This window comes from Homo sapiens, chromosome 4, assembly GCF_000001405.40.
Source record: "Homo sapiens chromosome 4, GRCh38.p14 Primary Assembly".
NCBI lineage: Eukaryota > Metazoa > Chordata > Mammalia > Primates > Hominidae > Homo > Homo sapiens.
Window position 1 is genome coordinate 74,020,872 of NC_000004.12, and position 576,716 is coordinate 74,597,587.

Below are 576,716 nucleotides of genomic sequence, written 5' to 3' on the forward strand. Positions count from 1 at the left end.
TATATTGGGTGATACTTTTAACTGTGATGAGACCTTGATTTCTTCAGTGTTAAAGTAGGATCTCCCGTTCAGTCCCTAACTTATACCTGTTTTCTTGGGAATTGTATACTATTTTAGATTTTATTATAAATAAAATGTAGTTGCCTTGAACATGGAATCAAATGATATTTCTGGGAACAGGGATGGAATTTAGCCTCAGAGAGTAGAGAGAAAGTCCTAAAGAATAGTAAGAGTAGAGAGATGTTAAATCCTCAGAAAGGATAAGTAACTCAAGTTATAGATTCTTGTTATTATCAAATATGCTGTTTTTTTACAAAAAAAGTTAAAATCATGATTCTGATATGTAGTGAGAAAGTGTCAAAGATTTAATCAACCCACTAATGAGGAGACTAGAGGGATGATGAAAGCTAGTTCAAAGGAAGAGAGGAGATGTGTCTGTGTGTACGTGTGAGCATGTAGATATAAGATATATAGAGATAATAATCAGTGGATAAAAGAATACTGGAACAAAATTGCAAAGCTAGATAAAAACTGATTCACATCCTACAGGATAATAAAATTGTAACATTTGAAGTTATCTTTTCTATGGCACAGAAGTAATTTGAATCACTAGTGGATGAAAACAATTTATAATGATCAGTCCTCTGTAACTTAACATCTAACTTTACAGAGGCTGAACATGATCAGTAATAAATAGAAAATCAAACAGAGTTATACCCCCTAGAGAGAGATTTAATTTATGTGGGCCTGTTAGATAATACTTTAATATGGCTCTATAAAGTTATGCAGTACCTTATTTCCAAATTTAAGAATTTTTTTCTTAACACTATAAATTAAATAACATCTAAACGCCTTGTTGAAATGAGGAAGATAATGAAGGACTATTTCAGCACAGCAGAAATATTCCAGGAATGAAGACACTTGTGTGTCACAGGGCAGGGTAAGTTGAGGAGGAAGTAATCAGTTCTCCATGACCATGTATTTGGCCTAACCAAATTGAAAATACAACTTAGCAATGGGCCAGCTGCTGGAAGACTGGGAGCAGAGTCCTCTTAGGAAATTGACTCTAAACGTGTTTGCCTAGCCAATTGAGATGGCCCATTACTGGGGGCCAGGGTGGGGGGTGGGGGGGCTTGCAAAGGCTTTAAGCTTACATTCATGACATATACCCCTTAATTTGTCATCTTTGTCATCTATTTCCCAGGGGCTTCCAAAATAAAAGTGTGATTAACTAATAATAGGTGAATGGAAGAAAATATTCAAGGCCAGGGAGAGAGATGAAGTCCCAGTAATTTTTAAGTTCCATGACCAGGACACCTATTATTGCATCCACAGATAACATCAATCTATTCTTTGTATGTCATAATTTAATAGCTTAGAAACTGGCACCTGTTTCTTTCTAGTTGAAAAAGGAGTTATGTTCTCACTCTATGCGTGGCGGTATCCATATCCTGTCTTGGTACTTTCTACGCTTTCCATTCCTGTTGAAGCTTTCGCTAACTTCCTTGTGAGGCTGGGAATTTTCCCCAGGACTTCTATGGATTCAACAGCAGATACATAACTCTTTGTTGTTGTGGTGGCAGTTATGATAACCATCACCACACTTCCGTTGCAAAATTTACTTTCATACCTCCATCCTTACAATACATTTTTTTTTTTTTTTTTGAGACGGAGTCTCGCTCTGTCACCAGGCTGGAGTGCAGTGGCATGATCTCAGCTCACTGCAACCTCCGACTCCCTGGTTCAAGCGATTTTCCTGCCTCAGCCTCCCAAGTAGCTGGGATTACAGGCATGCGCCACCATGCTCAGCTAATTTTGGTTTTTTTTTTTTTCGTATTTTTTTAATAGAGGCGGGGCTTCACCACGTTGACCAGGATAGTCTCGATCTCTTGACTTCGTGGTCCACCCATCTCGGCCTCCCAAAGTGCTGTAATTACAGGTGTGAGCCACCGTGCCCGGCCACAATACATTCTTAAAGGCTTAAAAGATCTATGAGGGCCACAGCCATATTTGATGTTAGATTAAATGGACTTTGGGTAGGGAAATTCTAAGAAAGATATTTACTGCCTCTTTGAAAATATGGTAAATGCAAAGCTGGCTCTTCTGTTTATCATATTGATAGTCCTCACAGAAATAAATTTGGCTCTCAAATTGTGGAAACGTGATTTTTGTTAATTTTGTTTAAAACTTCTGTGTTTTGGGAGGGGAACAACACACAGTGGGGCCTGTCGGGGGGTGGGAGGCAAGGGGAGGAAGAGCATTAGGACAAATACCTAATGCATGAGGGCTTAAAACCTAGATGACGAGTTGATAGGTGCAGCAAACCACCATGGCACACGTATACCTATGTAACAAGCCTGCACATTCTGCATATCTATCCTGGAACTTAAAATTAAAAAAAATTAAATCCTGTGTTTTTAAGCAATAGAATATTGTAAAGTGAAAAATAAGTAAGGGAACACACAAAAACGGGAATTTCTATAGCAAGTCTGACATCCTGGAACATGAAGATCTTTTCCTATTATCTGTCTCACGCCTTATTTACCTTGGTTTCTCATGGTCATTTTGCCATCTTAATCATGTAACAAGACAGTATTAACTTGAAAGAAAATATACTGTTTGGTGTTCCCTTTAAAAGCACAGATTAATAAACAGTACCTAAAATTTTCTAGGGATTACCCCAGATCTCTTCTTCTTTTGATGTTCCTATAAAAACAAAATTATCTGTTTTAATGGCAGTTGAATGTGTGGAAGAGGTGAAATAGGCAAAAGCACCAGAGATGAACTCTTAGAAATACTAATTGTATGCTCCTTTTGAGCTCATAAAGAGAAAATGAAATAACTTCTCCAAGAGTAATATTTTCCAGAACGCTATTCTGGGAATTACTATAAAGAAAGGCATTATTCCTTAAGGAACTTATTTCCTGTAGGTTCAGTTAATATAAAACACAATGCAAAGCCACACCTGTTTATTCTATCTCCCTAATTTCTTGCTCCACCCAGGCCAAGAAATGTGTGAAGTCTGTTTGCCTTTGAAATGCTTATCATTTTTATTCCAATACTAGATAGGTCATAGCTAACTGGCCATGTGCTTTTAGGGGTGAAACCCTGGGTATTATAGTGAAACCAAGAGCAGTGGCCACAGAAGTCAATAGGCAGGGCTGGTCCATGATTAATCTGTGAGCGAGGGGAATTTTCCTCTTCACCTACCTACCTTTTCCAAATGTCTCCATTTTCCTTCTAGCATTTCCTCATACCAAATTTTATTTTTTCTCAGAAAAAGACCCAACCTCAGTCATGAATACCTTACTGCAAAATTTTATGTCTGTCTGGGTGATACAGCCACTCTATTTGGCGTTTTAATGAAAGTGTGTAATAGAGAATCAAGGACAGTTATTGCCACAGAAGAATTTTAGGCACAATGTGATTCCTCATTCCTTAAATTAGGAAGCTGAGGGGGAAAAGAGCTGAATTTGCAACAATCTGCTAACAGAAAATTCACATTGCCTATGCCATGAGGGTCCCTAGGCTGCTTGTGTAGAGTGTTTTGAAACTTCAATTGCACTGCCTTGTGTCTTAACCATTTTTCAGCCTTATTCTCAGATATATCAGTATCATTGTTATTAATAAAATTATATTGCATCACTTTTGTGACCATTTTTTGTTTATTTAAACCACTTTATTGAGATATTATTGACATGTGAACAGCTATACATATTTAAGTATACAACTCAGTGAGTTTGGGGATAAGTATAGACATGTAAAACCAACATACCACCAGGGCCAAAAACATCACTATCATCTCCCAAAGTTTCCTCCAGCCCCCTTTTTATTGTTATCATTTTGAGGGAGTTGGGGGTGGGAGTAACAACACTTAACATAGATCTATGCTCTTAGGAAACTTTAAGTATACAATACAGTATTATTAGCAACAGGCACTAGGTTATATAGTAGATCTCGAGAACTTAAAACTTTGTATGCTTTTATTGTTTCCTCCTTTACCTCTCCTCCAAGGACCTGGCAACCAAAATTCTACTCTCTGCTTCTACGATTTTGACTATTTTAGGTTCCACATGTTAAGTGTGACCATACAATATTTGTCTTTCTGTGTCTGACTTACTTCATTTCCTATAATATCCTGTATGTCTATCTGCATTGTTACAAATAGCAGGATTTCCTCTCTTTAAAGGCTGAATAATATTTCACTTTATATATATATATCTGTGTGTGTGTGTGTGTGTGTGTGTGGAGGGTGTGGGGTGTGGGTGTGTGTATACATATTACATGTTTTCTTTCTCTATTGATCTGTTGATGAACATTTAGGTTGTTTCAATATCTTAGCTATTGTGAATAATGCTGCAGTGAACATAAGAGTGCAAATATTTCTTCAAGATGCAATTTTAAATTTCTTAGAATAAGTCCCAGAGTGCAACTATTGGGTCATATGGTAGTTCAATTTTTAGCATTTTGAGGAAATTCCATACTGTTTTCCATAATGGTTGTACCAATTTTCATTCATTTCAAAAATTTGCCAGGGTTCCCTTTCCTCCAAATCCTCACCAACACTTACTTTCTTTCATATTTTAAATTATAGCCATCCTAACAGGCGTGAGGTGATATCTCATTGTGGTTTTGATTTTCATTTCCCTGATGATTTGTGATGTTGAACAACTTTCCATATACCTTTTGGTCATTTGTATGTCTTTTGATATATCCAAAAATTTGTTGCCAAGGCCAATGAAAATAGCTTTGTCCCTGGTTTCTTTTAGGGGTTTTGTGGTTTTATGGCCTTACATTTAAGCATTTAATCTATTTTGATGGATTTTCGTATATCGTGTAAGATAAGTGTCTTATTTCCTTCTTTTGCATGTGGATATCCAGTTTTTCCAACACAATCTATTGAAGAGGTTATTCATTCCCTATTTTGTGTTCATGGCACCCTTGTCAAAAATTAGTTAACTTTATATGTTTAAGTTTATTTCTGGGTTCTTTATTCTGTTTCATTAATCTCTGTGTCTATTTTAATGTCAGTACCATATTGCTTTAGTTACTATAACTTTGTAGTATAATTTCAAATCAGGAAGTGTGGTGCCTCCAGTGTTGTTCCTGTTCAAGACTGTTTGGGGTCTTTTGTGGTTTCATATTGCTATATGTTGAATATTTGTATCTCCCTAAATATTGGACCCTAATTACCAGTGCCATAGTTTTGGGAAATAGGGCCTTCATAATGTGATTAGGTTGTGAGTGTTGGAGCCCCCATGAGCTGGATTAATGTCCTCATGAAAGAGGCCCTAGAAAGCTGCCTTGCCCCATCCACCATGTGAGAACTCAGTGAAAAGACACCATCTAAGCCAGAGAGCAGGCCCTTAGAAAGACATTGAATCTATCAGTGCATTGATCGTGGACTTCCCAGTCTCCAGAACTGTGAGAAATACACTTCTATTGTTTATGAGCCATCCATCTTACAGTTTGTTAAAACAGCTCAAATCGAGTAAGATACACAAATTTTAGGATTGTTTTTCCCACTTCTTTGACAAATGCCATTGGAATTTTGGTAGAGATTTTATTGAGTCTGTAGATCATTTTAAGTGGTACAGATATTTTAACGTTAATTCTTCTAATCTATGGGGATAGATTTTCATTTATTAATGTCTTCTTCAATTTATTTTATCACTGTTTTATAATATTTATGGCACAGATCTTTCACCTCCCTGGTTTTATTCCTAAGTATATTATTATTTTTGACACTATTCTTTCCATATTTTGTTGTTAGTGTATTAAAATGCAACTGCTTTTGTATGTTGATTTTGTAACTTGCAACTACATTAAATTCATTTATTAGTTCTAACAGTTTTTTGGTGGAGTATTTAGGGGTGTCTTTATATAAGATCACAGCATCTCCAAACAGAGATAAATAACATCTTTTCCGCTTTAGATGCATTTTATTTCCTTTTCTTGCCTACTTGCTCTGATCAGGGTTTTAAGTAACTATGTTGAACAGTAGTTGCAAGAGTGGGCATTCTTGTTTTCATCCTCATCTTGGAGCAAAAGCTTTCAGCTTTTTACTACTGGGAATATGTTGCCTGTGGGCTTGTCATACCTGGCTTTTATGTTGTGGAACATTTCTTCTATACCTAATTTGAGAGTGTTTGTTTGTTTTTTAGACAGAGTCTCACTCTGTCACCCAGGATGGAGTGCAATGGTGTGATCTCGGCTCACTGCAATCTCCACCTCCCGGGTTCAAGTGATTCTCCTGCCTCAGCCTCCTGAGTAGCTGGGATTACAGGTGTGTGCCACCTTGCCAAGCTAATTTTTGTTTAGTAGAGACAGGGTTTCACCATGTTGGTCAGGCTGGTCTCGAACTCCTGACCTTGTGATCAGCCCGCCTTGGCCTCCCAAAGTGCTGGGATTATAGGTGTGAGCCATCGTGCCTGGCCAATTTGAGAGTTTTTGTAATGAAAGAATATTGAATTTTCTGAAATTCTTTTTCTGCATCCATTAAGATGATCATACAATTTTTATCTTTCATTCTATTAATTTGGAGAATCACGCTTATTGATTTTCATGTGTAGAACTATCCTTGCATTTTAGGGAAAAATCCAGTTTGATCATAATGTAGGATTATTTTACTGTGTTGATGAGTTCAGTTTGCTAATATTTTATTGAGATTTTTTGCATTTATGTTTATTAGAAATATTGGCCTGAATTTTTTTTCTTATAGTGTTCTTTTTTGCTTTGGTATCCAAGTAATGCTGGCCTCATAAAACAATTTGAGAATTATTTTATCCTCTTCAATTTTTTGTAGAGTTTTGAGAAGGATTAGGATTACTCTTTTTTAAAGGTTGGTAGAATTTACCAGTGAAGGCATCTGGTTCTGTGCTTCTCTTTGTTGAGAGATTTATGATTAGTGATTCAAACTTTTTAGTTGTTATTGGCCTATTCAGATGATCTATTTCTTTATAATTTAGTCTTTGTATGTTTCTTGGAATTCATCCATTTTTTTTCTAGGTTATTCAATTTTTGGTGTATAATTGTTCATAGCAGTCCATTATGATTCTGTATATTTTTGTGATATCAGTTGCAATGTCTCTATTTATAATTTTATTTATTTGAGTACTCTCTCATTTTTCTTAGCTAGCTAAAAATTTGTCAATTTAATTTACCTTCTCAAAACACCAACTCTTAGTTTTATTGGCCTTGTCTATTAATAAAACTACAAGACTATTTTCTAGTCTTCGTTTCATTTATTTCTGCTCTAATCTTTGCTACTTCATTTGTCTAATTTTAGCTTTGTTTTCTTTTACTAATTTCTAGAAGTGTAACTTTAGATTGTTTTTTGAGATCTTTGTTTTTTCTTAATGCAGGTGTTTGCATTAAGAATTTTCATCTTCGATTTGCTTTTGCTGCATATTATAAGTTTTGGCATGTTCTGTTTCCATTTTTATTTACTTCAAGATATTTTTATTTTCCTTCTTTTCATTCTTTTACCCATTTATTATTCAAGGCTTTGTTGCTTAATTTTTACATACTTGTGAATTTTTAAAATCTTCTTCACGTTACTGATTTCTAGTTTCATTCCACTATGGTCAGAAAATAGACTTAATAGTATTTCAATATTTTTAAACTTGTTAAAACTTTGTGTGTGTGTGTGTTTTATAATGCTCTGGTCTGCTGGATAGTGCCCATAAGTCCCATAGTCTTTCTTATTATTTATTTATTTGTTTGTTTGTTTGTTTATTGTTCTTTTGGCTGGGTAATTTCAAATGATCTGTTTTTGAGTTAACCGATTCTTTCTTCTGCTTTATACAGTCTGCTATTGAAACTCTCTATGATACTTTTCACTTTAGTCATACTTCAGCTCCAGAGTTTCTGTTTGGCTCTTTGTGGGGGGTTCTTTCTCCTTGTTGAGCTTCTAATTTTGTTCAAATATTGCTTTCCTGATTATTTTTAGTTGTCTGTCTGTGTTTTATTGGAACTCATTGAGCTAGTATAAGATGGTTATTTTGAATTCTTTGTTAGACAATTTATAGATCTCCATATTTTAGAACCAGTTACTTGTTTTTCTATTTTGTTCCTTTGATGCTGTTGTGTTTCCCTGATTCTAGCACAAGGGGCCTAGCTTTTGGCCTATCCTGGTTTTTGATATGCCTTCATCGTTAAGTTTAAACATTTCTAGCTTTTGGTTTAAGGTGAGAGATATGCAACACTGTCTTTTCCTTGAACAATTTGGAAGCCTTTATAGGGTTATTAATTGGCCCAATTTTAATATTGCTGTGTCTCAGGGAATAGAGAGGCCAAAGGAGATGTAGAGATGGTGAAGGGCCAGTCATTGCAGCAGTTTGAATAGCCATGACATTTATCAATTAACTGTCTTATTTGGGTGCAGTTAGTGAAGCCCAAAAGTAATTACAATAGTAACATCAAGGATTACCAATCACAGATTATCATAACAGATATAATAATAATGACAAAGTTTTAAATGTTGCAAGTTACCAAAATGTGACACAGAGACACAAAATGAACACACGTTGTGGTAAAAATGGTGCCCATGGACTTGTTCAATACTGGGTTGCCACAAATCCTCAATTTGTAAACAATACTATATCTACAAACCAATTAAGTAAAGTGCAACAAAAAAAAGCCTGCCTGTATTCTGCTCCAGGGTGGGAATTTCCATCTCACTAGTTACTGGTAGATGACATATAATCTGTTATTGCCTTTAATTTTTATCTGTACCAAAGAGGTAAAACACCAATACATATTAAATACTACACACAATTTTTATAAATATGATAGAATTTACTTTTCCATATTACCTCAGCTGACTGATCTGGGGAAAAAATTATTGTACATGGAAATGAACTTTGGCTAACCAAACCCTGTAATACAAAATTTTTGTTTTAGCTTTTTTTTTCTTAAAAGGAAACAATTAATTTTTTCATGTCTAGTATAATTACTGGATTATTTTCTGATTCCAGTTTTAGCAATTTTAACTGCAAAATGTGAATAAAAGTAAAGATGCCTCATCTTGGTTATGATAAAAGATTTATAAATGACCAAATTTCTGAATTTACTTTTTGTTTTTCACCTATTGATCATCAGTAAAAAAAAAAACCACAGAAATTTGTGGCAAAAAAAAAACACAGAAATTTGAAGGAAAATTAATTTGTTTTAAAAAGGAAGTAAGAAATGAAAGATAATCTCAAGTTTATAAAATATATTACTAACTCATTGGTAATTGAGAACTTGTTATTTGTTTTTTCTGAGATTCTCAGTTGGAAATACTTTGTTTTCTTGAAATAATCAGTGGCTCAGAAATACAACAGCAATTCCTTTAACATAAAAAATATGGCTTCAATTTTCTAATTATGGATGTACACCTGCATACCTACTTAATGGAGAAAAATTACTAAGTGCAGAAAAGATTAAGAGATTATTTAAGTTCTTTTAAGGTGAGTCCAAGAAAAAAACTTTAGCAGATATTTTCTTCTTTCTTCAACATTCTGTTCAATGTATAACTGACACATTTTATGTATTTACAAGATGATGAGTGAACATAGTTATGATAAATAACTCTGATGTAACAGGCAATGTTCAAAGTCCTTTATGTATATATAAAATGCACTTAATCCTTTCAAACACCCAAGGAAGTGGTTACCAGGTTTTCCCCCATAATACAGTTACAAGGAAATGAATGGGCAGGGAATTTATGCAATTTGTCTGTTTCACAGCTAATATTTCAGAATTTGAGCTCCAAGCAGTATGGCTTTAACCACTACACAATTAAAAAATTTTTCTGAGATAGGTGATTGAGAGCTTTAGGAGAGCATTTTTTTAAGGTTTGTTATTCTTATGGTTAAATAGCTCAACTTTATCTTTCCTAAAAAATAGGAAATTGCTCAAGTTTCCAGTGTTTTATTTCACTAATGGCAAGAATTGTTGTGCCACTAACATGATATACTTAAAGTTAATGAAATCTACATCTATTTATCTATCTGTTCACTATTCCAAGTCAATGTATTTCACCTCCAAAATCATGTCAGTGGAAATTAATACTGTACCTTAGGAGCTTGCAAGAAGTGGAAATAGGCATCTTAGTTGGCTCTTAGTTGCTGAGATAAGGATTATAGTTTTCTGCTGACCCAGTTTGGACACTTTATCATGTTTTAATAAATAAAATACTTTTCCTTCAGCATTAATAGGAAGCTGTCCAGGCTTTTACTCTCCTTATAACTTAAGAAAAAATAAGATATTTGCTATAATGACTTCCAGATCAAACCAAAATAACGGCTTATGCAAATACTTAGGATAAATAGACCTTCCAAAAATTTACAGTAGTAGCCAAAGGGATAAAATATTTCAAGAATCCGCTTTGTAGAATGACCTATAGCTATGCCCAAGACTTTCATAATAAACATTAGTTGCTTATGTAATGAAGTGTAAAAACAGATTTTTCCCACCTTTAATATATCTGTTCTTATAATTCAATTTATAATAGCCCTATATTTATTTTTCAGAACATTAAGAAAGCAATGATGTTCTACCAACATAATCCAGTCCTTTCTTGTTTTAATGAGTGCCTCCCCCAGCCAAATACTCATCTTATGAGCTGAATGGCAGCTCTATATGCCCAAACATTAAACTTATGGAAACTCCAGTTTTAAATGAATAGAGTCATTGCTAAAATAAAAGTATTGGTTTCTAAATTCCATTTTGAACTAACATATTTACTGTATCCTGCAGCTTTGATTGGCAGTATCTAATATGCCTTTAAAATCCAGAGTTGCTTCTGTATCCTAAGTACAAATGAAACAGCAGGAATGGGCAGGCAGTGTAGTGTTGCTCTAACCATGCTTGCCTTGGGGAACTGTGCCTTACAACTGTGCCTTGGGGAATTGTGCCTTGGGGAACTTGCTTTGGGGAACTGTGCCTTGAGGAGCTGGGCTCAACTCTATTTTGTTGCCATTACTACTACTATAATGCAGATGTCTGAAGGTGGCATTAAATCTCTGGATGCATCCACTTAGTCATTTCAGAACATTTCATCAAGTGAAAATGTCATCCACTTGGCCCAGTCTTTAGTACATTTGTCCTCTCTGCCTGGTTTGAGTCCCTTCTACCTTCTGATAACAGAATCCTGGCTTTCCTTCGGAAACCATCTCCCCATCCTTCCAGTCTGGGTGGTTCAGATAGGTTGACTCTACCCTAAAGCTCCAGAAGTGAGCTGACATCCCAAAGTAGTATTGGCCATTCCTTTCAACCCTGAGCCACCCTGATAACTCAGAGGTGGACAAGTGATCTAATAAGCCTGGCCAAGTCAGAAAAATCCCCTGAGACCACTTTGGCAGGAAATGGCTGGAAAAATCATCCCTTGCTTCCTGCTGGATTATAGCTTGGAGCTTTGCCAGTGCTTTGCATAAAGTAAAGCCAGCACAGAGAAAGGCAGTTAGACCTGCAGTGAGACTGGTTATTAAAGAGAATTTTTGGACTCTAGGATCCAGGTTTATCTCATCTACACAGCAGTCAAATAAAGTAATGCTACTCTCTATTTCAAAGGGTTGTTATGATGAATGTGTCAATATTTATAAAACACCAATATATTTCATAAGGAAATGAAATAATTCCCATTTTCAGTAAGCCAATTTGAGTTGGTTTTTTTAACTGTCTGTACTGACTGCTTGAGTTATCTTTCTAACCAGAAGGGCATTTCAACTTGAATTTAATTCCTCTCTTCATTTGATTCAGCATTTGTATTGATCATTTTCCCAGCATTGTAACATAGGAATGAAATTAGGTGCCATAGATACAAAGACAATTAATATAGAATCTGCTACCTTCTAACTCTCAACACAATACAGGAGATGAATGTACAAATAGAAGATTTTAGAAGGGCCTGGTAAATACCATGACAAACTATGCACAAAGTATTAGGAGTAAGGATGAATATCTCATACAACTCTTATGGGTTAATGAGTGGGTTTCTGAGAGGTGTTACAGAGGTTTTCCTACAAGAAATCGTTACTTATGTGAGTTTTAAAGGATGGAGAGTTTTCCAAGTAGATGGGACAACACTGAGGAATGGAAAACGCTCCAGTAGGAGACAACCAAGTAATCAAAGGCATGAAGATTGGAAAGTCCATGGAAGTCCTAGAAGCAGCAAGTGACTCAGGTAGATGGAGTTCATCCTGTGGGCAGGGAGAGGAGAGCAAGTGAGGCAGGAGGGGCGATCAGGATTCCACATGGGAGGCCATGTGCCTGTAGGATCCTGCTTCTCTGTCAGTTTGGATGTTACCATAGCTGTGCAGCTTTTACGTGTGTCTCATGGTGCTTCCATGTCCCTTGTGGACAGATTCCTTTATTGACTATCTACCACAGGGAGAGTGGGAAGGCAAGAGTAACCTATAGGTTCAATGTATGTGTAGAAAATGAGGAATGGTGGATATTAAATTCAAAAGACATTTACTAGATGCATACAACACAAAAGGGATTGTGGTGAGTTTTGTAAAAGATAGTGGATAAAGCCAAAACTTAAACATGAAATTCTTCTTTGATTCTTAACTTGCACACTTCCTTCTGCAACATTGCTAGTCTTCTAATTCTGCAGTAAAGACATACTGATGATTTCAACAAACTATAATTATTTAACTTTATTGGAAATAACACCAAACACCATCTAATATATAGATGTGAACATCATTCCAAAACTTTTAAAAATTAGCTTTTAGTATAAGCTTTATATTTGCCTTTTCTTGAGATTGTTGTTTAAACTTTTGTGGAAGGTATTGAGTAATTAAATTACATTATGCTCATATCATGTAATCCAAGAAATATAGGAATGCCAAAATTACAAAAGAATATGTCAGAAAAAATACAGGAAATAAGCAAACATCTCTATGGAAACATTTTTATCATACTAGATGATTATATTGGTCATCATGATGACTCTGGTATTATGGAAGCACAATGTAGGAAGTTGAGATGAGTTATAAACCACAGCAAACATATCACACACAGTGTATGAATACATAGTTCAACTAAGACAGTTACAAATCATCCTAAAAAACTTTGATGATCAGAAAAGGTCTTCTGTAATGTTTTAACATTTTGAAATGTATTGATACATTTTTTATGACTCATCTATGTTCTCTTTGGAAAGACAAATGTGATTTATGCAATTGCTGGGTAAATTGCCAATATATGTCAGTCAAACCAAGTTGGTTGCTTATGTTGCTTAACACTTCTATACTGCTACTAAATTTGTGCTGCTTTACATATTAAGTGTTGAAAGAGTTTGTTAGAATCTGTAACTATGATTATATATCTGTCTATTGCTCTTTTTTGATCTCTTCATTTTGCTTTATGTGTGTGTGTGAATTTTTTTTTTCTTTAGAGACAAGGCCTTGCTCTGTCACCCAGGCTGCAGTGCGGTGGCATGATCATAGCTCACTGCAGCTTCAGACTCATGGGCTCAGTTGATTCTCCCACCTCAGCCTCACAAATAGTTTATATAATTTGATAATGTGTTTCTAAGTTCATAAAAGCTTAGGAATGTTTTGTCTCTTGTTTAGTTAACCCCTTTTTATTTTTAACAGTCTTTTTTATCTCCAAGACTATTTCTTTCCTTAAGGCATAATATATTAATTAGGCCTTCATTAGTATATCAATTTTTAATAAATATAATTTATATGAATAGCATATTAATAGTTAAGTAATAAATATATTAATATATCCAGGTCAGGTTTCAATATAGTAATATATCCATGTCAGCCCATTTGTATGTGATATAACACTATTAATTCTTTTAATTTCAAGCAACCTGGTGCCCAATTTGTTTTTACTTTTATTGTATTTTTATAATTGACACATAATTACTGTGCATATTGATGGGGTACATAGTAATGTTTCTATATATAATGTATAGTGAAGAGATCAGGGTAATTAGCATATCCGTCATTTCAAATATTTATCATTTATTTGTGTGGGAACATTTGATATCCTTCTAGCTGTTTGAAACTATTACTTTTAACTATAGGCATCCTACAGTGGTATAAAACACTAGAATTTGTTCCTCCTATCTAGATATAATTTAAAGTGTGTCTCTTTTAAGAAGCATAAACATGTCATATTTATGTAGTCTGATAATCTTTGACTTTTAATTGGAGTGTTTATTCTGCTTAAATTTACTATAATTCTTAATATAGTTGTATCTAAGTCTACTATCTGCTATTATATTTGTCCTATCTTTTGAAAAATAAACTTTTAAATTTGGAATAATTTTAGACTCACAAAAAATTTGTGTGGGCACAGAGAGTTTCTATATCTGACCTTTAGCTCAGTGTCCCGTAATGTTGACATCTTACATACTTGTAGTATATTTGACAAAACTAAGAAATTAACATTGGTACATTGCTGTTAACTAAACTCTTGTCTTTATTCAGATTTCATCAATTTTCCAATAATGTCCTTTTTTCTATTCCAGGATCCAATTCAACATACCACATTGTATTTAGTCCCCATATCACTTTTGTCTCCTTTAATCTGTGACAATTTATTGATTTTGTCTTGTTTTTCATGACCTTGACAGGTTGAAGAGTACTTATGAGGAGTTTTGTAAAACGTCCATCAGTTTTACCACCATAAAAATCAGTTCAGATTTTTATGATGTCCTTGTTGTGATTATACAAAGGTTATGCATTTTCTGGAAGAATATAAATGGAGTGGAAGTGTCCTTCCATCACATTATATGAGGGGGTGCGTAATATTCACATGCCATAATTGGTGACAGTAACCTTGATCACTTGGTTAAGATTGTCTGCCAAATTTCTCCACTGTAATTTTTTTTTCCTTTTTCTTAGTCTTTTCTTTGGAAGCCAGTCACTAAGTCTAGCTACACGCACCTGGAGAGGGGAATTAAGCTTCACCTTCGGGAAGGAGGAGACTATACTCATATTATCAGCAATTCTTCTGTAAAGATGTGTCTCTTCTGCCTTTGATCCATGTGTTGGTTTATTCCTCCATTTCTGTCTTCTTTTGTATTAGTCGGGTATTTTCTATTACACTATTTTATGTCCTTTTTAGATTAAGTCCAAAATTTTGCATTTTCCTTTTAGTTGTTGCCCTACAAATTACAACATTTGTTCTTGCTACAATTTTTTTCTTAATACTTTCTCTAACAATTGAAGAGATATGTTATAGTCTAAACCCACTTATCTCCCAACCTGTCTTTTGTGCTATTTTTGTCATATATTTTACATTACAGTATCTCAATAGGTCATTTTTTTTAATATCACAATTCTTTTTAGTTCTAAGGCAGAATCAACTTTTCTACCTTTTGCTCCCAACCTTGTTAAACGGGAAAGAATTGCATAAGTATTTGAGAAACCGTTTACCAAAAGCATCTAGCAGATCTAGCAGACGCCCATGTTAAAATATCAATAACATTCAAAAATTTGTAAAGAACTAGTTTTGAATAACAAATTGGTCAATGTGAAAAACAGCTAAATGTTATACAAAATTAGAATTATCAAAGTGGTTGGGGGGTAGTATGTACTTTCTAAAAGCATCGGATAGTCCGTTTTGAATAAGAGAAATATAAGGGAAGTGACAGCTAGAAGCAGGCACAGATTTAGATAGAACCTGCAGCCTAACTGTATAACACCTTGGGTGCCTGGGAAGAACTAAAAGTCAAGAAGAATTTTTTGAAAAACCACATAAGCCTTTTTTTTCATAAAACTTTTATTATCATGTCATTTGTACAAATGTAACAGTAATGATAAATTCTCTTTTCCAAGGGAAAGAGAAACGCTGCAGAATGGACATTAAACAAGGCATTATGCCCTACAAGCAAGACATAAAATGTCTAAGGGAAACTTCAGCATAAAAATGTTGAACACATAATGTGAGATAATTTGAATAAATAACAACTGACATTCTTTTTTTAAAAAAAAAGTATAAAAAATAGATGTGTACATACATTCCCTTACCCTAACAGTGATCCACTAATTGCTTGCATTTCAATCCCCCCACCCTCCAGTTCCCCACCCTGTCATTTATCAAGGTGGCTGACACATTATGGTCTCCCACTAAATATTAGTTTAATGACACATTTAAAACCCATCATATTCCAATTAAATAATCAGGACTGAGCTATGTTTGATGAAACACACTCACATCTTTAAATAACAGCATGTAAAATATTAAAATACAAGCTTTCAAAAATAAATACATAAATAAGTAGAACCCTCGTAAGAAATAGTCAAACACATTAAGTCCTTTCCAGCTGTCCCTAGAAAGCTGCTGTTCTCTTTTTCATTTTCAGCTCTGGTAAGGGCAGGGACCACCCTGCAGGAAGTGTCAATGATACGCTGATAAGCTTCTTACTTCTCTCCTGTCAGTTGGTGCTCCCCCTGTGATGAGAAAAGGGTTACTGTTGCAGGTGCTAAGGAAGGCTGCTCTTCTGTCACTCTGAAGTTGCTTGGAGGGATGTCCCCATGCAGACTCTCTCCCAGCCCTCCACTCAGGGAAGGTCTGTCTGTACCCACTGCCTTCTATAGCAGAAAACTTGCACTCCTGAATGCTTTTTTTTTTTTTTTCAAGAAAGAAGTGGCTGTGGACTCAACTAGATTCTTGGTTTGAAAAAGCCAAAACATATTGGTCACTGATTGTCACATTGGGTTAGAAATGTCCATTCATGATCTCCCTTAAGCTGCACACAACCCTATGAAATAACTACCATTATCTACCCTATTTTGCTAAAGCTCAAAGAGATTAAATAACGTTGACAGGGATCCTAGCCTTGAACTCACTGAAGGTGTTACTGCAAAGTTTCTGCTCTTCACCAAGAAGGCTTACAGGCCCAAAGTGCCCAAACCAGACATTGCATTTTTCAGGTCTGAAGCCCATTAGGGACTGAGGTAAACGTCCCAAAACAGGCAGGGGGCATTTTGGCATTGTTAGTCAAATTTACTTAGTATTCTAGAAACCCACATTTACCCTCCCAGGGGTTAGGCCTGGAAATGGAAGACACTGAAATACTGAAATATCCTCTGGCACCAGAGCAGATTAATAACCTTAATGGCAACTTTAATTGTGAAAATAATAATCACAATTTCTAGTCCTTCAGCTAACTCTTGGGGTTCCCTGATTTTATTTTTAGGGGGCAGATGCCAGTATTTCTGACCAACGGCTCCAGTCGCCTGTGTATATGGAAATTACAACTCACTTGTTCAGTATCTTTTCGATGATTTTCTGAACCATGGGGGATGCGGGGTTGAGACAAGCTTTCTTCCCATTCTTGAGTGTGGCTCTGCAGAGAGAAGGGAATTCCGTGAGACAGGAGGTCGGGCTGGGGACAGGGTTGGGGCAGCGGGAGAGTCGGGGACCCCAGCGGTGGCAGCGGAAGCGCGGGGCGGGACTTACATGACTTCGGTTTGGGCGCAGTGGGGTCCGGGGGACCTTACATTCACACTTTGGATGTTCTTGAGGTGAATTCCCTGCAGTGTCTGCAAGCACTGGCAGCGCAGTTCAGTGACCACGGACGCTCCTAGGGAAGAATAGACTCGCTGATTGAGCGGGGCTGTCGGCGCGGGGCGCCCACCCCAGCCGCGTCCGGCCCGGGGACCCCAGGGCGCCGGGACCCACCTGCTGCGCGCCGGCTGGCGGCCACCAGGAGCAGGAGCAGCAGCGCCACCCGCAGGAGCCGGGGATTGCTGGGGGCGGCGGAGAGCGTGGCGTGGGCCATGGGGCTCAGCAGACGCGTCGGGAAGCTGTGCGAGAAGCGGGAGAGCTGGCGGGGAGGTGCCTGCGACCCGGGCTGTGTGGCTCCCCAAGATCGGCGAACCCTTTTTATGCATGGTTGAGACTGGAAAGCCCGGAGCGGCCGGGCCAGGGAAATTCCCGGAGCTCCAGATCGATCCGGAGTCCCGAAGGAAGGCGACGGCCCCGCCCCCGGGGTGGAGTCGGATACGGGTAGGGGGAGCCCACTGGTGACGCCTACGCCTCGCCCTCCAGAGTAACCCCCGTGCACTCTGGGACTTTGGGATATTCATTTTCTGCCCCAAATTCCTGGAGAGGCAGTGAGTCCACCTCGCTGAAGATACAGCCTGTGAGGGGGGACCTTAGGTCCCCGATGACCCCCCGCGTACGGGGTAGGGTTGGAGGAAAGAGCTGGGGGGACCCGTGAGAACCAGGACAGGAAAGGCACGACTTCTTTAGAGGAAGAGAGCTTTGTCTCCTTAGTTATCAGATTTGCTGGGGACCCGGAGACAGGCGAGTTTTCCCTCAGCTATCCTCTCTCTATATAGTCTATCCTCTATGTTAACCTCCCGGTCTCTGCCTCTCTCATTTTCGGTTTAGCGTTATTTCATGTACATCTAACATCATGCTCTCTGTGAAAGTACAGCCATCGTCTCGGATTCCAGAGAAGAATGTTCTACTTGTTCCTTGTTTTGCATATTCTCTAATCACACTTAGAATACCTTGTTTACGTTTTCCATTTGGTGGCAACAGATTATCAGTGTCAAAATTTGAATTCAGTGTTAGTGTCCGTGGAAGCCAGGGCTGTATAACATGACCTCTTCTTTTGTATCCTGCATAACGTCCTTCCTCCCTCTGAAATGTTGGAACTTCCTAAATCCCCTGGAGACCTTCTCCCAGTGGGAGGGATTCAGATTTGATCTAGAAATATGACACTGGCTGTCACTCTGAAGCTGTGGAGGGGCTGGGTCCAGCAGGATCATGGGCTCAATGTTTCTGGTTCTGTCTTTGCGAATGACACTAGAGAGTAGGTACCTGGTGTGCAAACACCATTCCCACTGAAGGAGCAAACAGCTGCCTGCTGATGACATTTAAACACCAGATCACACATAAAATCACATTTCATTTACTATAGAATTTTCTGGTATTCAGCACTGGGGGATCTTTCTCTGGAAACATTAACAGGGCACTTTTTTTTCTCGTCTGGATTTTCAGTCTTTTAACCTGACACCTTTGTCCCTTTTTCTAGTTTTAGATAATGTATTTTGATTTGTCATTAGGTTTTAGAGGGTTTAAGTGTGATTCTACAAGTTGGTCTCAGACCTCTTTGAGACGTGGAGTAGGATGGAGGAGAGGAGAAAGGAATGGCATCTGCCTGAAGCACAGGGCTCTACACAACCCAGCTCAAGGGATAAGAGTCCTTGCCCCTAACCAAACACAGAGCGTGCAACTGTGCTGCCTGTATTTAGTTGCAGAGTATCACTTGCAAGTTGTTAAGCCTCTCTGTGCCTAGCCCAAGGTGGTTATGAGAAATGAGTTAACATTTGTAAGAGACAACATGGATTAAGTGCCTTATTAATGGTTGTTAAATAAATAAAATGGACTATTTCCATTTTTAAAAGGCTATTTCTTTCCCGACATTGCCTGAACAAAAACTCAGCCTGCTATGAATTCTGTAAAGGAAAAAAGAAGAATCTAATGGAAAGTTTTACTCCCCAGTGTTTTTCACATTTAAAATTTTCTGTATCCCTTACTGCCACCCAACTCTCCCTGTCTCTAACTGATATAAAGCAGTGTGAGTCCTTAAGAAATCAAAGCACATCCTAGAAAGAAGAATGTTCATATAAACACCACAATCCCAGTTTCCAAAATGGTCTTGTAGTTACTGGTGCTCACGGGTATCTGTGATGTCATTACAATAATCTTGGACAAGGGATAGAAAGGTGTGCTAGAATGTCCTGTTACTTTAAAATAGACACTATAGGTAATATATATGCTCCATTCTTTTTCAATAATTTCCTCTCTCACATCTCCCTGACTACTTAAATTCCTTGAAAGAAAGGATAGATACAGAAAAAACATTGACCCAATGGAGGCCAAAATAGTGTCCCAAATGTCTTCTGCAGTTTCAAGCTGTAATAAATGCTGCAAACTTATAAATGAAAAATAAAGTTCAATTGGGAATTTATAAAAAACAAAAAAGTTAAATGTTTTTAATTTAGGAAGGCTTTCAGAAAGGAAGACACATCTGTACTTTACCAGGAGATGCACATAGATGGGAGGTCATTAAAAATTTGCTTGTTTTTCTTCAGCAAACATAAGGTAAATGATAAGAGCTTACAAGATTCTGGGTAAATGTGGAACATGCTGCTTTTTTATTTAATAACTTCATGCTATGGGCAAGTTAAACCTCTGCACCAGAGACAAGGGGCAGAGAATTTATTTAATGCTCTTCTAAGCATTTTACAAATATTGACTCATTCAATCTTCCAAACAATACTGTGAAGTAGATATTAATTGTTATCTTTATGGGACTTAATGGTTACAAACAAAGGAACTGAGGTACAGAGAGATTAAGTCACTTGCTTAACTTCATACATCCTTGAGGCTGGAAATCAAACCCAGAGAAAATGGCTCTTAACCATTAAACTATGGTAAAAATGCACTGTGATATATAATTAGTACTTTAAGGGGAGGAAGGATTTTTAAAAATGTATTTGTTCTTGACCTAGTTGAATAGCTTAAATTTACATATTTTAAAATGAAAATACATCAAAACGATAATATATCTTTGTAGTTTTGTTTCACTAACAGCATAACTCTCTCCTGTGGCATTGATGTAGCTCATTATCTTTCCTTAAGGTGCCCAATTCTGAAGAATAAAATAGGCACTTTTCCATGGAGAAAGCTGACAAACTACTTCTTTAAAAAAATGGTGAAGATAAACGTCTTCAGTGTGATGTCATATGGATATCATGTACCCACTTGATATGATGTCATAAGAATGGCATAAGCAGGATGCCTCTTTGGTACCACTTCCAAAAATTCATCACCCAAATCTAGTTATGATAAAAAACATTCTTCAAACTCATACTGAAGACTCCTAAAGCTAATCAGTACTCTTCAAAACTGTCAAGGTCATGAAAACAATAAAAGACTGAAAAACCATCACAGTCCAGAGGAAACTGGAGAAGTGACAACTCATTGCAGTGTGGTAGTTTGGATAGGATCCTGGGACAGAAAGATGATATTAATGGAAAAGCTGGTGAAACACAACTTAGTCTGGAGTTTAGTTAAAAGTAACGTGTCATTGGTGGTTTATTAGCTTTAACAGACGTTCCGTGCTGTTGTAAAATGTTCACTGTCAGGGAAAAAGGATGAAGGGCACACAGACACTGTATTATCTTTGCAATGTTTGTAAATTGAAAATTGTCCCAATTAAGTTCATTTTTTTCTAAGTTTATTTTTCTAAATCCATTTAGAATACCACCAAAATGAAATCAGGGCATGTGCATGTTTTACCTGCTAGCTTTCTAGACAGGAAATTGAATTTTGATTTAGTACATATTTGCTCAAATATGAAAATTCAAAATATCTGTTGCCGCAGTTTGGGCAGTTCATCATGCTTCATAGTGTTAAATACTTTGCCTTCAGCATTATGTTTTCCAGATCTCTCATTTAGTTCTTATAACTGAAGAAAATCAGAAAGTGTTTGCTATCATGCTCTCCAGACCCAACACAAGGAGAGTGCCAAGAGAATAATGCAAATGAAACATGTCAAGAGGCCGTGGACATTTGCAGGTTATGCAGAACTTGACTCCTGAGGAAAATGTCATCAGAATCACTTGTTTTTGTAAATGAAGTATAAAGGAGAGGATTCGTTGTTGTTGGTGGTGGTGGTGTTTTTCCCTAACATGCCGCTTGTATCAATGAGATCTTCATAAGCCAAAGCTTATAATGCTGTTGACTACAAAAATAAATTGTCTTGTTAGAGCAAGTGTTTCTCCAAGCCTATTTTCTTTTCAACAGTTGAATGCCAGAATTTTATGCAGTCTTTAAACTTATTCAAGCAAAAATTCTTAAAGAAATGGAAGAATCTTTAAAAATGGAAGCTTTGGTGGCCAAATTCCATTTGCCCTGTAATCATTATGGAACCTTACAAAACTGGCAGACGGTCAAATCTCGGTGCTCACATCTCCTAGGCCACCTGTTCTCCAGTCACTGCTACAACACTAGCTGCCTGCAGATGTCACCTGGAAACTCCTGGCCTCAGCTGAATCAGGTATCTTTCACTTTGTGGCCCAGTGTTTCTCTGTTGCTGCCAGGAAACATCCCTTTCACAAGAGGAACTGGGGTCAATGGATAAATGTTTCCCTCTTTTGCATGTTTTGGGCAGAAATTCTACACCATTTCTCAGAGGGTCCCCAGTAGAATTGAACTCCAGTTGCCCATGTCCTCTTTTCCTAGTTTGTTCTTCCCAGCTTTCAAGTCCTCTGCATTGGTAATATGTCCCCAAATAAATTACCTGCATGGCAGGCTCATGACTCAAATTCTGCATTTTGGAGGAGCCTAAACTTAGGCACTGCTCCATCCTGAGAAATAACCATGCTCAAATAAGGAGGGCAACCCTGCTCTGCCCCAGACTGATTTAGGAACTTCTTCCTCACAATTGCTATCCCTATTTCCCTATACTCATCTCTTCCAATGTAATGACTCTGGCTCAGAGCAGAGAAGAATGAAGATGTGTGAACATGACATTAGATTCCTGAATCAGTCCACCTCCACAGTCCAAGGCCATGGTGCGTGCTGAATTCATGGTCCTCTCTATTTAGCCTCCTGGAGACTGCTTGTCTGGCAGCTTCTCTTTCTTCCGGTACACTTAAAATTAATCTATGCATATAAGGCACAGTGATAGGTTTAGTAGAAGAGACAAAGTTGGATCAAATCCGACTTCTAACACAAAATTCTTCATTTAATCTGTCTACTTTCTTTTGTAATGCCAGATCATTTATTTTTCTGTTCCTGGTATAATAATCTCGTGATATGATCAATATGCAAGTACTTAAAATCATTCATGTAACACTGAGAATCATTCAATATTTTAGCTTTGGTCGGTTTTCTTGGGTGGGGGGTGGAAGAATGGGCAATTATTTGTATTTAAAAGTGTTTTTATAAATTGTTTTGCCTCTTCATTTTGTTAAGATTGTTTCCTAAACTTTCTGGAAGTGGGATTCATTAAATAAATAACATCATGATCATATATTATGAAAACAACAAAACATAGGATTGCCAAAATTGCAAAAGAATAAGGAAATGAGAAAATGTCCCTTGGAAATAATTACATAAGAAGTTTGTTTTGAAGATTAAAACATCCTTATGACTTTAGTATTCTGGAAACAAAATTTAGGAAGTTAGAAGATGAATGTATAAACCACAAATGAAAATAGCATGCATAGCATAAAAACACAGATTTCATCTAAGAAAAGTTTGAGTCATCATAAAAACTTGATCTTAAGTGTCCTAACCATAACTTTTTTTTTTTTTTTTTATGCAGAGTCTTGCTCTTGCTCTGTTGCCCAGGCTGGAGTGCAGTGGTGCAATCTTGGCTCACTGTAAACTCCGCCTCCCAGATTCAAGGGATTCTCCTGCCTCAGCCTCCTGAGTAGCTGGGATTAGAGGTGCACGCCACCACGCCCAGCTAATTTTTGTATTTTTAGTAGAGACAGGGTTTCACCATGCTGGTCAGGCTGGTCTCGAACTCCTGACCTCGTGATCCACCCACCCCAGCCTCTCAAAGTGCTGGGATTACAGGCATGAGCCATTGCGCTTGGCCAATCCATAGTATTTGTCAAGGTTATTTATTGTCCAATTTTTTGGTCAGAAATATTTTTGTTTTGATTTTTTCCTTCTGGGTTCTGTCCTTATATTCAGTAAAGACTTCTATACAATGCTGGTTTCAGAGTTGCTCTACTGGTGTGTTACTGAGCTAGTTCATTGATTGACATTTTTGAAGTAGTTAAAGACAAAAAATACGGGATCCAATTAGACATGGTGGAAATTATAGTGAAAATGGGGAAACAAGAGCTTGGTTGTGTGTCATTACTACTGTATGTTATACATAGAAGTAAATGTCTTCAATCAAATAATGTTTAATGTGCTCATATTAGTATCTGTGTATGACTGGAGCATGTGGGTGGACAGGTTCTTAACAGAATCCCTAATAGTTTCAAATGTGAGTCTAATTAAAATATCAAACAAGTCACTGACAGGAAAAATAGCATAAGGCCGTTGGAATGTCTATGACTAACTTGGTGAGACCTGTGAGCCTAACAAGATCAGGAGTTGGGAAAATGGTGTCTTTAATGTTCAATCAACTTTCTGTTAGCTGGGTGCCTTATCCTCAGTACCCACCTGCGCTGTTACATTACAGCACTAACTGCGGTATTATTCCTCTTCATGTAATAAATATTTGACAAACATTTATTTAGCACCTACTCTACCTGGCATTTTTCTGAGATCCGGAATGAAGAGATGAAAAAAGCTTGACACTTACTCCCTGTTTTAAAGTAGAAAAACAGTCAGATAAATGAATAATCACAGTGCAACTTAATAGGTATTCTGATGGACATAAGTACAAATTTCTTTATGCCTTGTTTCCTAGTAGTTTCTATAGTCATCCTTAGATTGAAAAAAAGACTGATTTTCCAACACAGCTGATAGGTAAAACGGATTTTTTCCAACTCTGCTTGTTGTCCGCTCTACTTTCAGTTTTTATTGCCTCTAATTACGGCCTCTGGATAATGATATAATCCCCATGTTGTGTCTGACTCAGTGAAGAAATAAATATTTGGAACATTTACATCCAAGATGTATTTACTTTTCTTCTTTCCTTTACTAGGAAGACAATTAAAACAGGCTGTCCATCACCACATGTCCTGTATGTTTTATAATCTTATAGACACACTGGTTGACAAACTGTGGGATTTTTAATTTCTGTAAACTTATGGGGTGCATGAGAAATTTTGTTACATGTATGTAATGCATAGTGATCACATCAGGATATTCAGAATGTCCATCACCAGAGTACAATACATTTTTATTAAGTACAGTCATCCTATGCTGCTATCAAACATTAAATTTATTCCATTTATCCTACTGTACATTTATACCCTTTAACTCACTTTTCTTCATCCTTTCCCTTCCCTCCCTTTTACCCTTCTCAGTCTCTTATCTATTTTTCCTCTCTCTGCCTCCATGTGTTCAAATTGTTAGCTTCCACATATAAGTTAGAACATGTGATGTTTGTTTTTTAGTGTCTAGCTCATTTCACTTAAGACAATGACCTCACATTCCACCCATGTTGTTGTAAATGACATAATTTCATTCTTTTTACGGCTGAATAGTATTCCAGTTGTATATATACATACTTGCTTTATCCATTCTTCCATTGATGGACAATTAGGTTGATTCCACATCTTTGCTATTGTGAATAGTCCTGTAATAAATACGTAAGTGCTGGTATTCATTTGATATATTATTTTCCTTTTGGTAGATACACAGAAGTGGGGTTGCTGGATCAAATGGTAATCCTATTTTTAGTGTTGTGAGACATTTCCATAGTGGCTGTACTAGTTTACATTCCCAAGAACAGTGTATAAAAGTTCTCGGCCAGGTATGGTGGCTGACGCCTGTAGTCCCAGCACTTTGGGAGGCTGAGGCAGGCGGATCATGAGGTCAGGAGATGGAGACCATCCCGGCTAACATGGTGAAACCCCGTCTCTACTAAAAATACAAAAAATCAGCCGGGCGTGGTGGCAGGCGCCTGCAGTCCCAGCTACTTGGGAGGCTGAGGCAGGAGAACGGCGGAAACCTGAGAGGCGGAGCTTGCAGTAAGCCGAGATCGCGCCAGTGCACTCCAGCCTGGGTGACAGAGCAAGGCTCCATCTCAAAAAAAAAAAAAGTTCTCTTTTCTCTGCATCCTCACCAACATTGTCATTTTTTTGTCTTTTTTAATAATAGCCATTCTGACTGGGGTAAGATTATACCTCATCGTGAGCTTTATTTGCATTTCTCTGATGATTAGTGATGTTGAACATATTCTCACATACCTGTTGGCCATTTATGTCTTCTTTTGAGAAATTTCTGTCATCTCTTTTGCCCACTTTTTAATGGGATTATTTGTGGAGTTTTTTTCATTTTTGTCCTGTTGAGTTGTTTTAGTTGCTTGAATATTCTGGTTATTGGTACCTTTTGGAAGAATAATTCACAAATATTTTCTTCCATTTGGCAGGTTGCTTCTTCTCTCTGTTGAGTATTTCTTTTGCTGTGCAGAAGCATTTATTTCAAGTAAGTGCAGTGTGTTTATTTTATTTTTGTTGCCTGTGCTTTTGAATCTTAGTCATAAATTATTTGCCTAAACCAATGTACAGGAGAGTTTTGCCTAGATTTTCTTCTAGTATTTTTATAGTTTCAGCTCTTATATTTAAGTCTTTAATTAATTTTGTGTAGTTTTTTTGTATATGGTGAGAGATAGGGGTCCAGTTTCATTTTTCTGCATGTGGCCATCCAGTTTTCCTAACACTATTTATTGAACAGTGTATCCTCCCCTAAATGTATATTTTTGTCAGCTTTGTCAATGATCAATAGGCTGTAAATATGTGGCTTCATTTCTGGCTTCTCTATTCTATTCCATTGCTCAATGTGTCTATTTTTATGCCAATGCCATGCTGTTTTGGTTATTATAACCTGGTAATATATTTTGAAGTCAGATAATGTGATGCCTCCTACTTTGTTCTTTTTGTTCAGGATTTCTTAGGGTATTGAGGGTCTTTTTTCATTCCATATACGTTTTAGTAATTTTTTAAGTTCTGTGAAGAATGGCATCAGTATTGCTTTGAATCTGTAGATTTTTTGGGGCAACATGGTCATTTAAATAATATTAATACTTCTGATCCATAAGCATATAAAGTGTCTTTCCATTTGTTTCTGTCATCTTCAATTTATTTCATCAGTGTTCTATAGATTTCCTTGTCAAGAACTTTCACCTCCTTGGTTAAATTTATTCCTAGGTACTTTAATTTTGTTGCTGTTGTTGATAACTATCGTAAATGGGATTGCCATCTTTATTTCATTCTTAGCTAGATCAGTATTTGTGTATAGAAGGCTACTAATTTTTGTACATTGATTTTGAATCCTATAATTTTACTGAGTTCATTTATCACATCTAAGGCTTTTTTTGTTGTAGTCATTAGGTTTTTCTACATATAAGACCATATCATCTGTAAAGAGGGACAATTTGACTTCCTCTTTTCCAATCTGGATGGCTTTTATTTATTTCTCTTGCCTGATTCCCCTGGGTGGGGCTTACATTACTATGTTGAAGAGGAGTAACGAAAATGGTCATCTTTGTCTTGTTTTAGATCTTAGAGAAAAGGCATTCTCTTTTTCTCCATTCAGCATTATGTTGGCTCTGAGTTTGTCATATATGGCTTTTGTTATTTTAAGGTATGTTTCTTCTATGCATATTTGTAAACAGTATTTATCATGATAGGACACTTCATTTTATCAAATGATTTTTCTGCACTCATTGAGATTATCATATCGTTTTTATACTTCATTCTGTTGAAGTAATATATCACATTTATTGATTTGTGTATATCAAACCATTTTGGCATCCCTGGTATGAATCTCACCTGATTATAGTGTATTATCTTTTTGATGTACTGTTTTATTCAGTTTGCTAGTGTTTTGTTGAGGATTTGACATCTCTGTTCATCGGGTATATTGGCTTGTAGTTTTCTTTTTATGTTGTATCCTTGTCTGGTTTTATTGTCAGAGTAATGCCGGCTTCATAGAATATGGGTAATTTCCTCCTCTTTAAGTATTTGGAATAGTTTCAAGTGGATTGGTATTAGTTCTCCTTTGTACATTTGGTAGAATTTGGCTGTTTATCCATCTGGTTCTGGGTTTTCCTTTTTGGGGATACTTTTTATTACTGATTCAATCTAGCTACTCATTTTTGGTCTGTTTGTATTTTCTATTCCTTCCCGATTCAGTCTTGGTAGGTTGTGTGTTTCCAAGAATTTATTCATTTCCTATAGGTTTCCCTGATGGTCGGTCTATAGTTATTCATAATACTCTGTGATTATCTTTTGTATTTCTATGGTATCAGTTGCAATATCTCCTTTTTCATTTCTAATTTTGTTTATTCAGATTTTCTCTTCTCTCTTCTTGGTTAATCAGTTAGGGATTTTCAATTTTGTTTATCTTTTTTAATAACCAACTCTTTTGTTGATCCTTTGTATTTTTTTGTCCCTATTACCTTTAGTTCTGCTCTGATCTTTATTTGTTTTCTTCTATTATATTTGGCTTTGGTTTGTTCTTGATTTTCTGGTTCCTACAGGTGCATTGCTAGATTGTTAGTTTGTGATTATTCTCCTATTAATGTAGGCTTTTATTCCTGTAATCTTCCCTCTTAGCACTGTGTATCCCACAGGTTTTAGTATGTTGTATTTCCATTTTCTTCTTTTTAAGGAATTTTTAAATTTCCATTTTAATTCCTTTCTTCTCCCAATCATCATTCAAGAGCATGTTCTTTAATTTCCATGATTTTCTATTATTTCCAGTGTTCCTGTTGGTATTGATTTTTCATTTTATTTCATTTTGATTTGAGAACATTCTTAATATAATTTTGATTTTTAAAAATTTGTTGAGACTTGTTTTGTGGCCTTACATATGTTCTATTCTGGATAATAGTCCATGATTTTATAGAAAGAAGATATATTCTGCTGTTACTGGATAAAATGTTCCATTAATGTCTCTTAGGTCTATTTGGTCTAAAGTCCAGTTTAAACCCAATGTTTCCTTGTTTATTTTCATCAAGATGATCTGTTTAATGCTGGGAAAGGGTGTTGACGTCCCCTACTTTATTGTATTGCAGTCTTTCTTTGTTTTGATCTAGTAATATTTGCTTTGTGTAGCTGAGTGCTCCAGTACCGGATGCATATATAGTAAGAATTGTTACATTCTCTTGCTGGATTGATCCCTTTGTCATTGTATAGTAATCTTCTTTGTTGAAACTGCCATCAGAGTGAATAGGAAACCTACAGAATCGGAGAAAATTTTTGCAATCTACCCATCTGACAAAGGGCTAATATCCAGAATCCACAGTGAACTTAAACAAATTTACAAGAAAAAAATCAAACAACCCCATCAAAAAGTGGACAAAGCATATGAACAGACACTTCTCAAAAGAAGACATTTATGCAGCCAACAGACACATGAAAAAATGCTCATCATCACTGGCCATCAGAGAAATGCAAATCAAAACCACAATGAGATACCATCTCACACCAGTTAGAACGGCGATCATTAAAAAGTCAGGAAACAACAGGTGCTGGAGAGGATGTGGAGAAATAGGAATGCTTTTACACTGTTGGTGGGAGTGTAAACTAGTTCAACCATTGTGGAAGACAGTGTGGCAATTCCTCAAGAATCTAGAACTAGAAATACCATTTGACCCAGCCATCCCATTACTAGGTATATACCCAAAAGATTATAAATCATGCTACTATACAGACACATGCACACGTATGTTTATTGCAGGACTATTCACACAATAGCAAAGACTTGGAACCAACCTAAATGTCCATCAATGATAGACTGGATTAAGAAAATGTGGCACATATAAACCATGGAGTACTACTATGCAGTCATAAAAAAGGATGAGTTCATGTCCTTTGCAGCGACATGGATGAAGCTGGAAACCATCATTCTCAGCAAACTATTGCAAGGACAGAAAACCAAACACTGCATGTTCTCACTCATAGGTGGGAATTGAACAATGAGAACACTTGGACACAGGGAGCGGAACATCACACACCAGGGCCTGTCGTGGGGTAGGGGGAGGGGGGAGGGATAGCATTAGGAGAAATACCTAATGTAAATGATGAGTTAATGAGTGCAGCAAACCAACACGGCACATGTATACCTATGCAACAAACCTGCACGTTGTGCACATGTACCCTAGAACTTAAAGTATAATAATAATAAAAAAAAAACCACAGACCAATGAAAGTTCAGAATTGCCAGTGGATACACAATTAACTAAGTATTGAGTTATTCATTACCAATCAAAATTAAGTGCTATTTAAGCACCCAAACAAATGGCAATTATTTACATTTGAGTTGAGTGACTATAGATAACAAACTGTCCAAACATTTTTTAAGTGTTTGTTCTTTAGGACCCTCAGAGACTATAATAAAATGGAACACGTTTATATAGATAAATACTACATTATGTTTGTACAAATAAACAGAATTCAAAAATAATAATAATAATCTTCTCTGTCTTTTTTACTGTTCTTCACTTAAAGTCTCTGTTATATAAGTATAGCTACTTCTGCTTGATTTTGGTTTTCACTTGCGTGTAATATGCTTTTCTATCTCTTTACTTTCAGTCTGTATGTGGCTTTACTGGCAAGGTGAGTTTCACGTAAGCAGTATATAGCTGAATCATGTTTTTTAAATTTATTCTGCCATTCTATATATTTTAAGAGCAGAATTTAATCCATTTATGTTCAAGGTTGTTATTGATATATGAGGCTATGTTCCTGTCATATTGTTAACTATTTTTTGCTTGTTTTATATATTCTTTGTTCCTTTCTTTTTGTCTTATAGTTTTCTCTTGTGGATTGGTGGATTTCTGTAGTGTTATCATTTGCATCCTTTCCCTTCCTCTTGTGTATGATTGCTTCACCAGTGAGTTTTATAGTTTAGTGTGTTTTCATGATGGTAAATGTCACCCTTTCACTTCTAGCTTTAGAATTCCTTTGAGTATTTCTTTCAGAGCTAGTCTAGTGGTAATGAAATCCTTCAGCATTTGTTTCTCTGTGAATGACTTTATCTCACCTTCATTTATAAAGGAAAATTTTGCTAGATGTAGTATTCTTGGGTGGAAGATTTTTTCCTCCAACATTTTGAGTATATCTTCCCATTCTCTTCTGATGTGGAAGTATTATGTTGAGAAATCCACTGTTAGTCTGATGGGGTTTTCTTTATAGGTAGCTGAACACTTTTCTCTTGCTGTTTCTAGAATTTGTTTTTAACTTTGACTTTAGACACCCATAGGGAAAACCTGTTTGCATTTTATCTGTCTGGGCACATTGAACCACCTGAATCTGAATGTCTAAATCTCTTGCTAGATTTGGAAATTTTCATCTATTTTTGCATTGAATAGATTTTCTAATCTTTTCTTTGTTTCTTCACCCTCAGGTATACTGATAATTTGTTTATTTTTTCATTTTATATTGTCTCAAATATCACAAAGCCTTTGCTCTTTCTTTATTATGTTTTCTTTATTTTTATCTAACTGAATTATTTCAAAAGGCCTGTCTTCAAATTTTAACATTTTTTCTTCTGCTTGAGCTAGCCTATTATTGACACTTTTAAACGTATTTTATATTTCCTTTAATGAATTCTTAAGTTCTAAGCTTTTTATTTGGTTTGTATTAAAAATATCTACCTTTTCAGTAAATTTATCATTTGCATTCTGATTTTTAAAAATTTATTTCTATTGTCTTTCAGAATTCTCGAAAATATCACTGAGTATCCTTAAAAAATCAATATTTTGAATTCCTTATTTGGAACTTTGAAAATTTCTTTTTGATCAAGATATATGCTAGAGAATTAATGTTTTCCTTTTGAGGTGTTATATTTTCTTGCTTTTTTATGTTTCCTGTATCCTTATATTGATTTCTGGGTATGTGGTATAAAAGGAAATTTTCCTATTTTGGAATTTTCTTTAGTAGGGGATAACTTTTTTCTGAAGATGTATTTATGGTGTTTGGTGGGTCAAGTACTTTGGCTTTGATTCTGGGTGCATGGAGTACCATAGTCTGTGTGATTACTTTGGCTGTAAACATCATTAGTTGTATCTGTAATGTCCCCTATACTACACTAGGTGTACAATAGGTTATACCATCTAGATTTATGTAAGTGCATACTACGGTGTTCGAACAATGACAAAATCACCTAATGAGGCATTTCTCAGAATGTAGTCCTATTATTAAGTACTGCATTTTTGAGCATCTGCATCCAACCCAATAGCTGTTGCGGAACTTGCAAGTGGTGGAGCCAGGTTAGCCCATTATTCTGACTGGAGAGGATGTGCTTTTAGCTGGGTCATAACTATCTCATAAAATTGTTTATTCCTGCATGCAAAACACTTTATATGCTTGGCATATTAAAAGTGATTAATAAATTTGAACTATTATCATGCTATATAAAGAATGATACAGATCATAACTTGTGAATTTTGTTGGCCATATTGTGAAATACCAAAGTGTGAAACAAAACGAGAAGGGAAGAAGTAAAGCTTTTATCCACAGCAATTATGTTCAAATTAATAATATATAACAACAAATAAATAGAAATTGTTATTCTTATGTTAATACTTTTGTAGTAACAAAATTAATTTTGTTAATGAAAATTTTGTAGGTATAAATTTTAGGGGTTAAGAAATGAATGGAAATTTTGTTGATTAAAAAAAGAATTAGTAGTCTAGTAAAGGTTAAGTTCTACATTGTACTTACTTACAAGGTCAATACTAATGCTAGAATTGTAACCATGTAGATGTTAACTAAATGCTAATATATACAAACATGTCAGGGTAAAACATTTAACCTCAAGAATTTTTTTTCCTTTCTTTCTTTCTTGTTTCAAAAAATATCACAGGTTTTTTAATGGGATACATTAATTCATTTCCATCATCTATTTTTTATTCTACCAGGGGTAAATATATACACTTTAAAGTAAAAAAGCAGAGTTCACAAGACTTACATTCTACAACTTTATTATTTTTAGGGTTTGAAGGCTAAAACAAACATCAGAAGAAACTTTCAGAAGATGTTTTAAGCAAGACATAATAGCACTAAGACACTAAAAGACCCTATTAAGTTCCTGAACATACTAACAAAAATTTATTGAGCAAGTATTTTGCGCTGGGCTCTGTGTGATTCCTAATATCATTAACCATTATTAAATCTGTTTATTATCATCAGCATGTCTAGTCTTACAGTAGAGTGGGGTTGGAAAAATCAACAAAGATGTGTTTCAATAGAAATTTTCAAATAAATAAAGGGAAAGTGCACTACAATGTTTAGCCAAGGATTGGGGGTAAAACATATATTATATATTGAAGCATGGCTTGCTTATTTTCACCTTCTTTCTGTTATCTTTTATCCAGCATTCTCAGAATAAAATGAGATTTTTGAAACAGAATAGAACTTAGATCAAAATTTTAATACAGTAAGAATAAGTATCCTGGATAAATAAGAATCTGAGAAAGTCAAGACTTCAAAATCCTCCCCTTCCAGTGAAAAGCGTTAGCAGAAAGTTAACAAATTAACCAGATGAATTCATCAACTTTCAACATTTTCTGTACAATTTTATTGATTCTGGGAGCATCTGGGTCCAGGCAGATTTTTTCTCCCATCTTACAGAGTGGCTCTGCAAGAGAGAATAGAATTATCTGTGGGTGTCCTGGCCTGAATATCAGAAAGGATCTGTGAGACTGGAGGAAATGAATGCAGATGGGGATGGAGGTAGAGGGCTTCCCTGATGAGGCGATAGCACAGAAGCAGTGGCTTACATTACTTCGTCTTTGCTGCAATGGGGTCCTGCTGAGACCAACTCCAAATTGTGGATGTTTCTGGGATGAAGTACAAAGGTTGACTTCACATACACGCAGCGCAGTTCAGTGTACAAGTCACTGTCTACACTTACAGCTGGGGTAAAAAGTGATCTATTAGTGGTCGTGAATATTTTTCTCAGTTCTCTCAATTGTAAATTGAAGGTAATTGTACCTCTCTCATAAAGCCATTGTGAATATGATCTGTAAAGCTTTAGTAAAGTGCCCAGCAGAATGCCCAGCAAATGTGAAGTGCCCCCTCTCTGTGACCCCTCCACTTGGATTTGTTGTTATAATGGCACTCTCCAGCCCCAGGAGCACCAAGCCAGTCTTTCTCCCAGATACAGGTATAGCAGAAGCAGCAACAGGTGCAAGGAACAGATCTCTACATTTCCTTTTCCCTATGTTTCTCTTAGTTTGTCCATTGGTGGAGGAACCCAGAACAGTCAACAGCAGCACCTGCAGGGCACAAAGTGATCTGGCACAGCTGCAGGGTGGCATTGAGTCTGAGGCTTATGGTGCAGAAGCCGAAGTTAAAGATGTTTCTAGAGCCTGAAGACTTCCTCTTGAGGGTGAGTTGCTGCCTACAAGTCTGCAGTTAAGTGGCTTTTCATACCCCTTGATGTCATTTATATGCTCTCCCTTGAAGTCAGTAAGGAGAAAGAGGTAGGGAAGGGGGAAGTGAGGGTATGTGGTGATACACACACACAAGCTTGTCAAGCTGTGCCCAACACAGGTCAAAATTCCTACTAAGTTGCATGTTATGCATCACTTCACATTCCCACTCTCCCTTTCTCAATACCTATCTCCCTTACACATGTGTAAGGACTCTACTTAGGAAGGTAAGAACTAGACTGAAACACTACATATATTTTCTTTGTATGAGCCTGTAACAATATGTGCTGTCTTTCCTACAACACAGTTTATAGGCTTTGTTTATAGGCTCCTATAGACACTTTAGGGGCACCTGAAACCACAAATATATGGCCCTGCGCCAAAGACAGCAGATGTTCTTTGGGACCGTATGGATAAAATAAGAGCCAATTATCATCAGAGGCTTACTTTGGATTTTAGCTTACTGAATTCTTTCTGCCTTAGAAATAAATTTTATAATTTTATCAAGAAACTACAAACAAAACTCATTCTCTCTTTTGTTTTTTTTTTTTTTTTTAGTTTTCAAGCCAATTTTTCTTATTGTTGAACAATTATTCACTATGCCTACTGAAGTTATTTGGAACTGTTTTTAAGTGTGATAACCTACAGGTCACATTTTACAGTTTACATTATAAGTAAGCAGACTTCCAAATTAACCCACCTTGGAAAGGTTTGGTGACTTGATGTTGACATTCTATCTCTGAGTAAAGCATTTTATTATGAGTTCCTCAGATTGTTGACGTACTGATTAATGTAGAACCTGATGACACTGAATAGGACCATGATTTATTTCTAAGTTACACTGAAACAAGAAGTTTTCTGATTGTTTTGCACGTAGACATTTAGCCTGTATGTAGTAATCTAATGATTGTAACTCCTTTATTTTATCCTCCGATGAAAAAGAGGACAACTCTGGTATGAGGAGCCTTCCTCTCTTCTTCTAAACTTTCCCATAAAGCCCTTTTAGCTTATGAAAGACTCTAGAACACCCCCAACTTTGTTGATGTGTCTTTCCAGGTCTGTCTTCCCATTTGGCTTTCAATAAACTTTTCTAAAATTATTTATGCCTCCACAGAAATAATTTCAGTAGATAAATGTATTTCTTATTTTTTCCACCCTACTTAATTTTTTCTTATAAATTAGAGTTTAGCAGTAGAAAATATTGAACTAAAATAATTTTTCTTCCCATCTCAACACAGAACTGTCTAGTCTTAAGCAAGCTTAAAAGAAGGGCACAAGCTGAGAGTTTGGCTTCTTCTGAGAGCTGAGATATGGAGTCAATAGCAAAGAGAAGCTCAGCAGGACACAGAATGAGGAGAACAGGCTTCTTTCTAGCTCCTCCTGCAGGATGACTTTACAACCTTTTCTTGTTATTGAGATTGAGATATTGTGAATTCTCAAGTCAGATACATTTTCATTCAATCATAAAATCAAAGCTATCTCCAGAGCAAGATATAAAGGTCTTTAGCACTATTCATAGTATCTTTCATTTTCTGTTCAACCCCTTAAACACATTGTTGAGAATATTTATTAGCTTCACTGGACACTTTTTTTCTTTCCATACTAACCCTATGCAGATTTCTTTCCTCGTTCATTAGTAAGATTTCCAAAAAGTTCCTAATCCTTTTGAGGAAACTACAGGAAAAGTCTCCTGAAGTAATGATGTTTTTGAGTGAGTTGACAGTAGGAAAGAGGTAGGCATGGATCACAGTATCTTTGAGTAATTGCCTTAATCAGCAAATGTGGCTTGTCACAAAAGACACATCATCAGCAAGGGTCATGAGGAAGTAGTAACAAATTTCATGAGTCATCAAAATTGTATAAGCCTATTAGTCAGCTTTTAATATAAAACAACTTTTTGCTAATTTTCATTAACTCAAAAAATATTGATTAAGCATCAATTATGTGCCAGGCTTTATGAAGTTCGCTTCTTTGCATGACTTAGTCATTTTAACTATTTCTTTTTTAAAAGCGAGGCCTAAAAACTTTGTGCAAAGTAATGGGCTATGAGTCATACTCTACTATTACGACAATGATGACAACTGCTACTGTTAACTGCTATTACTATCATTTGCATCATTCCCTTCAATTTCCAAGATCAGAAACACTATACACACAGTGATAAACTGTACAAAAATGGTTAAAAGATATTTTTTAAATGAGTAATTCAGTTGAAAGCAATTAGCTTATACAAAATTATGATTTAAATAAATGCTAGAAGTAGAAAAAAAGTCAGGTTTTTTGGTTTTAAAATAACTTCACAGCCTTTTTATAAATCTTGCATTGTCACTGTGGCTTTGTGTATGTGTGTATATTGCAGGAGGTAAGTTATTTTATCTCTTTTCGCTTTAAGTCATATAAATGCAGAGTCATTCAGGAAACAAGCAAGTTATCTAAGACCTAAAGCACATCTTATGTTAGCTATTTTAAAACAAAATTATCTAGAGACACTGCAGGACCACTATTCATAAAATTCAGACATAGACTAGCTCTTTTCTGCCTCACACAGCACATTCTTAACACACTTTTCCCAAATCCTTTCAAGTATGAAGGAAATAGACTGCCACCTGCAAATGCAAATTAATCACAAAAACAATTGCTTCAGAAAATGCTTAGGGATAGTACAATTTTCTATAAGTTTGTTAAAGTATCTTAATCAATAAATTAAAATATTAACCAGCAAAAGATTTTCTATAAGTGCTGAAACCAAACGTGCTTTCTGTGTAACTGTTAGTTGATAAGAATTGTTCAGATGTCAATTACTCTGGCACTCAAGTTAATTGAGGTTTTACTGTCTACTGCCCACAGGTGAAGCATGGGCTGAAAGTGGGAGGAGAGTGGGGAGGGTGAAGGAGTTGAGGGGGAAGTATCTTTCTGGGTACTATTACATACAAGTACTTCAAAGTTTTGCAGGCTTCAGAATTTATACTTTAAATTATGTTGATAAATGCCATTTATTGAATCTCAAATGTATGAAAGGTACACAGTTTCTCTACATACTCATTCATTTGAGGAAATTCTAGCATAATGTTGTTCTAGAGCCTGCAAACACATTCAATTGTTACCAAGTACCATTAATCCTCTTTTATTTGTAATAAGTCAACCTTACTTTCTGTGGCTTAAAATAAATATATTATTTCTGATATATCTGCATGTTAATGTGAGGTTCTTCGGTTAAGCTCACTTCAGTGAGCGCAGTCGGAAGCAACTGAAATGGTTAAAAATAAAAAATGGCCTCATTCACATGGGAGGTGGTTGGTGTTGGCTGTTGGCTGAGATTTCCCCTGGGGTACTTGGGTCCTTCTCCGCCTCTTTTTTAAGTACAATTATTTTACTTCCATGAATAAACAGAAATAAGGCATGGTGGGAAGGAAGGAGAAAAGATAAGAGAAGGAGAGAGAAAAGAAGGAAAAGGAAAGCAGTAACAAATTAGAAAGAAAAAAAAGACAACATAAGCCCCTCCAACTCCCTCCTCCTCTCTTCCTTCTCTCCTCTCTTCTGTCTTCTAGCCCTTCTCACTTCTCCTCCCCTTTTTTGATCCCTTTCCCTTACTGAAAAATCTTTAGTTTCTGTGTGAAAATGGAGTATATTTTCTGCAAAAAGATCTTAACTTAGACCTAAAGCTCTTATCTTTGTAATTTCTAGATGATAAGGATTCTGCACAGGGTCAGATATATAACAAGATTATTAATTAATATCAATAAATATTTGATTGATGAATGTTTATATGAAGGAAAATACATCATACATTTTGGTAGTACCTATGTAACTGACAGAAAACATATACAAAGTATACATTTAACAGTGCTTTGTTGTAAAGACTCATAGCTTATACTAACTTTTGCAAATCCATACTAATATAAATATATATAACATTAATCCAACTGCAGTTTGAGTGTATGTATATACATACTAATAGGGTTAGTCTTTCTTTCCTTTTCTTACTTTTCCTAAGATGAGATATTTTATATGAAACTTATTTTTAGTAATGTTCTTTCTATCATCTCTAATAAGAAAAGTATAGACTCTTAGAGCCAGATATTTCTAGGAAGTTAAACAGATATTTTCATTTGATTCAACAAAAAGTTATTTGACACTCCACAATCTAAATACTATATAGGTCTACTTACATTTTAATTTCACAGTTTATACACTTTGATTAATTCTAAATACAATCTCTTTACATCTGGAAACTTTTCTGAGTTTTTCCAGTGCCTAGAAGGAAAAGATAAGAGCCATAGCTGGCTTACCAAATGTGCCAAACACAATGACAGCCATCAGGAGGAGTGCTGGTGAGTTCTGAATACCCATGTCTGTACTTGATCTTGATCCTGGTCTAAATGGTGGAATCAATACTGCAGCCCACCTGCATGTGCTCTCTACAACCCTGAGAATGGTTTATTGCTCTCCTCCTACTCTCTCCCCACTAAAGAACAAAAGTTACAGTTTATCAAGTAGCTTGCTTGTCACTTATAAGCCAATAAAGACACTGAGTTTGTTTTTCAATCATTGTTTTAATTGGGGTTTTAGGGACATGATGAGATGAGTTTGTTGAATAGAGAAACGAGTCTATTACGTCCTGGGGGTGAAACTGCATAATTGAGAAGGAGTCAATGCCAGTTGTGGTTAATGGTGACTTACAAAATGGAGTCTTGAGAATATCTATGCAACTTTACCAATGACATGTTTGTACAAAGCAGGGAATTAAGACACACTTCCTCAGAGAGTACTTGCTTTTGTATTTTGTACCTATTTGCATAATCCCATTTAAACTATTAATAGAATTTGTCAAACTAAAAGTATATGTACAGCTTAGATATGCTGCAGAGAATTCAAGTTCAGACTATGACTTTTTTCCTGTCAAAAACTGCAAACTACCATTTACTTGTTGTTTCAAGACAGCTGTTTCCATGGGCTTGAAGTTTAATTAATTAAGAGTGACCTATGAGCTGTGATTTTGTTTCTTAAGCAGTTTCATAAGTGACCTTACTTATCCCATAGTGACCACATTTTAATTTTTGCATTAAAAAAATCAAACAACAAAACATTTTAATTGGTTTTCTAGGGCTACCATAACAAAGTATCATAGACTAGATGGTTTAAACAACAGAATTTTTTTTTATCTTAAGGTTCTGGAGCTTGGAAGTCCAAAATCAAGGTTTGACAGGTTGTTTCTTTCTGAGGACTATGAGAGAAGAAGTTGTTCCAGGTATGTCTACCTGCTTAGTAGATGGTCATCTTTATGTTTACATGGTGTTTTCCTTGTATGCATATCTGTCTCCAAATTTTCTCTTTTGATAAAGTTACAGGCCATATTGAATTAGGGGCTCACCATAATAACCTCATTTAACTGGATTACCTCTTTAAGGATCCTGTGTCCAAACAAGATCACATTCTGGAGTATTGGGAGTTAGGATTTCAATGTATAAATTTGAGGTATAATTCAACTCAAAACAGCATTTAACTGAAGAACTGGTGATTACTGGAGAGTTGATACACTCTGAAAGCAAAACTTGCCCAAATAATAACATCTTTCTTTTGCTAATTCTCATTGAGCATCTATTACCTGCCAGGGCCCTTGCTTGACACTAAGTATTTGAAGATAATAACAATTGAGTTTCTGCTTTTGAGATGTTCACAGTCTATTTTAAGAGACAGACATGTAAACACGTTAAACTAGAAGGTGATCTGTGTTATAATAGTTGTATACCAGAGACATTATGGAGGCTATGAGGAAGGAAGACTTTCCCCATGGCAGTCAGGGGAGACCTTATAGGGCACATAACATTGAACTGGTGAAAAGGTAAAAGAAAACTCATCACTTTAAAAAAAAAAAAGGCTGATATGCATTTGAGACAGAGAAATGCATAAAGTGGCACAAAGAAGATCTAAGTATGTTAAGGAAGGGGAGAAAAGCTATTTCAATTTTAAAATGAGATGTATTAATAACCTGAAAACATTTAATTGACTGATCACAACTTCGCCTTTGTGCAAATCAAAAAGCTGCAAATAAGCTATAAGTATTATTCAGAGACAACCTTGATTTCCTTGAATCTCATTTTCCCTCCGTACCAAATAAAGGTAATAAAATGTTGTGCTATCAATGCATACGGCATTATGATGATAAAAAGAAAGTACATAAATATGTTTTATTATATAAAATATTTACTTACACTGAGATCCAATGTGCTATAATCATAACAATTGTTTATTGTACTGTGCTTTGTGTCAACATTGCTCTATGAATTTTTGTTTGTTATCCAGAAACTTTACAAAGGGTATTTCTAACTTATAAACAAGATATAGAACTATCAGAATATCAGAATGGTGAATAATTTAAAATAGTCAAACATTCCTAGCAGCTCCTCATTTTAAAAGGTAGAATCTATTTTCCAGGCCCCTTGATTCTATGTTGACCGTATGACTTGCTTTGGCCAATAGGATGTGATAAAAGTGATGTTGTAGATGTTCCAGGTCAAAAAGGCAAGGAGCCTAGGAGCTTCTACTCCTGCCCTCTTGGAATGCTTCTGCCACCATATGAAGACAGCCAAGCTCACCTGCTAAAGGCACTAGGCCCAGCCACCAACCAGACACATGAATGAGAAAGGCCCACTCAGTCACCAGGAGACTAACTATACCCCATGAGTGACCCAAAGAGACACCATCAGAAGAACCAACCAACTGAGCCCAGCCCAAGTTGTAGTACCACATAGCCCAAATTAATGACCCTTAGAGACATGAACCAGAATAAAATGGTGGTTTATTTTAACTCACTGCATTTTGGGGAGACAACAGGTAACTGACAGAGTAACTCAGCAGGCTACATAAAGTGGCTGAACACATTTTATACTTTAGTTATTTGGCTAAATATGCACAATATTATCTTTAAAGTTATCTAAATAATTTTAGTTAGTTGGCTAAATATGCACAATATTATCTAAAAATGCACAATATTATCTTTAGACTATCATAAAGTGGCTCATAACATGAATGGTTGCTAGTTATTAATTAGTACCCTGAGATTGGTTATACAAATTTTACAAAGCTAATCTTATGACCAAGATACAAGCCAACACTCCTCAGCAGTCTGAAAATAATCTACTTTAATGAAAATCACCCTATATTAAATATCAGAAAACTGAATTCTAACCCATTTTCATAATAAAATAGTTTTGTGATATTTGACAACTCTGCGATGGTCTCTGAGCCTTCACAGTCCCATCTATAAAATGAGAAGACTGTTTTTTTTGTGTGTGAGCTCTCAAGTTTTGAACCAAATTCCTGTCTGGCTGCCAAGGGGTTAGTCCCCAGTCTCAACATTTGATTTGTTATTTCCTCTCCATGTGATCTGGCTTCATTTTTTAGGGAATTTTTTAAAGCAACAGCAACAATTCCAACTAACTTACACTAAAAAAGGAAAGATTTATCACTTTTAATGTGAAGGACAAAAATGTCAGTAGTAGTACTAACCTCTTCACAGGTGAACATGAGGTCCTGGATGTGGTATAGTAGACTCTTCAGCTTTAGAGCCGATGGATCCAGATTCCAGGTTTTAATTTTAAGCATAGCAGAGGAAGAGAAGTCAGAGGCTGATGCCCTGCTGTTGGGGTGATTTATTTCTCTACTTTAAACACAACAACTCCAATTTCTTGGTTTGAGTTGGTTTCACAATTTCTGCAGAAGAAGAAAGCAAACACTCAAAACAGCCCCTTTGTGAGGTCAAGAACTGATTTGTGCACAGCAATTGGCCAGTGTGGTTAGGCATTCTCCTATTATGAGCTTTCATTTATTTCTGCCTCCTTTCCCATTTTTCTTCCTCTGGTATTATAGTCCTTAATACTTTCTTTGATGTGACAATTTTGTTTCTGTCCTAAGAACCTGGGGTGCTACTGTCTTCCTGGGACAGCATTGAATACAGAGTTCCCCAGAGGGCTTTCTCAAGATAAACACTCTTATCAGGTCCCATGAAAATTCCAATAGGAAGAATGCTAACTAATGCAGCCAAATTTTAAAACCATTATATTTTGTATATTGGTAAAAAGGATTGAAACAACATGAAACTTAGTAGTAGTTATCTAGCCACTCACTTTTTCTGCCTCTATTGATATGAGTTTTGAAAAAGAAAACATTTTACTCACCATTTCACTGCCAACTTTTTGATGTTAGGGCCCCTGAAGTCCAAAGTCCAAAGGAGATATATTTAGCTTATTTGGTGTAATAAAATCATGCAGGGAGCATTGTCACATATAAAATGGTGCTTAACATCCTCTGATTTCTATTTCTATAAATGTGTTATTGTATGTTTTTCAAAATTGAGATTCCTGTGATTCTCATATGTCTTTAGTATATGTTATAAGTAGTAATTACAATTATTATGCAAATTTGTTTTATGTCACAGAAATAATCAAATTTTCTTGTAAATTGTGTCTTCAGTCATGATTGTTCTAAGACTTTGGTCATCCACTATTGTTGTTTCACTTTGATACTTTTATGTGGCAGTTTATAATCAGCTATAGAGCTCTGAGAAGTACCTTAAATATAGGTTTCTAATGAATTTAGAGATTGTGCCGTTGGAATAGAGAAAAAAAACACTTTCAGGACTTCATAGAAAGCTAATACATTCATAAGGACTGGTGGTCAAATATCAGGCCAAACAAAAGTTAGTAACATGGACTAAAGTGATTAAAACAACCTAAATAATCATTTTGTGATTTTTTTTGTTTTTGCCTAAAATGTTGCTGATCCTTTATGCTTTCTTTTTCAGAGTCAGTAAAACTTTTTTTCTTTTGAGGTATACATAGATTTCAGCAATTGAGTAAGATATATTCCTATGAGCAAAATTTGGAGCACGTTTCTTTCTCTCTACATGATTGCTCCAGAATTTGGAAACTATTAGAGTATTCTTAAGGCAATATAGCTATCAGCATAAATACAACAAGAATCTGTTTTAGGACAAAATTGGAGACACTAGTAATTTTTACAAATGCATTGACTGGAATGAGAGGCTTTCAACTATGAATACACTCCTTTAAGGAATCAAAGTTTATTTACAGAACCAGTAATAGCCCCTTGGCAAACTGGCCTCATACATTGTCTGTGCAATCCCTGTACAGGATTCCTGACCTGTAGTAAGTAAACAACGTCACTTTATGAAAGGTCCTGGAGCCCCAAATTATCTTGGGTCCTTGAAAGAAGAGGAATTTCATCCAATTCATACAGATGTTTGCAGGGACAGATAAATCCATAGCTGGACTCCAGGCTTAAAAAATCTAGTCTAAGATTCCTTATGGAACGAAGATTCATAAAAGCCTATCTTAAAAGAGCCTATGTGGCAAATAATTATTCTTCCTGCATTTTATGCAAATAATCAGGCCAAGTATAATAAGACTAAACCTTATTTTGCAATACATTGTTCCTACTATGATTTTATCTTTAGTAAAATTGGGGAATTAGAGTAAAACCATGTTTCAGAGTAATATACAGTGCACCTGTTATTTGGACATAATTCTAAAATATTTCCTGTCTGTGAATCTCCAAAATAATGTTTTCAATTTTTTCCTTCTTTTCCTTTTTTTCTGATTTTTCCTGATTTGAAATCACTGTGCTTCTCTTAAAGCCCTGTGAACTGAAACTAGACAACTTAAACCTCAGAAGAAAATATCAACAACCTATTTGTATACATAAATTGCTTTCATACCTGTCTACTGATGTATGGGTTTCAAAGTAGTATGGCCTATATCAGTTTTCCAAGATTGTTTTCTTTTTTATGTTTGTTTGTTGTTTCTTTTTTCCTCCCTCCTCCTATTTTTTATTTGTAGGACGTGAGACTTCAAAAACTGCTGAAAATGAGCTTTTCTAACAATGTTGGGCCTATTTGTCTAGGAATAAATCATCCTAGCAACGAGAGATCAGACAAAACCCAAGATTAGATACTAATTTTCTTCCAAAATGCTTTCTCAGAAAAATTGTAAAAAGAGGGGAAAATGTGAATGGAAAATGAAATCTTGGGACCCCAATTTACTCTGCCAAAAGAAAAGAAAATTAAGCTGAAAGGTGAGTCATGCAAGAAGCTGCCTTTCCTTTTGTTCCTAAGCAGAAAGGTACAAATAAAAAGTTAAATACCACCATGGGTAGCTACTCTATGTTTACTTTATCTTATAAAGAGCATCAGACCAATACAAAGTTGACTATTTCCGTAACTGCTACTTTTCTCTTGCAATATGTGGGGTCAGTAATGTGACCGTGCCTTCTCTCTGACCCCTCCAGGCTCTCTCGCCTTTAAACATTAAAGCCCTCAAAATCATCTTTGGAAAAATGCACGGACCTGTCCCACAGATGAGTGACATTAACCTTGGCAAAATAAACTTCTAAATTGATGAAGACCTGTCTCAGATACTTTCATGTTTACATCTTCAGTGGGGATATTTTAAACACAGTTCAACCTGGATATCATGTTAAGTGGAAGGTGTGGACTGATAATGGTTTTAAACTTGAGAGTGCACTAGAGTCATCTTGAGGGCTTCTTAGAACACTGACTTTTTGGCTCAACCCCACGATCTATGATTGAATAGCTCTGAGGTGAGACCTGAGAATTTGCATTTCTATGAAGTTCCCAGTTGACGCTGTTCTTGGGACTACTCTTTGGATTCTCTGGAAGGGACTTATTCTAATCTTATTTTAATTTTATTCTAACCTAAAACAGAGTCTGTATATATTATAAATATATCCTTAATTAAAAGAAAAGAAAGAGAAAAAGAAAGTGAATATGATAATTTTTGGCATTAATTATACCTGTCCATAATCTCTTTGATAATAGTTAGTCATCACCCATGTAGCCTCAGGATCCAAACAAATTAATTTCCCATCTTTCAGTCTGACTCTGAAAAGAAGAAAGTATCCTGGCTAAATAACAACTATACTTAATTTAACAATGCTTTACATTTATTCATTCAAATTTTTGAAACATGAAATGCATATGCTGAAAATGAATACTTCGATTTCTCAAACTGTGTTTATAATATGTTTAGAGTATGACTTTTAGGCACATGAGTGTGCACAGCTATATTTTTAATCAATTAAATAATAATGTCTTTTTTAGAATCTTTTCAGATATCAACCAGTCAGCACACGTTATTGGACTTATGTACAAGAGATAGTGCTAAGACTTTAGAAAATCTGGGTCACAGGGAGAACCCCAAAATTGGGGTTCAGCCTGGGAGACCTCATGAGTTCTTGGCTTCATGCAGGAAGGAATTTGAGAGCAACCTGACAGAGTAAAATGGACGCAAGTTTATTAAGAAAAGGAAGGAATAAAAGGGTGACTACCTACAGGCAGAGCAGCCCCGAGTGCTCCTAGTTGCCTACTTTTATGGTTATTTATTGATCATATGCTAAACAAGGGATGGATTATTCATGAGTTTTCCAGGACAGGGCCCAGGAATTTAGAACTCAGGGTTCCACCCCTATTCAGACTATACAGGGTAACTTCCAGGCATTTCCATGGCAGTTGTAAACTGTCATGGTGCTGGTGGTAGTGTATAATGAGCAGTGAGGACAACCAAAGGTTGCTTTCTTTGCCTTCTTGGTTTTGGGGAATTTTGACCAGCTTCTTTACCACAACCTCTTTTACCAGTAGGATCTTTGTGACCTGTACCTTGTGAAAGCAGTCCTGCCAAACTCTTATCTCATCCCCACCTCAGAGATTAAATACACCCCCTTAATCTTAAGGGATTGGAAAAGGACAGAGGTTTCACCATCTATAACGATTTCATTCTGAACAGGGACTGTCACGCCTATCTGCTCTGGAGATACAGAAATCTCTCACTACCTGATGTAATAATTTATAGAGACTTGGTCTTTCCCACAGTGGCACAGGCTAGAACCCTTGGGAAAATACCCTTGGGCATATTTTTCTGGAAGAGTTTTAGTCAGGAAAACATAAACTTTAACTATTTGAACCCCCTTGAACATAACAAATAATTATTTAACAGGAAAATCCAATAACACCTAGTGATAATTAAATGTTTAAGTCCAGTTGAACAATGCTTATAAGAAGTGTAGATGCCATTTGGAATCTAGTAAATAGACTGGAAAACCAGTCTTCTGATATATGAAATACAAAGCAAAACAGATTTTCAATAAAAGACATTTTTATGAGAACAGAAGAAAAACAAAGATTCATGGTGACACAATCTATCCATATGTTAGTCTCAAAACATCTTTAGTTATAGAGGCGGAAGGTGGTGGCAGTCTGACACATTTTTCTCACCTGTCTCACAAGGAATAAGCTTTAGCTTACAGAGCCTCAAGAAAAGATAGTAATAATTTTATTTAGTTTAGTTGGAAAAAGAGAAGATAAATTTGAAGACATTAGTTTGGGGACTTGTCAGTTTAAATTGCATAAAAAATGATAAAATCTCACAAACAACAAACAAGACTAGAATCTAACAACAGGTGTATTCTAGTTTTTTGGAAATATAATTGTTCTCTCTTTAGACTCCCATTTTTACCAAACACAAATCATGGCAGGACTGATTTGTTTGCAAAATAAGTTTTAGTTTTATTGTTATACTTGGCCTGATTATTTGTATAAAGTGCAAGAAGAATAATTATTTGCCATGTAGGCTTTGTTTGATTTGGCTTTGATGAAACTTTGTTCTATAAGGAATCCCATATTAGACATTTTAAAGCCCTGAGTCCAGCCACAGATTTACCTGTGCCTTCAAATAATTGTATTTGTAAGAGTTGGGTGAATTCCTCTCTTCTTGAGGTCACAGAATGACTTGAGGTTTCTGGGCCTGTCAGAATGAGATATTTTTTATTTACCACAAATCAGGAACCCATACAGTAACTGCATAGACAAGGTATGAGGCCAGCTTCCCAAGGGGCTTTTATAGTTTATGTAAGTCAACTTTGATTCCTTAAAGCAGTGTATTCATATTTGAAAGCATGCCATTCCAGTCAACACCTTAAGTAAAATAACCAGTGTCTCCAACTGTGTCCTGCTACAAAAGAAACAGATTCTTATTGCACTTATACAGATAAATATATTGCCGTAAGTTAAGAATACTCACAAATCGTTTCCAAATTCTGGAGAAATCAGGTAGGGAAAAAGAAATGTGCTCCAAAGTTTGCTCAGAGGAGTATACACCTTACTTAATTGCTAAAAGCTATGAATAGGTCAAAAGAAAAATGTTCTTGACTCTGAAAAATAAAGCAGAAAGGCTCATCAATGTTTAAAGCAATAAAATTATTAAAAGATTATTTTGGTCTTTTATCAGTTTTGTCCATGCTATTAACTCTTGTTTTGCCTGATATTGGACCAACAGTCCTTATGGATATATTAGCTTTCTGTGAGAGTCCTGGAAGGTTTTATTCCTCTCTACTTTAATGGAACACTGTCCAAAGTTATCACTGACCTTCACTTAAGAGTACTCATCAGAATCCTATAGCTGATTACCAACCACCTTTTGAAGAGGATCAAAACAAGACAAAAATTGTCTGTGGATGAAAAAAGTCTTAGGACATCCACAGTTAAAGACACAATTGACAAGGAAATATGATTTACTCTGTGGCACACAATAATTGTATATAGTATTTATAATTATTACTGATAATGTACACTAAGTTATATCGGAATTATTGGAGTTTTGCATAATTTTAGAACACATACCAGTAACACATTTAGACAAATACAGCCTAAAGGAAGCCAAATATCATTCTATATCTGGCAATGCTTCCTGTATGATGTTAATATACCAAATAAGCCAAATATGCCATTTTTGGACTTTAGGGGACCTGATATCTAAAATGATTAATCAGGTCAGAAAAAGATTTAATGTAGTATTTGATTTTGCAAAGCTTGTCAAACATCAATGGCTTAAGATACTTGATATTATAAAATAGGACTCCAGGACATCGTAAGTCATTTATTTAGCCATAATGATAACTCAGATATTTGAAAAAGGCAAAAAGCTTTACTCCTTGATAAAGAGGATACTTACTTTCCAAAGTCTGTGTCTCTTTTCTCTCCCTTATTTTTTATATAATTATTCAAAAGGCAAACAAAAATATTTCATTGTCTCTCATTATTCAAAAATCTTGTTCAAAAAGGAAAATTGAATTTCACTTTTGCATTAGTTCATCATTAATGCTAAAGCTAAGTTTTAATAAAACCCTTATCAACTTATCTATTACCCAATTTTCATTTGTTTGACCATAAGGTAAGATTTCCATAAACCTTTTGTAATCTTTTATAATTTTGTATGAAACAGCAGATCAACGTTTCAAAAAACCCTGTTATTCTGACACAGGGGCCAATATTCTTATCCTGCATCAGGGTGCTTTTATTTTAATATTCAGTTTATGGAAAAAATAAATAATACTCATAATTTTGGTCAACTTACTTACACACAGAATTCTTTACAAGGTTAATGTTTCACAAACCTTCTACAACTTGCTTAAACCTTCAGTTTTATCCTATTTCTTAAATCCTCTAAATTAGACTAAATGACTTTCTTTTTTAAAAAAACACATTCTCATGCCTTTCTACCAAGAACATATAATTTTTATTTTTTAATGTTGCCGAGACCAGCTCACCTGGAGAGACCCTAACCCAGTGGTGCTAGAGGAATGAAAGACACATATACAGAAATATAGAGGTATGGAGTGGGAAATCAGGGATCTCACAGCCTTCAGAGCTGAGAGCCTCAAACAGAGATTAACCCACGTATTTATTGACAGCAAGCCAGTGATAAACATTGTTTCTATAGATTATAGATTAACTAAAAGTATTCCTTATGGGAAACAAAGGGATGGGCTGAAATAAAGGGATGGTTTTGGCTAGTTATCTGCAGCAGGAGCATGTCCTTAAGGCACAGATCGCTCATGCTATTGTTTGTGGTTTAAGAATGACTTTAAGTGGTTGTCTGCCCTGGGTGGGCCAGGTGTTCCTTGCCCTCATTCCAGTAAACCCACAACCTTCCAGCATGGGCGTCATGGCCATCACGGACATGTCACAGTGCTGCAGAGATTTTGTTTATGGCCAGTTTTGGGGCCAGTTTATGGCCAGATTTTGAGGGCCTATTCCCAACATAATGTAATCAATTTTAATTGTGGACCAGGTGCAGAGCCTAGGATACAGGACAGAGCTGCAAAGTCATGCTCTTTCCAGCATAGCTAGGTGTCATGGGAAATTCTGTATGTCCCCAGGCCTTATCTACAATCTAATGGCTCCAAAGCAGGTAAGTTGAACAATTATCAAAAGTCATCAAAGAAAATTTATGACTTTAAAGCATTTAGCAAGCCTAGTGTCTGACCCATATAATTTAGATCAAATGTCCAAATCTTGAAGACATTTTTATTTTATTTTACTGGTAATCTTTAAATTGTCTTTATTTTAAAAAGATTATTTGAGGCATGTGAACTAAAAGGCATGAAAGGTTTTTTCTTACAAACTATTTAAGTGCTTATTTTCTTTAAGCCAAGGATTAAAGCTCTTTTACATAAACATCACACACAAAACATATATAAATACACAGACTGAAGAAGAACCAGTAGTTACAAGATTCTTCGTTTGCCAGTATTTAAGTTTCTCTTTAAAGCATGCAGTTTCTAGGGCCAAAGAAGCAAGCACAGCTGGAAGGCAAAATAGACTCCCAAAAATTAAGATCCCATTTTTGTACTCAATCCTGGATTCCCAAAAAGAGGGGAACACTGTGCGACCAGACAGTGCAATGCTTTTACCATGGATTTCACTGCAGTGGCATTCCTCCAAGGCTGGTGGTCAGCCCAAAGCCAATTAGCCCATTCTGCAATCAGCCCATCCCCCATTCCATACCTTTTAGATGTCCAATAGCGTGCTTTTTTATTTCAATGTGAGAAGAAAGAAGTATTGGCCTGTAGTATTAACCACTCACTGTAAGCAACTGCCATTAGCCATCCCTAAAAGCACATCCTAGCTGTTACACACCAAGGCTAAAAGTTTTCCAAAAATGCAAAGTAATCTCTGACACCCCTAAAAGTCAAAAGGTCGGGTAACAATGTAAAATAGAGCAAAGCTTTAGATTTTTGAGAGAAACCTATCTGCTTACAATTCCTAGAGTTCCATGAGGATAAAACAGAGGGTTTTCCCAAAACTGGGTCTGTGGCTCCTCCTCGGTTTTTCCCAAGAAGTCCCAGGCTGTCGGAAATTACCTTAGATCCTCTCTTGTGGGCATCAGCAGTGGAAAGAAGAAAGACTGGAGAAACGATTCTGATGATTGAGAGGAAACAAAAATGATTGTTCTCAAAAGAACAAGATGTAAGAAAAGAATAAGCATAAAGGCTGTTAAAACATACGTATAGCTTGGATATAGATTTTTAATGAAGCTGACTTTGAACCATAGGAACCTTTGTTTTTTTCCAAATCTTTAAAAAAAAAAATTTCACCAGCATCTCCAGGATTGTATCATCTTAGCACACTCTGAGCCAGGGGTGAACATTCCAGGGTTTAAGAAAACAACAAGATTCAATTATAAAAATTAATAATAATACAATGATAAATCCTTAGCAAATAACCAATACAAGGATAGCCACAAAATATCATACATGATGAAATCTTGAAAGTAATCCCTTTAAAGGCCAAAACAAGAAAAGAGTGTATATTATTATTGCAGACATCTCAGCAAAGCTAAAGAGATAAATAAAAGGCATAAGTTTTCCAAAAAAGGAAACTAAACTGTCATTATCCTCAGGTGATATGACTACTCTAGTTAAATGTTGGTTACAAAACTACTACAAAATTTTATGTTTAAACACTAATAGATGGAAAGTTATATTTTATAAAGATACCCTTTACAATAACATCAAACAATATAGAGTGGCAAGAAATCTTTTTTTATAATAAAAAATATGGAATGACTTTATGGAGAAAATCATGAAACTTTAAAGACATTAAATAAGGCCTCAACAAATTGGCAGTTAGTTTGTATTCTTAAAATGGAAAACTCAGCAGGATAAAGATGTCAATAATTTAAAAATTAATTTATAACTTCAAAGAAATTCCATTCAAAATTATAATTTAATTCAGTGCAAATTTGCAAGCTATTTCTTAGATTTATATGAAAGAGCAGAAGTCTAAGAAAAGACAGGCTACTCTTGAACAACATGAAAGAATTTTCCATCCCAGATATTAAAAATTATTATAAAATATTAATAATGAAGACTGTGTATATGTATAGACAAATTGATCAATGGGACAGAAAAGAGACATTAGAAACATTCCTTCACTTGCAGGACTTCAGTTGCAAAACTCAATTTATGGCAGAAATAGCATTGTCGATCAGTAGGGAAATGATGTTTTATTAAATAGGGCTGTAACAATTAATGAGTCATGTGGAAAAATAAAATAAAATTGGATAATTCCATCACATAATACAAAAATAGATTCCATAAACAGTCATGTCTTAAACACAAAGAAAAAATTATGAAAACTTTAGAAGATAATATAGAAGAATATTTTTATGAACTGTAAAGGGAAGTTTTTTTTTCTTTTTGAAAGAAGACACCAAAGTTGCTAATCAGAAAAGAGCATATTGCTAAATTCAAGTAGAATAATAATACAAACTTACGTTCACTGGAGACACTATAAAAAGAAAGACTATATGAGTTGTAAATTGGAAAACTAGTTTTTTACTTATAAAATTGACAAGGTTCTAACATCCAGAATATATAAAGAACACCTGTGTGCCAATGGGAACAAGATAATATACAAATAAGAAAAGTAAAAAAAAGAATACAAATTTTACAAAATAGAGAACACAAATGCTCCTAAGCATATAAAAATATTCAATCTAATTAATAATAAAGAGATGAAAATTAAAAGAATAGCATGGTACCATTACATACTCATCAGATTGACAATACTAGGTAGTGACCAGTATGTGCAACAACAGATAATTTTATGCAGGAAGTAGTGTCAATTGGTACAGCTTCTTTGTGATACCACATGGCATTAACTGGTAAGATTTATGACATGCAAAGCCTAAACACAGCAAGTAATTCCTAGAGAAACTCTTACATAACATGAACCAGGAAACACATAAAGAATGTCAGCAATAGTCAAAATCTGAAAAGAACTCAAGTGCGCTCCAACAAAGGATTGGATAAATGAATTTTGCATTTACTTACTTCATATTCCTACAGTGGAATTACTAAAATTAAATGAACAGCTAAACATATCGAAATCATGGGTTGCAAAACATAATGTTAAATAATAGAATCAAGTCACAGAACAATACATTCAGCATTATTCCATTGATCTGAAGTTTAAGAGCAGGCAAAATACATAATTGTTTAAGGATTCATACCTAGATGGTAAAACTACAAAGAAAAGCAAGAAACAACACAATTCAAAATAGTGATTAATTCTTGGAAAGGGATGGGTCTATGATTTGAGAGATGTATTTGTTTGTTATGTCTGCCATAATAGTATACCACATACTGGGTGGCTTAAACAACAGAAGTATATTTTCTCACAGTTCTGAAGGCTGAACATCCAAGGTTAAGGTCCTGGAAGGTTTGGTTTCTCCTAAGACCTCCCTTCCTGGCTTGCAGATGGCTATCTTCTCACTGTCTTCACATGGTTACCCCACAGTCTGTGTGTTGTCTGTGCTCTAATTTCTTTTTAGGAAGACACCAGTCAAATTGAATTCAGGACCATGCTAATGAACTCCACTTAACCTGGTTACCTCTGTAAAGACTTCATTTCCACATACAGTCTTATTCTGAGGTACTAGGGATTAGGGATTCAACATATGAATTTAGGAAATGCACAGTTCAGCCTATAACAAGAGGTTCATACACAGAGGCTTCTGGTGTATTAGTTAGTTCTAAAATTTAGCCTGCATAACAAGAGAGTGGGTGTTTACTATATTACTGCTCTCCAAACTATATATATGTAATCGTCTTCTCTTTTGTATTTGTGGCAGGCAGAATCCTAAAACAAGCCCATCAAGCTTCCCACCCACTTCCCTAGGAGTGTGAATATGATGAGATATTACAAACATCATTACGTTATCTTACACAGCAAAAAGATTTTGCAGATGTAATTAAGGTTATTAATGAGTAGACTAAATAAATCAAGAGTGATTATTCAAGTGAGCCTAATGTAATAACTTGAACCCTAAAAGCAGAGAGTTTTCTCTGGCAGGTAGCAGAAGAGGAAGTAAGAGAGATTTGAAGGGTGAGCTCAGCTCAATGCAAGGCAGGTTGTTCATTGCTTATATGGAAGGAGCCACATGGAAGGAAGTGAGAGCAGCCTCTGGGAGTGCTGAGTGACCCCAAGCCAACAGCCAGGAAGAATATCAGGACCCCAGTCCTATGCTGTAAAGAACTGAATTCTACCAACAATCTGAATTGGGAGTGGATTCATCCCTAGAGCCTTCAAATGAGAGCTTGGCCCTACTGACACCTCGATTTTAGCTTTATGAAATGCCAAGCAGAGAACCTGGTCAAGTCACCTAGACAGCTAATCTACAAAACTGTGAAATATTACATGGGTTAATTTTAAACCACTACGTTGTGGTAATTTGTTACCTAGCAATGAACAATTGAAACAGTCTGTATTACATAGTTTACAGTAAAAATAGTTTAATGAAATGCAGAATTGTTTCCTGTAGTCTCTAAGCTCTATACTTGTAGGCTTATGCCTCAGTAAATTTGTCTCCAGGGCCATCAGGCCATATTGAATTTATTGAATTATCCATGTATTCTTACTGATGAATGTGTATCTTTTCTTATTGTACATGTTCACTTACTACAAGGTTAACTCCATTCAGAAGAATTCACCCCCTATGTTTCCATTTGAAAGCCCCCCTCCACCTTTTTTTTTTTTTTTTTTTTTTTTTTTTTTTTTTTTTGGAGAGAGTGCAGGATGTTTTCAGGAATGGAAGCAAAAATACTGGGCAATTATTTTCCCACATTGTGCAGGAATCATATCTAGAGGCTAGGTTTCCTACACTCTCAGCTTGGCATTCTTTGTAAAGAAATGCCAGCTTTGAAAATCACAGTCCTAGAGGCTTCCACACTCCCCGACATCTTCGCTACTTACAGGATTTATTTTCTGCTGTACAAAGCACCTTCAGGTATCAACTGAACATTTTTAATAAATTGGGAAGAAATAAAGTCAGAATATATCTGAATACACTCACATCACAATTCTTGACTCTCAGAGGAATCAGTTGTGTGAGAAAGGAATAGAAAAGCCCTGAGTGAGAACAAAGGTAGCCATAACACTTACTTGAAATTTGAAATCAATGTAGCAGGACACTCAACTGGATTTACAAATTCAGAAATATTGAGGGAGAAGGTTACACAAACCTAATTATATGCTATTATCCTGATCAACAAATACTTACTGAGCATCTGTTATATTTGAAAAACTGGTAGATATACTAAACCAATAATTAATTGCTTAAAAGTATTAATATGCACGGTCAATAACTTTCTTAATGGCAAAAATTAACTTGATCCTTTCTATGAAAAGTTGTAAAAATAAAGATTATATGTAAATTTTATCAATTGAATGTAGCAATTTCTATCTGCCTACCATCATTAAAGCAAACACCCTAAACCTACTTTCAGTAATCTTCCTACTATCGCCTATAACAAGAAAAGCACAACTCTTGCAGCCAGATATTTATTTTCTTTTTCTTTTATTTATTTATTTATTTTTTTTGAGACAGAGTTTCCCTCTTGTTGCCCAGTCTGGAGTGCAATGACGAGATGTAGGCTCACTGCATCCTCCGCCTCCTAGGTTCAAGCGATTCTCCTGCCTCAGCCTCCGGAGTAGCTGGGATTACAGGCATGCGCAACCATGCCTGACTAATTTTTGTATTTTTAGTAGAGATGGGGTTTCACCATGTTGGTCAGGCTGCTCTCAAACTCCTAACCTCAGGTGATCCACCCGCCTCGGCCTCCCAAATTGCTGGGATTACAAGCGTGAGCCACCGCGCCCGGCCGCGCAGCCAGATATTTCTAGGAAGGTAAACATCTTTTTTTTTTTTTTTTTAGACGGAGTTTTTCTCTTGTTGCCCAAGCTGGAGTGCAATGGCACGATCTCAGCTCACCGTAACTTGCGCCTCCCGCGTTCAAGCGATTCTCCTGCCTCAGCCACCCCAGTAGCTGGGATTACAGGCGTGCGCCACAACGCCCAACTAATTTTGTGTATTTTTAGTAGAAACGGGGTTTCACCATGTTAGCCAGGTTGGTCTCGAAATCCTGACCTCAGGTGATCCACCCACCTCGGCTTCCCAAAGTGCTGGGATTGCAGGCGTGAGCCACCGCGCCTGGCCGTAAACATGTTTTTATTTGACTCAACAATAAATTTTTGACACTCCACAATCTAAATACCATACAGATCTGCTTACCTTTTAATTTCACAGTTTCTATATTTTGCTTAATGTTAAATATAATCTCATTACATCTGGAACCCTTTCTGAGTTTTTCCAGTCCCTAGAAGGAAAAGATAAAAGCCATAGTTGGCTTACCAAACATGCAGAGGACAAGGACAGTCAGAAGGAGGAGTGCTGGTGAGTTCTGAGTACCCATGTCTGTCCTTAATCTTGATCCTGTTCTGGATGGTGGAATCAATACTGCAGCCCACTTGCATGTGCTCTCTGTAACCCAGAGAATGTTTTATTGCTCTCCTTGTATTCTCTGTCCCCTCTAAAGAATAAAAGGTGAAGTTTATCAAGTGGTATACTTTTTGCTCACAAGCCAATAAAGAAGCTGAGTTTGTTTTTCAAACTTTGTTTTAATTGGGGCTTTTGGGGCACAATGAGATGAACTTGTTAAATAGAGAAATGAATCTATTATTTCCTGCCATGAAACTGCGAAACTGTGAAAGAGTCAATCTTAGTTGCAGTTAATGGTGACTTACAGAATGGAGTCTTGAGAATGTCTATGCATCTTTACCAAGGACATGTTCATACAAAATAGGGAATTAAGATGCTTTTCCTCAGCAATTATTTGCTTTTGAATTTTGTACCTATTTGCGTAATTCCATTTAAAGTCTTAATAGAATTTTTCAAACTAAGTCTACATGCACAGCCTAGATATACTGCAGAAAAAATTGAGTTCAGAGTATAACTTTTTTCCTGTCAAGACTTGCAAACTACAATTTACTTATTGTTTGAAGATAGCAGTTTCCATGGGCTTCAAGCTTAATTAACTAACAGTGAACTATGAGCTTTGATTTTATTTTTTAAACAGTTTCATAAATGAACTTAATTATTCCATAGTGAGTACAATTTTTTTGGCATTAACAAATCAAACAGTCAAATATTTGAACTAGTTTTCTAGTGCTACCATAACAAAGTACCACAGAGTGAGTGGCTTAAATAACAGAACTTTTTTATCTTACAGGTCTGGAAGCTGGAATTTCAAAATCAAGGTTTGACAGTTGTTTCTTTCTTAGGACTGTGAGAGAAGGAGTTGATCCAGGCATCTCTACTTGCTTAGTAGGTGGTCATCTTTATGTTTACATAATGTTCTTCTTGTATGCGTGTCTGTCTCCAAATTTCCTCTTTTAATAGGAGCACCCATCATATTGAATTAGCAGTTTACCCTAATAACCTCAATTTAACTGGATTCCCTCTTTAAGGACCTCCTTCCATATAAGGTCACATTCTGATGTACTGGGGGTTAGGATCTCAGCGTATAAATTTGAGTGGGACATAATTCAGCCCATAACAGCATTTAACTGAAGAATTGGTGATAACTAGAGGGTTGATACAGTCTAAAGGTAAAACTAGCCTAAATGGTAACTTTTTTTTTTTTTTGGCTAATTCTCATTGTGCATTTATTTCTTGCCAGAGCTTTTGCTTGATGCTAGGTATTTGAAGATAAAAAAAAGTTGAATTTCTGCTGTTGACTGTATTGAGAGACCGACAGGTCAACAGATTAATCTAGAGGTAATCTGTATTATAATAGGTGTATATCTGAGACACTGTGGAGGGAAGGAGGAGGAAGAACTTCCCCAGGGGAGTCAGGGAAGACTTTACTGGAGAGGTAACACTGAACTTGTGAAAAGACAACAAGAAACTCATTATTATTTTTATTAAAAAGGTTGATATGAATTTGAGATAAAGAAATGCACAAAGTGGCACAAAGAAGATCCAGACATGTTAAGAAGGGAAAACAATCTATTTCAGTCTGAAAAGGAGATGTTGTAATAACCTGACAACATTCAATTGACTGATCAGATCTTGGCCTTTGTACAAATCGAGAAGTAGAAAATAAGCTAGAAATATTACTCAGAGACAGCCCTGATTCCATTGAATCTCATTTTCCTTCTGTACAAAGTAAAGGTAATAGAATTTTGTGCTAACACTGTGTACATGTACTACCATGATAATAAAAAGTAAATAAAGATGTTTTATTCTTTAAAATATTTATCTATACTGAGACCCAATCATAATAACAATTTTTTTATTGTACTTTCCTTTGTGCTAACATTGCTCTATGACTTTTTGTAAGTTATCTGGAAATTTTGCAAGGGGTGTTTCTAACTTACAAACAAGACAATAAAATATGAGAAAGATGAAAGATTAAAAATAGCTATGCATTCTTAGCAGCTCCTCACTTTAAGAGGGAGAATCTATTTTCCAACCCCCTTGATTCTGTGCTGACTTTATGACTTGCTTTGGCACTAGGATACTTTAAAAGTGATGTTGTAGATGTTCCAGGTGAACAAGGCAAGAAGCCTAGGAGCTTCTCTCCTACCCTGTTAGAATGCTGCTGCCAAGCTGATCCGCTAGAGACACTAGGACCAGGAAATGGGTAATACCAACAACCAGACATGTGAGTGAGGCAGCTCCAAGCAAGTCACCAAGAAACTGACTACAGCCCCATGAGTGACCCCAGGAGACACCATCAGAAGAACCACTCAGGTGATCCCAAGGTTGTTTCGTCACCTAGCCCAAACTGATGACCTTCAGAGTCATGAGTCAGAATAAAATGGTGGTTGTTTTAACAGACTGCATTTTGGAGAGACAATAGATAACTAATAAAGTAGCAAGTCAAATAAAGTGGTGTATTAGTCTGTTCTCACACTGCTGTAAAGAACTACCTGAGACTAGATAATTTATGAAGAAAAGAGGTTTAATTGACTCACAGTTCCACAGGCTGTACAGGAGGCATGGTGGGGGAGGCCTCAGGAAAGCTACAATCATGGCAAAAGGCAAAGGGGAAGCAAGCATGTCTTACGTGGTAAGAGCAGGAGGAAGTGGGAGAGTGAAGGGAGAAGGGACACACCCTTTTAAACCACCAGATCTCATGAGAACTCACTCACTATCATGAGGACAGCAAGGGGGAACTCTGCCTCCATGATCCAAACACCTCCCATTAGGAGCCTCTTCCAACACTGAGGATCACAACTCGACATGAGATTTAGGAGAGAAAACAGAGCCAAACCATATCAAGTGGCCTAACGCATTTTATCCTTGAGTTGTTTGACTACAATGTGCATTATTTTCTTTAGACCGTCCTAAAGGAGCTCATGGTATGAATGGCTGTTAGCTATTAATTAGTACCCTGACACTGGTTCTACAAATTTTAGAAAGCCAATCCTACAACCAAAATTCAAGCTAACAATCTTTAGCAGTCACGAAAATAATCTACTTTTAATGAAAATCTCCCTGTATTAAACATCAGAAAACTGAGTTCTAGCCCAATTTTGTAATAAAATAGTTCTGTGACATTTGGTAACTCCTTAATGGTCTCTGAGCCTTCACAGTTCCATTTATAAAAGGAGAAGGCTGTTTTTTCATGTGTGATCTCAAGTTTTGGACCAAATTCCTGTCTGGCTATCAAGGGATCAGTGTCTGGCCTTAACCTTTGATTGGTTTGTTCCTCTCCATACAATCTGGCTTCCTTTTTAGGGGCTTGTTGAAAGCAGCAGTAACAATTATAACTAACTTACACCTATAAAAGAAAAAAATTGCCACTTCTAATGTGGAGGACAAAAATGATGGTAGGAGTACTAACCTCTTCACAGGTCAACATGAGGTCCAGCATGTAGTTTGGTAGACTTTCTTCCCCTCACTTGAGGGCCTTATGAATTTAGATTCCAGGTTTTAATATTAAGTATAGCCAAGGAATACAAATCAGAGGCTGATGCCCTGCTATTTGGGTGATTTATGGCTCTCCTGTAAACACAGCAACTATAATTCCTTGGTTTGAGTTGGTTATACAGTTTCTGCAGAAGAATTCACACTCACAACAGCCCCTTTGTGAGGTCAAGAACTCAGTTGTGTGCAGCAATGGCCAGTGTGGTTATGCTCTCTCCTATTATGGGCTTTCACTTTTTTCTGCCTCATTTCCCATTTTCTTTCCTCCTGGTTCTCCTTAGTAAAATAGTAGTCGCATTTGGCCCAGCAACCCCATTACTGGGTATATACCCAAAGGATTATAAATCATTCTACTATAAAGACACATGCATAAGTATGTTTATTGCTGTTCACAATAGCAAAGACTTGGAACCAACCCAAATGCCCATCAATGATAGACTGGATAAAGAAAATGTGGCACATATACAGCATAGAATACTATGCAGCCATAAAAAAGGATGAGTTCATGTCCTTTGCAGGGACATGGATGAAGCTGGAGACCATCATTCTCAGCAAACTGACACAAGAACAGAAAACCAAACACCGCATGTTCTCACTCATAAGTGGTAGTTGAAAAATGAGAACACATGGACATGGGGGAGGGGGGACATCACACACTGGGGCCTGTTGGGGGTTGGGGCTGGGGGAGGGATAGCATTAGGAGAAATACCTAATGTAGATGATGGGTTGATGGGTGCAGCAAACCACCATGGCACACGTATACCTATGTAACAAACCTGCACGTTCTGCACATGTACTGCAGAACTTAAAGTGTAATAAAAATATAAATAAATAAATAATAAAATAGTAGTCATAAGCCTTTGCTGTGAGGTATAATTTCTGGGGGGCCCAATTGTCTATTTCAGGCTCCCCTAAAAGTGAGTCTGACACAAAGACTTAAGTGCAGTTTGTCTTGGAGATGATTATAGAAAGGAGTGAGGAAGTGGGGGAATGTGGAATAGGAAAGAGAAAAAAATCTAATAAAGGGTATGTAATGAATGAGATATCACTGTGGGCAATCAGAGCTCAACCTTGCCTGGAGTCTTACACAAACCTTGTAAAATGTTCCTCAGAATTGTCCCTAAGACTTCAATTTCGAGTCATATTGAAGTAAAACAGAAGTTTTAACTTCCTGTCTTAAAGAACTAGAAAACCCAAAGAATATATGAAGCAACTCCTTTTACACATTAGACAACAAACAGGGAAAGATTACAATCCCTGAGTAAAGGAAATAAACGAGATGAGATCGATGAACACCCTGGATTTTTTGCTGGTGCAATTCTGGACCACTGTGCAGGAGGAGAGATCCAAAGTAGACCATGGTAGTCTTGCTGAGTTGAGGGAGCTCAGATTTGAGTAGAGGATAACTAGGGTGTCTAGAAGTTTAGGAAAAGAGTTTGAGGAAGGAGAGATCTGTGAAGGAAACCTGAGCTCCAGAAATCTGCACTGAGGTCCCATTGGATCTGTTTGATCAATATTAAGTCACTCATGCATAGGATGAAACTCCGTAAGTTAAGCAAAGAGTAACCAGAAAATTGTCAGCTGAGCAAATCTCAGACCTAACATGGAGTGGGGAAATATTTGAGGTCTGGCCTATCAGAAAGAAGAGAACTCATGAGCACTCAGGGCATCACTAAAGGCACGGGAAGGACATGACTTAGTAGTACAGCTAAACAAACCCTAGAGTGAAGAACGTTTCCAGACCACCCTAACAAAGCTCAACAAGCCTCAAATAGATAAAGCTGATGCCCTAGTTACTTAACCACTTGACAGAACAAAACCCGAGACTCCAAAGAAGGAAAACAAATATTGACACTCAGCAACTTAAGATTCAAAATTTCCTGCAGAAATCAGCATAAGCCATAATAAGTAAAACAAAATCAAGTCAATATAGAACAATATAGAACAACAATAAAATAGTTATTACAAATATGCTCAGGGGATTAAAAGAAGGTATAATCATAATGAAGAGAGAAGTGGAATATTTTATATATTTATATATTTATTTTATTCTATTTTTATTCTATTTTATTCTAATATAAAATATTTAAAATTTATGTAGAAATGTATGAAGAGAGAAAAAGAGAAAGAAACTTCTAGAATTATCTAACCGAGAGACTGGGAAAATTGAATATTCATCCATTAACTTCTGTCCATCCTCTAAGGGTATGAAATCACAGGCCATCCTGCCTGTGAGCTGTCTGCCAAGCCTGCTTTCCCAACACCAGTTGGAGAAAGCCCTCAGGTAGAGAGGCATTATAACAGGCAGCTAAAATTGCAAAGCCGTTGTCCATTGCAACTATTGAACTCATTGGTGAGTGGAGGAGATATGCAGTGGAGCATCACTGGCGAAGACAGGATAGGCCTTTTTCTTTATTATTTATATAGGTAGCCAGGAAAGACAAACAATGTGATGTTTTTCTGGATTGCCCCCACTGTGCTATTGTGGGTCTGACATCTCAACCATCCCTCAACGTCTCTCCAGTTACTTCTGGAACACCTGACATGGTGACTCAGGAGGACTCACAAAGAAGGACTCACGATGACAGAATTAGTGTTAGACATGTCTCCTCCTCTCCTTCTCTAGCTCCCACAGTAACATTGTCAGAGGCGTTGGAACGAAGTGACTCTGTCTTAACTGAGGGCTAGGAAAAATAAGGCTGGACTGCATTTCCAGAAAGTTAGGGATTCCTAGCCTCTAGATGTTCACAGTTAAGAGAACAGATTGATAATATTTACTAAACAGATTAGAGTTAGGAGTTTCCTGATATCCCATTATCTTGAGAACAGAAGCATTCCTAATTTTGCTTTAAAGATGCCAATATCAATTCTTGCAAAATATAGTAATTAAGAATATTAATTCTTTATCACAAACTCTTGTAGCAGAGCACATTTACCCATGATCTCTTTTTCTCCTATACATAAACAAGCATTGTACCTAGGGTGAACACGTTCCTCCTCTTTCTTTTGGGAACACCCTACTCTGCCTGTGGAGTAGCTGTTCTTATACCACTTTCTTACAAAACTTGCTTTCACTTTGCTCTGTGGACTCACCCTGAATTCTCTCTGCCCAAGATCCAGGAACCCTCTCTTGGGGTCTGGGTTGAGACCCCTTTCTGGTAACATCTTTCTGGTGACCATGAAGGGACAATACTGAGGAGAACCTTGACCCAAAGGAAATAGACTGCAGTACCAATTAGCTGACTTTGGGTAAGCAGTGGAGTGCCCAGCTAAAGGATGGGATTAGATTAGAGGCCCAATTTAGGGGAGTTAGAGTCTCTCTTGACAGAGAGGATTAAAGTTTCCTCTTAATAAAAGGCAAGGACACTTGACTGAACCTGGGTTTCAGGCCCAACTTTGGAGGCTAGAGTCCTTCCTAAGATTTATGGGGTTAGAGGGCCCTCAGTAAAGTTCCTCTTGGCTAAGAATAGGTTTGGCATCAGGGGATGTTAACTGCTATGCTGTTTGTATTTATCTGCCTTGTCCTCTTTGCTGCATGAATCCATTTTTTGGGCACTGTCTCTGTTTCACTGTCATTTTCAGGAGACTTCATTTAACTGATCTTAGAGATTTTAACTTTCTCTAAAATTGCTGATGAAGATTTGGTATTTAAGCAATAAGATTACATAAATGTGGTTATGTTTTGTTGCAATCACTAGGCGTGATCGAGAAGCACTAGGATGGAAATCAGGGGACCTTTCTCCTTGCTGTTTTGTTTCATTTGCACACTAAAAACACTTCTTATCTTTTCAAAATTTGGACAAATCAGTTTTGCTTGTCCAATCCACACTACAACTATTGCCCAGAGCCTACTTGCTCTGGTCATTTCCATCTAAATCCCCTTCATTTCCTTTGCCTTATTTGACATTTCTTTCATTGGGTACTATGTGGTGGTTTATCTAAGATTCATGGCTCAGCTCATTTACATTATTTGGCTAGTGTGGATAAGATAATTCAATTTTCAGCAGCGATCTCATTAATGCAGCTGGCCTCAAAAACCTCTCCTATCCTTTTTAGTGGAACTTGGCCAGTGGCAATACAATCTCACTGGTTTGGAACTTTTCTTTCAACATCACCTGCCTCCTTCATGGGAACCATGACATTGATCCCAAAGGACTTATCACTAGGATGTATCCTTGAACACTGAGATCTGTTTAAAATAAATGGGATTAAGGAGAAAATTGGTGAATTACTGTTTCTATGTAATACTGTTTGGCCTCAGTATTATTTGGAAAAACAAAAGAAATGGTCTCCTATTGGAAGTACAGCCTTTAATAATATAGTATATAATTAAATATGTAATATTTAATATTATAGTATATAATATACTATAATAATATAAGTATAATATTATAGTATAATTCAACCTGATTTGCTTTGTAAGTGGGATGAAACATGGGATGAAATACCATGCGTTCAAGCATTTTTGCTGCTCAGTCAGGATAAAACCCTGCAACAGGCATGTGCATGTTTGATGAAAGGAAAGGAAGAAAAAGAACTAGACATACTAGACAATCTCTTGATGCAAGCCCCCACAGGCCAGCAGACACTTTTTGGTGGAGCAGAACCTCCTTCTCTCAGCTATGAAGGTTCAGGTGTGTCAGCCCATTCTCCCCTCTGTCCACCTGAAAGTTCTGCTGAGACCCCTTAGTCCCTTCCTCCTTACCTGTCTAGTCCCACTCTATACCCACCAATCCCTGAGTAACCTAGCCCTGTGGGTACTACTTGTAGTGGAGCCTCTTATCAACCTCCAAAGGGAAATGTTTGTCCACTTAGAGAGGTGACAAATGGGGAAGAAGGCATTGTAAGAGTACATGTCCCCTTTTCTATGTCTGATTTGACTCTGTGTAAAAAAAAGTTTGGTCATTTCTCTGAAGATCCAGGAAAATTCATAAATGAGTTTGAGAAATTAACTCTGACCTATAGTTTGACTTGGCAGAATCTGCATGTTGGTTGTCTCTGTGTTGTACAGTGGGAGAGAAACATTGCATTTTGGGGACAGCTAGGACCCACACAGATGAGATATTGACTCATAGCCCTAACCATAATATATATCAGGCGGGAGATGCAGCAGTTCCGGATCAAGATCTGGAATGGAACTATCATCAAAGGGGCAGTGAGGACTTGGGGAGGAGCACTCATATGGTTCCTTGTTTGTTGGAAGGGATGAAGAAGTGTATGAAAAAGCGTATTAACTATGAAAAGATTGAGGAAGTTTCTCAGGGAAAAGATAAGTATCCAGCTTTGCTTCACGGGTGTTTAGTTGAGGCAATTCGGAAGTGTACTAACACTAATTCTGACTCAAAAAAAAAGGACAAACCCTTTTGGGAGTACATTTTATAACCCAGTCTGACACTGATATCTGTATGAAACTACAAAAAGCAGCTATGGGTCCCTAGACCCCTATGGATCAGCTATTGTTGTTGTTTTGTAATAATTTTTTATTTTATAGAAAAATGTAATTATGCAATGGTTATCAGGGAAGTTAATTCAGTAATAAGTATGTAGGCTAGAGAATAGTTTTCAAATATTCAGTCAATACCAACAAAATCCTGTATGATTTACAGAACTGATCAAGCAAACACAAGAAAACTCTGGTTTAATTTCTATGAACTATCAAACGAAGAAAATGCTCTTCTATCTCAAATAAACCAGGTTTGAATGATAGCTTTTCAATATAAAAAAGACACGCACACACACTCACACACACACAATAAAGACAAAATATCTCTTCTCATTCTAAAACACTTCCTCTTTTAGTCCATATATACTTTGAATAATCTCGTGTAGTAAATCTTTGCTACAACAATGTTCAAAGTCAATCTCTCCTGGTTTGGTGTTCTAAGAAGCCAATAGACATAACAGTAAGAGCATTAATACTACTTCCAGAATCTATAAAATCCCAATGCTATTGCCAGGCAAATAAACACCAAGGCTGCAAGATAACGAATTGTCTCAAGTTTGTTAGACTCCATCAGTGTTTTTAAGGAAGCAATTTCTGCGTCAATTTTATTACTGGTCTCTGAAGTAATACTTTTGGTTTGGGTATCCTTTTTTGTAAATTCTGTAGTTGCTTCCATAAGTTGCTTTTCTTGATCTGTAAACATATCTGTTACTCTGCTCCTTTCTAGGTTGATATCCAGTTTATTATTTGCTCTGATTCAACTGGTTTCATGTATTAGTTGTTGCTTAACTTGGTCTAATTCAATTTTCATTTTCTCATTCTCTGCTCTGAGATTTGCGAATTCACTTTTCTCTAGGCTGACCATGTTTTTCCTGATAGAGTCCAAATGAGCCATTAGCTGTTGTACTGTTATTTTCTGTTGAGCTTGAGTGACCGTCTCTTTATAGGTAGTATCCGGGCTGACATTTGATAAAGTAGTTAATGCTGATACTGTTGTTTCTGCTTGTGTTTTGTCAAATCCAAGAGTTTCCAAGTCCTGAACCAACGCATGGGTATCAAAAGTTAATTTCCTTTCTTCTAAAGGAGTTATATCCACTGGCAGCCTATCATATCCCTCCTTGGTTGTGGTGCTGAAGAAGTCTCTCTGCAGGCTTTTGAATATGGCATTTTTAGTTTTTAATAACAGGGGCAGAACAAAGGAAGCAGAAAGAGCAAAAAGGACCTCCCAAAAGGTGCAGCTATTAGCTGCAGCCTTAAGCTCACCTCCCACGTGGGATTGCCCTCCTGGTTCTTAGCCTGAACAAGGGAAGCGAAAAGGTGGAAAACATAAAACTGGGCATCCACGTCACGATGGCTTTGGCATAAATCAGTGTGTGCATTGTAAAAAAAAACTGGACATTGGAAGAGGAAATGCCCAGTACTCGAAAGGGAGCCATTGGCACCTGAATCAATGGTGGCTGAAATAGCCAAGCAAGCCCAAGAGGCATTCTGCCACATCTCCTATTGGACAATGGAATATATCTCCAGAAGAGCCACAGGTAACCCTTGAAGTGGCAGGTAAGAATATTAACTTTTGGGTTGGGTGCAGTGGCTCATGCCTGTAATTCCAGCACATTGGGAGGCCAAGGTGGGTGAATCACCTGAGGTCAGGAGTTCAAGACCAGCCTGGCCAACATGGTGAAACTCTCTCTACTAAAAATACAAAAACTAGCTGGGTATGGTGGCAGGTGCCTGTAATTCCAGCTATTCAGGAGGCTGAGGCAGGAGAATCACTTGAACCTGGGAGTCGGAGGTTGCAGTGAGCCAAGATTGCATCACTGCACTCCAGCCTGGGGGACAGAGTGAGACTCAGTCTCAAAAAAAAAAAAAAAAAAAGAAAGAAAGAAAGAAAGAAAAAGAATATTAACTTCCTTTTGGACATGGAATTGCTTACTCTGTTTTGACCCATTATAGTGGGCTTCCATCACCCCAAAACTGTATGGTCACAGGGATAGATGAACAAGCCCATACATGCCATTTTACCTATCCTTTAAGCTGCTCTTCAGAGACTTTAGTTTCCTCACATGCCTTTCTTTTCATGCCTGAATGCTCCTTGTTGGAAATGCCCCTTGTTGGGAATGCCCCTTGTTGGGAATGCCCCTTGTTGGGAAGGGATTTGATGGCTCAGCTGCAAACAGTGGTATCTCTTGGAAATCACAAGGCAGATGAGGGTTTGTTCCTTCTGCTTTCCTGTGATAAGGGAGGAAAGACAATGGGAGACATCTACTTCCCAAGTAAATCCTATAGTATGGGACACTGAGGTTTCAGGCAAAGTGTTAAATGTTCTCCTGATTTGTATCCAACTTAAACCTGATGTCCTGTACCCCTGGAAGAGACAATACCCCTTAAAGCTAGAGGCACAAAGAGGGATCCAACCATTAATAGCTAAGTTTTTGCAATTCGGGTTGTTAAACCTCTGTGAGTCTCGTTGTAATACACCAATCGTACCAGTTAAAAAACCAAATGGACACCATAGATTTGGTCAAGAACTTCAAGCTTTCAATGAGGCTGTCATTCCCATACATCCTATAGTGCCCAATCCCTACGTGCTGTTAGCCTGGGTCCCATCCCTGGGGATGCCAATTTGTTTACAGAGTTAGATCTTAAAGATGTCTTTTTGTTTTTTTTTTTTTTGTTTTTTGTTTTTTTTGGCATTGCAGTACTCCCTGATTCACAATTCATCTTGGCTTTTGAATGGATTGATCCTGACAGTCATTTGGTTTATCAATGAACTTGGACAGTTCTTCCCCAGGTATTTAGGGGCAGCCCTTATCTGTTTGGAAATGCATTGGCTAGAGAATTAAGGATGTTACACTTAAATAGGGGCATTATTATCCAATATGTGGATGATGTGTTGGTTGCTAGCCCAACCAAAAGAAACTTGGACGAAAATACCTTTAAGTTGCTAAATTTTCTGGGAGCTAATGTGTATAGGGTCTCACAGCAGAGGGCCCAGATTTCAACTCAAGAGGCTAAATACTTAGGATATGTCCTAACCCCTGGCACCCAGGCAATAGTACCAGAACAAAAGGAAGCTATCTTGGGCATTCCAAAACCCCAAACTAGAAAGCAGCTGCGAGCTTTTCTAGCAGTGTCAGGATTGGGGCATATGGTCAAGCCTTTATATGATGCCCTGAAAGGAGCGAATGTAGATTCTTTAGAATGGAATAGCAATTGTAAACAAGCTTTTAATGCTTTCAAGGAAAAATTGGGATCAGCTCCAGTCCTACGGATCCCTAATTTTGATAAGCCATTTTTCTCTTATGTGGCTAAGAAACAAGGAACCACGCTGGGTGTCCTTATCCAGAAACTAGGAGATATCCCCGAACCAGTGATATATTTTTTTTAAACAATTAGACCATGTCACTTCAGGATGACCTGAATGCCTCAGGGCAGTTGCAGCAACTGCTCTTTTAGGAGATGAAGTCAATAAAATGGCTTTAGGACAACATCTGGAAGTTTTAACCCCACATCAAGTACAAGGAGTCCTAGAAGCTAAAGGACACCAGTAGATGACAGGAGGTACTTATTGAAATATCAGGCTTTGTTGCTAAACATTCCTCATGCAACCCTTAAGATACGCCAGACTTTAAATCCAGCTACCTATCTGCCTGAACCCACTGGCACCCTGTATCATTCTCGTATACAAGTAATGCACCAAGTTTATTCCAGCTGGCTGGATTTAAATGATGAGCCTCTAGATAATCCTGAAGTAGAATGTTTTATAGATAGAAGTAGCTTTGTGCGCCAGGGACACAGAAAAGCTGGGTATGCTGTTGTCAGTCAACACAAGGTAATTAAGTCTCAGGCCTCACCAACTTCTACCTCAGCTCAAAAGGCAGAATGAATAGCTCTTGCTAATAGCCCTGCAATTATTAATAGCTCATATTAATAGCCCTGCAATTGGGAAATGACTTAGTAATTAACATTTGTACTGATTCTATGTATGCCATTCTGGTGCTTCATGCTCATGGAAGGAATGGGGAGAATGAGGACTCCTAATTGCTGAGGGTTCCCCTGTGAAACATCACTTAAACATTTTAAATCTATTAGATGCTGTTTTGCTGACCAAGGAAGTAGCTATAATCCATTGCAGAGGGCATCCAAAAGGAGACTCTAGTGTGGCTAAGGGAAACTCCTTTGCAGATGCAGGAGCTAAGGCAGCTGCATTAAAGCAGCCAGTTGGACTTGTAGGCATGTTAGTGCCCTCTGCCCTGGTAATGACAGAACCAAGATATACTAAAGAGGAATAAGAATGGGCTAAAGGTCAGGGTTTAATTCAAGATCCTTCTGGCTGACTTATCAATGACAACAAATTATTGATACCAGGTGCTAATCAGTGGAAAATAGTTAAGCATTTGCATGACTCTACTCATTTGGGAAGAGATTCCTTCTTTCAATTAATGTCTCTCTCTCTCTTTTTTTTTATTTTTGAGACAGAGTTTCACTCTTGTTGCCCAGGCTGTAGTGCAATGGCACAATCTCAGCTCACCACAACCTCCACCTCCTGTGTTCAAGTGATTCTCCTGCCTCAGCCTCCTGAGTAGCTGGGATTACAGGCATGCGCCACCACGTCTGGCTAATTTTGTATTTTTAGTAGAGACAGGGTTTCTCTGTGTTGGTCAGGCTGGTCTCAAACTCCTCACCTCAGGTGATCCATGCGCCTCAGCCTCCCAAAGTGCTAGGATTACAGGCATGAACCACCGCTCCCAGCCAATGTCTCGTCTTTTTATAGGAAAAGGCTTACTTACTTAGAACAGTAAAGCAGGTAACTCAGTCCTGTGAACTCTGTGCCCAGAATAACCCAAATAACCAACCTTTTCCTTCTCCTTTAGTAAGGTCTGTTCAGCATAGTGGAATGTATGCCAGTGAAGATTGACTAGTAGATTATGCTCAGATGTCCCCATGTAAAGGATTTAAATATTTATTAGTATTCATCAATCCTTTACTGGTTGGACTGAGGCTTTTCCTACCTGGTCTGAAAAGACAAGGTTTCTAACCTCCTATGAAAGGCAATAATTCCTAGATTTAGGCTGTCTAATAGCTTGCAAAACAATAATGGCCCATCTTTCACAGTGACAATTAGCCAAAACATAACTTCGGCCCTAGGAATTAAGTACCTCCTTCATTTAGTATGGATGCCACCATCTTCAGAAAAAGTGGAAAGAGCTAATCAAACTAAAAAGTACTATGCCAGGAAACACCAGAAACCGGACTATCTATATTGCCTGTAGCCTTGTTATGGGTTTAAGCTGTTCCCAAGAGAAATCTATAGTGCAACACTTTAGAAATGATGTATGGAAGGCCTTTCTTAACTACAGACTTCCTGATTGACATAGATACTTTCAAGTACAAAATTATGTAATCAACTTAGGACAAATGCAAAAGGTGCTCCTTGAATATGGAAATCAAAGACTCCCTTCCCCTACTAAGGAAGAGAATATTGTTACAACCCAGCCAGGAGACCGGGTCCTATTAAAAATTGGAAGGAAGGATCCCCAGCAGATCAACTTTCACCCAAAATGAAAGGGATCCTATCAAGTTCTCCTTAGTACCCCAACTGCAGTTAAATTTCTAGGAATAAACAGCTGGGTTCACTTATCTCGAATGAAACCTGTCTCTTATAAAGTCCCACAGGCCAACAAAACACAAAAGACTGATCCCACTTATTCCTGTGGGCCAACCCATGACCTCCAGCTCCTGTTCAAAAGAAACAAAAGGAATGGGTAACATAAAGATATGGATTGGCATTCTATTTTTGGGTATAAGCTGGAATCACACAAAGAGTAACTTATTTGCTAAGTGGGCAGACTGTAGCCTCTCTACATAATCCAACAGTTTGTTGGACTATGTAGAGAATTGCCATTTTCCTTCACTTCCAGGTTGCCCTGGCATATTCAACCAGCAAACCTAAGTTTATGGGGATTTTATTATGATTGGGAAACTGAGCATTATAAATATAGTCCCTCTTTTCTCATGTACCATAGCCACACAGGCCTTAGGCCCTTCCTCACTTATGGAGAGACAAGAAGGCACCTTTTTCATCTAATTAGGAAACAGCTAAATGGCACCTCGACTTTAGGTTACACTGTACACAATAGACTTGGGTGGATGACAGTTGTTCAAGCACAGGTATCAGGCAAAACACCTCTATGTTTTGAAAGATGCATTAATAGTCACCACCAGACTGAAACCCGCAATATGGGATGGTTGCCACCTCAACAATGTAATCAGACCCTTCTTTTAACAGACCAAATGTGGGTAGGATGGCAACACAATTTGCAAAAAATAGATGCCCACCCTTCCCCTTGGGGATGGTTATGGGCTTGTGGAACTCATGGCTGGTTGTATTTACTTTATAGTTGGACTTGAAAGTTGTCCTTATCTCCTGGGACTTACCCTCAACAAATTGGACTCTCTCCTGTCTAACTGGGATACTGTAAAGGCTCGCCATAGGGCAACAAAAACAGGCTTCTTGGTGGTTCTATCTGATGCTGTATTTTCCCCACAGGCAGCCATAATCAATATCAAGTTACAAGTTAAAGCCTTAGCCAAGCACATGGCTGCAGCTTTCAATAATACACGCCATGCCCTTACCCTCCTAACTGAGGAAACTTCTCAGATTAGGCAGGTGGCCTTACAAAACCATGTGACTTTGAACATTTTAATAGCAGTCCAAGGGGGAACCTGTGCTTTGATCAAAACTGAATGTTGGGCTAGGCGCAGTGGCTCAGGCCTGTAATCCCAGCACTTTGGGAGGCCATGGTAGGCGGATCACCTGAGGTTGGACTTTGAGGCCAGCCTGACCAACATAGAGAAACCCCATCTCTACTAAAAACACAAAATTAGCCAGGCGTGATGGTGCATGCTTGTAATCCCAGCTACTCGGGAGGCTGAGGCAGGAGAATCGCTTGAACCCAGGAGGCGGAGTTTGTGGTGAGCCGAGATCACACCATTGCATTACAGCCTGGGCAATAAGAGTGAAACTCCGTCTCAAACAAACAAATGAACAAACAAAACACAAGTGTTGTGTGTATGCTCCAGACTATTCCCATAATATTACCCGGGCTATGAAAGCTCTAGATACTCATATCTTTGCCACTGATGCACTGCCAGTTGACCCTATATCAACTTGGTTCCAACCACTACCCAGTTCTTGGAAAGCCTTCCTTTTTAGTTTACTTAGGATGATTTTACTTATTTTGCTTTGCTGTTGTGGAATATATACAATTGTACTCTTTATGTGGGAACGCAAGACAAGCTTACTCAATACTTTCTTAAGTTGGATACATTAATTTTCCAGATTTCGCCTTTTGCTGGGACTAATTTATGAACAACCCTCACCATACCGAGGCTTTCTGACTGAGTTCCTCTCTACCTTGAATAAAAGAGACTCTAATAATTAGGCAGGAATATCATCGCCCCTGTTCAGCCTAAGGAAGTTACAAAAGACTGATCTTTGTCTATCTGCCACCCTTAGGATTAAGGGTCCTCTTATAAAGGAAGTGGGGAAATATGTCAGAGGTATTCAAACTAGAGTAACTCCACCTTAAGTGAAGGGTTAAGAAAACATAAGGCTGGGACTTGCTGGGCTGCATTCCCAGAAAGTTAGGTATTCCTAGCCTCTAGAAGTTTACAGTTAAGGGAACAGATTGATAACATGTACTAAACAGACCCAGACTTAGGAGTTTCCTGGTATCCCAATATCTAGAGAACAGAAGCATTCCTAATTTTGCTTTAAAGATACTAATATCAATTCTTGCAAAATATAGTAATTAAGAAAATTAAACCTTCCTCGCAAACTCTTGTAGCAGAGCATATCTCCCCTTGATCTATTTTTGTCTTATACATAAACAAGCATTGTACCTAGGGTGAACACGTTCCTCCTCTTACTTTCAGGAACGTCCTACTCTGTCTATGGAGTAGCTGTTCTTTCACCACTTTACTCTCTTAACAAACTTACTTTCGCTTTGCATTGTTGACCCACCCTGAATTCTTTCTGTTGAGATCCAAGAACCCTCATTTAGGGTCTAAATTGGGGCACCCTTCTGGTAACATTTTTCTGGTGACCATGAAGGGAAAATACTGAGGAGACCCCCAACCCAAAGGAAATAGACTGCAGTACCAACTAGCTGATTGGGTAAGTGGTTGGGTACCTGGGTAAAGGATGGGATTGGGTTAGAGGCCCAACTTAGGGGAGTTAGAGTCCCCCCAACAGAGAGAGTTAAAGACCCCTCTTGTAAAAGGCAAGGACACTTGACTGAACCTGGGTTCCAGGCCCAACTTTGGAAGGTTAGAGTCCTTCCTAAGATTTATGGGATTAGAGGACCCTTTCAGTAAAGTTCCTCTTGGCTAAGAATAGGTTTGGCACCAGGGGATGTTAACTGCTATGCTGTTTGCATTTATCTGCCTTGTCCTCTTTGCTGCATGCATCAATTTTTTGGTCGCTATCTCTGCTTCACTGTCATTTTCAGGAGATTTCATTTAATTGGTCTTAGAGATTTTAACTTTCTGTTCCCCTGTGTGTCTCCTGATTTACATCCATTTGCTTGTGAAACATCGGGAAGAAAAACATTGAAGGTTCCATCTCTAAAATTGCTGATGGAGATTTAGCATTTAAGCAATAAGATTACGTGGATGTGACTATGTTTTGTTTCTTAATAAACTTGCTTTTGCTTTGCATTGTGGACGTGCTCTGAACTCTTTCTTGTGTGAGATCCAAAAACCCTCTCTTGGGTCTGGATCCAGACTTTTTTCCGGTAACATTGGTCAGGAAACTGCAGTCACTGTGGTCATTGCTGTTTCCTGCTGATGGCCTCTCAAAACTGTGATGTATCATGTAGCATTCTTCCCCTACTTCCTTCACCCTGTGACCACCACCTCAAATAGGCTTGTGTCCCACTTCCTGCCATAACACGTTCTATAGGAGACTGCGTGGTACTTGCAACTTCTTGGCAATTTGGTGTGAAAAGCACAATTTTCACATCTACTTGATCTAAGATGGAGACCCAGACAATGTCCATGGAGTTGGCCTGAGGACCAATGACAAGGACCATGTTTCCAAAGCCTCCATAACATTTAATCCCTGCAACACTTCAGAAGGCTCCTTCTGTTATTATCTTCATCTATAGAAGGGGAAATGAGGTTGAGTGAAGTAAAGAAACTTGCCCAAGATCACAGTGACAGAGCTGGAATTTACTCCAATGTCAGTGTGATCCTTTGAAACCTGTCTTTAACCACCATGTGAATAAAATCATCTCTTTTATTCTTTTTACATTCCCTGTTCCATATTAGCAAGAGTTAAGTAGCCAGTACAGCAAGCTCCAATGTTATAGGATGAGGACTTTGTCTTAGGTTTATGGCTTGGTTTTATTGAACCCTTGGGTGCCACTTGTAAACATTTTCCAGTGTCCTCTAACTTGGGGTTAGGGAGTGAAGACTACCATTTATGGAGCTTCTCGAATAGGTTGCATTTTTTTTTTCTTTTTTTGAGACGGAGTCTCACTCTGTCACCCAGGCTGGAGTGCAGTGGCACGATCTCGGCTCACTGCAAGCTCTGTCTCCCAGGTTCACACCATTCTCCTGCCTCAGCCTCGCTAGTAGCTGGGACTACAGGGGCCCACCACCACGCCAGCTAATTTTTTTTGTATTTTTAGTAGAGACGGGGTTTCACCATGTTAGCCAGGATGGTCTTGATCTCCTGACCTCGTGATCCACCCACCTCGGCCTCCCAAAGTGCTGAGATTACAGGTGTGAGCCACCACACCCGGCTGCATTTATTTACTTATGTATAGTTTACAAATATTCTTCTTTCTCATCTCATTTATAATTAACTAATAACCTTGGAATTATTAAGAGATTGTTGTTTTTAACCTATTTAGCTGTGAGAAAGGCTCACAGAGGTTGTTTCTTGCTACTTAAAGGTTGTTCCCTTATTTACCCAGCTACTTGGGACAATCCAGAACTTGATCTCAAGTACTGGGGCTGCCAGCCTCACCTTCTTGCCTGTGCTAGAGGCAGTTACCCAAGGTTCAGAATTCCTGAATGAGTCCTGAATCAGAGACAAGTAGATACCTCATGCATGCACCATTGTCCTTCCTTTTCAGGTTTGGAGTGTGGTTTCTTTTAGATTATTGAGGTCTTTCTTCCTTTGACATGACAATTGTGTTTCTGTCCTGAAAACCTGGTGTGCTGCTGTCATCCTGGGGCAGCACTGAATACAAAGTTCCCCAGAGGGCAAACGCTATATGAGGTCCCATCAAAATTCCACTAGGAAGGATGCAAACTAATGCAGTCAAATCTTAGAAGCATTGTGTTTGGTATATTGCTATAAAGGATTGAAACAACATTAAACTTAGTGCTAGTTACTTATATTTGAAGGTTAGAACATTGGGTCCAAATTTCAATCAGAAGTTTCCACAAGTGAAGTATTCAGCCACTCACTTTTTATGGTTCTGTTATGACACAAACTACTTGAGTTTTGAAAAACAAAATATTTTAGCCACCATTTTATTGACAGCTTCATTAAATTGTCAACAATTATATGAAAAATTATTTAGCAAAAGCAAACAAATGCGATCCCTTGTTAAGATAACTACAAGAATTTAATTTTTTTTAAATGAAAACAAGTTTATTAAGAAAGTAAAGCAATAAAGAGTGGCTATTCCATAGGCAAAGCAGCAGCCTGAGCTGCTGGTTGGCCATTTTTATGGTTATTTCTTGATTATATGCTAAACAAGGGGTGGACTATTCATGAGTTTTCTAGGAAAGGGGTGGGCAATTTCCTAGAACTGAGGGTTCCTCTCTTTTTTAGACCATACAGGGTAACTTCCTGATGTTGCCATGACACTTGTAAACTGTCATGGGGCTGGTAAGAGTGTCTTTTAGCATGCTAATATATTATAATTAGTGTATAATGACGAGTGAGAACGACAGAGGTCACTCTCGTCTCCATCTTGGCTTTGGTGGGTTTTAGCTGGCTTCTTTACTGTAACCTGTTTTATCAGCAAGGTCTTTATGACCTGTATCTTGTGCCAATCTCCTATCTCATCCTGTGACTTCGAATGCCTAACCTACTGGGAATGCAGCCCAGCCCAGTAAACCTCAGCCCCATTTTGCCTAGCCCCTATTCAAGATGGAGTTGCTCTGGTTAAAACGTCTCTGCCATATTTCCCCCCTCCATATTTTTAAGGAGGTAAATTTGAGTAGCAAGGTAGTAAGGAACTTCTTGTAAAAATGGCAATATGTATCAGTGATTCTCCCATCAGGGGCAAGACCATAGTTTGGTAAGGCACATTCTTTACTAGGTGAGAGCCAAGGGGAGTGACAGCAATCACCACATGAAATTAGGCATAATTCATAGTTTATCTGTATAGCAGATTGAAAACCCAGAAAAAAATTGAGAAATAAATATTGATGTAAATCATCAGATTTTTCAGCAAATATAGTCCTTGTTTCCCCCAAAATAAAACAAACATTTTATATTTTTAAATATTTTATTTTCCTGTTCTTTGTGAAAACATCAATAAATATCGAAACCTCTCTGCTCTAACACAGAGGGAAACACTGCATAATTAACATTAAACAAGGCAGTATGCCTTACAAGAAAGACATAAAATGTCCAAGGGATATTTAGAACATTTTAGTTCTTAAAGCTTCAACATGAGAAATGTTGACCACACACTGTGAAATCATTTCAATAAATAACAACTGACATTCATCTTTACAGTTACAAAATAGACACACATACATTTCCCTGCCGTCACATTGATCTCACTGGCCATTTTCTTGGATTCCTCAGCCTCTATCACAGTGGCTGACATGTGATATGTCATCACGAAGAAATATTAACAAATGACTAGAGAATATCTGCAAACCTTCTATCTTCAAATTAAATATGAATCAGGATTGAACTAACTTGGGTTTGACCTAAAATAAACAATAAATATAATGGGAGAGTGTGCAAGTAGATTCAATCATAACCTTATTTTACACATAAAATATTAACATAGAATCTTCTAAAACAAACAAATAAATAAATAAATAAATAAATAGAAGACTTCTCCTAAGTGATGCTCAAACACATTAGGCGCAATCCAGGTGGCCTCTGCAGCTGTGTCTCTCTTTCCTCTTCTGTTCCTGTAAGGGCAGGGCCTCCTTCAGGAACAGCCACCAATAAGCTTCCTCCTTCCTTCTGGTCAGTTGGATTTGCCACTGTAATGAGAAAATGGGTGCCCTGAGTAGGTGCTCAGGAAAGCTGACTGCACAACAGTCTTCTCCTGTCCTGTTTCCCCAGGCTCTAGAGTTTTCTGAATGCAGTTTCCCCAGCCTGGCACCCAAGTGGGTACTGCCTGTGACAGCTGTGCTGTGTGGCAAGGACCTCTAGGCTTGGGATGCTCTTTTAGGAATGGGGGTGACGTGGGGTGGAGGAGTGGCAGTCTACACTGTTTTACTGGCTAAAACAGCCAGAGCCTATTGCTCTTTGTCATACTGGGCCTCACTTGAGCCTCAAAGCAACCTCATGATGTAGCTACCATTATTTTCCCTGTTTTGCTGAGTCTCAGATAAACTAAATAATATTGTCTCTGAGTGACATGGCTAATAGGTGGTGGCAACCAGTTATATACCCAGTGCAATATTATTGTGAAATCTCTGCACTTCAACCCTAAACTTTTACAAAAAACCAGGGGGTCTGCTTTTCAGGTCTGAAAGTCAGTAGGAACTAGGGGAAATGAAGCTTGTGTTTTTTAACAGGTGGAAAACACTTCAGCACAACTGGCAAACTCCAATGAGACCTTACATGAAAGCAGTTTTACCTACATTCACTGGCAGGAGGGAAGAACCTGGGTGGTGACCCTGGGCACTGGGAATATCCTCTGGCACCAGAACAGATTAATAACCTTAATGGCAACTTTGTGAAAATAATAATTTTTTCAGTCCTGCAGCTAACCCTGGGTTTTCCTGATTTACTTTTTAGGGGGCAGACGCCAGTATTTCTGACCAACAGCTCCAGTCGCCTGTGTACATGGAAATTATAACTTACTTTTTCAGCATCTTTTCGATGATTTTCTTAACCATGGGCGATGCGGGGTTGAGACAAGCTTTCTGCCCATTCTTGAGTGTGGCTCTGCAGAGAGAAGGGAATCTCGTGAGACAGGAGGTCGGGCTGAGGACAGGGTTTGGGGCAGCGGGAGAGTCGGGGACCCCAGCAGTGGCAGCGGCAGCGATGGGCGAGACTTACATGACTTCGGTTTGGGCGCAGTGGGGTCCGGGGGACTTCACCTTCACACTTTGGATGTTCTTGAGGTGAATTCCCTGCAGGGTCTGCAAGCACTGGCAGCGCAGTTCAGTGGCCAGGGGCGCTCCTAGGGAAGAAGAGACTCGCTGATTGAGCGGGGCTGTCGGCGCGGGGCGCCCACCCCAGCCGCGTCCGGCCCGGGGACCCCAGGGCGCCGGGACCCACCTGCTGCGCGCCGGCTGGCGGCCACCAGGAGCAGGAGCAGCAGCGCCACCCGCAGGAGCCGGGGATTGCTGGGGGCGGCGGAGAGCGTGGCGCGGGCCATGGGGCTCAGCAGGCGGTTCGAGCGGCTGTGCGAGGAGGAGAGCTGGCAAGGAGCTGCCTGTGGCCCGGGCTCTGTGGCTCTCCGAGAACGGCGAACCCCTTTTATGCATGGTTGGGGCTGGAAAGCCCGGAGTCCCGGGCCAGGGAAATTCCCGGAGCTCCAGATCGATCCCGAGTTCGGAAGGAAGGCGATGGCCCCGCCTCTGGGGTGGAGGGGGGTCGGGGCACTCACGAGTGACGTCCGGGTCTGACTGTCTTGCGTAACTCCCGCCAACTGTGGGATGTTCTCTTTCTGCCCCGAATCCCTGGAGCGGGAGCGAGAGCCCGCCGCTCTCAGAGATACCGAGATAACCGCCTGCGAGGAGGCGCTTCGTGAACCCAGTGCAGTGCGTCGTGGGTCAGATCCCTTAGACCCACGTAGGGACCGCGCTACATCCTTACCGGGGGGAGTTACTTCTCTGGAAGACATTTCAGTTGTTGGGATTGAAAGTTAGGGCAAGAACTGCAGCATGTCTTATCTATCCTCTCTCTTTAGTTTGGGTTCTGCAAATTTCATTAATGTTTGAAATAAACGCACGCTTTAACAGTACATGTGTCATCTCAGATGACGCATAAGAGCTTTTGTCTCCTTCCTGGTGTTTTATGATCTTAAAAGCAAATATCACGTGTGTGTGTGTGTGTGTGTGTGTGTGTGTGTGTGTGTGTGTGTGTTTCAACGTAGTGGAGCCAGGTGTTGGGTGCGGGAACAGACCATTGCCAAGGGTCAATTCAGTGTTTATTTTAGTTAACAGTGTTGCAATCCCCCATCCTTTCTCTCTTTGAAATCTTGGAACATCTCGAACTCTAGTAATTCCAGTAGCATCAATTTTTTGTTGTATGGAAGTCTGTGTTTTGATCCATGGAAGTCACTGGGAGCTGCGAGGGGCCTGTTGGGCTCAGGAGGTCTGCCTTTTCTAGTGCTGTCCCTGGGCAGAAAAGGCCATAGACACCACCAGAAAAGGAGCAGGGAATGAGACTCCGCTTGTTTACTACTCTAAGCACAAGCAGACATGTCTGATATATACATACTAGATTGCTAACATAATTGCATTTCCATGCCATATGTATTTACCAGCATCCTGGGATTGGTTCCCTCTAGAGAAACAGCTATCGAGGAAATTTTAGTTCTAGAGGAATGTCAATAAAGCATTTCCAAGCCTGTTTAGCTGATGCCTTCTCACTGGATTACTGACTTTTCATCATCAATTTCAATGACCCCCTCTCTTTAAAAATTAAGCTGTAGGCCTACAATACTCTGTCTTAATTCTTCCTGGTGGATGCAGACTTCAGGGATATGGAGATATTCTGCCACTGCTATGAGAAGGGCTGGGAGTGGCACGAGGATGAAGAAGTGGGACTACCTTAGGAATAGAGTGTTCCCTGGATGCTGCAGCTGTAGAGATCACTTGATAAGGATGTCAGGGCTGAAGTTTCAGCCATACCACTAACTTGCTTCATGACCCTTGGTAATTTATGCTTTATTTGCTCATGTTTCTCCCCTGTAGAAGAGCTTATAATAGTGCCTGCCTCACGGGGTTGTTAGAAGTATTGATTGTTAATATGTGTAAACCATCAGTGCATGTAAAGTGTTATGTAAATATTTGTTAAATAACAAAATAGAAGTGGTGTTTCACAACCTTACTGATATAGGCTGGATGTTTGTGTCTCTTTCAAATTCAGATGATGAAGCCCTGACTCCCTTATGTGCTAATATTAGAAGACAGGACCATGGGAAGTAATTAGGTTTAGGTGAGGTTATGAAGGTATGGCCCCCATGATGGGATAAGTGCCATTACAGCAAGAGATCAGTGAGCTTTCGATCTCTGGCTCTCTCTCCCTTTCTGCATTGTGAGGACACAGCAAGAAGGCCACCATCTGCAAACTGAGAAGAGGGCCCTCACCAAGCATGAAATCTGCCAGGATCTTAATCTTGGACTCCCCAGCCTCCAGAACTGTGAAATAATTGTTGTTTAAGCCCCCTAGCCTATGGCATTCTGTTATAGCAGCTCAAACTGACTAAGACACTTAACTAAACAGAAGCACTCTGATAAAGCCTTATGAACACACACACGCACAAAGAAAGAAATATTTTCAAAGAAACATCTTCTAATTTACCTTTAAAATTTTTCAGCATCAGAAATTTTAAAGGAGGGTGCATTTCTATCCTTATGGGATCTTACAATAATTTTTTGATCCATTGTTTGTTTGAAATTTTAGTTTCAATCACTTTCCACATAAAATGAGAATAAGAGTAAAATTCTACCCTATCCATTTATTAGAAAAGATTTATGAAATGACTCTGCCTTGGGCATTAACAGCTAGCTGCCCAAACTTCTTTATTTTGTGCTAAAGAACTAAAGAACAATAGAAAACATCAGCTTATAATGATTGCCAGACTCATCCCAAAGTATTGATGTGAGTAAATAGAAAGAGTAAAATTTCTATTATCTACAGTAACAGTCCCTCAAAAAGATGAGAAATTTCAAGAATCAGCCCATCATTTGTAAAATTATGTACGTTATTCCTAGAATTTGTTTACTAAAAATTATTTGCTTTAGGAAGGGAAGTAGAATTCCTTTTTCTTTTCTTAATATACCACTTTCCATGATTTAACTTATGACAGCCCCAGACCAAGCTTCTGAAGTTTTTAAGGGTACCAGTGTTATGAAACTTACCATAATAAATTCCTTCTTGTCTTAATATGAGTTGAGTGCCACTGTTACAGGCACAAGTTGTAAACCCATGCAATTACTAACTCAAAGATGCTATCTCTAAAATGGAAGTACAGTTTCCTAAATTCCATTCTCCCCTTTAATTTTTATTGTATTTTTCAGATTTGACTAGTACAATCTAATATACCTGCAAAATGTAGGCTTGCTGCTCCATGCCGACCACTGACATTCTTGTTACTTGGGCAGCAAAATGAGTGGTGTGGCTCTGCTTTACCGTGAATTGCCTTGAAGACTTTGCTGATATAACCTCCAACATATAGCTTGCTCCTCTAGAGGAACAGACTAGAAAATAAATAAAGAAGTACAACTGATTTTAGAGATAGATCTGATGGAGGTTGAGATATGGGGCTCTGGAATTACAGAATAGAAGACAGATAACATGGTTCATGATAAGACTTGTTAGTCCTCACACTGTTTATGCTTAGTGACTCCTTTGCTTTCAGGTTTTGCTGCCACGCATACAAAGTGGACAGTGGTACAACCCCTTTGTTGTGTCTGACTGCATGAAGAAATACATAATTGACTTAGTTACATACTATGTGTATTTCTTGTTATTTTTTTCACTAAAGAATTAAGGCAGTCTCTCAATGACCAGAGCCTAGGAATACTTCCTAGTATTATAAACATTGCAATTGACATGTTCTGTGGGGCTTTTGTGATTTTTTGAAAACTGTGGTTTATATTCATTGTGCTAAAGTTTTCCTTACTGGCTCTGGCACCCCGGCTTTGGGTTGTGGTCCTGCGGAAGAAACATTCTTCCTTGTCTGTGGTTCTTTAGTGGATTGCTTGTTAGCTCAGGGATTGTGGCCACCACTCATCGAAACATGTGCTCTGGAGATAAAGCGCCAAAGGAAAAGAAGGGAAGTAATATTTATTTATTAGATTCCAATTCTTGATTAGATGCAGTGCCTGAGTTTTTCAGTGTACTGTCATTTTAATAATTTCAAGAATGCTGGGAGGCTGGTATCATGAGTCTTATTTTATAGGTAAGGAAACTGGAGTACAAGGTCTTAGAAGTGGAATTAAATTCAAACCCAAGACTGTCTGACTCAGAAGCTCATAGCCAGTCTTTCTCTAGACAAGAAAGGAAGTGACAGGAGAAGAAGAGGACATGTAAAAGAATCTTAATTAAGTCTATGGAGGATATTTTATTATTTTTCAACCCTACCAGAAAACAATGCATTTATTAAAATATTTAATACAGTTTTGATTAGGAACCAAACAGACATGTAGAAGTGATGACAACTAGTAGCCTCCAGAGTCCCAGCAGCCCAGAGAATCTCCTGCTTATTGTGCCGTCAGCCCCCAAATTCATTCCATGAAGTTCCCAGCAACTCCCAACACCATATCAGAATCTGATATTATGATTGAAGGCAGGCTGGGAGTGGTGTCTCACACCTGTAATTCCAGCACTCTGGGAAGCCAAGACAGTAGGATCACTTGAGGCCAGGAGTTCAAAACCAGCCTGAGCAAGATAGTGAGACCCTGTCTTTATGGAAAAAAAAAAATTGAAGGCAGATGGTAGCGTAGGTAAAGGATCTAGCTAAGCATCTTACCTCTAGCAGCTCTTAAAGTATCTTAGAAGGCACTAATAAGAAGGTAGATACCACTATAAACTGTTAAAGGTTGGTCTGTCATCAAGAGACTAGAGCAATATTTCAATATGTATAAACTACAAGTCATGATCCACTGGAGGGTCATAAAGTCAGTTTTGTGGGTTGTAACCAGTATTTAAAAATATAAAGGGGCAGTGGCTCATGCCTGTAATCCCAGAACTTTGGGAGGCCAAGGCGGGCAGATCAGGAGGCCAAGAGATTGAGACCATCCTGGCCAACATGGTAAAACCCTGTCTCTACTAAAAATACAAAAAAAAAAATTAGCCGGGCATAGTGGCAGGTGCCTGTAGTCCCAGCTACTTGGGAGGCTGAGGCAGGAGAATAGCTTGAACCTGGGAGGAAGAGGTTGCAGTGAGCTGAGATTGCACCTCTGCACTCCAGCCTGGCAACAGAGCGAGACTCCACCTAAAAAAAATATAATTGTATATATACATACACATATATATATGAATAAAATAGGATAGAATTTTAAAATGCATGTGCCATAATGCATCACATATTGTTAGTTTAACTGTTATTTTATGACACTTTTGTGTCTTATATAGATAGGTAACTGTGTAAAACTAAACATTTGATGCACAAGATGCAAAAACAGAACTCCCAGGAGTGAAAATATCCCTTCAGAGACGTTATTATATTGATCAAGGCTGTGACTATATAATAAGTTCCCAGTTTGTAGACATTATCTCCTGAGAATTTCCAATCAGGAAAAAAAAGTTGAAGCATATTCCATTTTAATGTCATCACTCCCTAAAAGTTTGCACAACAGGGAGTTCCAGTAAATTGCTGAGCTTTTCCCAGCAGGAATGCCAGGTTCGGATGTTCCTGCTGATAAGGGTGGCCACTTGGCAGTGTTCTCAGCAGAGTTGAAAGATTAACATAGTACCAGTATTGGTTCGCTTAGCAGAATTTGTTTCAGTCCCTTGGTCATTTGGGCCACACCGACGAATTATTATATCCAGCTATGAATGTTGCTTGTGGCAGGTACAAAAGGGAAATAAAGAAAATATTAAACCTTAATACTTTACCATTGTCACCCTACTTCCTGGTGTGTTAATTTTTCAAAAAAAATCAGTGGAAGTACCTGTTCAATTTTAACATTCTTTGTTTATTTTTGCCAAAATCTTTGTCTTTTCTAAGTGTCTAACTCAACCTACCAAATTATCTATGACAGTACACAAATAACAATATACTAATATGAAAATTATAATTATGAATAATAACTAATAATAACAAAAATGCTCTTTTGTACTTTTTATATCTGGAAGAGGGCTGAGATTTTGCATGCATGTGCATATGTGTGTGCATGTGTGTGTGTGTGTATGTGTATAATATCTCCTTACATGTAGACACAAACTCAAGAGATAGATACTCAAAATATGCCCATTTTTCACATTATGAAACCAAGGTATCTGCCATACTAACAAAATTGGAACTCAAAATATGGGTGAAAGAGAAACTTTGAATGTTTATACGTATGTGAGTGACATGGTTGTATTTGTATTTTAGCAAAATAACTTTTGTGGCATTGAAGGTAAAATGCAGGGGAAATATTTAGGTTACCTGGGATCATTTTGATATTTTCCAAAATTGTTTCTAAGATTTATTATTGTGGGTCCACAATACCCCTTAGTTTTGGATTAATTTGACCCACAGAAGGTATTGAGGCAATACCTTTCTGAAAACTCCATATTTGAGCCTGAAGCATGCTTTGACTTTTTCAAGACCAATATGAATTTTATATGCTAACAATGTAACCACATTCTTTGTTTCTATTATAGAATTTTATTGAATTTAATACATATATTATTAATTTATAATACATAAATTATTTGTTGGATACAAATTGAAAGTCTTTGGACTACAGAGGAGTTTCTGTAATAATATATTTATCTGGGATGTAATCCTTTTCTGTTACATCTTTACTGTCATTTTTTTCTCTACTTTGCGTGCATATCCATGATAAAAATAGGTAGAAAATACAGTTTTGTGAGATAAAACATTGTTAGCTCTCTTGTATACCTGCAACAATTACACTTGGAACAAAACAATAACGGTGGCTATATTTTAAATTTTAAGGTCCCAACAGTCCCGTATAAAAGTCTAATCTCTACGGTCCTTAAACTCATTTCCTTTAAATCAGATTAAATTTGACTATATGCCTTCATTCCACCAAGGAGAAAACTATTCAATCTCAGTCATTATTGTAGCTCCCAGACCACACTGAAAGTACAAAAGGTCCCAAGGGATTTATCCAAGCAAAATATTCAGGGCTGTCCATCTGTACTTTGACTTATACTTGTTTTCCATAAAAGGACAAACATTGATATGGTCATTTTAAGTGCAGCACTGTCCAGCTCTTATCCATTCTGTAGCACAGAAATCTTTGCTAAGGTTGGTAATAACAGTGCTTGGTAATCTCTTAAGTACAAAGTACAGTCTTTCTTCCAGAGTCCTGCCACCTCCCTGGAAGGAGAGAGCAGCAAGGAGAAACAAAACCGTTAATTTTGGCAGTGTGTGAAACACTGTGATGGCCCCTTTTCCCTTCCCACTCCTCCCTCCCTGTGGCACACAGCCAGGAAGCAGATGAAGGATAGTTCGTGAGTTCAAAAAGAAGGGGAGATTTGAGAGTGGTAAGAAAAATAAAATAATGAATGATTCTCAAGAGAGGGAAAAGAGAGGCACATCCAAGGGATTTGAGGTTACTTAGCTAACTTTGAAAGTTTTGCCAACTGGTAGTCCAAGATTCAGGAATGAGGATTTTGAAATGAGAAATAAAGTTAAAGTAGCTGAAAAGGTGGAATGGAGACTAGGAGCTACTTCTGTGCTCCAGTGCCCTTCTGGTTCTATATTTTCTTCTTGCCTTATTCAGATGTTTGCCAAACTAACATTCAGGCCATGTAGGACATTGACTACACTGTCTCTCCTCTTCCTCAGTGCAGTTCTAAGGCTACACATATACTCAACCACTGGACTTATTTATTAAACAGCAACCATATTTCCAGGATTGAGGGAGCCACTGAGATCCAGAAATCAAAGTGTCTATTCCTTCCCTCACAAGAGCCACACTCTGGTTGAGCAGACAGGGATGTCAACAGGTGGTAATAACCCAGTGTTTATGCTAGGCATTGTGTATGATTACATATGTAAGGAACTGGGGATAAAAAGAAGGGCAAAATACTGAATTTGTCCTTAAAGTGCTTAAATTCTAAAATGTAGAATAAACAATTTTTTTAAAAAAATGTATTATGTTATGGTCAGTTCCATATGGGGTCCATTACTGCTCTTAGACTCAGGAAAGAAGGTCCCCCTGTCCTGAGCCTAAGCTTCAGAAGATCTCACTAGCACAACCTTGCAAAAAAACCACAAATGTATTAGAGAACCCCGGGGGGCACTTCTGCCACCTGAGGAACCAGAGCCTAGAGTGGGCGCCAAATGACCCTTAACCTCCTAAACTTCCTTAACACTAGATACTTACTTTCTTGATTAACGAAGTTCAAGCCCAAGGCTGAGATCCCAGAGGGACACAGTGGGGAGCCTAAAGAATAATGATCATGGTGGTTGAGCTCCCTTCTGTTCTCTTTGGCTCTGGAATGACTATGAGGAGCTCAAAGCATATTTACAAACCAAAATTTTCACAGGGAACTTGGCCGAAGAAGCTTGGAAAAAGTCAAGAGGACCATGTATCCTTACTGCCGACTATTTCCACATTTTCCACATCTTTTTCTGAGATCAGTTAATAAGCATAACCCTAAGGAATCAGTCCACCAGATGCTTTTTAATTTATTCTGAAAGCTCAGTGTCTAGGTAACTTACCACAGCTGACATATTACAATGTGTGAATATAGCATCAAATGTATGCTTTGTTTCTGCATCCAAGTAGTGCTTTAGGAATCTTATTGTCACTGCATTAGAAGAGTAAAATGTCTCCAAATTTAAATTAATTATAAATAAATGTAAGAAATGATTGAAGCATCATCTAAAATGGCACTATTGTCTATAGAACAAAAATTATGTGACCATTTCAATTATAAAAATGTAATTACTAATTTTGCTGAAGTGAAGAAAAATAAATTTTATATAATAAATATAGAATAATAGAATAAATCTTAAATTATGCATGATTTTATTTTGTATGCATCCAGACATTGCCTACACAATAACAGAATACCCAGATATGGAATTACAAATTCACTTTTCTCTGATATTTTGCTGATTCTCATCATACAAATTCCATAACTTTATATATTTTTAAAATGTTATTAATATATGGTCATGTGTCACATGAAGATCAGAACGCATTCTGCAAAATCTGGCATTAGGCTGTTTCCTCCTTGTGTGAACATCTTAGAGTCCACTTATGCAAACCCAGATGGTGTAGCCTACTCCACACCTATGCTATATGCTCTATTCTATTCTCCCAGGCTACAAGGCTGTACATCATGTTGCTGTACTGAATACTTAGGCAATTGTAACACAACAGTATTTGTGTATCTAAACACACAAAGGATACAGTAAATATATATATTAATAGTACTGTAATCCTATGTCCTCACCATTGTGTATTCCAACTGTAGTTGTCCAAAATGTCATTATGTAGTGCATGACTGTATATCTGTGAAGACAGGAAGATCCTCAGACTCATTTTATTTAACATTTTGTTAGCTAGTTAAGAAAACCGTAAATATTTAGACAGAGAATCATGGGCTTCTCTGAACTCTCTCTCAAGACCCCACAATTGTTAGATATGGCCTCATGAAGCATTGAAGAGTGCATATGGAGGAAAATTATGAAAAATTATCCTAGAACAGATGACTGAAAAGATGAATTTTGGAAAAAATCTAGGTTATTATAACATATTTTAATTTGTACTAATTTTGACACCCCCTCAGAGGAATTTTTATGTTTTTGAAACAAGAATTATTTCTGTTTTTATCTACACACAGAGTTCATTTTATAAGTGCTTGGAACCCAACAGAGCTTAATGAATTGAATAGGATGTTCTTGGGAAAGAGAGTATAGATAATACGCTTCAATAGTTAAGACATCAGGTGAGAAAGCCATTAATTTTAGTTAAAATTACCATTTTAATTAGTCATTTTATGATAACATAGACAATGGAAGATGATTAAGAAAAATGAAGAATCAGCATTTCTTGATTCTTCAATAGACACTTGAAAAACTACAACACAAGGAAAACCCACTGTTTGATGGTCTAAGATCCTATCCCACTATGCTGACATTTGTCAAAACACTTAAATTGTTTGGTTTAAAGAAACTCCTTTTTATCCCTGCTACTAATACAAAGAATATACTTGTGTTTGTTCATTGAAGAGTTTCTAAGTATTAGAATTTCAGCAACAGGAAATTCATTTCTCAACTTGTATTCTTCACACAAAAGGCATCAAATTGCTCATGAGTTAATAGGTTGACAGCTATTGTCATTTCCTGGTGGGAAACTTTCATAGTTAGAGGAAAAGAAGGCTGAACACCAGATGCTGTTCATCATGTATTTTGGGATATGTTCTTGAAGGTCTGAGATTTACACTGAATTTATAAAGCAATGCCATTGAGTCAAGTAGAGAAGAATCTAGATTATAGAACAAGGCTGTGAAGTCAGATGGTTGTGCCAACAGTGTCTGCTGTGCAGAACCTTTAGCTCCCACTTCTCTCTCACATGCACTGAGTCAGAAAATGCTATTTTGTAGGCTGTAGCTACTTGTCAGGTTTATGACTCAACAAACTGAAATATTAGCCAAATGAAATATTGTTGTGCAATTCAGGGTGCTCACTCATAGCACATACAGTGTTGAATATAATCATCTATAGCTTCAAATGTGCTGGTCATGAGTCCACTAAGAAATGCAGAAAAGAAGCAAGAGGAGAAACAGTCTGACCTTAGCTGCAAAGGGCACCAGGATGCCAGCATGCTAGAGTCATGCTGGTTTCCCCCTTCATGGAAGTGACAGGCCCATGACAAATTTACGCAAATATGACATGGAAAATAATTTCTTGAAGAAAACTTCTTTTGCCATATGTTTCCTGGTTTTCTTCTGGTTTGGCCTGTGAATGGTATCAGTTTATTTTCGAGTCTAGTATCCAATATTCCTGGAAGCTAGGGCTGAGGAATGTTCATTTCACAGGATGGCCAAGGTCTGATATGCAAGGCTGGGATTGAGTGAGGCCCCAGGGCAGGCTGAGAACAGGAAGCGGTTTCACTGACATTCCATTCCTTTCTCTCCCTGACCACTCCCATCTCAGAGTGGCCAAGGATCACTGAAGAAATAGTAATTGTCATCTAAACCTCATAACAGGGGTGTCTGGCACTTGAGAGTTGACCCACTTCAATTTATTCAAGCTCCCACTCAAAAAAACTCTCCTTGACTTACAGGATATGAATACCAATTCCCTAAAGCAAAGCATAGTGAGAATTTCAGTAAAAGAAAAGAAACGAAAACCCCAGAAAAAGTATTCAGTAATTGAAGAGTCACCATCCCGAGGGTCCTATAGGAGCTCACCCTTGGTCGGTGAGAACTACTCAGTCAGCCTCACTTACCTCATTGCTCTGGCCAGCTCATACAGGCTTACAAGAGCAGGTTATTAAATGGTCAGGAATTTTGATAGCCAGTTATTCATTGTTGGAAGCATAAATTTGACCACAGTGGGAGTGTTTATGGAAATCAGCAAATGCTACAAATCTGATTTTTTTTTAAATTTGAAAGCTGTTTTACCAACACACCGCGGCTTATAGCTCTGCATAAACATAATCTGTATCAACTTTATCCTCTTTTTCCTCCCCTTACTATAGCCTCTGTCCTCTGCCCTCATTATCCTCTGCTGGGATCTCTTGAATATTTTTTCCCCTTTAGCTGGTTTTCTCTTTCACTCATTGATTTGTCCTGGGTTTCATCATCTAGGCAACTCTCACGCACAGAAAATTCTTGGGAGTTGTTCTCACTAGACTGATAGCAATACCACTTTTATTTATTATTATTATTATTATTATTATTTTGAAACAAGCAAAGGCTCTAGGAATGAAATACTAGAAGATGAAGGATTTTTTTCTTCTGGATCATAAATCTGGGCATCCCATGCCTACATGTTCTGGGACTCATGAGGCATTCTATTGATCCCCAAATTGCTATTAATAGATACCAAGTGAAAATTTGGTATCTCTTCCCATCAGCCCTAATCTCAGAATGCATTATCTTTTCTAAGCAACAACTGAAGCCTGTGTGCACTAGCAGTTAAATGTGTATCTGCAGGAGGTTTAAATATTCCTAAGTGAATGTGGGAAGTGGTAGTGTATTTTGGAATTCAAGGGATCTTAGAAATAATGTAGTCTAATTTGCTCATTAGTCTGGTGAGTAAACAGAGTTTCAGACAGATTAGCAGTTAGTGGTAGAATCAGTACTAGAATTCAGATCCCTGGCTTCCTCTTCTGGGCATTTTCAAATCTGCAACAATGTCTATCTTAATTAACATTATAATTAGGACCAAGATAATCTTCATTCAACTCAACAAATATTTTTTGACTACCAGATATATTTCTATGTGCACTTATTTTATACTAGGTACTGTTCCAGGAGTTGAGACTACCAAGAAGTTCTCTACTTTTTAGAGCATTCTTTTGAGAACTAACATTATTTGTATTAGTATGACTTAACTCTTTGTTCCAGGAAATTCTTACATAGAAAATAAAACTAAGCTCATGGAGAACTTTGCCATTTGCTTGAGGAAATTCTTCTAAGTCAGTTTATTCAGGACATCAGTTTGCACATCTGAGCCAGCAGATCACTCCTCAGACAAGTTCGCTTTTTCTAGCAAGACCCTCACCTGTTTTGTCCACTAACTCTATTATGTCAACAACTGTGCCCAATTCCAGTCCATTCCCTACCTTGTCAGATCAGTTTTAAACATTTTGAGTCCAATTCTCTGAACATCCTCCTTCTGAGACACTAAAATGCTGTCAGAGCATTGTTCCTCCTGTTGAGTAATTCTAATAAATTTAACGTTTCCTGATTGAAGGGGTTTTTTGTTGTTGTTGTTGGTAGTATTTCTGATGAATTGGCAGTTGATATGTTCTATTGGAGACTAGAACATAAGAATGGGGAAGGTGATACTTATAATAATCTATCTGGGTATAGTTAGGATCTTCACATGCCACACTATGTAGTGACATAATTTGACCTGGAAATAGCTGGTCACATTGGCTATATTGATAGCAACAGGAGATAGACAAATTCTTAGGCAGACAGGGATGCGTCCCTGGTAAAACCTGATCTCCAAGCCAAAGACAGCCTGAAGACTGAAAACTGAGCTGCCAGTTCGGGGTAGAGCCCATGACCAGAGTGAGAATTTCCTCGATGCCTTTTAGCCAATATAATGATGCTTTTTCCAGGCCCACCCATGGACCAATCAGCATACACTCCCCCATTCTGAACCCATAAAAACCCCAAACTCAGCCTTACAGACAGCCACCTGCTTTTGGGCCTCCTCTCACACAGAGGACCATCCACTTCAAGTCCCCTCTTGTGTTGAGAGCTTTTCTGCCACTCAGGAAAATTCTTCTCTGCTTTGCTCACTCTCCGGTGTCTGTGTACGTCATTCTTCTTGGTCACAGGACAAGAACCCGGAACATGCCAAAAGGGTGTAACACATACTCCTGCTCACTGAGTTACAGGAGTGAAAAAAACCACTGGGTGCCGCATGCCCCTATTTAGCAGGTACAAATGAGCTGTAACACAACACACCCCCATCCTCCAAGCTGCAGGCAGCAGGGAGAGCTGTAACATGCCTCCATCCTCCGAGCTGCAGGCTCAAAGAAGTGAAGCAGTTAGGCACTATTCCCTCCTGGCCAGCTTGCTGAACTACAAAAGCTGCAACATTTCTTGGGAGCTTAGACCTCAGGATTCCCCAGGCGAGAGCTGTAACATCACCTGGGGCTCCACAGTTGCTGGCATCTCTGAGTTTTCAGGTGCCACTGCATTCCCCTCATCTAGACTCCGGCTCCCAATGCAAAAGCTGCCTGTGGCATGCCAAGTTTAGCCACAGGCAAAACACAGAGTCCCTGTTCAGATGTGGGATCCAAGCAGGTAGCACAAGCTGAGTACAGCCCATCAGGCTGAGTGGGAAGAGTGAGCCCAGCAGGCCTTGGCAAGACTACAGGCAGAGGTCACAGCAGCCACAGAGATTTCCAGCTGGTGAAGCAGCACTGAAGGAGTCCTGTAACAGTATGTTAGTCTACAAACTTGGTAAATTCTCATTCTCTGTTTTCTGTGACATTTTGATTTTAAAAATTTTATTCTCCAATACATCGCAAGGACTGGATATCTTGCCCTCTATTTTGAAAGTATGGTGTCCAAATTCATAGGAGAAGGCAAGGGTAGGTGACTCAGAAGGCACACACACCAAAAAGAGTCATTGGAGGAACAACCCAGGAAGCCATAGAAGAATGTTATCCCAAACTAGATGGAAAAGTTTTGTTTTTATGTAATTTAGAAAAACATTCTTATTATTTATTTGCTTAAAGTTTGTCACCATTTTTTCAAATTTTTTTTATAGAATGCCATCCTATTTAAACTACTATCCACAACATGAAATATAGTTACCACAAACATAAAAATAGCCAAGTGGTGGAATGGGGAGGAGGGACCCTGAACTGTTGACCAGGAGGTGGCCTCTGGTAAGCCTCACCATACCTTGATGAAAGAGCCCTCAAAACTCTCCATCTCCTTTGACTTTAATTCTGTACAATCTTCTAATTTAGATACTGATATAGTTTGGATGTTTGTCCACTCCAAATCTCATGTGGAAATGTGATTCCCAATGTTGGAGGTGGGGTCTGGTGGGAGGGGAATGGATCTTGGGGACAGATTCCTTATGAATCGCTTAGCACCATTCCCCTTGGTGATAAGTGAGTTCTTGCTCAGTTAGCTCATGTGAGATCTGGTTGTAGAGTCTGGGACCTTCCCTCTTCTCTCTTTTGATCTCTCTCTCACCATGTGACAATCACTGCTCTCCCTTTTTCTTTTGCCGTGATTGTAAGTTTCCTGAGGCCCTCACCAGAAGCAGTTGCTGAAGTCATGCTTGCATAGCCTGCAGAACCATGAGCCAATTAAACCTCTTTCCTTTATAAGTTACCCAGTCATGGTTATTCCTTTATAGTGCTTTATAGTCCTTTATAGTGACTCATAAATGGCCCAATACAGGTACTTAGCCTTTTGGTTAAAAGATACCAACACATAGGTGACTAGATTGCAGATCATTGGCATTTTGAATTGTTTTTTAAGTACCCATATTACTGTGGTTTACGCCAAATTGAATCTATTATGTAGAAATATGCCTATAAAACTACTTTCAAATTTGTACAAATATCAGTTTCTCAAAGCGTATATATATATATATATGCATGCATGTGTATGTGTCTGTTTAAAATACACCTGCTGGGGATTAGCATTGAGCTGAAAGACAAGGTCCTGCCCTTGCCCTAGAAGAGTTTGCAGTGTAGATGGAGACCACCTGACACCTCACCTGATCCCTGATAGCAATTCCAGGCCAACTTTCCTAAGCACTATGGGAATTCAGACTAAGGGCCAGATCACCGTTGCCTGAGATTCCATTGTGATGTTAGAATTCACATTCTCATTCTTATTCAATAGAACTGACTCGTTCACCAGAGCACCTACTATGTTCCAGGTGGTATCATAAGAACTTGGGAGACATCACTAAACAAAATAGAAAAATCCCTGCCCTTATGGAGCTGACATTCTAGTGGGGGCTTGGTTTTTTTCCTTGGGTACTGGGTTTGTTTTTCCATGATGAGCATATCCTATGATGCACTATAGCACTCAAGCAAGATGCCTGAAGCAAAGGAGGTGAGTCACCATCACTGGGATAAAAAAACAGGTCAGAGAAGTAGAAGTTATTTTCTCTTATAATTTTAAATTTTGCCTTAAGCTCTTCTTTTGAAATGTTCTAGGCCAAAGTAATGATTCATGGATTCAGCACACTTTCCTTTGTTGAAAAGCACTGCTTGTTCCCCCTCAAAGCTATGTGAGAGGCTGTGTAGGAGAGAGTGGAGAGCAGGTAGCCTACCGGACCTACAGTTCACCATTTCAGCCCTGTAATTGACCAGCTGTGGGACCTCAGGTAAGCTGGCTAACCTCTCTCTTACCAATGGTAGATGACTATGAAAGCTCCAAACTCTCTCACAAACATAGGAGATTATTAGCATACAAATTAATGTCTAGGTTTGTGGGTCTTGAGGCTTCAGTGGAGGTCATGGGCAAAGCTGCAAAGAGCATGGGAATTAAAATACATGCTCCAGGATAGGCAGTGTGCTGGCTTTTTCTATGGATTAATTCATTTGATTCTCACACCAACCTCAAAAAGAAGGATTATTAGCCCTTGATAGATGAGGTAACTGGGACTCAGAGAAGTTGTGGAGCCAGGATTCTAGATCAAAGCATTAAGTCTTTGCTTCTGTGCTCTTTCACCTTGGCCAGGCAGCTGCCCTTGCCCAGTAAATGGTACATCACAGTAAGTGTTTTATTAAAATGCCATTTCCCTGAAACAAAGAAATGATGGTATTAGGGGGAGGGCAAGGGAGACATTTTGAGAATATTTAAGTATATATGATGACTATTTCTTCTTCAAATATCTATCTGGTATAAAACTACTATTCTGTTACTCTAATTATTTTTTGACCATAGGAGAGACTGCGACAGAAATTCCATTAGTGGATTTGAGATTGAGTTTAGAATATTTATTTAAGTAGAGCTAAGTGTGGCAATATCTGTCATATCTATTAGTTTGGAGAAATGAAGAAGCTTTTTTAGTTATAGATCCAGACACCAATGCTAATACCAAATACTACAGCCAGTGTTCTTCTGTCGCCATAGTTGTTACAAGTATGACAGCCTCCCAAGTCATTTATTGATTCAACTCCCTTTTTGTTTTAATGTTGACACACTAGTTTGTATGAACAATGAGCACACTAGCTCAGAAGAGGACAACAAGAATTAGCGCGGATGGTTCTTCCCCTTGAGGGGGTGCTCTGTCAGTATGAACATGCCTTCATGGGCAGAAATTAGGAGCCCACTAGCTGTTAATGAAGAGTGCTTTGCTTTCCTTTCAGACAGCAGTTTCCAAAGTTCCTCTTCTCCTTTAATGGCATTGCCCTTTAGTGTGTGTTAACCTGTGGTTTGAAAGAAATACTCGTGTATATTAGCAATGTAAATATAAGTGATTAAATTAAATTACATTTATCAATAAAAATAGCTATTATCGATAGCTGAATGCATAAAGTATGCAGCATCACATACGGATGAACTCACCGTTTGTCGTGCTACTACAGGTACATGCTCTACAAACACAGAAATTCTGATATTCTATGAAACATTATTAAATTCCAATTGAACATGATCATTCCAATCAAATAAGGGGAAAAAATATAAAGTATTTGTAATCAAAGACCCTGTATTGTTGAGTATATTCCTGAAGGGGAGGGGTTTGTTTTGTCTAGGATTGATATAAAGTGAATTATCTGCTTATGATTTTTCACTCTGATTATTGGAATAATATTCTCCACACTAGCTCCTGGATCTGTGCATTTCAACCTTGTCTCTTCCATACCTGCATCATTTTGGTATTGTGTATATTAGGACACATTCTGATTTCTGCATCAGAACGCTGAGTGAGTGTGCACAGTAAGCAAAGGAGTATACCTGGGAGCCAGTCTCACACCAGGATGGCTAGTAAAAACAGAACCATTCATAACATAACTGTCAACCAATAAAATACATATCACTAAAGCTAAACTAAATTCGAGTACCCTCAACTCAACTTCCCCCAGCCACATCTCAAAAACATGACTAGCTACTCCAACATCACCCAATATAAGGAGAACTGTAAAGAAATAAAGTCAGAGTGAGAGAAAAAAAAGCAGTCCTAATCAACTTGATTAAATATATGACTTCACAGCAAATTGCATAAAACTATATGACCACATGAGCACATTCCTAGGCCCTCCCAAGGCCCTGAAAAAAGCCTGAACTAGGGAGGGGCTCTAATTAGCTTAATGATACACTTACCTATGATTGTGGTTATGTCTTGATTTATCTGATTGGCATTGTTTTTTAAATTATCTAAAAGTGTTCATCCTTATTTTTAGGTTAGCAACTGTGACCCTAGTGACTAGTAACAGTAACAAATGAAAGAAGATGCTCTTGTATGGCCAAAACGATGAAACAGACCTACATGATTTTATGAAAAGTTTTCCTTGGCTTTGGTTCAAAGAGATTTTTCTTTCCTTGACACTAAAGTGGTAGTTTGCACTAGGCATATAGATACCGTTCTATCTTTCTGGTTCTCCACTTAAATGACACTCATGTCTGCTACATTAAAATTAGCTTGTTAGGTTTTATTTCACCAAGTTTATAAAGTAAACCACATATCGTTTTCTCTTTTGTAGATGCTGAAAGCAAAGTTCATGTGGGAAATGTTTGGCAATAGCTGATTTATCCTCAGGGTAACAATATTCTATAACTCCTTTGATCTTGAGGCCTCTGTGATGGAAATGCTTGGAGAAAGGGATTTTAAAGGGAGATTCTGAAGTCCTTGGGAAAGTCCACAAGTGGACGGGGCTTCATAGCCATGACAACAAATGACATTGTCTAGGAAACAGTGAGTCATGGCATGCTGAGCTTAGAATGGAGCCAACAGAAGGAACCTGGCCTCGGACACAGAATCTTTTGGCTGCTGACCCAGAATGACTGTGAAAGACTAACACTGTTTAGCAGATTTTTCTTGAGTGTTTACTATGTGTGAGGTTCCTGGGATTCAGATTCAGCTACTATTGTTAAGAGGAAATCAACCAGGAAGTCAGTTAAGAAAAGGTACAGTGGGTTTTCAGGCTGCAGGGTACAGAAATGTTCCCAGGCCTGGAGAACAAACCTTCAGATCTTAATCTGTACAGGGAGGTGGAGGGTGAAAGAATGATCTTTCAGGAAGCGTTCAAGTAGGGCTGCTGCTTGGATTGAATTTTAAAGAATGCATAGGTTATATGCAGGATCTATATATAGATCAATAGCTTCCCTGAGCACATGTTCAAAGGTTCAAACATTTGGGGTCATTTCTTTGCAAGAAGAGTCACTCAGTGGCCTGAAAGTCCATGCAGCAACTTCCCTCATGAGAGCTGCTTCCGCAGCAGGCCCAGGGTTTCTAAAGGAGAGAGCACACAGATGTAAACACTCTGTGGTTCTGAGGACTGTCACCTCTTCTTTTCACCCATCACTTTTGTCTTAAGAACTCTATGCTCAACCCTAATTCTCAGTCTCTATATCAATTCCCACCAAACAGATGCAAAGTCCTGTCCATTTGCTTCCATGAACTCTGTACTTATCGATGATATAATACTCTGCTGACTACATTTTACTTGCCACTTCATATCCTCACTAGACTGAAAGACCTATAAGGGAAGAGATATCTTATTTATATATCTTTCTTATATATCTTTCCCATATATCCTATTTACTGTTGTACTTACAACTCCTACAACCGTGCTTGGTACATAGGGTGTTGAAAAAGTATTTATGAAATTATGAATAACACTGATTCTATTAAATAACATTATTAAGTTAATGAACAAATAATTAAGCTTAGTAAAATATCAAAAGTTAAAGATATCAAAAACTAAACACTTATAGAATAAAAGTTTGCTTTTCTTGTCTAGTGAGCACATTAATACAGATTTTAACCCTCTTTTGTCCTCTCCTGATTCACACGAAAAAATACATAGGCCTCAGCTGTTCATTGGTGCCAGATAAAAATAAAGTACTTTTTAATTGTAATTACTGCAAAGGCTCTTCAACAGTGCACAGTATACCAGGAACTGAAACTTTTCTTATAAAACAAAATAAATATCAGTAGAAACAGAGCAAAGGCATTTCATTAAGTATTATGGACTGAATTGCATTCCCTGTAAATGTGTTAAAGTCTGAACTCTCAGTACACCTCAGAATATAACTGTATTTAGAAATAGGGCCTTTAAAGAGGTAGTTAAGATTAAATGAGATCATGTGGATTGGTCTTAATCTAAGATGACTGGTGTCATTATAAGAAGAGGAGAAGACACCAGAGATGCAACCACACAGAGAAAAGGTCATGTGAGCAGGGATCCCCAAACCCTGAGCCAAGAACTGACAGTGGTCCATGGCTTGTTAGGAACCATGCCACACAGCAGGAGGTGAGCCAAAGGCAAGGGAGCAAAGCTTCATCTGTATTTATAGCCGCTCCCCATTGCTCACATTACCTCCTGAGCTCTGCCTCCTGTCGGATCAGTGGTGGCATTAGATTCTCATAGGAGTGCACACCCTATTGTGAACTGCGCATGAGAGGGATCTAGATTGCATGCTCCTTATAAAGTCTAATGCCTGATGATCTGAGGTGGAGCTGAGGTGGTGATGCTAGCTCTGAGGAGTGGTTGCAAACACAGATTAACATTAGCAGAGAGGTTTGACTGCCCAGAGACCATAATAAATCAGTTGCCTGCAGACGCATATCAAAACCCTGTCAGTGAGTGGCAGGTGATAATTCAGCTGCATCTGGTGGCTGGCTTTATAGTGGCAAGTGCGTTGATGTACTTCAACTGTACAGCTGCATCTGGTTGCTGGCTTTATAGTGGCAAGTGAGTTGATGTACTTCAACTGTACAGCTGCATCTGGTGGCAGGCTTTAAGTCAGAATCTGACACTTATTTTAGTCCATGTGTGTCCTGCCCATTATTTTATTTGTCACTTCCATCCGCACCTCTTTCCTGCACTGCACACTTGTCTCAATCAGTTTTGGTAAGCCCACAAGCTAACCCTAGCCAAAATGAATAAAAACAATCATCACTGGAGAGTTTCTTTGAAAAGTGGGAAAGAACCAATGATGAGACAGCAGAAGACTCTAAGACTGCCAACAAAAAGAAAGCTGCATTTAAAAGAAAATACTGGCCGGGCGCGGTGGCTCATGCCTGTAATCCCAGGACTTTGGGAGGCCGAGGCGGGCGGATCACGAGGTCAGGAGATTGAGACCATCCTGGCTAACAAGGTGAAACCCCGTCTCTACTAAAAATACAAAAAATTAGCCGGGCATGGTGGCGGGTGTCTGTAGTCCCAGCTACTCAGGAGGCTGAAGCAGGAGAATGGCGTGAACCTGAGAGGCAGAGCTTCCAGTGAGCCGAGATCGTGCCACTGCACTCCAGCCTGGGTGACAGAGCGAGACTCCATCTCAAAAAAAAACAAAAAAAACAAAATACCATGAGTCCTACTTAAATTACAGGGTCATTGCACCAGATAATTCACATTCTCCAAGCCCTCTTTTTATAATATGTGGTGGTTGGCTATGCAATGAAGCCATGAAACCTTCAGAACTGCTTCACTGCATGGAAACCAAGCACCCTGTGTTAAACAAGACTTTGGAGTTTTTCAAAAGAAAAAAAAAAGATGAACAAGAAGAACAGAAGCAATTATTGAAGGCCACCATTTTATCAAATGTGTCTGTACTGACAGCATCATATCATTCGTAGTGGCTAACCACATTGCTAAAGTTAAGAAGCCCTTTGCTATTGGTGAAGAGTTGATTTTGCCTGCTGCTAAGGGTATATGTCATGAACTTTCAGGAGAGGCTGCAGTTCAAAAGGTGGCATGTGTTTCTCATTTGGCTAGCACATAACTAAATGATTAGATGAAATAGCAGAGAATGTTGAGGTACAATTGTTACAGAGAGTTAATGAGCCACCGCAGTACATGATTCAGGTTGATGAGTCTACCAATGTTGGTAAGGCAACAATGCTTACTTTTGTGCAATATATTTTTCAGAAGATGTGCATGAGGATATGTTATGTGCACTTTTGTTGCCAACTAATACCATAGCTGCAGAACTATTCAAGTCTTTGAATGATTGCATATCAGGAAAACTCAATTGGTCATTTTGTGTCAGTATATGCATGGACGGACCGACTGCCATGACTGGACAGCTTTCTGGTTTCACTACTTGGGTCAATGAGGTCACTTCTGAATGTAACTCTTCACACTGTGTCATCCGTAGAGAAATGTCGGCTAGCCAAAAAATGTCACCTAAATTTAACAATGTTTTGCAAGGTGTGATTAAAATTATTAACCACATTAAAGTGCATGCCCTTAACTCATATCTGTTCACACAGCTCTGCAAGGAGATGGACACAGAGCACACAGTCTTCTCTTATATACATAAGTGAGATGGCTTTCTAAAGGTAGATCACTGGCCAGAGTGTTTGAGTTATGAGAGCCACTCCAGAGACTTCTTTTAGAAAAACAGACACCACTGGCAGCACATTTCAGTGACACAGAATGGGTTAAAAAACTTGCTTACTTGTGTGACATATTCAACCTGTTCAGGGAATTCAATCTTTCACTTCAGAGGAAAATGACAGCTGTGTTCAAGTTGGCAGATAGAGGGGCTGCATTCAAAGCCAAAGTGGAATTATGGGGGCAACAAGTGAACAGTGAGATTTTTGACATGTTCCAAAATTAGCAAAGATTTTGAAAAAGACTGAGCCATGGCCTTCTTTCTCCCAGCTAGTGCATGATCACCTGTCTCAGCTTTCAAAAGAGTTTAAGCATTATTTTCTAACTACAAAAGACCCTAGAACTGGGAAGGAATGAATCTGTGACCCATTTGTGAATAAGCCAAGTGAACTGACTTTGTCCATCCTAGAAGAGGATCAACTGCTTGAGATGGCAAATGACAATGCCCTTAAAAGTATGTTTGAGACAACTTCAAATCTCCATACATTCTGGATTAAAGTCAAGGTGGAATATCCTGAGATTGCCACAAAAGTACTGAAAATCCTGCTTCCATTTCCAATATCCTATCTTTGTGAAGTAGGGTTTTCTGCAGCGACAGCAACCACAATGAGATTATGGAGTAGACTGGACATAAGCAATATACTGCAGGTGTCACTGCCTCCCATCACCTGCACATGGGACTATCTAGTTGCAGGAAAACAAGCTTAGGGCTCTCACTGATTCTACATTATGGTGAGTTGTATAATTATTTAATTATATATAATTAATTATTTAATTATATATAATTAATTATTTAATTATACATATATAATTATATATAATTAAATATATATTTAATTATATAATATATAAAAATATATAATTATTTAATTATATATATGGCGAGTTGTATAATTATATATTATAAATGTAATAATAATAGAAATAAAGTATACAATAAATGTAAATGCACTTGAATTATCCCTAAAGCATCCCCTTATCCCAATCCACAGAAAAATAGTCTTCTATGAAATTGGTCCCTGGTGCCAAAAAGGTTGGGGGCCATTGCATGTGAGGACACAATGAGAAGGCAACTATCTTCAAGCCAAGGAGAGAGTCCTCAGAAAAATATCAAACCTGTTGAAACCTTGATCTTGGACTTCCAGCCTCTAGAACTGTGAGAAAATAAATTCCTGTTGTGTAAGCCACCCAGTCTGTGGCATTTTGTTACAGCAGCCCTAGCAAACTAATATATTCAGCAATTCTTTTTTTTTTCTAGGACATAAACATATTTTAATGTCCTACTTCCTGGGGAGAAATCCTTTTAATTATTTTTGTGTATTTGGAAATAGGGGTTGTATTCCAAATTGTAGTCTACCATAAAGAACTACCTGAGGCTGGGTAATTTATAAGGAAAAGAGGTTTAATTGACTCACAATTCTGCAGGCTGTACAGGAAGCATGGCTGGAAAGCCACAGGAAACTTATAATCATGGTAGAAGGTGAAGGGGAAACAAGCACATCTTCACATGGTGACAGGAGAGAGAGAGAGTGAATGGGGAAGTGCCACACACTTTTACACCACCAGATCTCATGATAATTCACTGTCATGAGAAGAGCAAGGGGGAAATCCATCCCCATGACTTAATCACCTCACACCAGGTACCTCCCCCAACACTGGGAATTACAATTCAACTTGGGATTTGGGTGGGGACACAGAGCCAACCATAACAGGGATATATTATAATAAAACGTACTGAGAGGTACACAACAGCACCCTGGAATATTGCTGCCAAAAATGGACCTAATCATAAGGAAACATCAGATAAATTCAAATTGAGGAATTGTTCCAGAATAAACAAGACTAAAGCAACATGACAACTAAATGCAATACTTGAATCTGCATTGGATCCTGAAACAGTTTTATCTATCTATCCATCCATTTATCCACCCATAACGGTAAAGGATATTATTGGGATAATTGTCATAATTTGAATAAAATCTATAGATTAGGTATTAGCATTACATCACCATTAATTTCCTAGTTTTGATAGTTGTATTCTGCTTTTATAAGAGAATTTTCTTGTTCTTAGGAAATACTGGATAATCTGGGCAAAAAAATTCTGGAATTCTTTAGACTCTTCTTTCAACTTTTCCATATAAGTTTTAAGTTTATTTCAAAGTATGAATGCTATAAAATTAGGAATTCAAACAAAAATAATCAAATTGAGAGGTGTGTACATTTAACAAAACAGTTATATTAAATCAGGTTAAATTTTAAGCATGCTGAAAATTTGCTGAGACCTGGGAGTGTTTGTTTCTGCCAGTGTTAGTTTCAAAGTGCATAGTGGCATATTGAATTTTGTGTAATTTCCAGTAACATAGTGCAAGGATGAGTAGCCACACACATTTAGTGTTGCAATAATATAAAAAGCCTCAGGAGCACTCCAGCCAGCACAACAAGTCCCCAGGGACAGCTAAGCACTCCAGTGTCTAGGGACTGTGGGAAACTGGAAAGAAACAATCCAGTGTAAATATGACTTCTAAGCTGGCTGTTGCTCTACTGCTTTCTTGGCAGTTGCATGCTTTCTGTAGCACTGTGTGAAGGTAGGCTCATCTTTCTAATCAATAGAGTTTTCTTTTGTCTAAATATGATTCTCCGAAAGCAAGGCTATCCAAAATGCTTTGAGATTTGCTTATTAAAACAAAAAAAAATCCCCATTTGCATTCATTTGATGTTGTCATGAGTACAAAATAACTTTTGTGGGCCTTAGACATTTTTACCTTTGTGGGACTCTTCAGCCATCATAATATCAATACTTAAAATTTTTTTATGTAACTTAGAATGCTTCAACATTTTTTCTGTTTTAGGTAAAATTTAGGGGATTTTTATGGGCCCTAAAAATTTCTTTATTTCTGTTGTGAGAAAAAAATAACACTTTCTTAGATTCTAAAACTTCATGTTTTTCTTCCGACTTTAAAGGCAATTAAAACAATTTCATGGGCTTCTAAAATTATTGTGGGCCCTAGGCACTATGCCTACTGGCCCTAATGCATAAGTTACCCCTAATTTGCATTAAATTTGGAATTATTTAGGTTCTATCTCTATACCTCTCAGAAAAGTGTAATATTTGCATTGATGTAGACATTTAGTTGCTAAAATTCACAACTTGTCCTATAACACATATATCACTATATATACTTATATTCATTTATAATTTATATTATATTCCATTGGGGGGCACAGTTGGTTAATATTGCCTGTTAAAATTGAACTAGGTAACCACGTATTTTTACTCAGTGTTCTGCTGACAAAGGCTTAGACAGTAATCATTTTCTGCCTGCTTTGAAGAGTTTTGATGGGCCCTAGACCATCTTAAGATCCTGCTATATAACAAATAGTGTGTTTTTAGCATGCGTTTTCTGTATTTGCTTTTTCGTTTTATCAGCATTAAAAGTTTTTTTTTAAAAAAAATACAAGTCATCTCTGTAAAATAGTCATGTTTCTGTTTATTCTTTCTGAAGGTGATATATCTGTTGATAAGATCATTGTTTATCTCCTATAAATAACATTATAGCATCATGAAGAATACTGCAAAATCAAATAGAAGAATGGCCATATGGATATAAAATATTAATTTTAATAAATTTATAGTTTTATGTATTTATATATTTATATATTAGTTTTTATATTGACATTCAAAATAGTCAGTGAGAATCATTTTGAAAGAAAGGAAATTAATTTCAAGGGTTGGTCTAAAACTAGTCTTTCTATTTGTAGCAACCTGTTTCGTTAAGACATTTCTCATGGTCCTAAAAATCATCATATTCAAATTTAAAGGGTATCTAGCAGAGTTGTGCCCTTTGATGAAAGCAGTCCTTACTTCCTTGCTATGTTCACTGCTTCCATTGTGCCAAGTATTAGTACAGTACCACAATGCCAGTGCATGAGGACACATTTTATACCTTTGCATCCCAAATTTATTAAAGAACTCAGAATTATTCAGAGTGGATTATATTATAAAAATTAAGAAATCATGTAAGTACTTTCAAAAGTTCTTAGTTATTTTGCTTCTGTACATGTAGACTGTTTAGGTGCTGAGAGTACAATGGTAAACAGAACAGCAAAAAAAAAAAATTCTGTCTTTACAAATAACATGGTACTGACATCTGGTTAGTTTTAGCTATTGTGTCTCCCTTGCTTCTGAATTCCAGAGCAATACTTTCATTTTTTGATATAAGCAAATTCTAAAACACATTGTGGGGAGGTAGATAATCTGACATTTTGCAGAGTTAAAGTAATTAGAGAAGCACAAGAAAGTTTCGAAAATGATAATTAAATTTGAAATAGGAATTAGCATGAGTGAAGCAACTCCAGGTACATGTTGATTAACCCAAGTAATATGACTCCAGGTATCCTGGGAATTCCTTTCACTGTGAAAGCTGCAATCAGTGGCCTTTGGAAAAGTAAGTGGGGTTCCTGCAGCTCCCAGAAAATTGTGAAAAAATCCTGTTGGGATCATTTCCATTTACCACTGAGCCAAATGACCATGATTTCCAACTGCAAAGGGATATCTAAAACCAGATAAGTAATTTACCTAAGTAGTCTTTTTCACTCTTTAGTGTGAAGCTTATTCATGAAGAGACCTCTGCCTGAACATACAGCAAATTTAAGAAGGTTGTGCAGATAGTCTGAAGGAGGTGAGTTAGTTTTTCCCACTTTCTCAAATTTCTCAAATTTCATTTGTCATGAAACTAATAGGAAAGATTCACAAATGTCAGTTTAAGAGTTTTACCTAATGGAATCTCACTTTTATTTATTTTTTTGCTTCTATTTAAAAGCTTTTTTTTCAATGATAGAAAAAATGCTAGCGATAGTAATTTGCTTTTTTAATAATGGAAAATGTAGAGCAATATAGCAAACCTCAAAGAGTATTGATTTCTCAAAACAAAAGCATAACAAAATTTGTTTATTCTCTTTTAATTTATGGTTTTAAAAATTTTACTTGTATTTAGAAATAAGGAAAAATGAATAAGAAAAAATTAAAGAGCATTCTTCCATGGTTTCCAAGAATTTCTTATTAAATATGTTAACAAAACTCGAAGTGAATAAAAGTTAGAGCTATAGCCTATGCTATTGGATACCCACCCATATCATCTGATCTGCACCACTTCAATGCTCACTGTTTTGTCTTCCAAGGGCTTTCTCTGGTTACCAGCGTCCACTATACTAGCAAGGCCCAGGTTGGAAATATTGGAAAATTAATGGCCTTGGGCGCAGTCTTTAACTAATGACCCACTAAAGCAGTGTACTGTAAGTCCTCACTTAACCTCATCAATAAATTCTTGGAAACTGTGACTTTAAATGAAATGAATAGCAAAACAGATTTTATTATAACTTATTTGATAGAAATAATAGTTAAGTTTCTAAGGCATATTTCTAGTCACAAAACATCATCAAACTGCCAAATAAAGATCAAAATAATTCTAATATTAAACACTGAAATATATGTGAACTATATATACATTTCGGAAAGATTAATAAAAAGAAGATAATTACTCAATTTTTGGTGAATCTGTGAGTGACAAAGGTCATAGTAGTGGTGGGTGATGTGGGGAGGGATGTTTACTCCTTATCCTAGTGAGGAGTAAACATGAGTCTTCCAATATCCACACCTTGCTGTCCATCATCAAATCTCTTAAAATATCTAGTTTTGTTTCTAATGTCACACTTTTTCTCTGGTGTGTGTGTGTGTGGCCATAGACGTAAGAAGAGGTGGATAGTGCAACTTTAAAGTTTATTACAACAAAGTTAAGTCAGGGAATGAATATGTAAGAAGCACCCCCTACCAGTATATAATTCAAAAACAAACATAAAAAATATGGTGCCCTCCCTGAGCTCATACGATATCTTTTATTGTCATGTACTTGTATGATTATTGTATACTTTATATTTTTTTATTTTTTCATTAATACATAATAGATGTACATATTTTGGGGATACTTGTGATAATCTGATACATTCATGATATGGTTTGGCTGTTTCCCCATCCAAATCTCATCTTGAATTTCAGTTCCCATAATCCCCATGTGTCGAGGAAGGGACCCGGTGGGAGGTAATTGAATCATGGGGGCGATTTCCCCCATGTCGTTCTCCTGATAGTGAATGAGTTATCATGAGGTCTGATGGTTTTACAAGAGGCTTCCCCTTTGACTTGGCACTCATTCTCTGTCCTGCCGCTCCGTGAAGAGGTGCATTCTGCCATGATTGTAAGTTTCCTGAGGCCTCCCCGGCCCTGCCGAACTGTGAGTCAATTATGCCTCTTTTCTTTATAAATTGCCCAGTTTGGGGGCAGTTTTTTATAGCAGTGTGAGACTGAATTAATACAATCAAATCAGGGTAATTGGGATGTACATCACCTTAAATACTTTTCTTTGTGCCAGGAACATTTGAATTATTCTCTTCTAGCTATTTTGAAATGTACAATAGATTGACTTACCCTACTGAACTATGGAACACAATGTCTTATTTCTTTCAATTAACTGTATAGTTGTCCTCACTATTCAATCTCTGTTCTTCCTCCTCACTTCCAACAATTCTTGGCCTTGGTAACCATCAATCTACTCTCTATCTTCATGATATCTACTTTTGTGTCTCCCACATATGAGTGAGAATAGGCCATATTTGTCTCTCTGTGCTTGGCTTATTTCACTTAACATAATGACCTCCAGTTCCATCTATGTTGCTGCAAATGACAGGATTGCATTAGTTGTTGTGGCTGAAAAATATTCAATTATGTATATATACCACAGTTTCTTTATACACTCATCCATTGATGGACACTTAGGTTGATTACATATTTTGTCTATTGTGAATAGTGCTGCAATAAATATGGGATTGCAGATACCTCTTTGATATACCGATTTTCTTTCTTTTGGATATATACCCAGTAGTTAATTGCTGGGTCATGTGTAGTTCTATTTTCAGTTTTTGGAGGAACCTCCATACCGTTTTTCATAGTGGTCATTTTAATTTACTTTCCCACCAACATGTATGAGGGTTTCCCTTTCTCTCCATCCTCGCCAGCATCTGTTATTACCTGTCATTTTGATAAAGGCCATTGTAAGTGGGGTTAGATGATATCTCATTGTGGTTTGGATTTGCATTTTTCTGGTGACTAGTGATGTTGAGTATTTTTTTCATATAACTGTTGGCCATTTGTATGCCTTCATTTGAGAAATGTCTGTTCAGATCTGTTGTCCGTTTTAAAATCAGATTATTTTGTTTTGCGCTATTGAATTGTTGGAGCTCCTTATATATTCTTGTTACTAATACTTGTGAAATGGATAGTTTATAAAAATTTTCTCCCATTCTGTCTCTTTACTTTGGTGATTGTTTTTCTTGCTGTGCAGAAGCTTTTTAGCTTTATGTAATCTCAATTGTCAATTTTTGTTCTTATTGCCTGTGCTTTGCCCAGCCCAATGTCCTAGAATGTTTCCCCAATGTTTTCTTCTAGTAGCTTCATAGTTTCAGGTCTTAGATTTAAGTCTTTAATTCATTTTGATTACATTTTTGTATAGCCTGAGACATAGGGGTCTAATTTCACTCTATGCATATGGTTATCCAGTTTTCCCAGCACCATTTATGAAAGAGACTGCCCTTCCCCCATTGTCTATTCTTGGTGTCTTTGTAAAAAATGACTTGGCTATAAATGTGTTTATTGATATCTGGGTTCTCTATTCTATTCCATTAGTGTACATGTCTGTTTTTCTACCAACCATGCTAATTTGGTTACCATACCTTTGTAGTATGTTTTAAAGTTGGATAGTGTGATGCTTCCAGCTTTGTGTTTTTTACTCAGGATTGCTTTGGCTATTCAGGGAATTTTTTAGTGTGTGGTTCTATGTAAATTTGAGAATTTTTTTCTATTTATGGGAAGAAAGTCAGAATTTTGACAGGGATTGCATTGAATCTCTAAATTGCTTGTCATTCTTGAAGGCAGCATGTACTTGGGTCTTGTTTCTTTATCCATTCAGCACCTCTATAACTTTCAATTGGAGAATTGAGACCATTTGTATTCAGTGCTATCATTGACAAGTAAGGACTTACTACTGACAATTTGTTTCTTGTTTTCTGGTTGTTCTGAGACTCTTCTCTTCCTTTATTACCATCTTCCTTAGTGGTTAAGTGATTTTCTCTGACAGTAAGCTTTTAATTCATTGTTTTTTTATTTTTACTGTAATATTATAGGTTTTTGCATTGTGGTTACCTTGAGGCTTACAATAAACATCTTTTAAATATAACAAGTTATTTTAAGGAGATGACAACTTAGATCACAAATGAAATAGAAATAAAAGAGAAAACTAAAAAACAAAACTGTTCACAAGAATATTCAGGACTTGAACTCAGCTCTGGCTCAAGCAGACCTAATAGACATCCACAGAACTCTCCACCCAAAATCAACAGAATACACATTCTTCTCAGCCCCACATCATCCTTATTCTAAAATTGACCACATAATTGGAATAAAACACTCTTCAGCAAATGCAAAAGAACAGTAATCATAATAAACAGACTCTTGGACCACAGTGCAATCAAATTAGAACTCAGGATTAAGAAACTCACTCAAAACCACACAACTACATGGAAACTGAACAATCTGCTCCCGGATAACTAAATGAAACAAAGGCATAAATAAATAAGTTATTTAAAACCAATTAGAAGAAAGACACAACATACCAGAATCTCTGGGACACAGCTAAAGAAGTGTTTAGAGGAAAATTTATAGCACTAAATGCCCACAGGAGAAAGTGGGAAAGATCTAAAATCGACATCCTAACATTACAATTAAGAGAACTGGAGAAGCAACAGTAAACAAATTCAAAAGCTAGCAGAAGACAAGAAATAACTAAGATCAGAATAGAACTGAAGGAGACAGAGACACGAAAAACCCTTCAAAAAAATGAATGAATCCTGGAGCTGTTTTTTTTGAAAAGATTAACAAAATAGATAGACCACTAGCCTGACTAATAAAGAAGAAAAGAAAGAAGAATCAAATAGACACAATAAAAAATGACCAAGGGGATATCACCACTGATCCCACAGAAATACAAACTACCATCAGAGAATACTATAAACACCTCTACACAAATAAAATAGAAAATCTAGAAGAAATGGACAAATTCCTGGACACATACACCCTCCCAAGACTAAACCAGGAAGAAGTCGAATCCCTGAATAGACCAATAACAAGTTCTGAAATTGAGGCAGTAATTAATAGCCTACCAACCAAGAAAAGCCCAGGACCAGACAAATTCACAGCCGAATTCTACCAGAGGTACAAAGAGGAGATGGTACCATTCCTTCTGAAACTATTCCAAACAATAGAAAAAGAGAGACTCCTCCCTAACTCATTTTATGAGGTCATCATCACCCTGATACCAAAACCTGGCAGAGACACAACAAAAAAAAGAAAACTTCAGGCCAATATCCCTGATGAACATTGATGCGAAAATCCTCCATAAAATACTGGCAAACCTAATCCAGCAGCACATGAAAAAGCTTATCCACCATGATCATGTCCGCTTCATTCCTGAGATGCAAGGCTGGTTCAAGATATGCAAAAAAATAAATGTAATTCATCACATAAACAGAACCAATGACAAAAACCACACGATTATCTCAATAGATGCAGAAAAGGCCTTCAATAAAATTCTGCACCCTTCCTGCTAAAAACTCTCAATACACTAGGTCTTGATGGAACAAATTTAAAAACAATAAGAGCTATTTATGACAAACCCACAGCCAATATCATACTGATTGGGCAAAAGCTGGAAGCATTCCCTTTGAAAACCGGCACAAGACAAGGATGCCCTCTCTCACCACTCCTATTCAACATAGTATTGGAAGTTCTGGCCAGGGCAATCAGGCAAGAGAAAGAAATAAAGGGTATTCAAATAGGAATAGAGGGAGTCAAATTGTCTCTATTTGCAAATGACATGATTATATATTCAGAAAACCCCATCATATCAGCCCAAAATCTCCTTAAGCTTTATCAGCAACTTCAGCAAAGTCTCAGGATACAAAATCAATGTGCGAAAATCACAAGCATTCCTATACACCAATAATAGACAAACAGAGAACTAAATCCTGAGTGAACTCCCATTCACAATTGCTACAAAAAGAATAAAATACCTAGGAATACAACTTACAAGGGATGTGAAGGACCCTTCAAGAAGAACTACAAACCGCTGCTCAAGGAAATGAGAGGACACAAACAAATGGAAAAACATTCTATGCTCATTGATAGGAAGAATCAATATTGTGAAAAAGGCCATACTGCCCAAAGTAATTTATAGATTCAATGCTATCCCATCAAGCTACCATTGACTTTCTTCACAGAATTAGAAAAAGCTACTTTAAATTTCATGTGGAAACAAAAAAGAGCCCATATAGCCCAGACAATCCTAAACAAACAGAAAAATGCTGCAAGCATCATGCTACCTGACTTCAAACTATATTACAAGTCCACAGTAATCAAAACAGCATGGTACTGGTAACAAAATAGATATACAGACCAATGGAACAGAACATAGGCCTCAGAAATAACACCACTCATCTACAACCATCTGATCTTTGACAAACGATAAAAATAAGCAATAGGGAAAGGATTCCTTATTTAATAAGTGGTGTTAGGAAAACTGGCTAGCCATATGCAGAAAACTGAAACTGGACCCCTTCCTCACACCTTAAACAAAAATTAACTCAAGATGGATTAAATACTTAAACATAAGGCCTAAAGCTATAAATGCCCAAGAAGAAAACCTAGGCAGTACCATTCAGGACACAGGCATGGGCAAAGTCTTCATGACTAAAACACCAAAAGCAATGGCAGCAAAAGCCAAAATTGACAAATGGGATCTAATTAACCTAAGGAGCTTCTGCACAGCAAAAGAAACTATCATCAGAGTGAACAGGCAACCTATAGAATGAGAGAAAAATTTTGCAATCTATCCATCTGACAAAGGGCTAATATCCAGGATCTACAAAGAACTTAAACAAATTTACAAGAAAAACAAACAAACATGCCCATCAAAAAGTGGGTGAAGGATGTGAACAGACACTTCTTAAAAGAAGACATTTATGCGGCCAAAAAAACATATATAAAAAGAAAGCTCATTATCACTGGTCATTAGAGAAATGCAAATCAAAACCACAATGAGATACCATCTCACACTAGTTAGAATGGCAATCATTAAAAAGTCAGGAAACAACAGATACTGAAGAGGAAGTGGAGAAATAGGGATGCTTTTATATTGTTGGTGGGAGAATAAATTAGTTCAGCCATTATGGAAGACAATGTAGCGATTCCTCAAGGATCTAGAACCAGAAATACCATTTGACCAGCAATCTCATTACTGGATATATACCCAAAGGATTATAAATCATTCTACTATAATCACACATGCACAGGTATGTTTCTTGCAGCACTATAGCAATAGCAAAGATGTCAAACCAACCCAAATACCCATCAATGATAGATTGGATAAAGAAAATGTGGCACATATACACCATGGAATACTATGCAGCCATAAAAAAGGATGAGTTCACATCCTTTGCAGAGACATGGGTGAAGCTAGAAACCATCATTCTCAGCAAACTAACACAAGAACAGAAAACCAAACACCACATGTTCTCACTCATAAGTGGGAGTTGAACAATGAGAACACATGGACACAGGGAGGGGAACATCACACACCAGGGCCTGTCAGAGGGTGGGGCGCTAAGGGAGGGACACCATTAGGAGAAGTACCTAATGTAGATGACGGGTTGATGGGTGCAGCAAACCACCATAGCACATGTATACCTATGTAACAAACCTGCACATTCTGCACATGTATCTCAGAACTTAAAGTATAATAATAATGAAAAAAATGCTCTACACTTTAACTCCACACCTCCCACAAACACTTTGAATTTTTATTATATCAGTTCGCATATTTTAAAAATATCTATTTTGAACAGGTTGTTGTCGCTATTATTGTTTTTGATAGATTTGTCTTTATAAGCTTCTTACTAGAGTTATGATTGGATTGCACACCACAATTAAATTATTAGCATATTCTGGGGTTGTGTTCATACTTAATTTTACCAGTGGGTTTTATACCTTGAAATATTTTCTTTTAGTTAGTACACTAATATGTTAGCATTTTTTAATTTCAGGTTGAAGAATTCCCTTTAGCATTTCTTGCAAGACGGGTCTAGTAGTGGTGAATTCTCTTAGCTTTTGTCTGTGAAAGACAATTTCTCTTTGTTAATGCTGCCCTATTTCCTTCTGGCCTACATGGTTTCCATTGTGAAGTCTGTTGCCAGATGAACTGGAGTTGCTTTGTTATTTTACTCTTTTGCTGCTTTCTGGATCTTCTCTTTGTCTTTGATATTTGAAAGTTCAATTATTATATGCCTTGGTTAGTGTTACTTGGGTTGAATCTGTTTGGTGTTCCCTGACCTTTCTATATCTAGATATTTCTGTCTTTCATGAGTTTTGGAAAGTGCTCTGTTATTATTTCTTAGGATAAGCTTTTCTCCCCTTGCTCTTGCTCAGCTCCCCCTTAAACACCAATAATTTTTAGATTTGGTCTTTTGAGGTAATTTTCTATATTTTAAAGGTGGCCTTCATTTCTTTTTATTGTTTTTTTCTTTTCTTTCTTTGGACTGTATTTTCTTAATAGCCAGTCTTTGAGCTCACTGATTCTTTTCTCTAACCCATTCTGTTATTGAGATCCTCTAAAGAGTGTTTCAATTCAGCAAATGTGGTTCTCCGTTCCAAGATTTCTGTTTCATTTTTAAATTATTATTTCAATTTTCTTGTTAAATTTCTCTGATAAGTATCTGAATTGTTTTTCTATGTTATCTTGTAGGTCACTGAGTTTCCTTAAAATTGCTATTTTGAATTCTTAGTTATAAAGTTCACATATCGGTTTTCTAATCCCAAAATGGCAGCATAGAAGCAAGCTTGCTTCTCTCCCCTCCACCAGAAACCAAAAAGAAATACACAGCAGCAAGATCTTCACCAGCAGCAACCCAGAGATCCTGTATGAGGATGAGACAGTTCCTGTAGGTACAGAGAAGTGGAAACATTCTGAGCAGATGGTAGGAGAACCAGATTCTACATCCATGAGGCCTCTTCCCTGCATTACACCAGGCATCAGCAGTATGAAAAATCTGCCCTCAACTCATGGTTTCTGCACTGAAAAACGTGAAATTGAGATTGTCAACCAGCTTTCCCATCTTCTTCGGTTTCCTGCCAGGAGACCTGCCTTTGCCTTAAACCACAGGTAGCACTGTGACTGCCTGGAGGGAGAAATGTCTGTGAAGGCTGGCAAAGACAAATAGGGAAGCCAGGACTACCATCCTCAGCCGTAAAAACTCCTTGTAACTTGACCAAAGGAGATGCCAAATCAGTAGAAATCATGTAGCAAGTATGTTCCACAAGTCCCCTGGGAACACACCCGTGGCCGGCCTTCCCACAGTGCTAGGGTAATCCCTTTGGTCCTCCTCCTTATGGGACAGGCAGTGCCATGGCCATTTGCAAAAGTCAAGGTAAACATAGGCTTATGGCGCCATCTAGAGCCGAAAACAAGGCAGCAAGCTGGCAGTTAAGATTCATAAGCAACTGTATTCAATAAAAACCAAACCAAACTAGACAGATAAAGCTGGACTAAATAATTATTAATACAAATACATAGATGTATACCCACAAGAAACAACAGCAAACATGGAACCATAACCTTCTAGACAAAGCAAAGTTCCAGCGACTGACCCTCCTGAGATGGCGATTTGTGAACTCTCTGACCAAGAATTCAAAACAGCTGTTTTAAGGAAACTTTGTTATCTCTAAGATAACACAGAAAAGCAACTCAGATATTTATCAGAGAAATTTAACAAGGAAATTGAAATAATGATAAGCAGAAATCTTGTAACTAAGAACTACATTTGCTGAACTAAGAAACTCTTCAGGGGATCTCAACCACAGAATAGGTCAAGCAGAGAAGAGAATCAATGAGCTCAAAGACTGGCTGTTAAAAAATAAACAGAGGAGAGAAAAGAAAAAAAGAATGAAAATGAGAGAAGGCCACTTACAAGATATAGAAAATTACCTCAAAGACAAAATCTAAAAATTATTGATGTTCAAGAGAGAGCAGAGCAGGAGCAAGGGTAGAAAGCTTATTCAAAGAAATAATAAGAGAATACTTTCCAAAACATGAGAAAGATATAAATATTCAGGTACAGGAAGGCCTTAGAGCATCACATTAGTCAAATAAGACTAATGAAGGTATTTACTAATCAAACTGTCAAAGATCAAGCATAAAGATAAAACTGTAATGGCAGCAAGAGAAAAGAAGCAAGCAGCATATAAAGGAGCTCCAAATCATCTTTAGCCAGAATAAGAAAAAAAGAGAGAAGACCCAAATAAATAAAAGTAGGAACAAAAATGGACACATGACAACTGAGACCTCAGAAATACTAAGAATCATTAGAAACAATTAGGAACCATTACATGCCAACAAATTGGAAAATATAGAAGAAATGGATAAATTCCTGGACACATGCAACCTACCAATATTGAACCATCAACAAATAGAAAACCTCAATAAGCCAATAATGAGTTATGAAATCAAAGCCATAATAAAAAGTCTCCCATCAAAGAAAAGCTCACGGCCTGATAACTTCACTGCTAAGTTCTACCAAACATTTAAAGAACTAATACCAATTCTATTCAAATACTTCAAAACGATTAAAGAGGAGAGAGGGAATACTTTCAAACTCATTCTACAAGGCCAGTGTTACTGTGATACCAAAACCAGACAAGGACACATTTTTTTTTTAAAGAAGCTAGAGGCCAATATCACCAGTGAACACAGATGTAAAAATCTTCAGCAAAATACTCATTTACCATTGTCAAGTAGAATTCATTCCAGAGATACAGGATGGTTCAACATATGCAAATCAATACATGTTATACACGACATTAACAGAATCGAGAATGAGAATCATATAATTATTTCAATAGATGCCATAAAGGTAAAGGCATTTGATAAAATTCAACATTCCTTTATGATAAAAATCCTCAACAAACTGGGCATAGAAGAAACATACCTGAAAATAATAAAAGCCATCTATGACAAACCCATAGCTAACAACACACTTAACAAGGAAAAATTGAAGGCCTTTCCTCTAAAGGCTAGACCAAGATAAGAATGCCCACTTTCACTATTATTTTGCTGTTATTCAATATAATACTGGAAGTCCTGGCCAGAGCAATTAGGTAAGAAAAAGAAATGAAGGAAAACCAAATTGGAAAGGTAGAAGTCAAATTAGCTTTGTTCATCTTATATGCAGAAAAACCTAAAGACTCTACCAAAAAAAACTGTTATAACTCATACAGGAATTTAGTAAAGTTGTAGGATACAAAATCAATGTACAAAAATTAGTAGTGTTTCTACACACCAAGACTGATCTAGCCAAAAATGAAGTCAAGAAGGCAATCTCATTTAAAACTACAAAGAATATGCAATACCTGGGAATCAATTGAAACCAAAGATGTGAAAGACCTACACAAGAAAAACTATAAAACTCTGGTGAAAGAAATAGAAGAAAGCACCAAAAAATTGGAAAAATATTCTCCGCTCATGGATTGGAAGACTTAATATTGTTAATATGACAATACTACCCCAAACAATTTCCAGACTCACTGCAATCCCCATCAAAATTCCAATGACATTCTTCACAGAAATGTTTTAAAAATCTGAAATTCATATGGAACTGCAAAAGATCCTAAATAGCCAAAGCAATCCTGAACAAAAAGAACAAAGCTGTATACATCACACTACCTGACTTCAAATCTATTACAAAGCTATAGTAACCAAAACAGTATGGTACTGGCATAAAAACAGACAGATAAATAAAACAGAATAATAATCTGGAAATAAATCCATGCATTTGCAGCCAATTCATCTTCAGCAAAGGCATTAAGAGCCTAAAATGGGGAAAGGTCAGCCTTTTCAATAGGTGGTGCTGAGAAAATTGGATAACTATATGCAGAAGAAAGAAACTAGACCCCTATCTCTCACCATACACAAAAATTAAATCAAAATGAATTAAAGACTTGAATCTAAGACCTAAAACCATGAACTACTAGAATAAAACTCTGAGGAAATACTTCAGGACAATGATCTGGACAAAGATTTCTTGTGTAACCTCTAAAGCACAGGCAACCAAAGCAAAAATAGACAATTGGGATTACATCAAACTATAAAACTTTTGAATAGCAAAGGAAACAATCAACAGAGTGAAGAAACAACCCAGAATGGGAAAAAACAATTGCAAGCTATTTATCTGACAAGGGATTAATAACTAGAGTATATAGAAATCTCAAACAATTCAATAGGAAAAAAATGTAAACCTTAATTTAAAAATGGACAACATGTCTGAATAGACACCTCTCAAAAGGAAATATACAAATGACTAACAGCTATATTAAAGTAATGCTCAACAGTACTATATATCAGAGAAATGCAAATTAAAACCACAATGAGATATCATCCCATCCCAGTTAAAATGGCTTGTATCAAAAAGATAGATAATAACAGATGCCGGCAAGGATGTGGAGAAAGGGGAATTCTCATACACAGTTGGTGGGAATTAGTACAGCCAGTACAGAAGATTGTACAGAGGTTCTTCAAAAAACTGAAAATAGAACTACCATATGATCTAGCTATTTCACTACTGGGTATATACATTTAAAAAATCAATATATCAAGAAGATATCTGCATTCCCATGTTTACTGCTGCATTATTCACAATAGGCAAAATATAGAATCAATTTAAGTGCCCATAAATGGAGGAATGGATAAAGAAAACGTGGTACATATACACAATGGAATATTATTCAATCATAAGACGTATGAAAGCCTGTCATGTTCAGCAACATGGATGGAACTTGAGATCACTATGTTAAGAGAAATAAGCCAAGCACAGACAAACAAATATGGCATGTTCTTGCTCTTGTGTGGGAGCTAAAAAAAGTGGATATCATGAAGATACAGATTGATGGTTACCAGAGACCAAGAATGGCAGTGGGAATGAGGGAAATAAGAGAGGGGGGAAAAATAATATAAATATATTTATTACCAATGAGCTTTACACTTAACAATGGTAAATTTTATACATAAATTTTATATATATATATATACACATACACTTTTTTATTTTAAGAAAAATAAATAAATAAGTAAATTCGGCCTTACCTTTCAAAAAAAAGTTGACATATCTCTGTCTTGTTAGGGTTAGACAATGGTTCCTTGCTTTGTCTGTTTGGGTTGGTCATGGCTCCTCCTTTGCTATTATTTCTTTTCGATGTACATCTATGTCTTTGCATTGAAGTATCAAATATTCCAGTCTTCTCTGTCTGGCTTTGTTACAGGCGGGTCTTTGTTGTTAGAGCTCCCAAGATGTGGCAGGCAGCTCCCAAGATGGGGGCGGGCTGCTCCCAATACGGCAGCAAACCTTTTGTCCTCTGACCTGGGGTTCTTGGCCTCACGGATTCCAAGGAATGGAACCTTGGGCCATGCGGTGAGTGTTACAACTCTATTAGAAGTCATGGGTCATGGTAGAGAACTGTGGAACCCAGCGACTAGTGTTAAGCTCAATTAGGACAAACCTGGGCACTTAACCATGCAGGAACAATGGCGAGCCTTTAGCCCGATCCAGAGCGGCAATGGGAACCTCGCTGGATCAGGAGCGCAGCAGACACCCTGCTGGATCCGGAGGAGTGGAAGTCAATGGAGGGTCTGGGAGGGCAGCAAACAGCAGTGGTGGATGGTGAGCAAAAGCTCAGCTCGAGTGTAAGAAACATGGACCAGAAGAGTGTTCAGTAGCAAGATTTAATGGAGTGAAAACAGAGCTCCCATACAATGGGAGGGGACCCAAAGCGGGTTGCCGCTCCCTGCTCAAATGCCTGGGTTTATATCCCAATCATTGTCCCTCCCTCTGTGCTCTCAGGCGATATAGATTTGACTATTTCTTTACCTCCTACTTTAGCCTAATTTGTATTTTAGTGAGCCGTCTTTACTACCTGATTGGTTGAGTGTGAGCTGAGTTATAAGCCCAGTGTTTAAAGGTAGGTGCAGTCACCTTCCCCAGCCAGGATTAGGAATTCTTAGTTGGCCTAGGAAATCCAGCTAGTCCTGTCTCTCAGCTTGTTTTGGTGTTTATTGGGTATGTTTGCATAGACAGTCTTTGTAATTTACCTGTAGAATTTCTTATTTGTTTTTCCACTAGGTCACTGTCTCTTATTTGGCAGTAGAATGTGTCTGAAGCCCAGGTTTGCCCTAGCTCTAGAAAAAGATTAGGAGGACCTGGGAAGGTCCCAAAGGTGATACCCTAGGGGATGGCTAGTGGGGATTCATAAGGAGGGAACCTATGGATGGTACTTCTTACAGCATGGTGCTGATGAATAGCTACTCTGATTTGGCATCTCCTTTGGCCAAGTTGCACAGCAGAGTATCCAGGGCTAGGGATGGTAGTGCTGCCTTCTCCGTTTGTGTCTGGCTGTCCTCAGGGGTATTTCTCCCTTCAGACACTTGTGATGCTTCCTGTAGGTTGAAGCAGTAACTGATCTCCTGCCAGAGAGCCCAAGATGGTGGAAAAGCTGGTAGTCCACCTCCATCTCACTCTTCCCATGAGTTGGGGGAAATGTTCCACAAACTTGGTTCCAGGCAGACTGGGAGGAAAGCAGTCTTGGAAATGGAAACTTGAGTCTCTTACTGTCTGCTCAAAGTTTTTTTCACTTCTTTGTGGACCTGGGAACTAACTCATTCTCATATTTGAATTCTGGGATATTGTTGGTGATAAAGCACTGCTTCTGCTGCACTCCCCCAATTTTGACATGTTCTCTTTTAATTTTCCTTTGGGTCAAAAATAGTTTCTAATTTCTCTTTTCATGTCTTTTTCATTTCCTAGATTAGTAAATGTTTGTTGTCATTTTTAGGTACAAAATTAAACTGCCTTTCTCAGAATTTTGGCTATACCACTTACTAGATTTGTAACTTGGGTCAAGCTCCTTAATGTCTTTGAAGTTCAGTTTTATCACAGGTAAAATAGTAATAAGGGACTCTATCTTCCAGGGCAATTAAGGAGATTAAATGAAGTAATCAGCCAGATGTGGTGGCTCATGCCCATAATTCTAACACTTTAGGAGGCCCAGGTGGGTGGATGGATTGAGCTCAGGAGTTTGAGACCAGCCTGGGCAACATCTACAAAAAATTAAAAAAAAAAATAGCTGACATGGTGGCACATGCCTGTAGTCCTAGCTACTCAGGAGGCAGAGGTGGGAAAGTCACCTGAGCTCAGGCAAGTCAAGACTGTAGTGAGTCATGATTACGCCACTACACTCCAGCCTGGGCAACAGAGTGAGATCCTGTCTCAAAAGAGAAAAATATAAAAGATAAAAAAATGAAGTAATCTATGTAAAGCACATAGAAGAGTGTCTGGCATAAAGCAAACCTACAGAAACTGCTATTATTATTGGTAATTTTATTAGTTTTAATTTTATGTAATTAATTAACTTAATCCACACAAATACTCCTGTTTTTTTAGTATTTAAATTATTTTAATTTTCTCAATTATATATTTTTCACTTTGTGCACACCTTTTTCATGTTGTGCATTATTCATTTAGGCTATACTACAAAAAAGGCAATATAATTCAAGGACATTTTATTAGTCCATTCTCACACTGCTATAAGGACATACCAGAGACTGGGTAATTTATAAAGGAAAGAGGTTTAATTGACCCACAGTTCCACAGGGCCGGGAGGCCTCAGGAAACTTACAATCATGGCAGAAGGGGAAGCAAAAGTGTCCTTCTTCACATGGCAGCAGGAAGAAGAATGAGTGCCCAGTGAAGGGGGAAGCCCCTTATAAAACCATTAGCTCTCATGAAGCTAACTCACTATCATGAGAACAGGATGGGGTAAACTGCCCCCACGATTCAATTTTCTTTTCCTGGTTCCTCCCACAAAACATGGGGATTATGGGAATTACAAAATGAGATTTGAGTGGGAACGCAGCCAAACCACATCAGGCATGAAGATATTTGTGGGTTTTTAAATTTATATTGTTAGATTACCTTACCAAATATGACAGTACTCATATTCTCAAATTTTTATGCTAGTTTTTATAATATTTTATGAATGTACTTAGTGTAGCTTGTTTTTGCCCTAACTTCAAAGATGAAAACCAAACTTCATTATGTGACAAATTTTCTCATCTTATTAGGGTAGTTTACTGGTGCTCTAAGTAATAACTGAAATATGGCATTTTCAAGAAGGCCAAAGTTGCTCAGCAAGAATCGAGATAATTGGCTTAAGCAGGGTTGATTACTACTGTAGAAAGGATTAGAGCTAAATAATTATCCATAGGATAACATGAGATAACAGATGAAGTAGTAGTCCAAGCAAAATTCACTTTCAAAGGCTGAGGTACGAATGCTAGAGAAAGTCAGGCCTGCTGCCAAATGTGAGTTCTCACATTCAGTGTGTCACTAGATTCTATTGCTCTTACCTCCTTAATGAGTTTAATCTGTCTCCTCCTTGCCATTCACAGTGACATAGCCTTAGTTCTGATGCTTCTTGTTTCTCGCTTTGATTACTAAAACAGTCTTCTAACCCTCCAAGGTCTTCCTTCCTTTAGTCCATTTACTCATTCATTCATTGAGAAACACTGACTTGACACAAAATTTCTGGCTCTACTCTCTTGTCACTCACTTGATCTCAAGTAAATTACCTAACCTTTTAGTGTTTTAGTTTCCTCATCCATAAAATAGGATAATTTTTGAAATAATATTATTCTTGTAACTAAAGGGGACCAAGAAGTTTTAGGACAAGTTCAAGATTTCATGGAGCAGAAGGAAATAAGGCTGCCCCTAAAAAGAACTTGGAGGACAGTGGAAAAAAAGAACAAAGTTGTTTTATGGGATTATCCCATCCATTATAGCTTAATTAGGAAAGCAGTTACACAGTTAAATAAATATGTAATGAAATGATGTGTGTTGGCTTTCATTATGAAAAAAAATCAACTTAGATGTGAAATGAAATATGTAAATGGGAGAGTCTCAGCTTGAGCCTAAGCTGGGCTCACATTAGAATTCAGGTATGTCTAAAATTCATGGAGTCTCTGCATAAAGAACCAACGATTCTCCTATGAAAAACTCACCGTAATATCCCAAAAGGCTGAACTGGGTGAGGAAGTGAGGTCATTGGCTAAGAATGTTTGATTGGAGAGCATAGCTGCACTACAAAATTTCCTTGAAGTCTTATGTTTTACCTTTTAAAATATCCCAAATTTTACACATTTTAAAAAATGCTAGTTAATGTTATGAGCTGAATATTTGTGTTCCCCCAAAATTCATACATTGAAATCTAATCCTTATTGTAACAGTATTTTGAAGTGGGGCCTTTGGGAGGTAATTAGGCTATGAGAGTGGAGCTCTCATAAATGCGATTAGTTTTCCTCTAAGAACAGACCAGTGGGCTAGCTTGCCCTCTTTCCACTATGTGAGAATACAACAAGAAGTCAGAAGTCTGTAACCTAGAAGAGGACTCTCACCAAAGCCTAACTACGCTGGCAACCTGACTTCAGATTTTCAGCCTTTATAACTGTGAGAAATAAATGCTTGTTATTTAAGCCACCCAGTCTGTCATAATTTGTTTTAGCAGCACAAACTAAGACATTTAATATGTTAAAATATTTACTATGAAATAATTGACATGTATTATGGGAAACTGATGTATCAAGATAACAACATACTTATTCCATGGCTCCAAGTACCTCCTTTCACATTTCTGCAACCCCTACGTGCACTCCAGTTTTAGAAGCAATGACATGGTCCTGCAGAATGGGAGAGCCAAGAGGCTTCTTCAAGGTATTATTCAAGGATAATGGGTCAGTCTTGGACAAAAAAATCCCCTGAATCTTAGTAAAGATTCTTAGTAGATTCTTGGTACACTCTGCCACTCGAGTAATCTTTCTGTTCCAACCAATGACATAGGTCTTGAAAATTTAAAAAGTATCAATACCTGAAAAAGGTGTTGTCTGAAATCACCAATGATCATGGAGGATGGATGCATGTGTTACTGATTCTAACAGCTTTTGTATGGTTTCAGGGGTTAAGGTGGTGATAGGAGATGATGTCTTTGGTGTAGATGTCCACACTGTCTATATATTACCAGCATTAAGGACCTCTTCAAATACAAAACAAAAACAAACAAACAAAAAAAACAAGCATCAACAGGGGGTATCACAGTAAGTTGGGAAAGAATGTAGGAAAAATTATAGGAGCTTAATGGTGACCAAGAGGAGCTGGAAAGCATACGTGCACTGATTCCTCACAGCCTTCAGAACGATCTGGCTAGAATTTGAGTGTAGAATGGAGTTTTCATATGGCTGGTGACAGTGAAGGCAAAGAAATATACTCTTTGAGAAAAATATTTGTGACCTTATTCTTTTTGTCTAGGCTGGTGCAGCATGGAAACACGGATTTGAGCTCATTACTCCAATTTTCACGCTGAGTTTGGAAGGGTCCTAGAGGGTATGTGGAACTGTCTCAGGGGCCATGGATGGAAGGGGCAGAAGACTAAACAAGCACGGTTCCCTGGAACCCATGTCAGCCAAAGCAGCTCCATTTTCTATTTTCCTACTTTCCTTTTATACATTTGAAGTAAGATTTTTCATGTCAAATTTGGTTTGAAAAATGAATTTTGCTGCTTAGAAAAGAAAATCATTTAAAAGTTATCATACTAGAACATTGGTAAGAAAATGGATAGAGAAGAAATTTTTTGGGTTGTGGAAAATAAGATAAGCAAGAGGAGAGTCAAAAATTTTGAGCCCTAGAAGAATATCTTAATATTGTTTTGTGCTCAATAATATATAACTTATGAGAAGAAAGAGAAAAGCATTATGTTCAGATAGGATAAGGAGAAACATTTATATGAATATATTTTTAAACTTCTAGTATGTAATTTCAGCACCAAGTTAGAAGCTGTGCCTAGAATTTTGTTTTTGAGTATGAAATGAAATGAGAAGGTAGCAATTGGAAAAGACTAAATCTAAGAATCATTCCTGGAGAGGTATGGCAGAATAAGCTGGCCATATGCCATGAGTACATGGATTTGTGTATACTGCTCTGTATCCTGCCATTATGCTAAACTATCAATAAATCTGCTGTCCTTATCTGTATTCCTCAGTACATAAGATTTTTTATTCTCTCTGGTTGCTTTTAAGAATTGTTAGATGGCTGGGTGCAGTGGCTCACACCTGTAATCCCAGCATTTTGGGAGGCTGAGGCAGGTGGATAACCTGAGGTCAGGAGTTCGAGACCAGCCTGACCAATATGGTGAAACCCTGTCTCTACTAAAAATGCAAAAATTAGCTGGGCATGGTGGCAGGCGCCTGTAGTCCCAGCTGCTCGGGAGGCTGAGACAGGAGAATTGCTTGAACCCAGGAGGCAGAGGTTGCAATGAGCTGAGATTGTGCCACTGCGCTCCAGCCTGAATGACAAGGTGAGACTGTCTCAAAAAACAAAAAAACAAAAAAACAAGCTAACAAACAAAAATAATTGTTCACTCTATTAGTGGTGCTGGGTAATTTGATTATGATATGCTTTGGTATAGTTCTCTTTATGTTTCTTGTGCTTGGCATTCATTGAGATTCTTAGATCTGTAGGTTTGTACTTTTCATCAAATCTGGAAAATACTTTACTATTTTTTCTTCCAAAAATTTTTTGGTTTCCACCTCCCCACTTTTAATAACTTTAGTTACATGATATTTGGTGTCTTGGAGATGTCCCATGGCTCACTGTTGGCTTTGTTTTTTCTCTGTACATTTCATTTTTTATAATTTCTATGTCTACAAGTTCATTAATCTTTATTTCTGTCATGTGAATCTGCAAGCACAGTAGCAGATCAATACCTATATAGAGACTTCCTATAAGAAAGAAGTAGAATTGTAGATAAGAAGAAATGAATGAATTAATAGTAAGTGCTGTAAGTGGTATAATTTTGATTATCCATAGCTAACAGCAAAGATATCTGATCCTCACCTCACACTGTGCATTGGAATCATTAATTAGAGATTTAAATAAGAAAGTCAAAACTTTAAAAGCTCTAGACTAAATTAATAAGAATATATCGATATAATCTTGAAATAGAGAAAGATTGCTTCAACATTGCAGTAGGTTCCAACCATAAAAGACTGATAAACTAGACTACAGTCAACATTCCATATTTGAAAAAAAAAAAACCCAAATCATTCTGTATTTGCAGGTTTGCATCCTCGAATTCAACCAACTAGGGGTTGAAAATATTTTAAAAAGGCAATCAAAATAATACAAATAAAAAATACTGTACAACTATTTACATAGCATATACATTGTATTGATATTATAAGTAATCTAGAGATGATTTAAAATATACAGGAGGATGTGCATAAGTTCTATGCAAATACTTCACCATTTTATATAAAAAGACTTTAGTATCCTTGAGATTTGGTATCTGTCGGGGAGGCAGGGAGGTGATGTCCTGGAGCCAGTCTCCCAGAATACCAAGGGATGGCTACACTTTCCAATTAGGAAACTCTATTTATTAGAGACCTGAAAGGTAAATAAAAATAAACTAAGAAAAAAATACTTGTTACACATGCACCTAACAATATATTGACATTTGGACATAAATAATTCCTATAGCAATAACAAAGTTACAAACTGATATGGTTTGGGTTTCTGTCCCCACCCAAATCTCATGTCAAATTGTTACTCCCAATGTTGAAGATCAGGCCTGGTGGGAGGTAACTGGATCATGGGGGCAGAGTTCTCATGAATGGATTAGCACCATCCCCCACTTAGTACAGTATAGTGAGTTCTCACAAGATCTGGTTGTTTGAAAGTTTGCAGCACCTTTTCCCCTGCTCTCTTGGTCCTGCTTCTCCTCCTGCTTTGCCTTCCACCATAAGTAAATGCTCTCTGAGGCCTCCCGAGAAGTCGAAGCTGCTATGCTCCCTATACAGCCTGCAGAACCTTGAGCCAAGTAAACCTCTTTTCTTCATAAATTACCCAGTCTCAGGTATCGCTTTATAAGAGTGGGAGAATGTACTAATACACAAACCCATTGAAAAAGACACATATTTCATAGAACAAAAAACTAAAATGGTTAATAAACAGAGAGAAAGATGCTTCACACATTAGTAGTCAGGAAAATTTAAATTACGATTTCTGCAAATACTATTTGTTCTTCATTAAATTGGCTAAAATTTAAAAAGATTGACAAATCAAAATATTGCTAAAGATGTGACTCAATAATTTATTTCTTGCCACTAGGAGTAAACATTTCTAAGATATTATCAGACAAGATCTGGTGTGTTCAGGGTGGTCTATGACTCCTAAGTTATTAAAAAATTATTACTAATTTTTAAATTTTTTAAATTGTGATAAGTTGTACATAAAATAAAATTCACCATCATATCCCTTTTAAGAATTTAGTTTAATACTGTTATGCACATTCAAATTAATTTGTAATCAATCTCCAGAACTCTTTTCATCTTGCAAAACTGAAACACTATATACACATTAACAATAAATCCCCATGCCCCTCTTCCCAAGAACCTGGGAGCCACCATTCTACTTTCTTTATGAATTTAACTACCTTGTAAAATTAAATCATACCATATTTGTCTTTTTATACACCTTGGGGTAGTCTTATTTTGGTCAAATTCGTTTGGTGTTCTCTGATATTCCTATATCTGGATATTTAATCTTTCTCATATTTGAAAAGTTTCTGTTATTTCTTTTGATAAGCTTTCTACCCCTTTCTCTTGCGCAACTTTTGCTTGAACAGCTGTAATTCCAGATTCGGTCTTTTGAGGTAATTTTTTATATCTTATAGGCAATCTTCATTGCTTTTCATTCTATTTTCTTTTTCCTCCTCTGACTGTGTTTTTTCCAATAGTCTGTCTTTGAGCTCATTTATTATTTCTTCTGCTTGACCTATTCTGCTGTTGAGAACTTCTAATGAATTCTTCAGTTCAGCAAGTGGATCTCTCAGTTTTAGGATTTTTAAATTTCAATCTCTTTGTTAATTTTCTTTAATACATTTCTGAATTGCTTTTCTGTGCTATCTTGGAGAATACTGAGTTTCCTTAAAAACGGTTCCCTGTTTGCTGTTGTTTCTTGTGGATGTACATCTATGTATTTGCATTGAAGGATTAGTTATTTATTCCAGTCTTCTCTGTCTGATTTCTTTGGGTTTGTGTTGGATATATTTGCTTGGAAGTTCTTTTCTTTTTTTTCTCCCATGCTCACCTGGGTAGAGGTTCTTTACCAGTAAGTCATTGTCTCCTTTTTGGTTCTAGGTCGGCTCTTTAAGCCCAGGTTCCCCTTGGCTCTAACAAACTCAGAGCCCTGCTCCTGTCTAATAGAAGGATTCCAGAAGGTTATATCCTGGCAGTGTGGGAAGGCTGGCTAGGGGTTCTTGTCTAGGGGATGTGTGTGAAGAATCTTCTACAGCTTGGTGGTGCTGAACAGCCACTCTAATTTGGCATCTCCTTTGGGCGAGTTACAGAGCAGAGTTTCTACTTCTCCCCTTTTGTCTTTGGCTGTCCTCAGGGATATTTCTCCATTCAGGCATTCATAATGCTTCCTGCAGGTTAAGTCAGGGACATGTGTCCTGCCAGGGAATCCAAGATGGAGAAAAATCTGGTTGTCTACCTCAATCTCATCTTTCCAATTTCTCCACATCCTCCCAACACTTGTTATTTTGTTTGTTTGTTTGTTTGTTTTTGTAGTAGCCATCCTAACGGACATGAGGTGGTATAACATTGCGCTTTGGATTTGCATTTCCTTAATAATTAGCGATGTTGAGCATCTTTTTTTTATTGGCCATTTGGAAAAATGTCGATGTAAGTCCTTTGCCCAATTTTAATTGAGTTGTTTGGTTTTTGTTGAGCTATAGGAGTTTTCTTTTTAATATATTCTGAATATTAACCTTTTATCAAATATATAATTTGCAAATATTTTTTCCTGTTCTCTTGATTGCTTTTTCACTCTGTTGATTATGTCCTCTGCTGCACAGAAGTTTCTTATAATCCATTTCTTTGATCCATTTTAAGTTGATTTTGGTATGGCATAAGGGTCCAACTTCGTTCTTTTGGTTATGGATATCCAGTTTTCCTAACACCATTTATTGAAAAGACTACCTTTTCCACATCGAATGATATTGGCACCATGTCAAAAATCAATTAATCATATATGCAAAGCTTTATTTTTAAGCTCTTTGGTCTGTAAGTCAGCTTCTACTTTTGTATAGGGTAGCTTTCTGATAAGTTTGAAATCATAAAGTGTGAGACCTCCAACATTGTTCTTTTCATGATGGTTTTGGCTATTTGTGGTCCCCCCCTTTTTTATTGCCTTTTCCCACACATTTTATTTATTTATTTATTTATTTATTTATTTATTTATTTATTTATCTATCTATCTATTTAGACAGAGTTTTGCTCTGTTGCCCAGGCTGGAGTGCAGTGGCGTGGTTTCTGCTTACTGCAACCTCTACCTCCCAGGTTCAAGTGATTCTCCTGTCTCAGTCTCCCCAGTAGCTGAGACTACAGGAACATGCCACCATACCCAGCCAATTTTTGTATTTTTTGTAGAGATAGGGTTTGAAATTCTTGGGCTCAAGCGATTCATCCACCTCAGCCTCCCAAAGTGCTAGCATTATAGTCCCTTAATATTCCATATGAATTTTAGGAGAGTGCTACTAACTTTTAAAATTGAATATGCACGTATCTTATGACCCTACAAATCTACTTACAGAGAAACTCTTGAATAAGTGCATCGAGAGTCATAAACATGAATGCTCACAGCCACATTTTTATTTTTACTATCATAAATAAACGGAGAAATCACTGGGTCTGGCTTGTTTACATTTAGATTTATCCCATTGCCTTTCCCTTACTTAGTCTTTTCTGTATCCCAAAAGGCTATATTTCTTAGGCCCCTTTGCTTTTTGGTTTCCAGGTAGGTTTGACCAATGGGAAACAATAGCCAAATTTTGGAGTGTGAGAGAAGGGGAAACCCAGTGTATTTTTCTTCTTATCTTTCTGCTGTCTCCCTTGTGGACATAGCTTCCTCTGATCAATCATTGCTTAGATAGTTCCAGGTCCTGCAAGGAAGACTTTGCCATGATTCCAGCTCTCATTAGATAGTTTTATCTTCTCAATTCTGATAGTGCCACTTGCTCCATCCAGTTGTCTCTCCAGATTTAGCAGTTTCAGTGGTTTCCTGCTGTTGGGTTATTTTGTATCCTTTTTGGCTTCTAAGTTCTTCCATTATCTACTTAATTAAATCCCTATATTAAATTTCCTTTATTTGAAATACCTACAGTGTTTTCTGTTTCCTCCTAGATTCTGCCTAATACAAACTCAGACATCTGTTAATAGGCTGCTGAAAAACTAAATGCCCCTATTTAATAATATTTAGCAGAAAAAAATGAATGAATTATAGCTACATGCAACAAAATAAATATGTTTTGGAAACACGGAGTAAAAGGGAAAAAGCAAGTGCTTGAAGACTGCATCCAGCTCAATATCATATGTTAAACTCAAATAACAAAACAAAAACCAAGGAAGACTGAGCATTATGTTGTTAAAAGATGTATTTGTGATTAAATTATTTTTAAATCAAAACGATTAAACTACAAAATTCAAGACAATGATTACCTCTGATAAAAAATTTGGGATATGAAAGAAGCACCTAGATTTATTCATTGATATCAGAAAGGTTCTAATTCCCACGTTGTGTGGTAGGTTCAGGAATATTCTTCTTGTTGTTATGCTTCATAATTTGCAAGGGTGTTATGTGTTGTGGTAGGTAGAAGAGTGCTCCCCCCAAAAAATGTTTATATCCTAGGTTTCAAAACTTGTGAATATATCACCTTACATGGCAAATGGTACTATTACAGATGTGATTATGGTTTGTAACTTTGAGATATGGATATTATCTTGAATTAACCTAGTGGGCTCAATCAAATCATGAGGCCTTTAGAATAGAGACCCTCCCCTGGCTGTAGTAAGTAAAAGAGAGAGACAGAGAAAGAGAGAGAAATAATGGAAGAAGAGTAAGAGAGGGATTTCGACATTCTTGGCTTTGAAGATGGGGGAAGGGTGCCAACAAGCCAAAGAAAGTGGGTAGGTTGTCTACAGAACACGCAAAAAGGAAGGAGATGGATTCTCCTTAGAGCCTCCAGAAGGAATACAACCCTAATTGACTATAGCCCTGTGAGACTCACACCAGACTTCTATCTTAAAGAAATGTAACACCATAAGTTTTTGTTGTTGTTGTTTGTTTTTGAGACAGAGTTTTGCTCTTTTTGCCCAGGCTGGAGTGCAATGGTGCGATCTCAGCTCACTGCAACTTCCACTTCCCAGGTTCAAGCGATTCTCCTGCCTTAGCCTCCTGAGTAGCTGGGATTACAGGCATGCGCCACCATGCCCAGCTAATTTTGTATTTTTTAGTAGAGACGGTGTTTCTCTATGTTGGTCAGGCTGGTCTCAAACTGCCGACCTCGGGTGATCCGCCCGCCTAGGCTTCCCAAAGTCCTGGGATTACAGGCGTAAGCCACCGTGCCTGGCCAAGTTTGTATTATTTAAACCACTAAATTTGTGATAATTTATTATAGCAGCAATCAAAAGCCAATGCATATATATTATTTGCATATTATTTTCTGCTCCAAACATTATCCCATAACTTAAAAAAATTAACATATGTTGTTTTAAATGACACACATCAAAACAAAGTGAAACAAAATTTAAATGTAAAAAGATACAGGTATACATGTGTATATGTATACGTGTGTGTGTGTATATATATATAAATATATACATGTGACACTTTTCATATTAAAACTAAACAAGGATAGGAGTAGCAATGTCTAACAATTACCATGGAAAACAAGAAGGCTTAACAAAATAAAGAAGGCCATTATATAATGATAATAGATAAACTATATGGAATCTGTAATAATCATTATCCCATATTCACTGATGAAATAATGCTATAATATGTAGTAAAAAATAAAGAAAAATTGGGTTCTTTACATCATTCTTAGTCTTTAAAAAGTTGAACAGAGGAATTAGAAAAAAGACAATCATTGTAACATTGGTTATATATTGACATGTATATAGATATATACAGTATATATAGTTAACATTATATTCTAAACCAGGTGCACTTTTTATACAGTTAATGGTATTATAAGACCACAAATAAACTATCAATAAGTTATTAAAATATGAAACTGGTAGTCACATTAATTATCATGAAATAAAACTTGGTAATCAATTTTTCAATAGAATCCACCATTCATTGGAAAATTAAAAATTATTTTCTCCTTATTACACAGATTCAAATCAAAAATCAATTTTATAGTTACAGAAGATTGTATAAATGACTAAAATGCAGACATTGGGATGAGTTCTCTGTACCTTAGCGATGTAGCATGCAAACTTTTCCAGGAGAACCTTAGATTTAGAAAAGCACTGCAGTTAGAAGTGTGGGCACTGGTTTCACACTACCTGAGACTTGAACTCCACTTTCATCACTTGATAGCTGTAGGTCTTGGCAAGTTATCTAGCCTATTTTACCTGTTTCCTCATAGCTTCATTGTGGTAAGGGTTAAAAGAATAACTTCTGAAAAGTGTTCAGCACAGCCTTGGCACATAGCAAATTCAGGGAAACATATGCTGTTATTATTATATTAAATCTTCCCCCATTTGACTAAAAAACTGAGATATTTTATTGGGTATTGGATTAATAGATTATTTTAGTGAAAGTCGACATATTTACAATATTAAGCATCTTGGTCTTTCTATTAATTCAAGTCTTTGCATACATTACTCATCACAGTCTTAATGTTTCCTTCATAGGTTTTCCAAATTTTTATTGGAATGTCCCTACAGGTTCATTGTTAGGAATGCTATTAGCTGTTGATCTGAAATATTTTTATATCTAGTTTATTAAATGTTATTAGGAAAGGTTATTGAATTTTATCAAATACTCTTTCTCTTATTTTCCATATTTATGTGATATATGAACTGACACACTTCCAATATTATCCTAATTAACCCATCTTTGTATTATCGTTTAGTTGTGGTAAAGTTTTTCCTTTTATAATACCATCAAATTATATCAACAATGTTTTCTTTCATATCCTAATAATTACATTTATCAGTTATATTGTTCAATAGTTTTCTTTTTTTGTATTCTTTTAAATTGGGTTTGAATATAATAAAAATACCTGGGAAATTCCTTCTCTATGATTTGGAAAGATTTTTAGTATGACTTATCATATTTTGAGGGCATAAAAAAACTCTGCTTTAGGAAGCTTTATAGTTGTATTTGATTAGTAGCTTCTTTTCCATTTCTGTCTGTTTTGGTTTTCTACTTCATGAATCAATTTTAATAATTTATATAAATATCAGGTTTTTAAAACACATATGCTGTAAAGTTGTTTATATTTTTATTGAGAATTCCCTTACAGAAAATATGATTTGGAAGAGCTCATGGAAAATTTTCTTTGACAGACAAGCACAATACTTTTTTTTTTACTTTAAGTTCTGGGATACATGTGCAGAACATGCAGGTTTGTTATATAGGTATACATACACCATGGTAGTTTGCTGCACCTATCAACCCATCATCTAGATTTTAAGTCCTGCATGCATTAGGTATTTATCCTAATGCTCTCCCTTCCCTTGTCTCCACCCCCTGACAGGCCCCAGTGTGTGATGTTCCCCTCCCTGTATCCATGTGTTCTGATCGTTCAACTCGCGCTTATGCATGAGAACATGCAGTGTTTGGTTTTCTGTTCCTGAAGTACAAACTTCTTTAAGAGCAGCTAGTGACAAGCAGGATACATCAATCTCTTAGTTTAATTTAAAACAAAAACAAAAAGAAAACACTCTGGGACAGAAAATATAATGATCTTAAAATATCCTAGGGAACTTGCCTCTTCTAGCTGATGCTGCCAAGCTAAGCTTCTTCAGCTCATTAGCTTCTGCTTCATCTCAGGCAGTAGCTACCCATGTTGTTTATTGCTTTGGCTCCACTCCTGGTTTTCTGGATCCTTGTTTATTCCTTGGCTGTGATTTTCCCTTGACATCTCAGTTTCTTAGTAAGCTTATCTTATGAATGGGCTTCTTTGCTATTCTCTGGAGTAAGCTATGCATCTGTCTGTCATTATGCAGTACCAACTCTGGTTGCCTCACAGCAACCTACTCCAACTTTGGTGGCTTTTGATGCCAGTGCTAACTGTTCACATTCTGATAATCATTTTGAAACATTTTGTTACAACAATGAATGCTATATAGTGAAAAGATAACTGACGATATAAATGGAGCCTATTAAATAAGATGCCCCAAGCAATGTCATGGACACTACAAATAATTACATGGACGCATATATCTCTGTGGCATAAAAATGTATTGTACTCTTTAAAGCAACTTCCAAAATTTTCATTGGAACACTTAAAATAATCATGGGAGAAAGTTTTTATTCCACATTAGCAACTAGCTTTCTTTCTCTGTAATTTTTAATCATCCCTGATTTAACTCAAAGGAATTCAATATTTGTTGAGTAGGTATTAGAAGCACATTGAGGATTAAAACAGGGAAAATATATCAGCTTTACCTTTTTCAGTTCAGGAGGAAATATTAATAAATAAATTAATAACTACAAATAGAGCAATAAATAAAACTTGGATAAAGTCCACCTTTAAAGATTCTCTTCTGGTATTGATTCTAATATATACCTACCCTGGCTAGATAGACATTTTAAAAAATAGACTTTATTTTATAGAACAGTTTTAAATTTACGGAAAAATTCAGAAAATAGTACTGAGTTTCCCATATGTCACACATCTAGTTTTTCCGATTATTAACATCTTACATTATATGATAAAATGAATCTATATTGATACATTACTATTAACAAAAGTTTATACTTTATTTAGATCTTCTTCGTTTTTCTGTAATGCTGTTTCTCTGTTCCAGGATCCAATCCAAGATATCACATTATATTTAGTTGTCATGTTTTTCTAGGTTCTTCTTACTTGTGACAGTTTCTTAGACTTTCCTTGTTTTTGATTGTCTTTACAGTTTTGAGACATACTCTTCGGGTATATTGTAGGATGTCCCTCTGTTGGGATTTAATTGTTTTTCTCACGATCAGACTGGGGTTACAGGTTTTGCAGGAAGATTGCAGAGGTAAAGTACAATTCTCGCCACATTATATCAAGTATCCATCCTATCAGTATGATATATTGGTGTTGATGTTAATCCTGATCACTGTCTGAGGTAGTGTTTGTCAGGTTTCTCCATAGGTAAGTTACTCTCTTTTCCCATTTTCTAAACTGAACTCTGAAAGGAAGTCACTATCATCAGTTCCCATTTAAGAAGTGAAGAATTCTACTCCTCCTTCAGAGTGGAGTATCTACATAAATTTTAGGAATTCTGCATCATGTTTCTTCTCTCCCATATTTATTTATTTATTCAATCACATATTTATTTATATGATTATGGGCTCATGGATATTAATTTTATACTTCGGGTTATAATCCAACACTACTTTATTTTACTACTCAAATTGTTCCATCTTTGGGCATGAGGAACCCTTTCAGTTGGCTCCTGTCCCTGACATATCCCCATCAATGTGGGATTTATTTGAGTTCCTTACTTTCCAGAATTACACGATGCTCTAGGATCATCTAATATATTTCCTGAGCCTAGAATCAGCAATTTTTCCAAGGAGTCCTGGTTCCTGTTATTGTAGAATGACATTAGAAACCAATATCTGGGCTGAAGGTGTGCTTATTGCTTTCGGGTGTTGTTTTAGGCATTCTCAGCTGGCAAAGCAAATAAATATATGTATGTAAACTAACTCCTGAATATTCATACATCTATAAATATTTGTATATGTAACCATCTGTATTTGTATTAAGCTAAAACTGATGTTCCCAACTCTAATCCATTATCATATGGATTATTCTAGCCTCCTCCCATTGCTTATCTGTAAATTGCCACTCCAAAAATGAGGAACCTGGCTCCTATCATCCACTTCCATTTAAATAACTGTTTAATTCTGGTATACATGTATAGTCATATCAGAATTGGTAATGTAAATCAACAACTTTATTAACTAGAGCACAGTGCCTATGTGCAGTTTCTTCTATTGTTAGATTTTTAACCTTGCAATTCCAGTTATTTAGGTCAGCACCTTTTCCGCAGTCTTTCCCGTGAGATTGTTTCATATAAGTGTAATACAGTTAGATTATCTTGTCACAACCTTCATTCCTTCCTGGAAACCACCAACCTGCTAAATAATGTATTTTTTCCATTCCTCACAGCACATTTATTTCAGTAATTTTGTTATGTCGGTTCTTAGCATGAGTACAGTGTTACATGATTTTCATGCATATAATCACATCCAAAACAAGTTCTAAACTTTACACTGTAAACATTCTCATCATATGTAGAAATATTTTAATTGGTGTATTAAGTTTTGCTAACTGATCAAATTTGGAAGATATAAAATAATGTCTATTCTAAATTGTGTAGTGAGAATTGTTTGTTAATTACATTTCTACAATGTTAAATAAAGTAATAGGCAAATCTGTCCTGAAAGCATGTCAAACTTTAGGTAAAACATTAAAAAAGAAACAAATCTGTTAACAAATGAATGTCTGCAATAAAGAACATTAGATTTTTAAAATCTATTATCATACAAAAATATAAAGGGTAAATAGAATCTTTGTTGATAAAATATGAGGTAGCATGGATTCACCCCTTTATTGTCTGAGAAATGCAACAGGAGTAAAGAATATTTCCTTACCACAAATAATTTTCAGGATGATGTACATATTTCTTTTTGAAATACTTGTTTAAACAAATGTCCCTCCACTTTTTAGTACTGAAAAAGCCATTCCATGTGATTTAAAAAAAAAAAAAAACACTTTTACACATCTAGATAAAATGTGTAAAATGTTTGTATGTATTTAGAACATACAAACAAAATTTAATATCTTATTTTTCTATGCAAGTCTTGTGGAGAATAAACAGAGTCTTGATTCTGATAACACTGCAGAAAACATAATTTTCCAATGTGAATAATATTTTTTAATATGGTATACTTTGTTTCCCTCTTCCTGTTGTAAAGTTCTGTAGGTTTTGACAAATGCATAGTGTCACGTGTCTAACATTACAGTATCATACAAAATAGTTTCACTGTCCTAAAAACCCTCTGTGCTACACACTATTCAAACCTCCACCCTATCTTCTTAACCTTTGGCAACCACTGATCTTTTAACTGACTCTATAATTTTGCCTTTTATAGAATGCCATATAATAAAAATCATGCAGTATGTAGCCTTTTCAGACTACCTTCCTTCACTTATCAGTATGTATTTAAGATTCATCTACGTCTTTTTATGGCTTGGTAGCTTGCTCCTTTTCACTGATGAATAATATCCCATTGTATGAATATTTCACCGCTTATTTAAGAACATCTTGGTTTCTGGAGAATATGAATAAAGATGCTATAAACATTCATATGGTGGTTTATTGCAGACATATTTTAAAATCAGTTGGGTAAATACATAGGAACATGGTTGCTGGATTGCATGGTTAAATGATATTTAGCTTTGTAAGAATCTGCCAAACTGTCTTCCAAAGTGACTGAATCATTTTTTTATTCACCAACAATGAATGAGAGTTCCTGTTGCCACACATCCTTGCCAGCATTTCGTATTATCAATTTTTTGGACTTCAGCGGTTCTAATGGGAGTGTAGTGGTATCTCACTGTTGTTTTAATTTGTATTTCCTTAATGATAAATGATATTGAATATTTTTCCATTTTTTTTGACCTCTGTATGCCTTTTTTGGTGGGTGTTTTCAGATCTTTTGCTCACTTTTAACTGAGTTGCTTTTCTTTTTTCTTTAATTGTTGAGTTTCAAGAGTTCTTCGTATATTTTGGGTGTAAGTCTTGTAAAAATGTTTTGCGAATATTTTCTCCCAGTATGTGATTTGTTTCTTTATTAACAGTGTCTTTTGCATGGCAGAAGTTTAAATTGTTTTTTTCTTTTATGAATTGTGATTTAAGTGTTTTATCTAAAGTCTCATTGCCAAACCCAAGGTCACCTAGATTTTTTCCTGTATTTTCTTCTAGGCTGCTTATTTGTGTCAAATGGATTTAGATCAGCCAGGAAAGAGTAGGGTATCCCATTCTTATTGATATGATTTTAAAGAGCATATTTTCTGACAGTCTATGATTTTAAAAAACAAGTTTTCTCAGTAAAAGTGCAGCTATGAAAGACGTTGTTCTGACTCAACAGCAGCAGCCTGACCTTGGGAGAAAAGTTGTTTCCTGTTAACTTCCCAGCTGGTTTTATCTGTGACTGTTTTTTGTGTGTCTGTCTTAATTTGCAAAATGAATGGACAGTCTAATGTTTTACTTTTTCAGAGGGAGCAGATATTTTGCTTCCTCACCACACAAGCTCACCACACAATGCAGGGTTCTTAGCCTGCATCGACTTGATCATAACTCAGGAAAAGACAGATATTGGTCAATATTTCCTTCCAAAAGTGGAGATGATAAAGTAGAAGTATAGAAATCCTAAAGTCCAGACCTTCCTTGTTCAGCCAGGTTTTGCTCCTTCTCCACACACCTTTGTTCTTTTCTCCAACTTCCAAGGAATCTCACAAAGGAAGTGGGAAACAATGAACCTATTACTTCTTTCCTGCTTTAAATCCAATTCCACGTAGTCACGGAGACTGTTGGGCAGGATCTCTGGCTTGGTGGAAAGTGGGGCGTGCTGCCTAAAGTGATAGTTTGGAGGCCTTCTCTGTGCCGTCGCTATGGGAATGCCAGCTATATGTTGGCTGGGTGCGGGGCCCAGTCGCCAGGCCACACTGCACGCTTCCACATCCTCAGAGGGCCCGGGACTTGGGTCCTGGCCCCGCCCCCTGCGGACCCGGCACTCTGTCAGTTCCGTCCCCGGTCCTGGGAACCGCTCTTTACCCCACTCTGCGTGTCTGCCGGAACCTGGCTGGGAAGCGCTACTTGCTGCCCTGCCAGCCCGGGTGAGGGCGGAGCCAGGCCTCCAGCCGCGAGGACTGGAGTCGCGGGAGGTGGAGCCCCAGTCCGGAAGCCGGGGATCCGCGGCCATGACGGTGCCGGTCCGCGGCTTCTCGCTGCTCCGCGGCCGCCTTGGCCGAGCGCCGGCGTTGGGCAGAAGCACAGCACCCTCCGTAAGGGCACCGGGAGAGCCCGGGAGTGCGTTCCGGGGCTTTCGGAGCAGCGGTGTGAGGTACGAGGGCTGCGGGCGCCGGGTGCGGAGCCGCTGGCGGTGGGAGGTCGGCGGGGGCGCGGGCGGCGCTCGCGCGCGTGGGGCCCAAGGCTCGTGGGCGGCCGCGCGGCGGCGGGCTGGGTCGAGGACAGCCTTGTCTGTGAGGTGGCCTTGCCGGTCGCGCGGGCGAGTCGCAGTTGCCTCAGCTTGGGGAACGAAAACGTGCTCTGCTCTGGGCTCTCGCACCAGAATGTTCCATCTTTGCAGCAGGTGCACTTGATTTAGGAAGACATTTGAGGCACTAAGAAAAGGTAGTATAAAAACACGTGGTCGGCTTGGTCAAACATTTGTTTTTACTTTGGTTATTTTAGTGTTTCGTAAATAAAGGAGTAGGCGTTGTGCAGATGACTTACTAATGTTTGCGTTTCTGAATTCCTTTGTTAATAGTGTTGTCTAAGTCTTTTCCAACTCTAAAATTATTTATGGTTTCACAAAACCAAATATCAATCCAGATTTCTCAGTCTTTTCATGTATGGCTCTCCCTCCCTAAACCTCTGTCAGGTGATGAGACTTAGATTCATTACATGTCTTGGTTGCTGGCAAGAACCATGCAAATACAACAGGGTACGCACTCTTCTATCTTATGCTTTACCAGTCTTAGTTGCAAAATCCGTCTTAACAAGATGAAAATATATCTTCTTGACCCAGAGCTTGTGAGTCCAGAAGAGCCTCTGTTTTCAGACTTTCAGGGCTTCCAGAAATGCGCTTTCATTGCCATTTTACGTCCAAAATTGTGTCTCACTCGAGTTTTTGTATCCGCCAGTGCCCAGCACAATCCCTAGAAAAGCAATGACTGGTAACGTGGAAACTTAGATACTGTTTATTTAATTTAAATCAGTTAACTCCCTATTGTGTACATTTAGATCTTAGTCTCGAGTGTCTGAATTTAAAAATTACTTCCTATAGGATTTGCTTTGGACATAATTTCTTGTGACTAGGTCTTCCACAAGGATATGTGAGAAAATAACAGTGAATCAGAGTTGTGTAAGCTGTAGTAGGTTGGGTAAGAATGTTCCACTTAGTTTGGAACTACCAGCTAGATCTACTACCTAGGAAAAGCAGATTCTGTAGAATTCTATTTGTTTTAAAGAATTGAGGAAATTATTTGCCGTCACTCTAAATTACTTGTTTGTATCATTATTTTTTGAATTTCAGTTGTTTTAGGGGTGCTTTTCAGGGTGAGGATAACTTGTTTCAAATAGTACAACTTGATTAATTTCCCTGTCAGCTTGCTGTAAACAACTCCATCTCCCCATCTTCTCCATGACCTGCATACATTGAATGGAAGTCATTACAAACAACAGTTACAACCCCAAAATTTGGTTGTAGCCCCTTGCTTTGTACACACACACCAACTCATGTAGAATTCAAAACTTTTAAGTTACACATAATGACCTCTTTATAATTTAAAATAGTTGAGTGCAAAGGTTTTGGAAAGCTATTATCCCTATGCACTGTAAGAGTTACTAATTTCAGCCCGGCTGCTTTCAGTTCCACTTGATGCAGATTATAGTTATAAAAAAAGTAATATATTTTGATAGTTTTTATTTTTTAAAGAGGGCACTAGGCAAGTTAAGATAAGGCGGGGGTTTTGACGCCCTCTTTGTACTGAATACCATCTCTGAAGGTGAGGTTGGCCCCAAGGTTGAGAAACACCTGTGGACTGGTGGGTCTCGGGTGGGGAGGAATTCGGACAGTGTGTTGATGCTTATTGGTGTCTCTTTTCTCTTCTAGGACCAGCAGAGAGAAGAGATTCCATCTTCCAGAGGTTGCCACTGTCTGCCTCCCCACTTGTCCCCATCCACAGTCATCTTTTTTATATATATAATGACACATTAGTTGTCTAGTTCTTCATAGTTAATGTGGTTTAAGTCTGACATCTTTTCTTTTGCCATGAAATTTACACCTTAGTGTTATTCTCACTGAAAATTGCCTTTGAGTTTGATAAACTCTTATCCCAGTGATATTGACTGTTTTAAATTAACAGATTTATCACCATTTCTGAGCTGTGTAGGGCCTTAATTGAAAAAGTATCTTTGATTATTTTTTCACATTTTGGCCACATGCCTATAATAATGGAATATTTACAGTACTTTTTAGTGGAGAACTTTTTTAAGTAGAATTTCAATAATTAATGTTTGATGGAGTTTGGAAGTTACCGTATTTTGAAGTATCGTTTAACATTCTTCTCTCAATGAGTTTTCCTTTAAAATTTGCAGTGAATTTGTTTTCCTGTTTATGCATGAGAATTTAGGTCTTATTAATTGGGGGAAATTAATGTTAAAGTAATAAATAAGCCCTTGTTGCAGCTTATTGTTTCTTGAAATGAATTAACTATCCAGGCAAAAGGTTAAAAATGAAAAAAAAAGTCTTTGTAACTAAATTTTTCCCATTTTGTTGTGGTATTTGAGGAGTTTACAAATCAAAATGTCCTGGGTTAAAAGGCATCACATGAGTTTGTGCCCATTGCTTTTCAGTGTGAGGAGTCTGATAGCAGCCCATCCCATTTGGGTGGGAAGGTTATAGACCTTGCACATTAATGCCATGCTCAAAGCAGATTTGCAGGTATCCTGCAACACAGGGACTTTCACAAAACCCGCTTTGGCTTATTCTACCTGAACTACTTATTTTAATTAACTAAATGGATATCCCAAGCATTCCATGTTTATCCTGTTGCTCAGTGAATCCTCAAATCGTTAATTTGGTAGATTCTCTTTTTTGTCTTCATACTATTATTTCTTTTAGCTTTTAAAAAAATTGTGTACTGCCTACAGGTCTTTATGGAAGTTTCACCTTTCTTTGTGTCGCACTGGCATCGGCTGTATAATTTTTGCAGCTAGACCACATTTTAAAAAAATCTACATTTTTGGAACTAGTAAAAGATACTTATTTGTGTTATTTAAGTATTCACGTCTTTTACCGTGGGTAGTTAAGTTTAATAATTTAAAAAGACACATTTTATCAGTAACAATGTTCATTTTATTTTTCAGACTCTTCCCTCTACTACTTACTCTGTATTTCTGTCTCTTCTAATGACTAGGAAAGGCAGTTTCTCAAAATCATCTTCTATTTAGTTGGCAAATGTGATAATGTGGGTAGTGTTCCTACCTTCCTGCTGTATGTGTTCTACTGAAATGAGATATAATAGCCATCTGGCTACAATTTTGATTTCTAAGAAGTTCTTATGTCATTTTAAATTCAAAAACTAAGTGTTTCAACATTTGGTCTCTCATATCTTAAGTTTTATTTTCTTTGTTCCAGCTGTTCAGAGATAGTGTGTTCTAATATCTCCACAATCAAGATTTTTGACTAAAATGGATCAGTACATGAAAAAGAGGGACTAGTATTAATTTTAGATCTTGTTAGTTAATCATGGTCTTACTAATAATTTGGCAAGTTCTTTAATGAGCCAAATCTTTGTATTTCAAATGCCTTGAAGTTGTTATTCTTTCCTATTAGTACCCTGATGGGAGGATGAAAACAGCAGAAAGGAGCAGCACCAGATGATCTTTTCATGGGCACGTACTCTTTCAAGGAATCCCATGGAGCTCAGTGAAATTACACTTTGGCTTAGAGATAATTAAGTTGTGGAAGGAGGTTTAAGAGAGGAGCTTAGGTGAAATTTGAGCTGTAAATGAGTATGCTAAATTAAAGAAATGATTAGTAATAAATGAGATTTGCTATTAAGAAATTCACTTTGGATCTGAGACAACATTTTACATACAATGTAGAAAACTTTATGGTCAGAACAGAACACAGTCTGAACCTAAATTAACAGTAGTGTTAAAGAATTCAGGGCGGGATATTATCCAAGAAGGCCTAGCCAGCTGCTCCACTTAATGTTACATCACAAGTGGTTTCTGTGTTGCTATTGTTTTTATTAGCATTTCAATGACTGTGTCATATTACATTAAATCAATTGGCTCTAACTTACCTAACCATCTTGCTGCTTTTTATTGTCTAGTTCTTGGAAAATATGTAATAATTTACTCTCAGATTGAGGTCATGTCCTTGTCAATGTCATACCAACCAGGTTTGTTCACTGCATCATCTGAACGCTATGTAGGTTTCTATAATTAGGCTCATTAGAGTGTTCCTAGATCCAAAGACTATCTAAAGATCTAAAGATTCATAATTCTAAAGTGAGGGTGTGTGTATAGTTTACAACAGATGTTCTCTCCCCACTTTTTTTTTTTTTTTTTTTTGCTGTTTGTGATTAACTGGAACTGCAATGAATGCCATCATGCTTTTAAGGAATTCAGTTGTATTGTTGAAAAATACAATTTTCTTAATATCTAAGGAGCTCTTAGTCAGTGGTAAGCACTTTGCTGAGATTTTGCATATACAGTATGTCCTTCGATCCTCACAACAACTAAAGGAAGTAGATAGACACTATTACTATTCCCAGTTAACAGATTGAGAAATTGAGGCTTAAAGAAATTAAACTTGTCAAGTTGACACAGTAAATACATGGTGAAGACAAGGCTTGAACCCACATCATCTTTCCGGTGTTCTTCTCTACAAGCAGTTTATAATTATTGACTTATCTTACTTTTTCTTCTTTTTGAAACATTTATTAATATTAAATCTCATACAACTTTTGTGAATCTAGAAAGCTAATTTTGCATGTAAATTTTAAAATTATTTTGTTAGATTCCCTCAGTTTGAGATGTTCTTAACCTGGGACCTTATGGATAGAATTCAGAGGATCCATAAACTTGGATTGGAGGTTACTAACTTCTGATAAATTGAGCATTTTTTTTTTTCCATTGTTAGTGTTGGCAACAAATACATAATATCATCAGTACATGTGACTTGCTAATATAATTTACAGATATTTCAGTATCACAAAGTTGAGGCAGATACCACAAAACATCATCTGCACATCACTATTTTGTTATGGTAGTTAGACCTACCACTAGATCCTGTTATTTAATACTTTTAAAAAAAAGCATTTGATAATATTTCAGTAAAACTGGTTTTCCTTGTAATCTGTATTTTATATTGAATGTTTAAAAGGATTGTTCTGAGAAAGAGTCCACAGGTTTCAGCAGATAGGCCAAGAGCTTTTGTGGCACAAAGCTTAGCATCTAAGGTTCTTTCTGACAAAGTTAGTTTGAAAACAATGGATATTGTTTAGTACAGAGTCAGAAAGTTAACTAGTTAAAAAACTGGATACGAAGAAGAGTCATATATAATGAAAAGGTATTTTACTTTTTATTGATTTGCAGATGTAATTTCTAGTAAAATTACTTCAAGATGTGAATAGGGTACTTGGGGTATGAAACAAATTTTTTTAAAGAGGTCATAAACTTAACACTTGCAGGTATTCATTTATTTTAATAACACACTTCAAAAGACTCCCTATACTGGTGATTGGTTTTATTCCCTATGGAATTTTGCCCTGTTTTTGGGGGGTTTCATTTCTATTGTACAAACTCAAGACATCGAAGATATGCCCTAAGATATAAAGCAATTAAACTGTATGTTAGGGCCTGGGTAGAGCTTGGAATTGTTAATCATTCTATTAGGATTTTTCGTCTTTTTTTGTTTGTTTGTTTTGTTTTTTGTTTGAGGCAGAGTCTTGCTCTGTCACCCAGGCTGGAGTGCAATAGCACGATCTTGGCTCACTGCAAACTCTGCCTCCCGGGTTCATGCCATTCTCCTGCCTCAGTCTCCCAAGTAGCTGGGACTACAGGCGCCCGCCACCACGCCCGGCTAATTTTTTGTATTTTTAGTAGGGACGGGGTTTCACCGTGTTAGCCAGGATGCGTCTTGATCTCCTGACTTCGTGATCCGCCCGCCTCAGCCTCCCAAAGTGCTGGGATTACAGGCGTGAGCCACCATGCCTGGCCAGGTTTTTTCAACATTATAGAGATAAAATGGTTCATTGCAGCTCTAGTTGAAGTCGTGAATAAAGATGAGATTGAAACTAAGATATGGATTTGCCAAGTATACGAATTAAATAAACTCTTGATCTTGACTAGGTTTTATTTGTTGGTAAGCTACTTTTTTGTGGAAGAGTATTTTGATACATAGAAATAATCCTCCCCCTTTGTTATTTTGCTCTAGTTTATTAAATAAATCATTTGATTCTAATAAGCGTAGATAAGGTGGTTAGTTTATTTTCTGGAAGTACAAGTAAACAAGCCCATGGAAACAGCACTAAGTGCTGAAGACTTTCTGCTCTCATAATGTTTCTGGTTATCGAAATATGTCTCCATCTGTAATTTAGCAGAAACTAAGAGAAAGAGCCACTTTTGCAAACCAGCCCATGAACTTTTAGCCAAATCCTCTTATGTAATGTAAGGTCAACAAGAGAGTATTCCCATTATATAGATGAAGAAATTGCATGCCGTTGAGAGAAGCTAAGTGACTTGCCTAACTTTATTATTGCTACTAATGGTAACCCAGAGCTCTGATGCTCAGGACTTCTAATTTCAGGTGAGTAGTTTGTACTACATAGTGCTGCCCTGCTACTCACTAGCCACCACCTCCCTTCTTTAATTTTTGCCTCCTGATGAAGCCACATTTCGTGGCTAGCCCAGCAGTAGGCTGGGCTTTTGGAAGGGAGGGCACCTTTTCTTGCCTTTAGGGGAAGGTCATTTCTGCCTTTGTGGGAAACCACCTGAGCAAGTAATGACAGGGCACATCATGTAAACAATATCTAAGGGGTCAAATGGATTTTATTTTTGATATGCATTAATGGCAAGGTCACTATGTAATTTTTTTGGCCAAACTAGCACATTTTTTAGAGTAAAAAGGGGCACGAATGTAATGAAAATTATATATTTGGAATATCTATTGGCTTACAAATATATTAGTGAACTTATAGAATAGTTTCAGACCATTTTCAAAATTAACATTTTAAAAGATAATTTATATCCTTATGTGTTAAAATAAAAATTTATATTACATGAACATTCAGCATGAACAATTATTCCTGGTGCATATTCACATGCTTGAATCAGTTTCTTAGCTGTATCTTTTAACACCTTGATCCTGATAATTTTCTGAAAAAAGTTAATAAGATCTTATGCTTTGTTTATTTTTTTTGAGACAGAGTCTTTCTCTGTCACCCAGGCTGAGTGCAATGGTGTGATCTTGGCTCACTGCAACCTCCGCCTCCTGGGTTCAAGTGATTCTCCTGCCTCAACCTCCCGAGTAGCTGGGACTACAGGTGCATGCCACCACGCCCAGCTAATTTTTCTATTTTTAGTAGAGACGGGGTTTCACCATATTGGTCAGGCTGGTCTTGAACTCCTGACCTCGTGATCCACCCGCCTCGGCCCCTCAAAGTGCTGGAATTACAGGCGTGAGCCACTAGGCCCGGCCCTTGTGCTTAATTTTAAAATTAAATTTTCTGCAATTTTCTTAACAGTTGCAAATAGAATCTTTGCTTTAGACAATGGTTATTTTAGTTTTAAAGGTACTGTCTCTATAGATGCTGAAACACCACATAAACTGCTAAATGGAACAGTCTTAATTCTACATTTTGCACATTGAAATGGGAAGATATTTTAGCCTAAATATTTTCACAGGTGCTATGTTGGTGTATCTTTTCAAAGTACTTTTCTTTGACAAATATTTAGATAAAAGAAATAAGTTGTTTTTGTGTATGATTTTAAAAATAGTTTACCATATTTAGATAGGGGAAAATTAAAGTTTTTCTCAATTGTATTCCAATGTTTTACAAAATGGTAATTTATTCCAGGAAATTTTATTCAACAAAAAATATGAGTTCCATCAGAAGATTATTCTCAGACATTGAACTATTTAAAATTGCTATTATAGATGTATTTATTTACTAATTCTGCTGTATACAAAGTTCCACAAACTAGCTAGCTTGAAACAGCAGAAATCTGTTTTCACACTGGAAACAGTGGAAGGAGGCTGGAAGTCTGAAATCAAAGTATCTGTAGGCCCACACTCTGTCGACTAGCTTCTGGTTATTGCCAGCAGTCCTTGGTGTTCCTAAGGAGTTTGCAGCTGCATAACTCCAGTCTTTGCCTCTGTTGTTAAATGGTTGTCTTCCCTCTCTGTCTTCACTTCCCTTTTTATGTGTCTCTGTGTCTTCTCTTGTAAGGACAGAAATTAAAATTACTTGTGCATTGTTTGAGCTATGATTTTTTAAATTAGTTTACTTCTTCCCTTCCTTTTGAAGAGATAAGGTTTCTGTTTGTAAGCTTTGGTTTCACTGATTACAATTCACTAAAAACTTTAAATCTGAAGGTGTCCCTACTCCCATTTGGTCTGTTTGTTGAATATGTTGATTAATAATGACCAACAACTTTTGAAAAAAATGCAACAAGTGTTGCCCATCCCAGTGCCAGGCCAGCCCCCACAGACACAGCTTGTAGGCCAGTCCTTGCAGACCCAGGCTCTAGGCCTGCACTAATGCCAGGGCAGCATCCAAAGATTCCAGCTGAGCCTCTGCAGACTTAGGCATCAGGTAGAAACTCATGGACCCACACTGTAAGCCTGCCCCAGTACCAGGTCAGCTTCCATTAATTCAGGTCCAAGCCTATCCCCAGGGACCCAAACTCTGCACCCAACCCCATGGTTCTAGGTACCAGGTCTTCCCCTGCAGATCTAGGTACCAGGGCCATTCCAGAGGACCCTGGGCAAGCCTAGTCCCCACAGACTTGGGACCAGACCCATTCCAATGCCAGGCTGGTCCCCATGGACTCAGGCTCAAGACCTACCCCAGTGCCAGGATGGCCCCTATGAACCTAGGCTTCAGGTCTGTATTTGCAGACCAAGGCTCCAGGACTACTCCTATATACCCAGTTGACAGCCCACCCCAGTGGACCCATGCACCGGATTAGCCCCCTGTGAGTTGAAGCATTAGGCCCACCACCTGCTGACCTAGGCATCACCTGCCAACTAATCCAAGGGCTTTAGCAGCAAGCCCACCCATGGGCCATGCCGGATGGCCCATCAAGAATCTCTAGATCCACTGACTGGTGAAGGGCTTTCCCTGCTGAAGCCAGTTTAGAAAGACTGGAATAGGCGCCTACTTCTTCAAGCGATAGACAGCAATGAAAGGCCACAGGCTTGTGAACCATTAGGGAAACCTGGCACCACAAAAAGAACAAAATTAACAATAATTGACATAAAGAAATGGAGAGCTACAGGCTGCCTATCCAGAGAACACAGGTAGACAACTAGACAATATCAGTGATTTAAAATACTACAAAAGGGTAAAAACCAGGTACTGTGGGAGCTCACAGCAGATTCCCAGGGTACAGGGTTGGGAAAACATCACAAGAGTGTTTTATAAGCTGAGACTTGAGCAATGTGTGGGACAGACTTGGCAAAGTGGTTGGAGAGGTGAGAAAGGGAAGGAAGAGTGTTTCAGGCAGAGGGAATATTATATCTGAAGATCTGGAGAGAACATGGTGCAGTTCATGAATTAAAATATGACTGGTGTGTAGTGCGCGACTCACTAAGCACAGTGTTCTTTAACAGTGAGGCTAAAGTAGCTCATGCAGAAGTGTGTAACCCATAGGGGATTGGGATTTTAGTTAACTTTTTCCCCCAATTTCTCAGGTCAGAAATGTTAGAGTCATGTTTGCCTTCTGTTTTTCTTTTTTTCATATCCTACACCCAATCTCAGTAACTCCCAAGGGTTCCACTCTCAAAATAGATTCAGAATCAGACTACTTAGCACCTCCATGGCTACCCCTTTGCCTAACTCCCCATGATCCCTTGTTTGTTATACTACACTAGCTTCTTAGCTGGAGTCTCCACTTCTCCCCTTGATCTCATAGAGTCTATCCTTCATATTTTCACCAGTTATTTTAAAAGTGAAAGTCACGTCAAAATCTCTAAATGGCTTCGTGTCTCACAGTAAAAGCCAACATCCTTTCAAAGGCCTGCAGGGCCTTATATAATCTGATGTCCCATTCCTTCTCTGACTTCATGTCTTACCCTAGTTCACTTGTTCTTTCCACTGCAACCATTGGCCTCTTGCTATTCCTCAAAGATTTCAGGTATGCTCCTTGCTAAAGGCCTCCATACTTGTTCTTCCCTTCCCTTGGCCTAGAATGCTTTTCTTCCAGAAATCTACATGACTCATTTCATTCATTTCTGCCCACGTGTCACCTGATTTATCAGAGAAGTGATATCTTAACCCACCTATGTAAAATAACTCTGGCCCTCAGATAAGTCCTTTCTCTGCCTCATGTTACACATATTAAATACTTGTTGTTTTTCAATTTGCTTATATCTTCTTCAACTAGAATATAGTTTCCATAAAAGTAGGTAATTGTTTTGTGCCCTATTATTTATATTCCCAGTGCCCAAAATAGTTTTCAGCACATAGGAGACTTTCAATATATATTTGTTAAGTGAATAAACAATGAGCATGTGGTGGGGAGTTTTAACCAGGGAGGTGCTGTAATTAAATTAGAAAACAATCACTCTGGCTGCAGTATGGAAAATGGATTAGAGGAGATCAAGACAAGCCGGAGAGAAATTTTAGGAGATGTATTATTCAGGGGCTGAACATTTGAATTGTTGCTGATGTTTAACCTTTTTAGCTTTTCAAGAATTTTCATGTTGAAAAATCTAATTTGTTTATGCACTAAAGTAATGAGAATGTGTGAGTTGACTAGTTCTTCCAGCACATGGACCAATACAGGCACTCTCTCATTGGACCTGCATTAATTTGAGGTTGCTTCATTTTGCCTCTTACAGTGACTCCTACAGAGCTAGGCTTGCTGAGTCTCTACGGTGACTGATGGAGTCAGTTGGAGGGGCCAGTTGCTACTGAAAATGCTCAGAGACCTAACTCCTAATTTACCCATAAACACCAGCTAGCCAGGCTGTATCATGTCTGCTGTAATTAGTTAGCGAGCTGACTTAGCACCTCAGTGCTATAATTTAAAGTAAACCCTGAACAGTCTTAGACTTGAGTATGCACGGTACAGTTAAGTTTAATCTGTATACAGGTTGTCTCTTTGGAGTCTGGGAATCAGTTTATGCTATTGGTCTTCTCTGACAATCTCCAGGTCACGCAGATTTGTACTGTCTAGGACATAATTAGCCTAGATTATACTCAGTGATTGCCAGCTTCACAGTGGCCTGTGAACAAATTATTTTGTTTAATGTGAGTGAATCAATAATGTGTCAGCAGTAGCATCACTACTCACATGCTATAAAATGCAAGACAGAGTTCAGATGTTTTTATATTTTAAAATAGAATGTATATTCCTTACTGTGTTAGGTGATTACTAGTTTTTTTAACAGATGAATCTGCTTCTATAATAGTGTTCTACCCCAAGAAAATATTGCTGACACAAATTGATTTATGGAAAGTTTTATTTGCTACTACCTATAAATGAGTTGTGCTGGAATTTGTTGCTGTATCTGCAGTTCTTAGTATTTGCTAATATAAAAGATCCTTGTTATCTTAGTGCCAAAAGGCTACTTAAATGAATTCATAAAATATCCTTACCAGAAATTCATAGGAAACAGTGAAAAAAGTTTGTTACTTTACTTTGAAAAATAAAAACCTCAAAAGTTTTATTTTATTTTAACTTGATTTGCTTATAATTACATACAAAGTATTGGAAGGTACAAAGCACAAGCTACAAAAATCACTCAAGAAATATTAGATAACCTGAATTGCCCTCTATATTAAGGAATTTAAGTTTGTAGGTTTAAACCTTCCCAGAAAGAAAACCCCAGAATCAGATAGCTTCATGGGTGAATCCTACCAAACATTTAAGCGAGAAAAAAATGCCAATTCTTTACACACTCTTCCGGAAATTTGAAGAGGATAGAATTCTTCCTAACTCATTCTATGAAGCTAGCATCATCCTGGTATCAAAGCTACATGATAACATTATAAGAAAAGAAAACTACAAACACCTCTTATGCATGTAGATGCAACAATTTTAACAAAATTTCAGATGAAATCCATGATAGTCTGGAAAGGATAGATACATAATAACCAACTGGGATGTATCCCAGGAATGCAAGTTTGATTTAACATTTGAAAATTGATCAGTTACCATATTAACAGACTAACACTCGAGAAAAACATATGATCATCTCAATAGACATAAAAAACACTTGGCAGTAGCCTCATACAAATTCTCACCAAACTAAAAATAGACATAAATCATAAACTGAATGTATAACTTAGGCCCATAAAACATCTAGAAGAAAACGCTGGAGAAAACCTTTGTGACCTTGAATTAGGCAAAGATTTCTTTTATACAACACTAAAAGCATGGTCCATAAAAGGAAAAAATAATAAATTGGAGTACATTAAAATTAAGAACTGTTCTAAAAACATGAGAATAAAAAGGCAAAGCACAGACTGGGAGACAATATTTCAAACCCCATATCTGATAAAGGACATGAATCTAGGATACACAAAGAACTTTAAAAAAACCCAAATGTCCAACAACGAAAGACTGGATTAAGAAAATGTAGCACATATACACCATGGGCTACTATGCAGCCATAAAAAATGATGAGTTCATGTCCTTTGTAGGGACATGGATGAAACTGGAAACCATCATTCTCAGCAAACTATCGCAAGGACAAAAAACCAAACACTGCATGTTCTCACTCATAGGTGGGAATTGAACAATAAGAACACATGCACACAGGAAGGGGAACATCACACTTCGGGGACTGTTGTGGGGTGGGGGGAGGGGGGAGGGATAGCATTAGGAGATATACCTAATGCTAAATGACAAGTTAATGGGTGGAGCACACCAACATGGCACATGTATACATATGTAATAAACCTGCACATTGTGCACATGTACCCTAAAACTTAAAGTATAATAATAATAAAATTAAAAAAATTCAAAATAGGAAACAACCTACTAAACAATGGGCAAAAGACTTAATTATTTAATTCACTAAAGAAGATCACAGATGGCAAATAAGCATATGAAAAGATGTTCAACATCAGTATTCGTTAAGGGAATGCAAATTTAAAGCACAGTGACATACCACCATATGTCCACTAAAATGTCAACAGTTTTAAAACCTGACCATCTGAAGTGATGACAAGTATATGGAGCAACCAGAACTCATATAGTGTTTGAAGGAATGCAAAGTTGCAAAGTGGTACAGTGTTTTTGTAACGTAACAGTTTTTAACGTATTTAAACATACACTTACGATGTGACCTAGCCATTCCCCTTTGAGATATTTGCTCAAAAGAAATTAAAGCGGCCAGGAGTGGTGGCTCACACCTGTAGTCCCAGCATTTTGGGAGGCCAAGAGGGGCAGATCACTTGCAGCCAGGAGTTCGAGACCAGCCTGGCCAACATAGCGAAACCCCGTCTCTACTAAATATACAAAAATTAGTCAGGCATGGTGGCATATGTCTGTAATTCCAGCTACTCTGGAGGCTGAGGCATCAGAATCATTTGAACCCAGGAGGCGGAGGTTGTAGTGAGCCGAGATCTTGCCACTGAACTGCAGCCTGGGTGATGGAGACCCTGTCCCCCACAAAAAAAATATTTTAAAGCATATGTGTACAAAATATATTAAAGCATATGTGTTATAAAATGTTTGTAACAGCTGTATTTGTCATGATCAAAAACTGGAAAGAACCCGAATATCCATTAATTACAATCGAATGGATAAACAAATATTGGTATATCCATACAATGTAATACTACTCAGCAATAAAAAAGAAATGAACCATTCAAACATGCAACTATGTGAATCAATTAAAAAATAATTATGCTGAGTGGAAATAGCTGGCCAAAAAAGAGTATGTAGTATTTGATTCAATTTTTATAAAATTATTCATAATACAAACCAATATATACTGAACAAAAGAGGTCAATGGTTGCCTGGAATGGTGAATTGAGGAGTGGAATCTGGCAGAGACAGGTGGAATGGCAAAATTTTAAAGGTGCACCTGGAAAGTTTTGGGAATGATAGACATGTTCATTTTCTTGACTATAGTGATGGTTTCTCAGGTATATACATATATTAAAACTTAAACTTGTACATGTTAAATATGTCCAGTTTATTATATGACAATTATACTGAATAAATCTTTTACAGAAATAAGACAGCAGAACAAGATTATTATATTGAATTCATCATGACATTTCATGTCTTGAAAGCTATTAAAATTTTAATGAAGAGTAGACAAAATTAGAATCAAAAGTAGAGTTTACTTAGAATGTCTAGTTGTGATTGTATTGTCTAACCAATTTGCTCAGTTATTTACTCATAAATTATGATTGTTATTAAAATACACTTTTATGGTAAACTAAAGTGGTTTTCAAACATGGTCATACACAAGAATCACATGTAGGAAATTATTAGACATGCAGATTTCCAGGTTTTTCCCCTGCCCCCAGGAATTCTGAATTGTAGATGTGGATTGTGGGGTCTGGGAATCTGCAATTTCAGGCAGTTTTTGATGTGTGTATCCATAGACCACGCTTGGAATTGCTTCTTAGCAGAACATTGTTTACATCAAAATTGCATGAACTGAGATGAATGCAGTGGAAGACTGGTGCCATGCTATAATGGTGTATTTTCGATCAAGTTCTACCTATACGTCCACAAACCTGCTAGAGAGAGCAGTTGACTTATTTGGAAGGAGCACAAAGTTTGCATTTTGTGTGTTGTCGGATATTTATAGCACCCGCCCTCATTAGAAAATTAAAAGTGTACAGATACCACAAAGAATTAAGGTTTATAAGGGCTTCCTTTCCTCCTCCTCTTTCTCTTCTGCTTCTTACTCTTTCCCTTTTCCTCCTTTTCATAATATTTATTTACCTACATTTGATGTTTTTTGTAGTAATCATGTTTTTACCGGGCCATTCAATAATGAAAGGACAGGGGCAGAAGGAAGAAGGGACCACCTTCTACTTTATCAGATACCTTTAAAAAAATAAACACACAGTAAGAGCAATGTAATTCACCACTTTCAAGTTTGAGGTCATGGAGAGCAGAAAAGCCTTTCTAGAAAGTATTTCTTTGTGCCTTTCCAGAGATAGTTTATATCATCTATCAAATTATGGCACTTCTTACCTTCTGAAATACTTATAAACTGCCAGGAAGTAATCTTCTGTGGAAACTTACTCCATTAGAAATGATGCCATTGCATTGGGAAGGAACTAAACTATCGGTTTACTGACCTGATCCCCACCATAATCAGTGACAAGCATGGCAAGACTCACAGCTGTTGTCCGGGGCCATGCCTGGGGCCATGGAATAACATTTTTCTTTGAGTAAGTTAAAAGAGTTGTGTAGTATGAAGCTCATGACTTCAGAGTCTTGTGCTGGATATGCTAACCAAAAACGAACTGATTTCGCCTTAGGGTCACAAGATTGTGGGGCTACGTGTATACATAGTGGAGTCCAGTCTTCAAGATGGTTGCCAGTTTTAACTAGGCTGTGCTGATTGATCTGCCTCTTTAGAAAAAATAGCAGAACTTTAAATTTAGGCAATATTATAGTCCAGATCTTGAGTATGTGGTTTGATAATTTATATGAATACATAAATGTGTGTATATGTATATACATATGTATGCATATGTGTATATAATATATATGTTTTATATATGTATGTGAAAGTTGTGAAGAAATGTACACTGTCGTTAGCATCTTAGTCTATTTGAGCTGCTATAACAGAATACTGTACACTGGTTGGCTTATACAAAAACAAATGAATTTCTTATAGTTTTGTAGACTGGGAAGTCCAAGGTCAGTACACCAGAAGGTTCAGTGTCTGGTGTGGGCCTGCTTTTTGGTTAATAGATAGCTGTCTTCGTGCTATGTCCTCACATGGCAGAAGGCACAAGGGAGATCTCTGGAATTTCTTAAAAGGACACTAATACCACTTATGAGGGCTCTATCCTCATGGTGTAATCACCACCCAAAGGACCTACCTCCTAATACCATAACATTTGGGGTTAGGATTTCAACATAGGAATTTTGAAGAGACATACACATTCATTTTATAGCAGATAGATTATACTGTAGAACTAAATAACAGAGTTGGAATCCTTCACAAAATTATAAAATATTTATGAACCTGAAGAGTAGGTGTCACTATAATTGAAAAAAAAATCAAATTTTGGGTGCTTGGAGAATCATGGTGGTTTTATTGAGTTTTGTACCTTAAATTTGTGCAGTTGAGTGTTTCTTATTTTCTTTTTAGTATTTATTGTTTTGCTTTCCACAGACATGAAGCCATTATTATATCAGGAACCGAAATGGCCAAGCATATCCAGAAAGAAATACAGCGAGGTGTGGAATCATGGGTTTCCCTTGGAAACAGAAGACCTCACCTCAGTATAATTTTAGTGGGAGATAACCCAGCAAGCCATACATATGTCAGGAATAAGATAAGAGCTGCCTCTGCTGTAGGTGGGTGTGTGTTTTAGTTGTAATTACTACTAAATATGTTTTCTGTTTTTACTTCAAATTGTGATAATTATGAATGATAATTATCAAATAAGTGCCATTTGAATTGCATGTATTATTATTAAAGATTATTCAGTTACCAAAGCTTATGTTAATTTCATATGATTTTTCTTCAAATTTCTTATAGGGTTAATTCAGTGTGTTTTATATTCTATGGCAAGATATGCAAAGGATAGTTTGCATCTAAAAGGCCTGCTTTCATTATATTTGCTTTAATCAAATAATAAACCTGGCTTGTTCACTCTGTTAAACTTGGCCTAATAGTTGCATGGTAGTGATATTTTTATTCTCTTCAAATCTACTAACAGTAGCTTATCTCAAACAAGTACAAATTGTCACCTGGCATTCCAGGCCAAAGAATACATGTGGATCAAGAGGAAACACCTGTACTATTGGAGAAATCCTTCCTGATGATGCATGGAACATCAGAACCTTTCACGGCAGTAGGAACAGTCCCACACTGTGTCAGACACTATTGATGAAAAACCATATTCAGTTAGTCAAGTGACCTTCTCTACCTGTTTTTCTTCTAGGTATTTGTAGTGAGCTCATTCTAAAACCTAAGGATGTTTCTCAGGAAGAACTTTTGGACGTAACTGATCAATTGAATATGGACCCAAGAGTCAGCGGTATATTAGTTCAGTTACCACTACCAGGTACATAATGCTCCTCTTATTTATCTGATTTTGTTAAAAGTGAAACAAAGGGCATCTTTCAACATCATATTATGATACTGCAAGTAATTTATAAAATACATTCAGAAGGAGACTAGCTATTTTACTAGTAATAGGTGTAATAGTGATTTCTGAATGATTTGTGCTTACATGGACAAAATCCTTGAAAGTGAAATATAAGCATTGGCAATACATACACTCCTTGCTTTGCACAGTAGTATGGGTCTCTAAAAATGACGATGTAAGATGAAACCAGGTAATGTGATCTTAATAATCAAAGGTAAAAATAACAATTTTTCTGTGGCCTTTAAAACTTCTTATCCAAGCATTGAAAACTCTCCTACTGTGGTTCATAAATGTATAGGGAAATGAATAATTAGTAAAACTAAGCTAATGTTTTTTAGTACACTCTAATTTAAAACATTAGAAACATTGAGAAAGTGTATGATATCTTTGCAAAAGCTCGTCAAAAGTAGTTGGAGCAGTGTTTGTCTTCTGTCTAATTCTATAACTTATCATATGGAATGGGCATCTTTTCTATGTCTTGGTGAATTGAACTGTTATATTCCTTTCAAAGTTTAGATTAGCTCCCAGTATTTTGTCTATTCTACTTTCAATGTTGTGAAATTTCTCTGAGAGTTCCTTAACATTTAAAGGAATTTCAGTATGAAGTTTCACATTGGCGTCACTTCATCTGAGATGTTGTTGTCTTTTTTATTACGATCACTTTCCTCGTTTGTGTGATGGATTCACCCTCATTAAGTTCCTCTGGCTGCGTAACTACGTCTCTCCAAAGGATTCAGTGTCAGCATTCTATGGTCAGCTATTTCTCCTACAACTCCATTTACATTAAATTAGATTCCTATTGAAATGACTTTGTTTTTTATGTTTATCAGGCTTTTTCAACATAAGACTTACCTTCGCTTCATGCGGGCCTAGGTTTCTCTTGTCTTTGTTTGCTGTTGTTCAGATCTTCTACTTACATCCAGTTTCCATCCCAGCATTATCACATTTTGTTTCTTTGCTATACTTTCACTTTTATAGGCTAATCCCCTCTGTCTGTTATCCACTTTTGTAAAATATCATGTGGGTTTATCTCTGGGAAACATGGAGAAAACAACACTTTGCCATCGATGTTTGATGATTGTAAATGTGCAGTGACCAATCATTTGAAAGAAGTGCTATGACTGGTCACTGATCATCATCTCATCTGTTATTTCTGTAGTGATCTGTGGACTAAAGAGCTAGCAGCTCTTGTATAATTACTATGAAATTTGAAATGTGTTATTGGAGGACTAGTATTATTTAACTGAATTGTTGTTCTGAAATTTGTGCATATTTAAACTGCGCAAAATGAGGACTGCAGGTATAGTATAGGTTACAGTAGCTTTGTAGTTTTGAGTTCTGTAAGCTTTGATTAACAATCGTGATGTGCAAAAAGTAAAGCTATATAATGCTATTATATGGGATCTTTATGTGGTATTAATATTTTTCTTTATCCAGCAATATAATGTAATATCTTACTTAGCATATGTTATAGCTTTTGTGCTGTTTACATTATATCAAAAATTCATACTTCTAATTCTTTTCCTCCAATATAGCTGCACTGACAAAAATCATCAAGTTAATAAGAATCTCAGAAGCTATCAGTTTTCCCCCTGAGAAAAATGCTCTGGCAGATAATGCTTACATTAATGATGTTAAAGTTAGTATAGTGATAGTATCACTTACCTTTAAAACTAGAAAAAAAATTCAACACGTGCAGCACTCTTATATCATAGGAAAATGAGATCTAGAGAAGATCAGGAGTTTATTAACATCACAAATCTGTCCAAAAAATTTTAACAGTGTTTCTCAATTGTTTGACTCACTCACAATGAATCTCCTGTTGGTACTGTATTTATCAAGCAATCTTCTTATAGTTTGCAGTTTTTGAAATTTTCTCTACTTGGCATTTCTACGACATTTCAATAACTGTATAAACATGTCACAACATTAATTCTTAAAATGTCCATTCTACACAAAATGACCTGAAAAGACATTTCTTAAGAGAAGACATACAAATGGCCAACAGGTATATGAAAATGATAAACTTCACTAATTATCAGGGAAAGGCAAATTAAAACCACAATGAGATATCACCTCACACCTGTTAGGATGGCTGTTATCAAGAAAATGAGGTAAGTGTCAAGGATGTAGAGAAAAGGAACCCTTGCTCACTGCTGTTTAGAATGTAAATTGGTACAGTCATTTTAGAAAACAGCATGACAGTTCCTCAAAAAATTAAAAATAGAATACCGTATGATCAAAAAATTCCATTTCTGTATATATATCCAAATGTCATGATATCAGTATGTCAAAGAGATATCTGCACTCCTAAAGTAATGCTGCACATTGCAGCATTACTTTAAGATACATAATCAACTTTAGTGTCTATCAGTGGCTGAATGGATAAAGTAAATGTTGTTGTATATATACACTATGAAATAAGAATCAACTTTTTAAAAGAATGAAATCCTGTCATTTGCTATAACATGGAACCTGAAGTGTATTATACTAAGTAGAATGAGCTAGGCACAAAAAGAAAAACCTGCATGATCTTACCTGTAGAATTTTTAAAAGTAAACTCATGGAAACATAGAGTTAATGGTGGTTACCAGGGACTGAGGACTGGAGAGGGGATTGTGGAGATGTTGGTTAAAGGATACAAAATTTTAGTTAGACAGGAATAAGTTGTGGAGGTCTATTGTACAACATGGTGACTTAGCTAATAACAACATACTATATACTTGCAAATTGCTGAGAAAGTAGATTTTAAATGTTCTCACCACAAAAATACATATCTTGACTTAGCTGTTTCATAATGTATACATATGTCAAAACATTGTACACCACACATATCTACAAATTTTTCTTTGTTAATTTAAAAGTATTAAAATAGTCATAGTTTTCAAAGTACATTACATTTAGTTTGTCACAGATTTCTAACTACGTTGGATTTTATATCTGTAGAAATTTTACCCCTTTTGAGCAACATTCCTTATTTGGTGAATTTATTAGCAGCTCGCTGCTAGATGGCACTGGTGATTTGTCTGTATTAAATACTAAATTGCCTGAGTCCTGTGCTAGAGACTAAATTGTTTGAGTGTCTCAAACAGAGAGTGTGAGAAGCATAGAGCTAAAGTGACCACAGTGATTAAAAAAAAAAATCTGGATGTTCTGAGAAAGGGCAGTTTTCTATGTAGCCAAAAAGCCAATAATGCCAAAATTGTGGCTAACATTTATTACATTATGACACTTTTGTATGCCATTTATATTACAAATGGCACTTTGTATTTATTAACCCATTGGATCCTCACAATAATCCTGTGAAGCTGGAGCTATTATATATTTTTTACTGATGAGAAATTTGAGGCGTGAAGAGGGTAAGTAACTTCTTCCAAGTTCATAGAGTTGCTAAGTAACTGAGTTGGGATTTGAATCCGGGCAGACTGGCCCCCATGCCAAGAATACTCTTACCGATTATGTTAGCACCCTCACTGGCACATCAGTGTTATCTAGTGAGTCATGTGTGCTTACTATGTGGCAGGCACTCCCTTACCTGGATTATTTTATTGAATCCTACAAACACCCTTATATGATAAGAATTAACTTCTTCATTTTATAGTTAAAGAGACTGAGACACAGGGAGGTTAAGTGAATTGACCAGTATTACCTGTTAGTAAATGGTAGAGCCAAGACCCAAACCCAGATCAACTGATTTCAGAGCCTGCCTTTTAAACTTCTTGTTACGTTTTACTGTCTCTCAGAACATAGTAAGGCATAACGTAAGCACATATATTTCAAACATTCACATACAAGTTCCTAGCACATGTAACCACCAAGTTGCTGATCGTTTGGTTTCCCTGTTTCCATACTTATAACCTATATTTTTTACGATTTTTACCTTGCTCAATAATGGTATTCCTATTTTTATTCATAATTTCTTTTTGGTAAGGTTTAAAAATGATAGCAATGGGATTAAAGACATATTAAATATACTATTCCTTTCAAAGTAGCCTCCATTTTAGTAATTGCACTTTGGTACATTTTTGCTAGCAGAAGATATTATTCAAATATGGGTATATACAGTCTGAATTTATAATGTGGCTTTGTGATTTACTGACCGTTACTTAACTTTGATGAGTCTTACTTTCCTCATAAAAAGAGAATTGAAAATCGATCTTTTATACTACATATTGGGAACATATAGTTTGTTAGTTAATAGAAAAAGTTGGTTAAAGTAGAAAATTGTAAAACAATGCATATGTACCTTAAACATTGTGTTATGTAATAAATAATTTAAATATTCATTCATCAATCTTTAACATAGATTAAAAGCTTTCTGGAGCCCACTGATTGGACTTCTGCATCATCTTCTGGCATTAATAATACTTATAATTCATTGCCTGTAATTTTCAGGTTGCGGTGTAACAGTGAAAATTCATCTAGATTTTCAAAATGTCTCCCAGTCTTCAAAGTCGCCTTGCTGTTACCTAAGTCATACTAATGCTTTTTAGTTCTTGAGAGTCTTTCCAGATCATTCAGCTTAGTTTTCTTACAAATAAGAACTGTTCCCTTTTGCACTCCATTGTCATTTATTTATATCATTTTTACCTATGTTATAGAATTTACTATGAAAAAACTGGCAAAGACAGGCTGGGAAATACAAAAATTGTCTCTTGGTTATGAAACTCAACTGATAGGGTTAGGAATAGTTTATTAACTATTCTCTGATATGTCCAGCAAGGGCTGGACATCAGCCTTCATGTTTTACAGAATAAATGGAGCTCATTAGTTATTTTGATAGATTGGCTGTATAGAAGTAGATGAATACAGCCTCTCCTATGTATATCTCATAAGACTGTTATAATGAACAAATTAAACAATAAGCAAATGAAAAAATGAATGAGTCTAGTTGATTACACCTTCAAGCTTAATAATATAAAATTATTTTCTATAATTTGGTTAGTAAATGTGTATTTCAAATTATTTTATCATTAGAAATCTGAGATTTCTCACAATTATGGCAATGTCTTGAGTAAAATAAATTCCAAGTTAGAATTATAATTCTAATGTTTGAAGACAGGTTTGCATAAGAATTAAACAGAATGTGCAGGGAGTTTCCATGCATCTCATTTGAGCAACAAGCAAAGAAATGAGATAGAATTCTGTCCTGTTTAATGGTACTGGGACTGTCACAAGCTAAGCCTTGTTTATGTTCAGAAGCTGTGCAACTTTGTTCAGGATTTGAAATGCTCGGGATATAAGAGTACACAGGCTTGCTCTTTGTCCAGTAGCTGACCCTAAAGCTAAGGAGAAATAAAAATGACCGAATGCAGATGCTTTCCTACTCCTGTCCTGACCGTGCAGAGATTCTTATCAATAAGTGGTCACTTTGTCGAGGTAAGAAAGGGGTCTGTTATTTATGTTATATTCTTTTTTTCTTCTAAGTAGGCATTTTATTTTATTTTTTTTTAGCTTTTATTGAGTTATCTGTATTAAACTGATATCATATTAAAAGTTAAATTTTTGGAGTATGTATCTTTGTATAGAGTAAAGTAATTAGAAAAATAGTCTTTTAAAACTGGGAACCAGTGGCATCCTTTTCAAACTAGAATAATAAAAGGGAAATTATAATATTCACAAACTTGAAGCACACTGGAATTCTGCTATAAATGTTTGTTATAGAATAGAATTTGGTGCAGGGTGAATTTGATTTAAGAGGGTTTAAATTATATGAACTGTGTGAAAACATTTAGATCTAAGGCTGAAAACAATTATCAACTCAATGAAATTTTAATATGGTATTTCACAACTGTGACTTCATGACAGCTGTTACAAGTGTCAGGAATGGTAAATATGTACTATTTACTAATGCCAACACTGTACAGAAGTGCTTTATATACAATAAATCATTTATTACTCACAGCAATCCTTACCAGTAGATGCTATTTCTATCTGAGGTTTGTGGTTAAGGAAAAAGAGTGAACTGAGTAACTGGTGTGAGTTCACTCAGTGAGTAAGTACCAGAGCGTTGTCAAGAGAACCAAGTGTAGCATCCTTCGTACCATAGTCACAGTCCTACAGCAGAAATTTAAGAGAGCATCAAGAGAGATGCTTGCTTACCCGCTTTGTATTTACTTGCTCTCTGAGAAGTCTACTTCTCATTTATTTCTGGAACACAATTAGGTAAACTCTATCTATTTCAAATGTTCTCTTCAGTTGTCTAGTTTGAAGCCTTTGAGGATTAGCACCTTCCAGTTTATTCAAGGGAATTGGACAAAGAAATGAGAATGAACTATAGGATTAAAGGATAAAACTAAAGAAGGTGAGTTAGAAGAGTTTGAGTTCATGGCGCAGATTTAACATAAAATAATCGAATAATTAGTAGGCATAAAAAGGTGGATATCGACCTAACTAGTAAGCATGGAGATATGTGTATTTGTCTAAAACTCATTTCTTCATTTGGGGAAAAAAAGTATTGCTATAATTACTTTTCATGAGAAATTATCAAATTTATGTATCCAGAACACTGATTATTATTAAAATGTTTGACCAGAGTGGGAATTTTTTTTTATCATTCTGAACTCTTTCCTATTTTATTCTGTTTAATTCAAGATGGTTTCTAAATTTTAATTTTACTTTGTTTTAGAATTTATATTTCCTTTCTCTATGGGAGAAACCCCAGTTCTGTGTTTGAGTGTATAGAATAATTCCACATAGGGAGAATTGCAGTAAACATTATAACCCTGTAATCTGCCTTGTATCTGTTAGACAATTAGTGAATGCTGTTGAAGAAATGAGTGAATCCTGTAGTTTTTCAGCACCACTTTTTTGTGTGTTAAGTCTCATCCTTCTGCATATGTTTCTACATGTAAGAGATTAGTGCATAAACAATTTAACTGATCAAGATTGGTGAAGATCTTGTGCCCGCACCCATGAAAGTTTTCTATAGCTATATAGTATCTATTGTATACAGGCCACGTTAGGAATGCATATTTTATAACTTGAATAATGTGTTAGCCTCTTACCTCTTCACTATATTGGTTACCTTTCAAACATACAAGGGCTGAGTTCTTTCTCCCTTTAGATCTTAGCGTAAATGTCACTGCTTTGGGGAAGCTTTTCCAGCCCATGCCCCTAAGTTGTTTTCATTCTGTTGTTCTCTATTTGGAACCTCCTTTTTTTCTGTGACAGAGACAATTTAAGTTCTCCAAATATCCACATGTCCTCTTATATTTTGGGGCTTCTCTTTGCAATTAGATTGAGCCCATGTGACTACTGGACAATAGATTGTAAAAGGAAGAGACATTTTTGGAACCACTTCCAGACTGAGATGGTTAAAAGCTGTTGTGCCCTCCTCCTTCACTTCTGTTTCTGTTGCATTGTTCTTGGAAACTAGGTATTACAGATGGTTGTAAATTACAAAAAGTAGGGCAGTAGAATTCTTATTGGACTTGACATGAATAAGAAATAAATACCCTTTTATAAATGACTGGGATTTCAGATTTTTTTAAACCTATAAACTCACAGATCAAAGAAGCTCACCAAACTCTCAAGCTCATGAAACATGAAGAAAACTATGCCAAAGAACACCATAATCAAATTATTCAAAACCACTGATAGAAAAAAATCTTAAAAGCAATAAGGGGGTTGGGGGAGGGCATTACATACAAAGGAACAAAGAGGACAGTGACAGAATATTTATTGATAGAAACAATGCAAGCAAGAAGACAATAGAACAATATCTTTAAGTATTAAGAGGAAAAAAAACACCTGTAAACCCAAATTTCTATACCTAGTGAAAATACCTTCAAAAACAAAGGCAAAAAGTCTTTTATGAGACATGTGAGGAAGAGAGCTCAAAACTAAAAACAATTATTTACTAGCAGACCTATGATCTAAGAAATACTAAAAGGCCCGGGTGTGGTGGCTCATGCCTGTAATCCCTGCCCTTGTGGGTGGATCACTTGAGGTCAGGAGTTCAAGACCAGCCTGGCCAACATCGGGAAACCCCATCTCTACTGAAAATACAAAAATCAGCTGGGCATTGTGGTGCACACCTGTAATCACAGCTACTCAGGAGGTTGAGACAGGAGGATTGCTTGGACCTGGGAAGTGGAGGTTGGAGTGAGCCAAGATCATGCCACTGGACTCCAGCCTGGGCAACAGAGCAAGACTCCATCTCAACAACCACAACAAAAAAGAGATATTAAAGGAAGTCCTTCACCTAGATGGAAATGATACTAGATGGAAATATGGATCTGTCCAAGGAATTAAGAGCTCTGGAAGTGGTAACTACCTGAATAAATATATATTATTCATGTATATATATGTTATAATATATTGTTCTTATTCTTATTATTCAGATTATTTTAGAAGATAATTAATGTTTAACCAAAGCCAAAAACAATGTAGTTTGTGGTTTGTAACATACAATTAAAATGTATGGCAACAATAGCACAAAAGTTTGTATGGAAGAAATGGTGGAATATTATCGTTTGATTCCTGTAATATATGTGAAATGACATAATATTACTTAAAGTTAGCCTGTGATAAGTTAAACATGTATAATATGAAACCGAAAGCAACCATGAAAATAACACAACAAAGAGTTATAGCTAATAAGCCAACAGATAAGAAAAAGTAGAATGATCACAGATATTCAGTTAATCTAAAGGAATATAGAACAATGGAGAAAAGACGACAAAGATGTTAAATTTATTCCTAGAAAATGTAATGTAAATAATCCAATTAAACATCAGAGGTTGTCAAATTGGTTAAAAATCAAGTCCCAACTGTATGTTGCTTACATGAAACTACACCTTAACTATAAGGACACAGGGAGGTTAAAGCAAAAGATTGGGAAATATATGCCATTCTAACATGAATCAAATGAAAGCTGGAAGAGCTATTTAATATGAAAGTATATTTCAGAGCAGAAAATATTACTTGGGATAAAGAGGTCATTTCATAATAATTAAAGAGTTGGTTTATCAAAAGTAAATAACAACCTTAATATCTTATATACCTAATAAGAAAACTTCAAATTACATGAACCAAAAGCTAATATAATTGCAAGGAAAAATAATCAAATAAAAAATTATAGCCATGTTTCAAAACTTCTTAATAATGGAGAAAACAAGTAGACAGAAAATCAGTAAAGAATATAGAATACTTGTAGTATGATATCAACCAATTTGACATAATTAAAATTTATAGAATACTCTCCCCCAAATGGCAGATAATACCCTTTCTTCAAGTTAATGTAGAATATTTACCAGTATATACCACATGCTAGGCCATAAAACTAATCTCAATTTTAAGAGAATTCATGTCACACAAAACATGTTCTCTGACCACAATGGAATTAAATTAAAAATGAGTAACAAAACCTTCTGGAAGGCTGTGCACAGTGGCTCATGCCTATAATCCCAGAACTTTAGGAGGCCAAGATGGGCAGATCAGGAGATTAGTAGATCGAGACCGTCCTGGCTAACACGGTGAAACCCCGTCTCTACTAAAAATACAAAAAAAAATTAGCTGGGCGTGGTAGCAGATGCCTGTAGGCCCAGCTACTCGGGAGGCTGAGGCAGGAGAATGTCCTGAACCTGGGAGGCGGAGCTTGCAGTGAGCCGAGATTAAGCCACTGCACTCTAGCCTGGGCGACAGAGCGAGACTCCATCTCAAAAAAAAAAAAAAAAAAAAAAAAAAAATCTGGAAAATCCCTAAATATTTGAAAAGTAAATAGCATACCTCTAAATAACCCCTGTGTCAAATAAGAAAATGAAAGAGAAATTTGAAATTGTTTTGAACTTTTTGTGAAAATGTAACACATCAAAGTTTGTGGGATTCTATTAAAGCAGTACTTAAGGGAAATACACAGCACTAAACACATATCTTAGAAAAGAAAAAAAGGTCAGAAATCAGTAATCTCATCTTATACTTTAAGATGGTAGGAACATCAGAGCAAATTAAACACAACATAAAAACAAAAAAAGAAATAATAAAGAACAGAGTAGAAATTAATGAAATGTAAAATAGAAAATTCATAAAAATCAGTAAAACCAAAGCTAGACATATCAAGGAAAAGAATAGATACAACTGACCAATACCAGGACTTAGGGTGGTAATATCACTACAGATTCTACAGATATTAAAAGGGCAGTAAGGGAATATTCTCAGTAACATTATCCCAATTTGACAAGTTAAATGAAATGGACAACTTCCTTGAAAGATATACATTACCAAAGCTCACTCAAAAAGAAATGTCTTAATAGCTCTGTTAAGCAATTGACTTTGTAGTTCAAATCCATTCCACAATGAAAGCTCTATGTCCAGATGGCATCCCTGGTGAATTTTACCAAATATTTAAGGAAGAATAGTGATAAAGAAGAGGGAATGCTTTCTAACACATTTGAAGCCAGCATTACTCTGTTACTAAAAACCTTGCAAAGACATTACAAGAAAGGAGAATTATGAGTCGGTATCCTTCATGAAGATAGATTCAAAAGGTATTAACAAAACATTAACAAATCAAATCCAACAATTTAGAAAACAATTCATCATGACCAAATGTGTTTTCTTTCAGGAATCCAATACAATTTAACATTAGAACAGTAAACAATGTATTTTACCATATTAACAAGCTAAAAATGAAAATCATATAATCATTTCCATAGATACAGATAAAGTATTGGATAAATTTCATCATTAATTCCTGATGAGAAACTTTCAAGTAACTAATAATAGAAGAGAACTCTTTCAAGCTGATAAAGGGAATGTATGAAAAATCTATAGGCAACATCATAATTGATTATGAAACACTGAGTGTTTTCCTCTTACAATCAAGAAAGTCAAGGATGTCCACTATTACCATGTCTATTTAACATTTCACTGGAAATTCTAACTAGCACAATAAGACAAGAAAAGCAGATGACATGATTGTCCCATGGAAAATTCAAGGGAATCCATGAAAAAAAAAAAAAAAAAAAAACAGCTACTAGTACTAATAAGTGAGTTTAGCAAGATTGAAGGATACAAGCTTAATATAGAGGAATCGATTTTTATTCTGTATACTTTCAACCAGATATTGAAATTTTAAATATACATTTATAATAGCATCAAAAATATGAAATCCTTAGGCATAAATTTGACAAAAGATGGGGAAAACCTATATATATTAAAAACTACAGAACATTTCTGAGACAAACTAAAGGAGGCCTAAATAAATGGATTAATAAACCATGTTTATGGATCAGAAGACTAAATACTGTTAAAATACCAATTTTCCTCCAACTGATTTGTAGGTTCAAGGTGACCTTTGGTAAAAACTTGGGAGAAACTGAATAAAATTCATATGGAACTGCAAATGACCTAAAATGGTCCAAACAATTTTGAAAATGAGTAACATGGAGGATTAACATTGCCTGATGTCAAAATGAGTTATAAAGCTACAGTAAGCAAAGCAATGTAGTATTGGAATCAAGATAGAAAATCAGATCAATGAAACAAAATAGAAAGTCCAGAAAGAGATTCACACTTATATTGATAACTGATTTCTGACAAAAGTGGAAAGGCAAATAAGTACAGAAAAGAATGCGATTTTCAACACATAGTACTGGCTGGAACAATCAGATATTCAAATGCAAAAGAATATCTAGAAAAGAAATGCTAGAAATTAAAAACACTCTAACAGAAATGAAGAATGCTTTGATGGGCTCAACTGTAGACTGGAAATGGCCAGGAAAAGAATCAGTAAGCTTGAAGTTATGCCAGTAGAAATTTCTCAAAATAAAACACAAAGAGGAAAAAAACCCAAACCGCTCCAGAATAGAATGTCAAAGAACTGTGGGATATTTTCAAAAGGTACATGCATTTGGAATAGCAGGAGAAGAGAAAACAGGACAGAAAAAACTTTTGAAATAATCATTGCTGAAACTTTCTAAAAATAATGACAGAGAGAATAGCAAGAGCAAAAATGGTAAAAGTATTTGAACAGACACTTCAAAGAAGAAATACAAATGGTAAATAAGCATATGAATAGATGTTCAACATCATTAGTCATTAGGGAAATTCAAATGAAAAGTATTAACAAGATACTACTGCAAACCCATTAGAATGGCTGAAATTAAAATATCAACTGACTATACTATGTGTTGGTGATGATGTGGAGGGATAGTAACCATCATGTTCTCCTGTAGTGGAGATGCAAAATGGTACATTTTGGAAAACTGGAAAATAGTTTGGCAGTATCTTAAAACGTTAAATACACACACACACACACACACACACACACACACACACACTGGTCCAGCCATTCTGTGCCTGTGTATTTACACACACACACACACACACACACACACACACACATTGGTCCAGCCATTCCGTGCCTGTGTATTTCCCCAAAAGAAAATGAAACATATGTCCATACAAGTATTTGTATATGAATGTTCATAGAACCTTTATTTGTGATAACTAAAAACTAGAAACAACCCAAATGTTCATTAGCAGGTCAATGGATAAATAAACTGTGATATTCCATACAATAGAATACTACTCAGCAATATTAAGGAACAAAATATTGATGCATATTACAATATAGATTAATCTCAAAGTAATTATGCTGAGTGAAAGTATCTAGACAAGAGTATATACTCTGTGATTTCATTTAAATAAAATTATATGAAATGAAAACTAATGAATTGACAGCATATCCGTGGTGTATTAGTCTGCTTCATCTATCATAAGAAAATACCATGGAATGAGAGGCTTAAACAGCAGAAATGTATTTTCTCACAGTCTGGAGGCTGAAAGTGTGCAATCACGGTGCCAGCATGGTTGGGTTCTAGTGAGAAGTTTCTTCCTAGCTTGCAGACAGAGCCTTCTCATTGTGTCCTCACATGATGAAGAAAGCAAGTTTTCTGGTTTCTCTTCTTATAAGGACACTAAATCATATCACAAGGGCCCTACCCTCATGAACTCATCTAAATCTAATTGGCCTCAGAAGTCCTATCTCTAAATACAATCACATTAAGTGTTACAGCTTTAATATATGAATTTCGGGGGGACATAATTCAGTCCATAACAAATGTTTATAGATAGTTGGAGCTGAGGGGATAGGAAAGAGAGGAAAGGATTATGAAGAGAGTAGGAGGAAAGTTTTCAGAATGGTAAATATGTTCATTATCTTGACTAGGATTCTGGTTTTATAGGTATATATATATATGTGTATGCATATGTATATATATGGGTATATATATATGTGTATACATATGTATATATATATGGGTATATATATATGTGTATACATATGTATATATATATGGGTATATATATATGTGTATACATATGTATATATATGGGTATATATATATCAAAACCTATCAAATTGTACTCTCTAAATGTATGCCGTCTATTATATTCAAATATTCTTCAATAAAGCTGTTTATCAAAAATGCAAATCTACTAGAAATAGAAAAAATACAATAAAACTATATAGTAAAGGACTCAAAAGAATGACAGGCACAGGACTCAGGATGAAATTTACATCTGTTTGGAGCAGGACGGAGAATGGACTAATTGGGTAGACTATAAGGTTAAATATAGATTAAGGTTAAATATAGATCAAGGCGATAACTTTTGTTTGGGGTAGTAGATTTGCATATGCCTAATTTATTATGAAAAACTAATTTAAATTGCATTGTGTTTGGACCAATATTGAGGTTGTGTCACAAGCCCATGAATTATGATTAATCCAATTTCTGCACTTGAAGTTCATTCAAAGAAAAAATACCCAATATTTTGTTTCAAATTCTTTTTGACATTATTTGTTTAGTCACATAGAAGCAAAGCCATCCTCACACAATATTATTTATCCAACTTAAAAAGAAAAACTTTCTCAGAGGGAGGTTTATATCAAAGAGCTTATGAGCAAGGGGAAGAAAAGTGAAGACCACTCTCTTGCATGTAAAGTATGTTAACCACATGATGGCAGCATTGAGCAAGCAGTGTTTTTCTTCCTTTTTTTTTTTTTTTTTTTTTTTTTAAAGATTAATGGTTTACACTGGAAGGTGAGTAAATCACTGAGATATAATTTACATAGCAGTGGGATTGGTTGGTGTCTATAGCCACTTATGTCTCTCTCTCTCATTCATATTCATGTGGAAACCATGCCCAGAGATTTTTAGTGGCTCAAATCTATAGAATTACATCTTTTTGAACAGTTATTATCAAAAATTTGTTATATCATCTAACTTGAGATGATTTGCTTTTCACAATATCTTCAAAATCATGAATTTTTTGAACAAGTTACTTTTTTATTTTTTTCTTTACCATTATATCCTCATCTGTTTTTGAGTGTATTCAGCTTGAAATGATGACAAAGCATTTACCAAAATCAAAAGGCCCTATGGAAGATGGATATTTCTCTGTGGAAAGTATTTTAAAATATCTAGTTATATGATAGTTTTCTGACCCTCATCATTCATTTACCAGGTCAACGAATATTTACCTAGAATTTATGTAACTCTGTACTAGGTACCCGGGGAAAAGGTACCTTTTAGTCAGGGTACTGACCAAATAGTCAGAAAGCAATTTGAGAATAAATCATTGTCCTTGAAAAGTTTGCAAGCAAGATTCCCAAAAAAACATCTTTTCTTTCTCCTTGTGTGTTTAAAAGAAGCTTATTAGAATTGGCCTGTTCACTAATCTAAGTGTTTTCTTCTATAGAATACACTATTTCAAGGACAGTACTGTATATTTGACAGAAGTTACCAAGGGCTCAATAAACCAAGGTGTCCTTAACATTGCTTACAAGAACAAGGTAATTTTAGGATCTCCATATACTCTTCAGGTCACTTAAGATAATTATATAGGGTAAAGGTTAGCAACCTTTGCGTGATGTGTAGGTTCCAACTTCATTAATTTTTATTTTTTATTTTTTTACATCCTATGAAGTAAGCCTGCCTGAGGACATCCTGGGGCAGTTTTCGTGGCTGTAGGAGAGGCTCAGAAGGGTGGAGAACCAGACCCACCTTTTTCCGGCCTAGAGAACTCCTTCCAGTCTACCTCCAAGCTCCACTGTGTTCTCAGAATTTGGGGTGGAGTAGCTCAGCGAGGTTAGAGTGTGTTCCCATTCCTTTTCTGTCCCCTTGTCCCTTGATGTTGAAACAACTCTTAAATAATATTGGGAAAGTGGTAGGCATCTGATAAGTATTTGCTGTCTTGAAATCTTGATGTAGATCCCAGAGGGTGTAACTTAAATATTTATTGGCTTGAGAACAGTGAACACAGTTTCCAAAAGTATCTCTTATTTACTCTTAGAAAATAAATCATTGAGAGACTATAGGTAGTTTGAGTAGGCAGACATTTATTCCATTAAAATATAAATTCCAGAGGCAAGAATTTTGTCTGTTTGCCTCACTTATATATTCATTTTTGTTTTTTGTTTTTTTGAGACAGAGTCTCGCTGTATTGCCCAGGCTGGAGTGCAGTGGTGTGATCTTGGCTCACTGTAACCTCTGCCTCCTGGGTTCAAGTGATTCTCCTGACTCAGCTTCCTGAGTAGCTGGGAGTACAGGTGCCGGCCACCATGCCCATCTAATTTTAGTATTTTTACTAGAGATGGGGTTTCACCATGTTGGCCAGACTGGTCTCAAACTTCTAACCCCAGGTGATCCTTCAACCTCAGCCTCCTGAAGTGTTGGGATTACAGCTTCCTGAAGTGTTGACGTGAGCCACTGTGCCTGGTCCTCACTTATATATTCTAAACCCCTACTGGTAATATGGTAGACATTCAGTAAATATTTGTTGAGTAAATAAATGATTGAATTTTCAAGGGCATTGTATACACACTCAGGATGTGGACTTTGATCTATTAGCATAAAACTTTACCTGGTCGTTTTTTTTTTTCATGTCCAGAAAGGAAGAAGTAAATGAAAAACAAGAAACATGAATCTTTCACCTTAAATTTATGTTGGAGGATGTAATAGTACCAGATAGTCAATAAGGTAGATGCAACAATATGAAAAATTATGATTTTTAACATAAGCCACCTTTGGTTTTTCTTTATATTTTTATTTTTATTTATTTATTAATTTATTTTGAGATGGAGTCTTGCACTGTTGCCTGGGCTGGAGTGCATTGGCTTGATCTCAGCTCACTGCAACCTTCGCTTCCCGGGTTCAAGCAGTTCTCCTGCCTCAGCCTCCCGAGTAGCTGGGATTACAGGCACCTGCCACCACGCCCAGGTAATTTTTTGTATTTTTAGGGTTTTGTATTTTTAGGGTTTCACCATGTTGGCCAGGCTGGTCTCAAACTCCTGACCTCATGATTCACCTGCCTCAGCCTCCCAAAGTGCTAGGATTACAGGCATGAGCCACCGTGCCTGACCTCTTTGTATTTTTAAAAGGAGGATGTTAGAGGATATGGAAGGATCAGACATATTTTCCTTATGGCAGCCTGTTCTTCTTACTGTGTCCAGCTGCCCACTAATTTTGTCTCAGTTTCTTCATCTATAAATTAGGGTTAATAGTAGCCATTTATTCAATAAATATTTATTGAGTGCCTCTATGGTCCAGGCACTATTATTTGTACTGTGGATCAGTGAAAAAGAAAAAGACAGAAATTTCTGTCCTTTTGAGTAGCAGAGGAGGCGGTTAAAAAATATATATAATAAATAAACAAATATATTTACTAGATGTTGATATGCTATCGGAAAAAGGAAGAAGTAGATCATGGTAGGAGGGATAGGATGTTGGAGGACAGGTTGTATTTTTATCTGACCGCCTCCCAACATATTGTTATAAAAAATTCAAACATACAGGAAAACTAAAAGACTGGTACAATGAACACTCATATGCCTTCAAACTAGATTCTGTAGTTGTTAACATTATGCTATATTTGTTTTGTCACATACCTATCCATTTGTTCCTTCACCCGTCCATTTTATTTTTGAAGCATTTAAAGGTAAGAACACTTAATATACCCCTAAAACTTTAGTGTATACATCATTAAGGTTCATTATTTATGTTATGTGAAATTTACATGCATTGAAATGTACACATCTTATATGTATTATTCCATAAGTTTTGAAAAATGCAAACTCTCATGTAATCTAAACCCCTATCATATTATGGAACATTTTTGTCAACTGAGTTTCTTCATGCCCCTTCCCAGACAGTCGCTATCTCTTTCATCCTCACACTCAGGTAACCACTGTTCTGATTTTTTTCGTATACATATTCCATTTCAATATCTTACTTTGTAAAGTGGCTGTTTAAAATGTTTAAAATGTTATTTTAAAATGTTATTTATTAAAAATATTATTTATCTTTTAATGATTTAACTTTGAGTGCTTTTTTTTATATATCTGGTTACAAGTTCTTTAACTGATAGGTGTTTTGCAAATATTTTCTCCCAGTCTTTGGCTTACCTGTACATTTTCTTAATGGTGCCTTTTGATGAGCATAAGATTTTAATTTTTCTTAAGTTTAATTGGTGGTATTTTTATTTTATGCTTTATGTGTTTTGTGTTATTTTTAAGAAACCTTTTCTTACACCCAGCATACAATGATATTCTTCTAAATTTTCACCTAGAAACTATATAATTTTAACTTTTATGTTTAGATTTCTAATTGATTTCTAGTTAATTTTTCTGTGTAGTATGAAATAGTCATCATAGTAAGTTTTGCCACCCCACCCCCTACAATATAGCTGCCTAGCTGTTCAAGTACTATTTGTTGAAAACACTTTGCTTTCGCATTGAATTACTATGGCATTTTTGTGGCATTCACATTCTATAAGTGTGACTCTAAAGCTGGGCTCTCTTTTCTTGTTCCATTGATCTATTTGTCTGTTCTTATGCCTGTATCACACTGTCTAGATTACTGTAGCTTTGTAGCAAGTCTTGAAGTCAGGTATTATAAATCTTCTAACTCTGTTTTCAAGATTGCTTTGGATATTCTAAGTCCTTTAAATCTTCATATACATTTAAGAATCTAACAAAAAACGACATAGGATTATGATTGAGATGATTGCAATGACTCTATAAATCAGTTTGGGAATTGACATCTTACCATCATTGAGTCTTCCAATCTATGAACATGGTATGCCTTTTATTTATTTACGTCATTTGTCAGCAGTCTTTTGTAGTTCTTATTATAGATGTTATTCTCAAATTTTAAACAATTTACTCCTAAGCATTTTATGATTTGTCAGCTATTGTAAAGAGTATTTGTAAAATTTCATTTTTCTGATAGTTACTACTTGTATCAGGAATTCAATTGTTTTCTTATATTGACTTTGTAATCTTGCTTAATTCACTTTATTAGTTCTATTAATTGTTTTATAAATTTTTAAGCATGCTCTGCATAAACAACTATGCCATCTGTGATCAGAGAATTTTACTTATTCTATTCTGATCTCTATGCCTCTTTATTTTTTTGTTATCTTATTACACCCACTAGGCCTGCCAACAAAGCATTAACTAGAAATTGTGGGAGTGGACCTTATTCAGATCTTGAGGGAAAAGGTTCAGTATTTCACTATTAAGTAGGATGTTAATTGTAAAGTTTTTTATAAATGCCTGTATCAGATTGGGGACTTAAAGATTTGCTTCTCCTCTGGTGAACCACAGGTACAATCTCTGGTAAGTTATCTTATCCTTAGATGAGCTTCTTGGGGTTTGTTTCCTGTGTGTTTGTTCAGGGGTCATTCAGAGATACAGAATTTGTATACAATGTATGGGACTCCTTTCTGTGGCTTTCTCCTTTCCTGGATATATCGCTTCAATTTTCAACTACGGTGTTAGCCCCAAACTTCATCTTTTGATCTCTTAAGCAAGTAGGACTGAATATTTCTATCCAAATTCTAGCTGTCCTGTGGCTAGAAAAGCTTTTAAAGTGGAGAACTCTTTCAGTGATTTTTTTTTCTTTAAGCTATCTACTTTCCTCTACATCTGTTTGTTTTTAGTGACTTTCCATTTTTTTCAGATAGTTGTTTTTGTATTTTTTCAAATGATTTTACTGAAGTTTGCAGTTGTTTTCTGTAAGAAGTTTAGTCCAATATAAGCTACTTCACAATCACTAGAAACTGAACCTACATTTTTAAATAGTGTGGTCAGAATTGTCCTCACTGATGTTAATCAAGTTTAGCCTAAAGCTGCCTCCTTACATATTTAAGATTAGCCTAAAGGTTTTTCTGTATATTGTGAACTATAACAAGTAGAGGTGTAAACCAATCGTGGCCCACACCTGTGCCAATCACTGAGTTTTGGCCAATCAAGTGTAGCCAGCTGCTCGAACCATGTTCAAATAAGGCAAACACTGAGCTGTAACCAATCCAGTTGTTTCTGTACCTCACTTCTGATTTCTGTGTGTTGTGTCCCTTTTTTTGTCTACAAATCTTCTTCTACCACGTGGCTGTTCTGGAGTCTCTCTGAATCTGCTGTGATTCTGGGGGGCTGCCCAATTCGTTAATTGTTCATTGCTCAATTAAACATCTTTAAATTTAATTTGGCTGAAGTTTTTCTTTTAACAGTGAGAATGTGGTATTTAAGAAAACATTTGAAAGAAGGTAGGGATTTAGCCTAGGTGACAGTTCTTTTTTAGGAAAGCCTTCCAGGCAGATAGAAAGCTATAGCTAAGGTGGCAAAATGCCTCATGTTTTCAAGGAACATCAAGGGGACCAGCTTGATGCTCACAGATTGAGAGAAGACGAGAGTAACCAGTGATGGGATTAGACACATAGCTATGGTTTTGGTGCAGTAAAAATCATGTAGAGCCTTGTTTGCAATTTTTAAGGTAATAACATTGCAGGGTTTTGAGAAAAGCAATGTGATCAAATATGTACTTCAAAGGTATAACTCTATTGCTGTTTTGTGAATAAATTGTATGGTTGCACATATAGAAGAAGGAAACTAATTAGGAGGCTGTTTCAAGAATTGACAGGAAGAATAATGTTCACTCAAAGTAGAGTAGTATCATGAACATGGTGAGACTGATAAAGTGCTAGATATATTATTATGAAGAAAGTCAACAGATTTTCCAATGGTTTGGATGTTAGGTGTGAGAGAAAGAGGGATATTTAAGATGACTCCAGGTTTTCTTGGCAAGTAGCACAGAAGGATGGGTTTCCCATTATGAACCCTGAAAATCTGAGACAAATGTCAGTTTATTTTGCCAAGGTTGAAGACATGCACCCATTAGACAGCCTCAGAGTCCTGAAAACATGTGCCCAAGGTAGTTGGGCCACAGCTTGGTTTTATACATTTTAGGGAGTCGTGAGACATCAATCAACATATGTAAGAAGTACACTGGTTCCATCCAGAAAGGCGGGGACAACTTGAAGCAGGGGAGGAGTCTTCCAGGTCACAGGTAGGTGAGAGACAAATGGTTGTATTCTTTTGAGTTTCTGATAAGCCTTTCCAAAAGAGGCAATCAGAACATTCCTCTATCTCAGTGAGCAGAAGGATGACTTTGAATAGAATGGGAGGCAGATTTGCTCTGAGCAGTTCCCAGCTTGAATTTTCCCTTTAGCTTAGTGATTTTGGGGGCCCAAGATTTTTTTTTTCACACCATCAACTGAGATGGAGTAGTTATAAGTGAATCAGTTTAAGACAGACTGTGTCCTAAAAGGCTCACATTCATAAATGATAGAGATAATTAAACAACTAATATCATTAACTGAACTAGTGTGCTAAGTATTTTTTATAGCAGTTCCATGGGAAAGCAGAGGAAAAAAATATTGTTTCAATTTGTGATCATTTCAACAGGGGGCAATTGATCAATGCATTGAAGAATGAATAGGATGTGAAAAAAACTGAGAAGAAAGGATTAGTAGTGAAAAAAATCATCATGAGCAATAGCAATGCAGAAGTTAATGCTAAGGGCTTGGGGAAAGGACATGGTTTGGTGTGACTAGAGTGGAGGGCATGTGATGATGATGGTTGGTAAAGGTATGGAACACACAGAGAAGAGACTATAGGAAAAATAAGCTAAAGGACACAATGTTTACTATACGGATGAGCTTGCACTTATCCAACAGATGTGGGGGAAGTGGAAGGTGGCATTTTTAAACAGTAATGTTGTAAAAATCTATAGGTGGAAAATAAGCCAGTAATTTGTTTGTTCCTTTTTTTTTCTGTTCATTGTCCAAAGACAATTAAGCATATTATAAATACATCGCAAAAATATGTATTCAGTGGCCAGGCTCAGTGGCTCATGCCTGTAATCCCAGCACTTTGGGAGGCCGAGGTGGTGGATCACGAGGTCAGGAGTTTGAGACCAGCCTGGCCAATATGGTGAAACCCCATCTGTACTAAAAATACAAAAATTAACCAGGCATGGTGGCACATGCCTATAGTCCCAGCTACTGGGGAGGCTGAGGCAGAAGAATCTACTGAACCCAGGAGGCGGAGGTTGCAGTGACCTGAGATCATACCACTGCACTCCAGCCTGGGGAACAGAATGAGACTCTGTCTCAAAAAAAAAAAAAAAAAACCCATACAAAACATATATTCATTCAATATAGTAAATCTACAGTGTCCTAAAGGCATTATCTGAGCTGTTTTATTACAGTGGTTCAGATTTTGATTTGATGACTTCTGTTTTTCCTAGCATGATTTAATGACTTCTCATAACTTTAAATAGAAGGGGGGAAAACACAAAGTGAATAAAACCAGTTTTATCATTCATTTGGGTAAGATATTAAATGGTTGGTTGTTTACCAATGTATCCTGTGAATCAAACATGTTGTATAACTGCTGTGAGAAAATTGATGCTATTAAGTCTCACGATTGTTTTTTCTGTTCAAGTTATGTGCCCCAAGGGTGAGATTTTGGGAGACTTTTAGTAGCAGTCAGTCACAAACAGGAAATGTATTTATTTCTCTTACTCATATAACAAAAGGAAGTAGGATTACCTGTAATCCTAAATGTAAAATGTTTGATGCTTTTTTGCATGTGCTTAGACAAGTATTACTTAATCTAGGAATAGTGTTATATTTGGAGCCCTAGGAGAAACAATACATTTCTTGGGATATTTTAGAGTTATCAAATGTCTTATTAGGAGTTGGGAGGGAGGCCTCTGTGATTTTAATTTTTAATGGTATTTAAAATGATTAATATTTATTATGACTTCTGTATGATACAAAAGGAAAAACTGATCTTAGAACAAAAAGATATGGATTTAAATTCTGGATTCTTAGTAGTGATTTGAGATTGACTCTAACTCCTTGAACTTGTCTTTAAAATGGGCATGATCATACCTTTCCTACTTTTATCCCCAGTAACTATGAAGATTAAAAGGAAATTGATGTAAAGGTAATATAATCATTGTAAAGCACTTTTTAAATGTAGATAGAGTAGTTCACATTATTGCTATATACTGTATACTACATAGTAATAGGTAGATCTCTCCTGGAAAAAGATATATGTTAGATTTAATACACTGCTGAGATAGCAGAGTTACATAAAAATGATAAATGAATTGGTTTTCTGGATTTTTATGATCTTCACTTTTTTCATCTACTCATATGGAGCTCTTTTCCTTTTAGATTCAGGTTTTATGAATCTGCTATACATTTTGTATGTCCATTCATCTGTCTTTTAAACTAGTAATACTTAAATATTTAAGACAAACCAAAATGGTGATCTGAATTATGATCTGAGTTGAAGTTGGCATATGCAAGAGGACAGATCTGTAACCACCAGTCTCTAGTTCTGGCTTCCAGATTTTCAGATGCTTACATTTCTTCTCAAGTATTTCAGCTGGTGTGTGAACTGAAATATTTGTTACAGCTTTAATGTTATTTTCAGTGAATGGGAGCGCAAAAAATGGTAGATGGCAACATACAGTGTAATTGAGGCTTATTGTTTGGAGAATGGTTCTTAAAATCTACAAAGAGTCCTTGTTGAGTTCTTTTTAATCAGTAGCCCAGCCCATGCATATATTAGCCAGTTTTGAACTTAGAAATAAACTAATTTGAGTCCTAGCTAAAAATAGATACTCCAAATATAGTTGTTTTTCTTTTCATCTATAAAGCTTTTCATTTCATTGTAAAAAATATCCATGTCATGAAGCTTCCGCGTGAGTGGTAGGTGATTTAAAAATGACTTATCATCATCATCACCTAGATTTTTTTTAAAAAAGAACCAGTATTTTTACCCTCATGTAATAAGTTAAATATGTATTCTTTTAAAAGTTTGACTAGAATCTATATGATGATCTCCAAGCTATAGAGAAAATAGATGGAGGCCCTGCTAAAACATTCTAGACTGAATGCAGTTATTAAAAGTGAAAAACTATTGAATGGAGAGACTTTCCAAAGACTCAGTTTCTATTTGAATATGATTCAGATGAATACTTTTATATATTTCAAGGACTTTTGTAATCTAATTATGGTTAATTAGCTTGACTTAAGGTAGCAGTAGCACACTTTTAGAATACAAAAGATATAAAACCCAAGGCATAGCTTTCTGAAAAGTTTGAACTTGGACTTTTATAATGTTTTAAAGAATTATGTCTAAATCGCATTATATAATGGCCGAATAAACTTTTACATAGAAAATATACTTTTAGTATATTAGGCATATGGGTTAATTGTTAGGTTAGTGATAATTTAAACTACTCTGCATAGAGTAATAGGAGCCTATTTTATATTTCTATACTTACTTTTAAAAAATGAGATGATTGGCATCCCATATTTCATTTGATTACTTTATTACTCAGGTTGTGTTCTTTTTCTTCCATATAGCAAATCATAGTAATATTTTTTATTTCACTGTGACAATGCTTTAGAGAAAAGATGTGTGTGTGTGCGTGTGTGTTTTATATTAGATTTTTTGTTATGTCATTTAAGAGGAAGCTAAGAACTCATGATGTTATGACTATTCTTAACACTAACAAACCCCTTTTAATCTCCAATATTCGAAGTATTTAATAGAAGCCTATTAGGAGAACTGTCTTGTGTCATAGAAATGTGGATTCAAACCCTGTAAATATACAAACTTACTGAAACAAAGACATGACACCTGGCTATTACCAGATCTCATTGGTATTGTTTAATTCACAATTTTTTTTCTTTCACCGGTCCAGCCACTTTTGGCTCTGGAATAGCATATACTCCAACTGCAGTTCATTACAGCCATCAGTCAAGAGCACTTTGGCTTACTATTTTGGTGGCAAATAATAATAATAATAATAATAATGACTTTACACCTTTTTTAGAGCCGAATTATAAGTGATGTGGCTTTAGATTCTCAGATTTCATTTTTCAGGCTACCAAATAAATAACAATTTTAAAATTAGACAAATTTTATTTATTTTTCAGACCACGTTGATGAGCGAACAATATGCAATGGAATTGCCCCAGAAAAAGATGTAGATGGATTTCATATTATCAATATTGGAAGATTGTGCCTTGATCAGCATTCTCTCATACCTGCCACTGCCAGTGCTGTTTGGGAAATAATAAAAAGAACAGGTTGGTAATTTGTGGTCTGCAGGACATGGATGCTAGGTGCTGAGCTGAGCCTTTGTGCACTGAGACTTGATGGGACTACCTCAGTCCTATAGAGTGACAGAAAATCATAATCCATAAAACGTCAGTGTACAGAGAGATATAAAATTGTAGAAGTCAAAACATAATACAATCCTGGCTAACACAGTAAAACCCTGTCTCTACTAAAAATACAAAAAATTAGCCAGGTGTGGTGGCGGGCACCTGTAGTCCCAGCTACCTCGGAGGCTGAGGAAGGAGAATGGCATGAACCTGGGAGGCGGAGCTTGCAGTGAGCCGAGATCATGCCACTGCACTTCAGCCTGGGCGACAGAGCAAGACTCTGTCTCAAAAACAAAACAAAACAAACAAAACAAACAGAAAAAAAAATCCAAAATAAAATGAAACGAAGAGCATTAGCCAGATTATAGATAACTGCAGTTGCAACTTATAGGAAGTGAATTTTCCACATAGTAGTGGTATATGTCGGCCTTTAAAATGTAAACTTCATGCATTTTGATGAAAACTTTTCTAAAATATATTTTTCTGTACCTTTAAAAATATGTTCTGATCACATAGTTATCATTTCTATTGGCTTGGGTTTTAATTTTAAACATTTACCCTTGTACTGTACTGGATACGGTAATGCTCTCACAGACTCTTACAAAAGAAGTTTTCTTTCTGAGAAAGAAAAACTTCCAAGGGAAAACAGATCCTAGAATCATACTCCTACACTGTTAGTATTGGAAAATCCTTAGTTCTAACTTCTTTGCTTTACTTATGAAGAAACTGAGTCCAAAAGAAGTAGAAGGTTCTACAGGCTTTATTTTTTTACATCTTTCTAAGTCTGTAAGTTTAGTGCTTCTTTCCTATGGAGTAAAATGCATGAGCTTTGTGAAAAATGCCTCTTTTCTTACTTGTTTTGTTCCAGCGTTGCTCAAAATTTGATTGCCAATTAAGTTCGACATTGTTGTACTTTGCTTTTTTTATAAGCAGTTAATATATGTTAAAACTCTACTCTTCTAACTCTTAATGTGACTCTCAATGTTTAAAAGCAACTTAATGTCAACTTAAGAATGTCTGTGGTTTTTAATGAGTACATAATCAGAGAAGAAGTGACAAATCAAAGAAGCATAAAATGAATTATTTATAAATAATGAATGTGCTCATATTATAGATAAGCCACATAATAATTCAGATTTAATTAGAAATTTTTAAAAGAATGTTTCAGTTGGCTGTACAAATGTTTAATTTACTTCTTGTTGTCAATTCTGCATTTAAACCGAACTCTGTATTTTAAGGAATTCAAACATTTGGAAAAAATGTGGTTGTGGCTGGAAGATCCAAGAACGTAGGGATGCCTATTGCCATGCTTTTACACACTGATGGAGAGCATGAACGGCCAGGAGGTAGGTAGAACCTTGCAGATTCTACACTCTCTCGCAGTATTCTTACTTCTTACATCATCAAGTAAACACTTTTGATAATGCAGCTTATTATATTTGTGGGTTTATGCAGTTCAAAGTCTCCTTTATTCCTCATTTAGTGATGTGAGAGTCTTGAAAGTGACTGTAGGAATTACTGAAAATATGTGGCCATTTTCTCTATTTTTTTTTTTTTTGGCTATATGCACTTTGTTTAAATAATTAACAATTAGACATTAAGAAAGGTGCAAAGCTACTAGATACAAAAGATTCACATGCCCTCAGGAAATACAAAACAAGACATCTCTTGGATGTAGAATTCCTGTAGTGGCAAGGTCTTAGCACTTTAGAAATCAGCTAGTTAGTTTATTTTACAGACAAGAAAGCTGAGGCTTAGAGTTGTTATCTGATTATATAGGTTAAACAAATAGTCATTGTCCTATGAGTAGTAGTGACACTCCAAGTCACTGACAAAGCCCAGGAAGATGTGTTAGCCTTAGAGAACATGCAGCCATTCCAGGTGTTGGTCATCTGAACATCATCCCAAGACCTTGGTTTCTTCAGCAGTCTAATAGCTAGATACAGAATAGCTCCCCAGAAATTTGCAGGGGTCTGTCCCACAGACCCTGACCCAACGATGGATGAATAAAGTACACTGACACACAGATATTCTGCTTTACCAGTCCAGCTGAGCATCTGGGCCGCTTACAGACTCCACGCACAGTGCTGTAAACAGTTGCGACTATGGTCTCAATCAGTCAGCAAGACTTATGTTTATTCAGTAAAGATTAATTGACAAAGGCTTGGGTCAACACCACTAGAGTGTAATTGACATTGTGGACTTCCCAAGTAGAAAGCAATTAAGCACCCATGGTAGATCAAAGGTTAGTCTTAGGACCACACGAGTAAACAAGCTAGTTAGGTAAACTCTCCACATTCCTTTATTTCTACTCTAGTTTATTTAACTAAAGATAAGGGGACTAGGCTGCCTTCAGACTGATTTATTACTGAAGTTATGCAAACCCTCAGACCTTCCAACAAGGTTTGTGGCTATTAAAACTAAAATTTTTCCCACCAGCCTGACTGAACCACCACAGAAATGGAAATGGAGATGGAATGAAAAGGAAATACAGCAAAGGGGTGATGGGGCATTGTTCGTGGTTGTCTGAGCCAGTGCTGTGGGAGGAGGGCACAAGGGTTATTCAGCGTATCACTGTCTGCTAAATTCTGCATCTTGTTCTAATCTAGGTAAAACACCAAGTTTTCATGTTCTTAATAGAAGTAGTTATTGGTTTATCTATGTGTTAGAGACGTGTTGTACTTTGTTTACCATTTATTACTTCTAATCTTTCTCCCCCTAATTTTTGATACAGTACTTCATTGGTTTCTCTAATTCCAAAGAAGAGGATGGGCTACTTTGCTGCTTGCTTTCTAATATTTAACCAGAATGATAGACACCTATGTGCTCATCATGTACAGCACACGCACACATGCACACATGCATGCACACACACAGCATATATATATAGATTTCTTATTATTAACCTTGTTGAATTCGAGTTTCCTGATCTCAAACTTTCAATAATACTTGTTTTAGGATCTTGATTGACATGATACTTATGACATAATTTTTAAAACACAAAGCTCTATGGAAAAATAATCCCAGTATTAACTTATCTAAAATGATGAATGATGACACTTTTGAATAATATTTTCCCTTTCTATGCCTAAAGAATTAAATATTGCCAGAAATCAATACATATATATATGTGAATCACAGTAAATTAAGACTTGATAATGACTCCAGATAACTTTAAAAAGCCTTAGTTTTGAAGAGCTCTTAGCCCAAATCCAGTGGTATGACAGTTTTCATGGTACCCATCTCCAAAGTTGCATTCCTAGTTTCACTGTTCACTTCTAGCTTAGTCTATTGCTGCTTATCTCTTTCTCTCTCTCTCTGTAAATAAAGATAGTGATTCTTATTTGCCTTTATGTAATAATTTCTGTGTCTTACCTAAGCAAGGTGTATTAGTCTGTTCTTGCATTGCTGTAAAGAAATACCTAAGACTGGGTAATTTCTAAAGAAAAGAGGCTTAATTTGCTCACGGTTCTGCGGGCTGTACTAGAAGCATGGAGGCATCTCCTAGGCCTTTACGAAGGCCTCAGGAAATGTATAATTGTGGCAGAAGGCAAAGGTGGAGCCAGCATTTCTCATGGCTGGAGCAGGAAGAAGAGATGGGGGAGGTGCCATACACTTTTAAACAACCAGATATCATGAGAACTCACTGTTGCAACAATAGCACCAAGGGAGATGGTGTTAAATCATGAGAAAGTGCTCCCATGATCCAGTTACCTCCCACCAGGCCCCACCTCCAACACTGGGGATTACAATTGAAAGTGAGATTTAGGTGAGATTCCTGTTCCAGCCATATCACAAGATAAAACAATCAGTAATGTTTACCTAAGTATACTATTTCTTCTTGGAAAATTTTGACCAAGAGCCAATTTGCAGTTTTTTTTTTTTTCATTTGCAATGTTGTTTTTATCTGTAACATAACAAGCAACAGTGTATTGCTCCGTGATTTGCTCAGTACTTTCTCTTAAACCATCCTCATTAATTCTCAGTAATCCTAGCATATATTAATGTTATTCCCATTTTACAGCTAAAGGAAATGAGCTTTAGAGACTTCAGAGGACTCATCTAAGGCCATGCAAGGAAACAGGCATTCTGGGGAGCTGGGTTCTGACTTTGTGGTTAAGAGGATAGACATGGAGTCAGGCCCCCTCCATTACCAAGCCCTGTGATCTCGGGCAAGTCATTTAATCTGTGTAGGCCTCCGCTTTCCTCATCTCTAAAATGACAATAATATTAATATCTCCTCAACTTGGTTATTGTGAAAAGTAAATGAAATATTAATGTAAATCACTAATTACTGTGCCTAACATATAGTAAGTTAAGTAAGCTATTGGTGCATGTAGCTGTGGCATTATTACACTTAAGTCAATAATAATCTGTAGCCATTCTAACTATCATGTGTGAAGTAACATGATCTGAGATTAATGATGTGATTTTTACCTTTATTTGGATTTTATTTTCTTCTGGTGGATTTTGTTTTTGCATTTTTTGGATCATATCTGATCTTTTCTGTAAAAATTTGAATAAACTCAGAATTTATAAAAGTTTATAAAGTATTTGATTAGAAATAGGACATCATAATTCTCCAAATAGTACTTTACAATATATTTTTAATAGGTATCAATATATTGCATGCTAATTTCTTGATAAATTTCAATCTTGAATTATATATTTGTCTATAAAATACCTATCAAAATTTATTTACCTCTTTTATATGCAATTTTAAACTAGGTTATCCTGTGAATTAAACATTTTAATTTATTTTTTATCATGTATGATTTATTTATAGATGCATACATATGCAGTAAAAGCAGTAAAGGAAGCATGAGAAAGATAAACACAAATTGATGGTGGCAGTGACCTCTGGGGAAAGAATTATAGGATAAAAACAAAAACATATATACTTTAAAAAGTATACTTCGTGTTATGAAATATTCTCATTTGAATGCATGTTAAAATGGAATAAAAGTAGAATAAGTTATAATACTGGTTACTTAGAAACCAGATAATTAAACTTACCTTTATTATAGTGGTACCTGGGTGCCGTTAGAATTACAGTAACTAAAAGGTAACAAATTATACTAAAAATGATATTGGAAGATTTGCAACATGGGTGGTTTTTAGTCTCATGCATATTTAAGAGGAGTATGATGACATGTATTATTAATATAATGAATCATTGAGAGCTGCTTACTGAAGGTTTGGAGTCTGTGGGAAAGTTAATATTTCAAACATGCGTGTCTGTTAGGGCAATAATTATGGGCAGTGACTCCATGTGCATTGTTAGCTAATGAAGATAATGAAGGAGGACTAACTCGGCAAATGCATATCTATAGAACTTGTTCTAATGACACTCAATGTTGAGCATTCAGCTCATGCCGTGTATTTATTTCTTTTCCAGAAGACATGCAGAACCCTAGTGATTCGTTTTTGTCTTAAAGCCAAAGATAATTGTACTAGAAGAAAAATGACCATACTGTAATTTAGCTTGATTAATATGTGTCTACCTATGGCTAGCTTTTAGTTTTGTTATTAAGGACATGGATCCTAGCTGTTTCTTGAGTATTTTTTTTAATTCCCCAAGGGCTTGAAATATTTAGAGGAATGAGAATGTGCTAAAATCTTAAAGTAAAGGGATAGTGCTGACACTCAATACAACAAGGAAGCAAGGAAGGAGTTACCTTCTGGTGAGAACAGACCATCACAGAAGGCTTTGCAGAGGATATAGCACTTTAGCTGCTATGTAGTTTATAAAGAGTAGGTGAGAGATGGTTCCTGTCCTCCCAGAGCTATAGTCTTGGTGGTGGTGATGGGGGAACAAGGGGATATGATATACAAGTATGGGTAATTTAAATTTTAAATAGTCAGTGGCACAAAATAAAATTTGGTATCCCTAAATAAACATTCTATATGCTTCTCAAAACTCATGGCTAATTGAGGTGACATGAAGAGAATGAGCTCCACTAATTATTAGAATGTTTGAGTACCATTGTGACCACCTGTAGATCATTGTATATTTGTAACCAAACACGAGTCCAGATGCTCTCTGCTTGTGTAGTTCAACAAGAGCAAGGCCTGGTAGAAAGACAGTAACTTTATTAACCAAAACTAGTAAAAAAAAAAAAAAGGGAAGCAGCCAGATTTCTATCCAAAGTAACTCCTTTGATTTGGGGCAGGGTGGTGGTGGAAGGCAGAGGTTTAAAAAGGGAAAACTTGATAAAGAAGGCATGTAAGAATTGGGTGGAGTAAATGTCTGTGTGTCTTGTTCTGGTGGCTAACTTGGGTCGCAGTCCAGCTGGAGTGTGGGCTGATGTCATCTCAACAACGGCTGGGTTGTTAACCAGGGGCCTTGAAGTAATCTCTGGAATTTTGTGGCTGGGTCTCCAGACTTAGTCTGTCTGTCTCAAGATTAGCTCCTGGAACTTCTAAGAAGGCACATAATTAGATACTAGCATACGGTTAGATAGATATGAGGGGAGTATATACTGTGAGAAAGGGAGAGATGTGGAGTCTTTTTTAAGGCTAAGGAAAGTCTTCTGTAATTTGCCTCAAGGTTGTATCTTGAAACCCAAGAGAAAGAAAAAAAAAGTTGAAAATGCATTTTGAAGTTAAGCTGCCCAGTTACATTTTTTTTTTTACTTATTTGTATGTAGTCATCTACCAGTTTCACTTTCTTTCAGAATGAAAACTGAATACCATTGGTTTTAGCATAGTGTCTTTATTTTTAGATTTACAATGAGGAAGTAAAGTTTCCAATTTCTCTAAAACATTTATTTTTCCTTCAAGATTACAAATTGTCATAATGACTAAGGCATTATGGTTACTAACTGTCATAAGAGGATATAGAATCAGATTTTATTTCATATTCTTTTATTTTAATTTTGAATTTTTACTTTTGAGACAGGGCCTCACGCTGTCACCCAGACTAGAGTTCAGTGGCATGATCACGGCTCACTGCAGCCTCAACTTCCTGGACACAGGTGATCCTCCTGTTGGGAGCACGGTTGTTGGGACCACAGGCACACACCACCACACCCAGATAATTTTTTGTATTTTTCGTAGAGATGGGGGTCTCCTTATGTTGCCCAGGCTGGTCTCGAACTCCTGAGCTCAAGCAATCTGCCTGCCTCCACCTCTCAAAATGTTGAGATTACAGACGTGAGCCACTGCACCCAGCCTCATATTCTTAGAGTAAGTTTCTCTTGGCATACTTTTATTTCTAAGTAGGACATATCTTCTAATTAGGTGAGATTTCCCTAATCAGCCACAACATGGAGTTGTATGCCGCTCCTTTGACTAAAAGGTTCTGGCATCATTGGAGTAATATTGATGCTGGCTGATTTTTAAAGAGTATTTTGACAGGGCCAGCAACCAGCTGGTTTTGCTTAGAGTCCAGTGGGTCTGGTGTTTTTCTTGATTTCATTCAGCCAATACTCATCTAGTACTTATTATCTGGGAAACACTGTGGGATACTACTGCATCCCACAGAAAAAGACTTAGTCCTGTCTCTCCAAAAGTTGACAGTCTGAATCATCAGGATTCATCTTTGCAGTGGGTGTTTTCCGAAGGCACTGCCTCTGCATTGGCATTCAGTTTTCACACTCAAGCTGTGCTGCTGCAGCAACTTACTGTATCTCAGGTAGTTTTTCTTCAAGAGGCACCCTATCTAAATGGAAAATGACAATGATTTTTGCCAGTTGAATGCCTTCCCTTTGTGAGAATTAACCCCAGTTGTGAAAAAGAACTTTTTTTTTTTTTTTTGCCAGCCTGGAAGTTTTATCTCCCACCTACAGGACATAATAACACAGTAGTGGATGCTTGAGGCAGTGCAACGTGATGTGAGTGGTATGTGTGATTAAGCTCAGCCTGGTGGCAGGTTGAGCCAAGCTCTTTTAGGTTTCAAAGAGAGGAGCCAAATAGGAACGCCTAGGAATGCAGGAGTCATGCAAAGTGATCACACCACTGAGACTGACACTCTTAGTCTTATTGGCAGTGGAGTGGCTTGGGATGTTTGCTGCCTCTGGGGAAGGAACCATTGTCTAACTGGGACAGGGGATGGCAGGTATTTAGTCTCTGCCACTCTCATCCCACTACCCCCAGCTTAGAAGGAAAAGATGTTGGGGATATTATGTTTTGTGATGTCTCTACATTGATTAGACTTTACTGAATTACATATTTGAATTTGGGTAGTGGAAGACTGTAGAAAAGAGCAAATGATAGTTCTATTCTCATTTTCTAAATTGAATAATAGGAGCACTGTTTCATTTTCAGTGTCTTCTAAATTCAGTGTCTTCTAAATTCTAAATTTCATTTTCAGTGTCTTCTAAATTCAGCCATTTAGTATCTGCACAGCACTGCACTTGGAAATTATACATTATTATCAGACAACTGGCACTATCACACTGTTGAAAAGAACAGTAAAGCTTATTTTAAATGGAGAGTGAAGTCCGAATCTTTTTCTTTCAATTCCTCTCTTTCTCCATGACCTCATAGTGTTGTAGGACATTTTTCTAAGTTCAGCTAAAAGCCGAGTTCTTGTCATACAACCAGGAAAAATTAGGTTTGTGGACACATAAAAGGGTGAGAAAAATGGAATTTATTGGGTGAAAAGGAAAAACTCAGTAAAGTGAGAAGGATTCCGGTTAACAGGCCCAAATCTCACCAACTGAATCCCAGATTACCACCCAGGAACAGGAAAGGCCAGGCTCCTACCATGGCAAATGGCATGAATTTCCATGGCTCCAACCCATTCTCTCAGAGCGCCACCCAGTCAGAAGTTCTCTGAGGAGCCCTTTTTGCTTGGCTGTCTCATTTCGCCCTCTAAAGAAGTACATCTAACTGCCATTAGAATAAGGATTGTGATAAGGACAAAGACCAATCTTAACTGCTTGCTGCTGACAGAGGGTGCTGTTTTGGGGAAATGTCAGTCCAGTCTCCCTCAGAAGCCTATCTAAGGGTCCCCGGCAGAAGGGGTCATTGTCTGAGGCTCCAGTTGCTTGACCATTTGGAGTATGATGGCCTGCAGGTGAGAAGAGACAAACTGGATTATTAGAAAACATGTATCAAAACAAAACAAGTTGGGGCAAGGACAGCTCAAAAATCCTAGACCTTTTACCAGTTTGCACAGGGAGAGTGAGGCCAAAAGCCTGACTGGTTAAAAAACAAAAAAACAAAACAAAACAAGAAAAACGTTTAAGTTCTGGGATACATGTGCAGAACGTGCAGGTTTGTTACATAGGTATACATGGGCCATGGTGGTTTGCTGCACCCATCAACCTGTCATCTACCGTAGGTATTTCTCCTAATGTTATCCCTCCCCTTGCTCCCCACCACCCAACAGGCCCAGGTGTGTGTGATGTTCCCCTCCCTGTGTCCATGTGTTCTCGTTGTTCAACTCCCACTTATGAATGGGAACATGTGGTGTTTGGTTTTCCGTTCCTGTGTTAGTTTGCTGACAATGATGGTTTCTAGCTTCATCCATGTCCCTGCAAAGAGCATGAACTCATTCTTTTTTATGGGGGCATAGTATTCCATGGTGTATATGTGCTACATTTTCTTAATCCAGTATATTATTGATGGGCATTTGGGTTGGTTCCAAGTCTTTGCTGTTGTGAATAGTGCTGCAATAAACATATGTGTGCATGTGTCTTTATAATAGAATGATTTATAATTCTTTGGGTATATACCCAGTAATGGGATTGCTGGGTCAAATGATATTTCTGGTCCTAGATCCTTGAGGAATTGCCATGCTGTCTTCCACAATGGTTGAACTAATTTACACTCCCACCAACAGTGTAAAAGCATTCCTATTTCTCCACATCTTCTCCAGCATCTGTTGTTTCCTGACTTTTTAATGATCTCCATTCTAACTGGCATGAGATTGGTATCTCATTGTGGTTTTGATTTGCATTTCTCTAATGACCAGTGATGATGAGCTTTTTTAAATATGTTTGTTGGCTGCATAAATGTCTTCTTTTAAAAAGTGTCTGTTCATATCCTTCACCCACTTTTTGATGGGCTTGTTTTTTCTTTCTTTTAAATTTAAGTTTCTTGTAGATTCCAGATATTAGCCCTTTGCCAGATGGATAGATTGCAAATTTTTTCTCCCATTCTGTAGGTTGCTGTTCATTCTGATGATATTTTCTTTTGCTGTGCGAAGCTCTTTAGTTTAATTACATCCCATTTATCAATTTTGGCTTTTGTTGCCATTGCTTTTGATGTTTCAGTCACGAAGATATTGCCCATGCCTATGTCCCAAATGGTATTGCCTAGGTTTTCTTCTATGGCTTTTATGGTTTTAGGCCTTTTGTTTAAGGCTTTAATCCATCTTGAGTTAATTTTTGTATGAGATGTAAGGAAAGGTTCCAGTTTCAGTTTTCTGCATATGGCTAGCCAGTTTTCCCAACACCATTGATTAAATAGGGAATCCTTTCCCCATTACTTTTTTTTGTGTCAGGTTTGTCATAGATCAGATGGTTGTAGATGTGTGGTGGTATTTCTGAGGCCTCTGTTCTATTCCATTGGTCTATATATCTGTTTCGGTACCAGTACCATGCTGTTTTTATTACTGTGGCCTTGTAGTATAGTTTGAAGACAGGTAGCATGATGCCTCTAGCTTTGTTCTTTTTGTTTAGGATTGTCTTGGCTATACGGGCTTTTTGTTGGTTCCATATGAAATATATTTTTTTCTAATTTTGTGAAAAAAGTCAGTGGTAGCTTGATGGGGATAGCATTGACTCTTTAAATTACTTTGGGCAGTATGGCCATTTTCATGATATTGATTCTTCCTGTCCATGAGCATGGAATATTTTTCCATTTGTTTGTGTCCTCTCTTATTTCCTTGAGCAGTGGTTTGTAGTTCTCCTTGAAGAGGTCCTTCATATCCCTTTAAGTTGTATTCCTAGGTATTTTATTCTCTTTGAAGCAATTGTCAATGGGAGTTCACTCATGATTTGGCTGTTTTTCTGTTATTGGTGTATAGGAATGCTTGTTATTTTTACACATTGATTTTGTGTCCTGAGACTTTGCTGAAGTTGCTCATCAGCTTAAGGAGATTTTGGGCTGTGGTGACAGGGTTTTCTAAATATACAATCATGTCATCTGCAAACAGAGACAATATGACTTCCTCTCTCCCTATTTGAATACCCTTTATTTTTTTCTCTTGCCTGATTGCCCTGGCCAGAACTTGCAATATTATATTGAATAGGAATGGTGAGAGGAGGGGATCCTTGTCTTGTGCTGGTTTTCAAAGGGAAGGTTTCCAGCTTTTGCCCAATCACTATGATATTGGCTATGGGTTTGTCATAAATAGCTCTTATTATTTTGAGATACGTTCCATCAATATCTAGTTTATTGAGAGTGTTTAGTATGAAGGGGTGTTGAATTTTATTGAAGGCCTTTTCCGCATCTATTGAGATAATCATGTGGTTTTTGTCTTTGGTTCTGTTTATGTGATGGATTCCGTTTGTTGATTTGCATGTATTGAACCAGCCTTGCATCCCAGGGAGGAAGCCAACTTGATTGTGCCAGTTAAGCTTTTTCATGTGCTGCTGGATTTTGTTTGCCAGTATTTTACTGAGGACTTTCACATTGATGTTAATCAGGGATGTTGGCCTGAAATTTTCTTTTTTTGTTGTGTCTCTGCCAGGTTTTGGTATCAGGATGATGCTGGCCTCATAAAATGAGTTAAGGGGGAGTCCCTCTTTTTCTATTGTGTGGAATAGTTTCAGAAGGAATGATACCAGCTGCTCTTTGTACTTATGGTAGAATTGGGCTGTGAATCCATCTGGTCCTGTTTTTTTTTTGGGTTGGTAGGCTATTAATCACTGCCTTAATTTCAGAACTTGTTATTGGTCTATTGAGGGATTTGGCTTCTTCCTGGTTTAGTGTTGGGAGGGTGTATGTGTCCAGGAATGTATCCATTTCTTCTAGATTTTCTAGTTTATTTGTGTAGAGGTGTTTATAGTATATTCTTCTGGTAGTTTGTATTTCTGTGGGATCAGTGGCAATATCCCCTTTATCATTTTTTGTTGTATCTATTTGATTCTTCTCTCTTTGCTTCTTTATTAGTCTGGCTAGTGGTCAATTTATTTTGTTAATCTTAAAAAAAATAGCATTTTTTAATACTCCTGCATTCCTTGATTTTTTGAAGGGTTTTTTGTCTCTATCTCCTTCAGTTCTGCCCTGATCTTAGTTATTTCTTGTCTTCTGCTAGCTTTTGAATTTGTTTATTGTTGCTTCTCTAGTTATTTTAATTGTGATGTTAGGGTGTCGATTTTAGATCTGTCCCACTTTCTCCTGTGGGTATTTAGTGCTATAAATTTTCCTCTAAAGACCACATTAGCTGTGTCCCAGAGATTCTGTTACATTGTGTCTTTGTTCTCATTGGTTTCAAATAACTTATTTATTTCTGCCTTTATTTCGTTATTTACCCAGTAGTCATTCAGGAGCAGATTGTTCAGTTTTCATGTAGTTGTGTGTTTTTGAGTGAGTTTCTTAATCCTGAGCTCCAATTTGATTGCACTGGGGTCTGAGATACAGTTTTTTATGATTTCCATTCTTTTATATTTGCTGAGGAGTGTTTTACTTCCAATTATGTGCTCAATTTTAGAATAAGTGTGATGTGGTGTCGAGAAGAATGTATATTCTGTTGATCTGGGGTGGAAAGTTTTGTAGATGTCTATTAGGTCCGCTTGCTCCAGAGCTGAGTTCAAGTCCTGAACATCCTTGTTAATTTTTTGTCTCATTGATCTGTCTAATATTGACAGTGTGGTGTTAAATTCTCCCACTATTATTGTGTGGGAGTCTAACTCTCTCTGTAGGTCTCTAAAAACTTGCTTATGAATCTGGGTGCTCCTGTATTGGGTGCATATATATTTAGGATAGTTAGCTCTTCCTATTTCATTGATCCCTTTGCTATTATGTAATGCCCTTCTTTGTCTTTTGTGATCTTTGTTGGTTTAAAGTCTGTTTTATCAGAGACTAGGATTGCAACCCCTGCTTTTTTTTTTTGCTTTCCATTTGCTTGGTAAATATTCCTCCATCCTTTTATTTTGAGTCTATGTGTGTCTTTGCACGTGAGATGGGTCTCCTGAATACAGCACACTGATGGGTCTTGACTCTTTATCCAATTTGCCAGTCTGTGCCTTTTAATTGGGGCATTTAGCCTGTTTACATTTAAGTTTAATATTGTTATGTGTGAATTTGATCCTGTCATTATGATGCTAGCTGGTTATTTTGCCCCATTAGTTGATGCAGTTTCTTCATAGTTTCCATGGTCTTTACAATTTGGTATGTTTTTGCAGTGGGTGATATCAGTTTTTACTTTCCATATTTAGTGCTTTCTTCAGGAGCTCTTGTAAGGCGGGCCTGGTGGTGACAAAATCTCTCAGCATTTGCTTATCTGTAAAGGATTTTATTTTTCCTTCTCTTATGAAGCTTAGTTTGGCTGGATATGAAATTCTGGATTGAAAATTTTTTTCTCTAAGAATGTTGAATATTTGCCCCTACTCTCTTCTGGCCTGTAGTGTTTCTGCAGAGAGATCTGTTGTTAGTCTGATGGGCTTCCCTTTGTGCCTTTGTGGGTAACCTGACCTTTCTCTCTGGCTGCCCTTAACATTTTTTCCTTCATTTTAACCTTGGTGAATGTGACGGTTATGTGTCTTGTTGTTGCTCTTCTCATGGAGTATCTTTGTGGTGTTCTCTGTGTTTCCTGAATTTGAATGTTGGCCTGTCTTGCTAGGTTGGGGAAGTTCTCCTGGATAATATCCTGAAGAGTGTTTTCCAACTTGGTTCCATTCTCCCTGTCACTTTTAGGTACACCAGTCAAACATAGGTTTTGGTCTTTTCACATAGTCCCATATTTCTTGGAGGCTTTGTTCCTTCCTTTTCATTCTTTTTTCTCTAATCTTGTCTTCTTTCTTTATTTAATTAAGTTGATCTTCAATGTCTGATATCCTTTCTTCCACTTGATCAATTCTGCTATTGATTCTTGTGTATGGTTCACAAAGTTCTCGTGCTGTGTTTTTCAGCTCCATCAGGTCATTTATGTTTGTCTCTAAACTGGTTATTCTAGTTAGCAATTCCTGTAACCTCTTTTCAAGGTTCTTATCTTCCTTGCATTGGGTCAGAACATGCTCCTTTATCTCAGAAGAGTTTGTTATTACCCACCTTCTGAAGCCTACTTCTGTCAATTCATCAAACTCATCCTTCATCTAGTTTTGTTCCCTTGGTGGTGAGGAATTGTGATCCTTTGGAGTAGAAGAGGCGTTCTGGTTTTTGGAATTTTCAGCCTTTTTGTGCTGGTTTTTCCTCATCTTCGTGGATTTATTTACCTTTGGTCTTTGATGTTGGTGTCCTTCGGATGGGGTTTTTGTGTGGACGTCCTGTTTGTTGGTGTTGATGCTACTCCTTTCTGTTTGGTAGTTTTCCTTCTAACAGGCCCCTCTGCTGCAGGTCTGCTGGAGTTTGCTGGAGGTCCACTCCAATCCTTCTTTGCCTAGGTATCACCAGTGGAGGCTGCAGAACAGCAAAGATTTCTGCCTGTTCTTTCCTCTGGAAGCTTCATCCCAGAGGGGCCCCCGCCAGATGCCAGCCACAGCTCTCCTGTATGAGGTGTCTATTGACCCCTGCTGCAAGGTGTCTCCCAGTCAGGAGGCACAGGGGTCAGGGATCCACTTGAGGAGGCAGTCTGTCCCTTAGCAGAGCTCGAATGCTGTGCTGGGAGATCCACTGCTCTCTTAAGAGCTGGCAAGCAGGAATGTTTGTCTGCTGAAGCTGCGCCCACAGCCGCCCCTTCCCCCAGGTGCTCTGTCCTAGGGAATGAGAGTTTTATCTATAAGCCCCTGACAGGGGCTGCTGCCTTTCTTTCAGAGGTGCCCTGCCCAGTGAGGAGGAATCTAGTGAGACAGTCTGGCTACAGCAGCTTTGTTGGCTCCGCCTCCTTCAAACTTCCTGGTGGCTTTGTTTACACTGTGAGGGGAAAACTGCCTACTCAAGCCTCAGTAAATGGTGGACTGCCCCCCTGCCACCCTGAACAAGCTCAAGCATCCCAGGCCGACTTCAGACTGCTATGCTGGCAGTGAGAATTTCAAGCTAGTGGGTCTTAGCTTGCTGGGCTCTGTAGGGTGGGATCCGCTGAACTAGACCACTTGGCTCCCTGGCTTCAGCCCCCCAGAGTGAACGGTTCTGTCTCACTGATGTTCCAAGCGACACTGGGATATGAGAAAAAAACTCCTGCAGCTAGCTTGGTGTCTGTCCAAACAGCCACCCAATTTTGTGCTTGAAACCCAGGGCCCTAGTGGCGTAGGCACCCGAGGGAATCTCCTGGTCTGCAGGTTGCGAAGACTGTGGGAAAAGCGTAGTATCTGGGCTGGAATGCATCGTCCCTCACATCACAGTTTCTCACAGCTTTCCTTGGCTAGGGGAGGGAATTCCTCTACCCCTTGTTCTTCCTGGGTGAGGTGATGCCCCACCCTGCTTCAGTTCGCCCTCTGTAGGCTGTACCCACTGTCTAACCAGTCCCAATGAGATGAGCCAAGTACCTTAGTTGGAAATGCAGAAATCACCCACCTTCTGCATTGATCTCGCTGGGAGCTGCAGACTGGAGCTGCTCCTATTTGGCCATCTTGCCAGTCACCTTCTTGTTACTATTCTTAACTTAAAACTAAAAATTCCACCCTCACGAGCAGATAGCAATGTATAAAACACAATGCAAATGAGAATAGTGAAGAAAAAGGGGAGGAGAGGGCTGGAACTAAAAATAGAGCCAAAGACTTTTACTAAATATAGGCATATTATTAGGTCTGCATAGATACATTCCTACTGTCAAGCATACTGCATTTTATATAATGGTGCTGAATGTACGTTTGGTGAATTTATTTAATTGAGTTTGAACTAGATGTGCTATGATTGGGTCACTAATTTTATCCTGAGAGCTTGTTAGCAGGAAAAAAAAAAATGACAGTTATCCAATGAATTGTCTTTAAGATTAAAAAGAAACATGTGCTCAATAAAAATAAAACATTTTTCTAATATTAAAACTAAAGTATTTCTCCTAAGGGATTTTATAAACAGAAAACTATAAAATAAATTGAATAATATTCATAAAATGCTTGTTAACAAAAGGGCCACATTTTATAGGGCAATTTCCTTTATCATTTAAGCACAGATTAAAGCTACCATTGGCAACATTACTCTTCCTTCCCTAAACATTTCTTCTCATTCTCTGTTTCTGGGACATTCTTTTCCTCCCAACTTTTAAACCAGCAGTTCTCAACTTTAGCTGCCCACTAGAATCATCAGGAGGCTTTAAAAATAGAGCTACCTATGCCCAACACAGATAAAAATTAAATCAGAATCATTAGAAGTAGAACTTGAGTGTCAGCAAGTATATTTTAGAAGGCTCCATGGAAAAATCCCAGTGTGGTCAGTGTTGAGAATGATTTCTCAAGGAAACATTGGAATGACACCAGGACTTTTTTATTCATAGCCAGTCCCTCAGTGGGCCTTTGCAGCCCTATAGCTTTAAATATCATTTCTATCTCCTGTATACTTTAGACCATATAACCACTATGCACTTGAGAACTCCAGTTGCATGTCTAATACCCATCTCAATCTTATATGCAAACCTTCACTCCTAATTTTACTCCCCTTAGTTTTCCCCATCTTAGTTGAGTGGTACCATCAGTTTTTCTGATTGATCAGTCAATCCTTGACTTCTCTCTTTCTCTTACATCCTTTGTCTAATATTAGCAATCTGTGTAAAATATGCCTATGATATCACCACCTGGACTAATAAGATCCTAGTTAAGACAACTTCTATTTCTCACTTGGAACACTGAAATATTTATGAACTAGTTTCCCTGCATCCACCCTTGTCCCATCTTTCATTCACAGTCTGTTTTCCACATCATAGGTCTTGATCACCCATGTCTTCCTGTAACACCCATGACAACATGACACCAGAATAACATCCAGGTTCCTTACCACGATATGCAAGACCTTATATGATCTGTCCCTGGGCTGTATCTCCTAACTCACTTCCTACCATTCTCATGCCCCATCACTGACCCCTGCCCTAGCCATATCTGCTTTCCTGGAATATGTCTTATGTGCTTATTTCTCAGTGTCTTTTCACCTGGTTTCCTTTCTTCCTGAAATGCTTTTTTTCCTCAAGTTACTTACATAATGTATTTCCTCACTTCCTTCAGGTTTTTGTCCAAATGTTACCTAGGGTTGCCCCTGACCACCTTACCAAAATTGCATTTAGTGTCTATAGAGTTTCTCTGTAGAAAGGTTATTTTTAGTTTGTTTTTATAATTTATGTATTCATTGCTTAAAGATGCAATAGTAGCTTGCAGAGATAAAGAAATATTCAAATCTAGAATCTTTTGGCTTCATTTGTCTAAAAGAGATCTCAGGCTTCTTTTTTTCCATTGCTGTTCTGTGCATGATTACTGAGTTTTCCTTCCTGTGATTTTCTCTCAGTGATTTCTCCTTTAAACCACACCGTGACATGAACTAATATATTGGGAATGACTCAGATTTTCCGTATCCCGAGAAAGTGACAAAGCAAAACTCTATATGTGAGGTTCTAGCTCAGATTGGTTTGCCATTTTGCTTTACCTGCTGATTCAGGATCAGGCAGATGTTTGAAGATTTGCCTCATGGGAAAGGAAGTTGAGACTTATTTTGTGTTTCTGTTGAAGACAGATCTAGAATCATGGTAGAAGCAGCAAAAAGGTAGACTTTAGCTCTTATCATGAAATTTCTTACAGTCAAGACTAAGTAATATGCTCTCCTCATATTTTTTTGGAAAGTGGTTTATCAGTGGGAAAGGATACAAAAAGCATATTTAAAGGGGAATTGAAGCAGAAGTGAAAGAAATTTGTACTCACATTAACAATCTGTCTTCCCTGACACCTTCACCTGCCCCATGCCCTTCTCAGATGGAGTAAATAATGATGCTCTTGACAACACTGTAACTTCTACCTCCTTCTAACATGGAACCTAGCACACTGTATTGTGATTCTTATTTGTGTACCTGCTTTCCATATGAGAATAGAGAATTGTGTATTCTCATTGCCTAGCATGATTCTGGTATGTTTTCTATACATTTTTTTTTTAGTCATGATTTTTAGTTCTTTATTCTTCAATAAAATGAATTATTTTCCAGAGACAATAGTTAGAATGCTTGTGAAATCTTTCTATAAGTAAAACAGAAGAATCATGTTTTCAGTGATGGCTGTAGAGTTGCATAGGAAAACATCTTACTATAGGAGTAAAAGACACAGAATCCAGAGTTGAAAGCTGGCACATGGACAGTGCTACTCATTGCCAGTCTTACCGGGAACATTCCATAGGGTCTGGTTTTTTAGCTTACTCAGCAAATAACTATTTCATTCTGCTCAGAGTGAGGCTAGAGAGCCACTGAAAAAGTATATGCAAGTTTTGCAAGGGCGCGGCCAAGACACAACCAGAGAATCCTGTTTAAGGGATTTATAGGATCATTTATTGATTATTGAATAAATGAAGGTAGGGAATGGCCCGGAAATGTCCAAGAACAGTGAATTCCTCATTAAGGTAATTTCAAGCCCCCCCCCCACCACCAAAAAAATGATACTAACAAATGAAGCACATTGTGCTGTTTGTTCTAGCTTTGTTTTTTTATAAATAGCAAATATTATTTGCTTCAAATTGGCATTCTGTGCTAATGACTAACAACTGTTTGCTAGTTAGAAAACTGCTCAGGTGGGTCCTAGTTGATAATTCTTGGTTGAATCTAGATTTTTACACAATAAAAAACATATCTTGTCTACCTATTAATTACTGATTTCTAAGAAAACTCTAAGATTCTAGAAGATAGAGTCTAAGTACAGAAGCCCTCTGTATCTGTGGGTTCCACATCTGTGGATTCAACTATCTATGATTAAAAATATTAGAAAAAATATAAATAACAACAAAAATAATATAAAAATAGTATAAAACTATTTACATAGCATTTACATTGTATTAGGTATTACTTATAATACCTAAGTAATAAGTAATCTAAAGATGATTTAAAGTGTGTAGGAGTATATGCATAGGTTATATGCAAATACTATATTATTTTATATCAGAAACTCGAGCATTTGTGGATTTTAGTATCTGCCAGTGCGGCAGGTGCCCTGGAACCAGTCCCTCCCAGATACTGACAGATACTGAGGGACAACTGTATTTTATTCTTCCTATGTCTTAGAAACATATTATAAAACACTAGGCACAAAATAGTTACTTATAGACTCTGCTTATCTAGTTCTGTGTGATAGAAAATGAGGCCCTAGCCCACAGTGTTCTCATATGCACTCTAGAAGGATACAACTGTGAGTGTGGGAAAAAGTCATCTGAAGGTCAGAGATATGCATCACTCTTGAGTACCTGCTGCGACTTGCTAGTACTAGCTGCCCTTTGGAAAAAGCTGAGAAGACAGAAAAAAATTAGGTGCAGCAAGCCAGAGGATTAGTTGAAGACAATTAATGGACGATAAGAATTGAATATAGGAATGACAAGAATTTTCACATGCCAAGGAAGATGAGTTAAATAAGAATAGGTTTAAGAGGAAAGCTAGGTGTCAGGACCAGGAACAGGCATCCAGGTGCTCACCAGCAAAGGTCAGAAGAGTCTGAGGCATTATTTGAACACATTTGCTTTTAGCTGTTTGGTTCACCTCTCTTCAACATCAGGTCTTCCGAATAACAGGCTGAATGCCTTTCCATGGTTAATATTGGTATAGTCATAAACTCTGATCAATCAAGTTCAAATATGACTTGGATAGTTTCTACGGACATCAACAACCAAACTGACTGAGGAATATCAAGTTAACCTGATAGTATTGAAAAAGGAGTGAAATTACCTACAAGGGTTTTCCACGCAGATTGAAATTTATCCTGATATACTTTTCTTTTGCCTGCAACTTTACAGATTGTTACTTATATGTGTGTACAAATCACTGGATTTCATGTCTCTGTCAAATTCTTGATGAAATAATCAGTACTGATGGAAATGGGAAGTTTCAGTTTCATTTTGGTTTTGATTTTTTTTTTTGGTAGGGATTTGGGAGGCTCTCATTTGGAATCAGAGAACACTTGAGTGGGTTGTTAAGGTATTAAGGAACATTTTCAAATGTAGGAGGCCAGGACTAAAACAGAGATGGGTGGGTGCTTTATAATTTTGATAACCTTGGGATGGTTATAAATATATACTCAACATTCTTGAGGGTTTATAGTGAGTGAAAGAAAGAGAATAACCAAGGGAGACTTTTAGACTTTTACTGTAAATAACTGGGCAGAAGGTGGTACCAACTAAAATAAAAAAGGCTGCTAGTTGCCTCTCATTGTTCTTCCTTTTCAAAGTTTTCCTAATTATCTTTGATTTTTCTATATTAACCTTAGTATCAAATTACATACTTCCAAAAAGTTCATTTTTATTGGACTTTGATTATATTTTTAATGAATATAGGTGGAATTCTAATCTTTATGATATTAAACATTCCTATCCAAGGGCATAGTTTATCTTTCTAGTTTCTTGGTCTTATTTATATCTTTTGGTGTTATTCTGGAGATTTTCTTTTACTACATAGATTTTGCACATTTTTTGTTATGCTTATTTTAAGTATTTTATCTTTTGTACTGCTATTATAATGGGGCCTCTTCTTACAATGTATTTTCTAAGATGTTATATATGAAAGCTATTTACATCTGTATATTTTATTTTTACTTGATTAATTTATTGAATTATCTCAATGTTTCTTATTGTAGTCTGGTTTTTCAGATTTATCAAGTACATTTTAACTTTTATGGTTTTTTTTCTAGTTTCATTTGTTTATTGTTCAATTTCTACAGTTAAATGATTCATTTTCTTATTTCTGTTTTATTGATATAATAATTTGTCCACAATTTTTTTAACATTGCTTTATATTTATTTTATAGGATCTAATATGAAGTGTTTTCATTATAAATCTTTCTAAAAATTTTGCAATGTTGTTTTGTTTTATTTTGACCCAAGAATTATTTAAAAGAATTTTTAAAAACTTCCAATAGAAGGGTCTCCTTATGAAGGATCTTTTTTTTTCCGATTTTGTCAATAATTATAATTTTACTGAGTTGTAATCAAATAAAATTATAGTCTATCTAATTATTTACTTTTTGGTATTAATTAAAATTTTCTTTGTAACCAAGTTTATACCATTTGCACATGAGAAGAAAATGTATTATTTATTTTCTGAGTTTGATATAGTCATATATATAACATTAGTTAAGTTATTGACATTTTCTGTATCCTTGATCTGTCATGAACTGAGAAAGTTATTCAAAAATAAATTAAACAAATACAATATATTTTGTTTCTATATATATCTCCTGTAATTTCAGCTTAAAGGAATTCTATTTCTTTTTCTTATGTATATATTATTTTTCTATCTTTATTTGAATCACTCTTTTACTTTATAATGTGTGCCTCTTTGTTTTATTTAGTGCTGAATTTTTGTTTGACAGAAAGCATTATTTTCTGGCATTTTCCTGCTACATGTTTGCTTTCAACATTTCTAAATTCTGAATAACTTTGTTTTATGTGTATAATGTATGCTGTATAGAATTAGCAAAACATATAATTAGATTTTGCTTTGTAAGTCAATTTGAAAATATTGTTCATTTAAATAAATGACAAGGAAATTTATATTTGTTTTTATGATAAATATATATGGTAAAACTATCATATTATTTTCTGTTCTGTTTATTGTTTTTATTTTTTACAGTTTTTTCTTTGTGCATTAAAAAAATATTTAAGAAGGTTTTTATTACCTTAATAATTACAACATTATATAGTACTCTTAATTCTCTATTTATTTATAGGGTGGCTACTGATACTCTAGTACAATAAATAAATGATAAAATGTTTTTATTTTCTCCCCTCATTCCTTTTGTCTCCGACCTGCTATTTGCCAGTAAAAATTATTTGAAAAATATATATTTTTTTATTTTTTACTTTATACTTTTAAATGTTCTTATACTTTGATTATCTGGTTGGTCAGCTTTTAAACATTTGTTGATTCCTGTTATTACATATTAGGCAGTCAACAAACTTTCTCATCTTTGCCCTTTCTCATTCTAATTTTGGTAGTTGCGTTATTTCTGCATAGTAAAAGCAAAGACCATTTACATTTGTCTGCGTTTTAGTCTGTTTTGTTCTGCTATAGCAGAATATCACAGACTGGGTAATTTATAAAGAATAGAAATTTATTTCTGAACAGTTACAGAGGTTGAAAGTCCAAGATCAAGGTGCCAGCATCTGGTGAGGGCCTTCTTACTGCATCATCTCATGATGGAAGGCAGAATGGAAAGAGAGGGCAAGAGCAAGACAGAAGTGGGCTGAACTTGTTCATTTAGAAGGAACCCACTCCTGCAATAACAGCATGAATCCATTCATGAGGGCAGAGGACTGGTGTCCTAATCACCTGTTAAAGGTTCCACCTCTTAATATTGTTACAATTGCAATTCCATTTCAACATAAGTTTGGGAGAGGACAAACATTCAAACCATAGCTGTTTGTTACCCCAATCCTCACACTTTTTTAAAGTCTTGATCCTATAATCATAATCAAAACTTTTAGCAGTCCTTTTGCTAGTTTCCTCAGACATACTTTGATTAAGTAAACTGTGTCTTTTAGCATGTTCCTTAGGAAAGACTTATGGGAACAATATTTCCTGAATTCTTGCATTTTCAAAATTGTTTGCAACTTTTAATCTTGGAGGCAGATTTGACTGGCTATAAAATCCTTTACTCTCATTTTTTTACATGAATCATTTGTAGATACACAATGAGATACCATCATCTCACACCACAGTCAGAATGACTATTATTAAAAAGTCAAAAAATAACAGATTCTGGCGAGGTTGCAGAGGAAAAAGAATGTTTATACATCATTGGTGGGAGTGTAAATTAGTTCAACCATTGTGGAAAACAGCAGGGTAATTCCTCAGAGACCTAAAAACAGAGCTGCCATTCGACCCAGCAATCCCATTACTGGGTATACACCCAAAGGAATATAAATTGTTCTATCATAGACACATGCAAACGTTCATTGCAGCACTATTCACAGTCACAAAGATATGAAATCAACCTAAATGCCCATTAATGGTAGACTAGATAAAGAAAATGTGGTGTGTGTGTGTATATATACACACACACTACATACACACACACACATACACACACCATGGAATACTATGCAGCTATAAAAAAGAATGAGATCACATCCTTTACAGGAACATGGAGCTGGAGGCCATTATCTTTAGCAAATTAATACAGGAACAGAAATCCAAATACTGCATGCTCTCACTTATAAGTAGGAGCTAAATGATGAGGGCAAATGGACACAGAGAGGGGAACAACAGACACTGAAGCTTACCGGTGGGTGGAGGTTGGGAGGAGGGAGGGAATTAGGAAAACTAATTAATGGGTACTAGGCTTCATACTTAAGTGATGAAATAATCTGTACAATAAACCCTCGTGACATGAGCTTACCTATATAGCAAACCTGCACATGTACCCTTGAACTTAAAATAAAACTTAAAAACAAATAAAAATAAATAAATATTTTTGTATAATATTTGGTCATAATGTTCAACTTTTCCATGACATTTTTTGTTGAGTTTATTGGTACATTGCTAAGTTCTTAAATTTTTTTTGCCTTTGTTTTGCCTTTTGTTTTGGTTCTGACACTTTTTAAATGTATCTTTCTATTGAATTTTTAAAAATTTGCATATGGTAAAATTTACTCTTTTTGGTGTGCAGTTTCATTAATTTAGACAAATGCATGTAGTCATCTATTAAGTTAATTAGTCTAACACCACTAGAATCAGAACAGCTTCATCACTCCCCAAATTCCCCTGGGTTTGCTCTTGCATAATATCCTTTTATTGATGCTGTGTCACATCCATTTTTATTACTCATCATTGAATGAGTTGGATTTTTTAGATCTACTGTTTACAGGACACTTCTGCTGGGGGTTAGAGGAGGTCCTGTGCAGCCTTCTGACTCCTTTATTACTTTCACAGAGTCAGATTGCTTTCTTCTAAAATAGCCCCTCTATGTAAGTGTGTTCCCACCCACTCTAAACTATACTGGGTCCCGGAAGGCTCTTCTGCCTTTATTTCTATTCTCACTGCCCCAATTAGGAAAGCTATATTTTTTTGCACTTTGGGATAAACTTTTCACAGAAGTGTATTTTTGCAGTCAATTTCAGAGATCTGCCGCTGCCGGCCATGTTGTCATTCTCCGCATTTCTTTGCTGCCTTTCTCCCTGTATGGTATCTACTAATTGCTGCTTTTGGTAACTCTTAACATGTTTTTGGAGTCTGTAGAAATTAGGTCTTCCAGTTTTTCTAAAAATGGTGATCATGTAACTTTTGTTGTTTTGGTTAACTGTGTAACATTTGCACATCTTCCAGGAGAAGACAAGATGCAGTCTTAGCCGTATTCTTACCAGAAATCCTCTTGACTGCACTTTATCACCAACTTTCCCTCACTCTCCTTTCATGGCTCACACTTTAAATATTGGAATCTCTTGCCTCTCTTGTTCTTTCAACCCTCCCTTAAGGCTTTCATATAAAATCTTCCTGTGATGTACCATAACCTGTGACAAAAAAATTTTGCTATTTTCCAAATACCCACTTTCAAAGTTGGTTAGTTTTTTCCTGCTATTCTTTTAGCTTGGAATGCCTTTTTCTTCCTTACCTGATTAGAACACTTCTGCTCATGCATTAAGACCTAAAAAAATGTATTTCCTCCTTTAGGAATCCCTCCTAGACACCTTCTCAAGACAGAATTAATCTCTCAGTTATGCTCCCACAATATATTGTCCCATTTTTTGTTCACTTACCTTATTGCTTTTATTATTTGTTTGCTTGTCATTATGAAGACAATGAGTATCCTGTATACTAATGTATTAAGCAGTCAACACAGAATTTTCAAATTCTGTATTTCAGGGACTCTACTTATAGCTCTCCTGTGATGATCGGCACTTACCCTAATTTGGTCTCATTGATTTTCCTTTCATTTAATTGAAGGGTACAATATTTTGGTTCCTCTTGGTTTTCTTGTATAGCTTTTGTGCTCAAAGTGATTTAGTCATGTCAAAGTAGCCTTTCTATTCTTAGGAAATAAGTGAAACTCTTCTGGATTTAGAGCATTTATAAAATTTTTAAAAGTTCAGTAATCACTGATAGAAATTCTTCTGTATTCCAGGTGATGCAACTGTGACAATAGCTCACAGATACACCCCCAAAGAGCAACTGAAGATTCATACGCAGCTGGCAGATATTATCATAGTTGCTGCAGGTAAGTCCTTAGTGACTGTTATTTTTTGGAATGTCATCAGCAGAATAATTCCTGCCCTAAATGCTGACATGTTTGAAAGCTTTTTGAGAGAGTTAGCTTTATGTATGACTAACTTCTGTTGATTGGATTCTGTCTCTTGGCAATCATTATATCAGTCCATTGTGCCTATGTTAGCATTTGTTACTTCATTATGGAAAACCCAAACAGCTTTTGGGATGACAGATTAAGCACAAGAACAATGTGCACTTTGCTAATTGCTTTGACGAACATGGTTTAACAGCATTTACGGAAAAAGGTTGGTGCAGGTAAATAATACATTGTAGCTATGGAGAACAATAAAACTTGTATTTTCAAGTTGTATCAAGGAACATAGAATGTTCAGGTGAGGGGAAAAGATAGTCACTATGCTGCCCTAAACACAGCCAGGCTGAAGAATTATGTTCTGAAGTCTAGACTTTAGGGGAAAAGTTGATGGATGAGACCATGTCCAAAGGAGAGTATCTAGGATAAGAATCTTTCCAAAAAAGATGACATATGAAATTTGGTCTGATGAACTGAGGATGTTTGGTCTGGAAGAAAGTATGACCTAAAGAGATACAACAACTTTTTTTTTAACATAAAGAAAAAACCCAAGCCCAAACTTTTATAATAATAAAAGCTGCCTCAAAGTCACCAGTTCTTGAGATAGTAAGTTCCTTATCACTACAGTGATTAGCAAAATAGATAAAAACATAAGTGGCATTTCATAGAGCATTATTTGTCAACGTTTATTGGATTTTGCCCCATTTTGGTTGACAAAAAAAAAATCCCCTTTCAACATTATCAAAATATTTCAATAAATTAAACAACATAGCTAAAAATGCATGTAAACAGTTGTAATTATTTTGAGCATATGTTCTTTGGGGAAGGAATCACATTCTTTCTTTACTCCCTACCATTTAAAGGACCATTGCAGAGAATGTCTGTCTACTGAGTACTAGGTTGGGTTCATTGTGTTTTAATACTTCCTTCAATGATGAGACTCTTTAATTCTCTATTTTAATATACAAAAGAAAGCTTTATGGAATATATGTATATGTATACTTATTATATTTCATAAGATTAAATTTCTTTAAATTTGTTTGTGTTTTCCTACAGGGTAAGTTAACAAGAAAGATATTTTAGAACATAGAAAAGGCTGGAATATGGGGCTTGTGTATGGATAATTCACTTACAGATATTTGAGAGTTTATCATTTACTCTGATTTTAATTAAACGTGTACTTTTGAATAGCAAAGATAGTACTAAATTCATTCAATTGAATACTAAATTCATTCAATTGAATATTATTTATTCAATAAATATTGGACCCTTCCTATGCAGCAGTATCTGTTTTAAATTTTAGGAATACAGCAATGGATACAAATGATGAAATGCCAGCCCTCGTAGAACTTACATCTTAGTGGGAGAGAGAGCAAATAAACAGTAAAATATAATGCCAGATAATGATAAGTGCTATAATGAAACTGGATGAAGGAATAGTGTTTTGGGGATACTGTTTTAGATTGATTGATTGGTGAAGATCTTTCTTGGGAGGTGACCTTTTGAGTAGAGTTCTTGTCCTGGCCATTCTCCATTTGTCCACCAGCCCCAGTGTCTGCCCTTCCCTGCCCTGGTCTGGCCCTGAGAGGCTGACTAATGAAGATGGCCTCACCTGTGTTCCTCTGACACTGGCTCCCAGCAAGGTTTGGCACTAGTAGGATATCTGAAGGAGAAGAAGAGAAATGTCAAGTCATGGTGTTTCTTCTCTACTCTTTTCCACTTCTACTGTCTTTCTCTTCCTCCTGCATCGATAGCTTTTGCTCAGCATCCTTTCCCCGACAGCTAAGGCTCTCACTGGGCTGCAGTAACACCATTTCCTCACCCCTACAGACCTAGGAATGGTACAAGCTTCCTCCAGTTTCTAATCTCTAAGAGCTGCAACAGCTTTTGTTTTTATCTTAGCCTGAATATATCGCTGTAAAAATTATTTCATTACTATATGGGGTGGATTCTGTTTCCCATGGAGATACCGACAGAAGCAGATCTGTATGAAGTAAAGGCACAAATCAAGAACCATTCCTGGGGGAAGAGCATCCCGAGCAGAGGAAACAGCAGATACCAAAGTCCTTAGGCAGGAGCATGCTTGATGTATTCCAGAACACAGGTCTTTGACGGCTTATTATATTACTCTGATTTTAATAAAATATTAATAAATTATGAGGATACTAGTAAGAAATGTTGTTGGGAAGGTAGCCAGGGTTAACTCATGAAGGACGTTGTCGGCCATGGTTAGGATTTTGATATAAGCCAAGAATGGCTGACAGCAGATCAACATGGTCTGACTTAGGTTTTAAAGGACTGATCACACCTTTAAAAACATATCAGACCTCATGTCTGCAGTTGTGTCAAAAACTGACTTTAGAGGTGTAAAAGTAGAAACAGAGAGGAGAGGTATTGCAATTTCATTTAATGGGTCTAGATTTTGCTCTAATTTGTTTTGTATTTGAACACATAGTTTCAATCAAATTTAATAAAATATCTGATTCTTCTATAGGCCCTTTTCTGGAACCTAGAACATATACATGACTGCAGGAACAGTAGTTGGCTCCTCATAGAGTAAAAATAGAAATGTTCTTTTTCCCAGAAAAAAAATCAGTAAGCTGGTACAGATAACCATACCACATTGCCTGTTTTTCCAAAAAATTACATTTGGGTGATATCAAATGCAAATTTTTGAACTGCATTGACAGAAGTCAGGCATGTTTAGAGAGTTAGTAAACTTTTTCAGACCACAGATCAGCATTAAGTGAAATACTGCTTCAGCCACTGATACCTTCATGGCAGATAAGTATTATACTGACTTCTTTTTAGAGACACTTCTGTTCACACACAAGACACAGAATTTGTTGAATAAAGAGGAATTTGAATGCTCATCTTTGTCCGTTTCTAACCTTAGGAAGAATGAAGTTTACATTATCCTTAAAAGGTATTATTTGACTAATGTTAACAGCTTGTACAGAATATTTGACTATTGTCCTTAGATAACATTTATCAAATATTATATTGAATGAGTATTTTATTCTAGTGGAGGAAAATCTCTCATCATGCCTTCCTACTCGTGGTTTGTTTTATTATTATGACAAATGGCACATGGGTGATCACAATCCACTTGCAAGAAACACTGATATTCTCTTGTAACTAAGTCAAAGCTTATGCCATAATGCCAACACTGTTGTCCTCCTTGAGTTTATCCTCTCTAGCTTTCTTTGTAAAGGCCTAAATCAGCCTTGAGTACAGATATTTAAAAAGAAGACAGGAAAAGAAAAAGAAAAGGAAAATAAAGGAACAGAAGGACAAGGAAGACTCAAGCCTATATAAAATAAACAAGACAGGAGCCAGGAGGTACTCAAGCTTTAGGTGTGGTGGGTGTTGAGGCTGTCCCACAAGCATCCCGCTGAGGGTATTTTCTTACCACCAGAGGGCGCCAGTCAGGTGAGCAGCTACTTCAGATGTAGCCAAGTTGGCCATACACCATGCTAATACTAGTTAGAAGACATTTTAAACAAAGACAGTGGGAAGAAGTCCTGTTCCTTGCTTTTTTATTTCACCTTTAATGCCTCTTACTAAATACAAAAGTATGTTGAATGTAGAAGACAGATTTGTATGTAGTTCTGCAGTCTTCTTGAAGAAATAAATATTTAGCCAATGGGAAATTTAGGGGAAGAAAATTGAGAATTTATAAGAAACAACTAAAGATTGCTACATTTCCAGTTAATTAATAATCACCTGGAGAAGTTAGGGATAAAACATGTAGGCATTTATAAATTATAGAAAGAATGTGAGTGAATATAAAAAATAAATCCCATATAACCAGACAATAGGAATAAAGTATTGCCAGAATGACCATATCATGCATTGTGTGTGGGAACTAAACAAATACAAATAGCAGTGGGTATTTAAAGGAAATAGTGATCTAATGGCAGAGGTAGCCAGAACGGGGAGGGCTAGATCACTGTCATAATGAGAATGTCAGCATATATGGAAACAACCTCATCTAGGAGAACTCAGGGTAGAAGGAGGAGGATTGCGTGATATATATCAGAAAGAATGATAATGTCTGAGAGATGAGAGTGAAGAATGTGGTAATGAAATCTTGACACAAGCTTGAAGAAAGTAAAAGAGGAAATCCTGTGTGAAGATCCTGAGACATGAATATTAGCTTATTTAATATTAATGTCATCCCTCCAGTTTCTCATAGTACTACTCCTACTGGCTTATATATCACTCACCTTTTTAAAATTGCCCCCAAAATTGAGATTTAGACTCAGTTAGAAGCTTAGATCTGCAGAATCAGACCCTGTCACACTATGCAATTAGAAGTAAGTAGCTTCAAGTCCCTACTCAAAGCCAAATCTCTGAGTTCACAGAGAGAGTTAACAAGTTTCTAGAGTACTTTAATGTACCATGGTTATAGCACATAGTACCTGTTTATAGTTGTTATCTTCATTAGACTACAGCAGGTAAAGGCGTGGTATTTTTTTTTAAGCTTGCTAGGTAAGTGCTTAGAACAATATCTAACACATAGTGGTTGCCCAGTAAATGTGAGCTGTGTTGATTTTGAGATTATAACTACAATAAGAACTTTTTCAAATTGATACATATTTAGCCGATATAATCTAATTTTTTAAGATGGAATTATTCTAGTTGTTGGATTTACACACTGTAGCATTATTTTTGGGAACTACCAAATTATTCCAGTTTGTCATCATAAAGTAGTTGCTAAAGCAATAAAAAGTGAAATATTTATTCATGAAAGAGTAGTTCATGTCATTAAGTGTATGAATGGAGTGATTTAGGTGTAAATGTTAAGATTAAGAAATGATGGGAAAGGTGGCCGGGTGCAGTGGCTTACATCTGTAATCCTAGCACTTTGGGAGGCTCAGGTGGGTGGATCACCTGTGGTCAGGAGTTTGAGACCAGCCTGTCCAACATGGTGAAACCCTGTCTCTACTAAAAATACAAAAATTAGCCAGGTGTGGTGGTGGGTGCCTGTAATCCCAGCTACTCAAGAGGCTGAGGCAGGAGAATCACTTGAACCCGGGAGGCGGAGGTTGCAGTGAGCCGAGATCACACCACTGCACTCCAGCCTGGGCAACAGAGCAAGACTCTGTCTCAGAAAAAAAAAAAAAAGAAAAAAGAAAAAAAGAAATTATGGGAAAGGTGAAGAAAGAGTAAGGAGACTATTACATCTAAAGAACAGTAAGAGTACTGGATGGTTGAAAGGGGAGGAGCAGTTTAGGGAAAGGCTAAATCAGCTTTGCACAAGCTACTGATAAAGAAGGGAAAGCTAGCCAGTATCAATTCTAAGATCATGTTGGAGATCATTGGGCTTTCTCGTATCTGCTTTAAGGAAACTGTAGGCTATCCTAAGTCTGTAAAATTCTAGGAATCTTCATTATTCAGCAGGATAGGCAAGTTTTTTTAGACATTGTCCACATTACCCTCCACCCATCTGAGTAAACTCTGAAACTATATTCAGGAAATGAGCTGCTGAGTCAATGCCACTTGCATGTCAAGCTCTGGATGCAGTGTCACGGTGGTGAAAGCTGGCATTTTTGGCCACTAAGCCATCCCTTCCAGCATGACGAATGAACCTTCACAGTTGTAACTTTAGAGTGTCTATTGCAACACTTTTAATGACAGATACCATGATATAAAACAGGATAAATGGGCAATTTAGTAACTCAGAATATTCATACTTACTTGTCATAAAGTACAAAGTGACCAACGAATTTCCTTTCACCACTTCTCCAATCATATTATCAAGTCTTAGAAACACTCCCATCAAACATTATCCTAGGGCTCAATAGGGTTTTCCCCCGGGTGTATTTCCTCCTCCTTGAAACAGGGTTCGTAATTTTCAGGAAACCAGGACATGGAGAAGTTCCAAGGGGTGGGGCAAGGAAATAGCTCCACCATCCCCACAGCTCATGCAACCCGGGAGTACAACTTGCTCACTTACGGCCCTGAGTGCTTCCTGAGTGATGCCAGCACATTTCATGGCTTCACTCATACTATAGTCCTTTCCATATCTCATTTCTTATTTGTTATTGTCCAGCTTGTCCTCTTTTGCTAGCCTCTGCTACTCCACTTAAGGGTTCCTTCCCTCCTTCCTAAAAGTTGTCATTATTTTCATGGTACAGAGTAGTGAAAATGCACAGGCCTTTCTAAAGTAAGAATTCCAGGATTTAAATTCCAGCTCTGAGACTTGCTGATTGTGAGCTTGGTCTCATTTCTGAATCTCAATCTGTTCATTGATGTGATTTAAATGATAATAATAAAAGTAACCTTTCATAGCGATGTCTACTTTATATTTTTGATCTTAACTATGCTGATCTAAGTAGAATTTCCCATATCTAAAATGATGCCTTTTACTTATTGAAAGGCATTTTAGTGTGGTTTATGTGTAATACCAAATAAAGAATATTTAACACTTCTCAAAAAAAAACCTTTTGCATAGTGTAATCAAGCTAGCCAATCCATGTAAAGAGCATAGCACAGTGCCCAGTATATTGCAAATATTCAATAAGTGTTATGTGTTAATGTATTCTATGTTAGGCATTGCATGTGAATATTTAAACAATTTAGAAATGATAAATCAGTTGATTATTAAGCTACAACTTAGCATAACTAAAAGAATATACTTCTTGGTTGCTTTTGATACTAATACAGTATCAGAGTAGAGTAGTTCTTATAAGCATAAATAAATTAAGAAGTGACTTACACATGAGGGACCAACTTTATGGAAACTTTATTTTTATACTTAAGATGTATGCCTTCTCAGGATGACATCAGCACTTGTTCATAGATGTGTATTATGTTGTTCCCTGGATGAATTCCTTATTGCCTCTCCCTCCTTTGGAACAACCTGACTTTGAGAGGGGAGATAGGGAAGGCCGAGGCACTTAGATGAAAGGGATTTTTTTCTCTCAGGCCTTTATCCACCGTCCCAGTCTCCCTCTCTCTCTGTTTCTACCTCATCTTCCCACCTCAGGCTATTCTGGCCCTCACAACCCATGCCCAAAGCCTAAGTTACTAAGTAAGCAAAGCTTCCCTGGCCTGCAGTGAGCTTTGTCAATACCTGAGAGGGCAGCCTGACTACTGATATTTTTCTTGGTGTCAGTAATACATCCTTACTGCAAAAACTTAGAAAACTTGGACAATAGAGAGGGAGGGAAAGAACCTTAATCCCAACCAAAGTGAAATAAGGTAAACAATTTGATGTTTGACCTTGTACTGTTTTATATTTATACATAGATCTAAATATTTAAACAATTCTTTTGCCTTGTATATACTATTTGTATTTAGCAGCTCTACACCATGTACGTGCTTCTTCATAAAATGCTTTCTTCCAAAACAGACTTCTAATGACTCTATAGTATTGAGTGCTATGGATATACTAAATTTTATTTATTCAGTTCTTGACTATTGGACATTTAGATAGTTCCCTGAGTTTTACTGTTATGAATAATGCAGCAAACAGCTGTAAACATCTTAGATTATTTGCATCGTAACCCATAATATTTATCGTATTGGTCTTAAGTTTATTTTCTTAGTAATTATTACTTATATTCTAAAAACAAATGAACATTTAAGCTTGGTGTATAATAAAGGCTTACACGTGTGTTTAATATTAAAGCATATTTCATACCTTACCTGTGCATTTATGTAAAGTTTTAACAGAGAGAGGAGATAGCTGTGTCTCGTTTGTAACCCATTCTCCAGGCCTGTTACCATTACCAATCAGTATACTATGAAGCTTTAGATCCTTATCTTTCCACAAGAGAAGATAGAAGCCTAGTGTGTGGGGAAGGGGACTCAAATATGAAGTGGGGTGTAGTATCAAAAGAAACGTGGTCTTTAAAGTAAAGAGGGTTTGGTTTTAAATTCAATTTTAACTTTAAAAATCACATCTAACTCTCTGGGCTTTATTTTCAGCTATCGCAAAATGGAGGTAGTAATACTAGTGTTTATAAACTGTCATGAGAATTACATCCTTAGCACATAATGGCTACTAAGTGAAGGTAGTTTCCCTTCCCTTCATTCTCCTATTGTGTGGTGAGCTCCTATTGTGTGGTGAGCCAATCACTAAAATTACAACATGTTTTAAATGAAAATATATGAAAATTTATTATCTATTATGAAAAGACTTTAACTTTCTAATACTTTGGTAATATAGACTGTACAAAAACATGTACAAACTTTTATATGTTTCCTTGCTCGTTAGCCTCAAATAAGCAAAAACATTTTTCCAAGATCGATCACCTCAGAACCATCACAAAGTTTTATTTTTTTTTCTTCATTTGACTGAGACCCTTGTGTTTTTCTCCTCAACTTGTTCTAATTACAGGGACTTTTGAAAAGGGGGAATCTTTTCATCTCTAGGTTTTTTCAATCTATGGTATTAGTACATGGTTAGCTGAGGTTGATTTTTTTTCTTTTGAGGCTCTTCTCTCAACACATATATATGTACTATTTCTGATTTTTCATGAGTAAAACAAGCATTGATAGCAATATCCAAAAAAGCTTCAGTAAAGAACAATTTATATCAAAGATCTTTCTTCACTGTGGAGAATCACAGACTTCCTTGGAAATATACTTTAGATGGTCAAATGATACATCATTTAAACTTAATTCTATTTGGGTCCATGCATGTATATCATGGGCTTGGGAAGAAGTGAGGTTCTTCCTTTCAAGTTATGTCTGTAGCCTTTGATATTATCACTTTGTTATATTTTTATGTCCAGGTCTTTAAAAGGTTTATGTTAGGAAATACTTAAATATACCCAAAAGTGTATAAGAATAATGTTAATTAAAACGTTAACACTTATGTTATCAATACCTAAATTTGACAGATGTGAATATTATGTATATTTTCAATCTACCTGTTTTATATTTCTATAACTTGCTTTGTTTTGACTAATGCTATGACTTTCAAGTTTGCCCATGCTAATAGATGTAGCACTATTTCTATAATACTCAATTGCTGAGTATCCATTTTCTGTTGATGAATATGTATGCTATTTCCAATATATTGCTATTATGAACAGTTCTGTAATGTTTAAGTTTATACATATTTTCTTGGAGACTCATTCATTCATCCATCCAGCAAACACTAATTTTGCCACTGGTACATATTAAGCCATATAGCAGGCATTAGAAAAATATATATATATAAACTTGGTTCAGCTCTTGAGAAGTCCAGACACTAGTGGAGGAGAAAGATGTGCAAACAAATTAGTGTAATACAGCTTGCTAGTGCAATATTAGATACATGTATGTATGTATATGTACATGTCTATCTGTTTAGAAAAGGAGACAGTGTGTGTGTGTGTGTGTGTGTGTTTACGTGTGTAAGAGACACAGATAGATTGAAAAATAAAAACAGAGAGAGAGAGCATCATTGGAGAGGAAGTAATAGCTCTTTTCCTCTGACTCTGAAAAGTACATGAATGAGTCGGGTTTCATCCCACAGAATGAACAGAAATTCACTAGGCAGAATAAAAGGCAATGAGACTTCTGGCAGCTTAGAGCTATAAAATGCTATGCATATAGCAAAGAAAATATTTACTCTTTCAAAATGACAGGTGCCTGTCTGTGAGTTGTGAAAGATGAAGCATAACATTTAGGAAAAACCAGATATCATAATAAATTAAGAAATTTTAATTTTATCCTGTAGGTCATAGGCAACCTTTAAATAATTAGAAGCACTGAAATAACATCATATTTGAATTTTAGAAAGATCACTTGGATAGCCCCTGTGCAGGGATAAAACTGGAAGTAGCATTGATGTAGTTCTACACTAATACAGGAGTAGATGAAAGTGAGAAGGAAAAACAGGAAGTAGACTAGAAAGGCTTACTGGCTTTAGAGACTAAGTATATGGTGTTGCCATTAACAAGGAAGGTATATAGAAAGGAAGCAAAGTTTGAGAGAAGTAAAGATGAGTGAGTGGGAGGAGATAATTAATTCAATGTGAATGTGTTGAGTTGATGACACTAGGTGTTATATTCAGGTGGAAAAGTCCAGGAGAGGGTTGAGATATGTGGGTGTGGGGTTTGGGAGAGAGCTCTGTTCTGGAGTGATAATTTTGGAAGTCATTAATATCAGGGATATTGGACACGAATTCATGGATAAAACCATCTAGAATAAGTCTGTTTATAGTGCATGGACTGAATTTCTATTTCAGACATCTTTGAAGTGTGTTGGTTGATATGGTTACTTCTATAACATTGCCTTCTTGCTTCTGTATACCTAGTGCCAATGAAAGATAGCCTATTCTTATTCCAGCATCTACTTCAATTGATCGTATAAGAAAAAAACTGGTATTTTTATGAAGCTTTGTTGTTTCATACCTGTTGTTCTTTTGTTACCCCGACCTTTATCGGCTTGAAAGCATTGTTTGAGTAACATGAGAGAATGTATTTGATAAACCAAAATGTGCCATATAGTGGAGACAAAATTGTGTCCTAAAAATAAAATGATGGACTTTACTTCATAAATGTTTAATTTTTTACATGTAAAAGATTAAATTTAAACTTCTTTAATGTAATGTAAACTTCTTTAATAAATGTTCCCAGCAGGCAGAATTTTTTGTTTTTGCTTGCATTTGTAGTCTTTGCATACTGGATTTATTGTGACCATCTAATGCTCAGTTAATTTCTATTATCTGACTTGTCCAGGTTACCAGCTTGATCTGATTTTTACAGTTTTATTGCTCACAGCCTATTATATCTTCACAGCACTTTTTTCTGTGACCAACAGCCTGGTTTTAGTAACTCTGGATTTCCCATGTCCATTATTTGATTATGTTAATGCTTTCTAAAACACAAATAAATTGTTTTCTCAATTCCTTATGGCTTGATTTTTTGATTTCTAAACTAGATTGCCTAAATTTTGCTTGAAACATCTATTGACTTATTCACTGTTATTCTTTAAAAACTAGGACCTGAAAACGAAAGTTCTACATGCAATGGATGTGCTCGCTAGTTTTTTCTAGCCATCCAGTGTATTCTCTATGGTCTCACCTTGTCCTTTATTCCTTCACACTTGTGGTATCCATTCAACTTCCCTGGGGCTCAGGTCAAGGCAACTTATGACACGCCAGGGTCTACATTGCTAGTATGGATTGAAAGCTTTCTGTCTCTAGCTCAGTCATGCCAGTAAATGATTATCTCTGCATGAAAAACAGGATAGGCTTCACATATCTAATAGAGAGTGGTGCGTAACGCACATATATTTTTCCTAGTGTGTCAGTAGATGATTAAAAATCATATTTTAACTTTTATGTGCCTTTTTGGATATGTCCCATGAATATTATCACTCACTTCATCAAGAGACTCCAATAAATGCTATCTGAAGTTACACTGAGGAGGAGGTATAAGGCATTTTTCCCCACTATACTTTCAGTGGATTTATCTCTTTTTAGGTTTTTTTTTAAATAAACCTTACTTTTATGGGATTATATGAAGTTGTACTTTATAGTTGTAAAAAAGTGGTTTAATAACACCCATATCAGGCATAAAATATGCCTTTACATTTTGTAAAATTTAAATATGTTGTGGTAACATGGGATGACAAGGGTGCTTTCGTATAAAGGATAAAAGTCCTCTCTCAATCATATTGTGAAGTATAACAAAATAATAAAGAGGAGAAGGAGAAAGGAAATACAAAGAAAGGATCTACATGACATATGTGATGAGTAGGGAATAGTAAGAATTATAGTGGGACAGCACTGGAGTGAAATCCACTGTTCTGTGACCTCCAGCAGCCAGGACCATGTCTTATTTATATTTGTGTTTCTTGTACCTGGTGAAGAACCTTGCTTTTAGGACTAGAAAACTCCCTGTTCAATGAATGAATTCCTTTCTTTAGAAGTCAAGTGCTTAACCGGTTAGGCACGGTGGCTCAAGCCTATAATCCCAACACTTTGGGAGGCCAAGGTGGGCAGATCATTTGAGGTCAGGAGTTCAACACCAGCCTGACCAACATGGTAAAACCCAGTCTTCACTAAAAATACAAAAATTAGCTGGGCGTGGTGGTGCACACCTGTAATCTCAGCTACTTTAGAGGCTGTGGCAGTGAGCTGAGATCGCATCACTGCACTCCTGCCTGGGTGACAGAGACAGACTCTGTCTGAAAAAAAAGAAGAAGTCAAGTGCTTATCTTGATCTTGGTTTAAGCTTTTTTCCTAGAAGGTAAGGAAGCTCTTCATAGGGGAAGATGATCCTTTCAGGACTCATTCAGCCTTAGATTCTCTTTCATACCTTGTTTGGGACTGTTCCACTTCATGAAAGCTTAATATGGCATTGCATCAGCACCACTGACTCAGAGCTTGCACCTGCAGAGTTCAAAAAAAGGTAGGGGAGAGGCAAAGAATTAACTGAGAAATTACTGTCTTCAATGAAAAAACTAGAAAATACCATTGCTTTACTTTCTACTGTGGGTAGGAATATAAGCCTTTCTGTAGGTGAAGTCGTCATTCCAATGGTGTATTCAGAGCATGGTGTTACTGAATGTCTGTTGCAGACAATGTGTTGACTATCAGAAAGTGAAACAATTTTATTAGATCTATAGTCATTATTAATTGTGTCATTTTAATAGCATCAGCATATCTAATTAATACCTAGGAAAATTGATATTTAAAAAATGTAGTGATCAAAATGTTACATGTCAGTGCTTATGTAATAATCCATACAGAGGTGGTGTTTGAAATGTACTATGGAGACTCTGACGGAGCACCTGGTTACCTGCTTTAGGTGTGGCTTTGGTTCTGAAATAGAGCAGTTCTGAGAAGGAAGGAATGTGTATTGGTATATATCTGTGGTGCGTTCTAAGGCAACTTTCTATGAAAGTCCTTTCTTTTTACTCATTTATGTAGTTAAAGACATAAATGTTAGACTGAAACCATAAAAACCCTAGAAGAAAACCTAGGCAATACCATTCAGGACATAGGCATGGGCAAGGACTTCATGACTAAAACATCAAAAGCAATGGCAACAAAAGCCAAAAGAGACAAATGGGATCTAATTAAAGAGCTTCTGCACAGCGAAAGACACTGTCATCAGAATGAACAGGCAACCTACAGAATGGGAGAAAATTTTTGCAATCTACCCATCTGACAAAGGGCTAATATCCAGAATCTACAAGAAACTTAAACAAAGTTACAAGAAAAAAACAACCCCATCAAAAAGTGGGCAAAGGATATGAACAGACAGTTCTCAAAAGAAGACATTTATGCAGCCAACAAACACAAGAAAAAATGCTCATCGTTATTGGTCATCAGAGAAGTGCAAATCAAAACCACAATGAGATACCATCTCACGCCAGTTAGAATGGCGATCGTTAAAAAGTCAGGAAACAACAGATGCTGGAGAGGATGTGGAGAAATAGGAACACGTTTACATTGTTGGGAGTGTAAACTAGTTCAACCATTGTGGAAGACAGTATGGTGGTTCCTCAAGGATCTAGAACTAGAAATACCATTTGACCCAGCGATCCCATTACTGGGTATACACCCAAAGGCTTATAAATCATGCTACTATAAAGACACATGCACATGTATGTTCATTGTGGCACTATTCACAATAGCAAAAACTTGGAACCAACCCCAATGTCCATCAGTGATAGACTGGATTAAGAAAATGTGGCACATATACACCATGGAATACTATGCAGCCACAGAAAAGGATGAGTTCATGTCCTTTGCAAGGACATGGATGCAGCTGGAAACCGTCATTCTGAGCAAACTGTCACAAGGACAGAAAACCAAACACTGCATGTTCTCACTCATAGGTGGGAACTGAACAATGAGAACACTTGGACACAGGGTGGGGAACATCACACCCCCAGGCCTGTCGTAGTTTGGGGGGGCAGAGGGAGAGATAGCATTAGGAGATATATACCTAATATAAATGACAAGTTAATGGGTGCAGCAAACCAAAATGGCCCATGTATACCTATGTAACAAACCTGCATATTGTGCACATGTACCCTAGAAGTTAAAGTATAATTTTAAAAAAAAAAAAGGCTTCTGGATCTGTCTTTTACTGAAGCACATTTCCCCCACATTTATTTTTGTTTAATTCATAATTGCTCATTTTAAAAATGACTTACCTTTGTTACAAAATGTGAGAATTAACGAGTACTGTGCAGAAGTGTGGGCTTTATGATTGTGGTTGGAACAAATTCAAATAACTCATAGTTTTTCTCTGAGTGTGCAGATTGCAGGCAATTCACTTAGAATTTTATTAATATGTGCCTTTCAGATGAAGATAATAATCAATATAAGAATCAGATATTACATTGTAAAAAGGGGCAAGTGCATTGCAGTAATGTTTTTGTTGAGTTTCTATTATGTGTTTCATAATTCCTGCTTAATATTTATTTTAACAAAAGTCAGAAAGATTCCTTGTCTCTGTAAAATACACAGACACATACACTCCCAAATCCACATTACCATATACATCCTTCCCAGGGTAGTTGGTCAGGATATACTTAAAAATAATGTGGTGCACCATATCAAAAGGAGTGAGAATCCCTCCATGTGTACTAAGAGTAACATACATTCTTGTAGGTCACTAAGATACCACCCCCAAATTTACTTCTCTTGAATAAAAAAACATTTGAAGGGGTTCCCCCTCCTCTACTTAATGATAAATTTTATGACGTTATAGTGGAAGCTCTGCAAAGGGTTTTGAGCAGTTTGGAAAGAACTCGGGAAATGGCGTTAGTTTTACTGCAGCCTAGCTACAGAATTAGATAGTAAACATAAGTAAATTTCTACAAATACAAATAAATATTTTTTAAAACTTTTTTGGGAGACAAGCTTGTTAACTAACATTATCTCGGTTCCCAAAATACTACCTTTAGAAATTTATCCTAAAGAATCATATTGAGGCTTACAGAGATAACATACAAAGGTATCTGTTATAAATTTATTTATGATCGCAAAAAGTGGAAACACTCTAAACATTCAACAGTGTTGGAACATTTAATGGGTGATGGATGATGGTGTATATCTATAGGAATTCTATAGATGCAATGAAATTATATTTTAAAAAACATTTGTATTCGATTATATTCATTACAGAAAGAGATATGACCACACACAGTCATGCATACACACTCACAAACAGAAAACAAAGATAGAATTAAAAAATACAACTTGAGACGTTATCTCTGGTAGATAAATATATATTCCTTTTTATCATTTTCTGAATTCTCTAAATGAATTTTCTAAAATGTATTGATTTCATATTATAAAGCAAAATAAAGAATATTTAGATGACCCATTTCCAATCACTGGCAAGATTCTGCCTGCTGTCATGTTGTTTTCTGCAGCTGTTACTTTTTAATATAGAGGAGCATGGAAACAATGTATTAAACTGAAATTGCTTGTCTCCTACAAACTACCAAACACCTTTAATTATTTGGCTTTTCCTGGGACAAAGTAATGTGAATTAAATGGATAAATCATGTAGTATGTGAATTATTCCTCAATAAAGCTTTTTTAAAAAGACAGGGGAGACTGGAAGCCCTAGGGATACTAAAATAGAGGATAATTTCGGCTTTCAAATTCATTTCCATATATGTAGTATAAAGAAGTCATCTAGTTCTTAATTAGCGCCAAGAGGAAGGAGTGGGGCAAGAATATGAGGGAAAGAGATAGAAAAGAAACCCCTCTACCTGCTCTCAATTGAGTTCCTTACTTTTACCATTATCAAATGATTTCTTCTATTCTGTCTTGAACATTCCTTATTGCTGAGCTCTTTCCTCAAGCCCGTCGAATTATCCAGATGACATTAATAACTTGTTCTATAATATTATGGTCTGCCAAAGATAAATCCATATTTTAACTGAAGCATGTTTTGTAATAAATAGGTGCAGATCCATTTTTCCCCAATATCATTATTTAATTTTTAATTTTTTGTTTTATTTATAGGGTCTCTCTCTATTTCCCATGCTGGAGTGCAGTGGCGCAATCATGGCTCACTGTAGCCTTGACCTCCTGGGCCCAAGTGATCCTCCCACCTCAGCCTCCTAAGTAGGTGCACACCACCATGCGTAGCTAATTTTTGTATTTTTTGTAGAGAGATTTCACCATTTTGCCCAGGACCTCTCCAACTCCTGAACTCAAGCGATCCACCTGCCTCAGCTTCCCAAAGTGCTGAGATTACAGGCATGAGCCACCACACCCGGCACTATATAAGTATTTTAGACCTTAGAAAAACCTATCTAGTTTTAAATTTGTCTTATTAATTTTCTTGACATTGCTAAAAAAAGAAGCATGTATATCCATTCATGCAATATTCCTCAGCAGTGAAAAGGAATGAACTATTGATACAGCAACCTGAATGAATTTCCAGCAAATTATGAAGTAAAAAAGGCAATCTCACATGTTCTTTGTTCAATCATAGAATATATGATTCCATTTATATAGCATTCTTGAAAGTGACAAAATTAGCGGTTTCCGGGAGTCAAGGACAGGTTGATGTGGGAGGGAACTGGGTGTGGCTGTAATAAGGCAACATGAGGGACCCTTTTGATGATGGAAATGTTCTATATCTTAACTGTATCAATGTCAATATCCTGGGTATAATATTGTCCTGTAGTTTGGCAAGATATTATCATTGTATAGTATCTTGTATTATTTCTTACAATGGATGTGAATCTATAATTATCAAAAAATGACAATTTAATTAAAGCATATAGTAAATAAGTAAAAAAATAAAAACAGACTACAAAAATGGTCAAAAAAGCATGTATGTGGACATTTAATCTTTTCTGTATGATTAAATAATTAAAATATTCTCATATTTCTGAGTATCATGGTACATTATTTTTAAAAACTTAGTGGTTGGTAGCAAACAGATTTTAATGTAATCTTTCAGTATAGAGTTTTAGTATAGGCTTATCATTTCTTTATTTAAATATCAGTGTTTACAATGTTTATTATAATAACTAATATTTTTTGAGCATTTCTGAAACATCTTATTTAAATCTTCCAACATTCTTATGAGGTCAGTAAGGTTATTATTTCTATATTATAGATGCAAAAAGTTGAGGCTTAAAGTGAATTGATTTGCTTATGATCGTACAATAAACTAGCTGAATTAGGATTGGAAACCAAGTCTGTCTTACTCTAAAGCTCCTGATATTGATTCTTTATTCTGTTTTTGGCTATGGCTGCCACGATTTTGGACAGTGGGATGTGCTTTTAATTTTCCTTGTTTATTTGCTTTATATCAAGTGTAAGTGTTAACATATTTGAAAGAGTGGGCATCAGCCTTAGATAGCTGTTGCTCAGGAATTTATAGTTATGTTGGTCACATGTCTCTTTTCCTTGGCAGTACTTTTTGATAGAACTGAAAGGGCATATTTAAAGAAAACAAAAAACCAACATGTGTTTAAATTTACAAAAAGTTTGCCAAGTTCTAACTACAATTCTATAACTCTCTCCTAATGTATAACATTTCACATTCATATTTTTAAATGGAGCTTATAGTCTACTCTAATAGACACTAATCAAATGACAACATACAAATGTAACAGCAAAATTTGAAAATTGATGAGAGAGAGAGGTGCAGGATGCTATAGGTACCTATAGAAGGGGACTTGGTCAAGTGTTAGGATTGCTGTGGCACAGAAGGCCTCCCAAAGGATGTGGCCTCTCAGCTGCCATATGCTTTTTAAGGGTTTATGATTAGTAGCCAAGAAAGACTTTTGTAGTTTTCTTTTACCTGTTTTAACTATGCATAAATCGGATATATTTTTATCACAGCGCATTTCAGTTATGCCAGTCATCTTCCAAATACTATGTTTCAAGCTCCCTGAGTACAGGAACTCTGCAGGTTATCTTTGTACTCCCAAATGTGAGGATACTGTCTCATCACATTCCTATTTGGCTAAATGGGGTGGGATTGTTATGGTAGCATAAAAACTCTGCCGTGAAGACCTTTGACCTATTTGAGGCAAAGTCTTGAAGCTTTCTTAAATCCACATTTCTGGACTTTGCTGATTTTTAAAAACAAATATTTGGTTTATTTTGATATTTTGTTGTTTTATTTGTTTGATTTTAATAAACTTTTTTTTTTTACTTTAAAAAATTATTCCTTTGATTTACAAGATTCCATCTCAGGCCTGTTCAGAGTTTCTTTCTCTGCATGTTTTTCATGTTGCTAAATGAATATGAATATGTTGTTTTATTTTTTGTTTGGTCCTTACATCACAAGTATATCATAAGCACCTATAAATTCTCCCAAAACAAAGCTTGCAGGCAAGGTAACAGAGCCACGCATTAAATCCCTAGGAGTAAAGAGAGCATTTTTATTCTCTCAAAGCACCGGTTCTTTCTTGACTTTGGCTTGTACACAGACCTCACCTATAATAGTGGGCTCTGTGAAATTTGGCCCAAAACACTGTTGTTTTTATGCTTTGTGGAGGATCAAAATTATAAATAACACTGCTCAATCTGTTGGTAGGTGTGACGGAACAATCTCTTGTTACTATTTGTTCCTACTGTTGTTATGTGATTATTACATGTTTAAGGTTGGGCCTGTGGGAGAAAATGCCACTCCCTGTTTGTTGGGGGTGGGTTCTCAAATGAAGAGTGAAGTCATTTGTTACATTCATGACCACAATCTTTCCAGTCTTCTGATCAGAAAGATAGATGAGTGGGTAGTCTTTGCTTGGTGGTAGAGATAGAACCATCTATTTATTTGTTACATTCATCACCACAATCTTTCCAGTCTTCTGGGAAGTGGTATAATCCTCAGATCAGAAAGATAGATGAGTGGGTAGTCTTCACTTGGGGGTAGAGATAGAACCATCTATTGGCTTTGCAGGAAATGGGTCAGAGTGCTGAATCATCTGCTTTTGTCAATGGGAAGGAAGATATAAAAGCAAAGTCTAGTAATAGGTTCCAAAGTCACCCAGGTGAGTTTTAGTGAATTTATACTAGCCCTCTGTACTAAGCCATAGTTTGATTTCAAGCAAAAGCAGTATCCCCACTGTGAGCTTGACAGCTTTGTAATACTTATATGTTTTTTTCTCATGAGATCAATAGTGCTACTAATGAATGTAATTTTTATATTGTATAATGATATGTGGCAATGTGGAATATCCACAAAACTCAATGAAATGCTATTTTCCAAATAAGCAATACATAATGTCATGGAATCCACTCAAAATGCAAGACAGACCAGTGGATTTTAGCATTACAGATTATGGAGTATGAATATTACAGAGTTCATTGAAGTGGCTTCAAATTCTACATTGCAATTAACGTTTAAGAAACTATCACTTGTCAAGTTTTGGTATAGAATCAAAGAAAGATATCCACAATTATCATAAAAGGCTAGTAAAACACTCCTGCCTTTTCCAACTACATATGCATATGAAGCTGAATACAGAAGAAGATTTAAGAATCTAGTTGTTGGCCGGGTGCAGTGGCTCGCGGCTATAATCCCAGCACTTTGGGAGGCCGAGGCGGGCGGATCACAAGGTCAAGAGCTCGAGACCATCCTGCCTAACACAGTGAAACCCCGTCTCTACTAAAAATACAAAAAAATTAGCGAGGCGTCGTGGCAGGCGCCTGTAGTCCCAGCTACTCTGGAGGCTGAGGCAGGAGAATGGCATGAACCCGGGAGGCAGAGCTTGCAGTGAGCTGAGATCGCGCCACTGCACTTTAGCCCGGGCAACAGAGTGAGACTCAGTCTCAAAAAAAAAAAAAAAAAAAAAAAAAGAATCCAGCTGTCTTTCTGTTAGGTTGGACCTTAAAGATTTTCAAAATTGTAAGATAGTGCCTTTTATTCTTATTTTTTAAAAATTTTGGAATATATAGTTAGTTGAAATATGTTATTTATTTTAACATGTAATAGACATATTGTTTTTCAAAATAAACATTTAATTCATCAATTTTAATTGCTTATATAATATCATTAAATATAAGTCATTAAGTAATTATATGTTAATATCATTAGATATAATTATTGGATTTTCAATAATTTTTTTTATTATACTTTAAGTTTTAGGGTACATATTCACAATGTGCAGGTTAGTTACATATGTATACATGTGCCATGCTGGTGTGCTGCACCCATTAACTCGTCATTTAGCATTAGGTATATCTCCTAATGCTATCCCTCCCTCCTCCCCCTACCCCACAACAGTCCCCAGAGTGTGATGTTCCCCTTCCTGTGTCCATGTGTTCTCATTGTTCAGTTCCCATCTATGAGTGAGAACACGTGGTGTTTGGTTTTTTGTCCTTGTGATAGTTTACTGAGAATGATGATTTCCAGTTTCATCCATGTCCCTACAAAGGACATGAACTCATCCTTTTTTATGGCTGCATAGTATTCCATGGTGTATATGTGCCACATTTTCTTAATCCAGTCTATCATTGTTGGACATTTGGGTTGGTTCCAAGTCTTTGCTATTGTGAATAGTGCCGCAATAAACATACGTGTGCATGTACCTTTATAGCAGCATGATTTATAGTCCTTTGGGTATATACCCAGTAATGGGATGGCTGGGTCAAATGGTATTTCTAGTTCTAGATCCCTGAGGAATCACCACAGTGACTTCCACAATGGTTGAACTAGTTTACAGTCCCACCAACAGTGTAAAAGTGTTCCTATTTCTCCACATCCTCTCCAGCACCTGTTGTTTCCTGACTTTTTAATGATTGCCATTCTAACTGGTGTGAGATGGTATCTCATTGTGGTTTTGATTTGCATTTCTCTGATGGCCAGTGATGATGAGCATTTTTTCGTGTGTCTTTTGGCTGCATAAATGTCTTCTTTTGAGAAGTGTCTGTTCATGTCCTTTGCCCACTTTTTGATGGGGTTGTTTGTTTTTTTCTTGTAAATTTGTTTGAGTTCATTGTAGATTCTGGATATTGGCCCTTTGTCAGATGAGTAGGTTGCGAAAATTTTCTCCCATTTTGTAGGTTGCCTGTTCACTCTGATGGTAGTTTCTTTTGCTGTGCAGAAGCTCTTTAGTTTAATTAGATCCCATTTGTCAATTTTAGCTTTTTTTGCCAATGCTTTTGGTGTTATAGACATGAAGTCCTTGCCCATGCCTATGTCCTGAATGGTAATGCCTAGGTTTTCTTCTAGGGTTTTTACAGTTTTAGGTCTAACATTTAAGTCTTTAATCCATCTCGAATTAATATTTGTATAAGGTGTAAGGAAGGGATCCAGTTTCAGCTTTCTACATATGGCCAGCCAGTTTTCCCAGCACCATTTATTAAATAGGGAATCCTTTCCCCATTGCTTGTTTTTCTCAGGTTTGTCAAAGATCAGATAGGAGTAGATATGCGGCATTATTTCTGAGGGCTCTGCTCTGTTCCATTGATCTGTATCTCTGTTTTGGTACCAGTAACATGCTGTTTTGGTTACTGTAGCCTTGTAGTATAGTTTGAAGTCAGGTAGCATGATGTCTCCAGCTTTGTTCCTTTGGCTTAGGATTGACTTGGCGATGCGGCCTCTTTTTTGGTTCCATATGAACTTTCAAGTAGTTTTTTCCAATTCTGTGAAGAAAGTCATTGGTAGCTTGATGGGGATGGCATTGAATCTATAAATTACCTTGGGCAGTATGGCCATTTTCACAATATTGATTCTTCCTACCCATGAGCATGGAATGTTCTTCCATTTGTTTGTATCCTCTTTTATTTCATTGAGCAGTGGTTTGTAGTTCTCCTTGAAGGGGTCCTTCATGTCCCTTGTAAGTTGGATTCCTAGGTATTTTATTCTCTTTGAAGCAATTGTGAATGGGAGTTCACTCATGATTTGGCTCTCTGTTTGTCTGTTATTGGTTTATAAGAATGCTTGTGATTTTTATACATTGATTTTGTATCCTGAGACTTTGCTGAATTTGCTTATCAGCTGAAGGAGATTTTGGGCTGAGACAATGGGGTTTTCTAGATATACAATCATGTCATCTGCAAACAGGGACAATTTGACTTCCTCTTTTCCTAATTGAATGCCCTTTATTTCCTTCTCCTGCCTAATTGCCCTGGCCAGAACTTCCAACACTATGTTGTATAGGAGTGGTGAGAGAGGGCATCCCTGTCTTGTGCCAGTTTTCAAAGGGAATGCTTCCAGGTTTTGCCCATTCAGTATGATATTGGCTGTGGGTTTGTCATAGATAGCGCTTATTATTTTGAGATACGTCCCATCAATACCTAATTTATTGAGAGTTTTTAGCATGAAGGGATGTTGAATTTTGTCAAAGGTCTTTTCTTCATCTATTGAGATAATCATGTGGTTTTTGTCTTTGGTTCTCTTGATATGCTGGATTACATTTAATGATTTGCATATATTGAACCAGCCTTGCATCCCAGGGATGAAGCCCACTTGATCATGGTGGATAAGCTTTTTGATGTGCTGCTGGATTCGGTTTGCCAGTATTTTATTGAGAATTTTTGCATCAATGTTCATCAAGGATATTGGTCTAAAATTCTCTTTTTTGGTTGTGTCTCTGCCCGGCTTTGGTGTCAGGATGATGCTGGCCTCATAAAATGAGTTAGGGAGGATTCCCTCTTTTTCTATTGAATGGAATAGTTTCAGAAGGAATGGTACCAGTTCCTCCTTGTACCTCTGGTAGAATTCGGCTGTGAATCCATCTGGTCCTGGACTCTTTTTGGTTGGTAAGCTATTGATTATTGCCACAATTTCAGAGCCTGTTACTGGTCTATTCAGAGATTCAACTTCTTCCTGGTTTAGTCTTGGGAGAGTGTATGTGTCAAGGAATTTATGCATTTCTTCTAGATTTTCTAGTTTATTTGCATAGAGGTGTTTGTAGTATTCTCTGATGGTAGTTTGTATTTCTGTGGGATCAGTGGTGATATCCCCTGTATCATTTTTTATTGCGTCTATTTGATTCTTCTCTCTTTTATTCTTTATTAGTCTTGCTAGCAGTCTATCAATTTTGTTGATCCTTTCAAAAAACCAGCTCCCGGATTCATTAATTTTTTGAAGGGTTTTTTGTGTCTCTATTTCCTTCAGTTCTGCTCTGATTTTAGTTATTTCTTGCCTTCTGCTAGCTTTTGAATGTGTTTGCTCTTGCTTTTCTAGTTCTTTTAATTGTGATGTTAGGGTGTCAATTTTGGATCTTTCCTGCTTTCTCTTGTGGGCATTTAGTGCTATAAATTTCCCTCTACACACTGCTTTGAATGTGTCCCAGAGATTCTGGTATGTTGTGTCTTTGTTCTCATTGGTTTCAAAGAACATCTTTATTTCTGCCTTCATTTCGTTATGTACCCAGTAGTCATTCAGGAGCAGGTTGTTCAGTTTCCATGTAGTTGAGCGGTTTTGAGTGAGTTTCTTAATCCTGAGTTCTAATTTGATTGCACTGTGGTCTGAGAGACAGTTTGTTATAATTTCTGTTCTTTTACATTTGCTGAGGAGAGCTTTACTTCCAAGTATGTGGTCAATTTTGGAATAGGTGTGGTGTGGTGCTGAAAAAAATGTATATTCTGTTGATTTGGGGTGGAGAGTTCTGTAGATGTGTATTAGGTCTGCTTGGTGCAGAGCTGAGTTCAATTCCTGGGTATCCTTGTTAACTTTCTGTCTTGTTGATCTGTCTAATGTTAACAGTGGGGTGTTAAAGTCTCCCATTATTAATGTGTGGGAGTCTAAGTCTCTTTGTAAGTCACTCAGGACTTGCTTTATGAATCTGGGTGCTCCTGTATTGGGTGCATATATATTTAGGATAGTTAGCTCTTCTTGTTGAATTGATCCCTTTACCATTATGTAATGGCCTTCTTTGTCTCTTTTGATCTTTGTTGGTTTAAAGTCTGTTTTATCAGAGACTAGGATTGCAACCCCTGCCTTTTTTTGTTTTCCATTTGCTTGGAAGATCTTCCTCCATCCTTTTATTTTGAGCCTATGTGTGTCTCTGCACATGAAATGGGTTTCCTGAATACAGCACACTGATGGGTCTTGACTCTTTATCCAATTTGCCAGTCTGTGTCTTTTAGTTGGAGCATTTAGTCCATTTACATTTAAAGTTAATATTGTTATGTGTGATTTGATCCTGTCATTATGATGTTAGCTGGTTATTTTGCTCGTTAGTTGATGCAGTTTCTTCCTAATCTTGATGGTCTTTACATTTTGGCATGATTTTGCAGCAGTTGGTACCTGTTGTGCCTTTCCATGTTTAGTGCTTCCTTCAGGAGCTCTTTTAGGGCAGGCCTGGTGGTGACAAAATCTCTCAGCACTTGCTTGTCTGTAAAGTATTTTATTTCTCCTTCACTTATGAAGCTTAGTTTGACTGGATATGAAATTCTGGGTTGAAAATTCTTTTCTTTAAGAATGTTGAATATTGGCCCCCACTCTCTTCTGGCTCGTAGAGTTTCTGCTGAGAGATCCACTGTTAGTCTGATGGGCTTCCCTTTGTAGGTAACCCGACCTTTCTTTCTGGCTGCCCTTAACATTTTTCCTTCATTTCAACTTTGGTGAATATGACAATTATGTGTCTTGGAGTTGCTCTTCTCGAGGAGTATCTTTGTGGCGTTCTGTGTATTTCCTGAATCTGAATGTTGCCTGCCTTGCTAGATTGGGAAAGTTCTCCTGGATAATATCCTGCAGAGTGTTTTCCAACTTGGTTCCATTCTCCCCGTCACTTTCAGGTACACCAATCAGACGCAGATTTGGTCTTTTCACGTAGTCCCATATTTCTTGGAGGCTTTGTTCATTTCTTTTTATTCTTTTTTCTCTAAACTTCCCTTCTTGCTTCGGATTTTCAATAATTTTTAAGAACATAAAGGAGTTCTGAAACAAAAAAGTTTGAAAATCACTAACTTGCATAATCACACTCTCTAATTTAATTCATGTCTCTGTTTAAATGGTAGATGTGTAGAGAGGCCTATTTAAAAATAGCAGTCTTTTTTTTTCTAACACTTATCATTACCCAACATTTTATTATGTATCTATTTATTTGTATGGTTACTGGCCATCTTCCCTGTGAAAATGTAGACTCCATTAGGGAAGGAATTTTTGGCTGCCTTGTTCATGGTTTTATCCCTCACACCTACTATACCACCTAGCACATAGTAGCTATTCAGCAAATTTCTATTGAAATATTGGAAATATTTTTCTATCTGGATATTGTTCTACTATTTCCTGGATAGTGCTAAAACTTTAAAGGTTCTGCGTGCAGTTCCTCTTAATTATGCCTTGCACCTTTGCTAATGATATTTTTGAGAGCTTCTAATAGGTTGTTATACTCCCTAGCAAATCCAGTCAGTTATTATATGGTGTTCTCTTCTCTTGCTTCAACCCCTTCATAACTGTTTGCCTACAACACACATCTGTATGTGTGTGTTAAGATGAGGTTCTATTATTCTTGCCAAGAACAGCTGCCACAGCAGACACAGTCTCCCAACTGCGCACTCCATTTTAGATATGCTGAAGCCCTTTAAGTGGAGCTGCCTGGAGTTCTGTGGCAAAATGGGAAAAATGCCTCTCCCTTATGTTATTCCCTCTCAGAGTTGCACCAGCATATTACAGAATTTTAGGGAAATATCCCTTGTATTTTTTATTTATGGCTTCTCCTTCTCCACGACTTCAGATTGACTCCCTAGGAGCCCAGAATAGAGTCCAATCTGAGTGATGAACTCTAAGATCTAAGATGAACTCAGACTCATCTCTCCTCTAACAATAAATAGTATGCTGGGTTAAGCCTATCATGTAGATTTCTGTCATGTTCATTTCTCCAAAATCATTAGATACATTCAGTCATGGTTTTTTACAAGAATTCAGTGTAATGCAAAACTTGCGGTTCTTGACATTTTCAATGGATAAACCAAGTCTCTTGTAAATAGTGGATGTACCTGAACTGTAATGTGGTCATTTGCACATGAATCAGCCTTTCTCTTCTCCTAAGTACATGATGAGAATGAAATGTTTTCTATCATTTGGTGGTTGTGATTGTACTCCAGCTTCATCACCAACCGTTGTCTTCAACATACATCCTATACTCTAATTATCCCAAACTCTTTTTAGCTTCCTAAATCTTTCCAAGTTTATTGGAAATCCCTGCTTTGTTGTGTAGTCAGATTCTTCTGTTCAGAGTAGTTTTTTCACTCATTCACCTGATGTACTTATAGCTCTCAAGAATCAGCTCATGCCCTCACTTCCACAAATATGCCTGAAAAACATGCCCTCACTGCCACAAGCCAGGCTAAGTATCCCCCTCCCTAAACCCCATTGTGCTTGATTTCCTCCATACCCTGGACATTCCTATATCATAGTGCCATATTCTATTATAGCTATCTGACTCTCTTTTGTGACAATGAGCTCCTAAACAGACCATGTAATTTTCTCAATTTCTGAATTTCCAGTAGCAAACAAAACTATTTTTAAAATTAATCAGCATAGTTGTTCTAGAAAACAAGAAAGAGAGGTCTCTGTAGACTAGAATAAGGATGTCACCTTAATAAAAAGCAGTGGGGAACAAATGAGTTCGGAACACCCTGAAGCTGTGAAGCTAGTCCACAGGCAAGGTGGGTGATGGGACCCAGGTGAATGCTTGGAAAAAGCATTCTTTATGCCCACACAAGTTGGGCATATAGCTGAGAGCCATGTCTGCACAACTTGTATGGTGCTGGGTGCTGGGAAAGATGCCACCTCTTTCTCTACTCTTGGCTACTTGGAATAGCAGCACCTTCTGCCATATAGCTTGCGGCTCCTGCAGCAAATTTTATACAGTTATGGGAGTCTAAAGCTAAGCAAGAACAAGTCTAGAAATGAATCTTTGAAGACTGGCAGCCGTGACTGCAAGGCCTGTTCTGTACCAGACTATTATTGGAGCCTTGGCTAAGGCCACTGCAAACTTACGGCAAGAGACCAGGATCCTGTAGGATGAGATATCTCGGGGGTCATAACAACATAGGCACTTAACAAAGACAAGGACAAACAACAGACTTGACAAACAGAAAACCTGAGGGTGAGGAAAATAGGCATACAAGTGCAAACAAAATGGATTTTAAGTATTTTTATGGCATTATGAAGATAAAAAAGGGATTATAGTAATGAGAGAATAACAGTTTATAAAACAAGAATATGGGGTTATATAAAATTGATAATTATGAAAATGAATTAATTAGAAATATTTAAAATGAAAAATATTTTGAAGTTAAAAAATAAAACTTTAACACTAAATAGCAATATGAACACAACAGAAAATAAATCTTCTGGAGTAATAAACTGAACTCATCCCAGAATTCAGCACAGAGAAATAAGTATCTAGAAAACATGGCTTGTGATATGGAACATAAGAAATTCTGCTTAAGAGTTTCAGAAGGTGATACTAGAGATTATTAAGATGAATATAGACATAACATTTTAAGGGAAATCACTGATCACAAAGCTAAAAGATGTGAGTCCTGAGTTTAAAAAATTTATTTCTGAGAAATATTAAAATAATTATTTTTAGATACATATATTAAAATTTCAGAACATTAACAATCCTAGAATTTATAAGGGGTAAGGAGAATACCTACAAATAAACTAAGATCTAAGTGAAACCTAATTACTTACTGATTGGTGGTTTTAGATGTTAGAAGATGATAGAGTAATAGTTTCAAAATTTTGAGGAAAAAAATTAATTTAGAATTTTACACCCAGCTAAACTGTCACTCAGTAGAATGGTGCAATGAAGAAATTTCCAGCTATATAAGGAACCAGAAATCTGATTTCCTTTACAATGATTCTAGTAAGCAGTAGTAGAAGAGAAGATGCAAAAGTGAGCCACTCCCCCACCAAAATATATATGTTCATCTGAGTGCTGACTTGTAAAATAACATTAATAATTATATTTGGGGTGACATCTGCAAGATTGCAAGATAGGAGTTTCTAGCACTTGCTTCCTCACAGAAACATGAATTTGAACAAACATCCATTGCAAGAAAATATCTTTATAAGAGCTAAGGAATGTGGGTAAGATGTTATAGCACATCAGTGGAACATACAAATAAGAAAAGGCAAATTAGAGAGTATAGGAAGGACATTTTTACATTTCCCACTTCACACCTTCCTCAAGCCTCCTGCTCTATGGAAGAGGGAGAGTGAAGTGAGCCCTCAACTTCACTGCAAATCGCAGCACCAACCTCACCCCAGTGAATCCCAAAGCTAGGCCACCTCCCACAAGCATCAGGCTTCAGGCCACCACCATGGCCCCAGGCTCCAGGCAAGCACCAGAGGACCATAACCCAGGCTTGCTCATGCTGACACAGGTTTCATGCCCACCGCAGAACCAGGCTAGCTCCTGTCGACCTAGGCTTCAAACTACCCCATGGCTCTAGGCTGGAGGCCAGCACCAGAACACCAGGACCCAGGCCTGCCCATGCAGACTCAGGCCCCAGGTCTACCTCACCACCAGCCTGGCTCCATGGACCCAAGCCCCTTGCTTACCTCTATATATCCAGACTCTAGGCCTGTCCCCATAGTGACAGGCACCAGATCTGCCTTGTGAACCCAAATGCCAAGACTTCCTCAGTGGACCCCAGTAGCAGGACAGGGTCCATGGACTCAGGATGAGGTCCATGCCTTCAGATCCAGGCACCAGGACTGCCTTACAGAAAACCAATAAATGCATTTGGGGACGTCTAGAAGAAACAGAGAACAAAATGTGGGCAGAAAGCTTAATTAAAGAAATATTAACAGACAACTTCTAAAATCTGCAGAGGGAAATGAATATCAAGATCCATGAATCCCAAAGAACCCCAAATAAATTAAACATAAATATTGGCTGAAAAATTTTCAAATCTGCAGAGGGAAATGGGCATTCAGCTTCATGAAGCCCTAAAAAACTCCAAATAGATTGAACCAAAAGAGGTATATACCAAAACGCATTAAAATAAAAATTTCAAATGTCAAATGCAAAAAAGAAAATCTTGAAAGCCACAAAAGTGAATCATCTTAAACAAGAGAACCCGCATAAGATTTCTCAGCAGTGGATTTCTCAGCAAACCTTGAAGGCCAAGAGAGTGTCATGGTATATTCAAAGTGCTAAATAAAAACAAACAAATAGAACTATCAACTAAGTATAATATATCAGCAAAACTGTCCTTAAACAATAAAAGAAAGAAAAAACTCCCCCACCTCCAAAAAAAAAAAAATGCTGAGGGAGTTTATCACCACTGGACATGCCTTAAAAGAAATGCTAAATTGAGTTCTTCAAGTTGAAATGAAAGTATACTAAGAACATAAAAACAGGTATAAAACTCATTGTGAAGGTAAGAATATAGTCAAGTTCAACATACTCTAATACTCTAACAGTGGTGTGTAAATCACTTTTAACTTTAGTATGAAGATTAAAAGAGAACGGTATTAAAAAAGTAAAAGTAATTAGCTGCAAGAATTAGTTAATTGGCTGGGCGCAGTGGCTCCTGCCTGTAATCCTAGCACTTTGGGAGGCCGAGGTGGGCGGATCACCTGAGGGCAGGAGTTCGAGACCAGCCTGGCCAATGTGGTAAAACCCCATCTCTACTAAGAATACAAAAATTAGCCAAGCATGGTGGCAGGTGCCTGTAATCCCAGCTACTCGGGAGGCTGAGGCAGGAGAATCGCTTGAACCAGGGAGGCGGAGGTTACAGTGAGCTGAGATCATGTCATTGCACTCTACCCTAGGCAAAAAGAGCGAGACTCCATCTCCAAAAAAAAAAAAAAAAAAAAAAAAAGAATTAGTTAATGGGTATACAGTATAAAAAAATGTAAATTGTGACATCAGTAACATAATTTGTGGGGGAAGGAGAAGTTAAAGTGTAGAGGTTTTGTATATAGCTAAAGTTAAGCTGTTATCAGCTTGAATACAGTTGTAACTGTAAGATATTTTATGTGAGCTTCATGGTAACCACAAAGAAAAAAACATGTAGTAAGTAGATATATAAAAGTTAAAGGAATCAAAGCATAATACTACAAATATCATTAGTCACAGAGGAAAATGGAGAAAGAAGAAAGGAACTAGAAAACAGTAAGAAAATATTTTTTTAAATAGTAAGTTCTTTTTTAAATAATTTTAACTTTTAGATTCAGGGGATACATGTCCAGGTTTTTTACAAGGGTATATTGTATGCTGCTGAGGTTTGGGGTATGAAATGATTCCATTGGTCAGCTAGTGAGCATAGTACCAATAGTTATTTTTTCAGGCCTTGTTTCCCCCCTCTCTTCCACTTCTAGTAGTCTCCAGTGTCTACTGTTGCCATCTTTATGTTCATGATTACCTAATGTTTAGCTCCCCCTTTTATTAATAAATAAGAACATGTGGTATTTGCTTTCCTGTTCTTGAGTTAATTCACTTAAGATAATGGCCTAAAGCTCTATCCATATTGCTGCAAAGGACACTGTTTCATCCTTTTTTTGTGGCTGTGTACCATTCCATGGTGTATATGTAGTATGTTTTCTTTATCCAGTCCATTCTTTATGGACATCTAGGTTGATGCTATGTCTGCTACTATAAAGAGTGCTGCAGTGGACATATGAGTATATGTCTTTTTACTAGAATGATTTGTTTCCTTTTGGATAATACCCAGTAATGGGACTGCTGGGTCAAATGGTAGTTCTGTTTCTGTTTTAAGTTATTTGAGAAATCTCCAAGCTGCTTTCCACAGTGGCTAAACTAATTTACATTCCCACCAACAGTATATAAGTATTCTTTTTTCCCCCAGCCTCACCAGCATCTGTTGTCTTGATTTTTTCATAATAGCCATTCTGTCTGGTATAAGATGGTATCTCTTTCCTCTCTTAGCCTCCTGAGTAGCTGGGACTACAGGCGCATGCCACCACACCCAGCTATTTTTATATATTTTTAATAGAGATGGGGTTTCATCATGTTGGCCAGGCTGGTCTTGAACTCCTGACCTCAAGTGATCTGCCTGTCTCGGTACCTCCCAAAGGGCTGGGATTACAGGTGTGAGCCACCATGCCCAGCCTCAATGTTTATTTTTGTTGCGATTGCTTTTGAGGACTTAGTCATAAATTCCTTCCCAAGGCTGATGTTCAGAATGGTGTTTCCTAGATTTTCTTCTACGATTCTTATAGTTTGAGGCCTTATATTTAAATCTTCAATCCATCTTGAGTTAATTTTGAATATGGCAAAAGGTAGCCAATTTCATCCTTCTGCATATGGCTAGCCAGCTATCTCAGCACCATTTATGGAATAGAAAGTCCTTTCCCCATTGCTATTTTTGTCAATGGGGACACCTATAACCATTTGTCATAATCAAATGATTGTCAGTGGGGAAACGTATAACTATTTGCTATAATCAAATAGTTATATATGTGCAGTTTTATTTCTGGGTTCTCTATTCTGTTCCATTGGTCTCTGTTTTTGTACCAGCATCATGCTGTTTGGGTTACTATGGCTGTATAGGTTGAAGTTGGGTAATGTAGAGTTTGAAATCAGATAATGTGATGCTTCCAGCTTTGTTCTTTTTGCTTAGGATTTATTTGGCTATTTGGGCTCTTTATTGGTTCCACATGGATTTTAGAATTTTTTTTTCTAATTATGTGAAAAGATGACATTGGTAGTTTCATAGGAATAGCAATGAATCTGTAGATTGTTTTAGGCAGTATGGCCCTTTTAATGATAATGATATTTCCAATCCATGAGCACAGAACTTTTTCCCATTTGTTTGTGTCACCTCTGATTTCTTTCAGCAGTATTTTGTAATTCTCTTTGTAGAGCTCTTTCACCTCTTGTTTATATGTATTTCTAGGTATTTTGTATGTGCTTGGCTATTGTAAATGGGATTGCATTCCTGACTTGGTTCTCAGCTTGAATGTAATAGTAAGTTTTTACCTATAAAAATTACTTTAAATATAAATGACTTAATCCAATCAAAAGACATAAGGCGGATGAAAAAATAAAAAAGTAAGTTCAACTATATTCTGTCTACAGGTGACTCGCTTTATCTTTAAGGACACACAGAGGCTGAAAATGAAGTGATGAAGAAAGATATTTCATGAAAATTGTACCCAAAAGGGAACAGAAGGGACTATCTTAATAACAGACAAAATAGACTTTAAGTCAAAAACTTCAGTTAATTATATCAAGAATTAGGATTCCATTAATTAGAGGATATAACAGTTATAACTATGTGTGTATCAAACTTTAGCAAACCTAAATATGTAATATAAAGCAAATATTAACAGAACTGAATGGAGAAATATACTTTGGGAAAAAGCTTCTGGACTTTGGTTTGGGCATTAGTTTTTGGGATATGACCGCCAAAGCACAGGCAACAAAAGTAAAAATAGACAAATGGGATTTTATCAACTTGAAAAGCTTCTTCACAGCAAAGAAGACACTCAGAATGAGAGATTTTCAAATCACATATCTGATAAGAGGTTAATACCCAAAATATATAAGTAAGTCATACAACTCATTAGCAAAAAGTCCACATACACACACACATACATGATGTGATTTTCTTAGTGAGCAAAAGACTTGACTAGACATTTCTCTAAAAAAGGCATACAAATGGCCATTGGGTATATGAAAAAGCTCGACATCAGTAATCAAGGAAATGCAGATCAAAACTGTAATGAGATATTACCTCACAACTGTTAGGTTGGCTATGCTGGAAAAAAAAAAGGTTACAAATGTTAGCAAGGATGTGGAGAAAAGAAATCCTTGTTCTGTTAGTTTAAATGTAAATTGGTTAAGCCATCATGGAAAACAGTATGGAGGTTCCTAAAAAAATTAAAAATAGAACTACCATATTAACTAGTAATCACCCTTCTAAGTACGTAGCCTATGGAATTGAAATCAGTATCTTGAAGAGATAACTGCAGTCCTGATAACTTGCAGCATGATTCACAATAGCCAAGATATGGAATCAACTTAGGCATTCATTGATGGATGAATGTATAAAGAAAATATGAGATAGCTAGAAGATAGGCACATAACACACACACACACACACACAAACACACAGTTGATCCTTAAACAACATGGTTTTGAACTGCACAGGTCCATTTATACACAGATTTTTTTTAACCAAATGAAGATTGAAAATACGGTATTCTTGGATGTGAAACCAACAAGGGCTGACTTTATATGAGTTTTTCAGGACTAACTGCAGGACTTGAGTATATGAGGATTTTGGTATATGTAGGGAGTTCTAGAACAAATATCAGATGTATTTCAAGGGATGACTGTATATACACACACATAAAATTTATGGAATCGATACAAAGTTTTTAGAATTTTATTTATAAAATATGAAACATCTAACATCATATAGATTATAGCAAATTTGATTTAAACATTCATCATTAAAAATGAAATAATTAGTTCTATGGCGACAATATGAACATAAGTATCAGTGCAGAACAATATTTTTTATTAAGTCAGGAAAACTATGGACAGGGAGATACTTCCAGAATGGTGGTGTAACCAGTCTGTGAACCCAGTCCCCAGTAAAAAAAATAAATAAATAACTTGTGAAAAATATTTTAAAATCATTTTAAGACTTTAGAAATTCATCATGGTCATATAGCAAATGCATAAACATTTACTCAAGAAATTCTACTAAATCTCTGTAAGAGAAATGCAAGTCTGTGGCATTTGAGCCATGACCCACTACTTTTTTCCACCTATCCTCTACCAGCACAGTATGACAAAAACTTTATTCCAGGAAGTTGCAGCTAAGAACACAAGGCTCTCTCTCAGATCCCAGTCTGGCATCTCTCCAGAAGGAGCAGGCTGCCAGAACTTTTTATCTCCCCAAGCCTATATTACAGAAGTTCCTATTTAAACAAAGCAGCTAAATGTAGCACTCCATTTTCCCACCCAGCACCCACTCATAGGGTAGAAGTTATACGTTACATGTTGCAAGTCAATCATGTTGGGTCTAATTCATCCTCATCTCAGCACAGGGTAAAGGTTTTGTTCCAGAAGACAGAAGCTGGGAAGACCAGGGGATACCACCATTCATCCTCACTCCACTCCTCCCCACCACCAGCATGAACTAGTAACAGGATTATCATTCTAGCAGCACTGGGCCACTGCACCTGCCCCTGAGGCACAGATCTGGAGAAATGTCTAAGAGTTTTGCTTTGAAAAACAGGTAGTCTGCAAAAACAGAGAGCCCCATAGTTCTTCCTAAGAGAAGTTTATTTGAAACAGACCATAGGTACATTCAAACCTGAGGACCCTGTCAAAAACAATGACAATTTTGATATAAGATAATTTGGAGGAGACTGGTAGTCCATGAACGCAACAAGCTAAACCATAGATCAGCTATATGTTTAACAGAGAGAAGTAGGGAATGAAAAAGCCAAGAAAAACTCTCTTTGGGTTAGAACAAAATACTGGCCTCAAAGATTGCCCTACAAGGAGGCTTGAATATAATTGATTAGACATTGGAGCCATTAATCCCCTAAGGTATTGTTGAAACAGTAGAGCAATCAATTGACAATGGAGCCTAAAATTAGGTGTGATACCAATAGAGGTAGAGTAGCATCTTACAGAGAGACAGGGAAAGATAAAGCCACCTAGAGGAGTATGATGAGCCTTGGGGAATGGGCACTTATGATCATGCTCCACTACAGCCATTGCCATGCCAAACCCTCTGGGCTCTAGGCAGACTGTAGTTCTGGCTCTGCCAACTCTCCTGGAAGTTCTCTGTGTCAACTCAATTGCCTGTGGAGATTGTGGGGCCTCCTATAGCTAGCATCCCACAGGTCTGTGGCAAGAGTGGGCCACTCTATGTCTGTTTTACTCACCACTTCTCTTGGAGCCAGTTGGGGCCAGGAATGAGTCTTGGTGTTAGGCAACTTGATTGGGAGTTCCCAGTTTTCTACACTGTCAGCCCCCGGCTGTGAATCCTCCCTGTATCCACTCTCAATGCCTTCTTTCTGAAGATCTGTTTGGAGTATGCTGACCTACTTGATGGTCTTGTCTCTCTTGGTGCAAGAAGCTCTTCCTGTCTGTCTAGTCAGCCACCTTGGCTCTCTGATCTCTAGGTTAAATATTAAAGCCTAGAAAATGTTACCAAATTTGGCCCAAACAGTACAAAAGCTATTAAGGCACTCACTATAGAATGAATTAAAATAGTAAGCAGAATACTTTATGTTAATGACATAAATACTAGATAGTTTCAAGATCATTTCTATTGAGTCTTCAAACAATAAATCATTTGTGTCTTGTGAAGTGTGATTCATGAGAAGTGAAGAAGGAGGAGGAGGAACAGAAACATTATTTCATTCAATTTATAAAACTACGATAGTCATATCAAAACAAGACAAGGACATCAGGAGAATTTAAAAACCTTTGTTCTAGTCTTATTACAAATATTAGCAAATTTAAACCATAGTGTATGAAAAGAATACAAGACAAGAATTCAAAATTTTAAAAATATTACTCATAACCTTCTATAAATGCAGAAAAAAGCAGTTATTAAAAGTGTATACCCATTTGTGTTTTTTTAAAAAAAACAAAGAAACAATTAAAAATCTCATTTTAAGCTATCAATATTTGGTGCTTTAAAAAAATCTAATAAAGGGTATCAACTGAAAATAAATAGAAAAAAATATATATATATATACTCTGTTGTAAAACACTAGAATTATTCCCATTTATATAAAGGTGGGACAAAGATAACAACTATTACTTATATTTTCCAGCATTGTATTGTTGGTGTTCCTGGCTAATGCAACAAGTTGACAGACATGAGTTAGGAGACAAAGACTTCTAAGAGGAGACGAGGTGGTGTTCTTTGAAGGTATGATAGTTTATCCATAAAGCTCAAGATAATCAACTGATAAAATATTAGAACTAATGAGAAAGTTCAGCAAGGTTGCTGAATACAATAACAACGTAAATGTAGGTAGTATCTACAGATATCAATAATATATAATTAGAAAATGTAATAGAAAATATATTCCACTCACAGTAGTAATAAAACTATAAAATTCATTGGAATAAAACTAAACAGAAACAAGAATATAGAAAGAACTTTTCAAATATATAATCAAAGGGAAAAGTCTGAGCAAGTAGAGCTCTAACCCATGTTTTTGCGTGGGAGAATTTATTCACGTAAGAATGCTATTATTGCCAAATAAAGCAATAAATTCCATACCATCCAAAGGCTCATGATTTTGCACAGGAGTGGAAAGATTTATTCCACAAAAGCATTATCTTATAAATAATGTGACCATATGTCATGATTTATTTGAAATAGTTCAAAATTATGCCTAGCAACTTGTAATTATTATTAGCATCCACATATTTATAAGAATAAAGATTAATTGGAAGAAAAAGCGTAAGAAGACTTTTTCCTTCTGCTTCTTAGCTTTCCCACTTGCAAGTTGTGTGAGCTTGCTACCTAAGTTATAAGTTACTCAAGCTCTCTGTTCCTCAGTTTCCTTACCTCCGAAGTAGGGATAATAACATCTACATCATATATTGTTCTAAGGTCAAATAGAGATAATACGTGTAAAGCACTTAGAACGCTGACTGACTCAACAAATGTTAATTATTATGAACAGAGTAGTATTTTATTCTGTCTCAAATCATATTATAAAGAACTGGTAATTAAAATTAAAGCATAGGCATAAGAAAAGACAAATAATGGGGAAGGATGAAAAAACAAACACACATTCGTATGTGTGAATCTATGTAAATAGGGTAGTGTCATTAAACACTGGGGAAAAACTAAATACTTCAATCAATAGTATTAAAACATTTGACTTCCCATTTAGGAAAAAAATCTAGTTAAACTCCTACTCACCCCATACATACAAATATATTTCAGATGAGATAAAGAACATAAATTAAAAACAACAAAAATAAAAATTATTGGAGAACTTAATAGAACTTGGTCATAAATTTAGAGCAGGTAGGATTTTCTTAGAAAAGATACACACAAATATACAGACAAATATGTGAGTAAAAATAAACAGAAAAGCTGGAGGTATATATATATAATTCCTAAAATCTATGGAACAAGTGCCTCTTAGAGTTAAAATTTTAGCATTTTATTGGGAGAAAATATTTGCATTATACATAACAAAGAATTAGTATGCAGCATATATAAATATGTTTTTAAAAATATGGTTGAAAATACAAAAACCTAACTTTTAAAAGAACAATTTATAGGAAAGGATATTTAAATGGCTAATACACATGTAAAAATTGCTCAATGTCACTGATAATCAGACAATTGCAAATTAAAGCAAAACAAGACACTGTTTGCACACATCAGATTGGCAAAAAATGAAAAGCTTGATGATATCAAATGTTGGCAAGGATCCAGGGAAGCACATACTTGCATATGCTGCTGATGAAGTTATGCTTTATTATAGTCCCTCTAGAAGGTAATTTGACAATGTTATGAAATCTGAAAATGTGCACTTCATATGACCTAGAGATTCCATTATTTTTCCACATATCTAAAAATACCTGACCTGTATATTCAGAAATCTGTATTACAGCTCGTTGGTGATAGTAAATAATTGAAAGCAGCTAAAACATTCACCAATAGAGGAATAGAGTGTGTACTTATCTCTCAACTCACCAAGTTGTTTACATTAAATATGGACAGCTTTCTGTATGTCAGTTACACCTTAGTAGTTTCAAAATTTTAATCCAAATGTAATCCTATATATATATGTGTATATATGTATACATATGTATGTATATTTATGTGTGTGTGTGTGCTGTCTTATTTCTACGTTCTCTATTCTGTTCCATTGGTCTGTGTGTCTGTTTTTGTACCAGTACCACGTTGTTTTGGTTAATGTAACCCTGTAAATATAATTTGAAGTCGGGTAGCATGATGCCTCCAGTTTTGTTCTTTTTGCTTAAGATTGCCTTGGCTATTTGAGCTCTTTTTTGGTTCCATATGAATTTTACAATTGTTCTCTCTAGTTCTGTGAAGAATGTCAACATTCTAAAATCTATAAATTGAATCTATAAATTGCTTTGGGCAGTATGGCCATTTTAATGATATTGATTCTTTCTATCCATGAACATGGAATGTTTTTCCATTTTTTTTGTGTCATCTCTGATTTCTTTGAGCAATGGTTAGTAGTTCTCCTTGTAGAGATCTTTCACCTCCCTAATTAGCTGTATTCTGAGGTATTATATTTTACTCTTTTTGTGGTAATTGTGAATGGGAGTTCATTCCTGATTTGGCTCTTGACTGGTGTTGTTATATAGGAATGCTAGTGATTTTTGCATATTAATTTTGTATTTTGAGACTTTGAGGAAGTTGTTTTTCAGCTTAATAAGCTTTCTGGCTGAGACTGTGGGGTTTTCTAAATATAGGATCATGTCATCTGCAAACAGGGATAGTTTGACTTCCTATTTAGATGCCTTTATTTCTTTCTCTTGCCTGCATAATTCAGTATATTAAAAGGGCAATGCATCATGACCAAATAAGGTTTATCCCAGAAATCTAAGATTAGTCTAACCTTTGAAAATCTGTCCATGTAATTTACCATATTAGCAAACTAAAACAAACAAAAATAAAAATACCTTAATAATCTCAGAAATCACATTTGACAAGATCTATCATCCATTCCTGATAAAAAAAAATTATCAGCAAACTGGGAATAGAAGGGGACTTCCCAACCTGATGAAGGGCATCTGTGAAAACCTTACAGTTTTCATACTTAATGGTGAAAGAATGAATGCTTCCCCCTAAGATCAGGAATAAAACAAAGATTTTCCTTCCCACCACATCTATCAGCATTGTATTGGCAGTCCTATTCTATACCATCAGGTAAAGAAAAGTAATATAATGTATACAGACTAGGAAGGAGGAAGTAAAACTGTCTTTGTTTTCATATATGATTATCTATTTAGAAAATCTAATGTAATCTATGAAAAACCTACTAAAATTATAAATTAGCAAGCTTACAGAATATATGGTCAACATAATGACATAATTATGAATACCTATGTACTCAACCCCTCCAACCCAAGAACTAGACTATTCCAAGTAACTTACATCTAGTGTGTGCTTCTCCCTTATTCGATTACCATGCTTTAAAAACATTTCAATATTTCATATATATATTATATTTCATGGATGCATAATATAGATAAAGGAATGAGAAAAAATTAGAGTGTTAGAATATATATCCACTTAGTAAGAGATAAGAATGAGGATTAAGTTTGAGAGATGCTTTATCTATATCTGTTATTCTAATATTTTTAAGGGCAGTGAATTTATAGTTCAATTGTTTTAATATTTTTAAGTACAAACTTAAAAAAAAAGACTTGAGGTAAATATTCCAAAGTGCTTATTATTGGTTGAGTTTCAGCAGCGTTAATATTAATGGATTTCTTTTCTTTTTTTACTACTTTCTGTTATTTGTTTCTATACCTTAATATGTTATTTAATTTTCTAGAAACAAAAAGTAAATTGATTTATTTGGGATTATGAATGAGAAGTTCTTGTGTACAGTGATTTGAAGGAGTAATAAGAAACCTTCCATATTATCACATGTGGAGATATTAAGATCTATTGGAAAACAAATTCACTGTACATGTGTAACACATTTCAATTGATGAGTATATATCAATTTATAACCCGTATTTCAAGTATTTTAGTTATAACTGAGAGTAAGAACTTTTTTTTTTACTTCATGCTATTGCTGTGGAAGAAATCATGTCAAAACTCAGTGGCTTAAAACAATAGTCATCATTATTCTAACCCACACATCTATGGTTTGGTGGGGGATTGACACACTAGGCTGAGCTCAGCTAATCTCAGATTGATTCATTCATTTGTTTGTAATTCAACTGGCTTATTTATGTGTCTGCAAGTCTGCCAGGGCTCTGCTCTAATGTGGGTTTGTGTGATGCACTGTAGCTGCTCCACACGTGTCTCATCCTTATCCAGAGACCAGCATACAGGCCCAGATATGACCTTCTCATGGCCATGGCAGAAATGGCAGAGGGTAAGTGGAAACGTGCAAGACCTCTTAATAATGTGTGAATAACTGTGGCATACTCTCAGTGTGGATTGGCTATGATATTTTTGATGTGCCAGGCAATGTGCTACACACTTTATATACATTATTCATTTACTTCTCTATCCAGTCTTATGAAGGACTACTATTATCGCAATTATACAGGGAAGGAAACAGGATTACATGGACACTTGTCCAAGGTTATTGAGTTATTAAGCTGGAAAACCTGAAATCTGAACTTGAGCCTTAGATTTTAGCCAAGGAACAAAGGTACCTAGACAAGCACTTAAAATTGCCATGGCTAGTATTTTTGTCATGCATACTATTTTTGTCATGAATAATATTAAAATACATTGTAAAATAGTACTTTGGTATATCATATGATTTGCTAAGCTTAATATTCTCTATATCAACATTTGTCCAGCAAGATTTCGAGAGCAATACTTTGTATGATGGGTGAAGAAGAAATGCAGTTTGCCTAATTTGCAGATGTGGAGACGTCATTACTTTTTTTCTTTTAACAAACAAAGCACCATTTAATTTTTCTTTCAAAGTGCTTTAAATATGTTGAAGTCAATTATTTATGTGTTAGATTCTGATATTTGTATATCTGATTTAATTTTTAGAACAGTTCAGTAATTTGATAACCAATGATTCAGACCATTGTATCTGTACACATCCATTAAGCACTCCTTTCTCAAACTTTATTGACTTTTTCATTACAACCTTTGAAAGTTACTGGAACATAGCAGAAACTCAAGCTTCATCTATGTGGACTCTTATGTTGTTCCAGAGGTTTCATATAAGTATCAAGACATGGTAGGGGCATTTAGTTTTCACTATTATGTTTCTAAACTCTCATCAAATGAGCTAGTCATCATCTGATTTGGTCCTTGTCCAACTGCCTACACATGCACTTGCAGAAGTGCTCCTTTTTGCCCAATTGCTTTAATCTCTCTATTACCCTGTCATCCTTAGGTACACAGGAAATGCTAAGACAGTGTCTAAGGCATCTGCTTTAGCCATCCTTCCATCTATTTAATTATTTGGGACCATACCACCTTTCCAACCACTACACAGGCTATAGGAAAAATATATTTTTGTTTTTGGATTTCCAAAACCAAAACTAGGGATTTTGCCAGTTCTCCAAGACACAGCCCAGGGAGCATTGACTAGCAACATCTCCCTGGGAACCTCTGAAGTCTAAGCTCTCACCACTTCTCCAACTCTCCTGACTTTTCGAACTCAACCCTTCCATTTTCTTGTTTGAGTCTCTCTGTTCTTCTAAAGTGCTAGGCTTTTGAAATCTTGAAGCTAAGAAGTAAGGTCTCCACTTCTCTCCTGTCTATCACTTTTCTGAGTCAATCAGCACTGAATGCCTTAGCTGCTGCTAGAATGCTTAAAGGTTGTAGGAGAAGGGAAAATCTAAGACTGCATAAGAGGGGAATACTAGGGATTGTAAAAAAGTAATTTGTTTTCTAAATATCAGGCCTCATTTCTTTGTATTATCTAGACTATCTGGCTTTCAGGAGGTACATCTTTAAAAGAAAGAAATTGGACTAATTGGTTTTTCAAGTTGAGCTCTGGGGAACCTAAAGGGATTTGGCTGGTAGCAGAGCTCCCCTCTACCTCTTTTCAACTAATATACCTCTCCTTGCTTTGATCCTTTTACACACTGAGCTTGGTAAACAATTTTCCTTTAAATAAATGTTTCTAAAATGTTTGAAACCCATTCCATTCGACTTTAATACTCTGTGAATAACATGACAGTTGGTAATATAGACCCTTGCCTATTGTCCCTACTGGCCTGCAGTCTCTCCTCATTCCCCAAGTGCATTGGTGTCTGTTTGCAGGAAATACATTTCTTTTTTCTATTCTATTCTTTTCTTTTCTTTTCTTTTCTTTCTTTCTCTTTCTCTCTTTCTTTCTTCCTTTCTTTCTCCTTTCTTTCTTCCTTTCTCTTTTTTCTTTCTTTCTTTCTTTCTTTTCTTTCTTTCTTTTCTTTCTTTCTTCTTTCTTTGACAGCATATCACTTTGTTGCCTAGGCTGGTGGCGCCATCGTGGCTCACTGTAGCCTCAATCCACCGCCCACCCCTGCCCACCCGGGCTTAAGCAATCTTCCCACCTCACCCTCCCAAGTAGCTGGGACCACAGCCATGCACCACCATGTCCAGCTTTGTTTGTTTGCTTGTTTGTTTGTTGCTGTTTGTAGTGACAAGGTTTCCCTATGTTGCCCAGGCTGGTTTTGAACTCCTGGGCTCTGGCGATCCTCCCACCTTGGCCTCTTAAAGTTCTGGGATTACAGGTGCCCTCAGAGAATAAGGTTTGATTGATGGGAGGAAGAAAAGAGAAGCACACATTTGGACCCCACAGGTCCATTGACTTTGCAGAAATATGGTCCAAGGCAGAAGGTGATGGAACTACTTGAATGATCCTATGAATTTCTGAATATAAGAGGATTCCAAAGCCCTAGACGATCCAATATGGCACAGAGCAGAGCCCTACTGGCCCTGAGCTCTGTAAGGAACCTAGCACCATCCTGGTACCACAAGGAATAGAAGCTTTGGGGGCATTCAGATATTGTCCTTGGCATGAATATTATTCTCATGACAGGCATGATAGGCATATCTGTTCAGATAGGAACCAAAGAAGCCAGAGAAAAGAAAAAGAACAGGAAATGTTCTGTGGTCACTGCCACTGACTCACTGGGTTGTAAACACTTTTTGAGGATTTCTAGAAATAACAGGAGGATACCTGGGAGAAGACACTGAGGTTTTTGTATTACTAATGTAGGCTCTATTTATCTAGGATGCATTTAGCCATTATATTACTGTCTGCAAAGCAAATAATGCTGAAGAAAGTTTTTCTAATCTAGAAAGAAGCATACATTCACACAAATTCCACTCTAATTATTATCTTTATTTATGTAGTAGGACAATTTCCAGCTGAAGAAGTGATCCACCTGAGTAAGCATTTCCATGGTGTTCCTTTTATATCTGAGTTAGAGTTCTGGTTTTGTTCCCAGCCTTACCTCTGACTCATCATTGTGAAACCAAGAAATCATTTAGCCTCTCAGCACCTCAAAATCTTTCTTCTGTGAATGAGGATAATGGGTAAACCTTTTCTTGCTTCACTGAATTGTTGTGAAGTTTAATTAGATAATGTTTACACAGTCCTTTGAACTCTACTAATTAAAGTGATGTGTAAATATGGCGCTTCCTTTTATCAGGATGGCTTGACTGAGCCATTTCATGAAGAGTTACAGATGACTATGATAGGAGTATCCATAGGGAAGTGATTAATTTTTTTTAATTCATGTAAACTCAATTCTGAGATTATCAAATACACATATGAAAATATCCAGTTGCGGCTGTAATTAGGGAGAATAAGGATATAGCCTCCCACTAGCTGAAGAGCTAATGGTCACACCTTCACATTAGGGAAAGCTTAGCTCCTAGGGTGTAGACTAGTGCTCTGTTTGCTTTAGGTATTGCTATCATTTTTTTCTATGTTACCTTTATTCGGTATTTTTTTGCCTAGGCAACATTGGTGATTTATTTTATATTTGTCATATAATGAATCACAAAATAGCATATTTACAATCCCTTGATGAGAAAGACATAAGCTTTAAAGTAGTGTGAATCTATATAGATGATCCATTGGTTCATTTACTTATCAAAGAGATTTTCACCTGAAACAGAAAAATCTTAGATAAATCAGAAATCTTCTTACTAAGTTTCCCAAGGAGACTGTTTTACTCTAATATTATCATCTCAATTACTTTTGAAATTCTGCATTAGTAAGAAACCCTTTCTTTTGCCAGAAATAAGTTGATAAAAGGATTAATTAGCTTGGGGGGAAAAAACACAAGTTTTTCTCCATAAGCCTTCTTTGTGCGTTAGTGTATAATTATCTTTGTTAGACAGAATTTTCTAAATGATAATATTATAGGTATGTAACAATTCAATTTCATATGCTACTGAATGACTCAGAATTTGGAGTTAATATAGTTTATTGAAAACTCAGATAACTAATATGGGAGTTTTGAAAACTGCTAAATATCATAATGGGAGTTTACAGCAGGAAATGTTTCTATAAAATCTAGTAGCTTGTTTTTTATACTTGTAATGCATAACAAATACATTATATATAATAATAAATAATGTATAAATAATGTATGAATAAATTATGTCTACTTTCATTACCTATGTACTTCAGGGATATGTCTGCTGATGGACCAGCATAACATAAAAGCACTTTGAACTGTTTGAAACTTCAAATTCAGAGTCTGATTTTCTATCTTCTGAAATATATTTTCTGCCTCAAATCCTCACCAGTATGATATGAGTAGAATTACACAGAAATTTGAAATTATTTAGGTCCAGGCGGAAGACTTGTCAAAAGTGTGATAGTGCCTTAGTAAACTCTAAGGCATAATAGCAGAGGTGTATTATTTGATATTTCCAGAAGAAGGCAGATAAGTATAGATTATTTTGATCCAAGGAGACACTAAAGAAAACAAAATACAGATCTAAAACTGTAAAACATGTAGCCTTAGGATGCACAAAGATAAAATAGAATTCAAATTTGCTACCATGGAGAATAAATATTCTATTTACGGACCTAAGGTCCTGAATGAATCTGTATCCCTACACAATGGGGTTTTTAGGTATTCTTTTTTTAAATAGAAAGATAAAGGTTAGTTTTAGTCATTAGCTAGTGGTTTTCTTTTTGTCCAAAATTCATTTTATTTTTTTCTTTTTATTATTATTATTATTATACTTTAACTTCTAGAGTACATGTGCACAACATGCAGGTTTGTTACGTATGTATACATGTGCCATGTGGGTGTGCTGCACCCATTAACTCGTCATTTAACATTAGGTATATCTCATAATGTTTTCCCTCCCCCCTTCCCTCACCCCACAACAGGCCCCGGTGTGCGATGTTCCCCTTCCTGTGTCCAAGTGTTCTCATTGTTCAATTCCCACCTATGAGTGAGAACATGCAGTGTTTGGTTTTTTGTTCTTGCAACAGTTTGCTGAGAATGATGGTTTCCAGCTTCATCCATGTCCCTACAAAGGACATGAACTCATCATTTTTTATGGCTACATAGTATTCCATGGTGTATATGTGCCACATTTTCTTAATCCAGTCTATCATTAATGGACATTTGGGTTGGTTCCAAGTCTTTGCTATTGTGAGTAGTGCCGCAATAAACATACATCTGCATGTGTCTTTATAGCAGCATGATTTATAATCCTTTGGGTATATACCCAGTAATGGGACGGCTGAGTCAAATGGTATTTCTAGTTCTAGATACCTGAGGAATAGCCACACTGTCTTCCACAGTGGTTGAACTAGTTTACAGTCCCACCAACAGTGTCAAAGTGTTCCTATTTCTCCACATCCTCTCCAGCACCTGTTGTTTCCTGACTTTTTAATGATTGCCATTCTAACTGGTGTGAGATGGTATCTCATTGTGGTTTTGATTTGCATTTCTCTGATGGCCAGTGAGGATGAGCATTTTTTCATGTGTCTGTTGGCTGCATAAATGTCTTCTTTTGAGAAGTGTCTGTTCATATCCTTCGCCCACTTGTTGATGGGGTTGTTTGTTTTTTTCTTGTAAATTTGTCTGAGTTATTTGTAGATTCTGAATATTAGCCCTTTGTCAGATGAGTAGACTGCAAAAATATTCTCCCATTCTGTAGGTTGCCTGTTCACTCTAATTGTAGTTTCTTTTGCTGTGCAGAAGCTCTTTAGTTTAATTAGATTCCATTTGTCAATTTGGCTTTTATTGCCATTGCTTTTGGTGTTTTAGACATGAAGTCCTTGCCCATGCCTATGCCTTGAATGGTATTACCTAGGTTTTCTTCTAGAGTTTTTATGGTTTTAGGTCTAATATTTAAGTCTTTAATCCATCTTGAATTAATTTTTGTATAAGGTGTAAGGAAGGGATCCAGTTTCAGCTTTCTACATATGGCTAGCCAGTTTTCCCAGCACCATTTATTAAATAGGGAATCCTTTCCCCATTTCTTGTTTTTGTCACGTTTGTCAAAGATCTGATGGTTGTAGATGTGTGGTATTATTTCTGAGGGCTCTGTTCTGTTCCATTGGTCTATATCTCTATTTTGGTACCAGTACCATGCTGTTTTGGTTACTGTAGCCTTGTAGTATAGTTTGAAGTCAGGTAGCATGATGCCTCCAGCTTGTTCTTTTGGCTTAGGATTGTCTTGGCAGTGCGGGCTCTTTTTTGGTTCCATATGAACTTTAAAGTAGTTTTTTCCAATTCTGTGAAGAAAGTCATTGGTAGCTTGATGGGGATGGCATTGAATCTATAAATTACCTTGGGCAGTATGGCCATTTTCACAATATTGATTCTTCCTATCCATGAGCATGGAATGTTCTTTCATTTGTTTGTATCCTCTTTTATTTCATTGAGCAGTGGTTTGTAGTTGTCCTTGAAGAGGTCTTTCACATCCCTTGTAAGTTGGATTCCTAGGTATTTTATTCTCTTTGAAGTATAGCTAGTAGTTTTAAGAGGGTATTATGTAAGTTCAGACAGAAGTCAATCTGAAGCTGGATAGATGTAGCCCCAATAATGTTGATGATAATACCAAAGTTTTACCCACAAAAATTCTGGCATCGCTTTGATATCTTCAATTTGGGCTTGATTTGGATACAAAGGTATTGGTAAGTCTACGTCGCTATCGAAACTAGCTATGAATAGGGCATCCTAAGGGATTTTAAGAAAGAGATAAATCAGGACATCATTTAATCTGGCAACTCCCCTTTCAGAGTATCAAATTAACAGGTGTGGGATCACGGAGGAGGAAAGACTGTATTTCTGTTCTAAGCCTGGACATAAGGAATGTTTAGGAGTTATTGGAAATGCCCACCACCTGCATAGTATGTTTATTCCAAGGGGACTGTTGAATAAGAATAGAAGAGTTTAAGGCTAATATGGTCATACCTATATCAATCAAAAGGTTGTTCTTTTAACATTATAAGAAATTTCTCCTTGTGAATTTAAGGGTAAAATGAGAAACTGGGCATTTGATTTCCTTTAAAGCACTTCCATTTTTACATCCTTCATTTTTTCCCTTTATTTTTAATATATTAACTTTTTTGTCAGTGTTCTTTCTGTTTACAGTATCTGCAACTGGCTTTACCGAGTAACTCCCTGTTCAGGGAGTGTTTAATGATTGGTAATACCGGATTGTTTTATCTGTAGGGGCCTGAATTTGATTTAAGACTTATTTGATTTTTGTGCCAAGTCCCTTTCAAAATGTTCAACAGGGTGCTAGAGGTCTGGCAATAGGCTGTTTCCCGTTTCTGCTTTTTCTTGTGTTTTAACTCTTTTATTTCTGGCTTAAGGTCATTCACAAGAAAATGAGCAGAAAGTGAGGCTTCATCTGAATCAGTGTTTACTTCTGAATTCTGTCAAAAGGTGTCAAATAACCTATCCTTGAACTCCCTAATGAACTTATTCTTTCTTTGCTTATAGGACTGAATCAGAGTCCAATCTATGTTTACAGGAAAGATTTGGGGGATAGCTTCCAAAAGACATTCAAAATCTACAGCTTGCAAAATCCCTCTGATTTCTTATGCAATTAGGAATCTTTGTATTACGCCTTTTTATCCAGTTCTTTTGTATCTGAGCATATGAAGTAATAGATATCGATTTGAGGAGTATGGGTTTTACATTCCTAAAACTATTCCTGATGTCCCTGCAAATTTTATCGTGGTGAGGCTTTGGGTACATTTTAATAATGGCTTTTAGCTCAGAATGAGATGAAGTCTTAAAATTAACAATAAGAGTTTTTTTCTGTTCTGACAGGGGCTTAACTTTATAAAATAATGCACTTTAGGAGTTTCTGGACAGCCAGAAGAAAGGGGGAACAAGTCAGAAGGAGATGGAGAAACACTCTGGGAGAAGAAGAATAATAGGATAAAGGCCATTAAGTTTGTGTTGAAGTTTGAAGGAATCTAAAAGAGATTAAGTATTTCACTTTTATTTTTTTGCCTCAACAAAGGAATCTTTTAAGGGAATAATTTTGAAGTCTGAATAATTTTGAATACTTCCTCAAACACATTAACAATGCAAATCATTGGACGTTTGAAATTTTATTCCTTTATGTTCTAAGGCACCTCTCAAATGTACACTTCTGTTCATATCAAAACGCCTTGAAAATGTCTATTATAATTCTAAATTATCTTTAGTGAAACTAAGCCATTTAGAAAGATAATAAATATAAGAATTTGTGTTATGGTACAAATACATGTACAAAGAAAGAGTCTGTCAGAGGGGGAATGGTCTTCGGTTTAAACTGAGCCAAGTCCAGCAGAGTCTAGGAACTATCAGGTGAAAGTACTGCTGTGTACCTCCTGCCTCAGCCCCCCATGGCCTGATGGCTGGGCCTTCTCCAGGTGCAAACCTCACACGTGCAGTTTTCACAGATAGTAAAGTTTGGAGAGATTTCACGAGACAGACTGGGAAAAGCACTCATAAGATTTTGGTAAGTGACCTCAGGCAAAATTTTTCCAGAGTTTTCCATAGTTCAGAGGAACTTTCTGAATTTCTCAGTCCTCAAGAACAGTTTGATTTTTTTTTTCTTTTTTCAAGTAGAGATGGGGTTTCACCATGTTGGCCAGGCTGGTCTCAAACTCCTGACCTCAAGTGATACACCTCCTTCAGCTTCCCAAAGTGCTGGGATTACAGGCATAAGCCACTACACCCAGCCTGTCAAAATCAGTTTGAGGATGGATTTATCTGGTTTATACCCATTCCCTTTCTGTGAACTTTGCTTTTATAGAGATACAAAAAAATGATAGGGATAGAGATATATAGTGTAGTTAATAATAAAACTGATTTCTACCAAGGATAAAAGTTATTCAAATCTGGTCAATCAAAGGATTCCTTAAAAAGGGCTTCTTATTCATAGAAGACAAAATAAATGCAGTTCATGGGGAACTTTAAATAACAAAATGTATAAGAGGTCAGACTCAATGTGAGCCATACCTCATTGTAACAGTAGGAGAGACCAACAACTCCTTATCCTAGCAGGAAGTTCAAAATGCCACAAGGCACTCCTGCTTTTTGACTCAAGTCTTGGATCATTTACAACAGAAGTTCTTGACTAGATCTTTGTGGATCTTTAAGATTATTGAATGCTGGTTCCCCAAAAATATCACCGAAACAATTCAATGATATGACAAATCTTAGTTTATGGTTACTGTAGCATGGGTGAGAACTGCATTGACAGAGCCTTAGTAGCAGTGGTATGCTGAAGCTTGCTCCACCAGCCTGTGAGATTGATTCTGAGCATCTCTTCCCCAATCCATGTTCAGTGAGGTCACATTAGTAGCTTGAAGTCAGCCATGGTAGGACTATTTATGTTGTAGAAATCATCAAATTCTACACATCAGAGATAGTTTTTCTCCTGGAGAGCCAGTTAAACTTAGTAACATGTTAGGGTGTGGGGGCAAAGTTGAAATATTTATAAGATGTTAGAGTTTGTTTCAAAGCAAGTCTTTATTTTTTAATTTTTCTACTTTAAGTTCCAGGATACATGTGCAGAATGTGCAGGTTTATTACATAGGTATCCGTATGCCATGGTGGTTTGCTGCACCTATCAACGCATCACCTAGGTTTTAAGCCCTGCATAGGTTAGCTATTTGTCCTGATGCTCACCCCACCCCCAACAGGCCCCAATGTCTGTTGTTGCCTTTCCTGTGTCCATGTGTTCTCATTGTTCAACTCCCACTTATGAATGAGAACATGCGGTGTTTGGTTTTCTGTTCCTGTGCTAGTTTGCTGAGGATAATGGCTTCCAGCTTCATCCATGTCCCTGCAAAGGACATGATCTCGTTCCCTTTTGTGGCTGCATAGTATTCCACAGTGTATATTTACCACATTTTCTTTATCCAGTCCATCATTGATGGGCATTTGGTTTGGTTCCAAGTCTTTGTTATTGTAAATAGCGCTGCGATAAATATATGTGTGCATGTGTCTTTATGATAGAATGATTTATAATCCCTTGGATATATACCCAGTAATGGGATTGCTGGGTCAAATGGTATTTCTGATTCTAGATCCTTGAGGAATCACCACACTGTCTTCCACAATGGTTGAACTAATTTATATTCCCACTAATAATATAAAAGGGTTCCTATTTCTCCACTGCCTCACCAGCATGTTGCTTCTTGACTTTTTAGTAATTGCCTTTCTGCCTGGTGTGAGATGGTATCTCATTCTGCTTTTGATTTGCGTTTCTCTAATGATCAGTGATGTTGAGCTTTTTTTTTTTATGTGTATGTTGGCCACATAAATGTCTTCTTTTGAGGAGCACCTGTTCATATCCTTTGCCCACTTTTTGATGGGGTTGTTTGTTCTTTTCTTGTAAATTTTTTAAAATTCCTTGTAAATTCTGGATATTAGACCTTTGTCATATGGTAGATTGCAAAAATTTTCTCCTATTCTGTATGTTGCCTGTTCACTCTGATGATAGTTTCTTTTGCTGTGCAGAAGCACTTTAGTTTATTTACATCCCATTTGTCGTTTTTAGCTTTTGTTGCAATTGCTTTTGGTGATTTCATTGTAAGTCTTTGTCCATGCCTATGTCCTGAGTGGTATTGCAAAGCAAGTCTTTTAACATGCCTTATGGAGGCTTGCTTAGAATTGGATGATTATAATATGAAAGTTTAGGATTGGTGGATACAAAGAGAGGGTTTTGAAGCAAGGGTTTCAAAACATTCTACAGAATCAGCTGTTTGATGCTACCTACTGAAACATCAAAAGATTTGATATTCATTAAATGAGTTTTTCTTAAGTTCATGCGACAAAATCACTTTCATCTTTCATCTTTCTGAGCAAGAGTTTCCTGGAGTAAGAAAGTTATGTAGATGAGGACAGCTGAATAATAAAATAATGTTAATATTACAGCTTTTAATATATAAGCTATGTGAGCATAGATGGTTTTGGTTCTCACATATAATGCTTGAGCCCTCAAATTATGTATAAAAATTAAGGATTGGTTCTATGGAATTATGATAGCAACAACAGAAAAAGTAAAGCTCATAGGAATAATTCACTTGAAATCATTCATTTTCAACTCTAACAAAAAGAAAAATATCCGGACTGTGCATCCTAATGGTATATGTCTTTTATTTATCTAATATTTAAATCGATTTTGATTCTGTTTTATCCAATGACAAGAATTTATATTGCATTTGTATACTTGGGGAATTAAACACATCAAGTCTAAGAACTTTCTTTCCAATATCTATAAAAATACACTGATTGAGCAACTATATGCTTCCGATCATTTGCCTCTGCAAGACAGCAGTGTAAGTAGACTACTTAGTGTATTTAGCGTAACTAAAATAGAGATTTTGTATGTTTGTCATAATTCCAACCATTAAATATAATTTATATAATTATCTTCTTAAGTAGAATGAATGATAGAGTCAAAGGTCAACACAACTTCAGAAATGAATTACTTGGGGAAAGAAAGAGGATTTTTTTTTTAATTTGAAAGGACAAAGGAGAATGTTTAAATCATAGAATTGAAAGGCATAACTAATACAGAAGTTTGTAAGTCTGGCAGAAGCTTAGAGAAGACCTAGATGCTTCTGCAGTCCAAACACCATGAGGACAGCATGGAGGAGCAAAATGGGTCCCAGTACCTCTATTGCTTGCATAAGAATGGTGAGACAGAACACTCACACAAATCAGCCAAAGCAGATTTTTTTTTTTTTTTCACAGATATGCAGCAAGAATAAACAGAAGCCTAGAATCCTTGGTGAGCCAGCTTCCCAAGGCTCAGGAAACTGCTGAGGGCGAATGGAGTCTTATCTGTGCTTGCCCCATTGTGACACAGCTGAGGGAACTCAATACACCCTAGATACCACTTGAATTGCTGAGCTGAAGCACTGAGGAACATCCCGTTCTAAGAGGGAGGAGGACATAGCCTAGGTTGTACCCAACACTTTCTCTTTATCTCAAGATGCCCCATTGTAGTTACTAGGATGCCCCATTCTAGAACTACAATGGGATAAAGAGAAAGTCACTGTTAAGTGGCAGGGGAAAGAGCTGGGGCAGCCAAGGTCATCTGGGGATTTGTCCTCCTACAACTAACCTTCCCAGTTCAATCCCTTCTTTATTTTGAATATTGCTAATAAGGAATAAGGACAATATACAGTTTCTCTTTGTGGTATATTATATTATCCTTAGAATATTCTTTATACTGAGCTAAAAGATACTCCCTCCCTTTGTGTTTTTTCCTTTCTTCTCTCCAAAACCATATAGAGTAAAATCTTCCTGATTTGCAGTTTAACATATTGAAGAAACTACTATAGTTATTGGGGTTTTCTCGTTTTGTTTTTAGGTGTATGCATTTGTTTGTTTGTTTGTTTGTTTGTTTGTTTCTGAGATAGGTAGCCTAGGTTCATTTAACCATTCCTCTAGTGCAGAGGGTTTCACTGTGTGGTCAGTGCACTGGTGATGGTCTGTGACTATTTCTTACCCTCTGCACATATGTTATAGGTCTGCAAGAAGATAGGGAGCTTGCACCAAACTATAAATCAACACACCACTTATTTCACTGAAAAATTCTTGCTACAAAAAAAAATAAAGTTAGCTGAATTAAACTGTGTTTATTGAGATAGTTGCTTTATGTTGTAGCACAAGATTTTATCTTATTGCAGATCACTAATAAGGAATTGAACCAGCTAGTTTGATAGCAAGTGATAAGAATTTGACATGATTTCTAGACTGATTCTAACCATTCTTCCCTAGACCAGCCTCCGAAGTACAACCAACTATTCCAGAGAGTTTGCTAAAAATATATTGGAAAATATTACATCCTTGTATCTGGAGACCATCTTAGTTTTGTATTGAGTTTTTAATCAAGTACAGCACTTCATGAGAATTATACATTTGTTCCCATTCAGATTCTTCTTGATACTTAGAATCCGTCATTCCAAAATTACAACCCAGTAACCATTCTGTCCAATTTGATGTCATTTGCAATATGGGCTATGTAGCTACTGGTATGTTAAAAAACAAAACAAACAACTACCTTTAAAAAAAATTTTTCCTGAGTCCATGGTTCAGCTGATCAGTTATTGTGACCTTGACTCACTCATTTCTGATGAACTTTCTGGGGCCCGATCAAGCATCTGCCATCACTGGTTGTTGGCAGGGGGCTGATCAGTCTATTATGGCCTCAGCTAAAGTGACTCAGCTTTCCTCTATGGTTCTTGTATCCTTCAGTAGGCTAGCTTGAGCTTGTTTTCATGGCCATGACGTGGTTCCAAGAGAGATAAGAAGCACACAAGACCTTTGTAAGGATCAGTCCCACCGCTGGCCTAGAGTAAAGCAGAAAAAAGGTGAAAATGCATCTGGAGGAGAACAAAGATAAAACCATCACAATGCCAATGTGTCCTTCCAAATTATTCATTAAAAATTTGAACATGGTATTGACAAATGCTTTTCACAGAAGACCTCAATAGACCTTACAAATGCATTGGTCGACAGTTTTCTAATATGTTATTTAGCTACCTATGACTCTACCAATAGATGCTTTCATCTAACCTACATTTTTCCATTCATAACAGTTCAGTGAAAAGTTTTCTAAAATTTGATGCTGTAATTAAGAAATTACCTATCGTTTTCTGAACACAAATGACCATCACTGTATTATTTATAATAGCAAAATATTAGAAACACTGCAGGAATGAATACATTTTTATGGTAATCCATACAATTAATTAGTTCATATGGCTCCTAATTTTCAAATGAAATGGGAAAATGCTCACATTTTAATTTAATGACAGAGTGGTAAGATACATAGTGAGACACAACATTAAGGAAATACAGGTTTCATATTTTATATTTAATATATAAATATTTTGAAATCCGAGAAAGAAATACACTAAAAATACTAATACTTATTTTCTTTGGATAGTAAGATAACAGTGATTTTTATTTTCATGTTAAATTTTTATATATTTTCCAAATTTTCTACAGTGGATATATAAAGCGTCATTATCCAAAACAGACAAATATTTAAAGTTTTTTTCCATTTTGTAATTTTCCTGGGAATTAAAATCAAGCTCACACTTTCCTCTATTTTGAAAATTTTGCCATTTGTTCATTGCCATTTAATATTCTCTGAGATGTTATAATAATCAGAGGGAGATTGGGATCTTTGCCATTAGCATAGTAGCTGGACTGTAATAACTATTTTATGAATATTTTTATCTTGAACTTTTTTCTGCAGCTATACTCAATGTATGTCTTCTTTTTCTATTGGATGCCAAGAAGAAACAGGATTTTATGACTATCTGGAGCAATGCATAGTACCTATGTCAGAACCAATAAAAAAGATAAGTTCTATATCACAGGATAGGAAAGCAAGGGAAAAATATATCTCAAACATTGGTGACTCTTCTGTTACATCATTATGAGACTAAGGAAGCTATCCTACAGCTATATCTATGTTGACACTGACCATTTGTTTATAGCCTTTAAACTCTTGCTAGCAGTAAAAATCATGTTACAAGGTGACATTTAAGCCACCCGTAATGCTTAAATGGATAGTACAGGTGCTAGAATGTCTCTAACAATGCAGTGGATAGGCTTTTCCTGCAAGAGATCTAGAATACGAATGTGAGAACATCACCTACCGACACCATGTCCACTAGAAGCATTGTGATAGAATAATAAAGATGATCACAGAGTCTTTGATTCTCCTCCCATTGAGAAGTGGAGTCTCTGTTCCTCCTCGTGATCTGAGTGGACTGTGTTACTTCTTGACCAATAGTATATGACAGAAGTGACATTATGCTGGTTTCCCAGTCCAAGCATTAAGAGGCTGGTAACTAATACTTCTTGTCTCCTGGAACACTCACTCTTGGAAGCCAGCTGCCAAGCTGTGAGAAACCAAGCCCCATGAAGAGTTCATGCATATGTGTTCCAGTTGACAGCCTTAGCTATGCTCCCAGCCAATCACAAGCATCCACTGCAACCATGTGAGTGAGTCCTTTTAGCCTGGTCATGTCTTTAGATGACTCTAGCTTCAGACACTATCTGACTCCAATTACATGAAAGATCCTAAGCCAGATGCATCCAGATGAACTCAGTCAACCCACAGAACCATAAGACATAATAATAAATTGTTGCTTTAATCTATTAAATTTGTGATTGGATTGTTCAATGTTTTTTTTTTTTAAAAAACTGGAACATTAACCATTGTTAGCTGGTACTGTTGTATTTGAAACAAAATTTGAAAATAATTGCAGGAAATAGATGGTTGCATAAGATCTCTGTATAATGTTGCATAAGACCAATAGTGAGGAGAGCTTACTATACATGACACCTTTCAGAATCATATACGGACATCGTGATTCAAAGAAACCAAGAAAAAATAAAAAGAAAGCTCAAGGTAGCACTTAGCACTGCACATTTGGAGTTGATGAGATGCCATTATGAGTATGGCACTTTACTGTTTATGACAACCCTGGGGAATATGAATTATTATTATCTTCATTCTTTCTTTCCCCCTCCCTTCCTTTCTATCTCTCTCCCTTCCTCCCTCCCTTCCTCCCTTTTTTCTTTCCCTCCTTCCGATTTCCAAGTTGCTTTCACTGTGCTCCACTCCACCACACCTCAGCAGGAGCCTGTCTCATGTCCGCAGTCTCCCCATGCCATTCATAGTATGTGACATACAAAAGGATGCTGCTCAAGCAGGTATCCCTGTGATGTCAGGTGAGCCATCTCTGAAGTGAGAGGCTAGCTCCTGCAGGATTTCATCCTCAGAAGTCCTGATGTGCTGCCTTAATCATCTTTGTTATTCTCTCGGATCAGAAATCATCAATGGCCTGTTTTTTAAGGAACAATGTATTACACATACGTGTGTGTGTGTGTGTGTGTGTGTGTATTTTTAAAGCCTACCAAAACAGATATGTACACCTTTGTTATGCTGAAGGACAAACAACTCTTTTTGTTTTCAGGTATTCCAAAGTTGATTACGTCTGATATGGTTAAAGAAGGTGCTGCTGTAATTGATGTGGGTATCAACTATGTCCACGATCCAGTGACAGGAAAGACAAAATTAGTTGGAGATGTGGACTTCGAAGGTAATAAACCAATATCTTTTGATAGGTGAAGAAGATAAAAAAATTCCACCTTACGTATTTTAAAAATAGAGAAGTTTCATTTATGGAGGAATTATTAACTTATTAATCATCACCTCTTTCTTCTGAGGGAAAAGATTTTAATCAGACTTAAATATTTACTTTCTCCCTTCCTCTCTCTTTCCCTCCCTTTCATCCTTCCTTTCTTCCTTTTCTCCCTCTCTTCTAATTGTATCATTAATATTTGGTTTAGGGATCAAATTTCTTATAGTACAGTTTTTATTGATAGAATACAGCTGGCCTTTTATAGACCTGGGCATAGTTTTGAATTTTGGGAGTTGACATCTTACTCTACGCTTAGTCAAATATGCTCTATGCTCAGCCATTCACTCTTAGAGCCAGAAGGCACCTTAGGGTGTGTCTGCCAACCCTAACTACATTTCAGATCTAGGTAGTTATCTAGATAGTTGAAGTCAGTGTTTTTCACTTGTGTTTTAGAGAGAATAAAGAAAAGGAACTAAGCTAAAGTTTTTGTGGTCGATGAAAGATACAAGGCAACAAATATGTAGTAGTAAAAAAAAAATTCTAACCCAGTCTTCTCTTTACAATAGGGGAAACTGGGCCCCAGTACTTCTAGATGCCTGACCCTCTAATCTGATTTTACTTCCGTTATCTTTGTCATATATTTACCTGCATTCAGATTTTCAGTGTGCCTAGGAGTCTTAGATGTCTATGAAGGCATGAATATAGTAAAGTTAAGTGGTGACATTTTTATGTTAGAAATATTTTTTGTATAAGAGTGATTATTCTGGCCAAAAAATACAGTGCCACATCAAGAACTTTGTTAGTTATAGGTGTGTCCTTCTTACAGAGAAACTGAAAAGAATAGGTGATGCCATTTTAAAAATAATTTAGATTTTGTTTTTTCACTTAGAACCTGGTCATCAGGTGATGGTTTACCCAAGTTCTAGCATATTGTTGAATAAAATAGAAAATGCAGATAGTTAGAAGTGTCCTAGGGTACTGGCCCTATATATGTGAGATTCTAAGATACATCAGGGACCAGATCCAAGTAAGCCATTTGAGCCTAAAAGAAAAAGAAAACTGTAAGGACACATATGTGCAACAATGCGTTCTAGAGACAAAATGGTGTAAATAAGAGCAAAGTACAGATGTACCGTACCAAAGAAAACACTGCTGCCCTCATTGGCTCTAATACACAGGGTCTCTGACATGGTTGGAACTCTATTCTAGCAAGGCTGGCTCTTGACATGAACATGTCTATCTGTACGTATATACATATGTCTGTGTGTGTGTTGTGTACATGCTGAAATCACTAGGGAATGACCTCATTTATTTATTTAATCTTCCATGTTCAATCACTTAGGCCAGATATGAGTAACTTATTTGAATTTCTCAACTTGAAAGAGTAAAGTGCATTTTATTTTAAAACCTGGCTTATTTATTTTCTTTACTGTCATTCTGTTTCTTGATAACATTATAGTTATGCATTCATTGCAAAATTACCACATTTGTGATGCACCCAGATGGCACTGACAACATGAGATAACCAGCTTGAGGCAAGAAAAGCAGGGATGTTTGCAGTTCACAGCCTTGACTGCCTGTAAGGCAAGCTTACCCAGCAGTTCAGTCCAGCACATTTTACAAGACTCTTCTCTCATAGAGTATTTTTTTGGTCTCATGTCACTTCCATGCTTTCTTCTTTTTTAAGTAAGAATGTTTTTTACTGAAAGTAAAAAGTATTCTGAAAGCAATTTTTACATGAGCATTTTTGGTGGGTGTATATGCTTAGTAGCACATATACTCACTTCATGTCACATGAAGTCTAACTTGTTAATGATTATTAAATCAAATTGTAGTTCTGTGTATCTAAGTATATATAAAAATTTTAAAAGGAGATGGAAAAGAGACAAAGATATGAGATGAACAGGGCTGGGAGACCTAGCCTGTTGCCCTATAGTTTTGCCACCTCACTAGCTGTCAGTGATATCAGTTAAATGATAGCAATTATATTAGTGGCTCCATTCAGCTCTACTGTTTGGCATATCTTGGACATCCAACAGAGCATTACCAAATGATCGTGTAAAAGCACAGAAACTTTCACCTGGAAGGTCGAGCTTTTCTAATCCTCTCATAAAAGACACCCATATGATTAGTTGTATCTAGCTTGCCAGCCTGCTGATTCATGGAGCAAGAGTACTAATGAGGACCTGGACTTGGTAAAGAAGGCTTTGCCAGTGAGGCCATGACTCAGCCACCCACAGGAGCAGGCAAGTGATAGGTTTTGACATGTTGCTCTTCAAGTTGTTCATCAGGACTTAACCTGAGGTGAAGGATGATCCCCCAACTGAGAGGGAGGAATTTTAAGATGGGTTATGCCACAAAACTCATAAGTAACATTTGGCTTCAAATTGCCACAGGGAAAGTGTGGTGGCTGCTTTGTGAGTATCGGTGAAAAGTTTCACTATAACTATAGCCAAGATAAACAAAACAGATGTAGATAAAATCAATCGTTGAAGTAAATCGTCCTTGCAGAAATCTTTGTTTCATTAGTAAAGAAAACTGGATGACCCCGTTAAAAGTAGGTAACATTGATGGGAATGATTTATCCACATAAATAAACAAAATGGCTGTGACAGAAAGGATGACAATGTCCCAGAGGATGTAAAAAACTTCACATTAAAGGAATCTGCAGTGATATTTCATGCCATTGAAAGGGCAAAGGATAAAATGTTGGAAGCTGATTCATACTTAGAAAGGAATCTGCCAGTTCACCAAGGCATAGAAAAGATGCTTGCTCCTTCTAACTGGTGTGAGATGGTATCTCATTGTGGTTTTGATTTGCATTTCTCTGATGGCCAGTGATGATGAGCATTTATTCATGTGTCTTTTGGCTGCATAAATGTCTTCTTTTGAGAAGTGTCCGTTAATATCCTTCGCCCACTTGTTGATGGGGTTGTTTGTTTTTTTTTTTCTTGTAAATTTGTTTGAGTTCTTTGTAGATTCTGGATATTAGCCCTTTATCATATAAGTAGATGCAAAAATTTTCTCCCATTCTGTACATTGCCTGTTCACTCTGATGGGAGTTTCTTTTGCTGTGCAGAAGCTCTAAAAATCAGGAAACAACAGGTGCTGGAGAGGATATGGAGAAATAGGAACACTTTTACACGGTGGGACTGTAAACTAGTTCAACCATTGTGGAAGTCAGTGTGGCGATTCCTCAGGGATCTAGAACTAGAAATACCAATTGACCCAGCCATGCCATTGCTGGGTATATACCCAAAGGACTATAAATCATGCTGCTATAAAGACACATGCACACGTATGTTTATTTCAGTACTATTCACAATAGCAAAGACTTGGAACCAACCCAAATGTCCATCAATGTTAGACTGGATTAAGAAAATGTGGCACATATACACCATTGAATACTATGCAGCCATAAAAAAGGATGACTTCATGTCCTTTGTAGGGACATGGATGAATCTGGAAACCATCATTCTCAGCAAACTATCGCAAGGACAAAAAACCAAACACTGCATGTTCTCATTCATAGGTGGGAACTGAACAATGAGAACACTTGGACACAGGAAGGGAAACATCACACACCGGGGCCTGTTGTGGGGTGAGGGGGATGGGGGAGGGATAGCATTACGAGATATACCTACTGTAAATGACGAGTTAATGGGTGCAGCACACCCACATGGCACATGTATACATATGTAACAAGACTGCACGTTGAGCACATGTACCCTAAAACTTAAAGTATAATTTAAAAAAAGACTTAAAAAAAGATGTTTGCTCCTAATCATCAGTTGTATGACCAAAAGAAGGCAAGCACCATTCAAACTATTCTTTGCAAAATGTTTACAGAGAAATAAAACACTTCAGTTCTCAATGTTTCCAAAATTTTAAATTGCATTCGTTTTTTTAAATATTAGTTTAATTTTGCTAGTAGTTAGTAGTAGTTTTACTATTAATTTTACTACTAGTAAATAGTAATATTTGTTTTACTATTATCAGTAATATTAATTTTACTACTATTTTTAATCCCCTATACATTTATAGACCACAGTAAGAGAACTTTTAATGTTTTGACAAAAAATTTTTAAAGGTCACTAAACAAATATAATTTCTCCCATTGACTACTAAAATTGCTTTGCACTGTTTCAACAGTCATCTTTGTGGTCTTACACTACTGTGAAAACTGAGCACTGCTTGTATTTTTCTCTGTGTCTAATTAAATCTCATGAAATTAGTGATCATATAGTTCAAATTCATATCCAATGCCATAATCACTTCTACATGATTATTCAGTTGTTTGGTTACAGTTTCTCACTGTTACTATTACTGTCTAGGTAGGTTGTTCACTGTGGAAGGTAATGTTTGCTAAGCACCTTGCCAACCATTATGTTCTTTTCCTCAACATACATTGAAGTTAGGCCTTTCCTGCAATGCCATGCCTCTCTGGATGTTTTGGGAAATAAATAGGACCTTAAAGTTATTACTAAATTGAAGTGCTATTTTGTTTTGTATTGATTTCCAGTTACAGAACTTGACAGTTCATCAATATGTCCAGCTTCTGACAAATGCTTAACATTCCTCTTCTATTACTTGAACATACTTCCTCCCTCCTAACTTATGTCATTAAAAGAAGAAACAGTATTTAAAACCATCTGTGATAACATTATTTTGCATGTCTAAGAATTATTTTTCATTACTAATAATCATGCAGCAAATAATTATTCATTTATAAGTTTATGTTTGCTATATAGATTATTACTTTTTTACACTTAGGTATACCTACTTTCACAGGCAATTTTTTTAAACCATTTTCTATTGTAGCTTAGAAAGAAACTTCATACATTTCTGACAAAGAAGGCTTTATTCTCAAAAGATAGAAATGAGATTATGTGCCATGAGTAGTAAATAGCTTCTTGTAAATAACACATTGGAAAACAGTATGTAGTCCTAGACTCAAAAACTCTTAATTATACCGTTCTTAATTCATCAAATGGATTTGATCAGCTAAACAGTCTAATTAATGACTTCCATGCTGTTAATTCAATTAACCATGCTCTTATGGGTGAATTCTTGGGCCTCATTTACTTCTCATAGCTAACGCAAAGACATTTCTCTACCCTTTTGAAGCTTTAGTAGCTTTGCTTCAATTTTATGATGCTTCCTGCAGGGATTGAGGTGGAATAAGAACTGGAGTGTCTATTCCCTGTTGCCTGCCATCTCTCCTCCCTGTATTCCAACTCTGACAATGCCTTTCCACTTATTGGTTTATACTAAAACAAGGAATGAAACAGACAGGAAAGAATTGGTGTTGTAAAGAAATGAAAGAGACAGGAAAGAGAAATGATGTGTAGGCATTTTTGTTAAAGTAAAAATAAATGAGGTTAATGTTTAAGAGTGACTTTCCTCTCTCTACTGTCTTAACATAATTGGATAGTAAAATTTAAAGTGGTAAGTCTTTGTAAAGGTGATAAGTCTAATGTAAAGGTACATTATATTGTTGATGAAACTGGTTTAAATTACAAAAAATAAAGAAGTCACACTTTATGGAAAAGAATGTCTACTCCTCTAGCGCAACTGACATTATCATTGTATTTTGTACTAGAGTTGCTTCCAGATATTTTATGTATGCATCAACTATATAGTTTGAGGAATATATGTGACTTATGCACTTAAACTTGTTTTACTGATTTGCCATGCTGAAATTCTGGTTTGTGGTTATGTTCAGTGCATGTATCATTATTTGGTTCATCCTTTTTCTATTGTGAAACTCTTAGGTTGTTTCCATTTTTTCCTTTTAAGTATTATACTTGAGTATAGGTGAAGGACTATAACAAAGGGGAACCAAAATGCAATGACTCAAGATAATTTGGCTAGCCAGGCATGGTGGCTCACACCTGTAATCCCAGCATGTTGGGAGACCGAGGAGTGTGGATCACTTGAGGTCAGGAGTTCAGGACCAGTCTGGCCAATGTGGTGAAACCCCGTCTCTACTAAAAATACAAAAATTCGCTAGGTGTGGTGGTGCACTCCTGTAATCCCAGCTACTCAGGAGGCTGATGAAGGAGAATTGCTTGAACCTGGGAGGCAGAGGTTGCAGTGAGCCGAGATCGTGCCACTGCACTCTAGCCTAGGCGACACAGTGAGACTCTGTCTCAAAAAATAAGATAATTTGGCTCTTTCCCATAAAAGTCTGGAATTAGGGAGACAGTCAATGGAGTTAGGCAGCTATGCTTCATTCAGGGATACTGTTTTCTCCTATCCCACTGTTTATATTAGTTTTCCAGAAATGCCATAACAAAGTACCACAGACAGAATGGTTTAAACAGAAATTTACTTCTTACAATTCTGGAGGCTGGAAGTCCAGGATCAGGGGATTGATAAGGATGTTTCTGCTGAGTCAACCTTGCCAGGTAGATGGCCATTTTCTCCCTGTGTCTTCTCATTGTCTTACCTCTGTATGTGTCCATGTCCAAATTTCCTCTTCTTAGAAGGTTGGATTAGACCCTATGCTAATAACCTCATTTTAACTTAATTTTATTTTTAAAGACTTTGTCTCCTGAAACAGTCATTCTGAGGTACTGGGGTTAAGACTTCAACATCTGAATTTAGAGGGGACACAATTCATCCCATAACACCGTTCCACCTGAGTGTTGTCCTTATCCACATGGTTGAAGTTGAATTGCCTCCTCATTTATGTTCTCTTCTAAGGAAAAGTGAAAGAGAGAGCCCAGAACAATAAAATCCATCTTTAATAAAATTGAACTAGAAGGTGCATGCATCACATCTGCTAGCTTTCTACTGACCTGAATATAGTCATGTGTGGAGTACAAGGGATGTGGAATCCATAGTCTCTGAATGGGAGGCTACACTTTGGTAAATAATAATCTACCCTTTACATAAGAACTTGAAGACTAATCTCTTACTTAGGGTAGAAAAGAAAGATATTTATTTATCTAACATCCACATATCATTCAGCTTACCTATCCAGAATTCATTTTGTTCTGAAAAACCTCAGGGGACAATCTCGTCATTGTCTGATTGCTTTCTAATTGGTTTCAAAGCATGCTCCACTTACTAACTTTTTTCTGAGGTTTTGGTGAAATCCTAGTGTCACTGAAGACATATCTTGGCTCAGATCTTACCCTGAGCTTTCCATGGATCTTAGATACACAGATTTGCAATAACATTTGTGCAGGTAATACAACCTCACCTAAATGTCTTTAATTCTAACTAAACTGTTTATTATTCAATCATTGATATAGATTTGATACTTTTTGACCATGTTATACAATTTTGAAAATTGTGTCAGGTCCCTTTTGTGACTTTCATTTTTTATATCTCTATCTTCACTGGCTTATTTTCAGTCTCTTGATTATTACTGTTTTTAGTGTAGCCCTTCAGATTCTTCAAATTAGGTTCATTCATTTAGTTGTTCAATGCTATTGAGCATCTGCTATGTGTCAGGCATTTTTATAGTCACTTGGGATACAACAGTGACCTAAAAAGACAAAGTACTTACTCACCAGTAGCTTCCATTTTGGTTATAGGAGACAGATAATAAACAAATACATATCTATATAACAAGGCAGTGTCTTAGTGATACAAAAATAAAACAAGATAAGAGGGCTAGAGAATGGTGGCATGGAGTTTCTTAGAAAAGGTGGTCAGGGAAGGCTTATGCTAACCTGAATAAATGAAGAAGGGAGTCGTGGACAGATGAGGGAGCAGCATTCCAGGCAAGTGGAGCAGCAAATGCAAGACCTTGAGGGGGGCCTGGCTGGCGGTTTTTATGAGCTGCAAGGGGGCCATTGTAACTGAAACAGTAAGTAAGGAAGTGAGTGATAGAGAATAAAGTCAAAGAGGTAGCAGCAATCCCATCTTATAGACCAAGGAAGGATATTTGGATTATACTCTAACGCAGTGGAAATCCATTGGAGGATGTGGGGCAAAGAAATCACATTTGACTTGTATTTTAACAGTGTCACTCTGGCTACTGAATGACACATAGGCCGTATAGAGGTAAAGGTGTAAATAGGGATACCTGTTAAGAGGCTATTGTAATTATCCAAGTAAGAACTGATGGGGCGTGGACCAGGTTGTAATGGGTGAAGATGTTAAGAGGTGGTTAGATGGTAGATATAATTTTAAAGGAGAGTTGGAATGATTGGTTAAACAAGTAGATATGAGGGAAAGAGAAGAATCAATCAAGTGTGACTCAAAGGATTTTGGAATAAGCAAGAGTGGAGGTGCCAGTTCTGGAATCCTCTTGAGATGAATCTTAAAGGTTCAATGAATTTTACTCAAGTATGTGTATTTAGGGTAGATAATGGGCAAAAGAGAGGAAGGGGCTCTTTCCTGGTAGAGGGAACAAAGAATCAAAGGAAAGGAGGCAACATTACAAAAGGTTTTATGCACTCAATAGCAGACCCAACATGGGCTGTTGAAAGAAGGAAGTATGATATTGTATACAATTGTGAATTTTCCCCAAATATCTGGTGCCTTATTTTGAATTTTTCAAAAGAATCTCCACCAGGCAGGAAATCTCCCCTATAAAGGGACCTTTTAATTTGAGACTCCATCTGGCGAAACCATTCCTCAAAATTCCAACCCAATAGTCAAGCATAAGGTCAGGAAAGGGTTTGGAATTACATAGAAGCTCAGTATCATTATCCTAAGAAACTACTAGAGATGAGGTGAAAACCCCTGGAGTGCTTTGTAAGCAGCTTTCTATGTTTTCTTTTAATGCTTTGTATTTGAAAGTTTGGATTCATCTTTCACTCCCTGCTCTTTTTGTATTATGTCCAACCTTTCATAAAAGACTATGCTTTGGAGTCAAGCTAACTTGGGTTTGAATCCCAACTCTACTGCTTAAAACAATTATGATCTTAAGTAAATCATTTCACCACTCTGAGACTCAATTATATCATCTGAAAGATTGTGATAATAATTTCCATCTTATAAAGTTGTTGTGAAGATTAAATGAAATAATCACCTTACATAAGCTAGTTAATGTAGGTGAATTGCCAAGCATAATGCCTGGTGAAAGACTGTGTGTGTGTGTGTGTGTGTACGCGCGAGGGTACATTGCTCACGTTTTCTCTCCATTCCCACGAAAGTATTAACCCAGAAGTATACAACTTCACGCTTCAGTTACCACCATCCTCCTCATTACTTTTCTGGCCTAAACTCTCTTCCAGTGTAGTCTGTTCTCTTTGCCCAACTCTCATATGAATCAACTTTAAAGCACTCATGCTTATTCCCATCTTCTCCTGACTCTCCTTACAGGTTTAATTTGCCTTACTCATTTTGCTCTTAATGCTATACTGCGTTGCACTTTTACTTAGTTGTTCCTAACTAGATTGGATGCCTCTGTAAGATTAGCTTCCTGTCTTACATTTATTTTTCCTTTTCTTTTTTTTTTTTTTTTTTTTTTTTTTTTTTTTGAGATGGAGTCTTGCTCTGTTGCCCAGGCTGGAGTGCAGTGGTGCGATCTTGGCTCACTGCAGCCTCCACCTCCTGGGTTCAAGCAATTCTCCTGCCTCAGCCTTCTGAGTAGCTGGGACTACAGACGCACGTGCCACACCCAGGTAATTTTTGCATTTTTAGTAGAGATAGGGTTTCACCATGTTGACCAGGATGGTCTTGATCTCCTGACCTCGTGATTTGCCCAGCTCGGCCTCCCAAAGTGCTGGGATTACAGGCATGAGCCTTCGTGCCTGGCCCATTTCTTTTATATCTCTGTCCCACACCAAATTTCAGCCTTCTTATTCAGACCACTGTTTATTTGTATGAACATTCTCTGTATTTAAAAACCAGTGGTATCATTCTTACATTACAGAAATACTCCCCTCAAGTTAACTTAATGGGAACAAAAGCTTTCATGCAGAGTAATAGCAACTATGTCATTAATTCAACAACACATATTCATTAATGATACATCCATTGATTCTTCGTTTATTTACTCAGCACATATTTTGTGAGTGCTGCTTCATACTAGGCACTATTTGAGGTCCTGGGTATATCTGTGCACATGATAAATAAAGTGCCTGGAATTTATGTTTTCCAGATTATGCAAAGTAAGCTTATTTGGAAAGTAGTTTGGCACTGCTTACTCCCAAGTGTGTGTTCTACAACATGGGAAAGTAAGTGTATATAATCAGTTTCTAAGTAAACAGGGATGGTTTTTAACTGTATCATTTTTACAAAACTATTATTAATCTGTGATTACAAAGAATCAAATTAAAGTGACTCCCAACCACTTCAGTTTTCAGTGTCAATCATTTAATTTGATGATATGGCTAATCAGTCTGACTCAAAATATCTACATTTTGCATTAGATAATTATAAAGTAGTTCAAAGCTCCAGCTTTTACTATAAGAGAAGATCTTATACTTTAACCCAGAGGTAACTTGTTCCAATCCTTTAGAAAAGTTGATGAACATTATAAAAGCCCCTCTGTGAGACTGTTATTAACGCTGTGATCACAGAACCCACACTGAGCATTTCACGAAACAGGTAGAACCACTGATGGTCACTATGAGATTCCTATCATTAGTAAGTCAACTGCCTCCATTGTGGCTTACAACATGGACAGAATGGTTACTGTGAAGTCTAGGCCTTTGAAATCAAATCAACTTCTAGAGACTTCTATTTAGTAGATGTCTTTGACATTGGATCATCTACCTTTATAGAGCAGAGTTAAAGTTGAAACAAAAAATACATTCACAGGAACAAGAGAAGTGACTAATGCTTCTGCAAGTTTTTCTTTGCTTGAACTGTGATGAGTTTTTTTTTATAGTTGTTTCTCAGTGATCCATATTAAAACACAAATACCTATGGAAGGGAGATTTTATCTGCTCCTATCTCAGACTACAGAGATTAAGGCCCTGCCAAGAGATTTGGAGAGTACTCCAGAAAGCTTTATCTAGTTTACAGATTTGCCACTCTGATACAAATATTCAGTGACTTCAGGCAAAAGGGATTGGGTGGGGGAGGGAAAGGATTGGAGACAATGACAAGAGTGTATGATGATCTTGTATTTTTAAAGACATGATGAAAGGGAGATATTTTTAGTAATTTTCCCAGCTCTTAATAGAACTACCAGAAATATCATAGCAGTATTGTTACTCCTGCCTACTGAAATGGAATCTGGCAATGACAGCTGACAGCATCCATGGTCAGAAAGAAGGTTTCACTGATAGGTCATAGCTGGAGTTCACAGAAAGCAATTTTTTTTTAGTAGAAATATCTTTTTTATTTTATTTTATTATTATTATACTTTAAGTTTTAGGGTACATGTGCACAATGTGCAGGTTTCAGAAAGCAATCTCAAACTTTCTCCAGGTGACTGACATGCTATTTGGTTCCACTAATTGTCTTCTAAGTGGTATGAGTGGTATTTTTTTCTAAGTGGTATGAGTGGTATTTATTTTGTTTTTTATGGTTTTTTGAATAGGTTTTTAAATTATTATACTTTAAGCTCTAGGGTACATGTGCAGAACGTCCAGGTTTGTTACATAGGTATACAAGTGTCATGGTGGTTGGCTGCACCCATCAACCCATTGTCTACATTAAGTATTTCTCCTAATGCTATTCCTTCCCTTGCCCTCCACCCCCGACAGGCCCCAGTGTGTGATGTTCCCCTCCCTGTGTCCATGTGTTCTCATTGTTCAACTCCCACTTATAAGTGAGAGCATGCAGTGTTTGGTTTTCTGTTCTTGTGTTAGTTTGCTGAGAATGATGGTTTACATCTATAATACAGATGACCAGATATATACAGATTTAATTTAATGTAAAGGAAAATAAAACTTAGCCACCCTACAAATACAAATTGCAAAGTAAATACATTTCTACCACATTAGGACAATAATCCTCTCTATTTCATTACTGACCACAGGATGCCACGATAATGAACATCTCAATATATTTAGAAAACTTGTGGAAACCTCAAGATTCAGCAACCAGATGAATGTAAGAAGAAATATAGTAAATTCCCTCCGGAGCACTTGATTCCTGGTTGCCTTCCAAGTTCAATGGCAAGCTACTAACTTGTTAAGGAGCCCTCTGCTCCCTGGTTCACCATGCTCTTAAGTGTCATTTTTCTATCAACCATATGAGAAAGTGGAGTGTTTTCTGTATTATCTCCTGAGTCATACTATTTCTACAGTCCTATGTCATTCAGGTTTTTCTGGTTGTTATTCCTGTACTTCATTTTCCTGAAGCTTGTCTCCCCTTCATTAGAGTGGATGTTTGAGAGGCCACGCTTAAGTGGCTTGCATTTAGAAGCATGGGAAAATACTTCAAGCATTTAATTTAGACAATTACATATGTATACCAGGAGGATGAAATTCACATGAGAGAAGCAAGAAATTTTTGTTCTGCTGCCTTGCCACAGATAAGGAATCATCCTTCTTCTTTTTGGGGGAGGGAGTTGACTTTAAAAAATAATTATAGCATTGTGGAGAACTGACATGGGCCATAGAGTACTTCTTTAAAAGAGACAGTGAAACAGACAAAATAGAAAGACAACACAATACTATAGGAACGTGAGACATCAGTTCTTCTTTCTCCACTCCAAAAATAAATTTATAGAGAACAAATATATTCTTTAACTTTGCCAGAATATACAATTTCCAAAATATACTAGCAAAATTAATTCTGCTTAGATACATCTGGAAATGCCATTATTTGGGACCTTTGGAGTATATATAATGTACTGAAGTAGAAATTTACTATTTGCCAAGGAATTAGAGAGTATTCCAACAAAGTATCTTAAATAAGAATCTGAATTGTTCAATTCTTGGCCCTGGGAACCTGGGAACATAAAGTTTCCAAATGAAGCAATGACAGAACACACCAGCTGGAGACACCCTGTCATGAAGGATGGATTGATGGTGCCAGAAGATTCATGACCACGTACTTTCTGTTTTATTCTTACTTAAGTTTTTAAAGGGCATTTTAGTGTCCTTTATGTTGCTATTGGTATCCTTCATGAGTACAATTTATGCACCCTGTCATCTATGCCACCCTTGGATTTTTTTGGAGGCGTCCATATAAACTGGATGATTAGTTTCTTCCATCATCTCTATCATCACCTCAAATTTTAAATATGAAAGAACCTCTGCACTGTACCTATTGTTCTTATACTGACATTGAAAGATGGTTGTCTTCAAGTTAGAATCAAGTAAATGATGCCAAGCCAAGTTTTAGTTCTTCCTTTTAGAAATCTGAAGCCAATAACATAGGGGGGAAAGTCATCAGCCACATAGGGGAGAAGAGAGAACACGGAAGATTAGACATGCATGGCAGGCTGAAAAAGAATTTCTTGAGTAATGATTTACTGGGATGCAATAGCCTGAAACTTCATGAAAATGCAAGATGAATTTCTCCTTCACTACTTTCTTCTAAAATTATTTAGTAGTATACATTTTTCTCACAAGTTTTTCATATTACAAAAATGATCACTCCTAAATATGTAAATAGCCAAGTTTATTCATGAAAGACTCTTTTAAAAGCTTATTCACCCTGAACACAGTAACTACAGCTACCATCACCCAACCTCAGTTTCTTGACCCCATATAGCCCATGATCACCTCCCCGGCCTCCTCTCTTTCTTCTCGCTGTTTTCATCATGTGCTTTGGTCATAATGAAGTCATTTCACCTCCTCCATTATATTAAATTTATTGTCAGATCCAACCCACCTTTGCTTTTACTCTTCCCTGTGTCTGCATTGCTTTCTCTTTCCCTTTCTTCCCTGCTCAGGTGTCCATCAATCTTGCAGCTTTTCTGCAGCTTTACAAATCTTTCTCTGATCCCCATATCGGATTTATGTTTTCTCTTGAGGTACTCCCATAAGTGCCTGAATTCATTCCCACCTTAGTGAATCTCAATTTACTTTGTAATTTTTGTGTTTATTTCCTTTCCTTTCACCCCAGATATTAAACTCACTTCATTAGAGAAATGTGCAAACACAGAACAGTTTCTTCATTTGATTTTATGCTGCCTGAAATGTTTTCCCAAATGTTAAAAATACTTTAATCATTTCTTTTAAATTAATATACAAAATACTTGATATTTTCTATGAGCCTCTACATAACCAGACACTGCCTACCTCTTCCATGTCACCTCCTTCAACTCTGTCTTTACTCCTGCATCTCAGCCATACTGGCCTTCTTACAGTGTTTCCAAGAGTTCAGGCTGCTTTCTACCTGAGGGAAGCTTCTTGCCACCTTTATCACATTGTCTCCCCTACACTGTCTATTCTACACCTCTCTATTCCACATGGAAAAACTCGGCATGGATATGCCACATTAATACACAGTGCTGTTCAGGCCCAGATCCTCTTGACACCTTCACAGTGCAGCACAAATTTCATGTGTAGCACATATCACTGCCGTGGCTCAATTATTATTTAGGCAATTGCCTTTTTAATGTCCATCTTCCCAACTAGACTAAAAGCTCCATGAGGCAGTATCTATGTCTGTCTTGCTCAAGGAATAATTGTTACGAATCTATCTGGTCCAGTTTATGGCATGTGTGGGAACAGTGACTAATTGAATATAGGGCTAGAACATGATGCAAAATAAAGATGTTGGGCCAGAAGATAAAAGACCTTGATTGCCATAACAAAGAATTTATATTTTATCCTAGAGACAATGAAGATCCATCAAATGTTTATAAGCTGAGATAATCAAATCTGTGTTTTAAAGAATAACTCTGGCAGCAAATTATATGGCTGACATGGTGGACTGGGAGCCAAGAGGCTACTGTAGTAGATTATAAAAAATGGCCACACATTTATTTTGTCCCCATGTGTACATCCCCTTTGCAGGGTGACTTGGCCACTCTTGTTACTCCAAGTCTTTGAATTTCAACTTGATCGTGTGCCTTCCTTTGGTCAATGGCACATTAGCAACTCTTATGTAAGCAGAAGTGTGAAAACCGTTTGCACATTGGGGTTTGCCTGGTACTTGCCTGGGAACCTGAGGCCATCGTGTAAAGTAGCCATACTACAGCAGTGAATTCCAACCAGATTTTAAATTTTCTCCATTCCGTTTATATGTATAACATTCCTTTCCCACCGTTAGAAATATCTCTCACTTCAAACATTAGTTCTCAGTGGTGCGTATTGACAATGTGCAATATTGGGATAGGAGGAGGCATATGCAGTATGACTTAATCTCACAAGAGATTCCACTATGCTCTATGAATGCAAATTGAAAGTCACTCTACTAAGTCTCACTGATGAATGAATGAACAGTTAACTTAGCCTGGGGAGTTAACAGGCTCCACAAAGAAAGTGACATTTATGCTGGACCTGAGAAGGAAGAATAAATATTCATCAGCTGGAGAAGTGAGAGAAGGGCACGTTAGACAAAGAGAATAGTATGTACAAAGGCAAATCTTACATCCAAAATGACTGTTTTTAAATCTCTTTTATTTTTGTACAACTGAACACACACCCTAACATTCTTAATTATGCTGGCAAAGCTATAGCACTTTCAAGGAAATATATGGAATTACTTTGCAGAGTCTAAAGTTTGCAGAGAGGTCATCCAAATAAATTATTATGATAATTATTAACTTTCCTCAAAACATTCTTATTTTCAGGAACTTACTTTAAACATTTCCATGTCATCTTCATCTAAGTCTCATTCTCCAGAGCAAGTTTAATGCGGACAATAAGATTTGGTGATTGTTTATTTGTCTCAATTGTCAAATAGTTTCAGTAGGTCTAAAATCATGTTGACTTTGTGAAATTGAATCTAACCCTGGTTTTGCCATGTGTCTTCATTAATCTCATATGAAAGGGCTGATATCAATCAAGATCTCATACCTCATTCCCATATATACCAAACTTCTGGTATTCCCTTAAACAGACACAAATATGCCCTCACACCTACACCCACAGTAAATTAAGTCGCTGAAGGAAATTACTATCATATAATGCTTCTGTATTTCTCTTTAATGGAGCATGTAGAACACCTTTTCCCTACACATAATAGGATTAATATTTAAAAGCATCATCTTCAGCCAAGTGCAAACCTTTGTCTGCCCTCAGGGAAAGACTAGCCAATGAGAGGTTATTCTGGTGATGTAATGCTTGTTACCTTGCTCTCTTTCAGGCATGATTGGGGAAGATGCTTTTCAGAACATCAAACATGAATAGAATTTAACTCTTTCTCACATGACTAATTTTAGCACATAAGCCACCTGCAGTATTTCATAAATGTGTTGCTTAAGATCGCCCTGAAATAGTTATGCAAAATCATTAGAGTAGAGAATTTTTGTTAAGCATTGACATCTGTATCCACTGGCACTTGCCAATAGCTCCCCACCTTTCTTGAGAGATCACTTACTTCTGTATCCTGATCCTTACGTAAATGGGCAAAGAATATATTAACACTAGCCAGCAGCAGATAAGCTTATTATTTCCTTCTCAGACACAGATACTCATGAAAATCAAATCAAAAGGAATAGAAACCTAATATGTGTTTTCCAAAGTCAAATTAATCACTCTGTCTCTCATGACCATATACAGGGTTTATCTTCATATCCATATACTTTATTTCAAAAACAAAAAAGATTTAAGCAAGTATTTTAATAACCAGGTGTGTTTACAATGATATTATAATCTTCTGCCTCGTGAATAATTTTCAGATCTCTATTGATGCTACTAAATGTTTATTAATGTTCAGAGAAGCCCTAGCCCAGATCAGGTGAAGACCTATTACCCCTTACATAGCCTGATTCTATGAAAACTGATAGGCAGGACAGGGTGAATATGTGTTGGTTTCCACCAGCGAAGTATGCAAAAATGCAGACACTGAGCTAAAAAATTTCCGGCGGATATTATTTCATGTAGTATCTCATTCCCATTCCCTCCTCCTCCACCCAAACCTCACTTTTTGAGCAAAAGAATGCAATAGTAAGCATGTTGTCTGAAAAACATAATTTGGAAGAGGAAGATAATGATACCTGAGCATACCAGTGGTTTATCTGATCTGACACCAGGAATAAAGCAACTCAGACTGCTAAGCCAGCTGTGTAATTTGAAGTGTAATATGTAGTTCAGAGATGATGAGCTATGAGAACTTATAGTCAAAATGTTGGAAAATTAATATATTAGAATCTTTTCCTCTTCATTTCTTTTTTCCAGAATATCCTGCTAACACTTTGAGAAAACTGAGTTAATTTTTGGCACTTGAGCCATTCTTTGGACTTTTCTACTCGTTTAGGTCATGATAATACAGTTGCATTGGAATGGGGTGAAATTATGGGATTATAGAGCATTTCAAACCTGGCTGTGAATAATGTCTGTACATATAGGAGAGTGATAAGTCACTGTAACTTCACTGAGCCACAGTTTCCTCATCTATTAAAATGAAATAATTAAATATTAATTATTAAAACAGCATAATTCTTGGCAAGTAATTAATAAGTACTCAATTGATAGTAGCTATGGTTTTTACTATTTTTTTCATAGACAAATAATATCAAAGCTGCTTTACCTTTCAAAGTTAGAAACCAAACTATATAAAAATAATTTTATACCCACAATAGGTTTTCTGATATAACAAATTGTATGCCACTTTTAAATTTTGAAATAAATCATTTTGTTTTCCATTGAAGATTCAATTTGCACTTGATTTTTACTTTCCCATATTATTTAGCAGAATTTTATTTTTATATATTAATATTTCAAAGTTAGTGCTTTACAAATATATGACTTTGTGTTCTATTAGTATAAATGGTAGTAGTAGTGTAAATAGTAGTAGTACTGTAAGTAGTAGTAGCAGCAGCAGCAGCAGCAGTAGCAGTAGCAGTAGCAGTAGCAGTAGCATAAATGTTACTTCTAAAGACCTGCCAAGTTTTAAACGCATTGCTTCTCCAGTGCTTGAGAAAAGGTCCTGGAAGGCATTTCTCAGGCCATTAAGTCAGCTTATTGAAAAGTGGAAAATGCAGTTTATCACCCTAAAGCAAAATGAGTAGCTCAAGTTTTTCAGTAAATTAGCTTAAACTAAATTGATATTGTTTACATCCAGTGAAAAGCACTGACACATTTCTGCAAATTGATTTTAGATTTTAAGTAAGGGCAATTTAAGTTCACTTTCTCAAAATCTGCTTAGTGCCTAACCTGTGTATGGAGATATTCTAAGATTAAAAACAACCACCACAATGACTTGGCTTCTGCCTTCTAGATGCTGATGTCTAGTTAAGGGAACAGACAGTGCACAGTGTCTTAAGTTCCATAATGGAGGTAGGTATAAAATTATTGGAAATATAGATGGTGGGGCTTTCAATTCAACACTGGAGGAATGAGTTTTTCAGAAAAATTGTAGACAGGTGACATTTCATTGGCTTTCAGGAAATAATGAGTTTCTTGTTTGGATAAGATGGAATAATGATCCAGGTAGAAGGAACAGTTAGAGCAAAGGAAGAAAGGACTAAAAATTCATAGCTGTTTATTGAATGGCTATTGACCCATTCTAATGTTTCTATAGAATAGAATGCATTAGATGGAAATGTGGCAATGGAAAGGTTGTGCTTTCTGTATAGAGACGCTGTTTGGAAAACTGAAATATTACCTTCCAAATCATAGTATTCTTATATTTTCTTTATAGCATCCCATCAGAAAATTCATAACACATGTTAACTATATATATTTTGTGATGTATTTAAGCTTACTGGACCTTTCTTCAAGTAAAACAATGTTATTCCTTTGCTTTTCCTCAGATTTAAAAAATTATTCCAATGTACTATTCACTTCAAATAAAGTAAAGGTAAATCCCACAAATCATCCTTCAAAAGGGCGACATAAGTTGTGCAAAAATAATACTAAAGATATAGACAACATCTATTTATTTTGATTCATGCAGAAGTCTATATGAGCTAATTGTAAAAGGCAATACATCTAAATAGCATGTGGTTAATAATGTCAGATTATGCATTAAAGAAATATTGTCTATGCTAACTTTTTACTAAAAGTTATTTGGAAAAACTTCATTGCTCTTATTCACACAGTAAACCACCATACCATCAAGTAAATGAATGCAGTAAGTCATTCACCTTTCATACTGTGGGTGTGAAAACATTCTTAAATAAAACTTGCTGAGAGTTATCTGCCATTTTCTTTAAGTATACAGATTCTCCATGACTTATGATGGGGTTACATCCCGGTAATCCTAAGTTGAAAATATCATTAGGTCAGAAATGCATTTAATACACCAAAGATCATACCTTAGTCTAGGCTACCATAAACATGCTCAGAACACTTACATTAGCCTATATTTGGACAAATAATCTCATAATGCAGTACATTGTAGAGTATTGGTTGATCATGGTTGTTCACCTTTGTGATCTCATGGCTGACTGGGAGCTTTGGCTTATTACCACTACTCAGCATCTTGAGAAGTATCGTATCACATATCACTAGCTGGGAGAAAGGTCACAATTCAAAATTTGAAGTATAGTTCCCACTGAATCTGTATGGCTTTTACACAGTTGAAAAATCAAAAAATTATAAGTGAAACCATTGCAAGCTGGGGACCATCTGTATTCACTGAATAAGTTCCCATACCTCTGAACAGGACTATGTATGTGTTCATAATTCAAGTATATTTAGTGATACTTACTAGACTTGAATTGAAATGTATTATCCACACATACATTGTGATATTGTTATAACAGGAATAATTCTATTTAATAAATGGTATGTGCTCAACTTTCTATATTCTATGTCCCTGTGTCCCTTTTGTGACCAGTATCATGTATTTTAGAATTAGTTAACTAGAATTACAGGTAACTGGGTCAATCATGGGTTTCATTATGTAAAACAAACTGAGCTGCATGGAGCTTGAACCTAGGTGTCGGTCCATTTTGGTCTTTCTGTCCACCTTAGATATCATCCACAGAAGTATTCGTCTAAGTGAGTGTGAGCGTGTGTGTGTGTGTGTGTGTGTGTGTCTGTTTATTACAGCCTACTTGATTCTAAAAATGATTTGTATATATAATGAAGAATCACTATATTCAGCATGTTTAAAAATATTAAAATCTCAGATATTTTAAAATAAAGAATATCTGTTTGTTTTTTTTCCTCATCAGCTGTTAAAAAGAAAGCTGGCTTTATCACTCCAGTTCCAGGAGGTGTGGGACCCATGACAGTGGCAATGCTTCTGAAGAACACCCTTCTGGCAGCTAAAAAAATCATTTACTAGATCACATGAAAGGATAAAGCAAACTGAAGTCATGCTATTTGTTTATTTGACAAAGGGTAAAACCTTTATATTTTACTACAAAGCTATTTATTTCTACATGGTATTTATTTTTTCATGGGTGAAATCATTGTGAATCAATTGATTCACATAGTTTTATGCATTTCCTGCTAATTTATTTTGAGTTTTAAGAAAACAACCAAAACAATTCCAATGAAAATTTTAGTAACAATTGTTTATTTTGAGGGTATTTGTTCATAACATTAAAACAATAAAGGGCTCATAATAAATAAATATATTTTTGACACAATTAAATATTACATAGAGTATGTTTACAACAAATATCCTGTCAGCCAAATGGTTACCCATATAAAATGTAATTTAGGTTTTGCTACTTGCATGCTAACATTTTTAATGTATTTTATGATCTATGTCATATATTAAAAAAGAGCTTGCTTACTACAAGAAAAATATTGAAATATTGAAAATATTGAAAATATTATTATTGAAAATAAAATCTTGATCTCAACTATCCCCCAAATGCATCCTATAAGTCCATCCTAATGAGAAATGATGTTCTATTTAAGGAAAGGAAAATATTCCGGGAAGGCAAAAAATGCAGTGCTGTTTGGAAGTGTAATGATTTTATCACATGGTGAATGACTACTAAGAGTAATGATTATATCACATTGTGAATGACTACTTGCCACAGTAAAAATACATGAAGAATGTGTTAGGTTTAAACGTCGTTTCTTTCTTCTAAAAAATATTTGGTTAGTACCTTCACTGAGCAATAGTGGAAAAATAAAAAAATAAGTAAACAGAAAAAACTAAAGTTGTATTTTCCCACAAATATAGTATGAATGAGGTCATATTAAAGAACAGCAACTGTTAATGTTTGTTCACAAATTCAGAAATCTAATAGGAAAACATGATACTTTCAATGTGCCAAAACTAAACCTTAGTATACAACTAAAAATCTCCTGCCTTCTTGCCTACCTGTCTTCCCTCTTCTGTTACAGAATTTGTTCCTCAAAGTAGATGCAATGTTTCTAACACAATTTAAATTAGGAAATATATATGAATGTCGTTGAAGTCTATTTTGAGACTGCTAAAGCTATTAATTGATACTGTGTTTTTATGCCCAAATCCCAGTATGTTTATGTACCAATAATGACTCTTACCCAGCGCATGTCTTTATCAGTGTGTACTCGTGACGATTTGTGTGAAAATAGACTTGATGTTTATAATTAATACCATTACAACTGTATAATAAAAGCAATTTGAAGAAAAGCTGTATTCTTTTTTTCTGTAGATATAAATTTCTTACCCATTTCCTTACTACATCCTGGAGAAATGTACAAGTTTCTAAAATGTGAAAGAAAAGTTTATATAGCATATTCCACAGTCAGTTCAGATCAATTGTTGTCTGATAACCCTGATGGAAGTTTAAATTTAAAGTTTCCAAGCAAACATTCAGAAAGGGCCTCTTTAATTTTTAAGGGTTCCTAACTCCCAAAACAAATAAAGTGACTAAAATACATGTATGTGGAAAATGTGAAGACTGTAATTTTGAGCTCTACCTCAACAGAGGTGCAGGAAGGGTACCTTTGGAATAACATTCAGAATTTAGACTTCCCATAAACTAATTAAAATGCTGTAGAAGAAAAATTACTCTGACACTTGTTTAAAACAGTCAAGAAGATGTTAAGACTATTGCAGTGGATGAAGGAGATTGAACTAACTATGAATACAACATAGACAGCTAGAGATTTATAGCCAATGAGCAGAGCTAGGGGGTTGGTGGATGAAAAATTACTAAGAGGACCTTTAGATATTCAGGGTAGGGGGATTCTTGTTAAACTGGCTTGTCAGGATGCTTGATAACAGCAGGCCAAAGACTTAGATATCAAAGGAAGAGGATTAGAAACTAGATAAAATAGCAATGGTGAGGGACCCTCCATAAACTGACTTAACAGGATTCTTTGCTAAAACTGGGCTCGATGGGTCTAGATCAAGACCTGATCAGGGAGAGAGCTCAGAGGAGCCTGACTAAGATTCGGTGAAAGAGTCAACATATTACAGAGGTAAAGTCAATGTATTGGAACCATAACTTTACAAGTATTTGAAGTCCTTAAAAGATAGACATGTTGGCCTTGTGGAGGAGCATAGAGATGGTTTTCTTCTCCTACCATATCTGTATCTGTAAAGTATCTGTAAAGAGCGCCCTAAAGAACATAATAAAGTTACAGAAATGATTATGAGCTTACCATATATGTATGAAAGCAAGAGTTGCAATTAGACAAAAATGAAAGGTTTGTTTTGGAAAGTGGTACAGCTGGATAAGTATGCAAAAATAAATTAGAGGAGTGGATAAATCAGAATTTGGCAGTATTTAGCAAGTTACGAGAATTGTAGTTAGAGGTCAGAAGATGTTATCATTGACTAACATGAGGAAATTGTAAAAGGGAGCTGACTTTGGAGTAGAGATAATATGTTCAGATTAAAATATGTTAAGTTTGAGGTGATGACATAATACATAGATAAGAATTCTGAAGTAATATCAGTCTAGGAAGAGGATAAGAATTCATAGTTACTGATAAGAATTTAGGACTCGTCAGCATATACGGACACACTAAATTCCTGGCCTTGGTAACCATTATACACACTCTGTGTCTTTCCACACTTGTTCAATAGTAACAACTATCCTTAACTGAGCACGTAGCATGTGCTAAATACTTTCCTCTTTTGTTCTTTTCTTTCTTTCTTTTTTTGAGACAGGGTCTCACTCTGTTTCCCAGGCTGGAGTACAGTGGTGTGGTCACTGCTCACTGCAGCCTCTACCTCCAAGGCTCAAGCAATCCTCCCACCTCAGCCTCTGGAGTAGCTGGGACCGCAGGCGAGTGCCACCATGCCCAGCTAAGTTTTTCATTTTTTGTAGAGAAGGGTCTCACTATATTGCTTAAACTGGTCTCAAACTCCTGGGATCAAGCAATTCTTCTGACTTGGCCTCCCAAAGTGCCTTTTTTTTTTGTCTTTGCTCATTATTGACAATCTCCACTTGATAGATGAGAAAATTATTGACCCTCCTGGTTATTAAAAAGCCTCAGCCAAGGCCAAATAGATAGAAAAGGTGGAATCTGAATTCACAACAAAGTCTGTTGGGATGATGTGAGTCAGAAGCCACTCCTTTTACTACTCCACTCTGCCTTCCCTCAGATCCTGCCCTCACCCCGAAGTCCTTTCTCTTATTACTAGGTGTCTAAATCCTACTTGCTATTTAAGATTCACTTCAAATGAAACTTGTCCATGAAAAATGTCAGCCCTTAGCTCTCAGAGCTTTTATGCACACATTCATGGCAGTTGTCACTCCCTACCCAGTACTGCAGTTATGTATGTACTTTGCCTAGAACCCTTTAGTTCCTTGAAGTCAGAATCCATGCATGATTTCTCTATTTGTCTTACAAATATCATCTCACCCAGCCTAGTGCCATGGATATAGTAGTCATTCAATATTTTATGAATGAATGCAACTGAATCCATGAAAGTGATAGAATAAACTTAGAGAGAGAATCAATGAACTGATCACCATTCTCTGCCAATGACCAGTAATAAATTTTGGTTAAGTTAGTGAAACAGCCAGGAAAAAAAGATAGAAAGGGGAGGGAAGAATAAACTTTCAGAGATTCTCTCTTCTAGCATAAACTTCTAGAAGAAGAGAGATAAGTAAATTGAAAAGACTGGAAACATGGCATGAGAGAAAAGTAGTAGTGGAGCTCTTAGCCTCTCATTTCCTTCTCCTTTCTCACCCTAACCTGCTTTAATGCATATTAAGAATGAATAAAGATATCAGAAAAACCACCTTACAGTATCCATCTGCCCCCCATTCTTTAGGATTTGGAGAAAGGACTTTTGGGTGAGAGGATTGAAGATGTGAAGGGAGTGGACTTTCCTGTAAAGATTGTTAAGTGGGAGCCATGAGTATGGGCCCCAGAGGAAAGGCAACATGTTTGATGACTTAAAGTTACTTTCTGGTATACTCCATAAGCTAAAGCAGAAGATGGGTTTCTATATTAAGTGGCCCAGTTTACCAGAGAGGCTTCAGTTCCATCTCTCAGCACAGATGTGAGTGAAAATCACAGTTAATTAAATATTTAGTTTTTTTTCTAATAAAGGTAATTTATTTAAAGCTTGATTTTAGGAGATAATTGAGGGAATTCTTTTGAGATCAGTACAACAACTACTACAAGAGAACACAGCTAGGTAAATGGAAAGAGCATACGATTTAGAATCTGTAAATATAGAATTGAAGTCCTTTTTTTTGTTCGTTTTGTTTTGTTTTGTTTGTTTGAGACAGGGTCTGTAGCCCAGGCTGGGGTGCAATGGTGTAATCATGGCTCATTGCAGCCTTGACCTCCCAGGCTCAAGTGATCCTCCTACCTCTGCCTCTCAAGTAACTCATGCCCAGCTAATTTATTTTTTGTAGAGTCGGGGTCTTGCTCTGTTGCCCAGGCTGGTCTCAAACTCCTGGGTTCAAGCAATCCTCCTCCCTCAGCCTCTGAAAGTGCTGAGATTACAGGTATGAGCCACTGCACCTGGCCAGGATTGAAGTGCTGACTCTAGGCATGTCCTTTGGCAAGTCACTTAATTCTTTTGGGCCTCAATTTGTCATTTGTCATGTGAGAATAGAAATAATGCCTATTTATTTCCTTATTCTCTGAAGACAGATTCATTGAGTATTTACTAGATGTTAGGCACTGGATTTGTTTGGGCCAGGGTTACTGAAGAAAGAATTGAGATGTGTAGGGAAACCTGTAAAGTGCAAAGGACTGCACTAGCTACAGTTAAGAGTTTTTACAAAGATAATCTTTGTACTTTGATGTCTCAGTCTTAGAAATAAACTATTTAATCCCAGCACTTTGGGAGGCCAAGGTGGGTGGATCATGAGGTCAGGAGATCGAGACCATCCTGGCTAACACAGTGAAACCCCGTCTCTACTAAAAATACAAAAACTTAGCAGCGCCTAGTGGCAGGCACCTGCAGTCCCAGCTACTCGGGAGGCTGAGGCAGGAGAATGGCATGAACTCAGGAGGAGGAGCTTGCAGTGAGCTGAGATCGCACCACTGCACTCCAGCCTGAGTGACAGAGTGAGAAAACATCTCAAAAAAAAAAAAAAAGAAAGTATTTAATATGAGTCCTAACATCTCCCTCCAGAAACTACAAAAAGAATTGTGATGGTTTATTTAATCTTTTGTAAATGATTTCTTTTTAAATTCTCAGCAATGGTGCAAAGACGATTGTTCAATTTATAATTCAAATGTTATTTGCCTGGGAAATATATTATCTAGAAATCGACTTAGTAATCAACAGTTTTTTAAAAACCTACAAAAGTAGAAATGCAAAATGTAGACACATTTAAAGCGAGCCAAGTACTATTATATTATTTTAACTTTAAAATGATGACTCCTGTGGCAAGTGATTGCCCAAGTTATAATGAGTTCAACAAGCTTGTTCTTGTGTGATTTCTAACACCACATTTATATTTGAATAGTGAAAGGGCTCCTTTCTGGTAAATCTAATTTGCTGAGTGGACATGATGCAAAAGATAACCTATCTTGACTTGAATATGTTTTTAGGGTTTTGAGGTTTCAAGTTTCAAGAAAATACAAGGAATTGAAATTCCAGACAGAAAGACTCAATGCCTCAGGAAGATATATTTATAAATCATTTATATTAATTTGGGGCAAGTGAAAATTTCTGTAGTTGTAAAATATAGTAGCTGTAATGACATATTTTGGCCTTTAAAGTGCCACTTTAATAATTACAACTAGATGAACTTGAGAAATAATTTGAATGTTGTATTAACTTAGAAACTTTCTATTCATTGGATGTATCCAAACTAAATGTCATCTTAATTTTCTCTTAATGGAGAATTTTAATATTATTATTATTGCTATTATCATTATGTTGGTACTTTACTGGTTCTCTGTAGCTTAATCATTGGGATGCAGATTTAAGCATTGTTGTTCCTGGAATATGGCAGCCCATTTCATTTACTCAGAAAAATGTTAAATAGCAGGATGACAGAAAGGTGAATATTATACTATTAAAAATAATTTTATTTACAGCACTTGTCATAGTAACACTAAGAAACAAACACTAAAATGGAATATGAAACCTCTGTGTTTTCACAAATTTAACTGTTCTCTGCAACTAAATTAACAAATTATCTTGATTTGAAATGGAACTTATAGTCTGTAATAAAAGGTGGTATAACCAACTATAGTTTCAGGTATATTTCTTTTAGAAACAGGTTATGCTGCTTCCTAATTTGCAGTTATGTTTGTTGAACTCCCGTATAGGTTTCTAGCATAGTTTGAGCTGGTATAGTTCTCTTCACACCAATGGGAGCCTTTCCTGAAATTACATTTTGTTCTTGTTGTTTTAAGTACTTTTACATACATGATTATGCCCACAGGTAACAGGAAACCAGTGTTTCAAAAGAAAACTTGATCACATTGCTAGATAATACAGGTATCCTAACCAAGTGCGTGAGCGCCCAGAGGCTTTCTGCTGCTGCCAGAAGTACATATTTTTTTGATTGGTAAGAACTGCCAGATGACGCTTCATGAAATATAAATGCAACAAAGACTCAGAGAGCTCAATAAAAACCTTCCACCCGTCAGTCTAGAAGGATAAGAGAAAGAAAGTTAAGCAACTACAGGAAATGGCTTTGGGAGTTCCAATATCAGTCTATCTTTTATTCAACGGTAGGTAATTTCCTTTTGTTTTGTTAACTTTATATCAGTGTAAAATGTGAATAGAATTTATTTTCTCTGCATTAGAGAGAAGTTGGCTTCTAACAGTTGTTCTTTATGACAAAGATCAGAGTAATGAATCTGTGGATTAATTTAGTTTCTTATGTCCTGTATGTTCCTTTCCTAATATATTTTGACACCTTTTTTGAGACCTCCAGAATGTTTGCTTTATACAATTGAAGAGTAATTGATACATTTAGCTACTATACTATAGGGTTCTTATTTTTTAATTAATATGTAAATGTATCAATGGTCTTAAATATTGGGTTTTTATTTGCTTTAATCCTAATATAGTCAATGGAATGGATGAGAAACTGTAAGTATGTTGCCCTAGTCACGTTATGGATTTCAACTGTAATAAATTAAAAAAATAGAAATTGGAATAAACAGAATAAGAATACTTTCCATCTGTTGCTTGTACATAGAAGGAGGCTCTCTGTTAAAGATGCTTTTGCCCCCTTAATACAGCAATGACAGCACTGACCGAAGAGGCAGCCGTGACTGTAACACCTCCAATCACAGCCCAGCAAGGTAACTGGACAGTTAACAAAACAGAAGGTATTTTCTTCCCATTTTCATATTTCACAAGACTTTTCTAAAACTTGGGAGAGAAATTTGGATTGTGATAAAAGCAATATTGGCCATTTTTAATATATATTTTATTATTAGATAATCAGCTCTTTTAGCAGGATGCTGTTAAATTGAAGTGACAGATAAATGTGCCAGGAAATAATTGCCTTTTTAAAAGGAGGAAGTTAAGCAAATGAGACAAAAGCTGTCTTCAGTTACTGTCTTGAATGTGAAACAGGCCACATTTTCTGCTTCATTTCTGCTTGGTTCCCAATAACCCCTGTGTGTACAGAGACAGTTTGTCCCCATTTTGGCATTCTTGATGAGCAGCATTATATTTTGATCTGTGATTATAAGCTTTGATGCCAAAGACATTATGGCTACAAGATGAACAGCACTTTCCCTCATCTTTGGAATGACCTTTTTTTCTTGTTTGCTTTGGAGTTTTTGTTGTTATTTTAGCATATGCTGTATTTCCTAACCACTTGTACCCAATTTTTGTTGTTGATGGTAATGATATATTTTCTTTTGCACTTAATTATTATCACAGTGGCTTCTGGATGCTCTTGAGCATCAGCGTTCTTTCTCTAATCTGTTTAAACTCTTAGAGGTGAAACTTGGAAAGCTTGTTGCTTACCAAGACCTGTGACTGAGTGGTTATGATTCTTCTGCAAATCGCATCCTGATTGCTATGTGAAGGCTGGCAATTTGATTTAGGACAGAGGAAACAATGTCTTGCACTCAGAGTCAGGCAAATAAAGGAAGATTGTCATATCTCAGTGTTCTTCATGTCACCAATAATTTAAAATTTTAAATGATTGTCTCGAAATATTTTACCCATTTGATTTTTTGAATATCTGTTGATTTGCAAAACGAAATCAATGTGGGTTATAGAATAACTTTTAGCCAACTATTTGTCTTCTAAGCCTTCAAACAAAGAGGAAACACCTTATTATAATTATTATATTCAGTACTATATTATACTGGCCTGGCACAGTGGCTCGTGCCTGTAATCCCAGCACTTTAGGAGGCCAAGGCGGGCAGATCACCTGAGGTCAGGAGTTTGAGACCAGCCTGGGCAACATGGTGAAACCCTGTCTCTACTAAAAATACAAAAATTAGCTGGACGTGGTGGCGCATGCCTGTAATCCCAGCTACTCAGGAGGCTGATGAAGGAGAATTGCTTGAACCCAGGAGGTGGAGGCTGCAGTGAGCTGAGATGGGGCCATTGCACTCCAGCCGGGGTGACAGAGTGAGAGTCCGTCTCAAAAAAAAAAAAAAAAAAAAAAAAGAAGATAATATACTGCAGAAAATTAAAGAAGCATAGTTTTCTCTCAATGACTGACTTCGTAATAGCATGCTCAGTACTAAATTTTTTTTTCTTCCTTAATGGTGAACAGCAAATAAAATATTTTGAGTTACAAGTAATAATAATGGTAAAAAGGAATCCAATACAGTCATCCTCCGTTATTGGTTGAACATTGGTTCCAAGACCTCCTCCTCCTGCCCAGAGGGTACCAAAATCCACAGATGCTCAAATCCCTTATATAAAATAGTGAAATATTTGCATATAACCTATAGACACACACCCATGTACTTTAAATCATCCCTTGATTAGTTATGCCTAAAACATTGTAAACGCTATGCAAATAGTTGTTATACTGCATTGTTTAGGGAATAATGACAAGAAAAGTCAGTACATGTTATGTACAGATGCTTTTTTTTCAAATATTTTCCCTATGAGGTTGGTTGAATCCACAGATGTGGAACCTATGAATACAGAGGTACAACTGTATATCATTTCTGTATTTTTCCTTTGCTTTCTTGATGGAGAACTTTAATTTTTCCTTTTGTTTTTTATCTAACTTAAAAATATCAATCTAGTATCTTAGAAAAATTTTTATAAAGTTATGATCATTCTCATTCTTAGGGGAAAGATGAGTCTCTCTGGTATAACTTTTCTTTAGAAATGGCTTAATTCTCACATTTTTCTACCAAATCTAGTTTCAGGCTTAGTTAATCGAACTTGTTTAGTCTTGAAATAGAAAGCACCCAGCACAGTTTATAATGGAAAATTCTCACTGCCTGAGAATTAATTATTAAAATGATAAATTATATTCATCCTATTCAACAAAATGAACGTGAATTAGAAGATAATGTGTGTTCTCACCAAAATAAAGTAATACAACATAGTATTTTGTTTGTAATCTTAACATCTAAAGATTTAGCATTTTTAATATAAAAAAGAATGCCTTTTAAAACTGTTTTTTCCCTACAAACAAGTAAGATTCTCTTAATCTTAGCAAGGCAAATATGGTATACCTTTATCATAATGATGAGGAAATATGTTTATTTATAAAAATGACAAGTAAAATCCCATTAATTCTGTTTGAGAAACATTTAAGAATCAATAAAGTATGCCCCAAAGGACTCAATTAGGCAATTTTACCTAAGGGTCACTCCCACTGCATAAACACCAAGAATGGCATAGGTCTGTCTTTTGTACATCAGAGAGAATCAGGAATAAGAATCTTGTTTATTATCTCACAAGTGTAAATTCAAATCTTCGCAAGTGCTGACTTCTCAGGTGTAAAGGAAGAAAATCGAAATATTATGTGAGATCTTCTATGTTAATTAGTATTCAGACACAAGTCTGGGAAGCATCGCTCAAAATAACCTGCTAAGACTAGAACCAATGCTGCCACCTTTTGGTGAATTTGTTGCCTTTTCTGTCTTACTGCATTGCTTCTAAAAAGTGAAACAATCATCAATCCACCTCCATCCCCTAATTAATTAATAATATGTCATATGTCTAGATGATATTAACCCAGCCCTTGTGAATACAACCTGCTAAGAGAATCAATAGTTTAAAGGACACAGCACCACCCCCAAATATCCTTAAAATTAAAAATTTATTTACATATGTATTAAAAATTTACCATAAAAGTAAGACACATTTCATTTGCTAACATTGTATCTCCTTTTCCTAGCTGACAACATAGAAGGACCCATAGCCTTGAAGTTCTCACACCTTTGCCTGGAAGATCATAACAGTTACTGCATCAACGGTGCTTGTGCATTCCACCATGAGCTAGAGAAAGCCATCTGCAGGTAAATGCAAAGAAATATCCAAGTCCTAGAGACAGGAGATGAGTTTATGTCTCTGTTGTTTCATATAGTACATTTCCACACTTTTCTCTCTTTAGTTTAAAAGGGTGCATAATCTGAACATGACTTGACAGGCCTCTACATATTTGAATATCTAAGGAGTCTTTTGTCCAAACTATTTAATTCTCATTAATTAAAAACATGGTTCCCAGATTAGCAGCATCTCTTGAACCTGGGTGCTTGTTAGAAATGCAGGATCTATGCTCTACCCCAGAACTATTGAATCAGAATCTGCATTTTTAACAACATGCAAAGGTGATTTTAAGTTTTGGGGTTGTTTTCAGGATGAAATGAAGCAAACTAAGGCAAAAACATTACAGGAATATGAAGTTCTAGAGCAACTAAGATACTATTTTTATGATCATGATTTGCTCAGTATTCGCCTATGGAAGAATAGGCTAATGATTTTTCTAGAGTAAATTATGCAAGCATACTACCTTTTCCCTCTACTAATGAAGGGAAAATATGGGGCCTTAATGATTATTGGAAAATTCATAGCTGCTTCATTGCCCGTAACAGATTGGCTTTCATTTGGTATTTGCCTCTTTAATTTAAATTCCTTATTTCCATTTATTTTTTTAAATTTATTGAAACAGGTTATTTGTATTTCTACCACCGTAGGTTTTAAAATTAAACTTTTTTTCTTTTTTTAAAGGTGTTTTACTGGTTATACTGGAGAAAGGTGTGAGCACTTGACTTTAACTTCATATGCTGTGGATTCTTATGAAAAATACATTGCAATTGGGATTGGTGTTGGATTACTATTAAGTGGTTTTCTTGTTATTTTTTACTGCTATATAAGAAAGAGGTATGAAAAAGACAAAATATGAAGTCACTTCATATGCAATCGTTTGACAAATAGTTATTCAGGCCCTATAATGTGTCAGGCACTGACATGTAAAATTTTTTTAATTAAAAAAGAGCTGTAATCTGGCAAAAAGTTTCTATGTAATATTTTTCATGCCTTTTCTCATAAACCCAGACGAGTGGTAAAAATTTGCCTTCAGTTGTAATAGGAGAGTTCAAACGTACAGTCTCCCTTCAACCTATCTCTGTCTGCCCATATCAAAATTATAAATGAGGAGGACAGCAGGCCCCAAGAAAGTAGGGACTAAGTATGTCTTGTTCAAAATTGTATATTCAGTGACTTACACTATGCCTAGCACACAACACACACTGAGTAAATATTTGTTGAGTGAAATAAAATCAAGAAACAAGTAAAAACTGAATAAAAATGTATGACAAACATTGGCCATTTCTTCCCAGACGTCAACTGGGGGTATCTTCAGAAGATACTGTCTCCTGCTAAAAACCTAAGAAGATAATCACAAATAATTGTAATTATTTACATATTCATTCTTATTTCTTGTTTTTTCCACATGAGTAATTTTTCCTTAAATCCATGTAACTAGGATAAAGTCAAGAAATAAAGTGAGATACCCTAACAAAAAATATAAATACATTATTTCCCTTGCTGTACTCTAATAAGTTGTCATTTCTAAATGACCAAAACTGCCTGTTCAAAATTAGAAAAGTTTGTTTTGCTTAACAAATGCATCTTAGAGAGAATCAAATCTATATTATATCAGTTGTAGATTTGCCTAAGAGACCAAAAATATAATAATAATAAGGGGGAGGAGGAGGAGGTAAGACTTTTCCACATTACTAAGGTGGCTCTCTGAGGTCAGATTTCCTAGAAGCGGAGCCTTCAGATAGAGATTGCTGTGCATGTGATTAGTTGAGGGAGTACTCTACCTTTATTTTAGGTGAAACCTGTAATAAAGTAAGGAAAGCAGATGGAGCACAAGAAGAAGCTAAGCAAAGATGTGGCTTTAACTGAAGTGTAGCCCCAGCCTGATTCCACAGGGAGATCTAGAATGTGAATAGCAGTGTAGACCTCTCCCAAGGAGATGAGGCATCTGGATTTCAATATCCCATATTATTCAATCATGGATTCATGTGGGGTAAGGAACAGGGGCTTGTAATCTCCCAGCAATCTCCTGGCAGGGCACTCAGTTGGCTATGGGCAGACCTTGGGAGAAGACTGCTGCCATGAGCCTGTTAATGCCCACAGCTGCTGAGGGATGGGTTGACCAATGGGTAAAGGGGATCTGGGTGGGACACCAAGAGCAACTGCTGCAGGGTGCATTTATGTAAGCTTCAATGACCTATATGAACCACAGTCAAATTCATATGGAAACCAATGCTCTGTTTCAGGTGTCTAAAATTGAAATCGCCTTACAATGTCTGTTCTGGAGAAAGACGACCACTGTGAGGCCTTTGTGAAGAATTTTCATCAAGGCATCTGTAGAGATCAGTGAGCCCAAAATTAAAGTTTTCAGATGAAACAACAAAACTTGTCAAGCTGACTAGACTCGAAAATAATGAAAGTTGGGATCACAATGAAATGAGAAGATAAAATTCAGCGTTGGCCTTTAGACTTTGCCATCCTTAAGGAGTGATGGAAGCCAAGTGAACAAGCCTCAGTGACACAAGTCAAATTCATAGTTTCACTCTGGGTTTTTTGTTGTTGTGTGGTTATTATTCTCACTACAGAAAGACTGAGTTTCATGCTCCTGGCTATGTCAGATGTGAATTTTCATGGGAATAATAATCAACCTTGCAGCAAGCCAAAGCAATGCCTCGCTTGGGTTCTTCATGTTCTTACTACCCAGCGTTTTTTACCACCTAGATGGGCCTCTCTAAGTCTATTTGCTCAATGAACCTTATCCCAAACTTGTTGTTTTCATGGTGTCTGAAAGAATGTGATGTCAGCTTTTAGAATGAAATCAGTGTTAAGGTACCTCCAGTGAACCAAACATGTGTCTTAAATCTAAGCCACTGAAAACAGAAGGGAATGTCCAAGGCAAATACAAATCATACACAGCTTGTAACAACATACAGCCTTTCTATGTGAAATAATGGAATAAACTAAAGAGTTTCTGAAGACTGAAGCTATCTGGATATCAAGTCTGGAGTAGGCAAAGCATTTCCATTTCTACATGGATTATAAAACTTTGTGTTGGACTCATTGGTCCCTAATGCTTTTGTTCATCACTTCTTCCAGTTATCAGTGGAATTACCTGGTGACCATTCATTTGGACCGAAATCCTGGAAGTCTCCTACTGAATAAAAGTCTACAATTGGCCCTAAAATAGAAACTGAAAAACAGGACATAGAATTTTTTCACCAGACCACAGCATGTGGAAACTTTCTTTATCATTTTTGAACACTTGTTAACAGATTTGCACATAGAGGGAGAGAAAAAAAATGGAGTAACAGTCAAAATAATAATAATCAGTATCCAGGCCAGGCGTGGTGGTTCACGCCTGTAATCCTAGCACTTTGGGAGGCCGAGGCGGATGGAGCACCTGAGGTCAGGAGTTTGAGACCAGCCTGGCCAACATGGTGAAACCCTGTCTCTACTAAAAATACAAAAATTAGCTGGGCGTGGTGGTGCATGCCTGTAATCCCAGCTACTCCAGAGGCTGACACAGGACAATCACTTGAACCCAGGAGGCAGAGGTTGTAGTGAGCCGAGATGGCAACCCTGCACTCCAACCTGGGTGACAAGAGCGAAACTCCATCTCAAAAAAAAAAAAAAAAATCAGTATCCTTCCTCTTAGTTATATTTCTGCCACTTAATTCAAACAGTCATATGCAGGTCGCTTAATTTATTTGTGCTTTTGTTTCATCTTCTACAAGGCCCTCTTAGCTCTAAAACTTGACAGTGGAATAAGGAAATGTTTTTCCAAATCTGCATTGCCGGTGAGATCCTCAACATCAGCATGTTGAGATGGACCTCAACCCCACCTCTAACCCTGAAACACACTACTCGATATTATCTTAGGTATGTTTTAGGGTTTAGTTTGTAAAATAATAATTTATTTTTGAAGGAAATATAAAATATTAAAGAGTAATAATAGCTATCATTTTTTAAGATTCAATCTAAAACAATGGACTCTTTTTTTTTCCATTTGTGATGTAGATAAGCAAGACAATTTTGATCATGAGTGGTGAAAAGAGGATCAAACTTGACTATTCTTGCAATGGCAGTCCAGCAACAAGCCTTTCATTTACATTAAATTATAACTTTTCATTCATTCCTAAACCAAACTTAAAATTCTGCTTTCCTTTGAGTAGAAGGTATTTAACTTGTTTTGTTTTTCCTTCAGAAGGAATTTAATGCAAACGGATTGCAGTCAGCACTTTCTGAATGTTTTCACACAGTATGCAAAGCTTACATCATACCAAGGAGTGGAGAGTTGAAGTTTCCTCCCAGTGACTCCAGTGACAGACCACACCTAGAAAGCGTTTCTCTTCCTGAGTATTTCAAAAAGATGTAAAAGAGCTGGGGAGAGTATGGGAAGAAACAATACAGGATTGCCTTTAATTAATTAAGAATTGCCTCCTGATAAAAGGAAAAAGAAATTAATGCTGGAGTATGGAGGGGTGATAACCTTAAAGATTATAAATATTTGTTGTCTATAAATACTTATAAATTATAAACACAATATAATTAAAATTAGAACATCAGGAAAAGAATTAAAATCCTCAGGTTGCAAAACCAAAATGTTAACCAAAACAAATACTCATGAGATTCAACTTTGTTCACCTATAGAATAGTACTTATTAACAACATAAAATCTACCCTGTGAGATTGTATGGAAACTCAGAGTGTGGCTTATGATAACCATCTGTTTATGATATTTCATATAAAACAATCTTGTGATCCTTGTAGTTCCTACCATTAATTTTGTAGGAAGGAATCTCTGACATTCCTATGGAGCTAGAACCACATCTGTCAATGTTTAAGTACCTAAGCAGAACTTAAGAGGAAAATGCATAAATATATTTGGAAATTGTTTCATTTTTTTCTATATGTAAGAAGACCCTAAAAAGAGCCTTTCAGTAAAGTTTGTGCTTCAGAACTACACTTTCAGCTATCAATCAGTTGTGTCATTAATTGAGGGTGGATTATTTAGGAAACAAATGCCAACATGTTTCTGGCATCTTTGACTACATTACACCAGCCAAGAGGTTCATCAATTTCTTTCATTCCCCATTTTGTCACTTCCCTTCGTCTATCCTCCAATTATTTGAGAACACATCCTTAAGTCATCAGTATTCATGAGTGCTTTATTATTTAGCATTTCAGAGTATAATGAGGATGGGGCACAGAATATAATGTCAGCCATCCTGGAGCCAGTAAATTTGCAAAAAAAGTAATTAAAAATGCTTGTCATTATATTCTCTTTCCCCAAGGTAGCTTTTTGTATAGTTGTGTTTTCATAAAGTTTGAAAAGGATGAAATTATAACATAGTTCATCTTTTAGTCTTTCCTGGCACAATACAAATCTAATCCTTTAATTTTAACATGTTCGTTTTGGTGATGTCAAGATTTCCATTCATTATATCTAATTGAGAAAAAAGTCATAAGAAAATAACAAACATCAGCAATTTAAGCTTTTGATGTTAAACATGAGGACAATTCATCTATGCAGAGGACCATGAGGAAGCCATTTAATGTCTCTGCATTACAAAATGTAACATGCTTTCTGTGAAGTGATATAAATATTGGTATCCTACTACCTACACTCATGGGAAGGGTTACCAAAATCCGTCTATTGCAAAACATCACTCTTTCTCGCTTACATCATGGCTGCATGACATCAGGACATGAGTAGCTGCCAAGATGAACTATAAATGTTGAAACTTAATTTGCCAGTGTCTAGCACTGCTAATCTGGGTGAGCCCACATTTTTGTCCAAATCTTTGGCTCAGACCTATTCAGTAGCACATTCAGAAATGTCTTTTCTAAATTCTGCATTTTTATTAAGTATTCAATTTTTATTAATTATTTAATCAATCAGTGCCCAGCTCAGAGTATAAGAGCTTAAGCAGTTAATTTTCTAAGAATTTTAAGTCTAGGCCCCTTGAGAATATCCATGTGAATACAAGTAAAATAGTATTATATTTTACTTCTCTTCCAAAACTAAACATGATGGATGTTCCAGATTGTCGGCAATACCCACAGCTTCCAAAGAAACATCTCATAAAGATTAGAAATGTGATTATGTGTTAACAAGAAGAACTGAATTGTTCAGTCAGGTCTTATCTAACCACCTCATGGCCTTTCTTTGTCATTTTTTATGTCTCAGATATTATTGGGGCATACGTCATCTAGATTAAAATTTGGTTAAGTCTACAGTCAACCAGCTGTCAAACTAGCAGTATTACTGATCTTTAAGAGGGTATTCTTCTTTTTTTTTGTTTTTTTTTTTTTTGAGATGGAGTCTCACTCTGTCACCAGGCTGAAGTGCAGTAGCACAATTTCAGCTCACTGCAACCCCCGCCTCCCTGGTTCAAGTGATTCTTCTGACTCAGCCTCTTGAGTAGCTGGGACTACAGGTGTGTGCCACCACACCCAGCTAATTTTTGTATTTTTAGTAGAGACGGGGTTTCACCACGTTGGCCAGGATAGTCTCGATCTCCTAAGATGGTATTAATTAGGATTCACATCTTTCTGAAAAGAAAAAAATGGCATCTCTAGATCTTTAAAATCACACTAAAAATTAATTCAATATTAAGTTCCTTAACAAATCAAGTTAAAGCAATAATGTAATACAGTAACCATTTATGAGCACTTGCAATGTTTGAAAGCATCAATTGCATTATTTTAGTTAATCCATGCTTGTGTGTAATTGAGGCTTAGAGAAGGGAATCACTTGTTCAAGGTCACAGGGCCTCAGCCTGAACCAGATGCATCTGATGTCAGAGTTCTTCATCTAACATCTAAGCTCTATATAATAATGCTTCCCAATATTTTATGAAAAATATTACTGTTGAGGGATAATTTCTTAGTGAACTTAAAAGTATGCCCAAGTAATTAGTATGCAATTGAAAAAAGTTATTTTCTTAAAATATAGAAAATAATAATTTTTTTTTTGAGATGGAGTCTCGCTCTGTCGCCAGGCTGGAGTGCAGTGGTGTGATCTCAGCTCACTGCAACCTCGACCTCCCAGGTTCAAGCAATTCTTCTGCCTCAGCCTCCCAAGCAGCTGGGACTACAGGCGCCCGCCACCACGCCCAGCTAATTTTTGTATTTTTAGTAGAGACGGGGTTTCACCATGTTGGCCAGGATGGTCTCAATCTCTTGACCTTGTGATCCGCCCGTCTCAGCCTCCCAAAGTGCTGGATTACTGGCGTGAGCCACCACACCTGGCCACAAAATGATAATATTTGTCATGGATCAACCACAAAATTCCCCTGCTGTCGTCTGCAAATTATTAAGATATGTATAACACCCTCAGGGTGAGGTCAGATCAACGTCAAGTGCCTGCTGACAGTTGAGTGCACAGTCTGGGGAGAGACTGTATACTGTAAAGGAATTCTGGCTTATCCTCATGACTCAAGGAATGAGGAGTATTCTCTTAGAGCACTCTCTTGGAATATTGGGAATATTCTACTCTAACCTGTAGCCAGTATTCCTAGAGAATACTGGAAATATTCTAATCTTGGCTACAAGCTATTTCCCAACATTTTTTTAGCTTTATTGAGACATACCTGACTCAGGTTGTTTTTGAGATGAGGGGTGAGGAATCCAAGTGATTGTCATGTCTACAGTAAAATCTCATCAACCCCCTTCTCTCCACATTATCCTCAATCCTACCCCAGCCCCCCATGCACCTTGCAGAAAAGCAGTAAGTAGCGGTGGTCCAGCTTAGGAAAAAAATTGGAAAATAACATTTTAAAAAATCTGTGCAATAGTTTGGCACTAAAATGACCGGTCTTCTAGTTCAGCTGTGTGATCTGAACTTTACTGGGACTCTTTGGATATGATATCCTTGCCTGTTAAGTGGAGAAGTTAGACTCTGAAGATGACCTCCACATTCCCTTCCTGGTTGGAAGTTGTACATTGGAAATGTGATGCCGATAAGCAGATCTATTCCACAGACATATTCCCTTTAGCTTTCGTGGTGTTTGTTTTAAATCAAGCCCACATTTAAAAACCAAGCTCTTTTACTATTTTTAAAAATCTAGCCTCTTTTGAAAAATAAAAAATATAGAGCTCTGGTCCTATTTTGTTTGTGCCAGCGCTCTATATCTTTTGTAACTTTGGTTAGAAGGAGCATGCCTCAATACCCAACTGCTGCTGCTGCTTAGGCTGCCAGCACAGGGTCCTATGGGCCTTTAAGTCTGCAAACTTGCTTCTTTGGTTTCATTTTAATCTTTCCTCATCTAAATTCTCCTGAGTCTAATCATCAAGATGCCTGTAGAGGGCCCCATTGTACTGCAAACCTCATAAATTATAAAGGAGTCTCAGATCAAAGAGTCGCCCAAGAATGTGCTTATTAGGAGAACCCACACTCACCTGGAAACCGGCAGGGGTGGCATCTGGTGACTCAGGCACTGCCCTGCCCACACCTTCAGTCACTCTCTGCTATAATCCTTGCCAGATCTGTCATTTCAGTGCACAAGCTTGCTTATGTTGCCTCCCAGCTTGAGAACTGACACTGACTCCCCATTGTGCACCATGTTTAGCAAGGACTGTTCAGCCTGCATTGTGAAGCCCTCTCCAGGGAGGCTCAGGTGGTCTGTCTTTCTCATCCCCCCTCGCCCTATGCATATCATCAGCTGTGGCCAACCACTGCTCTATGCTCTGCAAATGGGCCACACAATCCATTTCTGTGTTTTACCGTCTCTACTGTTCCTGCTACATGTATTACCCTCCCTCACCTCTGCCAAGATCACATTATTTTTTTCAAATGCTGCCCCCTCCTTAAAGAATGGTGTTATTTACAAATGTCATTTCTCCTTCTTTTGAATTTCCTTGACATCTTTCTCTTTTTTTGTACTTTTCAAACACTTACATTCTGCCTTGTATTATAATTACTTATGTTCTTAGCTAAGTTCCAATGGTAATAATGACAATGAACTTCATTTATTAAATTCACATCATAGACTGGGCACAGTGCAAAATGATTTACAGATAGTATCTCCCTCAATCCTCAGAGACATCCAGGTGAAAGGTTTTATTAGGGGTTGTGTTCAACAGTGGTTAAGAAGACAATTGTCTGGAGTTTAACAGACAGGTTGAAATCCAGCTTCACTCCTACTAGCTGTGCTACCTTAATCAAGTTTTTTTTTTTTTTTTACTTTTCTAAGCCCAAGTTTTGTCATTTGTAGAAATGGGACAATATTTATATCATAGATTGTTTTGAGGTTAATAATAAGTGCTCAATGAATGTTAGCTATTGTATTACAATTGAATTCCATTTTTCACATTAGGACACTGAAATTCAGAAAGTTTAAGCAACTCGTTCAATGATATGCACCCAGTAAGTGGTGGAACCTGGATTTGGCTGCAAGGCTGTCCAGTTCCCAGGCTTTGTGGTCTTAATTAGTGACAGGCAGGTGAGCACATGGCTGCTGGTCTCTCTGAATACAAGTCCTGCTGCACTTAGCACAGTTTGGCCATGGTTGAGTTTGCCCAGTGTTTTTTGAAGTGGGATCTGCATTCTCAGAGAGCTGGGTTTTGAACTCCAGCTGTTTATTAGCTTTGTGGTTGAGAATAAATTATTTTATCCCTCTAAATCATAGTTGCCTCCATTATAAAATGGGGAAAATAATCACACCCACAGGATCATTTTAGGGTTAAGTTAAATCAGATAGCTAATACAGGTAAAATTCATAGAACATAGCACTCATTCAATAAATATTACTTATTATAATTATAAATCATCTAAAACTCCCATTGAAACTCTTAATGACACTCAACACGGTAAGTTTTGTTACAAGGTGACATGTATTCCTAAAAATCATTACACTAAAAAATTGAGCAGGATATCCTACAGGACTCATTCAAAAATGGGGGTTTGAGAAACAATATTCAAAAAACTTCTTCAGTAACATATTAAAAACACCAAAAAAACTCTAAAAATGGTAACACAATTTTATACATTTTAGGTGGTTAAAATATACATAAACAGTACAATAAACATGGTACGTTGTCTTTAAAAAGACCTGCAGTTTGCTTGTGGAAGTGGGTATTGGCAGGGTTTAGCTTGTGAATTATTATCAAGTGATGGAAGAGGGGTTTTTAAAATTGGGTGGAAAGTTATAACAGCAGATGTGGTTGAGTGTGGTTTATAACTCAAACATGAGCCAAGATCGCTGGTAGATATTTGAGAATTGCACACATGTATGCTCTCTCCTATGCTGCTCTGCTCAACAGTTTTCTCCTCATCTAGCATTTCTCTCAGGTGAAATTATACCTAAGCAAACACAAAGTTCCTGTTATGTACAGATTATTCTTTATGTTGGAATAAACTCACGCTTTCAAGACAAGCATTAAAACAGAACTGACTGTACCTTGAAATTATCACAACCCTTGTATCTCAGTCTCAACCTTCATGATAATTATTAAACCTTTGAAATATTCTGATATTAGGCACTCAGGACCTTGGGACCTGGGGGTTATCATAACCCTCATTTCTCCACCTAAATTTACAAGTGTCAAGGACAAAATTCCAAAGCCCCATATTACTGTGGATTCAAGTTCTCATCATATTATTTGTACTTTTTTTCAAGTTATAAATGATTAGAAACCTTTATGACTATATTTTCCTTCTTAAATCAACTAACATTCAAAGATGGTTTTCATCCTAACATTATCAACTTACTGTATTAATAGGAATAGCTCCAATTCTTCTTCTTTTCCTTGAGACTTATTCCCCTCTGTTTTACCCTCTGAGCAAACTGTTACTTTTATTCAAAAGTCTTTAAATGGCATGGAAGAAAAACGGTTTTGCTTCCTTCAGCAGTCTATATTAGGCAGTATATTAGCCCAAACTGCAGATCTTACAGTAAGAAATTGCTTAAGAATTGATGAAACATTTGATTAAAAAAAGGAACAATTAAACAAAGGAATCTATAAGAAATAAGAGAGTCAAACTTGGTATATACAGGTATTAGGGTCCCCCTTTTGAGTCTAACACATGTTACTGTCAGGGCTTAGGTCTGCCTAGGTAGGCTAAGCAAACAGGTGCATCTGCATACTGGTGCTTTGGGTAGACTGAAGTCCATTTGCTTGAGGAACTAGAGAGCTTCCGATAGGTGAACATACCTTCAGCTGCTCCTTAAACCTGGTTAGAATTGATTTATCTTCCAGTGGTTTGTATTTGCATGTTGTAAAAATTAAAAGTTTTTTGTTTGTTTTTGTGCCTTCCCAGCATCCATGCCCCTTCCAAAAACCACACCAATTTTGCTGTGGAGTACCATTCTCCTTCACCTTCATTGCGCCTGGTTTAGTTGTGCATCCCTCAATTCTCATTCCAGAAGTAATCAAAGCATTCCATTACCCCCAGTATTACTGCTATAGAGACAGGAACAATACAGAGTGGTCGCAAGAGAATAGAAAATTCCAGGCAGCAGTTTTACATAACTAGCAAAAAGAAACTGTTGAAATAGCTGCAGAGGCTAGGGGCTGATAAGACCCTGAAAAACAGGGTGTGGACCAAGCTGCCTAAGAAAAACTGGACACAACATGGTGGATTTGACCTTGCTGTTACCTAGGACCTCATTATATGCTCATTAACACACTAAATCACACACCCACAGGTGCCACGACAGTTCCAGGAACACACCTATTTGGTGTAAAAATGGGTGGCATCGAAGTTAGAGAAATCTTCACCTTTTTCAAGGAACACTCATGAATATTCTGTTCCTTGGTTAAAGAAACCCATAAAGGTAGAAGTCTCAAACTCCACTATACAACTCTGAGTACACCCACACTCCCCTTTCTTGAGTGTGTACTTTTCATTTTGAAATAAATCTCCATACTTCCCCTATTTTCTGACTTATCCTTGAACATTTTCTTGTGAAGGTGTCAAGAACCTGGGCACCGGCTCGGTTCAAGTTCCCACCAACATTTGGGAACTTCCCCCAGCCCACAGGTATTACTAGCATTAACTGAGTGGCATGCATTCCACCTAAGCTAGTTCAATGAAAATCAGTGCTGGGATTTTTATTGATACCCTCTCTGGGAGGTGATGGGGAGTTCTCTCTTTCAGATTGCATTGTTAAATCAGCAGAATCACATCTTAGATTTTCTAAAGCTGGTCAGTGCTACTAGAGAACAATAGGCTACCTGAGAATGAAACTACCACAGAGAGAAGCAGGGAAGATAATCAGGTTCCTAACAACATTGTTTGAGCCCCTGATTTGAGCCATGTTTTGAATTTCCAGCTTTGCCTTCGGATTTCTTTAGATAAATTAGCCATTAGGGTTCATCATTATCTTAAACATTAACCATCTTCCTAGGCGATCATGTTTACTCAAAGATTAAAGTAGAAAGTTCTGAAATTTGTGCTCCTTAGAGCTTCTTTAATACATATATACAGTCTCACATTTTCATATAAGCCCAACTCATTTTTTAAATGAAAAGCTCAAAGACTAAAAAATTTGCACATACAGTGAAAAACAAAAAATATGGCACTTTTTTTTCACGTTTAGAGGATCTGGATATTAACATTGCGGTTAGTAACCCACATGGTTATGCTGTTTATAAAGTATGCTTTCTAGATGCATCCATGAGTCCTTTACAGAAAGGCTTTTTCGAACATTAGTTTGTAACCTTCTAAATCAGTAGCAATTTTTAATTTTTGATTACATAAAACCACTGGTTCCCATAAATCAGTTTTACCATATTCCAGACTTGTGTAAATAACAAATATTTTTCCTACTTTGCGTATTAAATACATAGCAAAAAGAGTTCCAGCGTTCTGCAATGTCTCCAGATAACAAATAAACTGAAAATTCTGTTTTTCTAGAACATCCTTCTTAACTTACTTGAAACAAGAAATTTGGTTTATAATCTTATACAGAGTATTTACGATGAGAAAAATTCAGAAAAACTTGAAATCATGAGGCATGTTGAAAAAAAGTAATTGCCCGTTACTGCACTGAACTTGAAAATGAAGCATTTAAGGCGGGCTTTTAACCACACTTGGTGAACCAGTAGTGGCAAGCAACAGCAGATTTATAAATTTTTAAAAAATAGTGAGATAATTGATTAAAGATCAGTTTATTGCTTTGAAGCAAATGACCCAAAATCTTGATGTTTCTTTAGTGAGAATATCCCAAGAAATAAATTCATAAAAATCATCAGTCTCACTGTGCTTTTAAAAACTACCAGCCACATTGGAAAGAAAATCATGTCCATTTTGCAACTTCAAAAAAGAGAAATAACTAGGTAGAATGGAGAATCCAATTAGAGGACCAAACTGAAAATGGCTTAAAGCCTCCTTCAATGTCAATGTCAGAATCACCTTGGATAGCAAAGTGGATCTAACTGGAGAATACTTTATGAGACCCCCACCTTTATCATACGACCACAAGCTGAAACCAAGCTGAAAAACGTGACTTTATAAAACTCTCATTTGAATATTAAATGAATAATTGGAAGATTGAGTTTAATCTAAATTTGTTTAACCTTAAAATTGAATGGGAGCCAATAATTTAGTTATTGCCTTTTATGTAGTTTTTAAATTTGCCTTTTTTATAAGGATGGTGTCTGATGACCTAGATTTGTTAACCATTTTATGTAAAACAACTGAAGACATTTTAGAGCAGACAAGTGAGTTTTTGGCATACTTGGAATTGATTGAAGAAATGATACAGTATTTAGACATTTAGGTAAAATTTATGGCACAAAGGTTTCTGATGGGATAGCCCACATCAAAGCTATTGTGTGTTGTAATTGGACTCTAAGCCCCACTTCAAAGATTTTGCTTGATAATTTTCTCAACGTGTCTAATGGATTGGCATAAATGTTAAAATTAAAATAAGCAAATCAAAAATTACAGTAGTTCGAATGTTCTATTTTAGAGAAATCTGTAATAAAATAAGAATAAATTAAGATGTAATAAAATCAGATTTTGAAAATTTGTACTTATATGCTGGTATAGAAGAGCATAGGAGGTACTCATCAGTCTTCAAATCAAAAATTGAATAATTATTTTCTATATGAACAACAATAATTAAAAATAGCAGCATCACAACAAAAAATTTAAACAATAAAACTACAAAATGACAGTAAATCCATGGCTTATTTTAAAATTGTGCTTAAAAGTTGGCTAAAACAAGCAATATGTTTAAGACAATGCTCAGTGAACTAATGTGAATACTTTTGTAAATGATGAATTTAACTGTGTGTACTTTTGGCCATTCATTTTAGGATTACTTCTACCAATGATATACTAGTAATCACATTACTTAAATTACAAATTCTAGTAATTTTTGTATTTCTTAGCCAATTCATGAGAAAATTGTAAGCAATTCTCATCAGATATTTTAGGGTTACTTTATAATGAAACCCCTCATTAGTCCTAAACTCTTTAAATTCATTTATATTTAAATCACCTCTATGTTGCCATCTCTCCTTGAAAAACTGCCTGCATTCCTGGACTTTTCTTAATTAAATTCTATAGATCCAGTTTATAAATTTCAAATTCCATGATATATATATATAAAGATACGTGTGTGTGTGTGTATATATATATCTCTCTCATAAAATGTGTATACACACACTTACACACTTTTTTATTTTTTAAGAGACAGGATCTTGCTCTGTTACCCAGTCTGGAGTGCAGTGGCATGATCATCATTCACTGCAGCCTTGACCTCTTGGGTTCAAGCAATTTTCCTGCCTCAACCTCCCATGTAGCTGGGACCACAGGCTTGTGTCACCAAGCCTGGTAACTTTTTAGATTTTCTGTAGGCATGGGGTCTCCCTATGTTGCCCACACTGGTCTTGAACTTCTGGGCTCATGTGATTCTCCCACCTTGGCCTCATAAAATACTGGGATTAGAGGTGTGAGCTACCACCCCCAGCCACATGACATATGTTAAATTCCACTTGCCTTCACTATGTGTAGCAAGAATAAAACTGTTCACTGAATTCTAAGTATCAGTTGTTCTACAAATGAATGTGGCCTTGAAATAAAGGAATGACGAGCCTATGCAGAAATCTCCATACTCTGGATACCTTTCTTGGTGTGTTGACTGCCATGCTCTTTCATGCCGCCTCATATCAATGGCTCTAAATATTTAATGTGAAAAGTAATCATGTACAGTTGGTGTTTAATAAAATAAAAATTTCCAGGCTTTAACAGAAATAAAGAAAATCAGAATTCCAGTAAGCAGTGCCTAGGAGTCTATATTTTCAAAAATAATATATATATTTGCTATCCCAATTAGTCATAGGCACGCCCTGTTGAAGATCTTTGAAGGTAGAAATGAAAAGCAAACAAAATAACCATTTTCTTCGCAAAGAGACTATTACTCCTAACTCTGCCATTTTAAAACTTTATGCTTTCAAAAGATGGGGAAAAATCTGAAATATTGAGCACCAGAGATTTTCTAACAGATTGCTTTCAAAACATCCTATTCAAAGTATGTGGATAGACTGTTGATGTAAAATTTAGCCATAAAAATTTTTTGGCTTCAAACTTACGTAGGAAATTTGTTATAGCTTGTTGAAGAGCAGCGTGAATAAAACAGGAAGCACAAAAAATTATTCCAGCTAAAGTTATGTGTCATGGCTTTTCCTGTGTGTCATCCATGTAAAGTTCTTTATATGCGAATTTTTATTAATGAGAGACTGCCACACAAAAATGAGAGTCATTCTTACCAAAATGTATGAGAAAGAAAAAGTTCCCTGTGAGGATATGTCTGAAAATGCTCTGAAATGTCAATTAATGCCAACTCCTCTTTCTGTGCTGGCACTAGTAAAGTGCTATCCTTTCTTTCTCTTCAGCATACTCATTTTGATAATTTGCTGTTCACTGCCTATTATGTGATTCTAACAGCATCTTTTCAAAATTACAGATGGCTATTCAAATATCAGCTCTATTGAAAACCTTGGAGTACAAAATGAGACAGCTTGAACCTCAACCATATCACTTCAGCAGGAATGTTCATTTAACACTAACACAACTCTGTCACAACAAAACGATGTATTACAGATTTCCTGTATTTTTTTTTTTTTTAGTTAGCAGAGCAATAGAAGCTGATGCCATCATTGGGATTCATAACATAATTGTGTAAAGTTCTTTTTCTATGGCTTTTGATATCATCATAGTTATAACATTTTCCTGCATACATTTTAACCTGGAAAACTATTTGAGTGTCAGAAGTTGCTACTACGTGACTGAACTCAAAAGACAGAAATCTCTAAGTGTCAAAAAGAGAATGATTTCTGGAGTCATAGAGCTGAAGTTGAAGCATCATGTGGAGAAAGGAATTGTGGTTGGGATTGTATTAGATAGATGCCTCAGGGCATGGTTAGCCTTAAGATGCCTTAGGATTGTTATGATCTCATGAGAAGATGAAGCCCTGAGCTAGGAAATTTCTATTCTATTTATGATCAAAGACTAGAAAATCTGCACCAGACAGTCAAGATTTCAATAAATGTGAAAAAATTACACAGGCTGTGGGTAGAAACAGAGTCAACTCCAAAAAATCAGAACTTGAATATATACCAAGAAGAAGCAGGGGCCTGAAATCACATTACTCATATGGCATAGTAAAATAAAAGAAGTGTGTATGGCAGTGTAAAATACAGTGTAAAAGTAGTGTGTATGGCAGTGTAAAATAAAAGAAAGATTCAGAACTAGTGGCCCTCACTGCACCTAAGCAGAGTTATACATAGACAGTCTTATGGAGAAGTTCTATAGCAAATGGTATGTGATGACCTTCCAGAGAACAAATTCCAACTTAAGATGACCTCATGAATAAAAATTATAAAACACACAGATAATTTCAGAGGAGAGGGTGTCCATAGACCCAACTAGTGTGGAATTCATACCAAAGTAATTAGAGAAATTATGATCTAACTGGCCTTTTGAAAAGTGGAGCTTAAAATGTTCAGAGACAAGAAAGGAAACACCCCAGAAGATAAGAGCATTATATGGATAAAATAGACAAGTAAAAATCCTACAGTTAAAAATACAGTCTTCAGTATTTAAAAACATATCTTGTAAGTAGAATAAGTACTACAGTAGGCACAGCTGAAGAGAAGATTAGAAATATGGAAGATGATCTGAAGAAATCAGCTAGAATGCATCACAAAGTAAAGAGATGTAAAGCATGAAAATTTCAGAAAAAAAAAAAAAGCCCAACATGAGTTCCAGAAGGAAAGGCTAGGTTAGAGGAAATATCTAAGAGATAATGGCTGAGAACTTTCAGAATGAAAGCAGGATATAAATCTTTAAATTGAAGTTGTATTCATAGTCTTAAAACTTAGTTTAAAAAACATAGTTTAAAAACTTCAAAGCCATACACACAAAAAGAAATATTACTAAAAAAGAAAACTAGTTAATTATAATGGCAGTAGATTTCTCATCAGTGAAAGTAGATGCCATAACACAATGGAATAAAGTGTTCAAAATACTCAGGGGAAATCTCTGTTAACATAGAATTCTACCACCTTTGATAGTAAAAACAAAAAAATAGACATTCAGCCACAGCCACAAAGGATCTTGGTATTTCTAACAAGTAAACTCAAACCACTTATGTATAATTGAAGCTACAAAAATTCAACCATGGTCTATACAACAAGTTAATTTCACATTTTTTTCAAGGACAGACAAAGTTTAAATGCAAAGTTTTCTAGGACAAATATTTTAACAGATATAGTTTTTTAAACAAACATTTTGTGACTCAGGATTATAAATCAACCAAATTTATAAATTATTTTATTCTTCTTAGCAAACATATGGAAAGAGAAACTCAACTTTATGATGATAATATAAAAAACAAACAAAGACTTACCACAATGGTTCATGCTTATAACTTCACCTCTTTAGGAGGCTGACGTGTGAGGGTCACTTGAAACCAGGAATTTCAGACCAGCTGGGCAACAAAGGGAGACCTCATCTCTAAAAAAAATTGTTTTAAATAAATTAGCTGAGTGTGGTGGCACACGCCTGTGGTCCCAGCTACTCGGGAGGGTGAGGTTGGGGATGGCTTGAGCCCAGGAGGTCGAGGCTACAGTGAGCTGTTATTGCACCACTACATTCCAGCCTGGTGATGAAACAGGAATTAAAAGAAATTAAAGAACGTGTAAGCGAAAACTCAGTTGTATGTAAAAAAACCCAATTCCCCCTGAGAAAGAAAAAGAGGTGGAGTCCTTTAAAAATTAACGCCTGTTTTTCTGTCTGTGGCTTGTGAGTCTTATCTCTCTCTTTCCCAGGCATTGCGAAGATCCTGTTTCTCTAACTGTGCAGTTGCAAGGTTACTAGGCAGATAAACTCAAGTCGTAAAACATGTTTTTCCTTGAAAAGTTAGAAATAATGTAATGAGTGTCTCAATTGAATAACGGTCTTTGTTTCTCACTTCTGTAATATGCTTCCCCCTGCAAAGATCTCCCGCTGCCCCATGAAATGCTTAAAAGGTAACCTCACTCTTTGTTCGGGGCTCAGTCTTTTTGGATGCTAATCTGACTAGGCCAGTGCACCTAAATAATAAATAATATATATCCTCTCCGGCCCCTCAGTCTCTCTGATTCCTAAATTATCCCACTGCAGTGACACAGTGAGATCCTAAGAAAACAAACAATAAATTTAATGTAATTTTGTAGTAATTCACCGGTTAATGTTTGCTTACTTTCTTTTTTCTATATAATCTATGTTATAATCAGAGGTTTACCTTTCCAAAGACTAATGGTAGTTGTCTTCTAATTTTTTTCAAGTTTCCCCATTAAACTCATCCTTAGGGCTTGTAAACTCCTATTGTCCTTCCCAGCAAAGTCTAAGTTGAAGAACGTAGAGCTTATAATATTCTGTATCTACAAAAGACTAAGAGTTTAATATCTCTTGTATTGGTTCATTCTCACACTGGTGTAAAGAATTACCTGAAACTGGGTAACTTATAAAAAGAGATTTAATCAACTCACAGTTCCACAGGCTGTACAAGAGGCATGCCTGGGGAGGCCTCAGGAAAGTTACAATCATGGTGGAAGGGTGAAGGGGAAGCAAGCATGTCTTTACATGGTGGCATGAGAGAGACAGAGAAGTGGGAGTGCCACACACTTTTAAACCACCAGATCCCACGAGAATTCACTCACTATCATGAGAACAGCAAGGGGGACATGCACCCCCATGATCCAATTACCTGCCACCAGGTCCTTCCCCCAACATTGAGAACTGCAATTCAACATGAGATTTGGGTAGGGAGACAGAGACAAACCATATCACCTCTAAACGATACTGAAGACTGCCAGTGAATGTATTTCAGCAAGATGAAACAAGAACCCAGGAGAAAAAAATACCATGCAAGTATCAGTGATGAGCAAGGAAGTCAGAGATATGTGTTTGTCAATTGAGTAGAAATTAAAATTAATTTGTGACAACATTTACAAATTAACAATGTGAAACTTAAACACCAGACAACAATAATAAAGGAAGATTGGAGGGAAAATTTAGAAAGGAGTTCCGGTGTGCTAAATTCTTGTCTTGTTCAAATAAAGAACAAAGATATTGACTAAAAAGAGACCATGTTACAAAATTATAAAAACTAAGAATGACTGTAAAAGATATAGTTAACTATTAATATCATTAAATATTTATGTCTTAAGGAGAAGTACTATGTATCACTTTTAAAATAGGAGAGAAACTAAAAGCAGGGACTCCAGTGCTACAAAGCTTGGGTTTCTTGGTGCCACCATTTACAATACATGAACCTTGGGAAAGCTATGTAAGCTCTCTTCACCTCAGTTTCTTCATTCATAAAATGGGGATAATAGTAGAACTAACTCATAAAATTGTTATAAGGATTAGCTAATAGGTGATTTAATATACTAGTTACATATGGAGTTATGACTTCAATATATGGAAAGCACATTGAACAGAGCATAGTAAGAAAAAAATACTATATAAGTTTAGGTATTTTATCTATATTATCTAATTTCATATGTTAAAAAGAACTGGAAGCAAATATTAAAAATTTACAATTTACAAGGTGGGTATATAAATTTTGAGTAGATAAATCTTTGGACTGTTCTACGTTTTTAAAATTTATCCAAAAAAAAAAAAAAGGCAGGAGTAAAGAAAGAAAGGGAGGGAGAGAGAAAGCTGGGAGGAAAAAGGGGAAGAAAAACTTCAGGTGACTACCCAGCAAAGAGCAAAAGACGGGAGATATTTCTGTTATTGTGACCCAAAAGTTGTCAAGGCCTATAAAATGCAGATTACACTTGGATTAAATAGAAACATATTAACATAACCAAGTACTGTAATGATTTTAAGGAGAATGTTGAAAAATGGAGGACGCTCACCTAGAAATACCCAAGTATAGCTGCCTGTCTCTTAAAACTGTCATGAAAAATATTGATCATAAAATTGAAACCTTTATGAGAATGATTTCTTATATCTGTGCTGCAAGGTTACATAATGAACAAAGACAGGTAAAACTCATCTCAGAATGGAGTAAAATTAGCTGCATCTTCTGTTTCAAGTAAGATTGAATATTTTCCTTTGTTTTTTGGACATTTGTCATTCTAGTTTAGTAAAATGTCGGTTCATCTTCACAGCTTATTTATCTATTAGGTTGAATGATTTTTTAATTTAGATATAAAAAATTTAAAACACTTCAAATATTAACCCTTTAACATTTGTGTTGCAAATGCTTATTCCAAGTCATTTCCCCATTTTTATTTAGTCTATATTTCTCTTTGAAATACATAATTTTAAAAGTGATATTTTCACATAGAAAGATCTTTACCACAAGTTATTTTTGCTTTAGAAGTTTTTCCATTCACACACAAAAAAGTTGACTTATTTTATTTTTTAAAGATTCTGTGTATAGCAAGATGAAAATTTTAGTTCTTTTTAAATTTATCATGACTCATTTGTCACGTATCTATTTATTATATATAGTAAGGCAAAAAATGTATACTATATATATTTACTTTGTATTCATATTTACAAGATCAAGTCCTATTTTATTGCTCACTCTTCCTCTTTTAGAACCAGTCCAATACATATATTTAATAAGTACAGCTATATAAAATGCTTGGAGTTCAGGTAAAGTTAGAATATTATTATCAAGCTTAATTTTCAAAATTGTATGCCTGTTAAGCTTCTGAGAAAACAGAGCCGGGCACAGTGGCTTACATCCATAATCCCAGCACTTTGGGAGGCTGAGGCAGGTAGATCACTTGAACCTAGGAGTTTGAGACGAGCCTGGTCAACATGGCAAGAGCTCATCTCTACTAAAAATATGAAAATTAGCCAGGTGTGGTGGTGCATATCTGCAATCCTGGCTACTTGAGAGGCTGAGGCACAACAATCACTTGAATCCGGAAGTTGGAGGTTGCAGTGGGCTGAGATCTTGTCACTGCACTCCAACCTGGGTGACAGAGTGAGACTGTCTCAAAAAGGAAAAAACAGTTCCCTTGTAATAGATCGTATATGAACATGATATAAAGGATAATAAAAAGGGTATTCAGATAATGGTAGTACTTCCTTCCATTATTGTTTCCTAACCACTAGTTATACTTTTCAGAGATAAAAATTATTTTGTATCACTTCACATATTTTCTAAGCATAAACTAGTGACACAGGATTCTGTTGTTCAGCATGCAGAGGGAATGGCACCCAAGCAGCTTCTTTTCTTCCCTGTGGCTCCACCAGCAGGAGGGAGCGGTTACTGTGTTACAGGAGTTTTTTGGGGGTACTTAGCCAGCCGGAAATCTCATAGCCAGTGGCGTCTCTGCCCCAGCTTCGCTCATGACCACAGGGTTTGCTCTGCCCACTCAACCCAGTGGGCTACACTCAGCTCGCGCTACCAGCCCAGAACCTGCTCCCGCTGCAGCTCTGCACTCAGCTTGCTATTGGTCCAGGCATGTCGCAACTGGCTTCCACCTTGGGCACTGGTGTCTGGATGAGGGGGATGTAGTGGTGCCCAAAAACTAGGAGTGGCAAGCAACTGCGGAGCTCCAAGTGGTGTTATGGCTCTCACCCAAGGAGTCCTGAGGTCTGAGCCACCAAGAGATGTTACAGCTCCCTCGCGTTCCTGCCGCCTGCAACATGGCAAACGGGGGCGTGTTACAGATCATTCGTTTTACAGTTCATTTGTGTTATATCTCGTTTGTTCCCGCTGCCCACAGGGCGAGTTCTGGGTTTTTGTCCTGCAACCAAGAGGAATTAGGTACGCAGACAGTGGAGAGTAAGCAGCGTGGAGAAGAATTTTATTGAGCAACAGAAGGAAAGCTGTCAGTGGAGAGGGGACCCAAGGGAGGGAAGTCATCTGCGTGAGAGGGGGCCCAGAAAGTGAGTAATCCAATGTATGGCTCAGTTCAGGGTTTTCAATGGCTCAGAAGAGGAGAGTGCATTCTGACTGGTCCATGGGGAGGCGTGGAAAAAGCACCATTTGACTGGCTAAAATGCGCTGAGGGTATTCTCACTCTGGTCTTGGACGCTATCCAGAACTGTCTGCTGGGTTTTCAGGCTTCAGGCTGTCTTTGGCTTGAAGGTCGGCTTTCACCGGGGACCTGTCCCTATCTGCCTAGGAATCTGTCTGCCTCCTTTTGCTATCAATCCCTCCTCTGAAGAGGTACATCTAACTGCTGTTAGGATACAAACAGTAACCGCTCTTAACTGCTTCATGCTAACAGGGTGCACTGTTTTGGGAAAACGGCAGTCAGATCTCTCAGAGGCCTATCAAAGTGTTTCCCGGGTAATGGGACCAGGAAATGGGACCCATTGCCCGTGGCTCCATTTGCATGACCATTTGGAGTTTGATGGTCTCTAGGTGAGAATAAACAAATTTTACAAGGAGGTTAAATATGCGTGGACCAAATATGTGTAGTATACAAAGAGGAGCTAAAAGGAAAATCTCTATTGCCAACGATAACAGAAATAAGAAGTAAAATAGACTAATCATTCTGAAAACAATGTTGTGGCCACAGATATTTCACCCCAGTGAAGGAAATTAAATCTTGTATGGGGGAAGGCAATTAAACTTTAGAAGAGAGATAGCTGTTTAGGAGAGTAGATAATCCCAGGGACATTCAGTAATAAGGAGTCTTGGCAAAGATGCCTTATGGTGAGGAACAGAACAAAGGCGAGTACAGCAAGCATAGGTGAGATTATAAAGAGGATATCCATTGAAGGTTAATTATTGACACTTAAGTTTTGTTTCTTCACACTGTTGCTTTGGGTGCTCTTCTGGGTCAACAGAGGTAATTTCATCAGTTTCCCAGACTTTACTCGAGTATAATTAATCCAAGAATCTATTCCAGTGAACTTTACTGATGTAGGAGTAGAAAGAATTACAGTTGAAGGCCCCTCCCAATCTAGGCCACAGAGAGAGAAAAGGAAAGAAGAGCCTTTACCAGTACTAGGTCTCCTGGGTTGAATAGAGGTGGTTCTACTTCACGGGATTGGTCCTCCGACAGTTGTTTCAGTTCCTATTGGAAATGGGCCAAAGAAGTTACATGTCTAATCAAATCAGGGGTTTGTTGGTTTAGCAAGAAACCACTGGTGAGAAAAGGCCATCTATACATCGTTTTGAAGGAACTTAAACCCAGCTTTGAAAGCTGTTTCTAACACATACTAGTGCCATGGAAAGAAGAGTAATCCAGGGGGAGATGAATCTCTTTAGACAGTTTTCTGAGGTGCCTTTTGATAATATCATTTGTCTTTTCTACGATTCCTGAGCATTGTGGTCTCCAAGCACAATGAAAATGATATTGCATGCCTAGTGCCTTTGAGACCTCCTAGGTGACAGCTGCTTTGAACAAGGGGCTGTCATACCATACTGGAAACATTAGTTTTGGGCTTTTTTAACCTAATATTATGTATTTGTAGATTTTTCAGTGCCAGTGTATTCAAGGCTGTGTCATTTATTCCAGAGTTGTAGAGTACTGCCTTGTTTGATGCACCATGTTGATTAACCAGTATTTAGTTTATGGATATTAACATTGCCTCAAGTCTCCTGTCAGAACAAATAAGACAATTCCTACTATTCTTACTATTACAATCAGAAAGATATTTCAGTAAGATGGCTGAAAAAAATTTATATATACAATTTAATGGCATTCCTATATAGAATCAATAACCAATTAGAATATAAAATGGAAAACAGTAATCACAGAATGATTTTTAATATCTTTCAATAAATTTAATAAGAAATGTGTAAGAGCCCTATGAACAAAATGTTAAAATGCTATTATGGGAGATAAAAGAGCATTTGAATCTATTGGAAAATATACCCACTCTTGCATAGAAACACTCAGCATCATGATAATGTAAATTCTCTCTAAGGAAAGCCTTGAGATTTTATACAACATTAACAAAACAACACCTGGTCAATTTGTGAAACAGACTGGCTGCATCAATAAAGCAAAACAGAATCAAAAGATAAGAAGCAATAGAGTAGAGTCTTAACACTAAGATAACATTACAGATCAGTGCATAAGAACATAGATCATTCCATAAATGATGTTGAGAAATTGAGATAGACATATAAAAAATAAGCTGCTTACTTACTCTTTGCACTAAAACAAATTTTAGATGAATCAAGTATTTAAACATAAAAATGAAGCTATGAAAGTACTAGAGAAGGCAAGGGAATTTTTTTTATAATATTTAAGTGAAAGCCTTCTTGAGTGTGGACAAGGAAACAGAAATTGTAAAATAAAAGACAAATAAATTCAACCACACAACACGTTAGAGGTGTCAAAAAAGTATCATAAGAAAATCAAAGTCCAAACAAAATACTGGCAAGACATCCCTAAAGCAAAGGACCAATTTTCTTTATATAAATGATGCTTTACTTCTGTTTAATGGTGTAGCCCTCGGGTTGATAAAGAAATGGAAACATTATCACATTTTAAATATAAGAAGCAATACATCTTTGAGTCAGCAACCTTGGTTCTAGGAACTTATCCTTATAAAATATGCTTTCATATCTTCAACATGATACACATAGTCGGCTGGACATGGTGGCTCATGCCTATAATCCCAGCACTTTGGGAGGCCAAGGCAAGAGGATCACTCGACCCCAGGAGTTTGAGAACAGCTTGGCCAACATGGTGAAACTCCATCTCTACTAAAAATACAAAAAATTAGCCAGGCGTGGTGGTGCATGCCTCTAATCCCAGCTACTCAGGTGGCTGAGGCAGGAGAATCTCTTGAGTCCAAGAGGTGGAGGTTGCACCAAGCCAAGATTGTGCCACTGCACTCACAGCCTGGGCAACAGAGCAAGACTGTTTCAGAAAAAAGAAAGGAATAATAGTCTTACTTTCCTCCTAAGGGGTTGTAAAGATCAAATCTATATTAGGTTGTTTGAGCTGCCATAACAAAATACTACAGATTAGGCGGCTTGAAAAACAAAAGGTTATTTTCTCAGCTTTGCAGACTAGAGGGCTAAGATCAAGGTGTCAGACAGTTTGGTTTCTCCTGAGGCTTCTCTTTCTGGCTTGTGGACAGCCGCCTTCTAGCTCTGTTCTTTCCTCTGAGTGTTCTAATGTTTCTGGTATCTCTTTGTAGGCCCAAATTTCTTTTTCTTATGACACCATTCAGATTGGATTCTGGCCTACCCTAACCACCTCCTTTAAACTTAATCACTTTTTTGAAGACTTTATCTCAAAATACAATCACATTCTGAGCTACTAAGCGCTAGGACTTTAACATATGAATTTTGGAGAAACACCATTTAGCTTATAAGAGATCACTGTCCATTCTGTTTCAAACAATAATGTTTTTATCCTGCTACTGCAAAATTACCCTCACTCAAATCAGTGGAATCAATGGAATTAGTTTAGCTAGTAGGAATGCTAAAATAATGAAAAAAATAATGGCTCTGTGAATGGAAGGATTTGTTTGTGAAACTTGTTATATTTCAATGCCACTAATAATATCATATACTCTGTGACTAATGTTTAAGTGAATAAATAATTTTATGAGTATTTAAAGCAAATACTAGTTGACTTGTAGTTTTATAGGTAACTACCGAATTACTGAATCTTTCAGACGTTTTCTCAGATTATTATTATGTGTGCTTTCAAGGGTCTTCTTGGGACTTTATTTAATCCATTTAATAACTTAGCTGTGTCCTTGAAAAAATAAGACTTCAGATATGCAGCCATTCCAAAAATGTTGTAATATTTATAGTTTCTGAAAAAAATTCTAAAGAAAAACTTAAGCTCAGGCTTATAAAGTTTATTTTACAGCATTTACAATATACAATTGATATCAACTCAAGAACCAAAATGAAAAAAGATGTTATGCTTATCAATAAACAAAAACCAGATAAAGGAATAATCAAATTATTTATTTCTGTTTTCCAGCTTAGATACACAGTAAACTATAAACAGTTAAAAGTGAAATTAATTCCCATATTATACCTGATGACTTTTAACACAAATAAATATCTTCTTTTTTATTTATTACCTATCCCCCAGACAAAGAAGTTTAGACATTTAAAAAATACTATGTCTTATTGCTCAATTCTCTTTTGTAAAAAACAAAGATCTTCCCCACATTAAATTTTGAAGAGTTGGTGTTTATAATTAAGTATCTTCGTGATTACCCAACAACTGTGCATACGTGAAAACATTGCTTAGCCGTCATGACATTGCAACACTCTCCACAAATGAGGAAATTCATATCCAGTAAACTTTTATTTATTTTGCAATAATATAAAGGACCCTTTCTAACATTTAGTGATATGCTGTTTATCTGAAATCTTTGTCATGGACAAGGATTGTTTCTTAGCCAGTGTGAGTATGTGTGTGTGTATGTGCCTGTGTCTGTGTTTAGGGAGAAATGACGTATTATGTCCTGAGTACCTTCTATTCACCAGGCATTATCTTCAGCACTTTGAATATGTGAAATTATTTCAATCTCAGAAGTATTTCATGGTATATGTTCTGTTAGCTCCATTCTATAGATAAAACTATCACTCAAGCCTGTTAAACAACTCCAACTTAATAAGTGTGGGATCTGGGATTCAGAAATGAAGTTTAAAAACAGTGAGAAGCACTGTTACGTATGCACATTGGCAGAGTTATGTATGTGCATTAGCAGAGTCAAGACCCCAAGAAGTTACCTAGTCTTTACATAAAATGTCACCGAAACACAGATATCAGTCTATCCTCCCTCCACCCTCCAAAATATTCAAGAATGACACTATACCAATTCTTTGTGATCTATTTCAGTCTCCATTCTTAACTGCCAGAGTACATCCTGGAAGCCCTTTACCCCTTAAGAACACCCTGTTTGTCCTGTCTTAGCTGAAAGAGAGAGTATGTTCACCACCACTCATAACTGAAAATTCTCTTTGTACTGAAAGCACCTATTCCTTTTTCTGTTCTTGGTTGTCTGCTCAGCCCAGAGATTCTGGCAGGGACACTGATCTGAATCTGTTCTCATCTCAGGTTTCTCCAGGGGTTCCCAGGACAATCCTGCCACCAAATCAGAACATAAAGTAAACTCCTGGAACAGAAGCTCTGTCAACATTAATCAAATACTTCCATGTTTTTATTTCAAATAGGAATGACTCTGAGTTGGACTAGATCTCTTCATGCTTACCCAAGCTATCTTACCTATCAGCATAACTGAGAATTCAACAAGGAGGTAAAGAGGAACAATGGGGTAAGTTTAAATATCTCCACATTTTTCAAAATAGATAAGTGAAAGAAATCTATGAGGTTTGTATTTATTTTACCAGCACATTTATATTAAAACATCCAACAAGTATATTTTTACCACTACATTCCTATGACTATATCTATGACATAATTAGTGTTCATTCTTAAGTGCTTAGGTGATTATAATAATAGTTATTATATAGGTTCTTTGCATATCTAATATTGTCTTTGTTTCTAGTTACAGACATTAGATCCAAGACACTTAGTCACTGGGTATTTTCTTTTTCAGATCTCTGGTTTTACTATATAAATCTATCAGCCAGTCAAATTCTTACATGTCTATTTTAAGTATGGGAGAGGCTCCAAAGAGAAGGTGAGTTCACAGACAGAGGTTGAATAAATGCAAACTTCTGATTGTCAGTGATGAAGTTGTTAAATCTTATAATGATTTTTGATGGATTTTTTTGCAAATTGGAAAATACATGAGTCAAGATCATTTGGGGAATGCTGTTAAGAATGAGATTGAACATGCAGTGTTTGGTTTTCTGTTCCTGTGTTAGTTGGCTGAGAATGATGGTTTCTAGCTTCATCCATGTCTCTGGAAAGGACATGAACTTATCCTTTTTTATGGCTGCATAGTATTCCATGGTGTATATGTATCACATGTTCTTTATCCAGTCTATCATTGATGAGCATTTGGGTTGGTTTCAAGTGTTTGCTATTGTGAATAGTGCTGCAATAAACATATGTGTGCATGTGTCTTTATAGTAGAGTAATTTATAATACTTTGGGTATATACCCAGTGATGGGATTGCTGGGTCAAATGGTATTTCTTGTTCTAGATCCTTGAGGAATCACCACACTGTCTTCCACAATGGTTAAACTAATTTACACTCCTACTAACAGTATAAAATTTTTCCTATTTCTCTATATCCTCTCCAGCATCTGTTGTTTCCTGACTTTTTAATGATCGCCATTCTAGCTGGTGTGAAATGGTATCTCATTGTGGTTTTGATTTGCATTTCTTTAATGACCAGGGATGATGAGCTTTTTTCCATATGTTTGTTGGCCGCACAAATGTCTTCTTTTGAGAAGTGTCTGTTCATATCCTTCACCCACTTTTTGATGGGGTTGTTTTATTTTTTTCTTGTAAATTTGTTTAAGTTCCTTGTAGATTCTGGAGATCAGCCCTTTGTCAGATGGACAGATTACAAAAATTTTCTCCCATTCTGTAGGTTGCCTGTTCACTCTGATAATAGTTGCTTTTGCTGTGCAGAAGCTCTTTAGTTTAATTACATCTCATTTGTCTATTTTGGATTTTGTTGCCCTTGCTTTTGGTGTTTTAGTCATGAAGTCTTTGCCCATGCCTATGTCCTGAATGGTATTGCCTAGGTTTTCTTCTAGGGTTTTTATGATTTTAGGTCTTATGTTTAAGTCTTTAATCCATCTTGAGTTAATTTTTGTACAAGTTGTAAGGAAGGGGTACAGTTTCAGTTTTCTGCCTATGGCTAGCCAGTTTTCCCAACACCATTTATTAAATAGGGAATCCTTTCCTCATTGCTTGTTTTTGTCAGGTTTGTCAAAGATCAGATGGTTGTAGATGTGTGGCATTATTTCTGAGGCCTCTGTTCTGTTCCACTGGTCTATATATCTGTTTTGGTATCAGTACCATGCTGTTTTGGTTACTATAGCCTTGTAGTATAGTTTGAAGTCAGGTAGCATCATTCCTCCAGCTTTGCTCTTTTTGCTTAGGATTATCTTGGTTATACAGGATATTTTTTGGTTCCATATGAAATTTAAAGTAGTTTTTTTCTAATTCCATGAATTCTAATACTGTGAAGTCAATGGTAGCTTGATGGGGATAGCATTAAATCTATAAATTACTTTGGGCAATATGTCAATTTTCATGATATTTATTCTTCCTATTCCTGAGGATGGAATATTCTTCCACTTGTTTATGTCCTCTCTTATTTCCTTGAGCAGTTGTTTGTAGTTCTCCTTGAAGAGGTCCTTCACATCCCTTGTAAGTTGTATCCCTAGGTATTTTATTCTCTTTGTAGCAATTATGAATGGGAGTTCACTACACAGGGAGGGGAACATCACACACCAGGGCGTGTCAGGGGGTTGGGGGCTAGGGGAGGGATAGCATTAGGAGAAATACCTAATGTAGATGACAGGTTGATGGGTGCAGTAAACCATCATGGCACACGTATACCTATGTAACAAACCTGCATGTTCTGCACATGTATGATTTGATAAATATTTGGTTTCAGCTCCAATATGTAAAGATCTTAGAAGTTATTACTCTTATCCTTACAATAAGAAAAAGCTGAACAAGCTAAAAATAAACAAATTTTCTTAGATCTCTCAGAAAACTGAGGCCACAGGGCAAACTACCACCCCAAAATCCAGCAGATGAGTGAATCTTGAGAGTCACTGCTGAAATATGTTTATCTGAAGCAGTAGCAGCTGAAGTCAAAAACTGGTAGAAAAAAATGGTAAATTGGTAAATTGGGAGGCTGAGCATGCAGTAGCATAAGAATGAGAAACAGACAACTGTTGACAGAAGTCTTGAAGAACACACTTTAATGGGATTTATCTCTAGAAAATCCATCAGGTTCTCATGATGAAGATGTGAGAAACAGCCCCTCCTGGCCCTGGCAGGATGAGGGAAAGCATAGCCTTTGAAACATGCACAGAGCATTCTCCAAAACAAAGGCCTCCTCTCCACAAGAAATACTTTACCAGAGCCTTATCCCACCTGATGGAAGGATGTTATCCTACGCCAGCTCCCTCTAGTCCTCTTTACTCATTAGAAGGAGAAAAAAAGCTAAGAAATACCCGTGAAGTTTGCAGCCTAGGAAAACAGACTTACTAAAAGACATTATGCATAAGATTTTTGACAAAAAGAATTCTGTAAAATATTTAAAGAAGTTTATTCTGAGCCAGTATTAGTGACCATGGCCCAGGGAACGGTCTTATGAGAAACTGTGTCCAAGGCAATTCAGTTACAGTTTGAGTTTATATATTTTAGGGAGACAGGAATCATAGATAAAATCACAAATCAGCATATGGAAGGTATACATTTGTTCAGCCTAAAGAGGAGGGGTATCTTGAAGTGAGGAGGGGGATTGGGAGGAGCACTTACAGATCGATGTTAGGTCATTCTTGAATAGCTGTAAAGAAAGATCTGAGACAGGGAAATTTATAAAGAAAAGAGGTTTAATTGGCTCACAACTCTGCAGGCTATACAGGAAGCATGGTTCCACCATCTGCTCAAATTCTGGGGATGCCTGAAGGAGCTTTTACTCATGACAGAAGATAAAGTGGGAGCAGGCATATCACATGGTGAGAATGAGAAAAAGAAAGAGTGTCAGGAGAGGTGCCACAGACTTTTGAAAAACAGATATCCTGAGAACTCACCCACTATTGCAAGGACAGCACCAAGCCATGAGGGATCCACCCCTCAGTGACCCAAACACCTCCCACCAGGCCCCACTTCCAACACTGGGGATTACAATTCAACATGTGATTTGGCAGGGATGTATATTCAAACTATATTATTCTTCCCCTGGCCCTCCAAATCTCATGTCCTTCTCACATTGCAAAAACAATCATGCTTTCCCAATAGTCCCTGAAATTTATTCTTAACTCAATCCAGTGTTAACTCAAAAGTCCAAAGTCTCATCTGAGACAAGGCAATTCCCTTCCACTTCTGAGCCTATGAAATCAAAAACAAGTTATGTACTTCCAAGATGCAATGGGGGTGTAGGCATTGGGTAAACATTCCTGTTCTAAAAGGGAGAAATCAGCCAAAAGAAAGGGGCTACAGGCCCCATGCAAGTTCAAAACCCATCTGTGCAGCCCCAGAATAATCTTTTTTGACTCCATGTCCCACATTCAGGGCACACTGTTGCAAGGGGTGGGCTCCCAAGGCCTTGGGCAGCTCCACCCCCTGTGGCTTTGCATGGTTCAACTCTCATGGCTTCTCTCCCATGTTGGAGTTGAGTGCCTGTGACTTTTCCAGGCACAGGGTGCAAGCTGCTGGTGGATCTACCATTCTGGGATATGGAGGATGGTAGCTCTCTTCTTATAGCTCCACTAGGCAGTGCCCCAGTAGGGACTCTGTTTGGGGCCTCCAACTCTACATTTCTCTTCTGCATTGCCCTAGTAGAGGTTCTCTGTGTGGGCTCCACCCTGGCAGCAGTCTTCTGCCTGGATGCCCAGGCCTTCTTATGTATCCTCTGAAATCTAGGTGGAGGATGCCACGCCTCCTTTACTCATGCACTCTGTGAACTTACAGGCTTAACCCACATGGATGCCAGTAAGGCTTATAGCTTGTTCCCTCTAGAACAGTAGCCTGATTTAGCTGGACCCCTTTGAACAGAGACTGGAACCAGAGGTGGAGTGGCCATGATGTGAGGAGCAGCTTCCTAAGGTGTTGCAAGGCAGTGGTGCCCCTGGATTAGCCCTGAAAACATTCAGTCCTCCTGGGTCTCTGTTGCAAGGGGCTAGCTACCTCAGAGATCTTTAAAATGCCTTCAAGGGCTTTTACTCATTGTCTTGGACATTATCATTCGATTCTCTTTTAGTTATGCAAATCTTTTTAGCAAGTGGTTGCTCCAAAGCCTCCTTGAATTCCTCTCCCAAAAGAACTTTTTCTTTCTCTGCCACATGATCAGGCCGCACATTTTTCAAACGTTTATGCTCTACTTTCCTTTTAAATACAACTTCCAACTTCAAGTCATTTCTTTGCTCTTGCATCTTAGCATAGGTTGTTAGAAGCAGCCAGGTTACATCTTAAATATGTTACTGCTTAGAAAGTTCTTCCTCCAGGCTGGGCACAGTAGCTCATGCCTGTAATCCCAGCACTTTGGGAGGCTGAGGCTGGCGGATTACAAAATCAGGAGTTCAAGACCAGCCTGGCCAACATGTGAAACACTGTCTTTATCAAAAATACAAAAAATTAGCTGGGCGTGGTGGCGGGCGCCTGTATTCCCAGCCACTTGGGAGGCTGAGGCAGGAGAATTACTTAAACCCAGGAGATGGAGGTTGCGGTGAGCCAAGATCGCACCATTGCACTCCAGCCTGGGCAACAACAGCAAGATTCCATCTCAAAAAAAAAAAAAAAGAAAGGTCTTCCTCCAAATACCCTAGGTCATGTCTCTCAAGTTCAGACTTTCACAGATCCATAGAACATGAACAGAATGTAGTCAAGTTATTTGCTAAGGCATAACAAGGGTGAACTTTGCTTCAGTTTCTAATAAGTTCTTAATTTCCATCTCATACCTCATCAGCATGGACTTCATTGTCCATTTCACTATTAGCATTTTGGTCACAACAATTTAACCAGTCTCTGAGAAGTTCCAAACTTTCCCTCATCTTCCTCTCTTCTTCTGAGCCCTCCAAACTCTTCCAATCTCTGTCTGTTACCCAGTTCCACAGCTGCTTCCACAGTTTCAGGTATCTTTATAGCAATACCCCCAAACCTTGGTACCAGTTTTCTGTGTTAGGTCATTCTTGCCTTGCTATAAAGGAATATCTGAGACTGGGTAATTAATGAAGAAAATAATTTTAACTGGCTCACAACTCTGCAGGCTGTACAGAAAGCATGGTGCCAACATCTGCTTAGCTTCTGAGAAGGCCTCAGGGAGGTTTGACTTATAGTGGAAGGCAAACCAGCAGCAGTCACATTACATGGCAGGAATGGGAATGAGAGAGTGGGGTAGGAGGTGTCACACATTTTTTTTTTTAAAACGTATCTCCTGAGAACTCATTCTCTATTGTGTGCACAGCACTAAGCCATGAGGGATCTGCCCCTATGACCCAAACAATTCTTACCAGGTCCCATCTCCAACCCTGGGGATGACAATTCAGCATGAGATTTGTCAGGAACATTTATTTAAACTATATCAAGGTCATAAGTGGATTCAAATATTTTCTGATTGGCAATTGGTTGAAAGAGTTAAATTTTGTCTAAGGACTTGGAGTAGAAAGAAATGCTTGAGTAAGATAAGGGGGCTTGTGGAGACCGAGGTTCTTGCTGTGAGATGAAACCTAATAGGTAGCAGTCTTCAGAGATAATAGATAGCAAATATCTCCTTTTGGACATTAAAAGATATGAGACTCAATTTATCTCTCCTAGATCAGAGAAAGAACTGGCTGCATTAATGGAGATTCTCTACTGATGCAAATTTTCCCCATAAAAGATTGCTTTGCAGGGCTACTTCAAAATATGTAAAAAATATATTTTAGGATAAAATATTTTTATTTCCTTCAGGGTCTGCTATCTTTCATGTGATGCTATACCTGAGTCAGGTTAGAATTTGATATTGCCACAAAGAGTCTGTCAATCTTATGATCTCTGTTTTAATGTTAATGCTGGTCAGTTGTGCCTAAATTCCCAAAGGGATGGGGTTTAATGAGGCACTTCTGACCTCCCTTCCCAACATGGCCAGGAATTTAGTTTTTCAGTTTTCTCTGGGATCCCCTAGGCCCACAGAGGATCTCTTTAGTGGGTTGGGGTGGCTTAAAATTTTATTTTTTGTTTTACAGATTATAGGACATTTCCCTTTTTATATCCCTCACTGGTACATCAGTGGTTCTCCAGTATGGTAACAGTGGAATACAGCTAAAAGAGCAGCTGGAAGGTGTACAGACTGTCTCCACGGAGGAATACTTAGGAAAGTCCAAAGTAATGATGAGAAACAAAAATGCAAAACAAACAAACCAACCCCCCCAAAAAAAATTCTAGAGGAATTTAAAAGCCTATATACCCAACTTTCTGTTACCTGATATATCATGCCCTCCTACTTTCAACAAAAAAATTACAAGGCATGCCTACAGGCAAGAAAGAGCACTATATGAAGAGATAAAACAAGCATAAGAACTCAGATATGACAAAGATATTGGAATTATGAGATAAGGAATTAAAAATAACTGATTATTATGTTAAAGATTCTAATAGGAAAAGCAGACAATATGAAAGACTTGATGGTAAACATAAACATAGAGATGGAAACTCTAAGAAATATCTAAAAGGAAACACTAGAAACCATAATACTATAACAGACTTGAAGATTACTTTTGATGGGCTCCAAGAGTAGACAGGACATAAGTCAGGACAAGTGATAAGCAAATCAGTGGACTTGAAGATAAATCAATAGAAACTGCTAAAAACTGAAATTCAATGAAAAAAATAGAATACACAAAAACAGAACAAAGCATCCAAGCATATGGAAAAATTTCAAAAGTGTAGCATTTACATAATGGGAATATTATAAGGAAAGGAAAGAGAAAACAGGGCAGAAGGAGTATGTAAAGTAATAGTGGTTAAGAATTTTCCCAAATTTATGACAGACAACAAAATTCAGATTCAGGAAGCTCAGAGAATACAAAGCAAGGTAAATAACAAAACAAACTAGGACTAGGCATATCATATTCAAACTGCAGATAACCAAAGACAAAAGAAGAATATTGAAATAAACTAGAGCAGAACATTCCCATAGAGAGCTAAGAATAAGAACTGTAATAAACTTCCAGTCAGAAACCATGCAAACAATAACAAAGGGAAGTGACATAATTAAAAGAAAGAAGGACAGAACACAACCACCTAGAATCCAATATGCAGCGGCATCACCCTTCACATGTGAAGGAGAAATAAAGACTTTCTGAGACAAAAACTGGTGGAAGTCATTACCAGCAGACTTGCACTGTGAGAAATGTTAAAGATAGCTCTTTAGGGAGAATAAAAATAAAACTTGAATCTACATAAAGAAGGAAGAACATCAAAGAAAGAATATGTGAAGGTAAATAAAACCTTTCATTTCTGATCTGGAAGATAACTGATACATAATGATAAAGGGGTTAATTCTAAGAAGATAGAGCAATCCTAAGTTTGTATACACCTAGTACATAGAGACAAGCAATGCGAGGCAAAATTGGTAGATGTGAAAGGAGAAACCGACAAACTGCCATAATATTTGGAGACTTTAACACCCCTTATTAAGTAGTTAATATATCAAGCAGGCAGAAAATCAGTAAGGATATAAATGACCTGAAGAGCACTATCAATCAATATGATCTAATTGACATAGAATATGTCCAACAACAGCAAAAATCACGTTCTTTTGAAGCTCACAGGGAACATTCATCAAGATAGTGTACATTCTGGCCCTTATAACACATCTCAACACAACCTCAAGTTTAAAAGAATAACAATTATACAATAAGATTTTAGAGCACTCAAAATCAATATTGGAATTAAACTTGAAGTCAACAACAGAAAGATAGCTGGAAAATTCCCAAATATTTTGTAATGAAACAACACACTTCTAAATACTACATGAGTTAAGGAAGTCACAAGTGAAATTTAAACATATTTTAGACTAAATGAAAATAAAAATACAACTTACCAAAATTTGCAGGATACGGACAAAGCAGTGTCAATGCAGACCTGGGAAGTTCTGCTGGTTTTAGGTGGGTTTCCCCATGAGTCTGGGATTTGGCTGGAGGTAGGCTAATCTAGACTGGTTTTATCTGGGGGCTTAGCTCTGCTCTACAGGACTCTCTCCTTCCCCTGAGACCTGTGACTATCCCAGGCATTAGTTTTGCCAGTGCTGTCAAAGGTGTGAGAAAGCAAGCCCATCCATGCAAATACTTCTCAAGCCTCTTGCTTGCATCATATCTGCCTACAACCCGTTGGCTCAAGCAAATCATATGGCCAAAACCAGAATCAAGAAGTAGGGAAGTACCTTCCACACATGGATGGAAGTGGGGCTAAAAGAGTGAATATCTCAGAATAATAATCTATTACAATAATATTGCCAACTTCAAATGGTTATTGTAAGTATTGAATTAAGATATTAAGTTATGTATTTATGTAAATTCAGCATAGTAGTTGGCACATAGTAAAAGCACCACCATTTTTAGCCATTTCTATTACTTTATTAGCCTCTGGAAATAAAACACGCATACTTCTTGTCCTCGTAGTGCTTATTAGTAAAACAGATGTTGCATATGTAAAGATAAGAAATGCCAGGTGTTGTGGGCAATATTTGGGAACTTTCTCCAGAATGAAGACTGATCTTGCATACAAGCCTAAAAGTACTGGCAATTCAAGTTCAAGCCTAAGTAAAATTACAAATATTCCAAATTAAAAAATGATGAGTTCATGTCCTTTGTAGGGACATGGATGAAATTGGAAACCATCATTCTCAGTAAACTATCGCAAGAACAAAAAACCAAACACTGCATATTCTCACTCCTAGGTGGGAATTGAACAATGAGATCACATGGACACAGGAAGGGGAACATCACACTGTGGGGACTGTTGTGGGGTGGGGGAGGGGGGAGGGATAGCATTGGGAGACATACCTAATGCTAGATGACGAGTTAGTGGGTGCAGCACACCAGCATGGCACATGTATACGTATGTAACTAACCTGCACAATGTGCACATGTACCCTAAAACTTAAAGTATAATAATAAAAATAAATAAATAGAAAAAAAATAAAATAAAATCTTTAGAAATGACAATAAAAAGTCAAATTTTAGTATTAAACTCTTGAATGTCATGAGTTTACTGTATTGCATTAGTCTTTAATCCAATCTTGGTCATTTTAAAAACAGTAAAAACCTTGTATGATTTATAGTTTCCAAGTTAGTTTACAGTTTCAAAGTTCAAAATGGCTAAACTTTACTGAACTCTTACCATGGGCCAGGCACAGTTTTAAATATTTTGTGCCTATTTAAGACCCACAACATTTTAGGAGATAGTGATCCTATTATTTCTGTTATACAAGGGAAGAAAATCAGGCACAGAAATATTAAATGACTTGCCCAAAGTCACACAACTAGTAAATGGGGTAGTCAGGATTTGAACCCAGCTGGCACCAAGTTCATGTCTTTAGTTCCCACCCCCTTCAATGCTTTCCCATATATCATTCCATTTAACATCACTTCGCTCATTCATTTAAAAAATATTAATAGAACACAATAATGTTCCATGTATAGAGCCAGGCACTGGAGAATATGCAAAAAAGTACAAGACATAGGGCATGGTTTGCCATCCAGAAAAGGAAAGAATTTAAAAAGTGTTCCTCAGGCCATTCTAGCATGGCCTAGAGAAATACATCTTCCCTCCCCAAGTCTTTATTTAATCTAGAAGAGAGAAGAGTCTTTTGGGAAACTCCACACACCAGAATTCTCCAGGTTATCAGTAGGATCCCAGGTACAACAGACCTCCATAGATGGGCTTGCTTTCTTGTGCCTTTGATCTATATTTCCCTTGAAAAAAAAATTCTTGATTGTTTTCTTTCATATGGTTTTAAAAACAAGGAGATATCCCTTTTTCCTCAACAGCATTATATTCTGTTGTCATATCACAAAGAAACTGTGCCCCTACATCCTCAGTTTTCTATAGAACCAGACACTACAGCTTTTCAATTGGTTTACTCAATATTCTGGCCTTTTCTGTTCATCCTCTGGCTAGGAAACATTCTGGGTTGCTTGCCTTTCATGTATCCACTCAGCCCAGTATCCACTCAGCCCCAACTAGTGATGCTCACTTCAAGCTAATACTGCCCAACCATCCTCCCATTTGGGTGACCCTCCTCTCTATCTGATAGACGATTTAGGTTAGGAAAAGATGTTATTTTTGGCTCTGCAGGCCTCTGAGAGTGGAGGCCAATTGTCAGCCTCAAATAGTCTACTTGTTTAGACTTCTCAGCCAGCTCCTGTAATTCTCATGCAAATGATCCTCAAATCCTGGACCTAATGCTTCCTCACCAGAGCATGGGTTACTGTGAGATGAAGTGTCTGCATGTGTTCTCTACTTTTGGAGTCCCGTTTAAGCTAAGGAGATGTGACTTTCTTGGAGGAGGGGGTTTATAAAGTTGGCCTGTGATATGGCTTTAAACTAAGAGGCTTATTAACCCAACGTAGTTTGATGCTGTGTAGTCAAAAGGTAAAGCCAAACTGGGATCAAGCAGAAACTAAGCTAAAAGTGAGTTGAAGAGTGCTGACAGTCTGAAGGGTGAGACAGTCTCCAAAGGAGGAGGAAGAGCCACAAAGGGATTGGTGACTAGAGGACTGAATTGATGGAGAACAGTGTGTAATATTCAGACCATGATCAGTGAGAAAAGCTGGTGCTTGGGCAGTAGTTAGGAGGTCAACTCTATGGCAGAAGTAGACCAGTCTTGCGATGTAAATGGAACACCAGAAAGGCCAGGGATTTGAAATCTAATAATCCTAGTTTCAAATCCCAGCTTCATCACTGCCTGATATTGAATATGTTATTTAACTTTCAGGTTTTCATTAATAAATTGGAGATTATTATACCAAGTCCATGAATCGTTTTGAAGATTAAAAGAAGGAACATGTCTAATGTACCTAGCTTAATTTTTCACACAATCTGAACATTCAATAAATACAAATTTTCTCTTTCTTTGCTTCCTAGTCTTCTACCCCTCCCCTAACTGCACCATAATCTTGATTCATCTTTATAAACTGGTTTTGTTTACCTGTCTCAAACTGAGCGATTTTAAGAAGTTCTGATAACCGTTTTCAATTCTTTCTAATTAGTTTAAAACTGTGGAATGCTATCTTTGTGCTTGAAATATCACACATTTCTCTAGGAACAATATGGCCCATTCTGACGAACTGATAAAGTCTAATTTTCCTTTCGACTAAAGTGAAATGTTCTTTATCCAAAAAGCCATGAAGAGTAAAGCAATAAATAAAGTATCTTGGCCTTAAGAAGGTAAAATTTATTCCCTTACCAGAAACAAAACAATGAGCACTCAAAACTTAGCATTAAATTCTGAGCAAATTCTGAGCAAAACTTAACATTGAATTCATGATTAAAATACAAGCAAATCATTTAAACAAATTCACACAAGCCTGTAATATTAATTCCAAAATTAATGATGCTATATTTAAAAAATGTAAGGGAAATTGCATTATTAGAAACTCTAAGGGCCCAGACAAGTTTTACTGTACTTGTACCTAGAGTATTCCTTGAAATGGAAAAATCATATGAGAAATCTTTTTTTACAGTAATTTTAGATGTAGTAGTTTTTGTCATACAGGATTTAACCTATAAGTTAGGGAAATTATAATGTACAGAGGTAACTGTCAAACTTTTTAAACCAATAATATGTTTCTTTAAATGAAATGTTATGTGGAAGACCTATATACATAATAAAAAATAGCAATAGTGAGAGTGAGAACCTGGAATTTATCTTCTTCAGAAACACATATTCTCTCTCCAATGTCTGACCCCTACAGAGACTCTTAGCCCCCAGCTCCCTCAGAAAGCTCCTAAGGCTTCAGGATCCACAAGATAGTCACGGTTCTAAAGCACCATCAAACCACTTTTTTTCTAAATTGCTTATTGTAACCAATTAATGTGTCATTAAATAAATTTTAATAAATCTCAGCTATATTTTAGCTTTCAAATGAAATTTAAAAAGATGAAAGTGGCTTCTCAACAATTTCTTTTTAAATATTTATTTCAGATATAAATGAATATATATTCCTGGGTATGCTGCATCATAATTTAAAAAGGATTTTAGGTCTAGAAGACCACATACTACTTCATGAGGTTGAGAAAACCTCATGAAAATGGTAACATTTTGGTAAGGTGATTTTTAAATGACAAACTTCCAACTCTAATAAAATATAATGAAAGCGTATTTAGAAGAAAAGTTATAACTAAACACACGTATAGACCAATCAATGAAGAAGTTGGAAGCAAGAATTTTGTTAGCAATAAAAAAAGTAGCTGGATATTTTTAGCAGTTTATTTATTTATAACATTATAAGTTCCATGCTATTTTTGTATCTATCTAAAAAGTGCTTTGGTTTCAAACCTAAGATTATTGAATAACTTGGCCTGTCTCTTACACTCTAAGTCCTTTATAGAGAAACATATGTGAAAATATTTCAAATGCTTTAAGTGCAAAAAGTGGGCATAGCAAATAACTTGGTAAATCCATGGAATTGGGTGATGTGTCTTCTCCTCATAGCACTGCAGATGTATTTGTCTTTTAGGTTCCAGCATCATTCCTGTATTAATTTTCAAATAAACATCCAAAAGAGATCAGTTTCTTTTTATGTGGAGCACAAAGATATTGTGTTGGTTAGACTCCAATTGCTGAGTTGCCAATAGGAGTCCCTTGGCTCCTTAAGCTACACAGTATTTTTTCCAAAATGATGCATCTTATTTCTGACCAGCTTTTCTTAACATGATTCGAGATGTCATAAAGTCTTCAAAAAGCAGCATATTCTGAAGATTTCTTAAAGTATTTCTTCTGCTCAACAGCCTCCACCAAACGCATTATATGACATTGTGACTTGTGAGTGATACTGATCAATGTTGAGAAGTAATCTTATGTGGACTGGTTAATGGGCAACCCTTCCTTACCATTGGCCCTAAATTTGAATCGTAGGTCTCTAACAAAACTGGTCTGGGAGCTAGTTGAGATAACATACACATCATTAATGTAACAGGAATCACAGTTGCAATAATTATTAATATTGTAGTGTTTGATTACTATCAGATATAGAATGACCTAGTTCCAATGTAATTTTCATCTCTTCCTATAACCTGTAAAACCAAATAAAATGACTGAGGTGCATTCCAATCAATTTAGAAGGTTTTCTTTTTCCTTTTTGCCAAGGTTGAGGATATGCCCCGGATAAAGAAACACAAGCCAGAGCAGAATCTGTAGCCTGCACTTTCTTCAAAGAGGATTTTGAGGGCTTTGATATTTAAAGGGGAAAAAGTGGGCAGGAAGGGAAAGGGGAAAGAAAAGAAAGATGGAGGGTATGATCACATTGTTATGACAGTTTGATTAGCCTTACTGAATCCACATGTTGCACGTAAAAAGAAGGGGTGGAGGAAACAATTATATATTTATCTCGTGCTCAGTACACCTGCAATTTACATAAATCAACATCGAGTAGAGGAAGAAGTCAAGTATACATTTGGCTCAGGATGGGCAGGGTGCAGGGGACAATTTCTGGTTTTTCTTGTCCTGTACCCTGAAGATAAGCAGTTTATATATGAATACATAGTCAGGGTGAGGGAGGCCACCGCAAAGACATGTGGCATTCTACATGTATATCTATCAGTTAAGTAACAAAAGGAAAGGCAGTTTTGTGTGTGTGTGTGTGTGATTCAGCTTCCACACTTCACTTTTCTCTTTTGGCATAGTGAATTTGGGGTCTGGATATTTATTTTCCTTTTACAAATCTATCAAATGGAATTCAGCTTTGGTAATCAAAAAATTCATTCAACAACCATATATTTACTGTCTACTACATGCAAAAAAATACACTAGAGACAGCAGGGTATCCAAACACAAGGAAGGCGTCATTGTGGCTTCAAGAATATTCAAACCTGGCATTGAAGAGGACGCAACTTTTAAATCAGCACTAAGAAGAGCAATAGCTAGTACTTATTGAGTAACTTATATGTGCCAGGCAATGTTCTAAAATTTTTTACTTTAGTACTTTCATTTTCACAACTGTCTTATCATCTCATTTTATATATGAGAAACTTGCTCAATATCACACAATTACTTAACAGTGGAGCCTGTATTCAAAGGTGGACATCTAAGAACCTTCACTTACTTCTAGTGTGCCATGCAGCCTTTCTGATACAAAACAAACTATATATGTAAAACATTATGGGGATTTTTAAAGATGTAAAAATACACACCGAACTGCAAAATCACGACTTCTTAAATGGGATGGTTTTGCAAATAAAAGTTGAACTATAATTGGGATTTTAACATCTAAACACAGGGATGATGGTAACCAGTTTAGAATGAGAAGGGGAACAAAATCTGGAAGTCAACAGAGTGGAGAAAATGTTTTCGCTATGATTTTTAGAAAGTCAATTATAACCTGTCTTTCGAGATATTTAACAATGACGAAAAGGTGAAACTGTTAAAGGTTGTGATAAGGTGGAAGACTTTGTGAGGGCTCGGGGAAGATGGGACTTAAGTATGGTGAGAAAGAAAAGAAAGTAGTAGAATAAGAGATTGGTAAAGATTTAAGGGAGAATAATAACCAGACAAGACTCAGAAGGAGGTAAGAAGCAAGTCAATAAAGAATACATGAAGAGGGACCAGGAAGAAGGAGTCTTCTTTTTAAGAAATGGCAATGAAGAACAATGTGGTAAATGAGTTAATATAAAAAGTCAGAGGATATAGAAAAAAGCTACTATATTTAACAACATCTTAAGTTCTGATTTAAGAACAAAAAGTACTCATAAAAGATATTTCTCAGCTTACTTTCTTTACATGGTACTTAAATAATGCCTCCAAAATTACTGTTTATTTATTTATTTTTTTGAGATGGAGTTTCACTCTTGTTGCCCAGACTGGAGTGCATTGGCGCAATCTTGGCTCACCACAACCTCCACCTCCCGGGTTCAAGCAATTCTTCTGCCTCAGCCTCTCGAGTAGCTGGGATTATAGGCATGTGCCACCATGCCCGCCTAATTCTGTTATTTTTTTAAATAGAGATGGGGGTTTCTTCATGTTGGTCAGTCTAGCCTCAAACTCCCAACCTCAGGTGATCCGCCTGCCTCAGCCTCCCAAAGTGCTGGGATCATGGCGTGAGCCACCATGCCTGGCCTGTTTTTTATTTATATATTTATTTTATGGTGCAAAATGATCAGTGAGGTCAATAGACATTTACCAATTAATTTATTTACCAAATATTTATTGAGCATGTATTGTGTGTCAGATACCATGTTAAGTACCAAGAATATAAAATAAATAAAAAAAAGAATTATCTCTTTCTTCTAGAGCTTTCCTTTTAATGGGAGAAGCAAAGAAATAGATATATGAAGAAGTGATAAGTGTTCTGATAGAATAAGTCCAAAATGTAATGCAAGGTTATCAGTCAAGTAACCTAACATGGTCCAGGAAGATCAGGGAAGACTTCTGAAGGAAGTGGTATTTAAGTAGAGACTAATTTGAGAGTTGACCAGGACAAGAAATAAGCAAAAGTACCAATTAACTTGATCTCAAGTGTCATATAAAATATTTTGAATTCAAAAGTCACAAAAGTGGAAATGTTATATAACCCCAAGGCTTCAACCCTCAAATTTACCCTCTAACATTAAAAAAAAATCCTACCTTGTTGTTGTACTATTGATTTGATTTAGTTTTTTCCTTCTAAATATATTTTATTGACCTGTGATTCTGGAGGGTCAGGGTTTCTCAGAGCTTCCAGAGACCTTTGTACAGCAGATGTGTTAACAAAGAGCAGAAAGTTTCATCTTTGAGTGCTCTAATGTTCACGAGACTGGCGTTACAGGTAGCTATATAGAGAAGGGTAGCTATAAATGAACAACCATTTGTTTTGGAGACCCACGGTACATGGGATATATGTTTTCCAAGTCCAAAGACACACCTTGTCATCTAGGTAGGACACAGATGGCCTCTAGGGAATTGGCTTAAACTTTACATAAAACTTAGATATTCTGTTGGTGAGATTTGGAGTTTCATTTAACTTCATTTTTTTCATATACTCTTAAGAATACAGTTGCACTGAGTCAGAAAGAACGGATCTAAAGTATTATTTCTTCTGGTACAAAGGTGGAAAGTTAACTGGATGTTATATGTAAGTGAGTTTTGGAAGATGTCTTTAAAGGAAGGAAAATTAATGGTGTTCCAGGAAGTTTGTGGGGTTGACTGGTGAGATGTCAAGCATTTTGAGGGATTCTGAGGCTGGATTTATAGTCTGAGAGAGACATAGACACTTGAAAGTAGAGTCTAGAAGCCTTAAGAATGATTTTCTTTCATTTCATCATTTTTCTGATATGCCATTCTGAGATTCAAATCAGTTCAAGTTCCATAGCACCATGTTAACACTGAGCACGTTGACTCATATTTGTTTCTCAGTCTCACCTTTTAGCCCTCACTGAAGATAAAAGTTTTTCCCCCAAAATTGAGGTAGATTGGAAAGGAATAAGAAGAGAGACCAATAAATTTAAATAAGGATTGAATGTAATATTAAGTATAGAATCTTAGAGAATCACGTTGTTCCTAATCTCATTATTGCAATGTGCAAGAATATTTTTCTTAAGTAGAAATAATGTTTATAATTGCTATGTAGTATTAGAGAAAATTATTTTTGATGTTTCTTTCAAATTAAATAGAAAAATGTAAGTATGCATGTCATAGTAAGATTTACAATAAGTAGCTTTTCTATCCCATTCATCTGAATATATCGTAGGTTAGACAAAGGCCCACATGGAAGAATGATTTATCTCTACTACCTGATTTTTACACTTACACTTTGACAACTTACAAGAGGCCCAGGCCGTAAATGTCCTCATTCTGAAGCTCACTCATATCCATCCTCACTTACGGATTATTTGGAATTAGAAGAAATACATGATTTTATACGTCTGTAATTTGACTTATATCCTCTCTATGCTTCTGAACTTTCTCCTGAAAGGTTACCGGTGATCTCATTACTGCCACATCTTTTCCTCCATTCCTATTGTTTTGACGTCATTGTTCCACCTGCTATTGGTGCCTATGCTTCCTCTTGGGAACACCCACCTCCTTCTCCTTTGAGAATCCAGCGCTATCATGACTACTCTTACTATTTTTAACTCTTTTGTATCTCCTGGCCCTAAACAAATATCTGATATGTATTATTGTCAATGATTATATCTTATAGTTTTGTCTCACTCTTTCATTAAACATAATCTTATTTGAGTCCCATGAAGGACAGAAGCAACTATCTGCAAGGTGTAGAGATGAGGCTAATATAGTTTCAATGTCATAAGGCCAAGGGACTCAGAAATGGTGAGAGACAGGATTCAAACCTAGGACTTCTGACTATTAATTTGGTGTCTTTTTGGCTTGACTGATTATTTTCTTTTCTGGTATTTAGAATATTCAATTTATATACTTTTCTCCCATCAGAAAAATTGAAACTTTCTTTATGAATGTGGTTTGGGTCATACAACAAGATTGACTTCTTAATCCTCAGCAGGATCTGGATTTTCTAGCTCCTAAATCCTCATATTGTGTTCTGTGGAGTTCATGATTCATATGTTTTAAGCAAAGGGAGGAACATAAAAAAAGGAAAAAAAAAAGCCTGAGCAAAAATCTTAGGAGAGATGAAGTCAAGATTTTAGAAAACCGGAGAAACCTGTTTATAAGATGTATAATTTTTCCATATCCTGAGGACATTATCTGTGCTATCACTCTAGAATATTTTAGCCAATACCTTTGCACACTTGCCTAAGGTTGCCTAATGTTTAAAGGCACATACAGGTCAAGAAATAATGAAGTTGTGGTTCTATATTCTTAATGTGGTACCAAGTAAGCTATGTGATTAGAGATCATGTAGTTCAAGCCTACATTTTAAGGATAAGAAAAGTCTGATTCAGAGAGGTTAAATAACCTATGCAAGATCAGGTAACAATTTATTTTCAGAGTCAGGACGAGAGCTTGAATCTAGAATGTATAGTTCAATATTCTTTATCTTTCCGTGTTTTAGTTAAGACTAAAGCTGTTTGCTTGTAAAGCTGCATTGATTTGGGATTCTTTCTGGACCAAATGAATTAGAATCCTGGAAAGGTAAGGCCCAGATATAATTATATATTTTTGAAGCTGACCAAATGATTTAAAAATGTATCCACAGGTGAGAACCAGAGTCCAATAAATCTTACAATAAAATTTTAATAATTTACACAAATAATCCCTTACAGAGTAAGATGCCCTAGAAGACATAATCTTACTTAAGTGTAATTTTATTGGGGGCTATTTAAGTTCAAATATATATTACAAGTAATAAAGACTTTAATGGCTATTGTTTTATTGCATTCACTAGCAATGTTTTACTGTCTGTTGGTGGTAGTGATAAACAGAGAAAAACATACTAATCATGAAAAAATTCTTGGAGTTTTTTTGGCATTGCACTCAGTCATCTGCGTATTTTACCTCCAGAGTCTGCATAAATTAGGTACTGCTTATTGAATCTTAGATATAGGAAGTAATTCAGATATCTTTAAGGAGATTGAAAGACAAGAAGATTTCAAGTTTAAATGTCTACTATGTATGTTTTATCCTTTTTCTACATCTGAGAAGAACATTAACATTAATATTTGTAAAAACCACATAAATCCACATATGATTATGAAATAATCATGTAAATGATTGACAAGTAAAATGCAAAGTTCCTCGAATTAAATATATGCATTTAAATGGCTGTCTTGTGGTTGCATGAGACATAAAATGTTGAATGAATGGCTTTTTGAAAGTTAGCATTTTAACTGTTAAATGTTGCTTAAGGAGAAGGAAACATACAATTATATGCAACTAGGTGTTAGCTAAACATAAAACATGAAAAAGCAGTCCTTTAAGTAGGTATAGCTGCATTCCTAATTCATCATCACTATGTGTATAAATTACTGCTGTGTGGGTTTGCATAAGTGGCTGAAGGGGAGGTTCTTCTATTATTAGGGCGCAACTCATGGCAAGTATAACAAGCAGCAGCTTCAGAATCATCTAGGTTCCTAAAATCAAATACTATCTGGCCTTTTAATATTTTGTGATTACTGGGTAATTTTCAAGAGAATTATGTTGATGAAATTCACGGATGTCATTTTCGCTGTGACATTTTTAGAATAAAATGGTTTTCATAAACACAATGAGCAATAAAAAAGTGTAATTAGCAAATGCTTTAGCGATGGAAACTGAAAGATTGGCAAACATGATTTTCTTCTTGATAAAAAGACAACAACATATAAATTTCTTTTTCAGAAAAAATTAAAAACTATCTGCAAAGGAATATGAATGTTCTTTGCAATTAATCTGAGACTAAAAAACTCCAGAAACACAGATTTTAACTTAAAAAATGAGAGGATCATATGTGTAACAAACTTTGAACTTTAGGTGCACTTAATGCTACACGCTAAAGCAATATAATATGATAGCAAAGAGTATAGATGCTGTAGTCAGGCTGCCTGGTTTGAATCCCATCTCTGCGATTTATGAGCTAAAGAACCTTGGGTGAATTTCTTAATCCTTTTTGCTTTAATCTAAAAAATGAAATAAAAGAGTACTGACTTCATAGGGCTATTTTGAGGAATAAATAAGCAGATATATTTATATTTTATTTTATTTTACTTTTTTGAGACAGGGTCTTACTCTGTTGTCCAGGCTAGAGTGTAGTAGTATAATCATGGCTCACTGTAGCCTTGACCTCCTGGGCTCAAGTGATCTTCCCACCTCAGCCTCGGAGTAGCTGGGACTACAGGCATGTGCTACTTTGCCTGGCTAATTTTTTTTATTTTCATTTTTGTAGAGGCAAAGTCTCACTGTTTCCCAGGCTAGTATCAAACTCCTGAGCTCAAGTAATCCTCCTGCCTCAGCCTCCCAAATTGCTGAGATTACAGTCATGAGCCACAGTGGCTGGCCACCAAATATATTTTGAACCACTTAGTGAGTTATAAGTATCATGTAGAAATATTTGCTGCTATTATTCTTATTATTTGTTATATCTCATTTAGATTTAAGAACAAGTATCCATTACTTGCATGTTCCTTTCCACCTATAGTTTTGAATAAATAGAATAAATTGTATTTTAATGAATCCTCTCATCTAATCAGCTATTGGCTAATCAGCCATCCATATCAGTCACTCAATACTCAAATGGTATGTAATTTTTTAAATGCGTTGGAGTCATTTTTCATTTCAGAAAAACTCTCAAATTATCAAGATAATCAATAAGAAAATATGATTTAGATTTCAGTAAACTTTAAAACTTTCTTAGTTCTTGTTTTCTTCTACATCTAATTTTCTATTGAAAGAAAAACAAGAGAATTTACTTTTTGAGTTCTTAAACCAATTCAAGAATGGATTAGTCCATAGGAAAAATATTTTTTAAAAAATCTATGATAAAAGCTATTTAAGTAAAATAGAGTATTACTACATCAATATATGTTTCTTCCTTTTCTCTATTTTGTCTCTAACTGGATTGTTTTTGGGGTTCAGAATTGCAACTTTCTCTATATCTACATATATTTCTGTAGAAATGCTATTACAGGCCGGGCATGGTGGCTCACGCCTGTGATCCCAGCACTTTGGGAGGCTGAGGCAGGTGGATCACCTGAGGTCAGGAGTTTGAGACCAGCCTGACTTACATGGTGAAATCCTGTCTCTACTAAAAATACAAAATTAGTTGGGTATCGGGGTGCATGCCTGTAATCCAAGCTACCCTAGAGGCTCAGGCAGGAGAATCACTTGAACCCAGGAGGCGGAGGTTGCAGTGAGCCAAGATCGTGCCATTGCACTCCAACCTGGGCAACAAGAATGAAACTCCGTCTCGAAAAAATATATATATCATAAAAGGCATAAATTTTTCATTTACATGGAGCTTGCTAAAAATATCCTGTATGATTAACATACAATTAAATTTATAATGTTAATTAAAAATTAGCATCTGCTAGAACAGAATTCATATTTAAGGTCTTTTTTATATTAAATGTAACAATTTGATCTTGAACACGTTCCTAAATTTTTCAAGTTCTTAATTGTAAAAAGGCAACCCAATACCATTTTATCTCAGTGGTTTTTGCTAAGGACTAAAAAACGACTTAAAACATTTTGTGTTATGTAAAAACTAATTCACTCAAGTAGCTATGCTCATTTTTTTAGTTAGAAAAGCAGTAATTTCATAATAAATAAGTGCCAGTTATAGTCAGAAGAAACAATAACCTGAGGGAAAGAGGAAGAGATGGAAGAATTGTAACGTGTTCTATGTCCTTGTCTGTTGCTAAATGCTGGTTCTATGGGTAGGGCCCAGGGCTTCATCTGAGTGCAGGCTACAATAGGTTTAATACTGATATCAGTTTGGGGCCTGTGTGTGTATGTCCCCAGTCTAGGATTTCCTAATTCTTCTCATGAGAGGACTCCCTTTTAATTTAAAAGGATTATTTTTTGCAAGACTCTTCTTCCCCATTTAACGGCGCTTATATGTTTGTTATATATCAACGAAAAAACACATGCCACAAAGCGTTTATGAATTCAATATCAATTTAAAATGAATACATGTTACTAATTACATAGAGACTTAATGTATGTTTAAAATAGTATATATATGTGTGTGTGTGTGTGTGTGTGTGTGTGTGTGTGCGCGCGCTTTAGTCTATAGATAATTCGATTTACCAACCCCTTGGAAAGGAATCCCAGTACATCTCAAACTGGGAATTGCTGACATTGCTGATGTATTAAAGTGACTTCCTAATTGGAAAATTCTATATGACCCGGTTATTTTCTTCCCAAACCATTCTATCTTTAAATAAGCTTTGTGCCTTTAAGAGGAATTATGATTATACCGCATACTATGTATATATATTTAAATGAACAATTAATGAAAATTGTTCCCAATTATTTAAAAAAAAAAAAGAAGAAGAATACTATTTTGCGGAGGCAGTGCGTGCAAATCCTCTGATGTGTCATGGTGGAGTCATTCTCAATATCTAATGGCTAGAAAATTGAGTAAACATAGAACTAATAAAGAAAAGATTTCTTCACATCATATAAAATCAGCCTACAAAAGAGTACATTGCTGTGGAAAATTTTGAGACAAGCACAGGGATTTTTTTCACAGTGATGATATCTCATGCTTGCAGGCATTAGTTACAAAGTTAAAAAATTCCTCTTCACATATCAATACCATAGAAGTGACTGTTGTCAATTATTGTCAGCATGACCCATTCTCCCCATCACATCCCCACCATCTTTCTTTTCAGCATAAAACACACTATATTTAAAGAAACAAGCCATTAATCAGGATTAAAAACTCTTCCTCTCACTCTTTGCAAGTACCTGATAGAAAATGCTCCCAGTTGACATTCCATTCGTTTGAATTCTGCTTCCATTCCTCAAAAACACTGGGACTATTTTTTTTTCCAGATCCAATTTGTAGGACAAAAGCCATTATATAACCATAAAAGTCACTTTACCTCTTTCTAATTTATGAAACTTGTGATCTCTACCAATGCTCCATAAAACTATAACCCATTTCTAATATCATTTTCCTTGGTTCCATTTCTTCTTTTCCAAAATAAGCTATTAAGTGAGAAGTCACTCAATGCCTGCTTTCTTGATAGATTTGGAAGCTAGACTTAGGAACCCAGCCTACCTCTATCCTACTGTTCATTGATTCATTTAACTTACAAATATTGACCAACTACCAAGTACCACCATCTTAAGCATCAACGTTTGCATATAATGGTAGGTATTTTTAGTGAGCACTAACTCGGTACTAGGCACTCTACTAAGCACTTTCATTATTTTCCTATGCGCTGGATACTATTATTATCCCTGTTTTACGTATGAGGAAATTGAGACAGATTAAATAACTTGTCCAGGAATTCACACACAGACAGTTTAAATCTTAACCCCTGATAACATGATGAAGTATTTGTTTCTTTTTTTTTTTTTTTTGAGACGGAGTTTCGCTCTGTCGCCCAGGCTGGAGTGCAGTGGCGCGATCTCGACTCACTGCAAGCTCCGCCTCCCGGGTTCACGCCATTCTCCTGCCTCAGCCTCCCGTGTAGCTGGGACTACAGGCGCGCGCCACCATGCCCGGCTAATTTTTGTATTTTTAGTAGAGACGGGGTTTCACTGTGTTATCCAGGATGGTCTCGATCTCCTGACCTCGTGATCCGCTCGTCTCGGCCTCCCAAAGTGCTGGGATTACAGGCGTGAGCCACCGCGCCCGGCCGAAGTATTTGTTTCTAACAAGAGCATTCTGGACATTAAAGGGCCTTAGAGTATGAGAGAAAAAAGCCAGAAAAAAAAAAGGAATAGTAATAATAATTTTTTAAAAAGTAGAAATAAAAAGGTAAGGAGTTAACATCCATTAGATTCCATTTTCTATTCAAATATGTATATTTACATACAGTACTGCTGAATTGACTCACAGTTCTTAGGTCCTATAGAGGAGTGCAGTGAAAAGGAAGACAATTTACACAGTACAGAGCTGAACATAGGACTTACAAACAAAAAAAAAGTCAAGGAATACAAAGTAGCTTTCCCAGGTGTAAAGTACCGGGTCTAGAATTCTATGAGGCTAGGGAGAAGATAAACGACAAAAGCTATAAGAGATCAGAATGAAAAGAGATCCACAAGCCTAAGAAGCCCAGGCCCTTGAGGAGAACCATGAATTTGAGCAGGATTTCACTAATTCCTTTAAAAAGTAGCCATTGCCTCAAAGTACGACTCCATCAGCATAGGCAGGAAAGTGGGAGTGAGGAAAGGCTTAGAGTTTTCCAGCCTGGCTGGGGTCAGACAATTTGCCTGGGGAAATAGTGGGAGCTGAGGTTGAAAAGACCGATTGGCTTCACGTTTGTGGCAGGCCTTGTCCAAAAAGCAATAGGAAGTCGTTGAAAGGTTTTGTGCAGGGGAGCGACAGGATTAAGGCACTACTTAGTAGGAAGTCATATCAAAAGCAGCAACCTGACAAATGGCAAATACGACAGAAGGAAAAAAAATAACAGGAATTTTCTTCACAATGACTCGACTTTGAGGTAATAAATGCCTGAGCCACATTGGAAGCAGGGGTCTCAGAAGGAAGGCGCAGATGGGAAAGGCTTTTCTGGGCGGTGGCGTTTCAATGCAAGGAGGGCGCTTGAATCACTGACAGACTTCAAGTTAAGGGAGTTTTCGTGGCTGAGGTTAGTAAGTCACACGCACAGCTCTCCAAAGGCATGTATGGGGAACGCCAGCCTTGGCTAAAAGACTGATTCAAGTTATGTCCGTCACCCTGAGCAACCAAAACCACCCACTACAGGGCAGGTGACCCCACAAAGCAAACCAAGCCATCTGGTCCACGCTCCCCACCTCCCGGAGGGAGATGGAAAAGTTTCGGGAGTAGTCCCCGGCCAATCGGAAAGACATTTTTTCATTCCTCAACCACTACTCTCAGGTGCTCCAGGGAGGGAGGATGACTTCCTGACGGTCCTCCTGCCGCTCCTCCCTCGGGCCAATTATGAAACTCTGGGCACTCTTGACCTCACCCCGTTAGGGCCCGGGAGGGGCTCCCTAGTATAAAGTTCGCAGCACCAGACAGTTGAGCTCACTTGCCTGATATTTCCAGTGTCAGAGGGACACAGCCAACGTGGGGTCCCTTCTAGGCTGACAGCCGCTCTCCAGCCACTGCCGCGAGCCCGTCTGCTCCCGCCCTGCCCGTGCACTCTCCGCAGCCGCCCTCCGCCAAGCCCCAGCGCCCGCTCCCATCGCCGATGACCGCGGGGAGGAGGATGGAGATGCTCTGTGCCGGCAGGGTCCCTGCGCTGCTGCTCTGCCTGGGTAAGTTCTCCCCCTCTGGCTTCCGGCCGCCCCAAAGAGGAGACAAATAAGGAAGGCTCCTGTGCATTTGTCATTCGACAAGTACGGAGTTGTCTCCAGGTTCAAGTGTGCTCTATTTAAAATTACGTCTTGTTTTGTGAGTCTGTCTTCCCCTATGGTGGGACTGGGGTGGGGGGGACTGGGGATCGATGTTAAAATGCTTTTTATTGGTGAATTAATTATTGGCATATATGTTATGCATGGATTGAAATATCTCCTTATTAAACAAAATAAAAAGTTGTTGAAAAAGCTTTTTTTTTTTTTTTGAAAAGTTGCCAGTCCTAGAAATCTAAAGGCCTGGAACGCACTGTTAACATTTCATGTCTTGTTCCTTTTTGTTGGAGAGTGGGGAATAGAAACTAGCGTAAGAAATTTTTTGGAGGGGGGAAAAAGCTTTTCTCCTCTGTCTTGCGCTCAGTTTTCTAAAACCTAGCCTGGTTTAGCTTTCCCGGAGGAGCTGGTATGCGCCAGTGCCAGTTGGCTGAGCTCCAGACACAAGAGAAATAAAACACTGGTCGAGGGTATCTGGAGCAGAAGGGCCCTGGGCAGGTCCTGGCGCTCCCCACCGCCCTTCGCCCCTACACCTGCTGCTTGCGTTTTTCCCTGCAGCCTCCCAAGCAGCCTCTGGAGCAAGCGTTCTGCACTTGCTGCTAATTGCACTCCATAGCCTGTGATCGCTGAGGGTATTTAAATGCCAGTCTTCCTATTTGAGATGATTTAGTTCAAGGGGAAAAATTTTCTAAATAGCCTTTCTGTTAAAAAAAAATTACTTCTTTCCAATTCCTTAAACTTCAGTTTAAGGAATTTGAAAGAGTTTGAAGTCGTATATGAATATCTTAATAAAAAAATAAAAGTTACCACCAGTCTCATATTCTCCCTGGAGTTGGAATGAGGCTGATTCCCCAGACACTCTAACTCTACCTGTGAAGGATGTGACTGTTAAATTATTATTTTGGCACACCTTATCTCAGGGGTTGAGAGACCTAATGAAATGCATACTATGCATAATTGAAACTTACAAGTCTAAGTCCAGGAACACAAGTGGAAACTAGATATGTGGTTTCTGCCAAAACTGAGCTAAGAAAGACTTGCTAGAAGATTCTCAGTAAACAATGTGGCTTTGCTGTCTTTGTTTTGAAAAGAATTAAATTAGAAAGGTGACAGTCTTCCTAGAGTTAGAAATTAACCTCGAGGTCAGAATAACTTAGCACTTATTATTTTCCCCACATGTAAGGTTGCATCTGAACAATGCACATGTCTGTTCTGGGTGTTTCATTGAATATTCTAATTTGAGACAGCCAGAGCCTGTGAATAACCTGGTTACTACCCACTAGTGTGTGTGTTGTGTGTGTGTTTGTTGTCATGAAAGTGCTTACCTCCTTCATTGCATTACTTAATTATAGTTCATCTATTTCGTCAGCTGCCAAGCCCATTTCCAAATGAGTTAGGTCAGTTTCTGTTTTCCCAGTTTGTTTGGATATTTCTCTGCCACTAGGAAAGTTCCTGTTTCAAGTTCTGTATTATATCTCTAAACTCTATTCAGTTATGCAGAGCCCATAGCCTTATTTTGGCAAGACCACCTGTTATTTCTGAAATTGCCTTCTTTCCCCCAAACAAAATATTTCCTAAAAATACTTTTCCCAAATCTTGTCCTTCCCCCAGCAAAAAAGAGCGAGACATTTATTTTAAATTTTAGCATACATGTTATAACTGCTTTATGTAGTTATGACTAGGGAATAAAGTTCCAGCCTCCACCCTTAACACATACAGATTTAAATTGCTATGCACAATCATTTGGTTACTTTTAAATTTTACACTTGTTTAATATTGAGGCTCTTGTTTTATAAATTGGGGAACTGTGACCCAAGTTCACATAGAAAAATAGTGACAAAGTGAGAGTCCACACTTGGGCTTGCTAGCATTTTTGGCCTACTGAACATTAAGTAGAAGAGTTGAAATACCGGATAACATTTTTTTAAATAATCTATAATTTTAGAGCAGAATTTTGTCTTTTTTATCTTGTGATTTTTCTAAAGAGAGGAGGATAAATTTTTATGTTGAATTCTGCAGTTATGTTCAGGGGCTTTCTATTTAACATCAAACATTTTTATTCATGCCTACATGGGTTTTTGAATATGTTCCTGAATGACATCTCCAAGATAATTTAGTCGTACTTCATCAATGAGAGAGAATTAAGCAGAAGAAATATTCTTTTTTGAAAATATGAGGAGCATAAATCTCAATGAGACAATAGGCTTGTCTTTGATCATTTCTGTTGACTCTGAGAGTTTATGAGTTACCTGAGTCTTGGCACAACCTGAGATGACAAATCTTGTCAGAAAACGTGATGACAGGCCTTTCCTGTCTGGATTTTGACCAGGTACCCTCACCACCTTCTGCACAGTCTTGCCATGTGAGCAGCTTGGGTAATTGGGGTGTCTGATTCAGCACTAAGACCCAAATCCAGGAGTTGAGAAGAAAACTAACAGTTACTAAATGCCTACTGTGTGGCAGCCATGTTGTGTATTAGGTGCTTTAAATACATCATCACCTCTACTTCTTAAAATAACTGTGTGAGGTAGATTTGATTAGCCCAGTGAAGTCAAGTACCTTACAAAGACTCAGAGATAGTAAATGGCCAGGTCACTCTGTGATAATGAGGAAAGAGCCAATGAGATTCAGGGTTAGCAGGAGCATAATAAACATAGCAGATTCTAATAGAGAAGTTCCAGAGTAGCTGGGGCTGCTCCAGGGTTCAGACCCTCTCATAGGCACAGCACATGTACAAATGGACTTTCTGACTCTGTGCAAAATCAGGCAAATAAAAGGTGACTATTCTCTTAAGCTGTGCTAAAATATGTTGAATTTTTACTTAATGTTCATAATTTCTAATCAACACAGTTCCCCTAAGATATGATTTTTATTATGAAGCAGTCATTGAAGTCAGTTGACTGGGGCCCTTATTTTTATATTTTCCAAGGTTTACATTAAGTAAAGCAATAAAGAGGGTAACTTATGTCTGTTTTATTCCTTGTATTCTTTGTATATTATTGTGAATTGGATATAGCATTGATAAGGGATCAACTTGGGATCTATAGCCCATTCCTGTTAACTGTGAGAACGTAAATGTATTTCCTTGGTTTAAAAAAAATAACAATACTCATATAATCACTTCGGAGAAACTGAATTTGAATGTTTTCTGTCTATTTTTGCAAAAGAATCTCCCATTTCCTGGTTAATGTTCACGTGAAAGATGCAAATGTCAAGTAAGAAATCCTCTTCAAAGAGAATGTAAATTAAGGTGGGGTTTCCTCATCTGTCAATCTTTACTTTGAGTGTAGGCCTGTACAAATCGTCTAATTAATATGGCTGTAACTGCTGCTGGGAACATTCCATCGGGAGACAATGAGAACACTTCCCAGTGGTGTAATAGAAGAGATCCTCAGGGAGGAGTAGTCTGACAGCCATTGCCTTGACATGGCAATTCTGGAACCTTTGAAAAAATGAAGTAATGCCACATACTCAGCGTCTTCTGGAGATGCAGTTTACCTAAGACTGGGTGTTTAGTTATAGGGCACATAAAGGTTGAGTGGCCTTCTAGGTTAAAGTAATGATTTAACTTACTAGGATACTATTTATAATACTCAGGATGATTTGATAATTGTCCAGAAAAAAATGGATTTTTTAATATATCTCATAAGACTCTTAATATATAGGTTTATCCTCCATCTCCTTTTTTAAAAATTTCAGTAGCATTTGGGGTACAATTGGTTTTTTGTTACGTGGGTGAATTCTATAGTGGTGAATTGTGAGATTTTAGTGCGCCTATCACCTGAGTAGTGTACATTGTACCTAATGTGTAGTTTTTTTTCAATCCCTAGCCCACCTTCCACCCTTCCCCTTCTGAGTCTCTAAAGTCCATTATATCACTCTGTATGCCTTTGTGTACTCATAGTACATAGTACATAGTACATAGTACTCATAGTACACATAGTACATGTATAAGTGAGAACATATGGTTTTTTGGTTTTCCACTCCTGTGTTACTTCACTTGGAATAATGGCCTCCAGCTCCATCCAATTTGCTGCGAAAGACATTATTTCATTCCTTTTAATGGCTGAGTAGTATTCCATGGATATATGGATGTATTCCATGGAGATATATGTAATATTCAGAAAGAAAAGTATTAAACATTAATCTTTTAGGTTAAAAATTCTCAATTTTAAATTTGAGGCATGAAAGTGATTGATACGTGCACACACACACACATCTTTATATATGTAAGTTTTATAGTCTTGAACTAAGAGGCATAGTGTATAGTGTATAAAATACAGATTTCATGCACCAGTTTTTTCTTTCATACTTTCAGAAAGAGTGATTTATCTCTGAGCCTCAGTTTTCTCATCCGAAAAAAAAAAGGTTGTCCACAATAACCTTGTCAGGTAATTGTATGTAGATTTAATGGATAAGATGATACATGAATTCATAGAAAGCACTTTTAAAATTAGAGCTGTCATCATAAAAATGGTTTCTTACAAAAAAAAAAGCCTCATTTAGTTCTTAGGATGCCTTTTTAGCCCAGAAAGTTGTTATTGTTCCCGTTTTACAAATGAGGAAACAGGAGTACACAGCATGTAAGGCTTTGGGTTTGAATACGCTTGTATCCTTTACTGTCAATGCCCTCAAGTCACTCTTTACTTTTGGTGAAAGTACTCATCCTTTAAGACTGAAAAAGGAGCCACTTCCTTAGGCACTTCTCTGATAAGCCCTGACCCTCCTCCATTGCACCTTTCCCATTCCTTTTGTCCTATGGCCCTGTCACACCACACATCACACTGTAAGTGTGTGTATAACTCTATCCCTCCTTGCTGGTGCTATAGTCATCTTTTATCATTTCTATTGTGATAGGCTTATATTAAACACAATTAATATTTGCTAGATGGATGATCACATTGATACTTTATTTGGAGTTATCACCACTATGTTATAGACTCAATTAGCTGCACTTTAAAAATGTATTTAAAAATATTAAAAAAGATATTTTGAGAAGCAAAATACCTAGAGGTTAAGTAACAGTTTTGGAAAATTCAATTCTGTTGTTGTTTCTGATGAAGTCTAATAAGTTTTCTTCTCTCTCTTTCACATTTTTATCTCTTATTATATTATTATATTATTCAGTATTAACTGAAGATATTTGTGTGTGTGTGTGTGTGAGAGAGAGAGATAGAGAGAGAGAGACAGAAAGAGAGGAAGAGAGGAAGAGAGAGGGGTTACTGAGCTATGATATGACTGAATAAAGTGGCAGTGATATGACTGCCAGTGGCAGAAAGAGAAGCATTGTTTTAGAAATTAAAGAAACCTTAGAGAAATCTAATCCAAACTTCATTTCACCCTCTACCCCACCTCATTCCTTGTTCTCTGTTTTCAGAGATAAGGCAGCTCAGTTGCAGGGAAACAAAATAAGTATGTGAGCTAGAACTGGATTCCATTTCTCATGAGTCTAATGCAGGGTTTTTCAACCTTGTCTCAGTTGACATTAGGGACTAAATAATTCTTTGTTGCAGGGAGGCTGTCCTATGCATTGCAGGGTGTTTAGCAGCAACCCTGGTCTCTACCCACTAGATGTCAGTAGCATCCCCAGTCGTGACAACCATCATAGTCTCCAGACATTACCATATGGTAGCAATGGTCCCCAGGAGCAATTTTGCCAATGAGGGATACAATTTTGCCAACCTTGGTTGGCAATTTTGCTCCTGGTTTAGAACCAATAACATAAAATATACTTTTTTTTAATTGCTGTTACACATTGCCACCCATACTTCACAGTTTGGAAAATTAGTGCTTGAGTTACCAAGACAAAATTAATTTTAATGATAATCTGGATACAAATATAAAGCCCATTCTCATGTTTAAAAAATCAGCTTGGCAATATTTATTGCTGATTTTAGCACCGTTCACATCTAATAATGATGAGTCTTATTTACGATGGAATCATGAATACTGTCTCTGATTATTCCTTTGATAACCACCCTTTACTTCCTTTTACAACTCTACTCTCTTAGCTCTCAGCAAACTTAATTTTCTTTTTTCTCTAATTTCTTTTTCTCTTTTCTTTGCCACTTCTGTCTGCTCTCTACCACCTGTTTCTCAAAGTTCTGTTATTTTCCAGTTCATACTGTTTTCCTTGGAACATATAAATGTCTTCCATTCCTTTAAAGGCAGTATCTCCTCATATGACTTTCAAATAGACTTCTCCTAATCTCCAAATAAATTCTTATTCCTTTACTGTATTCCCAACAGCCTCAAAAATATAAATAGGTAATACCTATAGATAAACATTAAACTCAAATATGTTCACTCCCTTCATGCCTTCATGCCCAAATGCCACCACAAGCCTGCTGTCCTGCCTATGTCTCCTCCTTTTTTAATGGCAGCATTCTCTGTTTTTTTTTTTTCTGACTAGAAACTTGGCATCATCTATAAATTCTCTCCTTTCCTTACCACCCTTAGGTGTCCAACTTCTTTAAGTCTATTTAGGGCAGGAACAATGTCTTTTGTACCAGTTTTCTTTCCAGTGTTTTGTTCAATATCTTGCATGTAGACAACGCTCAATAGATATTTATTGAGTAAACATTATTTGACAAATGTAGTTACTAAAAGCAAGGATGGGGTAAGCTGCCCTCCTTTTTGATGATTGGATTGTAACTAAGCCCATCCCACCAGCTATCATGCTATGGAGGCATATGTGGCTCTCACTGAAGTCAAGGTCGCCAATGTCAACTCAAACTATATTTTCATAAACTATATTATCTGAAAGTAGAATTCCTTAGCAGCCTGCAGTGTGTGAGTTGTATTATGTGGGTTCTCTGAATAAAAAGTAATTAATTTCGAGTCTTTTGAAATCATCTTTAATGGATTCCCTTTCTCTTGTTTTGTGTGCTCTCACTGATTAAAACTTTATCCTTGCAGATTCATGTTTGGCCATAGGCATCTACAGAGAATACAATATAGTCAATATGCTTCTCAAGATGCCATTAAATATCCAGGCTTCCTGCCACAATGTGGCCATAATGAAAAGAAGGCAAATTGCAGACACTTATAGTCCAAACTGTTGCGCCTTCAGGAGATGTTTCTTTTGGAATAATAATGTAAGAATAATTTAAGTTGGATTTATAGAAGTGAGAAGCCCGATGGAAGGGAGTCAAGGTAGAAAAGGTTATAAAAAAGCTCTTCTTATGTAAGATTGTCTTGAGAAAAAAATATGTTTCCAACAGAAAATTTGAAACAATACTCTATAAATGAAGCTTTGGCTTTTAGGGGAGGCAAGTCCCACCTTTAGAGATTTTAGTCACAGAGTTCCAAACACTCAGATTAATTTAAATTGTACTTTTTTTTTTTTTTTTTTTTTTTTTGAAACAGAGTCTTGCTCTGTCACCAGGCTGGAGTGCAGTGGGGTGATCTCGGCTCACTGCAACCTCTGCTTCCCGGGTTCACGCCATTCTCCTGCCTCAGCCTCCCGAGTAGTTGGGACCACAGGCGCCCACCACCACATCTGGCTAATTTTTTTTTTTTTTTTTTTTTTTTTGGTATTTTGGTTTCACCATGTTGGCCAGGATGGTCTCGATCTCTTGACCTCATGATCCACCAGCCTCAGCCTCCCAAAGTGCTGGGTTGTACTCTTTACATAAGAGTTGGTATGTATTCTCCTGCATTCTGGAAATACTTCCGTTATGAACAAGATATACATCTTTAAATTCATATTTAGTGCAAAATAGATAATTCCCTTATATTTTGACTCACTGATTCTTTATTTGACTAGCTTTAAGTATAGCATTGTATGATAATATGTAAGCGAAATATATTAGCATTTGAAGTATGATTTAGAAATGACTACCTAAATTGGAAAGTATAACTTAATGCTTATGACTAGAAACACATGGCATATTAATATTTTTGCTACTTGTCAAGGAAGATTCTATGGCTATTTTTCAAAACTCAAAATTAAAATAATTACTTATTTTTAACCTGTTATATTAACCTTGGGTTTCATATGTTTTATCTCAAATTGCTATAGACCGTTTTTACCTTAGGTCTTAATGAAGTGCAGTTACAAAGCTAACATTAAAAATATATAGGAATAGAATTATTACTGGCAGAAGGCAAGGTTAGTTTTCTATAGATTTATATATATGTGTGTATATATGTGAGTGTATATATATATTTATATATAAGTAATATATGTATATATGTGTTCATATATATTTATATATAAGTAATATTTATAAGTATATATGTATGTATATATATAAGTATATACGTGTGCGTATATATATCTATACACACACACACACACACACACATATATATACTCTCTGAAAAGTAGGTTGCTACTAGAAGGTGCTGACAGTCTTTTCAGTATCTGATGTGATAATGAGTTTTAGAGTTATTTTGACCAAGGTGAAGCAAGAGCTTATCAAATAGTGGAATTAAATTTAAAACAAAAAGACATCCAAAAACAGTGAAGGCATATTCACTCCTTAAAAGCACACAAGATCCAACAAGCCTATTACGTTATAGACAAATTCTAAAATCACAGACTGCCATGGAAGATGGTAGAAAATGAACAGTCTGAGTAGGTTGGCATGTGACCACAGCAAAAGTGTGAACAAAGAGGATTTTGCTATGTGTTTGGGCTGGACAAATGCTATGATTCTGCACAAGTTTGCTTTTCTGGTCTAAATAGCCTAAAAGGTTAAACTGGGAAAATGAGATGCATTTCTTTTATTCTGTAATCTATCTGATTTTAATTTGGATCATTTTTATTTTCTTGATTGTTTTCCAGAATAGTCATTTTACCCTAAGATTTGCAATTATTTTGCTGACTTGGCTTGGTCATCCAGTCACCAAATCCTAGCCTCCTCTGTACTGGCCTCCTTCTGGATGAGCCCTCAGTGCAATCCTTAGGAAGCAAGGTAAATCCAGGCACAATGGCTCAAGCCTGTAATCCTAGCATTTTTGGAGGCCAACATGGGAGGATCATTGAGCCCAGGGATTCGAGGCTGCAGTGAGCAGTGATTGCACCACTGCACTCCAGTCTGGGCAAATGAGTAAGAGCCTCGAAAAACAAAATAAATATAAATAAAAATGAAGCAAGGTCAAAATAAACCGTATGCAATAGGAAGTACATTTTCTACATCTGGCATTTTGTCTGACTGTTGGGCAACCACTTCTTAGTGCTCCAGGGCCCACGACATTTACTGCTATTGCCATTCCTATGATGGCACTCAACCTCTCCCACGCGCGGTCCCCAATATTGTGTAAGGGTGTAGGCTCGGTCCTGACTCACAGGGAAGAGGCGATTTGTATCCTCTGAGTCACTGGCACCACTTCCTGCTGGCACATCTGAGATTTCACTGAAACATAATCTGAAAAATGAAGGCAGAGAGATATATAGGTGAGGTTCACATTCCTAAAACCCATTTGGAAATTTGATAGAAACAATGACCTCTGAATGCATTTCCATTTTTGCAGCTGTATTGTAAAAGAAGCGCCAACTGCCAATTTTGAGTTTACAGATCATCTGTGTTATATCACCTGGCAAGAAATTCCTCTGTATCTTAGTTACCAATGCCACCAGACAAGAAATGCCACCAGATCTGTTTTTTTGACATAGATACTATCTAAAATATTTAGTATCGTAGTGAATTATTTGCTTAGGAAGAATCTACTGTCAAGAATGAAAAAGCCAAATATAGTATTTGAGGTCCAATCATAGAGAAATTATGTTCAAACAACACTAAGGTCATGAAAAGCCTGACATTAAGGAAATATATGCATGCTTTAGCATTTATTCCCTCCCTGTATGACTCATTAAAGTAATGACTAGCGATTCTTTTTTTTTTTTTTTTTTTTTTTTTTTTTTGAGAGGGAGTCTTCCTCTGTCGCCCAGGCTGGAGTGCAGTGGCGCGATCTCCGCTCCCTGCAAGCTCCGCCTCCTGGGTTCAAGCCATTCTCCTGCCTCAGCCGCCTGAGTAGCTGGGACTACAGGCGCCCGCCACCATGCCTGGCTAATTTTTTTTTTTTTTTTTGTATTTTTAATAGAGACGGGGTTTTACCGTGTTAGCCAGGATGGTCTCGATATCCTGACCTCGTGATCCGCACGCCTCGGCCTCCCAAAGTGCTGGGATTACAGGCGTGAGCCACCGCGCCCGGCCTGACCAGCGATTCTTAAGGTTAACAGGATAGTGGATGTAATATTTCTCTGGAGATAGATTTTTTATTCATTGGATCGCATTCACTCTTCTACCCTAGTTTGCAAGTGTTTGGGAGCAGACGCATATTGCAGGAACATTTGAGAACCACTATTTTAAAGCAATAGTGCTGTGCAGATGGACATGACTTAGAATTAATTTTGCTGTTTTCTTGGCCACATCCATCCATGATGGAATTGCAGTTATACACTTTAATTTGAAAGGAACATTTAAAATTATATACGATTCCACCTGTAAAATATCCTGCTGTAGGATTAATGCAGCAAGTCTCACAGAAACTATCCTGAGCGATGGACTGTGTCCAAGGGAGCGTCACGAGTAAGGAAAGTCCAGTCTTTGTGGAGGCACACCCTGGGCTGAACATTCTTTAATTAACAAAGACAAACATTTCACCTGTGGCCTGAACAACTGGAACAAAGTTTCCAACGGTGGAAAAACTAACAACTACTAAAAACCTTTAAAAAAGAAGACTAACAGCAACACTCCAAAGTAAGTTGGATTCTATAATAGTTGCAGGTTGCAATTGGAGGCAATTCCAAGCAGGAAAGGTTAGGCTTTAGTTTATGCAAAGGATAGAGAAACTAGCTTCAAATGTGCATTTTTTTCCCCCTGGCTAGCATTTTCCTGGAGGGAGAATTGGTAATGTCTCCTCCAAAGCTTTCCTCAGTTGAAGAAATATGTAGGAATAGGAATGTCAAGGATGTAAGCACGTGCAACTAAAACTCCAATTTGTACCGAGGAAACTGTATTAGTTAAAGGATTTCATTCTTCAGTAGTGAAAGTATGGTGAAATTATTATTGGGATATAAAACAAAATTGACTTGAATGAGAATCTAGCTTATCCTCCATAAAAAGCTTAGTGAAATAGTTTTCAACTCTGTTCAACTGACAATGAAATCTAGGCTTTAGCTATTTCTTTGTCATTCAACAAAAATATATTTTTTGTAGTTCCACAAGAGCAATTGAAGCAGCATTTATATTGTAGAAAAAGCATGGAGTGGGGAGGGGATAATTCTGAACTTTAAAGACAACAGAATTTTCAAATTGTTGAAGAACAGGAGACTTGATTTCAAAAGATAAATTTGTAACTCTTCTCTTCTGTGGTCACAAGTGATCTTAGACAAGACATTTAATTTAAATACACTGAGGGTATTTGAGACTAATAACTACTTCACAGAATTAAGTGTGAAATTTGATATATGAAGTTATACATTATGATGCTGATGCCGATGTGTAATTTACTTTTCAGAACCCAAAAATATACAATCGGCTTAACAGATACAAGCCTTCTCTAACTGAGAAAAAATAAAATTCTTGTATTACACGAATTAAATCTTTCTTTACAGTACCAAATTACAGAGATAGACAAACTTGTTATAAACCAGAAGAGGGCACTGTCCACATACACTGCTAAAACCAGAGGCTAGAAGTTGAGAGTCAAGGAACATTTATGGGCTGTGACAGCCATTTCAGAAAAAAAAAAAAAAAAACATTAGTTTATTTCACTGTATTCTCCCCAAAAATCTATAAGATAGGAAAAATTAACACCCAGAAAAGTAAATTAATTTTTTTTCAAGATCACGTAGCTCAAGTTTTCCTCACAAGACTGCCTTTCCACCATAATTTGTGGCCTCTATGTTGGGTTAAATACTCTACTTCAATTACAGCTATCATAATTTGTTCTCTGTGATGTCCATTATACTCTAGTATTATTGCCTATTTCCAAATTCTATAAAGTGGCCCATTTAACAATATGTATCCTTGGGAAAAGTTATTTAAACTCTTTATGCTTTAGTTTTCTCTAATGGGGATAATAATAGTATCTTCCTCAAATTGGCCCTGAGAGGACTAAATAATATAATACAGATAAGGTGAATAGGACCATACCTGGTTGTATTAGTTTGTTTTCACACTATTATAAAGGACTTCCCTGAGACTGGGTAATTTATAAAGGAAAGAACTTTAATTGACTCACAGTTCTATATGGCTGGGGAAGTCTCAGGAAACTTATCATGGCCGAAGGCGAAGGGGAAGCAAGCCCCTTTTTCACAAGGTGGCAGGAGAGAGAGGCGGGAAGGAGGAACTTCCAAACACTTATAAAACCATCAGATCTCATGAGAACTCACTCACTATCCTGAGAACAGCATGCAGGAAACTACCCGCATTGATTCAATCACCTCCCTCCTTGGACACATGGGGATTACGGGTCCCTCTCTCAATACATGGGGATTGCAATTCCAGATGAGATGTGGGTGGGGACACAGAGCCAAACTATATCACTGGTACATAGTACATGTTCAAGAGATGGATCGTCCTCTGTCTGAACTGTGAAAGAAATGGAAAGTTGAATATATTTTGTTGCCTTTATGGAGGCATTAATCATCCTTTCATAACAGTTACCACTTACTTAGCTACTTCAACGAAACAGGTTGATTCAAACTCTTCCTGTGCTTACAGAAACTGGATTCTCAGTGTGGTTCATCTGGCATGCCTATTCCTTCTCATATTAGATAGGATATATTCTGATTTTACCTAGATTACATTTACCTAGCTGCCTATCAGTCAAGGAGAATTTTCAGGAGTAGGAAGTCATTCTAGTTATCACGCACCCTAGGCCAATAAGCACCGGAATCCAAACGAAAATGTCCAACCGACTAAACAAAATCACATAGGAGGTATTTATTCTCAAAAGACAACCTTTAGGGTGTAGAAAAAGCAAGCTTAACACACATGTCATTATCCCCCACGGTAGGTATTATTCATTTCTTCAAACAAAATATGTCTAATTTTTTTCAAATCTCAGTTCTGAAATTCGTTATTCCCCAAAGCAATTGCAAGCTGAAGCCATTAATTAATTTAGTGGAGCTTAATTGCTGCTACTACTACTACTACCACCACCATTAGTATTTACTATATAACAGTTACTTAAATAAATTGGAAAGAGTGTTTGAAGTGCAAATACCTAAAGCTTAAACAGAAGCAGCTAAAGCTCTTAACTAAACATCTGTGAAATTACAAGGGTTCTTCTTATGATGATTCCTACACAATTCAGAAAGTACTTGAGTCATTCTTGATATCTATGTTCCAAAATTTTATCTTTTCACTGAATACACATGATGAAACAGCTGATTCAGACTCTTCCTATGCTGATAGAAACTGGATTCTAGGGCTCAGTATGGTTCATCTGGGATGCCTGTTCCTCCTCATATTAGACAAGATATATTCTGATTTTACCTAGCTTTCACTGTATTAATTAAAATCTATACTCATGTGTAATGCAATGCAAAGAGTAACTTAGGTACATAAATCAATAATGAATGTTTCTTAGGTTGAGTTTCTTGTTGTTACTGTAAGTGGAAACCGATTTTTTATTTAGAGCCTTTTTTTGTGATGGGGTCTGATTAGGAGCATTTCTCTGAACACATGATGGAATAAAACAGTGGAAATTCTCCAACTGATGTGCGTCTTAAGAAATCAAACTTCAAAATCAAATCTTTGAAAATGTTACTGTGAAATATTTAGAGCAGGTCAAATCTGTAACCGTGAATGTAATGCCAAGGCTTTTATCCTTCCACAGAATAGCTGGGGGAGTTTGTATTTTCTGTTACATGCCTGTTTCCATGAATTATTTTGTTTTATGGTTTTGATGGACCAAATCTGTGAAACAAAACAACTCTATAAGTACTGCAGTTATGTAGAAATTTGATCAAGATTTCTTTCCTTAACACATTAGTTATATATTCGATTTTTCTTCATAAATAGGTTTCCATCTTCTACAGGCAGTCCTCAGTACAACTGTGATTCCATCATGTATCCCAGGAGAGTCCAGTGATAACTGCACAGCTTTAGGTAAGCCCAAGTTTGTCAATGTGGCATCAAGAGACTACATATTTTTAAACAGAAATATAAACTCAAAGACTATAAGTATGTGATAATTTTTTAAAAAAGGGTAAGAATAGCTGCTATATTACTTTTTAAATCACCATATAAACTAATGTTCTGAAAAAATTATATAAAGGAATAACTGGTAGGAGAGGGACCGGATAAATTATATACACAGATTTGATTGTGAAGAGATAGGGAACAACAACAACAAAAAATTGCATTCCCTTTGGCCGTCTCCTGGCACTTTACTGCGAAACATCCTCAGAGACCACACTGACTGGATTCCAGGCAAAACAGCAAAACAGGAAAACTTTGTACAGAATAGGTTCTCTATCTCTCTCTTTCTACCCCTCTCTCTCTCTTTGTAAGAAGAACAAATGATAGTCGTTTCTTTCTAGGCACAGTGTTCATTCAGAAAACATTTATCGAGTATGTAGTATGCACCAAACGCTGTGCTAAGGCATACAGATACAAAGATAAGTAATACAGTTTTTTCCCCTCGAGGACTGTGGACTCCAGATATGGTCCAAGGGGGATCAGCTTTATCTTCATTCTGAGTTATTGAATCAAGATAACTGAGTTATTTTGAGGAAGCAGGATATTTTCCATAACAACTTTATCTTTTGTCCCTCACCATCAGGTTCTCTGGAGGTTTGGTCAGCCTCCTCCGCAGGTTTGGTCAGCCTCCTCCGCATCATCTTTTTTTTTTTCCTTCTTTGGTTATTTGGGCAAGAGTATTACAATCAAATTGCTATTTTAAAAGTAATTTTATAAGCATCTTTCACATTTTGGTATCTAAAGCTTTCTAAAGTGAATTTTACACAAAGGCTCCTATTTTCATTGCTGTTATTTGTCTACCAGAGGCCTTTCTCACTCAGGGTTTGTCTAGTTTGGATTCAGGCCTCATTATCAGAGATATTGGGAGACTGGTTAATTTCATTAATGGTAACCTCAGCAACTTGAAAACATACACCAAAGCCAGCCTTACTGATTAAAAATCCACTGTAGAATTAAGCTCCTTTGAATTAATTAATGGTATGAGCTTGCAACTGCTTTGGGGAGTAATAGATTTCAGAAATGTTTTGGGACTTGAGAAAAATTAGACAAATTTTGCTTGAAGAAATAACACCCACTTGGAGGATAATGACACCTGTGTGTTAAATTTGCCTTCTCTACCCTTACAGGTTGTCTTTTGAGAATGAAATCCTTTCATGTTATCTTCTTTTGTTTAGTCTGTTGGACATTTTCCTTTGGATTCAAGTGTTTATTGATTGGTCTAGGGGGTGTGACAACTAGAGTGACTTCCTACTTCTCAAAATTCTCCTTGACAGATTGGCATCTGACTTGTTGTGTAGAAGTAGTTCAGTGGTTACTGTTATGAAAGAGTGAGAAATTCTTCCATGAAGGCTGCAGAATATATTCAACTTTCCACTTCTTTTACAGTTCAGACAGAAGACAATCCACGTGTGGCTCAAGTGTCAATAACAAAGTGTAGCTCTGACATGAATGGCTATTGTTTGCATGGACAGTGCATCTATCTGGTGGACATGAGTCAAAACTACTGCAGGTAATATGTCAGAAATAAACAAACACAGTTTGTAAAATTTTGTTTTATAGATTTAGGGGTACAAGTGCAGATTTGCTAGTGGATATATTCAGTAGTGGTGAAGTCTGAGCTTTTAGAGTACCTACCCCTCAAATAGTGTGCATGGAACCCATTAGGTAATTTTTCATCCCTTAACCCCCCCAAAACTCTTCTACCTTTTGAAGTCTCCAGAGTCTATTACTCCACTCTCTATGACCATGTGTACACATTATTTAGCTCCCACTTGTGAGAACATGTGATAAACAAATGCAGTTTTACTCTTTGTATTTCTATTTTTATATTTTGAAATTACCCTATATTTCCATGGGCTGTTAAATGCAGTATATATATTATTAGAAACTTTTCTGAGTTTTTAAAAATTAGGTAGTAAATAGTAGCTTTTAAATTGCACACATATGTCAGAGGTGCAGAGCAGGGAGGACTTCTGATGCTTCTCACACTTGCCAAGATGGTGTCTCTCTGCTTTGGATCTTTTCCTTCAATTTCTATATCAGGTATTGTTTTAAGAATTGATTCCAGGCCGGACGCGTTGGCTCATGCCTGTAATCCCAGCACTTTGGGAGGCCGAGGCGGGCGGATCACGGGGTCAGGAGATCAAGACCATCCTGGCGAACACGGTGAAACCCCGTCTCTACTAAAAATACAAAAAAAAAAAAAAATTAGCCAGGGGTAGTGGCGGACGCCTGAAGTCCCAGCTACTCGGGAGGCTGAGGCAGGAGAATGGCATGAACCCGGGGGGTGGAGCTTGCAGTGAGCGGAGATCATGCCACTGTACTCCAGCCTGGGCAACACAGCGAGACTCCGTCTCAAAAAAAAAAAAAAAAAAAAAAAAAAGAATTGATTCCAGGCCAGGCGCAGTGGCTCAACCCTGTAACCCCAGCACTTTGGGAGGCTGAGGCGGGCAGACCACTTGAGGTCAGGAGTTCCTGACCAGCCTGGCCAACATGGTGAAACCCCGCCTCTACTAAAAATACAAAAATTAGCGAGGCGTGGTGGCGCAAGACTGTAGTCTACTCAGGAGGCTGAGATAGGAGAATTGCTTGAACCTGGGAGGCGGAGGTTGCAGTGAGCCGAGAGATCACACCACTGCTATCCAGCCTGGGCGACAGAACGAGACTCCATCTCAAAAAAACCAAACAGACAAACAAACAAAAAAAGAATTGATTCCACTGATTTAGACAAAAGGAATCTCAAACCTGTACAACTTACAAAACACCACTGTGGACTGTCAGCCACCATGACAGCTGAACACAACCGTCATTTTAATACTACAATTTAGTCCAAGAGCTACGTGGAGCCCTTTTATCATTACTGGTCTAACTCAATCTTTGAAATCCTCTTTACAATCTTTAGCAAATTTTGTTGATTTCTTGCATTACAGTGTGATGTTAGTCCTTATAAAACTAATTCATAACCATGATTTCCTTTTTAAGTAACTGATCTTTCTTTCTTCCGTATTTTCCTTCAGGTGTGAAGTGGGTTATACTGGTGTCCGATGTGAACACTTCTTTTTAACCGTCCACCAACCTTTAAGCAAAGAATATGTGGCTTTGACCGTGATTCTTATTATTTTGTTTCTTATCACAGTCGTCGGTTCCACATATTATTTCTGCAGATGGTAAGTCAGTGTGGTTTTATACTCTGCTTTTACAAATTACTTTTACATAATGCAGACCTATAAACTGGGTAAAAATATGGATAAAGTATTAGAGAGATAAGATCAAACCTGTACAAATGATATTTACAAGAGTTGAGAAACTATTAAGTATTATGCCCAACACCTGAGTGATGGGATCAGCTGTACCCCTAATCTCAGCATCATACAATATATCCTGTTAAGAAACCTGCATGTGTACCCCCGAATCTGAAATAACTTGAAATTATTTTTTAAAAATATGTTTTTGCTGCAGAACATCTGGATTGAACTTTATTATCAGCTCTGATACTTATTACCTATGTGACCTTACATAAGTCAAATTGAGAGTATCAATTCCCTTCTTTATCAAATATGGACAGAAATTATTATCTTACATTAGTTATAGGGTGGTTGCTTTTAGTATGTAATATGATATTTCATGTGAAAGTAAATCATAGGATAGGTGCTACTGTTATAGTTAACCACCTGAATTTAATTCCTCAAGTCACATTTTTTATTTTATAAAAAACAACCTTGTAAATTAATAACCTTAGAAGCTTGGGTTATCTTACAGTTTAAGGCAGACTGGTGGAACTATTTCTAGACAATTATAAAAAATGGTTGTTAAAAAATAGTTTGTGTCAGTCCCCCAAAACAGTCGTACCTCATCCTCATGTGCATTATTGTCACAAGCTGAAAACAGAAAAATAGAAAGTGAACATTGAAAGTATAGTTTGGCATTTTTTTAAGGGTTAGGAGCAAAGGATGGGAACAGTGTGAATTAATTAATAACAGTTCCCTTTAAAATGTCTCCATGAAACATATTTTGAAACAGTTACAAATTACTCAAGGTGAATTTACGTTTTTATTTTTCTGTGAAAGTAGTGCACTTCCAATTTTGAAGGTCTGAAAGTGTGCTACTTTCATAATATTAAATTTATTTTGTCCACATTTGATTCTAAGTATCCATCAAATAATAATGCCTTCCTAATAAGTTGCCATGACAGAACTAAATATTATTAAAACTGAAATATGCCTGCAAATCTTTGACCACAATCCTTTCCTTTATAGATGGGGCACTGAGGTTTAGAGAGGTTCATTCAAATATCCCAGCTCATATAGTTGACAAATGCCAGAGTGAAGAACAAATTCTTTCTAATTCATATTCTTACAGTAAACATAGACATGATGTGGTTTCCTCAAAGCTACATGTCTTATTTCCAAAATAGGGACAAAATAAACTCAAAAATATTAGGAAAATAGCTTAATGAATAAATGAAAGAAGATTCTAAATTATGATAAATCTATGAATCCTAGCTATGAGACCTTGGACCTTGGGCACATTATATACAACCCATTTGTATTTCACTTTCTTCATCTGTAAGATGAGGATGGTAACAGCAAATGTGAGAGTAAAATAAATAATGCATGTATAGCACTTAGAAAATTGTAGGTCACCAAATTAGTGCCTGATAAATATTATTTTTATTTTGATTAGTGATAGCATTATATCAATGTGATGGAAAGAGTGTATTAATGTAGCATGATTTGTAAATATTCATTCCTTAGAAGGGAGGAAGGAAAAAGAAAGAGAGACAGAAAAAGAAAACCTAAAATTCAGACTTAAATGTGGCCACACGCCTCTTGGAATTTCACAATATTCATGATCACGTTAAAGACTTTGAGAAACTCTTTAAGTGTATTTTATCATTTCATTCCAAAATTGTTTGACTACAGCACATCACCTCTTCATCCCTCTTTTTTTTTTTTTTTTTAACATTGTCCAACCTAAATCTGTTCAACTTTGTCATTTTGGAAACACTATGCTAATGTGCCTTTGGAGTCCATATATAACACACTTGTTCCTTTGCTATTAACTGCAGTGCTAACAGTTTCGTTTGTGAATATTTCCAGGTACAGAAATCGAAAAAGTAAAGAACCAAAGAAGGAATATGAGAGAGTTACCTCAGGGGATCCAGAGTTGCCGCAAGTCTGAATGGCGCCATCAAACTTATGGGCAGGGATAACAGTGTGCCTGGTTAATATTAATATTCCCATTTTATTAATAATATTTATGTTGGGTCAAGTGTTAGGTCAATAACACTGTATTTTAATGTACTTGAAAAATGTTTTTATTTTTGTTTTATTTTTGACAGACTATTTGCTAATGTATAATGTGCAGAAAATATTTAATATCAAAAGAAAATTGATATTTTTATACAAGTAATTTCCTGAGCTAAATGCTTCATTGAAAGCTTCAAAGTTTATATGCCTGGTGCACAGTGCTTAGAAGTAAGCAATTCCCAGGTCATAGCTCAAGAATTGTTAGCAAATGACAGATTTCTGTAAGCCTATATATATAGTCAAATCGATTTAGTAAGTATGTTTTTTATGTTCCTCAAATCAGTGATAATTGGTTTGACTGTACCATGGTTTGATATGTAGTTGGCACCATGGTATCATATATTAAAACAATAATGCAATTAGAATTTGGGAGAAGCAAATATAGGTCCTGTGTTAAACACTACACATTTGAAACAAGCTAACCCTGGGGAGTCTATGGTCTCTTCACTCAGGTCTCAGCTATAATTCTGTTATATGAGGGGCAGTGGACAGTTCCCTATGCCAACTCACGACTCCTACAGGTACTAGTCACTCATCTACCAGATTCTGCCTATGTAAAATGAATTGAAAAACAATTTTCTGTAATCTTTTATTTAAGTAGTGGGCATTTCATAGCTTCACAATGTTCCTTTTTTGTATATTACAACATTTATGTGAGGTAATTATTGCTCAACAGACAATTAGAAAAAAGTCCACACTTGAAGCCTAAATTTGTGCTTTTTAAGAATATTTTTAGACTATTTCTTTTTATAGGGGCTTTGCTGAATTCTAACATTAAATCACAGCCCAAAATTTGATGGACTAATTATTATTTTAAAATATATGAAGACAATAATTCTACATGTTGTCTTAAGATGGAAATACAGTTATTTCATCTTTTATTCAAGGAAGTTTTAACTTTAATACAGCTCAGTAAATGGCTTCTTCTAGAATGTAAAGTTATGTATTTAAAGTTGTATCTTGACACAGGAAATGGGAAAAAACTTAAAAATTAATATGGTGTATTTTTCCAAATGAAAAATCTCAATTGAAAGCTTTTAAAATGTAGAAACTTAAACACACCTTCCTGTGGAGGCTGAGATGAAAACTAGGGCTCATTTTCCTGACATTTGTTTATTTTTTGGAAGAGACAAAGATTTCTTCTGCACTCTGAGCCCATAGGTCTCAGAGAGTTAATAGGAGTATTTTTGGGCTATTGCATAAGGAGCCACTGCTGCCACCACTTTTGGATTTTATGGGAGGCTCCTTCATCGAATGCTAAACCTTTGAGTAGAGTCTCCCTGGATCACATACCAGGTCAGGGAGGATCTGTTCTTCCTCTACGTTTATCCTGGCATGTGCTAGGGTAAACGAAGGCATAATAAGCCATGGCTGACCTCTGGAGCACCAGGTGCCAGGACTTGTCTCCATGTGTATCCATGCATTATATACCCTGGTGCAATCACACGACTGTCATCTAAAGTCCTGGCCCTGGCCCTTACTATTAGGAAAATAAACAGACAAAAACAAGTAAATATATATGGTCATATACATATTGTATATATATTCATATACAAACATGTATGTATACATGACCTTAATGGATCATAGAATTGCAGTCATTTGGTGCTCTGCTAACCATTTATATAAAACTTAAAAACAAGAGAAAAGAAAAATCAATTAGATCTAAACAGTTATTTCTGTTTCCTATTTAATACAGCTGAAGTCAAAATATGTAAGAACACATTTTAAATACTCTACTTACAGTTGGCCCTCTGTGGTTAGTTCCACATCTGTGGATTCAACCAACCAAGGACGGAAAATGCTTAAAAAATAATACAACAACAACAAAAAATACATTATAACAACTATTTACTTTTTTTTTTTTCTTTTTGAGATGGAGTCTCGCTCTGTTGCCCAGGTTGGAGTGCAGTGGCACGATCTCGGCTCACTGCAACCTCACCTCCCGGGTTCAAGAGATCCTCCTGCCTCAGCCTCCTGAGCAGCTGGGACTACAGGCGCATGCCACCATGCCCAGCTAATTTTTGTATTTTTAGTAGAGGCGGGGTTTCACCATGTTGGCCAGGATGGTCTCAATCTCCTAACCTTGAGATCCACCCTCCACAGCCTCCCAAACTGCTGGGATTACAGGTGTGAGCCACCGCACGTAGCATTTACATTAGGTATTACAAGTAATGTAAAGATGATTTAAGTATACAGGAGGATGTGAATAGGTTATATGCAAGCACTATGCCCTTTTATATAAGTGACTTGAACATCTGTGCCCGATTTTAGTATGTGCAGGGGGGCGATCTGGGAATCAGTCCCCTGTGGATACCAAGGTACAACTGTATTTATTAACGCTTACTAGATGTGAGGAGAGTCTGAATATTTTCAGTGATCTTGGCTGTTTCAAAAAAATCTATTGACTTTTCAATAAATCAGCTGCAATCCATTTATTTCATTTACAAAAGATTTATTGTAAGCATCTCAATCTTGGTTTGTCAGTTTATCTTAAGCATGTCAATTCATAAAAACAAGTCATTTTTGTATTTTTCATCTTTAAGAATGCTTAAAAAAGCTAATCCCTAAAATAGTTAGATCTTTGTAAATGCATATTAAATAATAAAGTATGACCCACATTACTTTTTATGGGTGAAAATAAGACAAAAATAATAGTTTTAGTGAGGATGGTGCTGAGTAAACATAAAAACTGATTTGCTCTCAGCTGATGTGTCCTGTACACAGTGGGAAGATTTTAGTTCACACTTAGTCTAACTCCCCCATTTTACAGATTTCTCACTATATATATTTCTAGAAGGGGCTATGCATATTCAATGTATTGAGAACCAAAGCAACCACAAATGCATAAATGCATAATTTATGGTCTTCAACCAAGGCCACATAATAACCCAGTTAACTTACTCTTTAACCAGGAATATTAAGTTCTATAACTAGTACTCAAGGTTTAACCTTAAAATTAAGATTTCCTTAACCTTAACCTTAAAATTGATATTATATTAAACATACATAATACAATGTAACTCCACTGTTCTCCTGAATATTTTTTGCTCTAATCTCTCTGCCGAAAGTCAAAGTGATGGGAGAATTGGTATACTGGTATGACTACGTCTTAAGTCAGATTTTTATTTATGAGTCTTTGAGACTAAATTCAATCACCACCAGGTATCAAATCAACTTTTATGCAGCAAATATATGATTCTAGTGTCTGACTTTTGTTAAATTCAGTAATGCAGTTTTTAAAAACCTGTATCTGACCCACTTTGTAATTTTTGCTCCAATATCCATTCTGTAGACTTTTGAAAAAAAAGTTTTTAATTTGATGCCCAATATATTCTGACCGTTAAAAAATTCTTGTTCATATGGGAGAAGGGGGAGTAATGACTTGTACAAACAGTATTTCTGGTGTATATTTTAATGTTTTTAAAAAGAGTAATTTCATTTAAATATCTGTTATTCAAATTTGATGATGTTAAATGTAATATAATGTATTTTCTTTTTATTTTGCACTCTGTAATTGCACTTTTTAAGTTTGAAGAGCCATTTTGGTAAACGGTTTTTATTAAAGATGCTATGGAACATAAAGTTGTATTGCATGCAATTTGAAGTAACTTATTTGACTATGAATGTTATCGGATTACTGAATTGTATCAATTTGTTTGTGTTCAATATCAGCTTTGATAATTGTGTACCTTAAGATATTGAAGGAGAAAATAGATAATTTACAAGATATTATTAATTTTTATTTATTTTTCTTGGGAATTGAAAAAAATTGAAATAAATAAAAATGCATTGAACATCTTGCATTCAAAATCTTCACTGACAATGCAGCCTCATTCTTTTTTTTTCTTTTGCAATTTTTTCCCCACAATACATTAAAGGGTTTAAAAGCAGTGACAGGGATATAATGTGTGTAGACATAATGACTCAATGGTGTTAATTTGGGAAAACATTCTATAAATGTATCACGTTTTATAGCCAGCATAGTGAAGAATTTCTTGTAATAGAAGGAGCCACATTAGTTATAAAATTCTAGGTGTTGGTATTTAAAAATCCTAGGAGTTAGGATTGATTGATTGATTGATTGATTGATTGATTTTGAGATGGAGTCTCACTCTATTGCCCAGGCAGGAATGCAGCGGCACGATCTCGGCTCACCACAACCTCCGCCTCCTGGGTTCAAGCGATTCTCCTGCCTCAGCCTCCCGGGTAGCTAGGACTACAGTCACGTGCCACCATGCCCGGCTAATTTTTGTATTTTTAGTAGAGACAGGGTTTCACCATGTTGGCCAGACTGGTCTCAAACTCATGACCTTGTGATCTTCCCGCCTCCGCCTCCCAAAGTGCTGGGATTACAGGCATGAGCCACCATGCCCAGCCTGGGGTTAGTATTTTTTAAAATAATATTTTAAAGAGTATTTTAAAAGAGTATTTCTAAAAAGAATAGATATCCTATTGGGAAGTAGCATTTGAAAAGATTCATCAGCCAGAATGGTGCCTTATGATTCTCTCAGCCTCTGCAAAGAGGCTTGGCTCCCCTGAGCCTTTAGAGCAGACAAGCTTGATTCTTCCCACCCTTCATCACAGTGATGGATGGCTTCCTTGGTATACTTATTCAGCAGCCTACAGAGTACTTGCTCCATTCCTTAGCTCCTTGGATCCTTCATTAGCTTGCAGCTGGGGAAGGGACCTATGGCTTCAACCCTTTGACAGGGAGGTTAAGCAATTGTCCTGGGTCACACCACTGGCAATAGGTGGAGGTGTCATGAGAATTCAGGTCTTCTCACTCCTAATTCCACTGATGTTCGGGCCATGTCAGAGGCAGAGGAAGATTATAAGGAGTTAGTCTCAGATCTAGTTTAGAGTTTTCTTGGGAGAAATAGAAATTCTTGTAAAATAGAATCTTTGAATTGTCATTGAATCATTACACTGATTTTGTTCAAGGTCTGAGAATCCAGAAGATTAAGGAAGAGAACTCTTAGAAACACTTTTTTTTCTCTTGGTTTCCAGGATATCACACTCATCTGCTTTTCTACCTGCTTCTCAGTCTTTAGCTAGATCTTCCTCAATATTTCCCTATTCTCTACCATGGACCTATCAAAAATAGAGTGCCCCAGAGCTCAATATTGTAATTTTTCTCTCCATATAGCCACTCCCTACTTCATTTCATACAGTTTCATATCTTTAATTGCTGTCTATATACTGATTTCTCCCAGTCTAGATATTTGCCATGAGTTCCAGATATCTGTGTCCGATTACCTAACATCTCCACTTACATATTCACTAGGCATTCAAAGGTGACACGATCAATAACTAATATTCCCCTATAAACGTTTCTTCAATATAGTTACTATTTCAATAAAATTCAACTCAATCTTTCTTTTATCTCAGACCAAAAACCTGCTATCTCTCTCTCTGGGAATTGCTAAATTACTCATCTTCAAGTGATTTCAGAGAGAAATAACCTAAACTTTTACAATGGTGGCAGAATTGGTCATTTTGAAGAGATTATGCAGAGGGAGGAAAAAGATTCCAAGAAACTGGAGTTAAACAGAATATCAGAGTCTTCAAAAGGATAAAATTATAAGCACTGAATTTGACTCTGATCAATTCTAGAACATATTTTTCCCTAAACAGTCATAAAACATGAAATATATGTGCTGTTCATTAAGTTCCAACATGAATTCATTAAGAAAAGACATAAAACATGGATCACTTTTAAATATCCTGTCTGGTCACCCACTAATGCTAACTATCTGTCATACAAAATCAAACACAGATACTCTGCTCAGTTTATCTAAATTTCAGAGAAATACTTGGGAAAAGACTTCCATAATTTTCTTATTAGCTTGTAGGGCAAAGTACCTATTAAGAAAATAAGCAAAACTTACGCTCATTTAATGCAGATAATGTACGTGGATCCATTACATGCTAAATGAATGGAGAACATGTGACTAAGTGACTAAGTGATACAGAACAGATAAGGGATTGGTTATACTAGCAGATGTTATGAAATATACATAAAAATACAATCATATATTGTTGACCAATGATGACCTTTCCAATTAATCTATGAATCAATGATTTTTCTATTATTCTCAGCACCATCCCTTCTTCTGGGGATGGCAGGATGTGTTCCAAAGAAGTATGTGTCATGTTTCTGACCTTCAAGTTACTATCAGAAACAATCTGCATTCTTAAAAAATAATAAAAACAGTGCTTTATGAATTAATCAATATTTATTGAAAAGCTTTTCTGTGTCTAGTAATTTGCAAACGGTTGTGGAATATTCAAAAGAGTATAAAATATACTATCATTTGCAAAAAACTTAGAAGAGAGATTCAAAGTTATGAGAACATTTAAAGAACAGTGGAGGCTTTAATAGTTAGGGTTTCTTGATTTTTAGGGGAAAAAACCAATTCTGGTGAAACTAAAACATTTATAGGAAAGATATGAGACAGTCAATAGAATTAGAGTAAAAGCTAAAAAACAGGACAGTTCTAGTGATTTAGGTAGCAGTGTGTTGTTTCTAGAAGTTGTGTATTCCAACCATTTTACTTCTTGGGAGCTCATGGTCTAAGAAGACAGCATATGACTGTCTAACTGAGAATATGAGTACACCCCTGGCCAAAGAAGGGCACTTTAGCTGAGAAAAGCAAAAGTCTGTATCTAATAAGAAAAAAAAATCCCCCAAAGAAAAATAAAATGCTATTACCAGAAGAATGAATAAATTCTGAAAAGACAAATAGCAGAAGTCCACCATATGTAGTAGATAGTATCATACAAAATAATTTAGAGAAAGGTAACTTCGAGAGGGGAAGTTTCACTGAAGAGGTAGGACTTTAATTGGACTTTGAAAAAATGACAGGACTTTGATATAAGCAAAGGAGAGATTGTAGGACATTTCAAATGGGAGAATAATCAGCAAAAACACTAACAAAAAGCATAGCATGTTTACGATGTGTCAGGGAGACTATCCTGACAGTAGCAGAGGATCTATATTTGAGAATAGTTACAAATTTAGTTTGAAGGCTCAGTAAAGATGTAAGAAAAAGATAAGCTTTACATTTATGGACCATTGAGAATCATTTATAGTTTTTAATCAGAGGAATGACACCATAAATTGGTGTGGTAGGCAGAACAATACCCCTCACCTCAAAAGATATCTGTGTTCTAATCCTCAGAACCTATGAATATGTTACCTTCCATGGTAAAAGGGACATGACTGATGATTAAGGTTACAGATCTTGAGATGAGGAGGTGATTGTGGATTAAATGGGTAGGCCCAATCTAATCACATGAGTTCTCAAAAGTACAGAGTCATTCCAAGTTGTCATCAGAGAGATGTGATGTGAAAAGGAAGGACCTGACTCACAGTTGCTGACAAAGGAAGAGGGTTCCAAGCCAAGAAACACTGGTGGCCTATGAAAGTTTGTAAAGACAAGAAAATAGACTCTCCCCTATATTATTCAGAACAGAATGTAGCCCTGCCAACACCTCGATTTTCACCCAGTGTCAACACCTTCCTTTAGCCCAGGTATCTATTAGACTTCTGAATTGTAAGATAATAAATTCTATTGTTTTAAGTCACTGAAATCATAGCAGTTTGTTGATATTAAAAGAAATCTAATATGGTTAATTTTTTGGAAAGATTGAAATGAGATTATTTGAGAACACTACTTGAGAGAGGCAGGAGGCAGAGAGACCTACTAATGGAGTGTTGTAATGACCTAGATGTAAACTGAAGAAAGTTGAGACTAGGATTATGTCTGGGAGAACAGAGCAGGAGGAGCATTTTAGATATGTCACAGAGGGAAAATCAGGTGTTTAGTAATTGGATATGAGAAATGAGAGAAAGCAAAGTTGGAAAGAATTGAGTTTAGGAAGGAGGAAAAATGGTTTCCATATGTTGACTCTAAGATAACAGCAGGGTATATAGTAGAAATAGCATATTTGAGGTACCTGACAACACTTCAAAATTACTTACTGTTTTACAATTTACAAAATACTTTCACATCTATTAAATCTGTTTCGACACACACTTTGATATAGAAGGTAAGATTCATAATTATTACCTAAAAAAGAATATGGTCTCCAGAGAAGTTGTGATTTGCACCAGATCACAAAGCAAGTAAAGTCACAGAACTCATACACTATCCTAGTGCAGCCTCTAAGCCCCAGGCCAAATTTCCCTCCCCTTAGATGAACCCCCAATGCAGAAGTTGGGTATGCGGTCTGGACTAAAGCTGTGATGTTGAGAACCCCCATCACAGAAACCATGGCTGAAGCCAAAGAATCACTTCAAGTTAAACACTCCAAAGGTATGAGGGTAGAGGAAAAATGCCAAGAAAACCAGTGACTGAGTCTCAGTAAAGTGATAAAAGAAACTTTATCTAAGGAATGGGTAAAAGAAAAGAAGATTTTGCAGACAAAACAAATAATTAAACGTTTAATTTCTTCATTCAATCATTCAAATACTTATTGAGGGCTTATTATGTGTCTTACTGTTTACATCTTGAGAATAAGTGATAAATGACAAACAAAACTTGAAATTTATATTCTAGCAGGAAAAGAAAGAAAATAAATACTAATAACAACAACAGTTGCAAACGTGTATAGGGCTATTTGTTGTTAAGCTTTTCAAATACAATAACTTATGAAATCCTTCTAACCACTTGATGAGGTATGTAACTATTTATTTAAAATGCATTTTTCAGATGGGGAAATTGAGACACAGGGTAACATGTCCAAGGTCTCATGGTTAGTGATAAAATAAGGTAGTAAAACATAACATGCTACAATTTCAGGGTGTCTTTAGCTAGGGTGGTCAAGGAGGCATCCCTACAGTTTGTGGAGGCAAACTATCCTTGGCTTGGAGCAATAAATGCAAGGACTCTAATGTTCAGAAGACAGTAAGACCAGCCTGGCCCAGGGCATACTCAATGGACAGTTGCAAGAGAAGTCAGAGAGGTAGTCAAGGGTAGAAACTTTAGGGGCTATAAGATTTGGTAAGGTCTTTGCCTTTTCTTAACAATGCAATAAGAACATAGGTGGGAATTGAACAATGAGAACACATGAACACAGGAAGGGGAACATCACACACCGGGGACTGTTGTGGGATGGGGGGAGGGGGGAGGGATAGCGTTAGGAGATATACCTAATGCTAAATGACGAGTTAATGGGTGCAGCACACCAACATGGCACATGTATACATATGTAACAAACCTGCACGTTGTGCACATGTACCCTAAAACTTAAAGTATAATCAAAATAAATAAATAAATAAATAAATAAAAGAAACTATCAGAGGGCTGGAGGTAGGGTGATGAAATAATTCAAAAAGATCAGTCTATCTGCTCTGCCGAAAGTAGACTAAAAAGGACAAGACTGAAAGATAAGGTGGGGAGTATTTTAATAACCCACCTAAATGGTTAGGGGAAAGATAGCAGTAGTGGAAGTAATGAGAAAGTGTTGAATTAGGAGTATAAGTAGACTATACTTAAATCAATAGGATTTGCTGATGGTTATAACCAGGACATCTAGGAGAACATAATGGCATGAAACTCAGAAGAAAGAAAAAAAAATCCAAGATTTACAGTGATAGTCAACACGGTCTAACAAAAAAAAATCTAGAAAACAATGGGAAAGAAGAAAAACGCCCCTGGTTTTGACCTCTGAATGTCATGAAGCTTGAAAGAGAGTGCTTTTAGTGAGTGATGAAAGTGGAGGCAGAATTGCACTAGATTAAGGGAGTTGGTGGCGGCTGTTGGTAGAGAGTACTTATTTAGAATATTAGCCATGAAAGAAAATGGAAGTGACAAGCCCTCAATTGTTCAGTTGTTGATTATATAGTTTTAGAATTAGCAGGCCTTGTCCTTTTTTCTTGGGCCCTTTCTGTGTTCATTACAATCTTTAGTAAAGGAGAGTTGACATCAGGGAGGAGGTTAAGATTATCAGTTAAAACGGAAGTTGGGAATACCAGTGGTTTTCGCTTCTTCCAGTCACCTCTGTCACTCCAACCACAGATAGCTGAGAGTTGGCTCTCACCCTGAGTTTCAGGAAAGGGACCAATGTGAGTGAGTCATGTGCTTACATTAGATGCAGTCTTGATTAGAGTGGGAGAATCTGGCTGTGGGAATATGAATATGTCCCTTATCAGTGGGTAGGGCCTTTTTATACATGGGTGGGGCTATGGAACAGAAATCTGAATTGAAGAACATACACATTAGCTATATTGAAAATTCATTCTTCCGCAATGCACACGATGTCTCCTGGACCTGTCGATAATGTTGTATAATTTAGAAATCATGAGTAGGAGGTTTTGGGCTAATGGATACAAATCTTAGCTGACGTTTCAGGGGTAACAATTTGTTATCCTTAATATGAGAATCTCCACTGTGGTATTCGTTAGGTTGGGGGCAATCTCCAGTAGTTAGTATGTGTTTGTTTTCTGGTCCTTTGTTATTCTTTGGTAGTTAATAGAAGAATTCAATGTTTATTATTAATACACTAATAGCAATTCGTCATTCCTCCTTAGCACCAACCTAGGTTGTAAAAAGGCTTAAAACAAAGACTGTAACAGAAAGAGTTTCTGAATCTAGGCCCACCCTGTAAAATTTAGGTCATAAAATACATGTAAGGAATTAACCTTGGAAATTAAATTATAAAATAAGTAATTGAATTATTTTGAAAGCTTTTACATAGAGAAAATGCAAATTTAGCATATAAGAACTGCACCTCTTCCACAGATTCTAATCAACCTTATTACATTTTCTTTTGAGAATGTGCAGCACTTGGTTTCAGGCTTGGGATACTTTCCCAGGAAACAAATCCACGAGGTCATGGCCCTTTAAAACAGTCATGCATCTGTTTACAACTATGGAAAAGAGATTTCCTGGGTGTACGTTCCACCAAAGGACAAGTTTAGGGGTCAGGCTTCAATGTCATTCACCAACCTCAGTAGCAGGATCTTGTGTCACTGGAAGCCAGTTATAGCATGTAATAAAGGTGTGGGTGTTTACATATGTGCACACATCTAATAAGAAGCTCACAGTTTCATTTAAATTTATGGCTACTTATACCTCTTTAAGTCATACGCTAGACTACAGAAAATTATTTGTTTTAATTACAAAATAATAAGTTTGTTTTAGCAAATTTTCAAAGTAGTGTTAAGTAAGTTTAAGTTACCTTTTTTCCCTTACATGTTAAAATTACCACTATGAACATTTTCATTTATAGTTTTGCAATCTTTCATGCGTGTGACTGTGGGTATGTATACACAGTAATGGGGTCATTCTGTGGGTACCATTGTGTATCTTGTCTTTATCACTTAACAATGACATTTTCCATGCCATTAAATATTATTCTGCAGCATTTTAATCACTCCATTATATATATGATATATATATAATATATATTTTATATATCATGTATTATATTATATATATATCATATATAATATATATTTTATATATGTATATAATATATATATATTTTTTGAGATGGAGTCTTACTCTGTCGCCCGGGCTGGAGTGCAGTGGCGTGATCTCAGCTCACTGCAACCTCCACCTCCCAAATTCAAGTGATTCTCCTGCCTCAGCCTCCTGAGTAGCTGGGATTACAGGTGCCCGCCACTACGCCCAGCTAATTTTTTGTATTTTTAGCAGAGACAGGGTTTCATCATGTTGGCCAGGCTGGTCTTGAACTCCTGACCTCGTGATTTGCCTGCCTTGGCCTCCCAAAGTGCAGAGATTACAGGTGTGAGCCACCACACCCGGCCATGACTGCATAATCCTAAAACAACACTCTATTATTGGATGTGTGAGTTGTTTTCAGTTTTCCGCAGTTGCATATAAGTTTTGATGAATACCCTTGTAACAAAATTGTGCCTCTTTTATATTATTTCCTTAGAATAAGTCCCTAAAGTGAAATTACTAAACCAAAGCTAAGAATAAGCAAATTTTGTGTTTGATATAACTCCCAGCAATTATTTTTTAAGTTTAAGTAACAAAATAAAAAATATATCTATATTAATATCTACAGGATAACTTGGCAAATGATTCAATCATAAGTTATCCTATGAGCTTTTCACCCTACTTGCTTCATCATTCCTTCTCCCTCTCTGAACAATTTGAGAAAAGTTACAGATATTGCAAAGCTCTGCCTCTGAATACTTCAGTGATTATTTCCTAAGAATAAGGATATTCTCTTATAAAACCATAGTCAAGTTGTCAAAATCAGGAAATTAAACATTGAATACTTTTATCTGACATTGATTCCATATTAACTCAAATTTAAATTATCCTAATAATGTCCTTTATGATTATTTCTTTTTTTTTTTTCATTCAGAATTCAATCCAAGATCACAGGTTGCATTTTGTTGTCAATCTCTTTAATTTCCTTTTTCATTGAACAGCTCCTCAGCATTTCTTTGGACTTCTTGATCTAGATATTTGTAAAGATTACAACTCTGTTCCAAATTGTCCCACATTTTGTATTTCTCTGATGTTGGTTAATAATTAAAATCAGATTATGTATCTTTGGAGGGAACATATTGGAAGTAATAGTGTGTCCCTCAGAATACTTTATATTGTGAACCCCAGGATATCAATTTATCCTAATGTTTATGATATTAAGATTGATCATTTTGTTAAGATGACATTTATTAGATTTATCCACTATAAATTTACTATTTTGCCCTTTATAATTAATAACTAATTTGTGGGGAGATATTTTTGGACCATGTAAATATACTGTTTCTCATTTAAATTTCACCCACTAGTTTCCATATTGATGTTTTTCCTATTTGATCATTTCTTCTACATTTGTTATTTGGGGTTCTACTGTAAGGAAGAGCTTTTCCTAAAGGTTTATTTATTTTTATCACTATGAACTATCAATATTTGTTCTATCATTGTTTATAAATTAAACAGAAGAGACCTTTCATGCCAGTTCAGGAGAGGGACTAAGCACCTTGAGCATGTTACCTAACCTCTCTGTGCCACCATTTCCTCATCTCTATAGCAACTCTGCCTTACAGGGCTACTATAAGAATTCACTGAATCAATACATATAAAATGCTAAGAACAGCATTTGGCAGATACTGAATGTTCAATAAGTACCATCTGTTATTACTACTTCGAAAGAAGTTCCTCACAACTGGTGGTTACTTGGGAGAAATAAAAAATTTAAATAATTTGTTCAAATCACTTCTAGTTATTTCTAAATTACATCTGGGGTGATTGTATTTCTCCTTACAGAATTACACCAGTTGTGCTTTTACAGTTTTGGTTTCGTTTTTGGTAAGAATTCAGGAACACATTCTTAATGTTTTATCAGAAGTATTCCTGGGCAATAGAAACTAGGGAAACACACAGCTTCCTGCATCTTCCATGGAAGGTGGAAGGTAGTGTGTCCGGAATTGGTGGGTTCTTGGTCTCACTGACTTCAAGAATGAAGCCGCGGACCCTCGCAGTGTTACAGTTCTTAAAGGCGGCGTGTCTGGAGTTTGTTCCTTCTGATGTTTGGATGTGTTCGGAGTTTCTTCCTTCTGGTGGGTTCGTGGTCTCGCTGGCTCAGGAGTGAAGCTGCAGACCTTGGCGGTAAGTGTTGTAGCTCATAAAGGCAGTGTGGACCCAAAGAGCGAGCAGCAGCAAGATTTATTGCAAACAGTGAAAGAACAATGCTTCCACAGCGTGGGAGGGGACCTGAGCGGGTTGCCACTGCGGGCTCCAGCAGCCTGCTTTTATTCTCTTATCTGGCCCCACCCACATCCTGCTGATTGGTCCATTTTACAGAGACCCAAGTGGTCTGTTTTGACAGGGTGCTGACTGGTGGGTTTACAATCCCTGAGCTAGACACAAAGGTTCTCCACGTCCCCACTAGAGTAGCTAGATACAGAGTGTTGATTGGTGCATTCACAAACCGTGAGATAGACACAGGGTGCTGATTGGTGTGTTTACAAACCTTGAGCTAGATACAGAGTGCCAATTGCTGTATTTACAATCCCTTAGCTAGACATAAAGGTTCTCCAAGTCCCCACCAGTCAGGAGTCCAGCTGGCTTCACCCAGTGGATCCCCCACCGGGCCGCAGGTGGAGCTGCCTGCCAGTCCCATGCAGTGCACCCGCATTCCTCAGCACTTGGGTGGTCCATGGGACTGGGCGCCATGGAGCAGGGGGCGGCGCTCTTTGGGGAGGCTCCGGCCGCACGGGAACCCACAGAGGGTGGGGGAGGCTCAGGCATGGCAGGCTGCAGGTCCTGAGCCCTGCCCCGCGGGGAGGCAGCTAAGGCCCGGGGAGAAATCGAGCGCAGCACCCGTGGGCTGGCACTGCTGAGGGACCCAGCACACCCTCCGCAGCCGCTGGCCCGGGTGCTAAGCCCCCTATTGCTCAGGGCAGGCAGGGTTGGCCAGCCACTCTGAGTGCGGGGCTGCCAAGCCCACGCCCACCCGGAACTTGTGCTGGCCAGCAAGCACCACCCGCAGCCCGGGTTCCGCCCGGGCCTCTCCCTCCACACCTCCCCACAAACTGAGGGAGCCAGCTCCGGCCTCGGCCAGCCCAGGAAGGGGCTCCCACAGTGCAGCGGTGGGCTGAAGGGCTTGTCAAGTGCCGCCAAAGTGGGAGCCCAGGCAGAGGAGGCGCTGAGACCGAGCGAGGGCTGTGAGGGCTGCCAGCACCCTGTCACCTCTCAATAGCATCATGAGAAGATGGTATTATAGCTGAAGCATTTCCTTTCAGTGGGACATTTGGTTTCCTTGGCATCTGTATAGTTGCGGAAGACAAGGAAGCATATTCAGGTCTTTCTCCAGCTTGCTGTCATCAGGTGCCCGTAAAGAAGACTCAGAGCCACCTCTGAGGGGCTGCTGATTCTGTTTTAGAGGCTATAGTGCAGGAGTGGGGAAGAGGTAGCACAGTGTTTTATGCATGTCTGAAGAAATCCCACAGAGCTGGAGGGACTTGATAATCAGGGATGTGAACAAAGATTTACCAATGAAGATATTAATTAAAATGGCATTTTTAAGAGCAAATACTTAGGCACCACATAAAAGGTCAGTGAGTAGGGAATACATTTCTGGTTAGAACATAAGTTGGTACTTTTTTAAAAAAAACTGTTTTTCAAAATGTAGCAAGAATCTTAAGCTGGTAATTACACTTTGAGAAATCCATTCTGAAAAAAATATTCTGAAATTCATGTAAAGAATCTGAACAAATATGTCCATCATAATATTATTTGTAATGGCAAGAGTTGGGAACATCTCATACATCTGTAAAACAAATCCATAAAATGAAAATAATGTTTATGAAAATATTTTAATACCATTGGGAAATGCTCACCACTTAATGGTAAATGAGAAAATCAAAATATAAAACTGTTTTAGTTGGGTCCTCTGGGAAGCAAACCATTTTGGGCAGGATAATGCCTGTGACAGATAAAGGAGGCGATAAAACAGGAGAATAGACTTCACAAGACAGTGTAGGTCTGACACCTGTAGAAGGACAGAGGGAAGAAAAAGGATGGGGTAAGAGGAGACTGGCTGTAGTTCAATCCCAAGAAAATCTCGGCCAACAGGAGCTCTGGCACAGAGAGTGCTGACGATGGTGCATTGGGCAGAAAGGGCCGGGCCCTAATACCCGGGGCTGTGCTCAGTCACGTGTTAGAGCTTCCCACGAGAACGCAGAGAAGCCAGAGAACACCGCAAGCAGGGCTCCTCAAACACTATGGCAGATTTTTAAAGTGCCTGCTGGCTGACGACTGTTAGCTAACTCACTCTTCACAGTTGATTGGCACATTCTTTCTGGATGGGAGATCTGATTGGTGACCCTTCAGGCTGTGGCAAAAACTATTCCATGCGTTCCTAGCTTTGAGAAAGAAAGGAAAAGATAAATGAGAGAAAGAGAATGAATAAAATAAATATTTATTATCTCTGCATAATCTGTGTGAATATGAATTTTGAAAAAGTCATTTGTGTATTTCACTAATTTTCCCTTCCTTCCTTCCCTTCCTTCCTTCCCTCCCTCCCTTCTTTCCTTCCTTCCTTCCTTCCTTCTTTCTTCCTTTCTTTCTTTTTCTCTTTCTTTCTTTCCTTCTTTCTCTCTTTCTGTCTTTCTCTTTCTCTCTTTCTCTCTCTCTCTCTCTTTCTTTCTTTCTTTCTTTCCTTTTTTGTTTTTTTGTCTTGCTCTGTTGCCCAGGCTGGAGTGCACTGGCACAATCATAGCTCACTGCAGCCTTGACCTTCTGGGCTCAAGCGATCCTTGGCCCCCTGAGTAACTGGAACTACAGGCACCTGCCGCCACATCCAGCTAATTTTTATTTTTATTTTATTTTATTTTATTTTTTGAGACGGAGTCTCACTCTGTCATCCAGGCTGGAGTGCAGTGGCATGATCTCAGCTCACTGCAACCTCCACCTCCTGGCTTCAAGCAATTCTCCTGCTTCAGCCTCCCAAGTAGCTGAGATAACAGGTGTCTGCCACCACGCCCAGCTAATTTTTATATTTTTAGTAGAGACAGGGTTGCACCATGTTAGCTAGGCTGGTCTTGGACTCTTGCCCTCAAGCGATTCGCTCGCCTTGGCCTCCAAGAGTGCAGGGATTACAGGTGTGAGCCACTGTGCCCAGCCTGCTAATTTTTTAATTTTTTTGTAGAGACTGGGGTCTAGCTATGTCGCCCAGCCTGGTCTCAAATTCCTGGCCTCAAGGATCCTCCCGCCTCAGCCTCCCAAAGCCCCAGGATTACAGGTATGAGCCACCACACCTGGCCATTATTTTACAAATTTCTACAATAATCATGTATTGTTTTTACAATAAAAAAATTGACAAAAAAGGACTCACATGAAAATGAGTTTGAAAAGGAATAAAATATGTTCTCACTCCCATCTTAAATTAAATAATCATTTTTAAAACTTGTGTAGATTCCTGTGTCACAGAGATACCCAGTTACTTTTGCTGTTAGATCAATACACAATTCTTCAATGATTTGCAGAGAAATATGTTTTCAGTGAATGTTTCCCTGTGAACTCAAGAGGATTTTCCAGCACTGTTTTCAGAATGAGCTCTAAAGTTGATATTTTAAAACCAAAATTTAAGAATATAAAGTTAACATTTATTACAGCCAAATAGCAAGTCCTAAGTTTCCTTTTCACAATTAGTAAAAGAACAATATGTTACAATCTTCTTGTACCTGTCTGCAAAATCACTTTGAGAAGGTTTGTTTCTTTCTATCTTAAAAGTAAATATGGAATTTGGAAAATATAAATAGAAGAAAAAAATTTTCCTAAGGTTTCATGCCTAAGACAATGACTATCTGTGTTTCTGGTATTACTTTCTGTACATTGATTTTATATATACAATTTTATATTTTCTTTTTGCATTTAATACAAGACTTTCATATAAATTTAATAGCTATATAATATATTTCATTATATATGGACCATGGTTTAGTTCCTCATTCCTCTGTTTCTGGACATTTATTTTCCAATTTTTGCATCTTTAATTTTTTTGTGAAAAATTGAAGGCTATGACAATGACTATAACACTTAAAAACAGAAACAATTCTATATTTGTAACTCTGCCTTCACAAACTGTGAGTGCAACACAGGTGTTGCCTGTTTTAAAAGGTGTTAAAAATGATTACATCAATAACCAAGGAAGAATAATCCAAAAGCTGCTTTATTTATGAACGAGTTAAGTTCTGAAAGAATGTTCCAAAATTCTTTCTTCTTATGTTGAAGTCAGTTTATAGGTATTTTATTACATTGAAAGGAGTTAATCCTTCAAACCATTAAAAATTTGCTATATTTGTCTCTTTCTTGGTCATATATATCCTACAAAGCATTTTTTTTTTAAACAAACCACTATCATCTCCACTGACAGTTGGCTGGGCCATAACATCCTCCTTCGTTATCTTTGTCAGGATTATAGAGAGCTGCCAGGGAAGCATGGGTTATGTTCCACGTAACTGCTCTCTTTGATGTTGCTTCGAAGCCAACAGTTCCCAGACCTATGAGCCATGTGCGAATTGCTAGAAAAGTTTCCACAGACATACTTTCAATCTTTGTTTAAACTTTAAGTTTCCTGACTTGTTATTTTCTATTCCTAGTCTTTGCTTGAATTCTTGAATTAATATAACTAACAGCATTCAACAATGATATGTATTCTCTAACCATAATCTGAAGTTCTTCCACTTTTGTCTGTAATGTTTTCTGTTTTTAACTACTGTGGATGGCATATAAACAGTACTCTTAACCTATTAATAAGTATCTTACTGTACAATGATCTATGTTTCTGAAACACCTAAAAACTATGCAAAACAGCCAATAAAACACTCTGCCCAAAAGCAGAAGTGGTCCCTCACAATTTCATATGCCACTTTTTAATGGTGAGCAGAGCTGATCTACATTTGCATTGTACTTCTCTTTTGTATCTATAAAGTGTATATAAGTTTACAAGTTGAAAGTTCCTGAGTAGCGATGCTTCTATAATAGAAAATAATTATGTAGGTATCACTATTTGTACATTTACCAGATTCTATTTGTATGAAATAACTGGCTTATGCTGAAATCTTTTTCATTCCAGATCTCTGCTACTAAACCATAAATGTTCTTCCCAATATTAACATCAATCTTTGGATTAAGACAAATGATTCCTTTTAAAAGGCCAATGTAATAGAGGAGGTATAACCCATTAATCTATTAGCACCTTTAACTACATCAGCACACATTCATAAATCATATTAATGGAAAAAGGTGCCCCACCAGGAGAGGGATTTTAATGTGAAGAGAATGAAGGAAAAATGGAAAGTTATTGAAGATGATAATCCTGGCTAAGAAGCAAGAGTGTGAACAGTGAGAATTGAGGGGACAGAAGGAAGTCTTTAAAGGCCAGGGGGAAGCAATAAATAAAGAAAGGGATGCTGCCCAGAGATATGGAAGACATCAATATACAGCCTTCGGCTTTTTACCAGGTTTCTCAAATATAAGAAAATTCTGTAACTCATGTAATGAAGTTTATAAAGCTAGCCATATCATTTGTGTCTATCTATATTTCATCTTTTCTCTTCCTGGTAATAATGCTGCTTTCCCAAAGAGTAACAATATAAGTAGGGAGTAGCTTTGTGTTTGTTTGCTTGCTTTTTAAGTCAATGCTCAAGATATGTTGGTTAAAAGGGGCAAATGTTCACATGGTAAACTAAATTCATTAATATATCATTCAACGGGTCAGGAGTAGGGTAATTCAGTACCGCAGGTCCTCTAATAGCATCATCATTTTGTTATAAAATTGATGAAAAAAATAATTCCTGGCAGAGGCCACTGTCTGTGTGGAGTGTGCATGTTCTCCCCAGGACTCTGTGGGTATTCTCTGGATACTCCAGGTTCCTTCTAGCTCCCAAACTAGAGCATGGTAGGTGAATTGGGTGCCTACATTGTCCCAGTCTGAGTGTGTGTATATGTGTGTGTGTGTGTATGTGTGCCCTGCATGGAATGACCAAGGCGGGATCCTGCCTTGCCCCTGAGCTGCTGAGAGAGGCTCCAGCCACCTGCTACCCTGAACTGGAATAAGTGGGTTGGGAAATGAATGAACACAACGTATTGTCAAATAAAAATTTGTAAAGTAGGCGGCGATCATACAAATACTCAGCAATAAACATTGCAGTAAGGAAGTAGAAGCACTCAGAGGGCCGGCCGCATTGGTGATTGTTTTTGAACCATGTGGTGGTAGGAGATGCTCCGGACAATTTTCTCTTTGCAAATAAGTATTGCTTAATTTAACTCTCCACCACTACGGCCTCTGTCACTCACTGATTCACCACAAATTTAGTAAATAATTATCTTACTTGCTTTTATTAATCTTTATTTTAAACATGTGTATAGCTCACATTTATTTCAATATTTAATATTAGAAGTGCTTTGTTTCTTACTTAGAAGTATGGTGATGTTTTTATGACCAGAAATATGCCATAGGAACTTAACTCTTGTTTCTATCAATTAGCCAATGGTAATATTGTTTTCATTATAAATCATTTTGCCTAAAGTCACAGTTTTCAATAACTCATCAACCACATTGAGGACTTACTGTGTATAGCATGTTGTAAAATTGATCTGCATAAACTACTAATAAGAATATTAACACTTTAATGGGCAGAAGATTAATTCACTTAATTTTCTGAAGTTAAATTTACTTAACCACAACTTTGTTAAATAAGCACACATTTGCTCTGTCAATGTTCACCATTGAAAGTCCAGAAACACACATGTAGTCAAAAAAAATCCATGTGTATCAACAGTGCTGCTGTGGTAACAAGAAATAACCACAGGGCATTTTTGGTAAGATGGAGTAGGAAAGGGCGCATCATAGAGTTCGGTTCTGTGCTGGATGATTTTGCAGGAGATTAAGGAAGTAAGGCTTTGTTCTGGATTGAGTACTGTCAGAAGGCATGGGAAGTTCAATAATTAGGTATTTAAAAAATTTTTATTTAAGAGGCATTAGGAAGGATTAGGAGCTCAGGTGTCATCAGTAAAGAAACAACAGCCACTCATGTTTGCTGGGAGAGGAGGGTATTTGGTTATTTTAGCGATTGTGTTGCATCCCTGTCTCTGTGCTTGCAATTATTGGGCAGTGGTTTTGTTTTTAAGTTCTACTGTGGTGGTGAAGTGGCCCTGTTTGGCCCTTCTTGGTATTCTGTGAGTATAGTTTTTATTCAGTGGGGAATACTATGGTCTAGCTGTCAGTTTCAAGAGCTGTTTTATTTTGTTTTTTCTTTCTCAGATCATTTATTTCCACATTCAACAAATATAAGTTTCTGGATGCGTCTGGCATTGTGTGACATTCAAGAAATAGATTGGAAAACAAGACAGCCAGGTGCAGCTCAACTAGCATAAAATGATCAAGGGTATGACTTTGTACTTCAAGTGCCCAGATTTAACTCCTGGCTTTATCACTTACTGTCTCCCTGTGTCAGTTATTAAATAATACTAATTTTCAGTTACCCATCTGTAAATGGAAATAATAATAGTACCTCCCTCAGGAAATTGTTACTGATATTAAATAGGTGTTAATTATAATCATCATCATCACTAGGGAAGACAGCTATTAGATAACAAATCATAAAGCCATTAAATGTTACGAAAGAGAAACCACAGACTGATATGGTAGTATATATATATATCAGAGGGACCTAAACACCTCTAGAGGAATCAGGGAAATATTCCCCAAAAAGAATGCTTAAAGCCCTGAGTACAGGCCGGGCACGGTGGCTCACACCTGTAATCCCAGCACTTTGGGAAGTAGAGGTGGGTGGATCACGAGATCAGGAGTTCGAGACCAGCCTGACCAAAATGGTGAAATCCTATCTTTACCAAAAATATAAAAAAATTAGCTGCGCGTGGTGGTGGGTGCCTGCAATACCAGCTACTTGCGAGGCTGAGACAGGAGAATTGCTTGAACCTGGGAGGCAGAGGTTGCAATGAGCTGAGATCGTGCCACTGCACCCCAACCTGGGCGACACGAGCAAAACTCCTTCTAAAAAACAAACAAACAAAAAAACTCGAGTACATTTTAGATTTTAGTTAAGCGGAAGGAGTGACTAGAGGTGTTTTCTCTCCAGGTAAAAGAGGGAATCTGAGCAAACACCCTGAGATGGAAGAACACAAGTCACATTTGAAGTCCTGGAGGAAATCCTGTAAGATAAGTCTGGATTTTAAGGACCAGATAGGCCGGGCGTGGTGGCTCACGCCTGTAATCCCAGCTCTTTGGGAGGCCGAGGCGGGCTGATCATCTGAGGTTGGGAGTTGGAGACCAGCCTGCTGACCAAAACGTAGAAACCCCATCTCTACTAAAAATACAAAATTAGCTGGGCATGGTGGCACATGCCTGTAATCCCAGCTACTTGGGAGGCTGAGGCAGGAGAATCGCTTGAACCCGGGAGGCGGAGGTTGTGGTGAACCGAGATCATGCCATTGCACTCCAGCCTGGCCAACAAGAGCAAAACTCTGACTCAAAAAAAACAAAACAACAACAACAACAACAACAAAAACAAGAAAAAAAGGAGTAAGGAGCAGATAGTGGGAGATTAGACTGGTGAAATGAGCAGAGCCAAATTAAGCAGGACTTTAAGGTCATATTAGAGATTCTCAACTATGTCCAAAAAAGAGCAGCAAGACACCAATAATAACAGCGTCCTCCCTCACCCCACACCCTTTCCAGGAGCCACTGCTCCGTAGCCACACTAAGGGGCTTGATTTTTCATCCTTTATTCCCCTCTCTGACTCCCAGACATGCTCCCAATGAGGATGAAAGGGTTTGGATTGTTAGTTCTGTCGACCAGGAAGGCCCTGATTTGTGCTCAGTGCTGGTGGGGGTGGGGGTGGGAGATTTATTTAAAAAGAAGAGGAAAGAAAAAAAGAGATCTCTATAGGCAAGTTAGCTTTTCAAAGTTTCAAATAATAGAATATATGCCATGTGTTTCTTTTATCTCTTTATCCAGGTATGTTTGACATTATATTTTAGATTTGGATTTAAGAGTCTAGTATTCCATGGATTTTCTTTTATCCGATGCCCAGAGATTTTTAATTTTTTTCAATGTCTTCAATGCATTCAGCTTCTAAGTAATCTAATTGATGTGGGATTATTAGTGTGCAGACGAATAGACTAAAATATAGATGTAGATTTTTTTCAAATTACATATTTACATCTATAAAAATCAACTCAATGAAAAATGTTAAAAGTATAGAATTACTTATAAATAATTCTTGTTTGTGACTCCTTAAAATTAGTATAATTTTCTCCCCTAACTTCAAGGATTGTGATAAGAATTACATGGAATAACATATCTAACGGATATTCACTCTATGTGTATATTACCTTCCCTTCTGCCAAAAGGACTGTTCTTAGGAGAAGCCAAGACTAACCACATGGAGCTGACCCATTTAATCTGTATCTTTCATCTTCCTCAGTTTGATTTGGAATTTGTCAGTGGTAGGATACTAATGGAGTTGATATTTTTGGCTACAATTAGAGTATATGCAAGAAGGTTAAGCAAAAGCACCAGTAAATGCAAAGTTGTTTTGGATTCCATTTCTCTTTGAACTGTGTCCAAAAAAGAGCAATCAAACACCAATGCACTTCCCAGTGAAAATCTATGCAGTTATGAGTCCACAATAACTTGTCAGACTTTGTCTAGGTGGAGCTGAGCTGAAAAAATAAATCTAAAAAAATAAACTGCCCTAGGCTACCATTCCTGTGATTTATTTGAATGAAAACACAAAATTATCTGAATGCATAAGGAAATTATTATATTAAGTGATCTAAATAAGAAGAATTCAATGTCTGGAGAGGAGATGACTGTTTTTTTTCAAAAGCACCAGAATTCCTGCTGACATCACTTAGAATCATTAGTCTTCCTATAATTATTTCACCTTCTCTTTAACCTTGTGTTCATGCCTCCATTTGTCTACATTTTTGTCTTAACTGGACAAAAATCACACAAACTCTTTCAAAGTTGTAAAACCAGCATATTATTATTTAGATTTTTACCAACTTGAAAATCCAGTTGGTAATTTTGTCTTTAAATGGGAGGTATCTGAATTTTTGAATAAAATTCAGTTTTGCAATATTTTACTTTTATAAACAGCAATAAAATGCATCAGAAAGATCCATTTATATCAATAGTTCTGAGAAACACATACTCTAAGAAATTTCCAGATGGTATCATGGATTATACAACAGAAGTATTCATGAGCAAGCCAGAATTGAAATAACACAATGTCTTGTTTTACCTATGTGACATGTACATGAGGTAAATAAATTTTCTTCCCATATGGTGGTTTGTATAGGTGGGGACATTGTTTGAAATGATCACACATACTTGCACGCTATTCATGCCTGGGCTTTTTTCACTGAAGAGGAATGACTAAGTGTGACTACAGCAGCTCACGAGGCCAAGAATTCCAGGAAAGTCTTCTTGCCTGCCCAGGTGCAATCTGTCATTGGTTCAGGGATAGAAATCCTTTCTGATCATCTTCATAACCCCCGGCAACTCAGAAAAGTTAGTTAAACAAGTAGTCTCTCAAATTGGATATTAGTTATCCCAAGATGGCCAGCAAACAATAGCCAGTGGCAAAAACACGTGACTGATTTTGCCATATATTCCTCACAAATATAACTTTATATAATCCCTTAACCCTGTGGGTATCAGTCCCGGCTACACATTACTATCAAATTTAGACTTAAAAAATGTCTATGCCCAGGCCCTACTCTAGACAAATTAATCAGAATTTCTTAGAATGAGATTTGGTGTTTAAAATCTCCTCATGATGTTTATATGCAGACATGGCTGGGAACAGTGGCCTCAAACAATGGAATCACTTAGTGAACTTTATAAAGTAGAAATACTTGGGTTCCACCCCCAAGGATTCAGACTTAATGGTGTGGAATGTGGCCTGAACATGAAGAGTTTTAAAAACTCCACAGATGATTCCAATATGCAGCAAGGCCAAGATGACCTTATAGATGTCTGCCTCCTCTCTTTACAGATCTGTAGAAATCTAGGAAGAAGAAGGCTCTTAAAGCAGTGGCTCCAATATGGGGTCCCTTGAGAAGCAACAGAGATATTTATAACTATAATAATTCTTCACATTTATTTTATATTCAGTATATTTCATAGTGTTTTCCAAGGCATCACATCATATTGAATAATCAGTATGGAAATATTTTATTCTTTATTATTATTTAATTTTATTATTTTTTCAGAAGCAGGGTCTTGCTCTGTCCCCAGGCTAGAGGGCAGTGGAACCATCATAGCTTACTGCAGCCTTGAACTCCTGGGCTCAAGCTATCCTCCCACCTCAGCATCCTGAGTAGCTGGGACTATAGGCACAAGCCACCATGTCTGGCTAATTTTTTTTTTTTTTTTTAGAGACAGTGTCTCACTGTGTTGCTCAGGCTGGTCTTGAATTCCTGGGCTCAACGATCCTTCCCCTTCGGCCTCCCAAAGTGCTGGGATTACGGGCATAAACCATGGCACCCAGCCTGGAAATATTTTTTAATTAATCTAAAAAAATGCAAAACTGATACCTCTCTAATGTTGCCTATTACGTTCTTGTATCTACTAGAGTTTAACTCATACATAACTTCTCTAATAAACTACAAGTTGTTTAAGGTTAATTTCTATATCATATTATCTTTATATACTGTACAAGTGTTCCATAAATGTTTTAATCTGATAAATGTTCAGTCAGTTTCTCTTGAATGAAAGATCGAATAATTCTGTTTGCTCCGATGAATACTATTAAGCATCTCCTCTGGGCTGTCTGACGCAGGCCCTCTAAATACAGTGGACTTTAAAGCTCCTAGCTCCTGTTTTTAAGGAGCTTACACTACAGGAAATGTATGAAATACTGAGATCTCAACTTCCAGGACGAATCCATGCCTCACATCTGTACTGACATGCCGTAGCAGAGCTCCTGGACTGGCATGAACCAAAAAAAAAAACAGGAGACATATGCCTTTCTCTTGACTAACAGACAATCAAGAATCAGCCTGTCTTAGATTGTTGCAATCTTTCTATCATTTTAAATCAACAGCTTCCTATTACTTTGAGCTTCCTCACACAAGAGACTTAAGCACCACAACCAAAGGAATGCATTAGCAATGCTTAGAACAAAAACCTGAAGTCTTAGCAGATGATGCAAATGCCTCAGGATGTCATGTAATCTATATTCAATCTCTTCATAGGAGAGATTGTACCTGAGTCTTTTATTTCTACTGGTGATTTACACCTGCAATATTTAAGATGAAGATATGTGCCAGGGAGATGTCTCAGCATGCATGAGTTTAAAAAGCAATTAAAATAAAACTGTATGTGTGCATGTATAATAATCACCCATCAGCAACTCTAAGAAGAATAAGGGTGGCTTTCCCTTAGGTTAGGTAAAATTGAAAAAGTGGCTAAGGAAACCCTCAAAAAGCCTGCTGTTAATCCAAGCTCTTGTACTCCCACAACGTGCTCCAGTGTCAGAGCTCATTTATCATCCTTTTAAGCAAAGATCTAACGAGTGCTGCACTCCCTTTGCAAGAAAAACAGGGCATCATCAGAGAGACTGATGGAAACTATAACCTGATTTGAAAAGCAGCCTCATTGGCCTTTATGATTTCAAGACTGTCCTAGGGAAGGAGGGGAAGAAGTGAAAAATCATACATCCCCCTAACCTTACTCCAAGTTGCATCCTGATTCACAGGCACCTTGTCTGCAGGGTAGACCAGGTAAGACTTGGCCAAAAATAAATGTGCTTATAGCTACTAAATTCTACTTTGGATTTTACAGTTTAATTTCATTGGATTTTGTGATCCAAACATCTTTTATTTTCACAGCCAGGCCGAATGGGAAAATGGCAGTGATACTGTTAAAAAAAACTCTGCACTTCGGCTTGGCGCGGTGGCTCATGCCTGTAATCCCAGCACTTTGGGAGGGCGAGGCGGGCAGATCATGAAGTCAAGAGATCAAGATCATCCTGGCTGACACGGTGAAACCCCATCTCTACTAAAAATACGAAAAATTAGCTGGGCGTGGTGGCAGGCACCTGTGGTCCCAGCTACTCAGGAGGCTGAGGCAGGAGAATTGCTTGAACCCGGGAGGTGGAGGTTGCAGTGAGCCGAGATCGTACCATTGCACTCCAGCCTGGGCCACAAAGCGAGACTCCGTCTCAAAAAAAAAAAAAAAAACAAAAAACAATAACAAACAACAGCAAAACTCTGTGCTTCGCATGAAGCCAAGGTAATAGTCAATGTAAACACCCCATTGAAGAATTAACATTATGCTGGGATGTAGGGTGGGAATGAGAGGGAAGGTTATTTTGAGTTTTTAGTCCAAATATAAAAGTGATTTATATGGATAAAAAATGTTAGTCTGCTTTTAAGTTCAACTTCAGTAGAATTATTTATTATAATAGCCATAATTATTTTTAAAAGCACCTTGAAAAAATTTCAGTGTGGCAATCATTTAACCAAATTACTGAGGCAAGAATCTCAGAGTCTAATCTAAAATTAGTGGGCTTTTTTTGTTAATATTTCTTACCATGTTTCTACAAATGTTCATCTTAGGTTTATTGTGTTTCAAAAACAATAGACATCACCCAATACCTTATTACCCTTTTGAAATGAGGTAATAAAAAGAGCTAATTGCTGGGGAGGAAAAAACTAAACCCTGAATATTCAAACAGCTGATCTACATTAGGTGTCAGTTTCCTTTTCTAAGGCAAAACAAGATGATGATCCACTAACTGCTTTTAAAGATTGTAAACTCACTAACAGGATATAATCATCTTGGCATGAAGATTGCATAGAGGAGAATTTGGTTACTACTAAATAGTTAAGATGAAAATATCAGCTGATACTTGATATAAAGGCAAGATAAGTTTTATTGAAAGCACATTTCTGCATTGCAAATATTAACATTTGAAGGGATAAATAGTTATTTTGTTTTATATTACTCAGCATTTTATTATTCAGAATTCTCTACTAATTGGCACTTCTGAAAATTTCCAGTACAAGGGTAGTTATTAATCATTATTACAACCCTGGAATACTGAAGCATTGCAAAACATTATTTTAAAACTAAGCATATTGTATACTCTAGTACTACTTGAAAATAAACAATACTTATGTAATTCATGTTTAGCATATCTTAATTAACCATAACACTATTCCCTAAGAATTCCAGATATAAGGCTTCTTATAAAATATATCTGTTTGAAGAATTTCCCCTTAAGTAACATTAGTTGAAAAAGATTTTTTGTCATTGAGGCCAGTTAGTAAAGTAAGTTACATGGAAGAAAAATTATTAAGTATTGGTCTCAGACTTCAAGTGGCAATGAATTTGACATCATTGGTTTCACTTGTCCATCAATTTCCAGGTATTATAGATAGTTTCTCATTAAGGTTGGTCCTTTTTGACTTGTCTGTGAATTTTGCATTTGGAGAATAATATTTTACAGCACCATTATGGAATTGAAGCACAGATGTGCAATGGGGGAAGTGCTTACAAACTATAAGAGTTGTAAGACCTCACTCACTAAAGGCATTAAAATGGCATTTTTTTCAAAGTATAGTCCTTGGGCCACTTGCATCAGTAATCACCTGGGGTGTTTCTTGCACATGTGAATTCCTGGGCTCCACTCTAGATCAAATGAGTCAAAATCTTGTCACAGGAATGGATGTTTTTATTAAGTGTCTCAGTTGATTCTTAACTCAGGCTAAAGACTAAAAATATTTGCCTTAAATGACATTTTTCATAATTTTTAAGATGAAAGTGCTATAAAAACTGGAACTACTAAAATATTTAGACTCTTTCTGACTAACATGACTGTCTCTGATGGAGCTGTATCAATAATATGCCTTATGGAGCCTCTAAGAAACTTTTCCAAAGTTACATGGTGATGATGATGGTGATGGTGGTAGTGATACTGATGACTATGGTGATGATGACAGTGGCAATGGTGATAATGGTGATTATAATGGTGGTGAGGGTAGTGATGATGATGAGAATAAGAATGGTGATGATGATGGTGATGATGGAATCACATTAATTTTGACCAGGCTGACTCCTTTTCTTTCCTTTGCCTTGCCTTGCCTTGACCTGCCTTGCCTTGCTTTGACCTGCCTTGCCTTGCCTTGACCTGCCTTGCCTTGCCTTGCCTTGCCCTGCCTTGCCCTGCCTTGCCTTGCCTTGCCTTGCCTTGCCCTGCCTTGCCCTGCCTTGCCCTGCCTTGCCTTGCCTTGCCTTGCCTTGCCTTGGTGCCATCTTGGCTCACTGCAACCTCTGCCTCCCAGGTTCAAGTGATTCTCCTGCCTCAGCCTACCGAGTAGCTGGGATTACAGGTACCTGCCACCACACATGGCTAATTTTTTTTTTTTTTTTAAGTAGAGATGGGGTTTCACCATGTTGGCTGGGCTGGTATCAAACTCCTGGCCTCAAGTGATCCGCCTGCCTCAGCCTTGCAAAGTGCTGGGACTACAGGGATGAGCCACTGGCCACTGTGCCTGGCCTCGCTGACTCTTGAAAAAATTAAATACAAGGCTCATTTCAGAGCCTTTGCACTTATGTTCCCACTGCCTAGATTTTAAATGGCTTACTCTTCATTTCTGCTCAAAAATCACCTTATCTGAGAGATCTTCCCTAACCATTCCCAAATTGTATCATCTTCTCTTACTCACTAGGGCCCTCATTTGGATTTGGATTTTTCTTCATAGGTTTATCTTATATATTTATTTACTAGTTTAATTTTTCCCCACTAAAATGTACGATCAATTAGAATAATGTATTCATGTGTTTTGTTCTCTTCCTTATTCCCAGTGTCTAGTACAGTAACTGGCACGTGAGAATGCCTTATAAATATTTGTTGAAAGTGAATGAGCCAACATACACAATTATTACATAATCTCTTAGCAAACACATGTATTAAATCATATGAAAAGGATCTGAAACGTGAACCTGTAGAACCCCAGTTTGCCCATGCTCCAGCAATGTTGCCTCCAGAATGAATGTGCTAAAGGTAAATTTATGTTTTAACATTTTAAGACATTCCCTAATAAACTGGTCTCTCTGCTTCCACTATTGTCACATTCGAATTCATTCTCCATACAGAAGTCAGGGTGATGCAATTACATCATTCATCTTTTTAAAACCCTTTGATGGCAGCCCATTGCATCTGGGATAAAAGACACCCACGGGTTTGCATGGTCTAGCTTCACCTGAACTCCCATCACTTTGATCTTTGCCTGATCAGCTCCTCCAATACTGTCAACCCTTTGCCATCCTAAAAGCTACATCTGTATTATCTGTACCTGGACTACTCCCCTACCCCTTTCCTTGGCAAACTCCCACTCCTTCTTCATATCTTAGCTGAAATACCACTTTTTCTCAGAAACCTTTCTTGACCTTGATATTTGAAGAAGTTCTCCTTGAAATATTTATAGACAGCATTTTGATTTTCTTCCATAATACTTATTAAAATCATATAGTTTTGATGATATAATTATTATTTTAAAAGTATTATCTCTATTAAGTTCTAAGTTCCATTTCACAGGATGTTTGTGTGTTTTTTTATTCTCTAGTAATTAGCACAATGTAGTACGGGTTCTTAATCAAGACACATTAACCGAATGAATGAACTATGCAAAACTAACCTCTGGTAAGAGCAGCGTTCCGATGGCTATTTTATTCCACTGTGAATGCTGTTGAAGTTTCCAGAAAGCTAAATGATTTTTAAAATATTCATTCTTTATTCTCTTTTTATTGTTAACAGTAATTCTCATGCATTATCTGGTTATTTGCTTTAATCCTTTAAAGCCTTTCTGAGATAATTTTTATTGCCAATCTATAGATGAGGCTCACTGCTAATGATGGGAACCAGGACTTGTGTCTAGTTCTGTTGACTCTAAAGCTTATGGTTTAACTTCCACACTGTACTGCCTCTGTCTCTGTTTCCTTTGTGAAGCCTTGAACACTTTTATCTATACCTGGGGATGCCCTGAATTCATATTCATTAAAAAATAGTTCTTCTCTGTTCACGAATCTTTACAAAATTTAATGGAAGTAAGCTAAATCAGCCTACTTCATCAATAAATACTGCAATAGAAAATTCAATTTATTAATTCATATATGGTACTTTGTTTGTAAGTTCTGGGTTTGGGGCCTTAAAAGACAAATTAGTGCCTTACTTATTTTCTCAATACTATGTCAAACATTTTAATGAGTACAGTGATAACTATATATATATATATATATATATATATATAAAGGTTGCCTAATATGTAAGATTTTTATTTGGCAGCCACCAGGTATGCTAAATGCCAGACTTAAACATGTCTCTGCATGTATCACTGCATTTGCTCTCTCTGACCTCCTTATGGCATTCATGCTGATAAATAAGGCTCCCAAGTCAATGAAAATGCCTGATCAGCTATGGAATTCGTAACATTATTCACTATGAATCAAAGTTCATTTGATCACCACTGGCATTCTGGATATTGACCTGAGTCCTCCTAAATTGTCCTCACTTATTTCAAAGTAAACCTCAGTTGACATTTTAAAATCTTGATTAACAGGAAATCAATTGACTCTGTTGAAGTAAGTGAAAGGCAAAATTTCTTTGTGCGTGAAAGTCCACTGGGACTTTAAAAACATGCATAAATGATGTGTGAGTCACCAATGCGAATGAGTTTATTATATATTACTGTGATTTTAACTTTAATGGCAAATTTATTGTTAGACAATTGTACTTATTTTAAAATCATTGTAGAATTTTAATACTGTGTACCTTTATTTTTATTTTAGCTTAGACCCCCAATTATGACTATTCTTTCTTAGATTAGGACAATATGCTAAGACAGGAAATCAGAAACTTTATGACTAGCAGCCTTATCTATTTTGCTCTATGATCTTCAAGAAAAACTAGGGATAGCATTTTAAAAGTTTAGAATAAATTGGCAAATTCCCAACATTTTTCATTCCCATTAAAAGTAGTAATTGGCCCATTTGGCAGGCCATGTAGGTTTCTTAAAAGTGAGGAGTGTGAATGGCCATTCAGCTTCTTATTTTTCCAGGCTTACTAGATAAGTGTGTGCTAAGGTGAGTATTTAGACTTTAATGTGTAATTGAAACCTCCCATGTGTCTCATTAAACAGCAGATTGTCATTTAGGTTTGGACTCAAGATTCTGTCTTTCTGTCATGCTCCAGCAGATACTGGTGCTGCTGATTTTTAAGCCATTGTGTTCATGATCTACACAGAATAAGAGTTTGGTAAAGGCTGCATTAATTGAATTCACGACAATTGATTCCATGAGAGCATCCATGGTCATTCTCTCATTTGTTAAACAAACGTGCTGAGTGTCTACTATGTTTTAGGTACTGTGTTGTGTACTAGGTGTCTGTTGTCAACAAAACAGATATACAACAACCTTTAAAGGCCATAATAGTGAGAATCAGTTGCGTGTCAGTCCTGTCTCTGCCTCAGAGACTTGTGAAGACAAATATTAAAGAAATAAAAACATAAGAAAATACAGGACTACAAATTCTTACATGTGCAATGGAGAGTGTAATTAAAGAGGCTCACAGGTCTATACTGGGGTGTGCAGAAGTTAAGTTTCAGCAGGCTTGAAAGGTGCCTAAATGTTAACCAGATGAACAGGGGAAGAAGTGTGCTTCAGGCAGATGGGATGTCTTAGGCAGGGATCCAAAAATATAAAATAATTTAGCCTCCTCCTGAAACGTAGAGATGGCAAGTGTAGCCTAAGTATGGTGAAAGAATAGAAGGAGCAAAGAAGTGAGGTTGGAGTTGAGTGACCACCTGATTTACTTTCAAACAATACTTTTGATGGTATAACCAAGGCGTGTGATGACACCCTAGTTTAGACAAGCAGACAGAGGCCAAATCATGCGGGAGCTTTTGGGTATAATGAAGTTGTTGTTTCCTCATACAGAAGGTACTAATTGTAGGAGTAACATAATCCCATTTATAATTTAATAGGTCACTCTGGAGGCTATAGATGTATGATGGTAAAATCAACCTTTTAGTTTTATTTCCAAGCACTTTTGGTTTGCTTCAGAAGAAGCAGTGTCAAAAGGACACTGAATATTAATATGAACAAAACTCAGTTCATATTTTTATTTACCTGTTTGATGTGGGTTCATGAGATTTATTTGCTGTATATGGCACATGTCTTACATAGTATTTCTATTTGTTTAATTTAAGGACTTAAACACTAAGTAAGAAATCCTAGTAGAGAATTTTAAGATTCCTGGAATAGCAAGCATGAAATACATTACAAGAAATTTTAATGCTGGGAATATATTAAGTTGGTGCAAACATAATTGTGGTTTTTGCCTTTTTTTTTTTGCCATTGAAAGTAATGGCAAAAACTGCAATTACATTTTTGCCAACCTAATAAATATGATGAACAAGCTATGATAAAAGACTTGGGCGAACATAGGTGAGTATGCTAGATGCCTGGGGTGCAGAAATAGACGTTCGCAGAAGTGACAGTCTTCTCATCTGTGACCACTGAAAAATTCAAATACCTCACACACATGATCTGGAGAGACCTGTGGGATACTTTAAAGTAACTAATTAGGCTTGCATTTTAGAACTGTTTCAAAGCACTTCTTTTGGCACGACTAAATGCCATCAACTTTTTGCGTCTTCTCTTCAAGAAGTGACTTCTCCCTTCCTTCCAATCCTTTCTAAATAGAACTAAATGCTGACAATTGACGATGCTCTCCTATTAGAGTGATTCTTATACTTTCGTCACCTCCCTAACTTTGATGTGTCACACTCTCCCAGCCAAATCAGTTTCTGGAGTGATTTGGTTGCTTAGGGAACACAGTCACTCTTTCAGGACACTTAAGGACTGCTCATGTCCCCCAAGAACTTGGTGTGTGTATATGGGTGTGGGAGTGAGGGGGTTCAAAGAACCCATAGATTCCATTATTCCCCCTCCCCCAAACCCTCGCTCACACCCTCTGATGCTAGTTGACTCATTCATTCTCTATGACCCATCATCTCCTTTGGAACCTGTCCATGTTTTCCCCGCCTTCCCATTTCCTCTGCCTGGAGCTCTAACTCTAAGACAGAGAAATGCTTTCCTAAAGAGATGAGTGATATCACATCCTTTTCTAAACTGTTTTTTTTATCCCTAGCCCATGCTACACCCAGCAAGCTTAATTCCCTTTGTGCAAGTGATCTCCTCAACATTTGTCCCTGAATCAAATGTTTTAAATGCATGATGGCAACTTGCTACTGAAAACAGTTCTCTGAAAAAATGCTTTAAAATATAGAAAACAAAGTAAGGAGTTATTTCTGTCTGCCCACTGTCACGTATAAATAAAGAATTTTTATCTATGCTGTCAGCCAAAATGGATGCAACTGTATGAGACAAGTTCATTTGGCTATTTCAAGTCGTACATGCCCCTCTTTTGAGGGACAATAACTAGGGGCAGATGGAGCCATTGGACACAAAAAAGTCATTTTCTGATATTATCTACTTCTATGAGGCAACATGTCTTTTAAAAATAAGAAAACTATAACTTTTTATATTTGTTGCCAAAAAACACAATGGAAAACAGCTAAATACAATAAAGAAAAAAAATCACCCTTAATATAATCACCCAATCATGAGCAAGGCTACTTTTGGGGATCACTCATTTCACATTTTCCAAAATGAGTTTCCATGTTCTCATACTGGGACAGGGCTAGAGATGAGGGTAGGGAAAACAGAAAGACAATCATAGCCAATGCATCAAAGTGTTCCCAAGTGGGTGTATTAGATGAACATCATTTCCTTGTCCATGCAGGATATCACAACAGCCTCTGTAAAGAGAAAGAAAAGAAGGTGGTAAGGGGGAGTGAAAGCAGAGGAAGGCATATGAACAAAACTCCTCTATCCCTACATCTTCTAGACACTTCCTGAAATGAGAAAAATCAAAGCATAAAATTTCATAGAGCTTACTATATTAAGTAATTCACCAAGTCTCTTCTGGGACACATGAACCTGGTTCTCCTTGTGGATGTGAGATGCCCATAGGTTGTTAACCTGGATATAGAAAGGATTTTAGTCCATTCTATTCAGTTACAAGAGTGTGGCCAGACATATTTGTAATTCTGCCTTCTTCACAGTTCAAATAACATCATCTGGTTATTAGTACCACCATATGCACACTCTAAAACAGTAGTCCTCAACCTTTTTGGCACCAGGGACCAGTCTCATGGAAGACAATTTTTTCCACAGACCAGGGGGTGGGGGGATGGTTTCAGGATGATTCAAGTGCATTACATTTATTGTATACTTTATTTCTATTATTATTGCATTATAATATGTAATGAAATAATTCATTATATATTATATTCATTATATATTATATAATGAATTATAATGTAGAATGAGTGAGAACCCTGAGTTTGTTTTCCTGCAGCTAGATGGGTCCATCTCGGGGTGATGGGAGACAGTGACAGATCATCAGGCATTAGATTCTCATAAGGAGAACACAACCTAGATCCCTCATATGTGCAGTTCCCAAAAGGGTTTGCACTCCTATGGGAATCTAACGCCTCTGTCGATCTGACAGGTGGCAGAGCTCAGGTGGTAATGCAAGCAATGGGGAGTGCCTGTAAATACAGGTGAAGTTTCTTTCACTTGCCAGCCATTCACCTCCTGCTGTGTAGCCCAATTCATGGCAGGCCATGGACCCAACTGGTATTGCTCCCTGGCTTGAAGGTTGAAGCCCCTGCTCTAAATGACTCCTAAGGCAGTATAACATGCCCTAAAATAATTCCAGGCTCAGTGGCTTTGCACTTGCCATTCCCTCTGCTTTGAATATCATCCCCCTAAATATTTGCATGGTTGTCTCCTCATCTTTCATCCAAGCTCAAAGAGAACTTTCCTGACACTTTTAACATATGAAAGCCATCATCATCTCAATCCTCTTTATCTCATTTTTTTAAACTGTCGTACACCATTTGGAATTGTTATCTTTATTTTTATACTAAATTGTTGACAGGTTGTGGCCCTTCATTGTAGTAAGAATAGGAGCCTTATCTGTCTAGTTTAAAGCTAGTTTTCATCTATAAATGCACCTGGCACATAGTAGGTGCCAAGTAAATATTTATTGAAGCAATGAATGAATGAAACAAGCACATGATGCAAATTATGCTGATAAAATAAGTTTATTGGGCCAGGCCTGGTGGGTCCTGCCTGTAATCTTAGCACTTTGGGAGGCCGAGGTGGGTGGATCACCTGAGGTCAGGAGTTAGAGACCAGCCTGGCCAACATCGTGAAACCCTGTCTCTACCAAAAATACAAAAATTAGCTGGGTGTGGTGGCACGTGCCTGTAGTCCCAGCTACTCGGGAGGCTGAGGCAGGAGAATTGCTTGAACCCGGGAGGCGGAGATTGCAGTGAGCCGAGATCGTGCCATTGCACTCCAGCCTGGGCAACAGGAGCGAAACTCCATCTCAAAAAAAGTGTTTATTGAAAGCAATGTCTAAAGCTTAGATGTTCAAGTATCTAACTAGTCACTTGACAGCTGAAGTAAACAAAAGAAGAAGATTCTGGTATAATATAACATTGGCCTTTCTATGAGCCAAAACCCAGAGGACAACTAGATCCTGCGGATTCTCTTTCATCTGCTTACTCATTTCTCTTCCCCAGCTGTTCTTAAATTATGCAGGTAAAAACACTTGCACATTGTGGTGTACTTGATAAACATAAAATGTTTTTATTTCTTTTACCAAGAATCATCTTACATTCACCCTACTTCTTTGTTTAAATTGAGGAAAACAATGGTTACATGAGGGAGAACTAGTAGACATAAACTAAAGGTGCAGCTCGTGAAAGCAATCCACCTCCCCCGGGTGTCTCCCATGGATGGAGTGCAATCACTGTCCTCAAAACAACCCTACAAAATACTCCTTTTCATTCCCATTTCTCTACTGAGGACACTGAGATTAAAAGGGTTTTTAATAGTCTGTCCAAGATCACAAAACTAAAAATTAAAGCTGGTTCTGATTCCAAAACTAATATTTTCTGCTCTAACAAGTTGCTCCAGAAGGGCAGTGCTGTGTGAAAAGGGGAGCCGATTATTTTATCACTTTCCCCAGTCCCTACTCCACATTTCATGCAGTATTTCAACGTGATGGCTCCTAGCAACAGAATTCCTTGAAATATAAAAGAAAATGTAGGTCATTTATTCCTCTGCCTCCTCATAAACATGCTTATTTCCCTGAGATCTTATTTCCTCAGTGATTTAGACTTATTTTACCATCGTCACTATGAAGAAGAAGGAGAGGAAGAAAAAAAAGGAGAAGGAAAAGAGGAAGGGGAAGAGGAGGGGAAGGGGAAGGAAGATGGGGAGGAAAAGAGAAAGAAGAAAAAAGAAGAAAAGGAGGATGCTAATGGGGAGGAGGAGGAAAAGGAAGAGAAAGAGGGAAGAAGAGAGGAAGAAAGGAAGGAAAGAAGGACAAAAGAAAGAAAACACATACATTAAGGCTCTTGGCACAAGGATCTGTCATATGTGTATGTGTTTGTGTCTTTTTTGGCCTAATTTACATAGACATGTCTCCTATTTCAGAAAATGAGGCTAAACAGAAAACCACTTTTCCTCTATTTACATCTTGTACCAAAATGTTTGGCTCAACATCAATCTAGATTTTGGGTTTCTCTTTTACCACATAAATTATTCTCCTTCCACACAATTAATAGGCTCTGATTTGCTATTTCTGGTCTTTGATGAACAACCTTTAACAGTGGCTATTTTTTTTTTTTTTGCTATTACTATAACTTTTATAGGAAATATACCATTAAGTAAGGCAAAGGAGAAGTTGGGGTAGAGAGTGTGGAGGGTATAGGAAAAGAAACGGTGATGAAACTTAGTTTTAAATAGGAAACTAGAAAGGAGAGAGAGTGATCCTATTCACCATAACTCAGCCCTCAAGAAAAGAAGAGGCTAAGCAGGATTGACTGTTTCTTAAATTGAACACGGCCATCTAGGGTAACTGTGGCCATTATTTTGTGTGTGTGGGATCGAAGCTTCAACTCCCAGGGTTAACAGGCTGGCTTTTGGCTCCCACATCTACTGTTCATAACTCTATCTCTTTTCCAGTTTTTTTTGTAGACAAGTAAATCAAAGTGTTCAAAGGTTAAGTAACTTCTTAAAGCCATCTACATAATAAGTAGGAAAACAAGATTTGAATCCAGACTGTTTTCCTCCAAGAGTCAGGCCTTTATCACCTACTCAGTAATGCTTATATCATTTAATACTTATTTCATGATTCTGTATGTACTCTGGGGACTGGTATCTTCTCTCTGCTATGGCCCGAGAGGTGGCCTTGTGCCACAGCATTAGAATCTTTCAAACCAGAACTTTTATCAAAGTGTCAAAATGTGGATAAGGCGAATGAGAAAAGATAAAATTAGGACTGTAAGCGAGATATTTACTTAACTTAGGTTAAAAGATTTGACCAGTCTCCAGGTGGATATAGAATTCTATGACCTCTATGGTACCTTCTAATTCTTAAAATTATTTGATATTGTTAGAGAGGAATCTGAAGTTTTTGGCTAAAATGATGATGGGAATTAGAAGGTGCCATAGAGGTCACATAATTCTATACCCACCTGAAGATTGGTCAAATCTTTTAACTTAAGTAAATATCTCATTTGCAGTCCTAATACAGTCTCTTCTCATTCCCCCATCCATGTTTTGAGACTGATAAAAGTTCTGGTTTTAAAGAGTCTAATGCTCTGGCACAAGGCCACATCCCAGGCTGTAGTAGGGAAAAGATAGCAGTCCACAGAGTACATGATGATAAACAAAGTTATCAAGAGCTGGTTGTAATAAACTAAGAATAGCATGTAACTCACTTCCAAGTTGTTGGTGTTAGCTCTATAGTGCTGACAACAAGGAAAGTAAACAGTCAACAAAATGGTTATGACTCAGACATAGGACATGGTATGTTTATAGAAAGCCAAGTCTGGCTCTTTCTTTGTATCCCACGTAGTTCCTCCTTATGCTGAGTTCCTTTTGAAGTCAATTAAAGCTCTGCCATGGAAATTCATTAGAAAACATGTAGGAGAAAACAAATCCAATAGTCGGTGCTTTAAATAACAATCATTTAGGGAAAAAAATTACATCTGATTAAGAATCTGTCCCAAATATTTCTTGACACCATACAGGTAACAATCAATTATACTGAAACTAAAGAATAGATATGCAAATGCTCTTTAAGTACTTCCTTTGCATAATTAATTTATATAAACATGCTTTTGTTTGTACACTCTATTTGATCATAAAAATAAAAAAATTGCAGCATAACAAATTTCCCATTTAGAGATACATCAAGAAAGTTTAATTCTGCCTTTCCGCATTCCCCGTCCGTATTAAGCCCTTTTATTCATGAAACAAAAATTTTACTAAAATTACTTGCAACTATAAAACTGAAATTTACTTACCCCTGAAAGTGTTAATGATTCATATGAGAATAGAATACAGATATGCTAAATTTTAAAATAATATCTAAAATTTATGACAATATGCCTTAAGGGAAAATCTTAAAAGCTTTCAAAAAGGGGGAGGTATCCTAAAAGGAGAGTCAGACTGATGCTGTTGGACTTCTCAGCAGCAAGACTGAACATTAGAAGGCAAGGAAGCAATTACTATACTGTATGGAGTGAAATTATTCTGAAACTGGAATTTGATACACGGCTAAACTATCAATCATATGTGAAAGAAAATAAAGCCATTTTAAGATGTAGAAGTACTCAACAGCTCACATATCCTTTGTGAAAATGTTTATTTGAGGGGATACATTAGGGTAAAAAAATACAAAAACAAAACTGAAAGAGAGAACATGAAAGAGAATGACACCTGGTACAAAAACAAACAAACAAACAAAAAACAATACTAGCTGAATATGACCCACAAGAAGTAAAGGAAACTAGGCAGAAAGATACTTTGGGATATACTGATACACAGAAATGCTTGGAAAATTCTCCTTTGAATAGCAAAATTTAAACGATATCCCTTTCTCTGCAGGTATAATATTTTCATGGTTCCCTAATGTTGTAAATGCTATTTATTAATATTTAATTTTTAAATAATCTATGTTAAAAAGCATAAATGATGCTAATTGTAGTAACAGAATAGAATGTCAAAGCTATAAAGTAGGGCAATATTAATGTAATAAAATAACCATTGGAGGAGATTAGGAATTAAAAAGTGAAGAAGTAAAAAGACAGAGTAAAATGCACTAATTTCTATTTTTCATTAGGAAGGAGAAATATTCTCTATGTAAAATCAATCAATCAAAAACAGTATTTTTTAAATCATAAAGGCAACTGAATAAAGAAGAATAAAATTATAACTTATGAAAAATTGAGAATTAGGCCGGGCTCAGTGGCTCATGCTTATAATCCCAGCACTTTGAGAGACAGATAATGGCAGACCGCTTGAGGTCAGAAGTTCGAGACCAGCCTGGACAATATGGCAAAAACCTATCTCCACCAAAAATACAAAAAATTAGCCAGGTGCGGTAGTATATTCCTGTGATCCCACCTACTGAGGAGGCTGAGGTAGGAGGATCACTGAGCCTGGGAGGCAGAGGCTGCACTGAGCCAAGATCATGTCACAGCACTCCAGCCTGGGTGACAGAGTGAGACACTGTCTCAATTAAAAAAAAAAAAAAAGAGAGAGAGAGAATTAAATGGAATTGGGAGATCATGTTAGGTATTACTTTTTTCCCATAAATGGAACTAAATAATGTTTAAAATTGATAAGTTGAGAATAGAGTTATCACAATAGTGTATATATATAAATTTATATATATATATATAAATTATGATAACCATCACCAGAAGAACTAAAAACAAATGGATACCAGAGATTACATCTAGAAAATGGCACTGAGGAAGTGGTAATGGAGGCAAGAGACCTTTAGGAATTATTCTATGCACATTTTTACCCTGAATTTATTTTGATTTAATCATACCCTATAATTACTTTGAAATTTTAACAATAAAATGAATGAAACAACTTGGTTTCAATTCTGTGGTTATCCACTTATTTTTATGTGTTGGCATTCCAAAAAGAATTTAAGGAGGCTCACCTCTGTGAGAGTTTTTAGGTTTTATATTTATTAAAGCTTTTTCTTATACGAATAATATATTTTGAATTTGTTTTTTCCAAGGCATCCTTTTGACATTTTGAGAATATATGTTGAAGGAAAAATGTTCTCAAAAATACATGGTTGCTACAAGGCAACGTGTCGGTGATTCAGGAGATATCAGAGGTTTTCCTTTCAATCACACCGTGGTTATTCCACTCCACCACTGATAATCTGTGTTGGGTAGAAAACCGACCCATCTTAGATGACATGTCTGAGCTTTGAAATGCAATATCTGCTGTCAATGTTCCCAACAGCCCAATACAGTCTTTTTATTCTATACCAAAATTTGCCCTTATCATGTTGAAATCCTTAATAAAATTCTCTTCAGCTTGCGCTAGGAGAATCATTTCTTGATTGCATGTACTTAATTCCATAGATTAATATCAGAAGCCTCAAACAGCAGTCTCCAAATCCCTGAATTGTATATAATTTTCAAATAGCACATATTTTGATAACTCTTGAATGCATGAAAATGCTACATGGTAAGGTCTCCAGAATGACTCATGTTTAATAGAACCTCCACAGCAAGAGTTCTTGGTAGCTAACAGTCTTTCTCAAAACATGAGGAAACAAAGCAAGATGATGTCAGAGAAGATGAGCCCCAGAGGAACACCACTGACTGCCTGAGCTTTGGCTTGCTGTCTGTTTATATGGTTTGTGACAAAGAAAAGAGGTCACGGAAGAAGAGTATTTGTTGTTTTAAGAATGAGACATCAGATATGTCTTAAGATGTGTCTTCAGAATCTATTTCATGGTTTCTATATGAGGCTGCTGACAGTGGTCCAGCCAGCTTATAGACACAGCTCTGACAGCTGCTTTTCTCTGGCTCCTAATTAGATGCAGACTAAATGCTGTTCCTTTGCCTGGAACACTAGTATACTCCTTCCCCAATCCTTGCCCCCAATTAAATATGCATAGGATCACCTTGTCCCATTCTAATCAGTACAACTCACCCTTTCCAGGTATCATTTCTCCCAGGAAGCTTTGCTGAATCTACCAAGTCTAAGCTAAATGCCCACACTCTGTAAATCTCAGGGTTCCATGTAATTTTCTTAGTATCATGCCACTTAATTACAATGTACTGTTATTTTCTGCTTCTTATGTGTATCAATTTCTGCACCCTAGGGCCTACCACAGTGCCTGGGATGCAATAGGTGCTGAATAAATACTTGGTGAATGAATCAGTGACCTGTAGGCTCAAAACTCCATCATGGCTATTCTTGGAGGGTAAAGCTGACTTGGAGAGGTGGTCTAACCAAACTTGCACAAGAGTGAAGTAAAAATCCAGAAAGTGAATTTATAAATTTATAGTGAGAATTATGACTGAAGTGACAGGACAAAAGGATCCATCTAGCCTGCACTACCCTTAAAGAAGTAGAAAAGACAAATTCTAACCAGAAAGTTGCAACGGCATTAGACTGAGTGAGGTGGATATATTCATCTCTTCAGTAATGATGTATCAGCTACAAGAGAAAAGAGATGGATTCCTTCAGTTAGAGAAGACCCTTCTTAGAAATGTGTTCAGATAGACAGAGCCAACCTTAGTCTTCCTAAATCTCCCTTCTGATTTGTACTTCAGTTTTATTAAATTAGTCAATATCTTACAGGCCTAGGAGAAATTTTGGTCTTTTAGAGTTATTTCACATATCTGTTCTGCTCTATTCGTTATTATAAACTCAGAGGTCAATTCATTTCTAGTTACTTTCACCCATGGTACCATCAGTATTTCCATTTATCAAGCAATTAATTTCCACTTTAAAGCATTGTTAAGCACCTACACTATGTATAGTGCCATGCTAGCCATTATATATAGTGATTAAATGCAAGAGCTTTGGGTCAAAGAGACCTGGGTTTGGATCCTACTTCTCTTCAGAAATGTGTGATTTCCAGCAAATAATTTGAACCCTTGATTTCCTCATTTGTTACACAGGGATGATAATACTTACATTATAGGGTTTTATGAGTATCATAGGAGATAAAATCTATAAAGTTTAGAGCATAAACTCTCAGGAAATGCTATCTAAATTACATGATAATATTCACAATTTAAAGGAACTCTTTCTTGTCAGAGGCATGTCTTGCTGTAAAAGGAAAAATAGTCCCCAACAGTTTCAGAACAAACAGTGAATTATTATTGTTTTTTGGGTAGGAAACACTTAATGGATTTCTGTTCCTATCTCAGGAACTGCATACAATGATAATATTATTTACTGAGAATATCCAAAGTTTATAAATTGTGCTACAAATTAATGGTGATGAACAGATGAATAAAATACATCCCTGCTTCCATTCTTACATATTGTCCATGTTAGATGTGGTTAATTCTCATTCTCAGTAGTTTTTCAAATATCTCTTTCACTTAGCTTTGGTCATTGTAGTAACCTAATCACTAAGTAGTTTTCTTATGTAAAAACAATGTTTATTTTTAAAAATGACATATATTTATTTAAATGTTACCTTGGCAATTATGAAATAAAGATGGTAACTCAATGTTCTTGGTTTGATTACTAAATACTTGCTGTTTTATTCAATTCATTCAATCAATATTAATTGGACCTGTACCATGTACCTACCAGGTGCTGTTAAAACTGACAAAGAAAAAAGAAGCTCTTTGCATCGGGGAGCCAGTCTGGTACTATCATCTATCATCTGGGCCTTGAGGTTCTTCTGTTGCACATAAAAAACTTCACAGAATATTAACATCAATCAAGGCCACTCTGTAGCCACAATGTATTAAGGCAAAATCAAGATAATTTCATAATCATGTTTGAACATAAATAAAACTTGAACCTTGTCCAAACCACAACCATAACCAGACATCCCCCATCCTGACTCATATGGGTGACTGCTGATTCTTTAATAATTACAGGTTAGCCTCTCTCTTTGTATAGATTTATTAAGGTACCCAATCAGAATCATGCCAAGTTCCTGACAGCATCCATTGCAGAGCAAAGCCCTACTCCCTTAAACTCTCCCTAAATCACCTAACTGAAGCCTAAATCTTTTATGTCCTGTCTAGCCCACTCTTAGGAGATGCACCTGGCTCCCCATGCTGTATGTTCTCCCTTGCTGCAATGTGTTCAGCTATGTTCCTAGTGGTCTTTGGCTGGAGGACATTGACGTAGAAGATAATATCACAATGAATACAACCTAGTTTCTTGATTACCAAATCATCTGGTATTGGGCTCAGTTGCATGTATTAGAACACCTAAAATAATAGTGGCTCTAATAAGATGGAAGTTTTTCTCTCTTATGTAAAGAAGTCTGAAGATAAAAAGAATAGAGTGCTGTAGTAGCTCCAGATCAGTGATTTCAGCTCTCTTTTTTTTCACCATTCTAGCACCTACCTCCCAAATTCAGGACTAGTTCATGGTCTAGTATGATTCTTGGAGATGCAGCCAAGTGTCCATATTCCAAGCAGCTAGAAAGGAGTAAAGAGGGAAGTATGATAGGAATGTGTCCCACCTTTGTCAGCTCCCTTCAAGAAGCCTTCCAGGAAATTCTACACATCACTTCTTTCAGCTCACCAGAACCTAACTAGCAGAATTCAGTCATGTGGCCACCATTATCTTCAAAGTATCCTGGGAAATGTTATATTTTAGCTGGATACTTTGCCAGTCTAAATACAATCAGGGTTCTGTTACCCTGTTTTATCTTTCTAGGAAAGAGACAAAAATGGACACTGACTAGAGTTTATGGCATAATTATTGATACAGTGATTCGTATCTACAAACTAGCTCTCTTTTACATTGGTGTTGATTGGGCTCACTCTTGACTTCATCATTCTGAAACATTTTAAATTCTTACAGGCTTATTGGCCATAGTAAGCAGAGGTTCTCAAGTTATGAAATCACAACAATATTTATTTTTAATTGAATTCTAAAATATACATCAGAACATTTTTCATTAGAATTCCTAGTACTTTCTTCACTGATTTCAATATTACTATAGTAAAAATACTTAAGACACTGAGTAATTACAAAAGGTCAGATATTGTTGCAGGTATTTTAGTGTAATATTGCATTTAAACCTTACAAGAACCCTATGATTTCAATACTGTTATTGTCATCATCTCCCTTTTTAGAGATGAGAAAACTGGAGCCACAAGGTATTTAATTTCTCTGGTTGGCAAGGGGAAGAGCTCTGTTAAAATCCAATATTCTTAGACTCAGCTCCTAGAACCTAGACCACCTCTACTTCTTCACTGTAACACAAAGGACAGCATAGATGTGGGAGCAACTATGCAAGTGTAAGAAAGGCTGACAGCTCAAGAGATTATTTTCTTTCAAAACTGACATTCTTATTGGAAAAACTGATGTAATCAATTGTACAAATCACAACTCAGTTTACTTGGGAGATTATCTTCTTGTATAGTTTGGGTTTTTTATCCTAAAAAATAAAAGTAATACATAATCTTTGCACATATATTAAGACATAACAGGGAAGCAATTAATTCCCCAACCAAAAGATAAACAACATTTTTATATACTTTTTCTGAATATCTCTATGCATGTATATTTGTAGATACATATTCATATATGACATGTATATAAATCTTTGTAAATATATTGAGTTTCATTTCATAGAGTTTTGTTAGGTTATTTTACATAAGTATTAGAGATTTCTTTAATGTTAATAAATAAACATATATATATCTATAACTTGTGTTTTACTCTTAAAAATAATAAATTTTTAAAAAACACAGATTTGCTCTCATACTGTTGTTTTTTGTTTCCTCATGTGTATACATGTATATTACCCTTCAAAATCTATGAGTGCAGATAAATAAAGATGCACTTAGTATGTCTTAAAAATTCCATTAAAACTAGTAATTTTGCACAGATTGCAATATTATTATAAGGAAAAAAGTACGTATCATAATGTAGCACAGGCATATGTTGAAATATCTCCAAATTGGGTAGATTTAGTGACATAAAATTTAATAAAGAGTTTTTACAAGTTACTATATTCTTATCCACAGTTAAAATAACTTTTCAAAGTGCAATCTGGATAATTTTTTTCCAAGATGTATTTTAGGCAAAGCATGTCTTCAAAGTTTCTATTTTTTCTATTTAAATAAGCATATAAATTACATTACATCTCATTTTGAGATGGAAAATTTAAATTTAAATTTCTTTTTAAAAATCCTTCAGAATTTATTATCATTTAAGTAGCACTCCCCCACCCCACCATATATCAGAATTAGCTCAGACCAGCTGAACTGTTGAAAAGCCAAATATTTCCTTAATTGGCACAAGGTAGTGATTGAGGATCTCAAAATTTCTAGAAAATTGTTAATAAAAATATTGTTAAAATGCTTGTTACATTGAGAAGTGACCCAAATGAGCGATGTTTGAAGTTCCTATGAAAGGAAAGAAATCTAAGAGTGAAATTATACCTACTATAAATGGCAAAATCATCTGAAACTCCAAATAAGAACAAAACTATCGATTTCAGGAAAAATACTTGACACATTTGACATTCATAAAATTTATAACTGGATTTACAATTCCTCTTTTCTACAAATTCTACGTGTGTCTGTACTTTTTCACATTAACTAACAAATACTTTTTCCTATTCTGGCCATGTAATTTTAGCACACATGTTCAGGAAGCTTTTTGACGTGTGAAACACAAAGGCCAGTTCCTTTGTGGTTTAATCTGTCCCTGCTTAGAACAGACTGTACAGGAGTGGTCTATACCACAAGTTAGTGATAAGTTAGTAATTGCTTCACTTATGATATTACAAAACTGCTATTCTCATTAACTGAGACAAAAACCTGTTGTGTTCATGAGAAAATACAGCAAGACCTGTATATAATTAGTTTTGCTAAAAATGCATAAACCTTTAAAGATATTATTTAAACTCATAACAGAAATGCATGAAATACTGACCATTAATAATACTACCCTATAGTTCTTAGAGGTACGTATCTGTTTTCAAGTTTTGAATAACAAGAAGGCCAACAGAGAAGTTTGGCAACTCTGAAAAGTAACGGCCGGGTGCGGTGGCTCACGCATGTAATCCCAGCATTTTGGGAGGCCGAGGCAGGTGGATCATGAGCTCAGGAGCTCGAGACCAGCCTGGACAACATGGTGAAACCCTGTCTCTACTGAAAATACAAAAATTAGCCAGGCATGGTGGCGTGCGCTTGTGATCCCAGAGGATACTCAGGAGGCTGAGGCAGGAGAATCACCTGAACCTGGGAGGAGGATGTTGCAGTGAGCCGAGATGGCACCACTGCACTCCAGCCTAGGAGACAAAGCAAGACTCCATCTCAAAAAAAATAAAAATAAAAATAAAGGCTATCACACAATCTTTCAATGTACAATAACTGGAGTGATAAAATGTAAAATAAAATGTAAGAAAACAAGGAAAGTGTAGAAATGCATTTTAAGCACATTCAAAATGTTTTTTTTTAGAAATAACAAAAAGTGTCTGGGCATGGTGGCTCACACCTGTAATCCCAGCACTTTGGGAGGCCGAGGAGGGTGGATGACTTGAGGCCAGGAGTTTGAGACCAGCCTGGCCGACATGGTGAAACCCCATCTCTACTAAAAACACAAAAATTAGCCAGGCATGGTGGTGCATGCCTGCAACCCCAGCTACTGCAGAGGCTAAGGCCAGGCAGTGGAGGTTGCAGTGAGCCAAGATTGTGCCACTGCATTCCAGCCTGGGCAACAGAGCAAGACTCTGTCTGAAAAATAAAATAATAATAGAAATAACACAAGAGACATAAATATTTAGTGACTATAATTGGAGTTCATAAAACTCTATTGGACTCTGACTATTTTGATCACCTGACTTTAATACATGATTTTTCTGAAATAATAAAATGCCAAATCTTATCCTGAACTTATAAATTCATAAAGGCTTAATAGCATACTAAAATTTGAAAGCTTCCTTAATCAGTGTATGATAGTTGCAAACTTTGTTTTCTGATCTTAGATTCACAATTGAATTAGTGAAGATTCATAATAATTTAATGCAGATATTGCATATATGTGATTAATTGGTTCTTTAAGAATTATGTGCAAAGTATTTTTTTCTTTTTCATATATTCAAACATATTTTTAGTATACCAGTTTCCTATTTAAAGGAATAGTAATTGAATAATTTTCTAACATGAGTTTTTTAGATATAAAAAAAATCTTCATCACATTTAGATCACATTCACCTCAGCCCATGTAAGCTTCCTGTTGAAATTAACTTATCTATTCTTCACGTTTCCAACAAAACTTCCACATACGTGAATATACAGCCCCACCAGTTTATAATCTCACCGAATGCAGGAATCTTGGATTTTTTTTCACCCATGTATCCCTAAGTGGAGCAATTCTTAAGGGTGCACATCAGAATTTTCTTGAGAGTTATTTAAAAAAAAAATCACAGGCTTGGACCCCACCCCATAAACCTACTGAACCAAGAAAGGGGAATGGAATGTACATTTTAAAACAGTTATCAGGTGAGTCTGATCAGCTGACTCGTTAAAAAGCTTAAAAAAAAAGCTTTTATCTAGCAGTAGAGGGATGTTTGAGAAATGACTAGTGCAATGAATGCTTCTACAATGTCCTAAAATTCTGAGAGAAACTGTGAATTACTTAAGTGTAGGGGCTGTCTCATACTTCTTTGCACCATCTCCCTCCAACATTCCAAGTTCTCTATGTCACGTATTTTATTTCCTTTCCATCTAAAATTATTTTGTGTATTGCTCATCTCTTCCCCCTTCATAGGATATAGGTCCTTAAACAGGTGCATTACAACTTATTCAAAGTTTTATCCCCAGTGCCTAGAATAGTGCCTAGTTCTCAAAACATATCTGAGGAATAAATGAACTACCTAGAAGATTCAGTTTTCTATAAATGTGGTTAACAGTGTTACCATTTGAGGGTAGTTGTCCAGGTTCTTTGCATTTTGAACAAAGAATTGGACATGCACAAGCACGGAAGCCAAAGCAGAGATTTATTTTAAATAGGAGTACACTCCACAGGGTGTGAGTGGGCTTGACCAATACGCTCAGGGGTGCTGGTTACACAATTTTCTGGGGCTTATATACCCTCTAGAGGTTTCCCATTGGTTCACTCTAGTGGCCTGTGACCAGTCTGATCGGTTGAAGAGTAGGCCTGTGTCCAGTCTAATTGGTTGTGGAAAGGGACCAATCAGAGGTACTTTCGTTTTCTAACGGCCAGGCAGCAACTGCCACATAGCAAAAGGAGGGGTTTGTTTAAAGGGGGGTAGCCTCTGATATCCAGTCAGCACGAGTCAGCCTTTGGTTCCCTGCCTCCAGACCCTATTCTCCTGCCTTATTTCCCCCACTGAGAGATGTGATCCCCATAAATCTTTATGAGAGGAGGAGGGACTGATGGTCTTTCTTGTGTAACTACTTCATGCTGAGTTGGGGTGGAGTCCCTACCTAGTGGGGATCATGGGACTCTTTCCATGCTCTGTCTAGTAGAAACAGGATAGTTTCTTGATGGCGAGGGGTATTATCTTCATTTGGTACTTGCTGGAAGCTTTGTTGCCTGGTCATCTGAAGCTTGATGGTCTTTAGGCAAGAGGAAATGAATTTGGTTAAAAGATTTAATGGGAACTTCAAAGGTTGAATACCTATGCTGTCAGAAATGAATTAAAACATTCTGCTTAATTACTACAACAGAAATGATTCCAACCATTTGAAAAAAGGCAATTAAACTGCAAAATATATCTATGTATGTAGATAGATAGATGACAGATAGATAGATAGATAGATAGATAGATAGATAGATAGATAGATATAAAGAGATAGATACAAACATGGTGACCATTATCCATCCTACAGTAACTATATAACAAAAACACCAAGGAAAGTTTGTAGATATTATATTTTGTCTGTCTTCTAAACAGGTACTTCAGGTCGTCCACAGGATCACAGGTGTAGTGGCTGATGGGAACTTGAGGTTCCAGGTCCAGGGAACCCAAGTGATACCAGGGCTTCAGGTATCACAGACTTAATTCTTGATAGATGTATCCAACTATCTAATCCTAGTACCTTGACCACAGGAGGTGTGGCCAGTACCACTGAAAACAGTCCCTTCCATTTGGGTTGCAGTTATTGAACAGATGATCCCTCCTTCCATGTTTTAGCAAGTACTTTATCTCCTGGCCTGATTTTGGATTGTTGGTTAGTTGCTGGTATGGGAAGCCTTTGAGTTGCAAACTTTTGTAAAGCCTGCTGAAATTGTCCTAGGTTAACTAGGTATTTGACTAAACTGGCTGTTTCTGGACAGGTTAATTAATTAATTTCAGTAATTAGATCATTACTTAAGAATGGTTTCTGTATAACATTTTATATGGGCTTATATTAATTTTTTCTCTAGTGGTATTACGAATCCTTAAAAGAGCTATGGGCAGTAAGCTGATCCAAGTTTCTGATGTTTCCTTATATAGCTTAACCAACGCTCATTTTAGAGTTTGGTTAGCACTTTCTACTTTCCCAGAGGATTGAGGCCACCATGCTGAATGTAAACAGTATTTGATTCCAAGAGCTTTTAGCAACCCCTTGAGTTATTTGGGAGATAAAGGATAGACCTTTGTCACTTTGGAGACTCTGAGGTAACCCAAACCAGGGGATTATTTCTTTTAAGAGAAACTTTATAACTTCATTAGCCTTCTCTGTTCTAGTAGGGTAAGCTTTGACCAAGCCAGTAAAGGTATATATATATCTATTAACACTAACAAAAACTTGAATCCTCTGCAAGCTGGCATATGGGTGAAGTCTAATTGCCAGTCTTTCCCTGAGTAAGTTGCTCTCCTCTGGACTGGTTCTATTAGAGGAGGCATTTTGTTTCCTGGTTTGTTAAGTGCATACAGTGAGCAGGCTTGAAAGACCTGCTTAACCACCAAAGCTAAGTTAGGCCCAATGAAGAGCACGGTCAGGGTGGCATCTCTCATGATATAGAAAGAGTCAGGCAGAGGTTTTATAATCCTCCATTGGGGTTGTTTGAGGGAGATATATTTTCCTTCCCATATACCACCAGGATCCTTGTTTTTTCCTCCTTTCCCCTTTATTAACTGTTCTTCCTATAGTGTATATTTAGGTTCCACTGAGGAATCAGTCATAGAAAGGAATCTGTACTAGGGTCTGTTGGGATTGCACACTGAGGGCTGCAGCTTTGGCTTCTCTATCAGCCTTTCTGTTCCCTTGTGCTATAGGGGTTAAGCCCCTTTGATGCTCCCTACAATGGATTATAGCTACGGCCTTTGGCAGGTGTATTGCTTCCAATAGCTGAAAATTTCAGGCCCATGTTTTATAGGGGAGTGTTGGCTAGTCAGTAGTCTCCTTTCCAGATTGTAGCATGAGCATGAACCACAAGGAATGCATATGTAGAATCTCTATAGATGTCAAGCTTTTGTCCCAACATTTATGCTCGGGAAAGAGCAATGATTTCAGCCTTTTTTGCTGATGTGCCAGGGATCAGTGGCTGGGTTTCAATAATGGTGTTGTGATTTACTATTGCATAAATGGTGTTGTGATTTACTATTGCATATCCAGCTCAGTGCTCCCAATTTGACACAAAACTACTGCTGTCTGTGAAACAATCATCCTCAGAATGTGGGAGAGGCTGATCTTTTTAAATCAGGCCGGCTGACATATGTGTTTACAACGACCTGCTCATAGGACTGATTGGTTATTGGGCCTAAGGGTAGCAATGAAGCTGGATTCAAAGTGTTACAGGTTGTAAGGGTTACATCTGGATTGTCTGGGAGCATGGCCTGGTAGTTGGTTAACCTTTCCCCCATCATCCAGATGTGTCCTTTTATCTCTAAGACTGACTTTACCTAATTTCCATTGGTTGGCCCAGAGCAACTTTCGTGGCTTCCTCCACTAACATAGCAGGGGCTGGTATTGCCAGCAGGCAACTTGGCCATCCCAAGACCACTCCATCAAACTTTTTGGAAAAGTAGGTGGTTGGTCTGAGTTCTGATCCTAACTTCTGGGCTAGCACTCCCACAGCTATTCCCTTCTTCTCTGCTTAAGTTAGGCCTGGGATGCCAAGAGCAGGAGCCAGGGTAAGGCCTGTTTTGGCTTGGTGAAGGCTTCCCTCATGTCTGGGATCCATTCCATTAGCTCATTTTCAGGCCACCTTGTTGCTTCATATAGGGGCTTTGCCATGAGCCCAAAATTTGGTACCCATATCCTGCAAAACCTGGCCATTCCCAAAAAAGAACAAAGCTGCTGCTTGGAGGTGGGGGGCAGGGCAGGGAGGGTAGCGGGGGTAGGGAAGGCAAACCACATATAGCTTGCACTTGTTTCATGGATATTTGCCGGTTCTGGGTTTTAAGACATACCATAAATATTGGACCCATTGGAGGGTAATCTGAGCCTTCTTTTTGGACACTTTGTATCCCCTGTCAGCCAGGAAATTCAAGGTTTTTATAGTATTTTGGTAGAAGCTTCCTGAGTTGGGCTACATACAAGAGGTCATCCACATACTGGAGTACACTCCCATTCTCCAGTTGCAGATCCCTCAGATCCCTCTCTAAGGCTTGGGCAAAGAAATGGAGGCTATCGCAAAATCCCTGAGGGAGCACTATCCAAGTGTATTGTTGTTTTTCTCTGGTATTAGGATTTTTCTATTCAAAGGGAAAAAAGGTATTGGGACGCTGGGGCCAGAGGAATAGAGAATAAAGTAGCTTATAAGTCTAGGACTGAGAGCCATTTTGTATCCCATGGCACTTGAGACAGGAGGGTGTATGGATCTGCCACCAATGGGTAGACAGGGATAACAGCCTCATTAATTATTCTGAGGTCCTGTACTAACTGGCATTACCCTGACTTTAGAATGGGTAAGATGGAGGTGTTGCAGGAAGAACCACAGAGTTTCAAGAGCCCAGGGGTAAATAATACCTCAACTATGGGTGCTAGGCCTCTTCTTGCTTCCAACTTAATTGGGTATTGTTTTTGATTGGAAAAATAGTTGGGGTCTTTAAGCTGTATTTTGACTGGCACTGCTGTTTTAGCCTTCCCCGGTTTCCCAGTATGCCATGCCAGTGGGTTAACCTGTTTATTAGTGTGGTCTGGGGCGTTGTCTGTATTTTTGACTTCTAGCAGTTTCACTGGGTGACACTTCAATTGTAGTAGTGCCCTTATTTTAACCATAATATCTCTTCCCAACAGGGGGACTGGGCAGCTTGGTACTTCTAGAAATTTCTGTTGGAAGATTTCTCAAATTGACAAAGGAGTAAAGAATCTTGTTTGTGACTTTCCTTCTATTTCCCTAACACTCGTCGACCCTGGGGAAAGTTTTCCTGCATGAGCAGTAAGGACAGTGTAATTTGGCCCTGTATCAAAAAGAAACTGAATTTGGGTGCTCATGATGTCCAGAGTTACTCAGGGCTCCTCAGTAGTAACTACTGTGTTCCTGTACAGGGTTGATAAGAAAGACCCTGGGCCTCTTCAGTCTTCATCTGATTCCTCTTTTAGCACTGCTGGAGTTTTGCCTGACTGAGCTCCTTGGTGGGAGTGGAGGCAGCCAACACCTCCAGTGCCAAGGATCATAACTGGCACCCTCACATTTTTGGCCGGGTTTTGGCAGAGGCTTGGTATAGTCCTTTGTCCAATGCCCAGGTTCCTTGCACTTGAAACAAGAGCCCCTGTTGGCATTATCTTTGTGGCCCTTTGGGTTTCCCTTGGATGCTTTTTGGGCATTCAGGGCATCACCAATGATGGCTGCCATAATTTTGGCTTGCTGTTTTTCTTTACTCTGTTCCCTTTTTCCTTCTTCCAGATCACGGTAGTTATACACCATATAGGTGGTATCATGAAGTTGATTTTGATTAGTTTATGGCTCCATCTGTAGCTTTTGGAGCTTGCATCTAGTATCTGGTGTGGATTGGCTAATAAAATGTTGTGCCATTAATATTTTACCTTTGGGAAAGGAAGGGTCCAGATTAGCATATTTTTAAAAAGCTTCCTCCAGCTTGCCATAAAACATGGCTGGATTTTCCTCCTTGCCCTGTGTAATCTCCCTTACTTTATCATAATTTACTGCCTTAGTTATTCCCTTTCTCATTCCTTCAAGGAAGGGCCTCAAGCAATTTAGCCCAGTTGTTCATTCCCATGGATGTGTTATAGTCCCAATTAGGATCAGTAGTGGGGAGAGTGTCTGGGCCCAGGTGATTTCCCTGAGGGTTTCGGGTGAATAAATTGCCCACTTCCCAATGGGTGGCCTCAAAGATTCATTCCTCTTCAAAGGGGGTGCAACAATTTGCTAGAATGAAACCATCTGCAAATTTCCTAGGATTCTCAGGGTAGTTTCCTGGCCTTTCCTTACATTGTTGTGTATTAGTTATGGAGAAGGAGCCTGCACTAGGAATTGCCCCTCAGCTCTTGCTACTTCCTTAAGGAGTAGAAGGGATAGAGGGAGAGTCAAATATGGTGTTCACCTCTGAGTGTGAGGGGGACTTGGTAAGGTCCCCAGTGCTGGGTTTTAGCCTCAGGAACACTTGGCAAGGGGCTATATGGGGGTGGTTGCTGTTCACCCTGAGACAGGTGGCTCTTGTAAAAGGGGGTCATCTATAATATCTATTAGGTTTTGGTATAGGGCCATGAAGACCTGTACATATGGGATTTCTGACCATTTGCCCTGACTTGTACAAAATAGGCCTAATTGCAGGATAGTGTCCAATGGTGGAGGATGCAGCCAAGCGGGGAATCAAGTGGAACAGATGGAGAGTTGCCCATAGAAGAATCAGGTGTGATAGATGGAGAATTGCCCATAGTGGTCTGGACTTAGCAAAGTATTAGAAGACCCAAATTTTATCCGGGGTGTCCTCCTGGAAGAATTTTGGGTCCTGACCGGGGTCCCTGGGGGTTTCCCCACTTTAGAGCCCCTGACTTAGTCTGTCAGATGCCTCTGACCTTAGATGAGTGCTGGCACCACTTTCACCACTGATGACCCACTATGAACTTTCCTTCTTGTCCCCGGATGAAGACCTCAGCTTCTAGAAGGCTTCGACTTCTACAGTTACAACCCTTTGGGTTTTCCTATCCCACTTAAAACAATTCTTTAACTCTCTAAATTTAGGCAAGATTAAATTATAATAGATTACCTTCCACGAATCACACCTTGTCCCCCATGACTCACACAGACCATCTACAACATGGCCAAACCCCCGGCTTGCCCTTAACAAGTCAAGTAGGGGAAGAGGAGAATTTATTTAGTATAATGGAAGAAGGTTTAAGTCACCTGAAATGTGTGTGAATTCGCCCTGGACAAGCCGCTGCTGCCAATTCTGTCACACATAGGGATCAGAGACTATAAGATAGAAAATAGTTCTTTCCCCTTCTGGGCAAGGCCAGCTATCCTCATTCACTCCTCCGCTTTCAAGTAACACTGGAGAGTGGTCCCAGCCAGTTACCCTCAATTACCCAGGGGCTACTAGGAAACAGCCACTGAAAGACCGAGAAAGAAAAGGACTCAGGTCCCTCACCAAAACCAGGCTGTGGCCCCGGCGAAACCTTTCAGTTTCACCACAGAGTGGCCCCGGCCAGAAACCTGCAGTTGCCTCCATGCTTAGACGCTGTCCACCGAAGGTCCTGAGTTGGAAAGGAAAAGAGAGAGAGAAAAAGAAATATAAAACCTAAACTTTGGGCTTACCTCCTGGCTGGCTTGCCAAAACATGTTACTGGTTGAGGGTAGTTGTCCAGGTTCTTGGCCTTTAGAACAAAGAACTGAACAAAGCACACAAGCAAGGCAAGCCAAAGCACAGATTTATTTTAAATGAAAGTACACTTCACAAGGAAGAAGCGACCTCAAACAAGAAGCTCAGGAGCACTGGTTACAGAATTTTCTGGAGTTTATATACCCTCTAAAGGTTTCCTATTGGTTCACGCTAGTGACCTGCGATCAATCTGATTGGTTGAAGCATAAGCCTGTGACCAGTCTGATTGGTTGTGGGAGCGGACCAATCAGAGGTACTTTCATTTTCCAGCTGCCAGGCAGCAACTGCTGCACAGCAAAAGGAGGGTTTCAAAGGGAGTAGCCTCTGATATCCAGTCAGCCTGAGTTGGCCTTAGGTTCCCTGCCTCCAGAACCTATTCTCCTGCCTCAATAGCATATTACATTTACTTAGTTTCTATTGTATATAATCATCCACTGCCCTCAGCCCCATCTGCCAGTTCTTGCTCTGCAAAAGCCACACTGTTGAGGCCGTGAAAGTATAGTTGAGCCTTGAACATTATGGGTTTGAAATACGAAGGTCCACTTAAACAGAGACTTTTTTCAGTAAATGTATTGGAAAAGTTTTCTGAGATTTGCAACAATTTGAAAAAATCTGCAGATGAACTGTATGGCCTAAAAATATTTCCTGCCTCCCCTTCCACCTCTTCTGCTTCTGCCACTCCTGAGACAGCAAGACCAGCCCTTCCTCTTCCTTCTCCTCCTCAGCCTATTCAACATGAAGATAATGAGGATAAAGACCTTTATAATTACCACTTTTGCTTAATAAATAGTAAATATATTTCTCTTATGATTTTCTTAAGAATTTTTATCTCTAACCTATTGTAAGAAGAGAGTATACAATACATATAACACACAAAATAATGTTAAACAACTTTATATTATCAATAAGTGTTCTGGGCACCAGTAGGGAATTAGAGGTTAAGTTCTGGGGGAGTCAAAAGTTATACATGGATTTTTCTCATGTCAGGTAGGCACCCTTTCACACCACAGTGTTAAAAAGTCAACTGTAATTTGACTTTATTGGTATATCAAGGTACTCAAAATGCTCAGTTAAGGCTTCTTTTTGAAGGAACTAAAAATTATATATATATATATATATATATATATATATATATATATATATGTATTTTGATACAGAGTCTCACTCTCTGTCACCCAGTCTGGAGTGCGGTGGCATGATCTTGGCTCACTGCGATCTCCGTCTCCCGCATTCAAGTGATTCCCCTGCCTCAGTCCCCACTCCTGAGTAGCTGGGACTACAGGTGCCTGCCACTGCACCCGGCTAAGTTTTGTCATTTTAGTAGAGACAGGGTTTCATCATGTTGGCCAGGCTGGTCTCAAACTCCTGACCTGAGATGATCCACCTGCCTTGGCCTCCCAAAGTGCTGGGATTACAGGCGTGAGCCACCGTGCCCAGCCTGATGGATGTATTCTTCAGTATGGATAAATTATAAAATAAAATGAACATTATATATATATCTAAATGGAGCTAGTGCATTTATTAATAATATAGGGAATGTTGCTTATACATTGGAGGATTTCTTAATTCTGGTTTGGAGGTTTGCGTGTTGACTCATAAAAGTAACTGTGATGCAATACTTACTCACTATAGGACTATCTATAAAAATTCAATATCAATTATATGAACATGATTGTACTTTTGGTTTTATAGTACATCTTTCAGCAGAGCCAAAGTGAAATCATTTCACTATTCATATGAAATATCAGGACTCATGGAGTAGGCATCAAACTGAGTGGTTAGGAGCATTTGCTCTTAGGGCTGCCCTTAACCTATACATAGATTAAGGGACCATCAATTTATCATGATAAAAAAGGGCTGCTACTCAAACTTTTTGAAATTGTTCCCCTTTGTCTCTGCCTAGCATGCAGAATGTTGAATGTAAAGAATCCTACATTTACACAGGGTTGGTTTCCAACTCATGCATATATTCCAGAATGCCATGACACATCAATAGGTGCTGCAATGTGATGTGGTTGTGACGACGCTCCATGCTGCCCAATGATGCACCATAAAATACCCAAAATGGTTAGTCTTAATGTGAAGTAAATACTAAGTTCATGGATTGAAAATATTGAAGATTACTTCACTTGCTCTGTAGCTCCATTTATAAGAGTCCTTCAGTTCTTAAATATGATTTACATAGTGTAACTATCATAATATCAAGGGTATTCATGATAGTTGCCATTTATTGAGCACTCACTCTATGCTAGGATCTGGTATTGTTCATGTATCTTATCCATTTGATCTGCTTAAAAGCATGTAGTTATCTTTATTTTTTATTTTCAGATGAGGAATCTGAATCTTTCAAATATTAAGTAACTTAGTATGTGCTGGAATTTGTATATGAAAACCCACATTGGTTTGAATCTAAAGCTCATCCAAAGCACTAAGCTATGCTGTCCCCATGATCTAGGTTATGTGCCTAGATCATGTAAATGTTCACCCTATAAATTTCCAACTGGAAAAAGACTAAGCAATTTCCAATATAAACAGTCCACTTTCCCAAAAGTGAAACATTTCTGATGACTGATCTGCACAATGTGTTTTCATCTCAATAAGAAGAGTAAGAAAATGGAAAGTATTGCATATGTTAAATAGCTTGATTTAACCTCATTGTATACATATATCAAAACATCATGTCATATACTACAAATATGAAGTTACTTGTCAATCAAAAAAAAAAAGAAGAAAAGAGAAGAACAGGCCTAGAACAGAAATGAAGCCTATGGGAGCATAAAGGTGCAACAGTGTAGACCAACTGCGTGAGCTCCAAACAAAGTCTCCAAAAGAATCTTTTGAAATCTTTGGGCAAGTCTCTCAATCTCTCTGAATCACAATTGCCTCATCCACCAGAACAGATAACAGTGCAGGCCCCTACTTCACTTTGGAATGGGCATGACACTTTTCTAGCCTTATTTCCCATACTTGGTCATACCCTCACATCAGGTCTTTATTCCATGTAAAAGATTTGCTGGGAAGGCCTTTGAGGGGCCTCTTCATCTTTCCACAGAGCTTTCCATTAAACAGAGGCAAAATTAAACCATGTCCTTTTTTTCCATGGCACTCTGAACCCTTCTCATCATGTGATCTATTAGAATTACTTATCTATGTATCTGGCCCACACCACTGAGCTCCTGGTGAACCTATACTGCTCCCCTTCATAAAATATAAAGCAGGTGGCTCACACAAAATACACTCTCAACAAATGTGGAATAGAAGGCATGATTCATGATTATTTCATTCTACTAAATGCATGATATTATTTGGACTACGCACTGTGATATACCATTAAAAATAAGTGATTTTTAAAAAAAAATTTCCAGAATTAGGACAGATGCACTGTGACTCACGTTATTATTATTATTATTATTATTATTATTATTATTATTATTATTTTGAGTCGGAGTCTTGCTCTATCACCCATGATGGAGTACAGTGGCATGACCTTGGCTCACTGCAACGTCTGCCTCCCGGGTTCAAGGGAGTCTCCTGCCTCAGCCCACCCGAGTAGCTGGGACTACAGGCGCGCGCCATCACGCCCAGCTAATTTCCTTTGTATTTTTAGTAAAGATGGGGTTTTGCCATCTTGGCCAGGCTGCTCTCGAACTCCTGACCTCAGGTGATCCACCCGCCTCGGCTTCCCAAAGTGCTGGGATTACAGGCATGAGCCACTGCGCCTGGCCTGACCTACATTCTTAAAAGGGCTGTGTTACTGAAACAATCAGGAAAGAATCATATCTCCAGGTGAAGGAAAATGAACAATGCTTTTTCTCTTCCTCAAGTCAAGAAAAATCCAGTTCTTTAGTTGACAGTACATCCAAGTTAGTCAAATTAAGTAGCTTCCTGTCTCCGCTTCATTTTATCTACTTGTCATGATTAAATATCCTACTAGGTTGTAAGTGGGCCCTCAACGCTGACCTTTTTATCTTGGGATTTGAGAGGCACAGTCTAGAGCACTACTCTTCACCTAAATGCCAGTATGCCACCAGTAGAAATTATCCTTTAGGCTAAATATTGTTCTTCCCAGAAACCCTCTTTTCAAGGATCAGTTTAAACCTAAATTCATCAGAGAGGAAAACAGCAGATTTCAGAGTCAGATGAAGAATTCATATCCACCTGGCTTTGAACATTATCGGCTGTGAGATGGTGTAGGTAAAATTTTAAGTGCATAATTTGGCAATAATAAATCATCAATAAATATTAATGTTGATGAGGCCCCTGGGCCACATAAAGAAATAGGGAGTGAGGGGATTTGAAATTCTGGCCACTTCACAGAAATGGGTGGGAAGGGGCTCTTGATTGAGATAGAAGCCCATCCTACATGAAGCAATTCCTCATTGAGTTCTCTCGTCCTTTATCCTTGTTGGAAACATCAGGCAAAGTCACTCTTGGTCTTAAAGTACTTTTACATCTAAATACGGAACTCTTCTATTTAATCCCTGTCTGTTGTAGATGTTAAGTATACAAAGAGGTTGTCAGAGTTTGAAACATCTGGACTTCTGTCAGGTACTAGCTCCGGAACTCCAGTCCTGCTCGCCCTCAAAAACGGCTTGCAGCTAGAGGTTTAAGTTCCACTTCCTCTCAGCGAATCCTTACGCACGAGGGAGGCGGGGCGTGTGTCCTCCGCGCGTGGTTTTCGGGTAGCACCTTCTGGGGCGCCGCCTGCCTCCACCCACGGCCGGGCCTTGACGTCATGGGCTGCGGCCCCCTCCCGGCTGAGCCTATAAAGCGGCAGGTGCGCGCCGCCCTACAGACGTTCGCACACCTGGGTGCCAGCGCCCCAGAGGTCCCGGGACAGCCCGAGGCGCCGCGCCCGCCGCCCCGAGCTCCCCAAGCCTTCGAGAGCGGCGCACACTCCCGGTCTCCACTCGCTCTTCCAACACCCGCTCGTTTTGGCGGCAGCTCGTGTCCCAGAGACCGAGTTGCCCCAGAGACCGAGACGCCGCCGCTGCGAAGGACCAATGAGAGCCCCGCTGCTACCGCCGGCGCCGGTGGTGCTGTCGCTCTTGATACTCGGCTCAGGTGAGGATTCACCGGCGCTGAACTGCTGGGCTCTCCTCCCATGGCAGGTTTTGCCTCTTGAGTTTGGCTCTTGCTTCTCTAAAAATCGCCCTTTAGTTCCCCCGACCCTGCGCCGCAGGAGGTGATCACTGTAGCTCCCTCCCTAGGAGGAAAAGAGAAGGGCAGATGTCTCAAACGTCCAGGACAAGGTGTCCCAGAGAATCGCTGTACTTTTTCTTTAGTTCAGCTGAGAAGACGGGAGAGATCATTTGAACCTAACCCTTCGTTTCACAGATTAAAAGATTAAAAAGACCAAGATCTAGAGAGGTGAAGTGATTTCCGCAGATATTGGACCCAGCAGTGTTTGCTGCCTCCTGCCTAATTCTCCATCTCTGTCTAGTGATTTCTTCTTTACCTTCCTAGAGGGACTTAGAGTATCCCGGCGAGAGGTTAAAAGCACCACTCTGATGCTGTTTTATTGAGACCTAAGAAAAAGCAAGATAAAGCAGTGGCTTAACTCTGGGCCCCAAATCTTACTTAGTACTCAGTTTATTGTCTATGTAGTAATAATAATAATGATAATGAAAAATGACAATAATAATCGATATAATTAACCACTGTTTATATTATTTTAAAAGATTATCTTTTAAAAATATCTTTTAAAAATATGAACACATCTTTTAAAAATATGAACACATCTTTTAAAAATATCTTTTAAAAATATGAACACATCTGAAGAAAATCTGATATTTGTATCTAAAACCTACCGAAATAGGCCAGGATGGCATTCTAGCAAAAAAAGAAATGCATTTGGAATGTGAAGTGATGGGAATTTTTAGACATTACCCATCAAGTAATTGTATTAGATTAATTTGCCAATTTGGCGGGATTTTTTTGATGTGGAAATTAATGTGGATTATCTGTGGAAAAGAAAAACTTCAGAAAAGCACTTCTGTAATTGGGACAGCTGAATTTGCTTGCTGGCAAAAATGTAAAGTTTCTTTCATAGAAATGACTCAATCACAAACAATAGCACATGTGCAATAACTGCTTTGATGTCAAAAGATAAACTTTTCTACCTAACACAGCTGACTCGAAAGGCACCCTACTTTACCTTTTCTTTTCTTCCTTTATTCCCTCCCCTGCAGGCCATTATGCTGCTGGATTGGACCTCAATGACACCTACTCTGGGAAGCGTGAACCATTTTCTGGGGACCACAGTGCTGATGGATTTGAGGTTACCTCAAGAAGTGAGATGTCTTCAGGGAGTGAGATTTCCCCTGTGAGTGAAATGCCTTCTAGTAGTGAACCGTCCTCGGGAGCCGACTATGACTACTCAGAAGAGTATGATAACGAACCACAAATACCTGGCTATATTGTCGATGATTCAGTCAGAGGTGAGTAGGGGATAAAGCAAAAATATGGCCTGTGAGATGTGGGTTTATATGAGCAAAGCTGCTTCAGAAGTAAAGCTGCTCCCCAGATTTTCTAGTGGCTTTATTGTATATCTGTTGGATAGCCCCTAGGTAAACTGTGACAAAAAGAACCATAATGTGGGCACATCCTATATGGCCAGAGTGATCATAAATGGTGTATGTCTCATTTTTAAACCTAATCTTCACAATGACTTTAAGTAGGAATTGTTATCCTCATTTTACAGATGTGATAACTGAAGCCGAAAAAGGTTTTGCTCTAGGTTCTACAGGTGACAAGCAGATGAGCTAGAATTAGAGCTCCAGTCTGTTTGATTCTATGCAGAAGAGACACTAAGCTCTTTCCCACTATGCTACATGACCCCCATTCTGAGAGACAAATTTAGACATTAACCATTCCTATCTACTTTGTATCTTAGCTTTTGTATCCCCTTCCCCAACACCACCCTTCCCCAGATAACTGCATTTTAACACAAATAAGGGGACAAGGAAGTAATGGGACAGGAGGCATTAGACTTTAGCGTTTAAGTACTAGGTGATGAGAAGCTGATGGAATAATAATAATAATGCCATCTGGAAATATTAAAGAAGGGTGAATATACTTAGATTTTGTATTGCTAAAATCACTCTTTAACCCCAAATCCCATTTGTTAGTTATATAACCCATGGTTTCTTTCACTTTCCTGTTATCTCATATTTTAAAAAGGCCCTTTGCTTGGAGTGAAAGTACCAAAGTAAGAGAGAAATATTGCATACTTTGGAGTCTGAAGGAAGAAGAAGTTAACAGTAAATAAGATCTAAATATCCTAAGAGCATCCACTACAGAGGCAGGGCAAGATGGTTTCAGAGCTGTTGAAGGCCTTTTCTGTCCTGACTTGAGTTTCCCTGGCTTCTCCCCCTCTTGTCTGGTTCTCAGAACTGGTGAAGGGACATCAAGTGGTACCAGAGGGACAGTGACTTGGGTGAGTGGGAAGTGAGAAAACCTTTAGCGAACACTCCACTTAATTCCCTTCCTTCTCAAAGTGTGCTTTTCTGTGAGGTGGGTAAGGGGTTCATTTGTGCTTATTTTTGAAGGCATGAGATTAGACCCATCAAGGTGTCTAGAAACTGTTCTCTTAAACATGTTTCAAGTTGTTAACACTTCAGAAGGCCAAGTAAATGATTAGTAGTACAAATGATGACTAGTGCTCAAAATTGCAATGCATTGTGAAATAGAGTGAAAATGTTGGCTGAACACCTTCGAAAGGCTAAGTTAAATGTCCATGATGTTAGTGCTTATCGCAACACTTCAGCATAGTGACTTTTTTATTTGCCTCTGTCTATAGTTTGTAATCTATCTGACAAAGTGAAGTTACAACGTTCATTCAAAATATTTCTCTTAAAGGACTTTTCTGTCTTGTGCTTTTTTATCGTCAGAGAAAAGTTTCAATATAAAAATCGCATAACCACCTCTTAAACATTTGCTACTAATTTTACTTTTGTTAAATGTTATTATAATAAACTGCTAAAATACTCAGTATTTATTTTCCATTTCCTTAATCACAGATATTCTATCTTTGATACCCTAGTTGACCTTCACTATGTTTCTAATGTTTTGTATTGAATGGGTGCTGCATGACCATTATGACTAATGGTATTTTCTCTTTACTGAAATCTGTTTGCTAAATATTCACTTGGATAAACCTCTTCAGACATTAGTGTAACAAAATGCACAGCACTAACATGCAAAGCCATTTGCTATCTTTAGTATGTGGGTAAACTACACCTTGCATAACTGCAAGACTGAACAAAAGTTTCTGTGGATCAGATAAGATAAATCTCTGAAGCACTGAATACAAATATTCCTGGGCTCCTGTTTTCAAATAGATTGACCACGAAAATGAGCTCCATGGAAATTATCAATTTGATTATAATCTGTTGTAATCTGGGTGTTGGAGCATTGTAACATAGAGTAACTCTAATTTATAATTCTCAGTTTTTTCCACCTGCAAGTAGTACTCACTAATTCCCAACTATAATCATGAGTGGACACTACTTTCAGGTAGAAAAAACTGAAAATTATAAATTAGGGTTATGCAGTCCTCTCTAACTTTTATATTGTGTTAGGTAATGAGGCACGCATGGCTGTTACCCCTGTGAGCGCTCACTGCTATGACATCTTTCTCTCATGTCTCTAAAATTATATTCAAGTTTGAGAGACTCTTGTCAATAAATCTTTTCTTTTTTAGTTGAACAGGTAGTTAAGCCCCCCCAAAACAAGACGGAAAGTGAAAATACTTCAGATAAACCCAAAAGAAAGAAAAAGGGAGGCAAAAATGGAAAAAATAGAAGAAACAGAAAGAAGAAAAATCCATGTAATGCAGAATTTCAAAATTTCTGCATTCACGGAGAATGCAAATATATAGAGCACCTGGAAGCAGTAACATGCAAGTAAGTTTTCCTAAAGCATATAGAATTTTGTATTTCTAGCACCATGTCTGAAACCCCTAACTGCAGGAAACCATTTATTTTTCCAATGTATAAACCAAGGGTCAGTAAACTTTTTGTTAAAGCACCAGATAGTAAATATTATAGGCTTAGTGGGCCAAGATTGTTACATGTACTTAAACAACGAATTAAAGTGTAACCATTTAAAAATGTAAAATTGGTGGGTGCAGTGGTTCACACCTGTATTCCCAGCACTTTGGGGGGCCGAGGTGGGCAGATCCCTTGAGCCCAAGAGTTTGAGACCAGCCTGGGCAACATGGGGTGAAACCCCATCTCTACAAAAAATACAAAAAAGTTTAGCTGAGTACAATGGTGACAGCCTGTAGTCCCAGCAGTCTGGGAGGCTGAGGTAGCAGAATTAATTGCTTGAGCTCAGGAGGTTGAGACTGCAGTGAGCCGTGATCGCACCACTACACTCCAGCCTGGGAGACAGAGCGAGGCCCTGTCTCAAAACAAAACAAAACAAAAATGTAAAAACTATTCTTAGCTTGCAGGTTGTTTAACAAAACAAAAAAGCAGCAAATGGCTGGATTTGATCCATGGGCTGTAGTTTCCTGACCCCTGGTATAAACCATTATTTTTTGTGCATGCTCCTGCTTGCTCTCTCTCTCTCTCTCTCTCTCTCTCTTTCTTTCTATATATATATGTATGTGTGTGTGTATGCATTTTTTAAAAACTCCTTTAAAAAAGGACCTAAAGGTAATTTTTGCATAATCTTTCACATTGTTTTAACCTCCTCCCCGCTTACCTCCCACAAGCAGCTAGCACATTAAATAATATTGGAATGTATCAACTGCATAACAAATCACTGAACTCATCAGTTGGTCATAAAAGAAACACAAAGAATGACAAGGCGTGTCTTCTTGAACTATCACACCCAAACTAATCTCAACTTGTTCTTATACTAATAGATCCTTAGTTAGAATGCATTCTGTGTCTCATTATTTAAAATACGAGTATATGGCATAACTTTTTTAATGTTGGAATTAAATGGTTCTTTATGATCTGGAGAATAAGCTTAAAACACACCGCACGTTTTTGTGATTATAATTTTTAAATGTGAATTGCTTGCAGATGTCAGCAAGAATATTTCGGTGAACGGTGTGGGGAAAAGTCCATGAAAACTCACAGCATGATTGACAGTAGTTTATCAAAAATTGCATTAGCAGCCATAGCTGCCTTTATGTCTGCTGTGATCCTCACAGCTGTTGCTGTTATTACAGTCCAGTAAGTATGACATAACTTACAAATTCTTAATAAAATAATGGGAGGTTAATTTTTTCAGTATTTCTCTCATACTCTACTCTGGTATTTTAGATGAATTATTATATTGTCACTTGATCTTTGGTTTATATTTTTATATTTTATTGACAAATATCACAGAAAGTGGTCAATGTTTATGACTTGTGGCCACCATTGAAATTTAACATGTAAAGCCCTTTTATAGAAGATCTAGAAATTTTTTGAACTTAAGTAATTGAAGGTTTTATTTCATGTTATTTTTCTACTCATGGTTACTTTAGAATCTCAGAAAATATTTATATCTACTGTGAAATCCTATGCTTCATCAAGCCTCAGGAGCTAATTAAGACCTGTTTATAGGAGGTTCGTAGTATCAGACATACTGCTTTGATACTAAAAACGACAAAGAACTACAAATCATCAGCAGTAAAGAATAGATATGTTTTCTGCTCATATTAGAATGCAAAATTCTGAGTTAGGAATATTATAACATGGTACTAATTTACTTAGAGCTTATGCTTATTTTGTTACTATCGAATATGAGAACTCAATTATTAAAAATAAATTTCCATCATAAGACATGGCATAGCAAGCAAGGACAATTCTATTACTGTTTCACTCCAGCGTATCTTCCCTGTGCTCATAATAACAGATCACACACTTCACTTCATGGCCAGTAAATGTTAGGACTAGACTGTCCCAGGTAGTAGGCACTGATGGGTGCATCAAAATGGCATTGTCTGTCAAACAGAAGTCACTGAATAAGGGAAGTTGGGGGAGGACATGAATGGCTCTGTGATGACTCATGTGCTACTAGAGCTTGGGAAAAGCAAGGGACTCATTCTTCTAATTTTAGGTCTTGGTAAATAACTTTAACAGCTATCCACTTGTGTACATGATCTACCACGACTACCATTCAGGAAACAAGGGGTTATCTTCTGCCATTGTTGACAATTATTTTAAATTTAGATGAGATCATCATAACATGACACATAAAAATTGTTTCATCATGCATATCAAGTTTGATATGTAGCTTAAATTTATTTTGCACACACTAGAATTTGTCCTGGTTTTCTAGTACCTCAAGGCAGATATGCAAAGGTGTTTAGGAGACATACTCTCAGACAAACCATTATTATTTTAAAGGATAGAACAAAACAATCGCTAGTTAAGGAAGATGTTTTGTAATAATTAAACTTGTAATTATTTGACTTGAAATATTTAATCATTTTTTGGGAAAGAATGGATAGATTTTGTTAATGTTAGCACTCTTAAAATTAAGCAGTGGCTTTTTTCCCCGTGTCTCCCATATTCTCCTTGTGTTTGAAACATAAAACAAACACTAAACCTAAGCAAAAGTTGCTGGGTTTGTTTTCATAATTGAGGTGAGTTTTTCCCTCAACTATTACAATAAAAGAAAACTTTTTATGATTTTAATGATAATGTTTTGTGGTGGGTTAAAGACCTCCTAACAACAGGGGGTTTTTATACAACAACAAGAAGTTTTTAAATAATTGAGTTTTTAAAGTGGAAAGCAGCAGTAAATTAAACTAGAAGGATATATTTTATACCTAGAAATAAATAAAGCTCAACTTGTTTTGTAAGCCTGTTTCAAAAATATTTAATCATTTAATTTGTGCAAGTATAGAGTTCTCCTATGGCAAAACTATACCATCATCTTCTCCAATTGTGCATGGCAGCTGTACTAAGTTCTGCAAAAACAAGACATATGGATGTGTTTCATACCTTCTCAGAATTGGTATATCAAGACACATTTAAATATAAGCCCTCTGGAAATGGATTTATATACAGTCAACATAAATACCCCCTTAGAAATTGGTAATATTTTATAGCCAGGTTTAGGTTTAGTGTCAAGTATAGTGATTGCTGGTCTATCACTACTCATGAAGTGGAACCCCCTCTACTCATAAAAACCCCAATCAAACATATAGATGAATAGAACCTTGATAACATTAGAATGCCTTGTTCTCTGAAGGCTTAGAAGACAATACGTCAGGAAATATGAAGGAGAAGCTGAGGAACGAAAGAAACTTCGACAAGAGAATGGAAATGTACATGCTATAGCATAACTGAAGATAAAATTACAGGTTTGAGTTTTAAAATATATCTTTAGATCATATCCTATAATTTTGAAAAATTTAACACTATATAATCTCAAGAAAAATATGGAATGTGTTCTTAATTATATATACACTATGAACAATGGCTATGTTAAAGTATTATTCTTTGAGTATAAGATGGAATTCAATGTTGAGAATAGACTACGTGTTTAATAAGTATTATTAGGGATATAAATATAAGAGACACTGGTCCAGTTCTCAAAGAAGTTATTGTTTAGTAGATAGGAAAAAAATGTAAGAAACCAGAATACTAGGGATGTAAAATAAATGTCATGAGAAAGGAACCAATGGAGTATGAGAAGTTTCCAGTGAAAAACAGAAAGAATCCAGTAGAATTTATTTAGGGAAGAGGAAAAGATGTGTTCGGGGTGGCCTTGGAAGTGAACGTTGAAGGACTAGTGAGATTGGTTCAAGAAACTGTGAAGGGAAAGAAAGGGTTATACTGAGAAATGGAAGAGATAATTTTAGAAACTTGTGAAAAATGGCTTAATCTAAATGAGTGTTAGGGGAGATACAGTTGTGATGATAGGTTGAGCTCACATGGTGGAGAGCCACAGTTGCGGGTGCTTGCACTGATAATGTGAGGGCATGGAGACAGACAATAGGTTGAATGCTCTTTTTTTACAAAAGGAAGTAGAAAGGGAGGGGGATGTAAATTTGATAAATAGGTTGGTGAAAACTTATATTTTCTTGTAAAGAGAGAGAACTGAGCATGTTGTAGGTATAAGGTAAAAAGGCGTGAAGAGGAATATTTCGTTGATAATGAAAGTGAGCAGCTAGGGAAGAAAACTCCCAGAGGAAGAGGGAGGCAAGGAAATCAAGAACACACTTAAAGTTTGTCAGAAGAAGGAACTTTATTTCCTTAAACATTCAAGAAAGATGATGTCATTTCAGTTATTGATTGTCTAACTTCAGTAGGTTTAAGAGTTACTTGAGGGCTGGGCACAGTGGCTCAGGCCTGTAATCCCAGCACTTTGGGAGGCTGAGGTGGGCGGATCACCTGAGGTCAGGAGTGCAAGACCAGCCTGGCCAACATGGTGAAACCTTTTCTAAATATACAAAATTTTCTAAAAATACAAAAAATTAGCTGGGTGTGGTGGTGAATGTCTATAGTCCCAGCTACTTGAGAGGCTGAGGCAGTAGAATTGCTTGAACTGCAAGGCAGAGGTTGCAGTAAGCCAAGATCGCGCCATTGCACTCCAACCTGGGCAACAAGAGCGAAACTCCATCTTAAAAAAAAAAAAAAAAAAGAATTACTTGAGATGCTTGTTGAATATGCATATTCCTAAGCCCAGCCCTAAATCTACTGAATCAGAATTCTATTTTTAATGTACACTCCAGATGGTTCTGATACTTGAACAACGCTATATTTAGCATTGGTTAAGTACAGATATTTTGTTTTTAGCCTATTGCAGAATTAGCTCAATAATTCATAAAATGGGTAATTATTCATACCAATGCTAAACTCAGTATTTATTACATCAAAATTTTTAATGTATTGGCTAATTTTGGTAAAGCTAAGACCACCAGTGTGAATAAGGATGGATTTTTGGTTATTTGCCACTGAGATTTTTTAGCATAGATCCCAGAATTATTTTAGGAAAAAGAATATGCTGTGCTAGCACATAGTGGGTGCCTATTAACTGGTAGTTACTATTATTATGCCCTTGGTACTAATTTTCCTAAATTAACTATATATCATAAATATGCTGAGACAGTTAATCTTTGATTTTAATTATGTCCACTGCATAGATTTGGTTAGGAAAACTATTTCTCATGACTGCTGTTGCATTTTTATTAAGCAGAATTTGATGCAACAGATTTGAGCATATGTGGACTTCTACTGAACTAGGTGTATAATCAAAGCAAGTGTGAAAGAGGAACTCAAGCCGAAGTAAGAGTTGGTCTCTGAAAAATCTTAGCATTTCTCAAACGATGTACTAGAAAACAACTGACAGAAATTCTGATTCCTGATTATGCTTTAAAGTTTCTTAAAGCTCTGCTGGAATTGAGCTTATCTGTAACATTTTGTTTTATTTTATTATTTTATTTTATTTTATTTTCTCACAGGATATCACATTGGAGTCACTGCCAAGTCATAGCCATAAATGATGAGTCGGTCCTCTTTCCAGTGGATCATAAGACAATGGACCCTTTTTGTTATGATGGTTTTAAACTTTCAATTGTCACTTTTTATGCTATTTCTGTATATAAAGGTGCACGAAGGTAAAAAGTATTTTTTCAAGTTGTAAATAATTTATTTAATATTTAATGGAAGTGTATTTATTTTACAGCTCATTAAACTTTTTTAACCAAACAGATTGAGAGTTTGAATATTAGTTCTGATATTGCAAGACTCCAGTGTACTTTTCTCCTAACAGTTGGTTGATCATTTAAAAAGGCTTTTCTCTCTCTTTTTACTGTCTTTATGTTGATTTTTAAAACTCATTTTTTATTAGATGACATTCTTCATGGGAGAATTATAATCTAGAGTCACATAGTTCTCCCACAAACATGAGTGTTTATAATAATAATCCCAAATTGGTCTTACTTATCCAATGTAGAACTTATACCAAGTGCTGTTAATTATAAAAGCATCTAGAATCAAGATAAGGTGCTACCTCTCTGTTACAGTGCACCTAGATTATTATAAAAGAAAGCAAACTCACTGCCCATCACTATGACCATCATAGACAATGAGAGAAAAATAAGTTTGAATATTACAAGAGTGACATTTTAAGAGAACTAGGAAGTATTTACATTTGAGACTTCTTTCCCTAATATCAAGACATGAATGTATGAGGTATCTAAAACCCACTCCTTCTTTCCCTCCTCTTGTTACTATTTTCTTACAGTATTGTATTTTAAACAAATGTGTGTGTATTGGTGGTGGATGCTCTTTCAAGAACGCTAAGGTTACGGGATGCCTCGCAGTTTGATGTCTGGCTGATGAACTAAGTTGCCTACTTACAAAACAAAACAACCTTTATGATATGTGTATGGGGAATATTACCAGCAATCATCTCACGGAAGAGAAATTCATGAATGAAAGGTGCATTAAGCATCAACACCTTCATATGTCTCTGGCATATTATCCACCAGATCCTTGCCCAGTGATCATCTAACCAATGAGCTCCCAGCCTCAGCTATACCTTATCACTACTTGAAAAGTTTTAAATGTCTAAGCTCCTAGACTCCCCTCCCAGAGCCTCCCATTTCAATGGACTAGAGTGAGTTGTTGGTATTAACATTTTTAAAAGATCCCTAGATATTTCCTATATGCAACTAGTGTTGAGCCTCATCCTAGTTCACTAAATATTTATTGCAGGTGATTCAAGTATAGTGTAAGACAGAAAAGCTCTGCCTTCAAGACATTTACCACCTAGTTAGCAGGAGGTGGTATGTTTTCTCAATGCAGTGCAGTAAATAACTGGCTGAGGTGTGCAGCAGGAATCCCTAGGATAGCTCCCAGGAAGCTATCACCTAGCTCAGCCTGAATGAGTCAGGGAGGGCTTCCTGGAGAGATGCTACCTGAAACTTTTTTGAAGGATGAATAGGAGTTATGGAAACGAGATTGTTATAGGCATAAGCAAAATTACAAAATCACCAAACAATATGACCTGAAAGAGAAAATACAGAAAATCATTCAGTATCAACCTATGAAGTCAAAAGAGGATCTAAGGAAGCTGGGTGGTGAGGGCAGGGTCACACTGTAGGCCATGGAAAGCAATGGGAAATCAGGGTACAAACTTGATCAGATTTGCATTCCAGATAGGTCATCAGACCACAGTGCTGGGGAGGGATTTTAGCCAAGCCAAAGGTCAGAAGATAGGCTTAGAAGCAATTGAGCTATTCCAGGTGGGATGTAAAGAACATCTGAAGCTAAGAAGGGAAACTTTTGATTTGAAGTTTTATAAAAACACAAAAACGTAGCAGGGGGCAATGAAGTGCACCTGTAGTCTTAGCTACTTGCCAGGCTGAGTCGGGTGGAAAGCTTGAGCCCAGGAGTTCAAGGCTGTAGTGTGTTATGATCACACCTGTGAATAGCTACTGCACTCCAGCCTTGGAAACATTGCAAGACCTCATATCTGAAAAAAGCAAAACAAACAAAAACAACAACAAAAAAAGATTATTTATTATAGAAACAAAGCTGAAAGTAATGAGATAATGGAAGAAGAGAATAAATCTGGGATCACTCTCAGATTCCTGGCTTCAATGGCTAGGTGGCTGGTGAAATGATTTAAAGTAAGGAATCCTTGAACTGGCTTGTTCTATATTTTAGAAGGGAAACATAGCTTTTCACTTATTGACTGAAGAATGGCTCTTCTCTATTTTGTAAAGTCATCGTTTTAAATTTGTAACAGATTTACGAGGAAATAACTATCAGCCTGGCCAGTTAGTCAACTGAATCAACCCTGATCCTTACCTCACATGTGAGACTGAACATAGGGAAGAAAAAGAGAAGGCCTACAAGTGTGATAATGAATTCTGCTTTGGATCGGTGGAGTTTGAGGTGCTGGAAGGCATCCAGTAAGCAGTTAGATACACAAGAAGTTCATGGAGAAAAAAAAACTTGTAGATTGAGAGTTATCAAAATATATTTGGTAACAAAAGCCACGTAAGCGCTCAAGATTACCAAAGGAGGCTATAATAAGTCAGAAGAAATATGTGTGTTGACAATTTTTGCCAGTGGTCACCACTGTGAAGGTTCTAGGCTTGCTATCCCATATACTTTTCTAGCCCTTAAAACAAAAGTTTATGAAGTCATTACAGTGGAGTAGAAGGGAAAACACTATTACCTTAAAAATAATAATAAATCTCAAATTTATTGAGTAGTTTGGTATCCCATAGACTCTTCTAAGTGCTTTACAAGTGGTAACTCATCTACTTTTTTAGAGGCTAGATACATTTTATAAATAAGTAAAGTGAGGCTCAGAGAGATTAAGAAACTTGACCACGGTCACATAGCTAATAAATGACAGTGTCAGGTCTCTGGCTACAGAGTTGGTCCACTTAGACTCCTCTCTCTACTCCTCCTATAGTCAAGGTGTTTGTTTTGGGTTTGGAGAATTCTATATGTATGTTCGTTTAGCATGGTTTTGACTGCCATTCATTTATAAAATATTTAAATAGCTGGTTTATCTCTTTAAGACCCAAATAAGGTGGTATTGTATTTTATGTACCTGTGCTATAGCCACAAAATTTCCTCATCATCTCCTAAAATACAACTGAGCTCTTACTTATGTGCACACACAGAATGAAAAACAGAGACAATGATATATCAACCAAATAAATATTGGAATTAAAGCTGGATACTGCTCATTAGCCACCCCACTTTCTGAAAAGGCTGTTTTTTAATTGGTTAGATATCATCTACATATGTGTGTTTTGCTTAAGTTAAAGGCAATTTATGAAATGCTGGTTAGGTTAGACTACAACATTCCTTCTTGGAGGCAAACTCAATTAATTCCAGGATGTGATAAATAACATTCAGTTTTTCATTTTCCCCTGTTCATGATCTCAGAAGCTAAAAGTCTGGAGTCAAAGTTAATTTTAGATGACTAGGCAGGTTAAATGAGTGTGTATCAACAACCTTTGTTTTCTCTTCCCTGGGTATCTCCAGCACTGTGGCACTTTGGGAGAGGAGCATGCTATTATCATAGCCAGGTCCTCAAGAGATCCTCATTTTGTGAATTTATCTCAGAGAACAGCAAAATATTTTCCTTATTTGTCTGTATTGTGCCCAAGCTTAGGTGCTTATTTTGTATATGAAAAAACCTACTTAGTAGCTTAAGAATCATAAAATTCTGCCTAAGCCTATTATTTCAGCTGAACTAATTCTTTCTCCCAGATAACTTTATCCCCTCGTCTTTTTGCCCCCAGGTTAGGTAAAATTATCCTGTTATATACTCTCATAACACTTACTAACTTTCAATTCAATGATTATTTGTATAATTCTTTATTTAATATCTTATTCCCCCACTGGTCTATAAGCTCCCAAGGGCAGGGACTGTCTTTTTTACTGCTCAATAAATATATGTTGATTGAAGAAGGAATGATTAGAGGCCTTTCAATATGATTTCTTTTTATAATTGTCATGACAGAAAGTGTTTTGCAACTGGGAGAAGTGTATGGGTTTGAAGTCCTACATAATGTGTCTACTCACTAGCAAAAACCCTTTTATGGGTTATAAAGTGACAGTAATAACTTCTCAATGGATGTAATTCCCACTTTATTTAAGAGTGTGTAAAAATTATACTCAAAATTTTCAGTTTTCATGGCCCTCACTTGGCTGTTCCTTTCAGGGGAAGTTTCTTTTGTTTGAAATTGCTTCTGATGTTAGATCCTCCTTCCTTCTTCATTTTTTTTCTTCGAAACAGTAGGACTTATTTCTCTTATCTAGTGATAATTTTGGTTCCTTTGTGTCCAAATCTCTCCCTATTCTTTCTTCCTTTATACCCTTCCTAGCCTCGGGTATCTTCTATTTTTACTTATTACTTCTATGAGATCAACTATTTTAAAGCTTCCACATATGAGTAAGAACACATGGCAGTTAATTTTCTGGTCCTGGCTTATTTCATGTAACATAATATCCTCCAGTTTCATTCTTGTTGCTGTGAATGGCAGGATTTCATTCTTCTTCTTGGCTGAATAGTTTTCCGTTGTGTATATACACCACAGTTTTAAATCCATTCCTATGTTTTGGCCACTTGGGTTAATTCCATATCTTGGCTACTGTGAATAGTACTGCAATAAACATGCAATAAACACGGGGATGGAGATATCTCTTTGATATCCTGATTGCCTTTCCTTTGTATAAATGCCCAGTAGTAGGATTGCTGGATCACATGGTAGTTCTATTTGTAGTTTTCTGAAAGACATCCATACTGTTCTCCATACTAGTTTACCGTATGTTTATTAGTTCACTGTAGTTGTAGTTGACTGCTGTAGTTTACATTCCCACCGAGAGTGCATGAGTTCTCTTTTTTCCACATCTTTACCAGCATTTGCTATTTTTTGTCTTTTTTGATAATAGCCATTCTAACTGGAGTGAGATGATATTTCATTATAGTTTTTGTTTGCATTTCCCTGATGATTAGCAATATTAAACTTTTAAAAATATTTGTCAGCCATTTGTATGTCTTCTTTGGAGAAATATCGGTTCAGATCGTTTGTCCATTTTTTAATCAGATTGTTTGTTTGCTGTTGAGATGCTTGAGTGTCTTTTATATTGTGGATATTAATCCCCTGTTGGATGAAGTTTGCAAATATTTTCTCTCATTCTGTAAGTTGTCTCTTTATCCTGTTGATTGTTTCCCTTGTTGTGCAAAAGCTTTTAACTTTGATATAATCCCATTTGTTTATTTTTGCTTTTATTGCCTATGCTTCTGAGGTCTTATTGATAAAATCTTTTCTCAGACCAATGTCCTGAAGGATTTTCCCTATATTTTCTCTTGGTAGTTTTAAAGTTTCAGGTCTTATATTTAGGCTTTAATCCATTTTGAGTTGATTTCTGAATAGAGTGAGAGATAAGGGTCAAGTTTTATTCTTCTGTATATGCATATCCAGTATTCCCAGTATGATTTATTGAATAAACTGTCCTTTTCCCAGTGAATGTTCTTGGTATCTTTGCCAAAAAACAGTTGACCGTAGATACCTGGGTTAATTTCTAGGTTATCTAGTAACTGTAGAAACAATAAATTTTAAAAGTTAAAAAAGAGTATGAGGATCCACATATGTAAGTAAATTTTAGTGGCTTAAAAATAAGAGAATTTATTATTATCTCTAATAAAATAAATATAGAAGTAGGACACTATAAGTTTTATTAATTCAATGGTCCAGTAATAGTAACCAAGAACTAGGTTGTTTCCCTATTGCTACTTGTTGTATCCTCATAGTTACCAGAAGGCAGTAATATATAAAAGCACTAGATGCAATGGATAAATTGCTACAAAAATACAAAAAAAAAAGTACAAAATGTGTGATGGGGATAACAACCCTTAAATAAACCAATAAGCAATACAAAATTGAAAAGATAATCAAAGTTCATCTTCTCCCATTCTCCCAAAAAAGAAAGGAAAAACCCCACAACCCAGCTCACATGGCTTTACAGTTGTTCAGAATGTAAAAGAAAGTGACATATGCCCAACTCATTTTATGAAGATAGGGCAATCTTGATGCCAATATGTAGAAGGGCAATATAAGAATATAATCATAGGCACATTTTACTTATACACAGATACAAAAATTGAAAGTTATATTTTAAAAAATTATATCATGAAAGCAGACTTTTTGCCAGGAATGCAAGGATGGTTCACCATCAAAAAGGGTATCATTGTTATATAAAATATAATTTAAAACAACATAGGGTTTTGTCATTAAAGGAAGAAAAAACATTTAAGTGCAAAATTGTATAATTTAAAGTAGTTTTTAAGCTAATAATGAAAGAACAATTCCTGAACTTGATAACAGCTATATACTAGAACCTATAACAGAATTTATACTTACTGTCAAAGTAATAGCTTTTTTTTTCTTTTAAAATTAAGGCAGGGATACCCATTATTACTACTACTGTTTAACACAGTATGAAATTTCTGATAAAAAGTATAAGGAAAAAAACATAAAAAGTGTAAGATTTGGTAGGAAAGAAATAACTGAATCTTTGTTTGCAGTCACAATGGTAATCTACCTAGAAGAGCCAACAGAATCAACATAGCAACTATTAGAAATTTTAAGAGAATTTCATGAATTTCCAGGTATAAAATTTCAAAATTAACAGCTTTTTTTTTTACAAAGAGCAATATTAAGATAAAAATAAAATGGTATTCACAATCATTAGCAAGATAAAAATAAAATAGTACTCACAATCATTAGCAAACTATAAGTTATTTATATATTTACAATGAATATATAAGATTTCATTGAAGAAAATTTTAGACATCTATTAAAAGAAAACAAAGAAGTCTGTCATGGAGTGACATTCCCTTGTTTTAGACTTTCTAGTGTACAGAGGGTAATTCTCTCTCCAAATCATCTTTAAATTCATTAAAATGTTAATCAAAATTTCAACTGGATATTTTTAGGAACTTGATAAATAATATTTTAAAATTTGCATGGGAAAGTGGTAGTCCATAAACAGCTGTCATTTAAAAACAAAGAAACAAAAACAATAAAGGATTTTTGGCTTACTGGTTCCTGTAAACATTGCTGGTTGGATATTAGCTTGGAGCTGCCATTACAATAGTACTTAGTGAAATTATAAATGAATATACCATATTGTCCAAGAATATATAGAGTTGAAACAGTGACATTCTCGTGTAATCATGAACAAATAGACCAGTGCAAAGACAGATGGAGCTCAGAGCCAATTTATTATTAAACAATAAAATTGTTCTATAAATTAATAGGGAAAAATAAACTGCTTAGTAAATGTAAAAAAAAAAAAAGGGGGGGTCTTAGAATACGAAGAAAAATAAATTCAGATGGCTACCTTATACCACAGACAATGATAGATTCCACAAAGATAAAATATCTTAATGTAAAATGTGCATCTATGAAGTTAATACAAAAATAGTGTAGAAAATATACATGTAATTTAAAGGTGGGAAAGGATTTAAGCAAAATCCCATAATTTAAAAACATAAAGAGAAAATTAGCTATTGTTTTACATTACATCAAAATTTAAAAGTTCTGTTACAAGAAGAATGTCATGGACAAATCTGTGACAGCTGACAAAATGGGAGAAGGAACGTACAGGGTCTAAAAACAAAAAGAGATTATAATATTCAAGTAATGACTAAAAAGTCAACAAAGAAATACCTTCAACTTAGGACCTTCCATTTAAAGAGGGGAAAGGATATGAGCTAGGAATTCACAGAATTTAAAACCTAAGTAACCAATAAGCATGTGGCTATGACTAGTGACAGCCCATTTGTTGCTTTGGTGGAATTAGAAATAAATAGTCAGCCTTTCCTTCAAATAGCTATTGTCCCATCCATGCCAGTGCACACAGGGCACAAGCTGGTTTTGAGCTCCCACTCACATTCTTGGCTAGGTGTTCTTTTGTAAGTACCCGCATCCATATATCATGGCCCTGCATATAAACATGCTCAAACTTCTTGAAATAAACAGAAATACAAATCAAAATAACAATAGGATATTACTTAATGACCATAAGATTTGCAAAAATAGAAGCTGGGTAATGCCAAATGTTGGTAGAAGCTTGTGGACATAGGAATCCTTAAACATTACTGACTGGAGATTAGCATGGAGCTGCCATTATGGAAGTACTTAGTAAAATTAAAAATGAATATACCATATTATCCAGAGTAAATATATTCCTGACACATGTAAAGACTTGCATGAGGGTATTCATTATAGTTTTTTTCAATGTTAGAGATTAGAGGCAATTGATGTGTTCAAACTGGATAATGCAGAAATCAACGGTGTGGATGCTCACTGGGAAATACTATGCAACCATTAGAAATGAAGGAAATGTATTCATAGTAATAATGTAGATTTTTTTAATGTTGAAATTTTAAAAGGAGGTGTTGAGTCAAAGAAAGAAGCCAATAACATCCATATGTATTTCTGTTAATTAAAATACACATTTACAAGATCATGATGCAATACACATGGAACACATCAGAATGGTTGCCTAATGGTCAGGGAAATGTGATGAGAACAGAGAAGTGGTAGGGAAGGTAATGAAAAATAGCTAAGTAAAACAACAGGAAGCCTTCCCTGGAACAATGCTGGTGGCATGCTATGCACCAAGAATGTTTAATTCAGCCTTCTGCAACACTGTCTCCCATCTATTTCTCTATATATGAAGAAAATGACCAATGGTGACAAGGAAATGAAGCTAATAAACATGAGGCTCACTTTGTGATTAAGCGAAAGGGCTACTGTAGACCAGGTGGAAGGCCTTATTGAGGAGATGTCATTTAGCTGACACTTGAAGGATAAGAAGGGATGACCCTGAGACAATGGGGGTACCCAGCAAGACAGTGGTATGGGAAGATGTTTGGCCCTTGAAGAGCTGTGATGAGAATGGGATGGAGGAGGGAAGGCAGGGCCAAATCTTCCACAGGACATTGGAGAAATTCAGATTTTTGTGTGAAGGCAATGGGGAATTATGGATTGTCTAAGAAGTGGAAAGTCTCATGATCTGATTAACATATCATGTTTCTATGTGCAGAGAGGACTGGAGAAATGCAGTGGGGGAAGCAGAGGGATCAACTAGGGAAGCAGCTCTTTCAGGGGGTCAGGTGAGGGAGATGAAGGGAGTCTAAACCACAGTGGTGGCAGTGAAAATGGAGAGAAATAGCTGCTGGAAGACTGGGAGAGGCTTAGCCTAAGGGACAGATGATTGGGGAAAATATTAGCTCTAGTTTAGTGTTTAAAGCCTTAGCTATAAAAAAGTATAATTACTCTGTCACTCTAGAGAAAACAAAATGCATCTATTATTCCAATCCTTTGTGGGTCGATTTTGGTTTAGAACAAATAAATTCCTGAGAACTGTCTAATGGTGGACTTCACTGTCCCTGAATTTCTGGATTTTCAGTCAATAAATCACATAAGCCAAAAATACGTCTGAATCTGTGGTGGAAAAGAATGAGTAGCAGTAGAGAAATCTATGCAATACTGAGAGGTAGGGCTAAATGACTTTTATGGTGTCTTCCAAAGTCAAATAGCATTCATTCTATGAAAAGAGCAGAAAGCTAAGTTCCCAGCACCATTTATTGAAGAAACTGTCCTTTCCCAGTGAATGTTCTTGGCATCTTTGTCAAAAAACAGTTGACTGTAGATCCAAATAAATTGTGAAATACATTGTGGCTCAGTCTTAGGATAATGAAAACATTAAGATCACTCTAGCAATGTGCTTATAGTTGGAGTCAATAGAATCAGGTCTCAAATATCTTCTTGAAGGAGTTGAGTTTGAATTATTTTCTTTAAAATAACCTCAATTAGAGGTGAGTAGTGGGATAAAAAAAGAAAAAAAGAACTTCAATTATTTTTCATAGAAGTGCATGTTTATTGTTGAAACTTAACAAGAAAGAAAATTTGAAAATCACCCCAAATTCCACTAATCGGAAATAACACTTTTAATATTCTGGTGTATATTATTCCAAACACTTTATCAACATATATACATAAAATGTAAGAATTTTTTTGTTCTTTTCATGCTGCTTTAACACATCATATTTTATCTGGCAATATATGATAGATATCTTTCCCATATCATTACATATTATTCTGTAATATAACTTTTAATGCTATAGAGCCTCTCATTGTGTGCCAATCCTGAGAGTTTAGGGATAATTTTGAAACAGGTGTGATGAGACTTTCTAAATAATATGTATGACATACACTATAAAATTATATGGCTAGAAGAGCTGAGTTTGAAGGATCTTTCATACTGGACAGATTCCAAGGCATCAGTAAGTAAGAGCTAGCTTTGAGTGCTTACTTACCATGTGCCAAATGAGCTTTAATCAGTTTACATATGTAAATCCATTTATTCCTTACAAAATCCCTATTCTATATTAACTACTCAAGTCCATGGATCAGGTTTAAGAATCCCTGGATTACAAACTTCTAACAGGTCCTACATACCTTAATTTTTTAAAACCTCGATTGCACTAAGAAAACTGTTTAGTATTCTGAAAAGCAAAGCTCCAATTCTAGGGGTTTGTAAATAAATAAAAACTCCTTTCATCATAGCCCTGACCATCCTGCTGAACATAGGAGTGCTTGGTGGAATCCACAAAAAGCAGCCTTCTCTAATCATGAGAGAAAATTTGGAGAAAATTTCTGATTAGCAATTTAGAGTACCAAGAAAGTGATGAAGTGGAGGAGGAACTTAGTGCAGAAAGATTGGCAGGATAAGAATAACACTGGACTCTGGAGGCACAAAGACGCTTTTCCTTGTGCTGTTGAAAGTATGCAAAGAAACTTGTGAAAAACAACAGGGATGGGCAAACAGTCGAAAGATCAGGAGGGCCAACATAAACCTTTGGTCAGGCTTAAAACAAAGGCCCTGTGAGGTTCCACATAAATTGGCAGCTTCTTTCTTCATTCTTGTTTCTCCTTCCCCATTTATTTGGCACATCTTCTTTCCAGGTAAGAATTCCTGAACTCTTTTTTTTTTCTTGCAAGATTCTCATTGTGCAGGCTGAGACTTAGATGAATATTTTGCTGCCTTGTTAACAAGTGAGCGCACATACAGTATACCCAGAGTGAACTTGAGTATAATCATGTTGCATTTGATGCAATCATGTTGATCTCAACAACTCATGCTGCATATGAGTTTAGTATTTATACATACACATGAATGTGGTCTGTATATTCAGACACATCCCAGTGAGTGGGAATATAGACTTATTTCATTGCAGTTATATTAACGAGTGTGCTGTAGTATAAGCGTTGTATTACCCCTGTGATCCTTAGGTATTAAGGAAAAGGAGGTGTTGGCTAGGGCCTTATTCCAGGGCACTGGTTTCTAATGACCGTACTGTGCCATCCATGTAAGCATAAGTCCCCTGAACTCCCTGGTGCTTGATGATCAAATGTCTATTGAATAATTAATTAACTAATTAATTAAAAGTATTCTGTGATTCTCAGCATGGCTTGAAATCAGTGATCCATTAATCTTCAGGTGCTTTGTTTAGTGGAAGGTCACCTGCCACTCAGGTAACTTGGGAGCCTGCCTATTAGGCTTCCCCCAAGGATCACTTCAAGCACATGACTCACTCCACGAAGGCTTTTAGAGCCAATAAACTCAATACTAGGGAAAAGGCTACAGATGTGGCTCATTCATAGCTTTCATTGAAAAGTAAGCAGGGAGAATCTTAATGGCCAGGATTCTATTGGAGATAGATCATGAACAAGGAAAGCAAAGCACCTAATTAAATCTTAATCAGCTGACTCTATCACTCAAGTTCATGGAGGATTTCAGAGACTGCTTTCATGAAGACATGAAGCATACCACAGGCCTAGGTGCTCCTTCCACTCTCGGTTCTTCCTGTTATGCACGTACGGTGAAAGGGCCAGCGTCACTAGAAGGGGCTTTAAGGAACTGTGTTCTTTCCTCATCAGACCTAGACTTAACTGTGTAATTCTGCATTCTCTCTTCTGCATGCCATTTTTGCTCATTTATAAAGGATTAGGCTCCTCCAGTGAGAGAAGATAAGGCTATCTTTAAAATGCTATGAACTTTGCAGAAAGGACTGCAAAGGACACAGAACCCCAATTCAGGAGACTTGGATCTCGTAAACAGTCTGCCTCTCCTGAGCTGTTCCTTATCACTCAAAACTGGCCTCATCTGAAAATGAGGGGCATGGAAAAGATGACCATGAACTCTCTTCGAATACTGAAATGGTTTCTTGGGCACAGGTCGTTTTACTATTCCCATTCAGAAAGGTGCCTAATAAATGTTTTAGAAAATGTAAATAGTCTTTTCAGAAAGTTGGGGATAGAGTTCCTCCACTTTTCAAAAGGCAATTTCTGAGGGCCACCTAAGTTAGGATTCTTTATTTCAGCTGAGCTGCACCTGTGACTCTTCCTACAGTATTTAGAAGAATGCCTAGAAGTCACGATACACACTCAGTACATTTTATTTTTAATATGCGAATAAATGAGGGTTTTTTAATCCATGTAGAAGGCATGAATGACTTCTTAGAATGTGAAATGTTACCATATTGTGAAGTATCTTACAATAATTTAAAATATAACAAAGGTTTGATGCAGTTGAATTGACAATAAAGTATAATGAAATGAACACTCTATTTGCCATCGAAAGCCTAGAGTAGCCTTTGACAATGTGTGGGGGTTTTCCCAACCTCAATTTTCTCATTTGCAAATTGAGACTAATAGTAACACTGTCCTATTTACCCCATCAAATTCTGATGAGAATCAAATATCTGAAAATGCTTTGCTAACAATCGTGCTATAAAAACATTAGATACCTAAGATACTGAGATGCAGTAAGAAATAGAAATTTGTTCTTTGCTCCTGGTTCTGGGTACATAGCTCCTAAAACCCTTGGAAGCTCTGCAGTGACAAGAGTGTCCTTTATGTACTAATAAGATTACTCGTAGCTGGGGTTCCCTAGATAGCATCTAGGAGGGGGCTGGTTATCACAAAAGACCAAGGCAGGATTAGAAGGTTAGGACTGTCAGTCCCACTCCTCAACTTCTAGGAGGTGAAAGGGGCTAAAAGTTGAGTTGATTACCAATGGCCAAAGATTTAATCAGGCATCCTATGTATTGAAGCCTTCAGAATCCAAAAAGATTGTATTGGGGAACTTCCTGGTAGCCGAACACATGAAGGTTCCTGGACGGTGCTACACCTGAAGAGGGCATGGAAGCTCTGTGCCCCTTCCCACATGTCTTGCCCTTTGCATTTCTTCCGTCTGGTGTTCATCTGTATCCTTTGTAATACCTTTATAAAAACATCAGTAAATGCAAATAGAGTGTAACCTGAGAACGGAGTTGTGTGAAGCCCAGCTTATAACTGGTTGGTCAGAAGCACAGGTGAAATGCCCTGTACTTGCTATTGGCATCCCAAGTGGGGAAAGTCTTGTGGGCCTGAGCCCTCACCCTGTGAGATCTGATACTACCTCCAGGTAGATGGAGTCAGAACTGAATAATTATAGGCCACCCAGCTGGTGTCTGCTACAGAATTTCTTGGTTTGTGGGAAAACACCTCTCCACATATCTGTCATGTCAAAAGTATTGTGTTGAATGTGATTTTTTCCTGTACCTGGGAATGTCATAACATCCTGAGATGTACAATTACTGGTATTAATAAATTTCTTCCCCAGATATTCTTTTAATATTATGTATTTAATATTTCATTAGTAAGCTACTTTAACCCATAAATTAAAAAAAAAAGTTTTCTAAAGCATGTGTCTACTGTTTTCAAACACAATAGAAGTGAACACTTTCTTAGAGATGCATTTTAATCTAATGAAAAACATATATAAACATTTATGATGACATCAATATCTGAACATATTTAGTTACTTAGAAGTCTACTTAGAGGGCCTTTAAAATACATATCATTAATTCCCTATAGACAACTAGAAAATCTAAAAATCCCCCAAATCAACATTTTTTCTTTATTTGTATTAGTGAAAATATTTACTTATTTCATTGCAGAAACAACAATGAATGATTTTTCTTGTAACCCAGTCCCAACTAGAGATATTATGAAATTTATGGAATATGTAAGAATTTTACCTATCTAAAATCAGAAAAATTTGGTTCCAAAATTTTTGATAAGTGATTGTGGACTTGTATTATTACAAGCAAAAGGATGAAAGCATAGCAACAATGGTAATTCAGGCACATCTAAAAGTTTTTTTTTTCCTTGATAGTTCATTATAACTAAACCACTATGGTCTGTAGTGGCCTGCTGGGAATCTCTATTCTTAGCCCAGTGGTGCTCAAACTTCTCATTTAAAATTTTCCTTATAAACTGCATCTCATTCCTTTAAAAATCCTCATTTGTTTAAAAATATTCCATATTTTAGACAATGTGTGGGCTGTTGGCCCTTGAATGCTGGTGCTATCAGCATGGGCTGATTCTAGCCAGAGACCCTTTCTAGGCTGTGGAAATCAATCCAATATGCTGGGCACTGAAGCTACCATCCCAAACTTTCTCTTGTCTCCTGAAGGCATTTGACCTTCAAGACAAATAGGCCTGGTGCAAAAGAGTGGTGCAATAACCAAAGGTCCTTCTGCCAAGAACCCCAGCTTGGCCCTTAAGCCCACAGGGGTTTCACTGGGAAAGTCTGGTTTGTTCGATTAAAGGTCCAACCCTGCAGCAGTTCTGGGCCCCCTGGCACAGGCTTCCTGTCTCTGGTCATGTCCACCACAAACTCTTGTTTTTCAAATTCTGTTTGTTACCATATCTTAAATTTTTTTCTAATCAAACTTTTCTTCAAAATAAGTCTCTATCTTAAACTACATGAACTCTTTAGCCGTCTTGTCACATTTAACAGTCCGATGACTGAACGATGGCTTTGGCAATTGTAGCATTTTTCTGGATCGTCAGGTGCCCGGACAGTAAGGTACAATTGCACATGGTTAGGTGTATATGGCCGTGCATTGCCTATCATTTATATATACTATGTGGCTCCCAAAAACTTCTGTTCTGGATGGTACTTTCCTCCAAGGAGTTTCATTTACGTACCTCAAAGATGTATTTGAGCCCATCCAAAGCTAGTAAGAAAGCTCTACTCTAAATAATACACATTTCTACCCAAAATGAAGCACCATGACTTTCTATTCCCTTCTGCTGTTACTTCAAGGCTTTTAGGCTCCCCTTGAAGCACAGTGGGACTACAGGGTGGAACATAATGCAAGATGCCACTGCAGGGGTGAGGAGGGGGCACTTTCTGGGAACTACAAAAGACTAGAGAAAATGAGCCTCCATTTGTTTGTTGTCTAGTCTCACCTCAAATAAAGTGACAATATTACATCTCATAATTTACTAAGACAATTCTTAAAGAATAAATGATACATCAACTGTATAAAAAAGGCCAAAAAAAATCTTATTCCACTCAATTTAGCATATATTGAATACCTACTCTACACCAGATGCCCTGATAGAGAGTAAAGTTACACGAAAGCAGTGTAGAGTTTAATGTTCCATTTCATAAAAACACTCCTGAATTTCCATGCATTTAATTTTCATCCTTTATTTTCATGCATTAGAAACTGAATTCTTAAACTAGTTTTAATAAACCTTACTTGAACCTTCATGCACCAATACATACACATTTCAAGTCATTATGTGGCAGAGCTTCCTATCAACCAAGAATTCAGTTGGAGACTATTGTGTTCTTTGTTAGTACGACAGTTTTTATTTGTGCCATTACTTAAATATTTTACTGTAGTTGTTTTCAAACATGACATTGGGAAGTGCATCTGAATTATATCGTGAGTTGAGGTGAGGGCAATTCGATTAGGTTCTATGTCTTCCACTCCCATTGCAATTAGAAATCTCTGCTTCTGTGTGTGTTGAATTGGACTTCTAAGAAGGTTCTCATCAGAATAAACTCTGTATAACTTCAAAACAATAAAAAATCACTAATAGAATTTTATATTTCTATCATTGTCTCATAAAATAAATGGAAATAGAAAAGTAGAAACACAAATAACTTCATATAATTAAGTCATAGATACACATTAATAGACTGCCAAAGTGACAAGTTTTTAATCCTCGTCAGACACATATTGTGATTACTTTCATTTGGGAAAGGAAAGAACAGAAGTAACAAGTACCATCAAAATTATTTGAAAAAAGTGACAAAATTATGGATTTTGAGATGTTTCACTTTCTGGACAGTAACTCTTCCCACGAGGCATGTAAGCTCTATTTGACATTGGCATTTTCAATCTCCTTTAAAGCTAAAGTAGGGAATACTTGTACGAGGTTAACAGAAAAATGAATCAAAATTATCCCTATTAAAAACCTATCTTCTTTTCAGTGGAAGAAAATCATTTTTTTTTTTCTTGGGGATGATGCCCCAGAAGGCATGACTCCCCTCTGGGAGTTCATGGATCTGTGATCTTTCTGGGGAATCACTGACAATTAACACGCCTCTGGGAAGCAAGACCTATATAAGAGAGAGGTGAAGGGAGGGGCCTTCCTAATTGAAAAGCCCAGAGATCTAGCTAGACACTTCAGGGAAATGTACTGTTTGAACTTGTTCTGGGAGGGCCAGCTGATCAGTTAGATTACCTTTTGACACACAACAAAAGCTCTTTAGGGTAGAACTGCAGGCTCTGGGTAGAGCTTCCCATTTAAAAGCAAAGATTGCCTGTGGCATTGGGGCACACCCAAGTCTTCTGACAACTAGCTACCAAGCTCTAGAGCATGACAAAAATAAGGGGATGGAGAATAGGAAATTTGACAAACATTATGGAACAGGGATGAGGTAGAGGGAGTTGTGAAAAGAAGGGTGGGTGAGAGAGGGAAAGCTGGAAGGAAAGGGATCACTAGGAGGGAAGGATGGGTTCAGAGAAAATTTAACCAAATTTAATGAAACATTAACTATAAACTAATGCTTGTTGCTCACTGTGTGGTGGGGACACTTGAGAGTTTGTTAGGAGCACAGGATCTGAGACCCCAATGCAGATGTAATGAATCTGCATTTGAACACAATCTCCAGGAGAATACTGTTCACATTTTGTTTGAGAACCACTGCTAACACAGCTGTCTGAGAAATGGGCTGTGGAGACTCACAGGAAGAAACTGCTATGGGTTGAATTGAAAAGACCATAAATTTTAAAAAAGTTAAACTTCTAAAATATTGTTTGAAAGTATTCAAATAAAGGTGTTATCTCATACAAAACATATACCCTCCTACTATATCTTGCTATGTTAGGTTAGGCAGAACAATACATTGATTGAAACTTGAAAAATTCTGGAAAACAGAATTAACAAACAGCACACCATGAGGTGACACTGAGTATGTCTTTAGTGAATTGATATAAATAAGCAATAATCAATAAGTAATGATGAAACTGAATTGAGTTGACTGCTAAGGAGCCAATTTAAATCAGATATGAAAACTTTCTTGTTTGTTCACAGCTTAGAATAATAAAGTAAGTTACATTCGTGGAGGATAAACCATATTCCAGGCACTTCTCTATATGTATTATCTTATTTAGTCATTATTATACTATGAGTAGGTGTAATTATTCCCTGTCTACAGATGAGGAGGAAGATTAGGCTGTAGAGGACTTAAGCAATTTAAGCAAGATACCATAGCTAACAATAATGGTAAAGCTGAGCACTGTACCTTGCAATCTAATCCCAGAACATGTGTCTTTAGCAACTACATACTGCCATCCATGAGAAAGGAATCAAAATGCCCAGCCTAGCACCATAGTGGAGGGAAGTTTGGCTCAAAAGAATATACTCCAAGACCATATAGAGTGCAAAATAGCCTTTTTAGCAAAAAACTCACTGGCGATTCAGCTGACACAGAGTATTGTTTCTGTGACTATGTTCTAGGTAGTTTTTTAGAGGTGTAGCCCTTGTATTTATCCACTGGCATTGGCCTTTGGGTTCATGTGTTGAAATGGCCCTCCTCGGCTCCCCCACTATATCTTCATCATTGTTTGCTTCTGGCAATATTGGTTTAGCATCTTCTGAGCAATTGATGGATGGCTGGTTTATTTTTCTTCAAAAGGCCTTGCTGTTGGGATAGCTTAGAGGTCTTATCCCCACTTTCTGTTGCCCAGAATATTCCTGTCTGCAGGTATGTCATCCTACGAGTTATCACCATTGATAGAATCCCAGCACACAAATTTGTCATATGCAACATAATATCATGTCACAAAATGTCATATTCCTTACTTTAAGGAATTCAAGGAATTAAGCATTCTTTTCCAGGCACTACTTTTGACTCTTCTTCCAGCATAGGACCCCATTTAGCTAATATTTTGAATATATCTTCTTAGGGCACTCTACTTGCTAGACTTAGGTTGAGCACTTCCTTTCAAGGGACTAGGTCCTTTGTGAAGTGCGGATAACTTCCTTTCTGAGCACGGGTACATTTCTTTACTCTCAGATCAAGTTGTTCTATTCATAGGCATGTCAGATCTTTCATAATCAGAGCCGTGCTGACTAAGCCATGCTGGAATTCAGTCAGGGAAAAGAGAATCAGCTGAAATGAAGTTGCTCCAAGGGGGTTGGACGAGATGAATATTGACTGCAGGAAGCAGGGTCTGGGAGAAACTTGGCCTCTAGATTCAGGTCTAGTCTCTATATCCCTGTCCATGTCTCTGTTAGGAAATGATGGGTAGGACTGAGAAACTTTGGGACATTTATTGCTCTCAGCAAGCCAAGAACCCAGGGCCATAAGCAAAGACTTGAGCTGAGGCAGGTTAGATGAGGGCATGTTGCCCTGTTTTAACAACCTGTCAACAACTTAAGGGGAATTACAGAACATTTTGTCTGTTTGTTTAAATTTTTTTTCAGAAAAGATGCTATCTTTGAGAGTGCTTGAGCTTTTTCTCCAGGACCTCTTCATTTCTCCACATATTTTTTCTTCAGAGATGGCCTCTCCTTTCCAGGTTACCCCGCTTACCTCAGGCTTGGGCTGTTTTCTCCTCTTGGAGGTCACCACATCACTCTAATTTTCTTCTGTGACAATCTGTCCATACATCTTAGTGTTAGGATGGCATCTCAACCAACATTTCCCTAACAGAACTCATTACCTTTATTCCTCAACCTGCTGTGCTTCTAATTTACATTTATTGCTTAAAACATCTCCCTCTCTCTTCTCCTTTCTTTACTGAATATCTAATAGTACTGAATCTACCTGAATAAAACTTCTTACATTGGTTGGTTTTCTATTTTTCATTCTCTGCTATTACTTAGCTCTAATTAGCACTTGTTTAAACAGTTGCAAAGCCTTTCTTTCATGAATTTCCTGCATTTCAACAGTTCATTACTTTCCTCTCCCATTAATGTTTCATAGAATTGCCTGATTAATATTACTGGAACAAATCACTGGTCATATAATTTTGCTCTTTAAATATCCAATGTCATTATTCTCTTTTATTTCCTAAATGACCACCCATTCCTGCATACTCATTATTCCCTGGAAACATGAAGTGGACACATAATCCTGGGAGTAGCTTCCAATATTACTTCTGAGATGCACCCTTTCTTTTCCTATAGATGAGATCCCCTGTCTATTCCCCTCACTACCACTGCTCAGCAACTTCTACATAGTAGGGAGTTTTTAAGCACATTAAGTTTGTGAGTCAAGGCCAAGTTCCCATCCTCAGCTACCTCCATGTGTTTAGGATGATCTGGCTCCCAGAATCAAAACACTGCTCCTTACTCAGTACTCAAGCATGCCTACAAGTTCCTCTTTTAAAAGACGGTTTTCCAAGACAAGTCTAGTCTATAACAGTAGTACTGGATCGATGTGAGGAATTAACCTCAGCCCATCTATCCAGCAATCTTCTAAGGTGTCTTACCACGATTTCTATTTTAATAAGAGACCCAGAAATATTCTTGGCACCTTTATCCCTCCCCTTCCCTCCAGGAAATGCTGTCATTGAGGTACTGACCAGCCCAGATGTAGTGTTCCCACACTGTCAGGCAATGAATCATGAAAGGAACCAAAAAAGTTTTTCTGCAGTCACACTCCAACTGGAGCCTTGTGCATACATCCAAGCCTATTAGTATCATAGTTAACCATTAATTATATCAATAACATGAAATCGATGAGCTGCCACAGGAGGAAATGCATTCCTAAAGCAGGAGGGTGGGTATAGAAAGTGTGGGTGAGAAGATGGGGAGAGAGAAAAATCCTGTGATCTTTATGGTTTTATATATGTAATTAAGGCTCCTTTAAATCTGGGCAACTTGGCAGCTTAGGTTGATCTCTTTACCTTGCCAACTAAAATGTTCTGTAATTCCCCTTAAGTTGTTGACAGGTTGTTAAAACAGGGCAACATGCCCTCATCTAACCTGCCTCAGCTCAAGTCTTTGCTTATGGCCCTGGGTTCTTGGCTTTGCCAGGAGAAGGTGTGGCTTTGGGAGAGTGCACCAAGTTCACAATCTTGCAGTCATTGTATACAAGGCATCAAGGAGGCTGTGCTCCTGTGCATGAGTACAATAAGCAGGGCCTGGCACTGGTAGGTCAGAGGCATGCCGTCTTTAAACCTGATAAAGTTCATGAGACTGCAAAAAGAATATTAGAGAGGAAAAAAGAAAAAGAGGTCAGAGGCTCTGTGAGCTATGATTTCTCTATTTGGGTGCATTTATATATGCTTGTACAGCAAATGTCACTCTGGACTGGGAGCTGTACAACTCCAGCAGGTTTGGCTGTGGTCCAGTCATCATTTAATTTGAGAATTTGTAGTGATGGCTTAATGAGCTCTGTTGATGAAATGGTAATGGGTTTGCTGCAATAAAATTGGGGTCAATATGACAATCTTTTGAACATAAACATGCCAGCAAAGAAGAGAAAAGGAAGAATTAAAATTGCTTTATTTATTTTCTAAACAAAACTAAACAAGAGCCATATTTCAAATCCCTTTTCGCTGAAATTAAGAACATGTGAACAAAGCCTGCTCTAAAAGCTTACTCCAAACCCATGTACATTCATATAAGTTAATTTCCTTAGAATAAGAATACAAAATACATATATAATCCTAATATTAATAAGTCCCAAATTAAGTTACATTAGCATTAATACTTATCAGGGTAGCTACATAATTTATGGGGCCCAGTGCACAGTGAAAATCGGGGGGCTACTGGTTCAAAGCACAGGAAAGAATTTTCATTAAAGGAAATAAAATAAAAGATATGTTTTTGCAGTCTTTTCTTTGGCTTTTCATGGTGTTTTTAAATGTCCAAGTAAAAAAATTAATAAATTTATATTAGCTTGAATTTTACCATTCATCTTTATATTGTGCAATAAGTTTTAAATGCAAATGTAACATCATTTAGCTTGTATACAGAATCAATAATATTGCACGATTCTTACTTTGTAGTTCATATATGCATATGCATTTCTTTCTTCCCAGAATAGTAGAAACACTGGACATGACTAAACTAACTCACGTGTTTTTATTTTACTTCTTGATATGCACACATTCTACTAACTCTCTACCTTCTGCTTACTAATTAATAAGGAGATATTGAAAGGAAAGAACTGTGGTTTGTGCTATCCAATGGTTTCCTTACAGGTTATCATTGTCAGTGTAAGTAGTTTGCTAATACAGGAAATAAACATAAGAAGCAAAAGATAAATGCTGTATATTCTACTTGGACTCAAAGGTATCCCACATTTCAGCAGTCTAATTACAATTAAACAAAAACAAGAGTTGAAGTACAGAGAGCGAGACTCTCTTAAAAAAAAAAAGTACAATATTAGAACGGATATCACAGCCAGTATATGTATCACGAAAGTAGGCTGGGCACAGTGGCTCACCTCTGTAATCCCAGCACTTTGGGAGGCTGAGGCAGGTGGATCACCTGAGGTCAGGAGTTCGAGACCAGCCTGGCCAATATGTGAAACCCTGTCTCTGCTATTAAGTACAAAAATTAGCTGGGCATGGTGTTGGGCACCTGTAATCCCAGCTACTTGGAAGGCTGAGGCAGGAGAATCGCTTGAACCTGGAGGGTGGAGCTTGCTGTGAGCCGAGATCACGCCACTTCACTTCAGCCTGGGCATAAGAGCAAAACTCCATCTCAGAAAAAAAAAAAAAAAAAAAAAAAAAAAAGAAAGTAATATAGAGAATTAAAGAATTTCAGAAGAAAGAGAGAAAATGGAGAAGTGAGCAAATCAACATCGTCAGTAACACTGTTCTCATCAAATTCTCAATTAGAAAAAATAACAGTCTAGGTGAGGAAATTTGAATCTTGCGATTCAAATTTGGAAAAGTAAAGATGGAAATGTCAAGAGTAGGGATAACTAGGATAGAAAGATAGTGCTGGACCAGAATTCAAGATCTTAGCTAAGGCATTTTTGCTTAATATTATAACCATTGTTTTAATAAGAAAATAAGAAGAGCTACCATTTGGTGGTTTCCTATTTCATGCTAGGGACTGTGACTATCCCTTTATATGCGTTAACTAACTCCTCTAATCTTCATGACAAGCTGTAAGTTAGGTACTGTTAATCAGCCTCTTTTTGACAGAATAATAAATTATGTTAAATAACTTGCCCATGGGTTTCACAGCTGGTAAACAGAGGAGCCCGAGCATTTGAGGGTAAATAATTGGAGTATTCAGAGAAGAGGAATGACAGGATGTTACGGGGTTAAATCTATCAATACGCACTTAGAACCTATTGAGTGGCGCTTTCTGGAGGCAGCGGTTCAATCAGTGCAATATCGAAATCATATAGATGTAAAATTTTAAAAGTGTGCACTAGGGAGAAGCAATAGAAATGTGAAAGAAAGAGGGAGATAAAAGATAAAAAAAGAAATCATCAAGTTTGAGGGCTCTTGGCTAAGAGATAGCAAAGAATCAGATTGTTAGTTTATACCAGAAGTGGCAAAATCATGGTCCACTAGCTGAATTTGGTCTACAAACCTGCTTTCTGTGGAGAGCTGATTATAGGATTACTTGCCAAAATTTAAACTTTTAAAAAAAATTACATGAAAACATGAAACTTTGGTTAATTATTTGTTTTAAATAGAACAATTTGGGAATGTGGGTCCTCATTAAATTATGGTAGTTGTTAGCCTGAGTCCCCTTTAGTTAGTTCTTGCTTTCTCTACTTCAGAGTCCCACTTGGTATACTTCATTTCTTTATAGTATCTATGTGACCTTTATTAGCAGTATTTGAATTCTTAATAGCTGCCTATACATATGAATATCTTGTTGACAATATTTAATTAGATAATATATGTGAAAGTGCTTGGTAAATTATAATGTAGTATATAAATATATATAGCATTATTAAATTAATATAATCCTGACACACTTTATGAAGAAAAGGGCCAACCAACAATTTAGTAGAGTAAGGAATTTATCCTGAAGCATCAGCCCATCTTCTAAGTCTTTAATTTATTTGTGCATTTATGCACTTAATAGGTATCCATTGAGCACTGTACAAGATACTGAAACAACCAACATTTCAATCAACAACTTTTCATTGACCACTGAAAATCTCCTAAGTACTATAGGTATAATGGTGAAGAAGGTAGATAAAGCCCCTACTCTTAAGAAGTTTACAGACGATTGTAGAAGGAATAAAACCGAGGTAAGTAAGAGAAAAAAAAAATGAAGATAGCCACCTCTCCTCCCAAAATGATGAGATGATGTCAGGATATCAAAAAGTAAATGAGTAGTATAAAATAAAAAATAAGAGATAATGTCAGAAAAACACTATGAAGAAAATAGAACAGCAATAAAACAGAGTAATGTGATAGTGACTAGGGAGTGACACATTTAGATAAGAGTGGTCAAGGTCACCTGAGAAGGTGACAGCTGAGTTGAAATTTGAATGATGAGAAGGTGTCTTTGTACAAAAGGGCCAAAGGAGAGATCAAACTTGGTATGCTTAAGAAACAGAAAGATCAGTTTGGCTAGCTCTTGGTGAAGGATGGAGAAAGCTGTATGAGTTAAGGTTGGGGAGCTGGGCAAGGAAACATCATGCAAAGTTAAAAGACCCAGTTTCTCTGCCGAAGTAACTCATAATCTAGTTCAGAAGGCAGACATATAAATAAATGTTTACACTACACTACAGCATGATAAATGCTATGATAGCACCCCACACAGTTGATCAGTGAGTGTAGAGGATCAGCCATACCTCCTGGAACTTGACAAGGGTCTGTGATCTTCCCCCACCCTTGACCATCACTATACCCCTCAGTGCCCTTCTATAGTATGGCTCCAAAGCAACTACCAATGCCCATTAAATCTGAGTGTCCCTCTGAACTGGCAAGCAAAGAATTGGGCTCATTGCCTGTAAATCACTTTGAGCTCTTGGGAAGAAAGGCACTTGGTAAACAAGGACTGGGATTATCTCACTGCTTTATAAGATCAAAGCACTTTACAAACATTAACCAATTGAGCATACCAGGTTGCAGATTGTTAGTCTAGTAATGAGTCTTTGTTTAAGCTCTATTTCTTTCTAATATGCCTGTCTACTCTTTGAAGTTGTGACTTCTACGTTGACTTCAATTGACAAAGAAATCCTTTCTTTGTCCCACCTTCTCTACTCCTAGAGAACCTTATCTCAGTTTGGGGAGTAGAGACGTTTGGTGAAGATGGCACCTAACAGAACATTAGATTTTTTTCCCTATAGTCAATTTGAGAACTTTTGTGTTAGATATTTTTGTTAATGCATCTAAGACTGTAGCATCCAGCCCTGTTTGGATCTTTCCCATGCTTTCTGCACTCAGTGACATCCCTAATATTGGCCAACAATCACAACCATATTTTATCGTAAGAAAGACTTGGAACAAGAGCATAAATAGATCCATGCTTCAGAATTACTTGTTGGCTATTTGAAAACACAGGTTCCTGGCACCCTCACTAAACTATGGAATCAGAATCCCAGGAATCCACATTTTAATAAGCTTTTGAGTTGCTTTTTACATGCATGCAAAATTGAGAGCCACTGCAGTAAAAAACCAACTCAAAGCTCAGGTCAATCCAATCCCATTCAGCAAATATTTATTAAGTACCCACCAAGTACAAGGCACTAAGCTAGTTGCTGCTGAGGAAACGTGAAAGGAAGACCTGGTTTCAGCCCAAGAAATATATATTCCAGTGGGAAGGAAAACGATAAGAAGAAGACTAGTGATTTTAATACAAGATAGAGCATCATAAATATATGCAGATATAAGGATGGTTCGGAGTAGGCAGGCATGATACCTAACTGGGGTCCAAGGAACAATATGTGCCACTTTTCCAGAGTTTGAAAGATGATGAAGGTTTTACCTATTACAGCTTCATGATCAGAAGAAGCACCAGCTTTGCAGTGAGAAAGTCCTGCATCCTGGTTGTGGCTCTGCTACTTCACTATGTGATTTTGGGCAAATCATCAAACATCTCTTTGTTAGTTTATTTGTCCATAAAAGGAGGTGGTTGGCAAGATGACTTGAGACCCTTTCTACTCAGAAACTGTTACTCTCGTGTTATCTGCCCCAGTGGTCTAGGGGTAGGTATTATGGTTTTTTAGACTGACTGGATAAAGACTGTGAGGTGTGGAGCATCTCTGGCAATGGAAGCTTTGTGCCAGGTGAAGAGGTGTGTTGGAGTTAGAATCCCTTCAGGCTGTGTTCCCAGACAGGTTTGGCAAGAAGCGCTGCTGGTATAGTAGCTGTCACTGCTTAAAAGTTGTTTACTTCTCATTAAATACAGTAAGGAAAAAATGCAGAGTTTGTTGCTGTTGCTGCTTCAAGATTTGCCCTAGGAATAAACAGAAGATTTCTCCACAATAAAGGCCAGCTAAACCTCTATAACTAACTTTGAACAAAGAGTAATAAAAAGCTCAGGAAGAATTATTCTGAGTGAGACTTCTGTCCAGGGTGTGAGAGGACCTCAACAGGACAGGGTTCAGGTATGCAGAGATGAGTTTGCTTGGGATTTACCTTGGCAGTTTCTTCTCCCCCACCAAGTTCATTTACCATGCAGGTCATGATGATAAATATTTTTCTTTCTCTGCCATTTTAGGGGTGGGGGCTCTGTAGGGAATGGTGGAGGGAACTGCAACATAAGAATTAGGCTTACAGTTCTTCTGGTGCTATTTCTGAGCCTTCTGGAGAATAATCACTGTCTTCCTGGACAAGCGATACTTGTGTTTCATCTATTTCTGTGTGACTGCTCCTTTATGAGAGGGAGAGTAAGGATCAAACATTCTGAATTTCTCAGGGTAGACGGTGTAGTCTTGAAGCGTTTAGACTACTTACAAAGTTCCTGTGTTAATAATGTAGAACCCTTTGAGGGCAATGGTGTGCAGACAAATATTTAACAGCTTACTGGAGGAGCCTTGATTTATGGCATTTACTGATTTCCCTGGTGTAAATACTTCCACTATAGCTGATTTCAAGCTACTGTGGTGAGTTCACAAAGCTTACAGTTGGGAAGAAGTAAGCACAACCCCCTTTAGCAAGCCAATCCGAGCTGGCTCCAGCACACCCCTTCCTGAGGGCACTCCTGAGGTCTTTTCGTGTGTGTGTTAGTCTGTTTTGCCTTGCTATAAAAGGATATCTGAAACTGAGTAATTTATAAAGAAAAAAAGTTAATTTGGCTCACAGTTTTGCAGATTGTACAAGAAGCGTAGCACTAGCATCTGCTTCTGGGAGGCCTCAGGAAGCTTCCACTCATGGTGGAAGGCAATGAGGGTGAGAGGATGGGAGTGGGAGCAGATGTGTAACGTGGCAAGAGAGGAAACAAGAAAGATTTCAGGCTCCTTTAAACAACTAGATCCCCCACGAACTAATAGAGTGAGAACTCACTCATCACCAAAGTGATGAGGCTAAGTCATTCATGAAGGATCTGTCCCCATGATCCAACACCTCACATGAGGCCCCACCTCCAGCATTGGAGATCATATTTCAACATGAAATTTGGAGAGGGCACACATCCAAACCATATCACTGTGCAAAACCAAGTTAGTCATTTAGCTGAAAAATCGAGTTTTTGAGAAAGATCTGACAAGAAGTACTTGTAGATATCTAGTAGGCCTGCTCGTACTGGGGCTGTAACTACAGTCAGTCATTCTGGAGTAAGCACCACTTGACAGAGGTCAAAAGTCACAGGTGGAGCCTAACCAGCAGTCATGTAAGATCTTCTTCAGAAATTTCATTTCTGCCTGTTTCTGCTCACTGCTGTTGTGAGTAATCAGTGTTCTTACCTGGCTTTAAAATTATTCAAAATAACTGAGAAGGATATAGGGGTGAGGACAGGGCAGCCCGCATCTTTATCTAGCATTGTGCTGTTGAGAGTCTTGGGAAAGACTTGTGAGCAATCATCAACACCAATGCCGGTTCTCTGGGATGGCCTTCAGGAGGGTGTCTGAGATACAGAAATCTCACCTTGTGCTGGTTCAAATGTGGCATCAGATAGTTCAGTGTTTGAGTAATGACATGTAGACTCTCCCGGGATATGTTTTCATTCTTTTTTTTAATTCCAAAAGTAAATTCTAATGGAAATAAAAATAAAACAATATAGAGAGCTACCAAGTAAAAGCACTATTTCCCTCCTTCTCACCTACTATTACACAACTTAGCATCAACCACTTTTAATAATTTGGCATATATCATTCAAGGTTTATACCTATTGGTATTCAGATAATTAGGGCTTTTATTGTCATTTTTAATGTGTTTTTTGTAATGTTATACAAAAATGAGATCATATTATATATAGTTTAAGCCTTGATTTTTCAATTAAGACACATAATGGTATTTTTTCAATGAGCTCATTTAAATCTGTATAGTTCCTTTTAATAGCTATTTAAAAATCCCAGAAATAGCTTCAAAGTGCTGCTGTTAGATGGTTTTATATTCTTCCACTATTACAAATATGCTGAAATATGCAACTTCATAAGGAGGAGGTATGTGGTTAATTTTGGTGATTCCTTGGGGGACAGATTATTTGAGTTCAAATCCTGGCCAGCCACTGACTATCTGTGTGACTTTAAGCAAGTTATTTATCCTCTTCTTACCTGAATTTCATAATCTGCAAATTGAGATTGATAGTAATAGTATCTCGTACTGTCATAAGGAATAAGAAAATTAACATACATGCTTAAAACAATACCTGGCACACAGAAAGTGTTCAGTAAATATTAGCTAATAGTATATGTATCTTTACACTCTCATGACAGATGACCTAGAAGTGACTCAAAATGTGTAAAATCGGCTCTGCTGGCTTGAAGCTGGCTCTAGCACCCCACTGCTAGTGGGCAATTCCGAGGGCCATGTCTAAGGTGTTCACACTTTACATCTTGAGACGTAATGCCAAATTGCTCCCAACCCCCAAGGTTGCATCATTTTGAATTCTAGTAACAATGTAAAGTGTACCCCTTGCCAACATTGAAGATGATCAGTCTTTTAAAATGCTACCAGTTTGTCATAATACATGTTATGATATTTGATTCATTCAGAGAACAAGTTATCCAGGAATTCTAGGTACCGAAAAGAGTCATGAAGAAAGGGTGGAGGAAAGTAGAGATAAGAATCTCTTATGTCCTTTTTATCGGGGACAGAAATCTTCAACATTAAGAGAGCACAATGCTGCTATTGCACAGATAGCCTTTCTCCAGGTGATGTTATCTGGTGAGGCACCTTATTTCCCCCACTCTTACATGTCTAGAGTGTGAGTGCCTTATCTAGAGGCAGACACAAGCCAGAAGTGGTTTGGGCTGATTTTACTAGCTTGTCTGTATCAATACACACAGGTAGATGCCATAGCACTGGGAACTACCTCAGATAGGAGTAAGGCAGCATCACTCCCCTCTCCAAAACGCAGATCATATTCTCCCAGATACTCTCTGCCAAAAGCAGGTTGGCCAGGTTATAATTGTTACTCATCACTCCACCCACACGCGTTAAGTTTTCACTTCTGTTTTATAAAGTGGTAGTTGAACCGTGGGGAGGAAGAAAGAACTGTATTTAACTGTATTTCCAGGATCCTCCTAAGACAGCATAAACTATGTTCACAGACCTAATCCCACAAAGCAGTGGTGCATTCAAATGGTTTTTGGAAGTCCAGTATCATCCAAGAAAGGAGATCATACTCCGCTGAGATCAAGATGTCATTTACCAAGTTGATGTGATCTTTTGCCAGACAGTATAGTCTCCTTTCTCATAGAAATGTGGCAATCTCATTCTGGATAATGTAGAGTCTCAATTAACAAATAAGAAATCCCCAAACTATGGTTCAGAACAATATGCATAGAAATTACTCACTGCAGCATTCATAGAATAGAAAGAAAAAGAAAGTGAACTTTTGGACATCTGGTCAAATAAAGTGACACATTTTGCTGGATACATCCCCAGTTCATCTAATTATATGGGCTGTTAGACATTGGACTGAAGTTATCAGAGCATGCAAATATATGCAGAACAGCCATAATCCCAGCTGTAAGAAAATATGTCCAATTGAAGTGGAGATCTTGTAATTATCTCAAATTAATGTAGACAATTGGCAGGATATAGCCATTAACAAAAATAAATATATTCTCTTTGTGGCTTATATGTTATATATTAGATGAACTAATTGGAAAAAATATGCAGTGCACTTTTATACCAATAACATCAGTACAAGACTGGTGAAATGAGAGTATATAATCAGGATAACTCTCGATTTCATACATTTCAGAAGACGAAAAAGAGACAATTATTCCCTTTGTTCCCAGATTTTCCCCCTATGAATAGTTGGATTCAATGTCTGTTAAAAGTCATTGGGGAAATTTATTTTCTTGGTGAGGGCAGAAAAGGATACTTTATTAATACACCTAAATGGCTTAAATCCAGATTTTGTGTAAAAACACAGAAATTCCTGTTTTTATGTAAAGTTCGGGGAAATTTTCTTTACAATACCAGATATCCAGTTATCCTTTATTTTTTCCACCAGTCTGTATCTCTTTTTCATCCAAAGTCTCCTTTGAAGTCAACTGTGATCCAACACAAATAAGAGATGAAGTGTGAGGGATAAGAATCTAGATTAAGATAAATAGCAGGTTCCACCCCAGCCTCAGGTGTCAGGCAACCAAAAAAGTTAAAACTTTTCCAAGATCTACCAAAGTTAAGTAATGAAAATATAGGGAATGCCTAAAAATCAATGAAGCCTGAGCAGAGATTTCCCCAATGGAATATGGTGCTCTACAATGATAAACACTTCCCCATTTATATTTTTAAATTTTACTTTTCCCTGGTTTGGAGTCACTAAGCACCTAGAAATTGGAGACTAGTTTCCCTTTTAGTTTGTATGTGCAAGATTCTAAGTCAGCACTAGTGAAAGAAGCCTGTATTTCTCCCAAGTATCTGGAAAGCTCCATCCTTTTATATGTAGTTTCACAGACATATGAACTCCCTGACTGTCTAAAAAGCAACTGAAAAAAAAAATTCCAATGAATCTAGCTAATTTCTTTATGTTGCAAGGGTATCTGAACAGTAAATCAAATCAAAACAAAACTTTCTTATTCCTCCACCCATACCTGCCTACAATTGTAACCTGTTGTACCAGGAACACCCCTGCTTATGTGCAACTATATCTCATGGGCTACCATTGAGTTTTTAATGCATGGAGGACTAAAGCTTGGAGAGTGGAAATCTATTCACAGATGCAATCCTCATTTATTTACTCAATTACAAGGGAAAATTCAATCACCTCCCAGGGGTTCCTGGCAGTATCCTCAATGCTGGGGCTGGAAAAATGCCTAAGATACATTTCTTATTATGGAGGTTCTAACAGGAGAAACAGAGATTCAAATATTACAGTGTAATGTGATAAGATGCTATAGATGCTATAAGAAGTGCTAATTAATACCAATGTTTATGAGCAATGAACTTAAAAATAAAGACCAGTGCCCACTTGAAGGCTTTGCCTTCTTTTTCTGAAGATAACGCCCCCAGTTTTCATGATTTTTGAATAGTCTTAAGTGCTTTCTGTATTTATGCAGTCTGTTAAATCTTTTTTAGCTGATATGCTTATTTACATATCAGATCATTTTAACAATAGACTTTGTTACAAATGCACACTATTTTTTTTTTTTTTAAGATTCAAAGATGCAGGGCTGAAACGTAGCAGCTTTCCTAGTTAAAACTCTGGTACATAATACAGTCACGAGGCCATGTTTGACTGAGTTTACCACTTGAGCTGTAGTAGCCACAAATATGAAATAAAAAGGGATTTCCAAGTTAGATAGAAGGAACAACTTATAGTATTCAATAGTACAGTATGGAAATTATAGTTAATAGTAATTTTTGTATATTTCAAAATAGCTAGAAGAATTATAGTCAAAATTGAGGTGATGGATATCCCAATTTCTCTGACTTGATTATTACACATTGTATACATGTATCAAAATATCATATGTACCCCCAAAATATGTACAACTGTGCTATATCAATTAAAAATACAAAAACAGAAAGAAAAAGCAATATTTTAGTGGCTACTTTGGGAAAAAAGCAATATATGAAAACCCACATTTACACAAAGAATATGTTGTGAGGATTCACTTTACAAAAATACTCAAAATAAAATATAGTTGATATTAATATTAGTTTTTTCTAATACAGTGAAAGGCAGTTTATTAATATAAATTTTAGTTAAGTCTAATTTTGGTGACAATTGTCTATATGGAATCATGATCTCCAACGTTGTTATTATGACTGTTACTCCTCCTACTTACTGTTTACATCATATAACCATAACTAAATTTTCTTGATATATGGGAGGAAATAAAGGCATTTCCAGTGCAAGGCCTAAAGAGCGATCCTTTATTCCTGTGAAAGAGGTAACTCTAAGTACTTACATTCATCCAAAAGGCCTGATATTCATTTTAGTCCCTGAGAAATGCAGTAACTGGAAATGTCATCCTCTTCCCTCATTTTGCTTTCTGTTCCAGGCCTGTGGCTCTCTATTATCAGTGTGATGGGGATGTGGCAAACAATCTGGTTAAATATTTGGCTGGAGCCGTTTGGTGATTGTCAATCTGAATAAATGTTAAAATAAATGCACATCATGCTTAGTACCTATGGAAGCAAGGAAAAAGCATATAAAATAAAGACCCTTCCAGTGTTCCCACTTAAAGCAATAGAAACCACAATATTGCGTTTTTGCATTTGTCTCACTTTTTCTCTGTATTTTGGTTTCTGTTTTAATGGGAAATGGTAGATGACATCTACAATTTGGCAAACATTCACTGCTGTGTACCAGAGATGACTCAAAAACAGGTACTCATAATTGACTGGGAAGCAACTGAAGTGGCTTGTGACTGAGAAAGACACTGACACCAAGTCTAGTCTCAGTAGTTTGGGACTTGAGAAGAGGTAATGGCAACACATCTTCAGAGATTGTTTACTTTGGAGAGTTTGTTTCTGGAGGGCACTCTTTTGTCACAATTAATGCGCAAAGTTGGGAAAAGTTTCCTACCCTCCAAGGGGCTTATCATCTAGCAGTCTAAAAACATGTTTATGCATTCCTTCATTTATTTGTTCATCCAAACACATTTAGGGCTTATCTAATATGAAACAGAATATGGAGTATTAGAAGAAAGAAGAAAATATGTTGTGCAAAATGAATAGAAGACACTATTTGCCCAGGAAGAATATATAATCTTATTAGTTACACATCAAGCATATATGTGTATATACAGTATATTTAGAGTATGCATATATATATACATGCTATAGTACATGTGTGTATGCTTGTCTATATACACTGTATGAAGCAAGAGGAGAAAATACTCATGAATTCTAGGAACTGTAGAATGAAGGAGGGATTTATGTGGGACACATTGGCCTTTTATTGTTGTTTAAGAGTAGTTTTACCTTTCCATTAAGAGCTACTTCAATTTTCACATTTCTTGTGAAGGATAGAGGTATCATGATAATAAACATTATAGTCTTATAAAGATAAATGCCCACAGGTGCACTGGTATATTGTGGGTATTGTTACAAATATTCTTTGAAATGACTTCTTAATCATCTTTATTCCTTTTGTGCTTTATGAACACGCTGTTCTTCACCTGCTTTCCTTGGTCTTACATTCCCTACAAATATAAACAAAACAGTTCATTGTTAACACACATGTTGATAAATGCCAAGTACTGTATCTAAACCAACAAAGGATTATGTGAAGAGGGCCCAAATCCAGCTTGTGTTCATTGTTAATACATGCAGCCAAGTTTCTCTATACTTTATTCTTATTGCATTGCATTAAACCAACTTTTTACTGATTCTTTTTCATGGCTTTCTTGACAAAGACAGAATGGAAAAATATTGAGCCATGTAAAGACAGCTCTTCTAAATTTTAGTATAATCTTACCCTCAGCCTTCTGCAAATATAATAAACCAAAGTCTGCTCTTAACTTCCAATTGCTAGATCCCTCATATACACACATATGTATTCTTAAGACATTGTGTTCTCAATACCGTATAAGTTTGTCTATATATAAATACTATAAGTTTGCATATGTATATATATACACACACATATGTATTCTTCATGTATATATACATATATATATATATATATATATATATGTGAAGGAAAGTCCATAAATAGCATTCTCAACTTATGTGTGTGCCTTTTACTGGAAATTAAAGTTCCGATGACAGCATGTATCATACACACCCTCATGGCCACATTTGTTAATATCTATTCTGTATTAATTAATTCAACTTTAATACATTTTGATTTGATTCCCCAAACAGCCAATCATTTGCATCTGATTTGTTTTCTCTCCAAAATTTAAACACATGATTTTTGAAGGATGGAGTGAAGGGCAAATGTATTTTAAAAGTCTTGATTTGGATAGCAAGAGTGCATAATGGAAATTTCTGGAAAACTAAATATGACTAAGTGGCATATATGAATTGAAGGATTTGCAAATACCTCATCTTCTGGAAATGTGCATTGTTTAGAACAGACTTCTAAAATGGCTTCTGAAGGTGTCCATTCTAGGCTTAGGTGTGCGTGAATGCAGAGCTGCCCTTTACGAAAGATCATTTAGGTCACAGGTATGTCCATTAAGTTGAAATTAAATATTCATTCTTTTAAAAGTATATCTTTATAGTCAGGAATAATTGCATTGGGATTCTTCATCTTTTTTTCTTGCTGATTCTAATGGAGGTTTTATCTTTTTGCTTTGCTTTCCGATTATCTTCCAACATTGCTTTCTCTTTACTAGTTTCAGTTTGAAGTAAGTGATTATTGCATTGGACAGTCACTGAATTTACACTTACACCACTCAATATATGAAGCTATATTCATCCATCCACTTATTAATTATTGTATTTATTATTCATCCATTCACTTCACAAGCAATTATTGAGAGATATGTATTTTCCAGCATAGCATTAAGTGTTGACCTTATAAAGATAAAGATAAATAAGACATTATTGGAGACATATAACCTGTTTAAGGCTACTGCCCTTGGATTTTTTTTATCTTTGTAAAAAATATTTTTATATTTGAGATGGATTATTCAATTTTTCTATTTAATGTTTCATGCCCTTTTTAGCTATATAATTTAGGGCATTATACATCATATTGACCTATTTTTGTGAGTGACTTAAAATTTGAAACTACTTGGTATTCATTTTCTCCAAAAAGTTAATTAATAATGACTGACAAGCAATTACTAAACTTTGAATATACATTATCTCAGTTAAACTTCACAACACTCATGTGAAGTAGGTATCAATGAAACCCTTATTTATTGTTCTCACTATCTTTACATATGGATGAGAAGCAAAGATTCAGGGAGTTTAATTAATCTGCTAAAATCCCACAGCTAATAAGTAGCTGAGTTTCAACTCAATCATGCTGTGCTAGACTCTAAACCCTCTTCTGAACCATATTATGAAGTTTCAGAATAGGCTCCATTAGGGTCTCCAACGTATTGAGGAAGTTTGTCCAAATGTTATGTCTCAGCTTCATCCAGCATCTGGATGGGTAAATTATTCTCAGTCACTTACTGTATTTGGTGTTTTAAGTGAAATAGTGCAAAGAATTTGTGGTCTAAAAATCCTAACTTTTTCCCATTCATTCTCAGCCCAGATGCCATATAAAACATCTCTACAAATTGAGAGGCAAGCGAATTCTCATTTTGCTTTTCTAGATGAAAGCACATAAGGAGGAAAAGGTATCTTTTGTATCTTTTGCCAAGCCTTTGCCTAAGAAGTAAATAAAAACAATACTTACTAAACACAAAGAGGTTGAAATAATTATTACAGCTAATTCACCTACAGGTGTATTCAGAGGGCAGATTCTGATGTTAGGAAACTCTTGGTTCCAATCCTGGCTTTATCACTGACTGGCCACGTAAATTTAAAGTCGAACATTGTCTGTAAGTTAATACACTTATCCTTTTAATATAATGGGAACATAATAAATAGCTACCTTGTAGGTTGTTGTGAAAATTAAATGCAAAGATACGTGTAAAATTCCCAGGACAGAGCTCAACACAGAGTAAATACTCAACAATGCTATTTTCATTGCAATTGTTGCTAACATTGTCGAGCATGTGTCTGCATTTTATTTCTTGTCTCCCTAGGAAACGTAGTCACATAATACAAGATCCTGTGTGACTGGTCCCCAGCCACCTTCAGCCTCATCTTGTCACTGCGCTTCAGCCACACTGGCTTTCTTAGAATTCTCCAAAGGTACTAAGGTTTCTCCATCCTTAGTTACCTCACAAAGGCTTATCTTTCCCCTCCTCCATCCCCTGTCCAGCTTCTACTCATTCTTCAAACCTCAGTTTAGATGTTGCTTCCTCAGGTAAGTCTTCTCTGATCATGCCCTCCCAGACAGGCCCTGTCAGGTGTCTCTGTTACATGCCCTTTGCACATTCCATTATTTCTCTGAAGTAGGATCACAATCATAATTAAGTATGTATTTGCTTAACATATGTCACTCCACAGACTAAATGATTCATGAGGACATGAACAATGCACACAACAGGGGCTCAATATATCTTATTTTTGCTGAGTGGGATGAGTAAATGACACATTGAATATTTTGAAACCATTTAGTTAAAGCATAGATCTGTATCTCTCAAGGCTTAACTTTCATTTGGTTCAGGTCATTCAGTCTATGTTTCATCATCCTAAGTGTATCTTAGAACTATAAAATCCACCGCAAATCTGTTCTCCAATTAGTCATATATAAATTAACAAGTAAAAACATGTTTTGGAGTACACTAAGTTAGAAAATAAAGTGCTTCAAAACAATGAGGAGCATCTTAATTGTTATACTTTAGATTGTAAAAATAAGTCATTCAAAATCGAAGCTGTTGAAATTTTAAATTATTTTGTTCCTTAAAGGAATGAGATTATGGGACCTGAGTCACATGGTAGGCAGCTATAACTAGGCAGCTGTAACCTTTGTTGCTCTGATAATAGACAAACTTTTTCTTTACCTACATTGTTCTGTAAAATGTTGTGAAAGAGTATAGGACACTAGAAGAAGACCCTGTCCCTCTCCGCTGTTGATCTTCATCATAGATTAACTTCCTTCTTACTTCTTTTACACAAAGGCCTCATGACTACCACATCATCTAAGATGGTATGTTAAATATATTCTTTTTAATTGGAAAAGGAAAATAAAACAAGCTTGTAGCCAATCAAATTGCTATAACACATAAGTCTCATATAGGAAACATAATCTTATTAATTTTCTTTGATTTCTAACTCTATTCCTTTGGAGTCTGTGTTACCTGAATGACCATTCTCAGCTTTTAAACTGGGTTCTGATCCTTTTTATTATTTCAGATTGACAAGTCTCTCAGCCAGCCTCAAGATGGCTTAATATCTCAGAAGTAGCCCTAGGACCAAGTTTGTTCTAATTTCAAAACCAACCATGCATTCTACTAGTCAAGTTTTCCTTTTTTTGTTAAAAATAATTGGGTAAAATAAGACCATGTTCAATAATAAGACAAGTTAAACAACAATTGAACAATAATAAATGTTTTTCTTAAAATGACAGCTCTTTGAGTTGGGTGTAAAAACAGGTCATTTCTCTATAAATTATGATTATCACTGCCAAAGCCATGCTCTGCTTCAGGGATAGTCTCCAACAAACAGGAACTGTGATGATTGTAGAAAATCACAAGGAGAAAAATTGAGTTATTGTACCAAAGTACAGAAATTATTCCTAGAAACAAACCTTTTAAAAATAAACACAAGTACAGCCCATGGTTTCCAATTCAGCCATTTTAAAACTGTTTAACCCAATAGATAACCACAAATTGGAAAACCAAGAGAGGACAGTAGACTCTGATGACTACATAATAATTTGTTCTCATTTGTCTTTATGCTTTTCAGGCAATCTTGAGTATGTCTCACCTCTGCAACCTTTTTGCTGAAGGCAAACTTTTTAATGGCACTCTTATCTGTCTTTAAAAATATCTCCATATGAATATTCCAACTGGAAAAACCAAAAAATTATCCCAGATACATAGAATGCTAACACATACATAGTTTAGACTTAACTAGTTTTTCCCCCTCTATTTGAGAAAGTATGTTGGCTTAAAATATTTTTTTCCCAAATTCAAGTTATTTGACATTTGTAGTTGACCACTCACCAGGCAACCTTCTACTAAATAGAAAAATAACGCTAAATTGATCTTTGACATTAATATAAATAAAATGTTTATTTTATGCTTAAAATTTGTTTTACTTTGTTCCACTTAGTGAAATAGTAGTAGGCCTATCTCTAGTGGCTTTGCAGTCATCTGTGTCTCACTTCTCTCCCTGGGGAAGCACACGATCTGGGCACTGGCACTGTTTGAGGTCTGCCTCAGTAGAGGTGCTCCATAACATTTTACTTATCCTTCTTCCTCTTCCCTTTTCCTCACTTCACTTTCCTTTCAGACTATGAATCCCATGGCTTCAAGGATACCATCTGATATGGTTTAGATGTTTGTCCCCTCCAAATCTCTTGTTGAAATGTAATCCCCAATGTTGGAGATGGGATCTGGTGGGAGGTGTTTGGGTTATGAGGGTGGATTCTTCATAAATGGCATGGTGCCCTCCTCATGGTAATGAGTGAGTTCACACAAGGTTTGGTTGTTTAAAATCCTGTGGCACCTCCCCGCTCTTTCTCTGGCTCTCACTCCTTCCATATGATACACCAGCACCCTCTTGCCTTCTACCATAAATATAAGCTTCCTGAGGCCTCATCAGAAGCAGATGACAGCACCTTGCTTCCTGTACACTCTGCAGAATCATGAACCAAAACAAACCACTTTTCTTTATAAATTACACAGCCTCAGGTATTTCTTTAGAGCAATGCAAAAGCAGACTAACATGCCATCAAGTGAATAGTTACCTCATCTCTACCTTCCAGCATGCATCTCATTCCTTAGAACCAGTCCTACATTTTCAAATTCTTGATAGACATCTCTACCTGGATATTTTACCAGCCCTTCTAAGTCAGTATGTTTAAAAACTATCCTGAGATATTTAGTACAATCTACCTTGCATATTTCTATATATGTGGATGTCTTCTTTTCTCTGAAATGATCAATACTTTATAAGATATGAATCAAATTCAATTATGGGTGTCCTTCAATAGCAGGCACAATACTCTGCATTTCAAGTCAGTGAATTACTACAAGTTCAATATGCCCCTAAAAGATATATTATAGGGCAGAAATTGGGAGCTCACTTTACATGGAAAAGTTTGCCATAAGAGCCAGGACCTAAGAGATCCCTTTAAAGAAATGATCAATAAATTCTACTATTAATAATGATAGCCAGTATTTATTTTGCTAGGTTTATATAACAACACACCTGCAAGGTTGATGTAATTGTACCCATTTTACACACAAAAACACTGTGGTTCAAAGATGCCAAGTCACTTGCTACAACTGCTGAGTTGCAGAATTGTTTTTCATTGTTGGTGTTTTGTTTTTTTTTTTCAAACCCTGACTGTTACAAAGCCCTATATCCATCATTTCACATAGTTACCCATTGTTTTGTTTTCGTGGTAAGACCATCTAAAACCTTCTCATTTAGCATGGATCCTGTATACAATATAATTTAATTACCTATAGTCCTCATGTTGTTCATTAGATCTCTCAACTTGTTCTAAAAAATTTCTGCTACTTTGCATCCTCTGACTTTTATATCCTCATTTCCTCCTAGCCTCTGATAGCCACTGTTTTTTTCTTTATCTCTGTACATTTCATTTTTTAAAAATTTTAGATGCCACTTATAAGTAAGATAATGCAGTATTTTTCCTTTCTGTGCCTGGCATATTTCATATGCCAGACATATGAAATTTCATTATGTCATTATTCATATTTCATAATGACCTCCAGGCTTATTCATGTTCTTGCAAATAGCAACATCTTGTTCCTTTTTAGGGACAAATAATACTCCATTGTATATATGTACCATAATTTTGTTTCTTTACCCATTTGCCTACTGATGGACACTTAGATTGTTTCCATATTTTGGGTATTGTGAAAAATGCTGCAATGAACATTGGAGTGCAGATATCTTTACATTTCTTTGGATAAATATCCAGAAGAGGGATTGCTGGATAATATGTAGTTCTATTTTTAATTTCTTTAGAAATCTCCATATTATTTTTCAGAATGACTGTACCAATCTATATTCCCACAAACAGTGCACAAGAGTTTCCTTTTCTTCACATTCTTGCCAATATTTATTATGTTTTGTCTTTCCCAGAACATTTTCGGATATCTGGAGTTTTTTATAATTCCATACAAACTTTAGGATTTTGTTTTATTTCTATGAAGAATGCCATTTGGATTTTGATAGAGATTGCATTGAATCTGTATGTTGCTTTAACAATATTATTTTTTCTGATCCATGAACACAGGATATCATGCCATTTGTTTGTCTTCTTCAATTCCTTTAATCAATGTTTTATAGTTTTCATTGTACAGATGTTTTACCTCCTTGGTTAAATTTATTTCTAGATATTTTATTTTTTTATTCTGTTGTAAATGGGACTTCTTAAAAATTTCTTTCTCCCTTAGGTCATTACTTGCTTATAACAATGCTACTTATTTTTGTGTGTTTATTTTGTGTCCTGCAACTTCATTGGATTCATTTATTAGTCTAACAGGATTTTTGTGGAATCTTTGGGGTTTTCTACATATAGAATCATCATAACATCTGTAAATAGTTACAATTTTATTTCTTCCTTTCTGATTTGTTTTTTATTTTTTTTTGAGAAGGAGTCTCGCTCTGTTGCCCAGGCTGGAGTGCAGTGGCTGATCTTGGCTTACTGCAAGCTCTGCCTCCCGGGTTCACGCCATTCTCCTGCCTCAGCCTCCCGAGTAGCTGGGAATACAGGTGCCCACCACCAAGCCCGGCTGATTGTTTGTATTTTTAGTACAGACGGGGTTTCATCCTGTCAGCCAGGATGGTCTCGATCTCCTGATCTCGTGATCCGCCCGCCTCGGCCCCCAAAGTGCTGGGATTACAGGCATGAGCCACCGCGCCCGGCCTTTCTGATTTGTATTACTTTTACTTATTTTATTGCTTTTGCTAGTACTTCATATATATATATATATATATATATATATATATATATATATATATATATGAAAAAAATATATATGAAAACATATATATATGTCTGTGTGCGCATATATATATATGTTTTGGTTTTATTTACATACACACATATATACACACATATATACACATATATACACATATATACACATATATATACACATATATATACACACATATATACACACACATATATATACTCACATATACACACACACACACACACACACACACACACACACATATATATATATATATATTTTTTTTTTGAGACAGGGTCTCGCTCTGTCACCCAGGCTGGAGCGCGGTGGCACGACCTCATCTTACTGCAACACCTGCCTCCCTATTCAAGCAATTCTCATGCCTCAGCCTCCCAAGTAGCTGGGATTACAAGCATGTGCCACCATAACTGGCCATTATTATTATTATTATTATTTTGATATTTTTTAGCAGAGACAGGGTTATGCCACGTTGGCCAGGCTGATCTCAAACTCCTGGTCAAGTGATCTACCTGCCTTGGCCTCCTAAAGTGCTAGGATTACAGGTGTGAGCCAATGCACCTGGCCAGTACTTGTAATATGTTAAATAGAAGTGGGCATCCTTGCCTTGTACTGAATCTTGGTACAAGGTCAAGATTTTAGTGTTTCCCCATTGATTATAAAATTTAACTGTGGGCTTTTCATAAATGACCTTTATTATGTTAAGGAATTTTTCTTCTATACTTAACTGTTGAGACATTTTATCAAGAAAAGATGTTAAACTATGTCAAATGCTTTTTCTATTTAAACTGAGATACTCATGTACTTTTAATATTTTATTCTGTTAATATGGTGTATTACCTTGATTGATTTGCCTATGTTAAACCAGCCTTGCATGACAGAAACAAATCTCATTTCTCCATTTTGTCATGATACATAATCTTTTTAATATGTTGTTGGATTCAGTTTGCTAATATTCGATATTTTATTGAAGATATTTGCATCGATATTCATCAGAAAAAATAGCCTATAGTTTTTGTTCTTGTGATGTCTTTATTTAGCTTAGATATCAAGGTAATACTAGTCTCATAAAATGTGTTTGGAAGTATGTTCTCTAGTTCTATTTTTCATAATAGTTCAGGAAGTATTAATATTAATTCTTTTTTGAGTGGTAAAATTCTGCTGTAAAGCCATCTTGTCCTGGGCTTTCCTTTGTTGGAATTATTTTAATTACTTCTTCAATATCTATTTGTTATTGGTCTGTTCACACTTTCTATTTCTTCCTGACTCAGTCTTGGTAGATTGCATTTTTTTTTTAAGGAATTTATCCATTTTTCTCTAGGTTATCCAATTGTTGGCATTTAATTGTACTTAATAGTTTCTTATGACCCATTTTATTTCTGAGGCATCTGTTGTAAATTTCTCCACTTTCACCTTTTATTTTATTTGAATCTTCGCTCTTTTCTCTTAGACTAGCTAAGAGCTTATCAATTTCATCTTTTCATAAAACCACCTCTTAGTTTTATTGATACTTTCTATCATTTTTTGGCTCTCTATTTTATTTATTTCTGTTCTGATTTTTATTATTTTCTTCCTTCTGCTAATTTTGGTTTAGCTTGTTCTTCTTTTTCTAGTTCCTTGAGGTGTGTTGTTGACTATGTAGCTGAGATCTATCTTCTTTTTAAATGTGGGCACTTATCACTATAAATTCTCCAGTTGGAGCTTTTTTTGGTGCATTCTGTAGGTTTTGGCACTTTGTGTTTCCACTGTCATTTGTCTCAAAATATTTTTAAAATTTCCTTTTGATGTCTTCTTTGATCCATTGATTATTTAAGAGTACGTTGTTCAAGTTTTGCTTATCTGTGAATTTACCAAGATTTCTCCTTTTATTGGTTTTTAGTTTTATATCATTTTGGTCTGAAACAATGGTAGACATCATTTCAATCTTCTTAAATTTGTTAAGACTTGTTTTGTGGCCAGAATGTGATCTGTCCTGGAGAATATTTAATGTGCGCTGGAGAAAAATGTGCACTCTATTGTTGTTGAATGGAAAATTCTATTTATGTCTGTTAGGTCCCTTTTGTCAAAAGCGCAAATCAAGTCAAGCATTTTCTTATTAATAGTGTGTCTGTTTTATCTATTGTTTAAGGTGAGGTATTGAAATATCTTACTATTATTGCTATCTGCTCTTTCTCCTTTCATTTCCATTAACATTTGATTGTGTATTTAGGTGCTCCAATGTTGATTGCATATATATTTATAATGGTTATGTCTTCTTGATGAATTCATCCTTTTACATTAAATAATGACCTCTGACTTTTATGACGGTGTTTGACTTGAATTCTATTTTATCAGACATAGATGTAGCCACTCCTGCTCTCTTTTAGTTACCATTTACATAACATACTTTCTTCTATCCTTTTACTTTCAGCCTATGTATTCTTAAAGCTTAAGTGAGTCTCTTGCAGGCAGGCCACTCTGTGTCTTTTGACTGGAAAATTTAATCCATTTACATTCAAGGCTATATTGATAGTTAAGTACTATTATTACCATTTTATTATCTGTTTTCCAGTTGTTTTGTGGGTTCTTTGTTCCTTTCTTTTTTATTTCTTGTTGTCTGCCTTTGTGATTTGATAGTTGTCTGTAATGCTAAGCTTTGATTTCTTTTGCTTTATCATTTGTATATCTGCTGTAGATGTTTACGTAAAACATCTTATAGATATAATCTACTATTTTTAGCTGATGACAACTTAACTTCTGTTGCATACAAAAACCTCCAGACTTTTACTTTTCCATCATTTATGATTTTGATGCTAGAATTTATAGCTTTTTAGATTGTGTGCTCCTTAACAAATATTTTGTAGCTTTAGTTACATTTTACCATTTTGACTTTTAACCTTCATAGTAGAAATAAGTGTGATTTACACAGCACCGTTACAGTATTAAAATACTCTGGATTTGACTATGTATTTGCCTCTACCAGTTTTATACTTTCATATGTATTTATGATAGTAATGATCAAAATTTCGTTTCCACTTGAAAAACTCGGATTCTTGTAAGGCAGGTCTAGTGGTAATGAATTCCCTCAACTTTAGTTTGTCTGTGAAAGACCTTATTTCTCATTCATTTCTGAAGGACAGCTTTGATGGTTATTAAATTTTTGGCTGACTTTTTTTTCATTCAGCATTTTGAATATATTGTCTTATTCTTTCCTGATCTGAAGGTTTCCCCTGAAAATATTTTGATAGTCTAATGTGTAACACGATGCTTTACTTTTATTGTTTTAAAAATTCTCTTTTTGTCTTTGACCTTGACAGTTTGATTATAATGTGCCTCATGGAGGATGTCTTTGGGTTGAGTCTATATGGAGACTTTTGAGTTTCATGGATCTAGATGTCCATATCTCTCCTCACACTTGGGAAGTTTTCAGCAAATATTTTTTAAAATAAGCTTTATGTTCCTTTCTCTGTCCTGTCTTTCTCTGGAAGTTTCATAATGTGAATATTTGTTCACTTAATGATGTTTCAGAAGTCCTGTAGGCTATCTTCATCCTTTCTTATTCTTTATTCTTCTTTTTCCTCTGAGTTATTTTGAAAGAACTACCTTCAATCACAGCTGCTATATTCCTACTTAATGTGGTTCATTATTGATTATTTCAATTGTATTATTTCATTAATTAAAATCTTAAGTTCCAAGATTTCTGTTTAGTTCTTTCTTTGTGTGATATCTATCTCTTTGTTGAATTTCTCATTCTGATCACGAAGTTCCCTTCATTTTATTCAATTGCCTGTTTGAATTCTTTTGTATCTTTCTGAGTCTGCTTAATATCATATTTTGAATTTCTTTTCAGGCAATTTATAAATGTCCACTTCTTTGGGGGCAGTTACTGAAGAATTTTTGCATTTTTTCTGTGGCATCATGTTTTCTTGCTTTTTCCTGTTTCTTGTGTTCTTGCATAGACATCTGTGCTTCTGGTGGCACAGTCACCTCTTCCAGATTTTACAGAGTGGTTTTGTAAGGGAACACTTTTACCTGCAGATGGGCCTGAGGATGATGATTGGGCATGGTGGGGTGGCTCTAATTACATGCAGAAACAGCGGTGTGGTCTCTGTGCAGCTTCTTTTGTTGTGATCAGTATTAGTGATGACTATGGGTACCTCAGTTAAAAGCATTAGGAATCCTCCTGTTCTTGTCTTCCTGACAGTGGGGCATCTTAGCTAAGGTGATCTTTCTTGGTGTTAGGTCTAACATGGCTCACAGGCAGCCACTGTGGCACTAGAATCCAGGGCATAAGGGGAAAGTGCTTGGAGCAGCTGTGGAGCCAGGTTTATGGGCTCAGGTAGAGCCAGGTTTATAGGCCTAGGGTCTTGCAAAACTACTGTACTGACTAGGATATAAGGTCCAAATTTACTATTCAAAGCATGAGTGAATGTCATTCTTCCATTCAGCAATCCAGCAATTTGGGCCCAGGAGGCTGGAATGTAGCCATGATTCTTATTCTGGGGGAAAGGGGACAGCACTGGTACAGCTCTGGGGAAGAAGAGCTGCTCTGGAGGCTCAGACTCCATGAAGCAGGGCACAGTTGGAATTCAGTACATGGAACTAATAGGACGCAGCAGCAGCTCAGGCTCCAGGGGTGAGGTACCACACAGTGTTGACTCTGGTCCTTGGAATGATGTGACACAGTGGTAGCCCAGGCTCTGGGAGTTCAGGTGCAGCAGCAACAAGGCCCCAGTAATGGCAAAATGCCTCTGTGGTTTGGGCCCTGGAGAGCAAGGAACACTGCAGTGATGACTGTACTCCCTGGAGAGGCAGAGTACCTCAGCAGCGCAAGTGCCGGGGATAGTACAGTTCCAGTAGGTAGGGTGCTGTGGCTGTTCAGCTAGAAGGGCAGGGTGACACAGCTCAGCCAAGACTCTAATTCCCTGGAGTGCAAGGCACTGCATCTTCTCAGCCTCAGAAAACAGGGCTACCTAAGCTACTGGATCCCTAGGCATGGAATCATGGTAGCTGTGATGTTGAGAGATGCAATTGCTCTGATGTGCCAGAGGCTTGAAGCCCCTGGGCAGATAAAGTGCTACCTTATCCGTGTCATGGGAGTGGTAACTGCCCCAGTGTGGAGGAGGCCTGAAATCCTGAGACAGGGAGAATCATGTCTGCTCTGTGGTTGAGGGCATGACTGCTCTGGTGTGTCAGAGGCCTGAGGTCCCTGGGGAGTAGAGTGCTGCTTCCACTGTGGTATGGAGGGCATGGCTGCCCTAGTACTTCAAGGTTTTGTGTCCCCAAGGTCAGGGAACCACTTCAGTTTGATCCTAAAGGGAAGATATACCAGCAACTGGGATGGAGGGATGGTGTGGCTGTGTGGTAGCTTGGCACTAGTGAGTAGGACATATCAGCAGCTCTTCTTGGGGATGGCATGCTACTGGGTAGGCACGGTGCAGTGGAAGGATGCAATGGCCACTTGACCCCAAAGCAGAACACACTCTTGCAGTGGCTTTTGCTAGAAGATAGCACAGAGCAGCAGCAGCAGCACTGGCCACAGGGGTTAGGTACAGTGTCAGCTCCTTCTCTGGAAGGAGAAGTCTATGGAGTCTGAGAGTTCCCTCAGCTGGGCTTAGAGACTGTGAGGACTTCAGAAGTCTCCAGTAGCAAAGACTGCAGGTGCAGGGTTGATGGGGGGCACTGGGGTCTGTTTGCTTACATTTTCTCCACAGGGAAAAGCCCCTCCTGATTCCAAGCTGATCTCCACTAGAGAGATGGGGTGACAAAGGCAAGATGTTTCCGTCTCTTCTCTACATGGCCACGTTTAGTTTCCTTTACAGAATTTCTGCTGCATCTTTGCTGTTGCTCAGTGTTCTCCTTTAGTTATTTCGGTCAAAATGTAGTTGTTTATTTGTTATTTTGGGGCCTTTCTATGTGTGTGAGGGGAAAAGGGCACTAGGAGTTTCTAGTCAACCATCTTGCTGATGTCACTCTCCAGCATTTCCATTTTCCTAGGATGCCACACCTTACCCAGCCATTCTCACAAACTTAAGTTCTGAGGGAATATAGTTCAATTAAGGTTAAATCATTTATGTTGTATTTTAATAATGAATATCTGTGTTCTCCTCCAGCATGAAATTAAACAGTTGTATTTTTGGTTCTCTGTGTTTATAATTTCTGAACCTATCAATGGTCATTTCCTGTATAAATCAAAAAATGTATTTTGGTATTGGATATAAATTGACAGCTGATGCCTTAAGAGGCAGCTGGAAATTTTCTGTAAGATTTTCATTAGTCAGAGTTACTCTTATACCCACAGGAAGAACATTCAGTTGATAACCCATATAATCCACATGAAGTGTTTGTAGATTGCTCATCATTTGTGGTTTAGAGGAAAGATGGCATGCCACATCCCACATGGAATAAGGATGTTTAGGCAAGAAAATACATCAGACTCTTTCAAGCTACATTGTTTATGTGGCCTTCATAAGAAGCTGACTGAAATTAACTACAAGTTCCAAAAAATGTTGATAAACACCTTATGAAATGACACACACATGAAATTAGGTGACGTCAAGAGAATGATCATTTATGTACTTTGAAACATGCTTTTAGAGTAGTACTGTCTAGCTGAAACATAATAAGATGTGCATGTTTAATTTTAAATTTACTAGTAGCTACACTATTAAAAAGAGAAACAATGTGAAGTTACTTTTAATCATCTAGTTAATTTAACCCAGTATATCTGAAATGTTATCATTTAACATGTAATCAATATAAACTTCTTAATAAGATAGTTTACATTTTTTTCATACTGGATCTTCAAAATCTATTCTATTGTTTTCCCATGCTGAGAAAAATGACTGCCTGCAGTCTCTAAGCTTATTCTTGCCCTAACAATTCTCTTCAGCTTTGGATCTCTGTGGGGTTGCTCTAGGTTCCACAAGTCACACAAGCAGCATCTTCACTCAGAAGCCAAGCAGCATGAAAATTTGATCCACTGGATGATCAAATTCATTCTGGGCCCAATGTTACATTTTATTAACACACTAAATGTTGTCATGATATGCTTCCTGACAGGAGTTTTTAAAGTGTTAGAAGAACTATTAACCAAAACCTCTGCTCCACCCCAGCTTTACCTGAAGATTAAGTATGGTTAGTCAAAACCTGACAGAAACAACCATCATCATATCCAAACCAAGTGAAAAATTTTATTTCAGTAAAAAGTGGTGGGTTTTATCTTATTCATAACTGTCTTAGTCCATTCAGGGTGCTATAGCAAAATACCATAAACTGGGTTATTTATAAATTACAGAAATGTATTTCTGCAGTTCTCAAGGCTGAGAAGTCCAAGATTAAGATGCTAGCAAATTTGGTGTCTGGTGAGATCACCAAATTCTGGGTTCATAGATGATGCTCTTTATTCTGTCCTCGCATGATGTAAGAGGTGAGGAATCTATCTTGGGCCTCTTTTATAAGGACACTAATTCCATTCATGAGGACTCTGCCATTTATAACCTAATCACCTCCCAAAAGCACCACCTCCTAATACCATCACTTTGGGGGTTGGGATTTCAACATATGAATTTTGGGGGTACAAAAATATCCCGACTATAGCCTTCTACCCCTGGAACCCCAAAGTTCATTTTATTTTCACGTGTGAGAGAGATTTATTTTATCCCAATAGCCCCGACAGTTTTAAGTGACACCAGCATCAACTCAAAAATTTAAAGTCTCATATAAATATCATCTAAATCTGATATGGGTAATATTCAAGATAGAATTCATCCTAAGGCAAATAGCTCCCCAGCTCTGAACCTGTGAATTCAAACATGTTATGTGCTTCCAAAATACAACTGTGGGACAGGGCATAGGACAGAAATTCCCATCCAAAAGGGAGAGACATGAAAAAAAGAAAGAAAGAAATGACATCTCCCAGGCAGGTCTAAAATCCAACAGCACATGCAACATTAAATCTTGAGGCTTCAGAATAATCTTCTTTGATCCAATACTCTACCCTCTATACTCATTGGGACAGAGGTCTCACGTTCTGGACCCACTGAGTGGAAGTTCTGTTCCTGCAGCTTTTCTGTGCAAGGTTGGGCCCCCATGGGTTTGGGAGGCTCTTCCCCACAGCTGTGAGACATGCCTCAGCTTTCATGGATTGGAGTTATATGCCTGCAGCTCTCTCAAGCTGGAATTACATACTGGTGGATCTGCTTGTCTGGGGTCATGAAGGCAACCCCACTCCAACGACTCAGCTTTTCACTGAATGAGATGGTACTTTGGGGAAGATATGAGATAATTCATTGCATCAGGACCTGAGATGGTGTGTAGGAAGACTTCTCCAGGGATGCTGACCAAGGTCCATTTCCTCTTTTCCCTACCAATCCTGAAAGAATAACACTCTTTATGCTTGTCATTACATTGTTAGTCATGACACACAGAGAGTAGTTACAATGAGCCATGGGAAATGACGCATTCACTTCTTTGATGGAGGCACTTCTGCCTTTCTAGTCCCACTTCCTGCAGTGTCCAACTCTTACTGCATGTAGTGATAGAACTAAATGACCTCTATTTTATCAGAAATGCCACACCTTTCTAGCTATATGCACCTTTGCATGCAGTTCCCTACACCTTTATTTTTTCTCATTTGAATAATTTTCTTTCATAATTCTAGACAAATTTTAGTTGCCCTCTGTACTAGGTAGCTTTCCCTCTGTTAAATGACCCTGCTAAGTTAACTAATATAAATGCCTTTTGTTATAGTTGCCATAGTAACTTTAAATTTACTGTGTGCTCATCTGCCTTTAGATTGTAAGTTTCTAAAGAGCACAGATCATATTTTTATTTGCTTTTGTACTCCAGAAATTAAAATAGTGCCTAACACATAGTTTATGCTCAATACATACTTTTTGATCTGAACTAAACCACTAGTCCTGATATGTAACTTGTCTCTCAGCTTTAGAATTCCACCTTAAATTGCAACTTCTGAGAAGCAGAAAGGACATTGTCTGGTAGATGGCTCAGGGCCAACCAAAATATTTAACTCTGTGGTAATTATAATGCTGAAAACACAGCACATAATTTCCATAGGTTTTTTTTTTTTACTTTATTCATCCGCTTGAAAAATGCATATTGAAGAACATAGGGGAAAACTTCAATGGCATTGGTCTGGGCAAAGTTTTTTGGATATGATCTCAAAAGCACAGGCAACAAAAGCAAAATAGACAAATGGGATTATATCAAACTAAAAACTTCTGCACAGAACACACATACATACACACACACAAACACATATATACACACACACACCCACTTCAGAGTGAAGAGACCACTTATAGAATGGAAGAAAATATTTGTAAACCACACATCTAGTAAGGGGTTAATATTCTTTCAGTGACACAATGGGCTGACTATTGTTAACAATAATTTATTGTATATTTCAAAATAAATAAGAGTGGAATTGGAATGTTCGTAACACAAAGAAATGTTAAATGCTTGATGTGATGAATATCCCAGTTACCCCGATTTGATCATTATGTATTGTATGTTTGGGTCAGAATTTCACATGTACCTCCAAAACATGTACAACTATTATGTGACCATAATAATTAAAAATAAAGCAACTTGATAGCAAGAAAAAAAAATCCCATTTAAACATGGGCATAAGACCTGAATAGACATTTCTCCAAAGAAGATATACAGATGCCCAACAGGTATATGGAAAAATGCTCAACATCACTAATCACCAGGGAAACATAAATTAAAGTCACAATGGGATATCACCTCATACCCGTAGGAATGGCTCTTGTCAAAAAGAGAAAGACAAATGTTGGTGGGGATAAAAAGAAAAGGGAACTGTCGCGTACTGTTGGTGGGAATGTAAATTAGTACAGCCATTTTGAAAAACAGTATGGGGTTTTCTTTAAAAACTCAAAATAGAGGGGTCGCTTCCAAGATGGCCAAATAGGAAGAGCTCTGGTCTGCAGCTCCCAGCAAGATCATCGCAGAAGATGGGTGATTTCTGCATTTCCAACTGAAGTACCTGGTTCATCTCATTGGGACTGGCTGGACAGTGGGTGCAGCCCACAAAGAGTGAGCTGAAGCAGGGTGGGGCATCATCTCACCCAGGAAGTGCAAGGGATCAGGGGATTTCCCTTTCCTATCCAAGAGAAGCCATGACAGACTGTACCTGGAGAAATGGTACACTCCTGACCAAATACTGCACTTTCCCACAGTCTTAGCAACAAGCAGACCAGGAGATACCCTCCTGTGCCTGACTCGGCAGGTCCCATGCCCATGAAGCCTTGCTCACTGCTAGCACAGCAGTCTGAAATCAACCTGCGAGGCTGCAGCTTGACAGGGGGAGGGGCATCCGCCATTGCTGACGCTTCAGTAGCTCACAGTGTAAACAAAGAGGCCAGGAAGCACAAACTTGGCAGAGCTCACCACAACTCAGTAAGGCTTACTGCCTCTATAGAGGCACTTGTAGGGGCAGGGCATAGTAGAAAAAAGGACAGCAGACAGCTTCTACAGACTTAAATGTCCCTGTCTGACAGCTCTGAAGAGAGCAGTGGTTCTCTCAGCATGGCATTTGAGCTCCAAAAACAGACAGACTGCCTCCTCAAGCAGGTCCCTGAACCCCGTGTAGCCTGACTGGGAATCACCTCTCCAATAGGAGTCAACAGACACCTCAAACAGGCAGGTGTCCCTCTGGGACAAAACTTCCAGACGAAGGATCAGGCAGCAATATTTGCTGTTCTGCAGCCTCTGCTGGTGATACCCAGGCAAACAGGGTCTGGAGTGGACCTCCAGCAAACTTCAACAGACCTGCAGCTGAGGGGTCTGACTGTTAGAAGGAAAACTAACAAACAGAAAGGAATAGAATCGATATCAATAAAAAGGACATCCACACCAAAACCCCATCTCTAGGTCACCAACATCAAAGACCAAAGGTAGATAAAACCACAAAGATGAGGAGAAACCAGAGCAGAAAAGCTGAAAATTCCAAAAAACAGAGCACTTCTTCTCCTCCAAGGGATCACAGCTCCTCACCAGCAAGGGAACAAAACTGGACGGAGAATGAGTTTGACAAGGTGACAGAAGTAGGCTTCAGAAGGTCAGTAATAACAAACTTCTCTGAGCTAAAGAAGCATGTTCTAAACCAACATAAAGAAGATAAAAACCTTGAAAGAAGGTTAGATGAATGGCTAACTAGAATAAACAGTGTAGAGAAGACCTTAAATTACCTCATGGAGCTGAAAACCATGGCACAAGAACTTCGTGACACATACACAAGCATCAATAGCTGATTCAATCAAGTGGAAGAAAGGATATCAGTGATTGAAGATCAAATTAATGAAACAAAGCAAGAAGACAAGATTAGAGAAAAAAGAGTGAAAAGAAACAAACAAATCCTCCAAGACATATGGGACTATGTGAAAAGACCAAATATACGTTTGATTGGTGTACCTGAAAGTGACTGGGAGAATGGAACCAAGTTAGGAAACACTCTTCAGGATATTATCCAGGAGAACTTCCCTAACCTAGCAAGGAAGGCCAACATTCAAATTCAGGAAATAAAGAGAACACCACAAAGATACTCTTTGAGAAGAGCAACCTCAAGAAACAAGATTGTCAGCTTCACCAAGGTTAAAATGAAGGAAAAAATGTTAAGGGCAGCCAGAAAGCTCGGGTCACCCACAAAGGGAAGCCCATCAGACTAACAGCTGATCTCTTGGCAGAAACCATACAAGCCAGAAGAGAGTGGGGGCCAACATTCAATGTTCTTGAAGAAAATAACTTTCAACCCAGAATCTCATATCCAGCCAAACTAAGCTTCATAAGTGAAGGAGAAATAAAATCCTGTACAGACAAGCAAATGCTGAGAGATTTTGTCACCACCAGGCCTGCCTTACAAGAGCTCCTGAAGAAAGCACTAAACGTGGAAAGGAACAACTGGTATGAGCCACTGCATAAACATGACAAATGGTAAAGACCATTGACACTATGAAGAAACTGCATCAATTAACGGGCAAAATAACCAGCTAACATCGTAATGATGGGATCAAATTTAAACATAACAATCTTAACCTTAAATATAAATGGGCTAAATGCCCCAATTAAAAGACACAGACTGGCAAATTGGATAAAGAGTCAAGACTCATCAGTGTGCTGTATTCAAGAGACCCATCTTACGTGCAAAGGTGCACATAGGCTCAAAATAAAGGGATGGAGGACGATCTACCAAGCAACCGGAAAGCAAAAAAAAAAAAAAAAAAAAAAGCAGGGGTTGTAATCCTAGTCTCTGATAAAACAGATTTAAACCAACAAAGATCAAAAGAGACAAGGCCACTACATAATGGTAAAGGGATCAATTCACCAAGAAGAGCTAAAGAGCCTAAATATATATGCACCCAGTACAGGAGCACCCAGATTCTTGAAGCAAGTCCTTAGAAAGGACAAAGAGACTTAGACTCCCACACAATAATATTGGGAGACTTTAGCACCCCACTGTCAATATTGGACAGATTAACAAGACAGAAGGTTAACAAGGATATCCAGGACTTGAACTCACCTCTGGACCAAGGACCAAGTGGACCTAATAGACATCTACAGAACTCTATACCCCAAATCAACAGAATACACATTCTTCTCAGCACCAAATCACATTTATTCTAAAATTGACCACATAATTGGTAGTAAAACATACCTAAGCAAATGTAAAAGAACAGAAATCACAACAAACTGTCTCTCAGACCACAGTGCAATCAAATTAGAACTCAGAATTAGTAAACGCACTAAAAATTGCACAACGACATGGAAACTGAACAACCTGCTACTGAATGACTGCTGGGTAAACAACAAAATGAAGGCAGAAGTAAAGATGTTCTTTGAAACCAATGAGAACAAAGACACAACATACCAGAATCTCGGGGACACATTTAAAGCAGTGTGTACAGGGAAATTTATAGCACTAAATGCCCACAAGAGAAAGCAGAAGACATCTAAAATCAACACCCTAACATCACAATTAAAAGAACTAGAGAAGCAAGAGCAAACAAATTCAAAAGCTAGCAGAAAACAAGAAATAACAAAGATCAGAGGAGAACTGAAGGAGATAAAGACACAAAAAAAAACCTTCAAAAAATCAATGAATCCAGGAGCTGTTTTTTGAAAAGATCAACAAAATAGATGGCTAGCAAGACGAATAAAGAAGAAAAGAGAAGAATCAAATAGACACAATAAAATATGATAAAGGGGATATCACCACTGATCCCACAGAAATACAAACTACCATCAGAGAATACTATAAACACATCTATGCAAATAAACTAGAAAATTTAGAAGAAATGGATAAATTCCTGGACACATACACCCTCCCAAGACTAAACCAGGAAGAAGTTGAATCTCTGAATAGACCAATAACAGGTTCTGAAATTCAGGCAATAATTAATAACCTACCAACCAAAAAAAGTCCAGGACCAGACGGATTCACAGCCAAATTCTACCACAGGTACAAAGAGGAGTTGGTACCATTCCTTCTGAAATTATTTCAGTCAACAGAAAAAGAGAGAATCCTCCCTAACTCATTTTATGAGGCTAGCATCATCCTGATACCAAAGCCTGGTAAAGACACAACAAAAAAAAGAGAATTTTAGGCCAATATCCCTGATGAATATGGATGCGAAAATCCTCACTAAAATACTGGCAAACTGAATCCAGCAGCACATCAAAAAGCTTATCCACCACAATCAAGTTGGCTTCATCCCTGGGATGCAAGGCTGGTTCAACATATGCAAATCAATAAATGTAAGCCATCACATAGGCAGAACCAACAACAAAAACCACATGATTGTCTTAACAGATGCAGAAAAGACCTTCAACAAAATTCAACAGCCCTTCATGTTAAAACTCTCAATAAACTAGGTATTGAAGGAATGTATCTCAAAATAATAAGAGCTATTTATGACATACCCAACCAAATATCGTACTGAATGGGCAAAAACTGGAAGAATTCCCTTTGAAAACCCACGCAAGACAAGGATGCCCTCTCTCACCACTCCTATTCAACATAGTGTTGGAAGTTCTGGCTAGGGCAATCAGGCAAGAGAAAGAAAGAAAGGGTATTCAATGAGGAAAAGAGGAAGTTGAATTGTCTCTTCAGATGACGTAATTGTGTATTCAGAAAACCCCATTATCTCAGCCTCAAATCTCCTTAAGCTGATAAGCAACTTCAGCAAAGTCTCAGGAAACAAAATCAATGTGCAAAAATCACAAGCATTCCTATATACCAATGACTGACAAACAGAGAGCCAAATCATGAGTGAACTCTCATTCACAATTACTACAAAGAGAATAAAATACCTAGGAATCCAACTTACAAGGGATATGAAGGACCTCTTCATGGAGAACTACAAACCACTGCTCAATGAAATAAAAGAGGACACAAGCAAATGGAAGAACATTCCATGCTCATGGATAGGAATAATCAATATCATGAAAATGGCTATACTGCACAAAGTAATTTATAGATTCAATGCTATCGCCATCAAGATACCACTGACTTTCTTCACAAAATTGGAAAAATAACTACTTTAAAGTTCATATGGAACCACAAAAGAGCCCACATAGCCAAGACAATCCTAAGCATAAAGAACAAACCTGGAGGCATCATGCTACCTGACTTCAAACTATACTACAAGGGTACAGTAACCAAAATAGCATGCTACTGGTACCAAAACAGATATATAGACCAATGGAACAGAACAGCGGCCTCAGAAATAACACCACACATCTACAACCATCTGATCTTTGACAAACCTGAGAAAAACAAGCAGTGGAGAAAGGATTCCCTATTTAATAAATGGTGCTGGGAAAACTGGCTAGCCATATGTAGAAAGCTGAAACTGGATCTCTTCTTTACACCATATACAAAAATTAACTCTAGATGGATTAAAGACTTAAATGTAAGACCTAACACCATAAAAATCCTAGAAGAAAACCTAGACAATACCGTTCAGGACATAGGCATGGGCAAAGACTTCATGGCTAAAACACCAAAAGCAATGGCAACAAAAGTCAAAATAGACAAATGGGATCTAATTAAACTAAAGAGCTTCTGCACAGCAAAAGAAACTATCATCACTGTGAACAGGCAACCTACGGAATGGGAGAAAGCCATTGCAATCTACCCATCTGACAAAGGGCTAATATCCAGAATCTACAAAGAACTTAAACAAATTTACAAAAAAACAACAACCCCATCAAAAAGTCAGTGAAGGATACGAACAGACACTTCTCAGAAGAAGACATTTATGCAGCCAACAGACATATGAAAAAATGCTCATCATTACTGGTCATCAGAGAAATGCAAATCAAAACAACGAGATACCATCTCACACCAGTTAGAATGGTGATCATTAAAAAGTCAGGAAACAACAGATTCTGGAGAGGATGTGGAGAAATAGGAACACTTTTACGCTGTTGAAGGGAGTGTAAATTAGTTCAACCATTGTGGAAGACAGTGTGGCAATTCCTCGAGGATCTAGAACTAGAAATACCATTTGGCCCAGCGACCCCATTACTGGGTATATACTCAAAGGATTATAAATTATGCTACTATAAAGACACGTGCACACCTATGTTTATTGCCACACTATTCACAATAGCAAAGACTTGGAACCAACCCAAATGTCCATCAAGGATAGACTGGATTAAGAAAATGTGGCACATATACACCATGGAATACTATGCAGCCATAAAAAAGGATGAGTTCATGTCATTTGCAGGGACATGGATGAAGCTGGAATCCATCATTCTAAGCAAACTAACACAAGGACAAAAAACCAAACACCGCATGTTCTCACTCTTTGGTAGGAGTTGAACAATGAGAACACATGGACACAGGGTGGGGAACATCACACACCAGGGCCTTTCCGGGGGTGAGGGGCTAGGGGAGGGATAGCATTAGGAGAAATACCTAATGTAAATGATGAGTTGATGGGTGCAGCAAAACAACATGGCACATGAATATCTATGTAACAAACCTGCATATTGTGCACATGTACCCTAGAACTTAAAGTATAAAAAAAATACCTTTCTGATGCTCACTTTGCTGCTAATAATATGAATGATAATTAAGATATACAATGTATGTAACTATGGAGGTGAAGGGATTATCTTCATGATTTTATATCATCTTCACAACAACATATAATGTATGCATAACATAGATTATGTAAAATCTGCATTTTTATTTTATTTTATTTAAAACTGTCATTGTTTGTTCACTCCCTTTAAAAAAATCCACACTATAATGTAAACAATATGAAGTCAAGGATTTTATCTGCCTGTTTCCCTGTTATTCTTCAGTGCTTGCCTGATGCCTGATCCAAAGGTGATATTTAACCTGACTTTCTAAATACATGGCACTCAGAGATTAAGTGGCTTTCCCACAGTAACACAACTACTATAGCACTGTCCTATTCCAAAGACTCTTCTTAGTGAACTTTATACGTAGTTTCAAGGGGTACCTTCATAGCCCTGCTAGGATTAGAATTAGGGATTCCTTATGCCATTTGGATTTATCCAATAATGGTGGAGCTAAAGTTCTGCTATATTTTACCTAATTTGGGAGAATGTTTTACTCTAGATATATAACATCAGATTCTTATTAAACACGAATGACTTGCTGTAAGGGTTTTTCTTTTCATCACAGTAGCATTTTCCCATCGTATTCTAATTTAGTCCTAATGGAAGTAACTGAGCCATGAACGTCAACTTCCCCTTTCTCAGATAACCCATATAAAGTTATGTTTTTCAAAACAAAATCAAAATTCAACTATCATATGATCAAGCAATACCACTGGATATATATCCTACTGAGTATCAATCCAAAGGAAATGAAATCAGTATGTCTAAGAAATATCTGCACTTCCATGTTAATTAAAGGTAACCATTCTATAATGTAATTCTATAATGTAAACATATTTTCAAACATTATTATTCACCACAAATATACACAATTCTGATTTTTCACTTAAAATAAATTATAAAAAAAGAAAAACATATATTGCATTATTTTTGTTTGTGCTACAAACCAAAAAGACAGCAATGAAGGAGGTAGCTGCAATCTTAGCCTTCGTAGACCTTATAATTTAACTACAGTCAATTAAAAAATAAGCAATTGCAATATAGTGTGTAAAGTTCTAGATGTTAGGGAAGCACCTAGTAGGGCACCTAAATCAAAATAAGTTTTCATCTTTCTATAAAAATGGAAACCTGGTATAGAAAATAGTATGTTTGTCCTGGAGTCAAGCTAACTGGATCAGTTGAAAGTCTGGTTCGTTCTTTTATTTACTGTATGCTAGAAAAGTTTCTTAATCCTTCTGAGCATCAATTTTTAACTTTCCAAATTCCACCTTATAAATTAGTTGTTTAAGTAAAATAACATGATATTTATAATCAGAAGGGGAAGTACCAACTTCGGTTCAAAAATAGGTATGTACAGTCTTAATAAATGTGACAATCTTGGCATTCATATTTGCTTAAAGAGAAATCTAGAAATTTGGGACCTAGATATCCTGAAATACCAAGAATAGCTGTTCCTCTGACTCTTGAATGAAAACTACGGCAGAGTCAATGACTTTTCTTTTCTTACTGTTCTCACATAGTAGAAATTCTCATATAGGTTTCTAATAAGAAAAATAATCTTAGTTCAGCAAGTAACATATTCAGCCGTATTTATCGTCAAACTACACCTAAAATTAAAATATTTCCCCTCCCTTAATATAGGTTTATTGCTGCCTGCAGCGTAAAAAGAGTTGTGGTCAGCGGCTTTTCTCTTTCCTCACCTAGTGACACTCCTCTTCCTCTAAGTGTCTGCTTGGTTTGTATGGTTGTGATGGTCTAACATTGGCACTATCTGGACCTGAAAGCTGTTTAAGCCTGGCATGTTTCTTTCATGAGGTGCCTTGAGGGGTAGCTCTGTGTTACTCGGATCTATGAACAACAATTTTCTTGAGCTGTGCAAAGACATCCCTTTCTAGCAGGTTGCCTATGACTTCTGAACTAAGCACCCAGTATTATACCTAGTGATTCTTTTAGTAGAAGCACCCAGTATTACACCTAGTGATTCTTTTCAGCAGAACAATATGTTTTCTTTTGGGTTCATATGCAGTAATGGTATTCCTGGGTCAAATGGTAGTTCTGTTTTAAATGCTTTGAGAAATCTCTAAACTTCTTTCTACAGTGGCTGAACCATTCCCACCAAGAGTGTATAAGCATTCTGCTAGGCAATTTTTTATTTTATTATTTTTTTTTATGGAGTCTCGCTCTGTTGCCAGGCTGGAGTGCAGTGGTGCGATCTTGGCTCACTGTAACCTCTGCCTCCCGGGTTCAAGCAATTCTCCTGCTACTAGGCAATTTTTAATGTACCTCTTTTAGTAATTTACAGGTTATTAGTCCAAAAATGTCTGTAGGAATACAATACATTTAAGCAACATAATTAAGAAGTCCAATCTAATGAAAATATAGAGAACTTTAAATCCAGAAATGATTTTTCTTCTTATTTTTAAAAGTCAACCACATTTCTAGTTATAAAGCCAGTTACAATAATCATTAAAGAATCATAATCATGTAAAATACATTTTCTAACCAAATTGAAACTAAGATGATCATAAATAAAACAACTAATAAAGTCATATGTATTTGGGAATTTAAAAACTCACTTTTAAGTAACTCACAAATCAAAGAAAAAATATTAGAAGAAATTAGAATATGCAAAGAACAAACTGGCACTGATAACCAAAATACCATGGGCTAAAAATTAAGAAGCTAACTTTACGGTGTAAAAAGTTAAATAGAATAATTCTGATGATAGTAAAAGAGGTAAAGTTTCCCAAATAATTGTATTGGTATAATTGTTATGCCAAAACCATAAACTGACACTAGAAGGAAAGAGGTTTTCAGGTTAATCTTAGTCATGAACATATTGGCTAAAATCCCAAAAAGAATATTAGCAGTAAAAACTATAAAGTATTATAAATTACAACCAAATCAAGTTTATACTAAAAATGGAAGTGCAGTTTATATTGAAAGGTGTTCATTGTTAGCCAGGCATGGTGGCACATGACTGTGTCCCTTGCTACTTTAAGGGCTGGTGTGGAAGGATTGCTTGAGCCAAGGAGGTTGTGGCTGCAGTGGGTCTTGATTGTGGCACTGCACTCTAGCCTCAGTGACAAAGAGAGACCTTGTCTGAAAAGAAAAGAAAAAAAGGCATTCATTGAATATATTCATTTAGTCATTTAACAGATAAAATGTTAAAATCCTATTATTTAAGAGATCAAAAAAAGCATCAAACTTCAACAACTTTGATGATAATAACTTAGCCAAATAGAAGAGAGAAATCTTCTGGAAATAGAAGTTCCTTTACTTGATAAAGTGTACCTATTAAAATCTATTAAATAATGAAATGCTAACTGGAACAGTAAGGAAAGTAAGTCAAGAAATAAAAATAAAATCTGTAAGATTTGAAAGGGAAGAAATAAAACTGTATTTATATAGAAAAGCTAAACAAATCTAGAGATAAATCAATAGAATTAATAAGAATTGCTGGACATGAAGTCAATATACCAAAGTTAATTGTATCTTATACTCTAGCAACAGAGGGAAAATATGTCTTGTTAAAAAAGTAGCATTTCCAATATTAACAAATATGTAAGGAATTCAAGAACAAACATTATATGGGCCAGGCGTGGTGCCTCATGCCTGTAATCCCAGCACTTTGGGAGGCCGAGGCAGGTGGATCATGAGGTCAGGAGTTCGAGACCAGCCTGGCAACATGGTGAAACCGGTCTGTACTAAAAATACAAAAATTAGCCGGGCATGGTGGTGCACACCTATAATCCTAGCTACTCAGTAGGCTGAGGCAGGAGAATCGCTTGAACCTGGGAGGTGGAGGTTGCAGTAAGCCGAGATCATGCCACTGCATTCCAGCCTGGGCAACAGAGCAAGACTCCATCTCAGAAAAAAAAAAGAAGAAGAAGAAGAAGAAGAACAAACATTATAAATGATATATTTCATAAAAACTTTATGGTGAAAATTATAAAAATTTACAAGTATAATTTTACAATAAAACGTTATAATTATTAAGTTATAATTATTTAAAGGTCTCAAATAAAACTTTAAAAAATGAAGAGCTACAAAATGGAGAGATGAACTAAAATGGCTAGGAGAACTCAACATCACAAATTAATCTGTACATTCAATGAAATTTCAATGACTATATCAATAATGTTTGTATGGAAATTAGCCTTCAGATTCTAAAATAAGTTTAAAAAAGAGAAGATATAAGAACAAGCAAGAAAGTTTTAAAGAAGAAAGAGAAGTTATGGTACATATCTTATCAGATATGAAGACATTATGAAGCTATACTATTTACAGCTACATGTATTTGGTTAGAGAGAAAAAAATCAGACTAATGGAACAGAATAAGGAACTCAACTGAATGAACACTGATATGTGAAAACTTCTTTTATTAGAGGTACCATAGAAGACCTGAAAGGAATAATAAACTGTCCATGAATGATGGCTAGAAATTGTTTTTTCCTATGGGAAAATAACTCTAAAATAAATAATAAAAAAATTCTAGGTGATTAAAATCTATATGTGAAAAACACAACTTTAAAGTTTTAGAAAAAAATGTAGAACATGTTTATAATTTCAGGATAAGAAATGGTTTCTTTAAATGATATTAAAAAGAAAAACATAAACAGAAATATTAATTGTACTACACAACAGAAAAGCTTTTGTGTTTCAAAAGACATCACTTTAAAAGACAGGAAAAAGTAAAGCATTAGTCTGAGAGAAGTTATTTGCAATATATTTAATCAACAAAGGGTTGATATATAAAGAACACACCAATATTAATAAGCACAAAAATATTGATAGCAAAAGGTATGAACAAGCAATGCAATAGAAGGGGTGCTCAAGTAACTAATAAACATAAGAAAATAGGTCTGGCCTCAGCAGTAAAGCAAAGTTATGGCTAGCCTGTAGCTCTGATGTAACATTAGCAAGAAATAAATATTTGTGGTTGGTAGTCACTGATAAATTGGCATTGTTTGTTACCACAGGAAAAACTAACAAATACACTGTTAAAGCTGAATGAGATTCAACAATGTGCTCTGGTGTTAGAGCTGCCTTTCACCAACCAAGTAACTGAGCTCACCTTCTTAGGGAGGAATAGAGGGTGAGATGACTGGCCATCTGTTTTTAGGAAAATCCCTTCTCATGAAAACCAGGAGTGTGGAATAAACCTTCATCTCTAACATGCCCAAGTCAGTGTTATCTACTTGGAGGAAGAGGTGAGTAGTCTATTGGGGAAGTCTACTTTTCATCTTCTTGAGGTCCCTTGCTCAAGACTAACCACTGGTCTTTTGTGTATCCTCTCCAAATGTCTAGTATTCAGTGTTGAAATATGCTCAGGTCAGAGCATTCACTGATTAACTTAACTTCAGAGTTATGCTCTGCCTAGGGCAGCATCTTTACCCTCTATTCTAATTTTTATTTCAAATTACGGCAATCCACAATGTCCACTATGGCTCATTAATCATTCTATGAATTCAAAACAATTAAAATATCCTATTAATAGTGTCAGCAACATTTAAATGTTCAAAAATTGTATACATATAACTCTTCTCCTTTGTTGAATTCTTACAGACAAATTAAAATTAAAGATTATAGTTCTGGCTGGGTGCAGTGGCTCACGCCTGTAATCCCAGCACTTTCGGAGGCTGAGGCAAGGTCAGGAGATCGGGACCATCCTGGAAAACACGGTGAAACCCCGTCTCTACTAACAATACAAAAAAATTAACTGGGCATAGTGGCACGCACCTGTAGTCCCAGCTACTCAGGAGGCTGAGGCAGAAGAATCGCTTGAAACAGGGAGGCGGAGGTTGCAATGAGCCGAGACTGCACCGCTGCACTCCAGCCTGGGTGACAGAGTGAGATTCCATCTCAAAAAAAAAAAAAAAAAAAAAAAAAAAAAAAAATTATAGCTCCAAAGGACTTATAGACCCAGACAATTAAACTGGAATTCAGATTTGGTAGCATTAGCAATGTTAGCATTGCTAATACAGAGGAAATCTTCACTATTCATTACTTGAAGGTCCACATGGCCATCTCTTCATGCTAGAGCTTTAGGCCCAGCAAATCTAAAAACCACAGTCCTCGATTTCATACACAAAAGCCTTTTCAGCAAATAAGGTCTGCTTGTAGTTGGCCATACCCTGATGAATGGCTTCAAACTGCATGGACGAACTTTTTTTTGAGACGGAGTCTCACTCTGTTACCCAGGCTGGAGTAAAATAGCAGATCTCAGCTCACTGCAACCTCCGTCTCTCGGGTTCAAGCGGTTTTCCTGTCTCAGCCTCTCAAATAGCTGGGATTACAGGTGCTTGGCACCATGCCCAACTAATTCTTTGTATTTTTAGTAAAGATGGGATTTCACCATGTTTGCCAGGCTGGTCTTGAACTCCTGACCTCGTGATTCGCCCGCCTCGGCCTCCCGAAGTGCTGAGATTGCAGGCCTGAGCCACCGCGCCAGGCCAGATGAACTATTTAAGTATGTTATCGTTGCGCTTAGTGAGGAGGTCACCTGTCCACACACCTTTTACTTCTGTCTGGAGTCATTGTCCTTTCGTTTTTGCCCAGTTTGAGTGAGGAATGAGTCTCTTGTCTTTAATTGGGGCTGCTACCATCCCAAGGCAGGTACTGCATTCTCATGCTCTGGAATATGCTAGGCATGCTCACACAGCCCATGCCTTTGGAACACCAGGTCTCAGCTGCTTTTGGAACACCAGTTCCTTTGGAACACCAGGTCTCAGCTGCTAGATTGAAGATAGGGATCAAGATTCCTTGGGAAATAGTTACATAAATGTTATAGAACAAGCAAAATCAGCCAGAAGATGTCTGAAAAGCTTGCGTTCAGACAATCATCTCTAACTCCAAAACCTGATTTGCATATCCTAGCATCTAATCTCCAATTTCAGTGTTTTACCCAAACAGACTCTTCACCCAATTCAGAGTCACATTCCTTTGGGTGGAATTCCCGCACCACCTCATTTAGATACTCCCTCTCTCAATAGTCCTGTGCCAGTCCTCAGTGCCCAAAGCCACTGCCAGCACCAGAAAAGCTCTTAATAGGGCTATTTTGGCAAGGAAGCCATTCCAAATCCTTTCCACCATGCACTAGCTATTAGCATATTCTTAACTTTTTCTTAACTTATTCTTAAATTTTTCTTTCTCAGTGCTGCCACTAATCAGATACTACATAGGCCAAGTGTGTATGGTTACCGTGTTCTGTAGCTTGCGTGTTTTATCAGAACCCCTGCCTGAAGAGCCTGTGCTACAAGACCCAGAAATTCTCAGAATTGATGTAGCTAACTTTTTTCCTGTGATTGGATGGTGAAGAACATGCGTTTAACTATGCTGTCTGCGAGTCTGGTTTCCAGTGACTTCAGTTAGGCTAGTTCTCTATGTAACAAAAACATAGTTATTGCCTTAGGGTCCCTAAGCCAGCAGTGATGGATTAGACAATGCCGAAGTTTATGATAGTCAATAAATTACTCTTGGTATAGTGATGGGTCCAAGGATGAGTAGCTTTTGGTGAATCAGTTTTTGTCTCAGCCTTTATCTTACTTTATCCAGTGTGCTATAACAAACTTCCATAAACTGGGTGGCTTATAAACAACAGAAATATATTTCTCACTATTCTGGAGGCTGGAAAATCTAAGATCAAGGCACTGAGAGATTTGGTGTCTGGTGAGTGCCCTCTTCCTCATAGTTAGCCGCCTTCTCATTCTAACCTCACATGGTAGAAGGGTCCAGCTAGCTGTCTGGGGTTTGTTTTAAAAGGGCACTAATCCGATTGATGAGCACTCTACCCTCATAACCTAATCACCTTCCAACGAGATGAATTTGAGATAAAAATTCCAGAAATTATGTAGTGTTTCTAAAACCCATATGCCAAGGTCTTTGCTGGATTACAGACAGATTGGGTCCTCAGCTATGTTTGCTTTCCCAAAGTGGCCACTGAGTATAGACACTCCAGGCACAATTAACACTATACATACTTTAAAATGCCCGAACTTCCCGAGAACTTCTAAAGGAATGCTGTGGTCTGAATGTTTGTGTCCCCTTCAAATTCATATGGTGGTGAAACTCATCTGAAATGATTAGTAGCCCAGCTCAAGGGTCTTTTTGTGCTTCTGAATATATGGTGATATAGTTCGGATATTTGTCACCACCAAAATCTCACAGGGAAATATAATCCCTAGTGTTGGAGGTGGGGTCTGGTGGGAGGAGATTGGATCATGAGGATGGATTTCTCATGAATTGTTTAGAGTCACCCTTTTGGTGCTGTCCTCGAAATAATGAGTTTGTATGAGATCTGGTCATTTAAAAGGGTGTGGCACCTCCCCTGCACTCTCTCTTGCTCCTGCTCTTGCCATATGAGATACCTGCTCCCGCTTCACCTTCTGCCATGATTGGAAGCTTCCTGCTCCCCAGAAGCAGATGATGGTGCTATACTTCGTATACAGTCTGCAGAACTCTGAGGCAATTAAGCCCCTTTTCTTATACATTGCCCAGTCTCAGGTATTTCTTTATAGCAATACAAGAAGAGCCTAATGCACATTGTCAGGCATGGTTAAAAAAAAAAAGTACAATTCACCCTTTTTTTCTAACTGTGCTATTTTAAATGTAGTCAGCTATGACTCCTGAACATCTGCTAGGGCTTTTAATATTACCAGGTACTTCTAACCCCCCATCCCCAATCCTCATATACATTAACCATCCTAATTATTAAAATCCTCACATTTCTACCAAATTTTAGATAATTTTCAATCATTACTCCAGCATACATACAGTAGCTCCTTAAATTTGCTGGGTTGCCTCACTTGATGGATGAGGGGTTGAGGTTTTACGGTGATCCACGGTTGTGTGTATTCCCTGAGTGTAGTCCTGCCCAGAATGGAGCTTTTCATGGTTATTTCATGGATGACTGTGTAGAGTCTAAAGATAGTATATACCACACCATGGGGTTGTTACTATACTTACCTATAACATTTACCCATCCGAAAGCAATTGGAAGGAATTTTGGTAGAACTAGATGTAGATATGTGGTACCCATATCCTCACCTACCAACTTCCAAATCACCTCAAACATTGTGCAAATAGGACCTTTGACAGCAATAATATTTTATTTAAACGCAACTAAGCATCCCAGAGGCATAAGCCACAGGTCTTTTTTCTTACAATATATTTAGGTTAGTCCTATGACTACCATACCATATAAAATTATGGTAGCTTTTGCATAGTAAAATATTAGTAAACTATTGTAAACAATGAAAATGAAAACATCGTTGCAATTTGTGAAAGACTTTTTAAATAAAAAATTATATTTATTAAATTTTATATACATAGTTACCATAGGTGGACTATGATTGGAATGAAATGAAAAATCATTTATTACTTGCTACCGTGAAATTATAGGTGAATATTCTTAGAATAGAAAATATTTCAGTTAATTCTATAATTATAAGCACATAATAAAAATAAATGGAGAAAATCAAATAGCATCTTGTCCAAAGAATTTTATTTGATTTTTATTTTATTTTATTTTGAATTTTATTAAAGTTAAAAATAAAGAGAAAATTCACGAGTTTAGAATCTGTTGGATAAATGAAAATTCACAAAGTAAGATCTTTAGAGATTTATATAAATAGGGAAGTATTGTAAAGCACAAAAGCAAAGTCATGACACCAGCAGTTATGCTATTATATTGATCAAGGTACAGTATCCTTATGTATCTTTCTGTAATAAGACCATGTCTATCCAGTTGCTAATTCTAACTCAATGAGACAATTCAGGTGAAGGTGAACTGAAGACTTGAACTCTTCTGTGCACTGAGGAACACAACACATTGCTTATCTTCACTGAAGGGATATATCAGATTTAGGCTCTTGTTTTATCATGTGCTCTATTGCATTCCACAAATTGCTCTATCCATGATAGTTTAAAAAGTGAAAAACTTGTATTTCTTTGTACCCAAACAACAGAGAGAAGAAAAAGCTCATGACCATGAGCATGATTGTTTGAGAATAAGCAACACTATCTGTACACATTTCTTATGACAATACTTTTATTTAATCCTATTATTGTATGTTTGCAAAGAGAATTCCTGTTACTCATGAAAAATAATACCCAGAATTACCTTTGGCCTTTCCCACATATTACCATGATTTTCTGGTAAACAAGCCCTCCTTAAATTTAACATCAATATCCCACTGCATCATCTCCAGGAGATCATGCCATTTGTAATCATAAACACTATGCCAATAAAAAATTAAGTTTCCCAAGCTCTTAAATATAATGTAGTAAACAAAGAGTGAAAATATGCCTTTGTGATGAAGCCATTCTCTGGAACCTGTCTATATTAATGTGTACTGCTTGGAAGACACGATGAATGAATTAATGTTGCATATCTCCTGTTAATTTTGGTGCCCTGTGCATATAACCTCAGTTTCTGCCCACTGTTGCTTTCAAAAGAAAGTGAAGGGTATATGAATAATCCAAATCAGACCTTCTAAACCTAGTGGTGAACACAGTTCAAACTAGCACTTCTTCTAAAATAATCAATTTGGTTTGTGGTACTGGAGACACTATTGAGTTAGTAATTTGGTAATTTTGAATGGCTGTAGGTATTATATTATGAGTTAATATGATCAATACATTAATAATAAAACTTTAAAACATAAGATTTAGCATTTTTGATGGATTCAAGTAATGTCCATAGGCAGATCTGTTGAATATATTCTAAGGTAGACTGGACCAAGTATCACACACACCCGTGAGGTTTTATCTACAAAACTTCATTAGAATATCTGCTATGAAATTCCATGGAATAAACTGTGAAAGGAGCTATGATGCACAAGTCTTTGACTTGGTTATTTAGCTCTGATGAGAACATAGCATAGAGGAAAATAAACCTCTTCTGACTCACTTAAACATTTTTGTTTCATAGACATTTTCTGGTGCTGAGGCAGCCATAGAAATGGAAAATTTCAAAACTACAATAGTTCAGAAAAAAGTTTGAGGCACTACTCCATTTACAGGTCATCTACAATCACTCAAACCTCATCATTGATCATTTAAATATTTGTCCCAGATAAGCTACACTATGTACTGATGATTAATCGAGTGTTGGCAATGACCTTTTGGTTAATGAGAGTAATGAAGTCTTTTTTTTTTTTTTGAGAGAATGATGCTACAGAGATGATTCAACTATAAAAGGGACATAAACTTTATGTTGATTTCCTAATTGTGGTGATGTATTAGCCTTGATTTTCCTTGAAACATTCGCTGTATTTTAGAAGGATATAATTGTTCCTGCAGACATTGTTGATACAACTGTACAAGGTTCAAGTAAATAAACTGGCCCACATAGTTTCTACCCACTTCCTTGCCTTCCCCTGAACTGTGTTCTGACCAACTGAACTGCTCAACTCAAGCCAAAACATTGTAGCTAATACTTCTGCCCATCACCTACACTCAGTGTGGGAATTTTGCAAGAGTTTCTAAGGAAATTTCAGACATATAACATTTATATAATTCATAATTATGAAACCTGAGAACCTTGTGTCAGTCCATCCTAGGACTTAGAGTATTCTGTCAGTGTACATTTACTGTATCTATAAAATATTAAGCAATGTGTTTTGGAGTCTTATCATGAGCTACAGAATGACTCTGTGGTAATCAATTTCAGCCATTTAAGTCACCTCAAATACCAAATTGATGGTGTTACCAGTGGCAGAAGGCAAATTCCTTCCAGAGTGCTGGGAATAAAATCGAGTTTATCACACAAATCCACAAGATGCTATTTTGGCTTTTATGAGCTGTGTTATATTTAGCAGGGCATGATGGCTGTCTCTGCAACTATTCAACTACAAAATGAGTGTGATAACTACTCTTCAGGAAAACATTGAGGTTTAGATGTATAAAAGAAAAGTTCCAGAAAGACTGTAAATAACTGAAGGAAATTATTATAATTTTGACTTGGTCTAATAAGTATTAAATGATATTTCAGCTCTGGGAATTCTGAATGGATTTTGGAATCTCTGAAAATCTTTTACTTCTGAAAAGGTATATATTAATCTTAACCATATTCTCCCTTCAAATCTATCCATTTGAGAAATAAACCAACAAAGTCACCTGAGAATCATTGATAATTTTGTCTTGGTAAGAATTCCAAAAAAGTGTATTTCAAACCCTTTCAACTAAAGAGCCCCTTTAGCCCAATATTATTCACAGATTTTAAAGTCCCAAAGATAGGTCAATACTTTGGTCATGGTATTCATGTGTATGAACATAAATATTCTTATTCTATCACTTCTACTCACCAGAGTTAAAAAATAAGAGGGAATTTTTACTTTTTGATTTGTTAGGTCTGATCCAGAACTTTGAATTCTTTACATCAAATTTCCATAATTATTTGATTACTTCTTTAGATAGATTTTGGTACTGCTGGTAGTGTTTTGGAATACAGTAGTTTGTGACAAAAAAATTCAGAAAGTAACATGTTTAATTACAAGTAAGAAGTTTACTTTATTGGTCTGCTTTTTAATTTAGTTTTTAAAAATTACATCTTTAGAAATAAATTTACTTAAAATGGTCAGTTAAATAAAGCACAAAGGATTTTGGTGTGATTTCAGGGCAGATACATAGATAGTAAAGGCTGAACTTTTCTAGAATATAATTTCAATGGAGGCCGTGATATTTTTTAAAAAATTAATTAAATAAATAAAAACCCCTCTATTCAGGCCCACCTGAAAGTGTAAGAGAATGGCTACTTACCTTGTGTTTCAATACTTCCCAAAGGCTCACTGTATTCCATTTGGATTAGATTATCTGTTCTTTGAACAGTCTGGTGGGCCTTTTCCTCTGATGTTCTTTCTTTGAGAAGTATCTTTCTTTATCATCTTGGCAATGTCCTCCTTCAAACTTTTGCATTGAAGGATTTCTGTTTTTCCAAGGCAGTGTTAGATGTTCCTGCTTTCATACTTTCAATATCCTTGGTGCATATTTCTACTCTACAGTTCATTTATTCATTCATTCATTTATCAAGCATTTATTGAGTACCATTATGTAATAAGCACTGTGACAGGCCCAATAACACAAGATAACTAATATAAAATCTCTACATTATCAAAAAATTTAAAGTCTTACGCAGGGTTTTCTAACTTGGGTACTCTGAATGACCTTTTATGGTTCCTTTTAACTTGTTGAAATTTTATGCACAAATTTGTGACTATGTGCATGAATAAACTTTTCAGCAAAGACTGTTTTTTAGATTACAGCAGATTATAAAGAAAATGAAAAACCCAAAGTAAATTCAGAACCCACTGATTTACTAGAAAAGACAATCAGTTGATTATAATGTATAATCAATGATAAAATGAAGGTATGCATAGACCAAACATGAGGGCTGTGTAAGAGAAACCGGAGTGTGGTGGTTTCTATTAGAGTGTGGTGTAATAATGTGTTGGTGGGATCTGAAAAAGGTTCTTGGAAGGAGGTAAAGTCTGACAGTCCTGGAGGATGTATGAGAGTTAGCTCCTCTACTTTTCTTAACTGTAAAATTTCTGGAGCCCTTTTTTACTTCTTTATCACTGATTCATCTCTTAACCTATGAATCTGCTTTCCACACCCACCACTTTACTGAAGTCACCCTGGGAAAAGTCATCAGTGATGTCTTCACTGCTAAAACCAATGAATAAGAATGGTTTCAGTTCTTATCTTGCTTGACCTCTATGCAGCAGTTGAATACCCTTCCTTTTGAGAATTTATTTTTTGTTTGTTTTCTTCATTCCCCACTCTCATAGCTTTCCTTCTACTTGTCTGAATGCTATTTCTAAGAATTCCATCAATAATTTTCCTCCTATTTCATACATGTTGGAACTCCATCCCCAAATGTCTTCTGTTCTTGATTCACCCACTCTTCCTAGATGATTTCATGTACATTAGTGGGTTCACCTAGCATTTCTATGCTACTTCCCTCTGGATCTCTGTATCTGCACCCCAGATTTCCCTCCTAAGGTCCAGAAACCTCTACCCAGTTCTCTACTGTACATCTTCACTTGATGTTCCATAGGTAAATCGACTCGAGGTGTTCAAAAGTAAACTCATCATCTTCCCTATGAACATATAGAAAGTATCTTTAATAAGTTAAATAAAAGGAGACAGAAAATGCATGAGGGTTATATTGTAAGAAGTGGTAAATAGGTGTGTAATGGTGAATTATGAAGACACTGTATTGGCCTTCATGGAATTTACAGTTTAATGAGAAATATGGATAAATGTATAGACAATCACAATATGGTATGAAAATGTTATGAGAGAAAGCAGACAAGCTGCTATTAAATACATGAGGGCCTCTAACCTAGAAATGAGAGGAGGTGATTAGGACACAGGAAGTGATATATAAAATAAACTTGTTAAAGAAAAAGTTTATCATGATTGGATTATAGAAAGTCGACAGAGGATTGGGATGGGTTAGGGAGGAAGGGTTGATGTTATGAGAAGTGAAGCTGAAGAAATAAAAAATTTTATAAGCCACATTAATGGTTTGTACATCATTCCTAAAACAATAGAAGATTTTAAGCAAGTGGTGTCATGATCACTTTTATTTTAGAAAGCATCCCTTATCTTCAATGCAGAGATCAGATTTTAGGAGAGCGATGATTAAAAAAAGAAAGCTGAGTTAGCAAACTACTATAGCTATAGAGGTAAGAGATGGTGGTGTCTCAGGTCAAGGTAAAAGGAGGAGCATAGGCAAGAGTATTTGAGAACTATTGAGAAGGTAAATTCTATAGATGTCATAATTTATTGATTGTCAGAGAGAAAATGAAGAGGGAGGGAAAAAAGGGAGAGATAGTGTGTGTATGGGTCTAAAGATAAAACAAATTTTGAGGTCCTCTTTTGGACTACACTTGCTTTTGAGGAAATAGGTTATACTTAAACACAGAAAGAACTTTTTTGACTCTTACAGGCTGTAATAAAAATTTCAAGTGCTAGACATAAAGTTGTAGGGGAGAAAAATCTCTGTTGAAGAAAGAAAAATTTAAATCATTGCGTGTGTAGTCTTTTTTGTTCAGCTAAGCTGAACTCATCAATGATCTCTCCAAGATTCTGTCCTTACTCAAAACAGGTGGAGTACATGATACTTTCTTATTCATCCAAAAGCTTTCCTAGAAGCTAGTGGGTGCAACCTCAAAAAGGTTGAAGAGCAGTGTAGTCATTTGTTATCTTGTAGGAAGGCAGGTGAGAGAACTGGACTGTGAAATTTTGGAGAGGGGAGAAAACAATGTGCCCTAAATTTCCTTGTATATGCCCTAACACTTGGCTCAAAACATGTAAGAGAATATAAGTGTTGAATTCTATAAGGGTTCCTCTTAAAATAAAATGAATATTTTAGGGGATTGTAGGATCAGTAGTAATTATAATATTTTATTTTTTAGTCAAATAATTAAAACCAGTCCCTCGGGGTCATACTTTAAAATCTCAGTGGATTAACATAAGAAAAGTTTATTTCTTGGTCATATCACAATTCCATGTAGGTCAGGCAATGCTATTGCATAGGTCCCCTACTTGCCCAGGGGCCCCCATCTTGCATACCCATCATTTTATGGTCCTTCACTTGCAGCTGCAGAAGATCCCCCTAATCTTAAGTGCTTCCAGCCTAAAGTGACACACTTCACTTCCACCAGCAATCTACTGACCAGAATTAGTCACATGATCTTCACTCAACCGCAAAAGCTGAGATATACTTACTGAGCACTAATAGTCACTGTTACAGTCTGCAATTCTGATCATCTAAAACACTTAACCTCTCCCAGTGGAGAAAATTAAAGTCCTAGTAGTTGCCACATCTAGTCTGAGGCTGAGGATCTGTGAGTCTCTGCAGAATGGTCTCTCCATGAGTTGCACATATGGCTCCTTTTAGATTAGGAAACCTGTGAAGTTATTTGTCCCTCCTCCAGCATACTCACACCTACATTCATTACATAATATAGGAAGACTAAGTAAACATTCTCATTCAGAAAAAAATGGGGGACTTTCTTCAATCACTGTTTCCCAGCTATTCTGAAATTCTTTGGGTCAGATATTCTTAAGGCTTTTTATTTTAGCGTGAGGAATATTCCATTATTTAGCCCTGATACCATTAGGGAGAATTTTCTTGACCACTGTTCTTCTTGGTTACTGGTTCTATCTGTGGGGTGAGTCTTCTGTATTCTCCTTGGCTATATCTTAAGTGTGGTTCAAGAAGTTGCCCTTCTTGTAGTTACACAGCTTTCCCTTCTTTTACTACCAAACCAAAGATTTCCAGTGAAAAATTTTACCCACAGTCAAACCATGTAACTTCACAACAGGGATTATAATTAAACTTTAGTGTTCAATAAAGAGCGTTAGTAAAAGCCAGCCTAGCAGACTTACTACACATGTTAATTTAACCCACTAAAATTTCTAAGCCTAATATTTTAATGTCTTAAACTTTTATTATTAACATATTCATAAGATTGACTATGTAGCAATACAGCTAACCATGTAAAGTCTCCAATATATAAAATGGATGTATCACCAGCATTCAGAGAAAAATGTATTATTTTAGAAAGAACGTTGGGATTGGTTTTGTAAAAACCAGTGGCAAAGTCAATTCCAATTTCAAACCCTTAATCTCAATGTCTTAACATAGCCTAGTCTGTCTACTGCTCATCTCATAACCCAATGGGATCTAGGCAGCTTTTTTGTATACTTTTCCTCTAAAGAGTGACTCAGGGACCCAAAACTCATCCTATCACACAATTTGCCTCTTTGCAGTCCTACATTTCCAGCCATACAAGGGAGAGAGACTGTGAATAGTTAGGAATATGGATAGCAGCACACACCCGTAACTTCAAAGGAGCCTGAGAATAATGAGAGGAGCACACAGACTATTTGTTGAGCCCTCCCTGCCTCTGCCACAGTATTTAATCCTGTTTTGTACAACATCAGACATTCTGTCTACATCTTTAATATAGTATAGATAGTTTAATAATCACAATTAATAGTTTTCTGGGCACTTTACCTGGGATAGCAGCAATTTTAACAGGGATTCTTGCTTATTTTGTGACCTCCCATGCGAGGAATGATGGAGCTAGATGCTATATGTGTCTGTGGCTGGGGTGTCATGACCATAAATGGGAAATGTACTTTGTTAGAGAGTTAATGCCAACACAAACAAAATTACTCTCATGTTGAAGTGTTTAGCTTCATATTATTAGACCATGAGAGCCTGTTATCTTTCCATTTGTATTCAAGAGCCAGGAAGCTCTTGTGTCTGTAAGCATAAATAAATTGGACTTGAATTTGAAAAAGCATATGCCTTTCATATGTAACCAATTGTAACCATAAAATCCAGGAAACATGTAAATACTTTAACTGCCAATTATGTCTTTGAGTGTCTTTTTTTAATTAAAATTGTGTCTACTAATATATAGCAACAAGCTTACAAGGTAACGGCTAGAAACCCTCAGAAATTAATTGGTTGACTAAGCATCCCCTCTACATTTAAGTCCTAAATCAAATTCACCTTCTATTGTTATTTATCAACTCTCACAATTTCAAAAACAGGCCAAAATTTGAGTCATATCTCTGACAAGGATGAGTGTATTTATTGACTTGATAGAACAGGAGATGTAAGTCAGAATTTATGAGAGCTAGCTGTTTTCTCCATGTCTGGCTAGCTTTAGCAATTTAACACATGCAAGTTAAATGTAATGAGAATCATTTTCTTAGCCTTAAAACTTCTATGGTGTTACATTATGAGGAAATTCTACGCATAGTGGTAAGGTGAAGATGGGAAATTTGACTATGTATGTGCTTCTGATCGGTGAAGACATGTTTGCAAAGCCTTTGCATTCACATTGGATTTGCACATGCCAGGATACATATACTGTCCTTGTGAAGGCGCTGCATTCCATTCGCCCTTCCCTTATCTCATTCCTCCTCCTCATCCCAGGCAGAAATGTCAAATGACTCTCTGGGAACTTCCTGAAAGCTCCCTCCTCTTCCACAAGAAAACCTGCTCCTCTTGCTCTGATGTTGGAGTAAAAGGCTACCATTACAACTATAGTGCTTTAAAATGCCAATGAATTACGGAGTTTCTGGAATAACTGGCCCTATATTTGGGAGCAGGAAGCTGGAGTTCCCTACTGACTCTGCGGCATTCAAATAAAGAACAGAACAATTATATTTTATACCCCAAAATGACATAAAGGAAAACGAAAACAAGCCTGTTTCCCATGTGGCAGCCTGCACAGTGAAGGCCATTGTTCCCTGGCAACTCCAATAGATACACACCCGCTTTGCCGGATCAACTGGCTATTCCTCGGTTTACAGGCATGAAGTCACAGTAAGGAAGGTCACATCCCTTGGGTGATTTTCTTCTTTGGTTGCACTGGGCTATTTCCTGATATACCTAATGTGCTTGAATTCAAACGAGAAGGAGGAAAGAGACTCTTGCTGATACATTTATTTTATCCTTGAGAGAAATAATCTCTCAAGACAAGTGAAGAAAGATGCTGTGAACTGGATTACAGGTCATTTTATAGTCAAATCATCCAGGCAACTGGCAGTGTTTTGGCCTGTTTCCTGTAAAATAGTTTAAAAACCTGTAGATTCTCAAAAGAATTGATCGATTTATTCATAAAGACAGCGCTCAAGAGAACTGTGCAGTTTAGGAGATGCTGTGGGGATAAATGAAAATCGCTGGGAAACACATTAAACAAAAGCATAACACATTTGTAAGGAAATAAACACTTGCTAGTGTGAATGCCTGCGTCCTATTTATTAGTCAAGCCAAACAAATTAGGCCTATTCCCTGCTAGGAACAAGTGCTACATGGCCCCGTGGCACCTCCCACACCCCTGTGACTTTTCTGAAGTAAGCTTCAGGAACTTATTTCCATCTTCATTTTATTATCTTATTGTCTAACAAGCCCTTCTGTCTTCTCCACTGCAGAAGCCACAGTAAGGAGGAATTAAAGTAAAATCACCAGTGGCTCACACCTGTAATCCCAGCACTTTGGGAGGCTGAGGCAGGTGGATCACAGTGTCAGGAGATCGAGACCACCTTGTTTAACATGGTGAAACCCTGTGTCTTCTAAAAATACAAAAAATTAGCCATGTGTGGTGGTGGGGGCCTGTAGTCCCAGCTACTTGGGAGACTGAGGCAGGAGAATCACTTGAATCAAGGAGGCGGAGGTTGCAGTGAGCCGAGATTGCGTTATTGCACTCCAGCCTGGGTGACAGAGTGAGACTCTGTCTCAAAACAAAACAAAACAAAAAAGTAGAATCACAATCCATCACAATTTCTGTTTAAGTCCTAATGTCATAGGCACAGGCAGTTCATAGTAGGCATAGATTTTTACTCTTAACATGTGATAATATGAAGGGACAAGAGAGAGGTGCAAAAATATCAGCCCCAACAGTTTGTGTCAATGTCTCATTGTTAAAAGCTTAGGCCTAGACATCTATTGAATGTTTGCCATGGCCCAGGCATTATGCCATGAGTTAAGGATAGAAAATGAATATGTTCCTCTTAAAGTACGAAAATTCTGCACACTGCACAGCAATCTGTTTTGCTCTGCCTCAGAGTTTACCTGTCTGAAGCATTATTATTGTTAGCTGTACCTTGTCTGGCTCTCACTTTCCTGGTGGTAACCTTGGGTGAGTGCCATTCATGACTGCTGAAAAAAACACAAATAAGTGATTGGGTACCTGGCAATACAGTGCACCTCATCGGCCATTAGACAGATATCGATTTGACCCTTTCCAACAGAGAGGCCATCCTTGGAGAACAGCACTAGAAAGTCTTTAAGGAGGACAGATGAAATGACTGAGTTAGAGCCTGAGGCATCATCCAGAATAAGACGCCCGCACTGGAGGAGAGCTCAGGCCCTGGTCCTGAATGTCTGGGTCTCTAAGAATAGCAGCTACAAGAGAAGGAGGAGAGCTCTCACAGGGTAGAGGAAGGTACTGAAGACAATCTCACCTAGTTTACAGCAATGTCACAGTGCCACCTTATTTATGAATATCTGTGCTGTAAATACAATTAAAAATAGTTCATGAAGAAGACAAATATTTCCATCTTAACTTCCCATAAAATAAAATACAGACATTTTAGGAGAGATACCTTGGCTTATCAGTGAAAATAGAAGTTCTCCAAATGGGGTCAACGAGTGGATTGATCACAGCATTTGACATTTGGTATTTGAAGCTAGCAATACTTTTATTTCTGGCATTTAATAATTTTTTTTTCATTTGTGGCTCAAATTTACTTTTTTATCTGTTTATAAGAGAATATACACTTTCTGGAGCTCTTCTCTCCTGAACAAAGGTAAGCAGCAGATCCAAAAAATGTGAATGTTTCTCCTGGGAAGGCGTGGATTTCTGCTTTGGACATCGTTCTGAAACCTGAGATTTTTGCAAAGCCAACTCAATTCATCAGGACCACAGCTAACCACTCACCCTGCTGTTCATTTCGGACTTAGAAAGAAGGCTGTCACTCTCGAACACACTGCCATCTTTTGACCATGAGAAGTATCACAAAGAGAAAAAGAAAGACCTTGTTACTGGTTACTTGCATCAGTCTACTAAATGGAAGCAATGTTGATGCAACGACCCACTCTACTGTTGTTAGTTCTTTGGAATTTATAAGACAAAACAAGATAAAGTGAAATGGAGCAGTGCTTCATGAATTTGCTAACAAATAATTCACTTTCCAGCAATTTGAGCCCACACCAGGGACTCCATTGTTGAATCTGTTAATATATTAACATTACTACAACACCTTTCTTGTTTTCATTGTGTGTATGATGCTATAAAACAGAAATGTACAATATAATTTTCCCAAGGGACATATGTTTTTGGAGTCTTACAGCTCATTACATCAGATACATGTGCTATTCATGCAACAGATATTTTTGAGTATTTACTACACGCCAAGCTGTGTTCTAAATGGTGGAGATGCAGAGGTGAACAAGACAGATATGATATCTGCCCTCAGGGATGTGACAGTTTACTGTGAGCATTGGACATACGGGAGAAAGGCTAATTTGAAAAAGCATAAGATGACTTAAGAGTAAGAAGTTAATTTAAATCAATATCAAAGTTTGCCTCCTGAAGAGATGCCATTTAAGTGAGGACCAGAAGGAGGACCGAAAGTTAGCAAGATCAAAGTAGAAGAAGGTAGCAGGGGATGCTTTCTAGAAAAATGAGTCAATCTGTGTAGATACAGCATGAAACATGAGCTAATGGATTATCAAATGAGTTCTTGATTTACATAAGATGCCTCAAACTAATATTTAAAATTTACATTTTTATCTCCTAAAATATAATATCGAACATAGTGCATAAGCATAGTTATGGGAGGTGGTGGTTAAAGCATAGGGCTTTGAAGTTTCAGGGACTTGAATTCAAATCCAATTAGCTCTACAACTTTAAGCAATTTACTTATCAGAGACTATTTATCTCTAAAATGGGAATGATTAAATCAAAATTTGCTAATATCTTATCATGTTTCAAATGAGTAAATATATTTAACAGCCTAGCTCAGAGTCACACAGAATGCAGGTACTCAATAAATAACACATTGTCTTTTCATCTTAATTTCTTGGGGATTCTAACTTTAGAAGGCTCATTCTCCTATTGCAGGTTTCCTGTCTTTAGAAGGCTCAGTCAATCACCATTATGAACATATTGTTTAAAGGGCCATTTTGATTACAGTTTTGTGAATAGTGTGTGGCCACATATGATGCCTCATTAATTCCCTAAAATTTATTGTAAATAAAATTGTTTGAGTGCACAGCTCTAGCACATGATTGGCCAGGCTGTATTTGTTACTCATGGAACAAAGTTAAAACAAAATGGAAAGATGGGTATGTCCTTAAATAACTGAAAGTTTCTGCTTTAATTGTCCAGAACTAGTCCAATTCACTTAATAATTATACTCCTCAGTTAGCCTTAACTATGTAGAACTGGTCATAGATTGCTCCCCAAATAGCTCAAAGGTATGTGAGGTGAGGAGCAGAGCTAGTACTTCTAACCTATATTAGAATATCTTGATATGTTTGTAATCTTGTCATTCTTATCTTATAGATATACACACAATTTACCAATCCCAAAATATGATAATGTCATTTTTAAAACACGGCGATAGCCCATTACAAGCTAAGTCCATTTTATAAAATTTAAATGTTTTTCATTAAATAGTACTCTTGTATTGAGACATTAAAATGTTAAAGCTGGAAGAGATCTTAGCAATTATCTGGTATATTCTATGTTATCTGGTAAATTCATATTTAATATGTTCTACAGATTAAAAAACTAAGGCACACACGGTAGCTTTTCCTAGAGCTAGTGGATATTGGGGATTCTCATGCAGAGGTCCTGGCTCCCAAATCGATGTATTTTCTACCGGTTTACACTGTACCCACATTACACACTGGTAATCTATATATAGGGTAGCTGTTTCATCTGAAACAAATGTTATAAAATATAATTGATTAAAATAGATTCTAAAATAGCATTATTTTTCTAAGTATTAATAATAATTTAAGTAGTGCTTTTGCATTCCCAACTAGAATAATTTTTACCAAGTACTCCTTCAAATAACACTGAGAGGTAGATCGTTAAGCATTAGTTCATTCAACAAATATTTACTGAGCATCTGGAGTTTGTAAGACACCATATTAAGTCACTGATTCCTATCCTATTTTATTAACCAAGTTACAGAAAGGGGAAAGGGAATGTTTACAGGAACAAGTCATCAAACACCTTTGCTCAGTTTCGCCATGTCCTAAACTATTCTGATAGCTTGCATCTGTATAGCATTTTACAGTCTCAAAGCACGTTTTCATGACATGAATTCTCATATCACATTATTTTAGCCTTTATGACTCCTGAACTTTCACCCTGCTTTTATTGTCCATGGTGTTGATGTCATTGATCTTGCCCTTAGGTTTTAAGTTCATAAAAACTGAGGCTATTTTAAACACCATCGAATCTTTCACAGTGTCTAACCCACTTTCTTAAGTACAGTAGGTACCTGATATTTAATGAGTGAATGAATGACATTTCATTTGATCCTTACAAGCATAGCAGGCATGATTATCTCCATGAAAGAAGACAATGCTGTACCATAGGGAGATTAATTCCTGATTCTAGCTGTTAGAAAGCCTGAGGGTTCCTTATTGGATCTCTTTCTCCTTTAACTCTTAAGCAAAATTCTGTGGCAGTCCTCACTTATAAAAGAATCATTTCTTCTACTACTACTACTATTACATAAGCCACTAAATAAGATATTGTGTTCATATTTGTTAAACTATCTGATTGTTTAAGTATGAGTTTATTTTTCTTACACAAGTGGCGGAATAATATTTGTCTGGTTTCTTACTGTAATGCCCAGTTTTATTGCTAGGAAGGTGATTGTGACAAGGATGATACTAGGTTCTCTGGCAGACAGTAAGAGATATAGAAGATACATTTTGCATATGCCATCAGTGCCACTTGAGTCCTGTTTTTCATTTACTGTAATCAACTTCCTCTTCCCTCTGATGAGTTTTAAAGGAATGAGAATATGGCACCTCCACCCCCTATAATTGGTTGCAGCTGAACTCTTAGCAAGTGAAACAACTCACATGGCTTAACAAGGATATGGGGATTGCAGTGAAAGACTTTCTTCAAAAACAAAACTTGTTAGGGAGACATCTAAACACCAGCTTAAACTTATGTAAGTTTCTTAAAAACAGAAGAGCTTATTCTTCTATGGATAAAGAAATAGATTTTCTTTGTGAATTTCTAATGATCATACTGAACATAAAAGAAACTCTTAAAGAAAACTTCAATCATGACCCTTCTTTTAGTTCTGAACTAATTTTATCCTGCCAAAACCAAGTAAAAGCAAATGTACACTTTCAGATTGGTACAACTAAAATCAGAAGTAGAAACATTTTAAAGTTATATATTTTTAATATAGAAAGGTTTTTGTTTGTTTTACTTTTATATTATTTAAGGAATGTTAACCCAGTTCTAAATTTCACACTCTTGTTCCTTAAGGAGGACTTTACTTCCTTTATGGGAGCAATCAGATGTGAGCAATACCTCACATTATCCTGTGCTTTGTAGTTTCAGAAGCATTTGCATATATGTTATCTCACTTGACCCTTTTGCCTGTGAAGTTGGCTGGAAGGTATCATTGCAGATGGGAAAAGTGAAACTGGGAACTTTGGTGGCTTGCCTTAGGTCAAACAATTGGTAAGTGGTCAAGTCAGGCCTTGAACTTAAGTCTCTAGACGTTAAACCCAGAACCTTAAATGGGTGAGCATAAAAAGGAATGAACTGCAAATAACAAATCTAACTATTTGGTGAATAAAATCAATTTACACGAAAAGAATTCAAAATTATCAGCTAAAATTACCGGTTCCATGGATGAGGTACTAGGTGTGAATACGTGTGTTAGAATACACAGTTTTAAAGGCCAAGAAGAAGCATATATAGCCCCAGATAAAATAAAAAAAAGTTTATACTTACTGATAAACTGAGCAGATATAAACTTCAATAATTGTTGGCTAGATTGACCTAATTGTTGGCCTATGTATGTGTTCAGTCATTTACATTGGCTTCATAAGTACCGGTGTCTAAATTCTACTAGTTTATTTTTTCAGTAATCAGTTCAGTTTGACCAATGTGTATTAATTGATGCTGTTACTGTATGCTTGTTTTTCAATATTAGGCTTTTTATACTTATGTATATGCAGAATCTTATATTCAACAATATGACACTGAACAAGATTAGATGTGAAATTACATGGTTAAAAGTGTGGGCTCAGGCTGTGTGAACTTGGCCAAGTAATCCGACCCTCAGAATGAAGATAGTAATAGTATACATCTAACTGGCTTGCAGTAATGATTAAATGAACCGATGATATGTAAACTACTTGGTTTCTGGCATATGGCAAATATGATATAAATATGACCTGTGGCCTTTGTATAGAATTTATTGTGTAGATATTTAATTATATTATTGTCTTGGAGTTGAGAACACTACACAATATTTAAATCATTTTTTGAAAAATTGCCTCAATGTTACAATTGCAATAAACTTTAATCAAATTAAAGTTATGCATAAAGTTTTATAAAAATTGATTTTTCCAAAATCATTATAACTTTAACAGATGGTGGTGTTAGATTTTGTGTACACTAGGTGGCATCTGGTGTGAAAAACTGTCTTTCCTTTTACGAATTTCTTGCTCTTTGGATTTAGTAAGTGTGATTTAAGATTTCAGTGCCTTGGATTCCCCTTTGCAAGGTGACAACTGTGGTGGAGTCACTTCTACCTGAGAATGTTAATTCACTACATCTACTCTTTATTAAGGTGAAGAGAAAGTTCTAGTAATATCAAATGTGATTGCCTGTAATATGAGAAATGAAAAAGAAACTTTTGCAAATTGAAATCTGAAGGAAAATAAAATTTTGGATTCTGTAAGATTGTCTCCTCTAAATAACATTGTACTATATATAATTCATTTAATTTTTAGTCCGACTGTCTGTGTGTGTGTGAGAGAGAGAGAGAAAGAGAAACAGAATTGAATGTGTGTAAAGAGAACATGAATTTTCTGGTACTACTTATTTAGCAAAGGGTTGAAAAGCCACTGTATTCAGAATAAGTATGATGAAATGAGGTTGGAAATTTAAAATAATGAAAAAGTTTTAAAACAACCATCATAATTAATTCAATAGAATATCAAAAACAGATGAATGGAAGAAATGCTCAGCTTCATAAGGAATAAGTGATGTTGACAGCATGATTTTGTTTTGTTTTGGATCCCATTATGCCACTTTGTGACTTTTCTTGGGGGGGCAGGGGCTATGTTTGGCTGTGTCAGAGGGATGAGAAAGAGTGGCTTCCTTCTTGAAATAAAATCATAGCTGCATAGAGCCAATTACTTCCAGAAAAGGAGAAATGAAGTCGTAGTAGAGGAGGAGGCTGAAGACTTAGGGGCTTTGATGAAGCTAAAGAGCAGGTACCATGGGTATTAGGAACTGGAAGAGGTGGGAGAAAAGATTACAGGCAGAGAGAGGAATTGTATGTGGAAACATTGTGGGTGGAGCAGTGCTGAATAATGTTGAAGTCAACATTATGGTGATGTGAGTGGGCAACTGGCATGAAATGGATAGAGAGATCTCTGAATGGAAAATGGGAAACTAAAAGACTTGAGTATCAGAGGGTAACTAACGTTAAGAGAAAACTTCCCAAGCATGTTGGCTGGGATTGGAGTGGAGCGAAACACAAAGGCAGATGCTAGCATCATTGAGAAAGGTGAAAATACTCACAGTAAAGCATACTTATGAGGGGGACCACATTTTCCACTAAAGTATACATTAATAAGGCAGCTGCTCTGTTGAAAGAAAGAGGAGAGAGCTGTGTGTGGAAAGCTCTCTACTGCTGCTACTTCTTCACTTTGGGTTATTCACTTAACTTCTCTACATTTGATTTCTTCACTATGTTCTAGGGCATGTTTAGAAATATTTGTCAATTTCCCACCCATGTGAAAATATATAGACAGGGGAAAGAGAAAATGGGAAGGCACTTTAGGAAGCTATCACAGTTTTCCAGATAGCAGATGGTGGTGGCTTGAGTTATGATGGTAGCAGTGAGTATTCTACACAGTTTTAAAAAATAGAACTTAACAGAGAAGAAATAGTCAAGGTGAATTTCCAGACTTCTGCTGCCTTTTACTAAAATAAGAATGACAGGAGAAGGAATAAATTGGGAAAAAATCAAAAGTTCACTTCTATACATGTTCTGTGAAAAACATCCAAACAGAAAGGTCAATGGGGAAGTAGAATATAATGATTCTTGTAGTCAAAAGTCTGGGCTCAATATGTAAATATAACATTAATTATTTTATAGATGATATTTAAAATAATAAGAATAGATTAAATCACTAGGGGAAAAGTACAGGGAGAGAGGAGAAGAGAACCTAGTACAAACCCTGTGGAATTACATCTGGAAATATCTCAGTGACCAGCAAAAGACACTAAGAATGAGTGGACCAGAGAATTAAAAGGAAAACTAGGAAAGCATGGGCTTATGAAAGTCAAGAAAGGAGAGCATTTTCAGTCAAACGCTGTACATAAGACCAGTAAGATGAATGCAAGGACAGGTGAGTGGGCGTGGTGAGCTTGGTGTGAGCAGTTCCACCAGGATACTATTATTACACAATTTCCAAGGACCAGAACCTTGACCTTGTACCTCCAGGTTCCCAACTAAAGGCTAGGGTACTGTACTTACTAGTGAATCTCCAGGACAGTCAAATACCTAGAAAAATTTAACTTTTGTTGGTTATACTAGAGTCACATATACTTTCCCTAATATCCCCTAGTTTGTTAATTCACGTTCAGCCTACAGCCACATGATTAGGTAGAGCATCAGCAAAGAGATCGGCTACTGGTACCTGTGCTTTCAGGTTCCTAAATGTCCTCAGAGGAGTTTCTGCTTAAAGAATTTCCTCTACTTTATTATAAAACTTAAAATATTTCAAGGAATAACTCAGATAGTTCCCCTTCCCACTTAAACCCTTTCTCTTCATTGCTCCATTTAATATACCAACCCAATATGGTGCATAACATGGGAAGAATGCAATGCTATAGTGATGCAATATGGTTAATAATCATTAACACGTCCACAGTACTTATGTGCCAGAGTGTTCAAAGAGCTTTGTAAACATTAACTCATTTGATCCTTACAAAAAATCTATGAAGTAGTTAGATTCTATTGTTAGTTCTATTTTACACTTGAGGACACCAAGGGCCAAAGAGATTAAATTTGCCCAAATCTAGCTCCACAGTCCAGATTCTTAACCATTAGGCAACCCATAAATACTCTTTATGTGAATTCAAAGCAACCTTATAAAAGAGAACCCAAGAAGTAGGGCTTTTAAATCACATTAAACTGGCAGTAACTGCCTCCTGAAGTGCCTATGAGGACAAAGTGTGAAAACGCATCAGATGATAAAGGCCTGAACCCTGGTTAGATCCACATCTAGGGCCTTTTCTGGGAATTCCATCAACTCATTGCCTAAACTCATTACAGGAAATTACTAAGCATTGAGATGACTCTAGTATTATGAGCTCTTAAGGTGGCCAGCCAAGGATAAAACCATACATTCAATTTTAACGGCAATCTTTACTTTGACTATGAAGTCCAACTGAGTGGGAATCCAGAACACTTTTGCTTGAGAAGCAGTTTTTTTCATTTCAATCTGTAATTTTGTTGTAAGAAAGCCATGTGGATTCTGCTGTATGCCAGTACACCACCTCCTGGGAGTGCAAAACATATTTTGATTATTAAAAATCTCAATACTCCCAGAGAACACAAACCAGTAATATTATAATAAATGTAAAAATAAATGAATAAATAGCACACATGTTTTAGTTTCAACCTCAAAAATTTTGCCTAACATGAATATTATTTCAGATTTTGTTAACCAGGTTACATTGGCTAGCTGTGTGAATATTAGGATAAAAGCAGAATAAAAGTTATTAGTAACATAAACTGCAGAAAGCTTTGTGGTTATTGCCATGTTAGGGAAAGATATTTTTGTTCCATGGGTTTTATTCAACAGGTATAAAAAATAGCTAAGAAAACCTAATTCTCTTCATTCATTCACTGAATAATCATTTATTGATGCTTTACTATGTTCTAGAGATTGAGTCATAATAATGAATAAAATAGCCTCCATTTGCCAAAACCTCATAATTTGGGAAAGAGACAAATAATGAGACCACGTTAGCATGGTGTGGTGAGTTAGGCATAAACAATGTTGCTGTGGGATTGTGTGGGAAGCTGCTGGCCTATTTGAAGTAGCTGGCAATAGGAAAAACTAAATCCTCCTTTTTACTCTTTATAAGTGTGACTTTTCTCCTGAGGAATGTTTGTTTTAGAGAAAACCCACAGGTAAGAGCACTTCACCATCTCTTCATCATTGCCAGGGCATCCACTGTCTAAAGCTTTAATTGGTATTGGGGCCTGCAGAAAAGCCATAAGTATATGAGAAACTGAGGGAAACAAGGTGGAAAGAAGGGATATGAGGCTGGGGTGTCTGTAAGAAAATTCAGGGCAGCTGTTATTCTTATTCAACTGATGTTTCATGTATAATGCTAAGCTCAGCAGGTTCTTCCTTAAATCAGGGGTTCTTAACCAGGGGTTCGTGAATGGGCTTTAAGGGTATAGGTGAACTCCTTATACTTGTACAAAAACTGTATGCAGATTTCTGGGCAGTGTCCATGGAATGCATAAGATTCTCAAAGAAGTTCATTTTTTAAAAAAGATTAAGAATAATTCAGGAACAAATTTAGATTATACAGAAGAGGATGAAGCTTTAGGGGCTCTCTTTAAAAAAAATAATACAAATTACAAATGTGAAATTGTTCATGAAAGTGACCATTATTTAGTATGACAACATAATATTCCTATTAATTAACTACCTGATACTTCTCTATAATCCTTTTTTCAAACATTTTTGGCTGCCTATCTTTAATCACTCTTCATGTGACAGCTGCAGTTTCATTATATCTAATGTCATTGAGGTTAATACTCCTAGTTTGTAGAAATCTTCAACGTATAGAGGGTGTTTTCATAATATAAGGGTCAAAATGTTGCTTGTGATTAACTTTATTTACTGTGTTAATAATGTCCATATTTGTGAGGCAGTTTGGAGAAAACAATTCTTTCAGCATCAGTAAAATTGAGAAGTTTATGATAAAATGATGCATTAATTCTATTTCTTTGGTACTGTTCTAGATGCTTTATATGTGTAATTCACTTCAATCTTACTGCAACTCTATGAGGTTGGTACTACTATAACAGTTTACAATGAGTAAACTCAGAACAGAGAAAAGCGAATAGCTTTGCCCAAAGCCACACAGCTAGGAAGCTGGTGAGTTGGGATTTACACCCAGCTACATTGACCCTAGAGACTGAGCACTTAACCACTGTGTTCCACTTTTTATAAATCTGAGTCCAAGACAGGGATGAAGATATTCCCAGTTTCTCAGGGACTGAGTTCCCACAATGTCCTGGACTTCACCATGAGCTGAGAGTGAGCAATGAAGTGATAGAAACTTCAGATACAAGGAGAAGCAGTGTGATAAAAGCAGGGACTTACACGCCACTTCACACTGGGACCACTAGGACGAACCACATCACAGAGTGTCCTTCAACATGTGGTGGTGGCAGCAGAGAGGAAAAGGCAATGTGGCGTGTTCAGTCAGAGAGCACCGTAAGTCACACCTTCTTGTTCCCTAAAGCGACACATGTCACTTCAACACGAGAAACTAGCACAGCAATCATAAACTTCAGCAGCAGATGTCTGTACTTCCAAAGAGCAGGAAAGATTCAGTACCTCAGCACTAAACGCAGCAGCAACAGATGCCAACACCCAAGGACACCCCACTGGACTCCAGTGATAAACAGGGCATCAGTCCAATGCCTGGAAGGAGGAGCAAACGCGAAATAAATAGCCCCTATATTAGCCAATTAAACTGTAGTGAGAAGAAGGTATATAGAGGTAGGAAGAAAAATAGCAAAGGAAAAAGAAGTTTTATTCACTCATTCATTTATCAACAAGCATTTATCTATTATGCTACAGAAATTGTGCTAGTCACTAGCACAAGAAACAAAGGCAAGCAAGCTTTTGTTTTCAAACACTTACCATAAAGATGAATAATTAAACTAGCACATGAAAACATTAGCAGAAAAGAAAGGGCAAAATCAAGTGCTGTGAAGGGCGTTATAGCTGTTTTTTATGTCTAATTTATTTTAAAAGGAAGGAAGAAAAATTTCGAAATAAGTAGGACAAAATGTTAATTTTTTAAAATTAAATTAAATTTTAATAATTGACATAATTGTACATATTTATGGAGTACATGGTGATATTTTGAGACATGTAATATATAGTGATCAGATCAGAGTAATTGGCATATCCATCATCTTAAACATGTATCACTTCTTTGTGCTGGGAACATTCAGTATCTTCCTTCTAGCTATTTGAAACTATAGAGTATATTGTTGTTAATTATGGTCATTCTACAGTGGTATAGAAACTAGAATTTATTTCTCCTTTCTAGCTGTAATTTTGTATCCTTTAACAAATCTTCCCCCATCCCTATCTTTCTCATACCCTTCCCAGCCTCTAGTATTCTCTGTTCTACTTTTTTCTTATATGAGATCAACTTTATTTTAGCTTCCACATAATATTTGTTAACATCATTAATTCTCAGTCATGACTACATGGATGTTTGTTATATTGTTCCCCATAATCTTCTGCATTCATTTTTTTCATAATGAAAATATATGCCAAATAAATAGCCACATATTACAGAAGATTTTATAAGGCAACATCTCTATCTACCATTGCCACAATTCTCCAATTATGTGTTTTGCTTTGGGGAAGAACCAAATCCTTTTTGGCTTGGAACATTTCAACTCTAAAAATATTTAACTACTGGTAATAGCACCTGCAAATCTAGCACTTGTATAAATACATTTCCAAGATTGGTAAAAAGAAACTACTTTAGAAATGGTTAATGTGTGCTGTATGGATATTCAACAAGACTTAGTTTTATGATTTGTAGAGTAAGTATAGAAAATATTACCCATTCAGACACCTAAGGAAGTAATTTCTTACCATAAGCATTCTTCTTTTTACAACATTTCATAAACTGAGCAATTGAGACATTCCTTATAGGGAAGTGGAAGAGGAAATGGGCAGCAAACTTTGGAACTCAAAAGGAGCTTTGGTCAGTATGAATCCCTGAAAGTCAGGTTCATTTTCCGTGCATGAAAGAGAACAAATTATTTCACTAATCCTTTGATCTCTTTATGGTTTCATTGTTCATTCTAGTGATTGTACTAGAAACAAGTTTCACTTCAGCTATAACAGTTAATGACAGACAACAGAAAGGGAAGTGGGCGTGGTGCTGTAGTTAATGATAATGACAAGAGCGTTGGTTGCTATTTATAGCATTTGTTAAACTTTCATCTTTTCAAATTGCTATTTTCATGCAGCAAACTTAAATCTCTCAGGCAACAAGGTAAGCAACTGGAAGTAATTTCTGGCATTAGTCAAATATGTAATGACCAAGAAAAACACATTCTTCACCTTGAAGTGCCACCAGTTACCAATGAGAATATGAAAATAAACATTCACAAAGTAATCTTGCAGTGATCAGTTTTGGAAGATGATGAAAAAAGGAATTATGCTACATGAGCCTATCTGTGAGACAAAACTGATGAAATGTGAATTTGAGACAATAGACTTAAAAAAAATCAAAGCAATTTTATTGAAATGACCTTGTCAGAAAACAATTTGCCCATACCCAATGAAAAATATAATTGGTGATAAGACTGATAATGGCTGAATCTGGGACCAGAAATACAGTTGTGATTTTGAAACCTTGGCTTCTAAGTTACTGTGAGACTTGGAGAATTGTTATTGCATTTAACTACCCCCAGGTTCCTATTCTTTAGACACATTCAGCTCTGTGATAAACTCAGCCCCACAAAAGTGGAAGGAAGAGGAGGTTTGTGAGTGGTAGGAGGATGGAGGGTGGACAGGGAGAGACTGGGAAGACTCACACTTCTGGAACGTGGACACTCACTTTGCCTACACTTACATCAGAAAGACTGGAGCTCAGGTTTCTTTTCTCTGTTAAGCCTTAAGTTTTTTCTTGAGTGGAACCTTTGTTTACAACCTGCCGGACTTCCTTTAGGCATTGTACACAGTATGTCCACAATGCATTTATATTAAATGCATCAGCATTGCTAGAACAGTCTGGACAGTATGATCCTAATACAGCTTGCCTACTGATTTGAATACGTTTTTAAACCAGTGGCAGGCAGACTGTAGAATGAGGCTGGTGAAAAACAGGGAACTGAACAAGAAAAATAGATTGCAGCAGCAGGGAGCTCAAGTAAGGACATGGGCAATCATTCTTTCTGGTAAGCAAGTTTGGTGATTTTGTTGAAATGATCTTAAGTGTGGTGGTGTTGAGTGCTGAGAATTCAGATATTTTAATAGCTGAGATTTATTTCATTTATAGGTTTCAGTTTAATGCCTAATTAAAATATATATTATGGTTTAATAAGACCAAGACTCTTCTGATGTTGAGAATACTGTGAGTAAAACATGATAAATGGCAGAGACTAACACTGAGCTTCTTTGCTCCTAGCAATGAAAGATGTTCACCATATAATACGCATGAGGTCACAATTCTAATACTCTCTATTTGCCCTTCCTTTTACATGAGATAGGATCATCCTGAAAGCTGCAATCCCTGATGTTTATCTTCCTTATGACTGCAATCATGTATTTTATGCAAGGTTTTATCCTGGACAACAGTGAATAAAAAATGTATCTACTTTTATCACATTAATTAAAGCTACAAATATATATTGCTCACATACTGTGTATAACCTTCTTTGGCAAAGGCTGAGGAGAATAAAAACATTTAAGGACTGACTTTACCTTTTTAGGAATTAAGAGTATCACTTGAAAAAAAAAAAAAACAACAACCAGCACTACAAGGTCAACAATCCTGGCAGATAAGGGATAGAAACACTGAGTGCTGTAAGAGGTCAAAGGAGGGTGAGCTCATCTGGCTGGATATTCAAGGAAGACTTCCTGGAAGGAGTGGGGTTTGAGCTAGGCCTTAAAAAATGAGCATATGGGAGGTAAAGAGAAGACAAGAAGGTTTTCCAGGCAAAGAGAATAGAGAGTGTTCTTGTATACATTCTTTGGAGAAACTTATTAAACTAAATCTAAACTGGATTTACAAGAAAAACCTCCTCCTTTTCCTACCTCTTAGCCCCTAAAAGGAAGAACAAGGAAAGTATTGATTCAGATGTCAAAAAGTTTAGGGGTATCTCTAGCTTCAGATATGGTTGGAGGCAAATGCCCAAATGCCACTGTGATTCTCTGTCTTCATTCTCAGAAGGCTGTCCTCTAGAGTGGGGCCTTGAAGGTCCAGATTCATGTCCTGCCAACTCAGCAACCCTACAGAATTCAGGCACTTACATCTTGGGATTGAGTCTCATTTGCCTGACTTGGGACAAGCCTGGCCCTGAGCCAGTCACTGCAGCCAAGATGACAAAATACTCTTATTGCATAACCTAAGTCATAACCCCCTGGAATTTGGTTAGGCTGGGGATGGGGGATTAGTGCTACCTTAATCTAATATGTGATGAGCTAGGTGGGGATAATTCTATTAGAAAGATCTGAGAGATACTCCTAGAAGGAGAAATGGATGCTAGGAGAAATCAAGACGGAATAAATACATATTCAGAAACGGGTGAGAGGTCAAAGTTTACACAGACCTAGATGTCTGTAAATACAAGCACACATAATAATTATTAAAATAATTTTGTATTTTCAGATATTTGGTTTACTTTCTGTCTGTTTTTAAAATTATTAAACAATCCAGGATTTGAAAACACTAAGTCTACAAACCAAATTTAATGCCCATTCTCTGCCCCCATCCCTGATCATTATCTTATACCACTCCTACTTAAAAAAAAATGTAAATTGAGAAATGGAGCAAAGCATGAGATGTTCTCTGTTGCTCAGGATAGAGTATTAAGAAATCTTTTCCGGGGAATTCCCCATGTTTCAGATAGAATAGAAGTTAAGTGGCTGATTCACGCATTCATTAACAATAGAGAGAATGTTCTGAAACACCAATCCATTCTAACCCCATCAGATCCTCCCTAATGCCTATTCTTACAAAATGCCTTGAAATTTCAAGGGTGTTTCCTGGCATTTGTTTTCATTAAATGCTAATGCACCCATGTCACTCTACTTTGTTTATGCACTATGGATGTTGGCATACTTTGTTTTAAAAAGCATTAAAGCAGCACTGAATACTCAACTCAGGTGACATCAATTTTTTCTTTTTGTTGTTGATTTCAAAGTCTACTGTTTTTAGAGTTTCATATTTCAAGCAAATTAATCTATGAAAATTATCAACAGATTGAAACTGTTGTTGAGAATGTGTTTTCATAATGCATATTTTTGATCTCTCAAAAACCTTCCAAGTCCCTAATTAATCGGGAGATGTGTGGATCAGCAGACTTCATTGCATCTTGACACCAATTATGCAGAGAATGCTTTCCCTAAGGTAGATTTTTTTATCCCTTTTGGAAACTAACTAGCTTGATCACTTATTTCTGACTCAGACCCTTCTTTATATTTACATTTACATTCCATACATCTAATCTTTGGCCTCAAAATCATTTTAATCTCCTAATTTTATTTCTCCAATACTCATTCTCCAGTAGGTCTTAATCCTTTTATGAATAGCAATTTCCTCTAAAACTTTATAAAACCTATCACCTCTTTCTCCCCTGCAAAAATGCATGAATACATCAAATACTGCTTACCGTTTATTGAAGGTTTTCATAATCACTAATCTCATAGTTACCTCAATATAAAGATATTGGCTTTTAATTTTGAAAAATATGTATTTCATTTTCCATTTTAAGTGCCTTCTTAAAAAAAATCTGTGATAATTTTTTTGTCTTCTCCTCTGGCTGACCTGATTCTTGTTGCCCCTCAGGACAATAGAATATACCTCAGAGAAAGAAAAGTACAATGAATCATTCCTTTCTTCCTGTGAGTCTTATTGTTAGGTAAAGGGATACTTTGGACTCTACTTTCTGTGAATTAGCAATGCCAGCAAAAACCAGTCATTTGTCCAGTGACACCTAAAGAATACTGGATTGGATATCTGAAGCCTAACCAAATCTCAGGGACACACCAAGAAGCTTGCCTTTCCTCTTATTCATCAAATATTTCTTGAGTGTCTTCTATGCTCAAGGCACTTTGTGTGCATTAGTTTCATTAGTAGTTTGGGCAGTGCCCCACAAATAGTAGGCACACACTATGTATTTGTTGAATGTGAATAACTAACATTTATTAATTATTATGTTCCAGGAGCTTTAATTGTCAAATCAACTTTGCAAGGTAGATGGCATTCCCTGCCTTGTACGAGTGAGGAAACTGAGGTCCATAGACTCAGGAACTTGCCCGTGGTTATGTGGTTGGCAAGTGCCAGGGCCATTATGAGCCTGGATCTGGTGCTTTAAATCACTCCATTTCAATTTCAATCCATCGTGGTAGGTAGGTAGGTAGATTGTTTAAGTCCTGTTTATGAGATGATGAAGTTAAGGTTCAGATGTAGTGAACAACTTACTGAAATGTACCTAGGACTGAGCCTGGATTATGCCTGTGTTTGATTGATTCCAAACTCTGAACTGTTGTGTGACATCACTGCTGCTTTCTGTGTTATACTGTGAATCTCATCTATGCAGTACTTCTTCCCCTAATTCTGGCACATCTCTATTCCCACAGCCATTTATCTGAAACTGCTACTTTGTCACCACGGAACAAAAATAGTGATGGCTGCAAACAAAGGCTCTTATTTTCAAGCCAAAGGCAGCCACACAGAGATTCAGCAACATCTCAGACCTCATTCACCATAATCTCTCATCAGCCAGTTTCTTACATATTTTAAACATAGTAGAGTTTTAGTTTTTTGACGCTTTCACAGCATAGCTTTGATAGAAATTAAAGCTGGGGAGGAGGAAAGCAAACTTTTTAAGCTTTTGAAGTTTATTTGATTGTATTAATTTTTCCTTGTAGGCTTTATATTTATGATTATTTTTGAAGGTCTCAAGCTTATCAGTGTGGTGATCCATTTTCCTCCAGATAGAGTGGTGGCTGCCTACAGTTAATACTTCTTAGGAAAGGCCTATGTGAGGATATCATTTATTCTGTACTATGTCATCAATCCCCTTCATCCACTTATGATTCCCACATTGCTAATTGTGAGAGTTGATGCCATTGTCAAAGGCAAGGTATGGAAACAACCAATACAAGTGTGGCTTCTGGCTGGCTTCGTGTTTCATGTGTATCACATGAAACCTGAATCTTAAAATGGATTCCTAATAATGATAACAAGCCAGGCATGTCCTGGTCTCCAGATTTAAAGAGGGATTTAAAGACATTATTAGATGACACTAAGCACCAGCTTCACCATTTGGGAGTTAAAAATCTAACCACACACTGATAGAGACAACTACAGAAGGACATAAAATAAATACAATCAAGTAATACACTGGTCAGATCCTTATTCGCCAAGAGAAACAAACATTTATTCAGTGAGACAATCTTTCCATTTCCTGTGAACATGGAAACATCATCGTGCTTAAGTGCCTAACACTAGGCAGCATACTTATTTCATATCTCTAGGCTTCAATATCTTCACTTGTTTAAAGATGGTATTCCAAAAACCATGTGTGTTTTCAGGTGTCAGTCAACATTTGAAGAATATCTTAGGACTAAATCCAAGTCCAAAGGGACATTTCCTTTTTTCCAATGGCAACTTTGTCCAAGGATGGGCAAAAATCTTAAATACAGGGTAACAAGAAATCAGGGCAGATAATTTAACTAATTTTACTGTTGATCTAAAGCTTTCTTCAACATGTCATGCAGCTATAGAATAATTAATAATGAGTGTAATCTATTTCTCTCTTGGTCACCTATTTAGTTTTCATTACGTCTATTCTTAGAAATGTGAGTACTAGGCTGGGTGCCTAGTACCCAGCCTAGTACTCACATGGATGCTTACGCCTGTAATCCCAGCACTTTGGGAGGCCGAGGAGGGCAGATCACGAGGTCAAGATATCGAGACCATCCTGGCCAACATGGTGAAAACCCATCTCTACTAAAAATACAAAAATTAGCTCAATGTGGTGGCATATGCCTGTAGTCCCAGCTACTCGTGAGGCTGGGGCAGGAGAATCACTTGAACCTGGGAGGCGGAGCTTGCAGTGAGCTGAGATCGCGCCAGCCACTGCACTCCAGCCTGGGCAACTAAGCGAGATTCTGTCTCAAAAAAAAAAAAAAGAAAAGAAAAAAAGAAAAAGAAAAAAGAAAAGAAAAGAAATGTGAGTACTAGAAGCAGATCGGTGAGGTAACCACTTTTCCAACATTAGATATGAAGTTCAAACAAAGGATATTTTAGTTTATTTTAACTGAGGATTTCCAAAGAAGCACCTTATTTCTATGTTATTTGGAATTTAGACATTGGCTTTTAGATTAGAGACATATTACGATTGTCAATTCAAAGCAAAAAAGTAAAAGACATAAATGCCATTACCTATCTGGAATATGTTAAGCAATATAAAACAGTAAAAGAAAGGAGAAAATCTTCCATTATTTGTAATGATAACAATATGCCACCTACTATATAGAGATACAATACTGCCAAACCTTCTGAATTAGTTTTTATGTGATGAGAGTGGATTTAGCCACTCCAGGACTTCTCAATCAGCTTTTCTTGTGACCAAACTCGTACACAGTCATGTGACACATAACGATGGTTCAGTCAAGGATGGACTGCATATATGATGGTGATCCCATAAGATTATAATGAAGCTGAAAAATTCCCATTGCATAGTGACATCATAGCCACTGTAATGCTGAGGCATAATTACTTTTTTTTTTTTTTATAAATTCAATGTAGCCTAAGTGTATGGTGTATAAAAATTCCACAGTAGTGTACAGTAATATCCTAGACCTTCACATTCACTCAACACACACTCACTGACTCATCAGAACAACTCCCAGCCCTGAAAGCTTTTTTTTTCATGGTAAGTGCTCTGTATGGGTGCACAAGTTTAAAAACTTTTTATACTATATTTTTATTGTACCTTTTCTGTTTAGATATGTTTAGACACACAACACTTACCACTGTGTTACGGTCGCCTACAATGTTCAGTAGAGTAACATGCTGTACAGGTTTGCAGCACAGGTTTATAGCCTAGGAGCAATAGGTGATACCTTATAACTCAGCTGTGTAGTAGCCCGTATCATCTAGGTTTGCATACGTATACTTTATGATGTTCCCACAGGATGAAATTGTCTAATGATGTATTTCTCAGAATGTATCTCCATTATTAAGCAATGCATGATTGTATTTATAAGCTAACATTAGGATGTATGCTATAGAATGAAATAAAGCCCATAAAACCATGACCTAGCACTCACTCAAATAGAGCCATAGTCACCTGGACAACAGACTAGGTTTTTATAGAATTCAAACCCAAAGTCTCCTGAACCATTTACTGAGACCCTCTTGTGCAAGATGCAGCATTAGACTTTCTGAACAGTGTCATGCAACAGACAAAGACTTTAACTCACCCACTCACATCCACACATTTAAAAAGAAAAAAAGCCAAGTTTTCAATCATGTCTGTCTCTCTACATTCTCTTTCCTCTGCTTCACTTACCCAGCACTAAAGGAGCAGAGAGATGAGTAAAATCAGACCCTTCCAGCAGGGCCAGCTTCACAGATAGACATCCTGTGTAGTAGCACAGAATCAGGTCAGAAGGGTCCTGTGCTGGATTAATGCTCTATTATCATTGTCTTAAAATTCTTAATAAAATTGTATAGCTGGTCCTACCTGTGAGGATAGATAGAACATAGCGGAGAAAACAGTCCCTTTAAGGCCTTCTTGGGGGCATTGCAATGAAGAGATCTGCCTTCTGTATAGTTGTCTAACAGATAAGTCATCAAATTGATCTCAAGGCATTCTAGGTATTTTAGACAATTTTTCAGATTATTGTCATATTTCTTAAGGGCAGATAGAAGTGAAATGTGATGTTTGTCCTTTTTTTCCTAGTTAACTATTCCTCCTAATAATCTGCTTTACAGCTGGGTGCAGTGGCTCACCCCTGTAATCCCTCCACTTTGGGAGGCCGAGGTGGGCGGATCACAAAGTCAGGAGAACAAAACCATCCTGGCCAACATGGTGAAACCTCGTCTCTACTAAAAGTACAAAAAATTAGCCGGGCATGGAGGCACGCACCTGTAATCCCAGCTACTCGGGAGGCTGAGGCAGGAGAATTGCTTGAACCCAGGAGATAGAAGTTGCAGTGAGCCAAGATGGCACCTCTGCACTCCAGCCTGGGCAACAGAGTGAGACTCCATCTCAAAAACAAACAAACAAAAAAAAAACAAAAAAAAACTGCTTTACTGATATCTCATACCAAATATAAGCTCTGGTAAAAATGATCTTGCAAACTTTCAAAGCTGCCACTTTTTTTATGTCAATTTACAGCACATGCCCATCTTTTTTCACGCTCGGAAGAATTTAGCAGCTCTTCTCAACTTTAAAACAGTTAATGATTGTAAAGACCTAGTCCATTGGAAATGCAAGAAAAACCCACATTTTTCAAGTTTTAAATCCCTCACAAATTTTACGGATACGAAAAGGAAAAAAAAACTTCTCTTACTGGTTTGAAAATGAACAGCACTGTCACTGACAACAGATAATGATCTGCAGTGCCCAGGTCACCACCTGATAGTTATTAAATGTTAACATTAAACAGGAAAGGAGAATTCTTTTCTTACAAGGCCATGACCAGATAAAAAAAACTATCTGGAATTTAGTGCCCAATTGTATACTGGAAAGTTTGGCTTTACATACAGGTAGAGGCTTGTGTGATAACATTTTGGAGATGTAGAGAAGTCCTGCTTACTCCAAATTCTTACCCACAACTTGATATTGTGTTTGGAATTCTAACGCTGGGATTTATTCTTTTGGGTTAAAAATTGCCTTATTAAGCAGTCCATGCTCCTTTGTTGCCATCACTAGTAGATCCCCTTTCTAGATGATTGGGGAGACTCAAAGGGGCATGAAAGTAAGTAAAAGACATGCTGAAAGAAGAAAATGGGCTGTAGGAAATAAAATTTTCATCATGTTTTCCTAATCAAGCCTCATAATTTTGCCCAAAACTAAAGTCAAAACCTGATGCATTGCAAGATCATTGCAGGAAGTAACAGCTTTAACATCAACAACATCAATAATACTAACAATATGTACTCTTGAGTGTTATGTATGACGTTGTCCCAAGCATACATTTTATGTGTTATCTCATTTAATTCTCAAAATAACCATATGGAGATAATTATTTGTATCAGTTCAAATGCTTTTTACTATAAGAGCTAGAGTTAGAGCCCATTCAAAATGATGTAAATAATAAAGAAGACTTTTTAAAAAAATAACCAAACATGCAGAGTTGGCTATTTCTAGAGTAAGGTAATCCAGCAACTCAGTGATGACATCAATGTTCTTTCCGCTCTGCCCTCCTGGTAATGTTTAAGGATTGTCAGTTTATGGGTCCAAAATGGCAGTAACTGCTACAGGTATCATAGCTTCATTCAATATCTAAAAGACAGAAAAGAACATGCATTTTAAGGATGAGGGCAATTTCCCAGAAGCTGTTCTGTGATTTACCTCAAGTCCTATTGGCTTTCATTTCAGGACATATCAATTTCTAAATTCATCATTCTTGCAGTGAATACAATACCCTTGACTGGCTTAAACTAATCAAGCTTTGCCTCCTGAGGCTGAGACGAAATCCAGCCATCTCTGTATATAAGGGTGTCCAAAGTCTAAACAAATTAGGAACTGTGTTAGCAAAGAAATAAGAAGGGGATGGATTTTGCATAGACAACCTAATATGTCGACCACAGACTTAGTTGGTGATGACATTTGGATAGAGCCTCCATCTGTTGGACTCTGAAGGTTATACTTTCAGCCACTGTGTAAGACTGCTTGTGTATGCACATTCATATACATTCCAAGTTTTTGAAAAAAATAATTTTTAAAGTTAAGCACCAGAATATTACCATCATAAACTTAACAAGGAAATCCAAAATGGTTTCTCTATACGTGACCTCTACTAGAAGAGAGGCAGCATTTTTGCTCAGCAGCTACAATCTTCCCAGGCATCTGTTAAGCTCTACACACTGGCAAAAACCTGGTGGGAAATTTTTGCTTGGCAAGACCACCGTGGTCATTGAAAGGAGTTCCCACACCTCTTAGAATAATGTCAGCAAGAAAGGATTAGGAGAAATCTTGAAAGGTTGCTCCCGCTTAAAAGTTGACCCCATTTGATAATGTAGTGGAGTATGAGACAACTGCTAAGTGTGGTGTATCTTTAGCCATATTATTTCCCTAAGGTAATCTTGTTTCTTACTACTCTAGGAAAACTGGTCATTCCCAAACTTCTAAATGTATTACCAAGATAACTTCTAGATTTTCTTCAGCTAATTCTCATAAGCATATATACTTTGAAGTTGGACAAAAGAATTTTTTTCTTCCAGAGAAGAAACAACTGGTTTGGAAGATATAGTAGAAATACCTATATATTGCATTCCATATTTTTTTCCCTCAGAATTATTTGATTATTTTAAAAATAGAGAGAATGGTGATGACTTTACCAAAATCTTGTATTTAAATGGAAATAGTTAATGGCAGAGAACATTAAAATCTTAGATTACTGATTCTACCTGATTGGAAAAAAATAATCTTTTGTTTATACAGGCTTCTGTGGAAATGAGCTAAAAATTGTAGCTGAATTCAACTGTTAGTAATATTCTCCAAAAATACATCAAAGTAGATAAAGAGGCTAAAAAGCCTTGCATTCATGAATTAAAAAATTGGAATTTCTAAGGAGAAAAGTCAGTTTTAGTTTTCTTCCCCTTCCCCTTTGTTTTCCTTTCCCATTCATCTCCACACTCATTCTTTCTTTGTTTAATTGTAACTATGGAGGCAAAAACTAAGTGTATGTGCTTCTTATGTCGTCCAAGTGGAGAAATTTTTAAGCAAATTAAGAATGGCCAGGAACTAAATGATAAAAATAGAGATGACTTATAACACTATGTTTACATTTATGTTATGATATGGCCTATCAGTGAACTAAACAATTTTATTTTTGTCTTGAAAAATTGGCTGGATATTTTGTTACCATGGAGAGGTAGGCTAAATTCAGCCATAAGATTCCAAGTATATTCAGTGAAAAAGAAAAGTTTGCCAACTAAATGATTTACTGTTATCAGGATCATTTTGAATATAAAGCAGAAAAATACTTTTATTATTTATAAAAAGTACATCACATTTTTTACACATCAAAGGAGAAATTTTATCAAATACTATAACTACTTGTCAGTTTATGATTTTGTGAGATATTTCATATTTAGATCACAAATAAGAATAAAAATAATAGGAAAATGTAACCAGTTAAGATTTTATTGGGTATAGAGTATCCTACAAATATTGTTTTATACACTACTTAAGCTAAATGTGACAACTTGGAAATATAAAAAGTCATAGGAAACCAAAAAGTGGTTTTGAACCCTGAAACTTCTCAAAGAAAGAGAAAATTAGATCAGATAACTTTTTTTCTTTTTCCTAGAAAACTTGGCATTAGAGTGACAATGAAGAAACTGTAGATAGGGAATGACAGAAAATAGACCATGATCATGATTTTATTCCCTACCATAAGGGTATAAATGAAAGAGCTGAAGTTATTTCTTATTTTAATATTTTGCTGACATATTATACCCTGGAGAGAACTCTTAGTAAATATCCTGTTGAATAAATGAATAAATCAAAGACATGAGTGGAACTGTCTCTAGAATCATTAAGACTTTTCCAGTGGCTTTTAAAGGAATACTTTAGCATGATATGGGGATGAAAGAGAGCTCTGGAATGAAACTAGTTAACAAAATTAACTTCTTGCCCTGAAACATAAATAAATTATAAACTGAATTCATTCCAATAAAACAATGGAATGAGATTGGGTCAGTAACATCCAAATGCAAAAATATTGTGTTGCTAATGGCAGGCATGTTTATATTTCTTTCTTTAACTGGTTTCCATTTACCAATCCAATTGCCTGTTAAGTGGAGTGTGTATCTTGGAATATACCCATGGAATGTGATCCAGGGAGACTCTCTACACCTAACCCTCCAAAATGAGTGAGTCAGACACAGCATCCATGGTGATCTACAAAGAACCCAAACATGGAAACTACCATTGTTGAAATATGACCTACTTAGATGTGTCACCTGTGGCAATGTAGAAGAACTAAGTAAATAAGTGCATATATTCTATAAATATTGGAAGATTTTCTATAGTACTTTTAATCTATAGTTGTAAATATTAATGAATGAAACTTTAGAGCATTCGAAGATATATTTGACCATATAATTATTACTTCTACTATATAGATAGAAACCTAAAGACAGCACAAACAGTAGTTCCATTTCAACAATTGTAATTTACATTTTTCAGTTATTTACATATAAATAGGTATGTTGTCTGCTCCACTCATTGACATGCGTATAGTCTCAGAATCTACTGGTTTTTGCCCACATCCTTATAATTACACAAGTAATAGTGGCCACTTTAAACTGCTTCAGATACATGCATACTGATATATCTTTACAAACCAAAAATGTAGGAAAACTATCAAGAGTAACTATGTAACGGCAATAATTGAGACACACACTAGAAACACACAATGGTGGATTTCCTACCTCTTTAAAGTTGTCCTCAGGCAAAGGCCTCAGTCACCCACCAGGAGGGAAGCTAGATTAATCATTGCTTGAACTTAGAGCAAGGTCAGGCTTCTATACCCATCACTGCCCTGAAATGGCATAGTGTACAATCTGCTTTGATTTTAATTCAAGACATTTGAAGCAAGTAGTATTATATCCACTGTTTTGCACATTAGGAGGTTGAGACCCAAAAAGCTAAGTCAACTTCAGTAGAGTCACATATCAAGAAAGTAATGGAATGAGACTTCCAACCAGATAGACTACCTCTAGAGTCATTGCTCTGTTAATCAGAAGAGAGACAATTTTTCTAACAACTGAATTAAGCTCAAAGAACCCAAAAGTTCTGAGACTTATTCTATAATAATTAAATGACACTAAAATGTTGAATTTGCTGTTATTTTCTCTACATTGGGTTAAAGTTCCTGTTCTCAGAACAGTAAAATACAATCCTGGCTGTGCCAAATAAAAAAATGAGATTATACATATAGGTATATATTTTTACACATACATAGAAAATGACCAAATGGAAACAAAAGGAACTGTTTAGTGGTTAGTTACCTCTGAGGATTTGTTAGAATGAGGACGTGAGAGGGTGAAGGATTTTACTTTTCATTCTGAACAGTTAGTTTTTTCCCAAGAGTACATATTTTTAAAAATAAAAATCAAAAAGTAACTGTCAACATCCCTGATATTCCTGCTTGTTAAGAAATATACAATATTTTTGGAGCTGAAGCAAGCTACAAGTAAGAAAGGAATCACTAGATACCAACTTTCACCTGTCCCATGAGAACAGATAGTCATTGGAAAAGACTTTAAACAAACCATATAGGATATTTGTTTGCACAAGAAATGACGGATGTACATATTACCAAGGTACTGTACGTTCTAACAAAGAGTGTAATCATATTCATTCCTGGTAATGAGAATAATACTTTGAAGAAAAATTAATGCTATAACAGTCAATAGACAACGCAACTAGCACCAAGAAAATTTCCAGGTAGTATAAATGGAAGTTGAGCAAAGTTCAAGTAAAATTGCAGTATGTGGACTGAGTTTTAGTCCAATTCTATACATCCCATAATTTCCAAGACATTGTTTAAATTGAATGAGTGAATCAATCAAAATGTTTTAATTCAATTTTTTTCTTTTTTTTCTTTTTTTTTTTTTTGAGACAGAGTCTAGCTCTGTCACTCAGTCTGGAGTGCAGTGGCGCTATCTCGGCTCACTGCAAGCTCTGCCTCCAGGTTTCACACCATTCTCCTGCCTCAGCCTCCCGAGTAGCTGGGGCTACAGGCTCCCGCCACCATGTCCAGCTAACTTTTTTTTTTTTTTTGTATTTTTAGTAGAGATGAGGTTTCACCGTGTTAGCCAGGATGGTCTCGATCTCCTGACCTTGTGATCTGCATGCCTCGGCCTCCCAAAGTGCTGGGATTACAAGCGTGAGCCACTGCGCCCGGCCAATTTAACTTTTAATGTTTTTTAAACTACCTTTTATCTATAATATGATACTGGATATGCATGCTGGTGCTTTCAGTGAACCACAGTGGTGACTTTTGGATCACAATGTCTTGCTGGAAAAAGAAAAACAAAAGTTGTATTTTTTCTGAATGAAGTTTTCATGCTTCCCCCATTCACTTAACTGGGAAAACAAATTGAAGATTCACTTTGCTTCATATATAATCTTGGGTTTATATTTGTGTCCATTTGATATTTGGTCACTTTTGTAAAATTCATGTAAAAGTTATTTTTTCTTGGAGTAAAACTTCTGAATAGTGTCAACGTAGGCACCATGCTGTGATGATAAAGACATCCTGATTATGCTTAATGATAATGATGGTGATTATGATGTCATAAGACTTGAAGTCTATAATAGAAGTATATTAATTTCTAGGTAATCTGACAGCTTCTGGGGACTCTTAACTCCAGGGATCCTCAGGTTCTGGCTAGGCATGATCCTTGTATTTAAAATGTATTCTCTTGTCTGCAAAGTAGCTGCTTTTCTGTGTTATTCTGCAAAGGATAAATGCTACTAGAATATGGACTATTTCATTTAATTTTAAGTCAGATGTAATTGACAGTAGCTAACATGTTATAGGTTCTCCACATACAGAGACTGAAAAAAGACAGAAATTAATAATGGCATGAGTGGTTATGGATATACACATGGTATGATAGTAAATTTTAAGTGTGAATTTAATTGGTCATAGGGTGCCCAGATAAAATATTATTTTTGGGTATGTCTGTAAAGGTGTTTCTGGATGAGATCAGTATTTAAACCAATGGACTCAGTAGATGCCTCCCCTGATATTGGTGAGCATTATCCAATTTTTTGAGGGCCTGAAAGCTACAAAAGGCGGAGGAAAGAGAAATGTGCCCTTTTCACCTCCTACTTAACTGTTGAGCTGCAACATATAATCTCATCTTCTCCATTCCTCAGATTTGGATTTATACCACTTCTTCACCTTTTTCTAAGAACTTTGGACTCATTACTAAATGACATTTATATACATACACGCCGATATGTACTGGTGTATATTGGCTAGTTGCTCCTAATTTTGCTAGACAAAATGGTGAAAGAAAGGATGCCCTCAAGGATTGAATTCTAAGCCAAGTGTATAAATGACATAAGATCTTCTATGTGTGCTCAGAACAAGACAATTATTTCTGGTAGCCACAGAGCTGAAATTGCTATATATTGAATGCAGATTATGGGACTTTTCGGCCTTCATAATCTCATAAGCCAATTTCTTATAATAAATATCTTTCTTTCTCTCTCTCACACACACACACACAAACACACACACAGCCATATAGATATACAATCTACTGGTTCTGTCGTTCTGGAGAACCCTGACCAATACACATAGTTTGACCTGAGCCATGGATTGACCTAATTAATTGAAATAATCAATTACTCTTTCTAATCAATAAGTGATAAAGAATACATTGTTATTTGCCTTATGTTGCATCTTTAGATAATGTGAATCTGGTTAAGAGAAAAAAAGAATGAACAGCCATGATCGTATCAGATTGTAGCATATCAATACAACACATGACATATGAAATAATGTTTTAAAAGTAACTGACAATGGTACATGTTTAGAGCAACTGGGAAATGGAAGGGAGAAAAATGAATGAATGTATGTTAGCTTTACCATTAACAGATAAGGTAAAATTGAGTACTGTTTATTTAGACAGTAGATAACTGTAGAATATGTGTGGCCTATCCATTGCTACAAGAAGAAAAGAACTATCATATTCACTCTTCATGGCCTCAGAAGTGGGCCCACCCACCTGCAGACACTATCAATGGGCCCAACCACACCCACAGGGCCCACAGATACTTTCAGACATCCCATCTTCAGACAAAAACAACTAGCCCATCTAGAATCTTTGGCCAGGCTAACTAGTGAAGGGCTTTCTCTGCCAAAGTCAGACTGTAAAGACCAGAAGGAGTGATTGCTTCTTCAAATGTTCAGATACTAATGCAAGGTCATAAAGATCATAAAAAATCAGGAAAACATGACATTGAAAATAGGAAAACAATACATGAAAAAAAATTAGAAGTTGAACAAAGTGATAGAAGCCATTAAAAATAAAAGCAGAAATGTAAGAGCTGAGGAATACAATTACTAAACTGAAAAATTCAATGGAGAACTTCAGCAGCAGACTTGGTCAAACAGAAGAAAGAATCAGCAAATTTAAAGACTGTTTATTTGTAATTATTCAGAGAAACAAAAATAAATAAAAAGAGAAAGATTAAATAGAACCTACAGAACTTATGAAACATCATCAAATATATACATTAAGAGACTCCCATAAGAAGAAAAGAAAGAGATAGAGAAGGAAAGATTATTTAAAGAAATAGTGTCGAAAACCTTCTTGAATCTGGGGAAGAAAATGAGCATTCAGACTAAGGAAGAAGAACAACAAAACACTCAAATAGGTTGAACCTAATGAGGACTACACTGAGAGATGTTATAATTAAATTGTTACAAATCAAAGACAAAGAGAGAATTTTGAAAGCAGCAAGAGAAAGGTGAATCATCACATAAAAGGGAACACTGATAAGGCTATCAGTAGATTTTTCAGCAGAAACCTTTGATGGCAGGAGAGAGTGGAATAATAATATATTTAAAGTGCTCAAAAAAAAAACCCACCAAGAATAATATACCTGGCAAAACTGTCCTTTAAAAATGAAGGATCTATAAAGACTTTCCCAGATAAACAAAAACTGAGGGACTTCATCACCACTACATTTGCCTTTTAAGAAGTGCTTAAAGAGAGTTCTGCAAGTTGAAATAAAAAGATACTAAACAGCAGCACAAATGCATATAAAAGAATAAATCTCACTGGTAAAAGTAAATATACATAGAAGTACAGAATGATGCAATAGTGTCATGACTATATATATATAATGCATATTATATAATATATTTTATATTATATATAATATATATTATATATAATATATTTTATATTATATATAATATATATTATATATAATATATAAGTTATATAATATATATTACGTATATTATATATAATATGGTATATTATATATATTATATATTATATATATGTTTTATAATATATATTATATATATTATATATTATATATATATTTTATAATATATATTATATATTAACTAAAATATGTTCTATTATATATTATATATAATATGTTATATAATATATATTAACTATAATATGTTATATTTTATATATTATATATTAACTATAATATGTTATATTATATATATTATATATAATATATAATATGTTATATTATATATTATATATAATATGTTATATTATATATAATATATAATATGTTATATTATATATTATATATAATATGTTATATTATATATTATATATAATATGTTATATTATATATTATATATAATATAACATATTATATATTATATATAATATATATAATATATTATATATATTATATATAATAATATATTATATATAATATATATAAAATAATAATATACATCAGAATATATAATATAATATAAACTACAAATAATATGTAACATATATTTATATACTTTATATAATATATAATTTATAATTTATAGAATATATAATACATAATTTATATAATATATAATATATAATATATAATTTATATAATATATAATGTATACAATAATCTATATAATATAATATATATTATATATTACTATATAATATAACATGTAATATATTATTATATAATATGACATATAATACATTATTATATAATAATATATGTTATATATTATTATATAATATAGTATGTGTTATATATTATTATATAATATATGTGTTATATATTATTATATAATATATGTGTTATATATTATTATATAATATATGTGTTATATATTATTATATAATATATGTGTTATATATTATTATATAATATATGTGTTATATATTATTATATAATATATGTGTTATATATTATTATATAATATATGTGTTATATATTATTATATAATATAATATGTGTTATATATTATTATATAATATAATATGTGTTATATATTATTATATAATATTATATGTATTATATATTATATGATATAATATGAATCATATATTATTATATGATATAATATGTATTATATATTATTATATAATATAATATGTATTATATCTTCTTATATAATATAATATGTATTATATATTACTATATAATATAATATGTATTATATATTATTATATAATATAATATGTATTATATATTATTATATTATATATACTCTGTTTCCATCTAAGTAAATTATAAATAGGTAAAGGGTTACACTGCCATTTCTTGTTTTGTTTCTGCCTTATAGTTCTTTTGTTCTTCTGCTCCTCTCTTGATGACTTCCTTTGTGATTTGTTCGTTTCCTGTAGTGATATACTTTGGTTCTTTCTTTTGTGTATTATTAGGGTGGTGGGGAATTTTCTCTTTTTGGTTACCATAAGCCTTTCCTAAAGTATCGTATACTTATTCCATGCTATTTTAAGCTAATAACATTTTAAATTCATTGCATACTAACACTCCTCTCTCCCCACACACTATATTTGTGTCAGGTTTTACTTCTTTTTATATTTATATGTATATCCATGTACAACTTTTTCAATCATAGTTATACTTATTTCTTTGGGTACTTTGGGTTTTTAACTTTTATACTAAGGTGAAAAGTTTTTTATATATATGTTATATTACATTATATATTATATAATTTATATATATACATTATACATGTTATATATATAATTTATGTATATTTATTTTATATGTATTTATTATATATGTAAATTATAATATATATATTATATATTTTATAATATATATATGAATTATATATATAATATATTATATAATATATAATATATATGAATTATATATATATTATGTAATATATACCATATATGAATTATATATATTATATAATACATAATATATATATGAATTATATATATAATATATTATATAATATATTATATATAATTATATATAAATTATATATTAATTACTTATATAATTATATATAATTATATATTATATTTATGTATAATAGTTTATATATTATAATTTACATATTATAATTTATATATTATAATTTACATATTATTATATATGATATATGATATATAATATATATTATTATATATGATATATAGTGTATATTATAGTATATATCATATATAATACTATATATTATATATGATATATAATACTATATATTATATATCATATATAATATAATATATTATATATCATATATAATATAATATATATTATATATCATCTATGATATATAACATAATATATATCATCGATGATATATATAATATAATACATACTATATATCATATATAATATAGCGTATATTGCATATCATATATATAATATAGCGTATATTACATATCATATATATATAATATAGCGTATATTACATATCATACATATAATATAGCGTATGTTATATATCATACATATAATATAGCATATGTTATATATCATATATAATATAGCGTATGTTATATATCATATATAATATAGCGTATGTTATATATCATATATATAATATAGCGTATGTTATATACCATATATAATATAGGGTATGTTATATATCATATATAATATAGCGTATGTTATATATCATATATAATATAGCGTATGTTATATATCATATAATATAGTGTATGTTATATATCATATATATAATGTAATATATGCATTATATTATATTCAGTACATCTATCTTACAAGCAAAGACACACACAGCCTCTTTATTTTTAAAGAGATGGAGGAAAATTTACTAAGCAATGGAAAGTGGGAAAAAAAAGCTGGGTTTGCAATCCTAGTATCTGACAAAACAGACTTTAAACCAACAAAGATCAAAAAAGATAAAGAAGGGTACTACATAATGGTAAAGGGAACAATTCAACAAGAAGAGCTAACTATCCTAAATATATATGCACCCAATACAGGAGCACCCAGGTTCATAAAACAAGTTCTTAGAGATGTACAAAGAGACTTAGACTTCCACACAATAATAGTGGGAGACTTTAACACCCCACTATCAATATTAGATTGACGAGACCGAAAATTAACAAGGGTATTCAGGACTTGAACTCAGCTCTGGATCAAGTGGACCTAGTAGATGTCTACAGAACTCTCTACCCTAAATCAACAGCATATACATTCTTCTCAGTGCCACATGTCACTTATTCTAAAATTAACCACATAATTGGAATTAACCCCCTCCTCAACAAATGCAAAGGAACTGAAACCATAACAGATAGTCTCACAGACCACAGTGAAATCATATTAGAACTCAGGATTAAGATACTCACTCAAAATCACACCATTTCATGGAAATTGAACAACCTGCTCCTGAATAACCCCTAGGTAGATAATGAAATTAAGGCAGAAATCAAGAAGTTCTTTGACACCAATGAGAACAAAGAGGAAACATACCAGAAACTCTGGGACATAGCTAAAGCAGTGTTAAGAGGGAAATTTATAGCACCAAATGCCTACATCAGAAAGCTATAAAGAGCTCAAATTAACACCCTGACATCACAATTAAAAGAGCTAGAGATGCAAGAGCAAACTAATCCAAAAGGTAGCAGAAGACAAGAAATAACTAAGATCAGAAAAGAATTGAAGGAGATAGAGACAAAAAAAAACCCTCCAAAAAATCAGCAAATCCAGGAGGTGGTTTTTGGAAAAAATTAACAAAATAGTTAGACCACTAGCTAGACTAATAAAGAAGAAGAGAGAGAATAATCAAATAGACACAATAAAAAAAATAAAGGCAATATCATCACTGACCCCACAGAAATACAAACTACCATCAAAGAATACTTTAAACACCTCTATGCAAATAAATTAGAAAATCTAGAAGAAATGGATAAATTCCTGGATGCATACATCCTACCAAGACTATACCAGGAAGAAGTTGAATCCCTGAATAGACCAATAACAAGCTCTGAAATTGAGGCAGTAATTAATAGCCTGCTAACCAAAAAAAAAAAAAGCCCAGGACCAGATGGATTCACAGCTGAATTTTACCAGAGATGCAAAGAGGAGCTGGTACCATTCCTTCTCAAACTATTCCAAACAATTGAAGAGGAGAGACTCCTCCTCCCTAACTCATTTTATGAAGCAAGCATCATCCTGATACCAAAACGGGGAAGAGACACAACAAAAAAAGGAAAATTTCAGGCCAATATACCTGATGAACATCTATGTGAAAATCCTCAATAAAATACTGCCAAACAGAATGCAGCAGTATATCAAAAAACTTATCCACCATGATCAAGTTGGCTTCATCCCTGGGATGCAAGGCTGGTTCAACATATGCAAATCAATAAATGTAATCCATCACATAAACAGAACCAAGGGCAAAAACCACATGATTATCTCAATAGATGCAGAAATTTTGATAACTTTTAAAGTATTGATGGAACATACTTCAAAATAATGAGTCATTTATGACAAACCCACAGCTCATATCATAGTGCATGGGCAAAAGCTGGAAGCATTCCCTTTGAAAACCGGTACAAGACAGCTGGGTGCGGTGGCTCACGCCTGTATTCCCAGCACCTTGGGAGGCCGACGCGGGCAGATCACGAGGTCAGGAGATCGAGACCATCCTGGCCAACAAGGTGAAACCCCATTTCTACTAAAAAAAAAAAAAAAAAAATACAAAAAAAAATTAGTCGGGCATGGTGGCGGGCACCTGTAGTCCCAGCTACTTGGGAGGCCGAGGCAGGAGAATGGCATGAACCCAGGAGGCAGAGCTTGCAGTGAGCCTAGATTGTGCCACTGCACTCCAGCCTGGGCAACAGAGCAAGACTCTGTCTCAAAAAAAAAAAAAAGAAAAAAAAAAGAAAAAAAACTGGTGCAAGAAAAGGATACCCTCTGTAACCATTGCTATTCATCATAGTGTTGGAAGGTCTGGCCAGGGCCATCAGGCAAGAGAAAGAAATAAAGGTATTCTTACAGGGAGAGAGGAAGTCAACTTGTCTCTGTTTGCAGATGACATAATTTTTTATTTAGAAAAGCCCATCATATCTGCCCAAGAAATACTCGAACTAGTAAGCAACTTCAGCAAAGTCTCAGGATACAAAATCAATGTGCAAAAATCACAAGCACTCCTTTACATCAACAATAGGCAAGCAGAGAGCCAAATTATAAATGAACTCTCACTCGCAATTGCTACAAAGAGAATAAAATACCTTGGAATACAGCTAAGAAGGGAAGTGAAGGACCTCTTCAAGAACTACAAACCACTGCTCAAGAAAATAAGAGAGGATACAAATGGTTCCCATCCTCATGGATAGAAGAATCAATATCACGGAAATGGCTATACTGCCCAAAACAATTTATAGATGCAATAGTATTCCTATCAAACTACCATTGACATTCTTCACAGAATTATAAAAAACTATTTTAAATTTCATATGGAATCAAAGAAGACCCCATATAGCCAAGAAAATCCTAAGAAAAAGAACAAAGCTGGAGGCATCATGCTACATGACTTCAAACTATACTATAAGGCTACAGTAACCAAAACAGCATGGTACTGGTATCAAAACAGATATATAGACCAATGGAGCAGAACATTGACCTCAGAAATAACACCACACATCTACAACCATCTAATCTTTGAGAAATCTGGCAAAAACAAGCAATGGGGAAAGGATCTCCTATTCCATAAATGGTGCTGGGAAAACTGGCTAGCCATGTGCAGAAAACTGAAACTGGACCCCTTCTTTACACCTTATACAAAAATTAACTCAAGATGGATTTACGACTTAAATGTAAAATCCAAAACCATAAAAACCCTAGAAGAAAACCTAGTCAATACCATTCAGAACATAGGCATGGGCAAAGGTCTCATGACAAAAACACCAAAAGTAATGCAACAAAAGCCAAAATTGATAAATGAGATCTAGTTAAACTAAAGAGTTTCTGCACAGCAAAAGAAACTATCATCAGAATGAACAGGCAGCCTACAGAATGGGAGAAAATTTGTGCAATCTACCCATCTGGCAAAGGTCTAATATCCAGAATTTACAAGGAACTTAAACAAATTTACAAGAAAAAAAAACGACCCCATCAAAAAGTGGGCAAAGGACATGAACAGACACTTCTCAAAAGAAGACATTTACATGACCAACAAACATGAAATAAAGCTCAACATCACTGATCATTGGAGAAATGCAAGTAAAAACCCAATGAGATACCATCTCATGCCAGTCAGAATGGCTATTATTATGAAGTCAGGAAATAATAGATGCTGGTGAGGCTTTGAAGAAATAGGAATGCTTTTATACTGTTGGTGGGAATGTAAATTAGTTCAGCCATTGTGGAAGACAGTATGACAATTCCCCAAGGATCTAGAACCAGAAATACCATTTAACCCAGCAATCCCATTACTGGATACATACCCAAAGGAATATAAATTGTTTTACTATAAAGACACATGCACATCTATGTTTATTGCAGCAGTATTTACAATAGCAAAGTCATGGAACCAATCCAAATGCCCATCAATGATAGACTGGATAAAGAAAATATGGTACATATACACCATGGAATACTATGCAGCCATAAAAATGAATGAGATCATGTCCTTTGCAGGGACATGGATGAAGCTGGAAGCCATCATCCTCAGCAAACTAACACAGGAAAAAAACACTGCATGTTCTCACTCAGAAATTGGAGTTGAACACTGGGAACACATGGGCACAGAGAGGGGAAAAACACACACTAGGGACTGTTGAGGGGTGCATGGTGAGGGGAGGGAACCTATAGGATGGGTCAATAAGTGCAGCAAACCACCATGGCATGTATACCTATGTAACAAACCTGTACGTCCTGCACATGTGTCCTTTTTTTTTTTAGAAGAAGAAATAAAGCAAAAAAAAAGAGAAAACCTTAATAACTTTATGCCTCAAGTAACTAGAAAAAGAACAATGAACTAAGCCCAAAGTAGCATGCAAAATGAAATAATAAAGATTAGAGTAGAAATAAATGGACTAGAAAATAGAAAAACACTAGAAAGATAAAAAAGATAATATTTTTTGCAAAGGTAAGTAAAATTGACAATTCACTAGATAGACTAAGAAAAAAGAGAGGAGAGCTAAACAAATAAAATCAGAAATGACAGAGTTGACATTACAACTGATGTTTATGAAATAAAAAAATAAAGGCCTATTATAAACAATTACATTCTAACAAATTGGACAACCTAGAGGACATAGATATATCCTTAGACAAATACAAACTACCGAGACTGAATCAAGAATAAATAGAAATCTTGAACAAACCAACAATTAATGAGGATATTGAATTAGCAATCAAAACTTGCCAAAAAAGAAAAGTCCAAGACCAGGTAGCCTTACAGATAAATTCTGCCAAACATTTAAAAAAGAACTAATAACAGACCTTATTAAATACTTCCAAAATACAAAAGGGAACACTGCAATCTCATTTTATGAGGCTATCACCTTACTACCAAAACCAGACAGACTCCACAAAAAATGAAAACTATAGGCCAATATTCCTGATGAAAATAGATGTAAAAATCGTCAATAATATGTTTGCAACATGAATTTTGCAATGTGAATTCAATAGTACATTAAAACGATGACATCATGACTAAGTGGAATTTATCCTTGAGATGCAAAAATGGTTCAACATATACAAATTAAACGATGTCGTACATTACTTAACAGAAAGAAGGATGAAAATTATATGATAATCTCAATGGATGCAGAAAGAGCATTTGACTAAATTCAACACCCTTTTATAGTAAGGAGTCTCAATAAATTAGGTATAGAAAAAATTTACCTCAACATAATAAAGGCCATATAGGAAAAGCCCACAGGTAACACTATACTAAATTGTGAAAAACTCAAAGCTTTTCCTGTAAGATCAGGGAAAAGGTAAGAATGTTCGCTTTTACTATTTCTATTCAAAATAGTACTAGAAGCCCTAACCAGAGAAATTAGGCAGGAAAAGAAAAAGGTATCCAAATTAGAAAGGAAGAAATAAAATTACCTCTGTTTACAGACAACATCATCTTATGTATGGACAACCCTAAAGACTACACAGACACACACACACACACACACACACACACACACACACACACACAACCTATCCGAACTAACATACAAATTCATTAAAGTTACAGGATACAAAATCAGCATTCAAAACTCAGTTGTGTTTTTACACACTAACAACAAACTTTCTGAAAAGAAATAAACTCAAAATGGATTAAAGACTTAAGCATAATACCTGTATCCATGAAACTCCTAGAAGAAAACATAGGGAAAAAAACATCTTGACCTTTCCTTTGGAAATTGTTTATTCGATATGACACTGAAAACAAGGCAACAAAAGCAAAAGTAGATGAATGGAATTACATCAAACTAAAAGGCTTCAGTACAGCAAAGAAAAACAACAAAATTAAGTAGCAATATATAGAATAGGAGAAAATATTTGTAAACTGTGTATCTCATAAAATGCTAATATCCAAATATATAAAGAACTACTATAACTCGATAGCAAAGAAAAAATCTGATTTAAAAATACGTGAAGGAACTGACTGGACATCACTCCAAAGAAGACATACAAATGGCTGAAAGGTAAACGGACAGTGCTTAACATCATTAATCATCAGGGAAATGCAAATCAAAACCACAATGAGATATCCCCTTATACCTAGTGTTGTCGAAAACGTAGAGAAAAAGGAATCCTTGTACATTGTTGGTGGGAATGTGAATTGGTATAGCCACTATGGAAAATAGTATGGAAGTTCCTCAAAAAATTAAAAATAGGACTCCCATATGATCCATCAATCCCTCTTCTGGACATATATCCAAAGGAAATGAATCAATATGTCAAAGATATATCTACACACATATGTTCATTGCAGCATTATTCACAATAGCCAAGACATGGAAGAAATCAGAATGTCTATTTATGGATGCATAGATAAAGACAAAGTTACACACACACACACACTCCCTCACACTTACAGAGGGGAATATTATTCATCGTTAAAAAAGAAGAAAATCTTGCAATTTTTGACAACATGGATTAATCTGAAGGACATTATGCCAAGTGAAATAAACCAGACACAGAAAAAATATTCTACATGATTTCACTTATGAGGAATCTAAAACAGTCAAACTAATGGAAGCAGAGAGTAGAAGGTGGTTGCCAGGGGTTGTGGGGAGGGGGAAATTAGGAGTTATTGTCAATTGGTACAAAGTTTCAGTCAAGCAAGATGAATAAGACCTAGTCTATTATATGGCATAGTAGTACTTATAGTTTATTGTACTATAACTTAAAATTTACTAAGGTGATAGATCTTATGTTAAGTGTTCTTATCATGAATTATAATAATTGTAATTGATAAAGGGGACATGAGAAAACTTCTGGATGTGGTATGTTTATGGCATTAATTATGGTAGTGGTTTTACAAGTATATTTTATTTAAGCTCATCAAGTTATATAGATTAAGTATGTACAGTTTTTGTAGGTCAATTGAACCACAATAAAGTGGTTTTTTAAAAAAGAAAAAGACTATGGTGCTAGAGACAACAAGCTGTTCACGACATTTGGGTTTTCTTCCTTTGCTGGAACAGAAAGGTGAAGGGTTGAGATCTATGAATCATTTTTATTTTCTAGGTTCCAGTTCCTTAGAATCCTAAGCCTCAATACCACAAAGAAAAGGGAAACAAAAAAGTGCTGAAATCAGCTCCTTTGGAAGTGCAGCAGGTGAGGAGAAACCCGTACGCTTTAAAACTAGAGACACTGACACACACATAAAATATGTTACAAATGCCAGGTGTGAAGGGATCAATGAATCTAAGATGTCTGTTACCCATTTGTAGCACATTGGTTGGGAAGCTCTGAAATAGGAAAGATCACTTTATCTGATTTCTCAAGATATTGAAGGTAATAATTTTTACTTTTTGATATTAATGGCTGGCAAAACCAACTATTATATTACTTGTAGTAGAAGGCAGAAGTCTATTACAAAAACTGCAAGGACTTGGGTGATCACCACTGTTTTGAATTCCCTAGAAACGGCTCTGCCTGTGAAAAATTCTTTCTAAGATTATTAATTTTTTAATCAATAGAAGAAAGCATTTAAGAAAATCAAAATGACAGGCTTTTTATATTAAAGTTGTCATAAGGACTTATAATTCTTTCATAGATGATAACATAATAAAAAGTGCTAGTAAAAAATCTGATTTATACATGATTCCCAGTCTCAGAAACAGCAGTGTCTCAACAAAACTTTAGGGAATGTATAAAATAATTCCTGGGATTTTATCCATGAATACAATTAGTATTGAAAACATTTTCCTTGTTGGATTCATATGCAGGTAAGTCTTAGTAATTTCTGCCAATGAAACAAAACAGCAACAGCCAGGTTAAAGATTTGGAAACCTGTAAAGTGAAACTTAAAAACTAAGAGCAATATTATTGCTGAATATATTTTACATCCATTACTTTAATTAATTTCATATACAGAAACTAGAGGAATGACTAATATTTGTTTATGCCAACTGTATTTTAAGCTACTTGCTTGAGTGAAAGATAAGGCCATTTCCTTTCACAAGTCAATAATTTTTTTCTTAAACCCTTATTAACAATATTCAGTTGCTTAACAAAATCTAATTAGAATTGATACTATGTGGGTATACTTTTACTTAGCACACATTGGAATAATCTTAGATTTTGAATCAGCTGCAGTGTAGTATAACAACGTTTTATTCTAAATTCTAGACTCTTTTCAAAGCTGTAAAGAAAGACTATGTCTCTACGGAGTTAGCAGTTTAATATTCTTCACTCCACGAAACAACCAATTAAATTCATTGAACCTTTTCCTCCACAGAAAATTCAACGCAGAGAAAAGACCCAATCTAATAGCCTCAACTTAGAACTATTGCTTCTAGAAGCAGGAATAAAGATTATCGTCTCTGCACTTAGACTCAGCCAGAACGGCATGTAATTTAATATGTATTAATGCATACATTGTGTATTGGGGTCCAGTGAATTTAAAGAAGAAAGAATTAGGCAGACAAAACTATCCTCTTTTCAGCATCAACACCATGCTTACCATCTGTTTTTAAAGTTCTTTTTTATATAATTGAATAGCTACCTATTCATAATGACAACCTGTATACATGCATGTGTGCCTACACCCATATGCACACAATACATGCGCACACACAGCCATAGCAGTGGCAGCTGTATTTCCTCTTCTTCCTCATTCTTCTTACCATTTTAACTCTGCTCCAAAATGGTTTTGGATAGAAGAATGATCTTGCAAATATATCCACATCTTAATCCACAAAACCTGTGAATATGCTACCTTACATGCAGAAGAAACTTTGCAGATGTGTGTAAGGTTAGGGAAGCTGAGATGGAGAGATTCCCCCAGATTATTTTCGTAGGCCCAATGTAATCACACAAATCCTTAAAGTCAGAGAATATGTCATAGATATGATTAGAGAGAGAGATGACAAAAGAAGAAGGGCTGGAGGATGGAAGGAGAGTCTGACCTGAGCCAAAGAAGGTGGATATCTTTTAGAAGCTAGAAATGGATCTCAGTTGACTGCTAACAAGTAAATGGGGACCACAGTCCTACAACCACAAGGAACTGAATTCAGCTGACAATCCAAATGATAAAGGGAACAGAATCACCCTGAAAGCCTCCAAAATGAATGCAGCTTCTAGCAACTTGATTCAGCCCAGTGAGATCCATATCAGATGGATGACCTATAGTACTTTAAAATAACAAGTCTGTATTGTTTAGAACACTAAATTTGTGGTGATTTGTTATAGCAGCAACAGAAAACTAATGTACTAAAATATGTAAACAAGGAAAAATTGTACTCTAAGAAACAACAAAGACAGTTCTGTCTACATCTGCATATTTCAGATGTAGAATGATCTTAGATTATTCTGAGGCATGTTCTAGTTATTTTCTAGAAATAAATGGCCTAAGGCCAGATCCTCAAAAATTACTGCAGGCTTTTACACAATGGCAGAGTATGAAAGTAAATGCTGCAGATGCCATCATTGAGAGATGTAGGATGTTTCTAGGGCCAGCTTTGCCTCTTGAATATGTGTATCAGCTACTCTGGTTCTGGCCAACACCAGAGCACACTGCTTTGTCACTGCAGGATGACATTTAGATAAAAAGGGTGTTGCTTCCTTCCTAACCTGTTGTGCTTCCAAAGGAGCACATTATTCTTACTAATACTGACAGTCGGGGTACATCTTTTTGCTTTTCCTTTGTTACTAATATTGAAGATTGGGATTATAAAAGACTTTAACTTAAACAATATGAAAGATCCATTAGGTTTCAGGCCTTCATCTTTCTGATCTAAATAGAGGGACAAAATTTAAGATATTATGAACATTGGTACACACATGTGATGCTCCAAGAATCTGAAGTCTCCAGAAAGAGGGCCTTCCAGATGATAGATACAGAGTGAGTGGTGGTTTAGAGATGAGCTCTAGGGTCTGACTTCTTGGGCCGGAATTGCAGCTCTGTCACTTCCAAGCTGAGGGAATTAAGCAAATAATTGCTTAATCTTTCTTTCAATTAAGGATGGTCAATAGAGTGATTAGCTCATAAGGCTGTTGTGTGGATTATAAGTGCTCAACAGATGTCTTCTATTTTTATTAAATATTTACTGAGTTGACTGGATAGAATGATGTCACCCTTTGTCCTTTCTTTACAGGTAAGACATTGGGTGGCCAGTCAGAACATTTATTACTAAAACATTTCCTTACTATAGGAAATGCATCAAGCCTGACTGGAGATAAATAATAAGACACTTAGAGTAGAGGTGTTTTTTTAAACTTCCATAAAAAACAAAACATTTAGACTAGAGGTGGCTTTTTAAACTTCCCACGACTCCTGGGCTGCATGAGGATTTGGAAAGAGTATCGAGAGATCAAAATCAATTTTCTCAAAATTACCTACTTTCCCATAGTTCTCCAAAGAATTCTGTCTTACTACTAGAAAATCAGGCAGATGAAAACCCATGTGGAGTGACTGGAGGAGCACTGAGGGGGGGTGGGGAATCTCAAACTATCTCCTCACTGGCTGCTCTAGAACCTGAAATACATCATTTGCTAATCATCTCTTTGACAAGGAAGGCTAAGAGGTTTCTTGGACCCTTACAAAGTAGATGAATAGCTTTGTTTCGTATGGAAAGGATGAGTGAGGACAGGTAAAGAGTAGAAATGAATGGCTTGAAATGATCTAATTAGTATTTTAGAATCAAAGGCTATACCAAGACATGGGAAGAAACACTACAGATAACTTATAATGCAGTTTTTATTTGTCTTAAATTTATTCATGCAGGTAGCTTACAGGATTATGTGACACGTAAGCCTTGTTTCACCCACTGGTTCCCAATCATTTCTTGCTCCTCAAAAGCAACTATTTCCAACTTGTTTGATTTTTTAAAAATTTTTGGCTGGGCGTGGTGGCTCACATCTGTAATTCCAGCACTTTGGGAGGCAGAGGTGGGTGGATCACTTGAGGTGGGGAGTTCAAGACTAGTCTGGCCAACACCCCCGTCTGTACTAAAAATACAAAAATTAGCCAGGTGTAGTGGCGCACATATGTAATCCCAGCTACTTGGGAGGCCGAGGCAAGAGAACTGCTTGAACCTGGGAGGCAGAGGTTGCAGTAAGCCAAGATCATGCCACTGCACTCCAGCCTGGGAAACAGAGAGAGACTCCATATAAAATAATAATAATAATAATACATAAAAACTAATTTAAAAAAATAAAAAAATTCCATATCACTAGCTAGCATGCTTATTTATATTGCTTAATATTATTTCAGTTCTAAGCCCTACATGTTGGCTTCCAGCTGCAGATAATAAAGGTTTTGTTTTTTCTCATACTCTACCTGCAGTCACACCATACATGTGAATACACTCCTGCTGCTGTCTCCCGATGTGATAACAAGCAGATTGATATCCACTGTTTACATTGTTATGATGATGGAGATGCTTTTGGCAGTGGAGCCATTTCATATCTCTTGAGTATCTTTTCTTTCTTTTTGACTTTTTCCACTTTTAAGTTCTTTTGAATCCCAAGGCTCTATCTCATTTTCCTTTGCCAATTTTTCTATTTATCACGAACTTATGGAAACTCTTCTCCAGCTGTGTTAATCTTCTTTCCATGTATTCAAATATTAAGTACGTTAAGTAGCCTATCAATTTTACCTTCCTATAATCTCTCTCCAGTCCTTCTGATCTGCCCCAGTCTAGTTTGGTTAATCTCAAGGCCTGCTACCTTACCATGATTTTGGTGATTTCTATCCCCACCATCCTTTGTTGTATCCCTTGTTTGTCAGACTTTGTCTTCCTCTTTCATGGTTCACTTTCCTGTTTTCATAGACAATATCCTCTAGGAGTTTCCTCCTCATTCAGTCAATCAACTTTTTGCTACATACCCAGTGCAATGCACTGTTCCAGGCACTGAGGGTGCAGTGGGGATGCATCCTGATGGGACTATATTTTGAAAAGCACCAAGATAGAAAAGGACCAAACTGCTTCCATCCACTTGCAGCAAAGACAATCCTGTCCCATCGGCCCTACAGAGCAGTGATGCTGTAGGAGAGAGTTGGCAACATCTTCCTAGTATCCAGTTCCCATCTTTTCAGGTGAAAACATCCTTTTCTCTGGGAATGGTGCCTGCCTCCCCTACTTCATGTGATCATGACCACATGGTCTAGCCTGGGGATAGACAGATAGCAAAAGCTGAGCTTTTATATACAGACTTTTAGTGCATAGTCTGAGGTCACTAAACAGAATTATACACTTAGAGCTCTCCATAGCTATGCCCCCTTTACCCCTTGAGCATGGAAGTTTGCTCCATTCAAAACTTGCCTCATTCTCTAGAGGTACAGTGCATGTACTCTGTGTAAGACATTGCACCAAATCCCATGAGCTACACCTGAAGAAAGCCTGCCTGCATACGGATAGAATAAGGTTAATGTAGACAGAATCAAAGTTGAGAGAGAAAGAGACAGAGAGACAGAGAGATCCACATCATTTGTCTGTCCAGTACACCTCCAAGTTCTACCCTTGGAATCCCAAATCCTTCCAGGCACTTAATTTCCCCCTTTTGCTTAGCTAATTTGATCTGAGTAATGAAAAGCAGTAAAAGAGAAATCAGCTATTGCAGAAAAATATTTGGAAGATACTCTATTAAAGGCCTGAGATCTCCCTCACAATCCAGTGTAATGGCTTTTCCCTCTCCCAGAAAATAAGATGAGATTAAATAAAATTCTCCAATGTCTCTGGACCCCTTCCAAATGACATTCCACACATCTGCAGTAAAGAAGGAGAGCAGATGAATATGTAAGATCAGCACATTCCCTATGAAAAGAACACCTTTGTCAGGACATAGTCTCTATGAGGTCAGGGATTTTTCTAATAATATTCACTCCTATGTCCCTCATGCTTAGAAAAGTATTTGTTGAATGGATATACACAGGCATATATTCATATGCTTGAATGAACTTCTAACACATAAAAGATTGAAGGCCTATCATTGTCCTCAACAAGAGAAATAGAGAACATTGTGTTGGGTGTTTGCCATAGGCCCTTAAGTTTTGTCTGAGTGAAACAATGAAAGAAGAAGACATCTCCATTCTTTGTCCCCCTAACCCCACCAAAAAATGTTTTTTCTTTTCTTTTTTTTTTTTTTTTTTGTTTTTTTTGAGACAGAGTCTCACTGTGACACTCAGGCTGGAGTGCAGTGGTACAATCTTGCCTCAGTGCAACCTCTGCCTTCTGGGTTAAAGCAACCCTCCTGCCTCAGCCTCCTGAGTAGCTGGGGACTGCAAGCATGCACCACCACACCTGGTTAATTTTTATATTTTTAGTAGAGATGGGGTTTTTCCATGTTGGTCAGGCTGGTCCCGAACTCCTGACTTCAAGTGATCTGCCCACCAGAAGATTTTTAAGGTTCATGACTTCTAATTGGATCAGATAAACCCTAAAGGGGTTATTGAATCACAACTTCAGGCAGAAGTACTAGGACGATTTCTACCCCATTGCAATGAAAGAAAACAAAGTACAGTCCCTCCTACAGAGGGAAGATAGTGCCGATTTTGACAGAATATAAAACACAAAGTAAAGGCAAAAAGAAAAAAAATATTTTCTTAACACTTTTGGATAAAACCAGGCTTATCTTTGTTCTCAAGCTATTTCCAGGGAGCTAGAGTGGATGGGCCACTTAGCAATATCCTTATACACACAATCCTTATTAGAAGATTGCTTCATGATGAAATGTCAGGCAACCCATCAAAATGCTATTGATTATGTTATTAAAGAGTACAGATAGAAAATAATAAATCAATTGTGGTTGTTGCTTATTCAGACTTTTAAAGATATGTGAACAACCTGAGACTTCATCTTTAGAGAAGTGGATGAGGTTTAAATGGGGCAAGACTTCTTTTCCAGATAACCAATATATCACTTTTTAGCTGAAAGGGACATAAAAACTCCATTTGGAGGCTGAGGGTATATTTTTCAATGTCTCAAATGAGCTTCTCTTTGAAATATTAATGATTCGTCTCAATGGTGCCCAAGGAAGAAGTATTGATGGTCAGACAACCAAAACTACCTTCAAATTTGATGGTATTTTTGTTACATATGCTACATTCAATGGAAACATTCAAGAGAAACTTTCTAGCATAGACTAAAAGATACAGCAAGACAAACCCTCACCACTTGGTGCTGAGGGACAAATCCAGCAAGTCATGTTGGAGTGTTTGTCTCCCTGCCATTGTCACTGTGAGACCCAGTTATTGGTATGAAGAGGTGTTGGGAAAAGACTATTACTGATTGCTTATGTCAACTAAACAGATAAGCCAAGATGAAAGATCTGTAGTTAATGGTTTTTCTGCTTTTGCTCGACATAAAATCTAAATTGTTCATGTTGACATACTCATAATGAAATGAGTTAACTCTGAGAGTTATTTGGCCACTTTTTGTTCTGTTTTGTGTGTTGAAGCTAGGTGCTAATCTCACAAGCACATTCATTTTCAATTTTGCTAGTCTTTCTTCATAGAACTTCTTCTGATTTTTATGTTTTTATATGTTCATTTTTTATCTCCCACCCTTGAAAGTAAACTCTATTCTTTGTCTAGCATGTATAGCAGTGTCATCTCAGCTCCTACTATTCATAATAGGTCCCCAATAAATAATTGATAAATGACAGGAGGCTTTGCCAGCATTAGTCACCTTCCCTCAGAAGATTTCCATCTCTTCCTAACTTCAATTTTTGAAATAGAAGGCATATGAACACACTGTAATTCTTCCCCTTAAAGAATGAAAATTGGCCAGGAGCGGTGGCTCACGCCTATAATCCCAGTACTTTTGGAGGCTGAGGCAGGCGGATCACGAGGTCAGGAGATCCAGACCATCCTGGCTAACACGGTGAAATCCCGTCTCTACTAAAAATACAAAAAAAATTAGCCAGGCTAGGAGGCGGGCGCCTGTAGTCCCAGCTACTCGGGAGGCTGAGGCAGGAGAGTGGCGTGAACCCGGGAGGCGGAGCTTGCAGTGAGCCGAGATGACGCCACTGCACTCCAGCCTAGGCGACAGAGCAAGACTCCGTCTCAAAAAAAAAAAAAAAAAAAAAAAGAATGAAAATTCACCTCAGACGCCCTTACCAGAGGACTGGCATTTGGAAAAAGAATCTAATACTAATTTTCCTGCTGAAAGAAGACTGCTGATAAAGATGATTATAATAGTCCTGGTTGGTAAACTTATTTTGATGATGCATTAACTATAGCTGGGTTTTCACCTATATGCTTTCAAAACATACACAGAAAGGGATTAACTTGAGTGGCTAAATCAATATGGTTGTTAAAACTAGCAGATTAAGTAGTTATACAGTAAGTACAGATGACAGAGTACAATACAAAAATTGCTTATTACTCATCCTTAAATAAATTAATCATCTATTATGGACAGAGAAAACAAATAACTTCATCCAGGGAAACTCACTGAGAGAACACACTTCCTTAACATAAACAGTGGAAACAGAAATCATGTTTCATGAAGTAGTTTTCAAATATGCAGAGTCAATATGGTCTACAGTAACAAAATGAAGATTATTACTTTTCTTCAGTTGAATTTGCCTTATATAACCAACCAGTGTGTGAGTTGGTGAAAATGCCTGTATTGTCATATGGTTTTATAACATGGGGGTTAGACAGACCTGATTTATGTATTAGTTTCCTATTGCTGCTATAAAAATTTACCACAAACTTATTATTATTTTTTTTTTCCACAGAGTTTCGCTCTGTTGCCAGGCTGGAGTGTAGTGGCGCGATCTTGGCTCACTGCAGCCTCCGCCTCCTAGATTCAAGCAATTCTCCTGCCTCAGTCTCCTGAGTAGCTGGGACTACAGGCGCGCGCCGCCACGCCCGGCTAATCTTTTTGGATTTTTAGTAGAGATGGGGTTTCAACATGTTGGACAGGATGGTCTCAATCTCCTGACTTCGCGATCCGTCTGCCTCGGCCTCCAAAGTGTTGGGATTACAGGCGTGAGCCACCGCGCCCGGCTAAACTTACGGTTTTAAACAACATAAGTTTATCATTTTATAGTCCTGGAGGTCTGAAGACTGAAATGGGTGAACAAGGCTAAAATTCAGGTGTCAGGAGGGCTGCTTTTCTACTGGAAGCTCTGGAGGATAATCTGTTTCTTGTCTTTTCTAGCTTCTAGAGGCTACATGCATTCTTTGGATCATGGCACCTTTCTCCCACATTCAAAGCTCATGACTCTAACCTCTGCTTCCACCATCAGATCTGTTCTCTGACTCTAACCCTCCTGCCTCCCTTTTATAAAAACCCTTGTGTTACATGGAGTGCGTTACACTACCCAATTAATCAAGGATAATCTTCCCTCTCAAAATCCTTAGTTTAATTTTATCTCCTAACTCTTTCTTGCCATGTAAAGTGACATATAGGTTCCAGAGATTAGGACATGGACATCTTTAGGGGATTATTGCACTGTTTACCACTGTTTATATGCCTGCTTTGCCAATTATAAGGTGAAATTTGATGTTTCTGACCGTTTTTTATGTCTAGAATGGGAATTATTACAAATCTCAGTGTTGCGAGAATTAAAGGAGACAAGTAGTATAAAGCATTTACTACACTGGCTGGCACACGGTATCAATACATTATAGTTAGTATGCAGGTTTTATTATCCTTGGATTTGGTAAATATGACAGACTGGTTCTTTGATTGACTCTAATTATAGACACATAAACCCTGGAAGTACAAAAGCTTTAATTTTTCATTTGCTTAAATGAAAGCCAATGTCTCATGTTTTCAATTTCTATAGCAAAACAATATGACCTATTCCTTAAAAGGGAAATAATAATGAGATCTCAAGAAGGAAATAGAAAGAAACAATAAACATTTTAGAAAGTTTTGGCTATAGGAATTTTAACCAAAAGCCAATTTTATAACTGAGGGCACACTGACCCAGACACTCTCTGAACAGTGCCCCCGAGCACTCACCAGCTAGAAGCGTTTGCAGGATGGTTTTCAGTTCTGTTTGCTTTACTAGTAATTGGCTCTTTGGGTGGTGAGTGGGGAATACAGATACACACATAGTGGACAAACACACACCCACACATGTAATTTCAAAGAAAAGCAGCATATTAGCAAAGTACTGTGAGCAGTTGTCTTAAATAGGTTATGCGTGTACTCAATAAAGTAAGTTTCTTCCCTTTTACTTACTTATGAAAATTACTTAAAAATGCACTGTACATGTGTGCAAAAAATATGAATATATTCTATCAAGGAGCACTTTTGATTTTTTTTCCTTAAAAGCTATGTAATAATTCATGCATATGTATATTTAAGTAGTTCATCTTTAGCAGTCTGCCCACTTGGGGAATTTATTTTTATCTCTAATTTAATTCCAATTTTTCTTGCAGAGAGTTAAAAGCTAGTTATACTTTGTGTAAAAGACAGTCCAACATTTGAAGATTATTATAAAAGTCATACTAACATTTATATAACAATCCTATAATTTGATATAAATCTGTTAGTTGTGTCTTCATTTACATCTTATTTATGTTTAACTTCATACACTATGAAGATGATATTTGTTACCTTTTGGCTCTTTTATAATTTGGTTCGTTTTGATGTGAGTTTTTTAGGAAAATTAGCAAGTAATAGAAAAAAATCATTTAGCAAGTATATATTGAACATTTATTATATTAATGTCCTGTTATATTGATCTCCTATTATATTCCGGGTCATGGAGTGGAACAAGTGAACCTGAATCCCAACTCTCATGGAATTTACATGTAGGGGACTATAGACAATGGAGAAATCAATAACATGTTGGTATGTTTGTTGTACTATGGCAGTGATATGTACTATGAAGAAAAATAACAAAAATAAAGGGGCATTAGGGAAGAAAAACAATAAGAAGTTGTATTTCAGACTGAGTATGAACAAAGAAGCTCCCAACTGCTGTCAGCTAAGAGATGGCCAAAGTGTTCTCTGGTTAGACATAAATAATTTTGCAGAAAAGTAAAATCAGACCAGACCACCTTTGTGACTGTATTAGAACAAGACAAAACCAAAACCCAATAGTAACCCTATCTGAGCACAGATAAACACAGTAATATTGTGCAAATCGCAAAAATGATCAAACATTCCCTTCATCCAGCTAATATAAATAATAGCTTTTGCTGATTCTTCATCAATTATAGCTTTAGTCTCACACCATTCATCCTAGTTAAAAATTGTTAAGAATTGCCCATTTTCTGACAGCCTCCAATATGGAAGCAAAATCATGCTTCACTGAATCCTCCCTAAAATCACCTAGCACAAACCTGAGCCCTATGACAAATTCCTTCTAAAACTCCCTTATTGTACACTACATGGCTACTCATGGTGTGTTTCTCTCACAGCAATGAGCCAAGAAGCCCAACACTGACTATAGGTGTGTTCCTCATGGTCTTTGGTTGAAAATCATAGACAAGAAAGTCACTTCTAATTTATGTGTATTTTATAGAAAGAGAGTCTTGCCATATTGCCCAGGCTGGTTTCGAACTCAAAATACAAAAATTAGCTGGGCGTGGTGGTGTGCATTTGTAGCCCCAGCTATAATACTTAGGTGGCTGAGGTGGAAGGATTACTTGAGGCCAGGAGGTCGAGGCTGCATTGAGCTGTGATCACACCACTGCACTCTAGAGTGACAGAATGAGACCCTGTCTCAGAAAAAAAAAAAAAAAGTCACTTGTGATTAATTGACAGTTAATAAAACACCTGAATAAAGTTAAAGAAGAACCATTTGGCTATGTGAAGAAAAGGGAAACAGTGAGTGCAAAGATCCTAAGGTAGGATCATTCCTGAGTAGGTTCAAATAAAACCCAGAATACAGAGATGGTTGAATCTGAATAGGTGAATAAAAGAGAGGAGGGAAATAAGGCCAGGTCCAAATTGTGAAGGGTCTTATATGCCATACATCAGACACTGAATATTTGTGTCTCCTCCAAATTCATATTCCCTAATCCCCAATGTGATCATATTTGGAGATGTGGGCCTTTGGAAGTTAGTCAGGGTGAACTGAGGTCATGAGAGCGGGGTCCTGGTCTAATAGGATTAGTGCCTTTATAAGAAGGCACTAATAAGAACAAGGGAGCTTGCTCTTTCTCTCTCTCTCTCTCCACTTGCATGCACCAAGGAAAGGCCATGCGAACACACGGTAAGAAGGTGGCCATCTGCAAGCCAAGAAGACAGCCCTCACCAGATCTCAATCATGCTGGAACCCTGATCTTGGACCTCCAGCCTCCAGAACTATGAGAAAACAAATTTCTGTTATTTAAGACACCAAAATCTAGGGTATTTTGTTATGGCAGTCTGAACAGACTAAGACACATAGTAAAGATACGAATTTTACCTCACTGGAAATGAATTGGAAACTTTTGAAGGATTTCAATAAAGGAGAGTAGGACCTGACTTATGATTTAATAGAATCAGTCTAGCTGCTCTGTTTAGAATATGTTGTAGGAAAGTTGGGAAAAGAAGCATGGGATCCAGCAAGGAATTCAGGCAGTAGATGGTGATGGCTTTTTCAATGTAGCAGGAATGAAAGTGGTGAGACAGGAACATTGAGGATAAAATATCCAACTGAAATACTGTCTTGGATATCAGATTTATTTTGAAAGTAGAGCCAACAGATTTGCTTACCCATTTAATGTAGACCATGAGAGATATAAAAAGATAAGCCAAAAAGGACTTCAAATCCTGAGATAATAGATGAATTCAGTTATCATTTTGCTTAGATACATAAATCATGGGGATGAATAGTTGGGGAGATTATAAGTTAAGATCTCAACTGTGGACAAGTTAAGTTTGAAATGTCTATTCTGTATTCAAGTGGAGATGCCCAGTAGACAAATTTCTGAACTGAAGCTCAAGGGACCAAAACTGTAAATGTAAGTTTAGGAATTTATATTTAATAGATGACATTTACAGTCATGAGCATGGACAACCTAGGAAATGAGAAGACGAAGGTCTGAGCCCTGTGACACTTCAACACAGGCTGGGAAAGAGCTGTCAGTGAGGAAAGAAAAAAAAAATGCAAGTGTTTAACCCTAGATCAAGCCTTGCTCCACATGATAAATGATCACCTAATAATAAGTGTCATATGACAAGCTTGGCCTGTAGGAGTGGTGTTTGTTTTAGCTCTTTCAAAAGTGTCTCATGTGGGTTCCACAAGATGATAGTTGAAATCCTGGGTGTGGCAATGTTTAAAAATTTATTTTTAATCTTACTCCTTCTTCTTTATTCCCTGGACTGAGTAGGGACTAATCCAGCCATTTTCTATGCAAGTGTTTCTCACAATAAGCATGAAAATTTTCTGGGTGCTTATTGAAAAATGCACATTCCTGAGCTCCAACTCAGATCCACTGAATCAGAAACTCTGAGAGTAGCATGCTGGAACTTACATTTATAATAAGTTCCCAAGTGAGTTGCCATGCACATTAATATGGAAAACAATAAGCTATTCTTGTATTCTCACCTTGTCATAAAGAAGGAAAGGAGTTAATTGTAAAGAGTCAAATTTGGGGCATTATAATGGGACAAGGATCTTTTAGAGAGGATAGCTAAACAAATACTATAATCAGATATTGGCATTACCACTCCTGGCCACTCATTACTTTGTAAGTATCTATAGATAGTCTCATTTTGATGAAAATAAGGAATGCATAGTATTTTTTCTAAAGATATCTTGGCACCAAAGTGAAAATATCTTTGCAGGTGTTGTGTCACAACCAGAATTCCCTACTTCCATTTAGAAAAACATTATTTAAGCTATTGCCTGCAGAAATGTTGCAACATATTGTTGGCAAACAAATCTAGCAGCCATAGCATGGAAAGAGAAACTTACCCTTTTGATGAGCTGGTTTTGTAGATTCTCCTTTTACTGTTGAATCCAAAGGTGCCCTCTACTAGTGGATTCTGGTTTGACTAGATTAGAAAGATGAAAAGTTGAGAATGTATTTTAGCAAAGTTATTTTTGAGCAACTATAGAAATAATAGTTTCCACCATTTGTTGGTGTGTGTATGTGCCAAGCACTATAGTAAGGCATATACTATTTTATTTAATCTTTACAATAGTGCTGTGTTACAAATGAGGGAGTTGATTTTAGGAAGTGTTGCAAGCTGGGGAGCAGGTGAAATGGATCACAGTACACAGGGAATTTATTAAGGAGTGCCCTTTGGATCAAAACTAGTTGAAAGGAGAGAAGAGAAGCAGTAGTAGGCAGAGGGAGGGAGGGGAAGAAGTTGAGCTGTGATGCAGCCTCAAAGAAAGCCTCAACCAACCACAGGGAGTTCTAAAGCTGTAAGGGTCCAACAGAGTGGTCTCAGGTTGGGGAAGTATGGCCATGCCTTTACTACCCAGCATCAGTCAGTAATTAAAGGCAGACTATACTGAAAAAAGGCATGACTTGGGGTAAGGAGCTTATTTGCAGCTGAGGCAATGCCTGAAGCAGCAGAGGAGCCAAAGGTTGTCTGCAAAGAGCACTTTCAAGTTGGGGCAAAAGAGGGATCTGGCCATTGAAGAGGGATCTGGGAGGCCCATTACAGTGCCCACCTCAGGGAACCAAGATGTCAGCTAGAATGTGAGAAAGCTGAGAAGTTTAATGTAAGACAGTTTGATTCTAAAAGTAATTGTCTAAATCAGGCTAAAGAATTTCACACATGTATTTTCAAGCCAGAGGTGAGTTATTAGAAAATGAACAGTTGCTATCATCAGGAATCATTTCTATAGATTGCGTTCCAGGATAATGCACAGGAGTATCAATTAACTCTTATTTGGTCTTCATATTTTTTAAGTATTTCCTCATTTTGAACATGTGGCCAGGCCAGTATATATTTTCTTACCTTAAGACTTTTGCAGGACAGAAAAGACTTGATGCTTGGAGTGAAGATATCTTTCTAAATACTAAGTTCATTGAAGAAATGATGTCTGCCACCCTGATGGGGGATGGGGAGAGAAGAGAGGGAGAATGGCTGAGGGGAACTGAATGAGAGAATGGCAACACTTGACAAAAAAAGAGGGAAAGGAAGAAATGAATCCCAATTTAAAGCAAATCTCAGTGTAATATGCTACAGTTTGCTTGTCTGTCCCTCCAAATTTCATGTTGAAATTTAATCCTCAATACTAGAAGTGGGGCCTAGTGAGAGGTGGGACAGACCTTTCACAAATGGCTTCGTGCTGTTCTCATGGAATGAGTCAGTTTTTGCTCTATTGGGTCCCACAAGAGCTGGTTGTTAAAAAGAGCCTAGCACCCCACCCCCCAGCCCACCTATTTCCTCCTTTCTGGCCATGTGATCTCTGCACATGCTGGCTTCCCTTCACCTTCTGCCATGAGTGGAAGCAGCCAGAGGCCTTCACCAGATGCCCAATCTTCCAGCCAGAAGAATGAGGAGCCAAATAACCCTTTTTCTTTATAAATTACCCAGCCTCATATATTCCTTTATTGCAATGCAAAAATGGACTAAGACATAGTGGAAGGTGAAAGAACTAATTGCTATCAGAGGCAGTATCTAGGGAAGGTGATAAGACTTTGAGATGACTACCTGGTACCCCTGGGGATATAGAAACTAGGCGTCCAAGTGCCCATGCTTCAAAAACTATGACAACAGAGCCTGTGATGTGGAAGGGGCCATTCATTCTGGAACAACAGAAGACTCAACAAGTGTGGACTAATGAACAACGGCCAAGTGAACATCCCAGTACTGTGGTGCATGCCCATGGGATGAGGAAACACCCTAATGAGGACTGAGATAGAATTTCTACCTACAAAAGTGAGATGTGGTCCCAGAGATGGATTTAAGTCTAGTTACAGAAATCTTAAAAATGAAAATTCTCATATTTCTGAGTTTTTAGCAGTAATATTGTCAGGAGAGATGTAATAAAAATAGGAAAAGATCATGGATGTCAGGCATGGCCAAGATTGTAATTGCCGTCCTTGTTAGAAAAAAAGGAAAAAGAACATGGGAAGGAAGAAGAGAATGAAAAGAGGAGGAGGAAGCAAGGAGGAGAAGGAAGAGGAAGTACCAGTAGTTATCTCTGTATGCTGGCTGATATCTTCCTCAGCATCAATCTACGCACTCCAAAGGGAATAGAAGTGACCAAAAGTGGTGGGAAGTGAGGGTGTCCAGGAGATAAATTGTATGTCTTGAAACACAAACTGCAGGAGGCAGGCTGCTGAGCAACTATGTAAACTACCCATATCGTGGCGAGAAGTACAAATGCTGGGGACCAGAGGAACTACTGTCCAAATACAGTCATTTTATTCTTTGACTGCTTTATTAGATGTTATACTTTTTTAAAATTGTCGAATGTTAGCAGGCACCTGTCCTTAAAGATAGAATCAAGCTGGCAGGCCTGGCCACTTGTCCCTTCTGATTCTCAAAGGAAAAGCATCACTGATGGGTAGAAATCTGTCTTTCCCTAAAAAAAGAAGGGCAAAGTACAGTAGCATGGAAGGGAATGAGAATTATAACTGTTTTGGGAAGAATTTTATTTGTGCTGCAAAAACATTACAAAATCCACAGGTCGACCATGCTGTTCTGCCTGTTCCCCTCCACAGCTCTATCTAGCTCTTGCCCCTTGTTTGTCTTAATTTCAATTATGTTATTTATTGTTTAGAATTTTTGTACTATGTAAGTTTAACTTCAAATTACTTTCATTAATTATGAAAAGTAACATTACAAACCTCTATATGGTCATCACCCAACTATATACAATCTTAACCTTTTGCTTATTGATATTTACTTCTTGTTTTGAAAAAGAAATGATGCACAGTATATTCAGTTAACACTCACTGTATACTCTTACCTTATTCTTCCCCTCTCTCCCCCAAAGTAATCCCTATCCTAAATTTTGTGTTTATCATTTCTGTGCATACTGTAATCCATAAATAATATGTAGTATTTTTTCATGTTTTAAAAATTACATAAAGAATATTATATTGTTCATACAATTCTACCACTCCTTTTGCTCCAAATTATTTCAGCTTTTTTTTTTTTTTTTTTGAGATGGAGTCTCACTCTGTCACCCAGGTTAGAGTGCAGTGGCGCGATCTTGGCTCACTACAACCTGTGCCTTCTGGGTTCAAGCTATTCTCCCGCCTCAGCTTCCCCAGTAGCTGGGATTACAGGCAAGCACCACCATACCCAATTATGTTTTGTATTTTTAGTAGAGACGGGTTTCACCACATTGGCCAAGCTGGTGTCAAACTCCTGACCTCGTGATCTGCCCGCCTCAGCCTCCTGAAGTGCTGGGCTTACAGGCATGAGCCACTGCACCTGGCCTATATTTAAGCTTTTTTGAGGTATAATTTATATATAATAAATTCCACTTTTAGGTGGTTCATTTTGACGAATTTTGATAATTATATCAATTGTTTAACCACCAATATAAGCTATAGAAAAATTCCTTCATCGGAAAAAGGTTTTTTGTGCCCCTTTGATCCCTGGTTCCTGTCCAGATCTTCCATGTAAGCATCAGGTAGAGGTGTAAGGAAAGAGTTGGCAGGAGAGTGCAGCCTTCTCCTATGGAAGCATACCACGCTAACACTCACTAGTAAGAATTCTATGGCAGCCATCTCTTCTCACTGCTGCGATAAATGTCCAACAGCTTGTTTCTGTCCTGCTGTCCTCAGAATGACCTGTCAACCTTGGGTCTTAGCTCACCAGGTGGCCTTGCAACCTCAGCTCACTAATGGGCTGCAAACATCATGATTTTGCAGACTCTCTGGTTTGTTCTCATTGTTAGAGTGGAAGGGGTTTTCTCTTGTGGCCTTCTTCATCTTAAGCGTAAGCCAAAGCTTCTTTAGATGGATAATAGTGGATATCAAACACTTTGTTGTGTAAATTATCTTGGGTGGAACAGTTTTATTTTAAATAGTCTATATTTATATTTGCACAAAGTTATGTATTGTGCAGTGGCCTGAATCTCCAGTGAAAAATTTTAGATCTCAATTTTAAGATGTGCTGGGTTTTTCAAAATTCTCCTAAGAGGTAAGCAGGTAAAAAGTAGGTAAAAATACTTATATCATGCACAACCCCTATAAAGCTTACATATTCCCAGATTCTAGTGGGAAATATAGGTTACCATATAGTGTCATACATTTTAGAAGAGAAGTAGTTTCAGAGAATTGTGAGAGAACAGAATATAAGTGTTTTGGTTAACCTCGGTATGCTGGGACTTCCGGGTTGATGCTTGGAAAAATAATTTCTTTCTAGTGCTCCATATCAGGCGTCAGCAAACTTTTCTGAAAAAGAACAGACAATAAACATTTTAGGTTTTGCAAGTCATATAATCTTTGTTGCAACTAATCAGTTCCCTTGTTATAATAAGAAAGCAGCCATAAACAGTATGTGAATGAATGGGTGCACAGTGTTTCAATAAAACTTTATTTACAAAAACAGGCAGTGGGCAGGATTTGGTGTACAGATCATAGCCTATAGACCTCCTCTCAATTGTGATCAATTACGTGTCCATCTAAAAACCATGTAATACGTAGTAAAGTTCAGAAATTGTCACGATGTGCAGTATATAGAGGTGAGTGACATAAGTATTCTGTCAAGAAACTCACAAACCAGAAGGCGAGAATGATGTGAAAATAAATAATTATAACAAAATGTATTAAGTGCTGTGAAGCATGTATACAACACAAAGCTAGGATAGAAATGAGTATGGAGGCAGGGTGCAGTGGCTCATATCTGTAATCCCAACAATTTGGGAGGCTGAGGAATGAGGATCACTTGAGCCCAGGAATTCTGAGATCAGCCTGGGCAACAAAGGGAGAGCCTGTCTCTACAAAAAATTTAAAAATTAGCCCATCATAGTGGTGCACACCTATAGTCATAGGTACTTGTGAGGCTGAGGTGGGAGGATCATTTAATCCTGAGAGGCTGAGGCTGCAGTGAGCCATGGAGATGCCACTGCACTCCAGACTGGGTGACCGACTGAGACCCTCCAAAAGAAAAGAAAAATAAATAAAAAGAAAAGGGAAGGGAAGAGGAAGGGGAAAGGAAAGGAAAAAGAAAAGGACTGTGGCTAAGGCCAGATGCAGTGGCCTGCAATCTCAGCATTTTGGAAGGCCGAGGTGAGTGGATCACTTGAGGTCAGGAGTCCAATACCAGCCTAGGCAACATGGCGAAACCCCGTCTCTAATAAAAATAAATTTTAAAAAAATTAGCTGGACATAGTTGTACATGCCTGTAGTCCCAGCTACTTGGGAGGCTGACATGGGAGGATTCCTTGAGCCCAGGAGATGGAAGTTGCAGTGAGCTGAGATGGTGCCACTGCACACTCCAGCCTCAACAACAGAGTGTGACTCCGTCAGAAGGAAAGAAATAGAGAGCGAGAAAGAGAGAGAGGAAGGAAAGAAGGAAGGAAGGGAGGGAGGGGAGAGAAAGAAAGATAGAGAAAGAAAGAAGGAAAGAAAAAGAAAGAGAGAAAGAAGAAAAGAAAGAAAGGAAGAAAGAAAGGAAGAAAGAAAGAAAGAAAGAAAGAAAAGAAAGAAAAAAAGAAGGAAAAGAAAGAAAGAAAAGGAAGGAAGGAAGAAGGGAAGGAAGCAAGGAAGGGGGAGAAATAAAGGAAGAATGTCTAAGTTACTTATAGGAGTAGAAAATATTTTGTTTGCCTACTGCTGGTCCCATGTAGCCACTCATCAACAGCAGAGTTCTAGAGATTTCAGACTTAGAATGAATCTTCGTGTTTGTGAATTTTTACTCCTTATACACATGAGGAAACTAAGAATTGGAAAGGTTAGCATATTATGTAATATTTGACTTGCCACACATATACTTTTGGTAACAGAAAAAAGATGTATTAAGTTGAATCGTTTATGAAAAAACATTTTTCCACAGATTAACCTAAAAGGGCACAAAAAACGTGAACAAGGAACATTGAGAAACATATATATTCTTGTATTCAGATAATAACTAGGAGAAGGCCAAGTCTATCAGAGTAACTATATTTCTCATCTTGAGCTCTGTATTTAATTTGGCATGGTGATTTTTGCAACATTTGATATTTGATAGCTCATTAAATAGATAAGAATGGGGCCCAAGATGCTATTTTACTATAAATTTTTATAAAGCATTGTAGTGACAGAGTGAATATCAGAAGAAACTTAAGTAAGTGGAACTGAGAACAGGATGAGCAGCCAGCAGTGTGAGCTAAAGGACACACACAGCCCCGGGGCTCTAGGTAGAAGAAAGAGGTAAGAGGAGAGTGGGCAGTGCCAGGGACCAGCCTGTCACCTAGCACTATGTCTCAGAATAATTAGGCCACATAAAATCAATGGTCTATGCATCCAAAAGCTGACCCATTTCCTCCTTGGGATGATTGCACCATGTATTTAAAAATTATTTAACTGAAAGTGAGAACATTTCAGTATTCTAATATCAGGTCCTGGAGGCAATTGCTTAAAACACAGTGTTAATAGTTGGAAAACATGGAGGATTTGCTTTCAAAGAAGGTGTGCATGTAATAAGCAGTCTATTTATTTATTCATCATTATTATACTTACTTAAATAGACAATAAATGCATGACTAAGAATATGGGAGAATGAATCAGTGACATTTTTGCCTGGGTGGTTCTGTTACAATTTTATTGTTTCTAGTTTCTAGATTAGATTGTAGCAATTACTTGTGCTTTCAATTTGAATTTAAAAATGAGCTGGAATCTGTTCAAACTAATGTCCAAATCTATACTAGGCCCAGTGGTCCCAGAAATTTCTTGAAAAATTGATAATAGAGTGAATTACATTTAAAATGTTCTTTTAAGCAATTGCATAAAGAAGCATATCACCCTGCTCCAGGCCAGACAACAGTCATATGCAGGACGAAACTGATGGGTACCTAAAAAATTAGGGAAAGCCTGGCAAATAACTAATGGCTGCTTTCAGGATGAAGTCTGTTGTGAAGCTATTGGAATTCTAGATGGGTGGAAGTATATACAGAGGGAAGCTGAACACCTACAAAAATTAACTCCTCCTTCAATAACAACAAGGGATTTTGTTTTATTTTGTTTTAATATAAAATTGTATTTCAGTATTTCCTAAAAATAGACTGGTTCTATCAGACAGTAAAAACACTGCAGAGGGAAAAGCTGATTCTTATGAAGTATATAAGAAGTATTACTCATATAAGAGAAGAAGGAATACTTCTTCGGGTGGTAATTATGTTTGTATTTGTTCAAAATACATTGATTAATTTTGTATTTGTATTCAAGTAAAAAATTGGATTCAGTGAGACATATGTGCATACCATTCAGGGAAGAGAAAGGCTCAGACAAAGCTGAAGCTTGTGCAGAATAACATGAAAGACTCAATAATGAGCCAAAATCCACTAAACAAAATCATCCACTAGACTTGAGTTCTGATTCTAAAGTAAGATACCTAGAAACTTTCCTCTTGATCTTCCTTTGTCACACATTGATTCCTAGACAGTCCTCTTTTCTGCAGCCTTTTAAAATTCAGTTATATACACCTGGTACACAAATATTTATTGACTGAACTAAGTAACTGAGAGTTAAGGTAGAAAATTAAAAGAATTAACTCAAGAAAAATTTAAAAATCACCTGTAATCTCACTAACTGCGCTGAGGCAATAGGAGCCATCAATCTTATATAATTCCTTCCAAATGTTTTTATACAAATATGCACACACATAAGCACACATATACAAGGTATATTTTTAAGTTTCATGTTTTGCAATTAACAGTGTACACTGAAGACTTATGATCAAATACTCATTAAAAGTATTATTTTAATAGCTATATAATTTTCCAGAGTAAGAATGTTCATAGGAACATTCACAGGAACATTAAGGTTACTGATAAACATTTTGATTGTTTACATTGTTATGAAATATTTTTATATATAAATATTTGACTGAAATTCAGATTATTACCTAAAAATATATTTTTTATAAATGAAAATATCTTTGCCAATTAGATACATAAAATGGTTACCTGCTTGCTCTGATTTGTATCTGTGATTGGGTGCTTGGTGGCCCAATTTTGTCTTGGGAAAGTAATGTTTTCTTATTGATTTATAAAATTTTTTGTATATAAAATAAATGATAATACTTTGTCATATTTGTTGTACACATATTCCTTGGTTATTCAAGTACTTAGTTTTTTTTTTTTTTTACCAGTTTTGATATAGATGAATTTGATATAGATTTCATTTTAATAAACTCAGATCTAGCAATTATTTCTTTGTGGTATCCTCTGTTGATTTTATGTAATAAACAGCTTTCTCCATTTGAAGTTTCAATTATATTTTCTCCTAGCTTTTAATGTTATTGTACATAAGAAGGTGAAAAAACTCTCAATTTGCAATTTGTCATTTTTCCTGATATTATTTTTAAAATATCTCAAACATTAAATTACGCAAAAGGAAGCAGACACAAAAGAATATGTATGTAATATCAATCCAGTTTTACAGTTCAAACACATGCAAAACTAATCTATATTGTTAGAAAGCACAACAGTGGACTGGGTGTGGTGGTTCACGTCTGTAATCCCAGCACTTAGGGAGGCCAAGTCAGGCAGATCACTAGAGGTCAGGAGTTCAAGACCAGCCTCTGGTCAACATGGTGAAACGTCGTTTCTACTAAAAATACAAAAAATTAGACGGGCTTGGTGGTGTATACTTCTAATCCCAGCTATTTGGGAGGCTGAAGCAGGAGAATCACTTGAACTCGGGAGGCAGAGTTTGCAGTGATCTGAGATTGCAGCACTGCACTCTAGCCTGGGTGACAGAGTGAGACTCTGTCTCAAAAGAAAAAGAAAAAGAAAGAAAGAGAGAGAGAGAGAAAGAAAGAAAGAAAGAAAGAAAGAAAGAAAGAAAGAAAGAAAGAAGAAAGAAAGAAAGAAAGAAAGAAGAAAGAGAGAGAAAGAAAGAAAGAGAGAGAGAAAGAAAGAAAAGAAGGAAAGAAAGAAAAAGGAAGAAAGAAAGAAAGAAAGAAAGAAAGAAAGAAAGAAAGAAAGAAAGAAAGAAAGAGAAAGAAAGAAAGAAGGAAAGAAAGAAATAGAGAAAGAAAGAAAACACAACAGTGGCTTTTTTGAGGAAGAAAGAAGGTTGTAGAGATTGGGAGGAATATGAGAAAGGTTTCTGGAGTGCTCTTTCTTTTATTATTATTATTATTATTATACTTTAAGTCTTAGGGTACATGTGCACAATGTGCAGGTTTGTTACATATGTATACATGTGCCATGTTGGTGTGCTGCACCAATTAACTCATCATTTAGCATTAGGTATATCTCCTAATGCTGTCTCTCCCCCCTCCCCCTACCCCACAACAGTCCCCAGTGTGTGATGTTCCCCTTCCTGTATCCATGTGTTCTCATTGTTCAATTCCCACCTATGAGTGAGAGAACATGCGGTGTTTGGTTTTTTGTCCTTGCGATAGTTTGCTGAGAATGATGGTTTCCAGCTTCATCCATGTCCCTACAAAGGACATGAACTCATCATTTTTTATGGCTGCATAGTATTCCATGGTGTATATGTGCCACATTTTCTTAATCCAGTCTATCATTGTTGGACATTTGGGTTGGTTCCAAGTCTTTGCTATTGTGAATAGTGCCACAATAACCATACGTGTGCACGTGTCTTTATAGCAGCATGATTTATAATCCTTTGGGTATATAGCCAGTAATGGGATGGCTGGGTCAAATGGTATTTCTAGTTCAAGATCCCTGAGGAATCGTCACACCGACTTCCACAATGGTTGAACTAGTTTACAGTCCCACCAATAGTGTAAAAGTGTTCCTTTTTCTCCACATCCTCTCCAGCACCTGTTGTTTCCTGGAGTGCTCTTTCTCAACCTGCATGGATGGGATGTTTTCTAATTCATAGTAATTATTTAAGTGTACCTTACTAAGTGTACATATTTTCATTAAATGTTTTAACCATAACAATTCATACAGTGAATCATATTTTATTTGAAGACAATAGTTTGTGATTAGTAAATAATATCACAGAAGTCTTAAAGTGGTTAGCACATTATACAGGACACTTTCTCATTCTTTCAACCCCCCTGTGGTTTTAAACTCTAGTTCAAATTTGTTTGATATTGTAATTTGTATTTCACAGACATAGAGCAAGATATTCTTGGTAGTATTAATTACATTTTTTTCTAAGCTTCCTTCCCTGTTTATTCATCCACATAAACTTTAGAATTATTTTTCTGGATTACAGAAATGGTACAAAAAATAGGAAGAATGAATAAGACCTACTATTTCATAGCATAATAGGGTGACTATAGTTAATAATAACTTAATCGTACATTTTAAAATAACTTCGAGTAAAATTGGATTGTTTGTAACTCAAAGGATAAGTGCTTAAGGGGATGGATACCTCATTCTACCTGATGTGCTTATTTCACATTGCATGCCTGTATCAAAACATCTCATATATCCATAAATATATACACCTACTATGTACCCACAAAATTTTTTAAATAAAATAAAATAAAATGATACCAGGGAAATTTTTAAGTAAACTTTTTACATCAGAGATTAGGCTTATCTCTTACAGTTTATATAAACTTGATTATACACTATGTAGTATTTTATGTCTTATTTATTTTGCTCACTATTATGCTGTGATATTTCTCATAATGTCTTAGGTAACAGTAGCCTGTTCATTGTCATTGTTGCAGAGCACTCCTTTGTATGATTACATTCTATTTATTTATTCATTCTACTGTTGAAGGACATATGGATTGTTTATACTTTGGGGCTATTATAAATGAAGCTATTTTCAATGTGTGTACATATCTGTAACTGTGTTATCCTGGGAGTTTAATTATTAAATCATAGGATATTTTCATATTAAAAATTTTGATAGTTTCAGTTTTCCAAAGAGGTTGATCAATTTTTACACTCCCATCAAAGAATGTATGAGAGTTTCCACTGCTTCATATCTTCACCAATACTTGGTATTATCAGTACTGTACTTTTTATGCATTGTGGGGGTTTTGTAGGAGTGTTACACTGTGATTTTAATTGTCATTTCCCTGATTTAATGAGTTGATCACTTTTAATTTGTGTTTATGAATCTATAAAATACATATCATTTGCTATTTTCTTAGAAATGTATTTTTTTATAGGAAACAATTTAATTTATAAATCATTATACATTATACTCTCTGAAATGTGATAAAAGAATGTATAGATATTAAAGACATCAATTCAAAATTTAAGTGTACACCAAGAAAATGAACATGAAAACTTATTTTTGGTCTACTACATAGGTATTACCATTCCACATTGAGGAAAGTAAAATTTCTCATCCATAATTCGAACATCTAGAAAAACCACATACTGGTTTCAATATCTAACTTTTTGAAACATTTCTGCTCAACTGAATATTATTTGGGTGGAAAACAGTGATAATTTATCATTTATTTAAATCTTCTGTAACTCTTCAGTTTGCTTATTTTTTGAGTAGTAGAAGATTTTGACCTGGATCTATTTCCACAGCTTCCCAATGTGCTTAATATCTTCTCTTGTCAATGATCATGTCAGAATTTTAAAGGGGATATACAGCAAACTCGGCTCTACTCGTTGCCAAGGAAATGATAACACCGTAAGAGTGTAATCTCTTTTCAACAGGAGTTGGAAGAAACCTATGATGCCTGGGTGTAGAATGTCAATCTGGTAGGTGGAACTAAGTGAGAGGAAAAAGCAAATGTGCAGAACTGAATCCTTAACTTCGTTACTCCTCTTGTAAATGGACAATAAATACTGAAAGAGACCAAATCCAGACTAAGGCATTTTTGTCATGTAGACAGAGAAAGACTGTTTTTCTTGTTATTAAAGAATATGCATACACCAAATGACAAGTGTTTATTCTTTATTTGTGTTGATATATGATGTGGTTTGTCTGTGTCCCACCCAAATCTCAAAATGTAGCTCCCATAATTCCCACATGTTGTGGGAGGGACCCAGTGGGAGGTAATTAAATCATGAGGGTGGGTCTTTTCCATGCTGTTCTCATGATAATGAATAAGCCTCACAAGATCTGATGGTTTTGTAAAGGGCAGTTCCTCTGTACACACTTTCTCATCCTCTCTTGTCTGCTACACATAAGACATGCCTTTCACCTTTTGCCTTCCACCGTGATTGTGAGACCTCCCCAGCGATGTGGAACTGTGAGTCCATTAAACCTCTTTTTTTAAAATAAATTACCCATTTTCGGGTATGTCTTTATTGGCAGCATGAAAATGGACTAATACAGTAAATTAGTACCAGTACAGTGGGGCACTGCTGTAAAGATACCTGAAAATGTGGAAGCAACTTAGGAACTGTGTAACAGGCAGAGGCTGGAACAGTTTGGAGTTCTCAGAAGATGTGAAAATATGAGAAAGTTTGGAACTTCCTAGAGACTTGTGGGGCTCAGAAGACAGGAAAACATAGGAAAGTTTAGAACTTCCTAGAGACTTGTTGAATAGCTTTGGCCAAAATGCTGATAATGATATGGACAATGAAATCCAGGCTGAGGTGGTCTCAGATGGAAATGAGGAATTTGTTGAGAACTGCAGTAAAAGTGACTCTTGCTATGTTTTAGCAAAGAGACAGGTGGCATTTTGTCCCTGCCCTATAGATTTGTGGAACTTTGAACTTGAAGGAGATAATTGTAAAGTATCTGGCAGAAGACATTTCTGAGCAGCAAAACATTCAAGAGGTGACTTGGATGCTGTTAAAAGTATTCAGTTTTAAAAGGGAAACAGAGCATAAAAATTTGGAAAATTTGCAGACTATGTGATTAAAAAAAAAACCCATTTTCTGAGGAGAAATTCAAGCCACTGGCAGAAATTTGCATAAGTAACGTGGAACCAAATGTTAATCACCAAGACAACGGGCAAAATGTCTCCAGGTCATGTCAGAGACATTTGCGGCAGCCCTTTCCATCACAGACCAGAGGGCTATGAGGGAAAAATGGTTTCGTAGGCCTGACCCAGGACCTTGCTGCTTTGTGCTGTCTCTGGACTTGGTACCCTGCCTCCCAGCCATGGCTAAAAGGGGCCAATGTACAGCTCTGGTCATTGCTTCAGAGGGTGAAAATCCCAAGCCTTGGCAGCTTACATGTGGTGTTGGGCCTGTGGGTGCATGGAAGTCAATAATTGAGGTTTGGGAACCTCTGCCTAGATTTCAGAGGATGTATGGAAATGCCTGGATGTCCAGGCAGAGGTATACTGCAAGGGTGCAGCCCTCATGGAGAACCTTGACTAGGGCAGTGCAGAAGGGAAATGTGGGATGAGAGCACCCACACAGAGTCCCCACTGGGGCACTGCCTAGTGGAGCTGTGAGAAGAGGGCCACCATTCTCCAGACCCCAGAATAGTAGATCCACCAAGAGCTTGCACTGTGCACCTGGAAAAGCCAGAGACACTGAATGCCAGCCCATGAAAGCAGCAAGGACA

At 36.7% G+C, this 576,716-nt stretch overlaps 6 protein-coding genes, 5 long non-coding RNA genes and 2 pseudogenes across 42 annotated transcripts, besides 19 other annotated features; 6 read left to right on the forward strand and 7 right to left on the reverse strand.

Annotated features, from left to right (window-relative positions):
• Positions 1–15,717: 15,717 nt before the first annotated feature.
• CXCL3 (C-X-C motif chemokine ligand 3) lies at positions 15,718–17,818 on the reverse strand. The gene is made up of 4 exons (NM_002090.3): positions 17,641–17,818; positions 17,419–17,542; positions 17,222–17,305; positions 15,718–16,406 (listed from the first exon to the last, which is right to left on the reverse strand). Exons 1-4 carry the CDS (start codon positions 17,738–17,740, stop codon positions 16,391–16,393), a joined length of 324 nt encoding a protein of 107 aa, NP_002081.2. The 5' UTR covers positions 17,741–17,818; the 3' UTR covers positions 15,718–16,390.
• Positions 17,819–18,073: 255 nt separating this feature from the next.
• On the forward strand, positions 18,074–21,751 carry LOC105377275 (uncharacterized). The gene is made up of 2 exons (XR_938875.3): positions 18,074–20,076; positions 20,617–21,751. It is a non-coding gene; the product is annotated as an uncharacterized LOC105377275 (long non-coding RNA).
• Positions 21,752–33,166: 11,415 nt separating this feature from the next.
• On the reverse strand, positions 33,167–34,528 carry PPBPP2 (pro-platelet basic protein pseudogene 2; annotated as a pseudogene). Its single transcript, NR_026769.1, has one exon. The product of NR_026769.1 is annotated as a pro-platelet basic protein pseudogene 2 (transcript).
• Positions 35,682–36,625: a transcriptional cis regulatory region, noted in NCBI's record as "candidate enhancer chr4.1813 targeted for multiplex CRISPR interference". NCBI's record gives its function as "positively regulates expression of the CXCL3 gene with high confidence and the CXCL2 gene with lower confidence in K562 cells {active_cell/tissue: K562}" and the evidence as "EXISTENCE:mutant phenotype evidence [ECO:0000015][PMID:30612741]".
• Positions 36,838–37,022: a transcriptional cis regulatory region, noted in NCBI's record as "candidate enhancer chr4.1814 targeted for multiplex CRISPR interference". NCBI's record gives its function as "positively regulates CXCL2 and CXCL3 gene expression with high confidence in K562 cells {active_cell/tissue: K562}" and the evidence as "EXISTENCE:mutant phenotype evidence [ECO:0000015][PMID:30612741]".
• On the reverse strand, positions 65,127–65,801 carry LOC643014 (coiled-coil domain containing 90B pseudogene; annotated as a pseudogene).
• Positions 74,721–75,015: a silencer, noted in NCBI's record as "tiled region #7725; HepG2 Repressive non-DNase unmatched - State 24:Quies". NCBI's record gives its function as "represses a minimal TATA promoter and a strong SV40 promoter by Sharpr-MPRA in HepG2 cells {active_cell/tissue: HepG2}" and the evidence as "EXISTENCE:reporter gene assay evidence [ECO:0000049][PMID:27701403]".
• CXCL2 (C-X-C motif chemokine ligand 2) lies at positions 76,169–78,324 on the reverse strand. Its single transcript, NM_002089.4, has 4 exons — positions 78,150–78,324; positions 77,928–78,051; positions 77,730–77,813; positions 76,169–76,900 (listed from the first exon to the last, which is right to left on the reverse strand). The coding sequence occupies exons 1-4, from the start codon at positions 78,247–78,249 to the stop codon at positions 76,885–76,887; spliced, it is 324 nt and encodes a 107-aa protein (NP_002080.1). The 5' UTR covers positions 78,250–78,324; the 3' UTR covers positions 76,169–76,884.
• Positions 88,641–88,935: an enhancer, noted in NCBI's record as "tiled region #1179; K562 Activating DNase unmatched - State 6:EnhF". NCBI's record gives its function as "activates a minimal TATA promoter and a strong SV40 promoter by Sharpr-MPRA in K562 cells {active_cell/tissue: K562}" and the evidence as "EXISTENCE:reporter gene assay evidence [ECO:0000049][PMID:27701403]".
• Positions 90,221–90,515: a silencer, noted in NCBI's record as "tiled region #14567; HepG2 Repressive non-DNase unmatched - State 23:Low". NCBI's record gives its function as "represses a minimal TATA promoter and a strong SV40 promoter by Sharpr-MPRA in HepG2 cells {active_cell/tissue: HepG2}" and the evidence as "EXISTENCE:reporter gene assay evidence [ECO:0000049][PMID:27701403]".
• MTHFD2L (methylenetetrahydrofolate dehydrogenase (NADP+ dependent) 2 like) lies at positions 93,689–282,228 on the forward strand. 22 transcript variants are annotated; one of them, XM_017008218.3, is made up of 13 exons: positions 102,402–102,552; positions 104,359–104,412; positions 104,569–104,646; positions 122,522–122,596; positions 133,204–137,410; positions 153,635–153,819; positions 154,410–154,532; positions 178,923–179,075; positions 180,392–180,499; positions 204,431–204,523; positions 260,554–260,679; positions 272,618–272,691; positions 280,826–282,228. In XM_017008218.3, exons 5-13 carry the CDS (start codon positions 136,959–136,961, stop codon positions 280,880–280,882), a joined length of 1,371 nt encoding a protein of 456 aa, XP_016863707.1. In that variant the 5' UTR covers positions 102,402–102,552; positions 104,359–104,412; positions 104,569–104,646; positions 122,522–122,596; positions 133,204–136,958; the 3' UTR covers positions 280,883–282,228. The 22 variants fall into 22 exon arrangements, 20 of the variants coding, with proteins under 20 accessions (XP_047271668.1, XP_047271671.1, XP_047271669.1 ...); XM_047415712.1 differs by lacking the exons at positions 102,402–102,552; positions 104,359–104,412; positions 133,204–137,410 and adding exons at positions 93,689–93,786; positions 139,184–139,217; XM_047415715.1 differs by lacking the exons at positions 102,402–102,552; positions 104,359–104,412; positions 133,204–137,410; positions 272,618–272,691 and adding exons at positions 93,689–93,786; positions 139,184–139,217.
• Positions 94,388–117,324, reverse strand: LOC105377277 (uncharacterized). The gene is made up of 2 exons (XR_938878.2): positions 117,256–117,324; positions 94,388–94,834 (listed from the first exon to the last, which is right to left on the reverse strand). It is a non-coding gene; the product is annotated as an uncharacterized LOC105377277 (long non-coding RNA).
• Positions 136,386–137,144: an enhancer, noted in NCBI's record as "H3K27ac hESC enhancer chr4:75022974-75023732 (GRCh37/hg19 assembly coordinates)". NCBI's record gives its function as "activates a minimal SCP1, AML or CMV promoter by ChIP-STARR-seq in primed H9 embryonic stem cells {active_cell/tissue: H9 hESC(primed)}" and the evidence as "EXISTENCE:reporter gene assay evidence [ECO:0000049][PMID:30033119]".
• Positions 137,145–137,901: an enhancer, noted in NCBI's record as "H3K27ac hESC enhancer chr4:75023733-75024489 (GRCh37/hg19 assembly coordinates)". NCBI's record gives its function as "activates a minimal SCP1, AML or CMV promoter by ChIP-STARR-seq in primed H9 embryonic stem cells {active_cell/tissue: H9 hESC(primed)}" and the evidence as "EXISTENCE:reporter gene assay evidence [ECO:0000049][PMID:30033119]".
• Positions 143,915–144,044: an enhancer, noted in NCBI's record as "active region_21614". NCBI's record gives its function as "activates an Ori minimal core promoter by ATAC-STARR-seq in GM12878 lymphoblastoid cells {active_cell/tissue: GM12878}" and the evidence as "EXISTENCE:reporter gene assay evidence [ECO:0000049][PMID:35858748]".
• Positions 170,281–170,575: an enhancer, noted in NCBI's record as "tiled region #11080; HepG2 Activating DNase matched - State 9:DNaseU". NCBI's record gives its function as "activates a minimal TATA promoter and a strong SV40 promoter by Sharpr-MPRA in HepG2 cells {active_cell/tissue: HepG2}" and the evidence as "EXISTENCE:reporter gene assay evidence [ECO:0000049][PMID:27701403]".
• Positions 207,927–207,996: a silencer, noted in NCBI's record as "silent region_15477". NCBI's record gives its function as "represses an Ori minimal core promoter by ATAC-STARR-seq in GM12878 lymphoblastoid cells {active_cell/tissue: GM12878}" and the evidence as "EXISTENCE:reporter gene assay evidence [ECO:0000049][PMID:35858748]".
• Positions 257,423–344,470, reverse strand: LOC105377276 (uncharacterized). Of its 2 annotated transcripts, NR_188415.1 has the most exons (3): positions 344,280–344,470; positions 309,327–309,433; positions 257,423–257,907 (listed from the first exon to the last, which is right to left on the reverse strand). It is a non-coding gene; the product is annotated as an uncharacterized LOC105377276 (long non-coding RNA). The 2 variants fall into 2 exon arrangements; NR_188416.1 differs by lacking the exon at positions 344,280–344,470 and having other exon boundaries at positions 309,327–309,598.
• On the forward strand, positions 287,599–295,918 carry EPGN (epithelial mitogen). Of its 9 annotated transcripts, NR_073114.2 has the most exons (6): positions 287,599–287,705; positions 288,222–288,311; positions 291,314–291,434; positions 292,147–292,173; positions 293,258–293,455; positions 293,709–295,918. NR_073114.2 is itself a non-coding variant. In NM_001270989.2 (5 exons), the coding sequence occupies exons 1-5, from the start codon at positions 287,663–287,665 to the stop codon at positions 293,764–293,766; spliced, it is 465 nt and encodes a 154-aa protein (NP_001257918.1). In that variant the 5' UTR covers positions 287,599–287,662; the 3' UTR covers positions 293,767–295,918. The 9 variants fall into 9 exon arrangements, 7 of the variants coding, with proteins under 7 accessions (NP_001257918.1, NP_001257919.1, XP_011530119.1 ...); NM_001270989.2 differs by lacking the exon at positions 293,258–293,455 and having other exon boundaries at positions 292,147–292,299; NM_001270990.2 differs by lacking the exon at positions 293,258–293,455.
• Positions 309,616–309,915: a transcriptional cis regulatory region, noted in NCBI's record as "candidate enhancer chr4.1828 targeted for multiplex CRISPR interference". NCBI's record gives its function as "positively regulates EREG gene expression with high confidence in K562 cells {active_cell/tissue: K562}" and the evidence as "EXISTENCE:mutant phenotype evidence [ECO:0000015][PMID:30612741]".
• Positions 344,274–367,878, forward strand: EREG (epiregulin). Its single transcript, NM_001432.3, has 5 exons — positions 344,274–344,504; positions 358,577–358,663; positions 360,143–360,266; positions 361,774–361,923; positions 363,856–367,878. Exons 1-5 carry the CDS (start codon positions 344,438–344,440, stop codon positions 363,935–363,937), a joined length of 510 nt encoding a protein of 169 aa, NP_001423.1. The 5' UTR covers positions 344,274–344,437; the 3' UTR covers positions 363,938–367,878.
• Positions 353,307–354,506: an enhancer, noted in NCBI's record as "P300/CBP strongly-dependent group 1 enhancer chr4:75239895-75241094 (GRCh37/hg19 assembly coordinates)". NCBI's record gives its function as "activates an origin of replication core promoter dependent on BRD2, BRD4, P300/CBP, MED14 and CDK7 cofactors, with strong dependence on P300/CBP, by STARR-seq in HCT116 cells {active_cell/tissue: HCT116}" and the evidence as "EXISTENCE:reporter gene assay evidence [ECO:0000049][PMID:35650434]".
• Positions 392,277–392,803: an enhancer, noted in NCBI's record as "NANOG-H3K27ac-H3K4me1 hESC enhancer chr4:75278865-75279391 (GRCh37/hg19 assembly coordinates)". NCBI's record gives its function as "activates a minimal SCP1, AML or CMV promoter by ChIP-STARR-seq in naive and primed H9 embryonic stem cells {active_cell/tissue: H9 hESC(naive and primed)}" and the evidence as "EXISTENCE:reporter gene assay evidence [ECO:0000049][PMID:30033119]".
• Positions 392,804–393,329: an enhancer, noted in NCBI's record as "NANOG-H3K27ac-H3K4me1 hESC enhancer chr4:75279392-75279917 (GRCh37/hg19 assembly coordinates)". NCBI's record gives its function as "activates a minimal SCP1, AML or CMV promoter by ChIP-STARR-seq in naive and primed H9 embryonic stem cells {active_cell/tissue: H9 hESC(naive and primed)}" and the evidence as "EXISTENCE:reporter gene assay evidence [ECO:0000049][PMID:30033119]".
• AREG (amphiregulin) lies at positions 424,265–434,134 on the forward strand. The gene is made up of 6 exons (NM_001657.4): positions 424,265–424,535; positions 425,663–425,911; positions 428,176–428,377; positions 429,509–429,661; positions 431,673–431,784; positions 433,888–434,134. The coding sequence occupies exons 1-5, from the start codon at positions 424,475–424,477 to the stop codon at positions 431,764–431,766; spliced, it is 759 nt and encodes a 252-aa protein (NP_001648.1). The 5' UTR covers positions 424,265–424,474; the 3' UTR covers positions 431,767–431,784; positions 433,888–434,134.
• Positions 425,532–425,732: a silencer, noted in NCBI's record as "peak5058 fragment used in MPRA reporter construct". NCBI's record gives its function as "represses an SCP1 promoter by STARR-seq MPRAs in K562 erythroleukemia cells {active_cell/tissue: K562}" and the evidence as "EXISTENCE:reporter gene assay evidence [ECO:0000049][PMID:32103011]".
• Positions 482,290–483,489: an enhancer, noted in NCBI's record as "CDK7 strongly-dependent group 2 enhancer chr4:75368878-75370077 (GRCh37/hg19 assembly coordinates)". NCBI's record gives its function as "activates an origin of replication core promoter dependent on BRD2, BRD4, P300/CBP, MED14 and CDK7 cofactors, with strong dependence on CDK7, by STARR-seq in HCT116 cells {active_cell/tissue: HCT116}" and the evidence as "EXISTENCE:reporter gene assay evidence [ECO:0000049][PMID:35650434]".
• Positions 511,021–511,315: an enhancer, noted in NCBI's record as "tiled region #13401; K562 Activating DNase matched - State 12:CtcfO". NCBI's record gives its function as "weakly activates a minimal TATA promoter and a strong SV40 promoter by Sharpr-MPRA in K562 cells {active_cell/tissue: K562}" and the evidence as "EXISTENCE:reporter gene assay evidence [ECO:0000049][PMID:27701403]".
• Positions 511,021–511,355: a biological region, named in NCBI's record as "Sharpr-MPRA regulatory regions 3589 and 13401".
• Positions 511,061–511,355: an enhancer, noted in NCBI's record as "tiled region #3589; K562 Activating DNase unmatched - State 12:CtcfO, and HepG2 Activating DNase matched - State 12:CtcfO". NCBI's record gives its function as "activates a minimal TATA promoter and a strong SV40 promoter by Sharpr-MPRA in K562 cells, with weaker activation in HepG2 cells {active_cell/tissue: HepG2 | K562}" and the evidence as "EXISTENCE:reporter gene assay evidence [ECO:0000049][PMID:27701403]".
• LOC107986229 (uncharacterized) lies at positions 528,729–564,234 on the reverse strand. Its single transcript, XR_001741513.2, has 3 exons — positions 564,142–564,234; positions 563,144–563,223; positions 528,729–531,961 (listed from the first exon to the last, which is right to left on the reverse strand). It is a non-coding gene; the product is annotated as an uncharacterized LOC107986229 (long non-coding RNA).
• LOC124900716 (uncharacterized) lies at positions 549,350–560,166 on the forward strand. The gene is made up of 2 exons (XR_007058141.1): positions 549,350–549,439; positions 558,014–560,166. It is a non-coding gene; the product is annotated as an uncharacterized LOC124900716 (long non-coding RNA).
• Positions 564,235–576,716: the final 12,482 nt, after the last annotated feature.

Bases quoted from the DNA above. Each gene is read 5' to 3' on its own strand.
- CXCL3 (NM_002090.3), bottom strand. From the start codon at position 17,740: ATGGCCCACGCCACGCTCTCCGCCGCCCCCAGCAATCCCCGGCTCCTG. The intron at 17,543-17,640 runs GTGGGTCCCGGC...ATTCTTCCCTAG, and splicing joins CGCCAGCCGGCGCGCAGCAG to GAGCGTCCGTGGTCACTGAA. The intron at 17,306-17,418 runs GTAAGTCCCGCC...TTCTCTCTGCAG, and splicing joins TGCGCCCAAACCGAAGTCAT to AGCCACACTCAAGAATGGGA.
- CXCL2 (NM_002089.4), bottom strand. From the start codon at position 78,249: ATGGCCCGCGCCACGCTCTCCGCCGCCCCCAGCAATCCCCGGCTCCTG. The intron at 78,052-78,149 runs GTGGGTCCCGGC...CTTCTTCCCTAG, and splicing joins CGCCAGCCGGCGCGCAGCAG to GAGCGCCCCTGGCCACTGAA. The intron at 77,814-77,927 runs GTAAGTCTCGCC...TTCTCTCTGCAG, and splicing joins TGCGCCCAAACCGAAGTCAT to AGCCACACTCAAGAATGGGC.
- MTHFD2L (XM_017008218.3), top strand. From the start codon at position 136,959: ATGGGAATGCCAGCTATATGTTGGCTGGGTGCGGGGCCCAGTCGCCAG. The intron at 153,820-154,409 runs GTGGGTGTGTGT...TTTTTCTTCTAG, and splicing joins AAGAGCTGCCTCTGCTGTAG to GTATTTGTAGTGAGCTCATT. The intron at 179,076-180,391 runs GTTGGTAATTTG...CTGTATTTTAAG, and splicing joins GGAAATAATAAAAAGAACAG to GAATTCAAACATTTGGAAAA.
- EPGN (NM_001270989.2), top strand. From the start codon at position 287,663: ATGGCTTTGGGAGTTCCAATATCAGTCTATCTTTTATTCAACG. The intron at 287,706-288,221 runs GTAGGTAATTTC...CCCTTAATACAG, and splicing joins AGTCTATCTTTTATTCAACG to CAATGACAGCACTGACCGAA. The intron at 292,300-293,708 runs GTATGAAAAAGA...GCTCTGTTTCAG, and splicing joins TACTGCTATATAAGAAAGAG to GTGTCTAAAATTGAAATCGC.
- EREG (NM_001432.3), top strand. From the start codon at position 344,438: ATGACCGCGGGGAGGAGGATGGAGATGCTCTGTGCCGGCAGGGTCCCT. The intron at 358,664-360,142 runs GTAAGCCCAAGT...CTTCTTTTACAG, and splicing joins TGATAACTGCACAGCTTTAG to TTCAGACAGAAGACAATCCA. The intron at 360,267-361,773 runs GTAATATGTCAG...ATTTTCCTTCAG, and splicing joins ATGAGTCAAAACTACTGCAG to GTGTGAAGTGGGTTATACTG.
- AREG (NM_001657.4), top strand. From the start codon at position 424,475: ATGAGAGCCCCGCTGCTACCGCCGGCGCCGGTGGTGCTGTCGCTCTTG. The intron at 424,536-425,662 runs GTGAGGATTCAC...CCTCCCCTGCAG, and splicing joins GCTCTTGATACTCGGCTCAG to GCCATTATGCTGCTGGATTG. The intron at 429,662-431,672 runs GTAAGTATGACA...TGTTCTCTGAAG, and splicing joins GTTGCTGTTATTACAGTCCA to GCTTAGAAGACAATACGTCA.